Here is a 544630-nt window from a genome sequence, read left to right as displayed (position 1 = left end):
CATCGGAAATTGATGTTTTTGTGAAACTGCATAAGAAACAGAAATATAAAATACAAGAATGTTCGTAGGTTCTCTTTCAAATGTGTTGTCCCTGTTGTTTTTGGGGTTTTTTTTAATTTTTTTTTGCCATTTAGATACACAGACTTCTTGCATTTTTGGTGTGTAATACCTCATTTGAAACCCTGGAAGTCTTCTGACCTGAAAATGAATTTGAAACACTGTTCAATTTTTTTTTTGTCTTAGTTTTTTAGATGAATATAACTTATGTTGCTGACCCACTTTCCGTTATTATAAACCTGAACAGACTTTGTCACTGAGGTAGGAATTAATGAAGGCTAACACTAGAGGGCAATTCAAAGCAGCAGTTTACCCCAGAACAGTTATGGGTGCCTGTGGCCCTGAGCTGAGAAAGAGGCGGCCTATGGAGACTTTCCCAGGGTCTCCCCAGGCTAAAGCTGCTCTCTGTGATTACCCTCCTAAATCGTTTATTTAACTCGCTTTTCATCTTGGAGTGCTCCACTGAATGAGGAGGAAGTTAAGTCAGTTCTTGTGCTTTGCTGCATTACAAGTTAAGAAACACCTTCCACAGAATGAATCTTATCTCACTTGCTCTTGCCACTGTCAAAAAGGCATCACTTACTCAGTGGTGGGTTTGGGTTTTTTTTTTAATTTGCTGTTAATGTGCTATGGCAAACCCTTTGAAAAATACCAGGGTTTGGGGGGTAAGACAACATTGCACAGGAATTTAAATCTGTTTTGGTAGATACTGAGGAAAATTGAATACATGGTGAGTAAAATACTTTCTTACAAAATACTCCAAATATATTCAAATTAATAAGACAATATGAATAATTAATTCATATAAGTAAAAAACCCCAAACCACATGACAACCAGGATAAGGCATCAGATTGGTACTTTGTGTCCATAATTTTATCAACATAAATATATCGAATGTAACAAAAACCAAATTTAGTTGAGGATGAGCAATCAGGTGCTTTATTTAATATTTAACCAAGTAGGAGGGATCATCTGTGTGTATTGTGCACAATTTAAACAATTTATGTAACAGTGCATTACATAATAAATTACAGTTTTCACAGTTAGAATGTTCATTTAGAGATTTACAGAACATCTTGAATACTTGTAAATAATAACCTGTAATGCAAATGATGATGTCGTGGTTCTTGAAAAGGACTCAAGTATTCTTATTTTAGCAATGCAGATTTTCTCATTATATTGAAATGTATGCACCCAGCCATGTAAATGCTTGTGGCACAATACAAATTTCAAAACAAAGGGCATTTTATAAATGTGTGAGTTTATACCTGTCCCTTCTTATTTTATGTGCATGTATATAATATGTTACTATATATTTTATGTGTACTTATATATGAAAAAGCTAATCTGTGATTAAAATAGTGTGTTTGTTCCTATACTCTGTATCAGTTTGTCGAGTTATATTATCTTTGCATTCTTTTGCACAACTTACTATAAAGGTCCTAAACTTGCCTTAAATGCTTTGGGCTGTTTTTTATAAAGAATACTTACAATCACTTTGGCAGTGCCACAGATCAATAGAAATACTACAGTGCATTGTTTCAGTAAACATTTACACCTCTTTTCTGTAGGTCTGCTCAGCAGCTCCAGTGCAAATTGAAAATATGTAATCTGCTGGCAATGATATGCCCAACCTTAATTGGTGCTGGAGCCTTTGAAAGAAAGATTGTGTCATCACACAGTATATATAGTCCAACAATGACTGACCTTGATCGATCTGTCAAAGGAGAAAATAGCTGTCTTGGTTCTTAATTTGCAAAATGCATAACAGAAAAAAAATAATGGAGCATGTGAAATTTAACCCACAGAAGTTGTTAGGTTCTCTGGGATTTCGGGGAGACTTCTGCTTTGAGGGATTAGTTAAAAATCATGCACAGTGATAGAGGTCTTAGTCACACACATGAACTCTTGGGTTTGAGAGTGTGAGTGTTTCTACCTAATCTATCTGAATCAGCGTGATTAAACCAAGCAAACATGTTGGCTTTTAAGGAGCTGAATCCTTAGACTTTTGCAGGTAAGACACTACCAATTTAAGAATAAGCATTTTCATGCCAGCATGACTCTTGTCTTTTTTTTCCCTTTTACCAGCTTGATTTTTGGCCCCAAATCAAAGAGACAAGTTCTGTCGTTAACATTAAAGCTGTCTTCAGAATTTTGTTTATTTTAACAAAGCAAGAAGAAATGTGTAAGTACCAGCAATGTGCAGATCAGTATTGCAATATTGGTCTGTTCTGTCTTTAAGCAGGTGGTTTCATGTGGCAGGCTAGAAGAGAGACTCTTTTTCTTCCCAGCTTTTGACAAAAAGATGACGCATATGACTCAGAATTAGAAGGGGAAATCTGCCAGTTTGCATCAGTTCCTTAACTTGTGGGCTGCTATTCACCACAAGGAAAATCAGTATACTCGCACCAGTGCTTCTTGAGAGATGAGGAGTAATCCTTTCCTTCAGAAAGTGTAGGATGGTTGGAGTAGGCCTTTCATATATTACACTTGGTTTTTCCTATATGAAGATATTTTTCAATTGCATTAAATTTTTAGAAAGAAAAAAGCCCAGATATTTTTTAATGTTACATCTAATGATTTATGTAGGAATCAGATATTATAACTTTCTGGATTAAAAGCAAAGAAATCTGTTTCATAAAACTTCTGTTTTGTTGACACTGAAACTCAGCCATTATAGATCTCCAGTCAAAAGGTAAGGGTGTTTTTTTAATATATTTTTTAACCTAATTCCACATATCTGAACCTCCAGCCTGAGCTTTTAAGTAAGTTAGTAGGACTGAAAAAAAAAATAAAAATAGTAACTTCGAAGGCAGAAGCCATCTGTTTTGAAGGGGAAAATAATTACTTGAAGTCTGAGTTTTCAAAATGTTTTGCTTTAGAGCTGCTAAAAGAGATAATGCTGAACATGGTAACTCCTGTTCTTCCATACAGGTTTGGGTTACAATGGAGAGATACTTCTTGCAATTCTGATACTTGCTCAGAGAGTGTACCATCAAGTAGCCTTTTATTAAAAAAGTCGGATACTAATTTTTGGAGATTAATGTTGTATTTTTGGTTGGTAGATATTTATTAGACAGTTTGATAGGGCTGAGAATATAATTTGAGTTTGGGATTCTTTTTCTTAACTACTTGTATGTTTTAGGTATTGGATTATAAATCTTTTTTCTTAATATATTAACTTCTAGTTAATTCAGCATGGTTTTACTTTAAGCTTGTTAGTGAAATACTGAAAATCTAGCTTAATATAAAGCTGCAGGAGGTGCCTTGCATCCTTGTATTTTTTGCCTTTTTTCTTTTCTGCAGTAGATAAAGTTCCTTTCATTTGGAAAAACTACTGTTGTCTTGAAAAGCATATCCTAAGAGAAGTTCATTTTCTAGCTGAAGAAGTGAAATTCACTTCTTATTGATCTATGTCAGCCTTAGAAAGCAGCATTTTATTTTGTGTTGCTCAGTTCTGTGAGTCTTGCTGATGGGAAGTGGGGAGTCAAACCGTAAGCATTTTTGAAAGGGGGTGCACAGATACGTGTGTTAGATGGTGTTTGTTAATATTAGTATTCTATTAATATTTCATGGAGAGGTGGGGAAAAGATTGCTGCTCCTGCGTATTTCCTCAGCTACCACTGAATAAACAATAATCTAAGTACATAATGTGACTAGGAATCTGCACCCTAAGGTGTTAAGGACACTTAAAACTTCTGCTGAAGTGACTAATGAAATAATGAAATTGTAGAAATAAAGCTAATGACTGGAAAAGTTATAGCAGTTACTAGGAGGTTCCTGTGCTGTTAAGTAGGGGATTCCCTTAATCAATTCCCCTGAACTGATTTCTTCTAACAGGTCAGCCTCACCTTTCATAAGTCATACTGTTGTCTGGTGTTTTATAGAAGTCCTGTAGGGATGACGTTAAGAAAAAGACAAATTTACTGTCTGAGCCAGAAGGCAGGCTTACAAAAAGCAAGTTTTCAGGACACGAAAAGCTCTTTGTTCTGTGGCCTTGGTCTTTTTGTGCTTTGACCCTTATTTTATAGCATTGTCACTCTGACCCTAAATCTTTGAAAGCTGACATGCAGCAAATTTAGCCCTTTGCAAGTGGGGTTTCGTTCTGAGCTATGGGTCTGGTCTTTATCCTTAAGCATTATAGTCCCATACAATACTGAGATGTAACAAAATCTAAATTTAAGATAGTGTAAATAGTTTTTTAAAAAATATATTGCTCTATTACTGTCCTATGATTTATTACTATTTACCAATTTCAGATAAGACAGCAACTAAGGAGTTACTTAACACTGACCAATGTATTTTCCACTTTTCCAGAAGTACTTTGGAAATTGATCCTGTGCACGGACCACCAGGGTTCCTGCAAAATCTGCTTGAATATTTTGTTGAGGACAAGAAATGCTTTGCCGTACATTACAGAGTTAGAAGATTTAAACAGCTGTACCTGCATGGCCTTCTTTCATAAAAGAGGGACAGCTTAGGAGAGTACAGAATTTTACACTAGGCTTGTGACTGCTTTCTGGGCTAAATGAGCAAGTCTTCTGAGAATTTAGGAAAACTAATTTATTTCTTTTAAGAAAGTTGAAATTAATAGAAAACTAATAGCTGATATATTTTAAGGGTTTTTTATAAAAAATCTAGCATGTTTAGGAGGAGAACCTGTTTCCCTATCGTAATAATTTCACATTGTATAACTGGTTTGTATTGTACAGTTATTGTTGTTTGGAGAAGGATTGTTACACTTTCTCTTTTACCAGCAATTATTCTATATACTTCAGGTTTTGTAATTCTGAACTGTTACAGGGTACCTTTTCTGAAGGTAATTATCTAAGGATATGTTTATTGGAGAACATGAAAAAATGTATCTTCAGGGGTTTTTTTAATGTGGGTGATTTTTTTCTATTTTTTTTTTAATCTCAAGAGGTGTCAGATTTTTTTTAAAATCCTAATAGAGAAACTGAAGATACATTTTGAGAGCGATCTGGCTTTTTTTTTTTTTTAGATCCACTATATATAGTTTTAACATTTTTTGTGATAAAATTGAGGGGCAAGTAACATTTTAATTACTACTGTAATGGAATATAAAACTTACTTTGTAGAACTAGGTTTTTCTTAATTTTGTATGTGTCCTTTCAAGCAGAAAGAATGCTGGTACAGATTGAAAGTGTTCACACAGTTTTCCTCCTGTGTGCTTGCCAAAGGTGCAGGGAAGACAGATTTTTAAAAGTTGTGTGCAAGCAATACCAGTGCAGTCATGAGTGATCTGGAAAGCTTTTATGAAATTCATCTTTTAAAAACTGTTAGAACTTGGAGATTGATACACTTTACATGTTCCCTGTAAAATATTTCATATAGCAATCTAGTTTATGACTCAACACTTTTTAGAAGCCAGGAAAAGAGGTGGGAGAGGTTAGTATTATTCAATCTACAGTTGATTCTAAAATATACAGATAATATACTAAAATATACATTGATAGTTTTTGTGTGCTATATCAGCTTCCTATAGTTCTGCTTTTTTCTAGCTAGCAAGCTATAAAAATTGAAATACTGTACTTGTTCAAGTCAGAACTGGCTACCTTTAGTTTCTTGCCTTTCACTGAAATGCACTACATTCTCTTTGCTCTTCATCATTCCACAAGAAGCAGCAGTATTGCAGAACTAAGTAACTGTCTTCACTTGGTTTGTCTTCATGACAGCAATGGAGGGAGGAGTGCACTTCATTCAAAGGAATGTGAGTCAAGCTCGTGTAAGTATAAGCAGTGGCTGGAGTCTCAGACCAAGTGAAAAGGGTGTAAAACAAAACTTGATGCTGAGAGTCCTTAACTGCACTTCTAAATTTCCAGGTATTTTTATACTTCTGAATTTCTCAATGGTTTTACTTCCTGGTTTTTATTTTTAGCTGGTTTTGTTATTTTGTGTTTAGCTTATGCAGTGTTTCTCCAGCTAGTCTAAATCTGTTTGTTCATGATCCTTGGAGAGATGGCTGGACACATGATAGAGATTCTCCAAATTTAGTAGCAGTAAATTTCAGTAATCGGCAGTCATCTCCTTCACTTTCATTATTAATACTTTACATTGCAAACAATGTTGTTCTCCCAGTCTTTTGCCATGGTTATATGGGGAGTATTGTTGACATGATCAGGAAATAGTTAACAGACTTTTTTTTTTTTTTTTGACAAAGTTTGTACTAGCAGAACTCTAGGTCGGTGCTGTTGTCTCTGTTTGAATATTTATCTTTGTGTTCAGATTAGCTAAATTATTGTGATTTTTTTAATACAACTTTGTAATAGTCTTAGAAATATTGAACTACTTGGTGGAAGGTGTGGGAAGACCTTGTATACATGGAGAGTGTATAAGCTTGATCCTGAATCAGTGTTTGTTTTTGAGATGAACTGAGGCTGGATTAGTAATTGAATTAAAAAAAACCACAAACAAAAACACCACCAACAAACAGCAACCAAAAAAACCCACCCAAACAAAAAAAAAAACCACATGCAACCCTAGCAAAAAATTGCTAGGCTTGAGACAGATTTTTTTTTTTTCAGAACTGCAGTCTTAAACATGAATTAAAATTTTCACTGTTAATTCAGGAGAAGAGCAACCAAGGTATATCGTTTATTCTCTTAATTATTATTCCTCTGACCACAGAGTAACCTCAATTAAGCTGAGTGAATTAACTGAGTATCATGGATTATGCCTGAACCAAATAATAATGTAGTAGTAGCCAAAAGTACACGGATACCTTTGAAGTAATGTTTTAAAATATTCCAGTGGAGTCTTTTCTCCTTTTAAAAAATACATGTGTATCCCTTTGAAGGCTGCTAATACTACGAGTTGGGGGGGAAGATGGTTCCTTAACAAAACAACAAGAAGGCAGGAGTAAAAGAACATAGTTCTAAATCTAACTTTTAAGAATGAGCAAGAGTTACAAATTCTGATATGTTTGCAGTATAAAGATTGCAGTGTTGAATAACCATATGACAAAAGTAAAATGAAACCATTATTTAAACTGGGAGGGAGGGCTGTAAACAGCGTGTTAGAAAGATACAGCTGCATGCACTTTTAGATCTTCCAGTCTGAAAGTTTGAGAATGGAAGTGTTTGGATTTCTTGATGGTGAAGAGTGAGATCTCTAATTCTCTTGCCCAGATTAATTTAATAGAAAACCAAAAGCTTTTCCAGCAAAGGTTCAACTGTCAGTGTGTTTATTCAGGTTGAGTGGTGTCTTGGAGGCACTGAACACTGAGAGAGCTTGACAAATTCACCAGCAGTTGTCCAAAAAGCTACACTGCAAAATGTCCTGTCTAACATAACTTACTCTCTGCATGGAATGCACAGAGCAGGACACACTTGGCAAAGATGCCTCACTTCAAACTGTGCCATCTCAGTGCAAACCCTGTCTCCTTACTAGTTTAAACTAAGCTAAACTGGGAAAAATGAAATATGGAGATGTAATTTCTAATGTCAGTGCTATGGCAGTGCTGGAGAAATAGTGTAACACTTCAGACTGTGGAACACCAAGAGTCTTTCATGTTCAGATTTGTAATTTTAAACTGAAATGAGATTGGGAAAGGGTCACAATAAACAGTGAAGCAATAGCCTTGCTTTCATAGGGCATCTGTGTATTAATGAGTAAGTAAAAGCAGTGGAATATGGTTGTGTGCAAATGGTGTTTTAACACTATCAATGAGGAAGATGATTTGACCAAGAAGTATCAAGGGATTTTATTGTATGAGCAAAAGGCATGAGGTAAATTTTCAATCCTACGCCATATTCTTGGGCATTTGAGACAACGTACAGTATTTAATACAAAGGCCTTGATACTTCTTATTCTGAATCACTGACCTGTCGGTCAGATTGCAGGCCTAGTGGTACCATTTTTGATACAATATGTTACACAGAGATTTAAGGAGCTTATTAGTAGTTACAGTAGCATTTAAGGAGCTTATTAGTAGTTATAGTAGCTAGATATTCACTTGTAGCTGGATTTCACAGGGTCAGAAAGAGATTGAGTTTGGCCTGGTGTTGTCATAAACTCTTAACCATAAACAGTAAAAACTGAACATGATATTTCATACCGGGCTTTGTCTTTGATAAATCAACTAAGAAATACTGAAATCGAGGAAAGGCTCCTTGCTCGGAAACACTCCAATTGCTAAAACAAATACAAACACACACACATACCTTTTTTTTCCCCCCTCTTTTTATTTCAAATAGTGTTCCTGGCTTGTGTATGTATGAAGAGCCTGCTTTTATGAAATTTCAGTTCTGCATCTTCAAAGTCCTTCTTCTTCAACAGTGCAGTTGCTTTCAGGGGCTTGGGAGGATCTAATGGAACTGCCTGCATATTTGATTCCCAGTTTTCATGGAGTGAAATAGCAGTGTAGAAAATATATAGTCATGTTGTTGTGTTGGATTCTTTGGTTGGTTGGTTGGTTGGTTGGTTGGTTGGTTTGGGGGGATTTTGGATTATTAAAAAAAAACAAACAGAAAAACCCCACACCCCTGCCCCAGAATCCTGTAATTCATGTAAGGTTTTGTGTTCATGTTTTGTATGGGTGCGTGGAATTACCTGCAAATTTTCTTACTAATGCACTTAGTGTAGAAAATATCATAATAGTTCTGCCAAGTCTTCATTTCATAGTGTGTATAGTTTTGATTTTAGAGGGATTTTCTTATGCAACAGAAAAAACCCTCCATGCTTAGGCTAGAAGCTGAAAACAAATAGGCAATTGAAAGAACAGCATCTTGTTAAACACACAGAGTTTACAAATGAGGAATTTGGCTTGAATGTAGAAATGAGAAATGTACTTTCAAAGGTATTGAATGTTGCAGTTGTCTTATTTAAATAATTTTCTTTCAATCTTACAAGGTAAATCTGCAAGTACAAATCCCTATTTGCTCTTGCTGGAGAACATTTTTCATATATTTTTCCCATAAAAGTTGAAATAAATATCTTAATGCTGGCAAGCATTTTTACTCACATCTATTTTTATCTTTGCTTTCCAAATTAGCTATATGTGGTGGAGATTTTGTCTTTACCGTTTCCTCTCTTGGCTTATGCCTCTAGCACAGCTTCTTCGGGGGGAGACCAACTGCCACAGCATATCTTTACAGTTAGGCTTATTTTGACTTTGCATTCAGGTTTTATTTCACTGTTGTTCTGCATAAGTTGGGCCTTAATTTAATCTACTTTGCCTATTTTAGCTGTCTGATTTAAAAAACAAACATAGGTAGTAAGGGGAGAGGGGAGGGTAAGTGTAAATATAGCTGCACATGTATAACATACACTGGAAATGGCTCTTCGATGCATTTCCTACAGTTGGCATTCCTACCTGGATAGCTGTATAAAAACAGTGTTGCTGCATCTACCTGTAAGTTGTACTAGTAATCTCACTTTTAACTGGCACATTTGTGGCCATGCACTCTTCTAGCAGATACTATCCTGCTCTGTTTTTGTAGGAGCAAAAATAGGAAGGGAGAAAAGAAAAACTCTCCAGTCTTTCCCCAATGTGGCCTGCCAAACCTTTTTTTTGTGCTTACAGATAGCCCTGTTAATTTACAGAAGTTGTTTATCATGAACTGACTAGAAGGCTTATTGCAGTGAAGTGGAGTGCTTGGGTCCATGCTGTGTAAGTAGCTTTTGTCTTAATAGTTTGGTATAAAAACTTCAAAGAAAGCATAATTTGTGTCATCTAGGGAACCAGTAAAAGCACTGCACACCCTTAAATCTCTGGCACACGTTAGTGTACGAAAATGATACCTGGCAGGGATGTGAACTCCAAGTCTTTTGTCTACTTCTTGAAGTAAAAATAGTGTGGTCATTCTAGGCTGGAGGCCGATGAACCCCTGGTCCTAAAAAGTTACTGTTCTTGCTAACAATCTGTTTGGGGGGTTTTAAATATATTTTCACCCTGAAATTAATTAAAAAGCACTTGTAAATCTCTCTGTCCAAAAACTGCAGTAAGGGTAAGCTGCAGAAGTTAAATGGCTTGAGGACTGATACAGTAGTTGACAGCAGCTTATTTTTAAGTTATTCTTATTCTCTTATATATGAAAGTTGTTGGTGTTTTCTTTTAACATAAGAGTCTTCAGATGACCAAAAGTTAGATTAGAAAATATCCCAGACTTTTTTGTTTTCTTTTGAAATAAACATCTGCATAATCTTTAGTTCCTCTAATCAGATACACAATTGTCCAGTTCCTGGTTCATGTCCCATTAAGGTATTATGCACAGTTAACAATAAAGTCTAGAGCTTCACTGTAAATAAACAGTCAGTTTGGCAATGGACAAATGTTTTATAAACATTTTGTAGTTTATTAATACAGTGATGTTACTACATGAAAGCAAACATTCAATAAGAGAATTCTGCATTAAGCTCTCAGTGTGTGTTCCTTGAAGCATGGTAGACACCTTGGCATAACGTAGCAGCACATAATGGTTTGTGGGTTTTGAAAAGGTGCAGGCCATATTGTGCTGCCTCAAAAATACAAGGATTTCATCACCCTGAAGAGACATACCACTTATGATTTAGTCAATCTTGTGATACTGATGTCTGTCATACTTTAGCAGCACGTAAATATTGGTGTTAAGACTGTAAATATCTCCAGTATTAACTGTGCTGCTGAAGTAAGGCTTGCCACTTCTGCACGTGAGTCATGGAAAAGGATGTTGCATGTATTTCCCATGCCTTTTTGTTGCTACAAATTTGTATATTGTCTGTTTGTGAACACTTTCTTGGCTCTTGTTTGTATTTTCATCTATTCAGAAACAATATTAGAACTTCATAGTATCTGATGGTACATATAGAATAGACACATATATAACTTTGCTTTGGTTTACCTGAAAGCTGACCTTTTTAAAGAAGCCATCTCAAGCTACACCTGTCTAACAATGATTTGGTAAGTGTGTTTGTTTATTTACTTTAAAAGTATTAAAATTGTGTAACTTTAATTGTATTTTTTATTAAAACTTAAACCTGTGTCTTCATTTTTACAGCATTTTATAAATGAATGGAACTGGGAAATTTTTGATCATGCTTTTAAAATGGAACTCATAAAGCAAAAGTGTCTTCCAAATTTTTAACAAACATTTTTTAAATGAAACTTCTTAAATACTTCATTTCTTAAACTACTGGACTATAGACAAGTAATAGTTTTGTGATTAGAACTTTAAACTGTGTATCTGACTGCAGATTTACTAATTTTTTCTCATCTTCCACTAAGATTTTTCTCTTGCAGGCGAATTTTTCATTGAGATGATTGAAATTGCTGCAGTGAGAATGGAAATTACTTGGGCTCCTTTCCTTTTAAAAGCTGCATGCAAGAACTGTGTGGTGAGTCAAATGTAGACTAATGGTTATGTAAATGTCACTAATTTTAGATACAGATCTGAAAGTGTGTTTCCTTTTAAGATTTTATTTTCTTCCCTATCATGACTCAGTATCACTTGCTAATCTAATTTTATTAGCCCCGTTGTATTTTACCATTTAAAATACACGTGCCTTCTTCAAATAATTGGCCATAGATTTAAGTTTTTGTATCATATAGATGTTTTAAAAGGAGGAAAAAATATTATCTGCGCTGGGGATTTGTTTTCATTTCAGCCTTCACAAGCCTGCTACTGGTGCAGTTGGACAGGTACAAACATGATGTAGATTAATATGAATACAAGTTTTCATAATTCATAAATTATTAAATTCATAAATTATTTGACTGCATAGAATTTCAGCCTAGTGTATGTGCTGGTAAAAATTATTACACTTTTCTTCTCTGCTACTGCTACACATTTGAACTGGTGAAACTACTGATGGCTAAAATGTCTGATGCAGTTCAGACCTGAGCAGTTCTCAAACTATGCAGCTTCAAGCTGCACAGAATTAGATAGCCTACACCTTTCCTAAAGAACACTGCCCTGTGTACATTTACCTGTTACAGGTCTGTTAAGTCACGTGGCCAAAATGAAGTTGACTGCTTAGAAAAATGACGTCATCTAGTTTAAAGCTGGATAGATTTCTCACTGAGTTTCTTTAAGTAGCACTATGTTGTATTTACTTATTTTTAACTGTTTAATATTAAAGACCTGCACATACATTTCAGCCATTTGAGAACTTAGAATTGCTTGGAAAGATCAGATTCTGTGAGTTATGAAAGAAAAAGATGTTATTCTTCCACTATCCCGTTTCCTTTAAAGGTCACATTGTCAGCCCACTGCAGACTGCTGCTTGCAGATCTAGTATTTTAATGTATCCAGGATTTTTCACGGGGACTTGTATGAATAGATATGAATCTAAAGAGATGATCAGAAAGACCTGAGAGCGTGCAACAAGTAGTTCTATTTGCATGGCTTTGTCAAAGTCCAGTGGCCAAACCAGGTGTTCCTGATTACTTCATTATGCCCCGTGCAGACCTTTGTGGGAACAGTGAAACAGATCCCTTCGGGCTCACCATGCAAACCACTGTCACTGGCACAAGGCAGGAGGTGGCAGGGAGCAGGAAGAAGAGTGAAGGTTGGACTGCCTTCTTTGGTGGCTGTAGCAACTTCAAACAGTTCAGTGACATGATAAAAACATAACTTGAGGTTTTGTGGAACCAGAGTTCAACTGAGGAACCAAAGTTCCTCTCTGGATTAAGAAAATTACTTAAAGTGCTTATGAAGGCCTACTCCAATGATTCAGTTCCTAAACCTTTGAAAAGGATGTTACACTTCTCATATGGTTCTCAGGTTGCTTAAATCTTAGCAGTTATATTTTCTAAGGTTTGCCTGCATGGATGGTGCCACAGGCCATGGCTGAATTGAACTCTTTGTGCATTGCAGCTCTGGGATCCTAAGGATTATGCATGATGTGAGAAAGGAAGGCTCACTGTTTTAAGTTCGGGTGTTTATTTTCTGCTAGGCTGAGAAACCATACAGCAAAAAGATGCTTAAGTTCACGTAAAATGGAAATAAAAGGTAGGCATGCTTGAAAATAAACTGAGACTGGGAGCTGTATAGAAGTGAAAACTAGAGGAGCATGGCTAAAATTCTAATATTGAGATGTTGGAGCTCAGAACTGATAGGGCAAAGACAGATCTGATAACCTGGAAAACTGGAAGGATTGCAATTGGCTGGGCAAAGATTTGAGGGTTTGTTTCTTGAAATTGGAAGAAGCAGCAGCCTGACGGAAGGGATCTGGCTTGAGGCAAAAAAAGGGAGTCAGGCTTGGGGAAAAGGGCTTGCACACCTCTGATCATTCCCAACATTCACTGGAGTGTTCTGCACTTCAGATCCAGACAGGAATGCAGACTGTTAAGTAGTAGCTTTTGTTGTCATCTTCAAAATCACTTCAGTTTCATCCCCCTCATAGAAGAGAGCAAGCTTATTAATACCCTCAGCTACTTCATGGATTTATGATCCTGAAAAGGAATCCCAAAGTAACATAATTGCGGTTGGAAGGGACCTCTGGAGATCATGTAGTTCAAGCAGGATCAGGCAGTGCAGTTTCTTTAGGGCTGTGTCCAATCAGGTTTTGAATATCTTCAAGGATGAAGACTGTGCAACCTGGCCTGATGGGCTAGAATTTCATGCAGTTCATTTTGTACCTGTTGCCCTCTGTCCCAACACTGGACACAGCTGAGAAGAGCCTCGCTATGTATGTCTTTACTGTCCCCTACCTCCATCAGCAGGCATTTGGAAACTTCGGTAAGATCACACAAACACAAGCCTCTTCTCCAGGATAGAGTCTCAGCTCTCTCAGCCTTTCTTCATGTGAAAGATTATTCAGTTCTCTCATTGTCTTTGTGGAAGTAAATAAAATGTTTCAACTAATAACGGGGAAATAAAATTCAAAGGGGGAAATGTTTTTGTGGGGAAAAAACCCAACACACAATAACCAAAAAGAACATGAAGATGACAATATGAAACACTAAGAAGTTGGATAACTCCTGCTTTAAGATTCTGCAATCTTCATTTGCCCCCTTGTGTCAGTGTACTATGAAGCAATCTTTGTGATTGCACAGAGTATTGAACCTAATGACAGGATTGGCCTGGTGCAGGTGCTGGGCCAGGGAAGATGTTTATGTACTGTGCAAGCAAGAAGCCTGATAGTGCTGTAGGTGCTGCAGAAATTACTAGAAAATTCTGTAGGCAATGGAACAAACTGCTGCAAATAGAGGAGACCATGTCTTTGTGGTCAACTGAGAATTCCTAAGAATTGAATATGGCATTTATTTCTCTGCCTTTATTCTTATGTAATGCTAAACAAGTTACCAGGCCTTTGCTTCTCTAACACCTTGTATCCCTTTTCACTTTAGAGGTGTCTGACTTAAGACTAACATGTCTGAAGGAAACCCTGGCTGGTGACATTTGTAGCTGTGCTTCTTGTGAGTTGTCATTTGAATTAAAATACTCTGTAATGTTGCCTGCCGACAGTCTCCTATCCTGTTAAAGTGTACCTCAAACTGTGGCTTACTATGATAGTTTCTATAACTCCATGTCACATTTAAAATAGGGGTAATAGAAACTGACTTTGACGGGCTGTTGCGATTTTGTTTGTTTAAAAAAACAAAACACTTTCGTTTAGTAGCTGTACTATAGTAATGCATTTCCTCATGGAATTTTCTATGGCATGCATTAATCCTGATCTCGGAGGAAGAGGTGAGTTTTGTGCATCTTTTAAAGATGAGATCTCCAATGAACTTTCCTCATTACCAGCTCAAGTTGAGAAGTTGTTTCCATGTCGTTGATTCATGGTCTATGTGTGCAGCCCTCTGAACTCCAAAATACTCTGGTGTGTGTCCTGTCTTGTCACTGATTCATTTTGCAAATTTACCTATTAAACACTTGTGGCATTTTTTGAATGTTGTTTTGTAATTAACATCTTCAACATTCTGCAAAATATTCTATACACTAAAGGTAATGTTCATGTTTGAACTTCAGCGTATTTGACAATAAATTTATCTGTAAAGACTTCCTTTGCACAAAGAATGAACTGGTTGCACAGTGGTAAGCAGTGCGTTGTTAAAAATGTAAAGTGACTTAAACCTGTGTGTTTAGGATTTCTACAGGCCGTTGTTCTTCAAATTTCAAAAGCAGTTTTCTTGGTACTGCACATACTGAAAGTGCTCTGTACTGGGTATTTGGATACAGAGATCTGAAAATGTTTCAGCTTTTCCCTTAGTCATGGTATCTCATTAAGTATTGAGGGAAGTCTCTCCTAATCAGGTAGCAATTTTAACAGTAATGACAGAAATTTGAAATGTTTAGACTCCCTTTATCTTCATCACGAGAAATGAAAGAAATTTATCCAAAGTGGTGAGCTGCTATTTTACCACAGCATAACTTGAAGCCAAACAGCAATTCTTCATGTAAAAAACAAGCAAACAAAAAGTATAAAATGTATTTGAAGGAAAACGTCTGAGATATGTGTGAATCTTCTTTCTAGGGTGGCAGTTTAAGTGTGTATCAGAATAAAATGTTTACCTATAAAGAGAAATAAGAAAGAATTATAGAAAAAAATGCAATGGCATGAGTGACATTGCTCATATTTCTGTGAGAGGCATAATAATCTTCAGAGTATTACTTTTTAACTCTACATGGTTTATTTCTGTTAGAAGTTATTTAATGCCTCTCAGGTGCAACTCTATTTTTTCCACATTTTATTCACTTATAATAGCTCTGTATTTGTCAATAAATCAAATGAAATTTATCTCATATTGCTTCTGTGTCTTAATGTAAAATATAAACCCTATGTTCAGAACTTCTGAAACTAACAAATTAATTATAGTAGCATTTATCCAGTTTGTATCTTCAGTCTGAAGTATACAGTGCTGAGTAGCTAAAGGCTGATTTAGTTTCTGTTGAGAAACAGGAGTAATCTATTCATAGTGTTTTCTTTTGCTGTTTATAGCCATAGAAGACAGACATGAGTAGAAAGTTTCACGGTTCCCTGTGTTTCTGCAGGGCAAGCATGTGGCTTTATTACCTATAAAGGAACCTTGTGTCAGCAGCTTTTACACTTCTAAGTGGTTTGAAAAGTAAAACGTTTTGGAATCTCTCAACAAATACACAAAAACCCTTAAGTATTAGAAAATTTGAAGTATATAAGGCATAAATTATAGCATATAACCTCAGATGTATACATTTTTATTGTTTTATTGAAATAAAGGCAAATTAAAATCCTCAGAGGTTACATTGTTGGACCAGTTAGAATAGCCAACAATAATGATTCTACAGCCCTGTGATTCTCAAGCTAGACAAGTTTGGGACTGAGAGCCTTCCTGTTTCCTTCAACATGAGCCTGGCTCTGTTATTTGCATGGTGGTTTCACTGAATGACTTTAGGTTAGTTTTTAGTAATCTCAGCCAGCTGAATGTGCTTGCTGCATGAGCAACAGTGCTGGCACCAAGAACAGCACCCTCCACTCTTGAGAATGGCAGTCCGGTTTTAAAGTTAATTTCCATTGCTTAAATCTCTTTAAGGATTATTCAGGGCCTTATTCTTCCTTTCTTCATATTCCTACAGCCAGACTTTGCCTGTCTGCTCTTTAAATTGGTATTAAAGGGTCCTAAAGACATCCTCATCTATCTCTTTTCCTTCTGCAGAAGGTAGATATCTACATATGAAACCAACACAAAAATTATCATAGATAGAGCTTCTTAGCATATGGAAACAGCTGTGACACACCTTTCCTGGCATGAAGATGATGTGAAAGTGTCCCTCTTTTCCAACAAGCACTATCTTATTTTCAGACACATCAATAAATACTTTAAAACTACATTATCCATCTCTGTGTAGTAGAACTTCCAACTCAAAAATAAGAAATTTCCAGTAGTATGAGGCAAAGATAGATAAGAGCTGTAATGTTTGGAGGTATGAAATCTGTTAAATGACCTGTGAGACAGCCAATTTTAGGAAGTGTCTGTGGATGGTAAGTGGTACAGTCAGAAAAAGGATTTCACTGCGGATTCAATACCATCGTGTAGCCAGACAGCCCCCTGTTGGTTGTATTGTTGTGGAGATTCCAGGAAGGAATTGTGCTTGAATTCGGCTATTCATTGCTCTCAGCAAGCTGATTTTTTTTTCATTTCCATATCACAAACACAGAAAATGGAGGAGGGGGAAATGTGTGTGCTTGTAAAAACTACCTTTGAATCAAGTTTTATCTCATGTATAAGAGAAATGTTAAAGCTTGGTTAAATAGAGTATCTGCACACAGTTTCTTAATGCCTTTGTAGAAGCTAATTTTCAAAGAGCTGTAGTGAAAATGCAGAGCAGTACTTTGTTCTTGTGATAAAACTTAAGACTAGCATACTTTAATGTCACACAGTCTGAATAATGCAAAGTATTTAGATAAACTGCTGTCAAGAATGCAGGTAATAGATTTTAAAACAAAAGTTTGTAAGCGGGCAGTGAACTAACCAGATTCAGGCTTCAGCCTTAATTAATGACTGAGATTCTTTTGCAGGCACATCTATGAAAGCTTCTGCTATTTAAGAAGTTACAGTTTTACCAAGAGACTTGGGGGGGGGGGGGTGTTAATATTTTTTTCCTTTGCTTTATCCTGTCCTTTGTATGTGTTTTAAGTTGCTACCAATGCAACTAGCTGTTTACTTCCGGTTTGTGTTTTCCCATGTGCTGAGAAACTAAAAACCTTGTTCTTCAAACAAAATAAATATATTGGAAAATTAAAGCACTCACATTAGGTATTCTGGGTTCCCCCCCAAACTGCTTGTAAAGAGAACCTAAAATCTCCCTTGTAATGGTCACTGTATATCCATGTGGTGATGGAATGCTGTAGGTAGCAAGGAAAGTTTCCAGAAATAACTCTGTCTCAGAGGTGTGGGATCTGCTCTGAGATAAACAATACAGAAGTGATTTCTTTCTGCATCAGGTATGGCCAAGGTTATAACAGCTCATCTTCATCTGAGGAATCAGATTTGTGGCTCAAAATTCATAGCTGCAACAGTGCTAGAGAAACTGATGTGAAAATTAATCTTCTTACTAGAGTACAGAAGACTAGCATGATGCCAAGAAAGCAAAAGTGCTTACGGACTCTTTTTTTTTTTCCCCCCCTTCAAAACACGTTAGAAAATCCCGTGCAGTCAGATATCTTAGAACAGTTGGCAGAAACAACAGAGGGTAAGGATACATGCTGTGATTGAAACGGGGGAATGGGAAAGATGGGGAGAGACCAAAGAGCTGTTTTAAAGTTGTCATGACTGGCTAAAATTCATCAGAATTTAAGAAACTGGCTGAAACAATCTCAAGGCAAGGGGACTCTTCTATGAAATAGAAAACTTGGTTTTTAGAAGCCTAAGGGGGTTCAAGTTCACATGCCTTCTGAAAAAGTACCTGGTGGAAGTTGCCCACAGATGTTGCCCATCTTTCTTGTTAAATCAAGGATGTGTGCAAAAAAGAAAGCACAAAATGGTTTTGTTCAAAGATTGTTGGCAGTGCTAACTATTAGTCTTAGCAGATGAAAGCAAGCTGTAGGTAGGATTTCAAAGGGTAGTGGAGTTTGCTTTTATTGGACTAACTGCAGTTCCTTGCAAGTTCCATATTCTTTTCCTAAGATGTTTCCTGAAGTAACAGTAAAGTGAGCATACAATAAATATAAGTACCCATTAAAGTACACGAAAGGAATACCTTATGTTTCCAGTAGATGAACACCGAGATAAGTAGGTATTTGTGAATTGCATCACAGATCTTGATTATGCCAAAGCTCTGGTTTCTATTGCTAAAGAGAGCACCGGTAAAGGTGGCTTTAAACTGCTTTATGCTCCTACACTGTTTCAGTCTGCTGAAGATGGAAAGCAGGGAGCTGCCAGCAGCATTAAAGAACTTCATGGCTGTTCAGCAACCAGCAAGAGGACTCACCTCTTCCCTCCTGCAGTCTACCCTCAAACGGTTCTCTTTTTTCTATATTTAAACAAGCTTTTTGAGTTGTTGTTTTAGGGAGTTTTTGTTGTTTGCGGGTATTTTCACAGGAGAGTTTACAATCCCCATCACAAATTAGCAGCCTAGATAAGACCCTGTTCTAGGTTGAAGTAGATTGAAATAATTTACCCTGCTCTGAAAAATTACAATATTCTTCCTCCTCTTAGAAGTGGTTACATACTCCATTTCCAAATTAGTATTAAACTTTAGGAATTCATCATGGTTCTTGGAATATCTTCAGTTTGTTGGAGCAGTTCTAGTAGAATACACAGGTAACTTGCAGAGCTGTTATATAGTGATCCCATTATTTTATGCTTATTCAGGCATCAAGTAAGTAGCCTGAGAAAGACACTGCCTTACACTACGAATGTAGCTCAGTTCCTTCTAAAAGGGCAGATTTTCTCTTTAGCTGTGAGCAGTTCAAAGCAATGAACCTTTTTAATGATAATTGACAAAATCCTAACTGTATCTCCAGGATTTTTTTCATATTTACTGCAAAGTTCTTTTAAAAACAGCACCTGGTTCTGGTGATTTACAGTGTTTTGAGTTTCTCGGTCTGCCAACAAGCTCTTCTTTTTGAGACACTTAGGCCTGGGGAAAATACTCTGAATCCCCTGTAAGGCAAATCCTTGAGACAGGGATTTCTATGTCACTCTCTATGTTTAAACCAAGTAATTTGTAGTGAGTCTCTTTACCATTGTCATTTTCTTTCATCTGCCTCTTGGTATTACATAAGCAAAAACAAAAACAAAATCCTCATGAATTCTATTATCTTTGAGTAATTGGAATTCGTGTGTGTGTGTGTTTTGCATTGATACACAGACACTGCTTGCAGCCATTGGTACTTGGCCATGTGGTACTCATGAATGAGAGGAGAACACTGTTCAGACAAGCACCTGTGAAAGCAGTAACTGTTTCTTGGTGCAAGAGCAGTGTTACTGTGTCACCCCTCATTTTTTGGACTACCAGTGGCTGCAAAGAGCCAATGATAGTAGTAATTTTCATTAATCTTCATTACTGTTTTCTTAGTCAATAATTTGTATTAACAACTAAATAGTTGGTAAGATGTGGTTTAATTTAGGAACTGTAGCATTTCTGGTTCTTTGGGCTTTTTTGTTTTGTTTGGAGAAACAGCTTTAACCTAGGAAGATTTTCGTATCAATGCATACCCTGTGAAAGAGCATGACCTCTCTGGCATTCACACACACTGTGTGATGTAGTGGTGTCATTAAAGGGTATCTGCATAAGATGCATTTTGCTTGACTTGATGAGCATCACATGAACTTCTAGGAAGGCTAAGCAAGCAAAACATCTTGTGTCAAGATGTCACAAGTGATGCAGGCACCTGGCCTCTGGTTCTAGCTTGCCTGAGCAAAAACACTTGAGAAAGACCAGAACTCTTGCTTTTCCCACTTCTTTTGCTAGGCTGTCAGCAAGTATCCTAACATGGCTAGACCTTGATTAGAGGGTGACAAGGAACAGAACATTTGCAAAACAGATCCTGATTTTCATCTACATAAAGTCTTCTGAAGAAGTCATCAGGCGTAGCTCAGACCTGGGAACACCAGGCAGTCCAGTGATGCAGAGTTGGATTTTCCTGGTATGTGGTTTGGAATTCTTGGATCCCTTGGCAACCATGATTCTAGAGCAGAAATTTTCAGTAACAATGACACCAAAATTAATTATGGCAAGGTTGATCACTTTTGGATGGCAGTGTTACTAAAGTTCAGCAAGGCTAAACACTCCTTAACTACTTACAGGCTTTTTTTGCTCAGCAAGTAAATCCTTCAACAGTTCTGCTGCTTACTCTGCTGTATCATTAGACAAGATAAATTTGGGGCTAGACAAGGAGGGTTTTTCAACACTATACCTTTGCAAGCAGAAAATTCTGAGTGTTTAGAGTGCATTTCTTGCAGAGCCAAGGTGATGTGGCCTCTTTATGCACAAGATAAGACCAGCTCTCACCTTGCTACAACCTCACTTCAAGTAACTGTGGAGAACTTTGTTGTCCCAGGCAACTAGCGACAGGACAAGAGGAAATGGCCTCAAAATGTACCGGGGAGGTTTAGGTTGGACATTAGGAGGAATTTCTCAGAAAGGATGATTAGACACTGGAATGGACTGCCCAGGGAGTTGTCACTGGAATCACTTGGAGATGTTTAAGATAAGACTGGATGTGGCACTTATTGCCATAGTCCAGTTGACATAGTGGTGTTTGGTTGGTCATAGGTTGGACTTGATATCAGAGGTCTTTTCCAACCTAATTCATTCTGTAAAAGCTGCTTTCAATAACAGCAAATACTGATACCTACAGCAAAAAGATGCTGAAGTTTTATCTCTGGAACTACTTTCCAAAAATGAGGGTCTCAAATTTGTGTATTATTAATTAATATTGCAAATACTAATTTAAAATTGTAAGAATTGCCACAGACATCTAGAGACAAATTTAGATAAGGTGTAGTAGAGCATTTATGGCAGTAGCAACATTTCCAGAGACAGACATCTTTATAAAAACTATACAGGTTTTCTGAAGCACAGGCAGCTATTCAATGCTTTGCATTCTCTTTGTATAGACAAAGTTGTACACACTATTCTTATATCCCCAAGATAAGTAAGCACCAATTCTCAAGCACAGGCATCACAGAGCACAGGTTTTCCAACTGTGCAGACCTACATGCCCTCCAGGGAAGCAGCACAAGACTTAAAGAGAAAAAGACAACTTCCTTGTGTATAGCAGTTCACCTGCTTGTTCATCTGACTGTTTGCCCTGGAATATTCAGAATGTTTTTAAAGTTCTACCTCTTCCTTTCAAGCACTGACATGGTTTTATAGTGTGTTAATGCCTACCAACCATCCCAGAGACAGGCTTGGATGTTCTATTTTAGTCACTCATTGACTCCTTTTGATCACAAGGTGTTTTAATGAGAGCATTTTAGATCATTAGTAACATTACCTCTTTGAGATCCCATTTGATCTTTTTAAAAGGAGCAGGAAGAGGACAGTGACTCAATTCCAGTACAGTATTTACCTTTTTCCACATGTATCCATAGAGATTTGGGGCTTGCATATGGACACCAGTGAACTCTAGATTGCACTATCACACTTCCATTGCGAAAAAGAAACTTTTAAAATCAGAAAGCACCATTAGCCTAATCAATATGAGAGAAGTCTCTCAGTTACTTTAAGGGTCATGCAGATACAAATTTTTATTTACGTTCTTGGCATGGCCCTAGTTAATCACCAAGTTACTAATGTGTTCCAGAGATCCACAGCTTACTGAGACATCTTCAGAAGATAATGTTTTGAATGAACACAGGTAGCAAAGGAATATTATATGGCTTAAGGATTGAATTGCATGTGGGGAAAACATGTTGTTAACCAGTCTGCTCTAGTAGATACATTTCTAGTTTACGGAAAAGGACCTTACTAGTAGGGCTAATGCTCACCTGCTTATACTGCAACTGGAATTGAAACACAGTCCACCAACAGGACATATCCAGTAAGTATCCAGCAGGCTTATCACCCCAGCACTGCCAAAACAGTGCTGTTATTCTGATCTTCAGTTTGTCTATTTGACCTCCAAAGGCTTAGCTTCTGTTTCCAGATGTGAGGTATCAACATGATTAATCCATCTGATGTCTGGGTCCTGCAATGTTTCACTTCACCACACATATGCAGAAATTGCCTCTTGGAGAGAAATTTTCTTCCTCGGGTATGCAAACTATTGATGTAAGATGTTCTGCAGATGCATTAACCTAACACATTGAAAAAAAACCGTCCCTATAGTCTCATGAACGTTTAGGTCTCCTGTATGGGTTATACTGTGCCATTTCCACATTCATATAGCAGCTATCACCCACCCAGTCATTCACCCCTGTGAGATCTGCTTTTTATTGTCCAGTGGCATTGAAATGTCTGACAGCTCTGTTAGCTGTCATCTCTTCAATACAATAAATTGTGTCTCTTTGGTCCCACAAAAGCTGTGACTCTTTCCAGCCTAATTTTATTCCTTAACACCCCCTCTGTAAATGGAAAGAAGTGAGTTGTCCTTCCTCTGTGGATCTCTGCCTGCCCACATCACATAGCCTTTCCTCTGTTCCTCCAGTACCAGGCTGAGGAGTGGGTTGAAGACATAGTAAAAACAGGAAGATTAAAGGATAGAAGGATCAGTGTGCCTTCTGTTTATTGTTGATTACAACATTGTAAATAAACCGGTATGTCAGCAATTATTTTATTACTCAGTTATCACTGGGGAACAAAACCAAAGCCATAGACCAGTCCTTCCAGAAGGCCCTCAGTGAAAGCTACAAACTGCCTTTGTAATTCAAAGAAAACTCAGTTCCTGACTCTGAAGTACTAGTAAAACCTCAGACTTGATGTTTCCAACCTATTGCCTTTTTTTTTTCCAATGGAGAATCAGGATGGAACAATGTCGCAATCTTTAATTCTTCACAGTTTCAGCAAGCACTCAGCTGACTGCTGTAACAGTAACTCGCTTAGAAAGCAAAGTACTAAATTAATTTTCTCAGCACACTTGTACACATTACTGTTTCCATCCTTTAGGGCTACATTCATCATTCTTCCGACCAGAAAGAAGCCACCAATTATGGAACCATTCCATTAGAAGGAAAACAGAGTAGATATGGAGGAAGTATTCTTGGAAAAATTTACACGTCAGATCACACTTCAGGGGGTTATTCAACAGAAACTACATGATGATCTAGAAGACTGACATTCCCCTTTTTTTTAATAGAAGTCAGATTTACTTGTATTTTATATGATGACTAGTGATTTACATCTCACCCATCTGAGAATATTCAGGGCTCCAGGCATATCTCCAGCCAGAACCAGACTATTCAAATCATTGTTGGTCCATCCATTTACTAGTCACAACAAGGCCTTCTGTGACTAATTATGGCCTGACTGCAGCAGGAGAGGCAGCTTCAAAGAATGGGAATCTTCAGACACACTAGCAGTTCCTTTGGTTCCCAAATTCAATTTTTATGTGGGTTACATTGAGCTGACAGATTTAACTGGGCTGTTGAAGATATGGTCAAAGAAGCAAAGTCACTCCCTTCCCTTTTTATTGTTTTCTGAAGACATAACAGTCGTACACATCCGTCACTAGAGAGAGGAAGTTCCTCATCACTGGACTTCATTTCGGCTGTTTCAGTAGCATCTGGGAATAGATCAATATAATATTTGGTAGGGAGTTGCATTTCCTCGTGATGCACTGTAAATCTTTTATTGAAGATACTCCCACTGTTTATTGTTGAAAATCGATAAAAATAAACCTTGTAAAGTTAAAGCCTGGCAATGGTTCAACACAAATCAGAGGGAAGGAGTAAGAGGCAATGAATCTCCCTCCTCCTCTTGGATAACTCCCAGCTTGTTCAGTAACACTTTCCAGCAATCTGGGAACAAATTAAAAAAAAAAAATCAAGGTTATGAATGGTTCGTTGTACTCCAACAAGATTTCTGATCCACTTTGGTGGCTTCCTGGTACTGAACTGGAATATACCTTAGACTTACCCACTGACAAAAGTGCACCAGCCTTGCTCAGCTCAGATTAAAGGAGTTATTTTTGAGCATTGGAAAGCTATAAAACAACCAAAATCAATACAAAGTGGGAGCAGCCCACTGTGCAGAAAAGTTTCTCCAAAGTTAACAGAATTTAATACCCCTGGGCATGATGCAGTTACTCCAGCATCATTCTTTCACCTATGGCCATTAATTCCTCATATGCTGCATCTTAAGGAGGAGTCTTCTATTATTTTCATGAAATTCAGTGGTTTGGAATTATTTAGTAGAGGGAAAAACTTCTGTGGAGGGAATTATTTAGTAGAGGGGGAAAGTACTGTGGCCAGTGCAAAGAGATCAGTCTTAATCGAAATAGCATCTCAGTCTATAGTATTAATTTCAATAGCTTTATTTAAACATCTATTCTTAATCACTTATACAATCACATGAGCAGTGGCTGTAGAATCTCTAAGAATGCAGTGACTGCACTTCCCAAAGAAACAAAAACTGTCACATTGAAATGAACACCCAAAGAATAACAAGATGTTTCACAACAGACTCTCTCCTTTTTATCATCAGATTACTGAACAATTCAAGTGGTAAATAAATTACTTGTCGCCAGAAGAGATAATAAGGACACGAGAACTTTCTGCTGTGTGAAGAAGCAGACAAAAAGTTACTTAAAAGCATAAAAAATGTAACCAATGACTACAAAAGGAACTCAACACGGTAGAAGAACAGGGCGATGCTAACTGTGGCACTTCTGTCCCATTGGGATATCCAACAGGCACCATAAGATTGGGCTGGTAAAACCCTTGACAGTCTTGAAATCCCACTGTAAAGGAGGGGAAACTGATTAAAACAACAAAAAGTGTAAAGCAAATGAGGTGTTGTCTTTCTGAATCATCTGCCTTTCACAAATCCAGCAGGCTATCACCTCTGCTTAGATGATCTACTTCTGCCACGTAAACTGCAGTCTGTGTGGGACAGGATGATGGGGTTATCTTACTGTTGGTTTTCCTTTCCCTCTAGTGATCTGGTTACTGCTCTGGCAGTCTGCCTGCCTGTTACAAAGCCAAGGAGAGCTCACTGCTTGCTGTGAGTGGGTAAGGGGGCTGCCCCGGCACTGTGCACATTTCTGCTGAATCCAGTGAAGAATAAAAAGGCAAATACCACAGTTAAGTTTACTGGAACCAGCAAATTTTGCATCTTCACAGGAAAAAAAAAAAAGAATTCTCCTGAGAAAGTTGGCAATGACTTGAAGAAGTGGATCATGTCAGGGATAACAAATTACTTCACTGGGAAAAAAAAAAAAGAAAATCTAAATGTGTCAAAATCCCATTCCTATTTAATAAAAAATAGAGCTAGATGGGAGCAATCAGAGCTTCTGACTCTGTCACATGTAAATGCATGACCAAGTCACCTCCAATATGCTGCTAGTCTAGCAGAGACTGTGCTGTGTGATACCACAGTTGACTTGCCTGCCAAGATTTGGGTGAAATACTCAGTTTAGAACAGAATATGGTTTTGACCAAGCAGCTTTTAAATTCACCCAGACTTGTTCCCATCAGCCAAATTCACTTCTACTTGTACAGCTGTTCCCCACTGTGCAAACACACCAGTGTGAACTGCTCTGCCGAGCACACACCAGTCTGCTCTCCACTGCATCCCTGCTTTGGGGGACCTCAGGACAGAAGGTGCAGTAAAGGCATTGGTCAGTACTAAATTCCTGCCTCAATGCTTGCAGGTTACATGGCAAACCACTCCAAAGAGGGCACAGGAACACTGCCATCCTGGCTCAGCAATGCTTTACAGTACCAAAAATTATCTTGCAAGGTGGAAGCCAGCTGAAGATCCTCCTAGTAAATTGATACTATTTTATATTAATTTGTCTACAAATGAACTCAATTTCACCCCTTCTTCCATGATTACTGCTACTTAGTTGTAGCTCAAAGGTATACAACACCTGTAGCTCTATGAACACTGCTTTCATTTTCTGTATACAGAAATCCAGGAAGGTGCTTTCCATTGAAGAACCAGCTTCAATTAGATTACTTAATTCAAATAATCATCAGTTAAAATCATGGTTATCCCACTGGTATCAGCCAGACACTTTCAACACATTGCTGTCAGATTCTTCACACACACACACTCAAACTTATTTAAGCATCTATCAGTTATTAAAAACCCCAACAACAACAAAATCAAAGTGCTGTATAAGAGCCCAGTCATGTTCTCTGTGGACACACAAGTGACAGAAGGTGACACTTTGCAGTTCAGTGCTAAGTATGAGTAAATGCTAGAAGAACTCTGGGAATCCAAGCTTGCGGACAGCCATGTGTTTCGCTTCAAAAAGACGCGTCGTCTCACAGTGCACCATCACTCAAGGTCAAGGTAAAGCACATGCAGTCCTTTACATGACAGGAACTTGCACTGGTATATTTTTTCCAGAGCCAAAATAATGCATTCATAGAATGATGTAGGTGCTGTATAAAAATTAACCCATAAGGTGAAACAAAAAATGTTCAGCATTAGCCCACTATAAGTTGTCACTGAAATGGTAGTACCAAATATTCATTTTACCAAAGACATGGAGCATGGGTTACAGCATAGGTTAAAACTCCAGGGCTTTTAAAAATTGAAATATTTCTCTTTTTTTTCACTTTATTTGGAAAAAAGTAATCCAAACTTCAATTTTCAAAGTAGCTATTACAGCAACAAAAATAAAGACAGTACTCTCATAGTAGATGAAGTAGCATAATTCTTACTATGAGAGGTTCTGAAACTAGTCTCAGTTTGCATCACTACTGTCTATAGTCATTTAGGGCCTCAAGTCTATTTTTTTAACTTTCCCTGTAAAAAGTTTTCAGTTTTAGTCTTGCATTTCTCATTATTAATTATTATTGGCAAGTCTCCCCACCAACAATATTCACAGTCAGTGATACACTCAATACTCAACATTACTGTTTCCATACAAGGAGTACAGCGACCTGTGGGGACAGTCACCCACCCATTCAGCTGTGTCACCTGAGTGCTGCCATCAGCAGTCTGCCCTCAAAGCCCACCAAGACAGGCTTTCTGGCACAAGACTTTCAGAGAAGATCTCCACAGAATCATGGAATAGGCCAGGCTGGAAGGGAACTCAAAAGATCGTCTGGTCCAGCCTTTCATGGGAAAGGGAGCCCCGGTGAAATCATTATGCATCATCTTCAAAACTTTCAATGCTGGACACTCCATTGCATCTGTGGAGAAGTTGTCCCAGTGAATGATGGTTCTCACTGTAAAAATCACAGAATCACAGACTATTCTGAGTTGGAAGGGGCCCACAAGGATCATCGCGTCCAACTCTTAAGTCAATGGTGCCCAGATGGGGGATTGAACCCATGACCTTGGCATTATTACAACCAAGTTTTAACCAACTGAGCTAATCTCAGGGTCTAAATGTCTTACCTCAAGGCATATATGAACAAATTGACATCACTGACCAAAAAAAATCATCCCATTCGAAGCATTCACTCTTACATTCCTCAAAATATATATTACATTACATAACCTGTAAGAAGATTAGGAGATGTAGTCCCATAATCACATTATTCTCAACCCAGAAAGACCTAGAACAAGCAAAGAGGACCTCACTGTTTCTGCTAAACTTCTGAACTTATGTCAAGCTAAAATGCCCAGCAGCGGTAGCCAATGACAAGAGATGTCTGACAGTGGCACCACCAGTCTGGGAAGATCCATTTCATTGATACTCCTCAGGGCAAGAAACAGATGGTTGAGTACCACCACCCACCCTCATTATTAAGTGCTGCAAATAAAGTAATGCGTTCACATTTTAAAGCTAATGAAAAGCCAGCTCTAATTGGTCTCACCTTGAACACTGTATGCACTTTGGGGCATCACAATGTAAGAAAGGTATTAAGCCATTGCAGAGTGTCCAAAGGAGTGTCATGAGGATGGTGAAGGGCCTTGAGGGGAAACTGAATGAGGAGTGGCTGAGGGCACTTGGTCTGTTCAGCCTGGAGGAGACTGAGGGGAGACCTCATACCAGTTACAGCTTTCTCATGAGGGGAAGAGGAGTGGTGACCACGGACAAGACTCCAGGAAACAGCATGAAGCTGAGGTTTAGGTTGGGTATCAGGAAAGGTTCTTCACCCAGAGAGTGGGTGGGTACTGGAAGAGGCTCCCCAGGGCAGTGGTCACAGCACCAAGCCTGGCAGAGTTCAGGAAGTGTTTGGACAATGCTCTTGGGCTCATGGTGTGACTCTTGGCATGTCCTGCACAGGGCCAGGAGTTGGACTCAGTGATTATTCTGATGGGTTCTTTCCAGCTCAGAATATTCGGTGATTCTGTGGTCAGCCAAGAAAGCACAAACAAGCTCCACTGGGCTCTTTGTAGCTTTGGAAAGGTGGTGTTTTATCAACAAAAGCCAGGTGCAAATAATGATTCTCTGAAGTTACTGCTATCTTCTTTCCCTGCCTTGAAGGGAGGACAAAAGATTCTTAATTTATAAAGCCTCATTAACTTATCTCTCTGGTACCTGAGCTAAATCTGGCATCTCTACGAAGCTTTGTACAGGGCTAATATTCCCAAGACTTTTAAAGCCACTTCTGCCAAGTCTTCCTTCTGATTGCATTGCACTTAACAAACTTTAGGAAATCCTTTCTACTATTTTGTTTAGAACTATACTAACTTTTCCATCTGAAGGACTGTTTACTGGGTTTTCATCCTTTTTATGGTTAAAGCTTTAACAATGAGCTGACCCCTTCTTCACAAAGACCTTTATCATTTAATTCTCAGCACTGAAGAGCAGCTAAATGTCTTTGGAGAGGGAGGACAGAGGAGTATTCTACAAGACACAGTCGTGTTATTTCACAGAGCCTGGTGATGGCTTCACAAAGCCACACAGCAGTGCAACTCAGGATCTTCCTATTACTCTGCTTTCAGCTAATTGCAAGAGATTCAGAGAGAAGCAGAAGCAATAATCAGTCATTGAGGTTTGAATTCCTCCTCCAGCCACTTCTCCAAACTGTTGGGATGACAATTGTGACAAGTTCTTATTTCTTCATGTATTACTATGTTTTTAAAATCTACTACAGATTAACACAGAAAACAGTTTTCTAGAAGGAATGGCTGATGCTTTGTGAGTCCTCATGTAAATCTTAGGCACAGAGAAAAACAAAAACGACCCTTGAAAATACTGGAATCTGGTCCTCAAAGACAGTACTGAATCTGTGGTTCTTTTATTTACAGTTGAAGAGGGTGGAGCAGTAAAAGGCAGGAAAGCATTTTTTTTCCTTAACAAATGAAAAATAAAATTGCTTGTTTGTTACTTCCCTCAATAGTTGCAGTTTCAAACAAGTCAACAAAAAAAAGCCCCTAGTGCTGACACACCCCTCTTCCACCTTCAAAAGATGTAAAGAAAAGCCTTTATTTCCCTTTATGCACTTGGCTTCTCCTTCCCCGTGCTACCTCAGAGTTCCCTGGGGTTTGGTTCACTGTGACAGCAAGGCTTGCTGGCCTCTTCATCCTTTCAAAACTGTAGCATTCAACCTTTTCTTCACTGGCGACTGTCCTGGCACTTATCAGGCGAAATCCATCTTTGAGTAAAGTGTCAAACAGCAGGCCTAGCACATTAGTACCGTTAATCAGCTTTCTATTGTCAGGCTTTATGGAAACATACCTAAAATCAGAAAAAAAAATAGCAGTTACAACACATTTTAACTACTCCTTGACGGTGCAGGTCAGCACAGCTGTATGTGTTTACAGCAACCAAGGTTCTGACTACTTTCTTCCTCTTTTAAGGACAACTGAACTCTTTCCTTCATTAATTCTCAGCTCATCCATTTCTATGTTGAGGAAGAAGCACTTCTCTTTCATACACCCCTTCTAATCTCCCCCAAAACTTACTTTCTTAAGAAACAGGCTGTGAGAACCTCCATCTCGTTTCATTTAATGGAGGACAGGGGAATGGCCTGCATATAATGCTGCAACTATTCTTCAGGTAAGAGTAACTGATGGACAGTGAAGTCCAGTTCACCCCAAGAGCATCACTTTCCAGCACACAGGATCTCTCTACAAACAGTGACATTTATTGCAAAGTTACCTGGTACAGCAGGTCTTGTGATAACAAGTATGAAAATCATTTTCACATTGCCTCAAATTCTACTTGATATAAAGTACAGTGTAAGCATGTACCCAGACATTTTGAGGAACAGAAGTCAGGTAAAAATACTATTACAAAATATATAAGCTGACAGGGGTGAAACTGTTCCACAGTTCACAGGGAAGTACACCAAACATTCATGGAAAGCACAGAAAAAAAGGCAAGAGAATCCATGTCACCACAAAGATTAAGACAGAAATTCAGCAGGCAACATAATCAAACTTGACTTGTTTCATTATTCAAGATAAGCTTTTCTATTGATCTGCAGAGGAAAGTTTTTACCAAGTCTGAGGAAATAAAGGAAATAAACAGAAATATCTTCCCACTATTTAAGTTGCCACAACCTACTCAACCAATTGTTAGTCCATTCAAATTGGTAATATATTACAAAATTAAGGTTTGGCACACAAATATATGTTGCTTCACAAATGCAGAGTAGTTTTTCTCCTACTTGCTTAGCCAAAGAAAGCAGGAAGAAAGATAAACTTTATTATTATTTTTGTAAATAATCAAAAGACTGCTGTGTTGGTTCATATATTCAGATAGAATAACCCTTTTGGAAATATTTCAGTGAAACTTCCATAAAATTCCAGATGTTCTAACAGCCACAGAGGACAAATTAGGTTACATTTTCCTATACAGCAAGAACATGCCTCCATACAATAGAGACATCCAGCAAAAGCTTGTTTAAAAAATATAAGTTGTCATTAGCATATGATACTGCTATCACAAAAATTACTGATATACAGTAATCTTAATAAAAACAGAACCTGGCTCTGAATTCAAAGAAAACTCACTATGTAGCATATAGTTAATAATCCACTCCTACTCCCTCCCCCCAGTAAAAGGCTTTACAAAAGCTTTCCAATCCCTGAAATGTTATCTTGGTTTCACTGGTGTTTTTAACCCTATTTAGCCATTCTCTTTTTCCTCTTTTCCATATGAAAGCCTTTTGGACCATAACCTAGAGGAGATTTTAGGCTTCTCCCAGTACTTCACTCCTTTTCTTTGTTTCCTTTGCTTCTTGTTGCTCTGTGTTTTACATGTCCTCAAGAAGGTCATTGATGCTGTGAAATTCTAAAGCAAGTGCAGAGGAAAGGGCAGAAAGAAAGACCCACCAAAACTCACAAACAAACATCAACAATATTTCAGTAAGCTGAAGAACAGGCAAATCAGTGCAACAGAAATTAAACTGGGTGTTCCAAAACTAGAAAAATAACACTAAACTAGCAGAAAGAAGGAAACATAATTCTCTTCTCTCAGATAGTCTCTTCACAATGAACTTTGCTAGCACGTAGGGTTCACTACCTGAACTAGAGGTCACAAAGGCATCTCCATAACGAGAAGTCACACTAGGAGAGTACCTGGCCACAAACTGGTCCCCAGTAGAGTACTCAGTACCACACTTAAAAACCAAGTCGTGATGAGAAGGTCTTTCCAAAGGAAGTGGAATGAGTGTTTTCTGTGAAGGAAAAGGGCTGTTCCAGCTCTGTCCTGACTGCTGACCTGCAAACACAGTGATCTGCTCAGCTAGTGTCTCAACAGTGGTACTGCAGGAACCAAAGATCCGGAAAAACGCCTGCATTTCTTGGAGAGAAAAACACACTTCCAGGAACTCCAGCCTCGGCTTCAGCAAGTGTTCCTGGCTCAGGAGGTCAGCCAGGGTGTAGAGTCCATAGAATTCTGCTTCTCTTCGCAGCCTCTGATAGTCTGAGAAGTCAGTTGGTAAGGAGACCTGCAGAGTCCTCAAGAAGTCCATGATGTAACTAAACAAAACGCCATCTCTGTCCACAAAAAACTCTCCATTCACCAGTTTGAATTCCTGGTCATCATCATTCAACATCCGTGCCAGCCTGGACTCAGGGAACTGCTGCAAGGTGGAAGCCCAGGTTACAAATCTCACACCTCCCACACTCAGTACGACCACCTCTCGGTTACTCATCGCTGCTTCAGCCACTCAGGAATTCTAACTCTGATCCACGTGTTTGTGACCTGATCTTTCCTGAACTGCAAAGGCAGCTGCAGCTGCAAGAACTACTGAATGCTTTTAGCAAGTGTTTGGAGTGAGGTGTCGAGCAGCGACAGGATTCCCAGGCAACAAAGATGTAAATATCATGTACAATAGTTTTGTTTGCCAGGTTTGGTTGCTTGGAAACTTTGATTCTTGGAATTTAATGTTTTATTTTTGAAATTAACAGCTTGCAAGGACTACTGGAATATAGTGAATTGACCATCACAACTTATTAAATCTTGAGAGGCCAATGACTACTCCCAAAGTATAGCACACATTATGTTTGTTTTCTGGAAATGTCAGCTCAATGGTTTTATTCCATACACTGCTGTTCATAGGACCAGTGCAAAAAGAGGTTAGATGTGCTTCAAGCAAGACATTTCAGTATCATGTGCTCCTTAAGAAGGGCACTTCAGAGAACTCAAGCTTAAGGTTCACTTTAAATCACTAAGGCCAAGTCAATACACACATAGAATTCAATTAACTCCTGAAACAAGGTACACAAAAATACTGTAGCAGCAGAAGAACCTGTATGTTTCAATGCTAAAGCACTTCAAAGATCAACAATATCCATACATCTGTTAGGACACAACCAGTTCAAGGAATCATCCTGCCACCTCTGCAGGGCTAGAGCCCAAGCTGCCTTCCTGTGGCAGACCACTGCATGCCTTTCACTGCACTAACCTGTTTATGTTAAGGCCACTTTTTGAGAAAGTGGGGCTTCAGAGAAATATGGATCTAACAAAATAGCTCAGTTACCCCAACAATTCAGGGCTGAAAAAGCAAACTGCAAAGTCTGTACTATCTGCAAAGTACCTTGCAGCTTGTTCTTATCAACCTCAACTGATTTCTCTTTACCTCTAGAATTTATGCTTGCCCTGATGATGCATATTTTTGTATAGAATATATAATCTGAATGCACAGGATAATTACATTTGGTTATACAACAACAAAAAAATAAAACTACATATAGCTATTTTAGTGAGAGGTAACACTGTCAGATAGCAAGTGGCTCCAGACTGTGAATGATCTATGCTGCATTTCACAGAGGAAGGGCAGTCCTCAGCAAGACTGTCAATACAGCACTCACCTCAACCACAACTGCCCTTCCTCTTACCAACCAACCTCCCAGTTAGAAAAAAGTATTTTTTAAACTAGGATCTTTTATCTTATCCTACAATTACATTACATTAAACTAAGTACACAGTTTGACCCTGTATTTTGCTAAGAAACATGATTTACAGTGAATAATATTCCCAAAATCATGACTGAAAGAAGAATCCAGAAACAAAGTGTTTTTCAAGGGTCCATTTCATCTTCTGGTTTATCAGTGCTCAAACTATGTGAACAGTATGAATGTTTTGGCAACATTTTGAATCTCTGAATGTTTTCACTGAAAGTCTTAAAGGACCAATTAATTTTAAGAAGTTCTCTGTTTTCTTCCCCAGATCTCTCTTCCTTCTTCTATTTCAGCAGGGCCTTCACAACAGTTTATATTTGCACACAAACTCTGCAACATTATCCAGTACAACCAACATATAGTTTTTACACTTTTCTCTTAAAAGTGAAGCTCCATCTGCCATCTGTTCCCAGTAAGAGACTGCATGATCTGCTATCTCCATGTTTTCTGCCAAAAAGGACAAGATAATTGTAATGAAAAGAAGACAGTTCACTATAAATGTGCGTGAAAAGACTGAGCAAATCTTGAATTTGCAAGTGTTGCTTTCCTGAGGCAAGGAAAGTTTGTCCACATCAACTAGTTTTATTCCATTCCACTGGCTGGTATCAAAGCTCTTCACTGTGGGGCTGATGTCCACAGTGGAACAAGGTAAAGGGGTTTCTTTGAGCACCTTGATTTTTTCCCTGAACTCCTGCATCTGTTGCAGAAATATAATGGGCTCAGACACATCTTCGAAGGCCTCTGCCATGTTGAAAGCCATTTGTTGCTCTTGCAGAATTGTGTTCAGTTTATTGATCTCCGGATCATAGGCCTGCATCACTGCAAGCTTCATGGTCTCAAAGTCAGAGAGAATCTCATTTCTCTTCTGCTCCAGTGTGTGCTGCAGCTTCTCAAAGAACTCCTTCACTTTGTCAGAATCTTTGGTCAGCATTTGCAGAGCTTTCCTCTTACTGCTTTCCAAGGTATCGAGCCGTGAGAGGGCATCTCCACAACGCCAAGTTTGAAAGCCCTGAAACAGGGTTTCAAAAGCTCGCTTCTCCTGGGAGTAAGCTTCTTCAATGGAACAGAAAACATGCTTTGTGTGGTCACCACGGGTGGCACAAACCCCACAGATCAGCTGCATGTCTGTCCGGCAAAAAATGTTGAGGGGTTGCCCACTGTGCACTTTGCACACAGGCATTTTGGGGGTTACTTTGATTTTGTTGTACTTCTCCACGATACCTTTCAGGGAATAGTTGACCTGCAAGCTGTTGACTCCAGTAACAGGAGTCTCCTTCCTGCACGTGGGGCACTTGAAAGGGGACGGCCTCCAAAGCACGTTCCGCACATTTCCCTCAAGAATTCCTTCCAGACACTTTCTGCAGAAATTGTGGGAACAGGGCAGGACACGAGGATCATCAAACAGGCTACAGCAAATGGGACAGGTGAGATCTTCCTCTAGGAGTTCCATCATATCCTAGGAAAGAGGAGAAAGATGGTAACAGAACTTATGAAACTTATTTGTCCCTCAGGGAGACAACACAAAAACCATCTGAGACATATCTCAATGAGAAAAGGATCTATTTTTTGCTCCAGTATCCTTAAGACAGAGGCTCAGCAGGGTGTTTGCAGCCAGTCTCCCACAGCTGTGGCATCTGGCCAGCAGATGGCAGGCACAAGAATGGTGCAATGTTCAGGCAGAACCCTTTTTTTGGACTTTCAAATAGAAATGCTGGAAAAGAAGGCTTGCCAATCCCAGCAAGGACTCTGAAAGAAACTCACATACTCATATTAACAGTTCAAGACATACATCTTACATCCTTGCTGATGTAATACACAGAAACTGGATTTGCACAAAAGATACCCAGCCAATACGCCCTGCTAAGATTTGATTACTCTCTACTTGCTTAACTCATCCAAAGCTTCCAGTTTCAAACCCCATGCACTGCTACTGTAGACAATACTAAAAGTGACTGAAAAAGCCTAGCTTCAGTATTTCTGCAGCTACAGAATATGCGATGTGTCTCTTTGCTCTACTTTCAAGGCCAAAGGTGAGTCACCACTCACTTCAAAAATTAGCCTTTCTCTTGCTCCTGAAATATTTTTAAATAACCATGAGAATGTGTTACTGTTGAGCTATTCAGCACAAAGTTAGAATACTTCAAATAACAGCTGCCCATAATCCCTGAGCATTCATCATGGAAAAAAAATGTTAATCATTTTTACTCATCTGCAATCTCTATTTCCAATCCCATTCTCTCTACCACCAGCATTCATGCCTCAGCAATTTCTTTCTGTGGACAGGACCTACAGGAAGAAGATTTAACATGTAATCCTTCCAACTGGAAAGTCTCAGTAAAGAGACCCAGTGCACACCCTTCTGTTGCCTCCAATCAAAGCTAGGTTCAGATGCAGACACCTTGTAACTTAAAGCATGCTCTTAGAAAACAAATAGCTAATAAAGACCAAAATGGGTGAGAGTTTGTATTAGACAAAGCTCTCAAACACTTAGTTTTGAGATATAATTAGAAAGATGCTTCCCTTGCATAAATTCCTTCCATGTTATACAACATGAATTCATATATATGTAATAAAATTCCATTTACAAATTGAAAGATGCATCACAGAAGAAATGCTTCAAATACTGCTGTGACTACAAGGCATGTGAATGAGCTCTTAATTAGTTTTGATGTAAGTACTAAGGTTTCTGTCCCTTCAAAGGAATATAAAGTGGAAAACATGGGAACCAAGAGGAGAACTGCAAGGGAAGATCTGTGGTGCACAGGACAAGAAGAGAAATAAAATCAACACCACTGATCCCAGGAGAGTGAAGTTCACAACACGGAAAAAAAAAGGCAAGAGCAGTCCTCAGTTTCTTTCACAAAAGGACCTATAGTCCCAGTCACAGGAAAAACCATTCTTGAGAGGCATAAGCAAACCACCCATGCTTTTCAAGTGAGGAGAAGGGGCTGTCATGACCTGGAAGTGGGCATAATCTTCAATATAAATTCTCATCAGGCTGAACAAAGACACCAGTCCAGTGTCAGGGAACTCTTATCCTTTATTATACAGCCACCTTAACTCCAACAACCAGACCACTATTTAGTTGTAGGAGTGCTGGCTAACAAGCTCTTAACTTTTATAATAAACTTTAACAAGCTCCCAACTCTCACAGTGAACTTCCATGCAGAGTAGGGGGTTGAATACAATTGCCCCACTTGTTGGGATAAAACAAGAGAAGAGAGAATAAGGACAGAAAAGAGAGAAAGCAAAGGAAAAAGATCACCAGTCCTTAGACCCCACAATGGTCCAGCCTCTGTGGATGGTCTGGATCCAGGGCTGACAGAAGCCTGGGACCAATCCACTTCCTTTTACAGTTTCTCTGGTGTATGTGCCCATCCTTTTCATGCCATGTGCCACTGTTGGTGCACACAGAGCGAGCCCTTCAGAGCCCTCTAGGAAATGAATCGTGGGGTCTCCAGTGCTCCAGGAGCCCCTTTTAGTGAGATGCCCGGGATCTGACCCTTCTCTTGCCACAGGCACACTGAGCCTGAGTCTCTGGGCTGACCTGCAAGCCTAGCAAAGAAAGGGAAGTTGTCTCAGAACAGCTGCTCTGCCTCCACTGAACCCTCCCTTCCAATCGCAGCTTTCCTGTCACAGCACAACAGTCAGAATACTTGAGACAAACATACTCACATGCTTATGCCTGGTCCTCCACAGGGGTATTCTCTGTGCTTATTATGAAGACAAGAAACCTCAGAATAAGGAACTGCTTATAGACAATTTATCTTTAAGCAGCAAAGGTATTTATTGCGGTGCCAGGAGCTGGCCAGCTCTTGCTGGACACACTAGCCCGACTTGAGGATACAAAGCAAGCCATTTTAGAAGCATGGGTACAACATTGAATTATACATATCAACGAATTCTTTTCTGTGTTTGCCGATCTAGCTGCTTCAAGCGTACAAAGTCCTGGCTCTAAGCCCCCCTATATCTACTTTAAACATCTAAGTTATGTGATTCATAGGCCAGTGGTCTCTTGTATATACTCCAAAGTATTTTCTATAATAAGACTTTGGTCCAAAGATTTGGGCCAGGCAACTAAAACAAGTTATGAACTAGTGTTTATACAATGTATTTCTAGCAAAAGAAGCAGAACAAATATTAGGTTTATCATCTCCTTCCAACTCAGCAGGGCAAGGTGCATCAACTAAGCCATCGTTAGCTTTGCTTGTTATCAGTTAGAAAAAGCACACTTTGCTCCGGACTAAGGTCATCAGGCAGAGAAGCCACCACTACAGCGAGTGACAAAGCCAGATAAAAGGTCTAATGACTCCATTTACCACTTAAAGTTTCCTGTAAACTCACAGATTCTATGCCGAAACCTCATTTACTGTGAGAAGAATCTGGTTTTCAAGCACCTCTCGATGCTAAAACAATCAACATTTCCTTTCTGTCTTTTTTCTACAGCTAAAAATAATAGGATGACAGAAAAATCATGATTTTGTCCCTACACTCTTGAGTTTTCCTCTTCATCCATACCTCACTCTTTCTAACTTGTACTCATACCTTTTAGTCACAGTAGCAGCACAAAGATCAGTTTTGCTCATGTGTTAAGAGGACAATAACTACAAAACTGAAAGGACACTCCTCCATCTTTCAGTAAATGGAAATTCATAGTGCTGAAAGTATTTACTCTGGTCCATCTCCTTTACCAGGGAGGATTTTACTTCCCAGTTAGGGAGCTGGAAAAGCAGCTTTGCATTCCTGCAGCGAGGACTGCAAACCACTGCAGAAAATGCTTACTACAACACATTCCATCAAAATTGCAGGACAAACACTGAAGACTTTCACACTCCTAAAAATACAGAAAACATACACAAAAAGGCTGCAGAATCCAAATAAAACCGTCCTGTTGCATTCCAACCCCACTTATCCAATTAAATAATTATGCTTTAGAAATACAACCAAATTTCAAAACCTTTGTACATCATTAAAAATGCTGGATTTAAAAATTTAAAAATGGGCAAGTTTATGAGCTTCCCCCCCCCCCTCACCCCCCCTTACAACACCAAAAATGCCAAACCAAAAATAGTGAAAACTTCTATGACTAGTTGGGACAGATGAACTTCTGCCTTCTTTATGACATTAATTTCATGAAGTAAATTATCTGTGGATTGAAACATCCCTTAGTGTCCTGGTATTTGTGTGAGGAACTACAGCAATATTTCAGCTTCTTCATTTCTCTGTGTAACTTCTGATCCAGGTTTGGATGGCCCTGGAATTCCCCACTTGTAGCACATGGACCAAAAGCATCTCTGGGTACAAACCCAACAGATGTCATCCATCAGAAAGAACAATTTGTACAGTTGGATCATTAGGAAGAAAAATGGCAAAATGCATCAAACCATAAATGCAAAAACCACCACAGAAGCTTTTTCCTGCACTCTAAAGAGAAATTCATTTAAGATGCTTTTCAGTACAGAAGTTGGATTTATCAGCCAGCAGCAGACTGAAAGCAAAACCAAAATTTCACCAAGTTTCAAATTAAACATAAAGACAACTCCTGAATTACAAGTTTCCTGCAGTGGCGTGTAAGTGTTCTAAATTAAACTTGATCAAGTCAGGCTACATCTCTACAAGCAGCTGAGCTAGCCAGGAGAGATGTCATCTCCCCTCCTTGGCAAGGACCCCGGTCTATGTCAGGAGACCTCCTATGAGCAATTTCACCAGCCACCTGTCAGACTGGTGTGTTGAATCAGGCACAAAAAGGGTCCCACACAGAGGGGAAGGGAGATGGGAGATCCTCCTTCCAGCAGCAATGATCTTAACCCTGTTCACACCACTGGAGGCGTTCACCCTAATGGAGAGTCAATGTAGACATTTTAACACCAAACGAGTGACCTCCAGGTGCAGTGGGTAAAAAAGAACCATAGAATGTTAAGGCATTGGAATGGACCTGAAAGACCATTTAGTCCCAACCACCCCTGCCATGGGCTGCGACACCTCCCACTGGACCAGGCTGCTCAAGGCCTTATCCGACCTTGCCTTGACCACCACCAGGGATGGGGCATCCACAACCTCCCTGAACATCCTATTTCAGTGTCTCAATACCCTCATAGCAAGAAATTTCTTCCTACTGTCTAACCTAAATTTCCCCTCTTCCAATTTGTACCCATTACTCCTTGTCCTGTCACTACAGCTTCTAATGAAGAGCGTCCCTCCGGCCTTCATGCGGGCCCCCTGCAGATACTGGAAGGTTGCTTAACCAGACGGCCAAAAAGAGCTGAAGAAAGTGCCCATGTTTTAAACCTGTTATTGTTTGGCCTGTTACGGCCAAAAGTTTTCCCAGGAGCACCAGGCAGATCCAACACGTTCAGCCTCCAGAAAGCTAGAGAAGCCTGGAGAAATAAGCAGTCTGAATTCAGAGCAGTTTCCATAGGGCTAGAAAGGCCTGGAGAAACCAGAGTGCAGTCACAACGCCGGGAGCGCTGCTTCCCTCCCGCAGGGCTGGGCAGTGTGCGGGTCCCGCACTCGCCGCCTGTGCCTCTGGCCACTGCTTCTGACACGGCACCCCCCTGCACTGCACTGCCAGCGGGGGTGCCCCTAAGCGAATGGCTCTCCAGGCACCGCCGGCCCGGGCTCTGCGGGGCTCGGCGCCGGGGCTCGGCCCCACGCCGGGCTGGCGGGAGGCGGCTGCGAGCGGCACCAGCGGCCGTGCCCGCAGCGCAGCCCCGGCCCGGGCGCTGCCGCCGCCCTTCGCACAGACGCGGCCTGCGCCCCCCCCTCCCCCCACCCCCCCCCGCCCGCGCTGCCCTGCCCTGCCCTGCCCGGGCCCCGCTACTCACCATGGCTGGCCCGGCCGCGGACAGCGTGGGCAGCACCGCCTCGGCCCCCGCCCCGCCACCGCCCCTCTTCCGGCCGCGCCGCCAGCCCCGGCCCCGGCCCCGGCTCCGCCGTTCCACCCACCTTGACCCGCGATCCAGCCCCGCCCGGGGCAGGAGCTGCCGCGGCTTTTCGCCCTGCGCTCGCCGAGCCGCCGGGGCTGCCGGGAGAGCGGGCCGGCGGGGGATGCCGCTTGCCGGGGCTGCAGCCTGTTCCTCCGCCGGGATATACACGATATACACGGGGCTGTGATGGTTATTAACAGGCTTAAATTACACTTCAGGCTGCATCACAGGCACACGGTGCACAGCCGAAGGAGCGGCGCTGCTGGGTAGCAATCCCGCTGAGCATCTTCCGCCGCCTGAAAGCACTTACTAAAATAACATCATAGACAGATATCTCCATGTGCTTCGTAAAAGGATGGCGACTCATTCGCATTTGCTTTAATACACTGGTTGTACCGTTTCCTGCTGGTGAATCTGCTGGAGAGTAATGCGACCTGTCAAACCGCTGCAGCTCTTCCAACGAGCCCCAGGAAGAGGGAGCAGAATCCCACGTTCTCCTGAGAGTAGTTACAGCATTATGAAACTGTGTTTGGAAGTGGTGAGACTGCAGAGAATCTTTGTGATTTGTATCTTTTTTACGGTCCTCCTGTTAGTCCTCAAACAACATAACAGGTCTCACATCAAAGCGAAACTGAACTTACTTTCAAGTTAGACTTTGTGAAAATCCACATCAAAACCCCCAAAACACAGGCACTCTGCCTTCTGCATCCATTTGCTCCCCTACTCTGTATCCACTGCAGTCACATCACTCATCAGCACAGGGGAGACCACTGCCCTCCACGACTACCCGCTCAAGTGACATCACAGGTCAGACCATATTTCTGTGAAAAAAAAGCTTCCTTGCGCATCTGACATCTTTCTTTTGATTATTTAGGAATCTGGATCTTAAAAGCCATCCAATAACATGCCAAGGCTGTGCTTCCCCAGCTTACAAGCTGGCCTGCCTGCTCAGCTGGACTCAACAGGAACGGTTTGACCAAGGACAAGCATTTTTGAAAAGCTGCTTCAGAGTGCTCACACATTTGGGCATTTCACCCACTATCTACTAGAGAATGGCCCCAGGAGGTAGAGTTGCTACACAAAAGCAGCCAAGACCTTCAGGTGCATTTCAGCGTCCTGCTTGTGTCTTCTTCACTGTCCAGCATCTTGTTTGTCATTTATTAAAAACAAGTAATTTCGGGTAGTTTCTGAAAGGTGATAGTTTAATCCATTCCTCAGCCACGTAAACTGCATTCAAGTGATATCCCAATGCTTGCAATCCAAACCCCTTGTCTACACTTTCCCAACCACTTTTATGTCAAGAATTCCTGGGTTCTGCTAATCTTCTCTGTAATTTTACGGTTAAGGATTAAACATGTGGTTCAAGATTAACAACAACATAGCATTTCAGACTTCCCCCTCATTATTATATTCATATATTTCTCATATAACTTTTTTCCCCTGGTATTTTTAGAGTACATTTTATTCTCCATTAATTCTTTGGACTGGTCCTACTCTGTGTTGTTATAAATGAAGAAGGGGCTACATGAGTGTAAGAGTGGACACCTGCCCACCTGGGATATCTCATCTTCATTAGGTTCACCTGAAAATGGTCTGGGATTTCTTCTGTCAAAGATGAAAGCCTAAACTTCTGGGCAAACACAGCATGGGATTTCTGTGGTTGGTGCATAGAAACACTGTCTAGTCAGCACTACATTTAAGTGACCCATGGCTGTCCTGAGCATGATCAAATAGAATTTAGGCATTTTCCTGCTTATCTGACTGATAGAGTTGCACACAACCAACTATTTTGCAGACATGTAAGACCATGTTTCTATACTCCTTGTAACTCTGTTGCTTCAATAGCAGCAGTTTAAATAGCAGTTTGTTTACAAGCTTGCATTCTTGCATCTGAGAGGACAGTGTCTTCCCACTGCAGCATCAAAGGCCACTTGTTGAAACTTCAGAGAGAAGTTCTGGCTGATGGAAAAGAGCATTAGAATATCTGTGGCACTGTTTCCCTAATACAGACACATACCCAAGGGAAATGTAGGCTTAAAGGAGAGGCCCAGCTTGAAGGGAAGTTTTAGGATAAATGTCATTTAGCCATGGGAGGGTTGAAAATACAGAAGTAGGAATTTGGAAGGAAATATGAAATAGTGGCAAATTCCAGCTTTTTAAGACAAACACTATGTTTGTTTTAAGACAAAGGGATATTGTCTATTGTCATCTTTAAACTTCAGAGAGAACCTGCATCATGGCTCTTCTACTAAGCATTATGACAGGACATTTCTGAGACTGAAGCTCTGTGCAACCTCAGAGCTCATAGCTACTGGTCTCCTGGCCTTGGACCAGCTCTGCCAGGCTCCACAGATGCTTTACTGAGCTGATTCTACCCACTCAGACAGAAGAATGTTATTCCCTTTTCTTTGCTGAGGTGAGTTTTCTGTTGATTCAACAAGTTAAACCAGTTCAGTGCAAGATTAGACAATCACCAGGTCTAACATCAGATGAGCAAGGAAAAAAGGAATAAGGTTTTTCCCTTTCTGAGGAAGCAAGTAATTAATGTGACTCAAGTTGTAACAGGTAATTCTACCCTGACACACAGGTTCTTGTGGGGTTAAGCCAAGACGAGACTGTACTACTGGCAAAAGCTATCATTCCATCCTTTCTCCTTTCCTTAGTCATGCTTTCCTGATGCCTCCTCTGTGCTGCAGCCACATGTTAAGCTAGATCCTCTTGCCAACAGAGTTGAAAGCTAATTTAGTTAAAAAAAAAATGTCAGGAGGATCAATTTTGGCAGCCAGCTGATCCTGCAGCCGAACAAACACCAGTGCCAGGGTGAGCCAGCAAGGGGGCCTGTTTCAGTGGCAAGCCTGCACACACGTCAGCATAAACCAGAAGTGCCCCCACAGGCCATAATTTCACAAATGCTTCCAGCCAGCTATTGCCGGTGCTGCTGCCAAAAGTAACAGAGCTTTGCCCTTCGGCCACACCGGCTGCTCATTCCAGGCCCCAGGCACCCGCTGTGCTGTGCTGTGCTGGAGAAGAACTGATTGATAAATGTAGCTGGAATTAAAAGCTGTTGCATTCTTTTCCTCCAAGTTTGTATTCCTCACCAGTAAGGCTCCTCTGAAACCACACTACCAAAGACCTATCAGAGGGCAGTTGTCTCCTAAGGTGAAACTCCAAGGAAAGGAGGTGAGTTAAGGGAATTTTACAGTCTTATTCTTGGCTGTAAACCTGCCTTTTACTTCCCACTGAAGGAGGGTAAGGCTTCATGTCCTGTTATGGAGGTGTCAGAGCACACACAGAGTACGCTACAGCATCAGGACAGAGAATTCTGGAAGGATCCTGCTTTCTTCAGCTGTGCTGGGGTGAGCATACCCTCAGTCTGAGGTGCACAATGTAGCTGCTGTGGGTGCCTAAATATGGACATAAATCTGCAAGAGCTCTGATGCCAAAGAGCAGCTTGATAAGAAGAATGGTGTAAGATAACACAAATAAAGAAACTACTCAAAACAGCTCTGTGTATCAAACACCTTACTCATGTATAAATGTTTCACAGCTACATCACATCTGACTACCTTTCTTTTCAACAGATACATCTGGACTATATTAAACATTCCAAACGAGGGATCAGAGAAAGCGGTTTCTTGTTATTGTTCCACAACAGCTACTTTTAAAAGGCATTATAGAAATACCAGGCATTAAAAACCTATGAAGCATCATCAGCGATTGAAATGATCAACTGCTGTTCTGGGCTCTGAATTTCAGAGACTGTCTTGATATCTGCAGGGTCTCTGGTGACTGTTTTAGCAGTAATGAAAAGCTCTGTAGTTTTACATACAGAACTTTGACCCACACAGTTAACTAATATCCAGTACTTTGCCAGATTTTCCTGCAGAGGGGGGTGGAGGGGACTGATGATGAATTCAGTTAGCTCCTTAGCGAAATCTTATTTATTTACAAAGAATGTACAGCCATGTCCCATTTCCTCACACGCAGAGGAAGCAAATGGGAGGGAGTACTGCACAGCAGTCCAAGTTTGCTGCTCCAGCCAGGATGCTTGCCCAGAAGCTGTCCCTTGGCTTTTTCTCAGGGCCATACACCACTGCTTCTCCCACTGTCTGCTGGCTCTTGCATGGTGTTTCCGGTCCTGGACATGCACACAGGCAAACACAGCTGCAACCAATCTGTGCTCTTGCTGCTGCGTTCACAAGCAGTCCCTAGAAAAACCTCTCTGACTTTCCCCAAATTAGTGCTTTCTCATACAAGTTAGCTCATCTTAGCACTTGGCCATGTAGCCCTGTGCCATGGGCAGTGCTTTCTAACTTTTAGCTATCTTATGCCATGAAAGAACTTAATTGCTCCTTCTTGAACAAAGCATGGCCAGCGTGCCTGTCAGTTTTAATAAGGTTATACTGCTTGTAGATCAAAGCTCTGCTCTGGTGGGGTTTGCTTATATTGCACAAAGAAGAAAGGAGAAGTGACCTCCAAAGTAAATAGAATAACAAGGAACAAAATTAATTTTCATATATAATTTCTTCTGTGATTTGCCAAGTGTCAGATTAACTGTGTAAAACAGAAGACTTCCTACAGAATGACGATCCTCACAAGAACATATTATAATGAAGATTTCAAAAGTACAAGCACAACCTGTTTTTCATCTGAGACCTTGTCTGTATCATCTTCCAAGCCACAGGCCTGACCCTGGGAGTGGAAGGACTGCTTTCAATAAACAAACCTTGATTTTCCAGTCCTGTACCATCATTTACTTCTGAGCAAGTTGCACAGAGACGTTACTAAAGCCACTCCAGCACATAAAATAACTACTTCTTTTCAGTGGTTTTTACAGGTGTAAATGCCTCCACAAAGCTTGTGGCAGTGGAGAAGCAAGCGCCAGAGGTTCTACTGGCAGGGTGAAGAGGAATTATTTTTCTGAGAACTGATTAGTCATGTCGTATTACATTGTTGAATTATTTGCAGTGACAACAGGAGAGAGTCACCTCATATCAGAGAACCTTTCTGTAGCACACTTGTCTGCAGCCAGTAGATGTGCTTTGCAGGGCTAAGGAGAGACAGTTGTATTTTCTGAATGAAGCTCTAAACAGAATGAAACAAGTCAAAGAACACAATTTTCTTTCAGCAGATCCTCCAAATACGTCTGCATTTGTGACAAGAATGGGAGTGGTCATACTCCTGTTCTGCTAACATGGTTCCCAGACAAAATGTCTCTTCTGCTACTGTTCAAGGAAATAAAGTTAAAACCCTGCAAGCAACAAGCATGTTTAGGCATGCTGAGCATAATTTTGCTTCCAGTGTGGGAGGGCCCTAAATACTTGGCCTCCCCAGTGGAAGAAATGCAGAAGCTGAATTAACCCTTGATTACCCAGCATAGTTATACTTCTAAATATTGAAGGCCAGATCTTCATTTCCTCGGTGTAGTTCTTTATGCACTGTAAAAATGTTGGTGTTCAAATACACTCTAAACAAGCTGACAAGCACACTTACAAATGCTACCCTGATGGAATCACTCACATGAATAAGCCAAGTTTCTTACCAGCTGACCAGCTGACTTTTGCCTTACTTCCACCACACCAACGTTGTTATCTGCTTGATTGTGTCCAGCACCAGAGCCTTCACTCAGGGCACACATACATGTTCCTGTTCCTGCACATTGTGACACCAAGCTGTCACCGTCCACTGCCAGAGTGCTCAGGGGCTGGGCTCTGCATCTGGAGGGACACAGGGTGGGTACAGGGATGAGTTGGTTCCCCAAGGCTTCCTGCCTGCCAAGCACACAGGCACTGCAGTCAATGTGCTCCAAAGCAGCACCAGGAACTTTTCCGAGCTGTGGCGTGTGCGTTGCCCCACAAGGGCTGCAGTCTGGTGGCCTGTAAAACCAGTCTCTCAAGTTAAGAAAGTGGTGGAGCAGGAAATTGGCAGGAAGGCATAGCCAGCCACTGCTCCCCAAAGCCTCACACCCTTCAGTCCAACGCATGACAATGCTGACTTCATGTGGTGAGATGTACTTGTATTCCCAGTGCTCCTTTTGGAGAAGAAAGGACATACTGGGGCACAGAGTTAAAAATGGGACAGGGAATCATTTGGAGGTTGAGTGTCTTTCTAAATTGGTTTTCCTTTTTTTTTTTTTTTAACTATATTAACATTTGTCATTTAGCATTTACAGTACCAAACCCACAGTCAGTGACAGGCAATAAAAAGCCTGCAGTGACTTAAATTATGTGAACAACAAGCTACTAGTGAGAATCCTGATGCCCTCCATACAAAATAAATAAACATCAGTTTCCACCTAATATTTACTTCTTGGAAGTTCAAGATTAATCCCACTTGGCATATTTTAAGGAAGTGAGCTCTTGACCCCAAATGTTTATGGGCTGTAACAGTAAGTCTAATAAAAGAAAGGAAGCATATATTAAAGCTGCGCTTAAAATCAGATTGATTTTAGGCACAATTTTGAGAAAGATAGCATTTCATCTCATGTTTCAAGTAAAGACAGTAAGTGAGACTGATACAGCCCATCCAGACCAGTGGGGTATTTCTTGCTGTGAAGGTTTCTTTTAACAAGGGGTTTTGAGGATCTGTGTTATCCCCCTGCTCTCCTCAAGAGAGATAACGTTGTACCACATGGGTTACATTAGTTGCATCATGCTTCATAATGTAATAAAATGTTAGGGAGCTTTCTAGGTGAAATGCCATAAAATAGTACACCAGCTGAAAATAATGAGAAACAATTTCATCCCAAACTGGAGATACCTGCTGTCTGCAAAATATTCCAGATCAGCAGCTCATGGCACAACATATACATATTTTTTATGAGTATTTTTCTGAAGAGAAATAAAAATGTGAAGTAGGCACAGGTGGGCTTCTACAGCCTTGTTATCACTATTTACTGTGATTGTTGAAGCCCACTTTGTGGTCCCTGTTCTGGATGCTGCGTGTGATGTAGGGATGCTGAAATGGATGTAGAAATGCTTGTATAACCCAAGGGCAACAAGTTAAGCTACAGGTTTTTAAATTACATGTGATTTAAAGAAAAACTAGATATTGATAGTAAAGCACAACTGTATTACAGCCTGGCCATGGCTGGGGCCATGCAGGGGGCCCATGCCCCCAAGTACGTGTCCACCGGGTATACAAAAGTCAGCCCTTTTTAAGGAGTGGGCTCCAAATATTATCTGTTAGAGGTACTCTGTAGATTTACATCATGGAATTATACATTCTATTGTTTATGTCTTATGCTGTTTACTGTTCTTCACTCCTCCCCCCCCCCCCCTTATGTCCAGGTTCTGCTTCCCCCCACCCCTCTGTGTTAGAAAGCACTTCTCATGTGCTTTGAGCTGCTTCTCCATTCAAGCAAGTCCCCTTATCTTGGTTGCACGTACTCAGGTCAGCTCTAGTTCTTTTATCTTAACTGCCCACCGCTTGGGCTGGCCCACCTGCTAACAGTTACATTACCTTCTACAGAGTCCCAGCAAATTCAAAAACTAGAAAAATATAGTTAAATTTTAAGCCATATTATTTTGTCTTTGTTTCATATGTCACTCTGTCTCTGTGAAAGGGACCTAAAGCTGGTCCCAATGTGCTTTGCACAAAAATGGTAAGTGCAACGCTAGCATGGTGGCTTTTCACTGTGGCAGCCCCTTCACAGTGGGGTTTAACCATGTAACTTTTGAAATACACTCTACCAAAAGCTTTTGAACAGATGGAGAGTATGTATGTATGGTCAGACTTCACTAACACAGATTTGGGCAGGGCTCTCCCCACGTGCCCTCCCAGCCTGCGCAGTGGATGTTTTAGGTGAGGCACGGCGTGCACAGAACTGGCCCCACTGTTTAAGTCCTGAGGTCCATCGGCCACGGCCGAGCGAGCTTGGACAGTGACAGTGAAGTCCTCGGGACTGTCACAGCACCCGGTACTAACCGGGGCTGACCCTGCTGAGCATCCGAGATGTGACGGAATGGGATTGGCAGGGAGGCATTGAACTGCCAGGGGACGGTCCCACTGAGACTGGAACTCAGGTCCTTGGGATTCAGAGTCCAGAGTGCTCTTCTTTACATCACGGGACCGCCCCGCTAAGATGGAGAGTACTCGAGAGGCAAACAGTGCCCCAAACACGCAGGGTTACATCTCACTGTGGCTGGACAGGTCTGCAAGACGAGAAAAAAGGGCAACTCAAAGGGGCAGCTGCCAGGCCCGGCTGTACGGACCTTTCCCTTCGGTGAGCCCTGCCTCAAATTCTGACTTCCCTAAGACAGAATTAAAAAGAAAAGCGGGAGGGGAGGCGGAAGAGGCGGGGGATGGGGGGTGGCGGTGAGCGGACGGAAATGAGATAAATGGGTTATTGTTCCTTGGCGCCAGGAATAGCTGATCGGTGAATTTCCACGCGGGACTCCCTTCCCACGTGTGAGGGTCACTGATGCGACCCCTTTCCACCCTGAGCAGGCTCCCTATGTCACACGGACTGCCCTTTACACACACAGATACTGGCGCTCCGGGAGGCCGCGCCGCTCGCCCCATGCCGCCACCACAGCTGAGGGAAGGCAGCAGCGCGCTGCCAGCTGCGCTTGTTTGCCGTTACATCCTCCCCTCCAGAGGAACGGCGGGGCTGTGACGCTGGTTCAGGGATTTATTGACTTATTCCCCTCACAAACACACCCCGTCCCCTCCCGCAATGTGGCGCGGGGCCGGGCGGGGCCGCGCAGGCGCCTCAGCGCTGCCGTTGCGCCTGCGCGGCGCGGGCGGCCATGGCCGCCTCCGTGTGCTGCTGCTGCTTCCCGTGGTGCCGCGATGGCGGCGCCGGGCACATCCCGCTCAAGGAGATGCCGGCCGTGCACCTGGACACGCAGCGCATGGGTGAGCCGGGTCGGGGGACCGCCGGGAAATCCGACTGGTTTGGCAGGATTTGGCAGTTTGCAGCGCGGGGTTGGGGGGAAGAAAAGCGTAGCTTTGGCCTAAAGGGAAGGTGGTCAGCACAGGGAGTGTGTGGGGATGCGCCTCGGGCCCGGCGAGGAGTGAGGCTGAGAGAGCTGGGGTTGTTTAGCCTGGAGAAGAGGAGGCTCAGAGGTGACCTCATCACTGTCTACAACTACCTGAAGGGAAGTTCTAGCCAGGTGGGGGCTGGTCTCTTCTCCCAGGCACTCAGCCATAGGACAAGGGGGCACGGGCTCAAGCTCTGCCAGGGGAAATTTAAGAGATCAGAAAAAAAATCTTTCCAGAGAGAGTAATCAGGCATTGGAAAGGGCTGCCCAAAGAGGTGGTGGATTCATCATCCCTGGAGGTTTTTAAACTGAGATTGGCTGTGGCACTGAGTGCCATGATCTGGTAAAGGGACTGGAGTTGGACCAAGGCTTGGACTTGATGATCTCGGAGATCTTTTCCAACCAAGTCGATTCTATGATTCTGTGACATGTCTGGGCGGGGTCCGGCTCAGAGCCTAGCCGGGGGAGTTCACAGACTCGCAGCATCAATTAGGTTGGAAAAGACCTGTGGGATCAGGCCCGACCTGTGGCCTAGCAGCAGCGTGGGCACCGCTGAGTGCCACGCCCAGGCCTTCTGAAACACCTGATTGCACCTCGGGTTATGGCAGTGGACATGGAGAGGGAGCCAGGCCGTACAGTCCTGTCCGTGCCTCTCGTTTCAGCGTTGCCTGGGGGATGAGCCGCCACAAATGTGCCCAGGCCCTGCTGAGAGAGGAGCGGTCAGGGCCAGCGGCACAGCCGGGGAAGGAGCGAGGAGGGATGGAATGGATACAGCCCAGTACTCGAATACCATTATTAGCAACTGTGTCCCGTGTACTTGACCTCGGCAACAGCACCTGAAGATGAAGCCTTCCTATGGCGAAGGAAAACTTAGCAGAGGACTTTTTTCTCTCTGTATTGACAAGCACATTTCTATGTCTTGGTTGATCTGGCAAAATGCCAAATGCACAATACCTTCTCCCAGGCACTCAGCAATAGGACAAGGGGGCACAGGCTCAAGCTCTGCCAGGGGAAATTTAAGAGATCAGAAAAAAATTCTTTCCAGAGAGAGTAATCAGGCATTGGAAAGGGCTGCCCAAAGAGGTGGTGGATTCATCATCCCTGGAGGTTTTTAAACTGAGATTGGCTGTGGCACTGAGTGCCATGATCTGGTAAAGGGACTGGAGTTGGACCAAGGGTTGGACTTGATGATCTCGGAGGTCTTTTCCAACCCAATCGATTCTATAATTCTGTGATAAGCAGCTGTGTCCTGTGTACTTGACCCCGGCAACAGCACCTGAAGATGAAGCTTTCCTATGGAGAAGGAAAACCTAGCAGAGAACTTTTTTCTCTCTGTATTGACAGGCACATTTCTGTGTATTGGGTCGAGCTGTCAAAATGCCAACTGCACAATACAGAGTCTCAGAGCTTCTCTCCCCCCACCAAGAAAAGGAAGGAAAGAAACTCGAAACTCAAAACAGATTTATATATTTACACAGAAAGGAGAAAATTAAAAGAAAACTACAATGTAACACACACACAAGTTAGAACTAACAAAAAAATATCTCCCCACTCCCCATTGAACACAAATCCCACCATTCTAGCTACAAATCACTCCAGAAAACTCAATACCTCGAGGGACAGACCCAAGACATTCTAATAAGAGGATTATTTCAGAGAATAAGTCAACACCTTGCAGTTCCATCAGTCATTTCTACCCAGTATGCTTTTCCTTCTTGTTGCAAAATGGTTTTTCTCCCATGTTAGAGACAGAGTACAGGGCTTTGATCTCACAGTGAACCCTTTCTGACTAAATTCTAAGTTATGCTTCTGATGTGATTAAGCAGAAGTTGTAATCAGCATAGGGCCTAAGGCCCAAGAGGTGAAAATTAGATCAGTGTATAGATTTTAAATAAATAATCCCTAATGGAAAGATGACTTAGCCTGTAAACAGCCTTGCCTTGTCTTACTTCAAAATGTGGCCCATCATCATAATTCTCACAGACTAATGGAGCTTTTACTTGGGGCAGAAAGAACAAAAACTATTCCCAGTGCTTACGGCTTTGAGAGCTGCTTCCAAACTTCTAAAAATGTTTTGAAGCTTTGTGGGTTTTTTTTCTTCTTGCAGGAACAGATGTCGTCATTGTTAAAAATGGCAGAAGAATATGTGGCACTGGAGGCTGTTTGGCCAATGCACCTTTGCATCAGAACAAGAGCTACTTCGAGTTTAAAATCCAGTCCACAGGTTAGTCAGCAAAAAATATACAACTTTAACCTTGGAAGGTATGTCATGTTGCCTGCTAGTGGTCCTATCTCAAATGCTCAACATGTGGATCTTTCTCATTGCATCCTTGAACTTTTGAACATTGGAGAGTTTTGTAAGTTGTCATTGCATAAAAGGAAATTTCTCTTTTTTCTTTTTTTAATTGTGAGTTTGAACTATTAAAAAGAATGGTAATTGTATTACTAAAGGAGTGCAAATACTAAACTCCCACATTGTTTTGTATGCTGTTATGTGCATGTTTTTCAGTTGGCATATTTCAAAAATGTTTTTTACTAGCTAAATGCTTGTGACCACATAAAATACTGTAGCTATAAAGTATTTTTTTAAATAGTGCAGTTTATCCAGTGATATTTTTAGCAATTTGTGTACCTTCATTTGCTTTTAATATGGACTGTGTTTGCCCAAGCAAAGGTAACACTCTGTGCTACCCTTTACTCTTCAAATCAAAGGGATTCAGTGTCACACAAATTCAGTATCCATGTTCTTACACTTGAGAAACACTGGCAATAAACTCTCCTGGTCCCTTTGAGCCCTGTCTCATCTATTCCTGTGCCCCAAGGCAGGAGAACTCTAGATGACTTAAGGTAAATCTTTGATTTCCATAAGTGTCCCTGAACAATCTGTTAGGGGTTACCTGTGGGGTCACCCTGACTACTGGAAGCTTTCTAAAGTCTAATAACACTCTTGTCCTTTTCATTCTGGGCATGTGAGTGTTAGAATAAATGGTTCTGCAGTTTTTGTCTTTTGAAATTAATTTTCTTACATTTTTTGCCCCATTTTAGTCTTTTGTAGGTTAAACAGTTCCAGTTTGTTGGGGTTTTTTTCACTGTCGCCTTGTAGGTGAAATTTTTACACTTTTATTTTTTCTTTTACAACTTTTGTTGTTTCTTCTGCAGTATCTCTAGTTGCTGTAATTTGTGTTGAGGTATGATGCTTAAAAAGGATTCTTCTCCAGCTGCAGAAGCAGTAGATGCCCTTGATCTGCTATAGATACAACATGTCAGCTTTACACGTGCCACACAGTCAGTTTGTCACAGTGGCAGGGCCCAGAGTGGAGCTCAGCGTGTGCTCTGTGATAACCCCCAAACCATATTCTGTGAACTGGTTGCCAAGCCACTGCTGTATTTGTGCCACTTACTATTCCTACTTACCTGCTCTTCTCACAAAAAGCTGATGCACTTTCCTTATTTCAGACCTCTTAACCAGTTTGTTAGGATTGTTTTAAATTTGAGGGGCCTCTGAAGGGCTTGAAGTCCTGTCAGGCTGGGATAGGCAGCATGTTTAATAAGCACATCATCATGTTATCCAAGTAATTGAATTGAATTGAACAGTATCTGACCTTGTGCATTCAATGCAAAACCTCAACCCCCACTTGAGTCATCTTTTTTGATTTGACAGAGTGCTACTGATGAGTAATCCTGGAATAGTTTTCTAACCACTCGTGCCTTCATATTGCTGTAACTGTCTAGACTATGTTTTAGTCATTTGACTATTTCAGTGTTGTATGAGTTTCAAAAGATTACCAAATTGAGATCTATCACACTTTCTAACACTTTCTTCTTTTTCCATAAGACTAGTCTAACTAGCTGACAAGGGAAATTTTGTTTACTGATGCATGCTACTTGGATTTATTTTTGTATCCTCCTACAGTCTAAAAGGTTTGTTTTCAATATTTTTCTGGGAATGGAAGTTAAACTAAGTGGTTACAGTTCTCTGGATCCCTCTTTTTCAGGAGAGATGCTTCAGGCTCTTGTGGCTGCTTGTACTGGCTCTGGCCAGGATGGAGTAAATTTTCTTCATAATAGCTGCAGTAGTGCTGTGTTTTAGATTTATGACCAAAACGGTACTGAAAACACACTGATGTTTTAGCTGTTGGTGAGCAGTGGTTGCACGGCATGAAGGCCTTCTCTGTTTCTCACTCTGCCCCTCCAGTGAATAAGCTCAGGCTTGCACAAGAGGTTGGGAGGGTGCATAAGCAGGTGGATGATCCACACTAACCCAAGGGATATTCAACACTACATACTGTCATTTTCAGGAAAAAATGGGAAAAGGAGGGGATTTAGGGAGGTTAGCCATCTTTTGCTTAGAAATTGGCTGGGCATCCATCTACTCATGGGAGGTGGTGAGTGATTGTCATAGCATCCCTTTATTTTGTTTTCTTTTTCTACTTATTAGACAATTTTTATCTTCAGCTATAAGTGTTCTTGATTTTACTCTTCCTTTCCTCTTCCTTCCTTCCCCTGGGGGGAAGGGAATGACTGGCTGGGTGGTGCTTTGCTGCCTACCAGAGCTAACCCACAATAGTTCTGGTATTTCCAGGAGAAACTTATTGGTAGTACCATTATGGTACTAATTAAAAAAAAACATTCTTTCTGCTGTCCTGCTTCAGTCAGGTAGTCTTCAAAATAATGGCTTTTTTTCCTTACCATGTCAATATCACATTTTAGGGATTTGGGGCATTGGAGTTGCAACCCAGAAGGCAAACTTGAATCAAATTCCACTTGGTCGGGATGTCCACAGCTTGGTGATGAGAAATGATGGAGCTCTCTACTATAACAATGAGGAGAAAAGCAGGCTACCAGCAAACAGCCTTCCTCAGGAGGGTGATGTGGTGGTGAGTCTCTTAAGGCTTTGTTACTTCCTCAAGCTGTTACTAAATGCTTCTTATTTACAGCTCTGTGGTCAAACTGACTGTTTCAGTCAAGTTGTTGGACTTACATTTCCCAGTTTGGAAAGTGCTGATAAAACCTCCTGTTGTGTTTGAATGGATCAGCTGCCTGGGTATCAGGACTTCATTCTCGGTATTGATACATTCTGAATGAGGGAAGGGCTTTACCAGAGTTTGAGCAGTAGTCTCTGATGCTCTGTTGCAGTATCTGTCTGACAGATACCTCCCATCTCGAGGATCATGCACTGTTTGAGATGGCACCTCCCTGAACAAATAATGTGCTGGAATGCATTACATGGCTGTGCCCCATGCCCAGCTGAATTCAAGACCCCATAGCTAACTGGTTAATGATTAGGACAGAGTAGAGCAGAGATAGGCCCTGGATCATAACTGAATTTTTTTTTAGCCAAACTTTTTCAGGGAAGGAGAGATTAAGTGGGGAGGGTGGTAATGTTCACTGGAAAGATTATTAAGAATGAGGGAAAACAGAATTTTTTTTTGTTTGTACTTTAGTGTTTCAAAACATCTTAAAGTGACTTTGTTCAAAGGGTTGTGTTTTAGTGTTGTTATTTCCTCTGTGTCTTCTTAGAGATGTATTTTCAAAACTACATGGGAGCAATGCAGTGAAATTTAGACCATTTGTCACCACTACCTTTTTGTGCTGTGTAACCTTGCCTCTATATAGCAATGGTTAGAAATATTATCTTTTGAAGCCCCAAACAGCTACGGTTGACATCTCCATGCTTTACCCTCAGATACTATACTGTTCTTTTAATCCACTTCTGAAATTGTTTTTTGGAGGGTTGCAGACTATTTCAGGGTTTGATCAACATATGTAGCTTCAACGAATCACAAAAAAAGCAGCTGATGTGTTACTGCTACCTACCCAGTTTCCATAAATTTCAATTTATTTTGCTCTATCACGAAAATAGACTTCTGAAGTTCTGAATGACAACACACATTGTCACACTCAGCCATACCAAAGCAGTGAGAAAAGTGCTTTATCTAACAGATAAGTAAGTTATTACCTTGTTAGTGTTTGCTTGCTGCTCTGTAGTCAGCATATTTATAGCGTTATGCATGAAACCATGGTCTGTTGCTGCCAGTAGAGTAAACGAGCTGAGAGAGGTTTCCATATGGAAGTATACAAAGATAAACCTGATTCATGACATCACTGTTTCTTGAAGTTATTTCCATGAGAAGGTATAAACAAAAAGACCGCAAACTGCCTAATACTCAAAATCATTGAAAATCGTGTTTCTCTAACATGGTGAAAAATACTTTGGAAATTTGTTTTGTAAACTCAGTAAGTGCAGTGTACAGTACTGTGCTGCCTCCAAATTTAATGGGCACTAAGGAATTCTGAGTATTTGAAAATACAAATGTTACTGGTCATTCATTAACTTCTAATCATTTGCAGGAATGAAGTGATGTTTTCTAGGATACTGTGCTTTTCATAACAGTGTTAAAATTTGCCTGTGGCTAAGAAAGCAATATTAAGTAGCAATCTTATGCATATTAACTTGTTGATGCTTTTTTGGTTCATTTTCTGTATTTTGTAGGGCATTACATATGACCATGTAGAATTAAATGTATATTTAAACGGGAAGAACATGCACTGTCCAGCTTCAGGAATCAGGGGGACTGTCTATCCAGTGGTCTATGGTAAGTCAAAGATTTTCAAATTGTTTCACAGTATGGACAGTATTCTGTCTGAGCTATGTTTTATTCTTGGCAAGTACAACAACTAATTACATGAAAATGCAAACCTGGGAAACTATAAAAGTTTATTTTCACTTCATTTTTAATGCTGTTTCTTAGGAAAAAAGCACTGCTTACTGACTTCTTACAGTGTTCACATCTAGCGAGCTGGGGAGTTATGCACTCAGTCTAAAATGTTGCCAGGTAAAAAAAAACCGTGAAGCAGATTAAAAATAAAAAGAAAAACAACAAATTTGAACTAGTGTAGACTTGTGGAGCTAATCTGATTTATCTCTGAAGCTTGGTATTTGTGCCTTTAAATTTCATTGTTGATAAATGCATTCAGTGTTACATAGGATAGAATTGCTGTTTGTATTTTCTTACAAGAGTAATAACTTTAATGTAATGCTGATACAGCTGCTTGTGGTGGTGCAGCTCTTTGCTGCTACACAAATCAGTGCCCAGTTTTGAAATGGAACAATTGGTGAGCAACTTAGGGTAGTTGTTTTGCAAGCAACCATCAAGAAAACACAGCAGTTGTGAACAGGAAACAAATACCATATCCAATCAATCACTGCCTAGACACTTTTAAAAAATTATGAATTTTGGAAGCTGGAATTTGGCCTAGATGTGTTAAAATACTACTTTTCCAGAAACTGGTGGTGATATTGTAGTTCCCAAGCAGTCAGAATTTGCATCTTTTCTTCAAGGCAGCACTTCCCCTAGCTCAGTGCATAATCAGTGCTAAACTCTGAGTTGACTTGTAAGTTACAGCAAATGATAATTGCTCACTGTGTTCCCTCTATTACACCTGCAGCCATCACAGGGTCACAGAACAGGTCAGGTTGGAATGGACCAGTGGAAGTGTCTGCTCCAACCTCCCTTCTCAGCAGGGTTCCCTAGAGCATGTTACTCTGCATTGTGTCCAGACAGCTCTTGAGTGTCTCCAGTGAGGAACATTCCACAACCTCTCTTTGCAATCTGTTCCAGTCCTGAGTCATCCACACAGTAAAGAAGCTCTTCCTCATGTTCAGGTGGAACTTGCTGTCCATCAGTTTTGCCTGTTACCTCTTGTCCTGTTGACCACCAAGCAGAGCCTGACTCCATCCTCTTGATAACCCCCCTTCAGATACTGAAGACATTGATGAAGTCGCCTCTCAGTCATCTGTTGTTGAGCCTGAACAGACCCAGCTCGTAAAGTAAACAATAAATACACGGAGGAATAAGGACACCACGCACCAGCCCAATGTGATCAAGCAAATGCCATTTATTACACACTGCACACAGTTTATATAGGGTTAATGCTATGTTCAGTTGGCTAAATTGAGTCTCACACCATCAATCTACAAATCCCAATTGGTTATAATCCATATCTCACAAGTCCAGTGTGTTGGTGAAATCATCCAGACTGTTTTCAGGAACATCTCTGGTGTCCCGTGGGAAGGAGGAGTTCTCATGAGAAACTTCTGGGGAGTTGCTAAGGACTCCTAGGGAGTGATTTCTCCTTTACTGGACAACAGCAGCTGTGGCCTTGCTGCTTCTCAGCTGATCTCTGCCTTCAGTCTCACAGGGTCTACATAGATCTGAATTGCTCACCTTTGATTTTTCTGTACCAACAAGCTCCTTCGCTCTTTCCTTGTAAGAGATGCACCAGTCCCTTAACCATCTTCATAGCCCTCTGCTGGACCCACTCCAGGAGGTGCATCTTCAGTTTATCCCTGTGTCGGTCTCATCTAAGTAGTAGCTTCTTCCAAAACAATTTTACTCGAGATAACATTATCTGTGTGGTCGGGATAATGTTTTAATTTCATGGTGGGGGTTCGTAATGAACTGTTGGCATGTTCCCATTTATATCTTGAAACATTGGTAATACTGAATTTCATGAACAGGAAGAAAATACTCCAGAGGCATTGTAGAGCCTTTGAAGTCTGTAAATGTAGCTGACAAATTATGTATTTCCAAGCCATTAGAGTGGAAATTGTTTGATATGGTCATGTTGTGATGTGTTCTTAAGCCACGTGATGGCGCTGCTAAAGTGCTGTGGCAGCTCTGCAGGATCTCCTTGTGCTGAATCTTCATGAGCACCAGAAGAGTTGCTGGGTGACAACTGATTATTGCGTCCCTGTATTTTGGAAGGAGTGTTACATAGCATGAAGAATGAAGGTTGCCTTCAGAAAATACTTGGTAGCATGTAGGTTTAGCCTCCTGTAAACTTTTTTTTTTCTCAGACTAAGGAAGTTTCGTGCCTGGGGAATGCAGTGACCTTTTGTTGCCAGGCTCTTATTATCATCTTCCACAAGTGGGCATAATTTTGTCAGAATTATTATGTCTCCTACTTACAGCTGTAATAATTGAGGCCTGCAGATTGCCTCTGCATGGTACTTACTCAGTATAAACTTCATAAATATCCTTAATTTAATGTGAACTTCTTCTAGTCATGTGAAAGGATTTGGCCATAGAGAAGAATTTATCCTATTCAGACTAGAACTATAGATATCTTTTTAAAAGAAACATGGTAGACCAGGCAAACGCAGTGTCAAGCTTGAGAATGTAAAACAGAAAAATGCACTTAAAGGTTATTCCCTACAGCAGCTGTACCTCAGTCACTTCCATGGAAGTGAGATGCAAACACTGCATAAGTACTGCAGAACTGTACAAATATACTGATACAAGTTTTAACTGAGCCTAGGAGGGAAGAATTCCAACCTTGGTCCTGAGATAACTGAATTCCAAAACACAGAGATGAAGTTTTTCTGGTTTGAACTAATGTTACTGGCGTGCCAGATTCATCTCAGAGGATGTCAGTGAAAGGGATCTTGCTTTTCTGACTGGTTGGGTATTTCAGTTTGCTAATAAAATACAGCAAAGCTTTGGTCTGAAAATACTCAGCAGTTTCTTTTTTATATTCTGCATTGAAAGTAGTGCTGCAGGTAGCTGGATTGTGCAGAGGGTCCAAAACTGGGAGAAGTTTTGTAAAAAAACCCCATTAACTTCCAACTTTAAGAAGCAGTCAAAAAATCTCTCTTTGAACCACATGTTAAAACAGATGGTCTGACACCAACCACTGCAGAAACCTTGTAAACCTCCAAAACCCTGCTGTAGACAGCTGAAGCTCCAGCAGAATCAGGAAGTGGACAGAAAAATACACACCTGAGGAGGTGACATCCCTGAAATGTGTATCTGGTAGTGTCCTTAATCTGTAGATTTCCAGAGAAATAGACTAAAAACTTTGGAGAGAGTAGCCTAAAGCCCTACTAACACTCCCAGTGAAATCAGACATAGTGTTCTCATTGACTTCACCAAGGACCATTACAGACTGAAGGAAACAACAGAAAAAAGAAATTATTTGGTTCCCTCGAATATATTTGTCTTTACCAAATTCCTTAATGAGATTTCTTGCAATTGTATATATGGAATGGATGTATTGAAGAAATTCTTTGTGGTTTGAGTATAGGATACAATCTAGTAAGATGGTGTAATAGAGCATCAAACTATAAGTGTTCTTTCTCTAATTCTTTCTTTTTGGTTCTCTTCCACAGTTGATGACAGTGCCATTCTGGATTGTCAGTTCAGTGAATTTTATCATACACCTCCACCAGGGTTTGAAAAGATCCTCTTTGAGCAGCAAATCTTCTGAATGTCTCGTACTGAAAATTTGCACCCTGCACTGTTACAAAAGCTTTGTCATCTTAAAGCTTCACTTTATTTAGGAAACATATTTTTAGTAAGTACTTGTGACTGTTGTCTACAGAATAAATATGTTAACTGCAACACCAGGTAAATGTGTTGCAAATACGAGTTCTCTGGCAATGTTCTGTGATTGAAAATGAGTGTTTCGGGGCCGGGTTTTTCTTCGATTTGTACTTGATGCATAAGGAGACTAAGGGATATTACTGTTGTCAGTATTACAGTTGGTATTTCGAATAAACTGGAGCTCTGTAAGGAAATAGTTCTTATGCATATGATAGCAGAGGTGTATAGTTCTCGTGATTTTTTCCCCCTAACTTTTTTCTCACTGAAATGATGTGATTTGTTTAAAGGACTCACTGTGTTTCTAGTCTGTGATCTGGAGTGTTCCAGTTGTGCGTAATGACTAATAATACAATGGCATAACTAGCAGCTACATACGTTTATTTTGCAAGGCATAGGTTAATCCATTCCCTCAATCTTAGACCAGGCAAATACAACTTACCTATTTTTCCTAGCTTTTCATTTGCTTTCATTGTGACCAAAAAAAAATAGAATATTTTCTAGTAATACCTTCTTGTTGGACCTTAAAAAATAAACCTGAACACTACCTGTGTTTTTGAGGACCACCATGCTGTGGTTACCCTGGCAGGAGAGTAAGAACAGATCACTCAACATGGATATGCAAAGAACCAGGTGAAGAGTATGAGATGTTATGGTGAAGCCTTACATCTAAACTGTAAATTAGATTATTCTCTTATGGAATAGCATATTTAATTTCTTTGTGAATCATTTATAAATGGCTAAGACATTGTTCTAAAATGTGATGCCCTTGAATATACATTGTGAGATGCTTTTCTTCCCCTCTTGTCGTGTTTAATATACTTCCTAGAAGAATTTTTTTTTGTAAAAAAAAGTCTTCATACTGAGTGTTTGTGTTTTGGTTTTGGCTCTTCCTGGGTTAATGCATTTACATAAATGATTTTATTTAAATATTTTTATAAATCACCTTACTCTGAAATTTTCAAATGCAAACAGCTTTCTCAAAGCCTTTCACTTTAGGATTTACTGCATCTGTTCTTAATTCTGTGGGCTGTGTTTTCCTTGCTTTTAGCTTTGCTGTCACATGACAGTGTTGAGTAGAAGTTTTCAGCCTGAAAGGAACGATGGCCTTGTCAGCATAATGGTATAAAGCTTGGAAGATTAAAGTGCAGTTTTATTGTTTCCTCTTGAAATCTACTCAAATCAGAGTTGGGTAATGAGAAATAAAACCTAAATCCTAAAATACTTTCCCCCCACCCCTTCCTTCTTCCTGGGCTTAAATGTATTCCCTATTTGCCCTGTGGCAGTGCAGAGGGACAGAGAAGGGGGGCTGTGGTCAAACACATTGTCTCTGCTGCTCGTTTCTCCTCAGGGGGAGGACTCCTCACACTCTTCCCATGCACCAGTGTGAGTCCTTCCCATTGCTGCAGTTCTTCATGAACTGCTCCAGTGTGGGTCCTTTCCAGGGGTGCAGTCCCTCAGGAACAGGCTGCTCCAGCGCTGGGTCCATAGGTCCTGCCAGGAGCCTCTTCTGGGTCACAGCCTGCTTTGGGCATCCACCTGCTCCAGCATGGGCTCCTCCATGGGCTGCAGATGGATCTCTGCTCCCTCGTGGACCCCACCATGGACTGAAGGGGCACAGCTGTCTCACCATGACCTACAGCACGGGCTGCAAGGGAATTGCAGGTCTGGCTCCTGGAGCACCTCCTGCCTCTCCTTCACTGACCTTGGTGTCTGCAGGGCTGTTTCACATATTCTCACCCCTCTCTCTGGCTGAAATGGTGCAGTTTTGTCCCTCCCACTTTCTTAATCTGTTATCCCAGAGGTACTATCAGTGTCACTGCTGGGCTCGGCCTTGGCTAAGGGCAGGTCTGTCTTGGAGCCATCCGGCATTGGCTCTGTGAGACATTGGGGAAACTTCTGGCATTTTCCCATGGAAGCCACCCCGTAATCCCCTGTTGCCAAAACCTTGCTATACAAACCCAATACAGCTTCCACACAGCCTGAACTTCAGATGTCTGATGCAGCCCTCTAAGGTCCCCCATTACAGGGATTGCCTATGACCTGAGTCTGGGGAAAATGGCCCTCTGTCCTTTCAGAGATGTGCTGTCTTGGAGAACCTATGTTGCCAACTGGCAAAGTGAGCAGGCTGCACATCAGAGAACATGAAAGGGAGGCAGATAGGATCTTCTCTGAGACTTTAACAGCTTGAAGAGCCTCAGGCCCCATGTGCAACAGGGAAGACAGCAATGCCTATCTCATACTATCAAGGTAAGCAAAACCTCTGGAGAAGGGGATGGAGGGAAGCTGGTGACTTCTGGCACCAAGAAGAAAGTTCCTGCCTCATCTAATGGCTTACAGCTGCAAAATATGTTCACTGCCCTCTTAGTTGAAGAGAAGCTAGATGAGCCCTCCAGCAAAGAACCTGGTCCATCTGGTCTAAACCATGCAATACCAGGAATAAAGAGCAAGTCATCGTAATGGGTGACTCCCTGCTGCAGGGGACAGAGGCACCCATCTTGTCAACCAACCAGTCACCTAGAGAGGTTTGCTGCCTGCTGGGGCCCAGGATCTGGGATGTTCTGGGGAAACTACTGAAGCTCATCTTGCCCTCTGCCTACAACATCCTGCTGTTACTTCATGTAGGCACATATGATACTGCTGGGGGGGGAACCTGGGTGGTACCAAGGTGACTACAGAGCTGTGAGAGCAGAAGTCACAGGCATGGGGGCCCAGGTGATGGACTCAAGTCTTGCTGGTGAGGGGAAAAGGAGGGAGAAGGTGAGGGCACTAATAGGACAGGTCAATAATTAACTGCAGAACGACTGTTGACAACATACCAATAAGATCCTTATAGAAAAGTGAGGTGGACTGAAAACTGGATGAATAGCCCAGGGGGTGATCAGTGGCACAAAGTTTATTTGGAGTCTAGAAACTAGCATCGTATTCAAAAGTCAGCACTGAGTCCAGTCCTCTTTTTAGCATCCTTGTTAACATTCTGGAAGCTGAGACAGTCTACCCTCAGCAGCTTTGCAGATGACAGAAACCTTGGGAGGATTGGCTGATAGTCCAGGAGGTTGTCCTGCCATCCAGAGGGGTCACAACAGGTTGGAGAAATGGGCTAACAGGAACCTTGTGAAGTTCAACAAGGAGAGGTGCAAAGTCCCACAGTTGGGGAGAAACAACTCCAGGCACCAGTACATGCTGGGGGTGGAACTCGGGAGTGGTGGCTGCCAAGGAGGGAAGCTGCTCTGCTGGCACTGCTGGGGCTTCTGGCTGAGACGCTGTTTTTTCTCCTCACAGCGGCTGTTTCTCCTGATTCCTGCATCTGGGATCCCGGCCTCTGTTCCAGTCTCACCACCGCCTGCACCGTCACGGCCTGCCCGCCCCGGCTGGGGCAGTGACCCGGGAGAGAGAAGTTTGCAGCTGCTTTTGCAGGACACGGGGTGGTTCCCCACTTTCAGCTTTCTTTTTCCTTCATCTGGGACAAGAGACACAGAGTTCATCTGGGAGCTCACCACTCATCTGTCTCGCTGGAGAGGGACTGGGAACTACTGGGAACTCACTCCGCAGCCAGCCGGACTGTGACATTTGACACTGCTTAAGTATAACTTTCCTCCCGGAGGAAAAAACCTGCTGGGTTTTGTTGTTTGTTTTTTTCTCTCTCTTGTGGTGTTGGGGAAGCGGTTTGCACTAGTCTGTTTACATATATATATATATATATATATATATATATATATATATCAGTTAAGAACAGTTATCCTTCTTGTATTAAAATTCCTTTTTCTTAAATTTGATAAAGAGTGGCATGATTATTGTGGAGAATGCCCCCTCCCCGCTTGTGGGTAAACATTTTGGTTTTTCCCCTCAAATCAAGACAATCAGGAAACATTTTTTACGGTCAGGGTGACTGAGCACTGATACAGCTTGGTCAGACTGGTTTTGGAGTCTCCAAACTAGGAGATATTCAAAAGCCATCTGGTTGTATGCCTGAGCAAGTGGGTCTAGGTGGCCCTACTTGAGCAAGAGAGTTGGACCAGATGACATCTGGAGGTCCCTTCTCAACTGAGCCATTTTGTGACTCTTCCTTCAGGTGCCATTGCTATGCTAGTTGACAAATACCATAATGTTTCTGTAATCAAGTTTGTCAGCTCTTCAAACATGATTTTACATATATATGTATGTATAAAAGGAAAGGGAAGGCATGTGTCCTTTTTCCTTTTGATCTTTCAATAATGCCTTCAACAGTGGTTCTTTGCCATGAAGGACTGCTGAGATGAAAGTGCTTCTTGTGGAATTATATTTTTCATGTTCATGGGAAAAGGAGGAAGTATTTAAAGAAATTCTTGTCACTTTATCTAACTGCATCCAGCAAACAACTTTTTTAGAAGACTGGTGTGATTAAGAATATTTAACAGTAAAAGTTGCTACCTTGAGCTTAATGTAGACTTGATTTAAAATAGAGAGAAGGCTGTCTTTGCTGAATCTGGTGTTTGAAATAGAAAACATTTTGGTAAATATAAAATATTCAAAATAGCTGCTACAGTCTCAAAAAATATGGAAAGAGGCTGCTTTTATAGCTTAAAGTTGCTCGTTTCTCATCTTAAACTGAGTAAGATGTGTTTGTAATATGGTGTAATGTAACTACATCTCTTCTGTAAAAATCATAAAACTTCTTGTTTTATAATAGGTGACACAGGAAAACTACGAAATAAGGGAGGAGTGGATAAAAGATTATCATAATCTGTTTATCAAAATGTCATGGTTTAGGAGTGGTATTCTCCTACTTAGTAATCCCACTAAAACCATCTAATAAAATAAACCCAGATGTTATCCCAGATATGTTCCCAGTCCCAGCTTTGCCCAAAGAAATGAGTTGCAATACTCATTTCTAAAAATTGCATTGAAAAGTAATTTTCAGTTAAGACTTAGCAATACATTTATTAGTAGCAAATTCATTTTAATAAGAATGAATCATACTTCCCAGTGAAACGGTTGAGGTATTTTCACTAATTGTATGTACTCAAATGTTTTCTTAATCTTTGAATGTTACAATTTTAACACTCTGTCTCCTTGATTGCAAACTTTGTATTGACTGATCCTGTATGTTTTCTGAGTCCTTCTGACATTTAATTCTGGCAGCAAGATATGAAGTCTGAACCAGACTTCATTTTCACATCCACAAATTGATAGAAGTAACAGGGCCCATAACGCAGGTTGCAAATAAATCAGTAAAGTTGTTATAATACTGGAACAGTATATGGTGTGTTGGGGAGAGATGAAATCAGGTAGTATTATTTCAAGAAGATTAAAATCCTAATTAGATACTAGAAGGCTAGCAACGCCTGTCAAGAGTTGCCTGAAAAGGTGCTCTTCCACAAAAGAATCAGGATACTGTCCCATGGATGCTCTGCAAAGAGAAACTTCATGGTGTGCATTGGGTCCCTTAGATGCTATTTAGGGCAGTTCTAATCCCAGGCTGCAAAGAGCATTCAGAGATGGCAGGACATGCTATTCAGGTGCAAATGTTCACGAGAATACAGACTTCCATGAGTATTCACACTGTTTTTCCTTTCTGCAGGCTGTCTTGGGAGTGCACTGCCATGCATACAGCTGTGTGCAAAAACAAAAGAAGGAACCAGGTTCTAGTAATTGATGGGAATTTCTTAACTTTATCTGAGTTAGTAGATTATTGTTGTATACCCACTTATCTTTGTTATCAGTTTGTGTTGACAGCTGCTTTGCATACTGACAGTCAATCAGCTTTATGGCTGAGATAAGGTTTCACAAAGGTCCACAAGTGAATCAGCAACACATTTTTTCTTACCTGTCTCTCTGAATCCAGGCTTTAAGGCCCAAGGATCCAGCCCCCCTAGATACCCAAGGTATTTAGAGCCACTGTTGCTTCTGGAAATGGGTTTAATTGTTACCTTCTTGCCATAGTGAGGAACTGCTTGCATACATGTGTCTAAAGCCATGCCACTAAGGTATTTGCAGGAAGCTTCTGACAGAAAATTTGGAACAAATTTAAGTGCCTCTTCTCTTCTCTGTTTCTTCCCTTGCCTGGTTCCACAACAAAATACTTCTCAGGTTATAGACATCTTGGATATCAAAGAATTAGAGAAAAGAAACTCTGGCAAAGAACTCTTAAAATCAAGTCCAGTCATTAATCCAGCATTGCCAAGTCTACCCCTAAACCATGTCCCCATGTGCCACATCTACACATCTTTTAAATACCTTCAGGCATGAGGACTCATCCACTTCCCTGGGCAGCCTATTCCAATGTTTGACAACCCTTTCAGTGTAGAAATTTTTCTTAATATCCAGCCTAACCCTTCCCTGGCACAACTGGAGGCCATTTTCTCTTGTCCTATTACTTGTTTTGTAGGAGAAGGGACCACCCCCACCTGGCTACAACCTCCTTTCAGGCAGAGAGTGATAAGGTCTCCCATGAGCCTCCTTTTCTCCAGGCTAAACAACCCCATATCTCTCGGGTGCTTCTCGTAAGGCTTGTGCTCCACACCCTTCACCAGCTGTGTTGCCCTTCTCCAGACATGCTCCAGGGCCTCTGATACAGATTTCTGGACAAAAGTGCAAAGGATTAGGGAGAGCCCTCAGGTGTACAGTGGCAGACCTTTGCTTTCCTTGCGTGCTTTATGTAAGCTCTCTTTTGAGGCAAATCTTGGTGGCTTGAATGTTGAATATTTGTGCATTGAATATTTGTGAGAACGAGGAGTTGAAAGTGTGAATTCCTACCTTACCTGGTTTGTGTGAGAGCCCTTTATTTATTTTCTTTGTTTTTAGTTTCCCCATCTGGACATTTTAGCTTTTCCTAGCTTCTTTCCTCGGCCTGCGTTGGACATAACAAAGCTCACCTGATCTGACTGCCAAGATGAGTCAGCAGAAGAGCTCTTTACTGCTCCACATAGTCCAAACATCTGACACTTCCTGGGAAGGGGAATAATTTCTTAGACACTGGAATTTCCTTTGCTGCAGTCAAGAGAGGTGGGCTGGGGATTAAATGAGATTAAAAGAACATTTGCATGGGGAGTCATTGCTAAAGTGCCAGAAATTCAGTATAAATTCTAAGGTCACTATTCCTTGATTTGAGAACATGTCAAGAAAAGAGTTTATATCTTTGTATATATGTATTTAGGTTGGATTGTGCCTGCAATTTAATTCAAGATAATACAGGGAGAGCAAAAATAGAAGCCAAGTCACATCCATGGAAAACTCTGGCACGTTTAGCAGACAAGACACTTCCTAGCTTCAGGAAACATGAAGACTTGAGTCATTTTTCTTGGATGTGCTCATTATATTGGCAAGAAGTACATGTTAAAATCCCCATTGTTGAGAAATCCAAATTCCCTTTTGCCTTAAAATATCTGTACTCGGTATAAAAGGACTTATGACCTTTTCATAAGTGAAAAATTATTATATTGAATAATGATTGCAGTAGTCCAGTGAGGATTTTGTGTGGAAAAAGTGCTGCTCCTGGCCAAAGTAAACACTGGCAAAATCGAGATAAGCTGGTGGAAGAGGCATTTTTCATGTAAGTTCGTAGCTTGGTAGCTTTGCTCCAGACAAAGTCATCTTTTCCTGCGTGTAGGATGGAAATAGTGTTTCCTGCTATGAAGGGATGTCAGGAGAACAAGTTGAAGGAATGTGAGGCAGCCAAGACCATGTTCAGACGGCTTGTACCCTAATGCCTGTCACAACTCCATCTCTCCATTGTCTGAGGAATCAAGTCTGAGCAGTCTGAATCACTCATGACTAATTTGAATGTAGTAGTTATAACTCCTAAATTAAGCTCCTTGAGTAGGGAGTGTGAACACACCTTCAGATGTTACAGTAAAGGGAGGGCCATCTAATTATCTTAAGAGTCTGCATTTTCCCAGAGATTTCTTTGGGAGAGGACTGGGCTGCTTATAGCCTGTTTCTTTGCTTCTGACCCGATTCTTAATCTTTTTTTCATCTGCTCTAAATGCCCATCTTCCCACTAGTATTAAAACAAGAAATACACTGGCCATTTATTTGTTGCAGGCTGACAGTTCCCAAATTCTGCAAAACTTTGTCTCTACTTAAAAAGTGATGGGCAACATAATCCTGTCAGCTAAAGCCCCTTTGGGAGTTGCATGTCACACAGCAAAAGATCTCTACTGATGCTGCTTGAATTATTTCCTCAGACAGAGTGAGCAGTAGTGACAGATGGCCTTTTTTCCTTTTCTCCACATATTGCTTGAGATTTTCCTTGCAGAGCTATGCTGGTTAGGATAAGGAAACAAACAGCTTGCTGGAGGCTTCTCAACAGCATCAGCACATTGAAAGTTGGGACTCCAGGGAGAGGAGCCAGGGCTGGACCAAACAGCAAGGGCAAAACAAAAATACTCTGTGTTTGTTGCTGCTGCTGCTGTCAGAGTGAGGTGGCAAATAAAGTCAGTGCATGTAACTGGTGGGAAAGCACAGCTCTCTCACTCCACCAGGGCTATTGTAGAGCTCTACTCTAAATATTTTGTCACAGGCCACACAGAAAGTCTGAATCAAGTGAACCAGGCCAGCTCTGTCTGGGAGGAAAGGGAAGGGCTGATATTCCCAGCTAACACAGCCATACAAGTGGGAAGGACCTTCTGGGCTAGGGAGTGTTAAACTGTCAAACACATTGCTTGTAGCTGCATTGCTGCTCACTGCATTCAGGAGGGTATTACACTGCTATAAAAAAACAATTCCAGCTTTACTGAAATAGCTCTGTCCTCGCCAGACATGCTTTGCAGGAGAGCACTTTGCTATTCCGGTGCAGATAAAGCTGCCCTGTCGTGCAGATAGCCCTAACGCTGCTACTATTCATTCTGACTCTGTAGAATGGCAATCAAAGTATTTCTCTTCCCTCACCCTTTGTCTTCATGCTAAGAGCCAAGGATATCAGATCCATCCTGGGGAAACAGCCAGATCCCCCAGGTTTGGCTGTCAATTCAGCTCTGCATCCATCGCTCCACAGTGAGCCTCCCACTGCGGGCGGTTGTGGGGGAAGGCAGGCTGTGACCTTGTGTAGCAATGAACTGCTTAGCTGCGCCTGATTGTTAGTGCCTTATTGTCGCTTTCAAGATTGGTCTGTAAGAAAGTAAGTTCCCTTTTAGAGACATCTCTGTTTCTGCCCTTTGTTTCTCTTCCTTCCTTATTTTCCTGTCTCTGAATGTAGCCACGCACATGATTTATGCCAGTGCAAAGCCTGTTGCATTGACGTAGAAGGATCTGCAGCTGCTGGTGTTAGCTTGACTGGTGAATTGCTCAGTGGCTTGGACTCCTCCTAGAGCCTGGAGTCATTCTGCAACTGGAGTGTTACACTGCAGTGGTCTCTGCCCAGTTGCTCTCTCCAGCTGCATGGTCTTGTCCTCATGTGGAGCTGCGCTGGCCTGCAGCACACTGGGGAAAAACTACAATCAGTAGTTATATTGGCTCTAAAGGGAATGAAGAAAGGAAAAAAAGTCTTCTTTTTCTAGTCAGAAACCTAGAGTCCAGTCTGTGCATGGCTTTTCTATTGAAGACTCAAGAATTCAAGAAAAAGAAGGCAGTGTTTGGAAAGAGGGTGGAGTTTTCCTCTGAGACACACATGGAGATGTAATTCAGGGTGGCATATGCAGGTAATAGTAATTGGCATAGTAATGTATTTCCCCCATTTTCATGGAAATAAGTTGCATTACTAATACATTTTTGGATTAAATGTCTGCTTCCACACTCCACAAGGAGAGGAATGGGGATTACACAGTACTGGAAGAATGAAAGTGAAACAACTTTTTTGTTTGGACAAGGCCCGTGGGTCTGTCAGGAGCAGCAGTACAGTCTGGGAATGGTTTTGCAGAGCCATGTGTTTCAGTCTAATTCTAGACTGTCAGTCTGAGGCAGAGAAGGCTTTTGTTATTTTTGGTAATTCCTTCTCTAAAGCATTTTGAGGAAGCAAGGTCCTACAATTGAAGTAATCTTGTTTTTCAATCTACTGAGAAAGTAAAATGTTTTCAATTCCAGTTCTAAGAAGCCTAGCTGTATGACCACATCTTCCATCTCGAAAAAGAGCAGGGGCAAGCTGCCTGTCTTGCAGACTTGCAGAGCAACTGTGTGGTAGGACACATAATACACCCATCTGTCTTGTAATCCACATAAAACCACCTCTCCTTCATTGATAAGTACCTTATTTTTTTCCATGCATAAGTGGAAACAAACTGAAAACCATGCAAGACAGAGATGTCAACACAGGCACAATTGCATCCTTTTGATGACATTCATCCCATAATCCTCAAAGAGCTAGCTGATGCCATCTCAAAACCACTCTTGATTTTTGAACAGTCTTGGGAATCTGAAGAGGTTCAGCTGACTGGAAGCTGGCTAATATTGTCCTGATTTTCAAGAAAGGCAAAACGGAGGATCCCGGAAACTACAAGCCTGTCAGTCTCACTTCAGTGCCTGGTAAAGTTATGCTGAAGATTATTTTGGGAGGTATTAAAAAACTTTTTGAGGAGCTGTTGACTTCCTCGAGAGCAGGGAGGCCCTGCAGAAAGACCTCGACAAGTTAGAGGACTGGGCAATCACCAAGCATATGAAGTTTAACAAGGGCAAGTGCCGGATTCTGCACCTGGGCAAGCATGGTTGTGTGTACAGGCTGGGAACAAGAGGCTGGAGAGCAGTGCCATGGAAAGGGGTCTGGGGGTGCTGCTGGATGGGCAAGTTGAATATGAGTCAGCAGTGCCCTTGCAGCCAGGAGGGCCAACCGTGTCCTGGGGGGCATCAGGCACAGCATCACCAGCCAGTCGAGGGAGGGGATTGTCCTGCTCTGCTCTGCACTGGGGCGGCCTCACCTTGAATATTGTGTGCAGTTTTGGGTGTTACAATATAGGAAAGATGTTAAACTCTTAGAGAGTGTCCAAAGGAGGGCAACGAAGATGGTGAAGGGCCTTGAGGGGAAGCCAAATAAGGAGCAGCTGAGGGCACTTGGTGTGTTCAGGCTGGAGAAGAGGAGACTGAGGAGAGACCTTGTTGCAGTCTAGAACTTCCATGTAAGGGGGAGAGGAAGGTACCAGTCTCTTCACTCTCATGACCTGACCCATGACAGGACTTGAGGAAATGGCATGAAGTTGTGTCAGGGGAGGTTTAAGTTGGATATCCAGAAAAGGTTTTTCAGCCAGAGGTGGCTGGGCACTGGAACAGGCTCCACAGGGCAGTGATCACAGCACCAAGCCTGACGGAATCCAAGAAGTGTTTGCACAATGCTCACACATGGTGTGATTATTGGGGTGTCCTACTCAGGGCCCAGAGTTGAACTCAATGATTCTTATATGTCTCTTCCAACTCAGCATATGCTGTGATTCTATGACTAGTTGTACCTCAAAGCTTGTTAAAAGTTGGAAACAAAACTGATTATAATTTTTTTAGTACAGTCTAAATACTGGGGCTGTGGAAGACAAGCGATGATCCAGCTCTGTGTAGCACCTTCAGTACTGTACCTAGGAAGGAGCTGATCTTGGTAAGGAATTTCTGGACCCAAGGGAGTCACCGGTACAATGACACTGAGGCTTCCTCCTGTGGTGCAGGCAGAGCCCAGCTTGGGAGTTAGTTGGAAGAACAAGTCCTCCTGCCAGCTTCACAAAGGGGTGATGAGTGACAGCAGTGGGCAGGGACTTGCTTCTTGCTTTTACTACTACAAGAGGCTGCAGCAGTCAAATCATGTAAAGCCCCAGGTTTATCCCTTCCTTGGGCGCTGCTCCTCCCACACAATCCTCTGTTGCATCTCCTTGTGGGTCCACAGCAACATGCCCTACCTGGCGTAAAGGCATTATCCTAAATAATATTTAATAGTCATAAATGTTATTTCATATGAATACATTTTGCCATTTGGATATGTTGCTTTGAAATCTGATTTCTAATGCCCTTGGTGTTGTCAGTGAAGAAAAAAACCTCTTTTCAAATTGCAGGAAACAAACAGCAATCCTGCTGCTTTCAGATAGGTCGTAAGACTTGCAAAAATATCTACTAGCAACACTATTTGCATTTGCAAGATGCATTCCTACATTTTTCCAGTGTATTCTAATGCATTTTTCTAATCATGGTAACCCCTTCATAAGTATCCCACAGTGTGGTAGTGGCATTATTCTGGAGAATAGGCTGTTTTGGGACAGGGTGACCTTCACAATCACATTTTAAGATGAGCCTCATAAAAAACTTTTTAAAAACCTCTGTAAATTAAATGAGCTAATGTAGCAGTCTGCAGGTGACAATGGAAAAACAAATGGGAGCAAAGGCCACAGGAGAGGAAACACGACTTAGAGGATGCTAATTCACACCTATAAACTACTCTAGACAGAAGCAGCTGGGATTGAATTCCCTGCTCCTTTTGGGCCCATAAAGACACAACCAAAAGTTTGCACCAGTCGTGGTTTAATCATCCTTCAAGAAAGGCTCTTGAGGGGGGAACTGAACAGGGACAAGGAGAAGAGAGCCAGGATTTAAGTCTAGCAGCTCCAAGAAATCTGGCTGCAGATGCCCAGAAAGCTGTTACTGTCTCTGCTTCTTCTCCTACCAGTACTGTGATGTGCAGCTGCATGGCAGTCTGCTTTGCTTCAGCAATGAAATGGCACATAAGCAGTGAGGAATCTTGCTAAAATGCCATTCAGTTATTACTACTATTATTATTATTTATTATTATTAATAATAATAATATTGTTATTGTTGTTGTTGTTGTTATTGTGGTTGCTCTCTGATAAACCATAAGCATGCCAGCCTGTCGTGCCCAGCGAACACAGTTGATGTTAATCTCAAGTGATACATTCCTGGGTGTGCTTCGAATCTTCACACCAGTTTTTTATTTGGAAAGGAGCAGGACACTCGAGAGGGCCAAGCTGCAGCTTGCTCCAACCCCTGACAAAGTTCAGAGGACTTGTGGTGTGGGGTTCTCACCTACGATCTGTAGGTTGGCTCAACAACTCCTCTTCCCTCCAGAAACCTGACCAGTCCTGCCCATTTTTCCTTGAGAGATTCCCTGTAACTGTTTCAGGGCTTCCATGCAAACACCTTTGTTTGAAATACCAAACAACAGCAGCAGATGCCTTCATAGACAGCAAAAGGCTTGAAGAAGGGCAGAGTAAATAAACAGCAAAAATTAAATATATAATATTGCCACACAGAGAGGAGGTTTCTCTTCAAAATGAGGCAATAAGCATGTACGGACTCATTCTGCCAGGCTGGGAGGAAGCAGGAGGCACGTTATTTAAACAAATTGCCATGTAGCCCGTGATTATCATTAGGATTCATTCAAACCCAGGCATTCAGTAAAGCTTCTGCTCTGCGGCTGGCTCTGTGCTGCCTCTCTATCAGTACCTATTGTTTCATAATCTCACCATACTCAACGCTTTTTTTATCCCAACCAAGTCTGCCTTGTTTATTACCCTCCCCACTGACTAAGCTGAAGCACATTGACAATGCAGGGTTTCATTCAGCTCTTTTTCTTGTGTTAGCTGAAAGAGGGATGTCTTCTCCCCTAATTGCAGAGAATCTCTGCAGCTTTGCAATTTCTGTATTGAAAGCTTGTTTAGGGGAAAGCGTGGGGATAATACATAAACCTGAGAACGCTCTGACAGGGGAGATAATTGCTCTTTCCCTCCAAGCACGGCAGAGCCCTGCTAAACAGCTCTGCACAGGCAAGCTTCTGCATGACAAACGGGAACCTCGCACGTGGCTCACCAGCCACGGCTCTCTTCCTCCGTCCCAGCCAGATGGCTTCCCTCTGCTCACAGCAGCACAGCTCAGGTGGGCTCTCCAGAACCTGATCCAGCTGTTCCTGGCTCTGCTCTGCCCAGGGGCAGACCCCATATGGGGTCTGTGATTGAGCAGGATGAGGATGTGCTGCCGAGGGCAGAGCTTAACCCCTTACACAGGCACCACCACTGCATACTTCCCATCAGGAAGGTATTGCTTTGGGGTGATTCCCCCTTTCCCTTGTAAGAAGATGGGGCTTGTCACAAGTACTTCAGGTTTTTAATGGTTTTTCTCCCTCTGTTCTGATTCAGAACAAAAGTAACATCTGTCTGTTGCTTTGGGGGCACTGACCTGACCCAGAAGGAATCTGGGTTTCCAGGTATCAGGAGGAGCACACTGGTCATCTCCAAGCAGCCCCAGACCTTGCATAACCATTCCCCCTTGGCACGAAGTTCCCTGCACTCACAACATCCTATGACAGATGGGCTGCAGTGCCAGGAATCCACAAGATTCAGCATGCTCCAATCTCCTTTGTCATCTTCCCTCACTTTCTCCTCTCCTATGAATGTCTGTACCTCCAGCTCCTGGGCCACCCCACGAACATGCAGACTCACCATTTCTCCCTTATCTCCTTCTCCCAGGAACACACTGCACAGCCATCAGTCCCTTCTGCAGAGAGCTGGCCCCCTCATCTTCCACAAACCTCTGCATCTCTCCTGTTGAAACCTTAAAATGATACGTTCAGGAGGAATTTGGAGCATCACTAAGGGCGGACTAAACCAATCAGAGCTGGGTTGTGTCTTGCCTTTCTGCACACCGTGCTTCAAAGATGAATCTGTCCCAGCGTCAAAGTCTCTCCACCCACGACTGAAAGGAGAATGCAACACTAGGTGCATAAAATACAAAATGTACCATAAACAAATATATATTTCATTATATAATGTGTCTATATAAGCAAAATTTATATTGAGTATATAAATCTATATATGCATGTAGAACATTTTATATGAAACATTTATTAGTACTACGTAAGAACAAACACAAATCTATACTTCCATACTGTGTTCATATATTTACATTTATAAAGATACATTGTGGCAAATGTACTTGAGTCACGGTTTTTAGCTCAAATAAGGCATTTTTCAGACTAGGGTTTTCATATATGGCCAAGAAGAGCATGGGCTTGGCTGGGCTGCACATCACTGGCTCTTGATGCTTCTGCTTTCTACATGTGAAAAGCATTGATGCCATATCCCAAAGTCTGAACCCTCTCCAAGCTTAAACAGCAGCTTGCACGGGATTTTGAGGTTCATAGCTCTGGATTTAGGCTCACAAACTGTATGCTGAGCTAACCACAGCCACTAAATCCTCCTCTGGTGCACCTCGATGTGGTGCACCCCAAAATGTACTGTCCACTGCAAAATGACTGGTTGCTATGGGACTCTGAAGGGACTTGGGACTGTGTGTGGCATTGCAGCTGACCATGGAATCCACCCAAGGGTACTGAGGGAGCTAGTGGAAGTCCTCACCTATCATTCATCAGCAGTTCTGGCAAACCTGAAAAGTCCCAGTTGAGTAGAGGCTTGCAAATGTGACACTCATCTAAAAGAAGGGCTGGAAGGACCATGATGAGAACTACAGGCCTTTCACTTTGACCTCAGTGGCAGGGAAGGCCATGCATCACATCATCTTGAGTGTCATCATGTGGCACATACAGGACAATCAGGGGATCAGGCCCAGCCAGCATGGGTTTATGAAAGACAGGTCCTGCTTGACCAACATGATCTCCTTCTATTACAGGGTGACCTGCGTAGTGGATGAGGGAAAGGCTGTGGATGTTGTCTGTCTGGGCTTTAGTAAAGCATCTTGCACTGTTTCCTGCAGTATTATCCTGGATAAACTGACTACTCATGGCTTGAACAAGTGCACTCTTTGCAGAGTAAAAAACCTGTCTGGATGGCCAGACCCCAAGAGTGGTGAATGAAGTTACACCTGGTTGGTCACTAGTGGTATTCCCCAAGGTTCAGTACTGGGGCCAGTCTGGTTTAATACTCTACTAATGGTCTGGATGAGAGGATTAAGTGCACCCTCAGTCAGTTTGCAGAGAACATCAAGGGGAGTGAGAGTGCTGGAGAGCAGGATGGCTCTGCAGAGGGATCTGGACAGGCTGGATTGACAGGCTGAGGACAACTGTGTGAGGTTCAACAAGGCCAAATATTAGGTCCTACATGGTGGCCACAACAACCCCACGGAGTGCTACAGGCTGGGGGAAGAGTGGCTGGAAAGCTGTCCAGTGGAAAAGGACTTGGATTTGCTGGTCAACAGCAGCTGAACATGATCCAGCAGTGTGCTCAGGTGGCCAAGGAAGCCAATGGCCTGTATAGAGTGGCCAGTAGGACCAGGCCAGTGATCATCCCCCCATACTCAGCATTAGTGATGCCACACCCTGATTTCTGTGTACAAGACAGATGTTGAGGTGCTGGGGCCTGTCCAGAGAAAAGTCATGGAGCTGGTGAAGAGTCTGGAGCACAAGTCTTATGAGGAGCAGCTGAGAGATCTGGGAGTGTTTAGCCTGGAGAACAGGATGCTCAGGAGGGACCTCACTGCTCTCTACAACTGCCTGAAAGGGGGGTTTTAGCCAGGTGGGGGATGGCCCCTTATCCCAAGGAACTACTGAAGGACAAGAAGAAATGGCCTCTAGTTGCTTCAGGATAGATTTTAGGAAAAACTTCTTCACAGAAACATTGTCAAGCATTGGAACAGGCTGCACAGAGGAGTGGTTGAGTCTCCCTCCCTGGTGGTACGTAAATACATGTAGATGTGGCACTTAAGGACATGATTTAGGGATTTGGCAGTGCTGGATTAACAGTTGGACTCAATGATCTTAGAGGTCTTTTCCAACATAAACAATTTTGTGATGCTATGTGTTCACCTGTGTTAAATCAGAAAAAAATGTTGAGTGGTGAGAGCCAAAAATAAATCCAGGTATCTAAGAAGGGTTTTACCTTCAGTTTGAGCCTTGTGAGGGCAGCCAGCTGTGCTAACCTAGCCTTCCTGTCCTAATGCTGCTAGAGTTAACAGATGAAGCCCCTAAAGAGAGAGTGAGAGAGGAAAATGTAAGAATCAAAATAGAAGTGTTCTGCAATTTCTGTTTTCTGAAGCATGCAGGCATACTAACGAGGATGTCTTGAGTCTATACTCTGTCCAGAACAGAAAGTCATAGTAAAATACTAACAAAAGTGTCTTATCATGATTTGCCCACTCTGCAATTTTTTATCTTTATCCCTTGTGAATTTTGAAATCAATTTCCATATTGTCTAAAATTTCTATGCATCACCTGGAACTCAATTTCACAGCAATTAACTCCTCAGGATATATCAATTGTGAAAGGGAAGTCTGAGAAATAAGCTCTGGGCATTCATGAAGATGAACATTGAACAACTAATCACTAATAATAATAAGCATAATAATAAGGATGGTGATGGGCATTCAAAGACTATCCTATGGCAAACAATAGTGTAAATATTTTTCACTCAGCCTTTTTGATTTTTGTCTTGATATTTGTTTTGCTTCTTGGAATGTTAATATTGAGAAAGAATTAACTAATAGTCTAAACTACAACTCTATCAGTACAAACATACTGTGTTCCTTCAATTGGGATGTTAAAAAATACGAATAACTTCCTACCTGGTTATTTTAAAAATTTTAAAGTAAAATAGCAAACAGTCATGAAATCCAACACTCCAGAATTGATGGATTGATGTTAGCTTATCCAGGCTTGAAGAGATTTTACTTCCTCAGATGAAATGAGCACTTTAATGTGTTGTTAAAGAAATGGGTCTGACTACAGTTCTTTGGCACAACTGATGTCACTTGAGTTCAGTTTTCAGCTTCCCAAATTTCTTGTGTGTTCTCAGCTCCTGCAAGGGATTAACCTGTGGCTCCACGGCCCAACACCTTGCCTGGGGCCAGTTGGCTCTTGGTGTGAAATACAGAGCCCTGCACACTGCTGTGATGCTCCTCATACCTGCACAAACCTGTCGGAGCTCACCCAACCCAGCGTCTCATGACCTGGCAGGACCCAGCACATCATTGCAGGGTATCCATGTTTTCCCATAAGACTTGAGCTCTGTCCATTGTCTCTCTTTGTAGCAGGCCACAGCAGGGCCTTTGGGAACGGTCCTGTGGCACCTCACAGCCAACATGATACATCCCAGGCCACTGTGTTGGCCCAAAACTGGCTGCCAGAGGGTTGGCCCTCATCCCTGGCACACTGGAGGGGACAGACAGCACTGTAAATCCTCAGGGTGGAGGTTTCCAGCTCTGGGGCAATGCTTTATTGCATCTGAATAACTATGAGTGGGACAGGATGGAGGGAGCAGCCATGGGAACAAACAGTGTAGAACAGGGCAGTACCTGCCACCCCAGCAAGTACTGGGTGACCCCTGTAGGTATCAGCCAAGCAGGAGTTGCTCCAGGCTCCCTGCGATGGCGGAGGCTTCGGAGACCCTCCTTCAACTTAAACCAGATTTGCTTTCTTCAGAGCAAGACTTAATGGGATTGTAAGCAGTTAAATCCCTGTGACTTTCTCAGAGAGTGTAATTTTACACAGCCTTGCCCTCTCCTCCCTTCTACCCTACAGCCTTAAGATTTTACAGTTTTCTTTCATTTCAACTTTAGTTTACTTGAAAGAAAAACCATTACTCTCTAGCCAGTTTAAACAACTGTCAAATAACCTGCTTGTGATCAGGGAGAGAAAAAAAAATGTGGGTGAAAAATACCCTTCCTTCCCCTGCCAAGTTGCCTTCCAAAGCAGTATCTGCTCCTCCAGCCAGTAACAGGTGTCAGGTTGCCTGAGGATCTCTTGGTGATTTTATAGAATGATCCATCAAGGAAACACATTACACAGCTCTGGGCTGATAAGGTTATCCAGGCAGCTGACAGGTACATGCAAGCAGAGATATAGCCCAGGCCATGGTCTCCCTTCCAGCAGTGGGATGACCTTGCTGGAGACTTGGGATGGGCTTCATGGTTCATGTCCTGCCTGGTGACCTGTGAGGTTCACAGGCAAGACATCAGTGCTCATGGGGAGAAAACTTCAGAGGAGGAGGCAATGCTTTTTAGAGCAGCATCCGAGGAAGGACGTTAATCCATGGCAGTGTGGAAAGCTGGAGAGGGTCCTTTTCTTTTGGGTAAACCACAAGTTCTCAGCTTACTGAAGATAAGAGATAGCATATTTATCAAACTATGGTAAAATTATGTGATTTTTGTATAACCTCATTTTTTTGTCACCCAAATAAGAGGCACAATAATGCAGTAGCTTTCCTCAGTTTTCTTTCCCAGACACACTGATGTTTGCTGTGCATCAGAAACAAGTCTTGTCTTCTAATGCCTTCCTTGTAAACCCACCTAAAATCCGACGTTGTCAGCAGTTTGCAGTGTCTGTCACCAGGAGACACTCGGCTCACTGAAACAGTCACACTGTTGCGAAACCACTTTGGCATATAATTCAACAAGCGTCGCTGCTCATTTAACCTTTTCATTCTGTGTTGCGCCAAGAGCCACAAATGATTTTAAGAGGATGACTTGCATCCCTCAGCAACTTCCAAGGTCGCTGTCTTCTCCTTAAATAATGAATTTATGATTCATGGCCAATAATTTCATATTTTATACCTGCTTTTCTGCTGGGTCGAGGATATTTAAAAAATCTTTGACCCCAGAGTATGTGCATCTATGATAAGAGGATGTAGAAGATGGGCACAGCCTATACCACCCACACTCCTTGCTCAGGCAGGCTTGCAATAGTTAAAAGAGTCAATTTAATCTCTCATCTTCATGCTTTTTCCCCAGTTTAAATCAATATACCAAAAGCAGAGGGGATGCTCTTATGATTTGCCTTAAATCTGCTCTGATCTGGGTAAGCTGCGTCAAGATCAGGCATTTTTACATCATAGAGTGTGATTTCTTATATATAAACTCTAACATTTCAAGGAGAAGTTGGAAGAAAGAAAGAAAAGAAGAAAGGCAAGGGAAAAGTAACAGTAGTATAGTGGCAAAGCCATTCCCATGTTTCCTGGAGAAAATTGCTGTGGGGACCCATCAGAGTGGTCAAAAAAAACCCTCATGCCAGCCAAACTCACCATGAAGACACCTGGTGCAATAAAACTGGTCATCAATACCCTTTACAAGACTTGTGCCTGCTAAATCTAAAGACAAATGAAGATGCTGGAAAATTAATTACTTGATTCCTAATTGGATTCTTTGCCCTCTGCTGTGTTGGCTCCCTGCTGCTCAAGTAGAGATTTGTAGGAGCAAGGCATGAGTTTGCTGAATCCTGCAAACAAATACTATAGATGAGAACGTCAAGTGTGTGAGGTCTGTTGAGGTGAGAAAAAAAGGTGTCACCAAGTTCATGGCAGATCATGGAGCAGAGCAGACTGTGCCTTCAAGGACAAACTGTAGTTAAAACCCATGGGGCACCACTCAGCACGGGACTGACACGGCATTACACATTATTTTGAAGGGTAGGTAGGAAAAGAAAGGCAACAGCTAGGTTAAGTTTAAAGCAGTCCATCTTCTGGACCCTGCTTCATTAGCAGAAGGCATCTGCTGTGGGTCTCTTGCCCAATTTTTGGCTTCTCACAGATGAGTTAAAGAGCCATTCCCAGAGCCATGGACAGCGCTGGCATCTTGGGAAATTACTGCTGCAATAGACAGGTTTGGACCTAAGTTTGTGACAGTTATCCAGGTTGCTGCTGGTGTTTCATGTGCCCATTACTCTGGCATCTTTCATCACTGTGACTGCCCTTTGCAGATGTCTCCTGCCAACCTGCCAGAAACGCAACCTGGGCAGCAATTAAGGAGAGTGGATGAAAGACATCTGCCCTCTGATTCATTGTTTCACTCCTTGGCATCCTTTTGGGGAATGAACTGAAATGTAAATGCTAAATAATTTTCACTATGAGGGATTTATTGATATCTTAACACTATAAGTAACTTCCAAAAACTATAGCTCGAAATAATGTGTAAATATTAGTCAAATATATCCAAGAGGTGAAGATTTAATAGTTGCATTTGTCTTCCTGCATTGCAATTCTACTAGATTTACAAAATGTATTGTTTCACTCTCTCTCTACCCATACAGGTTCATAACAATCTGCACAGAAATCTTGTACTTTCTGCCTTAACTGTTAAAGGTAGAAGTTAAATATAACGCAAGGCAAAGAGTGAATTGTCTTCTTTCCTCCTCATAATCCACAAGGATTTCCCCTCCAGCTTCAAGGCCCCAGGACATATTCCCAGTGTTTGATACAACTCAAAAATATAACTGTAATTGTTAGCAAACCACCACAGCAAATTATGAAATTCTGAACAGAACCCCAAATGTATTAGCTACCAAACCAGATACACACATCTAACTGCGACTCAGCCTTTTGAGCCTCTGCAGTAAGTAAAAGATGCTTATTCTGGCACTTTCCCCAAAGCAACCCACCAGATTTCAGATATTACAGCCATCAGTCAATGCAGGTTGAGCATATTTGGAGTAGAGACCCCCTGCACTGCTGTCATGGCTGTAAGATTAAATTAAAAAGCACAGTTATCTTTTGTAGCCCGGAGCACTGTTATCTCTTCAAACACAAGGAAGCCCTATTCCTTTCACACCAACAGAGCAGCAACAGGGATTCACTAAGTATGCTCTATGCAACATTGTTTAAAAAAATTAAAATCTGTGGCACTGACATAATTACTGAACTCTCGCTTATTACCTGGAAGAAGAGAAATCTGGCAGAGACTTTGGCAGACCTGGCACGGATTTTCTGCCAGGGAAGGAATTCCCCATAGCCAGGAGGGAGGCTTTCAGTTTCTCTCCCACTTGGCCTCCCTCTTGTTTCAGTATCAGCTTGCTGAGTGCTGACAAGGGAAGCCGCGATGAGTGGAGCGGAGGAGGACAGCAGCTCAGCGCTTCATGAAGGGAGCAGGGCTGTCTGAGGGGCAGGAGAAGAATGTGTGTCTGCAGAGGGGCTCTCTGAGGGCAACCCACCCAGGAGTCCCTCCAGACGGAGGCCCCTGTCACTACCATCTTTCAGAGTGGATGAAGACTTGCAGGGTTTTGGGGTTTAGCACTGTTGTTTTTCCTCACTGCTTGTCTTTACCTTGGCAGCTGGGGAAATACAGAGTTCGTGTTGCTGCAGGTTTGCTGGAGCATTTGTGGGAGGCTCTGGTGGTTTCTCACATAGTAGCTAGCTGAGGGCAGGAAAAACAGCCTGGGGAAAATTAAAAAACCCACAAACACCTCCCTCCCTCTCATGACCAGCCTGCCAACTGCCCATACTGCCAAACCCCATGGCATGGGACCTCGGGCAGCAGAACTAGTCTCCGTTGATGGGGCTGGCAGAAGGGATTCCAGGCCAAAAAGCAGCACCCTTCCCCTGAACTAACAAAATCGGTATAAAATACCAATTTCAGCTAGATTTTAGTAGCCACACCAGGCTGGCCGACACCCAGTTCAACTCAGCCAGATTTTACATCAACTGTGTTGAATCATCATAAAACTGTCTGCAAACAAATGCTTACAAAAAGCTCCCTGCCCTCCCAATTACTCCACACTCACACTTTTTATTCTTCCTCTGCCATCATCATGCTTTAGCTTACATAGATCACTACCAACACTCGTGCTGCTTGAGGCTGCACTTTAAATCCCCTGCAGTTTGAGACAAGCAGTGAAGTAGGAACTACAGTGTTCCTTCCTTCCTTCCTTCCTTCCTTCCTTCCTTCCTTCCTTCCTTCCTTCCTTCCTTCCTTCCTTCCTTCCTTCCTTCCTTCCTTCCTTCCTTCCTTCCTTCCTTCCTTCCTTCCTTCCTTCCTTCCTTCCTTCCTTCCTTCCTTCCTTCCTTCCTTCCTTCCTTCCTTCCTTCCTTCCTTCCTTCCTTCCTTCCTTCCTTCCTTCCTTCCTTCCTTCCTTCCTTCCTTCCTTCCTTCCTTCCTTCCTTCCTTCCTTCCTCCCTTCCCTTCCCTTCCCTTCCCTCCCCTTCCCTCCCCTTCCCTCCCCTTCCCTTCCCCTCCCTCCCTGCTTTCCCTTCCCTTCCCTTCCCTTCCTTCCCTCCCTTCCCTCCCTCCCTTCCATCCTCCCTCCCCTCTCCTTTCCCCTCCCCTATTATTTTCCTGCCTTTTCTTGCTACTGCCTGCTTTTTCTGTTCCCTTGCCTTCCCCTGCCTTGCCTTGTCTTTCCTTAGTTTGCCATCTCTTCTTTTGCTTTGCCTTGCCTTGTCCTTGCCTTGCCTTGTTCTTTCTTCTGCTTTGTTGTGCCTTGACTTTTTCTTCCCTTGCTTGCACCTTAATTTTCCCTTTTCCTTGCATTGGTGAAGAAAAGCTGAAAATTCCATCCTGGGCTCACTCTGAAGACAAAGCCAAACTCAGGAATGGCTTAGTTCAATTTCCACTGTTGGAAAACAGCAGTTGCTGAGGCTGTTTCACCAGTGGGTTGGCTGTTCTTGCCCAGAATGACAGCATCCATTGGTGAATGCTGGGGACAGGAATTGCAGTCAGCTGCAGGGATGTGTCGCAGCTGCTGCCAGATGTCCCATGCCAAGCTTGGAGTTAATGGACCCCAATTTCTTCCAGCAGGGTCCTGGCAAGTCCAGTGCAGAACCAGGCATTGCCCCATTCTGGCTAGTGAGCCGTGGGGCCTCAGTCACCTCATCCAAAACCCATGGGATGCATTGAGATACCCTTGTGCCAGCTGGCCTGGGAGAGTCAAGCAAGGGGCTGCAGACACTTGCATTTGAACAAGCTCACTTGCAGCTGGAGAGATGTCATTGTAGCAAGTCACTGTCATCACCCGCTCTGCTGGTTGTGGTAATGAAAAGAGACAATTTAGAGTTGTACAGCTCCAACTGGGAATGTTTCTCAGCTGTGTGTGCTTCTCAGCCATGCCACATCTTTGTTCTGTGTCATGCAGAGCTTGAAGTACCTCAACCTGTGTGACATGAAGAGCTCCTGTCTGGGCCTTCGCAGACTACTCACTGTTCCATGTCTCCCTGCCATGCTGCTGGGTTTTCTTAAGCCTCCGGTCAGTTGTTTTCCCTTATCAACCCATGTGTGTTTTGTCTTACTGACAAGGCCCTGGACCTGCAAACCTTGTTATGATAGCCTCCCATGAGAAGTGGTGGACACCAGTGTGAGAAACACCTTCCTTTCCTACAGCAAAAATATTTTGCGGAGGATCAAAGGGCATCACACAATGAACCATTATGATTTTAGGGAAAATACCACTTATTGGTACACTTCAGTCAGTTTATATAGGGTCAAAGCTATGTGCTAATTGGCTACATTCATTGTCATACCATAAAGCAACATTTTTCATTGCTTATAATCCATATCTCACAAGTCCAGTGTTTTGATAAAACATCCTAACAATTCCCAGGTGAATCTCAAGAGTTCTGTGAGAAACTTTCAGGAGTTCTTGTGTGAAAGTCTGGGGAGTTGCTGGGAACTCCTAGGGAGTGATTTCTTCTTTACCACTCAGCAGCAGCTGTGCCTGTGTTTATTCTTCGCTGGTAGCTGCTTCAATCTCACAGAGTCCATACAGTCTGGATTGCTCACATGGCCATTTTCTGTAAGAAAGCACTCAACACTTTCCCATCTATTTTCCTATTCCTGGGCTGTTGCTCTTAGCTTACATTAGAGAACCGGAGAAAATCATATAATCATATAATCATTTAGAGAGTCATAGAATTATTTAGATTGGAAAAGACAACTAAGGTCATTGAGTCCAACCAACAGTGGGTTTGAGTGGGTCAAAAAACTCCCCAAACCCTCATATACTTACCATGGGAAATTTGTCTGCAAAGAGGTGACAGATGTCATCAGAGAGGATGCTTAGGGGAGGACACTCGTCTGGAGACCTCTTGTTCCTTCTCCTCCCAGCTGGTCACAGGGGTGAGATTTCCCTTCCCTTTTGTTTCTCCCCTCTTACTTTTTCATCTTTCCCAAAAAGCAGCTATTACACCATTGAAGTCAATGCATGTCACCACCTACAGACCTTGTGAATAAATCTTTGTGCAGGTCCAGCTGTCTCCACACAACAACCTGGGTGAGGCTGTGAGCAGTTCAACACCAGCCAATAGGGGAGCACTGATGGTAAATGGTTCCCAGCTTCCTGATGGACTTGGTGTCTGACAGCTCCTGGGCATTCCTCTGTAGGAATGAGACAGGCTCCAGGAGTGATGCAGACTTGGGCAACCAGGAGAGAAGGTCCATGAGGTACTTGCTGACCTGTAGGAAGAGATCCACCCAGGCACAGTCCTCGAGCACCATCAAAGAACAGCATCAACGCCCATGAGAATGGCAGAGAGCTGTGAGTAAAGAAACTCTTCCTTCATTGAACATTATCTTCAAACACTTAAGGCAGCAACAAAGATGAAAACAAATTTCTATTCTTAACCAAAACAACTCACAAGGCTTCCCATCTTGATTAACAGCTCCAGTCCAACTGGGGTACACATGAAAATACAAAATGAAGCTAGAATACATTTTCTTCTCTTCTGTGGCAGCATTTCAGCATCTTTGCACTGGGAAGAGGGATGCCTAGTGGGTCCTGGTGCACCACACCAGGTATCATTAGAAAGCCATTCAAAAGGGTGAATGCAGGCCTGCTTTACAAAGTGACAATGTAAGAATGTCCCTCGCTCACGTGACACATCTGAGCAAGTACAGCAGATCTCTATGTGCACTTGGAAAATAGCTATTTACTTTCATGACTGAAACAAAGCCCTCTCCCTGCAGGCACACACCCTTATGCTGAGCCTTATGCATACATGGCATCTGGTTTATTCAGTCAAAATAGCTGTGCACATTGTTATTTTCAGGATTTGAGAAGCTATTGCCATGGGGACTGAGGATCCAAATAGATCCTGAGATCAGATCACAGGAGGTTTTAAAATAAAATTGCCATTTCTGCCAATAATCATGTGAAAGCAGCTTCAATGTGTAAGCACAGAGACTCGCCACTTTGGTAACTTCTTAAAAATTGTAGTTACCAAAACAAGGATATTAGATATTGTTCATAATAGCCTGCTACCAAATGTATTTTCAGGTTTTAAATACGCAAAACGTCTCCTCAAAGGAGCAGGAGATGGTGGCAGTAATCAGCTGTCGTGGGTCTGTGTTGGTACCAGAATCAAAACTACAGCTGAATTTTCTTCCATCAAGGCACACAAAGGAAGTGTCTCTTGTTCCAAATTCACACAGAACTGCATCTATGACTTTCTTATCTTTGCAAGAAGACAAGCTATTATACAGAGAGAGGGAATAAATACAAATATATATAAAAACTTACACTGGAGTAGAAACTAGAACTTGTTTTGCAGAACAGAAGTTACTGGAATCTGCCTCTGCGTAATCTCTGCAGTGAAGCGATCTCAAGCTGTGCTATCAGCTCTGGCAAATGAAGCGATGTCAGAGCAGGTTAATACTTGGATATGAGAACACGAAAGAAAATCCGCCTTTCTAAGGATGCTGTAATCAGAGTTGCATTAACCAGGGACACAAGCAGCCTGCTTGGGGTGGGTGCAGGGAGGCACTGGTTGCACAACACACACACAGAGTGCAAATGCATGTTATGTTGCTGGGATCAAAGGGTAAGAGGTGGGGGCAATGGAACTAGAAGACCCTCAGATGCACCTCAGTAAATGTTTGCACTGTTTGTCATAATTATTTTCATTAAATTGTCTTTGCTTACACAAAAAAAATTCTTTCAGTGAAATCAGATCTAGTGAAGGCTTTGGTGTCACTGTAATTCCACTTTTGAGATACTTCTGTCAAAAAAATGCCTTTTTTCTGCAGTGCAGATGTAAGTCTTCAGCTCTCATCAACTGTGCTTAGCAGAAAAAGTGTATTGCTAACATGTACCAGTATCTGAAAAGGGTCATCATGCTTTGTGATAGTGTGGTGGGTTGACCCTGGCTGGAAAACAGGTGCCCACCAAGTCACTCTATCACTCTCCCTTCTCAGCAGGATAGGGAGAGAAAAATAGGACAAAGGCTCATCGGTTGAGTTAAGGATAGGAAGAGATCACTCACCAGTTACTATCATGGACAGAACAGATTCAACTCAGGCAAATTAATTTATGGCAAATAAAACCAGAGCAGGGTAATGAGAAATAAAACCAAATCCTAAAACAACTTCTCCACACCCCACCATTTTTTCCAGGCTCAATTTCAGTCCTGAATTTCCTTATCTTTCCCTCACCAGTAACACAGGGGGATGGGGAATAGAAGCTGCAGTCAGTTCATCACATGTTGTCTTTGCAGCTCCTTCCTCCTCAGGGGGAGGACTCCTCACATTCTTCCCATGCACCAGCATGGGGTCCCTCCCATGGGAGACAATCCTCCACCAATGTGAGTCCTTCCTGCAGGCTGCAGCTCTTCATGAACTGCTTCAGTGTGGGTCCCCTCCATGGGGTGCAGTCCTTCAGGAACAGGCTGCTCCAACACTGGTCCCCATGGGATCACAAGTGCACAGATTCACAACTCCTGCCAGAAGTGTCCTCCAGCATGGGCTTCCCACAGGGTCACAGCCTCCTTCCTGCTCCTCCATGGACTGCAGTGGCATAGCCTGCCTCACCACGGTCTGCAACCACAGGCTGCACAGGAATCTGTTCCAATGTCTAGAGCACCTCCTCCCCCTCCTTTTTACTGACCTTGGTGTGCGCAGAGTTGTTCCTCTCATATATTCTCATTCTGCTCTCCAGCTGCAGTTTCCCAGGACTTTTTCCCCCTTCTTAAATCTGTTATCCCAGAGATGCTTCCACCATCACTGCTGGCATCAGCCTTGGCCATTGGCAGATCCATCTTGGAGCCATCTGGCATTGTCTCTCTCTGATATGGGGGAAGCTTCTCCCAGCTTCTCATGTAGCCCCCTGCTACTGAAACTTTGCCATGGTAACCCAATACAGATGGTAATCTGTGCTCAGAATCACAGAATACGCTGAGTTGGAAGGGACTCACAAGGATCAGTGGGTTCAACACTTATCCCTGCACAGGACCATCCCCAAGAGTCACACCATGTGCCTGAGAGTATCATCCAAACACTTCTTGAACTGACAGGCTTGGTGCTGTGACCACATCTCTGGGGAGCCTGTTCCTGTGTTCAATCACCTTTTTCTAATAGGTAATCTAAACCTCCTCTGACACAACTTCAGGCCATTCCCTCGGGTCCTATCACTGGTCACCACAGAGAAGACATCAGTGCTTGCCCCTCCTTTTCCCCTCATGAGGAAGTTGTAACTGCAATTAGGTCTCCCCTCAGTCTCCTCTTCTCCAGGCTGAACAGACCAAGTGCCCTCAGCCACTCCTCGTATGGCTTCCCTTCAAGGCCCTTCACCATCTTCACTGCCCTCCTTTGAACACTCTCTAAGAGCTTAGTATCTTTCTTATATTGCAATGCCCCAAACTGCACACAATATTCAAGGTGAGGCTGCCCCAATGCAGAGCAGAGCGGGACAATCCCCTCCCTCGACTGGCTGGTGATGCTGTGCCTGATGCCCCCCAGGACACGGTTGGCCCTCCTGGCTGCCAGGGCACTGCTGACTCATATTCAACTTGCCATCCAGCAGGACCCCCAGACCCCTTTCCATGGCACTGCTCTCCACCATCTCATTCCCCAGTCTGTCAATACATCCAGGGTTGCCCCATCTCAGGTGCAGGATCCAGCACTTTCCCTCATTGAACTTCATATGACTGATGATTGCCCATCCTGCCTATTTGTCGAGCTCTCTCTGCAGGGCCTCCCTGCCTTCAGGGGAGTCAACAGCTCCTCCCAGTTTTGTGCTGTCTGCAGACTTGCTGAGTGTCCCTTCCAGTCCTGTGTCCAAGTCATTTATGAAGATGTTGAAGAGCACAGGGCCCAATATGGAGCCCTGTGGAATCCCAGTAGTGACAGGTCACCAGTCTGATGTCACCCCATTCACTATTACCCTCTGTGCTCGCCCTGTGAGCCAATTGTTCACCCACTACATGATGTGTTTATCCAGCTGTGTGCTGGACCTTCTGTCCAGAAGGATCCTGTGAGAGACAGTATTGAAAGCTTTACTGAAATCCAAAGAGATTACTTCCTCTGGCTTCCCTTGCTCAACTAAGTGGGTTACTTTGTCATAAAAGGAAATCAGGTTTGTAAGCTTCCAGTCATCTGGAACCTCTCCAGAACCCCAAGACAGCTCAAAAATCATCAAGGTTTTACAATGGCATCAGCTAGCGCTTCGAGGACTCTTGGACGTAAGTTGCCATATATTTAACACATCTGACTATGGTTGACCAAACCACCATTTCCCATTCATTTGTCAGTTAATATGTATCATTCATTACCTCTTCCTAACATCAGTGTCCCAGTACCATCATGTTTAGAAAACTGTTACTACAGCTTTTTATTATTGATTTGGAGCTGATGAAGGTCACTCCAACTACAGAGCTCCAAACCTGCAGTTAGGTTATTCCAGAAGTTCCAATGGCACCAAACCAGAGTCTACAAGAAGGAAGCCATCTTCTTCCCTCATGCTGCCAAAATACAAGAGGTTGTCTGATGTGCAGGGCCAGGAGTTGAACTCGATAATCCTTGTGGGTCCCTTCCAATTCAGGATATTCTATGTTCCTACGAAACCTCTCATTGCTCAGGGTTGTCAGCTCAAGGGAGTTTACAAGCTGAGACCTGACCTGGCAGTCTACCAGCACTCCAGAGACACCACAAGTGTTCACTAAAATGAGGTTGTTCTGTCTAGGTTGTCTTTGGGAGACCCACCAGAGCCAACCAGGGCTCTCCTGCGTTTCATAGTCCAACTGTAGCCCTGAGGTGGGTGTGCAGGCTGGTTTGCAGAAGCTTCAATTCCTCTGGGGAAGACAGGCCATGGGCATGTGTCCTGCCAGCTGTCAGGAGTGGGCTGTGACAGCAGAGCTGCCTGTCCCGTGCTGAACCTCACCAACGCCAGGCCTGGACAGCACACCCAGCTCCGCATTGTTCACCTTGTGCACACAATGTGACCATACAGAAATGTGCAACACCATCACCCTGCTGCAAGTGATGCTCATGAGGATCAGAACAGAGAGCTGCTTCAAGCTCACTCACAGTCTTCAAGGTAAGGCCAGATGGTTTGTGACAGTGGATTCTCCTCATGCTGGAGTATACAGGCTGAAATATGCACTCTGGCTGCTCCATGGTTGTGTCTCCGTGATCCCGATGACCATCTTCTCATAGAAGGAGCACAGTAAACCTCCAACTAGACCCACAACTCTTGCAGGATGGAGGACAGAGGCTTTGAGTAGTTGATGTGAATCTCAGGGCTCCAAAGACAGGCTTTCCCTCAACCACCTTGCACAGTCTTCACAGCTTGCAGAGGACTTTGAGGAGCCCTTTTGCCTAGAGGATGAAGTGAGGCAAGGAATAGGACAACACATGGAAAAAGACATGGATTCTGACACTAGTGGCCATCACTTCTCATGGGAGACCATTGTAGCAGGGCCTGCAGGTGCAGGGCCATGACAGTAAGACATAACTCTCAATTATGCCAATTGAATTACCCACTTTGAAATATAAAATAAGAGAGCCATCCTGCAGACAGTAGCTACCAGGTCCTTAGGGATGTTTTCTGTAAACTGCATTCCTTTGATGTCTCCTTCTGGTGCAGCATTGCCTGTCCCAGGGATTTCCTGGACCTGTGACTGGATTGCAACTAGTGCATCTCCAGCCTGCCTGTGCCAAAGGTTCTAGGCTGTGAAGACTGCCCAGAGTCATTCCAATCAGAAAAAACAGTGAGCCCACGAGGTTTTGCTGGTTTTGGCACAGCCCAGCTCAGCCCAGCCCAGCCTCCTGGGTCCCAAGGCCAAAGCCTAGAGGCTGGTGGATCCAAGGCTCTTCAAACGGTATCTCAGGAGCTCTACTTGGATCCTCTGGGCAGGATGACATTCTGGCTCCTGATCATCAACCATCCTAAATTTGGGAAAGCTGGTCTAAGTCTCCATAACTGTCCAGTTCTGTGGCTGCCTGGAGCTCCAGCATCAGGAAAAAGGGATGTCTTCAGCTCCAGGTGGGTGCCTGGGCCCTGAGAACATCCCCCTCCTGCTGTGGCTTGGGCTGCCTGGGCCCAAGGCCAGCTTTGACAGTGCAGCTGCCTGGCCTTGAATCAAAGAGCTGTTTGAGAACAAGCTGTCAGAAACCTTGGCAGGGACTCACTCCCCTTATCTCAGGGACTGCTTTTAAGTAGGGCTCTTGCCCTTGATCTTTGCCTGAGCTACATTGCAGCTATCCCTGTGCCTGCTATATAACTCACCAGTCTGGAACTGGACATGACCTGGGACCTTCCTGGTCACTATGGTCTTGTCTGGTGACTGGCCTATTGACTGACCTCAACTACCATCACCCAACCAAGCTCTTCTTGCTTGGGTACCATAGCAGCAGGTCCTTGTCCATGAAGCCCCTACTCCAGGCCCATCTTACTGTGACCCTTAACACCAGCTCACCAGCTCTTGTGTGGAGCTGCCTGACAGTGGAACACAGCAGAAGATGAGGAACTATTGCATACTTACTGTGGGATTTCCTGTGAGAACAGCAGAGAAGGAAAGTGATGCTCTGAATCAGAAGGAGCAGAACCTCATTCTCCCAGTCAAAGTGTGACAAAGAGGCCGAGATATCAACTTGGCTCAGACAGAACACAGAGGGCCTATGAACAGCTAGAGGTTTTATGGTTCCTCTTTCACTAACAATGTCCCCCAGATTCTGGAAATTCTAGCAGACTAGCCAGCTGCTCCCTCAATGCTTCTGTTCCTCATCTGCAGATAATGAGGCATTTATAAATCCTGACCCTGGGCTGTTCACTGCTTCTTCCAAAGCCAGCCTCACACCGGCTCCTTCACCAGCTCTTTTTGTTGCCTCACAGAAGTGACTTCTCCCATCAGAAAGGATGGCTCCCTGGGACTGGTCGTGGCACAGATATACTAAGCAGGGTTCTCCTTTCCCTGAGCCCTATACCAGTCCACACATCTCCTGACAGCCCACTGGAGATGCTTGTTTTTGCAAAGTGCCATTGGCTGTGCTGCCCATAGCAGGATAAGATGCACCACTGCAGAGAGGTATTTCAGACTGTCAGGTCTGATGAGACACCGTTGAAAGACTGGGAAAGGACACTAGACAGCCAATTTGATGAAGTGCATAGCCTCACTGCAGCCAGAGAGGGTTTCCTTCTGTGCACCATCCTAACCTATGGCTGGAGTTTTCTTCCAAAAAAGCAGCTGTTTTCAACGCAGACTAGAGTCTGGCACAAGGTAAGCTGCATCCAGGATGGGTGACTGGAGAACCCAGACCCTGGCATGAAAGGGACAAAGCAGCAACAGGACATCCAGGTGACACCCATAACCTACTGGAGGATTGCACTGTACTCTGAGAGTATTCAGATGTCAGATTCATACCAACATGGTTCACTGAGCATTGACTTTCTGCTGTGAATATAAGGATTATTGTGGGTCAGACCAAAAGCCTGTCTAATTCAGTATTGTATCTCCAACAGTCATCAGTAAATGGATGTATTAAGAAAAGCATAAGAACAAAAAAAAAGTGATGCTACCCCCAGCACTTTCCCAGCTTTCAAACACTTTCAGGTTAGGGATTTCCAGACCTGGGGGTGTGGATACTTGTACACAGCAACTTACCATGGGCTTCTCTTCAGTGCAGGTTACTTCTCAGCTCACAAGACATTTCCTGGCAGCTCTTGACAAAGCTGGAGTCTTTACCAGTATTTACCTTACATTCATTACTAAGCATTAGTTATGATGAGGTAAAAACATGACCCTTTTCCTATGAAGACAAATTTTTTACTTCAGTGATGGAGAGAACTGCAAACATGTATTAATGATCCCATCGAAACAACACAGGTACCTTAACGGAAAATGAATGTCAAAGGCATTGCTTTAGTAGTTTACTTTATTCTTTACTCACCCCTTTTTGTAAGAGAGCAACACCCAATGAGATGCTGCTCAGCCAGTTGTAGAGCTGTACATTCAGTGGGGAGAGGCTATAGATGATCAGGACAGGGACCCCAGCCATGCAAGTGTCTGAGCCTGCACCAGTCACATTGTCTCTAACAGATGATGGAAAGCAAGGCATGAAAGTTAATGTCTGCTGAGAGTTAGAGAGCACACGAGCAACAGCAAATTTTGTAGGAAAAAAGACTTTCTCTCACTCTGCTGTGCCAATGGTAACATGTGGTTACAGCTGTCATGCATCTCGAAACAGAAATGCTTAGGTATCTCATTTTCAGATGGGGAAGCAAGACCCATGAGTGGTTTAGGTAGGTGACAGATTAAGCTTAAGTAGCAAACCTTATACTTTTCTGTGATTACAAGTTGCATGCATGATTTTACAGTACAGACTGGTTTGTAGACATGTCAGCAGCAGTGGTTTAAGATGATACCAACTTGCCAGCCACCCCACTACTCTACTGGGGAACCATCCACACCTCCTCCACCCCACAGGTTTTTGTTCATGGCTATGAACAGAGACTGAGGAGCTGACACATGTTTTATTTGTCTCTCCTGCCTCGCCTTCTAACATCCATTAGCAGGGTGGGACTGCACCTTAAAGCACTGCATCTAAATCTCCCCAGTCCTTCTAGGAGGGATTGCCAGCAAGAACATGACTCAGAGTCATTAAATTTCCTTTACATGCTGGTTTTCTTGCAGCTGTATTGACTGGTGGATACAGACAAAATCACTGACTGAAAACCTCTAACTCTGGAACTGCAGGCTGGACTCTTTAGCTGATCACATGCACTTCCCAAAACATGGCAATATCACATCCTGGGTTCATTCAGTTTTGCTGAAACCATCAGGTCATCCGAGAAACAAGCACTACTCAACCCTGTTCAGTAATGGGACACTCAAAAAGATCTTACTATCTTTGAATTATGAAAGATCTTTCTTCCCCATAGCTCTTTAAGCTACAAAGTTTATGTTGTCAGGGTACTGAAGACACCCACAGACCTCACTGGCCCTAATCACCCCCTTTTGCTCCCTTTTACCCTTTCCCATCACCCAGGGGCCCACTTCAGCCCAGCCAGGACATCAGCTTGCATATGCAGGCTAGCACTGCAGTGGAGCTGGAGACTGGCACCACTGCAGCATTGCTGGGGCAGGGAGCTGAAATGGAGTGTGTGGAGGCTGCTCAGGATCAGGAAATCCTATTAATGTGCTTGTGGCCCTGACATGTATCTTGCAGGTCTTGGCAACAAGAACACATTGATACAAAACTCATATGGTGAGGAAGAATGGCCAACCTGAACCACATGGTTTGTTCTATTTTCAAAGTAGCAAAGTACTTGTGTTTTAGTAGTGTCTGTTAATCGCAGTGCCAAAAAGTGGTGTTTGCTTAATTGCATCAAAATGTTGTCTCTCTGATTACAAGCAACCTTAATTATCAAGTCAAGAGCTCCACCAAGAAGCTTTATTCAGGCAGTAAAACCAAGCAAACTTCCATGTAGCTCTGTCTAAGAGGTGTTCAGTTCCTGAATGTCTACTAAGACTAATGAAATTGCGCTATTGAAACTCTGAAAGGATTGTATCATGGATAGGAAGGAATGGGAAAGAAAAGACTATTGAATCTATAAATCCTACCTAGTGGAATGGGTAGAGGTTGTCCCAGTCTGGAGACACTCGATTTTTTAGTTGCCAGTTTTCCTTTCACCTCTCAGATTTTAGTGGGTAGTGCTGAACAACAACACTCTTTTGTTTGTGGTACGAGTGAGCAACTCCTCCAGAGGACAACTGCAACACCCCTGCCTAGAAGGAATATTAGTGGCATTGCTCTAAAGTCCTACCAGGCCCAAGCAAGGCACAGCTGGCAGCTATGGCTACCTTCCTTGGTGGGTGAAACAAAGTTCTCAGCTGCTGGATCTGCTTTAGCAACCCTCTTGAAGACAGCTGGACATCCGGAGACAATTTTCCTCCAAAAGAGCAAGTGCCAGAGCCTAGAAACCATCTCTGACATTAGTGATCTTGGCAAACACTGGACACATTGGTCATGCCATTTGGGCTTTACAGGCTTCTGGCTCCTTCTTCTCTTCCATTGCTAGCAACAATGGTGCAGCACAGCCAGATAAAGCTGATGGGAAAAGGCTTGAAGGAATGTGCATTGGGAGCTGAAACTACTTGGAAACGAGAGGGATGGAAATGCTATATTGATCCCTCAGATAAGAACATTTGGCAGGCAGCTGAATGACAGTGAAGAAAAGCATTAGTCTTCAAGATTTTTACTCATCTCCATCAGGCTGCAAGCCTTGTTTTGCCAGAACTGCGAGTTACAAGTTCAAGCCATTTGAATGATATGAAGAGGGTTTGGGGGAAGGCAATTAAAAAGCTGAGCTGTCAATTAGAGGGAGAGTCTCTGAGAGAGAAAGAGGTCTGTGAAAAGCTTATATATAGATATAAGGGTCTGTTGCAGAACCTGATGTGGTATAAGAGGAGCTAAATTTGAACATTACATGTTTTCGTTATTTTGGGATCTTGGTTTTCTTGTATACTTCACTTCCAAAGAAATAACACTCTGCATTATGAAAAGTGTTAGATCAATGCTTGCCACTGTCTACAACTACATCACCCACACACATCCTCTTTTCTAGCCTGGAAATTCCAGGTGTGACTTGGAGGCCCTGTGTTTGACCCAAGCTGCTGTGCTCAGGCTGCCATTGATCTGAGTCTGTTTGCAGCCTGTCCAACCATGCCCACAGCTGCACTAACCACTTGAGGAGTGATGGTGCAGTAAATCTGACAGTCTGGGGATGATTTGCTGGGCTGGCAGAGACCCTTGGTGTTCTGCATTATGCCATGTGCACATGTTACATGAAGGCCATGTTGGCAAAGCTTTGGATTTCCTTTTTCCAGCCAGGGATTGTCTGCACAGCAGGCTCACCAGAGGGGACACAGGACTTCTCAAAACACCTGGATATTTTAGGTTCTTGTTGTGCAGCGTTTCCCAGGCGGCACATGGCAAAATGTTAGTGCAGTCATTGGGAGCAAAGGGAGGTGGAAAAGGGACTCCCAACACACCCTTGGCTGGCAGAGCTGCCTGAGGTCGCTTTGTGCGTGAGCCATCCCAGCAGGGTCACTGCAGAGTGTGTTTGTAGAGGCAGCTAACAGGGGCGTGGGGGCTCAGAGCCCACTCTGAGTCCACCACAGCTGTGCTGTCAGAGCTCACAGAGGAGCGTAGGACCGTATGTCCCCGAGCCAGCAGTGTGCTCTTGTGGCCAAGGCCAACACAACTCTGGGATGCATCAGGAAGAGCACTGCCAGCAGGTCAAGGGAGGTGATCCTGCCCCTCCAGTCAGCCCCGATAAGGCCACATCTGGAGTGCTGTGTCCCCGGTACTAGTGAGACATGGAGCTCCTGGAATGAGTCCAGAAAAAGGCTATAAAGAGGATTAAGGGACTGGAGCATCCCTCTTACAAGGAATGGCTGAAGGAGTCAAGCCTGTTCAGCCTTGAGAAGAGATGACTGAGAGAGGACCTCAACAATGTCTGCAGGTATTTGAAGGGAGGGGTGTCAAGAGGATGGAGCCAGGCTCTGCTTGGTGGTGCCAAGGGACAGGCAAGGAGAGGACAAGAGGTAACAGGCTGAAACAGATGCACTGCAAACTCCACCTGAACTTCTTTCCTGTGCAGGTGATCGTGGACTGGAACAGACTGCCCAGAGAGGTTGTGGAGTCTCATTCGCAGGAGATATTCAAGAACCATCTGGATGCAAATCCTGTGCCATGTGCTCTGGGACAAGGCTGGCTGAGCAGGGCGGTTGGATAAGCTGACCCACCGTGGTCCCTTCCAGCCTTACCTGTTCTGTGGTTCTGTGGCTCTGTACAAGCAGCAGGACCGAGGGCGGTCTCCCGAAGCACCACGGAGCCGCCGTCGCGCCGGAACCCCGCGCCCGGTGCGGCCGCTCCACGTGCGGGGCTGCCGGTCCCGCCGGGACTACAAGCCCCAGAATGCCGCGCGGGGCCGAGCGGCGAGGGGCGGGGCCAGGGACGAGGAGGTGGGGCCATGGCTGCGATACCGCGCCGCGATTGGGCGGTGCCCGCCCGCCCGCCGCGTCACGTGCGCTCGCGGCCCCCCCCCTCCCCCCCCCCCCCCCCGTCCCCAGTCACTCAGCAACGGCGCGCACGCGCCAGCGCTCCACCCCCCCCCCGCCGCTTCCCCCGCTCCCCCCGCGCGCTCGTCACGGAGCGCGCGCCGCGTCCCTCCGCCCCTCACGCGAGCCGCCGCCGGGAGCTGCCGGAGCGGAGCCGCCTCGCCGCAGCCGCCGGAGCCGCCGCCGGAACCCGCCATGGCCGAGAACGCCGCCGCCGGCCTGGACAGCCACCGCATCAAGAGCTTCAAGAACAAGGGCCGCGACGCCGAGGTGTGTGCGGGGCTGGCGGGGCCCCGGCCCGGCCTCCGCCTCCGCCGGTGGCCGCCAGAAGGGGCCGGGCCGGGCCGCGCTTGCCGCGGGGAGGAGGCGGCGGGGGGAGCGCCCGAGGGGTTTTTTTTTTCCTTCTCCGTCATGCGGGCGGGCGCGGCCGGCGCGGGGCGGAGGCGGCGGCGGGGGAAGGGTTGGCGCGGCCGGGCCGCCCGCGGGCCCCTCCGCCGCCCGCCCGGCTCGCCGGGCCCGGGCCTGGCCAGAGGGATGCGGCACCGCCGCCCCTCGCCGCGCTCCCCGCGCACGCCCCGGCGGCCTCCCCGCCCTGCCGCCCGCCCCGGGACCGGCGCTCGGATGAGGCCTCGGACAATGGTGCCGGCCGCCTTTGTGTCGCCCCCCGGGGCGGTGGCGGCCCTTCCGCCGCGGCTCGGGGCTGCCCGGCCCGCCCGCCGCGCTCCCAGGCCTGTGCCGGGGCCGCGGGCAGCTCCCACGCTCCGGTGAGCCACCTTACAGCGTGCTCTGGGGGCCCAGGCTGCTCCCTGTGCTGCCTCCACTCAACCCCCTTTTTTGCTTTTTCATTTTTATTTTTTATTTTCAAATGCTGGTAGGCACATCTGTAGTGGTCTGCTGGGCGTCTCCATCTAAATCGGGAAGGAGTCTGGTGCTCGGTAAGGCCACTGGGGTAGTGGTTTCTCCCCCGAATTTGAGAGGCGCAGGGTTACTGAAAGCTTATTCCCTGGAGGTGTTCCGGAGGTCTTCTGAATCTGCGTGTCATTACCGGAGACACCTTCAGTTCTAGTCGCAACTGAAAAGAGAGGAAATCACAAATCTCGTGTTTTAAGTTTCTGTAATAGGAAAGGAAGGGGGAGGGAGCTCTGAAATCAGGCTAGGATTGAAATCGGATTAGGATTCGCTGGAGTGAAAACCTAAATATGTGTCAGATTGCTTTGACTTCACCTGAGGGTGTTTTCCATGCTTCTGTTGATTTTATCGCTTCACTTTGCAATCAGTAGGACTGGAATTGTAGTCCTCTGAAAGCACATTTTGTATGTTAGCAGAATTCACACTTCTGCTGCTTTTGTTTGGGTGGAGACAATTTTGTGCAGGTCAGCCTTAGCAGCAGCAGTGTCTTTAAGATGACATTCATGGTGTAAAGTAGTTTTTAATTTGCCTTAACTCGGTGACAAGTGAACTCTCACAGAAAACGCTGCATGTAAAGATTATGGTAACTTCAACACTTCTGGCTAACATTAGTAAATGTTAGAAAGTAACTAAAAATTGCCCGTCCTTCTGTTTAGCACTTGCTTCTCAGGGCATGGAGGAGGCGTGGTGGGTTTCTTTTTCCCTTTCTCATCCAGTGAGACTCTTCCTGCTGCTCCTCATTCATTTTGTCCTTGTCTCATCTCCCCGTATTGGTTACCGGCTTTGTTGCTGCTTTCTCGGTCACTGGCCTGAATCCATCCCAGCTCTAAACCGGGAAAGGTTAGGTATGTTTCATGCCCAGTGTGAACTGATCTGTCATCCTTGGTTGCTTATATTATAGCATGCCCGGGATAGGGGAATTAAATATCTGCCTCCGTGGGGAGGAAGGAGGGAATGGACCGTCTGAGCTTTACTGAAAACTTACACCGGACCAGCTAAGGTAGCTTAGCTCTCGTTTTCCCCTGGAGGGGAGTAATTATTTTGCAGTAGTGTATTTGCTGTTATGGAGAAGTGTGTCCCTTAGGGTTGTGTTCCAGGGTTCTGACTGACTGCCTTTTTGTGACTGGAGCCTAAGACTGGTGGATAGCTCCAGAAATGTTAATATGGTTAAAGCTTTCATCCAGGCTTTTGGAAAGGGTTAAAATCTAGGAAGCATTTTTCTCTTTGGGGTAACAAACAAATAAAAAGTATTTAAAAGTTGTGTACCCATAAAGATATGCTACAATGAAATTTAGGTTCATTTAGTCCATAAAGGATTGTTAAAGACTGGAAATGTGTTAGCATCTTTCAGAACAAGTTAATTTATATTAAATGTCTGAAATTTTCTACTGCACTTCCTTTTTGATTCTTTTCAAGGTACTTATTTAAGAGTTCATATTAGAAGTACCCTTCTGAGCAAGCTTTTATTTAACTTATGTCTGTGGAGTAAAACAATGTAAGTTGAGTTTGGAGTGGAGAATGAAGGAGCACAGCAGTGCTGTATAATTGCCTGTATAATTACTGTGCTTCTCTTGAGGTACTGATACACCGACTGACCTGCTGATTGGACAGTTTGTCTCCGTTTAGTGAAAGTTATCAGTTCTCCACAAAGTGTTTCTTTTTTAAATCAGATTTACCTAATCTCCAACTATCAGCAATTGAATGCACTTGTTTTGCTCCCTGTGCTGCAGTAAAGAGATTTACATAGAGATCCTGCCTCCAGTTTTCTGTACTTCAATTTGGAAATCAGGAGGCATCAGTGCTGTCATTGGCATTGATCTTCATCTTCACATTTTGTCAAATTTCACCAAAGAGAAATGAAGTGATTAGAATGATGGCATAAAAAAATCATGGTCTGATATCTACATTATATCCTCTGGAAATAAAATATTCAAAGCTGTACTCTCTCAACTTCAGTTTAGAAACAGTGACACTTGAGTCACCTTCTGCCTGGAAACAGTCACTGCCTTTGAACTCAACAGGCTTGAACACATTCTTTGGTAATCTTCCTTTGACTTCTGTTAAATACTTGTGAGTTATTATTGATCCCCTCTGGGTACAGACTCTTCTGGCAGACCAAAATACATACTCCTTTAATTTGTAGTTAACTCATATTTTATTAGTGGGTTTGTTGGGCCATATAATTGTCTTTGCTTTTTGTTAATGCAACTTTAAGGGAAACAAAACATGAGTAAGTACTTTAGATTTATGTTTTGACAGACCTCAGTACCTCATGCATCTTCTCATTGTGCTTTTCTAAGAGCAAAGAAGCAGATCTGTTGAGCAGAAGTCAAAGGTTCTGAATCCTTGTCCTGCACAGTTTCACTCTCCTTTTTCTGGCTTCGAGTTTGGGTGGAAGTTTCATCCCTCTTTGTGGGCATCTTCTCCTAGGGTGTAGAGTTGTGTATGTAGAACTGGAATTCTGATTTTGATGTGCTAATACTTCCAAAAAGTATTTAGTCCACAAAAGGGATAATGGCAAAATCAAATGCCAGATGTGAAGTATTCTTCACTTAATATGAGTTTCTGTTCTTGTTTTTATTAGTGAGACTCTGTTTTTATAGGTACTGACGTGATTAGCGACAAAGTTGACTTGAACCTGCAGAGCTGATCAATAAGGAGCCAAGACACTCATGGCTTCATATGGACAAATAACTGCCTGTTTTCTCCTTGTGACCTTCTCAATTCTGTATTCTCCAGATATGTGAAAGAACTTTTTAAATTGTTGCGCGTGTAAAGAGAAGGATTTTCCGTGTTGATCATGGGCATGTAGGCTTTAAGTGTTGGTGGGTTTTTTCCTAAGTGTGTGGTACTGATCCTTCCAGTACAGCTGAGGCTTTACAGGACAAGATTAAACAGTTGCACATCACTTAGTTCAGTACACCCCTTGTAACTGCTGTGTTTATTTGGTGTATGTTGAAATCTAAGCTAGCCTAGCATTTAGAAAACCTAATTTGAACCTTCTGATTTTTGCAGTTCTTCAGTTCCATTCTTTACCTAGTAACATCCTTCTTAGCCTTTTTTACTCCTCCAACATCTTGGATTAGAAGTGTTGCTTATTCTTTATTATAATACCAGGCACCCATTTGTTGACTCACAGTTCTGATGTTTAAGGTGATGGATCAAACAATTCAACCCATTTCTTTTGTCAGGATTAGTCAGCATCCCCAACTAGAACTGAGGAAAAATTCTTGATGAGCGGAGTTGTTATAATCTCTAGGGCTGTCTGCATGATTTGCTGGGCTTTTTGTGTGTGAGATAGAGACTGTGTGGTCATGTCATTAGCAAAATGCATGCTAGATCAAAAATAAACTCCATGTGCACTCATTTAAGAGAACAAAACAACAACAACAACAAAAAAACAAACCCCAAACCAAATAAACAAACAAAAACTCAATCCCCTAAACCTAGGAAGGAGTTAGTGGCTATAACCTAAAACCATTTAGAATCATAGAATCGATTGGGTTGGAAAAGACCTCCGAGATCATCAAGTCCAACCCTTGGTCCAACTCCAGTCCCTTTACCAGATCATGGCACTCAGTGCCACAGCCAATCTCAGTTTAAAACCTCCAGGGATGAGGAATCCACCACCTCTCTGGGCAGCCCATTCCAATGCCTGATTACTCTCTCTGGAAAGAAGTTTTTCCTGATCTCCAACTTAAATTTCCCCTGGCAGAGCTTAAATGACTGGGAATAAAATTTCCTATAGTCGTAAGTCAAAAAATTACAAGTCCTTGAACTTCTGTTGCTTAGGCTGTAGGGTTATCTGTTTGAAATTTGTTGAGTGCTATTTACCTAAAGGAGATGTGGTCACTGTCATTTTTTGCCACTCCTGCTCTATTGGATTTTAAGCTTCAGAGGTCCTGCCCCCCCCCCAATGTCTTTTCTCCATTAAAGTTTTTTTGGGGCAATTATATCACCTTTTGGCCTGTACCACCTTTGGGATGGTGAACTTTGAAGGCTATATTTTTGTTCTATGCCTTCAGCATCCTGAGCCCAGGTGAGGCAGAAGAAATTTGGCTTAGCCCAGATCTCCATCATCAGCCCTGGCAGCTTCAGGTATTTACTGTTCCTGCTTTGCTAACAGTGAGGATCCAGTTCTTGAGGATGTTTGAATTCATTCACTTTTTTCTGTCACATTGCTGTGACATTTTTTGCAAGTGGAGGAACATCATTCTGGGGAGGCCAAATCCATCTGAGAAAAGGTACAGGTTGACTTAAAACCACGTTCCTGTCAAGTGTCAGAGGCTTTTTGCAGTGGAGGTACCACAGCTGGGCAGTGTTAATGAATGAGCAAACCTGCTGCTGCTGGCGCATTTCTTGGTACTGTTCTGTGCCCTGGCTGGTGTTTTGCTGTCTCCCTGTACTCCTCTCCAACACGTCATTAAACAAATAAAGGTTGCAGCTCTCCCAGAAATCCTGTTACTCCCAGCTACTTTGTGACAATCCAGTTTTTTTCAAGAGCTCACTTTTACATCTTGGTCTGTTCTCGGTTTCACTTTGCTGACCCATGAATGGACATTGGGATGGAGTAGGGCTGTCATAGCTGATTTAGGTGTGTTTAAGGTACTGTGGACCTGCTGTCTTAGTGGGCTCATTGGCTCCTTGACTCTCAGTAGGTTAAGTGAAAACACAGGGGTCAGGTGGCTTCCTGTTGGAAACTAGATGTAATACAAGATCCAATACCTTCATGCAGAGTTTCTGACTCCTGCAGCTGCTTTGTTACCAGTCTATGTACTCTTGGGAGAATGCAGATGTACATTTGTACCTTGGAAAGAATTCTGTGGGTAGGAAGTAAGATACAGATGTGGGAAGCCTCTTTGGTTGCTGTTGCCCCAGAATTGTCCAAACTTGAGTCTGCAGGTGAATAGTACAATGCTGTGAAATGTTTGACTCTTGGCAGAAAGCAAACACTGAAAAGTGCTGTCTAATTTTTTCTTCGAGGTTCAAAATCAATTGAATGTATCGCATTTTAGAAGGTTTAAATACAAAGATACACTAGGAAGTCATTGTTTATTTCAAACATGCCTGTGGAGAATGCAGTTTGGAGATGGCATCTCCTGATGAACATAATCTTCATAAGCTGATTGAGGTCTGTGCTTGCTGTATTGAGGCCCAATTATTGCTGTTTGCTATTGTGATATACCAAGCCTCTGGTAGTTTTCCCGTAATTACAGAATTTGTTTTTCTTCACTCTTGTGTATTTCTAACGCTGCAGCAGTGGCACTGGTATCTCTGAAGATTCTTTTTTCCAAGGATTCATATTTAATTTGTAAAATATCAAAGTCTGGTCAAAGTTGGTAGCAGTGTAACTGTCATACTAGTTTTAACAAGCTCTTTAACTATTTTTTGCCTCAGTTCTGTGAGGCTTTCATAATATTTGTACAGTTCCAGCACAAATCCAAGCAGGATGTTTTGTGCTCTAAAACTGTTTTGTGAAAAGACAGCAATTAGGAGGATGTGCCAGCTACAAGTAAGTGAACAGATTTGTATTTATTGTGGGATTAGAAGTGGAATGAAGCATCTAATTTATAACATTAGGCTAGAAGAGGCAATGAACTAGTTGAAGATGATGGGTCACGTCATCAAGTAGTAAAGACAAATTGTCAACTGAACTGACTTAAAACGAAAAAGAAATGTAAACCCTGTAACTTTATCTGGAATAGTCTCTGTCAGTTATTTCCAGAATACCTGGTGCTGTGAAATTCTGGTAGTGAATTGGTATTCCTGATTACTTTTGTAATAGCAGAAACTGGGCTTTGTATTCTGTTTCACAGAATTTGACATGGGTAGTCAAAAGCACTAGTTTCTTTCAAAAAGTCCTGCATCAGAACTGTCTGTGCCTTGGAGTGAACTGGTTGCAAAGCTCTTCATGTTTCTTTAATTTTCTGCTCCCTTAGCTTCCTGAGCCAGCCCTTCACATCTGGAGAAGACCAGTGGTGGCTCAAAGAGGTCAGTGTGAAGAGGAGAAGGTGTATCTTGTCTAGTGGTATTTAACTATTGGATTGCCATCCCTTTGCAGTCAGGTTAAGACCATGAAATCTGCTGAGGAGGCTCCATGTTATTTCTCCTGGCTCACCTGATGCTCGTCTCCTTTCTCAGCTTAAGCAAATGTTGCAGTCAGTTTTTGTGTGTATCAATACAGCAGGTACAGAATAGGAACATGTACTGTATGAATGAACTGCAGAACAGGAGACAGATTACTATTTTCACCTTTCAAACACCTGTTACTGAATCACTCATTTCCCTCGTAGTCTGTCGTGTCTCATCAGCTGAGCACGTCCTCTTGTGCTTTTTTAACCTTGCTTATTGTCAAGTCCAGTAACAGGTGGACTTTGAAGGTGGTGATAGAGTAAGTGATTTGCAAAATCAGCTTGGAGGAGTTGCTTCCTTTCAATACTCATTAGCCTTGATGGAGATGTATTTTATTGAGTGTTCAAGCCCCAGTGCAAACTTGCACGTGTACAACTTAGTCAAAGCTCATTGCAAGAGGAGAAGGTGGTTGGTGTGCAAAAGTGGCTTGTGGCCAGGTTTTCAGAGATGCACTAAGGGATTCCTGACCAGGTGCAGTGTCGCATTTCAGAATGTCCTAGTCCTTGCCTTTTTTTTGTTAACTACAGTGTAAGTCAGAAAGTTGATGAAATTATGCAGAGACACATTGTTGTGTCTCTCCCAGGTAAGCCGAAGTCACCCTAACAAGCAGATACTGTCTCTGCATGCAGCTTTTTGGCATCAAGGTCTCTGACTTTTCATGCACACAAAATGTTAGATGGAAAGTCAGTGGTAGTGATTTCTCTGCAATGAAAATCTGATGTGCTGCCAGACAGAGAAGACTTTCCAGTAGAGGATCCTGAAATGAGAGAGCCCTGCTACAAGTCAGCAGGATCCTGTTAACCACTGTTTGTCAGGCATGCAAGAGGAATGTTGGCTGGTAATGTGTAGTGTTCATATCACTGATCAAACAGCAGTGAAGAGCAACCTTCCAGACAAGAAGAGATGTTTAAGGAGCTCTGCCACGTGCAAGCAACGTGACAGCATCTTTGAACATCCTGAGTTGCCAGCCAATCCCAATCTGGCAGTATCCCCCTCCCATTTACATTGCCAGTAGGGGTCTGGCTTAGAATCATAGAATTGATTGGGTTGGAAAAGACCTCCGAGATCATCCAGTCCAACCCCTGGTCCAACTCCAGTCCCTTTACCAGATCATGGCACTCAGTGCCACAGCCAATCTCAGTTTAAAACCTCCAGGGATGGGGAATCCACCACCTCTCTGGGCAGCCCATTCCAATGCCTGATTACTCTCTCTGGAAAGAATTTTTTTCTGATCTCCAACTTAAATTTCCCCTGGCAGAGCTTGAGCCTGTGCCCCCTTGTCCTATTGCTGAGTGCCTGGGACTGCACTGTGCCTCAGTGCTCAGGGTAACCTGAGTTTGGGTGGCTTTGTTTAGTGGTGAGATTCAAAGGGGTTTTGGTTTGGTTCTTGTTTGCAAAACCAGACCACTTTTGGTAATCTAATCAAGTTCCTAAGGCTAGCCAACACGTTTTTCATGGTAGGACATATAAACTGGAATTTTGAAAAACTGAAGGTATCCTCAGGGAGGAAAGTATGGTATCCAAAATGTTCAAATCACAGAAACATGGAATCAGTGCTTATGTGACATAAAAAATGAGGTAGAAGCATCTCGAATTCCTGGTGGCATGATGGTTAAATGAGAAGGGTAGCTGACAAGGGTTCATGGGATATTGCTGGAGTGTATTTCCTGATTCCTAATGCTCCATCTTCTTCCTGGGTTGTCAGCTGGGTCTGTTGTTTTCTCTTGCATCTTGAGCAGAATGATCTCTTCATAGATTTAATTAGGCAGCTAGCACATGTTTAATCTTTTTTTGCCTTTTGATTATATCTTTCAAAAAACACCAAAGAAAATCTGATTTCATTTGAGCCATGTAATATTATACCAAAAAATCTTGCTGTGGCTGAATATAGCCGAGCTCCCCAGGGATTTGATTTGCTCTTTTTTTTTCATAGCACCCTCTGAATGTATGCAAATTGCAATTGTTTTCCCATTTTATAGACGGAATAACAGAACTTTTGTCTTCACTTCAGGGAGGTGCTTATAAACACATAATGGATTCACAGGATGAGTGTCTGAGGTACTTTGGTGTTACAGTTGAAGACTGTTTAAGTAGCTGAAAAGGGAGTGTCTTTGTTCAAACATAGATTGCACAAGAAAGTATGTGGCTAGTATTTAGCCTACTAGGTTTTCTTTTTTTTCTTCCCTTCCTAAGGGAAACTAGTATAAATATTTGGCAGGCTTAAGAATGTCTGGTCTTCTGGCATTTGCCCCAGAACTCTGTGAAGCTTTTCTGACCAGACACTTAATTTTGTAATTAATTTCTTGAAAGTGGTTATCTACAATTTATATAAGCTATTACATTTAAAATAATTTATTTAGGTCTTTATGTTGATCTGAAGATCAAAATTTTAGACTGTTTGCAGTTAGTTACCATGAGCAGTTGTAATTCACACAAGTGGATATGGTTTTGTCTGTGACGGTGTTAAGTGGGAGATTTGTGTAACATCCATTAGTAGAAAAATGAACCTGTGCCTTTGAGTTGATCTTTTAGACTCTTCTTCAGACTAGTCTTCTAGACTATAGAAGAGGAAAGGGGCTCCTGCCCTTTTACAATAGCAACGAGGTGTTCTGCTTGAATAGACAGGTCTGTGCACTTTCCCTCCTCAGTAAGGGAATGGGAGGGATCCTTGCTTAGAAATTCTAGGAAAGGACAGAGGTGGTGTCGTGTCTTAGGAGAGACCAAGGAGTCAATGTAGGTGCTTCACTTTTTCTCTGTCAAGGACAGGTTAAGCTTCTGCCTCCAGGAAACTCCAAATCATCTACACTGCAATACAGGAAAATAACAAATACATTTTGAGAAATTTGTATACTGGCAAAACCAGATTCCTGTAACACAAAACTACAAAATTTCAAATTCTTGTACCAATTTGTGTGTCAAGAAGCTTTAATCTTCTAACTTTCTAAAAAAGTGTGAATAGGAATCATTTGTAACTAGACTTTCTTAGTTATCCACTGTTCTTGGTGCTTATTTGGCACATCACAGTATTCAGATAAGGAATTGTAAAATTTAGTATGCCCTTTTCCTTACAAAAGATACAGGAGAAGAAGAAATACTTAATACAGGTGTTCTTCAGAGCAGTGGTTTCTTTCTGCCTTCGCCATAAATGACCAAACCCCACAGAAGTTTTTCAAGGTGAACCCTTGTCAAAATGGAGTTATCAGTGACTACATTGCCAGTCCTCTTTGGAACACTGCATGGACAGGTTCCTTGCCCTGTTGGGACCACCCTGTTTGAATTAGCTGGTGGTCCTTGCTGCCTGGCTGCATGTTGGTTTGTTGCAGACCAGCCATTCAGTGATGAATTTAGCTTCGGATGCTGTGGAATCACCTGGAAACTTCAGTTTGGCTTCAGAGGGGAGCCCATATGGGTGCCTTGCAGTCTTTGGTCTGATGTTGGTAAAGGTAGGGTTAACAATGGTTTAAGATTTACATCTGAATGGAAGTGCTGCAAAACTTTTCACTAGATACAATGTCCTTGATTCCCATAACAGCAGTAACTGGAAATCTACTGGATTCCGTCTTCCGTTTCCCAATTGGGTTTTGATGTTGAATAGGGAATTCCATCTCTTTTGCTCTATATAAAACCAGCAGATAACATGTTTATTGTGTTCCAGACTGCTTTGTGTCCTGTATTGGTGCAGTTTGTGTTGAATGCACCCATCTAACTTACTTCAAGTGCAGTCTCCTGAGGATTGTTTAATGTGTCTGTACTTGCACACTGGGTAAATGGTATATGGGAATTCAAACACGAGTGCTCACATCTGGGCCCCTCAGTTCAGAAAGGATATTGAGGTGCTGGAGAAGTGGGTCCGGAGAAGAGCAACAAGGCTGGTGAAGGGACTGGAGCATAAACCCTGTGGGGAGAGTCTGAGGAAGCTGGGGTTGTTTAGCCTGGAGAAGAGGAGGCTCAGAGGAGACCTCATCACTGTCTAGAACTACCTGAAGGGAAGTCCTAGCCGGGTGGGGGTTGGTCTCTTCTCCCAGGCACTCAGCAATAGGACAAGAGGGCACGGGCTCAAGCTCTGCCAGGGGAAATTTAAGTTGGAGATCAGAAAAAAATTCTTTGCAGAGAGAGTAATCAGGCATTGGAATGGGCTGCCCAGAGAGGTGGTGGATTCCCCATCCCTGGAGGTTTTTAAACTGAGATTGGCTGTGGCACTGAGTGCCATGATCTGGTAAATGGACTGGAGTTGGACCAAGGGTTGGACTTGATGATCTTGGAGGTCTTTTCCAACCCAATCGATTCTGTGATTCTATCTCACTTCTTTGCTGGTTGTAGCTTAATGTGGAGATTGAACAGATCCACAAAGGGTACTGGAACCTCAAAGAATACACTTATAAAAGAGCTGGTAAGAAATCAACACAGCATTTACTTTTCTGCCAAGGTCTTTTGGAGCAGTAGAAGTAGACAGTGTGGATGGGCAGCTTTGTCTGCTTCCAAAGGGCTTTCAGGTGAGTCAGCATCATGAGCAGCAATAATTGGAGGCTTGTGGCTTTCCATGTTGGCATGAGTGTCTGACTTCAGTGAGTCATTACCCACTACTAAGTAAAAAAGTTACAGGAGATATCTCATTCATCCAGTTTGCTGAGGCCAGCCAGGTTCAGATACTTGAACTAGCTGCCACAGGCTGGTTAACAAAAAGCAGCTGGTCTTAATTTTAGGGGGCCCAAACTGAGGATTAAAAAAGTGTGGCAGCTCCAACTGCAAGAGAACTAGTTTTTCTTCAGTGGTCTTTATTAACCTTGAGGAACATGAGTCTCAGACAGATTATGGATAAAATACAGTAGCATAAGTACTGCACTCCACTCTTAATGTATCTAGTACTGCACTAAAGGTTGCAAGCCAAAATGAAACTTTATAATATTAAGGTTCTGCAGTACACAGAGAATCTCAATTAAGTTTTAATACCTTCTGCAAAATAACAGAGTGCTACCCTAAAAGAGGAGCAAATACCTTTCAGGTCACATAATAATCAAATGAAATAGAGCTGTCTTGGAGTATCAGATCAGTGTACAGACACACTGTAAGTTTGTTTGGCTGATTTGGTAGAGATCTGTTGTTTGTGCTGTGGAATCCAAGCCCCCTGCCTGCATTTTTAACTAGGTCAGCATAATTTAATATGGACCTGTGATAACAAAAACAGAAGTGAAGTTGTTCTAACTGTGTAGCCTGTGTGACTGGGAAAAAATCACATTTTGTTCTTGGGACAATTTAGAGCTTATGGCAGTACTTGGTAATTAGGTAAGTCTCAAAATTGGGCATGGGGAAGAAGTCTGCCTAGAACATGCACTAGTAGAGGAAAGCTGGGTAGTATTCCATGATGCTTGTAACTAAAGGTATAAGCTTAACTGGAAGGGGTAGTTTGTATTAAACATTTGGCTTAGTTTGGCGTTGATGTCACATCTTTTTGCATGCCCAAAAGAAATAGAGGGGATTGGTATGCTCAGCATCACTGGTTTTAATTCTTACAGTTGTGATTAAGTAGTTGCATTCAGACCATTGTGATGCTGTCCCAGAATTTTGACTAAGTAGTTCCAGAATTCTTCCTTTCTGTATTGTGATATACTTGCAATTTTTGGTGTAAGCTGTATGCACTTTGAGAGTGTGAAGAGGCAGAACAGCAGTATCACCTGTCAGTGTCCCTTTGCCTCTCTTATTTTTTGGCTGAAGCCAGCTGTACCAGAACAAGTAGGTGCAGTTAAGCCCCAACTTTACACATACTCATTACATATCTATGCAAATAAGGAATATTTAGCTTCTAAAGTTAACCAGAGATAGGCAGCTGACAACCTTAATCATCTCAGCAATTGTATAAAAACAAGCAATGAGGTTTCTTTTCTGCCCCAAACCAGCTTAGCTCCTGAGGCTTCTGCATTTTCATGTGCATTGCAGTATTTCATATAAAAGTGTCAAAGAAGGAGTATATGAAAAAGGCTGGTAAAGCAGTTTCTAGGGAAGACACTGTTTACTTCTTCAGTGCAAACATGATCTTTCCTGTCTTGCACTCGCACCTATGTGGTAAAGTATAAAAACTGTACTCTAGAGGGACTACAGTTGCAATGCAAGTGGGAAGGCACAAGTTAAATCCAATCCAGCTGTTGGAACTGGGCTGTTTTTTTTCTCTCAGTTAGGCAGGTGGAAGAAGTCTGGAGTTGACTTGCAAATACTAAGCTCTTTGGGTACCCTGTATGTTTAATCAAGCTGCTTTACTGTCCCAACTATGTATTCAGGGTAGCTCTTTCCTCTAAGCATGTACCTTCTGGTTTTCCAAGACCTGTGCTGGTAATGTTGAGAGGCAAGAGCAGAATAAACAAAATTAAATGTTATCTTCTAATGAGGTTTGTATATACAGAGAAATTAGAATTAATCTATGAATTTTTTCCTTTCTTTCCATTCAATAGCTGAACTTTCAAAGGAACTAAGGGCACATCTTACCAAAGTTCCTGAAAACTTATCTTTTGTATCCCCAGAATAGGCAAAACTGGCATTGGCTGTGGTGTCTTGTCAAGGTGAGCCTCGCTTTCCCACTTCCCTGAGCTGGCTGGAAGCTGATGCTGGCCTGCTGGAGAGCAGAGGTGGCCAGCCAGCTGGTTGTGGAGCAGCTGGCAGAATTGAGATGGAGATTGGCTGGAGAAAACAGCTGTTTCCTCCCTCTCCCTCTCTGAGGTTTTGTGGACTTGGACCTTTTGTAGTGGATGTGGCCTAAACGTGTTGATTAAAACATGACACTCATGAGTTGTCCCACTCAGTGAGGTGTTCAGTCAGGGTGAGCACCACGCTGAGCTCCCAATCTCGTTGTTGCAATGGTAGGTGGAGTTTTAGCCATTAAATGCTGGTTATGCCTTAATCTTCCTTCTGACACAATTGGTATAGATAAAAGTAGTTAAAATTATTAAAATTCATCAAATGCTGCAACAAGTGGTATTTTTTTCTGTGCAGAGAATGTTTATTAAACATTATTAAGCATCTTGTACATGAAACTTGTTTTTTAATTTTGTTTAGGAAATCTTTAGCCCAGCATACCAAAGGAAATGTGATGACTTGATCTTCTCACTAGTTGTATCATCCACACATATAAATAGTTGTGGTTTCTGATTTGTACTGTAACTGGGGATGAATTAATCTCACAGAGTATCCAGAACTTCTTGTCTCCGAAAGTGGTGTACTTAAGGGACTTTAAAGTGTTTATAATCAATTAAGATTGATTTTTAGATATGAAGTATGAATTTTGATTTAGCAGAAACCCTAAGACTAGTTCTGATATTTCATTGTGAGTGGGATTGAGATTGCTTAGATCATTCTTTCATAAATATGTTATCTTGTTCTCACGTACAGGTAGAGCTGATTGACTTGAGGTTCCTTGAGTTTATTTTTTTCTTGGTTTACAGAAGCTGTATGGGTTGCCTTTTCAGGTAGTTGGTGTATTATGCAGGTAAAGGTCTTTACAGCCCTTGTGACAGCACTGACACTTGCTCTTTGGCATGCTCTGAGCATCCTGTGCACCTTTGTACAGGGTGTTACGAATGGTGTGGGTGAGTGAGTGAGAGGGTCCCAAATGTTCAGGCACTGAAAAATAATTCTTGGGATGTGCTGGCAGCACAGGTCACTGTTACGCTGATAATTTACAATTTCACAGGCCATTGCTTTTTTATTTAGAAAGTTTTATGTAGTTTTATGTTCTGTCATAAACCAAGTATCAACTGAGAAATCAGGAAGATGTTTTCTCTTCTTTACAGGTGGCTAAAGCTGAACTTTGAGTTTCTTGTTAGCTTCTTGTTGAGAGATAGATACCAGAGCTGAAACACTTATCTGACCAGGATGACTGTATTGTGTGTCACTTCTGTCCCTTGAGCGTGCCTTGAGCGTGTCAAAGGCAGTTTTACAGGGACTGTGACATTCTTTGGGTTTTTTCCCCAAGGTCTTGTGTCTCTTAAATCTCTTGTCTTCTGTCAGCTTAGCATTTTTGTGTTTTGTATCACCGTGGAACAAAGTTCCCTTGCAGCCCTTAACACAGCAAGCCTAATGTGTGCAGTGATTTTTCTTCTTTGCCATATGAAATTAATTTAGGATTTGATACCTTGAGGGAACTAGGAATTATTTTTCCTTCAAGCGGGAGGTGTTAGGGAGAGATTCTTATGTAACTCTTTGTACCTGGCTTTGGAAGAATATTAAGAAATTCAGGGTAGAAGTGAAAACACTAATTTATCTACATCTAGTAGATGTTTGGGTGTTTATTTTGTAAAATAACAAAATGCTGAGGAACTTGAAATTAGTAATACTGCTCAACATCGACTGTTGACTTCTAACAAGACTTAGAGTAGTTGGTGCATTACTGTAAGACACACTGTAAGTAATTAGGAGTGGTGAACTGGGAAGTCACTTGTTGCAAAAGCCTTATAAATTTGAGTTGAGTGATGTAACAGCTGAGATACAAAGTTGTAGCACAGCTTGAGCTTTGTAAGTGTTGTATGGTTGTATGTTCTTGTTTCTTAGTAATACCTGCTGACTGAGTAACATACTACTAATAGTAACGTGCTGTTACTCATTTTTACTGTATGGTGCATTAATACCCTTGTGTTTAGGAGTGTCCTCACAGTTCAGATTCTTTAGCTATCATCACTTTTGTGATTTGTAGGATTTTGTCTATGCCCTGTTTTCTCTTTCTGAGATTTGGAGTCTCTTTTTTATTCAGTGAAACAGTTCAGTTTTGTCTTGGGGATTAGTGTTGAGATGTGCTGTTTCAGTGTTACATGAAGTTACCTGTTTGTGTACATTGTGCTGAGAAGTGACTGTAGTGGGATGCTGTGGATGTCAAACCCCTGTGTTAGATCTATTGGAACCCCTTGCCAGGCTTCGGCCAGTGCTGTATGTACACACTTCAGCAGGTGTGTTCTCCCAGCTTGAAAGCTGGTACTGAATCGGGGGTTAAGTTTCAGAATAACTCCCTCTTCTCTTTTTTACCCAACCTGTGTTAATGGGGGAAAATGTTTAATCTTTCATGTAGTGTATGAATGTTTTGTACGTGCCTGCTGGGCCTTGCAGGTAGTGTAGAATTGTGTCATTCTGCTTACAGGGTAATGCTGCCCTAAAGGGGGGCTGGCAGTGGGACTTACACTGGTGCTGTTGAGTTATAGTATGTGCACTTCTGAGACTATAGGAAGGTGCTAATGACCTGCTATATTTCTAAAAGGCTTCATCTGAAACACAAGCTTTAAATACTTACTTTTTAAGAAATGACAAATTAGGACAAAAAATTAACTGAACCACTAAAGTCTGTTTTTCAGGGAACAAAATCTAGGCTTTGCCAACCTTCTTGCTCCAACGGATAAAATGAGAAATTGTGCCTATTGATCTCCAAGTTTTGAAATAAAACTTCCAAAAGGCCAGCAAGAGTTATAAAGTATGTATGGCCAGACTTGGCAAACGAAGCTTTGGGCAGGGCTCTCCCCACGTGGGTGTGCCCTTCCAGCCTGCACAGTGGATGTTTTAGGTGAGGCACATCGTGCGCAGAACTGGCCCCACCGTTTAAGTCCTGAGGTTCATCTGCCACGGCTGAGCGAGCTTGGACAGTGACAGTGAAGTCTTCGGGAGTGTCACAGCACCCGGTACTAACCGGGGCTGACCCTGCTGAGCATCCGAGATGTGACGGGATGGGATGGCAGGGAGGCATTGAACTGCCAGGGGACGGTCCCACTGAGACTGGAACTCAGGTCCTTGGGATTCAGAGTCCAGAGTGCTCTCCTTTACACCATGGGACCACCCCAAGAGTATCAAGTATATTGTAACCAAATGAAGTTGAAGCATGTTTTCAGTCTTAAGAGTATGGCCTTTCAAGACAAGGATGGCTAAATTGTGGACATTCTGAGTTTTATCACAGAACAGTCCATCACTGGTTTATCAGCTCCTTTGGTAAACAGGAAAAAATCAAGATGGGAAACAGTCTGAACAAATACCCATTAAAGTAGAATGGATAGAACTAAGGCCAATGTCAAGTGCATACATGTGGTTTTCATGTACAGTCCATAATTGCCACAATTGACAAGTATAAATGAAGTGGAGTCTGTGTTCTAAAATGTATTGATATGCAATGGTCATCTCATATCTCAAGACTCAAAATGTAAGGTTAGAAGCAGGTCCACATATATCCAGCAGAGAGCACTGACCGTGATCCGGCCATGACAACCAAGTTTAGCTGCCAGAATGTGCCAAAGGCTTTTTAGGAATTTCAGTCCCATGTACGTGTAGCGAGACTGTAGCCCTGACATTGTGTCACTGATTCTTGGATGGTCCTGCTGACCCTGACAAACTGACTTTTTAAAGATGTGCCAGCAGGAGACTCTCTGAGACTGGGAGTCCTTAATTTAGTGGAGGATAGATAACATCAGTTTTGTGGAGTTAAAGCTCAGTGATATCCCAGTTATCAACCTACTGCACTCCGAACGGAGAGGTAGCTCTGGACTTACTGGTGAGTACTGCCTGTGCTACATTTTAAAGGAGCAAGGTAAAAAGAAATGTGTCAGAGCTGCTTTAAAAGAGAAAACACAGTAAGTTTAAAAGGAAATACAAAAGAGCAACTAAAATGATAAAACCCAGGTAGTATGGAGATTGCCTCAAAAGTATTAAAACTCAGAAAATGTATGGTGCTGGTCAGCAAAATGTCCACAGAGGTGAGAACCTGCTTTGAAGAACCTTTCTAAAGAGTGGTAGCTCTCTAAACGAGGAAAAGATGGGAGATTTTTACATGTTAAATATAAAAAACCATTATTGAGTAGTCAAATATTTTGAGGATGAGCTTGATAAAAACAAAAAATGTAGTAAAAAAGTATTGAGACAGAATTGTAATAGGGTAGGATCACTGTGGCTGAAATAACAGAAGTATGAAACAAAGATAAAACCCTGATGGAAAATCTGAGTGAATTCTTTGCCTTTAGAAAAAAGCTTAGTCTTCCCAGTAGGGCCTTTTTGGATGGATGACTTTGAGTAACAGTCTTTAGTCAAAGCATTGTTAGAGAAGGTTTTAGAGGAAATTGATGAAATTGGTAATAATGCCTTGCCTGGGACTGCACTGTGCTTGTTTTTTTCTAAACCAAAATCTTAAGCTGCTGAGCTTTTTGCCACAGCATAGAGTGTTTCTTCAATCTGCCTTATTGCCAGAAGTGGTAGGTGGGAAATGTTATGGTTGTCCCCTAAAGAGCTTCAGATTTGGTCTGATTTTTCTGCTCAATATAAGTATTCTGGAGTATAGTATATATAAATTAATAAATTGTAGTCAGAGAGCAAATCTAAAAGTAGATTGTGCCTTGCTCAATTAAATCACCAACAGTTTGAATTTGGCACATACAATCCTGGATTTTGGGGTGAAAAGTTCTAATGGACACTCAAGTTGACTGATTTGTCATGTGATGAGTTACTCCTTAAATGTCAAATAGGAGTAAGAGATCAGATATTACTTGGGGGAGGTGGGACAGTGTTGCAAGTGAAAAGTTTGAAGAACTTTGGTGTCTAGAACACAGGATCAAGAAAAGGAGATATTACAGCCTTGCCTAACTACATTTGTTTTCACTGAAATGCAGAGTTACAGAATCACAGAATGGTTTGGGTTGGAATGGACCTTAAAGATCATCAATTCCAACCCCCTTGCCATGGGCATGGACACCATCCACAAGATCAGGGTGCTCAAAGCCCCGTCCAACTTGGCCTTAAACACTTCCAGGGGTAGAACACCCACAGCTTTTGTGTAAAGCCTGGTCAAGTGCCTCACCACTCCCACAGTAAAGAATTTCTCCTAATATCTAATTTAAACCTGCTCTCTTTCAGTTTAAAACCATTCCCCCTTGTCCTATCCCTTCATGCCATGTTTAAGAAGTCCCTCTCCAGCTCTCTTGTAGCCCCCTTTGGGCACTGGAAGGCTGCTCTCATGGGGAAGAAGTGCTGAAAAACCTTAGGCTATATAGTGCCCTTAAATTTGACACAGTTATTATGATTATTCAAATATAAAATTCTAATAGAACAACAAACTTGAACGAGTGGTCTTGCTGGTTTGCATGTGCTGACTTTTTGGGTTCTTAATTTGTTCATGCCCTACCTGCCCAATGCCTCCCATTCCCAGCTATCCAGTCCTTATCACACAGAGGTTTTGCAGCAGGCACAGATGGTTACAAGCACCAAATAGTTTACCAAAATAACGAAGGGGGGAAATCAGTGTAGTTCTGGTAGGTGCTGCAGTGTTGGTGTCCTTGTTCTGCAGCGAGGACTTACTTTGTTTGAAGTGGTATAGCTCATGCTTGTAGATGTGAAAGGAGGATTGTGTCTGTGTTTACATCAGTGAGCTGGTTGATCAAGCAATGGGCAGGAAGAAAGAATGCCTTTCTTACTCTCAAGTCAACTCAAGATAATGAATTTCAGCATGGAGAAGAGAAGGCTTCAGGGAGACCTCATTGCAGCTTTCCAGTGCCTTAAGGGGATTTATAAAGAGGAGGGAGAGGGACTTTCTATACAGGACAAAGGGCAGTGGTTTTAAACTGAAAGAGGACAGTTTTAGGTTAGATGTTAGAAATTTTTTACTTAGAGGGTGGTGAGGCATCGTCACAGGTTGCCCAGAGAGGTTGTGGATGCCCAGTCCCTGGAGGTGTTTGAGGCCAGGTTGGATGGGACTTAGAGCAACCTGATCTATCATCTGGCATCCCTGCCCATAGTGGGAGGGTTGCAACCGGATGATCTTTAAAGTCCCTTCCAACCCAAACCATTCTGTGGTTCTGTGAAATGAGTTCTGCTGTGCAAACTGGTTGAGAACAGTGAAGCTAAAATAATGCTTTAAGCACTGCAGCTGTGTCCTGTACCAATTCAAGGTGTGAAGGCTGCTCATTTCTTTCCCCTGTTTGGTATTTCCTTGGATGGCTGATGGGCAGTGCTGGTGTTTACTGCTGGTCTTCACTGGTACTTTTTTGCTCAGGGAGTTATTTGCCCTAACTTGAAAGGAACATGATAGTGACAGTGAAGGTCAGTAGCAAGGAGAGGACATAGAAAGTATTTTAAAAGGCTAATTTTAGTTAGTGTGGGTGATCTTTCTGGGCTGCCAGCAATCATCCAGTCCTGATTTTCTCTGAATTGCATTTTGATGGTACATGTATTTTCCACTGGTTGTTAAATGAACCTAGGGAGATTGCCTTCAGTAGGCTAAAATTCTTTTCCAGTCTTTTGATCTCTTACCTAAGAGGTGTAGCAGATTGGCAGGAATGTGTTTTGAGAGCCCACTATCTTTAAGAAGCTGAGATGTTTACAGGCTTGTTTTCTTCTGCAGTGTTTAGGCTATAGATCCTAAATAGATTTAGTACCACTGCATTACTTTGTTTCCTTTTGTCAGAAGCCTGATCTGTCTTGTTTGCACTGTGCTCTGTCACTTTCTGCAACTCGTGGTTGATTTTGGCTGGATAACTGGCAGAGGTTGTGTGTTTAGGTTGTGAATGTGTTCGTATGTGAATATGAGACTGTCTAACTGGGAGTTACTGCTGCTTTTGGTCTGCACATACAAACATCTGGAGAGTCATTCCAGTGAAGCCCTGTGGGGCACTCCTATTTTCTGCCTTTGGATACTTGCTGTGGTTTGTCATAGCTCTCTGTAAGGTGTGTAACCTTTTAAAAAATCATATTATAAATTATGTACAGTTTTCCATGTCTTTTGATGGCGAACTGCACTTTTGACCTAGAAACAGCTGATTTCAAAACAGAATACTGCTTTCTTGACATACAATATTTTTTTTATTTACAGACTATGAGAAGACACAGAAACGAAGTTACAATTGAACTACGGAAGGTGAGTTTGCTTTTGTTTATCACCTGTTTTACTTTGCTAATAGTACTCCGATGTCTTAGGTAAGTATTTTGCCCTAAGCTTTGCTTTGTAGCCTCAAACTTACACAGAAAAGTTGTAAATTTGTTGATTACTAGCTGCAGATTCTAATTTATTTTGACTCCAAGCAGATCAGTACTGCTTTACTCCAGTGTATCACTTGGAAACAACCCATATTCAGTTTCTGTACCAGTTCTCATGTTGTTATGGTGGACCTGTCAGCTGTGCAACTGTTTGAATTCTCTGAATGGGAAAAGAGAGAGTTGTAGCATTTAGAAAGTGAGGTGTGTCTTTTATTTTGTTGTCTGAAAATTGCTGCTTCCGTACTGTAGAGGAGTTAATTCTGGGGTCAGATTTTGGGCACGCTGGGTAAATGCCAGTGTAGCTGGGAAGCTCATGCATATGAGAACTGATCTAGTTTACTGCTCTGCCTAAATAAAACATTCATTACACCCTCATCATTCATAACTCTTCAACAGCCTTTCTAGGCACCTGAATGGCTTGCTGCTGAAGGACCTTTTCACAGGCTGAGAGAAGGGGTAAACTTTTATCTGCATTTGGGTGCCTTCAGTGTATTTGAGGACTGATACTGGCCCCTTTAGCTTTCCCTGCTGAGACAACTTCAGTTCTTCACCCTTTTCTTGAACATTCTGTTTCTGACTTGTTGCTGCATCTCAGTTCCAAATTGCCCGTATTTTTCTGGAAGTGTGGAAGTCTGAAAGGATGCAGACTCTACCTGAGGTTTACATGGAATAGCGAAAAACAATTCTAATACAGTCTTCCTCTTTATACTGAGTCAGGCAGACGGTCTGTGATCTGTTACATCCTTTGGACACTTCTTGGAGTACCACAGACCAAACATAGTTGTTTGTTTTGTTTGCATTGTTTGGGTTTTTTTACACTATTGATTCTTGCCTTCGGAATTGCATCTGCTTCTTCCAGAGTTTATTATTCTGTTCCCCAGAATGCTTCAGAGCCTCTCCAGCTTGGTATCACCCCTGTTTTCTCATATTTTCAATGATGACTTAATGGAGTTGTGTGGTTTGAATATTCTACATACAGCCCAAACTCCTTTTGGTTTCCATGTGATACGTATCTCCAGTTTGCCTGTTGGGTCTTTGACAGTTTGAGTGGTGCTTGCTTAAGAGTGCACTCCCACCCCATTTCATAAATTTTTTTTCATTGTTTGCAAACTGAGAGAAAAGACAAAATGGTTGCGAAATCAAAGTGAAATGTTTGTAAATAGAAGTTATGTTGATAGAAATTGGCCTGGCTTGTTTTTGAGAAATTTTGCCTACACTTATCACCTGATTGTGTAGGAGCTACCAAAAAATCTTGTGCTAGTATTTTGCTCTGATCCTTCTGTTCCTCTTCAAAAAAGAGACTTTTTTTCAGGTCTTACAGAAAAACTTCCTATATCTCATCACAGTAGAAAAAAATAAATATTTCTAAAATTAATCCTGAGACTATAGGAATTAATCAAAGAAATTGAATTTCATCCACATGACTGGAAAATGATCAGCACTGGAAGTTTATGCTGACATGTTGGGGGCCCTGTCTGTTCAGAACTGGTGTAAAACTTGCTGCATAACTGACATCTGTACTGAGAAGAGTCATTCATAACACTTGGGCAGCCTATGCCTGTTAGCAAAGTAATGCTGTAAAAGAGGCCTGAGCTAACACAGCATGTCCTCATATGTCTGGTTAAATTGTGGTGGAATGAGAGCATTCCAGTACAGTCTTTGGAGAGAGCTTTGCATTGTAAAGTGAGAATTTTAATTTAATTCTCATAATGGGTTTTTGTAACAGGTCACAATTTCAGGGCACTTTATTACAGACGTGTGGTGAGGAGCAAGTCATACACTTGAGGCAAGGGATTGTTCTGTGCAGAAGGAATCCTGCAAGTGCCCATAATACGGGAGTGAGAACAAGGAGGATGGAGCCTGTGAGCTGCTGGTCACTTCTCACTGAAAACTGTACATGCAAAGATCAGTTACATGTCTGGAGGAGAAGCCTGAGCGCTGGATGTAGGTCAGACTGTAAATCAGGAGTGAACAGCAGCTGCAGCACTTTTAAATGCAGGAAGTGGTGTTCTTCTGGAGTGTTTGCTGAACATCTTCCACTGTAGAGACCAGAAGAAATTTGCTTTAATAAGAAATTCAGCATGTGTCCAAGTTGTTGGTTTGCAGCAGCTGAACTGGTGCTGGTGGGCAACTGGTTTGCTGTGGGAACTCTGTGGCAGGTGAGAGGCCATTGCTTCTGGTACAGAATTCAGACTGAAATGTAAAGGGATGTATTTTATTAAGTTCCAGAAGCAATATCATTGCTTCAGTCTTATCTTTTATCTTATCTTCTCTGACTGTAGCATGAGTATGCCAAATTCAGGAAATACGTGTTGGTGTGACCTTGGTAATCCACCAGTGCCTCTTCCAAACAAAAGGATATCTTCTCTTTATCCCAGCTGTCCTGATGCTGCCTGTACACCTGGCTTTGAAGGAAACAGGCAAATGGAATATATTCTTGATCTGTATGGTTGAAGCACTACATAGTCGTGGGTTTGTCTGTTGAATCAGTGTGGATATAAATATTAAACAAGTGCATGTGATAAAGTTGCTTGCATCTCTTTTGTAAGATGGAATAAATAAAAAAATCACATCTTTGAAAAGTAGTAAACAATTTCTGCATGCATCAGTGTTTATTCTCTTGAGATTACAGACATCAAGGTGCCTTTGCAACACATTCTTGTTTCAAGAATGTATTATCTCTATTTGCTATCTTCACACCACAGCTCTGGAGAAAACTTAAATTTATCTTTCTTTTTCTTTTCCTGTTTTCTTTTCCCAATCACTTATTATTTGTTTAGGATTTGATTTAGCAGAGCTACTTGACATAAAAGGAGTAGCAGTAGTCTGGCAGATTCCAGACTGAGGCATGGGTTGTCATCATGAGCCAGTCAGATGACACTCCTAATGGTCAGGTGCCCTTTCACTGATTCCACATTGGCCTTGCGTTTTGGGAATGGATCTGCTGCATTTCTGGAAAGATGTCGTGGTCTCTGGCTGTATTGTGTGTACAGCAATAGGCCTAAGAGCTTAAACAGTAGCCATCTCTTCTTTCCTGACAGACAAGATAACAATGTCAGTCTTGGCGATGGAGACCATATCAGGATTTAGAATTTTAACTTTTTGGTGTAGTGTCTTGGTGAAGTCTGATTTAGTGTTTTTCACTTAGTTTCAGTGTCACAGAAACCTGAAAGCTGCTCTGTTAGCAACAGAGACCCTGGAATGAATTGGCTTGGTATATTAGTTTCAGTTTAAAGGGGAGAGTAGGGTGAATGAGTAATAGTTAGGATTCACCTGAAGGTTCCATGTCTAAATGAAGTCTGTAACTCCACTGCTGGGAGAGAGCCTTTGATTCCAAGTGCTTGGCTTTCCCTGAGGATGAAGGTTGACTTGGGCCCTTCGTGTGCTTAGAGGTACTCCTTAGCCAGGTCGCTGAGGTAGAATGCCACCCTTCACAGGAAGCCTTAGCACTCCTAACCTCAGCAGGAACACAGCATACTGTCCTGCTAACTAATTGGAATCCTAAGAACTTCCACGATCTCTGACAAGGTTTATTTTTGGCTTTCTTGGCAAACTCAGCTGCCTCTGAGAGCTCATGGACATGAGCTCGTGAAAGCTCTAATTGCCAATTAAATTTGGTGCAAGGCAAAGCAATTATTTGCTAAACAAGTGGTGGATTAAGGAGGCATGGACGTTTGTCTTTTTTTTAGCCTCTTTCCCTGGCATACTGTATTTGTTCCTACTCTGATCTTTCTTGAATCAGATTATATATGTCCATGAAGCTCCTAGATAAAGTGGTAAATCTTGAAGAAAGGAGTCCATCTTCATGTTTCTGGGAGCACTAGAGTGGGAATTTTTTTTTTATTCTCAGGAAGTCTAAGAGTGCAAAACAAAAAAAAGCACATGGTCAGGTTCAGGGTAATGAAACTGGAGTCAGTTACATGTCTTTTCCAGTTCAATGTGTATGTGTACCTGTTCATTCACTGCAAAGTACATATTTTAGTCTCCCAGTTCAAAGAAGAGCTACAATCACAGGGACACTGGAGCACTGTTAGCGTGTTCTTGTAGAGGCTTCCCTCTGTGGTGTTAGTAGCACTAATTCTTGGAAAAGAACTTGCATTTACCCTGCCTTGACCGATTCATTAAAAACCCCAAAAACCTAGGAGGAAAATTACATTCCTACTGTATTCTTCTAAAGGCTTAGCTGAAAAGGGCTATGAAGAAATTCTTTGGAGGCTTACTTGAATCCATTTTGGTAAGATCTAGTGTTTTCCTAACTTTCAGAGGCTTCAATCTCTGCAAGCCGTGCTTAGGGCTGTGGGGCCTCACACTGCTGTACACCTCTGTGTGTCTACTTATTTTTAGACAGCCTGCTCCTCTTCTGAGACAGGGGTGCAATACCCATTGTGACTGCTCTCTATTGCCACAAGGTGAATTAGCAGAACTCAAATGTGGAAAAGTTGCCCTTGTCTGAAGAAGAATCTTGGAATCTGACTGCCTTTGGATGCAAGCGAACTAGATCACTAAGCAGTTGGATATAATTTTAATATCCATAGATCATCAGATTGACCCGTTCAGCCTTTTTACGGTTTTACAGGGTGGGTTTTTTCCCTCTTTTTAAGTGTTAATAAGTTCTGAGAAGTAAGTAGAGCCAACTAATGGTCCTTTCCCAACCATTAAATAAGTTGAGTCTTTCTCCAGGTTCGTAGCCAAGAGGTTGTGCTGGTTTAAAGGCGAACCAGCAGGGGAAATGAACTCACCACGAGAGAGATTATAAGTCAGAGCTAAAATTTAATAATAATATTACAATAAAAACACTGACACAAAGAGAAATTGCTTTCAACTCACAAAACCCCAGCAGTATAACCCAGTGTCCTGGGGCACAAACCCAGGGGGGTTTGTTAGCCCTTGTGCTGAGACCCCTGTGGCTCCCCCAAGTCCAGAGCAAAAGGAAATGAAAAACCTGTTGGTGCAGGCGAGGGCTGTGGTCTGGGCGAGAGCGGTGATCTCCTCCTGTTGAGGTCCTGCTGCTCCTCTGGATCGGACAAGGAGTCCCCGAGATCTTCTTACCCACCACTTATGTACCCTCAGGAAGCACCCCATCCCTCCCCTGGGCAGGGACTCACACAATGGGTGATTAACTCTGGGAGCCAGGGGGTATTGTTGAACCGTGAATGGTCCCTTAGCAGCCACACCCCATCAGGCTGCGTGTGAAGGTGCTAATGGCTCCCTGGGCAGCTGCTGCTAATGGCCCATTGTCCTTGGGGAATGAATAGAGGGGGTAGAATACATAGCTTTGATCACCCCCACACAGTGATAACTGGTCCCTCCTGCTGAACTGGGACAGAGGTATAACTGGAAATTCACTCTGGCTAGATAATCCACCTAAGAAAACTTTCATTAAAAGGACGATATTCAGTAGAGGTTTTCAGAGCATCATTTAGCATGAGTTTTTAGTGGTAGGTGTTTCCTTTTCCTTCATGATCAACTGTGGCAGGTACTCTGACCCGCCTAAACCAAAACTGGAGAATATGTCTAAGTGAAAAGCAGAAGTTCAGCTTGGTCTGTCACACTGATAAATTAAGAGGGACATGCAGATGACCTGAGTCTACCTCCATCACTGGCCTGATCCCTTAGTCTTTCCTTGGATGTAATTGCAGGAGGAAAAGCTGTTTGTTGTTATCTGTGAGTTAATGCTGTCTAGCATTAGTAACTCCAGTTCCTACTGTTGAGATGGTCTTGAAGTTCTGCTTTTTGTCTTCAGAAGACTCAGACATAAGTATCAACTTTCCTGCCAAAAGAACTTCTACTGGCTGCTGAGTTCCTAAAGCCTTCCCTCATCTGAAGAAACATTTTGTAATGGCGTTTGTTACCTGAGGGCAAAGATGTTCTTGTTACTTTCTTTTCCCTTTTGATCTTTGAAACCTCCCAACTGAGTTGACACTCTTCATAGAGCTTTCCCATGTGTCAGATGCTGAAAAGCATGGATGAATTCATGTTTGACACCTTTCAAAGTTCCATTAGAGTATCCTATTTGCCATGTCCCCTAGGCCTAAGTGCAATGCAGCACAGAGCTTGTTGGACATACTCTTTGCCTGTGAGGATTCTTCTTCGGTTATTCATGGTTTTGAACTTTTGAAATTTGCTTGCATTGATAGACCTTTTTTTTAATATTGTGGCCATCTTCCAAGAAGACAAACAAAAGGAGTACCAGGTTCTGCTGGATTTGCATATTCACTGTTCATGCAGCCTCACCATCCACTGTCAGTGAAGCAAAAGATGAAAATCTGTCATTAAACTGGACAAGAAAGTACACCAATGGTGTCATTACTGTTGTTTCTGTTAATTTGGCATTTTTGTCTGGCATATGCATCCCCATCCCATACCTTCTGTTTGTATGGAAACCTTTGTAGGCTGCTGTAGTGGGATCTCTATCAATGTTGGCATGCTTAGAACCAGCAGTCAGCTGCTGTTTATAAACTTTCAGACTTACTGTTAAGTGTTTCAGGCAGTGTTGAGGATCTTTGCCTTGGAAGGAGACCTGCTTAATTTCTTTGGTGACAAGATTTTAGCCTTCAACTTCAGTCTGATGCCTCTGCCTTTGGAAGGGCTGTCTCCCCAGGCTTTCAGCAGGGCAGCTGTATCCAGTTATGTTCATTTGTCTTCATTTTCACCATAGGAGCCTAGAGAAGAGGCTGGTGCTGTGATTTAAGCAAAAACTTGTAGAGTGTGCCACAGTATGACAAAGCATTTTAAGATCAAGGCAAGCTGCAAATCACCTTCTTTTACTTCATGAAGGGAAGTGATTAGTCTGTCAAATTACTGTATACGGGAGTTTAGCTGTCCAGGGATTGGACAGAACTGTTTCAAATAGGCTTGGAGACACTTCTTAGGACTGGAAGGTTCCATGAACACCTTGACTTTATAGGAAATGCTAATAAGAATAGAAACTTTCAGTGTTTTCCCATAAGTAGTAGCCTCTCTGCCTCAGGCTGCTGTGGAAGCTCCTCGATACTTGTTCTTGACAGTTGTTTTTCAACCCAGCCACCTGCAAGCAGTAAATAGCTACAGGAACATTCTTGCTTGCTCTTTCTTTTCTTAGCTGAAATTTTTTCTGGAGCCCATTGCACCCTATGACTGACAGCCTGAAGGTGTTGCCTGCACTCACAGAAATTGTACCAACAATCTGCAGTCAGTTGTGTCCTGTGAAGTTCATCTCTCTCTTTAGAAGAGTATAATATCTTGGCAGTAGACTATACACTCATTCATACTTATTTTGGTTAACATTAGGAAGCAATCTCTTAGGTATACTCATGTTGCCAAAGGAATTGCATAGTTGTGCATGCAGGCATGAAAAGATTGCTGGAACAGGAGAGAGCTAGGCTCTTGCTTAGCTCAGTCAGCTTATGTGTTATGGCCATCTTTAACATGCACCTATGAATGAAAGGCTTTGCATTGTAATTGTCTTACCATGCTAAGTTCATTGGAGTTCATTTGGTGCAGTTTTCCTCATGTCAAGAGACCCTGACTCATAGTGAAATTTAAACCTGGGTTATGTATGTTTGATGGGCCAGAATTTGAAATGTTCCTTTGTTCCCATCTTTACCATCAGTGGCCTCCCAGTGGAGTATCTCGATTCCTGAACGCTGCAGAACAGTTAGTTGGAGCTCTGTTTTATTTCGCCTCTTGGCATGCTGCTGCTGCTGCCATGAGGAGAGAAGTCCTCAAGTGTCTGTTCATCTGTGTCCTCCAGGGACTCTCCTCCAGGTGCACAGCATGCCTGGGAGGAGTGCTGTTTGGAGGTGTTCATCACCTCTTGTGTGGCCACAGGCAGAGAGAATTTGTGCATGCCCCTGTAAATACTACTCAAGTAAACTGTTTCAGCTAACAGTACTTTTATAGAAGTGTTCTCATCGTGAATAGGCATGAAGTGTGTACCAAATAATGGTCATAGGCTGGTGGATCTTTCTGAAGTAGCATGGAATAATTCAAGGCTTCGTCCACTGGTGTGTTCTAACTTAGTGCCTGGTGTTTGTAGAAGGTGATGTTCCAGCTCTTCGGCTGCTGAAGGCCAAACAGCTCATTCCTGCTGTTCTGGAGGATGCTGTTCAGTCACCCACAGCAGGATTCTTGCTTTGTTCTAACTGTCTTCTCTATGTTGTTTTGGGGGGTTGAACTAGATGACCTTTCAAGGTCTCTTCCAACCCTCATCATTCTGTTCTTCAGCACTCGTGAGGCTGCACCTTGAGTACTATGTTCAGTTCTGGACCCCTCACTCCCCAGAAAGAGGTTGAGGTGCTGGAGGGTGTCCAGAGGAGGAAAATGGAGCTGCTGAATGATCTGGAGCGCAAGTCTGATGAGGAACAGCTGAGGGAGCTGGGGGTGTTTAGCTTGGAGAAAAGGAGGCTCAAGGGGGACCTTACCGCTCTCTTGGAACTACCTGAAAGGAGGTTGTAGCCAGGTGGGGGTCAGTCTCCTTTTTTATAAGTAACAAGCAACAGGAAAAGAAGAAATTACCTCAGTTTGCACCAGGGGAGGTTTAGATTGGATATTAGGAAAAATTTGCTCACTGTAACAGGTTCAGGTATTGGAACAGGCTGCCCAGGGAAGTAGCAAAATTGCTGTCTCTGGAAGTGTTCAGTAAACGCATGGATAACAAATTCTTACACCAAACACATTTTAGAAGAACCCTGCAATGGTTTATCACTGCATTGTCTGAATGTGAAATGTAGAAACCCCCACCAAATGTTTTAGAAGGAACAGAACTGGAAAACCCTGCCTTGTACCACAGTAGGTTTCTGCTAATGACAAGGAAAATTTAACCTTCCTGGTACATGATTTAATGTGAAACATTTAACTTGCTCCAGCAGACAGTGGCAATGGTTCTGCAGTAGGACACTGATTCCTTCAGGGTGTGCCTTTCTGAAAACAGGGAATGTCTGCTGGACCCTTGTCTGCCACCTGCGTAACTGCATCTGTCTCCCTGTGTGTTCATGCCTGTGTGGGCCTGCTCACCATCGGGATCTGTGATGGTATCTCTGGATGGGAAGGGGACAGTGGACTGAAGACATCAGAACCTTCCTCCAATTTCAATCCCTTCTCCCAGCATTGGCTTGATTTACCATAACAGCACAGCTGATTCCATAGGAGGAGACATTCATCTGAGGCAGGCAGGAGCTGCTTCCTCTGCAGGTGTATGTGTGTGCTGTGCACTAGGGAGAAGAGCTGACATGATCATGGAGAGGGACCCTGGAAACTGGGTCCAGTCCCTGCAGTTGCCAACATATAGGCTATGGTTGAGACAAGAAGTGGGAAAAGGAATTGTACTTGAGCAAAGTCAGATTGATGAGGGTTGAACGATGTTTGCTGTTTGCTTAAAATGGGAGTGCCGAGTACCTGGTTTGGGAAAATCAGGTAAATATGTTTTAGGTCTTTGCAGTGCATCCATCTGTCAGTGTGTGCCTGCCTGATACAGTTTGTCTGCATAACACCACTTTGTCAGCATTCAACTGCCTGCTCATTTCCATTTTCCTTCATTCCAGAACCACCTATCAGCACAATACCTGTGGTGCTCGTCTGCAGGATGTGCCCTGTGTAAGCTGCTGTTACTGTACAGCTCTGAGAGGCTGCCACAGCCAGCCTGGGTGGTCTTGTACACTCGCTGAGGTTCTAGTTTCTGTACTTAGACTTGACAAAAATTAAACTATGCTAACTCTGTGGGATGTTGCCTGCTGCCTTAAAAGCTGATTCTGATGCTTATTTATTGCTTTAGCATTCTCTCATCTGAAAAAAGTATCTTGCTTAAGAGCCTTCAAACTGATATTGGAGAAGTTGTTTTAAATTCTTTTTAAAAAGTAAGTCCCAGAAATTTCAGACCTGAGGCTGCTGGTTTTTTAACATTCAATAAAATAAAGTATTGGGGACCCTTCAACACATCATTCTGTTGAGAGGCTTTTTTATATGTTACAGGTGGGATATAATAAAATTTGTGTAGTCAGTACTCTTTGGTTATCAGATAATTGGAGACTGAAAAGCTTGCCTTTCCTTGTAGTAGAATAGACTTTGTATTATTGCTGGTTATACATTCTTTCTTATAGCTCTTTTTCGACATTTTGCTTCATTAAAGAATGAGATCTTAATGCACTTAAAAAAAAAATCAAACATAAAAAGCTGTTCAGATAGACATGCTGCATCACTTCCTTGGCCCCTCCTGTCTTTGTACCTCTAGACATACCAAACAAAACATAAAGTTTAAAATTTAGAAGAGGTAGTTTCATACTTTCAGTATAATATTTCTAATACATTTTAAAGAAATCAAGAAGTGTAAACAATTGATGCATTGGTTTTTTCTTTTTAAATTAGGGGTTTATGTCTTCAAATTTGTTGAATTAGAAATGTTAAAATGAAATGTTAAATGGGTATTTTACCACTGAAAAGACGATTTTTTTCTGCTGTACTTGCTTAAAGGAGCTAAGAGTGGAGGGTGATTTGTGTGAGTGGGAAATTCTGCAAGTGCCAGTGTACATGGAGGAGAATGCTTTACACACAGGATGCAAACAGATGTAACCAGGGAGCTTTCAAGCAGGTTTAGCTGAAAACTAATCTTGCACTGGATAAGAATTTCTGTTATGTGTGGCTAAATGTTAATGTCATGCAGAGTTGTGAGTATTGTAAATGTCTGCTAGAAAACTGATCCCTAACCCGTAAGTTTTTATTAATTCAAATGTCATGGATTGTCGTAGGTCCTTCTGTGATTACCAAGGTGCTGTATTCTTACAGCTGGTAACTGCAAGTTGTGTTTGCAGTCACAAGTGCCCTTAAAAAAAGCCATCTTAAGTATGCTTAGGTGTTGTGAGGGTCAATTATACAGCACACCCTGCACTGATAAGCACTAAAGTGGCTTTATTTTTGTTGCTCCTTTACAGAACAAAAGAGACGAACATCTTTTGAAAAAACGAAATGTTCCTCAAGAAGAAAGTTTAGAAGATTCTGATGTTGATGCTGACTTCAAAGCAGTAAGTTCCTTGGTTCTGGAATTATTTTTAAAACCGTGGTGATGTCTCCAAACAAGGTATTCTGTTGTCTTGCAGTTACTTGAAAGCAAATTTATGAACTGTTGAAATAAGATTGACTGTATTAAGTGTCTAAGAAGGCTACAATTTAGCAGTAAAATTACTAAAACATTTTGTTTTTCTTTTCAAGCAAAACGTAACACTAGAAGCTATACTGCAGGTATGTTACATTTAACAATTGCTTTTTAACTAGAATTATGTGTTCTGTGCATTTTCAGTTTTTACTGTTTGTTTCTTTTCTTTTTCAGAATGCCACAAGTGACAACCCAGTGATCCAACTGAGCGCTGTCCAAGCTGCAAGGTGAAAATACATAAAGATACATAAACATAATTTCTACTCATTTTTCATTATGCAAGTTACTTACTTTGTTTTTACTTCTAATTCACAGAAAACTCCTATCCAGTGACAGAAATCCACCTATTGATGACTTAATAAAATCTGGAATTTTACCAATTCTGGTAAAATGCTTAGAAAGGGATGATAAGTAAGTATTCTTTGAAAAATGTTCGCCTTTACGGAAAACTGGCATCCAAGAAAAATCTGATGATTTGAAGTGGAACTGAGGATTCACAGCCCCATGTAATCTGACACAGTGAATCACATTCCATGTTGATAATCATGAGTTCTCCAGGAGTATTTATTCTGCCACTGAAATGTCATTTCATTTTTTAGAGCTTGTTTGAGCATATCCAGCTAACGGAGAAAACCTGGTTACTGCATTTCTCACTGGTTTTGAATATTTCAGCCTTTTACAAACTGTTTTTAAGAAACCTGCCTCGGCCTTGTTGTGTGTATTTGTATGATGGCAGAGAACATGCATAGTTGTGAACAGGGGCCTTTTCTTTTCCAGAGTACATTTGTTTATTTCATTAAGTTTATTATCTTAAATTTCTAGTTTTGTTTCTTCTCACTGCAAGGTGGGTTTTCTTCTTGGTCTCTGCTGCTCTTTTATGTGATGGTACAACCCGGTGACCATTCTCTTTGTTACAATTCTTTATTGGAAGACAAGAACTTCTGTAAAGAAGGCAGAGAACATTGAGCATTGATCGCAAGGATTTAATGGCATGTAAGAAAAATGCCATAGTCCACAGAGCATGAGACCCTTACTCGGACAGATGGGGATATTTTCACAGATCACAGAAATCACAGACTATTCTGAGTTGGAAGAGACCCACAAGGATCATTGAGTCGAACTGTTAAGTCAATGGCCCACACAGGGGATTGAACCCATGACCTTGGCATTCTTAGAACCAAGTTTTAACCAACTGAATTTTAACCTGTCTCTGTTCTCAAGCAGCCATAAATGTATTTATAATATTTTCATATTAATGTATTTATAATATTTCCATTTTCAATGTTATTTCTGCAGCCATGAGGGCTAGAAACTTCAAAAACGCAGTTTAGTATTTTTGGTATATTTTGGTGGCTACAGAAATACGAAGTGCAAGTAGCTTTTTTTGTAGCTTGTTTAACAAAACAGTTGCTTAGAAGGCAGGTGGCAATAACATTCAAATCAAGATAGAATTTTTCAAATGCCTGCCTGCTCTAGAAGTGGATGTTTCAGTGTTTTGAAAATTCTTTGAATTTGAATTTTCTGGTAGTTTTTTATGATTTACTTCTGTAAATGTTTAATAAGTCGTTCGAAATTGAACTCAACATTTTATTATGCAGTTCTTGTAATTGTACTTGCTATATAAGATTTAGTAGACTTAAACTCTGAAAATACTTTGTGTAACAAATTGTATTATTAAAGTTGTTGTTCATGTTATAACTGAAAGCTTACCACAGGAGGAAAAAAAAATGACTGACCTAGAAATAGAATTTTAATGCAATGTAAAGGTTTAATAGGTACCTGCTGGGAGGTACAATTTCATTTTACCTCCTATCTAATTCTTTTTCCATCCTATCCCCAATAAAACCTTAAATGCTTTGGAAATTAATACACAAAAGGAGTTTTAAAGGTGCAGGTACTATGACTAGGTATAAAACATGATTGATAAAGACAGAAAAATCATGAAAAGGAAACCAGTACCTGCTCCTGCTAAAGCCTGATACTACTGTTATGGCAACGACCACGAGCTGTAAACTCTCCCAGAGCTTCTGGAACTCTTAACCTTCAGCATTTGCTTGAATAACAGTGTTTGTGCAACCTGTTTTAGTAAACTGCTGTTGGCATAGACAGCAGCTGAGAGACATCTTCATAGAGATGGTACCCCAGCTTTCATGACATTTGTAGCTAATTTTACCTGCATTTAGTAAGTCAAATTTAATATATGAGTGATGCCATCTTTTAATACTGATGCTTGATTTTTCCTCTTTCTGTGATGGAGCAGAAAAAGTTCTGTACCCCAGTATAGCAGCTTGTGCTTGATGTAGGATGCAAAGTTAGGATTTTTTTTATTACTAATATTAATTCAGAATGATGGATGGTTTACTAAATGTCATAGAATGCAAGATTTCTTTTTTTCTTACAGCTTTTCCCCTCAAACATTCAGGCTTAGAGGGGTTTTTTTAGATTTTAGCCAGTGGCACTGCTAAAATGTGTATCTCAGAGTGGATACAGCTGTAGTAGTGCTGAAATGAAACATAAAGAAGTCTTCAGGTCATATGTTAACTTAATACTATAAAATTATTTCATTACAGTCCTTCATTACAATTTGAAGCTGCATGGGCATTGACTAACATAGCATCAGGCACTTCTGCACAGACTCAAGCTGTTGTACAGTCTAGTAAGTATTACATTTTGAGGGGGGTTGATACCGTGGGGAAAAGGGAGTACTTGGATAACAAATGCCATTTGTTATCAATACCGTTAAAATATTACATACATGTCTGTCTTCTTTTTCTAAAAATTTCTACATTTGCTCTTAAACACTAATCTCTGTCTCACTAACAATGAGCATTAAGCATCCCAGACATGATTTTCTCATAAAGAATGAGAGATGATACAATTGAATAAGACAAAAATGTTAGCCCTTTCTAATTCTTGGTTTGATTTCCAAAGCTGTGTGCCATTAATTGCTCTATGGCTAAAACTTAAGTTACAAAGTAATTCTTTCTACCTTAAAGGTGTGTTCGTAAATTTTATTACATTTGTTGAATACATACAGTTATGTAAGGTCGCACATTTAAATACACAGCTAAAAAAATTACCAGCCTTTCTCTGTACAGTATTTGTTGTGCTGCCTTCCTTTCTTGCTTGATCAGACAGTGAGAAAGAAAATGAAAAGAGAGAGAAAAGAAACTCTGAAGATAATTGGAGATAAATTAATCAAATAAATTTTTCATGGGTATATATATAGCTTTTATGTATCAGCATGCTTATCTGAAAACAATCACCTTTATGCTAAATACAATGTTTTGTCATTGAAGAGGAGACTATAGATAAGTAAATATATAATAAATTGTCTAGGCTTATTCGTATTCCCATTTCTTATTGGAAAACAGTTACTTGTTTTTTTTTATTTTTTTAAGTCTTATGAACCTACTGTTCAAATCAAACTGCTGGTTTTTATGTTTTCATAGCTAATAAAATATCTCACTAATTGTTACATTCTGTACAGTTAAGATATTGGAATAATAGAATAAGAATGCTTATCAAAATGAGCTCTGAATAAAAATCCAAAGCTTTTAAAAAAATCAGTATGTTGAATTTGTTTCAAAGATTCCTGATGTGATATGGGCACCTCTGTTTTTAGATTGCATTTCTGGTGTCTAAATGTTTTTGAAAATCTACTCCCAGGTTTTTTCTTCCTTCTTAACTTTGTTCATAGTCATTGCTTCCTTCCTTTTTCATGTGTCACAATGTTACCCTGATTGAACGAATTACTGTAATAGAAAGGCTGTTTATATTACTATCTTTGTAGGAAAAAAATTGGGAAACAATCTCAAAGTAGAAATTAAAAGTAGAATAAAACTATGTACAGCACAGCTAAAAACATTGTTACCTGAACAATTACTAGAAGTTCAAGTTGAGATATGTGTCTCCCAAAATCTGTTTAGTTAAAGCTTAACAAGAACAAAATGTAATAAAATAACTTTAAAGAATCAAGAAGCATTTTCAGCTTTACTCCTGAAGAGAAAATGGAAGTTTAGTGTGGCTGGGAGATGAGTAAGGGAAAACATCCTCCCAGCTCTCGTCCCTTTAGATAAGGGACGGTTTGAGGAAACAAAGCAATGGATCCTTGTAGCTGCAGAAGAGGCTGGTGCAGCCTAAACACAAAAGAGGCGGCCTCCTGCAATCCAGAGGGACAGATGGCAGCTGGAAGGCCCAACAAAAGAGAAGTGCTACATACACAGACCAGCTCTTGGCAGGAGCCAGTTTGGAGCGGGAGTAATTAATTTTTTTGGGAGTGGTAGATCAGATAACCTGCAACTCATGCTCTCTCAGGTTGTCCTCCTGCCTGAGTATTGATAGGAAATAATTTCATTCCTGGTTTTGAAAACACACCAGGTTTGCACTCTTAATATAAACTATACAGTTGACCCTCCTCTCTGAAATAGGTTGAATGCATGTGTGGCTGAAATGTAATCTCGTTAATCACTGAGAAGGAAGCTAAAATACTCCGCTGGAGCTAATGGAAGTGGGACAATTGTTACAAGAAGAGCAGGTGTTCTTAGGCAACAGTGTGCTGCTGGCCCTCCAAATTGTCATTTAAAAGCAATTGCTGATTTACTCATCTACTGTGGGGAAGGACTTTTAGCTTGTCTTTATTCTTGATCGCTCTGTATTTTTCAGGAAAATACATCAGGGGTTTATGGCTTATTGTCACATGTTACATTATCAACAGAATATTGATTCGCAGTTGCTCACAGATTGTGTTGCAATTTTTAAAAATTTCTGAGGCTATTTCTGCAAGAAAAAATACTCTTTAACAGTTTATAAATGGATCAGAAAGACTACAGGATGACTATGATCATATATGGATTTTAAAAATTGCTGCAAGAATTACTGTCTTTCAAACAGTATGGATTGTCTGAAGGAAAGTACTGCATGGTAATAGTAGCAGGATGGTTTCTTAGCCCTATTAAATGTATTTAATTCCACAGAGAACGATACCTAAAATCAGCACCATTTCCTTAATCTGATATGTTGCCAGCATTATATAAGAGCAAATTAAAATGTGTCTTAGGACTGGCAGATGGATGTAAATCTTCACTGCATGTGGAAACTAACTATAGCCACCTCTTGGGAGGGAGCTATTTTCTTAAAATCAAGACATGAAACAGGTTTACGTGAGTAGGCATGTCATTCTGCTAGGTGCGTGTTGTGATCTTGGATAACTGAAAAATCTGAATTGCCAGGACAAGAAACGCCACACGTGCAAACTTGAGGGTCTTGCAGTCACTTTGAGAAATATGGGGAAATGTTTCAATGTGGGGAGCATTGGTTTTTAATAGTTGCCTGTTCTCAAGTCTATTTCTCGCTTTCTCTCAATATATACAGAAATTTTAAACTGAGGTTTTCTATGTCGTTCATAATAGAAATATGTATAAGGCATGATGTAGAAAGTATTTTTGTATAAATCATTGAAAAGTGCTGTGCATGTACCATGTCTCAGTATAATACAAATCCAACCTTTGCATTCTGCAGATGCAGTACCCCTCTTCCTGAGACTACTTCATTCACCACACCAGAATGTTTGCGAGCAAGCTGTCTGGGCTCTTGGAAATATTATAGGTAACTCTTGTTGTTTTAATGATTTGAATTCAGGGAGCGTTTCACTCTAGAATTTGACTTTTTGAACATTGGCATTATCATATGAGACTATGTTTCCTCTGAATTCTGTGAACTGATGATTTTTTTTAATATGTAATGTGGCCAGAATCAGATGTGTACCTCCTATTTTTTTCTAAATAATACTATCACTTGCTGTGCAAAATACTAACAGAATAATTTTTGTGTCTCCTAAAATATACATACATAACTGTAGGTATGTATATTTAATAAAGCACAACCTTTTAGTATTAGACTATTGGTGAGGAAACATAGAATTTCAGTATCCCAACATGTCATTGCATACATTTCAAGATTTTCCATTTTTAATGTAATTTCTTTTACAACAATTTTCATTTCTGTAGGTGATGGTCCTCAGTGTAGAGATTATGTCATATCACTGGGAGTTGTCAAACCTCTTCTGTCCTTCATCAATCCCTCCATTCCCATCACCTTCCTTCGGAACGTCACATGGGTCATTGTAAATCTCTGCAGGAATAAGGACCCCCCACCGCCTATGGAGACAGTTCAGGAGGTAAATACAGAATTACAAGACAGATAATTTTTTTTATATTCTGGGCTAGAGGCCGAATGTTTTACATTGTCATACTATGAATTTATGCATGTTTTGTGTCACTGGGCACATCTTGTGCCACTTACCAGTTGTTAAATGAAATAATTTGACCAATTTGATGGTTCTTGCTAAGGCTTTAATAAAGGTATTTCTAATATCTGAAACCAAGCAAGACTGAAGACTGATGTGCTGTCCATTAAAATGGACACACCAAAAAATTAACACATTAGAAAGTGTTAACATACTCTGCATTTCATGTTTTTATTAAAAAAACAGTCTGCAAATGTGATTCTGTATATAGAAGTATTCAAATGTATCTTTTCAGTAAGAGGAAATGTAAGTAAACTAATGAGTGTGGTGTAGTTTGTGTGTCCACCAGCTGTCAATGACAAGCAGTCTATGCCAAGTCCCAGCCTGAGACAAGAAGCATCTGAAAATTCTTTTAAAAACTGGTGACCAGAGCAAATGCTGTGTTTAAAGAGTAGGCACAGTTAGTAAAATGGTGCTATTTGACTAAAACTATAGTTGTAATGTGAGTAGAGTTGTTCATTTTAAGATAATTTCCAAAGTGTGGATAAAGTTTTTGAAGCCCTGTGAAGTATGATATTGTTAACTAAACTTTAATGACTTCTTAAAGTGAAGCAGAGAACAGGGAAGGTTTTGCAAGTAATATTTTACTAAATAAAAAACTGTTCTAAGAAGTCTTACCACATCTCAGTTTTATATTTTCTCCATATGTGATTATAAAAATACAACTTTTATCCAAGAGGTTTTGTGTATTGATACTAAGCTAATGATTTTCATTGTATGTGTGGTAGCAAAGGTTTCAAAGTAGCAGGGGGATGTCTTACCTCTGCTGGTTTTGCGTCAAAATGCAATCTGCACTTTGTGTCTGAAATATAGCACTGTCTTACATTTTTAGAAATTTTAAATATAATACACATATTTTTATACATACTTGGAGGAAATGACCAGCTGCTGGGAAGTGTGTGAAAACAATATGCTAATGCAGACTCAAGCTAAGTTGTGACTACAGTACTTGGATTCATGATTGTACCACCAATTTTATTCTACTGTAGTGACTGATGAACTTCTTTTCAGATTTTGCCAGCATTGTGTGTTCTCATTTACCATACAGATATAAACGTAAGTAATTTCTAAAGTTTTAGATTCTTTGTTTTCTCTAGAAAGAAAATGCTGCAAGATTGTGTTTAAGTAGCAAACTTGGGTTTGTGTGTTAATTTATAAATAATTGATAAATGCACAATTAGATATGAAGACTAATAAAACTGCAGTCTTTCAGACCACGAAAAAGCAAGTGCAAATTCCATTTCTGAAATACCTTTTCTTAAAGTTGGGATTTTTTTTTATCCTTTACATTAGAAATACGCTAAAAAATCCTGTCTTGCAGAATTAAGCACTAGAAAATGAAAGTCCCAGCATTACCATCAGGTTCACTTTATTCTGCCCCAATTTATAATTTTGTATAGAGGATATATATAATGTATGTGTAAAAAATTTATGTAATTCCACATATCAGTCAAATCACATATTGTGAGAGTAAGTATAAATCTGACTTTGTAACCTGTTGGGTGCCTGTCTTGCAACCTGTTTCACTAAAGAAATCACATATGAAAATACATTTAAATAAACAGCAATAAACTATTGTTTTGTAGCACCTTTGACAACCCTCATGTTTTTGATACTAAACATTGAGTACTTTCCACATTCCTGTTCCATGCGTTTGCCTGTATTTTTCCAAGGAAGGTCCTAAAAGTGTGGACTTACTTCCTAAAGTCTTACATTGGGACACCAGGAACAAAGATCTGTGTAACGAAGGGATACTGAGCTGCTCTTCTCCTGTCAGAGCTTTGTAATCTCTATAGGGATCATTTTATTTAGGGAAGAAGGAAGTGAACCCTTGTGGTGGGTCTGGGGATAAAGCATAAGGTTGGTGGAACTGTCATTCCTTACCTCCACACTGTAGTTAGTGGTGGTGTTCCTGCTGCTCTTTTAATGGTGAAGTGGGCTTGGCTCCACAAAATATGTGCACAGTTTAATCTGGGATTTTGCCTGGGTTTTCCCAGTCTAATGAGTGGGAGACAGCACATGGTGACATTTCAATGTGTAACTTGGGCAAACCTGAATGAAAATTCATAGCAAAGCCAAATATACTTCTAACCTCTAGGCTGTTTTCCCCTGCCAAATCTGAAAGCTTTTGCAATGATTGTACGAGAGTTTATTGAAGTAGATCTGAGACACTGTGATGCCAGGTTTTGACTGATCTCAATTAGGGTGTCCATCATTTTGATGCTGAGAGTCAGGTGCTAGTTTGGAGGTACCAGTCTGGTCCCAGCCCCTCTGTACTGGAGCAGCAAACCTATCTTTGGAGATGAGGCAGTGATGCAGGTAGGTCAGGCCACAGTCCTGTGAGCACTTCTGGAGGCTGCTGCTCTCGTCACCAGCAGGGCTGTGGGGCAGCAAACTGGTGAGGCACCGTCTCTTACTGCTTCTGCTGCAACAGTGGCTGCACTACAGCATGTTCTGCTGTCCCTGTGGTGCAGGAGGTGAGGGCAGCAGCACACTGTGTCAGGAGGGCAGTAGGTCTGTGCTGGCTGGGGCTGGGGCTGGAGCTGGAGCTGGAGCTGGAGCTGAGGGGAGCAGCCTGTGGGTCAGGACTGGGAAGTCCTTCCTGTGTTTTCAGTACTACGGTATTTAGCTGTCTTCATAGCTGGGAATTTTAAATGGGTATCTGTTCTAGAAGTAGGCTAGATCTATATCCCTCAACAGGTAATGTCCTTAGTGGGTTCCAGATTTCTCCACCTGCAGTTGCTAACATTATTCTGTGTGATGTGTTATCCCTCTTTCTACTGGCTTTGTTTCTGCTTCAGATACTACCTGTCAATGACTGTAACATTTGCACCTTTCTTCTATTGACTGGTTTCAAATCATCCTTATCAAGTCATCAGTAACTTAGTCTTTATTTTCTTTAAGATACTCAGATTGCCCTGCAGGATAGACATTTCTCTGTGGGTTTTGCATTGCTTGAGCACTCCAGCAGTTGCCACCTTACGTTGCTAGTCCTTTAGCTGGTATAAGAACTCCTTTCCTTTGCTGCAGATTTTATCGTTAATATGAAGGCAGAAAAAGGCATATCCAGAATAGTTTGCAGTTTCACGTGGGAACTGCACTGGATCGGAAATGCTAAAGTGTAAATATATGGATTAGAGACTAAGGGAATGTATGTATTCCATAATCAAAAGAGAGCACAGCTGTTATAGCACAGCTATTATAGCAGGGCTAAGGAGGCTGTGCCAGTATTTTCTTCAGCAAATTGCTGGCACTACGTCTCTGAACTGGTTGTCTACCTTGGAAATGCAAACAAGCCCAACATCTTACTGTTGTGAGATGATGTATGCTGTCACTTTATGCACCAAAATGTGGTGTTTAATTAAAAAGGAATTCGATAGGACATACAGAAGTTACTGTGATAGAACAAATGGCCCTAGTTTTCATAGTTGTACATAATTAACATTTTACAGATTAGGTCCCATCACAATGATGTTTAAGTTTTTCCTGTAACTGAATTGCATGCTTTTTCTCTCCACCCCCATATATGTGGAGTGTTACTCACTAAATTAAGTTGCCATTTTATGGATTTTTCTGTTCAATGTATAAATTATATTCTCTCCAATTTCTAGATTCTTGTGGACACTGTTTGGGCTTTGTCCTACTTAACAGATGGTGGAAATGAACAGATACAAATGGTGATTGATTCTGGAGTTGTACCTTTTCTAGTTCCCCTTCTGAGTCATCAGGAGGTTAAAGTTCAAGTAAGTCTGGTTCAGTTGCTCTTGGGTAGTCCTTTGTAAGCTACTTGCTAAAAGTGTGCCTTAGAGCAATTATCAGTGGAGTTACTGAGACGAGCATTTATAGCTACATTTTGTGCAGGTAAAACTAAACAAAAAGTATTACCTACACTGGGGGAAAAAATATTAAAATGAAAGCAAACTCGAGCAAAATAGTTCTGATACAATTTTAGGTGAAGTTACAGGTTAAACATTAACTTTACTCTGTGTGTCATTGCAAGGGGTGCTTTCCTTTCATAGGCCTAAAATATTAGTTACAACAGATTTAAACTTTTCCAGGACTCAGGTTATATGTGCTTTTTCTGTTGATGCACACATGGTGTAGTGCATTTTCTGTCTGAATAGCTCATGGAAATCAGTATTTTGGGACCTTTGGAATGTTAAAATATTTGCAGGTGCTCAATCCTTTTGGTAAATTTGTAATTAGCTATGAAAGGTAAGTCAACTGAGCTTATTTGATTAGTTTCAAAGACAGAGGGAAACTAAAAATTAGTTAGTGTGGGCTTGTTTTTTATCAATGAGACGCTGTAATGGGGAGCTTTTTTGTCTATCTGCATTTTATGTGTTTGTTTGGTTTGTACTTGGATGAGACTTGGCTAACTTGAAATTTGTTAAACTGGTTCTCATGATGTAAAGGAGTCTGTCCAGTATTCTGTCTCTTGTAAAGCATTTAGTGGCCAATATATAAAGATACAAAGTCCATTTCTGAAAGTCAGCTGTGATTCAGTAAGAAGAAAAGCATTTGTGATGTTTTGAAGGCCCTAGTGGAAGCTGGGTGGAGAAGGAAGCAACCTCAGCAGACACAGTCAGAGTTTAGGAGCTATTACTGTAATTGTAACACAGATCAGACACATTATGAATTCATTGTCTGTTGTTTTAATAGTCTTTAATTTCTAATATCTACACTTTTTTAGTTGAGCTGCAGTGCATTTATTCTGTGATGTACTGTGTGTTTCTCTTGATGAAGCAGTACCCATTTTTGCGATGTAGGTCAGAGGATGAAGTGCTAAATTGCATTTTGCAAAGTGTTTTTATAAAGAGGCATCTTAAAATGATCTTTGTTTTAGCCTAAGTAACAGCGATGTCTTTAACACACAATTTTTTTTCCTTCCCACCTTGGATATTCAGACAGCAGCACTGAGAGCAGTAGGCAACATAGTAACTGGTACTGATGAGCAGACACAAGTTGTTCTCAATTGTGATGTTTTGTCTTATTTCCCAAATCTCCTGACGCATCCAAAAGAGAAGATAAACAAGGTATGTTTTGTTTCTTCCTAACTTAGTGTTTTTGTTTAGAAAATAGAACAGTAGTATGTGAAATATTACAGAAGAATTTCTTACAGCTATTACTTCTGGCGTGTGACCGGTTTTGTATAAAGATGCAGCCTTTGAGGCTGGTGCTTAAGTAGGGCTGAACCCAAACATCCATAGTGAGTATCCATACATTGGTGTTGATGGCCCCCTGCTTTCTGAGAGGACTGATGTTTTTTGCTTTGGAGTGTGATACTTTTCATTTTGCAAAGTGAGTAACTGGCTAACTTCAATTACCATTTTTCTTAACTGAAGGCTGTTGCTTTTAGTTGAGCCCAGTGAGTTGCATAAGACTGATCCAATTTTTCCACTCCACCTTTTTGTAATGAAGTTTGTTCTTTTGTCCATCTTCACCTTCAAGCAGGGAGGGTGTTGTACCACTGTACTTTCCTGAAAATTGCTCCTGAATTTCCTCTCCTTCCTTTTGGCAGGGATAATTTCACTGCTGCAAGGATTGGATGGAATAGAGAGAGTTTGATGAAACAAAGTGATCAGTGCCCTCTTTTTCAGAGCTGTATTTCATGTTATTTGCTTTTTTTAAACCATTTTGCTGTCTTCCACTACAACGACGGGGCTGGTTTAGGAGGAGGCTTTTTTGTCTGGCTTATGTGATTCCCCCACTTGTGTATGTACCACTGAGGTACAATCTGTTTGTGAGGAATCTCTGTTTCTTCAGGCTCTGTAAACTGTGAAGAGCTCTGAGGAAGTTATCTTTGACAGTCAAACTGATGTGATTCATTTTTCCTGCCATTCTAGCTCTCAGAAAAGAATGATGAGCTATTTTGAATGCCAAGGAATTATTTTTATGTAAGAGAAGTCTAGAAGTGCTTTGAGTTTTGTTTCAAGGGCAAATGCAAATAAAAGCAAGATACACATCCCAAAAAAAGTGAGAACCCACTGTGGTTTTTTTTCCTACAGTGGTTCATAATTGGCTGCTTGCCACAGCTGTTTGACTTTGACTTAATCTTGGAGCCTTTTTAAGATGTACTGGATTGCCTTGAGAAGTATTCCCCTTTGTAACCAGGAATTTGTGACTTCCATAAGATAGATTTTAGCTGTGTGAATGAACCTCCTGAAGGAAGAACTGCTGATAAAATCTCTGGACAGCCCTTTCTGATTTGAATGAGCTTTGTGAACACTACTTCATGTTTCAGGAAGAAAATGGGAGGTGGAGTTAGTCTTGCTTGTAGCATGACAGAAAGCTACTACTGAGCTGTCAGTAGCAGGATTACAGGATAAGTCCTTTATTGTAAGGCTTTACCAGTTTGCCTCTTTTCTTTGTAAAACTGATTTAAAGTTTAAAGCATTTCTGTGACTCCAGCAGAGCAAAGTGCATATGAGCTTTGAGTCTATTGGTCCTGAAGTATGGACACACTCCATCTGTAAGAAAGAACCTGGCTCTGTGAATTAATCATATGAATTTTACGTTGATTCTCTGCATGTTTGGCTTTCACAGTGCAATAAAAGTTTGTGTGCTGGAAGTGCTGCTGGGGAGGAACCCTGTTTAATGATTGGTCATGGTATGACTGTAGGTTTTGAGATGGTTTGGTTTGGTTGGATTTTGTTTTTTCATCTCTTGACTGTTTTTTAAAAGTGTTTTGCTTTTTTGTTTTCTTCCACTGTAGGAAGCAGTTTGGTTCCTTTCCAATATCACAGCAGGAAACCAGCAACAAGTTCAGGCTGTAATAGATGCTGGGCTAATCCCTATGATCATACACCAGCTGGCTAAGGTCAGTCAAACTATCAGCTATGCAAGTTGTCATCCTCTTTTTATAAATCTGACAGGAGGAGTTTATGATGTTGTTAATAAGTTTTACAGATGTTTCCATGCTGATTTTAATGAGCTATTAATTTTATCTTTTCAGGGGGACTTTGGAACACAAAAGGAAGCTGCTTGGGCAATTAGCAATTTGACAATAAGTGGGAGAAAAGATCAGGTATGTGTAGTGGGATTCAGGTTGTCACTAATATGTTGCACATGCAGCCATTTGTAAGAAGCTCAATGGTAAAAGCACTTTTTTGTTTTTTAATTATTAAGGTCGAATACCTGGTACAGCAAAATGTAATCCCACCGTTCTGCAATCTACTCTCAGTAAAGGATTCTCAGGTGGTACAGGTGGTGCTGGATGGCCTGAAAAACATCCTGATAATGGCTGGTGATGAGGCCAGCACAATAGCTGAAATTATAGAAGAGTGTGGAGGTAAGAGCTTATTAGGCTTTTTAAAAATTTAATTTGCTGGATGTTCTGTCTTCCCCTCACTGCTGTTGATGTTCACTGCAGCATTATTTACTGTGGGCTATTTGAGTAAACAAGTAAGAGTTTCGTAATGAGAAAAATTACTGTTTTTCTGTTCAGTTCAGTTTGGAGATAGTCATGTATTAGACATGGTCAATTGTTAAAGGAGTTTTCTGTAGCCTATGTATTTTTTAGGTTTTTAGGCTTATTAAGAATTGTACTTGTTTCCATTTGATAATTGCACTTACTTTGTCCTGTGGTAAACGACGCAATTCGTGCTCTAATTCATTGCCATGGAAGCAGTTTTAGGATCATAATTTCATTACAGAGTAGAGCAGGATGAAGAGTCGTCTTGATATTGCAATCCAAGGTGTAACACATGCTTATTAATGTATTGTAATAAAGAGATACTGAAGAACATAATAGACTGAAAGCTTTTCCCTTGTGTTATTCCATATCCAGTTTGAAAATGGGACTAGTGTTTTAGCTGCTCCTGGTGTGAGGCTTTGTCACCTTGATGTTTGAAACTCATGGGCAGCACACCAATGTAGCCACTTCTTTTTGGTGATGCATAGAAAGCACAGTGATTGAAACAAAAGCTGTGGAGTAGATAGAATTTTTAAAAAACACAGTGTTTTATCTAAAAAGAGAGAAGATTCCATTATCCATTGTCCATAAAATGGAATATTCTGTCACATGCAAAGTTCACAAACTACTTTTCTTTCCTCTTAGAGACAGATAGCTGCTGTGTAGATAACACTTTCAAACTGAGCTACATCTTTTCTAGTGTGTTGCAGTAATAACGTTTCATTATTTTTCTTATTTTTTTTTTCTAAGTAGTAACTGCGGTTTAAACTTACACTACTCTTCTCCATTTTCCTTTATTCAGGGTTAGAGAAAATTGAAGCCTTGCAACAGCATGAGAATGAAGACATTTATAAACTAGCATTTGAAATCATAGATCAGTATTTCTCTGGTGATGATGTAAGTATGTTAAAGATGAAAGAGTATATGCACTGTGCTGTTAGCTTAGTAATACATTGTCATTGATCCTCAGTTGCAGTTCCCATGAACATATATCTGAAAAGTCAGTTTTCTGCTCCTTGTTCAGTACAGTTTCCCTCAATTGAAAGTCTTTGACGCTTCAGCAAGATCAAGAGATCTGCCCTAGTTTTGCCTAATAAATCGATGATGCTGACCTAATTTTGTCACACTGACATGTAAATTGACATGTAATTATGTGTGATTAGAATCTAAACAGTTCTCTGGCTCTTCTTTTTACTCTCTCACACATCAGTCTTTGGAGGGGCAGCGGATCCTTTCGGGTGGATCTCTGTATTTCAGCTCGTATTTTCTCAGTCTGGATTCTTCATTGAAACATCCTCAAAACTGTTAACACTTTCTGCAACTGGTTGATCTAGACCATCTGGTATTTCGTTACACCCAGATTAGGTGTTTTGGTCCTTTGCTTCTAGCTCTCCCTGCTACTGACTGCTTTTGAGTCCCTGAGAAGCACTTCAACAAGCAATTCAAAGACAAATTATCTTTTCTAGGCCGTTCCAGTGTGTCTGTAGTTCTGCAGCCTAGCAGAACTGTGTCTTCAGTTCTTCCCTTAAACTCCCTGTGCTCTCCAGATGCCAGCTCTAACTTCAGGACTCAATAGTTTTCAGTTCACAGGCCCAGCATGTGATTGGGAAGTTAGTCACCAGAAGTTGGGATATGTGAAAAGTTCCTTATGCCTCTAATGACTTTGTGAGCAGTGTCTTAAAGTCTCCATAATGACTCTAAGACTTCTGAGTCTAACTGAAGCACATAGTCTAGTTTGTGCTGATGGAAAAATACCCTATTGGGGTTACTACTCCCTTTTGTGCATTTACTTTTTACATTAACACAATTAAGTCTATGCCTGATTGGCTGAATATGCCTCCTTTACTCAAGAGCAGGACTATCCTTCAGAGCATCACTTGCACCACTGATATGTTTTCTGGTGCTTCAAAAACTCAAAACTGTAGAAATTCCATGATTGGAAGATAAAAGTCAAAACATAAACAGGCAAATTTTCAGGCAGTAACTGTAAGTAGGAAATTACTCTTGTTGTCTGAGGACTGCTGAAAAAAAAAGAAAAAATAAAAGAATGGAAAAAAAAATCTCCAAATTGCCCTAAGGAGACAAGAGACCGGTTGTCACCCTGCTTGGCAGTGTTAAGATGGACTGCCCAGGACTATTCCTGCCTTCTGTCACTTCAGGGTCTTCGGTATTCTCATGAGATGTTGCTGGCTGCTTCACGTCCCTTCACTGTTAATCCCATCTGCTCCTTTGCTTAGGCACAGGGTGTACTGTAGGACCAGCACTAAGAGCTTCCTGGCTTCAGTTTCTTGTGTTAAAGGCAGGTGAACTTCGATAGTGTTACTTTGTAGTATCCCTGCAGGAGACAGAAGTGCCAATTCACAAACGTTTTGCAAAGCATTCTGAATCTGGGTTCAGTCTTCACACGGCCATGACACATCTCACGCTTCCTGCTGCGGATTGTTACTGTCACCAAATGCCCTTAATCTCTTCCCCCCAGGTTAGGTATTGTCACCCAAAATAGAGATAAAAAGATTTTAGGTGAGTCAGTTCTGACGTCCACACTACGGCAAGGCCAGGTCTCAGAAAGCTGTTTAGACCCCACACACAAGGGCTCTGACCTGCTTCAGAGTGACACATGGTCCCAAATGAGGCTCAGAGGAAAGCTGGTGATTTGGAGGAGGATGGGTAGAGCTTGAAGTTTTGCCTATTGATGGTACTGACTGTGTTATTTGCTGTTCCTTGAGGCAGGAAATAGCTGAATTCTGACAGCTCTGAGGAAGCTGGGTGAATTTGGCTACTAATGCCTTTCACTCTGTATCCATAGAGCAATAAAGTACTTCTGGTTTAAAACCAAATTCACATTGCACATACAGAGCTATATAAAACTGCTCTGAAATGAGTAATTCTAAATCCTTCAGATTCTGATAAGAGATACTAAGAACTCTTTTAAGCTTTATATAAGTATTTCTATCAGATGCTGATAAAAATTATTTTCATGTTGAAAGAAAACAGAAGAAAGTACAGAACTAATTTTGGAATTCACAACTAGTCATTAGCCAACTCCAGCAGTACTAAAAATTGGCGCTGAAAATTAAGCTGCACGGCTAAAATAGCAACTGATTTGACTAAAGAGCAGCACAGCCTATAGCTATTACAATTTTTTTTGTTTCCCTAATGATATTAGAGCAGAGTTAATGTGTTCTTTTAAAACACATTTGAGGAATTAAATTGGAGAAACTGATCTAATTTTATTGCAATAACATATGAAAAAAAGAAGAAACTAGGAACATTTATGAATCTCTTCTATGTGTACCAAATTGTGTGGGCAATCAGCCTCTCATGTGTTTTTGTTGTTGTGTTTTGCAGATTGATGAAGACCCCAGTCTCATTCCTGAACCCACTCAAGGAGGTACTTACAACTTTGATCCAACAGCCAACCTTCAAACAAAAGAATTTAATTTTTAAGTTCAGAAAAAGTGCAGCTTCTCTTGTCCCACACCAGGACGAAGCACCACCAGATGGCTACCAAGTGAAGAAACAAAAGGCTCCAAGACACACTTGCCTCTTCGTTCTGATGCTTCTAAAGCAAGCCATGTATCGGTCACTCTGCAGTTGCCAAACATCACTATCACATGGACTGTAAATGCATATGCATGATCTCTTAAACTGTTTCAGAATTCTTTTTAACAGTCCCAACTACCTTTTTTGCCTTTATCCTGGTGCCACATGCTGACAACCGCAATCTACAGTTTCGTTCAGAATATTCCATAGTGGTGGCACATTGGCTTTCCACGGAAAAGTAGCTTCTTTGGAAAATGGTGCGCTGTGGATCAAGACACTTTGGTATGATGCATACATTTTGGAAGACTTTACAGGGGCCCAGTTTGCCCTGAGCCTCCATCATCGTCCTCCACAAACATATTTTCATATACTTTATGTGGAAGAATAGATTAAAAAATGCAAGCCAAATGAGTTTCATTGGTGAAACTGAAATAAAAATAACTTATTAAAACACAACACTTGGCAATTGATTAAACACTTAAGTTTAAAACAAACAGAAAAACTACTTCAGCTATCAGTAATTGATGTGTGTTCATTAACTGCCTCAGAAACCAGGGTTGGAGAATGAACTGTAGATTTGGACTGGTAAAGCTTTTGCCATTATACCTAATTTTTGAGAACAGCGAGCCCTATTTGACCACTCACTTCAGCCTGTGTGTTCCTGCTGTTTTGAAGTAATCAAATGCTGTGCATGGTATTTTACCTGAGCTACAACCTGTTATGGACTTGAACTTCTGTTTAAGCTGAAAGCAAGAGTCCCAGACTGTAGAAAAAAATTCTGTCCAAAAATGTATTAGTTAAAAAGAATCTTGCTTTCAACTTTCAGTAGTCAATATCTTTTGTTTTAAATTGATAATTGGATATGGTTGATTTATATTGGGTTTAAACTGTGGAGCTTTCATGTTTACTGTAATTTAGTCTTAAACTATTTTTTACTTAGTAACCAGTGCTTATGATGATGTGGTTGGCAACAAACCAGCAACTACTTAGAAGCGTCATAAAAGCTTCATTCTTGGAGTATTGGAAGAGTAATTCAGAAGTTAGTCTCAAATCTTATTCATGTGATTAGAAACATACAAACTGGTTGATGTGTGAGGCTGTCTGGAAGCTGCCGTTATTCAGCATAAACCTGATGTGCAGCGCACATTAAATAACTTCATATAAGGAATGTGAAGTCATTGCTTTTGGAAAATCGCCTGACCCAGTCGTTTTCAAAGGGAATTTGGTATTGCTGGGGCGAAGATCGGTAATTTTGAAATTCTGTAAGCTATCACACAAACTGGTTTTGTTGCTGTTGTTTACTGGGTGTAATTTCCCAATGCATTGATGTGAAGGGATAGAAAAATCTAAACTAATTTAGTTATTGGATGTGGGTTGTATTTACTGTGATGAAGATAAGGACAGATGCCATCAGAGCTTTGTGGATCAGCTGTTTTTCCACTGATGAACAACACATAGCAGGTGTGCATTCATTAAATATATATCTGCCAAGGTGGAGCCACTTTAAAGAGTGAGTTTTCTTGTATCTCAGCTGGATACAAGCGTATGTTTAAACTGCAAGATTTTTACTTGCTAGATAATCTGTTTTAATATAGTGGTTTGGCCTCTGATTATTTATAGGTTTTATAAATTTTAGAATCAATTTCTCTTTAAGGTGGCTCAGATTTTTCAACTCTTGTGCACATAAAATTGAGTTGAAGTTCATTGTGCCTTTTTTCTTTTCCCAAAAGTTGAGTTGAAGCTTCATATGGTAACTGCATCCTATTCACACACTATAGTCTAAAATCTTGAAACTGTGTGGTGTTCGCTAAAAAAACTAAACAATAAAAAGTCAAAGTTAGGTAAGGTCACAAAGTTTTTGTGAAATTAGAGTTCCAGCAGATGTTATTTTGGACAAATATTTCCTCCCTTTTAATTCAGTCTAGTCTCCTGTACGCCAGATAGACTGACGGATACCCGGTTCAGCCACACTCGCTGTTATCCCAGAGATTGGGTACAAATTGATGCTGAAACAACAGTTTCCCAGTACTGTGAAGATTTGATCCTTTTCTTGCACTCAATGCATTACATTAAAAGTGAACATCGGAGAACTGGGTAAGGCAGGACAAGGCATTTGCTCAGTTCTTTCTGCTGTGACCTTATCAGCTTTTGATTGGGATTGCACCATTTCATAGTTAATAAAGGAAACAAAGTATATTGCTGCACTTTTACGTTTTCAGAACAGTGTTTAAAATTGCATTGTTTTTATTATTTTTTTAAACTATCAGTTAAAATAGACTAAACGTTCTTTCAAAGAGGCATCTAAATGTGTTCCTAATTTTGTATATGGGCTTAGGTTTTGTAACCAATAAAAAGCTGCTATCAAATACTATAAAAAAAATTCAAGAACTTATTTTGAAGGTTATGGAACTGCTTAGTCTTCATGGATTGGCTTAGGGGTTTTTGTCTTTGACTAGATATTAGTTAGCAGAACTCCTCATCGAAGTTTGAAGTATGTTACAAGAATGAATAAAGTAAGCTAATGCAGTCATCTCTGAAACTGGATATGGAGTTTTATGCTTTGTATGGAGGTGTTTCCCGAGCGTGTACAGGAAGCTGTGGTAAGTGGGCTGCAGCAGATCTGTGTAACTACTGAATGGTGACTTCAGTTCAAAGGTCTGAAGGTGGACCATAGTCCAAAGAATTTTCACAGTCATCTGCTACCTTCAGAGATGTCTTTTCCAGCTCCTGGTGCTAGGCTGATGGCTGATTGCAGCTGATTCTAAGCTGGTCATGCTGCACAAGCAGGTCCAGCTCCTGCCCAGTGTGTGTTGGGAGGAAGTGTGCACCTGAACTGGCCTTAGGCAGGAGACCAGGTTTCCATGGCTCTCTGTAGCTGGGAGGAGTGGCTGGAATCCCTTGCCCCAGTGACCCCACTGGGGTGTTGCTTGGGACCAGATTGGGGCCGTCAGAGGTTTGCATTGTCCAGCAGCCTCCTGCTTTTGCTTGTGGGAACAGCACCAGTGGAGGGAAACCTCTTGAACTGCTTAGAAGGTGCCTGTGACTGCAACTGTGGCTTTGCCATCCTTTGTCCGTGTCAATTGGCTGAGTCGCCTTGGGAAACCCTTCTCCCCATGGCTATGCTGATGGTGGAGATGAGCTTCCAGTGCTGTACTTAAATCTTAAGAAATGCTCTTCTCTGGGGATATAAAGGACAAAGATTTCATAAGAACCTAATTTCCATTTTCAAAATCTATTTCATCCCTTCGGTTCCTTCAGCTTTCTGTTGACAAACTGAATTGTGTTGGGTTTTTTCAACCTGGTAGTCATCCAATAGGTCTTACCTAGGGGACTTAACAGACACTGGACTGGAATAAATAATGCATTATTTTAAGAGATGTCTTATTTAGAAAGAATAAAATCTTGATATCCTAATGTCCCCCATACTTCTAAAAATATAAACACTTTCATTTTGCTTCATCTGCTAGACAGAGAAATGAGTAAGAAGATCCACTGACAGACAGATTTTAAATTTTTTATTTTTATCTCAGTGGACTGAATGATAGTTCAGATCCACTTTGTTATTCTGATCTATAATGCTCTCTGGATTCTGAATGTCCTTCTATCTAGTAATTTCCACAAGACCAGCCCAGTTGTGTTGTGTTCCTTCTATTTTGTTGCATAAAAAGTACTCCCTTTTGTGGCATAATTATGCTTCTATTCAAACATATGTAGGACAACAAATTATGCCAGGCCATTAGGAAGGCCTTTTCAGGAAGAAAAGGGGAAAAACCCAACAGGGGAAAACTTGGGAGACTTTGCCGCAGGGGTTTGTCATGAGTGCCACAGTCAACTTGATGGGAGTGTCGGCAGCGGGAGCTGGAGCCACCTGAACTGCTCAGCTCTGCTTCAGGGTGGGATGTTCCTTGAGGCTGCTCAGGAAAATTGCCTCGTGATACGATGCAGAGTTAGGAGCTACAGCTGCTTCCCCCGTTCCTGGTTCTGGCTTGTGTGTACATCATCCTGCCGCAGAAACAGGAATGGGCAGGTCTGATCTATACCCCTGGCTTGGGCCCCAAGCTCTCCAGCTGCTGCTGCAGGAACAGGAGCAGCTTCCTCCTCAAATGCATTCAGGATGCAGCTTTCTTGAGCAGCATCCCAGTTTATAAAGGAACACAAGAGCTGCGTTTTTCCAACCTTCCTTTTGAAAAAGTATGTTGGGGAGATTGCAGTCTTGTGTGTCACACCTGAGAATGTTAATAGTGTGATTATTTTGCTTTAAAATGAAGGTTGAAGCCTTTATACTGCACTCGCCTTCATCTACAGCAGTAAAATCGGTGAATGTCACCAGACAACCTCAGAGAAAAAATGGCAAGTTTTGTGAAGGATTTAGATACCCTGCAGGAAGACTTTTCCCCAGACACAGTGTGGGAACTGCAGGAAGAGGTTAGTTTTTTATTTGCTCAGTACATTTAAGTAGGGTCCAGGGACACACAAAGATGTGGATCCTCTTTCCTAAGGGGGATCCTGGAAAACTGGTGGTTGGATTTTTTTCATGTGCTGAAATGGAACACAAGGAAGCTGATGTGTGCATCTTAGTAATTTGTAGGCTGATAATCTTTAGTGGCTTTGTTTGTTTTTAACCCCAACTCCTGATACCCTGAAAAAAATTTTTTGTACATGAAAGAGGAGGATGAAATTGAAAAATTCTGCCTGTGGCCTCAGCAAGTTCAGTTCTAGGTTTGTGCAGGGAAATGCTTAGGGAACTGCACCTCTTGTCCTGGGATTAGACCCATCGCTGTTCCCTTCTGTTCGATGCAGTTCACAGCTGGTTTCCCCAGCATTTCATACTTTTATGTCTTGGTAGGGCCCCCTGAAATCTGCGTACTGCCTGCACTTTATAATACTGAGAATACTGAGACTTCCTTCTGTTCTTGCTATGGTGACCCTGTGAGGTCTGGCCCTATCACTCTAGTTGTGAGAGTATTTGACACTAGTTCTCTAGGAATGGTTTGTACAGTCTTAGATTTTGTCATTTTAAGAATGGCAGCACATAAATCTTGGTGAAATATGTACAGGGGGAGTGTTTGGACTTGTCAAATTACCATACATACAAAATTTCCAAAAAATATGTAGCTTTATTAAAAAAAAAAAAAGATGCCCTCCAGTTTTTGCATCCCTTGATCTCTGTCATGTTTCAAACCATTGCCTTTACTGGTTTAGAACAAATATTAAAAATAAAAAGAAAAGAAAAGAAAAAAACAAGGAAAGAAAAGGCTAAAACCCCACTTTTTTCTACATGTTTTGTTCAATTCATGCTAAAATGCTGCATCTCAGATGGAAAAATTTCTATCCAAAGGCCTGATTTGTGAACACTTAGAGGGAGCTGAATGTGTCAGACACTTAGTGATAATACTCACTTCCAGCTCCATAATCTCTGTTTCAGGGCTCTGTGCTGAAATATTTAACCCTTAGCTGAGAAAAAGGCCCAGTCCAGGGGGAGTATTTAGCAGGCAGGCATCTTGCCTCTGCAGCAGGAGGATGTTCCTTCTCTCCCTGCTATCACACTGTGGGGGTTTTAAACCCAACCTCAGTCAGCAGCACAGAGCCAAGTGTTTGCACTGAGCTTTGCACAACTATTGATATCCCGGGATGTGTCCTTAGGGGAGCTCAACCACAGGTCTGTGCTTGAAATATTAAAAACTGATGGAAGAAATCAACTCTTGTAGCAGTCACAGTTTTCTCTGTATTTGATATTTTAGTCAACTTCTAAGCTCTTGAAGTTCTCCAGGAGTTTCACTGACCTCAGTTGTGTATTAGCCTAAATTTAACAGAACAAAGATTTGACCCTTAAAGATGGGAAAGGGCAGGTGTTCGGGCAGGAGGAGTTTGTCAACCACTGCAAGAGCCACTCACTCGCATCTCTGCCACCTGTGGTGGGGCCAGCAGTCAGGGCACCTTGTGCTCTCCACTTACTGCTTCATTTTGACACCCTTTGCTGGGCTTCATGTGAGCTCAGCTGGCTCCATTGCAGATTAAATGTGTTTCAGCCTGAACAGGTGTTGAGCTGTGAACAGAAGAATGCATGTTTCTGCAGTAATTCCTCCAGTGTGGGAATCTTGGTGTCTTCGAAGTTTTCTGGCAATCTGCTCCCCAGATGGGTCCCTCAGCTCAGGAGCACCTCGTTCCCAGTCCCTCCCGCCTGCTGAGGGCATTGGCCCAGGCCAGGGTGGGTGTCAGGCAGGAACTTGGGTGGGACAGGAGGGGAAACCCACACTCTTTTGCTTCCAGCTCATTTGGGAAAAATGAAGCTGTGCTCCTCGCATGAACCCTGCCATAGCTGTAACCCACCAGTGCCAAACCAGCCTGAAGCCACCACGTGCTTCCCACTGACCATTTCTGCAGCTGACTCAGGTTAGCATCACCAAACCTGCAATGAGAATGTCTCCTAGGAAAATTGTAGCTTTTAAAAATTATTTTATTTTTGCTGCTTCTAAATATTTAAAATTTAAAATGAAATTTTTATAGAATACTGATGGTTTGTGTTTCTGAGAAGATTGTTGTGGTGCAGCATCATCCATGCCTTATTCCCTCGGACTGGAAGTGCTGGGTTGTTGCTGAATACAGAAATGCACAGGGCTGGGAATACACAATGCTGTGGCCCAAACTAAGTAAAAATAAAGGAAAATCCAGGCAGGACATGAGAAAAACGTAAAATCTGACCCCAGCTTCTTAATTTTCTTGACTCTGTAGCTGGTGACTTTACCAAAGCAGTCTGGTTTGGGTGTAGCTTTTGTTTAGCGGCTGAAATTTCCTGCACTGTCCCACCGTCCCTGTTTTTTAGGGTTTGGGTGTTTGGTGCTGGTTTTTTTCCATGGTTTGGGGTTTTTTTTGGTTTTGTGGGGGGGGTTAACATGCATTACTTATAGAGCTATTTTATTCCCTTTTTAACAGGTTGACATGACTTTTAGTGCAGTACTTGTACTGGCATCATGAATAGAACATGCAGTCTCAAAATTCACAGCCGGTTTGTTGTCAAAAGCTCTTTCCTGGGGCACATCATCTGCAAGAAAATGGCAAGGAGCTCCATTAAATTCCAGCATGGACATAAGACCAAAATAGTTGAGCTAGAATGCATCTCCCATGAGCAAGATGGCAGAGACTGTGAGATGCTCCTGTGTGGCTGAGTGCAGTGGCTGTGGACTGGGCAGTCAGGGGACTGCATTTCAGCAGACTGCTGATCAAAGTGACAGGCCAGAGCAGGGAGAGCTGGGGCCAGCCCTGAGGGCACAGCAGGGCACAGCCTGGCAGAAGCCAGTCTGGGACATTTTTGGCCTCTCCATCTGGCCAAGGCCCTCATCTTTCTGTTGCCTATTCCTGCAAAAATAGACACTCAAAAACAGTTTTAATGGAGAAAGAGATACAGGTTACATTTATTAGAAGCTTCTAAGGAGCACACCAGAAGGTCTGCACACACGTGACCAGGAATGTTACAATTTTATAACTTCTTTACTAACTTACATATGACATATCAATAACCAACTATGATCTTAATTTTCCTCTGTGCTCCACCCATGGGGGATCTTCAGAACTGCCCCCTGGAGATCTTCCAGGACCTCTAGGCCTTCTTCTTTTGTTTTGTCTTCTCGCCATCTACAAGTGGCTTCTCAAAAACACCATGGCCTTGGCAGGGCATGAGAAAGCTCACAATTTGTGAGAAAGAGCTTTAGTAACTGACTTTATAGCGTGAGCAACCTAGAAGAATCCATGCAACTTACATGATTCTAAAAATCTACAAAACACACTAAAATCCTTAGGCATCATTTCCCTGAGATTTAATGCTCTAGGGACTTGTTCCCCTGCAACTTTCCTGCCATGAGCAGTGCACAAGCTCCCATGCAGCAGTGGGGGCAGCTAATGGGTCTGCATCTCTGCAAGGGGATGGTGCAACAAGGTCATGTGGTACCTCTGCTGATGGCGCTGCAGGGAAAGACAGCAACGTGAGCAATGTTATTATATGGAATGAAGACAGGGTGTAAAAAAGAACAACACTATTGAGGCTGCTTTTTTATCAACATAGAGTGGCATCTCACTGAAGTAAGTCACAGGTGCTTCTTGCCAGGGAGGAAATATGGGAAAATAATGGTCTCTCTAAAGGAGAAAGCCTGGAGGAACCAAGGGGTCAAGTCAGCACCTTCCTGCCAGGCTAATGTGCTTGGATCACCTAAAGCCCTGGGGTTGCCTGTAGCCATCTCCAGCAGGACATATCCCCCACTCTCCTGGTCATTCCCATGTTCTGCCTTTGCAGAGCTGCATTTTCTCGGGAGCATGGCAGACATTGTGCTCATCCCTCCAGGGCAGCTCTGGAGACCTGGCACTGCTTTATCCTGATTGCAGCCCAAGGCCTGGATTTCCTTGCTTACTTTCCTTGCTATTATCAAATGAAAGGACTACTGTTAAGTGCTGTCAAAAGTCAGAAAATCATGAGGTGTAAAGTATGTGTCTTGGTGAGCAGAGCAGACCCTCACCTGATGGTACCCCCCCAGGAAATGAGGGGCCCTGCTCTCAGCTGCTATTCTTCTTCCCCAGGAAACCTCCAGTTCAGTCTTTCCAATCCGTTGTCAAACCTCATATGAGCCCATGTGACTTTGTCCTCTCACTGCAGAAACCAGTACTTTGTAACCCCACCACTGTTTGGTTAAAAAGCAAACTGCCCCTTTGTCTGAGGCAAAGCAGAGCATCACTGCAGAGCTGCTGATCACCGACAGGTATTTCCATGCAAGTGGTTGTGGCCTGTTAGAAAGAAACTCTCATTCCCACATCCAAGCATGGTTAACCAGCAGGCCAAACAATCCCAATAAAAATCTGAGGCCTAAGGGAGAATTTAAGAACAGTTTGTCAGCTCTGGGAGCTCCAGGGAGATTGTTTCTCACAGCAATTAGCACACAAGATGTTAATGGTGCCAGTCTGCTTTAAAGCATTAGAGCTTTGGCGTGAGAATTGTCCAAACTGAGTTGGAGCAGGCGTTTGTTCTTCTGGTCTGACCACAGAGAGGGAAGCAGGGGCAAGGCAGGGGGAGACATGCTTGGCGGATCTGGAACAATGTCACCTTTCATAGCAGTTGGTTAATTTACCTGGTTGGGCTTTTTTTTTCCTTTTGGCAGGAATTTTACATAAATCTCACTGTGTGAAGTATGAGATAGGGGAATGATGTGCTTCCAGCCATTGCTGAGGTCCTAACCCAAGTGCCAGCCTCCACCTTGCATTTTTAGCTATATCTGGATGGAAGGCCCATGGTTTCAAGTCAAACAAATGCATCATGAAAACATCAGGTACTGGACAACTTAGATGAAGAACATTTAATTAACCCTTTGAAAGCTGGAATGTCTTGAACTATAGTTTGTAGTTTGTCTTAATCATTATTGCATGACTGGTTCTTAATACCACTTGGCAACAGTATTGACTTTTTTAAGAGGTGGTGTCACATGTGGTTTGCTCCTTGTTTTTTCTTAGTGAGTTACATGAGGTGAATCTTCATAGGTGGTATTTCAGGGTTTCTTTGAGAGGAGAAAATTAATTTACAGCTGTTAGGTGTATTAAGAGAAAATTAAGACATTCCACTCATTATACATCCTGTCTCCTAGCAAAAGGAGAAGGTTTGGAATCTTTTTTCCATGTTGTATTTGAAAAGAAAGCTCTTCTTAGCCTTAAAAAAAAATCTTATTGACCTTTCTTCCCCCAGGGATTTCCCAGGTCTTTGGCTGCTGCCCTACACTCTTTTCCTGGCATTACAGCCAGTCACAGTTCCCTCTCATGCACCCCGTGGCTGCTCTTCCCTCTTTAAATAGTTTTTTGACAACTGTTCATGCCCTTGCCCTGCAGCCTTGGGGTCTCGTAGTTCCCCTCTGAGCTCAGGCCCTTCAGCAATACTGAAACCCATCAGGGAAGTTCCATCAGTAACTGCAGGACAAATGGCACATAGGTCCACCCAAAGACAAAGCAATGGCCCCAAGAGCAGGAATGAGCTAATGCACAAACAGGAACCAGTTTGTGTCATGGCCTGGCTGAAAAATGGAAGTTGTAAAGAGATCAGGGAAAAAGTGAGTCATCTTTCCTGTACTGGTGAAGAGAAGGGGAAAAGGTGAATTGTCCTTCCTGTACTGGTTTTAATGTTGGTTGGTTTGGTTGGGTTTTTTCCAGTTTGCTGCTTTTGTTCTCATTGGAGGTGGATGGAAAACTTCTTGACAGGAATTAGAGATAAATCTGTGCAGGGTTATAGTCAGGAAAAGGACTTGTCAAACCTGCTTTAAAAACCAGTCCCACAGAAATGTTAGTAAATCAGTGAGTATTTAGCTATGCCCTTTCTTAAACAGTGTGAATGACTGAAGTATCTCTGTGTCCTTGAAAACCACAGCAGGACATGGATTTAATTCCCACTGCAGTGATCCCTGCAAAACCAGGAATGGATGGGAGGTTCAAGGGTTGGAGGAGCTGATGACCCTGGACAAGGAGGCTGCTCTGACAGCTCCAGGCAAGGGTAGACACTCACCTGTATGGCTCACCTCAATGGAGTGGTGTCTGGGAAGATTAATGCACAATTATGAATTCTGGCCATGTCACTGTAAAGGTTAATACAAACCAGAGCACCTCTAAAAGTGCTGGGTGGTTGAACCTCCATCCCTGGAGACATTCAAAACTGCTGCTCCAGGTCTCAAACAACCTGATTCAAGCAGTGTTTTGGACCAGATGTCCTTTCCAAACCTTGCCATCTTGTGAGTTGGCTATTTTTACCACTACATTTAGTCCATGGCCACCAGATTCATGGAAAAGTAGACCATATTAACATGTAAATACTGACCAGGGCAGTTAAAGATTGATCATGAAGCTGTAACAAGATACTAATGGAGTCTGGAAACAGATTACAAGTTTTAACAAATGAGATGAGGGGAAAAATAGGAGTGAAACTATTCCCAAGAAGCATTTTTTCCTTTATAAAGAGAGGGAAATAAATACTTGCTGCTGAAAAAAAAAAAAAGGAAAGAGAAGAAGCTTGCTGTTCCAAACTTCTCTTGGCTTTAAGACAACTGATGTTAGGGATAGCAAGTGGATGGAGTGAGCATCTAGAAAAGGTGCTACAGGGGAATCTTGAGCAACCAGAGAGGTCTCTGTGGCAAATAAGCCAAAGGATACTTTAAACTCATGAGCATCCTGAAATGGAAGTCCCAAGAACTTTTCTTTTGCCTGCTGCTCAGAGAGAAGCTGTGCATTTTAGAAATTGGTGCTGAGATTGTGACATTTATCACACACCCAGGAAGATGGAAACTAGGTTTGAGGGTGCTCTCCTGGCCAAGGTCCATAAGGACAGATGTTTAAAGGATTAATACCACTCCTTGTGGCAGAAGCTTTCCTGCAGAATTACCAAGCAAAAGCAGTAACAAACTTCCCTCTTTAGGGCTGGCTGCTTCCTGCAGACTGTATTGCTGCTCCCCTTGAACCAGGGAGGAGCTTTGACACTGATTTAAGTGCTGTTGGGTGAATATCCTGCAAGCCTTTGATTAGAGCAGGGCAGTGCTCATTAGATTGACTTGTTTTAACAGGTTTTCAATGCAGAAGAAAAGAGAATTAATTAGAAGTAAACTCTGTGATGCTGTTTCGAATATTATGACCCATCATTGTTCTGACATTCTCTTAACAATGGCATAAATGGGCTGAGTAATGTGAGCAAGCGTCCAGAAAAGCCTTATTCCAGAAAACAAGGATGGTAAATCACATGATGCCCCATGAGATGGGGTGTTTTGCCAAATTAGTGCTTCGGGGGAAGTGAGAACATTTTCAGTAACTGGGATGTTGCTTCATCAGTTTCAGACACATTCAGGCTTCCCACTGCCCCTTCTTCCCCACCTCCTACTTTGCTATTTTCATTTTTAATTGGTGTTATCTACCAAAGGCTGGTGGTTAACTCTATTTGCTGCCAGAGTAACCTATTTTTTCTCTTTTTAAAGCACTGAAAAAACACCCATGGCGGAATGGGAAGGCTTCAGTGCCTTTTAACCACCAGCAGACAATGCTGTAGTGTCAAACGCATACATCAAGAGCTGCTTTAGAGTAAAACATCACCAGGACAACCTTTCAGACTGTGTTGATTTTAAACCACTCCTGACCCCTTGCCCTAATGACACAATAAGGAGAATTTTTTTTGACATGGCAATGCAACACAGAGCTTTTTGCATTGTGCCTCTAGGCCTGGTGTTCAAAAGGGCCAGACAAGCCTCCAAGAAGATGTGGCTTTTCCATGTAGTGGCAACTGGGTTGCACTGATGACCTGAATTTGCTCACCTGTGCCTAAGTATTGGCACTTGTGTTGTCTGGCAAAAGCTGCTGGTCCTGGTTCTGTCAGCTGAATACCCAACACATGCATTGGAGCCTTGTTGTGGGAGAGGCAAACAATGACCACCCACAACAAGGCAGATTAACCAGCTACCTGCAAAGATTTAAAGCTGTGATTCTGTCCTCCTTACCACGCAGACAGATTTGTCATATAATTAATTACACAATTCAGTGCTACTTAAGTATCCTCATAACCATGACAGCCTAGGCCAGATCAACACTGGAGCACTGGTTTATAGAACATCATAGTTCTACATTAATGCAGTTAAAAAAATGTGACTTCTAATGTTGGGAAGGACTTCTTTTATTGAGCTGTCCCTACAAATGTCTGATTCTGTTTCTTCACGACAGTTTAAGCTCTCTGTTCAATCTGCTGCCTTCTATGGAGTGTGGCTAATAACAGCTGGACAATTAATTCCTTAACAGCTGTAAAATGCTCTGGTATGAACAGAAGAGGGTTTCACTGTGTATTTCTCCTCAGTGTTTCTAGGTTGAGTATGTTGTTCCTTGAAAACAGTTTACTTCTGAATAGAAACAGAATTGGAAAATGGAAATGAAAATTTTGTGTCTCCTTCCCCTATTCATTTCATAATATAGCAGAGACTACTATGAAATATCTTAATTTAAACCCTGGATAACAGAATTTTGGATATAAGGAGCCTTCAGGTACACATTTTATAGGTCTTTTCAACCTGGGCAGGGTTGGACAAAGACCATCAGTACCACATAGGATCTGTCCTGTCATGACCTTCCAGGGGCATTTTCTTCTGTCCCATACACAGCTGAGTGTGGAGAGACCTTTGGTTACCAATGTGCCTGTGCCCTTACGTGCCCATGGTTACCACCCATTGCTTGTGGAGTGGGCTCCTGCAGTCTCAAAAAGCCTGAAAGAGGGTTTTGCCTCAGCTGTTCAGGCCACCATAAGGGTATTTAGAGGTGGACAGACCCTGCAGATGTATTGCCAAGCATCTAAAAGTCAGGTCTGATTTCTTTGTATTTAAATATAATCCAAGGAAAATGAGGTACCACTCTCATGAAATCAGTATTTCACAAAAATAATGCATGGAAAAAGAAGGAACCATTAAAGAAATGCATAAATTAATATAAAACACATCCTCAAACTGCAATACACCATCGAATCCTGACTTGCTTCCATGGTTTGAAGATTTATACCTATAGATGCCATATTAAAACCAATAAGCTGTTTGGTCATTCAAAGTCCTGAGCTTACACTGCTCCTGTCCAGCCATTTCTTTTGGTATCTGGCTGCTTTCCCAGCCAGTGAACATGCAATTCATGCTGAGAGAGAAGCTGCATGGGGCACATTCAGGCTCCCCTGCTGTGGGAATCACCCCATCCAGAAAGCTGCATCTGGGCTGGGAGCTGCAGAAAGAAGAAAACCTCTTCAGTCCCTTGCACACATCTCTGTTGTGATTCATACTGCTCTGGCAGAAAGCATCCCTGCGGAAACTCCAGACACCGATGTGCGGTGGATGTGCAGAACATGGTGACAGTGGGACAAGCTGCAGCCAGCGATGAGAGTCCAAGAGACAGAGCCAAAACTGCTACATGATGGGAGCTTTGCTCAGAGTTTCTTCTGGTGGGTTCCAGTGGTGAGCAGTGGAGTGTTTCGCAGTGTGTGCCAGCCATAGGTCTGCTCATTTTAGGGGATGCCTGCAGGCCTGAATCCTCTGCGCCAAACCTGCTGGCAGTGACGAGTGGGAAAGGTCTGCTTGAGGTTAGGTTTGTTCTAGAGCTTCACTCCTCCCCACCACCCCTGTGATGGGCTGTTCCTGGGATAGGGAGCTCTGCTCTGGGCCCTGCAGCAGCTGTCCCAGGATGGCCAGAACTTCTGGCAGGCCCTGACCGGTGTGGGCACTGCACCCCCGGAGCACCCAGTGGTGCCCTGCCAGCTGCCCCTGCTGCAGCATCTCCCCCAGCTCAGCGGGAGGCAGCGCTCCTGGCACCTCCTGCTTGTTGGCCAGTAGGAGGACGGGGATGCCAGCCATGCTGGGGTGGCTCAGGGCTTCCTCCAGTGCTGCCATCGCTTTGGGCAGCCGGGCCACGTCTGTGCTGTCAAGAACGAAGATGAGGGTGTCGATGTCCTCCAGGTATTCAGGCCAGCTTGCCCGCAGGCTGTCTTGTCCACCAACATCCCAGAGGGTGAAGGATACACCACAGGGTGTTTGCAGAGACTCCACATTGAAGCCCACCGTCGGGCAGGTCTCCACAGCCTGGCTGCTCTTCAGTTTGTACAGAAGGGTGGATTTGCCAGCAAAGTCGAGCCCCAGCATGACAACTTGAGCATCTCTTTTTCGCCAGCGTTTGGAGATCAGCTTCCCCATCCAGATACTGCTACAACTGTGGCAAAACAACAACAACAACAACAAAAAAGGCAGCTGAAAAAATAGAAAGCAAGCGTGTTTCCTCGATGATGTGAGTTAATAACAGAGTACTCAGTCCTGCCTCTCTGAAAGAGCACCTTCGGTTTGCTAGAGAAAGACACGGGGAGCTTGCTTTTGCTTCTCTCTGTAGCTAAAATTAGTGAGAGGTATTATTTATGAGGTGTTGAGCAGAGCCAGGGAGTGATGTTCAAAACAGCAGTTTCTACATCCCAGCTCTGCTGCCGCTCAATTCCATCCTACTTCACGACCTGAAGTGATTGGTGCAAAAGAGAGCTAATATTTTGCAGGAAGAGGTGGGGAGATGATGGAGCAAGTTTCCTTCTCAGCACATACATAAATAAACGAGCTTTTGTTCATTGGCTTCTGCAGGGGAAATCCACCCCCGGCAGGACTGGACAAGGAGGAACCCGGGTTTCAGACCAGGGTTACTCTGGGAATTTGCTGAATCACAGCTCAAGGGTGTGGATTTAAAGCATCTTGAGCAATGAGACAACTGACAATTTTTCTGCCAAATTTATGTTAAAAAGTACAAACCAAATCTCTGTATCATCAGCTTTTACTACCTGTTGTGCAAATGTTAATAAGAACAATTTTTAAAAATGCACACAAGAATGTTTTTTTAATGTCTCATTGAAATACGACTAGTCAAAATTCCTTTCCTGGGGTGAAGATCCATAAAATTCTTTACATCAAAGTGTTTACTACATTTTAACTTTTGTAAGTGAAGCAACATCATTCCTCTGTAGCTGAGAGGGTAAAAAAATCCCTTAAAAGAAAGGAAAACTGTTTAACGAGACAGCACCACTTGAACTTTACATGCCAGAGGCAAAAATGTGCTGATGTAACAGCTACCAGACTTGCCTGTGCAGGAGCAGCTGATGACAGCCAGCAGAGTCCCAGCAAAGCCCATATTTACCTTCTTTATTGGCTGCGTTTTGCTCCTGAAAGGCTGCTCAGAGGTGTGCAGACCCGAAAGCAGCTGCAGATCTCACATCACAGCATTAACAGAGAGCTGCTCTCTTGCCACCTTTGTTTGAGAAGGAAATGGGATTCATCACTGCTTCCCTGGGACTGTGGGGGAAGCTTTAGTGCCTCTGTGGGAGATGCAGTTTCCCCAGCAATAATCTCCACATGACTGCTCCACGTCACAAGCCAACACTGCTGGGGATGAAGTTCAGCACAGCACATGGGAGGGACTGTGGTCAGTGACCAGGTCACAGGTGGTCACCAAGAGGTATATTTCTTCCTCTGGGGGCAAGTGTCAAGTTTTCCGCCTCTTAAAGAAAGGAAGATGAATGAGAAATAGAACATGGACTCCAGCCCAGAGAGGTTGCCTAGGACTGCAAGGGGTCCTACAGACCATGTTTTGGGAGGTATTTCTGTGATACATGTCTTTTCATAGTTAACCCACAGAGTGTCTTGGCACCAAGAGCTCCCATGAGTTTTAGGCAGCTTGTGGATGTGTAAGACATCTTTGTAGAATCATGAGAGTCATAGAATGCCAGGATGGAGACACCTTGAGGATCATCTGGTCCAACCCAACCATTCATGGCAAAAGCACAGTCTAAATAATGCTCAGCGCTCTGTCCAGCTGTACCTTAAGTGTCCAATGCTGGGAGAACCTACCACTTCCCTGGGGGAGTTATTCCAGTGGCTGATTGTTCTCCTTGTGGAAAACTGTCTCTTGTGAACAATTGAAATTTCATGAAAAATAAACTGTACCCATTACTCCTCATCTTTTCCATGTGACTTCTTGTAAAAAGAGATTCTCTATCTTCTTTGTAGCCATCCTTTAAATACTGAAACATGGTGATGATGCTTCCACTAAGCCTTCTTTTCTCGAGGCTGAACAAACCCAGTTCTCTCAGCCTCTCCTCACATGCCAGGTCTTCTAGTCCTTTGATCATCTTTGTGGCCCTTCTCTGGGCCCTCTCCTGCCTGTCCACAGCCATTTGGCATAGCAGGGACCAAAACTGAACACAGCATTCCAGGTGTGGCCTGACAATCGCTGAGTAGAGTGTGACAAGGCCTTCTTTATCTCTGCCAGTGATGTCCTTGATGATGCATAAATAGAGTCCAAATAGAGTCTCCATTTGAACTTCCATGAGCAATGTTCTCATCGTGGCTTCCTCTGCCACAGCAGCAACTGCTCTCTCATATTGACCTGTTTGTCCACCAGCACCCCCAGGTCTCTTTCCACAGAGCAGCTCCCCAGCCAGGTAGATCCCAGACTGTGCTGCACTCTTGGATTACGTCTTTCCTGGTGCAAGATCTTATACTGGTCTTTGCTGAATTTCATAAGGTTCCTGTTAACTCACTCTTCCAGTCTATCCAGGTCTTCCTGCAGGATAGCTTTCCCTTCTGAAATTCATGCTTCCCTGCTCAATTGGGAATCACTGGGGAACTTCATGAGGGAACACTTGATCCCATCATCCACATCACTATCATCAGGCTTTAGGTTAGCTCAAAAGGTGATGCTTAATTACAGCACTTGGCACAGAGTAATCTAACAATATGCACACAACATCATGGATGTGATAAATCGTGCAGTGTATGTTCATGTGTGACCTTTCCTAAAACCAGTCCATAGGGGCAAAAATGGCAGGAAGCTCCCTAGATGGGAATAAGAAGAGAGAACTACAGTGCAGTGTATTCTGGCCCTTCAAGGGACTGTTTGCACACCCTGAAGTATGTGCTGCTGCTCAATCGTTATCCTTTCGTCAAAGTTGTTAATTTTTTAAAAGAAATTACACTGGCGTCTGGCTCCTTGATCTGCTTATTCACCATTTTAGAAAAACCTTCCTTCCCATATTCCATTGTACTTTGAGATCAATGTGGTTGGTATTTTCAGACACACCAGTGGGTCAAGTGAATTGTCAGTTGATCTTTTCCTGTTTCTCTTGCCTTTGCTACTGCTCATCTTCTCTGAGACTTGATAGGTAGCTTTGACACCAATCTGTTTACTCTGACAAGACTTTCCTAGCACCATATTTTCTTTTAAGTAAACTCAAATATAGATACAGGAAGCAAGGGTGGAGATTCCACCATTCAATGAATAATTATTTGAAGTATGATGTGATGGAGTCTTGATTGCATCACTCTCTGACATGCTATAGAAGAAGGTTGCTTCTAAAAAAAAAGAAAAAAAGAGAAGAAAAAGAAGAAATAAAGCCAGAATAAAAAATGCAACTAGGGCACAGTCTTATTGATGATTCTCTTCAGGTTTTCTATAGCACAGAACACAGTAATTGGTGGGCAAATAGAGGAAATTATATTCTTTTTATTTTTTTACATGCTCATACCCTGTGTATTGAACTGCAGCCTATTTTCTTTCTGCCTGCCAATTATTTCAAATACAGGGTGCCAACTGTGCCTACAGAGTCTGTATCACCCACAGCTATGTTACAAAAGCATACTATTTCTACTAAATAATATATAGGAGCAATTTCAAGTCTGCTTCAGAAAGAAAAAAAGAAAAGAAAGTAAAAGCATGCAAGATGAGCTCTGAGTGAGTCTGTTGCTGGAGCAGAAAGGACAGATTCTATATAATTCAGAAACTGTGTTCAGAGACAAGGACAGCCCCTAACCCAACTATGTCTTCCGTGGACAGAACCAATGTTTTTGCCTCATGTTTCATGTCTCCTGAATGCTCAGGAGCAAAGCCAGTGGTTGCTAATTCCATTTATAGAGTCAGAATTTCAGTCAATTTATTTGTTTGCTGGGTTTTGTGCATACATTTCCCTATTTCCTAGATAATCATCACAAAGGGCAATAATCAGAACTAGTACTATGGAAGACAATCCCCCACTCCTTCCCATGCCCTAAATAGTCCAGTAACTGGGATTTTATCCTAATCATTATATTCACTGTCATTTTGTCCAACCTATGTCACCTCTTTGGAAGGCAGCTCCGGGGAGACAACTCTTAGTAGAGCCAGGAATAACAGGTGTAGTTCTAGTCCTTACTGTGAGCGTTCATCCTAATGGCATATACTTGGAGCAACAAGTACATCTCAGTCCAGCAAAGGCAGAGCATGCCTCCCCATCCAGACTTGTTTGTGTCTCTGGGAAAGGCCACAACTCACCCAGTCCTGCAGGATCTCCCCACTGTATCATATGGGCTGATTCCAATGGGCTGAAGTTCAACAAGGCCAAGTGCCGAGTCCTGCACTTTGGCCACAACAACCCCAGCAGCACTACAGGCTGGGCCCAGAGTGGCTGGAGAGCAGTCAGGCAGAAAGGGACCTTGGAGTTCTAATTGACAGGAAGCTCAACATGAGCCAACATTGTGCCCAGGTGGCCAAGAAGGCCAATGGGATCCTGTCCTGTATCAAAAATAGTGTGGCCAGCAGGACCAGGGCAGTGATCCTTCCCTTGTACTCTGCATTGGTGAGGCCACACCTTGAGTACTGTGTTCAGTTCTGGGCCCCTCAGTTCAGAAAGGATATTGAGGTGCTGGAGCGGGTCCAGAGAAGAGCAACAAGGCTGGTGAAGGGACTGGAGCACAAGTCCTATGGGGAGAGGCTGGGGGAGCTGGGGTTGTTCAGGCTGAAGAGAGGAGGGTCAGGGGAGACCTTATCACTCTCTACAGCCACCTGAAGGGAAGTTCTAGCCAGGTGGGGTTTGGTCTCTTCTCCCAGGGAACCAGCAGTAGAACAAGAGGGCAGGGGCTTAAACTCTGCCAGGGGAGGTTTAGGTTGGATATTAGAAAGAAATTCTTTACAGACAGAGTGATCATTGGAATGGCCTGCCCAGAGACATGGTGGATTCACCATCTCTGGAGGTGTTTAAGATGAGACTGGACATGGCACTGGGTGCCATGATCTAGTACTCACAGTGGTGTTGAATCAAGGGTTGGACTTGATGATCTCGGAGGTCTTTTCCAACCCAGCTGATTCTATGTTGAAGGAACATCAGTGCAGAAGATGTTCAGATGGCCAGCTAGAGAGAAAGCCTGCTGGGAGCTGAAGAAGGCCCTTGGCACAGGTGGATGGACCTGCAGAGCCTACCTGTCTACTGCTGACAGTTACCTTGAAGGGGACTTCTTCCAAGTTTGGCCTGTGAGAGCTCCTTGTGGACCTGCAGGGGATCACTGGATTTGACCTAGCCAGGATCTCAAGATAAAACCACAGCAGAACCAAATGCAATGGTTCAGGCTTAGAGAAGTTCAGCCTTTTCTTATCTGCATCCTGGTCTATCCCTCTTGTTTCGCCCCTCATTGGTGGTGTGCCCACAGTAAACTCACCAGTCTGCTAACAGACTAGTGCTGTTTCTCTTGGCATGTGCCCAGGAAGCTGCCTGTTCCATCAGGGTCAGTGGGTAGCTGCGAGCGCCAGCTTCCTCCTGAGTTGAATTCCCAGAGGCTTGAAAGATGGCTTAGCATAGTCTGAAAACTACACAAGACTGCCACAGGCTTTGACGTGCCCTAGAAAAGCCTGCCTGCAGTGATGTCTCTTGACAAGATATGACTGATCAAAGTCATACCAACACCCAGAAGTTCAGGGTGACCAGACTCACACAACAAAACACACAGCAGATGTTAAGTATTTGTCCTTCAGGTGCCCATCTAACACTCAGAGAGGCGCTGGTACCTCTAGAGCTTTTCTGGTGGGGTTGGAAATAGGACATTGTTCTCACAGCCCCACTCATCCTTTGGTCCTTGCTTCTCAGGACAAACATTTGATGAAGGAAAGCGTTTTTGGTAGCATAACTGGCAGATGATATGCTGTCAGCTTTGCACTTCTCAGAGTTAACTCTTCCCAGTAGCTGAAAAGCACAAGAAGTCATGTGCTATGCCTGTGCTGATGCCATGCCACAGTTTTGAAAGGAGAAAGCTTGGTCCTTGTCTCTTCTCAGTCCCCACCTGTCTGGCCTGCTACGATCCCTGTGTTGAAGTATGGCAGCCCCCAGGACACAAACATGCTCAACACAGTTGGGGCTGGATGTCTGTTTGCTTTACATTTCAGAGCACCCTGCTGTCAGTGAGATGGACAAACCATAAGAGAAAAAATAGAGCTTGTGCTGCCAACCGGTAGCCCAAAGGTATTTGACCAGGAGTGTTTGGCTAAGCTCTAAAGAAAAGAGCTTACTTCTGAGTTCTGCCTTGCAGAACAACCTCACAGGTTTCCCCTCAGATCATAGGTTTGGAGTTGAAAACTACAGGATGAGAAATCTCAGTCAAATACCTTCCCTACACATGGCTATGGCCTCCGGTAGACACCTGCTTGTGCTAAGTTCTGTGGCAGGACAGAAGCTCAGCTCCTCCTGTGGCTGGGCTGTGATCAAGCAGGTTGAACGGACATAATGAGCTGGTCCTCCTACCTGGAAATGCCAAGAGGCCCCAGGTCCAAATAGAGTCACCATTTGAACTTCCATGAGTGACATTCTCTTAGTTGAGACCGATCAATGCTGCCCGAAACACTGTTGTGCTGGTTTAAAGGTAAACCAGCAGGAGAAACAAACCCACCACAAGAGAGATTAGAAATCAGAGTTACAATTTAATAAAAATATTACAATAAATGCAATGGCATAAAGAGAAATTGGTTTTAATGCACAAACCCTGGAAGTATAACTCAGCACCCTGGGGGACAAACACAAAGGGGTTTGTTAGCCCCTGTGCTGAACCCCACGATTCCTCTGAGTCCAAAGTAAAAGGAAGTGAAAAACCTGTTGGTGCAGCTGAAGGTTGCAGTCTGGTGGAGTGGTGGTCACAGTCTGGTTGAAACTGATGGTCTCCTACTATCAAGGTTCTGGTTCTCTTCTGGATCTGACAAGTGGGGTTTTTTTCCAAGTCCTCAAACCCCCAAGATTATATCCCCTCAGGTCCAGGTGGGACTGCCCAGTACCTCCCTCAGGGTGGGGAGTTACACAATGAGTAATCTCACTCTGTAAGTCGTAAGGTATTTGGAATCATTGATGGCCCATTAGCAGATATGACACCTCAGGCTGGGTGTGGAGGTGCTAATGACTTCCTGGAAGGGAGTTATCACAGTTCTTATCTCACAGGTGTCTTTCACACCAAGCTCACACCCTGAGGGGTCAGGTGTGCCCTGGGCAGCTGCTGCAAATGGTCCATTGTTAACAGTTCTTGGGAAATGGATAGAGGGTGTAGAATACACAGCTTTGGTCACTCCCACAGTGATAAACTGGTCCCACCTGCTGAACTAGGACAACTGTCAACCACAATATGGCATTGGTTTCTTTGTCCTTAGCCCTCCTGAAAAGACATGGGATGTACTCCAGGGTATCTGGGAAAGGTCTGATGTTTTTAAAAGTGTTGTTTAGCAACCATTTCCCTGTTTTCAATTTCAGTATGCCTCATACAGCTAGAACAGAAAGTTCTTGAGGAGATAGCAGGGTCCTGAGAGCCTCAGACCAGCCACTTCCTCAGGGAGATGCCTGATGCTCAAGACTGGGCTGCCCCTGCATGATCCCTCAGTCTGCCTTCTCCCTGTCTGGGGACAGGGTGATAGTCCTGGCTGACAGACCCTGCCATGACTTGTCCTTGAAAGCCCTCATTGCACCCTGACAGCAAGGTGGATGTAGGGAAATATGGCAAAGAGCAAAGACTTTTTTTCCCCTTGTGTTCTCATCCCTTAGCTGGAAGGTGCTGCAACAGCTGATGAGGAAACAAAAAGTACTCGCCCAGCTTTGATTTCTGTTCAAATTAGTTTTTTGTATATGACAGTGGAATGTTTTTCATAAATATTGTTACTCCAGTCTCCGAATTTCTAATTTCCAAAGCTGTTTAGAATTTAACCAGGATGCACATCCTGTCTGTAAACTCTTTTATTCAAGTTCTGCCTGAATAATTTTAATTTTTTCCACATAAGTTGGCAATGCTCTGTATTCCTCTGTCTGTGCCACTGAAACACTCATTCCAGGTCCTTCTTCTTATGTCTTAAATTTGCAGATGTCTTATCCTTGACCCGTAATATCTTAGCTTCATCTCCTCAGGGCAACTCAAAACTAAAGCTTCTTTGGTGTCCTTACCTATCCTGACACCATCATTCCCTTTCCTGAAACTATTCATTAGCATTTCTTCTTGTGATTGGTGTAAATCCCAGTTTAGGCCATACTCTCAACTATGCTACATGCTGCATACATGCAATTTTCACCTTAGAAACTAGGTAAAATACAACTCTGACTGTGTTGAAAGGCCTTAATCTGAATTCTTCATTCTTCTTAATGTTTGTAGCTGGGAAAAAAAATAGAGCAAAAAAATGGGTACCCTTTCAAAAATATCCATATTAGGTGTGCCAAAAAAGGCTTTTACTCTATCCTTCCCCATATCCTGGTATTTGCTTCTCCATGTGTTGAGTATAAAAACCATGAAGCAAGGACTGGCTTTTTTGGATTTATTTTGGTATTCCTTTGGGTGCTATCAAGAGGAAGCCCTACAGACACTACCAAATGATGCTTAACCATACTGTCTACCTGCACTGAATATAATACAGGTAATACCTTCTCTGTTATTTCTACAGGACATAAAAAATTATACCTTGGGGGAATGCTGACAAAGTTCATCTCTCCAGATCAGTCTGGAGGAAATTCTGCTTTGCGATACACAAATTCAGTTCCCCTTAAGGCAGCCTTCTCTCGTTCCAGTTCCATGGGAAGAAATAGTAATTAAAGTGAAAATGTAAGCATGGAGCTGAAAATGTGGTTAGTACAACTTGCCAGGCTCCAGAGCAACAGTGGATTCTCACTCTCAGTGCTCCTCAGATTCAGGGGATGCTAGGTTGTGTTTTTAGCTTTTATCTTAGTTTGCATGTTTAGGACATTTTGTGCCAATAAAGGATATTTAATGAAAAGATACTGGAAATTATTAACAAGAATAAAAGCTACAAGCTGATCTTTACTACCTTTCTGTCTGGTAAAATGGATGACCGCCTGTGAAATTTCAGAACTTGCATTTTATCTATCTGGCCACAGTGTGTCAATGTTTTCCCACACATTTCTCAGTGGAGAGCCGGTCTGCAAGGGAATCAGCTCCTGCCAAATAGCAGATGTCAAGAGTGCCTGCTTTGATTCGGGGCGGGACTTAGAGCCCTTGGGCCTTTGGCACCCTTTTGCAGCTGGATCACTCTGAAAGAGGTTTTGCTGCACAACAGCTGTATGTATGTTTTGTGTACCCGTTCTTTCACATCCATAGGAAGCTGATGGTGAGGGCAGTAGAACAGAGATGGAACAAGATGCAGTAATTATGCTAGTTCCATGCAGGTCACATTGAGTGCCAGATTGTTTTTCACATCAGAATTAGCTGGCATCATATCCTAGGACTCTGCAGTTTGAAAACAGTTAACCAACTGATGGAAAAAACAACGGTTAGTGAAAAGAGAAACACTTTGAAAAATGTTCTTCCTTTAATATCCTTTAACAGGTCCACTGATGGTTGTCACCATGACTCTTCATTATTTGTGGTCACTTACAGAACTGCAGGTGCAGAATAGACTTTTTAATCTACGACTGACTGGATTTTAAATTCCCCCAAACTTGGATTTATCTATGACTACACACTGCTTTGTGATCTTTGGTTTCAGCAATGTACCCTGAGGAATGAAACTGCAGATTCAGCTTGTGTTAGGGTTTGGGGTGTAACTCCATGCCATGCTATTGTCCATTTTGGATCTCCGGAGTTCCAGTCTGGTCACTAGAGAAAAGCACTTCATAGTCACTTGTTACAGTTACCAAAAGAGATGCAAGCTGAGACTGCCAGTGTAAGAGAAAGGGACTGGCACCCGAGCTAACCCACCAAAGTCAGCAACACAGATTACCTGTATGCTGTCTTAGGCAACACTTCACTTTGTTGTACAAAACCTGTCTCTGAATAGCATTGCTTTCCCAGGTTGGCCTCTTTAATTTAATGCTTTCATAACATTTCCAGTCGGTCATAACTTTTCCAAGACAGATATCAGGTTTCATAACCCTTTTCCTTATAGTAAAAAATTGTTAGAGGAAGGTTGCTTTTTGTTATTGCTAACATACAAAAAGCCACACTGAAAGACAAAGAACTGAAACTAGTTATTTGTGAAAGTATAACATTAGTTTTGCTTCACACAGAGCACTTTTTTAGCTGTTTCAACTGCTTGTAAAGCTCAGGCACTTTATAAACTGCCTGCAACTACTGTTGAAGGACTTACTGCACACTAAAATTAGTAGGAAAACAAACTAGTGATAATTAATAACAAGAAACATAAACCTATGTGAATAAAAAACCCCAACTGACTGGGAGTTTGTGTTTTGGTACTTGTTAAAACAACTGGGTTTCTGTATGAGGCTGTCCTACAGAACTGAGTAAGATCCCAGTTCTGTTTATGCAGCTCCACCCTTGCACCATTTCCTAGCAATGTCAGGAAAGGCAGTCGTTCTTCACAGACAATTCCTTTGCAAACACAGGCTGAAAACAAGTGTGATGTATGTTCTTTCTGGCTCTTTGGGGCTTTCCATGGAGGCTCTGATGACACTTTTCTGTGTATCTTATTTCAGCCTGCTCTTTGTGTTGCTCCAAGATTTGCACAATCTATTCAGCACTTACTAATGCCAGCAGCACAGTAAGCAGCAATTTGGCAGGAAAAATCCCTTTTTACCCTGGACCGACCACTGTGCTTTCCTTGCCTAATATTCCAGGGCAGAACTTGTCCAGCATCACTGATTCCTTCCCAGAGCAACTCACCCACACTTGATTCCTGAGTTACTGAAACTGATCTTTCTCTTTTCTCTTCTCTTCTCTTCTCTTCTCTTCTCTTCTCTTCTCTTCTCTTCTCTTCTCTTCTCTTCTCTTCTCTTCTCTTCTCTTCTCTTCTCTTCTCTTCTCTTCTCTTCTCTCTCTTCTCTTCTCTTCTCTTCTCTTCTCTTCTCTTCTCTTCTCTTCTCTTCTCTTCTCTCTCTTCTCTTCTCTTTTTTCCCTTTCCTTTCCTTTCCTTTCCTTTCCTTTCCTTTCCTTTCCTTTCCTTTCCTTTCCTTTCCTTTCCTTTCCTTTCCTTTCCTTTCCTTTCCTTTCCTTTCCTTTCCTTTCCTTTCCTTTCCTTTCCTTTCCTTTCCTTTCTTTTCTTTCTCCTAAACTGACCAACCCCTAGAAGGAGACTGATGCTTCCAGGGGGCTCAACCCTACTGCTTTATGTTTCAGCTGGATCAACAACCCCCTGCTGCCTTCTGACCCTGTGCACTGTTGGGAAAAGAAGTAAATTTTGAGAAAGGCGGAAGCCATTTCCTGGTAACAACTTTGTGTTAACAAAAGAGGCCTCCTGGGAAGGCTGTTCTCCAATCTTCCCTTTCCTGGATTGCCTGCACAGCTCTGACTCCTACTTGATCTGCAGATGTTGAAACAGGACAGTGAAGGGAAGAGATTATGCCAATGCTAAGGGTTAGAAGGTATTAACAGAGTGCCTAAACACCTCTGAAGTCATGTGGCTGTGTCAGAAGGCCCTTAGCTCTGTACCTGGAATCCAGTTGGTCTCAGGCATTACATTCACCACCCTTAAGTGTAGCCAGCATGGATGCTGCCACAGCCCTCTGCAGGTTCTACTCGACCTGGCTGGGGCAGGGAACCTGGATGGCTGCAGCCCCATCTCAGCTTCCTCTCGGCATCTCGCCAGCAAGGCTGTGGGGGCAGACCCATGTACAGACAGGTGGCACCAGTTCAGGAAGGACATGGAGGTGCTGGAGTGTGTCCAGAGCAGGACAATGGAGCTGGGGAAGGGTCTGGAGCACAAGTCTGGTGAGGAGGGGCTGAGGGAGCTGGGGAGGTTCAGCCTGGAGAAGAGAAGCCTCACGGGGGACTTTATTACTCTCTTCGACTACCTGGGGCAGTCCCGAGGTGTCATGGAGAGCACTCTGGACTCTGAATCCCAAGGACCTGAGTTCGAGTCTCAGTGGGACCGTCCCCTGGCAGTTCAATGCCTCTCTGCCATCCCATCCCGTCACATCTCAGATGCTCAGCAGGGTCAGCCTCGGTTAGTACCGGGTGCTGTGACAGTCCCGAGGACTTCACTATCACTGTCCAAGCTCGCTCGGCCGTGGCGGATGGACCTCAGGACTTAAACGGTGGGGCCAGTTCTGTGCACGCTGTGCCTCACCTAAAAAATCCCCTGCGCAGGCTGGAAGGGCACACCCACGTGGGGAGAGCCCTGCCCAAATCTGCGTTAGTGAAGTCTGGCCATACATACACGGGTACCTGGGATGAGCGCGCAGCTGGGTGGGGGTCGGGCTCTTCTCCCAAGTAATAAGTGACAGGATGAGAACGAATGGCCTCCAGCTGTGCCAGGGCAGGTTTAGGTTGGGCATTAGGGGGAACTTCTGCACAGAAAGGGCGGGTAGACATTGGAATGTGCTGCCCAGGGAGGTGGTGGCGTCAGCGCCCCCGGAGGTTTTTAAGGAAAGCCTGGACGCGGCACTCAGTGCCCCGGTGTAGTTGGCACGTTATTGTTCGGACACACGTCGGCCTGGCGGGTCTCAGATCCCTCTTTCCCAATCCTCGTTATCCCGTGACCGGCCCCGCTCCGGGGGGAGCGCCGGAGGGTAGCGGGGCAGGACGGGGAGGGGATGGGAGGGGAGGGGAGGGGGGCGCGTGCCCGCGCGCCCAATGGGGAGGGGGGGGAGGGCGCGCGCGGCCACGTGACGGGACGCGCGCGACCGCCTAAAGAGGGCGGGGCGGGGGGGAAGCGAGCGAGTCCCCCCCAACCCCCCCTCAGACGGGTCACGTGATGCGGCGCCGCTCACAGCCCCCCAGTCCCCCCCCCCGCGCCGCGGTCACGTGCGCGGGCGCCGCCGCCGCCGAGCGCGGCCCCGAGCGCCGTGAGGAGCGGCGTGTGCGGCAGCGCCGGGACCGAGCGGCAGCGGGGAGCGCGCCGGGACCCCGCCGGGACCGCCCGCCGGCGCCGGGTGAGAGACAGCAGGGCCCGCCCTCCGGGACCTGGCACGGGCACCGGGGAAAGAGAGCAGCGCCCGCCCCCCAGGACCTGCCGCAGACACTGGGGAAGAGACAGCAGCGCCCGCCTCCCGGGACGTGCCGCGGGCACCGGGGGAGAGCAGTGCCCGCTCCCCGGAACTGCTCTCCCGCCGGTACCCGGTGAGAGAGAGCAGGGCCCGCACTCCGGGACGTGCCGCGGGCACCGGGGGTGAACAGCGTCCTTCCCCCGGGACCTGCCCGCCCCCCGGGACCTGACACCGAGTGAGAGAGAGCAGAGCCCGCTCGCCGGGTCCTGCCGCGGGCACCGGGTGAGAGACAGCAGTGCCCCTCGGGACCTGCATTCGTGCAGCCTTCTGGTGGTTTGGTTATTCGTGTTTGTTTTTGTGGGTGGTGATGCCTCGGTGCATCCTTCCCTTTTGTCGCCGGCTTCCTGAAGGCAGAGTGAGAGACCCGGCTTGTCGGAAAAAACGCCAAACCAAAAAAAGGCAGGAGAACGTCAGTGCTTTCTGTTTTTCCTTGCCGGGTATGAGCGGCTTAAGCGTTTCCTCAGGTTTTTAGCGCGCTTCTTCCAAATTAAAGGAATATATGTTGTTTTTTTTTTTAAAGGGACTTGCAGAGTTCTGATTTACAAAGCTCTTCTTTTAAATTAGCTATTGAATTAATATTTGGGTGTTTTTTTTATAAAGGAACTTGCAGAGTTCTGATCTAGAAAGTTCAAATGACCCATTTCAGAAAGCATATTGTCTTTTACTGATGAAAGGTAAAATGGGCTTTAATGGTTCCTACAAAGTTTGGGATTACGAGAAAAAACTAAACATAGCAATGCGTTTGGAGCATAGGGTTGCTTAGAAACTTCAGAAGATGTTTAGAAGCGTTTGAAAGATGCGTTCGTTCTTTAGAGCCTTAATATGAATGTGCCCCTTAAATGCTTATCTCTGTGCATCAGATGGAAATGCAGATACTGCTTTAAAAGGTGGCTTGTCCTCAGTAAATAGCTTCGGTAAATTACAGTAACAGATCAGTTTAAAGGAAAAAACGGGCCATGTTGTGGGTGTAATTAGAGTTTTGTAATTACCGTTTTGTTACGGTGAATGACTGACACCCCACTAAGGGTTGTTTCCTATGGCAAAGCAGTCACGTTCAATAGTGCTCAGGTGCGTGGTGCTTTTTGCTCGCTGGTATCTCTCTCAGCTGGTTGCTTAAAGCAAGCAGGAGGTTTGGTTGTCAGCCTTCAGATGAGTAGTTTTTTCCTTCCCTGTATTGCTCATCAAAGGCATCCGAAAATAAATTGTGTAGAGATTTGGACACACGGGTTTTGCCATAGAAATCTTGTCTTATGTAAGGTCCAAGGAAAGAAAATTAAGGCATGTGATTCCAGGGTGTGCAGTATCTTTCTGCTGGCAGGGAGAAAGCCTCAATAACATCACTTGGTTTGCACAAATGATTAATGTCAATAGTATTTCCATGTTCTTTCTCAATACTGAAATATGAGCTTTAAAAAAGCAAACACAGACTGCAGAAAAAATGGGGCAGTTTAGTGTTATGTCTAGGATTTAATTCTCCCTTGGTTGAAGTGTAGTTCAAATCAAAAAAGGATCAGTTTTGCCAGTCACTGTGTTATTCTGAAGCCAGATATCCTAGCCTTTGTGTTCTCTCTGCTGTTTGTAATTCCCAGAGACAATTAGGAGAAACGAAGGCCTGAGCTTGCAGTTTCTCTCTGTGCAGGGGTAGGTCTGCCCAGCTGGAATAAACCGCAACATTGGAGCCTGAGGAAGGACTGAAACAAACGTGCAATTGTGTTCAAACAGTCTTTACGAATAAGGGGATAATCTTTGAAGAGTTAACTATAGTTTTTTGTTGCAATGACAATTGGTACTGTGTTCTTGTAGAATGTTGTGTTAGGCTATTGTTCTCTCCAGCATGGCTTTGTTTAGCTGAACTATAAACTGTAAAACTTTATCTAAAATTGTTTTAACAAAGCATTTTGTAAACACTGCCTATTTTTTTTAAAGTGTCATGTTTGTCTGCATGCATCTCACTGAGAGTTGGCTTATGAGCTTTTTATTTAGAAAGCAAATTAGTGAAGAGTTGAATGTGTAGGCAGCAGTTTAGCACAGAATTTAGAGGGACTTAGGTCTCCAAAAGCTTGCAGATTTCTTTTGTTTGTCCCCTACTGCTGGTGGCTACTTCGAGGTCAGTTTCTTTTTTGTCATAATATGTGGCCAGTTCAGTTTCTGTTTTTACAAGTCATCCGTTCTTGCTTATTTGTAGACTTACTGAAATTCAAGCAGTCATCTCTTTCTGTTCATACTCGGATACTGAGGTTTTTGGATCCTTTCAGAGATGTCAGAGCTGTGAGAAGAGGTGCTATTGATGTGAACTCCCTCTGCTGGTTTGTTCTGCAGCAGAAGCGAAGCTTTGTGTGTTCAGTTGTTTATCACTGCATCATGCAGCAGAATTAACAGCTGAGAAGTGACACACAGTGTTTCTAAAAGCAACTACAGTACCCAGTTTAAGCTCAGAAGTTTTATATTCACAAGTCTTTTAATTGCAATCAGGCTAAAAGCTGTGTGTTGGTATGTGACAAATACTCCCTAGAACCACTGCTGCCATGTTGCATCCAGAATCTAAGCAATAGTTTGAGTGCTAATATATTGAGACAGATATTAGCATGCAGATTAAAACCATTACCTCAGGCTCCATCTGGTACATTTGCTACTGTATTGCACTTACAAACTCACTTCTCAGTTAAGGTGCAGTCATTGCACAGCGTGTGCAAGCCCAGGTGGTTATCAGGGAAAGCAAATAACTTGAGATCTCTGATGCACTGCAGGAAGGAGTGAAGGACACTGGATTTCTTTATGCTACTGCTTGCAGTGACAGTGGCTGAAGTCTCCTAGATCATCAGCCTTTTGTAGCAAGGATTTGCTCAGAAGAAACTTGGGATGTGCCTATCCCCTGAACCAGACTCAGGCAAATGTTGTGCAAGGATGAAGTTGCAGTGTGATTGGTGTGAGAGGTCAATTACAGTATTGCAGAGTGTCTACCCTTTTAGGAAGTAAGCAGTGTGTCTTAGAAGATGCTAGAATCAAAATTTGATTTCAATTTTGATAACTACTTGAATGACATCACTATTTACAGGCCTTTATGTAAAAAATAATTTCCCAAATACTGTTATCATAGAATCATAGAATCGATGGGGTTGGAAAAGACCTCCGAGATCATCAAGTCCAACCCTTGGTCCAACTCCAGTCCCTTTACCAGATCATGGCACTCAGTGCCACATCCAATCTCAGTTTAAAAACCTCCAGGGATGGTGAATCTGGGCAGCCCATTCCAATGCCTGATTACTCTCTCTGGAAAGAATTTTTTTCTGATATCCAACTTAAATTTCCCCTGGCAGAGCTTAAGCCCGTGCCCCCTTGTCCTATTGGTGAGTGCCTGGGAGAAGAGACCAACACCCACCTGGCTAGAACTTCCCTTCAGGTAGTTCTAGACAGTGATGAGGTCACCTCTGAGCCTCCTCTTCTCCAGGTTAAACAGTCCCAGCTCCCTCAGCCTCTCCCCATAGGGCTTGTGCTCCAGTCCCTTCACCAGCCTTGTTGCTCTTCTCTGGACCCGCTCCAGCACCTCAATATCCTTTCTGAACTGAGGGGCCCAGAACTGAACACAGTACTCAAGGTGTGGCCTCACCAACGCAGAGTACTGGGGAAGGATCACTTCTTATCACTTATTATCTTGCTGTTCACACTGTAGACTTTTTTTCCCTTCTTGCATCCTCCAGAATTTTTATTGGAAAATGAAAAATTGGCTAAGATTGTTGAGGAATCAGTCTTCAGAGAGGAAAAAGTGGTGCTTATGCCTAAGTTGGGCAGTTACTTTCTGTGGAAAATAAGTAGTTGAATCAGCTTTCTATGCACAATTAAAGCTGAGAAACAGTAGCCTGTGTGTAAGCCCCAGAACTCTTTATTTAGACATAAAGAAGAGTAGCTGCAGTTGCTACTGTAGCAATGTTGCAACTGAGTGACAGATACTCCAGCAAATGGCAAAATCTAAGGACAAATAGTAACTATTTCAAAAGGAGGGGAAACGGCTGTGTCTTTGGGGAGAAACAGTGCTTATTACACAAAAGGTGAGAACGTTTTTTGTTGTTTGTTTGGTTGAAGAGTTTTTGTGACTCTTCATTGGTTGCTAAATCTGGATAGGAGGCTTTAGGATTGAGATTTATTAAAGAAACTAACCTGCTAGTGGCAGGTGAGTTGTCATTAAAATCCTTTTTGGGAAAACCCTTAAAATAACTTTTTGGGTTTGTAGGAACAGTTGAAAGTGAACCATTGAAACAGCTGAAGATCACAGCATTGTTTTAAATGAAGCAGTGTCAACTCCTGTCAGATATTGTAAGGTCCCTTATCTGTGGATGGAGTTCTTTGCTCATGTCTTCAGTCTGGAAAGGCTTGTGTGCTTGGAAGCTTTTACCTACTGGTATTGTTTTGTCTGACAAGACAGCAGGTTAAGCTTTGAGGTATGGGAAATGCAGTGTACCTTGCATAAATTTTGGAAGTGCCTGCAAAGGTTTTGTCAAAGAAGTGGTTAACTGAGTCACACAGAACAGAAAAGAAGCCAAGTGGATTAAATACCTAGTGCAAAGATCAGGAAGGCCAGCACATTTTAAACTGGTTACCCTTAGAGCAGAATAGGTTCTCAGAGTGCTGTAAAACTTGTTAAGGTGCTAGGACATTTTCTATCAAAATAACATTTTATCTTCATGTCTTAAATTCACATGGTGTGTTGAAAATAACTTCAGGAAAGAAAATATATTTCCTAATATCCAGTTTATTGCATGTTTGTACATTGCCATTTGTATTTATATGAGTCAAATTAAATAGGAGATGTCAGAAGAGACAATTACTTGGTCTGCTCAAAAGAATAAGTCATTGCTGTCCCCTTATAATTGATTGATGGTGTCATATGTTAAAAGATTTGCCAAAGTGAGGTAACAAATCTTAGCAGCTAACTAGCCTGTGTTTGTAAGTGGACTAGAAATTAAGGAGGCTTAAATGCATTCAAATCTGTTTAGCTGTGCAGGATGTGCTGTGGTCTTGGCATTAGGTAGACATTCAAAGAAAAAGCTGTTCTACAAATAAATTTGCCATCTAGAGATTTCAGGTGTTTCCAAGACCTGTGTCAAATGTGAAATATAGAGTGAAGCTGGGCTCTAAGTGAGACAAGTGCCTGTAGAGCAGTGCTGGGTTTGTTAGATCAAGGTTATGAAATGTGATAAGGAAGCAACCCTGCCTAGGTTTTGTTTGTGTTGGGATTTTTTTTTTGTGGACATACTTCCACTGTGACCTCAGTATTTCTCAAACTTTCAAAAAAGTAATATAAGTAATAAAAAAATTAATGAATCCCCTTCTTCCAAAAGACATCTGCACAGAAAAACCTGCATTTCAGGATTGACTGGTGGTGTTAAAGAGTTTTCTGAAGCCAAGTCTTGGTTGTCAGCACAGTTTTGAGAACTAGGTATCAGAAGCAAAGGAAAGAGGCTCTGTGTTCTCACTGGTGTCAGTGTCTGTATCCCCAGGCATTATCAAGAAGCAGCCTGAACAGAGCAAAGAATAGGACATGAAAAGGATAGAACTAAATGTTGATGACAGCATGGCATCTGGATAGAGACTGCATTTCTTACCCATTGCATGATTGTCCAGCTTTTTGCTGGTGTATAATTATATGTGTTGTCACTGGCATTCTGTGGGATGCTCCATGTGGTACTCTCCAATTCACAAAACATGCTGATACCTGTGGATCGTGGGGGGTGTCAGAATCCCTTCAGGGTATGAGTGAAGTTACAGTTGTCCTGTCCAGAATTGAATGTCTGGATAAGCTCTGTGTGTTTGTGCTGGCTGTCAACTCTGCTCTTGAGCTGTTGGAATTGCCCTGAGAAAACTGGGAAGAGGGAGCATTGTGGAATGATGGATTGTATACATCTGTGTTCATTGGAAAATGATCTCTATATCCAGTCATGCTTCCAGCTTTTAATGAGTTCCAACCTGATTCTAAATAACAGATTATGACAATTTGCCTTAATTACTTTTCTCTGATACGTATCACTGCTTAATTGCACAAACTCGTGAGTTTGCATCCTGCTTTCATGCTCTTACAAATGGTTTTTGACCATAATAAGAGCTTTTGATTGTACAAGAGATGGCAGATTTGGGTCATGTGCACAACAGCCCCAGCTGTATTTTTATTTGCAGTTTCACATATACATCAGTTGCTTGCTTACATGGAATGTACAACGGTAAGGCTACAAAAAATTTCACAAGTGAAAATTTTATAAATTGGAATTCCAACTGAAATCCCATCTGAAAATCCCCTTAGAATTCCACTCTGCCACCAGTGGATATGTACTAGGTCACAGATTTTTTAATCAGTTTGTTTGTAAAACAGCAAATGTTTAATTGTATGGAATACAGTTTACTAAAATCCCCTGTAAGGAAAGGTCTGTTCTTCCAGTGTCCTACCTGTGACTTGCTATTTGTTCACCTAAATACATGGAAATATATTTACATATTTCGTACAGAGTAGGATGTTTGCTCTCGGAGCCACCTGTCTTCTCTTCCGTACAAAGGAATTTACCTTATTGCCTGTTGATAAAACTGCATAATACGCTTTTTAACAGGCTTGTTTTGTTTTGTTACAGCAATGCCATCTTGCATTTAGGAATGTCATGACACAGAGCAGCATCATGGTGGACGTAGGCAAGTGGCCAATATTTACCTTACTGTCTCCTCAAGAAATCGCATCCATTCGGAAAGCCTGTGTGTTTGGAACATCAGCCAATGAAGCCATTTACATAACGCACAATGATGAGGTGAGGCTGCACTCAAGTGGGAAATGTACTCTACAGATAATTGTTTTCAGAGTCCACGGAATACTTGTAAATAGAGTCTCAAAAACTTTGTGTGAAATCTGTGTTTTTCAAAACCTGCTGACGTACTGTGGTTCCTGCAAATAACAAGCCTGACTTCCAGGCCTGCATGAATCTGAATAATTCAGACTTATCAGTTAGCTTCCAAAGAGTCCTTATGCTGACTCTCAAGTTGTTATTTCCATGTGGAAGCCTCCGCTGGCCCTTGAGGGTCCAGGTGAAACTGTCACCAGTGTATGAAAACCTGGGTGTTGCCATACCTGTGCATACCTGAGTGTAAGTCATTTGAAGTGAGTATTCCTTTGTTTTTCAGGTATTTGTTTTTGGGCTGAATTGCAGTAACTGTTTGGGAACTGGAGATAATCAGAGCACAATAGTACCAAAGAAGTTAGAAGCCTTATGTGGAAAGAAGATCTCCAGTCTCAGCTATGGAAGTGGACCCCATGTTGTACTTTGTACTGAAGGTAGAAAATTAACTTTTGGTATAGAAACATAAGTTACCCATTTTAAGTTCCACTTGCATTTAACAGGAATGGATTAAAGTGTAATTGTATTAACTTGTTAACTGGGTAATATACACTAAGGGGTTCTTATTGGTCTTAAGTGAAACTAAATGGATTTTGTAATAGGCAAAGTAAGCTTCCATTTCCATTATGTTGCACTTGTAACATTTCACTTTGTCCTTTATGATACATTTTTTTACATGTGCACTTTTCATTTTCATGATAAATCCAAGGTTATACTGTGAAATATGTGTATAAATCAGTATATAATTTTTTTTAGTATACAGGCAATTCTTGCAATAGTTTCCCTATTTGTTAACATACTTTCATTTTTATCTTGGTATTTACTTATTTCTTAGAATTCTGCCTTAAATTCCTTGATGTTTTTGGTGATTTTCATCACAAGTATTTTTGCAGATGGTGAAGTGTATGCTTGGGGACATAATGGTTACAGCCAGCTTGGAAATGGCACAACCAATCAGGGCATTACTCCTGCTCAAGTTTGCACAAATCTGTTAATAAAGAAAGTGGTGGAAGTAGCTTGTGGCTCTCATCATTCCATGGCGCTGTCATTGGATGGGGATGTAAGTTGAAACCTGTTCAAATCTCTTAATCTCCTTCTTAAAGTGAATGGTGCAGGTGACCTTGCAGTTTGAACTTCTGTCTCTACAGTGTAAGTTACACACACAACACTTTCTCCTGCTGCCTCAAACTGGGGTGTCGTTTCCCTAAAAGCAGTCTTAAAAAAAACCTACCCCCCCCCCCAAACTAAAACAACCCCCCCAAATAAACAAACAAAAAACCCCAAACCAAATAAAAAAAGACACAAACTGCCAAATCCCACCAAAAAAGCCCCAACTACAAAAATGGCAATAAAAGCTTAGTAAACTTGTCTTTCATTTGCTGTATGTCTCACAGGGGTGAGATCAGAAAGTTGTGCCTCTTGGAGATGGAAAATGTAACTTATTTGCTTGCAGTTCTGTTAGTTAAGGGGCAAGTTGAGTTTTTTGTGTTTATTGGTTAGCATTCAGTTGGTTTCTTGTGGTCTTCATTATTTGAACACTGGTATTGTGAAAGGATGTTGCTCTGCACACCTCTGAATACCTTTGTGTGTAGCTGATGAAGGAGCACTTGGTTTCTATCCAGGTCTGCTTTATGCTGTTCACTTACATGGCTTAAGGCTACATGTCATGGGAAACAGGTATGGTTAGTTTCCACTTAGTCAGATTTGATGAACGTGTGTGTATCTGAGTTGCATATTACTGCACAGAGGAAAATCTGATTTCAGCTCTGCATTAACAAAAGAAGAGTTCTAATTTTAAAACCTTCTAACAATGAAAATGGAAACTACAGATCTTCCCGTCATGGTAATCTGAGCGTGTCTGTGTTATGGTTCAGTATGGAATAATAGTGCAATGGTAATACAAAGTATTTTAAGGGTAGGAAAGAGACATTGGGTTAATTTAATTGATGTGTGTTTTATCTGAAAGAGCCTACATTTAGGACAGATTTTGTGCTGTCGTGTTTGACCTGGTTAAACTATAAAATTTGGTGACCATGCAAGAAGCGGAGGTTGTTCATGTGTTAGTTACATTAGCAGTGCCATTTGCTGTGTGGTAGCTGCCTGTGATGGACATGTTGTCTCTTTTAATAAGTGTAACATGCTGGAAATCTCCATGGAAGTGGGGAAGTTTCTTGGAGTTTACCATGGAGTGCATATTTGCAGCTTGCTTGTCTTTGTGGCTAGTTAGTGTACTCTAAATCCATCCCTAGCATGCCTTGAAGTAACTTGGTCTGTTAATGCTCTGAGGTTTTATCTGTATCAGAGTTGATTACACTGAAAGCAGTGAAATGTGTTAAGCAGCTTTATTTACAGGAAGATTTGGCTGCAAAATCCCCTGCACCTTCATGTTATCTGAAGCCTCTGAATGATATTGAAGTTGGAAGTATTTGTGGAAATACCTGATAGAATTGGTTTGGACAGTTAGTTCAGTGCAACTGTAATTCAGTACAAGTGAAAACAAATATTTTAATGATAGAATTAAAGGGCTGCAGACACTCATGCTTCTCTGAGAGAGCAAACGGATTAGTTTTTTGGCATTTTGATCTGCCTTCTGAGATTCTCTACCTCAATATTTTCTATTATTGAAATTAAGATCTTTTACAGAGCCTTTTCAAATATTCAGAAGGGATCAAAGAGCCAGCAACTAGAAAAACAAAAGGACTAGTGTTTTCTTTAGCTCATATTACACATGGTAAAAGAGCTGTGTTGGGTTTTTTTTTGTTCTTGTCTTTGGCAGGTTGGGTTTTTTTTGGTGGCAGTGGAGGTTTGCTTTTAATGTCTGACATTTTGTTTGGTGTTGCAGTAAAGAGACAGCTTCTGACACCAAAGGATGTACCAACTTCTCACTAGGGTACCTGTCTGTGTGCTTGTTCTGGGAGGCATCTGTGGCTAGGTATTTCCAGGAGGACAAACTTTCAAACTGGGTGAAGCACCAGAGAATGAGCTACAAAAACAGTTTTATGCCAAGCTGTGGGGGTGTGTGCGTGTAGCAAAAACTGAAGGCACTGAAAGTACACAGCTGTAAATTTTTTATAGCAAACCACTTCCCTGTCTTGACTTTCAGATAAAAGGAAATTATATTTTTGCTTGTATTAGTTTGCCACTGGAAACTTTAAACTGACAGAGATGGTGCTTTTTTGTTAGTGCCATTACAGACTCAGAATCAGAGACTATTCTAAGTTGGAAGGGACCCACAAGGATCCTCGGGTCCAACTCTTAAGTCAATGGGCCGTATGGGGGATTGAACCCATGACCTTGGCATTTTTACAGCCAAGTTTTAACCAACTGAGCTAATCTCAGGGTCATAGAGTAAGAGAATTCCGCTACTGTAAAACATGGGCTGACAAATCCATCTTCTTTCACAGCTCTTGAAAGATATAGAAGAGGTATGATGAGTGTCCAGCAACAACCTGGTTTAGAGTTCTATAAAGAAAGTTAAACTCAAAATAGGAGAGTTCAGCTTATCTGAGAAACAAATGACATTTGGACTTGGATTCCTCTTTTGAACATCATGAAATTATGAAGACAATCACTGTGCTTTTTGTCTTCCAGTCTGACTAATATTTAATATGAAAACATGTTCCTTTTGTTTTGTGTTGTGCTTAGACACTCAAATTCTGTAGCAAGAAATTGAAACAAGTGTTACATCCATATTTGCTAGGTCAGTTTTACTGCTGTTTACAACTTTCAGCTGCTGAAAATTAATGTTAAGCATTTCAGCTTATTAAATAGGATACTGTACCCAATCTGATGCTGACTCCAGGAAAATTATCATCTATTGCTATCATTACTATTATTGAGGCTTAAACTGCGTGGTTTTGTTTGTTTTTGTGGACAGCTGTACGCTTGGGGCTATAACAACTGTGGTCAAGTTGGATCTGGATCTACAGCGAACCAGCCAACTCCTCGCAGAGTTTCAAACTGTTTGCAGGGTAAAATTGTAGTTGGCATTGCATGTGGTCAGACCTCCTCCATGGCCGTAGTAAATAACGGTGAGGTAAGTAGAGCAGCTTCATTCTCACATTCTCTATTACCTAAACTTACCAAGGTAGTGTCTGAATATGGAAACATGCTGACATGGAGGGCTCAAGTTAGTTGTATGAGCAGAGTTACACTGGTAACTTCTGTGAGACTAGTTTAAGGAAAACGCTGCAATTAACTGGAGATGCTGTCTTTAAACATTTCTTGCTATGGAAAAAACTGTATTGGAGCACAACTCTTACTGTGTCTGCAACTGCAAGGATTTGAACAGTTGTATTAAGCATGTCTGTCTTCATATTTCAAAAGATCATTTAGCATAAATAATGTTAGTTTCATTTAATTTGTTAAATTAGTTTCAGTTTGTTTTTCTAAAGCATGCACACTTGGGCATTGAATGGGCTGCCCAGGGAGGTGGTAGAGCTGCCATCCCTGGAGGTATTTAAGAGACTGGATGTGGCACGTAGTGCCGTGGCCTAGTAAACAAGGTGGTGTTAGGTCAAAGGTTTGACTTGATGATGTCAGAGGGCTTTTCCAGCCTATTTGGTTCTGTGATTCAACCAAACAGTCAATTTTTCTGCAACAATACACTGGCTGATCCTGGGGTTTAAACACATTGCTTAATTGGCAGTCACGAAACCAAGCTTTTGAACATTGTCCTAGTATTGTGCAACTCTTTCATTTCACGTAAGTTTATGGTGCTGTCCTGCTTCTAGGCATGAACCTCAATTTTACTACTTTTCACCAATCTTGAGTGGAGCATCTTTGTGAATGTGGAAGGACTGTAAAAGTCCCTGAAGCTGAGTTGAGCTTTCATTGTACATAATTTGCTATGACTTGGCCGCCAAAGGAAAAAATTAAAGATAAACTGGGGACTTCAGTTTAAACTAATCAGCTGATCAGAATAGCTAAGTTAATGTGTTCTTTTTAAAAAAAACAAAAACAAACAAAAACCAAACCAACCAAAAGCATAAAAGAAATAAGGAGAAAGGATGGTGTAAAAGTTAACTAAAGTTCTAGCCAGGTGGGGGCTGGTCTCTTCTCCCAGGCACTCAGCAATAGGACAAGGGGGCACAGGCTCAAGCTCTGCCAGGGGAAATTTTAAGTTGGAGATCAGAAAAAAATTCTTTCCAGAGAGAGTAATCAGGCATTGGAATGGGCTGGCCAGAGAGGTGGTGGATTCACCATCCCTGGAGGTTTTTAAACTGAGATTGGATGTGGCACTGAGTGCCATGATCTGGTAAAGGGACTGGAGTTGGACCAAGGGTTGGACTTGGTGATCTTGGAGGTCTTTTCCAACCCAATCGATTCTGTGATTCTATGAAAAGTAATAAGGAGAAAGGATGGTGTAAAATTTAACTAAAGTGTTGATGTTATGGGGAAGATTTTGGTGTACTGTGAGTTTATTGCAAAATTCCTAGTACTTCAGACACATGTATTTTCAGAAAGCTCCTTTAAAAGGTAAATGCATGGTTGAAAATTTGAATGCAGTCAGTGATTGCAGTATATTTAATCTCTTTCAGCCTTCTGTATAATGGTCTTGAAATAGCATATGGTTTTTTTATAAGAAGTACTTTTTTGGCTCGTGTTTGATACTAAGCCTTAAATGTTCTGTACTCCTGTAGAGGAGTGGGTTAATTCTTGTTTCCTTTTGCACCCAGGTTTACGGCTGGGGTTACAATGGCAACGGCCAGCTGGGTCTGGGCAACAACGGCAATCAGCTCACACCCTGCAGAGTGGCAGCGCTGCACAGTGTGTGTGTGCTCCAGGTACATCTGCTGTGGGCATGGACATGCATTCCTGCTGCTTCAGCTGAAGCCACATCTTTGGAATTGTACATCTGCTTCTAGAGTTTGCAATTCAAATACTGATTTTTTTTTTTTTAGTGCTGATAAATTATGTTTTGCTTATAAAAAGTGCAAGGAAGCTGTAAAGTATTTGCTGTTGTAAATGCTTGGAAAGATTTAAGGTTAGCTAGTGTAACCACCAGTAAATTATGGCACAGATACAAATTACATCTTTGTTACAAAGCAGAATGAAAAGCACTGGGTGCAGACAAGAAATGAAGGGTAATAATGTTCAAATTGGCTTCTACATCAATCTTCTAATTAATCCTTCAGAAGAGAGGGGAGAGAGAAGATAAGAGTCGTGGGTGTGGGTTTGGTTGGGTTTTTGTTAGTTTGTTGTTGTTGGGGGTTTTTTTTGTTGGTTTACTTTTTTTCCTAGCTAAAAAATCAAATGTGGGATTTCTTGGGTTTTTAGTAAGGTTCTGTGGAGCTGCAGGTGAAAACTTGAGTTGAAGTGTCATCGACTGGTAAACTGTAGCTCTCACTGTTAGATACCCTGAGATTAGCTCAGTTGGTTAAAACTTGGTTGTAATAATGCCAAGGTCATGGGTTCAATCCCTATGTGGGCCATTGACTTAAGAGTTGGACTCGATGATCCTTGTGGGTCCCTTCCAACTCAGAATAGTCTGTGATTATTCATACTGTACAGCATTCAAAATATCCAACTCTGAAATACTTTCAAAGTATTGAAAGATGTGATGAAGGTGTTCTGTTCCTTGTATGAAGAGTCTACAGCTGAAAGCAACTAGTGGCTAGGGAGACTTTGCCAGAGTGGAATAAATTATTTGAGAGTAACCAGTTAAATTAATGAAGCTGGGACTACTCCTGTGCCTACAGCTAACAGGTGGTGTTAGCTTTAAGTACTGAGAAATAACACATTGTAGTGCTGAATGAGGAATGCCTGAGATCCATAATAAGCCTACGGGAATGTGTGAGGAATGTGTGTGGTGATTTGTTTCTCATTTGTTGCCTTTAGTAGTAACGCTTATACATTTACTTACAGATTGCCTGTGGCTATGCGCACACACTAGCACTAACAGATGAGGGCTTGCTCTATGCCTGGGGAGCTAACACTTACGGGCAGCTGGGAACTGGCAATAAAAGTAATCAGCTCAGCCCCGTGCAGATCATGATGGAAAAAGAAAGGTAATTTTGCTGAAGCTGTTTCTGGATTGACAAGTCTGAGCATGTGTTATGCACTCTAGCACTGGAAGCATGCAAGTGAAGGACTTGGTGGATTGTTTTTCTATTGGTAATGTTAAAAGCATAGGGAAGGATTGTAACTTACTGTTTACAATAGGCTGAGTGATATTTTTGTTTCTTCTGTCTGCAATGATTAGTGAATGTAAACATACTTTGTATTTACCTGCTACTGAAAGATAATGAATGACTGTTAAGCTATTCTGTGTATAGTTCCTTTGGTTAAAAATCTGGAGCTAAGAGATCAATAAGCCAAGATTTTAATTTGTATTGAGGCTTACATTTAAAAAAAAATAAACGAGGAGAGGAGGAAGCAGCATCTTTGTAACAAGTGACATGTGAGAAAAACAATTTTTTAAAGACCGGCAGCAGACACCCATGAAAATACAACTCAGTTTGCAGGTTGCTTGAACTAAGAACAGTTAATACCACTTTTTATCAGTGATACCAGATAGTAGTTCCTGGACTCAGAAAAGAATGAAATCAACCTTTGTAAACCCTCTTTCAGTACCCTTGTCATGCTCGTGTTTGGGATAGCTCTTTTGCTGTTCACCTACAAACATGAACCTCAGTCCCATTCTCTGGGTCCTTACATATACGTAGAGATTAATGTACCTTGGCTTGCAAACATCTGTAGTCTATAAATGCCTTGTGATCTCCTCTTACCTGGGAAACAATTCTGATTGGTTTTTCTCCTTCATTTCTGTACTGTCTGGGAACCCATTCCTCTTTTTTGTTTCTTCCATTTAACATTAAATTAAAAGCTTCACAGTACTGAGAGTGTTTAAGAGCTTAAAAAAATGGGGGTGGGGAAAGAAGAAAAGAATCATCACAATAGAAACCCCTGAAGTGAGGCTGTTTTTTCTGTGAAAGTACTTACACTAGTGAAACAAAAATGAAATATTCTCTAAAAAAGCAGTGGAAGAGAAATGTGTATGTTTGCAGATAGATCAACTTTGTTCTTTTGGTGATTTATTTCATGGGTGAACTAAGGAGAACTCTTGCAATTAGAACTGTATGTGAACTCAAGCATGGGCTTACAGTAAAACTGGCATTTGTTCAATGACTGGAGGAGGGAGAAAATACTGTAGAACTTCTGCTTGGAATCTGAGGGAGAGATAAATCACTTGAACTCCCTCATCATGCTTGTCTTGGCTCCCTTGGAAACCGTGCTGTAAGTGGGTGAGCTGTCATTTCCCAACAAGCACGTTACTGCTCCTTCTCCTTGTCGTGTTATTTATGTAACTCTTTCGTCTCTTATATTTAATGCTGGTGACACTTCCTCAGGAGGTGACATTTGATGCTATCTTGAAGAATATTGCACATACAGCTTGTAAGGAGCTTTTAGACTTCATTTTGTGTTTGCTTGAAGGAACAGCTATGAAGGTCAGCTTCCTGAATTTTGATGTTAAGTGTATGCTTAGCATGTTACCCTGTGCATGTACGGTGATACTGTACGTGTGTACCATAAATGTGTTATAATAATACATATTTACTTCTGAAGTGTAGTATAGTTACTCTAGAAAGAAAAATCTGTTCTGCTAAGGAAAGTTTGGGGTAGGAAATAGTTTAGGTGGATATCTATGATGGAAAGTAAGTTATTGTTAAAATAAGTACTCTGTGATGTCTCTTGCAGAGATGCCAAAATATCTCAATATTACACAGAGGTTAAGTAACTGAGTAGTCTTCTATATGCCAGAAATTATTGACACATATATTAAAGTGATACAGATTCTGAGTGTTGCCTTGAAATAACTTTTGCACTTAAAATGTGGGCTTTGTACTGAAGTTTTTCACCTAAAAGTATAACTCTTCATGGATATTGTTCTGTAAAGGAACAAACATTTCAATATGTATATTCTTAGACTACTTGGGAAGACTTTTATTTATTCAGGTTGATCTGTTTCTGGCACAAAAGCATGAAATCCTCAGAATTTTTATTGTGGAGGAAAAAACAGGAAAGCATAGCTTTTTTTTTGAACTAATACTGTAACCTCCCTGTTTTTTGGCTGTCATATGAACAGAAACACTAGCAATGTCTATGGCGTATTTTAGCTGGAATTGTAATTTTTCTCAGCTCTTATAATGTTTCAGAGAGCAAGACAGGGATTACTTGAGCAGTGGGAGAATAGAATAGATAAGTGAGCATCAGCAGCTCTAATATTTGAAGGGACTAGGTGAGGTAGGTGAAAAGACCAATGGGCTTTATTTAAAAACCAAGCATAGCTCTTCAAGAATGTGGAGTTGTGTGTGTGTGTTCACCTCTCCTCAAAGGAAGCACTGTCTGTGCTTCATGATGAATTTCAGTGTTGAGGAAAGGAAGCTTAACAGCAAAATAAGTCAGAAATATGGGCAGTGGGTGAGATCTCTGCTTACCTACAGAAATCAAACTAAAAGGGGGGAGAGGAGTAGAAGGATTATTGGAAAATACATCAGAGCTTAACCTCAAAATGAGTGCTTTTAGTGTGTCTGTCTGAAAGAAGTTCTGAAAAGTGCTCGGTAAAGATCTAATTAGTGTAACTTCCCTGATCTTCTTTCCTAACTGGAAGTTTCATAAGCTCTATAAGTATTTCTTCTCGAGAGTGTGTCTGATGTGCATTAGTTTTAAGGGGTAAAATAATTTTCGTCATCCCTTTTCCATAGTTATGAAAGAATAGGAGTAATGTCAGCTGATAAAGATGACATAATTAAAGCAATATCTGATTACAGTAAAATCTGTAAGCAATCTGAAAGTGTCATGGTGTGTTTCTAATATGTGTTCAAACAGTGTGATGATGCTGCAGGACAAAACCCCCAAAGTACAGGAGTGTAGCTGTGTAGCTTGATTGTCTGTTATTTTGGTGAGGCATTTGGAAAGTCTCTTGATTCTGTACCTGTGAGTCTCTTACTGGGTTTCTTCTGTTCACAGGGTTGTGGAGATTGCAGCCTGCCACTCTGCCCACACATCGGCTGCCAAGACCCAGAGTGGGCAGGTGTACATGTGGGGCCAGTGTCGGGGGCAGTCCGTGACCTTCCCCCACCTCACCCACTTTGCCTGCACTGACGATGTGTTTGCCTGCTTTGCCACCCCTGCCGTCATGTGGCGCCTGCTCTCAGTAGGTGAGCTCCAGCCCCCGTGGGGCAGCCAGTGCTGCAATCTCTGGGCATTGGTAGGGATTAGTACAGGACACTCTGCTGTGGCAGCTTCCTGTTGTGAGGAGGATCAGCAGCAAGGTGTTTCTTTTTTCTTCTGAAAAAAACCAGTCTGTTTCGGCAGCTAAGGATCCAAAGTAGAGTTAACAAGATTGTTTGCTGATACATGTCTAGAGTGAACACTGTTTCTGCCTTGCACTGTGAATAGTGTGTTTCCTACATTTGAACTGTTCGAACTTCAGCTCAGGACTGGGAAGGAATCCTGGATCATTATTAACATAACTTATTTTTCTCTTAAAACTATTCCTACTTGCAAGACTGTTCCTGAGGGTTGTTATTTTGGTATCTAACAACTTTGAATTTTAAGTGTTGTCCTAGCCTTCACTCATTAGTATTTGCTCTTCTAATACAAATATGAAGGAGCCTCTCTCTCCTCTCTCTCCTATGCATCATGTTTTGAAACAGAATTCCAAGTTTTCATTTTGTGAGATGATTTGTCTCAAACCAATTTAGTTTGACTTTCCTCAAAGCCAGGCAAACCTGTAAATAATAGACCCTGTAAAACAAGACCCTAATGTAATTGTTTTCTCTCTCTGAGCTCTCTTCTAGTGTCTTAGATTACTCTTTGGGATGCAGTCTCTGTGTCCAACAAATAGGCCCAAGCCTTTTCCCTTGATTATCTTTGATCCACATGCTGCTAATTCTGATTTGGCACCAGATATGCTGTAAAGATTTTAGTTTGCACTTCCTGGAAGACATGAAGGTGTCTTTGTGTCCAAAACATAAAGGTGTTTTATCCTAGATCAAGTGCTTCAGTTCACAAGATCATTTAGGAAATCTATCTGTGTTCATGTTGACAATGGATCCTAATTTTGTTAGTCCCTGTACAGAATTGTTTTTGTGGGGGGATGGATCACATCCTAAGTAACCTGTCTCTGGACTCATTCCATGTGGCTTATCTTAACCCAGCTTCTCCATCTCAGCTTCTCTTTTAGCATGTTACTGCACTTGTAGGGGTCCACGTGACAGCATCTCATCTGTAGAGGAAAGCTCAATAGCTTTACTAAAGAGAGAAAAGATTTGCTTGGAGTGGTCTGTTCATGAGTAAATCTAAGTCTTGTTTTATCCCGTTTTTCACTTTCTCCATTCTCTAATCCCCTGCACTATGTGTTAGTCTTGCTCTCTGTAGAGGTATGAGGGTTGTCCAGTCTATTGCCTTTTGCTAATAGTGAGGTCTGTTTAAATGCCATCTCCCCAGTTTCAATACCTTTCTAGTTCTTGGTTTTTATCAATTACTCTCAGACTGAGTATAACCAGCTATTTGACTTCTGTACCTGCATTTTAATACCTCTTAGCCTTTGGGGCTTCTTTCTCATATATTCTGATAATCTTACTGAATGTTTAAATCAAAAACTTTAATTATGGGAGCATTATTAATCTCCATTTTCCTTATGCATATTTTCCTTCCTCAGGTTTTTTGGTCATATAGGTCTAAAATTCCCTCTTTTCTTTTTTTGGTGGTGTTTTGCTTTCTTAGCAAGAGCTGACTATGTGTAAAGGTTATTGTTCTACTTCCAGTTATGATGTCTCTGCCAAAAAAAATGAATCAGTCTGTCAGGATTGGCTGTGGTGAAGTACAAATCTGCAGCCTTTTTTCAGGACTGAACTTAAGGTATTTGGAGTGAAAGTTGAACCGCACAGCTTAAGCTAAGCCGATGACCTAGAAAAAAAGATCACATGAGCAAATGGAGAGGGACTGGGGCATGTTTAGTTAGCCCAGATGAGATGCAGCTTCTGTGGATGACTCGTGTAAATCAGAAGAGTGTATGGACTTTTGTGGCACAAATGTGACTTGTCAGTTCTGAGGAGTTTGTTGTGGCAATATTTCTTTTTAAAATACTATTTAACTGGTCTTAACAGTGAAGAGTGATTTCTGGATTGTATGTGGGTGAACAATGTACAGTCCTGTGGGACACAGGAGACATCGACCACGTTCCTTGTATTGTATGGCCAGACTTGGCGAACGCAGATTTGGGCAGGGCTCTCCCCACGTGGGTGTGCCCTTCCAGCCTGCGCAGTGGATTTTTTAGGTGAGGCACAGCGTGCGCAGAACTGGCCCCACCATTTCAGTCCTGAGGTCCATCTGCCACGGCCGAGCAAGCTTGGACAGTGACAGCGAAGTCCTCGTGACTGTCACAGCACCCGGTACTAACCGAGGCTGACCCTGCTGAGCATCTGAGATGTGACGGGATGGAATGGCAGGGAGGCATTGAACTGCCAGGGGACGGTCCCACTGAGACTGGAACTCAGGCCCTTGGGATTCAGAGTCTGGAGTGCTCTCCTTTACACCACGGGACTGCCCTGACCACATTCCATTACAGTGGAAATCCACTAAATTTTCTTTTCAATACTTCATTTCTTAGAAGCCAAGTATTTTGAAACACACTTTTAATGTGTGTCAGCAAAAGCTTCAAATAACAGGTTAAATTAGGTTTTCTAAAGCTTTACCAGAAGCCTTAGACAACTTTTGCTCTAACTCCTGTATGATTTCTAGAGACATAGTGGGACCTCTGTGGGACCAGTGCCATAGGCCTTAATAGAAAGAACTGTCATATCTCAGCTTTAATCCGTTTAATTCCACTTCCAGTATTGTTGAAGTCCTGTGTCCTTGGTTGTACCGAGAGCACAGTGTCTGTCTCTGTCTGCCTTCAACGGCTTTGGGTTTTGTGTTTTCATGGCTGACTAATAAACTGAGTAAACGGTGACAGTGATAGTTCATGTTAGTGAGCCCTGGCCAGCAGCTTACCAACCTGCAGGCTGTATCCAGTCTGTCAGTACAAGCAAGTGACCCAGCGTTGGCATGTTCTCTTACATTTTAGGCTCAGCTCACACCGTGCCAGTGCAGCAGGAGTGCTGTGCCCATGTCCTCAGGGAGTTCAGGTGATGTAGACTCCCAGGAGCATCAGTGTTGTGTGGGTTAAGCTGCAGTTGAGTCTGCAGGTTGCAGAACTGAGCTGATGCTGAGCTCCCTGGAGGCTGGATATTTCATGGGTGGTGCCCACGTGGAGAACAAGTTCTCTGGGTACTTCCCTTGGTACTGTGCAGCAACTTCTGCAACGTGATGGAATGAGAACTGCTGCCCGTAGCTGTTGTGGAGCAGCCCTTACCAACAGGAAATGCTATTGGATTAATTCGTTCTTCCCATTTTGCTGTTTAAGCCTATGGAGCCCTGACACTGATCTGTTTTTCTTGACCTGCTCTCAGTGTAGCTGCTAGCTTTAGTTAGTGATGTGTGTGTTCCATTTAAGATGCTTAATGTGTTGTTTTGTTTTTGTTTTTTAATTTGTTTCTGTAGAACATGAAGACTTTTTAACAGTAGCAGAATCTCTGAAGAAAGAGTTTGACAGCCCGGAAACCTCAGATCTAAAGTTTCGTGTGGATGGAAAGTTCATCCATGTCCACAAAGCTGTTCTGAAAATCAGGTAGTGGTCATGTTTTGCAGCTCTTGTTTGCACAGAATATACCACCTCTTATAGCACATCTTAAGGGGTGAGAAAATCTAAGGGGTAGAGAGGGACCCCTAAACCTGTAATATGTAGCATCTATGTGTCCATGATTGCTTTAAACGCAGTGATTGTAAAAGGAGTGGGCCACATTCATTTCTCACTGAGCCTGTTTGTTGTTCCCAGGCTGATAAATTCTGTTAAGTTCTGATTGCAAATGTACACATGGATGTTTCTGTAGCGTGGACAAAGTAAGAGTTTTACCTTAATGCATAACAAAGTCCATAGTTTTAGGAAGGAAAATGTGGACCACTGTCTGTCATAATATTTGTGAATATTGCAGAGTGCCCCCAATACACATTTTGGGGGGCAGTAATGTAATGTTTGTGTGTTTGTATAGCAGTGTTCCAGATGATGTCTTTGTCTCCTAGGTGTGAACACTTCAGAACAATGTTCCAGTCATACTGGAATGAGGATATGAAGGAAGTGATAGAAATAGACCAGTTTTCATACCCTGTGTATCGTGCCTTTCTTGAGTACTTGTATACAGACAGTGTTGACCTTCCGCCTGAAGATGCAATAGGTATTGCTTATGGTCCAATTATATTAGAAAGCAGTATCCAGGAAATCTGAGACAGGATGTAGAATAAGTGTATAAATATAGCCTTCTAGCCTAGCCTATAATGTATTTGACTGGTGATTAATTAAGCTGTCTTTAAAATACTCTTGTAGCCAACTTACTGCAGCAAAAGTGGTGCATATTTAGAAATCGAAGAGTTTTTTCAGGTTTGGGAGAGAAACTATTTCTCTGTGTTAAAATACGCATTTAACTAAATTGAGTCATTTATTTGGCATAGTTATCAAACAATCTCAGTAGATCTAATAGGAAAACTTGAACAGCAGAGCAATTGCAGCAAGCTGTAATTCAAGCCCACATTTTGATATTAGTAACTTTTACTCATGTTGTGGTGCCTATTTTGTGACACTGTTGGAAGCCATTGGGTATGCAAATCAGTGGAACAGCTTTTATATTTACATACATTAACAGCATTGCAGCATGAGGTAATAAAAGGCCTTTCTTATGTGTACTGTACCTTTCCTTAGCGGTGGCCTACTTGAAAAAAGCACATTATAGAGATGTAGAACTTTGCATGCAGAATACAGGTGCAGTCTGTACCTCAGGAGCAGTAACTGTTGTTGAAAGAGCAGAGATTGTTACTTCTGACTAATATTGAGGGCAATTTAATTGCAGGGCTTTTGGATTTGGCTACTTCGTACTGTGAAAACAGACTGAAAAAACTGTGTCAGCACATCATCAAGAGAGGAATTACTGTGGAAAATGCATTTTCATTGCTCTCTGCTGCTGTCAGATATGATGCAGAGGTAAACTTCTAAAGTTCAATCTCTTAAATGGGTGGCTGCTTTCTAACTTAAACTATGGAGAAAAGCAGCTGGTTACATTTTCATATAAGCTCTCTTACTTACTGTCAGATAATGCTATCTGCCTCTTTTAGAGTTTGAGAGTGTTGAACTTGCAAAAACTGTGTTTGCCATGAGATATATCTTCTTTTATTTTAATTTTTAGCCATAAACCAGTTCTGGGAAGGTGAAATAGTATATAGATATTTCTGAGGATGAAAACACTCTGAAACAAGGGAAGGGTTTAACTACAGTGGAAAAAAATGTAACACTATGAAAAGCAGTCTTAAAAGCCTGGAGTTCCTTATTTGCAAGGCTGTGTATTGTGTGTGATGACATAATGGGAGGTTGGGGATTGAGTGTGTTTGGCTTTTTTTTGGTTGGTTAGGTGTTTTTGTTTGCTTTTTTGGTTTTGGTTTTTTTTTTTTTAGCTACAGTCAAATACTGTTTTCACTCTCTGCTAATGATGTGTCAGGATAAGAGCTGCTTCATGGGCCTTACAAATGATGAAAAGGGAGGAACACTGTGCAGGAAGGGGGGAAGGCTGGTGAAACTTCCCTGCTGGGTGATGTCTGACTTCGCAACTAGTCCATTAACCTGCTGCTTTGGGAACTAATGGGGGAATGTTCCTGGGCTTGCTTTGGCTGTTTGTGTTCAGTGCAGTACCTCTGCATTGCATTGGCAACTCTGCGATTGGTTGGTTTCTATCTTGCTGCTTATCCTTATAAAGCAGTTTTTTGGTACCGAGTAAATCAACTCATTGCTTTTTCTTGTAGTTAACATGCAGCAACTGGCATGCTGGTTGCCCTAACTTATTTCAGAGCCTTGCAGTGTGTTGCTTGTTTGATATATCTTACTCAAAGCGCTGTGTTAGTGTCTTCTGTGCCTTAAGCTCTACTGTGAATGATGATTGTCTTTGGTGGGAGTTCATCAAAAATAGGAAGACTTGCATATTTTAGCCTCAAAAGATTGTTTGCAGGATGGGTCTTCAGTGTGTGATTGATTCTGCTAGTAAAGGGTGTAAGAAATCCAGTTACTATGCCTTGTCTGTACCTCGCTAGCTAAATAAAGTTAGAAATGAAGTTAAAGCTGTAGGCCTAAATCCTGCTTTCAGGAGAGAATGGGGGACCCTTAGGGGTTGGGCTTAAATAAAAGGTTGGTTTTCCTTGCTGTTATACTAGTTGGGGACTTGGAATTGCTTGGGTGATGTAGTGCATTCAAGGGAGTCTGGGCCTGGAAGACAACAGTTAAAAGAAGCTGCTTCACTGATTTTAAAATACCTCCATGATGTGAAACTCTCCTACACTTTCTTTTGGTGACTGACTGAAGTGGCTAGCATTAGGTCAGGGCTGGTTTTTAAAATGATACTTGGCTGTACCTTGTGCCTTTATTCACCTAAGCCCTTATTAAGTACAGTTTGCTGGGAGTACATCCATCTGCAAATGAAATTCAGCCTTTTTTTTTAATACAGAACTTTAAATTTTCCAGAGTTACTAATACCACAATAATTCTGTTTATTGTATGCTTCTGTTGCATTGACTTGGAATATGATTTTTTTTTAATAAAGCAGTGCAAAATATTGTAATGTGTATGATGTAATTTTCTTTAAAATTTGAGTTACTTCTGTTATTTGAAAAAAAAAAAGAAAACCATCAGTGTTCAGTTCTAATAAGCTTGTCTTTCTTTGTTGCACAGATGCTACACAAGTCAAGATCTGCAGCTTCAGATGCCTGGTTTTAGGCCAGGATATATTTTTGTATTATTGTTGTGTCAAGAACTCCCACTGGCACACACAGTTGCTGTAGCTTTCAGTATTGACCTTAAGTGAAAATATAAATATTAATCAGTCTTTCATACCTCATGTGGCTTAAAGAGCTCTGCAAATTTGTTACATCTTCCTGCAGCGCCCAGACCGCTGAGCAGCTGAGGGTGTGTTCTCACATACAGAGTATCGGTCCTCCAAATGTTTAATGAAGCAGTGGGAGTGGTGTCAGGAGTTGCCCTTTTGTAGGGCTGCAATGTCCTCCTTACAGCCACTTAGATCTGCACCACAGAGTACCTTTCCTCCTCGAAAGAGGACTTGGAAATACTCTGAGTGGAAGCGTTCTGTGGTCAACCTTACATTGACAGTGGCTTGTGTTCTTTAAGACATCCTTTCTGTCTGATATCAGTGATAGTTGTGAGGCTTTTCTGAGTAAACTCAGATATCCAGAGTCCACTGTCTCCAAGAATTGCTGTGCTGGACTGTGCTACTGTAGTTCATTTGAAGAATTTTTGGGACATCTGTGAAGTACTTTTAACACAAGTCTGTTTGTAATGCACTGAAAGGCCTTCTGCCTAATTTTTGCTTTACAACTCTCCTGTCAGGATACACTTGCACTGAGCCTGGTGACATGTAACTTCAGGCTCTAGTTAAGCCCTCAGCTAAGCAGGAGGTCAAGCAACCCTATAGACAGATTTGAGTTTATATTATGGAATGAAAGAGTTGAATTTTTTCCTTCATCCACAGTCTTGGTTATAGATCATTACCCCAAGATTTTCTATTTGTATTGGAGTTTAGTAGCTGTTACTGAATGCAGGTGAAAATCTTCAAGTGGGAGAACTTAAAAATGTATTACTCAGAATAGCAACTTTTGTGACTGCAGCTATACAGGGAGAGCAGGATTTTGGGTACTTCCCCTTGTGACTGATTTACATAGTGACACAGATGGGAAGAATTATTTTCTGTTTCATTTACATAGTGACTGTTTTGGGGAGAAACCACTGACAGCCACTGGGTTAATATGTTTGTCTAATTCTCTGCAAACATAAAACATATACAGGCACTTTTGCCTGAATGAGATTTTCTGTGATGAAAACAAAGGTAGTAACACTTTTTCTTTTTTTTTTTTTCTGTTTAGGACCTAGAGGAATTCTGCTTTAAGTTTTGTGTCAATCATTTGACAGAAGTGACACAAACTACAGCATTTTGGCAAATGGATGGTCCCCTGCTAAAGGAATTCATTGCTAAAGCCAGTAAATGTGGAGCCTTTAAGAACTGAAGGGAGGCCGTAAGTTGCGGTGTTGGTAGGGCTTGTGTGCAGTTATAGCAGGATGCCATGACTGCAGAGGGAAGGGCAAGCAATTACGTGGTCTTTCGCACTAGAAAACGTGAAAGGCCCCAGTGAAAAAAAATGTTTTCAGTGCTCCAGAGTGAACTGTTGTAAAAACGTCAAGCAAAATACTCACTTGCATTTAACCAAGTTGGATGGTGGAACCGCTCAAGATTTGAGGCTGGGAAGGCTCCGTGTGCAAAGCGCACCCGCCAACGCTACGGACTTACCTTTCCAGCCTAGGGAATCTGTGCTAGCACCGCCTGCTCATGTGTTTGATTTACGTTCTGGGGTGGGAGAACAGTCTGACCTGAGCCACTGAATGATGTCACTTCAATCATTAACTCTCTGGGATTATAGAGAAGTAAATGGCACGGTTATCTCTTACTGCATTTGCATGATTGTGAATGGTTGGCCATTTGCTGTGTGTAATTAACAGAGTGTATCCAGCACTTCAAGTGTGCAAAAATCATGTCTCCTCAAAGCCTACGCGAGTGACTTTGAGAAAGGGAGTTACTGGCAAAACTAATTGGGAGTTAATCTCTATATCTGGGTATATTTAAACATAAATTGTAATAAGTACATTGTGTAATCTGTTCAATTTTTAAAATGCTTAATGGAAATAATTCCCTCTTCATTGACTCCAGATTACATTGGTTCCCTCCCAGGGGAAGGGATATACTCTTCTGAAAGATGGGTGGGTTTTGCTGTTAAGTATTGTCTAAGTTTAAATTACATGTAATAAAATTTAATTTTTTTTATACCTGTTCACTAGCAAACTAATTTAGACTTTGAAGAAAATTGCAAGCTTTTTGTTACATACATTGTAAAAATTGCTTTATTTAAAAAAACAAACAAAAACCCCACACCTAACAAAACAACAAAGGAAACCCATGAAAAAACATAGTGAAACCAAAACTTAGCCCTGAATTATTGAGTCTTGCTGATTTCACTGTGCTTCACAGTACCTGTGATTTTGATTTCAGAAATGAGCAGATTTATTGGTAGGCACTAATTTAGATCTCTTGATTGCACTCTATGGATCTGATTTTTTTCACTACATCATCCAGATCTGAGTGTAACCCTACAGCAGGTATGTACGGACACCACACCTGCTACTCTTACTGTGTGCTTTTAATAACAGAGTTCCATGTTAATGCATTTTTGTTTTCAGGTGGGTGTTTCCTATGCCGAATTGCTGTGAGTGGGACTTGGGTTTTGGGGTTTGGGCAGTAAACTGGTGGTGTTTCTAGGCCCAGGCTGGCAGCAGGCCTGAACTGTATAAGCAATTAAAGTTACTGGTATTTTGCTCTATGGGACACAGCTAATAGTTCAAAAGCTTGTTTTGAATGCTGTTATTCTGTGCTTCTTGATCCCCACCTTCCTGCAGAACAAGCTCCCATCAGGAGTTGTGAATGGTCATGGACACAGTGCAGTTGTTGGAACAGGCTGTTAAGAGTTGCCATGAGCTGCGAGGGCAGTGCAGCACTCTGGTGCTGCTCTGCTTGCTCCTGAGGCAAGGGCCTGACAGCATTCCCTCTCAGCCATGTCCTACCCAGCAGTGGGGCCAGTGAGCACAACTCCACACACAGCTTTTGTCAAAAATGTTTTGTTTACTTAGCCTTTTGCAGCTAAAAATAATGCTTTTCTGTATTCAAACAACTTTGTCAAGGCAAAACATGGGGAAATGGAGTATTTTCTTAATGGAGAAAGGAAGACTCAGAATGTTCCCTTTCACACTGTACATGTTCTGAGTATAATGCCCAACTGGCTTTGGTCTGTCTGTGAACACTGTTTCACCATTACAGGAGAACTACTCACACATTGACCAGTAAAGCAAGAATAATTTGAGTTTGTTAATTCAATTCCTGATCATAATTCAGAAGGCTTCTCTGAGTGCAAGTTCTGCTCATTTGTCTTCTTTGGAAAGCCAAAGCACCAACATGATCCTTAACACATCACTGTCTCGATCCAGACAGCGAAGCAGCTACAGCACAGCCAAGAGAGGGCTCCCACAGCTAAAGTGACTTTTAAAAGTGTTCTGTGGCAGCTGAAGCTTCCCTTGGTCTTTGAGAAAAAAAGTCTTCACTGGAGGGTATAAAAAACTACATTTAGTGTATAACACTGCTTTACTAATTTGGTAAACTTTAAAGACGAAGATTTGAAAATTTTAACAACTTAAAATTATTGCACCATTAAGGTATAAAATGAGTGTAAGACCCCTGACTTAGGGGTGGGGAATTACTGAGACATAAACCAGATGTCCTGTAGGGTTTCTATTATTAGAAAACCCTAAATATTGACCCTATTATATACAGATAAGCATTATTCAGACACTGTGCTAGATGTACTGGCTGTGCTCTCTGGGGTGGGAAGGACTTCTTTTAAATCCTGCAGTAGCTCTATCTTGTGATCCAGTCTTCTTCTGTTTTCCAGAAGTTCCTGTATTTTTTCTTCTGTTCCTATTATGAAAAAGAAGGATAAAAGCCTTTATTCATACATAACTATTTTTAATTTTAAAATACATGTTACATGTGCATAAACACTGCAGAAGCTACCAATGCTTAGTTTAACCTACAATAAAACCTCTGCCTTTCTTCAGCAACATCTTTAACCCACCACTCCCTACACTTGGGCTCTTCAGAAGAGCTGGACCAGGTGTTGGAAGAAAGCACAAAGCAGTAGTTGCATACTTTGTTACCCATCTAACAAAATCCACAGTGTAGTCAGGTTTGAGATGAAGTTTAAACCACGAGGGCATATGTAAAAAGTACTAGTTCCCACTAGTCTCAAAACCATGACCCTGTTATCTCTGCTTCTGGCAAAATCATAATTGACAGTATCCTGATGGGATTAACCAAGTTGTTTACCTTATTGCAAAGCTCTGCCTGACTGCATTTCTGCTTCTCTCTGCTGCCTCCGTTTTCCTAATGTTAAAGATTATGGAAGTCAGTGAGAGCTCCAAAACAGCCTTACAGTGTTAATTGCAAGTTTTAAATGAAGCACCTGCTTTGTTCAGTTATCAAGACACAGAGGTCTTGGTGACCTCTGAGCAGCAATGTTGGTATGTGAACAACAAATAAGTTTTTCAGTGGGTGAGAATGTCAGAATTCAGATTCTAGTAAGAAGGAAAACATACTTTTTACAAATTGAATACATTTTTCCTCTTTTAGGCAGGGGGGAAGATACTGAAGGAGGTCTCCAAAGTTGGAAGGAGTGGGGAAATTATCTCCAGCTGTTCTATCCCATGCCATTTGGAATTACAGAGCCTAAACTGACTTAAAGGGAAAAAAAAGGCACCTTTGGCCTTCTGCCTTTCTGGTTCTTCTTCCTCTGCAGTCAGAAAGCCCACCACTGCTGCTGTCGGTGTGTGTACATGGAAGATTATGTATGTGCACATGTTTTTAAACACATGACCCAAAGCTGGGTGTTGGAAACAGGCAGACAGAATGATGGTGGTGGTGCCTGCCTGTCCATTGAAGATTCAGGGTAGCAGATCACTGAAGAGGGAGCTGGTGCCCCACCCTTGCTCTGACTGAAGAGAAGCAGATGGCCCCTTCCCTCTGTAGTCAGGTGACACCAATATTGGACAGCACTGCCCCTGCTGCCCCAGTGCAGCCTCTGCCTCCCCTTTCATAGTGTTTAGCAGCTCAACAGCAGAAGAATCCACAATGGAAACGATCCTCTCCCCTGCTTGCTGCAGGCAGCCTTCATGGCACTTCTATGTGGTATCAAGCCCAAGCAGTCAGAAGAACTAGTAGGTACATACTTGAAGAAAAGGTTGAACATACTAAAGTGAAAGCTGGAAAAAAAAACCTGTCAAAGAGACTATTTCAATATGAATGAATAAATTATCATAAATAAACAGAACAGCTCAGTTGGTTAGAGCACGGTGCCATGGTCACAGGTTCAATTCCCATTGGGGCTGTTCACTTGAGAGTTGGACTCAGTGATCCTTGTGGGGGTCCCTTCCAACTACAGAATAGTCTGTGAGGATGTATTCAGCATTTGGGTGATCTACAGATGGAAAAGCTACAGCTCAGGGAAAGATGGCAGTGAAGAGAATGACTGGCCTACTGCAGTGCTTCCACAGGAAGGCAGATAACAGACTGGGAGCCTTCTACCTCAGAGGAAATTACCTAAAGGGAAAGAATATGTATTTCTGTAAAATTGGGAATAGCCTGAGGGAAATGGCCCTTGTTCTTCTGTAAGACAAGTGCTATGTGGCTCTCAGTGAAGGAACTGAACAACAGTTTGAAAATTATGTATCGTGGCCTTTGTTCTGTGCAACCGAAGTGCTGAATTTGCTGCTACAACCCCCCTGAAAACAAATGCTACCAAGGAGCTCAAAAGCTACTGGACAGACTGCTGACCAGCACAGAGGAAATGGAAGCTGATGGAGTATCCTCCCAGGCAGGATGCACAACTGAAAGCAAAACTAAAGGAAGTCACTTTTCCTTGGAGGAGAGGACAAAAACCTTCAACCTAAAACCTGAAACGGTTGCGGAGGCGATAGCATGTCCTGCGTGAACAGTTTTGCATGCAGTCACGTTTGCAGTAAAGCTGCACACTGCAAAACAACTGTGTATCCATGCATATAAAAGGGATTTTAGAAAGCAGAATCAACAGATACAGTTCAGAGCAACCTTACTGTGCTGACACATAAGGCTTTAGAACACGTTTTGCATGATAATCCAACATGAAAAAATGGAGTGAAGGTAAAGCATGTCAGATGACCCAAAGTCACCAGCTCCAGGAATGATATCAAAGAAGACACAGTATTTATACTAGTCCTACTTTATTCCTTGACTTGGTATGTCACCAGAGAGACTCATTATCTAGAACTTGTAAGACAGAGAACAACAAAAACCCCACAAACCAACAACAAAGAAAAGCTGTTGATTTCTTTCCCTCCCTACAGTTTCACTTTCATTCCTTTCTCCCTGGGTCATTTTAAGAGGTTCACTTGGATCAGTTTTGGAACCAGCCTTGATGTGTGTTTTCATTATTGGCCTTGAAATGAAAAGTAGACTGGTGGTATCAGAAAAGAAGATTGTGTGGTACAGGAAGAACTGAGCTGCCTGAGTCGTGGGGAGTCGGGAAAGGGGACAACCTGTACCTGTGAGAATCACATGGTTAGGTGTGTGTAGGTGGCAATATCAAGAAATTCTCCTGTAAGCTGAGAAGAGGATGAAATAATTGATGCATCTGTGAAAGAAACAAAGTATGATCCAAGGCTGTGTCACATGAGGAGTTCTGAGCAGAGATGTTTCCATGCTTAGAGGAGGCACTGACTGAACCTTGTGTCGGACAGCTGTAACACCAGACACTCCCACTGCTGAGAAAGGAATTGAAGTGCAACAACAGAAGACTGAAGGGAGAAGCTTGGATTTTTCAGTCAAGTGAAGGGGAAACAGCAAACACTGCCTTCACACACTGAACCTCAGTGTCAGCCAATTAAAGCCCTTTACACTGTAATAAATTAAAGCAAAAGTTAGAACAAGGCTGCTAACTGTTAGAGAGGGAAATAGGAGCAAGAGACTTGCCTGCATAAAAAACAGTTTTAGCTTTGTTGCTTAAAGCAGCTGAAAGTTCCAAGCAACCACTCCTGTCTTTGTTTCCATTTCACTCAGAGAATTCTCATCTTGTTTTTCAAAGCATGTTACAATTGCCACCAGGTCCAGGTAAGTTCTGCTGTTGCTTGGCTGTTGTATTTCAGGTGAAAGGATTAGTCTGAACACTTGTCAGGCAGCAGCAGAGCTGTAATGCTGGCCAGCTGCTGGAGGGAGGCTGTGGAGAAGGAACCGCAATAACCTGCAGGACAAGGGAGTGCCCCTGGGACAGACACCTTTGGGTATTCTAAAGCTGTGGCACTGAGAGTTGCCTCCTCCCTCAGACAAATTTGACACACTGTATTTCTAAAGATTCAGGTAGCAGTGGCTTTATTCAAGACTTTGTATAATATTGAAAAAAGGAGTTCCTTGGAATTTTCATTTTAAATGATGATTTTATCAAAATTCTCAGAATAACTTTAATGTGAAAATCCAGACTAACTGCTACTGCTCTGACAGCTTTTCTGCACATACCTGAATGAATATTTGTCAGTATATTTTCAAACAGTCCACAGTCAAACAGTGCCATTACTGTCTCTTCATACTCTGGTGAGAGAGATAATTGGATCTAGTATTACCAAGTCAAGGTTATATTAAGGTTTAGAGTCCTACATTAGAAGTAACACAACAAAGTAGTTACTTATTTTCCATCATACTAATTGCTTGAGGTTTAGGATGTCTTCCTTCGTTCACATACAACATACATTAAGAAAGAAGGATCAAGTTGTCAATTTACTTTCTTTTTAGTTTCATACAGAAAATAATTCCCTTTTGGGTTTGCACCATGTGAACAGACTCTTTAAAAAAGAGCAATACACTTAAGTCATATTTCGTTCCATCATGTCAGGACTGCAATGGCGGGGCTGACCACACCAATTCCCCCAACAGACCATGTGATGTGTGGGACAGAGCTATCCCTGTTCAATGTTAAAAACCATCCAAGAATTACAGCTTAGTTTCATACTGAAACTTCTACTGAAGCAAAACACAAAATGTTCACAGAGTTCAACTGACCATTAAGAGGTTTCCTTCGCGGTGCAGACTCTGAATCTCTAATGTGTCCTGGACTTCACTGCTGCTTCCAGCAGCTGGTGTCATGGCACACACAAGCTGCTCAGAGGAGGACATACTCGGGGGGAAACTGCACTTTCCATGCATGTGTTTCAGTTACTTTGCATAAAACAGCATTCTTTATGCAAAGGTATTACTCATAACTTTGTAAGACTGGGAGGACAACAGGAAAGGAAAGTTTGAAATTTTCTTTAACAGTGTTGTGGACAAAGCGACATTAAACTGGAATTCTCCAAGAGCAATATATTTCATAGAAGCTGATAAACTGATGAAACCCCAATAGACACCAACAGCTGACAGTGCAGTTGTAATCAATCAGCCAAAGACATACTCAGGGATTTTTCACTCAGAAGAGAGTGCTGATATTAACAGACAGCTGGTCCCTCTGTGAAGCTGTAAGAGCAACACAGACTTATGACCCAAATAAAACCTTGCAGTTCTCTTCAGGACCTCTCTCTTTTTCATTGCCTGGGAGAAGACACCAAACTGAACCTCCCTCTGCTTATGCCAGGGGGTAAAAAGGTGGCTTCAAAACCTGAAGTCAGTAGGTCTCACTAGACCATGCTGAGTTAGCAGCTCCTGTAAAATGCTGAGAAAAGAAGTTCCTTGGAATTTTCATTTTAAACAGTCAATTAAAATGAAAGGTCATTCTCAACCCCCTGCACAGCTGCAGAAATTAGACAGGATTATATTTTGCACTACGGTATCCTCAGGAAAGTGGCTTAGGACCAAGTGCCTGGCATTCAGATCTGCAATTCTGCCTTGAGAGCAGAATCCCCCATGGGTCTCCATACCTGTTTCTGAAGTGTTGTCATCCATTAGTTTTTCCTGTGCCATGTGAAGCATGTCCAGCATTTCTTCAAATATATCATCTAGAAGCCCAGCCTGTTTGTATTTCCTAACAAGGTCTATTTGGACTGTTAAAACAGAAAAACACACTCATAGAAGTGACCTGTAAAATGTGCTTTTCCTCTCTCTTCAGAAACACAAACTTTGGCCAAAATTCTCCCTCCAGTAACATACACTTTGGCAAATCTCTGACTCCTCCAGCCACCCACATAGCCCTTTCCAGTGGGAACAAAAAAGTGGTCAGGAAAATGTAAGCACTATGCTGGGTGTAAAATTCTCTAACCTGTAGGTTTAGCTTCGTTCATCAAAAGCAAATACCTCCACAACTCTAACTGTGCCAATCCTAAGGACTCCTAGAACTCTCCAGTACAGGAAAGCAAGTGATTTGTCTTGCTCGTCTTTCTTTCCAATCCTTAGGACCACAGTGCACTAACCAGACTAAAGGACAGAAAACAGTGCAAGAAGTCAATCAGTACTGGATTTGGTAAAAATTACTTTTATTCCAAATGATCCAGGCATTAAACTTGTTTATTACAGCCCCTTTTATACACCCACTTGTGAGATTTGGATTGCTAGGGCAATAACTGTCTATTTTTAACTCATCTCAGAGCAGCAGGTCAGCAACAAGCCTCAGTAAGATCAATGCAATGGGCTGTTCAAAAGGAAAGAGCTCTCAGACAGATCACAAAATTCTGCCGGTCTCCATTAAAAACGTTATGTTTTACTGGACACGTGTGTGAAAAAAAAAATGTCATCTCACTTACATGAGATGCCATGCGAGTATTTCAGGATTTTTTATAGGTTCCCTGTTCTTTATAGAGATAGTAAAAATTCAGAAAAAAGCACTAGGCAGCCACCTGCAATAATGTGCCCATACACTAAGCATATTCACAGGGAGGTGAATAATCACCACCAGCACCTTCCAAACTTCCAAGTGACAGCAGAATCCCAGCAAGCAATTGCAGCAGGAGCTTTGGGTAACATGAAAACTGCAGCACTGAAGGACAGATAGATAGATCCTGTGGTCCATTTCACTGTTGTAACACCATATTATTCAGTAAAATACTATGTTATGTTAAGCACCCTATGTACACCCAGGCTTCAAAAGGTAAGATATGCTGCCCCCCTGCCCCCAAATCACAACCCTCTGCTAACCCATTCCAGAGCACCACACTGCCGAACTCACCCCTCTCCTTCAAGAGGAGCTCAGGACAAGGAGACTGAGCAGCAGGGCAGATTCCCTTTTAAATTTAACTGTACTGATACGGAGTAGGGGGAGCTCAGGCAGAGGCAGCACCCCCGTTTGCAGGAGACACAGAGCTGAATGCAGCAGCCAGAGCAGGGGCATCCCCATGTCAATCACCAGCTCACATCAAACAGCAACTTTCACTCAGCCAAACCACAGACATTTGTTTGCTGCACAGTCATTCTGCAAATCTGACTTACACTGCTGTGTCACAGCTCACAAGAGTCACTTGTCTCAGGAGAATAATAAAGATACATTTTGCAGCATCACTGCTATCAGTCATCTCCAAGCTCTGGACTTCAACGTAACAGATCATAGTACCTCCTCGTTGCTCTGTAAGGTCTCACCTTTATGCCTGTTTTTCTTCCTTTTTAGTATTTCTAAATGGTCTTCTTCTGCTTTCTCTTCTGTCTTCTGTAAGACAATCAAAACAATACATTTTTACACCATACTAACATTTACTGCTTTTCCATTATCAGAAAGATAGAAGGCAGCCCACATTTCTGCGAATAGTCAGCTTCTCTGCCCTGGCCTCTTTAGACATTCCATTTTTAAAACGGGAACAAAAGCTGCTTCAAAGCAAAAACACTAAGAAAAGCCCAACACCTGGGACACCACCCTACTTAATGATTTCATTTGCAAAAAGCAGAAAAGTTAACAAACCTCTATTGCTAACTCCCAGGGCAAACGATGTTTTGTTCCTTAGATCTCATGTAATACGAGAAAGAAAAAGAAAAGCAGGAATGTTTTTCCTTTGGACAGGATGCAGTCACTGTCTCCTGTTCCACACCGTACCACGGTACCACAAACAATTCTTCAGTTCTGTCCCAAAACTCCACCAGTGTAAACAGGCATTTCTTACACAATGGTAAACAATTTATCCCACAGTGATAAATCCTGAAGCCCCTCAGCTTTTTCTTTGTGGTGTTTGTATTGTTTTCTGAGATCAGTAACACAGGAGAGCAGCAAAAACAGAACAATACTGTGGGTAACAGGCCAAATGAACCTCAATTATAATACCAGCTGAAAAACTCTTGGAGACAAATAACCAACCCTTATGACAGCACTACATAAAAGCTACAAAGATCATCCCATCCCCTCATGTGACCTCCCTTTAATCTCAACACCTAGGAAAGGCAGATTTTTTCCGCAAGGAAAACTGGACACCAATTCCTCTACAAAGAGGAAATCCCATCCCTTCCAAATGTCAAAGGGAATTCCCAGGCACACTTCCAGAGAGCCAAGAGAATCACCTCAAAATTTAAAATAAATTGCATTTACAGGTTTTCAAACAACCTGTAAAACAATCCCTCCTGCGGCCAGAGGGATGTTTGCTTGATAGCTCCAAGCCCTTGGGAAGGCCATCTGCACCCCCAGAGCTGAGAACTGCCTGATCTGCAAGGCAAGTCTGCCACGCTGACCATGAGCAAGGCTCACAAGCACAAGTTTAAAAGGCCAACTGACTCAACAAAAGCAGGTTTTTGAGGAAGCTGTGTCAGGCCCCAGGCAAACCTGAGCTCAGGGAGCAGTACTTCCAAAGAAATGGAGCCCCCAAGAGGAAGCTCTGTCTGTCCATGCCAAAATCACAGACACAGAGTCAGCCTGGTTTGGAGGGTCCTACCGTGTTTGTGCCGTGTTACCCGCGGGCAGCACCAGCTCTGCCTGAAGCAACTCCAAATGCAAACAGTTTTGGTGTGACAAAATGGCAAGATCCAAACAAGGCAGCTGTAAAGCACAAGCAAACTAATTCTGTGAGGAAGTCTGTCTCTGAACACACGGTCAAAATACTTCGCTAAGTAAGCCCTTTGCTGTAGTAGATGTGGGTTCCTGTTTCAGAGCTGCTGAAATTCAGAATTACCATTTCTTCCATGATGGTGGGAGATGTCCACGTGTATCTTCTCTTCTTATTAGCTGTACCTGCAAATCAAGAAATAACTAAGAAACAAATGTGACAACCTCAGATTGACAACTACACATCATTCAAATTCCCTCTTTTCCCAAAATGATACAAAAGTGGGGTACTTTGGGTGGCAAGGCAAGAGTATGTTTCAGCTTCCCCAAATCACTGACATTTTAGTGGAATTCACATTATTACCATCTAAGAAAAATTACAAGCCTGAACCATTAGGAAAAGGTGCAAATCACTGCAGCATTAGGATATCTCTTTACTTTTTAAACTCAGTATATTTTTGATTGTGGCAGAGTGAGCTTATTCTCCCTGGCAGCAGCATTACCTCTAGGTAGTAAAATCTTCTGGGAAAATTATAAAAGCTGACCCTTTTTTTTAACTACAATTCTTGTTTATGCTAATGCACCCTCAAAATTAAGACTACATAAAGAATTACTATAGGTGTCCCAAAAACATATAAAAGGCATGATAAAATGACCATCCTAGAAACCCTCCAGAAGCAATTTCACTTGTCAGTTGGATATTATTTATGGTACAAAGTTTTTAGTGATGTGGTATGAAATCTCTGCAAAATGATCTGCTTTCACTGTGTCCTTTGCATCAGCATGCACCACCCTCTGGCCAGCATCCTAACTGGCAGCTTTTGGCAACAGCTACAGCATCACAAGCAGAGAAGGATAGCTCTGGCAAGGAAGACGTGGCAGGAGCAGAGAAATCCAGAGAAGAGTTCAACCACCCACCAAAACCTAAGGAGTTTAAGTGCAGTGGGGTTACAAGCCCCCTTCCCTGTTTTAAGTCCATAAAAACAGTTCTGGGCAGCACTTAGTATAAGTCTTTCCTGTTAAAAGTCATCCTGTCAAGAGGAATGAGGATTTGCTGTTGTACGAGACAGCTGTTGAAATGGGTTTGGGCTTTGCATACTGATGCCACGTATTTGCATTTTTCATGGCCTGAAAGAAAATCACAGCCTCTGACTTGGTCCAAAATAAGCTGCATGGCCTAATTTGGGGCAGGTCAGGAGACACTGGTGTAGGTACAAAGTATTCCTTGCTGTTCAGCATGACATCTTTGACATGTGGTGGGATTTTCTCAACTCTCCCTGATATTTGCTGTGAGGATGCCTTATACAGCAGTCCAAAGAGCAGCCCAACCCCTCCTGCCCTGCACAGTGCCTGCTGCCCTCTGTTAGCCTTTACTCTGTCCACATCCTACATTTCCAGTTAAGCAGAGGCTGGAGCCCATTTCAAGCCCAAACTGCTCTCCCATACCTGCTGTGAAGAGCTGCCAGGAGAGTTCTTGGCCCTGGAGGAATCTTATCCCCTTCCATTCCACACAGCTGAGCCCTGATAGTTCAGCACAACAACATGGTCTCAACCAAGACCAAGGGGATATTCCTTGGCCCTGTTTTCTCCAAGCTCCTGGGGAAAACAGGCCTGGAGAGGCAGCTCCTGCTCCCACACATGTCAGCGCTGGCTCTACCTGCCTCAGAGAACAGCTGAGTTACTTCATCCAAGTTGGATCCTGAAAGTCAGAACTACCATGGAGCCAGAGAACTTGCAGCCCAGCCTGTTTCCCTGCAAACACCTCAGCACAGATGTCCCCTGCCTGCCAGGATGACCCAGCCAGAGCCCCTGCTCCTTCAGCCTATTCACCAGCTGATTCCCGCTGCTATTCCGAGTGCCACATGTGTGTCTGAGAGCTGCTTAGAAGCAAGAGACCTTGGCTTAGGGAACAGCTACTCTCTCAGACAGGGGGGAGAAGCTGATTTAAGAGGCAGGGCAGACACTGCTGCCAGAATTTACCCCTCACAGAGTCTCCAAAGAGAAGAACTGGAAGAACTGTAGGAGAAAACTGTGTTCTCAGGGAATAGCCCACACACTGTATGTGCAGCACTTGAAGACATGAGGCCCTTCCAGTACCTAAAGGGGGCTGAAAAGAAAAGTTGAAAAGTGACTTTGTACAAGAGCATGTAGTGACAGGACAAGGGGGAATGGCTTCAAATGGAAAGAGGGCAGGTGTAGGTGAGATATTACAAAGAAATTCTTTCTGTGAGGGTGGTGAGACACTGGAACAGGTTGCTTGGAGAAGCTGTGGATGTCCCATGCCTGGAAGTGTCCAAGGCCAGGTTGGATGGGGCTTTGAGAACCTGGTCCAGTGGAAGGTGTCGCTGCCCAAGGCAGGGGAGTTAGAACTAGATAGTCTTCAAGGTCCCTTCCAACACAGACTATTCTGTGATTCAACTTCGTAAGATTTAAGCCCTCCTTATGAAGGAAGTGGTCTACAGGGCGAGACCAATGCCTTAATCTCATCTCACACTGGAAACAAAGCAATCCTGGTCCTGTCCAGTGCTTGGACAGGAGACCACCTGGGACCCTGAGCAGACCCAACAGACTGACAACCATTAGACCAGAGAAATCAAATTAATTTTCAAAAGGGAAGGAAAGTCAGGACTCAGAACTAGAGATAAGTAAAAGGCAAAGCAGCTGAGTAAACTAAGAAGCTGCATTTGGTTAGTGAACTACAGCAATATCAGATTTAAATAGACTATACATCTGGCTAAGAAGCCCCACCCTCTATGACTAAAAGTTTAAATAAGCCCTTCACTGGCATCATGGTAGAGCAAGACTTTGTCAAGAACAGTCAAAATTTGCTTGACTTCAGTGGGAGCCCACCCCTCTCAGCATGAGTGCTGGCAGTCCAACTGAGCTTCACTTCAAAACAAAGGCCAGTCCAGGACCCACTTCACCTCCAGCAGTGTTGTGTGCATTAGGTTAACAAAGTTCAGCTTTAGCTGGTTAATTCAGTGAGATTTCCAACTACCTCTCAATCAGCAAGGATGAAGACTGCCAAATTAAGCTGCATTTCTGTAGCACAGGAACCAATCCTTAAACAGGTTGCATAGCCCTTTTGTTACACTTAAAGTTCTTTGGAATCCTTCGGAATGAAAGTCTCTATTTTAAAAACGGCTGCAGTGAATACAACAGAGAAATGTGAATGTCTCAACATAACTACAGATAAAATCCCAGGGTGACCTCTCCTGTAACAGCCCCCTTGTTGCTGATCAAGTGCAAACTTATGCATGGCTTTACTGTCTCACATGGGCTTTACAAGCTGCCTGGGCCTACCTGCCTGAACAGTCAGAATGAAGGATCAGGTCCACGGTGGTTTAAGTCAGTTTTGAGGGAGATGAAGGGAATTTAAACATGTCCTACTTGAAAAAAACCTTCTTGATTTTTGTGCATACATATGGATCTCAACTAAACCACTCCTGCAAGACTGGAATCCACCACTTAATATGAAGGCGGAGTAACATTTATTTTGTTCACATGAATTATTGACTATAATGCAATTTGTTTCAAAAAATTAAATCAATGAAGGCATTAAAGAAACTCACCATAGTGACTGGTCCTATTGCTTGGGTCATGTTTTGGGCAGAACACTCTAAAATTTAAGTTCAGTTTTAAGAAAAAGAGAAAAAGTATTAATAAGTATGTAAACAGTTATGCTTACTGGTCTTAACACATATTTCCCCCTCTTTTCATTGAACGTAAACTGAAAGACATATAAAGAATTATCAGGAATTTTGTTTCAGCATTACCCACTAGGAAAGCATCTGCTGTAAAGTCATGTGCATGGACGAGTTTGTGCCTGTACCTTTAGTGCTCAGTGGACTCAGCACTGAAGCCCTGAATGAGCAGTCCCATTAGCCCACTCTGCCTGGCCCTGCCGCCTGAGTCAGACACACTTTATCTGACAGGGTGACCACTGTGCCAGAGGCACTCTCAGTGACACGAGGGGAGTGTTGTCAGGGTGAAATACCACAGGACTGGCACTGCTCTGCAGTTCTGCCCCCCGCCCTGCACCACCAGGCCAGGAACCTCTGCAGTCACACCTGCTCACCAGCCAGCTGCGATTCCCGAGCCCTGCCTGCTGTGCCGGCAGAACCAGGCGGCACCACCACACACACCACCAGGGACCTGCTGGGAGATGTCTCTGCTCCTCCCCTTCCGCTGCCCTGTGCTGATGAGGTGGTGCCCAGACCCTGAGGAAGTAGGGCACCCTGTCTGAGATCCAGCTTAAAGCCCCTCAATCATTCATTCCATAAAGGCTTTAGTAGTACAAAAGATGGGAATATTTTCACTGGTTCTAGGAGAGCAACGTGAATTCCTTGGAAGAGGCAAAATGCAACAAATATAACTGGAAATATTCCTTATCTTCTGGTAACAATGAAGTGCAGAGAACACAAACCAGCTTTTATAATATGCTTTTCTTACAGAAGGATCCCAATTCACTTTTTAAGCAAAAATGCCTTGTAAAGAGCATGGTTTAGTTGAACTCTTCCTTACAAATCTATTTGCCAAACCTACTGCTCAAGTCCTTCGAAGCACTTTTTAAAGAGAACTGCATTTACTAGGACATTTTCTAATTATTGTCATTCTTTTTTTGTAACAAAAACAGAAGCACTGCCCCTAGAAATGCAGTCTGTTTCCTTGATGAGCCAGCTTTTTTGCATGAAACGCATTTTGATGCACAAAGAAAATCAGATTTGGGTATGTGTAACAACTCAGTCAGAAAGCTAAGTGGGACACCTTATTTACATCCCCGAATTTCTAATATTGCCCTTCAGACATGGTTTTTTGCTTTTTCCCTCCCTTTAATTCTAGTCTTTCCTAGTTAAAAACAACCCTCCTAAGCATAAAAATATCTTATAAAGAACAGACAATGTCTTTTACTACTTAGGCCGCTTTATTTGGAAGCACTTCCCTACTACCATTTTTGCAAGAAAGCTGTACTTTGACTGGCCACTTCCACACGAATGAATGCCTTCTCCTTTTTCTTCTGCTCTATTTGTTTTGATAATCACTGCTCATCATCACAACAGTGGCAACTGAGAGTTTAAAAACACCAGCTCTGTGTCTGTCTCAAAGGAATTTTCCCTTTCGATGTGCTTTTTTAGTATGTCTTATTTCACCATGAAAAAGAGCAGGGACTGTCAGTCCACAGTCACTGTTTTACAAGTCTACTCTCCAATTATTTCAGGCTAGCTACAATTTTTGTGCTTTATTTATGCCACTGATACTGTGCAAAAAGTCTTTAGGTTCAGATCCTTGAAGTCATAAGGCTTCATGAATCCCAGGCAGTCAGCAATAGGACAAGAGGGCACGGGCTCAAGCTCTGCCAGGGGGAATTTAAGTTGGAGATCAGAAATAAATTTTTTGCAGAGAGAGTAATCAGGCATTGGAATGAGCTGCCCAGAGAGGTGGTGGATTCACCATCCCTGGAGGTTTTGAAAGTGAGCTTGGCCGTGGCACTGAGTGCCATGATCTGGTAAAGGGACTGGAGTTGGACCAAGGGTTGGACTTGGTGATCTCGGAGGTCTTTTTCAACCCAATCGATTCTATGATTATCTTTCTCTAATCCAGGGCTTCCCCATCTCTTTAATACAGGTTGCTATAGCCTAGTTTATTACTTCTACACAGGACACACAACTAGCCTCACACAAACTTAATACAAGGCACTTTAAAGGGACTCTCAAACCTCCAAGGTCACCAGCTCAAAAAACTACCAAACCAAACTATATATTCAACCACTGCTTTAGCAGTTTCTATCCAAACAGTCTCACTTACTTTTCAACATCTTGAGAAGTTCAATCCTCTTGAGCCCCAGTTATCCCTTCTAAAGATATATGATGAAAGTCATTTATTCTGTGATCATATCATGTTTCCATCTTCCCAGCTATACTCTTTCATAAGCTTGGCAGACTTGCAAAGACTTTACAAGCAGACACTCAATTTACCCATCTTCCCTACACAGTTGGGCTTACAGCATTGCACAAAGACATACTCATTTTAAACTGAGAACTCAAGTGAAGCAGCCAGGAGTGCAAGTGTTTTGACACAAAAGGACCTAATAAGGACTGCACTAGTCCACTGCTTTCTGAAACAAAGAGTGATTAGATGATCCTCAGATTAATCTAAGACTAACAGGGCCTGTAATCTCTCTGGCCTTGCACAGAAATGAACATCAGACTTTATGCACCTCAGATTTTACCACAACTTCAGCATTTCGAAAGGTCCCTGAAGTCCCAATTTCTCAACTGCTTCATCTGCACCCTCCAAACAACTTGTTCCATCTGTTAAAGGCAATGCAGGCAGCCCAAGGGCAGTGGACACCAAAACTAGCATGATCAGGACAGGAAACTTACTTAGAATCTGTTTAGTTATGTTAATGCTAATAATGTACTTGAAATACAAGGTCTTGGGTGGGAAACAAAGTTCTCTGCTAGCATAGGGAGGGAAAATTACCAGAATTTACCTACCATGAACAGACTTACAAGTACTATAGCCTGCTCTGTGCTCAGACCCCATTTACTGGAGCTTCTGAACAAACAGAAACAGAGAATTTGCATGACACTGATAAAATCTTGGTCCTTGAAGACTAGCTAAATAGTCAGTAAGGACTGACTTCCCCAGTTTTGGCCTTTCGAACTTTCAGGTATGTTACAGGCTCAAACACTAAACAGATTCCCTCTTGCTGCTGTGAAAATTTCCTGTCAAAGTGTTTCCCTCACTGCATGTAAACAGAGGATCAAGCATCACTTTAAGAAGGGAAAATACTTCCTTTTCTAAAAACCCTTTAAAACCCACATAATTTTTATGTGTCTCTTCCTGACACCACCACCACCACAACACCGACACTGCTCAGAAAACACGTGGTTAAATACCGGTAGACTCCGTTCACTTGGTCGGTCTCTATGGCCGCGTCGTCGCAGAGCGCGCAGAAATAGTGGTAACTCCTGCGGCAGGTTCTCTCCTCACAGCCCACAGTGGCTCCTTTCTTGCGACAGAAGTTGCACACCTACAACAGGATGGGGTTCAGCAGGTTAACATCACAGGCAGCTACTGAAAATCTTGCCACATAAGGCATCCTCCATGGGAAAATCCAGTAAGTGCAAGTCACCTCTGTGTAATTCATCAGGCAAGGTCACTCCTGCAAACGCCTACCCTGGTCATTGTTTTAGCCACCTTTTTGTTATCTTACCTCTACTTCATACTGATAAATTTGCAAAATGCTGCAAAGAGCTACCTGAGGGCACTGGGCAACTTCTTCAAGTTATTTCAAGACCAACTAGTATTAGTGTTTATGTTTTCTAGGATGATTTCATAATGAAAAGTTCCTCACAAGACGTAGGGGAGGAGGGCAGCTGAAGACAAAGCCAACTGAAAAAAACCCTTATATAAATAATGCTTCTTCTGCTAAACACAGAAGCTATTTCCCTTTACACTTATGGATTGTATTCTTTTGTTTCAGGCATTGGCTTAGTCCTTTACTAAAGTCTTAGAGAAATTTGACTAAGCATTTAAGAGGCCAGAACAAAACCCCAAAACCACACTTGCATTTTAATACAGAATGAATTAAATTTCACTGAATATAATATCAAATCAGGGATTCTAACAATAAATCTGTAATTTCCCTAATCTTCATAAAACAGAAGGACCAGGTACTCATGTATTTTTCTTAAAGCACAGAACAGGCCAGACAAGCTCCAGCACTATGAGACAGTACTAAGTGCAGATTCAGAAACAAACCCCTTACCAGACGCTTTCCTCTCCTGAGCTCTTTTAACACTGATGCCACGTCAAACCTTATACCCAGATCTTCTGGGTTATACTCTTCAGATTCCACAAATCCCGAAGAAAATAACTAAAGACAAGAGAGACAATATTAAGAAATATGAGTGACTCAGCCACCAGTGCAGGAAAGAGATGAAGAGCACATCTTTTCTTCCTGCACTTGCCCTATCTAACAAGGTTGATTTTCCTCTGTTTTTAGGAGGTTTTACCCAAACAAGGAGCTGTGCTTAAATATTTTTGCAATCAAAACAAGTTCCTCTTCTACACAGGAGACTTCACATGACATGAAAGTGAACTAAGAAAAGATAGTAAGTTGGGAAACTTATTAAGAAACATGAACGAAGAAAATGTGGAATTCCAGGCTGCCCAGGGTAAGCAGAAGCTGACAGACCTTCACACCTTGAACATCTTATGTGCTCTGTTGTTCAGATTTACAGCTGGATGCAATATTTCTCTGTAATAAGATTTCCATACAGTCCAATGCTGACAACAGTTGTGTGCATGAGAAATATGGGAACATTGCATAAAGTCTGGGAGAAATCCACAAAACATGTATACATGCACACTGAGGCCATTTTAATTCTCATAGAACTGCTGAGCCATGACAACGAGTGAGGAAGGGGAAGTTCTTGGCGACTACTTCCTCATCATTATAAATAGCTAACAGCAAACAAAAGGGATCTACCCTTTCATCAGCTCTCTGGCACAGACTGTCTGCTCAGAAAATGACAGATAACTGCAAAAACCCCAAACAGCGGAGATAAGCCTAAGACAAAGAAATGAGTGAAGTTACTGGCAGGAGAGAGAAAGAAAAAGACAAGAGATAGAAGAAAGAAAAAAATTTCAACACTGGAGCAACATTAAAGCCCTAATAAAACCTGTTTAAAACAAAATATCCAAGTAACACTGTAAGTGAGGTATCAAATGTTCTTGAAATATTCTATGATAACAAGAACTAACCAACCAAAAAAGGTAGACATAGAAACTGTGAGAATGGGAAGGCTGGAAGAGTTGAAGCCAGAAAGCTGTTCTAGCAGCAGACATCCTCTGCACTAAATGACCCTTGGCTATATTCTCTCTCTCCTGAAGGGAGAATACACATCTGTAATGGATTCTGCACACCAAGAACCAGCTCCAAGATTCCAGAATAAAGGGAAGGCATTTTGACAGCAAGAATAGTAAATGTGTTCTAGGATCACAGCACACTTAGTGCTTCACAGATATTTTTATATAATAAATTTCTAGGAGTTTTAATTCTTATTGTAAATAAGGCACAGAGCGGGAAGATTTTTTTATCTTCATATATCAAGTGATGTGAATATTTTCCTGCAAAGGTTTTAGTAAGTACACAACTTCCTGTGGCCTGAGAAGCCTTATCCAAGTTAGTGTCTTGAGAAGACCTGTTCCTATTCCTAGATTGTATGTGTGCCTAGGATCACTGACCAGCCACAGACACACATGGGAACACCACAAATCAAAATGTCCAGCTGTGCAGCCATGTCCCCTCTCACTCCAAAATCATGGCCAAGCATGTTGGTTTTCAAAGCTTTTCAATCTAATATAACCTTGCTGGTTTGAGTAACCAGCCTTTCAAATCAGATCCCATTGTAAAGTCAAGAACAAAGAAGCAGTGGAAACTTCCCCCTTATCCCTTCTACATCTGTCTTAGGTACCAACCAGCTAAAGGCCACTCACCAGACAATCCTGATGAGCTGCAATATCTCTCTCCTTGGCAATGTACATCACAGAGCCAGCCTCCCCTTCGGAACAAAATGCACATGTTCTTCTCACCATCTTCGCCATTATTCAGAAAGCACCTAGAGCAGAAAAAACTGGGACAAAGCACAAAGCAGTTGATGCAATTACCATATGCCAAGCAGGACAGAGGAAAGCAGAACTTCCTATCACTTTTCCTCTAACTGCTCCTTCACCTACATCCCCTGACCCTTGGTGCTTTGCTCCTCCAGCAACAGCAGCAGCAGCAGCAACAACTTCCAGTAGAACAGGCAAAGCCTGCTCTTGGGACAGCAGTGGGATGGAAACCACCTCGCAGGAGCCCAAACAGTTAGAGAAGGAGGAAAAGTGGTTTACCTCTTCTTGGAAAGTCACCAACAAGTCATAAGGGACAACACAAGAGTTTTCAAGCTTGTTTGGCAATATCTGCTCCAACAACAGGACCCAAGAGCAGCCCAGCAAGTCATGCCCCATGGAGTGAAACTCCTTTTACTTGGAGGTCAATCACTCATAGCAGTGCTTTTCTTAAGCTACTTCTGCCACATGTAGACATGTGGGTCTGCAAGTCAACAGAAGAGAGAAAAACAGCTGTCCCCAAACTTCTCCAGTGCCTTCCAGGAGTTCACAGAAAACAAGGGAGAAATACTAATTTCTTACTGTAAGAAGGATGTAGCAGAGAAGCATGGAGAGGCCTGCAAATAACAGGGGGCAGAAGACAGAACCAGAAATGAGAGATTCGAGCATTCTTTCTCAATGTGGTGAGACGCTAACAGGAGCAACAGGTTTTTTCCATGCCCTGGGATTTGCCTCAGGGACACCTGTTCTTTTTTTCTGGCCATAATCATTCAAGCCTTAATTGTTGTTCTTCATACAGTCTCTCTTTTTCTCTAGCAGCTGCAGAATTTTGAGACCATCTACTTATTTCACAAAGACAGTTTAAATGCATCTGGACAAGCCTTTATGCACATCCCCCACCAGCAGTTTAGCACATCACACCACAACATTAGGAACAGAAGTTTTACTTTGTGTTGCTTGTGCAAGTCCACTGTAGAAATCTTCAATTTCCTGCTCCCACCAGGTGTGACACTCCAAACTGTCCTTTGCTGGAGACGTCACCTCTGACAACACAAAATCCTGTATGACAAAGGGAAGAAAAGTCTGTGTTTACTTTCAGGAAAGAAGATTTCAAGTTAAATTGCTCTAGTGAGAGAAAGGTAGTAAGATCCAAGTACAAAACAGACAGTAAATCTCTCAGTCCAGAAAATCTTGTAACCTTTACCTGGCTTTCAACAAACAAACTCTGTTTTCATTAGTTCCCATCTTCCTTGCATAAAACAGACTGGGTAGTACGGAGTGGGAACTGCACCAGAGTAGAAAGGGATTTTTTGTTTTCTCCCCTCTGGCTCATGCTACTGACAATGAGTCACAACAAATCACTTTGCCTTCACACACAACTGGGGTTTCAGTCCGCTGTCCTTCTACCTCTTATAAGCAGAGGAGGATAAGGATTGATTTCCAATATCCATCTATACAGTGACTATCACATCAGTCTCAGAAGTTATACATTGAATAACTATAATAGAAACAAACAGATATATACAGAAATATTAGAAATAGAAAACAAAGATGGAAAGAAATGAAAAAGAAGAATAAGCTAGAGTTTGAATGGCCTGGAATGCAGGAAAAGATCTCTGTGGCAAACTAATACCTAGAATCAATGAAGATACAGAGGCCCTGCTCAGGCCCAGTCAGGGGATCCAGTTCTAGGAATTTTGTGAGGAAGAGGCTAAAGATGGAGTCTACAGTCCCTGCTGTTCTTACAGGCCCTGGAAAGATCACTCACCAAATAATATCACAGGCAAAACAGACTCAACTTGGTGATATTAACTGAATTTATTACCACTAAAGTCAGAGCAGGATAATGAGAAGTAAAATAAATCTAAAAAACTCCTTCCCCCTACTCCTCTCTCCTTTCCCAAGATTCACCTTCTCCCCACAGTGGTGCAGGAAGATGTGGAATGGGGGCTACAGTGAGCTCATCACAAGTTGTTTCTGCTGCTGCTGCTGCCCAGGGAGAGAAGTCTGTCCCCTGTCCAGTATGGGATCCCTCTCACGGGACACAGTCCCCCATGAACTTCTCCAGCGTGAGTCCATCCCAAGGGCAACAGTTCTCCATGAACTGCTGCCACATGAGTTACTCTTCTACAGGGTGCAGCCCTTCAGACACAGCCTACTCCATCATGGGTTTCCCAGAGAGTCATAACTCCTACCAGGAAACCTGCTCCAGTGTGGATTCCTCTCTCCACAGGTCTGCAAGTCCCTGCCAGGACCCTGTTTTAGCACAGGCTTTCCACGGGTTCACAGGCCTCTTTGAGGCATCCACCTGCTCTGGTGTGGGGTCCTCCATGAGCTGCAGGTTAATCTTTGCATCCCTGTGGACCTCCATGGGCAGCAGGGGCACAGCTGCTTCACTGTGGTCTGCACCATGGGCTGCAGGGCAATCTCTGCTCCGGTGCCTGGAGCACCTCCTGCTCTTCTTTCTCCACTGATCTTGGTGTCTGCATAGTTTTCTACTACCCTCTCACATACACACATATATATAGTTTTCTAGTATATCCTCTCACATATTCTTACTCTGCTCTTCTCAGACCACAATAACATCTGCTCAGTAACTTTCTTCCTTCTTAAATATATTTATCACAGAGGTGTTCCCACCATTCCTGATTGGCTTGTCCTTGGCCAGCAGCAGGTCCATCCTGGAGCTGGCTGGTATTGGCTCTGCTGGACACTGGGGAAGCTTCTGGTAATTTCTCACAGAAGCCACCCCTGTAGCCCCCACTACCAAAACCCAACCACACAAACCCATGACACCCCCACAGGAGCTTCCTTCAGCCTCCCCAGCTTTCTGCTACAGAGTACTGCCAAGGAGAGGACATGGAGCTAAACAGGGCAATGGATCTGGCTGGGTGCTCCCATGCAAGAAGGGAGAGGCTAAGGGCAGGGTTCCAGTTTCACAGTTTAATTACATTTCATTTCAAGAATGTCTTTCTTTCGCAGGGCTTAAGTCAGCTACTCGTGGACTCCAGCTGGCATCCCAGGATTCTTTATCTTCATATATCAAGTGATGTGAATACTTTCCTGCAAAGGTTTCAGTAAGTACACAACTTCCTGTGATCTGAAAAGCCTTATCCAATTTAATGTCTTGAGAAGACCTGTGTCTATTCCTAGACTGTACGTGAAAGAGAAAAGGGACCAAAAAAACCCCTAGTTTTGTGAAATTTTCTAATACTGCTTTGAAAAGTGTTGTTTGCATGGCAAGGCCACTAAACAGCATAAAGTGCTAGAGCCACTCTGTTCTAGGACAAATAGTCTAGTAAATATAGAAACGAGTGTACCATGAGTTAGAATTCATAAAATAAACTAAGCTAGACTTTTCAACAGGATGAAATGGTAAAGATCCAAGGTTTTAGAGAGTTGAAGGCAAGGTTTTGCAAGTTTGACAGGTCATGTCACTGAACAAAGAAAAGGCAGAAGTCCAGCAGTGATGAAGATGCTTCAAGACCACCCTGAGGGATGAAGTCAAAAGACCACTACCCAAATTTGAAGCCAAAAGAAAGTTTCGCCCAAGATTTCGCCCAGTCATTAATGTGGAAATTAGAGGGTGTTAACTGTGAACTTAAGGCTATAAATGGCTTATTTTACACAAATGAGTTAGGCAAGTTTTTGCCCAGTATGAACTGGCTTGCCTCCAACATTGTCAATAAATACCTTGCTGCTATTAGAATAGAACTTTCCCTTAGCAGTTATTTTTTGCAGCGTTTTCGCTTATCAGTGTGTGTGCCTAGAATCACTGACCAGCAACACAGGAAAAACAGATAATCCTTGTTCCTTACTCCACTCTTCCATGAGTTCTGTTATGATTTCTCCTACTGTCTCTGGTTCAAGCTGAGGAATCTGAACTATTTAGTTGTTTCTTGTACAGAAGCTGGTCCACATCTCTTATCACCTCTGTCACTTCTCAATCTCTTCTCTACTCCTGCTATGCTCCACAAGCAGCAAACCACCTCCAAAAGGGTGGGCTACCATTTACACTACAAAGTCACAGAGCCCCTCTGTATTTTTCCCTTTTCTTAATAGTTCTTAGTATTTCAATCACATTTTAGACTGCTTCTTAGCAAAGAGCTGACACTTCACAAAACTACCGTTGGAAGTACACAGCAGTGAAGGAAATGCAAAGGTCACCATGCAGTGGGGCCCAGTGACCAGAGCAGGCATGGAAACCGGACAGAGTGGCTTGTGTTTTGTGCTGCCCCAGCACTGGGGAGGAACGTGAGGTAGGCTGGGAGCCACGTAGTCTTGTTCTTCCACTTGCTCACCAAGAAATGTTTTGCACAACTGCTACCAACTCCAGCTTCAAAGTATTCCATGCAAAGCGACCACACAGAAAGGACGGTTGGACCACAGTCCCATCCACAGCATTCTGAACAATAATCATAGAATCATAGAATCAATTGGGTTGGAAAAGACCTCTGAGATCATCAAGTCCAACCCTTGGTCCAACTCCAGTCCATTTACCAGATCATGGCACTCAGTGCCACGTCCAATCTCAGTTTAAAATCCTCCAGGAACGGTGAATCCATCCCCTGTCTGGGCAGCCCATTCCAATGTCTGATTAATGGTGAATAAGGTATAAAAGTACCCTGATTTGTACCTAACTGGGGGGTGGGAATTTGACACAGAAATTGTAGGGACACATTGACAAGTTTGTCCTCCTTGCCCTCCCCAGAAGGAGTACCTTTGTGGGATATTTGTGTATTCCTCTACACCAAGTCACAGAATCAATTAGGCTACAAAAGACTTCTGAGACTATCAAGTCCAACCTATGACCAAACACTGCCATGTCAACTACACCATGGCACAGAGTGCCACATCCAATCTTTCCTTTAACACCTCCAGGGGCAATGACTCCATCAGCTCCCTAGGCAGCCCATTTCAATGTCTGATCACTTTCTGTGAAGAAATTCTTCCTGATGTCCAATCTAAACCTCCCTGTGTTTTCCCCCAGGACATTAAGCTGTGATTGCAACTGTACTCTTAGTGCTTTATAGAGCTATTCTGCAGCTGGCATGTGCATATCTCAGACAATCCGAAGGAACTTTATATATATATCACTGAAAGGAGCAAGACCTAAAGACTCCGAGTTTGTAAAATACCTTGCTCTGCCTCATCCTGCAAATTGCCCAATCCACATTCCTAAGGGAACATAGCAAAAACTCCTGAATTGTTTAGTTCTGCTTGCTGTACCTAAGTTTAAGCAATTGCTAGGGAACCGATGTAGCATGTCCTAAAGAGCACAAATTAGATAAAACTGAGCATCTCAGTAACTAAGATGGTAGCAAGCCAAGATTTTAAGCAAGAGCCTTGGCAAGGCCACTTATGAAAGAAAGTTCAGAAGTTCAGACTGGGGAAGAGGATGAAATGAGGCTGAAAACCAGGAAGAGCACCCAAAGAACTGATGCCAACAGAAGAATCTAGAAAGCTCCATCTCAAGCCATGACCATGTACTGCCCAAGCAAGAATATGTTAATCACATATTGTAATAAATTAATATGCATAGCAAAATGTTGCAACAATATACCGTAATTGTATAAATGCACCTGTTTTGGCATTAGTGCTTGGAGGTGGGTTTGTGCAGTGCGAGCTGCCTCACTTCCCTGCACAGAAATAAATACTTGGCTGCTCATTGACAAAAGCCTCTCTTAGCAGTTTATTTCTGAACCTTTTTTGGCTTCACATTTAATAAACTGCACCATTTGCGAACCCAACTGGCTCCTTTGAATGTGACTGGACCTACAGTTAATTGACTATTCCTGCCCTCAGTGTCAAGCCTCGAATTATGTTTTTGCAACAAACACGTGTTACAGTTCGCAGATCTCTCTCCTAAGCGGTATCAGATAGTATGGAGGGTGTCAGTGTTATGGTTACTGCTCTGACACATCCCCCATCCTCTACAGATCAATGTTGGATTTTCACCTCCTGTGTTATAGTCAATTCTTTGCTGTCACCAAGGCCTTCGGAAACCCTTTGCTTCCACTTCCACTACCACAGGAGCAGGCTGTGGGAACCCAAGGGAACCAATTCACCCACATGAGCTGGAGGCCCTTCCAATGCCCTCCAGTCATGACAGAGCAAATGAAGACAGAGCTGCAGATGAAAGACAGGAACAGTCACACTTGGCTGCTTCTCCTGTACCTGTGCCATTTCCTGTTGGGTTTGGTTTTGCAACAATGACATCAGGTTAAGAAACCAGGAAAGGAAACAGAAAGTAAAAAGGGACAAGAACATTGTTGGCAAGAGCATACCCGCGCCACTTCCAAATACATTCTGCTGAAACACTGCCGGTTCGTCCAAGTATTTCCTCCCCAGATCCCATTCTCAAAGCATCCTTGCATGCAAATACACACGTTTTATTTACATGGGAGGAAACTAAGGCACTGAATGTCACTTGGCACATCCACAGAGGAGAAAGGAAAATAACCCGAGTGTCCTTACTTCCAGCATGCCAAAGAAACCCACGGCCCCAGCTCCCACTCTGCTCTCCCCTTCCCGCAGTGCAGTGCACGGCTGGATCTACGGAAGTGGGAAGACGGAAGGGCACGGCACACCAGTTCCCCCACACTGATCGTATCCCGCATTTCCGCTCCATGAGGAAAGAGGCGCAGAAGGGGATGGGATGGCAGGGCACGACCCGCACGGGCACCTTCCCATTCTCCCCAGGTCGTTACCGCACAAACATGCCCAGCCTTCGCAAGGAGCAAACCCAAACAAATTTGCCTTTCTGATCACCTTTCACTTGTGGTCACCTCGTTCCAAACCCCTGCCATGGGCAGGGGCATCTTCCACTACACCGGTCTGCCCAGAGCTCCGTTCAGCCTGGCCTTGAACACTTCCAGGGGTGGAGCACCCATAGCTTCTCTGAGCAGCCTGTGTCAGTGCCTCACCACCCCCACAGGGAAGGATTTTTCCCAGTATCCACCCCATCCCGGCCGCCTCCCTCACGGCTCCCGGTGCCGCCTCACAGCCCCCGCTCCCGGCCGTGCGCGCGCCCCGGCGGGGCCCATTCATTGACTCTGCGCGGGGGGACAGGGGTGTGTGTGTGAGGGGTGTGAGCAGCACTCAGGGGGCGCCGAGCCCCGCGCGCTCCCCCCTGCGCGTGCCCGCGGTAGCACTTACCGCCCGCTCGTGGCGCCGCCCGCGCCCGCCGGCGGTCCCGCCACCCCCTCCCGCGCGCCAGTACGCGTGCCCGGACGGGCACGGAGCATGCGCGCTGGCGCCGGCGAGGCTCCGCCCCGCGCGCTCTCTGGCGCTGATTGGCTGCGGCCCCGAAGGGGAAAGGGCACGTGACGGGGCACTCGAACAGCCGCTTCCCGACGGCATTCCCCATGGAAAACGCCACATCCCGCACCCCCCCCGCCGCCCTGCTCACAGAATCACAGAATCACTTAGGTTGGAAACGACCTCTGAGACACCAAGTCCGACCCGTGACCGAACATCACCGTGGCAACCAGGCTCTTGGGGAAATCTTTAATTGTAACATGTTACACGGGGGAAAAAAACTTTCTGAAGGAAGGATGTTCTTTGATGCTTGATGTTTGTAACTTTCGAGCCTAAGGAACAACAAGGGAATCACAGAATCATAGAATCGATTGGACTGGAAAAGAACTCCAAGATCATCAAGTCCAACCCTTGGTCCAACTCCAGTCCCTTTACCAGATCATGGCACTCAGTGCCACATCCAATCTGCGTTTAAAAATCTCTAGGGATGGGGAATCCACCCCCTCTCTGGCCAGCCCATTCCAATGCCTGATTACTCTCTCTGGAAAGAATTTTTTTCTGATCTCCAAGTTAAATTTCCCCTGGCAGAGCTTGAGCCCGTGCCCCCTTGTCCTATTGCTGAGTGCCTGGGAGAAGAGACCAGCCCCCACCTGGCCAGAACTTCCCTTCAGGTAGTTATAGACAGTGATGAGGTCACCTCTGAGCCTCCTCTTCTCCAGGCTAAACAACCCCAGCTCCCTCAGCCTCTCCCCATAGGACTTGTGCTCCAGTCCCTTCACCAGCCTTGTTGCTCTTCTCTGGACCCGCTCCAGCACCTCAATATCCTTTCTGAACTGAGGGGCCCAGAACTGAACACAGTAGTCAAGGTGTGGCCTCACCAATGCAGAGTACAGGGGAAGGATCACTGTCCTGGTCCTGCTGGCCAGGCTATTTTTGATACAGGACAGGATCCCATTGGCCTTCTGGGTCACCTGGGCACACTGTTGGCTCATGTTGAGCTTCCTGTCAATTAGTACTCCAAGGTCCCTTTCTGCCTGGCTGCTCTTCAGCCACTCTGTGCCCAGCCTGTAGCGCTGCAGGGGGTTGTTGTGGCCAAAGTGCAGGACCCGGCACTTGGCCTTGTTGAACTTCATCCCATTGGAATCAGCCCATCTCTCAAGTCTATCCAGATTCCTCTGCAGAGCCCTCCTGCCTTCCAGCAGGTCGACACTCCCTCCCAACTTGGTGTCAAATTTGCTGATGATGTTCTCACAGGAGATTTAATCCAGGAAAGAGACAACAGCTAAGAAGCTCTAACTGATGTCCAGGTGTTAGGAAAACAAAGTTCAGTGCATGACATGCCTCCATGATTGCAAACCTGGGGGAGGAGGTTAACACAGTCTGGGAAGAAGGATGTGCCACTGCAAATGGACACGAAGAATGCAGAATTTATGGGCCACAACGACATCTGGCAGAACTCACGAGATAAGGGAGAAACTAATAAAACCAACTCAGTAATTGTGCTGAAATCAGCTCCAAGGGGGTCAAAGGGGGATCTGAGACAATCACAGACCACTGACCCAGGAAACCCACTGATCCAAAAGAAAGGCGAAACTGAGCATGCACACTAATTAGCATAAGCAAGAGAATCATGAACCAATAGAAGATAGAATTCTAATAAGAGAACAATGTAACTTGTAGCAAATTAATTCCTTTGTTTGCTGAAGTGTATAAATAGTTACAAGTTTGATAATTGACATGCATGTGTTAGGAGGAGTGACTCCCACACACAAATGGTGCCAAAGATAAAGCAGTTCCTGTTCTGCTTTCTAATGCCGAAATGACAGTGTTGAAGTTTTATTTTCCCAATTTCCACTGTGTTGGAAGCCTGTATCTGATGCATGACAGATTGCTGGGATCAAGAGGACTCCAGTGCACACCACAGGTTTCCTCCAGAGATCCTCCAGTCCCCTGATCTGGTCAGTTCAGGGCATGCTCCCTGGGATTTATTAAGGCATTATGGGGAGGTTATAATGAGATTAAGGTAAAGGGAACTTGGAAAGTAGGTTTTGGGCTAGTTTGTATGTTATTACAGGGACATTCAGAGTGTCAGCCTTATGGAAGGCTAAAAAGTGTGAGAATGTATTTTGAAACACTGGAGGGAGCTGGGAGTTGTGATGGGAGGCTCTCTCTCCAGAAAACAGTTAACTGAATATTGTAATAACTGCTGGCCTTTGTACTCTGGATGGTGGTGAAAAATGGCCAAAGAATAGAACTTTAAGTTATAATACAATGAAAGTACATGGTGAGTACTGATGCATATGGGCTTGGAAACCGGGACACCAACCATGCAAATAACACATGAATTGCAGGTGGTTCTTCCAAGACTCATTTACCAAAGAACAAAGAAAGTTGTGGGCACAACGATTCTCATGTTGACCTCTTCCATTGAAGGTAATTTGACTACAAGCAAACCACTTTATTCCATATTATTCCTGAGTTAACCTTTTTGAGCTCTCCCTGCTGGGCAGCTGTGGCTGGATGGCAGTGATCTCCCAGTGAGCTGGGACACCTCTCAAGGTGTGAATGAAGGTTGTGAATACTGTCAAATAATTTTGCTTACTTTACCTGAGAAAACTTGCCTGAGAATAATGCTGTTCAATATTTTTGCTTGCTTGGGAAACTTGCCTGAGAATCTTACAGCCTTTAAGAAAAGATACACAGTTTATAGATGGAAAGGATGTATGTTTCATTTTGTATTGTGTAAAAGGAGTAACCAGTCAGAAACTGTCCTCCAAGGCTGTCAAACCAGGCATCCAAGAACAGAGGAGCCAGTCTCCAGCCCTGGAAATGGGACAACTGAAAAAGGAGCTGCTAAACATTGTCTGTTAAATCACGTACATTCCCAACTAGGTCTGGATTTATTAATATGGATAAGTTTTTCCTTTAAGATTTTAAGATTGTAATAAACTAACAAATAAAAAAGGGTTAATAAAGAACTAATGTGTTATTATTTTAGGCTAAAGTCATGTATACTTATAATAAGAGCCTTGCATTTTGCTTAATGTGCTGAGAATTTTCTCACTTTTAGGTAAGGGATATAGTTTTTGCAAGTCAGACTGGGAAAAGAATGTAACTTTTGCAAAAGGATAGAAGAATGTACCTTCAAACTGACAAGTAGCCAATCGGCATTCAGTATTCAAGGCTGTGAAACTAGTCATCTGAAGTGAAAAGATACAAGCAATACAAGAGACCAGTTCATAGAATCATAGAATCGATTGGGTTGGAAAAGAACTCCAAGATCATCAAGTCCAACCCTTGATCCAACTCCAGTCCCTTTACCAGATCATGGCACTCAGTGCCACATCCAATCTCAGTTTAAAAACCTCCAGGGATGGTGAATCCACCCCCTCTCTGGGCAGCCCATTCCAATGCCTGATTACTCTCTCTGGAAAGAATTTTTTTCTGATCTCCAAGTTAAATTTCCCCTGGCAGAACTTGAGCCCGTGCCCCCTTGTCCTATTGCTGAGTGCCTGGGAGAAGAGACCAACCTCCACCTGGCTATAACTTCCCTTCAGGTAGTTCTAGACAGGGATGAGGTCACCTCTGAGCCTCCTCTTCTCCAGGCTAAACAACCCCAGCTCCCTCAGCCTCTCCCCATAGGACTTGTGCTCCAGTCCCTTCACCAGCCTTGTTGCTCTTCTCTGGACTCGCTCCAGCACCTCAATCTCTTTCCTGAACTGAGGGGCCCAGAACTGAACACAGTACTCAAGGTGTGGCCTCACCAACACAGAGTACAGGGAAAGGATCACTGTCCTGGTCCTGCTGGCCATGCTATTTTTGATACAGGACAGGAGTTTATGGACTGAAGCCAAAAGTTGTGTTTCTAAGAGACCGTAACTGTAATAAAAGGACGCCAGATGGCAGCAAACACCATGACATAATTTCAGCGGATCTATCTAGCGAGAGGTGTGGAATGGGCGGTATTTAACACGAATGTGCAATAACTTTTGGAAATCCAGGGTTTTGGCTTTTGTGATTTCGTCGGAGCACTTATGGATGGAGTTATCCCCAGTGCACCTCAGCACTGTCAATAAAGGATGCCTATACCCAATATTGCTAAAATTTTGGTATTGAGTTTAATCTTTGTTTCAGCTGTAAGACCCCTGACCAGCTGCAGGTGTCTGGTAAGTGACCAACATCACACATAATCTTGTATTAGAGTGCACTAGATTTTGTATTGGTAACTTTGGATTGGTAACTTTAAATCATTTTTACCTCCTGTGCAGTAACAGAGTAAACCTTGCCATCGAACTGTTAAGTCTCAGTTTTACAACATTTTTAATAAGACCACTTTTTCTGATACTTTTGGTGGTTCTTCAAGAGGTCTAAGTTGCCTGCCTGTGACACCTCCTTCCTCACACAAGGCTCCACTAAACATTCAAAAGCCACAGACTGTCACACGCATCCCTTGCTCCATTTCAGAGCTGCCTCCTGCATCTGCATTCAGTGTCCCCTAATGTAGCTTTTCTCTCTTACCAACAAACCACATGGCAAGGACTTCTGTGGACCCCCTCTCCCATGCTACACAATATGGCACTGAAATGAGGTACACTGGATTTCTCAAGGATTTCTCTGTGTGTCACAAACGTGGGGAGGCATTTTTATTATAAGATAACCCATCTATTTGATCAAGATGTGACACACCAGATCAGTTATTATTGGGCCAGAACCACCTTGTGGGAGGGGTGTGTGTATGGAGGAGGCAAGGACGGGCTGAACCTCACAGAGCTGGGGTGGCATCGTATTCCTCATGGCAGGCCCTGGAGCCCACACGGGGAAGAGCTGGAGCAGCTGTCAGTAACAAACACCCTGGGAAACTATAACCTCCCACAGCTCCTGGAGCCCCTGAACTTGGATGGGCAGGGACAGTGAGAACATGGCCCCTCACCCTGGGCTGGGACCCCAGAGTGGTCGGGGGGTCAGAGGCCCCGCCTGGGGGGTTTGGCTGTAGAGACCAGAGCAGGTAAAACCCAGAGGTTTTGGGGTGTCAAGTCATGGCTCTGCCATCTGGACATAGGAGAGCTGGCCTGCCACAAAGTTTTGGTGGTAGGTATCTCTCCCTCTTTCTCCTTCTCTCTCTTCTTGCTCCCCCTGCTTCTTTTTTCTTTACTCCTTTTCTTGATGCTTTGGGTGACTTGGAGCTGGGGGGATTGAATTTGACTTAAGTGTGGTGAACTGGTTGAGTATTGCCTTGGGTGTTGTTGAATAAGACGTGCTGAACTGGTATTCTGGTGGAACATTTTGTCTAGCTTGTGTAGTGCCCTTTTTGAACCTTTGGCAAGTTCCTATATTTTCTTCCCTAAATTAATAAAGAAACTCCCTAGAAACAAGCCTGTGGCTTATTTTCTGGACATTTTCATAAGGTATTAAAAGAACCCTATATATATATATATATATATATATATACACACAAATATTAAAGTAACATTCTTAGCAGATCCTGTGAGCCCACAGCTCCAGGTCTGGAGTGTTACACAAGGAAAGCCAGTGGATGTAATCAGTTTGGATTTCAGTAAAGCTTTCAATTCTGTCTCTCACAGGATCCTTCTGGACAAAATGTCCAGCACACAGCTGGATAAACACATCATGTGGTGGGTTAGCAATTGGCTCATAGGGTGAGCACAGAGGGTAACAGGGAATGGGGTGACATCAGACTGGTGATCTGTCACTAGTGGGGTTCCACAGGGCTCTATCCTGGGCCCTGTGCTCTTCAACATCTTCATAAATGACTTGGACACAGGACTGGAAGGGACACTCAGCAAGTCTGCAGATGGCACAAAACTGGGAGGAGCTGCTGACCCCTCTGAAGGCAGGGAGGCCGTGCAGAGACCTTGACAAATAGGCAGGATGGGCAATCATCAGTCATAGGAAGTTCAGCAAGGGAAAGTGCTGGATTCTGCACCTGGGATGGGGCAACCGCAGATGTATTGACAGACTGAGGAATGAGATGGTGGAGAGCAGTGCCATGGAAAGCGGCCTGGGGGTCCTGGTGGATGACAAGTTGAATATGAGTCAGCAGTGCCCCAGCAGCCAGAAGGACCAACCGTGTCCTGGGGGGGCATCAGGCACAGCATCACCAGCCGGTTGAGGGAGGCGATTGTCCCGCTCTGCTCTGCACTGGGGCGGCCTCACCTTGAATACTGTGTGCAGTTTGGGGCACTGCAATATAAGATGATATTAAGGTCTCAGAGAGCATTCAGAGGAGGGCAATGAAGATGATGAAGGGTCTTGAGGGGAAGCTGAATGAGGAGTGGCTGAGTGCACTTGGTCTGTTCAGCCTGGACAAGAGGAGACTGAGGGGAGACCTCATTGCAGTTATGACTTCCTTGTGAGGGGAAGAAGAGGAGGGACAGGCACTGATCTCTTCTCTGTGGTAATCAGTGACAGGCCCAAGGGAATGGCCTGAAATTGTATCAGGGGAGGTTTGGGTTGGATATTAGGAAAAGGTTCTTCACCCAGAGGGTGGCTGGGCACAGGAACAGGCTGCCCAGGGACGTGGTCACAGCACCAAGCCTGACAGAGTTCAAGAAGTCTTTGGATGATACTCTCAGGCACATGGTATGACTCTTGGGAATGGTCCTGTGCAGGGCCAGGAGTTGGACTTGATGATCCTTGTAGGTAACCTTCCATCTCAGCATATTCTGTGATTCTGTGAACCCAACAGAAAGCAGTCATTTCTCTCCTGCAGTAACAAGACTTGCCCAGCTCACTTTGTAGCACAAACACAGCTCTGCAAAACTGTTCTGATTAATGTAATCTCTGCTCATGACTATCTGTCCCACTGGATCCATCAGGTTTAGGTGTATTTCAACAATTCTTAGCCCCCAGACAGGCAGACTTGCATTCACAATGAATTTCAGAAAATGAGTTTTGCTAACTCAGCATTGTGGAAGGGCACAGAAAACACCAACAAACTCTTGCTCTCACCAATTGAGTCTCTACTGCAGATGGCACGGAGCACAAGTTCTTCCAGTGCACTCAGAACTTTGCTTGCAGATGAGAAGACAGAAGGGGAAGACCAGGAGCACAGAAATTATTTAGGAAAAGTCTGATGCCTTTTGATCCTGGTTCAGAAGGTGGGACCAGTTTATCACTGTGGGGGTGACCAAAGCTGTGTATTCTACACCCTCTATCCATTTCCCAAGAACTGTTAACAATGGTCCATTTGCAGTAGCTGCCCAGGGTACACCTGACCCCTCAGGGTGTGAGCTGGGTGTGAAAGACACCTGTGAGATAAGAGCTGTGATAACTCCCCTCCAGGAAGTCATTAGCACCTTCACACCCAGCCTGAGGGGGCATGTCTGCTAATGGGCTATCAATGGTTCCAAAACACTCCATGACTCACAGAGTTAGATCACCCATTGTGTAACTCCCCACCCTGGTGGAGGCACTGTGTGCTCCTACCCGGGCCAGAGGGTACATAATCTGGGGGTTTGAAGACCTCGGGAACCACTCGTCAGACCTAGGGGAGGACCAGAACCTCCACAGGAAGAGGCCACCACTCTTCACCAGACTGCAAGCATCATCTGCACCAACAGGTTCTTTACCTCCTTTTGCTTTGGACTCAGGGGAACCACGTGGGGTTCAGCACAGGGGCTAACAAACCCCATTGTGTTTGTGCCCCAGGGTGCTGGGTTATACTACTGGGTTTTGTGGGTTAAAACCAATTTCTCTTTGTATTTATTGTAATTTTTTTTATTAAATTGTAACTCTGACTTATAATCTCTCCTGAGGTGGGTTCATTTCTCCTGCTGGTTTACCTTTAAACCAGTACACTTTTCTAAGGACAAACAGTTCTAATTCTGTAAATTACAGAAGTGATGTTCAAAAGTAAATTTAAAAAAAATCAGGTGAAAGACATTTGAATTGAATGCAATGAGCACCACAGACTTGAGTGCACTGTTCGCTGTGTAGTAGTCCCTTCCAGCATATAAATACCTGGGTACAAGATGTGTTGGCAGTAGGAAAGCTTTACTTATAAGGTCTTTTTCCTGCACTTCTGAGCTCCACACTGACAGGAAATCTCTGTCTCTGGCATGCTTCCTGCTTCATAGCCATAATCCCATGTGAGTTCAGTTCCAGCTTTCACATGTCTAAGAAACAAAACACTTGGTCAACTTGTTTGAATTATGTGAAACAGTACTGGGCTTACAATTTGTCACCAACAACTCACATGCAAACCCAAAAATTGTAGGAGGCAGGGACTATCACACAGGCAGCTTGTTGGGAGAGAACCAAGATATATAAGGAGTCTCTGGCACACACATGCTGCTTTGCCTACCAGAGCTACATGTAGTGCAAAGACCCAAATACAGGTGAAAAGAATTTATCAAGCAGTGCAATACTGTCAGAGTCTAAACAACTGAGACAAAATTCTGGGAAACAAAAATCAAACAACACAAACCCAGGAAAAAAAAAAGAAAAAAGGAAGAAAGGAAAATCACAAAACCACGTAAGTGAAGACATCTTAGTAAAAATAACAAAACTGTATTCTCATTTAAGTACAATGCATCATTGAAGTCTGAACAGATCTCTGGATATGTTAGTGAAGACTATCATCTTTGGTCTGACAAGCTATGTTTTAATGCAATTGCACTACCTATGTGCACAGACTCAGAATTAAACACAGGCTCCTCATGAATCAGCAGCTCTGACAGTACATGAAAGAGAAGAAAGTTCTAAGGTAGGAAACTCATTGCCCAAAATGAATGCCAAACTAAATACCTGGGACTAATATGCTGAAGGACAACTGATGAAAAATATAATAAAATATGAGCATTATAAAGAAGAGAATAATTCTCCAATGTTTCTCACTGGATACAACATAAGGGACATCCAGTGAATTAACAGGCAGCAGGTTGAGAACAACAATGAAGACTTTTCAAACAGCACATAATTCCATCCTGGGACTTGCTGCCTTAAGTGTTTTAGGGACCAGACATGTAAAACAAATGAAAAGGTGACTGGGTAAGTTCATGGAAAGTACACAATTAAGCTCAGTGATCCAGATGAAGTCCTTAATGTATAAAAGTTGTAAAAGGGTGATGTCCAGAAAATGGGACAGCCAGTAAGGGGAAATTTTCTTCAACAACTCTCCTCCTTCCCTAAGTGTCTTTGCTGATCATTATTATCTCTCTCTACTTGCCTCCGTTCCCACTACACAAGCCTTTACAGAGTACCTGGCCAGAAGGTCTCTAGCTAAAACATAATCTTTTTTCTGATGTATTTCAACACACTCTCTTCACAGTTCTTGGAAGCCTCACAGTACAATTCACAGCATCTGTGTTAGTATGGACCAGGGTTGCAAGGCTCCACAGAAGATCAGTGTTCCCTGGAACTGGTTTGTCTAGGACAAATTCTCTCCTCTCTATTTTAAGTTCTCACATAATACCACTGCTGGCACATGTATCAGCTAGATTCATTCAGGCAATTAATCCTTCCATCCCTGGCTTTTGCTGCTACCTTCTTGTGTCTCACTGGCACCAGCTTTTAGTACCTCCCTTTCTGACAGCCACTAAAGAAATAACCTGCATCTTTTCCTTTCAGAGCAAATTTTCACCTCTGAGTATCTTAGTGCCATCTCCCTGGGACATGCTGGGCTACACAAAGTCCTGCTTCTCTTGACAGCTGTGAGAAGGCCTGGAGCCAGCTTGTTTGGCCCACAAAGTCTCTCAACCTTAATATCCTGTGGGGTTCAATCCTGCCCTATGGGACCGAGATCTGCTGGCCATTCCTTGAGACACAGCAGTGGGATGAGTGAATATTTGCTTTCAAAATGACCATGCCAAGTTAAACCTATTCTCCACTGAAGAAGATTAGCACTGAAAGGAACACATAAAAATTAAGCTACCTCACTTTACATTTCAATGCAAAACTGAAGAAAAACTCATCAGTGACAATCAAGAAGCTGTATTTCTTCTGTCTTCAGTGCACAATAAGAACTCACGTACACAAGAAGGTGGTTTTGTGCTTTAATGATCTCAGTATCTGCCCCACTACTTAATGTAATTATGTTCTGGTAACTAAGCACTGCTTTTTTCCCCTAGTGCCTTGAATGAACAACATCAAACTTCCAGAAATTCACCTGTTTGTGAAGAATGCCACCCATGGAAAACTTCTGTTGTGAGTCTCTACAAACACGCTTTGTGCAAAGAGATTTGGGCAGCAACTGTGCTATAAAACAGAAAATCTTAATTAGAAACAGTGAAACACCACATCCTTGGCTGAAAAACTTACTTTCTGCCAGATATCTGTCACTGGTAAAGGCAGTTTCTTCCTTCTCTTCTCTAGTCCACACAGAATGTTTCTTACTCAATGCCATTGCCACTTATTTTTTCAGTAACTATGCCTCTCTAAAGTATTATCTTTTACCTATGAAAACCAAGTTCTTTTGTCAACCTCAAGAAGCGCATGAAGAAAATCCATCTTAGATTCAGAATGCACCACAAATAATCAGTATGTGACAGATGTATCTCACTGTCAGCCAGGGGTGCATTTCTAGGGAGCAATCAGTGGATTAAATGATTGTGTGTTGCCAAAGTACCAGATGAAAGGTGATTTGGGTGCATGTAGGAACATGTGTATGCTCATGGTTGCAGAAGAAAGGTTTCTGCAAGATGCATTACTAATCTTTACACCACATTACCTCTAAAAGGAAGAACAGCTTAAATATATTGCAAGGATTTTGCTGTAAGACACATATTCATGCCAGTGAAGTAAGTTATTTGCAGCGTACATGCAGAGGTGTCTATGAACCATTCGTCTTAGCTGGAAGTACTTGGTAATTCATTACTATTTATTTCTTGGCAAGTCAAAACTGAGACACATACATATATGACAGACCACTTTCTGAACCTGTGATTGAACAGCGGGGAACTTTTGTGAAATGTCACAATGCTTTACCTAAACCAGCACAAACTAGAATTTACAATTGGGAAACAAATAAAACAAGGCTAGGAGAAGACATGTGGATCAACAGAATGTGCCATTTGCTTTCTGGACCCCCCCTCAAAAAGGCCATCAGGATAAAGATGTCACCCGTTACTGGGGAATATGTCACTCAGGAACCCAGTGGTGCCAAAAACCCCAGCTGGTACGTAGGATGCATCAGCCTGTGGAGGCACCAACAGCAACCCAGCCCTACTGTCCTGTCACTTGTAATTGCAGGGAGCACCACATGTCATGCACCTTGTCATGCACCACCTTGTCATGCACCTACCACACCCATGGTTTATGTGTAAAAGCTTTCTAGCTTAAGCTTAAAAAACAAATTACGTATTTGCAAAAACAATGGAAAGAACACACACAACTTTGTACTTACATTTAGAAAACGACCCACATTTCCTTCTTTTGTGGCATCCAGTACATAAATATTTTCTTCATTAGCATTCTTCGGAAGCATCTCGTCACCATCAGCCTCCTCACAAAATGCATCTTGATTTGACTGCCTGCTACTTTCCTCTTCACAGTCAGCTGTTAGGGGTACATTGTTGGATGGTCTCCCAACACGTGTGTCATCCAGCACACCTGACCTGCCACAGTCAACACCCTGCAGTGACAGACTCTTTCTTTTGCATCCCTCTCTGTTCACACCAACAGACTTACTCTGTTCAATTTCCACTGGATATTCTTCCTTCTGCTCCTGGGTGGATTCTGTCAATGGACATACATGTTATTTTTCAACACCAGTTTAAGACCAAAGCCTTTGTCTTGTTTGGCCCTGAACTCTTACCCCCCCACTCTTACCCATGTCCTCCAAAATCTAACCAGCTTGCTATTTACAAGTCTGTAACACAAACATCCTTTTCCATGCCTCTCATTAATCCTCCCCCAAATGACAGTTTCCTGATGTGGTCTCTGAAGCACTTGCTCAAGGCATCTGTGTGTGAGCAAGTCTCTCACTCTTCCCAAATCCCACTTCAGATTGATTTCTTCCACATGGCTTTTTTTTTCATCATTCTCCACCTCAATTCCCAAGAGAATCACAAACTGTAATTAAGAGAGAAACAAGATGCACATGCAAATAGCATCAGTTTCACACTGTCTCTCCAGCTTGAGGTTCCCCCACCCCTGCCTTATATCCTGTTCAATTTTTGTTGACTGGAACATGTACTGGGTGTGGCAAAACAAAATCTGCAAGACTGACTTTCCCATAATTGCAGTGTATTTGAAAGCTGCTGACAGGAGAGTTCATGTCCCCAGATCAACTTTGCAGGCAAAAGATCGCCCTGTACCTGTTAATGTACTGTGTTATGCAAGGCACCAATAATTTCCATACCACTGAACTCTCTTCAAACAGCCTTCACATCATCTGGACAACATTGTTCTACTCTGAGAAAAGGCCTGCCCACACTGTCTGCATTAAAGTCCATCGCCTGATGGGGCACAATCATACTAAGAATGTGGTATGTATACCTCTGAAAACCTACTTTCTTTTCCTTTCTTTGTTCCACCAGTTACTTTTGTTTTGCTTGACTGATGCATCTGAGAACTATTATCTTCATCTGAGCTGGCACTGTGCACCTGTGTATCAAATGAAAAGGCTGTGATGTGTTGTTGACGGATGCAACTCTGGGTCAACACGGGACAGCAAGTGGCCTCTGGAACTCTAGGGTTAAATTTTCAAACCGTCTGTAAATGCATGACTGTGGACAAGTTAGAAAAGTTAATACATTTGCTGCAATGCAACATTTATCTTAATTTCATATTACCCTTCAAAATAACCTGGAAGGAGTTCCCCCCACAATAAAACATAAGTCCCAAGAATTTTGCCAAATACTAAGCTGTTGAATCAAAACCCAAACACGCTTTTTACAGAGTTTCAGTGAAATGAACAGATGTGGATTTCTCCTCTCCCACCACAAAAAGGCAACTAGTTATGGTAGCTCCTGAATGGACAGCACTGCCAAATGTTAGCATGAAAATCCCATGTGCATTTCTTAAGTGCAATGAATCTAATAAAACCTACAGAATAAGTTTACCCTGGTTGTCCCCTCCTTTGCATGTATTTGCAGGCAACACTTCACAGTCAGGTCAGGTCAAATTCTCCCAGCTCTGCCACTGCATGAGACAACCATGTACAAATCCCAAGATCTTCCCCTCTCCCTGCTGTGCCATTCTTCTGGGAGACAGCATAAAAATATTATCACTCTGATACTCTAACCTTGTGGTTAATTACAGCCAAAGGTGGAAGGCGAGAATAATTTCTGAAGACTCTCACAGCTGGAGTGTAAGTGAAGGGTGTAGAAGGGAAGGCAGTAAGAGTAGTTAGTGCTGGTCTGGAGGAACATGTGGAAGGACTGGTAATGGAGAAGGGATGGGTGCAGCTTGCAGCATGGGAGCTTAGCTCACAGTGTGACACCATTTCATGAAGAAAGGTCATTGAAACTAGCTAAATGTACAAGTTGAAAAGGTCTAAATTAACATACATATTCAGCACAGAAAAATGAATCTATTAAAGCCACTTATTATTATTACCACTTTTAGCTGGTGACTGCGAAAAACATCTGCTCTACTTCCAGGCCTTCTCGTGGTGGCAATACTTGAGCTCTTTGGATGAACCCTGCACAGAAAAGCCAAGAGGAAATTTTAAGAGACATATAGACTCACAAGTAACTCTCACAACACACATTTCTCAGTCTCTAGTTCTAGTCTCTTCTCTAAGGGAGATTACAGCAAAGCCTGCAGTCTGGCCTCACCCCTTGTTTTATGACTGTTTTGCCTTTAAGAATTGAGGACCTGGGGTAAGTTCTCTATAGTATTTGTAAAAAACCAGTTGTTCATACTCTTTGGAGAGATCAGCAACTGCTTTTACATATTTTTCCAGTTGTCCTGCTGAGAACCAAACTGTTTGTTGTTTTACAATTATTACATCAGATTACCTCAAAATAGAGCACCTACAGAGTTTTGCCTTTTTCCTGCTTCTACTTCCAACAGTTTTGACAGTGCAGCTTTAAAACAGGAAAGCAAAGATGTTGTGGGAACAAGGGATAGAGAGGGAGACAAAGGGGGCAAAAGGCATATATAGCAGATTTAGAAAATACTTTCCTAAAAAGGACCTCAGTCCTTCACATCAGGAGAGGGTTGAAGAAGATGGGAAGCAGTATCTGGTATATATGTTTAAAAGATCTAAAATCACATTATTTCAGATTACATTCAGAGTGCAGTAGAATGTACAATGTCTAGCAATAAATAACAGCTCTTACTCAGGAAAATTTTGAATGTAGAACATTTATGTGTTTTCCTGACACACAAAAAAATCCTTGTTCTTCTTTGGGCTACTGATAATGGTGAGAAATGCTGCTCTTTAAAGCTTTATTAAGATTTAAACCCCTTTGTAAATTCAAAATGTGCAGATCACAAGGAGATGTAACATTATTATAGAGCTATGTTGTTTATTCTTTTAAAGACAGTCTGTGTGAATGGCATGTCAAGCCCAGCACAATGATGTCCTCTCAAATGTTTCTAAATTCAGCTGGACTGTCTTTTCTTAAGAGGCAGAATAACAAAGTCTTTTTGTCTATTGTATTTTTTTACACAGCCTGTGCATAAAACATTTGTTATTCTCAGAAAAGGAAATAAATGAGACTGAAGGTAGCAGTGCAGTACAAGCAACTTTAAAACTCTGCTTCCCTGCAAGTTTTAGCAACAGCACTTTGGAGAAGTAAAACCTAGTTGATTGCTTATAACTGTAATTACAAAATTGTGAATTCACTTAGGTTTTCAAGATACTGAAATGCAAGTGAGAATACAGTAGCAGGGATTTTTAAAAGTTTCCATTTGCAATTTCATGGTACTTCTCAAAGACGCACAATAATCTTCTACTATGAAAAGAACATGGATTTGCAATCATTCGTCAGTAGTACAAAGAAAGTGTCTACAAAGTAGTGTGGCAAAACAATTAATAAATTATAAGGAAATAAGCTCCCAACTGTCTTCTGAAAAGACTACAGCATGATATTGACACTGCCACGAGGTTATTTTGCAGTAATATTATTTTAGGAATGCTGATGGGCTCTGAGACCCTGAGGGTACAATGAAAACATAATTCACTGCACTAGTGAGGTGCTGTCAGACTCCCAGCAGGAAAGATTACGTTGCAAATAACAACAGGTTTAGAAATGGGGAGCAAAGGACAGGACAGTTAGTGGCTGATATGTTATTAAACACTCCAGTATCATCAAGTATCTTTAAATGATTTATCTCAAGGATCTTCTATTAATTGTTTCAAATTTGCATTATGATTGATGCCCTGAACAGGTCAAGTGCACACTAGAGGTGAACTGGATTTCTGGAACATGCCAAGTGGTATACATAGCAAGCAAAATTCACAGAGGAAAAGCTCTGTCCCACTAGAAGAAATACTTGGGAATTAACAAAGAAGTTCAGAAAGAAAAGAAATCCACCCTCATCTGACATTCAGTTCTACTCTAAGTTTATACAACAGAATTCCTAGAATAGCAGAATATTGATTTTGTTATGCTTAAGTTTACTTTGACCAACTTACAGGGTTGATTTATTTTCATTTTCCACTGCCTCAGACAAAGATTTCTCATTCTCAAGAATGTCATGTTTACCAGTTTGCACTAGTTCAATCACTGAATCGGAACTATCAGTGTCAAGTTTTCTTTTTTTGGAAAAAAAGCCATGGTTTCTGTCATTCACAGCACTCTTCTCTTTCAGCTCTTGACCAGCATCTCCCAATACTTCAGCTCTGCTCATTAATCTGCCTGAAAGCAAAAGAAAAGTTTGGTTTGCATTTTGATTTCTTTTAGTGTTTATTTCCAAAGATGGATCACACTCACTATCATAGGCCAAATTTACATTTAAAAATACAAGAACATTACTTGGGAAAGCAAAATAAGAATGAAGTCTATGATTCTATGATGTCGATACAGGTTGGCATACAAAGTGAATTAGACATACAGCCCTTGGTACAGCATGCATAGACTTATGAGGTAACGAATCAACAGTCTGAGATAGACTTTGCTCAGAATGTTTTGATTGTTTGTCTGTCACCATTGCACTGCAGAACTCTTTAAGGTTCTTTTGCCCATTTGATTACACTGCTTTCTCTTCCAGAGAACAGCAACAAGGCTGGTGAAGGGACTGGACCATAAGTCCTATGGGGAGAGGCTGAGGGAGCTGGGGTTGTTTAGCCTGGAGAAGAGGAGGCTCAGAGGTGACCTCATCACTGTCTAGAACTACCTGAAGGGAAGTTCTAGCCAGGTGGGGGTTGGTCTCTTCTCCCAGGCACTCAGCAATAGGACAAGGGGGCACGGGCTCAAGCTCTGCCAGGGGAAATTTAAGTTTGAGATCAGAAAAAAATTCTTTCCAGAGAGAGTAATCAGGCATTGGGATGGGCTGCCCAGAGAGGTGGTGGATTCACCATCCCTGGAGGTTTTTAAACTGAGATTGGCTGTGGCACTGAGTGCCATGATCTGGTAAATGGACTGGAGTTAGACCAAGGGTTGGACTTGGATGATCTTGGAGGTCTTTTTCAACCCAATCAATTCTATGATTCTATATTGACACACTTCTCTTCCAACCCTGTATTCCCCTTTTCTCAAAAGAAATCCAGGGCACAGGCCACAAGAGTGAGAATCATGCTACACATCTTCCACAGGTCATCTTCTGTTACCTGAGTAGGTACAAACAAAGGTGCCCCTGTCAATGTCATCCAGGCAGCGGACACCCCAGCCTTTCCTCTCCGTGTTGAACACTTGCAGCCTGACTTGAATGCCGTGCTGCACAACTCTGTTCTGACACATCAACTTGTCACACCTGCACAACACACTGCACTCATAAATTCTGTCAAGAGGAAGAAAAACATAGTGTACAAGGATGCATTACCAAAACTTTTTGTTTAGTATCAGTAAATCTCATAGAAGCAGAAATCCATATGAAGCACTTCACTAGATGTTGGAACAGATTTTGGCAGACAACCTTTACGCCTGGAACTCAAAAGTAGCTGTCATGAGTTTAGGGATTTAACAAAGTATTTCTAAAAGAACTCAATTGTGCCTTTTTTTTTTTTTGCATTTGTTTCTGGGTTTTCTGACAGCTTTAATTCTGCACTTCAACCATAAACTAACATCACACAGTAACAGAGGTTTGAAAGGTCTCCTTCTGCCTGGACATTCAAGTCCTTACCCATTGCACAAGGTTACCTTGCACAATTCCTCTCCTAAACACTTGAAGCAACTGGCACCTTCTCCAGGCCACACACATTAGTCCACGGGAGCTGAATAAGAGAAAGGGCAAAGACTCAAAGCAATGGATGGCTTTGGAGACTCTTGGAAGAGTCACACATAACCAAGAGCACCAACAGCAGATAGCTGATGTTTCTTTAGGACTCTGGTCACTCTTTACACTTTTCTTGGACCTTGATCTAAGCTGCGAAAATTGCAGGATCTGCAGTAGAAAAGTTTCTTTTTTTTCCTCCTATTACTCAAGTCACTTTAATTATTTTTTATCATCCTGATCTGTCGGTAAAATTGTGACAAAAATGGAAGTTTTCAGTAATCAAAAAACTCCAGTTATCTTAATCCTGTAGCACTTACACTACAGGAATAAAATAAGAGCATACATGTAAGACAGCAGTAAATAGTTTGGTCTTTCTTACCCACTAGGAACTGGTCCCTCCAGTCTTTTATAATGGTATCCATGGGATCTTTTACTACCTGGAGACAGAGAAATTTTACTACAGCCTCTTGCAGTTAGCTGTAGACACGCACATTTTGACCTGAAAACAAGAGTAAAACATTTCAGAATGTATTTGGAGCAGCCCAAAGCAATTGTAACTCTAGGTAATTTGAAATGTACTTGCCTGTACACACACTTCTATATATACATCTATATTCCCCCTTCCTGATCCTTTTACTCCATGAGGCTGTTTCAGGCATCCTAACTTTTCTCTTTGTTTCTTGGCTGATTATGTGTGCTTCACAATAATCATGTTCCCTCCACCTCAACCCCATTCTTCCACAAAGCTCCTTAAATGGCACAAGCAAACAGCAGAAGTGCAACAGAAATTTGTTATAAACAGGATACTGTAAAATGGATCAAACGAATGAAAATCACCTCTTCTGGCACAGTATCCAGCCCTGTTAGCCACTACTTCGTTACCTTCCTCCCACCTTAGCCCCAGGAAGTGAAGAATTTACACTGTATATAACTCAAGCAACAGCACTTTTCTTCAGTATCGTATGTCACAGTGATCGTGCAAATCCTGAACTGCAAAACTGCACATCAAAAGCATCTCAACTCTTGTGGGACTTCAGTGCAAAGAAGTAGCATGCTGTGTGCTTGCTGTTCCCCACCTCTCAGCTGAAACTAAATGACTTTAATTACTGAAGCTTCATTATACCAGGCTGTGATTTCAAGTAGTTGTTGGGTCATGGGCAACTATGCTGCACTCCAGCATACGCAACAGCCCCAGCTATCAATAATACAGAATGGATCCAACACCAATAACACCTACAGATAGAGGTCAGACAAACACCCTTCAAGAAAGACGGTAAAACTATCACCAAACTCTGACACGAAGACTGCAGCAGGTTCCCACAGAGTGTCTGTAGCCCAGAGTTACTGGGATTTAGAAAAACCAATGAACAACATTATTGGAGCTGCTCAGACCACAAATGTATTCTGTGACCACAGGGTTTCATAGTGTCTGTTTAGAAAAGGGAAAGAACAGGATGTAGAGGTTGGGAACAAGGATGTTTCTTCCTCTGCCCTCAGTAACCTTCTAAATTCCCAATGATCTGATCCCTTCAGGCTGTCCCATCCCATCTCTAAGATACCATCCCATCATAGGAGCTGCAGCAGAAGTTGTCGTGCTGGATCATCCCCCTGCCTGCCAGGAAAACAAATCTTCCTCTGCCGGCACAAGACTCCCTTCCCCACTCCTTTTCCAAAGCTGAAAGACCTGCCTTGTCAGCTTCACCTGGAGCAGAAGCACTGCTAATTTGGGAAGAAAGAGAAAGGAACCGCAATAATTCACCTGTTGATTGTTTCCTTTCCTACAACAGAGGGTGAACCAGTAGGAGCACCCAAGTTCTGGAGAAGAAAAAGACACAGTGGTGCCAGTCAACACAGAGTGTGCCACAAAACAAGGCCTACAGATATTCCGCCAGCACTGGTCCTGTTCGGTACTGTGTGCCTTCACACACCAGCACCCTGCTGGTGGGGTATCATGTTCACCGGTCTCAGATTAGATTTTTCCTCCTACCTATCAATGCAACCATCTGTGCAGTCACATGAATCCACAAACAGGCTGGAGAAGTTGTTGAAATAATATCCCCGTGGCCATGATGACTTCCGATATTTGAAATAAGGTAATCTCGCACGGTCAAGATTGTTACAGAAGGAGACAGGCACAGACTCGGCTCCATTGCTAATGTCAAAGTCAAACACAAGGGGTTCAGGATTCGTGGTGTTCCTGCCCAACAGTACATACGTGTTGAAGGAAAAGTGATCAACGAATAAGAAATTGCACTTTGTTTCAAACAAATAATTTTGCACATCTTGAAAGTTTCTCAGGCTCCGACCGCAAGGAGCTTTGTAATTTACATCCAGGGATTTCGAAAGGCAGTCTGCTTTTGCGTGGCGTCTTTGAAAGTGAAACAGGATTGGTATCTTCAGAGGATTTTCTCCCTTGTAGTAGCCTGCTGCTCTCTTGGCAAGACATGAACTAGAGCACTTGTGGTCCTGATACTGCAGGTTTAAAGGTAAGTCTTGAATTTTGCTAGATACTTCTTTACTCCCTGAGCCTGTTCTTTCCATCTCCTCTTTTTCGCTACTTGGAATAAAAGAGAAAAAAAAAAGAGCAGCATCTTAGACAACCAGTGAAGCATTCAGCTTTTCAGAGGTCCAATATTTTTAGTGCAGGAAAGAAACAGCCCATTGCTAGAAGGCCCAGGGTCTCACTGAAGCACTGTTACTGTACCAACATCATATGAAGACATATTCAGTTGCATTAAAAAAAGGGAAGAAAAAAGGCAACAGCTTCTTAGCTTCTTCCCAGAAAGAACTTGCATGTTAAAACACAGAAAAGACATTAAAAAAAGAATGGAACAACATATTTACTCCCATCTTCCACATCAGTATCTGAGGTTAAATACAGAGAGACTGAGTCACGTGCCTGACAATCTGTAAAGTACAGAAAGCCTGAGAACTGCTGGATGAGTCCTAGCCCTGATAATCCTGGTAATACTCATGGATCTTTATCATAACCTAATGCCCTATTCTGCAATGTTCTCATGTGGTAAACATACTCAAATCCTCAGGTTTTCCATGTGGGTCAAGTTAAAAACATTTCCACTTTGAAAGCTGGCAGAATTCAAAACTGAGTTTCAAACACTAACTTTAGAAATACAAATTGAGAATTCTCTCAAATGCACTACTGAAATAAGGACACTGACCTGTCAGAACCTTCTTCAGTGTTTGCAGTGTTGTCATCTGCAAGAAGATGCTGCGATTTGGGTTTGGTTTCCTGTACTCCATCTTGGTCAAACTGATCACTTACTGGAAAAATTGAATGCAAGCAGAAACTTCATCAAGTCACATTTCAATTTATAACTGAATTTACTTTAGTTACTAAAGAGATAATTGATAGAATACATGAAAAACAACACACTGCTATGAAGTACAGCTAACAAAGAACCTATTAGGAAGTGCCCTACTAAAAATCTTTCATGTATTTTTCAAAATGACCAGAAACAACACACACATGAAACACATTTACAGATTTCCCTTCATTATTTGAGACAAAAGGATGCCAAAGTATTACAGCTAGTGGAGCTATGTACAGGATGACTCTGCTTGCAGACAGCTGAGGTTCATTAGGGCTTACTAGTTCTCTTCCCTTGGTACAAATATTATCCACACACACACACACACACACACACACACACACACACACAAACCACAAAAATACAAACCCAGGTGACAGTTCACAGTCCCGTACCTGAGGAAATTAATAACTATGTTTTCCCCACTGTAATGCTAACGGCCTTCTCAGATCTATTTTATTGATTTCAATGAAGGGAATTAAGCTCCTAGTGACTAAAACAAGACAAATTGAACCAACATACCAAACAAACACAATCAGGATGCACATACCATTTGTCAAAGTTAAGAGATCGCCCAGATTAGCTTCATTGACCAGTGCCCAAGCCTGCCAGCATTCTATGAAAAAAACCCAAACCAAAACAGATACTAAGTGTAATTGAAGTAATGATAATAAGGAAAACAAGGTCTAAGTCCTCCAGAGATACTTGTTTCCTCATTATGCTAATGTAAAGCATTGCAAGACTGATACTATTAGAAACCTTTTGCACCACAAAATTAACAGACAGGTCTAGGCATTGCAGTAAAATTACAGCTCACAGTAGTAGTTGTGAATCAGCAGTGAATATCCTTTGGCTTTTGGAAAGCTGCTCAAATGCTTCCAAACACACACAAACTGGTGGCCTACAGTGGCAGTAAAATATATACAGACAATTTAATGTGAGTTTCTCTCTTTACTTTGTCATCTGTCTAGTTACCTTCAGGCTAAGAAGAGCCACAAATTGTTTGAAAAAGTATTCAAGCAAAACAAGAAAATGGCGAAATGCACCTGAAATTATTTGTCTCCTTTTAAAAAAGAAGAGACTTTTTAAAAGTGCTTAAACCCACCAAGGTAATTTAAATTCAGAGATGTCTGAATTATGTCAGATATCACACAGACCTACACAAAGCAGGCCACTGCTCCTCTGCAGTCCAGCTTAACCACTACAAGGATTTCAAACCTTCGTTTGAGGCAGTTCCATTCTTGATCTTTTCCTTTAGTACCAGCAGTACATTTTGCACCTGCTCAAATATGACATCCACTCTTCTGCCTCCCAGTTGAGTCCAAAACGTTTTCAAATCCCCTGAAAAGCAAATTCCCATTTACAAGTCTGCACAGCTCCTGAGAAGTCTAAAGGCACGTGTAACTTGCAGTGGACTACTATGGCTTCCACTCCTTTCATTTGGAGGCACTTCTCAAAAACCAGTCAGGACAGCAGAACAGCTTAAACCTTAAGAAGTTTGTTCCTAAACCTAATCAAGAAAGTGAAACAGAAGGCAAATGATGAACTAGAGTGGCTTCTGATGGTCCATACTGCTCTTTCAGGTAACTTTTCAAGCATGTCACAAAGGGTGCTGTGGAAGCCTTTCTTCAAACAGCAGCGAGTCCCACTATAAATTAATCACCACTGAAATTCACAGAAGTGACAAATGAGAATATTTTCAACTGAATGAACTGAATGTATTATTCAGAAAAAGACATTTAGAATTTTTTTGTTATAGCTGTAACTTCCCTTAGCTACACCGCCTGACTATCCTGTCCCATCATTAATTTTGGTATGATTTCTATGGAAAAAAGATATTCACCATATTTTCAGATAAAAGCTGTTTGGTAAACTTTGTTCACCAAGTGGTATCAGTTGAAATAACTAATACGCCCTACATATTGTGCCTCCTTCCTCCACTAGAAATAAAGAACACTTTGTTTAAAGAGATGTTATTTAAACTACTGGCTTAGAACTTCTTTTCCAAAGGTATATACCTTTGAGGTACTAAGCCCACTCATGAAAGCTTTTTTGTTAGAACATTAGCAGTGCATCTTTCTCAAGGACTGTGAAAAGGAAATGGGTTCAGTATGACAACAGATGATGCTAGAAAAAAGAACAAGCTCTTTCTCGTGGTTAATGTTGCTCTTCTTCAATGAACAAGCACAGAAGAATAAGCAAATCTGTTTTCCTACTCCATTTCTACAGGTGAAGTCCACTGTCACTACACTATGTTTACGTATCACTTTCAGACAGCAAATATCAGCTGGCAAATGTGCTGGGGTGATGCCTCCTTGGCAGTCAAGAAATACCGCATTCTTGTATGGCTTGTAAAAAATATTTCCTTCATATCAGATTTAGTAGAGAATGACTTCTGTTGCCCAAGGCACCAGAACAACCCAAGGGATTCTACTGCAGTAGAGTGTATGGTTACTCTCAAAAGCATCATGCCAGCAGTGAAGGGAGTAACAATCTTTTGTCACCACAACTCCAGCAGCTAAAAGTGTAATATTTAATATGAACAGGCAATGTTGACAGTACTTCATCTTGTGAAAGAATTGATTTGGCACTAACTCTCAAAATAACTTAATGATCTCATAATCATAGAACTTTTTTTAAAAAAGTGAAAATATTGTGAAGTCCCACGACAAAAAAATCCTCGACAATTTTTGGAAGCCTATACTACTGGTTGGGCAGTCCTGTGGTGTAAAGGAGAGCACTCTGGACTCTGAATCCAAAGGACCTGAGTTCCAGTCTCAGTGGGACCGTCCCCTGGCAGTTCAATGCCTCCCTGCCATCCCATCCCGTCACATCTCAGATGCTCAGCAGGGTCAGCCACGGTTAGTACCGGGTGCTGTGACAGTCCCGAGGACTTCACTGTCACTGTCCAAGCTCGCTCGGCCGTGGCAGATGGACCTCAGGACTTAAACGGTGGGGCCAGTTCTGTGCATGCTGTGCCTCACCTAAAAAATCCACTGCGCAGGCTGGAAGGGCACACCCACGTGGGGAGAGCCCTGCCCAAATCTGCGTTCGCGAAGTCTGGCCATACACACTACTGGTCGAAGAGACAATGCCTGCCCTGTGCCATTCCCATCCTTTTGCTGTGCATGACAATATCACAGATTTAAAATATTGAGGAGTAAGTATATTTCATATTTGTGTTTCTAAACACACATTCAGAAATAGATTAAAACTTGCTGTCCTTATTGATTACTGGTTTTCAGGTATTTCATTACATTTACTAGATTTGGATAGCCCTGGTGGATGGATTACTTTAGGATGGGTGACAGAACACAGATTTTTGTTTCTGAGTCCTCAGCTATAATCATGCATAGTCAAGGGGAAATAAAACACATACTACTATGTGTAGTGCTCACTCACCTTGGAAACACTTTCACAATTCTCACACTGGAGTATTCTGAAACTCTAGCACCAACAAGTTTGTTTTGCACAAAGAAGCAAAGAATGCATATGAAATTCACAGTATAATTTTCATTTCAAAAAAGACAGATGTCCACATCACTAATTCCTACAATGTCAGTGCTGCTACTGTCAACCCCAGCCGGGAGGACAGGGAATGAACAGACACAGGAAGCATTTACCTTGTCAGCACTCAGAATCATCTCACCAGCCAATGACTCAGGCTGTGGATTGGCATCTGGTGGTAACAGTTCTACAACTGGCTGGAGGGATTTTCTTTTACCTCTGTAGAACCCTTGTGGACACATATCTCTTTTTTTCCCCAGCATTGTGCAGGGGATGCTGCCAGAACAAGAAACAAGCTGCCAAGGTCAGGGCTTCCAGCTACCAGAAAAACAACTCCTGTCATGTTTCCTGTAGTGCTGCTCACTAACATCTTCCACCACAAAAGGCAAAGCTATGGTCTTTCAGTTATCATTTGCACATTAGAAGGGGTGCCAAATACACACTATCTTCTTCTTCCCCTCCATAAATCCAAATTAAACTACCTTCAATGCTCTCCTCCCTGGAACTGGAAAGGGTCTCCTCTTCAGAGAAGTCGCACAGCACTGCAAGAGGTGCAGAATGGAAAAGTAAGAGATCAGGTGAGCCACCAAAGTGGTTGTAGCTTACTCAGCTTTTTAAAATTTATACAACTAAATACTACAGTGGGTATCAGCAGGAGCACTGTGTGAAAAATCACTGTGGTGAAACACTCATCCCGCTTTCAAACGTCCGCCCACGCCTTGTCGAGACACAGCTGAGGAACACTCACATGAAACAAACTGTGTGAGGAAGTTTTTTTACATAGTCTTTTCTTACTACCCCTCAGGCATGGCCTATACTTTCCAGCACATTCAACTGAGCCTACACAGTCCCCACTGCCTATTAGCTCACAGTTCTTACTTTTTTCTTTTTAAATTTATGCTGTCAGTACTACAATTTAACTTACTTAGAGGGGGAAAAAAAAACGGAAGTTTTTTTAGTTAAATAAATTACTAAATCTGTTCTTGACAGATGCAAGATGAAGCACACTATCTCCACTGTCAGAACAGTAACGAGAAATAAGGCAGCACTGTTCAACCATATTAAAGATTCCAAACTTCTATCACCATTAATCGCTGAACCAATTAAACTGGAAAAAGGCCTCTGAGCTCATCGGTCCAGGCTGTGTCCAAAAACCACCGTGTGAACCACGGCCCTGAGTGACACATCCAGGCTTTCCTTGAACACCTGCAGGGACAGTGACTCCACCATTGAATCATAGAATCGATTGGGTTGGAAAAGACCTCTGAGATCAAGTCCAACCCTTGGTCCAACTCCAGTCCCTTTACCAGATCATGGCACTCAGTGCCACATCCAATCTCAGTTTAAAAACCTCCAGGGATGGTGAATCCACCCCCTCTCTGGCCAGCCCATTCCAATGCCTGATTACTCTCTCTGCAAAGAATTTTTTTCTGATCTCCAAGTTAAATTTCCCCTGGCAGAGCTTGAGCCCGTGCCCCCTTGTCCTATTGCTGAGTGCCTGGGAGAAGAGACCAACCCCCACCTGGCTATAACTTCCCTTCAGGTAGTTCTAGACAGTGATGAGGTCACCTCTGAGCCTCCTCTTTTCCAGGCTAAACAACCCCAGCTCCCTCAGCCTCTCCCCATAGGACTTGTGCTCCAGTCCCTTCACCAGCCTTGTTGCTCTTCTCTGGACTCGCTCCAGCACCTCAATATCCTTTCTGAACTGAGGGGCCCAGCACTGAACACAATACTCAAGGTGTGGCCTCACCAATGCAGAGTACAGGGGAAGGATCACTGCCCTGGTCCTGCTGGCCACGCTATTTTTGATCCAGGATAGGATCCCTTTGACCTTCTTGGCCACCTGGGCACACTGTTGGCTCATGTTGAGCTTCCTGTCAATCCAAACCTTCAGGTCCCTTTCACCATCTCCCTGAGCAGCCCATTCCGTTTCATTCACATTGGCTACTTCATTCTTTCCATGCTATAAGAAAAATACCCAACCATTTCCCTTACTTCTGGAACAGATACTTCCTTCGGCTGAACGGGAAAACAGGTCTAAGGGAAGACTGTTGGCCCCTAGAAATGTTTCTCGCCAGACCCATGGCTGCTCAAAGCACGCATCTATTTATTTGTTAAGGCTTACTTCTTTTCTCCATGCTGCGGGGAGGCCGCTCGGAGCGCTGTCACCCGCGCTGAGGGAGCGCCGAGCACAGAGCGGGTCGGGGCGCGGCGTGTGGGTGTCACTGCGCTCCAGCACGGCCGCGGGCAGGGGCAGGGGCAGGGGCCGGGATGCCTGTGGGGCTGGCATGGGCCGAGCCTGCGGGCAGGGGTCGGGCCCCGTGTCAGCGCCGCGCTCCAGCTCCGGCCCCCGCTCTCTTGTTCTTGTTCCTCATCCTCCTCCTCCTGCTGCTGCTGCTCCTCCTCCTCCTCCTCCTCCTCCTTCTCCTCCTGCCGCTGCCGCTGCCGCTGCCTCCACCGCCGCCCGCCAGGGGGCGCTGCCCCGCCAGACACCGCCAGCCACTGGGTGTGGGCGGGCCCTCGCGCGGACCGCCTCTGCTTGCGCTGCTATTGGCTGCGGCGGCGGGAGGGGCGGCGGCGCTGGCCAATGGTCAGAGGGGGCGGGGCCGCGCAGAGGCGGTGGAGGCGGGCGGGGGGGCAGCGCCGAGGCCAGGCAGGTGCGTCCGCCATCTTGGAGGGGGCGGGCCGGGGGGCGGGCCGGGCCCGGCCCGGGGCGCGCAGGGGGCACCGCCGCCGCTGCCATCTTGGGGCTGGGGAGCGGCGGGGCCGGGGCGGGCGAGTGGGGAGGCCGGGGCGCGTCGGGCGGTGTTGTCTTCGCGAGTGTGGCAGCAATTAAAACGTTTGATAACGAGTGGACGAGTTGCGTAACTTAACTGGTGGCTGTGGCGCTGCCCCGTGAAGTGCTGAGTTACCGCTACCTTTTTCGATTCAAATTGTGAAAATAAAGGTTTATGTCGACCTCGAAAATTTTAAGCAGCGTTCGCTTAGCGAGTGTTGGCGTTCTGGCTGTGTAAAGGGGTTTTTCAGAGGGGCAAAAAAATAACTCGCTGTCACCGGTTTTTTCGCTTCTTGTTTTTGCTTTAAACTGTAGAGATGAACATAACATGCTCAGATAATTGTCAAAGGATTTCAAATCTCGTGGATATTACTGAAATATTTATGGGAGGAGAATGGGATAGAAATGTAATTTTTCTGTGCGGGGAACGCTGTGTTTGCTTGACTTGAAGCTCTCGTCTGACCTAGGATCTTTCACAAGAGTTTGAGGTCCAGCTTGGGACTTGTGTAGAACCTTTTAAATGTTTATACGGGCATTCCTCCACCTGTGCCTGTGTCAGAGCTCAGCCCAGGGGAACTGCCCAGCCCCACAGAAAGGGACGGGACAGCTCACCATAACATTGCTGGGAACGGGGTGGGTCAGTGTTAGTGATGTGCTGACAAATCTCTCAATAAAAATAGTAGTTTATGTTCTAAAAAGGGGGTTTCTCCCTTGTAATTATTTATTCTTAAAATTAAGCACAAGCTCTTCTTGGAATATTCTGCATTATGAGATGATGCTTGCAGATTTAATTTCATTTTGCTAAATTATTAATATATGTGCTTGTGGATACCGAGTGTTCGGAAACACTTGCAGCTTTACAAATTGTACATGAGGAACATACCAAATACAGAATAGATGGACACTAGTGATGGAAGAAGCTGAAAGAACATGACTGCCTGCCTTAGGCAAAAAAGAAATTATCCCAGAATCATAGAATAGATTAGGTTGGAAAAGACCTCCAAGATCATCAAGTCCAACCCTTGATCCAACTCCAGTCCATTTACCAGATCATGGCACTCAGTGCCACGTCCAATCTCAGTTTAAAAACCTCCAGGGATGGTGAATCCACCACCTCTCTGGGCAGCCCATTCCAATGCCTGATTACTCTCTCTGGAAAGAATTTTTTTCTGATCTCCAAGTTAAATTTCCCCTGGCAGAGCTTGAGCCCGTGCCCCCTTGTCCTATTGCTGAGTGCCTGGGAGAAGAGACCAACCCCCACCTGGCTAGAACTTCCCTTCAGGTAGTTGTAGACAGTGACGAGGTCACCTCTGAGCCTCCTCTTCTATATATTAGAATATATTAGAAAGTAGTTATGTATTGTTCTAGCTATTTGAAGAAAAAAATTTGGGAACTACTCTTTCTTGAAACAAAATCAATAATAGAAGACAAAATTAACGAAACAGTTTTGAAACATACCTGAATTTCCTTCGTTTTGCTTTTACTTTGGAACTGAAATAGAGGCTTTCTGCAGCACAGCAGCAAATTGTGCCAGTGAGGCAGTAAGCTCAGTTCTTCCCAAACTTGTTAGGTGGCAGAAGCTCACAAGCGATGCTGATGTGACACCCCAGCACCCTGCCCTGCCTGCAGTGCTCCTCCAGCAGCAGCGTGAGCTTCCCGGCCTCGGCATTCCGGACCTGCACTGACCACCTGCACCCAGAGGTGAGAGCAGCAGTGCCAGGGGCTTACACCTTTGCCGGCACCTCCGTTGGGGTGACAGCGAAAGGACTGACTGACTGCCCTGGTGAACATGGTGCTGTTGAATGATTTGCTGAATTATGCTTTGTGGGAATAGTTCTGGATGTATGCAGAGACTTCAGAGGGACAATTTCATAGACAGGCAAACCACAAACAGCTCCTTTGAGTGGGAGGAGGTGAAGCTGGTCCAAAAGGAACTGTCTCATCTAGTTCTCCAGGGATGTTTTTGTCATCTTGAATGCAGTGGGGATCTGGGTGTTTCCTCGTATGAGTAGATAGACTTGGGTGAGGTAGAGACACCAGTCAGACTGCAGAAAATAGTAAAGCAGTCAAAACCATAGACTTTGGAAAGCCATGGGCATTTGGAAAATGTTTTTTTAACTCTCATACTGCTTTTTGTGCTTTTCTGACAGACTTGGCTCTTTGTTTTATAGACTCTATGGGCAAAGGCTGAGGGGGCTGGGGTTGTTAAGCCTGGAGAAGAGGAGGCTCAGAGGTGACCTCATCACTTTCTACAACTACCTGAAGGGAAGTTCTAGCCAGGTGGGGGCTGGTCTCTTCTCCCAGGCACTCAGCAATAGGACAAGAGGGCACGGGCTCAAGTTCTGCCAGGGGAAATTTAACTTGGAGATCAGAAAAAAATTCTTTCCAGAGAGAGTAATCAGGCATTGGAATGGGCTGCCCAGAGAGGTGGTGGATTCCCCATCTCTGGAGGTTTTTAAACTGAGATTGGACGTGGCACTGAGTGCCATGATCTGGTAAATGGACTGGAGTTGGACCAAGGGTTGGACTTGATGATCTCAGAGGTCTTTTCCAACCCATTTAATTCTATGATTCTATGATTCATCAGTTGAGTCTACCAGCTCCTTCTCTTTCTCCATTGTCCTTCTTGGTGATTTAACTTGCTCCTTTATAGATAAGTGTCTGCACTTCATTCTTTCAGGTGCAACTTTAACATAATGTTCTCTTTTATTACATTGATTAGTTAAAGTATGGTTTACATGTAGCCTCTTGTTTTTCACCCATGTGTCTTGAGTAAGATAACAGGACAGAGAACAGGCATTTCTATACAGATCACAGATCTCCGCTACTTTATAAATTCATTGCCAACAAAATGTCTTTAGTTAGGCAACCTTTGTTTATGTTAGAAATTTTGCTGTAACACATCATTATGAAGATACAGGCTAATATTCCTCATAGGTATGTTTCTCATTAATTGGACTGATCTTAGGCTATTTACAGGCCCTCAGTATGTTTTATAATTCTTTGGCTATTGCAGATATGTTAGAAGGTTATTTGGATATTATTTTTTCCAAGCATCAAGTGAAAGAAAGGGGAGATTATGTATCTCTGAGAAGCTTGTAAAATGATTTTGTTCTACCTGTGATGTAAGCATGCTTGCATTCTTGGAAACTACAAGTCTAACAAATTGTCTATTTGAAAAGTGGAGCTTCTAAAATCATAGGCTTTTATAGTCCTAAGGGAATCTTAAAACACAGGCAGAGACTGGCTATGAAAAGGAAAGGAAAAATTTGTGTCACTGTTGTAACAATAGACTTCTTTCATGTGGAGGACCTAGATGTCTGTTAATTACTAACTGGCTTGAGGGTTTTGGAATCTGGCCCAATATGCTGAAACTCTTAACCATCCACTGGCTGGCATATTCTTCAAGGACTGCGTTTGGAAACTGGTAATGTAATGGATTTCGTCTTTATATACTGTTTTAGTAGTAGAAACGTTTTCATTTTTAGTTATATTTCTGTCTTACAGTCTCAGAATTCCTTGCCAGCCTTGATTCCAGACAGTTGTGTGAGGACAGAAAGCAAGGACTGGTTTGGATGTTAGGTAATGTTGGACCAAGCTGAGCAGCATGTGGTGTCTTTGCTGTGCCACAGCCCCACCACACTGATCAAGACCTAAAGCTCTACTCTCTAATTTTGGGTGGCTTGGATGAATTAACAGGACCTGAAAGCTTGTGATTACTATTGCACATGAAAGGGTCTGAGATCTCTGGAAACAGGCAGTAGATGTATATGATGAAAGGAATCCAAACTAAATGGATGCCTAAAAATCTTTTTATCATCATTTTTCCATGTGAACACGGCAATATATTTATCTGAAATAAATTTTCACTGGTATTTTCTGAAGTAGAGCTAATGGTTGTAAAGTATTCCAACCCTTTTGATGGGCTCTGTTTGTGGGTTTCCATGAAGATTAAAGTATGAGCACAAAGTATTTTCATTAAATGAAGATGTGGTAGAAAAAAATCTCTAAGCAATCTGCAATATTGAATGCATTTGTGGTGTTCCCACTCTTAAGAGATGCTCTGTGGAGACCTCCACAACTTCCTTTTGGTTTGCCTTTTAGTTTTTGAATCCAAGTGTGGAGGAAGCTGATAGAAGGCTGATGGGTTAGTGCTGATCTTGGGAGCAGCTGTGCCAAGGCCAGGGAGGCAGTACCTGGTGTAGAATTGAACTTGAACTGATAAAAGTCAGTCAAAGGAGGCACATGGCAGCAACCTGAAGTCATTATTGTGTGTAGATGAAATAACCACATTTAAATAAACCTGGAACCTCTAAGGTGTCAAATACACAAAGAGGAATTTGACTAAAACCTTCTAAAACATGATAAATACATGTTGCAGTGAAAAGGCTCAACAATAGGGCTCTTAATAAGAATATTCTAGACTAAACAGTCCTCAGTCACAGCTTTCTGTGGGAAAAATAATTTCATAGAATCATAGAATTTATTGGGTTGGAAGAGACCTCTGAGATTGAGTCCAAGCCTTGGTCCAACTCCAGTCCCTTTACCAGATCATGGCACTCAGTGCCACAGCCAATCTCAGTTTAAAAACATCCAGGGATGGGGAATCCACCATCTCTCTGGGCAGCCCATTCCAATGCCTGATTACTCTCTCTGGAAAGAATTTTTTTCTGATATCCAACTTATATTTCCCCTGGCAGAGCTTGAGCCCGTGCCCCCTTGTCCTATTGCTGCGTGCCTGGGAGAAGAGACCAACCCCCACCTGGCTATAACTTCCCTTCAGGTAGTTCTAGACAGTGATGAGGTCACCTCTGAGCCTCCTCTTCTCCAGGCTAAACATCCCCAGCTCCCTCAGCCTCTCCCCACAGGACTTGTGCTCCAGTCCCTTCACCAGCCTTGTTGCTCTTTAGTTGAGGAAAACTGTAATTTTTGAGTTGACTGTTTTCCCTGCTCCAGTTCAGTGTGCTGCATCAGCACTTGGTTCAGCCTAATTTTATAAAGGTGTGGAACTGGCAGTAAGGTGTGAAGAATAGGAGGAGTAAGAATGGGAAGTCCTACTGTCCTAATAGTACTTACTGCATTTGGGTTTGTTATAAAGCATTATGATGGATCAGGAAAGCCACAGGCCTGTGAACATTTAAAATTGGCACTGCTGAAGAAAGGGACAGTTTGTATGTCCTTGTGCTTCTCAGCCCCTCACTGTTCATTTGTGCCATTGCTCAGGCAATTGGTTTGGGTTTATCAAAAAAAAGTTACTTATTTGGTTCAGCTAATTTTATCTGAATAACTTTTTCCATCTAATTTGCTGTGCAGCCACTTGATATTTCTGCTTCTCTCAGGGAATTGGGGTGGCCTGGGTGCAAAATGAGCATCTGGAGATAAATGTATCACTTTCTAATTTGATTGTTGGTGTCATTTCTCCAAGTTTAAAGTGTTTGTGCAACTGCTTCTTTATTATGAGCACAGTGGTGGTATCGGCACAACACTTGCTGTGTCTGGGCTACTTTGGATGGTCTTAACCACAGAGCAGAGCCTGACACTTTCTGTGTTCTCAGTTGTGCTGCACCAAAATCCCCTCCTTCTTTTTTACAGAGAGTGGAGATTAATAGAGTTCTTTCGTGAGCACCCGCCTTTGACTTTGTTACTACTTTTTCTCCCTGTAAAATTCTTGAAGGAGTGGAACCAAAGAAGCTGTGTTGAAAATATGTGTGACATCCTTTCACTAAATGAACTGTGGACCCAAAGCTTTGCAACCCTTTTTTTAAAGAAACACCCTCCCCCCCCCCGTTTTTCCTAAGAAATGTGACTCAAGTGATTCCAGTGCATGAATTTGGCATTCCTCTCACAGAAGTGAATCATATACTATTTGATAGAAAGTAATACCAACCAATGTAGATTACATGCAGACTGATATGAAAAAAAATCTTTATTAAGATTAAATGCTGCTACACACATACATTTAATATACATTAAAAAAAAGTCCACCAAATACTGCTCTTTATCTTAGTTAGGTGTGCAGAATTGGTTTCTGTCAAGTTTTTGATGAACAAGTTACATGAGGTGTTGTTTGGTAGTATAAGTTTCTTTCACTTGAAGTGAAGGATCATTTTTGAGAATGAATTGATTTTGTTAACGAATTCGCAGCAAGGTGTTACAATCCCTACAGTGGCAGATCAAGATGGGTGGTTGCAACCTGGGTATAGGGGTTGGGAAGAAGGGACAGCATTTTCCTATTTTAACTGGTTTTGCTGCCACATATTGTAGAAATATTTTTAAATTGCATCCCCCCATCCTCCATGTATTGTAGTCCATATTGTCCATTTTAGAAATGACTGATAGAGGTAGTTCCAAAACCTTCACCCAATTTACGTTTAGTAAGTCCCTCCACACTTCCTGTCACTTTTCAAAAAGCTGCATTTTTAGGAGAAGTAAGAGGAGGTTGGTTTTTTCCATCTGTTAAATTTTCGTGGTGCCCATCAGGCTGCTCCACCTCCCTCTGCAGTCATGTCATTCCTAGAACTGCTGCAAGGAAGGTGATGACAGTAAGGGGTGGAATCCCATTTTGACAGCAATGTGTTCCTTGAGCAACTTTATCAATTGTGAAACAACACCTTTAAATTATTTTACAGCATGAGCTTAAAAAACCCCTTCTGATATCTCAGTAATGTTTGTGCCTTGTGTTTCCTGTTGGAAGAGACAATAATTAAGATGGAAGAAAGTACAGCTGCATTACTGGATTTTGGGAACAGTTCTGTGACAGCTATCAGATTGGATGATCTTTGTTAAAGACCTTGTGTCAATCTAGCACAAAGGCACTTGTACAAATTTATACATGCAAAAATACAGTTTGCTTGCTTTTAAGTGTGGAAAGGAAATGGCATAGGATTTTTTAAATAAGGGCACTGGAGATTGCTGAATAGGGAGAGATTAAAATTGTGTGGGAAGAGTTCACTTCCAGCAGCTGTAGTGTCCTGAGCATTCAGCTCTTTGTTTTGCCTGTTTCCATATGTCAGCAGGGAGGCACAGCTGTATCAGCTTTCCCTCTGTAAGTGTGCCTTTAATTGTGTACTCTCACTGTCTGCAGTTCACTGGCAGTCAGACAGCTCTCTTCCTCTTCTTCAAATAAGTAAAACTTATTTCGGATTACTACTTCATGGTGGTCATTCACTGTATGTTGCTTTTGGCTGCAAGAGGAGCTGTCTGCAATATATGACTTATTTGCTGAGAGAGGTAAGGCACCCAATTGAACCTTGCAGGGTGAGTGCAGGACTGTTGGGTGTTTGTAGCCCTCCATTAAGGCAAATATTGTGTATATCACATAATCCCTCGGAAAAGTCTGTGTGTTTGGGGTCTATTAATTTTTTTTATTTTGAAAAATTGGTTTTAGCAAATGAGCTGAGTAAGGCTGAACCTTCTAAACACAATCTCATTACTTAGAAATTGTGCTGATCTTTGGTTCTACTTCTCCTTACCTGCAGACCATTAATAGGTGTTGTCTTTGACATTATAGTGCTTAGGTCTGCAGCTGCCCCTTCAAAAAAACCAGCATTAATGTAAGGAGACATAGAATCGTAGAATCGATGGCGTTGGAAAAGACCTCCGAGATCATCAAGTCCAAGCTTTGGTCCAACTCCAGTCCCTTTACCAGATCATGGCACTCGGTGCCACAGCCAATCTCAGTTTAAAAACCTCCAGAGATGGGGAATCCACCCCTTCTCTGGGCAGCCCATTCCAATGCCTGATTACTCTCTCTGGAAAGAATTTTTTTCTGATCTCCAAGTTAAATTTCCCCTGGCAGAGCTTAAGCCCGTGCCCCCTTGTCCTATTGCTGAGTGCCTGGGAGAAGAGACCAACCCCCACCTGGCTATAACTTCCCTTCAGGTAGTTCTAGACAGTGATGAGGTCACCTCTGAGCCTCCTTTTCTCCAGACTAAACAACCCCAGCTCCCTCAGCCTCTCCCCATAGGGCTTGTGCTCCAGTCCCTTCACCAGCCTTGTTGCTCTTCTCTGGACCCGCTCCAGCACCTCAATATCCTTTCTGAACTGAGGGGCCCAGAACTGAACACAATACTCAAGGTGTGGCCTCACCAATGCAGAGTACAGGGGAAGGATCACTGCCCTGGTCCTGCTGGCCACGCTATTTTTGATACCGGACAGGATCCCATTGGCCTTCTTGGCCACCTGGGCACACTGTTGGCTCATGCTGAGCTTCCTGTCAATTAGTACCCCAAGGTCCCTTTCTGCCTGGCTGCTCTCCAGCCACTCTGTGCCCAGCCTGTAGCCCTGCATGGGGTTGTTGTGGCCAAAGTGCTCCCCTGCAATTCTTCTGTATTCCATGCTTTTGTCAGGGAAGAGAAGATGCTGGCACAGGATTTGCTGAGATATCCCCATGCTATTCTAGTTTCTTGGGCAGCACTGAAGAGCCAGGAAAACACACACAGAGATGTTACCCATTGTTTTTCCTCACTTGCTGGACTCCCTGTATGCTGTGGACTGAGTGTCTCCTCACCACAGTTTATAAGGTCTCATCAGAGTTCATAAGGTCATGGGAGAGGGCTCTGCTGCAAAACTACGTCATGTTCCTCTCTTTGAGGATGAAAACCGTGAGTGACTAAGCAAATCTCTTCTGTGTGTGTGATGTGCTTTTACATCACTAACACACTTACAGCATTTCCTGCAAAAGTCTCTCTCAAAGCTGGGGAAGGATAGGGATGTGAGAACACATGGCTGTCTAGAATGTGCAGAGCTGAATAGAAAAAAAATAATTAAGGAAAGAAAGGGTCCCATCTTGCTTTAGAAATGGCTCAAGGGCATCAGCCAATGTATAGAAATAAGTAATTTTTAAAAAAATTATTAAAGAGGGCTCTGGATTTTCTGTAGGATCTAGGGCTAATAGGGAGAAGGTCTAAAAACAGCAGGAGCAAAAAGAACAGTAACATATGTGTGATGACTGCACTAAAATTATCAACAATGTTGCTGAAAATACAGAACTGTTATGTACATCTGTAATGACAACGAAGCTGAATACTACAAATAATCATATAACTATGAACAAATCCATAATATTCCAGCAGTAAATAAAGACTGAAAGAAAGCTTTTGAAAATATGTGTTACAAATTTATGGAGCCTGAGGAACGTTTTTTTAATGTTTAATGTAAATCACAAAAATTTTAAGGATTGTCGTAAAGCAAATGCTGTTCAAGATGATTAATAGAAAATAGATATTATAAAATGCCTAGTATATTGGTTAGATGAAGGGTTTGATGTAGGGTGGCTAAGAAACTGACTCCTGAGAATATTACACTCAATGAAGAATCATTTAATTAATGTGTAATTTTTTGATGTTCAGTCATTGGATGTTTGCAAAAAAACCCAAACCATCCCCAAATGAACACACAGTTGGAAGAAAATGCACCGTCCTTTCTGACAGTTTTATCCAGGCCATGTAGAGTAGAAAATGACATTGATGGCATAGCCTCATGGATTTGATTGAATTGAAGAGCACATCAGCTCTTTTGAAAGATGGACTCAGAGCTTTGTGAAGTTAATCAGCATGGGAAAGGCTGGATGCACCTTAAAGATGAGCACCAATATGTGGAAAAACAGCACTGCAAAGGTGTTGAGTCTCATGGGCAACAGGCAGGGGGGAAGACACTCCCTGTAGATATATGGCAGTCAAGAGCTGAAAGTAATTGAATACACCGAAGGCAGAATGGGAGATTTCTTTTGCAACACTCTTGACTTAATTTCTGTGATACAATCAGGATTGATGAATTCAATTCAAGACATATTGTTAAATTGAAGTCAGTTCTGCTTGTAGGTGTTGGAAAACCATACTCTCTACAGTTAATGGATGTAGTGAGGAAGAAGTAAATTCCAAGTTTGTTGAAGTGATTTGATCATGTATCTATGCATGAACAAAATGGGGACCCTCCAAAATTTGTTTGCAAACATAAGAGTCACAGCAGCACGAAGCAGAAAGTAAAACAGAATAGGAACTTGCATAAAAGGGAAAAAAATCCATTTAAAATGTTAACTAGTTAACCAATGCACTGTCTTATAGCTGGACTTCACAGATTCTTCAGCACTTGAAAATAGTGTCAAGAACCAAGATCTTTTAAAAAGCTGCTCTTATTCAAGAAGCTGTTGAGCTCTGTAAGGTCTCATGTCTTCTGAGAACCAGAGTAATCTTTCACTTTTTTAAACTCCTTTATTGCTAGTAACAACATTCATTTATTGTTTTGAGAAGAGCAAAAGAATCTATTTCAAACTTTTAAAAATTAAAATAAGATCTTACTTCATAAGTCTATAGGAAGCATATAGAAGCTGTCTTAATTTTTGAAAAAAAAGCCAGTTCTGTGTAAATTGTCACAAATTCTTATTGCTTGTTACTTTTGAACTTCCTAACCATGTCCTCTCTGGGGGTTGTTTGTTTTTATTTTGACTTTGGTTTGGGGGAATTTGTTTGTGTTTTTTGTTTTGTTGTTTGTTTGTTTTTAATGGAAAAACATAAAGATAGGTAGTGTTGTTGTTGGGTTAGATGATGAGGTATTAAATAGCTCATCTTTGGTTACCTGGCTGCTATGCAGCTCTTTGGATACAGGCCTTTGTTGCTGAAATCTTTCAATGGGAGTTCTTGTGCTTGTGAAAGTAATTTCATCCCATGATGACAGCTAATAGAGAGCGTCTTGCTTATGGAAAGTTGAACTGATACAACTCTTTCTGGGTGACCTTCTCATGATATTCTGCCTGCTCTGAGAAAACAAGCCATTTCTTTGCACTGGTACTTGAAATGGGGAATGATGCCAGATATGTTTTGTGTCCTGATGAACACTACAGTTTTGAAAGAAACTGTTTTGAGACTTTTATCTCCCAATTCCACCATCAGGCCTACAGCTCTGCCTCAAATTCATGATCCTGAATGCCTACGTGTTAGAAAATATGTTCTGCAGCTGGTCAGACTCAGATACCATCTAACTAGATGCAAAGATACTAGATAACTTCTCATGTCTGGGATGATACAGTTTGAGACTCCTTTTTCATTGGGAGGAGTACACCTTACTCATTTTCAGTGCTAATGATGACTTTTTAATTGGACAGCAGCAGGTTTTTACCCTACAGAAATGTAGATTTTGATGGCAGATAAAGTTATTTTGTGAATGCATACTGCAGAAACACAGATACAGGAGAGAAATGATGAGTTGTTTCCATGGGAAGCGAACAGATGCATGAACAACAATTAACATGAGAAAACTCATTTCTTGAACACCTTCCAGAGGCTGTAACAAAGTTGGTGAGTATAGATCTGTGTGATGTGTAATAAAGGAGCTGTCAGATCTCATTGGGTAGAGGAGTGATGTTTGCCAAGAAGATTTCCATCAGTATATTTGACCTGATACAACCTATATATGTAGAGCTTGCCATTTGTGTTATGTGGTGAGTGATTTTCTTCCAGGTATCCAGAGCCTGTCAGGGCTTCACTGTTGAGGCTACCCAGGATTGGAGTTGAATCAAAGCACACCCAGGTGCCTCAGCTGTTCTCCCTCCAAACCAGAGATCATCCTGATGACAAGCACACTGCTGCTCTATGTTGGTCCTTGTTCAGGACAGACATCCTGCATTAAAAATTGCAGCATCCCTGTTGCCATTTAAGGACTTCAAGGCATGACCTTGGTTTTTTAATTAAAACAAAAGGAACTCAGACTCTAATTGGATACTTAGTAGTTGTATGTCTGACATAATAATTAATTTGTGATGTCAGTTGTTGGCCAACACAGATGGGGAGAACAGGGTATGGCTTTTTAGTGGTGTGGGAATGCATGTGGGTAGGTTTTCTCCACTGGGGATTAACAGTATTGGATTTCAGAGAATATCCTACAGGTTAATTGGCTCAATATAGTCAACTTTTCTCTAGGATGGACTACACAGCTCTTTAGGGAGCCACTGGAGGCTCTATCTTGGGTCCAGAAGAATTTGTGACTAAAATCTGTCATAGGCACTTTGTGACAATAGGGAGCATTCATCACTTAACAAGGTGATCACACTAAACTTTAATATGTTAAGATCCTTATTGTGGGACAAAAAAGTGCAAACACCCAGTGCTGCATCAACTGACCATGTATCTGTCATGTGAAGGCAAATACATTTGCAATCTGACATGTGATGAATATACTTAATTGTTTGGCAGGAGAAATGAGTTTGGGGTACTTGTGCAAAGGATGTCTCCATATGAAGCTTGAGCATGATGGATTCCCAAGGTTCCCTATCCTGATTCAATATGTTAAACTAATATTGTTGCAGAACAAAGCTGGTAAATAGCAAAATGTGAGAAGACCTGAGTTCTCTTTCTCCAAGGCAGCAGTGTTGACTGCTGGAGATTGTCAATGGCAACTTTAGGCAAGCCAGTTTTAGAGCAGTACTTGCCATTTTAATGAATAACAGAAATGTTTAGTTTCATTATTTCACACTCGGACAAAACCTGTAATTCTCCATCCGAAAGCACCATTTTAGACTTTTAGCTTAGTATTATTCTGGTTGTGGTTCAACTGTTTGGCTTTAGTAGGATTCTTAACCTGCATGAGAAAAGGCTCAGAAGTCTGTTCTGTCTGTGGGGGTGGTTTCTGGAGACGTGAATCACACAAACTGCAGGACCGTTATCCCAAGAAAAGGGCACAGAAAGCTGCGTGTTGCCTGTTATGTTTGTTTGTGTTCCATCACTGCAGTGTCAGAGCACCTTATGGTCTTGAATGCACTCATTTTCCCATGGGGCAACTAAAGTGGCTTTTCCAAGTTCGCATAGAAATGTATGACACAAGCAGGAGCTGACTCTTGTCTTCTTTGGTCTGAACTCATTTCTTCATTGGTATAACACCATTACCTCTGTGTGGGACTTTCCTGTAGGAGGCATTCCTTTGTCTGAGGCAACCATTTGAAAAATACCGTGGTTCTGTGGGTAAATCCTGGTTTTGCTGCCCTGGAGTAGTAACTGCCTGGAATGCAATAAATCGCTGGTGGTGCTGATGTCTTGTTTGATCCCTCATCTACAGAAAATAGCAGTCTCTGAGCTGTCTTGGCTGCTCAGTCTGGACAGTCAGAAGCAATCTTGAGCCATCTGTTGTATCTAAGTATTGCAGACCTGATTTCAGAGTCCTCCAAGAAGGGGAATAATGCTCTTTTGGGATGTTTAAAGCAAACAGGTGTGGAGCCACTTGTAGCTATTCAGCATGGTGGTTTTGGATGACACTTCAGGAAACCCCAAAGGTGCTAATTGCCAGAAGCAGAAGTAGAGTGGTCTTTCTGGTATATATTTTTCTGCTTCACACTTGATGTCAGCTGCTCTTGGAGACGGGATTTAATGGAGCTGTGTCTGCTCCAGAATGATGGTTCCTGTCTACTGACATTCTTTAACAGTACATTTTAGACTGGACATCTTTGGGCATTTGCTTGGTGCCACCTCAGTTTCCTCATACTAAATGGGGTGTTATAGTGAGTGTCTCACAGGAGCCTTTATCTTCTGTTTCAAAGTAAGCTTAATTTTGTTTGTTTGCAAGAGCATCTGATGAAAAATGCTTTAGCCTTCTGTAGTAGTGGCGAGTAGAGGAAAAGTCTTAATCCTGAACTGCCTTCCACCTTGTCAGAAGCAGAGCCACACGTGGTGGATAAAGAAATGATTGTCATCAAAAGGCCTAGTATTTTCACTGCACATCACCATTTGTGAGATGGATATGCAGTAATACAGCTTTCAGCTTCAAGCACTATTAGGAAGCTTGAAGTTCTGGTTAGGAATGCTCCATTGTCTTTTACCAGTAGGGAGGTTGCAGGGAACATATATAGGGGTTTTTGCATAACTGAGCATGTTGGAAGGGGATGTCTTAACATGGAGTACCTCATGCTGCCTAACATTAAGAAAAGTGCTTGCTGAGTTTATATGGAAACCAGCAACTAAATTCAGTATTTGCAAGAAGACTAAGCACTCTAACTATTGTTTAAATATTTTGGAAATGGGAGGTAATAGATAGATGCTCTTATACACTTGAAAAACTTTTTCAATTTAATGAAGAAAAATACTAGCAGTTACTCAAGGACACTAGACAGCGAGAGCTTATTTGGCCATGTATAACTTTTATTTGTTACTACCATAAATAATGTTTCATTTTTAGTGTGCTGTGATACAAAATGTAAGATTGGGCCTCTCATGGCACATGTGTGATGAGAGGCTAAAATTCAAGTCTTCAGCAAAGCTCTTTTTGTTGCTGCTCTTGCAATGAGCTTTCCTTTTTTCATTTCTAACTCTGTGAATGGACCTTAAACAAACAAACAAGGCCACTGAAGTGGTTGACTGTACAGAGCTGGGACAGAAGCAGTTTGGAGAGGTGAAGGCTGTAATTATATTAAAAATACCTGCTCAGCTCTTCAGAGAGTTACTGATTTTGAAGGACTAGTTTCTGTTCACGTATGTCTGCAGGAAAAAAGCATGATGTTGTCATGAGTTTACTGTTCCTCTGCTCATTAAAGCGGGAGTGCAGGTATGGTTTGTATCTGTGTTTTATGCTGGGACACAGTAGATAAGGGCACCATTAACATTTTATAAGGGACTCTTTAGAGCAGACATAAAATTTTAATATGTTATGTTTTTCAGCTGTTGGGCTCTACTAACCTTCTGTTTAGATGTCATTTCTTTGGGGGTGGGAATGTGCAAGGAAAGGGTTTCATTTCAGTTAACTTTCTCTAACGATGGGACTGATGGATGCCTTTAAAATTAGTAAAACTGTAAATATGCTGGCTTGTATATAAAGTATTAATATATAAAGACTTCTGGTATAAAGGCAGTGCTTGATTTCTGGAGTGATGTACACATGAATAACATGTTCAGTAAAAACTAATGAGCAGTTTATAAGAGTTACTGAAGATCTTAAAAAAAAACCCAAACCAACAAAACCCCCCATAATCTTGGCAAGTGTATTTGCATTAATTAACAGGAAGGAAAAGGCAGTATGTGCATAAAAGCGCTAGAGGGAGCCAGGAGGAAGAAGAGGGAAAAACCACTGAAGATGTTTGCATTTTTAGGAATATCTTATATAAAACATTCATTTAAATCCTTCTGCTTACTTCAGCTAAAATGCAGCTACAGGTCAGGCACTTCATCTTGCTGCATTCTGTTCTCCCACACTTCACTGAAGAAATTTCAGTTTTCTAGTCCTGAGAGAAGCCAGAAGCTTTGCTGCTTTTTAAATGGCCAGAAGGAAAACCACGGGGCCCCTCTGTAGATTGTACCCATTGTTTTGCTTATTTTGTATTTGAATGACAAGCCAAATGTTAATTTGCCTTTCGGTGCTGGTGGCTGTTTTGGGGGGACTGATACACAGACCCAGCTCTCAACTTGTGTCCCTCCAAGATTATATGGGGGAGCATGAGAGAAAGGGGGAGTGTTGGTGTATGTCCGTATTGGGGATCTATTAGATGAAGAGGAATTCATTTGCATTGTTTTGGAGTGGCCACATTGCTCTTGCATGGATCTGAGGAAAAGAAGTATCTGCAAACTTCTAGAATAACACAGAAGCACAAAGTTACTGAAAAGTCTCTCATGAGGTTTTAGAAGCATCGTTGGGCACACTTTTAATATTGCTGTGTTGTAAAGCTAAATGCGTCAAAGTGTCACAGCTTTACCATGTAGATTATATAAGTTATTTGTTTTTAGTTCCCCTCCACCCCAATAAGTTGCCATAATGTTGATATATTGGGATCTGTAAGAATAGGATGAAATGCTGTGGGGGATGTTCTTTAGTTTTCAGGTTTCAGAGGGTGGGGGAATCTTTTTAGTATTCTAAAGGTTCTCCTCTTGATATTCAGCATTACACAACTAAACCTGTTGCTGTGGAGAACTGAATTTTGATGGCCTGGGGCCTTGGCATTGAGCAATTTGGGGGGAAGGAAGGATGTTGTTATTACTATTAGAGGCTGCTTAGGGCTTTGGAATGCTGGAAGTAATCTCAGAGGAGGTAGGCAGACTGGAACTGGATGATTAAATGAGCAGAATTAATATATATACACTGTGTGTTTATCATCTGCTACTGTAATTTATTGCTACCACACTAATGGTTGAAGTTCCCTAATTTCTCTTTTCCACTTTAGAAACTAAATGGAAAGGGCAGGAATAATGGACCAGGGTTTTCTTCTTTTGGTCTTTATTAGATGGAATGATTTTTAAGTTACAAAAGCAAGGACAAATGTTTCTCAAAAATACTCTAACCATACCTTAGCCTGAGGACTCTGTTCACTTTAAAGGAAACAAATATAATGAAATTTAAATATGTGGAAGCTGGGGTCCTTTAACAGTGCAGATATTTTTTTTTCAATGTACTTTGAGACTATAAAGATTTGTTGTCTATTTATAAGTACATCATTCTAGATTTCAGATGGCTGAAAATTAAGAATTCAAGAAAACATATTTTTAGAAATATTTAATAACCTCTCAGCAACAAACACCCACACACACACCCCACACTCTCCCTCAGCAAACAGATAAGAGCACCAAGTAATTACGGCTTAATTCCTGTTGAATGGTTCAGGGCCTTTTCCTGTCATCTGCGAATTAACTCCACTTAAGATGAAGCAGAGTATTGGAATAGCAGAGAATCTTCCTTTTTCCCCCCTCTGCCCCTATAGCTACCCTGATTTCCACTGTTTCTTCTGCTGCAATGCAGATGGAGGCAGGTGAGTTTCCTGCTCTTCTCGTCTGTAGAGGGCTCCTGTTGAAGGCCATAAAATATTTCCTCGGGTAGAAGATGGGCAGAGTTGAACTGTAATTGAGTCCATATTCAATTTATTTCCCAGAAGCAGGAAAACAGGCATATTTAGTCTGAAACAGAGAACAGTAATTTTGTAGATAGATTTCTTTTGTTTCCAAAGGGCTGAGATACTCAGAACAGTCCATGAATCCTTCATGGAACTCAGTGATACACAGATTATCCCCAAGGGGGCCCCTTAGTGTGCAACTAAAACAACTTCTTGTGGTATTTCCAAATTTTTTTTGTGGTTATTCAACTGCAGAGTAGCACCCACCAAAGTTGAACTCCACGGGGCAGCAAAAGGGTATCTTTTTGAAGTGGTGGTGGATGGACAATGGAAAAGATATAATTTCCCATGGCAGGGTTAGAGGAAAAACAGGTAATCTCTTAAAAACACACAGTGGAAGTACTGGTGCACTTAGATATTGTGTTGCCTTAGCAAAGCTGGTACCTTCGGTAGTAGCCCAAGGGCAGAGTGTTTATCATTTGACTTTCACTGTAACGTTTACACAAAGGCTGTGGTATCTGATAAAAAAGGAAGGGCCAACCCCAGAGTGGGTGTAAGGTGCCACAAGGCACGTCACCCCTTCCCTCTCCCCACCCAGCTGGAGCGGAGCAGGGCACCCATGAAAAGATGCCCTGCACCAGTTTTGCTCCCCAAGTCTTTCATGTCATGAAACATTTGCCTGTGCAGGTTGTTCATGTGCCCACTAAGCTTTGTGGAAAAAGATACTGCTTAGAAGGGCAGCTCAGTCCTGTTCTGAGCTTTGGCATTCACAGCATCCCTTGCTGAGCTCTCTCCGGAGGTAGCCTGGGAGGAAACCTGCTCAGGGGTGGCTAATGTGAAGCCTTTGATTCAGTGCTGGAAGAATATTTCACCAGAGGTTTGGAGCCGAAATTGCCACTTGGTGTCACTTTTTGCTTTTCGGTGTGGTGGAAGCAGCACTAGTTAATGCCTGTTCCCAGTGCTGCTCAAGGCAGTCCAAAAACATAGGTCTGTGGTATCTCTTAGGTAAAGTATAAGCACAAATAGTGATGTGCTTTACAGATAAATTGGGAGCACAGATCTGCTGATCTGAGGTTGTCTTGGCACCTCCTGTGCAAATGCAGGAGCAAGTGCAGGGAGGGTAAGGGAGCAGGGGTGGCTTCTGTCTGCCTGAGCTAGGGAGGGACAGCAAGTTGCTCTTCAAAGTGAGGATTTGGGATACTCCTGCTTGCTTCAAGCTTAGGATGGCAAGCAAAGGGTCTTAGCCCTTTAAAATGTGCCTGTTTCATCTGTATTCCTCAGAAATGAGGTTTCTCATGCTTTTTTTGGCCGCCTTTAATGTAGGGCTGTGAATAGCTACTGCAGGTGAGCCCTAAATCAAGATCTGATGCAACTGTAGTGCTGGTATGCAGCAGGGGCTGAGAGCAGCTCCCCAGGCAAATGTAGCATACAGAATTATTTTTAATAATGTAGGACTTTGGCGAGGCTTTGCCTGAAGGAGGAAGGGATGGGAAGTGAAATCTCCCCCCTCGAGCTGGTGAGCTTGGCAGAAATACATGCTGGGCTCTCATCCCTGCTGGGACTCAGCCAAGATCCAGATGAGGATAGGTTTTAAATCCCACCTTGCAGTGCCCATAGTGCCTGGTAAAGCATCCTCCTTTCACTGCTCTCAAGGCCTGTAGACAGCTGGGAGCAGGGGGGGAAAGCACACATCATTCCCTTTGGGAATGTGTGGCACTTGTTGAGCAATAATTGCCGAGAGAGAAAAGTGAAGATAAAAAATTCCTTTAATTGCATTTTGCTGTATTTATGTGCTTGATAATAGTTAGTAATACTTATTTCAGAGTACTTCAATGTATGAATTTATCCTCATCCCATTAGCCTTTGAAAAAATACTTTGGGCTAATGTTTTTCTTCAGTGGGATTTAAATTTTGCTTAGAGTATACGGCAGGGTGGTTTTTTATCACCTCAAGTGTTATTGTGGAAAAGTATTCGGATCTTTGTGTTACGATATATAATCAGGCAGGAAGCAGCTTAACTTCAGGTTCTCTAGACGGGACTCTGCTGAAAGATGTGTGCCGGGAGCATGTCGATTTTATTAGCTTGTAACAACAATCCGCTGTTGGGCTCCCTTATTTGCATTCCTAGCAGGACGGCAAGGTGAATAATTTAATTCCAGCAGCCTCCACCACGTGATGGTGCGAGGACCCGTCAGCGATGCCTCCCCTGCACCGACAGACTTTGGAGGGAATGGAAACTTACAGAAGTGATGCGAAATCGTCGCATGTCCTCCCTTAACCCTGGAGAAATCTCTCGGCGGAGTGATCACTTCATCCTTTGCTTTTCCACGCGTTCCTCTGACGTGGAGTTTGGGGGGTGTGTGTGAGCCTGCGAGCAAGACGAGCGAGGGAGTGGGAAGCGGGAAGGCCAGTGGGGGAAAAACGCACACCCAGGCACAGAGCTCGTCGGAGCAGGAACAGCGAGGAGCCGGAGCGAGGCCCCGAGTGCAGTCGCAGGCAGCGGGGAGTGGAAATTTACAGCTGCTTGCGAGCGCCTGTGCATGTCCGAGTGATCCTTTCTGCTCACGCTTTTCCAGAGGCTGACGGTTTCTCGGCAGAAGAGCGGGAGGCCGAATAGCGGGATCCCCGGTCTGTCTCTGCCACGTGTCGGTAATCGGCGGGGGGGAATAAGGCGGAATTCAATGGAAGAGCAGTGAAGGCGGCTGCCGGCGGCGTGGGCTGCGGGGAGGCGGCAGAGCTGTCCTCAGCACCTGGCCATGGGGCTGCGCAGGGCTGCCTAGGAGCCCCCACCTTCCACTCACAGTAAGTGTCAGCCCAGGTGATGTCCGCTCAGCGTCGGAAAGTTATGGGATTTAATGAAACTTTATTTTTTCCAGGCGACACCCGCCTTTTCGCAATGAACTGCTTGCCCGCTTATTCTCGGTAGTTACGCTGGAAGCTTTTTATAGCTTTGTAAACTGTGTTACCAGGAGTGGCTCTTTAATGCAGGCAATCCTAAACAATACTCCTCCTGTTACATAAGGCGCTGGCTCTGCGACCCAGCACTCCGTGTCCATGGAATATCTCTGGAAATGGCTTTATTTACAGTGTGGTTTCCAAAAATAAAATATCTGCAATATATCATTTCTCTTGCTGCTCTCCGCTGACTGCCTGCAGCTGCGGACCGGCTCTTGAGATGCGGAGGAATGGGAGCGTGGCCACTTGCATAAGACGGGGGAACAGAGATGAAGGAAAGATGAGCGTGCGTGTGAACTGCCAGGAGAGACGGCGTATGCAAATTAACCATCTCGGTATTTACAGTCCGTAGGTCTCGTCCACCGGAAATGCTAATTCTGCGCAGTGGGCTATTCGTGAAGTCTTTATCAGGCAAAACTTCACTGAGCTTAAGGGAAGTTACTTTATTTTTCAGAGGAAAGGCTCTTCCCTGGGTAATATTAGTAGTGAAGTGAAATTACTACCATAGAAAATTATTTTAATGTGTTATGAAGCTATTGAAAGTAATACAGAGGACTTGCTAGGAACATGGTCAAGCGAATGCTGTGTAGAGAGGTAATTTTACTAATAGTGGGCAAAAAGCAAAACTAGTGTTCACGTTCCTCACTAATGAGATTAGAGGAAGTCCTATTCCCTCTTGGCTGCTGCCTGTGTTATTTAAATTATGTTACCAGTTTCCTGTATTTCTACAGTTATTATTCCTACTAGAAATGAATATTTAACTTGGTTTTCCTTCTACTTAAGTAAATGAAAAGCTGTTAAGGGCTTTTCTCTTAGAATTTTGTGTACTTCAGAGACATTAGAGACCTCTTTCTGCATATTTGAGCTTGTGGGTGTTTTGCTGTGGACTGCAGTTAGGCATGGAATTGCATCCTTAATTTTCTGGGTTTGAAAGACCTCTGTGGTGACAAGTGGAAATTGGGTTCCCAAATATTCTTGACTCATCAATCCCTCAAATTTGGTGGCTGTCAAATCACTGGTTTCCTGTCTTTCTGATTTTATTGAACATAGAGTAATAACCTACTATTTCTTGCCAGATTCATTAGCATGATTGGGAGAACCTCTGTAATCCTGTGATACAGAGATAATTGATGCTGGTGCCACAGGTTGCCCCTTCTGCATGGGTTTAGGATCAGAATGTTACCTGGCATTGCAGTGAGCAAATTTTGTTTTGTAATAAATATTATAATAACAGTAGGTGTGGTAGCACAGGATTTTCAATTAAAAACACACTAGGTTGCAAAGTCAAACACCCAAAATCATAGAATTATAGAATCGATTGGGTTGGAAAAGACCTCTTGAGATCATCAAGTCCAACCCTTGGTCCAACTCCAGTCCATTTACCAGATCATGGCACTCAGTGCCACGTCCAATCTCAGTTTAAAAACCTCCAGGGATGGTGAATTCCTAACTTCAGTTCTGGTGTTTGTCTGCACCAGTGTAGTCTCTACACCCTACTCAGGGTGAATTTAGATGAGGTATTAAGAAGAATTTTTTTACGATGAGGGTGGTGAGACACTGGCACAGGGTGCCTAGGGAAGTTGTGGGTGCCTCATCTCTGGCAGGATTCAAAGCCAGGCAACCTGGTCTACTGGAAGGTGTCTGTGCCTGTGGCAGAGGGGCTGGAACTAAATGATTTTTAAGGTTCCTTTTAACCCAAGCCATTCTATGACTGGTATCTTGTTTGTATTATCACACATTTACAGCCTCTTTTTGATCATTGCTGCCTCATTCTGCGTTTGGTTGCTGAACACCTGAGCTGTAGCATTTGCTCTAGCACATCTCTCTCTGTACCTTTGTTCCATGCCTTTCTTGCCCTCTTGTGCTAGTACTGTGGGCAGAGCCGGACTGGTAACCTGTGTGACATTCTTTTCCCCCACCAAGCTATTTTTTGTTAACCTGGGTTGCTTCCCCTGACCTGGCTTACCACATAGTCCTGAAAACATCTGTATTGCTCCAACAGAGTCTGTATGGATATGATTACATGTGGAGCAGGGTGTCACCATCATGGAACAGAGCATTTGTTAACCTGTTGCCTCAGTGACCAGATTGCTATTTGGCATTTTGTTTTATCCCCTGTGTTTGCTGACAGACTACATAAGTTTTTTGTTTTTTATTAAATAGGCATTCAAGCACACAATTACAAAGAGAATAAATAATTTTTTGAGTGCTTCCATAGAGCTGCACCACAGCACTTGAGTGGAGCATCACCATGAGTGCCTTCAGTTTCTTAACAGTATTAAACAACTGTGTGATATTATTATTCTCATTCTGTGGAGGTGATCAGATTAAGGGCAGAGCTGTCTACTTCTTTTCCATGTCTGCTCTTGAGCATACTTGCCAGCTGCTAAGAAAGACATTGCAGTGATGGTGGGCATTATTGCAACGTTTTGTGGGTTCAGGTGAAGTTTCAGCCAATATTCACCTTCATTCCAGGTAGTGCAACAAGTAGCCAACAGCAAAGCTTATGATGAGTAAATTCCTGAGTTTCTGTAATAATTTGTTGCCAGGCAGGGTTGTTGTTCATAAAACTGTCTTCTCTTCTGTTAATCTTTTGTCTCATTTGCAATGTACCTTCCAAAATCTGCAGCTCACTGAGGATTTGCAGAGAAGTTATTTCTTGTGTGGCCCTGGTTCCTTCTGCATATCACATAAAAATGTGGACCATGTGAGGGGATTGCACTGGGGAGAACCAATCATACATGGGGGCTTCTATCACCCGGTTTGAGTACATTGTTCTGTAATTGCAACAACTTTCCCACATATGGCAGGAAGGAGAAATAAGAAGGGGTTAAAGTGCCTCTTGGGGCGGTCCCGTGGTGTAAAGAAGAGCACTCTGGACTCTGAATCCCAAGGCCCTGAGTTCCAGTCTCAGTGGGACCGTCCCCTGGCAGTTCAATGCCTCCCTGCCATCCCATCCCGTCACATCTCAGATGCTCAGCAGGGTCAGCCCCGGTTAGTACCGGGTGCTGTGACAGTCCCGAGGACTTCACTGTCACTGTCCAAGCTCGCTCGGCCGTGGCAGATGGACCTCAGGACTTAAACGGTGGGGCCAGTTCTGTGCACGCTGTGCCTCACCTAAAAAATCCACTGCGCAGGCTGGAAGGGCACACCCACGTGGGGAGAGCCCTGCCCAAATCTGCGTTTGTGATGTCTGGCCATACATACATACAAAGTGCCTCCTTCAATATGTAGAAACTGACCTGAACAAAATGATGAAGAAAATGTACTTACGCATATATACAAGTCTTAGGCACTCTGCAGTGAATGAAAAATGAAGGTATTTTCTTCCGTTCAAGAAACTCTCACAGATACGAGTTACTGAAATGTTTTGATCCTGATCAGTAAGTTGATGAAGGTTTGCAGCTAAGACAAGACAAATGTTTGATACTTGATGGGAAGGAAATTTTTTTTAGTTTGTTTATTTTTGAAGACCAAATTGCTTGTGTGGAGGAGCATTTGCAAAGAGTGCATGGATGGGCTCATATTCTCTCTCCCATTCTTGCCTTTATGGGGAGGAAGAAGCATTTGATATGGGGCTGCTATACTGAGTCACTTCATAGTGGAATGGGCTGTTTAGTGGAGTGATGTTGCTGTGTGTGTTTATCCTTTGTCGTGCTTACAAGTTCAGCTGCACTATAATCTTTGGAGGAAGTATATGACTAAAACCAAAGAAACTGGGGAAAGTGCCTATGAACCAGAACTGGATCTCTTTCTGTGCTTTATAGCTGTATTAAATTTATTTTTTTAGTACATTCTCATTATGAGCAGATAAACCGGCAGAAGAGATACTTGAAAGCATAGACTTTGTTGTTAGATTATCTACGTTGCATTCTTAACACCAACACTGACTTTTTTTTTCGGTGGCCTTGGGTAAGTTTTCTAGTCTTTCTGTGCTTCAGCTTCTCCATTTGCAGAGGGAGCAGAGTAAAAGCAGGTATATAGGTTTTTTGAAATCTTGACTAAATGTTTGTAGAGTTGGAGGCCTCTGAGGGAAGGCCCTGAGTATGGAGGCATGTTATGTTACCTCTGACAGGCTACTGAATACCCTAATGCTCATGTCTTGTCCAGCACATCCATCTTGAGGTTCAATTCACTGCTTTATTCTGTGTGATTCCTGCCTCCCCTTTTTTTTCTGCCTCAAACAGAAACACCCAGACATTTATAAAGTGGTGTTTTAATATTTATTTTTGTTGTTTCTTGACTTACCTAAGATAAAATCAGTGCCATTTTTTTGCTCTCAAACACACACACAGAACGACATTCCCTGAAAGTGTTTTTGTAAAAGTAGGGTTCCTGAAATGTACTGGATGCTCCAGTTCACGCTGATGTCCTGTTCACGCTGATGGCCACAGCAGGCTTTGGAAACCACTGTTTCTCTTACAATGCTGCTGAAACATTTTCCTCATGACTGAGAGAGACAACCTCTGAGGCCAGGAGAGTTGGTCCAGTGAGATACAGCTGTTTCCTTTGGTCTTGTAAGCTCCTCCCAAGAGCACCAGTGAAGTAACATCATCAGAACTAAATGTTTCAGAAGTTGGCTGGTCCCCCGTTATGAATTCTGGAGTGTCCACAATCTGTTTCTGATGCTATAAAAACTTATGTTGAGTAACAATTAGATGGAAAAAGTTTTCCTAGAAAGTAGGAAAGAAAGGGGCTCATTCAGCCCTGTCCCTTGCTGCCAGACAGCAGTGTCAAAAATCCATGAACAGATGCTCTGTAGTGTGCCTGGGAGAGTAGGTGATTTCAAAACCTCACAGCTCCAGTGGGTGGAAACCTTTACATTTTTAGCTGAAGTTTATTCATCAGCAGTTTATAGCCATTCGCTTCTGCATAGGTGAAGTGTTACTGTTACTTGAGCTAAAATAACTTCTTTGGCTTCCCTGTTAACCTCCTAGACATGCTGGTCTTCCCGTTTTTCTGGCCAGCCTAGGGTCCTTCTCTCCACCCACTCTAATCTCTGTTGATTTTACTTGACTGTGGGTGTTCAGGATCGTGTACAATGTTCTGTACAAAGTTCTGTCAAGTCTTTGTATAGAGACATAAATACCTTTGTACTTCTACGGACAATTACTTTTGTAATTCATCACAGATTTGTGTCTGTCTGTCTCCTGTCTGTAAAATATGTGTGTATTTGTACATGTCACCAGCTGCCTGCTTTTGTCATTTCTCATAGTAAGTCCTCAGCTTGAAGCAGATAATCATAGAATGGTTTGGTTTGGAAGGGACCTTTAAAAGTCATCTAGTCCAGTTCCACCTGCCATGGGTGAGGATGTCTTCAGCTAGATCAGGTTGCTCAGAGCCCCATCCAGTCTAATCTGGAATGTTTCCAGGTATTTGGAGCATCTACAAACTCCATTTCTTCTACCATTCGGCATTATCTGATACTTTCTACTCATTACTTTTATGCCATTTTTATCTCAGCTCTTGGCACAATCCAGTTTCCCAGGTAATGATATTCCAGTCCTCTTTATGTGTTGGTAATATCTTTCTGTTTTGAATCTCCATAATTTTTGTGTAGGCTCTTAATTCCTATGCCTCTTTAAGTACAATCCTGTCCTCAAATTGCTCTTAACCTTCTCAGTCAGATGAATGATAATTTTCTTTCAAGTAGTTTATTTTCAACTATATTAAAATTTAGGTGTTTCCATGTTAGATACATGGATTCTATACATGTGTCTCCTCTGTTTAAAAATATATTCATAAGGGATTGTAGTACGAGCTACCTTTGCTAAGCCTGTGTTACATTCTTTTCAATTGTTATTCAGCTTTGGTTTGGAGTTATTTTTAGACTAGTTTCTTGAGAAAATCAAGCTTATGTGGTCACACTGTCCATCTCTCATCCTAATTCCCTTCCCATGGTAACTTTTGGACTTACTGTCAAATTTCAAGCAACTTTAACAGAGAGCTGATGCCTGGAAAATACAAAGTTCCTAAAAATGGACTAAAATAAGTGGTGAAAAGAACAGGGCCTTTAAACCAAATTAGTGCCTCTACCAAAGAGAAAACCTTCCAAGTAAGAGCTTAGAGAGCAGACAGCTGATTCAAGGAGGAGGACAAGATATGAATGCCCAGCTGTGTTAAGAGCTTTTAGCAAGAGCTCCTGCTTTCTTTGATGGTGGAGAATCCAATCATGAGGAGCAGATCTGGAGGAGAGGAGTCCCTGTTTTGCCACATGCCTTGTAGAATAGCCAGCTATAAGACTAAGGGGTACAACTCCCAAATCTCATTGAAGTGACTTTACCCCTATTTGCTTCCACTTGTAATTGGGATTAGCGTGTCCCCCCCTAGAAGATTCTTCCATGGAGAATCAGAAGGGACCATTATCTGCAGGTGCCAGTATGTATTTTCTGAAGTGATGGATCATCTTTTGCCAGGTGCTGATGGGTTAAAAACTGTAATCTGAGAAGGGGTAAGCACAAAAACTTATTTGATGCACATCTGGGCTTCTTCCCCCTTTTCTCTGCCTCCCTCCACTGGCATATAGCAGAGACTTTGTATGTAAGACTAATAAGTGAAGTTATGCAGAGATTTGGGTCTGTTCAGTGGAGCAATGAACTAAACAGTTTCTTTAGGCCCTTCCTGCCCTGTTATTGGTGATTTTGCTGTTATAATTAGGGTAATGGTAGGGCATGAAGTGAAGAGAAATGTATTTTATCACTGCACAGTGCTGTGGGGACTTGGTGACAAGACTGGAACTACATACGGGCAAAGTGCTAGTCTGGCTGTTGGAGTTTTATGACAAAATTAATGTTTATTTTAAATACAAACACCCTACTCTAGACAGTTTTGAAAGTTACTCTTTGGGAGGAAAATGTGTTTATAGTCAACATTTCAGTAAGAAATGTGAAGTTGAGTTTTTAAAAATCTCAGAACCTCTAGCTCAGTAGTACTTCAATTTAAAAATCAAATTATCTCCCGCTCTGCTTTTCTTTGTATGTAATCTTCTGAAAGAGAAAGATGAAGGGAAGACTTCAGCATTCTGAATATACATACCCTAACCTAGCTGAAAATACTTATGTACTGAAATACATCTTGCCGTTTAAGCTCCTGCTTTCAGACTCTCTTGCATCATACCATCCTCATGCTCTGTCTTCATGAATAATAAAAACATACAGAATCAGGTCCTTCACAAAGTGTGTTGTGAGTTATTAATCTTCGGTTTGCTGTGCATGTGGGATTAGAGAGCACTTGGTGTTTGCCAGCAGCATTTAAACAACTTCATCGTGTAATACTGGCACCCCAGTCTTTTCCAGTGCTTGTATGTAGCTGAATGTGCCCAAAAGAGTGAGTTGCTGCTGTACCCAGTCTTTACTCTTGCACTTTGTCAGGTTGAGGTGAGACTTTGCTCTGTTGCAAGTGGGCCAGTGCTGTCAAATCTTGCAGTTGGGAACAAGACTGCAGTTGAGAACTTAGCTAAGGAGTGAAGGGTATGTAGCCAAAACTGCAGAAATAAAAATGAGTTTGAACTTGACCGTGAGGAGCTTGAAAATGGAAAGCTGAAAGTGGTGAGATTTCAGACACTGAATGTGAAAATATCCCTGTAGAACTGACCTGTAAACAAATGAGAAGCTATAAACAAACTCACCTGCTCTGGACACTATAAAAGAAATTTTGGGTTGAGTAAGACGCTTAAAATATTTCCTCTGTGTCATATAAACTGTGAAGACAATCTGCAAAAAGGTCTTGAAATGTTTCAGTAGGATGTTAGGACAGAGTCTGTATAGCCTGTACTTGGTTGTTTTATATGATTGCTATTTATGGTTGCAATAGAATGTATGTCTAATCTGGGTATCAATTCCATAGGATATTTGGGGATTAGTAACACATGGATGTATGGCACAAATGGCATAGTATTTCCTGAGGGACTCTGTAGCGTGTCAGTGATAACAATGAAGCATGAGAGGAGTGGATTCTTTGGGACCACTGGGTTTTCTTCTTCATGCTGTGTGTATCGTGTTCATTTAATTCTCTCTTTTAAAACCTCTTGTATAAAGCTTTTTTTAAATTGTAAATGTTGAAGAACAATGAAATTGAAGGGATTTGTGTATGTATTTATATTTTCACAACTGATTTTGCAATGTGTGTGTGGAGGGATTGTGATGGTTTTCTTTTATGGTGGAAGGAGTTGGAAGTTTGAGGTTGTTTTTGCTTTTGCCTTTTTTTTTAATTTATTTTTACCTCTTTTTCATTATTGTGCCAACTGGAATGCAGTCCAGAATGATTCTCTTCCTGGAAAGTGGTATGGCTTTACCCAGAGTTTATCTGTAGTCAGTCGCTGACTTCTGTAGATCCTTTATTGGACCCTCAGCAAAACTCATAAGAATTCACAACTTAATGCTTTGTAGGATGAGAAACCAAGTTACTCAGTTTCTTTCAAATATAAATACAGTGATGTGGTATTTGCCTTTCTAACCATACAGAGAAAGAATTTTTTAAATTAAACAAACAATCCATTTTCATTAAAATGCTCAGTCTTTCATCTAAATGTCATGAAAACATTTGTGTTCGTATTTGGACCTGATCCTCCCTTCCTTATTTAATTCAGGCAATGTTTTACACAAATGAGATCTGACCCACAGATTCTTGAAGTCTGTCAGACTGGGGGGATAGCTAAAACTGCTTCCTGCCGAGAAGGTTTGGGCTGAGAAAGAAAAGCAGCTGAAGGAGGAGAGGTGGCAGGGGAGCTGGGACCTTAACTTGCAGCGCTCTAAACAAAGGGTGCTTTTGGTGTGCTGGCCTTTACAGTTGCTTATCTGCATCATGATGGAGCCAGCGTGGTCTGACAGAAAGCTTTATGAGAAATCTGTGGGGCCTGCCAGATATGCAGTGTTCAAAATGTGCTGGTCATAGGCACAGACTTGCTAGAGTGCTGCTCTGTAGGTCAGGTCTTCGGGAGGTGTCCAGCTCATGTGCAGGTGCTGAGTAATTGCTTTCCACGTGCCAGTGGTGGCTTGGAAATCCTGGATGAACTTGCAGTAACTGTACATGAGAACTTTTACTGCTCCACTGAGCAGCTGAAGCAAAATGGAGTGCCTGAGGCATAACTTTTCTGGTTCATAATGTCTTTGTGTGTTTTTATTCCATTTTTGTATAAACCTTAAAAACTGTTTTTATTTCTTGTTTGATTTAAGGCAATCCTCTTCTATCCTGAAGGAAGAAATCCAGGTGAAGAAAGACCATGCCTTTGTTTAGTAAATCGCACAAAAACCCTGCCGAGATTGTGAAAGTTCTGAAAGAAAACATGGCCATCTTGGAAAAACAAGAAAAAAAGACTGACAAGGTATGAGATAATGTTGTAGAAGACCAATAAGGTTTTATGCTGAGGGATTGGTAGAATAAAAAGAACAAAATTGTGTTTGCTCACTGCCCTGATTCTGCTAAGTGCTATACTATTGCTGTAGTAGAAGTATATAATTTTAATTAACAGTGGACTAATTTTAGGTTAAAACTGAATGTCAGTGGAAATAAAAATAGCTGATAAGTGGCCTTAATACAGTTTTCATGGAGCTGATGTTGGCACATGTGCATGTTGTGCTTCCCCCACCTTGTGCAGGAGCCTATATTAAAACAAACCCAACCCAAAAGGTAGGCATGGAGCCCTTCGTGCCCTTAGTGAAATCCTCTTGAAACTTTTTGGTTCAAAGCCAGTAGCTCAGAGTGTGTTAATTACGTAAGATTGATCACATGGAGTTCTGGGAGGCCTCTGGTATTTGATGTCTCATGCTGAAATACCTTCAGTTAATTGAAAAGCACTGAGAGAATTTGACTCTGAAGTAAAACATAAAATAAGTAACTAAATAAACCAACAGAATCAGAATTCATCTGCTGGAGCCTGATTAAAGAAGACATTCAAAGCAGAAGTTCTAGACTCAGTTTTCTTTTCAATTTACTTTGCAGCATCGCTCCTGTAGGTTGTGGTTTTGAGAGTTTTTGGCTTTAAGGTTGTTTATTTATTTGGGTGTCAGGGACAAAGGAGGAGAAATTCAGCTGTCTTAGAAAATAGAATACTTGATGTAAACTTTTCATAAAAGTCAGAACAGCTGGTGTGTGTTCTCCTCACAGAACAAATGATACAGGAGTGTTTTCTTGGTGTATTAGAATGGAAACAACTCTTGAACTTAATGATGCTTATTTTACAGAAGGAGGTCGTTTTTCATTTATTTTGATGCACTTCATTGCTACGGGGTAGAGGCTGTTCCTGGGGTAAATGAGGTGGTCAGGGGAGGGGAGGGAGTGGGACAAGGCAGTCCCTTCAGCAGCATGGCAGGAGGTGAAGAAACCAGCCTTTTTTTGTGGGTATATGCTTTGCATGGCTTGTTGACTCAGGACTTTGTGCTGTGATGTAGAGGAAGCACATAGGGCCTCGCTCCTTTCAGAAGGAAAGAGGTGAGACTCCTTGGTAATGCTGCCTTTCATCCCTGACATCTGCTCCCGTCAGATCTCGGAAGCTAAGCAGGGTCAGCCCCGGATTAGTACTTGGATGGGAGACCTCCTGGGAAATGCCGGGTGCTGTAGGTTCTAGTCCTGAGGACTTCACTGGCACCGTCCAAGCTCGCTCAGCCATGGCAGATGAACCTCAGGACTTAAAGGGTGGGGCCAGTTCTGCGCACGCTGAGCCTCACCTAAAATCCACTGCGCAGGCTGGAAGGGCACACCCACGTGGGGACAGCCCTTCCCAAATCTTCGTTCACGAAGTTTGGCCATACATACAAACATGCACCGAAATGTCCTGAAATAAATACCTATTGAAGAAAATAGCCAGATTTATTCTCCTGAGTTTAGGGAAGTAAATCATAAGGAATATCTTTAGTACTGTTACGATGATAAACTTTTAAAAGTGTCAGGAAAAATAGCTCTTGCAAAAGTAGTTACCCCAGTCACACCTGCTACTATCCATTCAGCTTTGTGGACTTAGTAATACTGTTTTTAAGTGTTGCTGAAGTTTGAATTGGATAAGAGGTGATGGAGATACTTTCTGTGGCACACAGGTTCTTAAAAGTTACTCAGCAATACAATAAGTAACATCTTGTCATGAGTAAGATTAGAGACATTTAACTGAAAACAAAGCACAATGCTCTGTGCTCTTCCAAACCTGGGAAAATTTTTGAATTTTTTTTTATTTCCATTGGGAAGAAATATGTCAGTCTTTCGTGAAGAAGTCCAGAGGTCCGGCTCCTGAAGAGTCAGAGAGCCTGGATGTTTCAGAGTTGGTTTTGGACCTGTGGCCCTGTGAATAGAGAAGTTTGGCAATCAGGGCTGTCCAGTTTTTCAGGTTTCTGGCTCCTTGTCTGCTGTGAGACCTAGAGGGGTACTGCTGTGCCTCACCATAAAACCAAGGTTCCCAGAACTTCTAGGGTACAACTCCAGAGCACCTCTGATTTTGCATGCAGAATAGTTTCAAACTAGGACTGCTTCAGATGCTTAAACACCAAGATTTATCCTATAACAATTGAGTTGTTACGGTAGTACAGCCAATATGGTGTGTGGGTTGAGACAGCTAAAAGCTGTTAATACAGCTGGAATTGGCAGGGAGGTTTGGCAAAGCCTGAATTAACTGCAGGGGGAGCAGAGTACCTCCTTGTTTTCTTTCCCAGTTGAGAAGTCCTAAGTATGAGGTGAAGCTGCCTGGGCAGCAGGGAGCACACAAGGTCAGGCAGAGAGAGGTTTGACACTTCTAGCACAGCTTTGTGCAACTGTCAGCAGGAACCATCTGGGTTTTGGAGGGGATGTTTTTAAATAATACAGAAGTACTGGAGTGAACTTTACAGCAGAGCAGTTAAGACTTCAGGGTAATGGGAAGAGGGTGGAGGACACAGCTTGATAGACACGATCAAGAGAAGATAGCATAGAAAAGCCACTTCTAAGTATGAAGGAAATTATCACTTCTGAGACGTCTCCATGTACACACATAATACAGAAAAGTTTGTGCTCTTTCTTGATGATGCTTTTTGTTAGTCATAGAGTAGTACCCAGACTAACTAATGTTGACTGCGCTAGCATCTGTCTTCAGGCAACCAGCAGTAGGACAAGAGGGCAGGGGCTTAAGCTCTGCCAGGGGAGGTTTAGGTTGGATATCAGGAAGAAGTTCTTTACAGAGAGAGTGATCAGGCATTGGAATGGCCTGCTCAGAGAGGTGGTGGATTCACTGACCCTGGAGGTTTTCAAGGTGAGACTGGACGTGGCACTGAGTGCCATGATCTAGTATTCAAAGTGGGGTTGGATTAAGAGTTGGACTTGATGATCGTGGAGGTCTCTTCCAACCCAACTGATTCTATGATTCTTATATAAGGATTGAATTTGACCCAGTTTTTTTCATGTGTCTTATTTTTTTAAAACTATTAATGTGCGTAGCATTGCCATAATGCTTCTTTAATGCTTTTTAAACACTCTCGACTGAAAAATAGGAATAGTTTGAATTTTTGGTTCTTACTTTTATTTTGTGTGGGTTTTTTTTTGTTTTGTTTGCTTACATGGGTGTATGTGTGATGAAAGCTTTGCCATTTTCTCAGCTACATTCTGATGGTTGATAGACCACAGGTTGAGAAGTGCCAGCACATGCGGCTCATTTTCCTCTGAAGTTCTCTTTCTAATACCTTGTTTTTGTGATATTAAAAATTAATGTCTCTTTTAAAGAGGGGATTGTAGCACTGACAAATCTAATGTAACAATTGGGAGATCCAGTAGGGTAAGACAGGGCTGGAAAAGTGGACTAAAGCCTTTTTTATCAACCAGTCTCCTCTCTTCCAACTCCTGAAATAAAATAAGGTGTTCTTGGAGCATGTACAATTGCTGACATCGTGTTCAGGCTTTGATGTGGTGAAGAACAATTAATTAAGTTTTATTACAGAATTCTGTACATGTCATAAAAATGTAATGTCAGTCATGTAGAACTAAATTGTCCTTGAATTTAATGAAAAATGCCCATTCTGGAATTAACTAGAAAAGCAAGGAAGTATTTAAATACCTAGGAAAGGAAGCCTTCAGTGCTTAGGCTCTCTTCCTTCTTTCTGGCACAAACTCCTTTAAGCATTGGAGGATGCATGTAAATAGGGCTGAAGAGAGGAGAAGCCCTAATACCAAGTGGTCAGATCTGTTGAACCTGAGGGAAGAAGGGACAGCCTGTGACACGATGGTCACGCTGCTTCATTTATTACTGTCTTTTGCTGATGGATGTTGTAAGAGAACATGAATGGGAAGGATGCCTGACTCACCTCACAAACAGAGGGGTGTGACATCCTGACTTTTGAAGTCTTGTGCTCAGCTGCTGAGTCCAGTTGGCACAAAGCAGTGCAGGTGGCATCCAGTATGTCACTGAAGGACGTCCTTGGGCACATCCCCTTCTTGCTGCTCACCACACACCCTCGGGTGCGGCAGCCTGACTCAGTGCCATCTGCGGTGTCTACAGGTTTGGTAACATTTTCTGAACCTGCCCTCCAGCAAAAGCCTTCCAAGTGTCACAGTCTTTTAATTCAGTGCAGCAGACGGATCTGAGGCTTGTGGAAACTTGGTCTGATCTTTGCAGGTAGTCTAGATGGACTGAAAGATTTGCAGTTTCTGGTGTAGCTAATCCAAAACTTGGATTTATTGCGCAAAATTAACCCAAATGCATTACAGCAGGTTCAGGGCTCTGGGCTGAGTGTTTTCCTGCAGCACCTTTAGTCAGTGTTCAGAAACATAGCGAAGCTAGATGTGAAATAACCTGAAGTGTGTAACTTCTGCCCCTTTCACTTAAATATATCTAACAAGGCTGGTCGTTCTGGCAGGTCACTGTGCTCTGTCCTCTGTTTCACCTCGGTGTGCTGTAACTGATTTGGTACTGTTCAAAAGGGTCAGCAGAGCAGCATTTTATTAAGGCTGCAGTTAAAAGACTTTGAGACTTCTGGAACAAATATTTCTATTAATAGATCCTGCTTTTTTACATGGCAGCAGTGGAGCCATTGCTGGCTGTTGCTCACCTTCTCGCTGTGCTTTGGGAAGCGACTGGGGACCAGCGTGTGGGGTGCAGTGCATGCGGAGGACGGGATGTGCATTTGCACGGAAGAGCAGTTGCATGACTGCTGGGAACGTGAATACCCGTGGATGGGATTCTGCAGCTGCCAAAGTCACTTGCAAAATTGCCTTCAACTTCCTTGCTGCACACTGAAACTGAGGGAATGAGATAAGAAGGGCTTGGCATCCCTTCCTCCTAGCTCTCTGTGTCCTGGGGTTTTGTGGAGCGTTTCCTGTTTCAGCTTCCCTGTTCTGCTAAGGCCTGTTACTGCTCTAAAGATGGGTGAAACTCCAGATACTATCAGGTGCTGGTGCCAAGAGTTTAAACCTGTCTCATCTGGTTGCTTTTTATTTTTTAAGGACCTTGCAACCTTTAGTTCTGTCCTAAGTGCAGGATTAACTGTGGGAAAGGAATTTATGTCCAGGTGGGGCAAGCCTGTCTTCTCCATTTAATCATTCTTCCTTTTAAAAGGCGTTTCCCTGTTGTGCGTGCTTGGCCAAATTGTCTTTGCCTGCTTCCTTTAGTGCTAGTCCATAATGTTTTACTGAATGACAGAATTCAGATGTCCTGATCCAAAATGTTCACAATGTGTTCCTATAGATCAGTTTAGCATGAAATTCTATCAAGAATAAGTCAGTTGGGTTGATCCTGTGGTGTTTTAGATGGTGGACTCAGATGCTGCTAATGGCTTTTTTTTGGGAGTCCTTACAGTCAGCTGTAGAGAGAGAGAGCTCCATTGGCACTATTCTTGTAGGAGAAAAATTGGTTTGGATCACATAGAGTATTTTTAAACCAGTTAAAACCAAATCAAGGAGCTTTATGCTTTTGGTTGCAATGTATAGTGTGTGAAGTAGTGGCAGATCACTGAATTAGACATTGGAGTATTTAATGTAACACTGGCAGGCATCTGTGTGTGTTACTGTCTTCTGCTGTGCAAGAGAGCAACAGTTTACAGACCGATTTTTGATCTGGAAATATGCTAGGTATGCAAACAGAAGCTGCATGGTCCTATTTGCCATATTCTTATCAACAACTGAGGATTTCCTCACCAGCCATCCTGTATTTTTCTTATGTATATTTGGTATTTGAGTTTGGGAAAGTGGAAAAAGTTCATGTAGCCTATTTTTATTTCACTGTTGCAGTTTGTCATAAATGTTATATTAAATCCCTGGATGAATAAAAAGAAGAATAAGCCCTTCTGACCAGTAACATACATGTGAGACCTCTAACTTGTTAGTGAAACAGAAACAGCCCACTGAGATCTTTGAAAAGTTGCAGCTCAGGTGCAGGAGCTCAGACTGTTGTTTATTCAGGACCTGATGCTTTTCCCTTTATGTTGTTTGTAATCAGGAGTAAAAAGATGCAACAGTTCTACTTTGAACAATGGAAGATCCATCTCTCTTTCTCTTTGACAAGCATGACAAATCTGGATCACAAGCACTTAATATGGCATTTTTAAGGTAAATGTGAAATTGCCATAAGTAGCTGAGGAGAGGATAAGGGCAAGGTTAGTAAGTAGAGGTAATTTTTGTTAACCCATTTGGAATAGCTAGAAATTCATGTTACTGAAGTTGGGGACTCTTGGTAAAGTATATCTGTGATGTGCTATGTATGGGAGTTTTAAAAAACTCTCTGTAAGAAGTCTGTGATTTCTGAAGCAGATCTGCTTTATTTTGCTATATCACACAAGCAGTGTTGCAGATAAAACAGCTTAGCCTTTGAGTATGGAAAGTCCTAACTCATGTAATTATGGAAATAAAAATTCAGGTTTTGGCGTGAACAACAAGTAAGAAGGCTTTGTTTTAGCCTTACATGCTGTTCTTTAAAATCTCTCTGGAAGATTTTATAACAACAACAAAAAATATGTAAGTCTTGGAGGACTTCTTTGTAATTCCTTAAAGGAAAAAAATCCCCAAGAAACTCCTTAAATTCTCTTGTATAATTGCAGAATATAGAGGAAAGAAAACTAACTGTTGAGCAGCATTCCTTAATAATGCTGAATTACTGCCCTAAGAACATTGCCATGCACTTTGGCCCTCATGTAGAGAACAGTCCAAAAAAACCAGATAAAACTTAGAATTGTCTTCTAGACCTGGCCAAGCAAGTTAAACTGAAGAACCCAATATTAAAACTTGGAAAGGAAGATCAACACTGGAGTAGGAAGTACTTACATATAGGCATAGTAGAGTTATCCATTCTGTAATAAAGACTGGACCTTTGCAGCAAGATTGGCTGATCTTCACAGGTGGGATAGGCTGTCGAGAGGAGAGTGTTGAGGTCTTTCAGGGAAGATTTTTTCATATAGAATTTCAGGGAATCATTTCTCCGAAAGCTCCTTTCTTTGTGTTACGTTCCCAGTAAGTCAACAGTGACAAGACTTTGATTTGTGAAGAAAATAAGTATCTTCAACTAATAAAAATTACCTCTCTTGTTGTTGAAGCTGTTGGTAGGTTTAGAAAGACACAAAAGTGCTGACAAAAAATCAACTTTATGAGTAGATGTTGTAGTTTGGGATTATTATGTAAATTCTCTCCCCTGCCACTTAACTGCCCAGGCCAGCGGTTAACAAAAGAAGTAGTTAACTGTTGATCGCTGGGGTGGGGGCAGGTTTGTCTCTTTTGGGTTTTTTTTGGATATTCTCCGGAGTCTTGGCTCGGCGGAACGGGGGAGGAGTGGGGGCTCGAAGGAGGCAGGCTGCCCTGCTGGTTACTGCTGGGTTTTTTTCCTGGCTGTCTTGCCGCTGCCCACCTCGGACTACTTTTTTCGTGCCGTGCTGATGCTGCTACCTGCCTTGGATTTGCTGCTGGTTGCTCGTACCTTTCTGCTTCTTGGACGGGGAACACAGGGGGAAGAGACTGAGTCCATCTGAAAGCCCACTGCTCGTCTGTTTCGCTGGAGAGGGACTGAAACTCACTCTGCAGCCAGCCGGGCTGTGACAAGGACACTTAAGTATAACCTTTTCTCCCGGAGAAAAAAACCTGCTGGGTTTTGTTGTTGTTTTGTTTCTTTTGGTTTGTTTTTTTTTCCCTCTCTTGTGGTGTTGGGGAAGTGGGTTGCACTAGTCTGTTTACATATATATATATATATAGCAGTTATCCTTCTTGTATTAAAATTCTTTTTCTTAAATTTGATAAAGAGTGGTGTGATTATCGTGGAGGAGGCCCCTCCCCTGCTTGTGGGTAAAACATTTTGGTTTTTTCCCCTCGAACCGAGACAGTAGAGAAGATTGAGCATGTTTATAATTTAACTTAGAGAAGTTAGGTAGGCTTATCTAGGCTGTCAGTTTTCCTGGTCTAAGGCTACTGTACATCCTTTAGACCAGTGGGGTTAGCAGAGGATTGTTAGATTTAAACATTTTCACAAAATCCTGCATTTCAAAATGGACCCAAAACTTTCTTGTGGGTTGCTGGTCACTATAAACTACGCTCTGTTGATGCAGAGTTATTTCTCAGTGGAAATATCTTATTAGTCCTGTGTTGCATCAAAGTAGAGAAGAAATGGCCATTATTGAAAAAAACTGCCTTTGTTGCCCAGGTGGGTCTGGCCTGTGCTCTCCTTCACTCCCTTTACACAGTTATTGCAAATCAACCTTGTAACTCACTGGGCACTCACTCCTGTACCCACCTTGAATTTCAGTGTTCTGTTGTGGGGTTGGGTCTTCCCAAGTCTGGATGTGGTGAACTAAGATGCCTGTGGACTAGAAATCTGCAATTTGCCTTGGGAGGTTGAGGTCCTGACTTCTCTGCAGGGAGAGCAACACAAACAGTAAACTGACATTGTGCTGGGAAACAGCTTGCATTTAATCTGTGCTTTTTGTCCCTACCCGTAGCTTTTGACTGACCAAAGTTCAGTGTACCCCACTTTTGACATTTGTATGTAATGCATATAAACTGTTCTGTTTAGGATTCTGTGTTTAATTTTCTCCTTTCCCATCTTTTTCCATCTATTCAAAACAGCTTTTGTAAATATAATAGCATAAATTCAGTCATGATACAAAGGACTTGCACCTGCAGGGTAAAAAGGAAAATCTCCTGAAAATAAGATTGTGCCTAATTGCAAGAGCGAGGCAAATGACTGAAAGGGCTTATGTATTTTATGGAACTGTTTCTTTTGCTCTATAACTTCTACTGAAGTGATGGTTGCAGCACTTTGCTATCATTGCTGCTGCTACTTCTGGAAAATAAAAATAAGTGTGGAATTCGTAATAGACTTTGGAGTTTCTAGCAAATCTCTTTTTTATTTTTGTCACAGACATTGTGGTGTCATTGGGGGGAAGGGTGTCTTACTGAGGCTTTTTGTTGGTTTTCATGACGTTTCCTAAAGAAGGTCAGGACCAGTCTGGCTTCTTATGTAGATGTATTTTTGTCATCCCCTATTTTGATGTATTTGTGTGAATATATTTGTTGTTTGTTTTGGACAGATCTAGGATCTTTGTATCTTGGAATGTCTTTTTTTTTCTCTCCTCCCCTGAGTCATAAACAAGTTTCCATTGCAGAAACAGTGGTTATGTACTTAAGGTATTATTCTAAAATTGCTGTAAGATTAAGTGGAAATGTCAAAATGGAGACTAGAATTGGCTGTCAATTTAAGAATCTGTGTTCGGGATTATGGTTTTCCTCCAGATGGATTGTGAGGGATAGGACTGAAACGCAGCCCTTGGATTTGACTGGGAATAACTTTTGGTGGTGGGTTGAATGTGAAACCACGGACTACCTGGAGAATATGAAGGGGGAGGAGGTTAAACATGAGATGTAAATTGTGTGTAGAAATGCTGAGAAGATGGATGGGAGGGGATGGGATGGGATGGGATGGGATGGGATGGGATGGGATGGGATGGGATGGGATGGCAGGTGGTTAGAGAAATACAGCTGTGGTGCCCAGTCTGCCCATCAACACCACAGTGTCCTGTACTTTCATTTTCTCACACAGTGCTTTACTATTTCGCCTCCTTTTTGAGAATATAACCTAAAGCTGAGCTTTGCAGACATTTTTCTACATATCAGAGAGGACTGCTTACACTTGAAAGGAAAGTTACTAATTTTTTTAGCTACAGAATGCCAGAGATATTCACACCCTGCCCAGCAGAATGGGTGAAAACCCAAATGTATGGGTTTTAATTTTGATATGAAAATATTTCCCCAGCTCTTACAAAGATTTAGAGCTTTAGTTTCCAAGATAACACCCCATTGTTAATCCTATCTATACTCTGTGGGATCTCTCAAGTGACATACCACTAACATTTGAGGTAAAAATAGGCTCTTTTGCTGACTGATGGTAAGAAACAGCAAGACTTCTCCTGGTTAAAGTTATAATAGTCATGCTCATTTACAAGCCACTCATACTGACCTCTCTCAAATAGCAGAAAACTGAGAGTAGGTACAAAGTTGGATATCAGAAAAAAATTCTTTGCAGAGAGAATCAGGCATTGGAATGGGCTGTCCAGAGAGGTGGTGGATTCACCATCCCTGGAGGTTTTTAAAGTGAGATTGGACATGGCACTGAGTGCTATGATCTGGTAAATGGACTGGAGTTGGACCAAGGGTTGGACTTGATGATCTTGGAGGTCTTTTCCAACCCAATTCATGCTATGATTCTATGAAAGAGATTAGAGAAGAGTTCTTTATGCTGTGCAAAATCAATGCTTGAATCTTCCAGGTAGATGCAATGTGGAAGTGACTTTTATTTGGTTTTTTCCTAAGGATTTCTAGGTTCTTTCTACAATTTTTATTCACTGTGTGAATAAAACCTGTGATTTAAATCAATATTAAAGTATAGGGAGATCAGCAGGATGTGAGAGATGCCTCTTCAAAGTGTCGTGGGGTTATGTTATGCAGATGGATGGGGGCATCTTTGAAAGCATGGCATTTTTCCTTTCAATGTATGTGAGAGATGTATTGAAATTATTGATCTAGGTTTGAATATCCATTAATGTCCAGTCAGCTTTTACAAATCACTTATGGATGTTCTTTGTCTTGATTATTTTTTTTCACCTCCTGTGCTAACGAAATACTCATTTCAAGGAGAGGCTTTGTAATATAGATGTGAAAGACTGTCTTACCTTCAGAATCCTTAACCATCCTGCCTGGCACTTGGCTGTCATTCTTTTGCTTTCAAACCTGTTTCTTACTTCTTCCCACTCCCTGCCAAAGAATCCAGTCAGCCTTTCTGGTCAAGATGTTTTGTAAGGTAATTCCTAGTTTTTCCTCTACGTTAGGTATCTGAAACATTGCACAGAATTAGTATACTCTGGGTGGGAACAAAAGATGAAAGATTTATTTTACTTCACTTAGTGGCAGCTGTGGAGCTTTACTAAAGCAAATTGCTTAATTTAAAATTTCTCAACCTGAGACTGAAGTGTCCATGCGCTCAGGAAGCAAATCCCTTGTGGATGATGCTGACTCAAACCACACATGATGAGGAGAAATAGGTGGTGGCAATGCAAAGCTGTCAGGTTTTGGCTGGGATAGAGTTCATTTTTTTCCTAGCAGCTGGTACAGTGCTGTGTTTTGGATTTAGGGTAAGAATAATGTTGATAACACACTGATGTTTTAGTTGTTTGCTGAGCAGTGCTTACACAGAGTCAAGGCCTTTTCTGCTCCTTACCCCACCCCACCAGCAAGTGGGATGGGGGGCAGAAGAAGCTGGAAGGAAACACAGCCAGGACAACTGACCCCAGCTAGCCAAAGGGATATTCCATCCATATGGCATCATGCTCAGCACATAGAGCTGTAGGGAAAGCTGGCGAGGGGCTGCTGCTCAGGAACGGGCTGGGCATCTTGGAGCAATTGTGTGTGGGTGACAGTGTGTGTGTGTATCTCTTAAGGTCTGAGGTGATTGATGAATACATCGTTAAGGACCAAAGAACCACCTGTAGGATGTGCCTTGTAACCAGTAGAATCTTTCCATGTATGTTAGGTGAACTACTGACCAATAGTGTGCTGGTATGTTATATACAGGAGTAGATAAAAGTGAAGCTGTTACTAAAAATAAAGCCCTCTGTCTTCAGTGAGCCTTCTGATCACACTGCAGCCTGAGTGTCTCTGCCTCCTCTGACCACCGCTAAGCTAATCTATATTACCCCAATAAAGGGTGACCCCAATATAATTGCACTGTGCATCACTTGTTTATTATTATTATTGTTATTACTTTTGTTATTACTTTTTTTTTGCTTCTTTTCTGTCCTATTAAACCATCTTTATCTCACACAAATTTATTTCCCCCTTTCTCCTGTTCTCTCGCGCTCCCACTGAGGGGAAGTGGGCAAATGGCTGAGTGGTGTTTAGCTGGATACCAGGTTAAACAATGATGCAGGGGCACGAGGTTTTATTTGGGTTACTGGTAGAGGAGCTGGGACAGTCCCTCAGTAGGCAGTCGATGGAGAGGCAGCACAGCAGCCACCCTGCTGGCGGGAGCAGCCTCTGGCTTGGTACCTCCAGCTGGCACCTCTGGCCCCACATGTATTGATAGAGCCCACTGGGAAGGGTGCAGGGAGCAGTGGTGAAATTGCTGCTGCTTCTGCAGGGCAGTGCCTGTCTCCAAAACCATAAGAGATCTTGCTGATGCTTGTTGGTAGTGCTGTCTTGGCCCTGTTCTATGCCTGTGATCTCTAAGTGATGGCATGCTGTGTTTAAATTGAATATATCCTATGTAAGACCTGCAGGATACACTGCGGATCCTTCAGCCTCAGTGATTGCATAAAATTACTGAACCATTTCCCAATAAATAAGTGTGGTTAGAAGCATTTGTTTTGAAATTCCTGTCTTTTAAAAGAAAATGCTTTTCTTTCTCGTTTCCTTTTTTTTTTAATCAAAACCCATTTCTGCTGGTGAACAGGCATCAGAGGAAGTGTCAAAATCTCTGCAAGCAATGAAGGAAATTCTGTGTGGGACCACAGACAAAGAGCCACCTACAGAAATTGTGGCCCAGCTGGCGCAAGAGCTGTACAACAGTGGCCTTCTAGTGACCCTTATTGCCAACCTACAGCTGATAGACTTTGAGGTAGGTCAGCATTCATGAACCTTTTCATCTCCTTGGTCTCAGTGTTGTCAGTGAGTAGAGCGTATTTTTCTGAAATCGAAATAATTTTATTGCATTCAAAGCTCTTTATCGCACAGTGAAGAAAGCGGCTACTCGTATCCTGAAAAATGTGCTCATATACTGGCAGTAAATACAATGGATCTGATTTTTTTTAATTAAAACAAAAAAAATAACAAGATATTGCCATGTGTATCCAAACAAGATGGGAAATGATGCTGACAATACTGTCTAGGACTGACCATGTAAGCTGCAGTGATGAAACTCGTTGACATGGTGCAACTATCAGACCCACTGTCTCTGATTTAGAAGGGGTTTAGGGACATGAAATGAAAATAATTGGAGCATGTGACAAAGACTGAAAAAAATAAAATGATTTCGTTGAGAGGACAGGAGTTGAAAAATCTGTTAAAAACTGACAGCAGGCAGCTGGTAAATTGGGTGACCCCCACTTGATTGTTTGGATTAAAAAGAGAAAGAAGTATAATTTTTTTTCATAGCAGAAGGATTACTCTAAATCTATATGTATAGATATTATTTAATCATGTATATTTAAATATGAAATTATATATTCTGTGGAACTTCTTGCCAGCTTAGTTGTTAAAGCCAAAAGCTTAGAAGACAACTGCTAAGAAAACTAAACTTGCTTGTAAGTAAGGAGAAGAGTTACAGTAAAGATTGAATTAATTCAGAATAAATATAAATCCTTTTAACTGAGTGTTGAGTGGGAAGGGGCTGGGGAGAAACTTTGTCAGGTCATTACAGTCAGCTGGGATCGTGGACCCCAGGGACTGCTGTTAGGAATTCTGGGATTTATGTAGCTCCTGGCTGCCCGTGCAGTGTCACAAGTGTCGATGCACCAGTGAGCAATCCCCAGCTCCCGGGAGCCAAACCTGCTTCTCTCAGGCCTGAAGCAGGAGCAGTACCCAACACAGAGACAGCTGCTGAATTGAAGAATTGGTTTCTTAGAGAGACCTTCTGATGCTCGCAGAGAAACCTTTTGTGGGAGTCACTTTCTTGGGGAAGTTCTGAGGAACAATGGGAGATTTATGTTTTCTTTTTCCCCTATTCGCCCCACCCCCAGTAAAGCCAGGATTCAAGGACTTACTTATGTATTTTTGTATTAATTTTTGAAAATGTTGTTAGTGAGTTCTCTTACGTTCAGGAGAATTTATTGAGAACCTTTCCTTTGCCTTCTTCTTGTCTCCCCTGGATACTGTTAAGTGTCGTAATTACAAAAATACTCAAACCTCAGCAACCCAAACCCCTGAAAAACCCTTCAAGAAAACAGGAGAGAGGAGAGAAGATACTGTTAGCTTAGAAGGAACACTACTACATTTTTTTTTAGTTACATGCAGCCTGTATTGCTTCTATCAGAAAAATAATTCTGTATGGACATACCGAACACACAGTCCTTAAATGCAAGCACTGAATGAAATACCTAATCGGTTGCCAGTTTACTGTTGTTACAAACAATTTTAATGATTCTTATAATTCTTATTTTAATCCATATGTAATGGTAGAATACAAAATCATAAATTACTTGAAAATCTGATTTCTGAAAGGAGTAATGTTTATGTAGGTTACTTTGCTTTGTCCTGACTCCCTGTCTGCTCCTCACTGATCCTGTTGCTCAGTTGGATCCCAGTTTTTCACAGCTGTACTTCCCTTTGAAGATGTGTTTTCAAAGACTGTGTAGGGGAGGCTTGCACACATCCATCACATGTCCATAAAAAACACAGGTTTAATGCTTCTGCCACTCAAGAAACAAGGTATCATTTTGGTCATGATATGAAGCACTAAAATTGGGTTTGGGAAGGAGCTCCGAATCAAAATCAGACTGGACTGTTAAGAAACTCAAAATACTAAATTTATTGTTGAACTTTGAAGAACTGAGGAAAGTGTGCACACAGACAAAGTCAACTAAAAATGTAGATGTTACTAACTGTGCATAAGCCTGAAGGTTCACAAGTTATAAAGCCTCTAACATGGGCAGTAAGTAGCTGCAGGCCTGGAACTGGTGATGTTAGAATCTTTCTCTTACTTTTCCTTGAAACAGGAGCTAAGTTATGGCATAGGTATCCTACAACTTGTTATTTATATAATACATTCCTGGCAGGTTTTTTTGTCCTCTCCTTTTTTTGTCCTTTTCTCTTTATGCTGCCTTGTCTTGTGCTTCAGTGGCCATATGTCTTTCATTATAAGGCAAAACTGAATTGCAGATCCAAGTAAGAAGTGTTTCAAAAGTATTTCTACAATTTTAGTATATGGTGGTGAGGGAAGGCTATCTTGGTTCCCTCCTATCTGTCTCCACTCCCTCCACAAGAACCCAAGGAGGTCAACTCTGGCTTTCACCTTTGCTGATCTCTAGAAAATGAGATATAATTAAATACATATCTATCTGTATTTATCTATCAATCTTATCTCCTCTCTGCTATTGGATATAATCATAGAATCATAGAATCAGTTGGGTTGGCAGAGACCTCTGAGATCATCAAGTCCAACCCTTGGTCCAACCCCACTTTGATTACCAGATCATGGCACTAAGTGCGGCATCCAGTCTCACCTTAAAAACCTCCAGGGATGGGGAGTCCACCACCTCTCTGGGCAGGCCATTCCAATGCCTGACCACTCTCTCTATAAAGAACTTCCTGATATCCAACCTAAACCTCCCCTGGAAGAGCTTAAGCCCCTGCCCTCTTGTCCTACTGCTGGTTGCCTGAGAGAAGAGACCAACCCCCACCTGGCTACAACAATGCTGCAATGCACCCAGTATTAAGTAACTAATATAAAATTTGGCATAGCAGAGAGGATCACTTAATTCTTAGCCATCTTTACCTCACCCTTTCAACAGATAGGGGAGAATGGCATGTTTATATACAGAATTAACCTAATTCAAACAATGTCCAAGGGTCAAAAAAAAGTGTTGCAGACAAGGTCAGATGGACTGGCCTCTGATTTGATTCTCTTGTTTAATTCCCTGAGTCCCCAGATCTCTGAGTCTCCAAGCCAGCTGGTCTGGAACGAATAGGAAAGCAGAATACTTTGTGTTTCTCAGCATTGATTTATTTGTAGAGGTGAACCAGGGAATTTTCCTCTGTGTGAAACTATCTGCTCCTTGGCTTCACATGTTCAATAATTTCTCTGCCAAGGAATGTTTGTCCTCCCAAGACAGATCAATGAACAAGTAACCTTTTGCTTTATCTTGCCCTGTGCATAGTGACCTGCTGTTGACTCAGTGCCTTGGTTACTGGTCATTAGTGCAGTGGTCTCCCCTCTCCCCCTTAATTTCACACATCAATTTGTCTGCTGTGGCCAGGGGGGAAAGTGGTGGGGGAGGAAGAAGATTTCTAATGCAAGATGTATTGGCAAACCTTGTGATTGAATAGAATGTAATTTGGAAAGACCTTCTGAAAAGCTGTTTGCACAGAGAAGCATTTGGAGACAAAAGTATGGTTGTGTAGATATGTGTATGCAGGAGAAAACTAGGACAAAGTGAAGGATCTTAGTTGTGACTAAAGCAGAGACATTTATGTACTGCATCCATTTTATTGGTAGTAATTATTTCGTTTTTCATGGAGTAGTAATGGGCACAGTTTAAATGCTGGTGTTCAGAAACACAGTTACAGCGTTGTTTGCATTTAACTAATGCAAAGCTTTAGGTTTGTAGGTCTAGGCAGTGGAGCAGTGCATTAGTACTAGCCTGACAACTTTGGAGGCTGTGGGAACAATTCTACACACTGCAAAGGTATGTTTGACTCAGGGTGGTGGTGCTTTTATGGTGTTTCAGTGTTGGTTTTTAAAAAGAGCCAGGGACTTGCTTGACAGAATAAGAGGAATGCACATATTCATTTAGAAAAAGAAAGGTGTAAATGGTAGTGGGATTGCATTGTCTTCACAGCCTCCTGATGGAGGAAGCCTAATTAGGGTGACATTGAAGAAACAACAAGTAGAGAAGGTGGAGAGCCCCTGCAAAAAAAAAAACAACAACTGACTTCTTCTGTTTCAATTGCATTTCTGCTTTAAATAGATATTATAGTAAATGGTCATTTTGTTCATGTTTTTCTAAGCAGAGACATATTTTGCTTCTTTAACAGGGCAAAAAGGATGTTTCCCAGATATTTAACAACATCTTGAGAAGACAGATTGGCACACGCAGCCCTACTGTGGAATACATTAGTGCCCATCCACATATCCTCTTCATGCTTCTAAAAGGGTAGGTGCTTTAATTTGATTTCCAATAAAGAGCATTGCTTGGAAGATGCTGGCATTGCAGTTGATCTGCTTTCTCACTTTTATTTTTTTTAAAATAATGTTCAGGTTTTGTTTAGATTTCTTACATTATGTCTTTCATATTGACTTTCTATGTAACTATATACTTTTTGATGACTGGATTACTATTTTTTTTGACTGTTATTTCTTCACCAAACTTCATGTTGAAATAATTTGTGCTGATTGTTTTTGACTGCTCTCCATGTGATATGTGCTTTCCTAAACTCTTGTGTAGCATTGCTGACAACTGCTGAGTTTCATTTAGACATTTTTGCATTGCAAGAGTGACCAGGATTGGTCTCTGTAAATAACTGGAGTCAAACTGGACCATGATGTGGTAGAACAGAGAGAGGCAAAAGGCATTGAAAGAGTAGTTGTGCCTGTGGGACAGACTTCTCACACAATGCTTTTGGCCACAAGTGAACTTCAACTTTAAATTAATTCTGTAATTAACTCTACAACTTTCAGCATTAATTTTCTTTCAGTCATTCTAACCCCAGGGAGTCAGTGCACAGCTGTAACCTGGTGGTTCCCAAGATAAGTTGGCTAAGAAGAGAGCGTAGACTCTGTGTGGAGAGGACATAAGTTGTAGATGCATTCAGGAGTGCACAAGTGTTGGCCTAAGACACATGAGGTTTTTGTCCCCTTTACTTTTGACAGAAAGCACCTTTAGTTCAGCAAGCAGCTTTGCTTTTCCAGCTCTTGAAGTCTACTGTTTTCTGCTCAATTTTCTTTTGACTTTTGGACTTTTCTTATTTTCCCTAAGGAAAGAAGAATATATGTCATTGGGATTAAATAACTGGTATGGAAATAAGTGCATTTATCTGATCAGTTTGAAACAATGTGAGCTCTCAGAGCTGTATGGTCATACAAGTAACAACCATTCAAAACCACAATATAAGCATTTTAAACTATTGATTTTTAAGAAAATTATTTTTTAAGTGTCTTTCTTGCTCATGAGGTTGAAGATTTGCATTTTTACCATTTGCTCCATAGCCAGTAAAATACTTAAGCACCTTGAGCATGACAAGGCTGCAGCCCCAAGGGTAAAATTCCCTTCAGCCAGCCTCCCTCCTAAGCACAGGAGTCCTCTAAAATAGTGGTTTCCCTCAGAAGCGGCCACATTCCAGCACAGCTCAGTAATGATAAAGCAACTGAGAGAACTAGGGAGTGCCAGGTATCTCAAGAACAGTGAGCTTATGGTTGAGCATGGTGGCAAAGCTCTTGGTTGCTGGGACCAGGGACCTGCTGCCTTCCAGGCAGGACAGAGTGGTGGGAGCCTGGACAGGTGTCTGGGCTGAGCTGGGTCCTGCTCTTAAAGGTATAGTGATTTGTTGTGATTTAGCTTCAGTTTTGAAATTCTTGACTTGTTTTGCATTACTAAACACCACCTTCCTCAGAAAGGAAACCAGTAAATGGATTTTGGTTTCATTTGTTCATTAAAATTCACCATTTATATAAACCTCAAAGTAGTTGTTTGAGGACAATGATGGTAATTCTCTCCATCATTGTTACAACTTGAATTTTAATTTCATATGTAGACTAAATAATTTTCTTCCCTTTTCTCTGTCTTTGCTTTTTCAGTTTTTCACTCATTTTGGTTTTGCACATTGAGCATGTATCCCTACCATATGTCTGGGCTTCATTTAAAGATAAAAAGTATTTTTGAATCATGTCCCAGATTTTCTTTGGCATCTGTAACAACCAAGAACATTAAGATGGTCATAAAGTTTTTATGTTATGCATGTGTGCTGCTGACAGACGTTTTACTGTAAGTGACCTGAGACAGTGAGTGTATTTAAATGGCATCACTTATGTGCTTTTCTGGAGATCCCTGCTGCATGCAGCAGCATGTCTGTGTCAGTTTGGTCCTCAGGTTCCTTGCTCATGATTTCTTGACAGGCTTTCTGCAGCACTGCACTGTATCAGAATCACCATTTCTGGAGGGGCTTGTCAGAAGGTGCTGTTGAATTAATCAGCAGAAGTCCAGACGTCAGTCAGTCCTGTCCAGCCCTGACAGTGGTGTCTGAGCACCTACTGCAGAGCAACATAGTGATGTCAAACGTGATGAGGCCTTACCTGCCTGTGTCCTGCTGCTGGGGCTGTCTGAAAAAGATACTTAAAATAGGTGCCTACAGCAAAGGCAGGGTCCTGAACACTCAGCTTGCTGCATGCCCACAGTGTGCAGTGCTTGTGCAGTGGAAACTGGGAAACATGCACTTCATGTTAGACACCACCACTTGAAAATGTAACTTGAGGGTGTGTTTTCATATTTATTTAATGTTAAAGGTGTTATATTATTTATATTAGATAAATATATATTTTTAATGCTAAAAGAAATATAGGAAATCAAAATCTGCCTAGAGGATAGTTGACTTGGCTGGCTTATACCATTCCGTGTTTGTTGCATGACATCATGACATTACCTGGAGAGAAAAAAAATCATCTCTACCATGACTATAGAAGAAATGCCCCAGGACTATTGTGAAGGCTTCTCATAGTTTTACTTCTTGGCTGTTGGATGCAAAGTTTTCTCTGCCCCATGACAGTTCCCAATAGCAAAAGGTTGCTTTCTTGTAGCTAAATGTGGAAAGGATCTTGAATCGGAGCTCCCACCCTGTTTCCTGCCTAATACTCCAGCAGCACTGCCAGCTTGAGATAACTGTTCTTACCTTTTAGGCTTCATTTTACTTGTTGCCTGCTTCCTTCCAGCTTCTCAGCTTCAGAAAACATACCGCATGTAGTTCTCTACTTTCTTTCCTTTTTTAAATTTTTTTTCATTTTGTTAGATTATTTGACCTTCCTGCTGCATGATGACTTGCTTTAATAGTATCTTATTTTTCATGTGTACAGGCTTTGTGTATGAGTAGGATTTCAGATGAGTGGGATGTTTGCTGTATATAAAGAACCAGACATATTTGGGCCAGTATTTTTCTCTGATGTCAGCAAATTGCATTAGCACAGAAATAACTCTGGTCCCTTGTAATTTAGGATACTGTCCCTCTAGAACAGTGACTGTGAAGGATTTTCTTTATGGCACTTGCACTGTTTCTCTCAAGTGACAAATTCATAAGCCCCTTTGTGAATATATATAACATGCCTCGTGCTATCTCTAATCTAGACACTGCTCCGATATGTTGTGATGAGCTCTTTGTATCACAGTGCAGTTAAAGCTTTAATGGCATAGTGGCTGTGGTTGCAGAATTCCCCTTGAGTTTCTACTTGGATACACTAGTTTATCCAGGCTATACAAGTTAATGTAAAATCAGATAAGAATATATCTCTTTGTTATGACCTTGTGTTTTCCCAGGCTCGATGCCTTCCTGATCTCCTGTTTGTGCTCTTCACCTTGTAGCATCTTCTGCACTAACCATGCAAGAGAATTCCCTTTACACTGAGATCCATCTCTGCTCTCAGTCTTGCCTCTTTCAGCCTCCACAAGTGTTTTGAAATATTTCAAGTCTGCTGTTTCATCTTCTAGTGGCCCCCAGAAATCACTGTGTGGGGGTTTCTTTAGGTTGTAAGTTCATCTAAACAGAGAAAAACTTAATGATTTTTTTTTCTGCTGTGGAAAAACATCAATTGCTCACTAGAAGTGATTTTGAAAAACATTTCTATCATTCCTGCCTGGTGGCTTTGCATGTAAGTGTGGGTGGGTGCAGAGAACATGCTGGTTATGACTGGGCAGCCTGTAAACTTCTTCCAGGCATATTCCAGGAGCCAAACCCAACTTCCCTCACTTATGTGAACAGCGAAAGGTCCATAACCCACTTCCAGATAATGGAGTATTTGACTAAGAATGATTCTGTTGATACTTAATGTTTTTAAAAGTTATTGTGTTGGAAACAATGTAGTTTGCTTTTATTCCAACCAAAATATTCATTAGCCAACTATTAAATATTTTCCTGGCTGTACTCCTAGGAGCAGCTCTGCCTCTTTTCCCGTGAAAATTAGTATTCCTGTTAATGGAGTTGATGGGAAACTCAATGGGAAACTTCAGTGAATTTCCGTTGTCTGAAGAGTTATAAATTCAAGTTGCAAATGTTTCCCAAACCCAAAACAAACAGGGGCTTGAGTGCCTGCATTTCCTTGAGGGTGGGAAGTTTCATTTGCCTGTTTGGAATAGCAATTCCTTTTCCATTAAGCCAACTATTGTTGGTACCAGGTTGAAGTATGCAGCTCTGGTATGCTCAGAAAACACTACCATTCTTTTAAATTGCAAGCTGGTGGTGGATTTGAGGGCCCACTCACTTACAACACAGATGGCATTTTGTGGGTTTCTTCCTTTTTTTTTAAATTTCTTTTGGCCTAGACACAGGAATTAATTGTGCAAAGCAAAGTGATGCTGATAAGCTCTGGGTGATAATACCCAGTTCAGGTATAGTGTAACAAGTTTATTGAAGTGGAGCATGCTTTCTGTCCCGTTGGACTTCACCACTTCCACGTGACTGAAGATTGCTGAAAGAAGTTCATTTTAAGTCCTTATGACTGTAGGATTTTATCCTTTCTTTTATTTTTTTTAAATGTGTTTGTAACAGTTTTGTTTCAATTAATTTCAGCTTTAAAGAAATCATGAGTTTATAGAAATAGAAAATGATATGAGTTGCCTCCCTCCTCCCTTCCTCTTCCAAGTTTGAGACCAGTGCTGGCTCTTGGCTTTTGCAATGCATGTGCCATAACAGAATTGTAACTTGAGGAACTTGTGTACTTGAGTCCTGAACAAAGTCATAGCCTCTGTAGGGGAGGGATTGAGGAGAATTCCTCATAAACTGCAAAAAAAAAAAGTCTTCAGAGCTGCAGAAAGCTGAATCCTATGTAGAACTGCCTGGGTAGACTCTTCTTACTGTCCTCATTAATACTCTAGAGGAATGTCCTCTAGAAGAGGAGCTGAGAATTAAATCTGAAAAGGATGATCTTTAAATGTAGCACTTTGCTTTCTCATATATCTGAAAGAGCGAAGGAGCTCTGTTGAAAATTGCACATTCCCCACAGTCTTTCTGCAGAGAGGCGGTATAAAACAAACTCACACCAAAATGTGTTTTGTCTTGGGAGGAGAGAGGTTTGTGATGAAAAATTGTGGCAGCCACCTGCTCCTTGGCTTTGGATTGAGTCCTGAAGCTGAGTACAGTGCTGTGGTTGGGAGCTGCCCTCTGTGTGTTGTGTCACCTCTGACACATGTGTTATTTATGCTATGAAGTTCTCTGTTGCTAGAAAAATGCTTGCTTAATTTTGTTCTTCTGTGTTTTTATATTTTCTGGGGGTTTGTCATTCTTCAGGTATGAATCCCCAAATATTGCCTTACGTTGTGGAATTATGCTGAGAGAGTGTATCCGACATGAACCACTGGCCAAAATCATACTCTTTTCAGAACAGTTCAGAGACTTTTTTAAATACGTGGAAATGTCAACATTTGATATTGCTTCTGATGCCTTCGCTACATTCAAGGTAAATTATTCTATACCTGCATCATAGTGTTGTGTCAAAAATGGTACTGCATCAGTGGTCACCACTGAGTGTTGTGTTGCTTTGAACTGGGTGGCTTTTTATCATTCAGTAAAAGGTGTAATTAATTCTTGGTCTGATTGAACAGGATTCACAACCGTGATCAAGTCTGCAAAGAATCTTCAGAGAAATGTAAACACATATTTATTAATGTTCTTCATCTTGATAACCCAAGGTCTTTTATGCAACCATTTAAAACTTGATCACAGATTACAAACAGTTCTTGTAAAGCACATAAACTTTTTCTCTCCCTACCTTTTCCCCGGGACTAAACCACTGCCTGTCCCAACCACAGTAGAAGGCATCATTTAAAAGTGACTTTTGAACTCCTTATAATTTTTGCTGTCCCTTCTGAGTTCAGCAGTCAGGCCTAGATTAATGCTGTGTCTGCTGATTATTTTACAGTGTATTCACAGTCTTACTTTTGTGACCCATGGTTCAATGTAAGGACTGTACTGCTTACAGTGATGGAGGTGGAAGCACTGCACAGACTCTGTATAGAGTCTGTTTTGTATTAGAAACGAAGTTGGGTGGAGCCTGCCAAATTTCCCGGGGTTTGTATGTGCCCATCATCGTTCCTGCAAGGGGCTGGTAGAGTCTTTCAGCAGAACTTGGTGCTGTGGGCTTACACACAGGGAAGATGAATTTGACAAACAATCCAAGAAAGCTGGGGAGAATTCTTTTTTTGTTAAAGACTCTTCTAAATATAGATGTAACTCCTTTTTCTTCTATCACTGAGCTCCTTGCTGTCATAGAAACACATTATTTATTCTTTCCTTATAAAGCTAATGAGAAACATGATTAGATAGGCCTTTGGAATAACTGTAAGGAGTGTTAGAGTTCAACTCAGTGATTCAGCATATACTGAAACCTGGCTTTTTACTGGTTTTTATTAACCTACTGAATGGGATGAATATTTGCATAATGGAGATAATATTGCATTCTTCAGTAATGACTGGAGCAGGATTACCAATTCAAACCACCAGTTAATCAAGAGCAGCATCTTTCCCTTATTTTTAGTTTCACTGTTGAGGTCCATTAGGTAAATGTTATGAAAGTCAAACTAGCACAGAAGTACAGACAAGGAACAATACAATATAGGACTGTATAAAAATGCAACCTCACTGAGATATTTAAATCTTCTCTTTGTGGCATTTTACCCTACGCTCAGAAGAGTATTTGTCTCTGGTCAGAAGAAAGTGCTCGTGGACTCAGTTCACAGCTTAAGAGAAGAGATTTTACATCTTTCCCCCATGTTCTGCTTTGAGCACAACAGCAGAGTTTGTTGGTGATTGACAGTCTTTACCCCAAGCAGGAGGCAGGAGAGGGACAAGGGCCAGTTAAGCTGTGGCAAGGACTGCAAACTCCTACAACCGTCCCCCCCCAAAAGAGACATTGATATTGTTCATGGATCTACAGCTGTGGAAAGTACTTCTGTCCCCTGTGAACTGAGCGTATTTTTAGCAGGATTTAAAAATAGAATTCTACATCCTCACATGCACTGGAAAGAGACGAGTATGAGAGCAGTTCATCCTCAGACACAGGTCAGAAACTGCCTTTTAAAATGCTTAGGGGAAATGTGTAAACTGCATTTTTTTTTTGAAATTTCCTCTTAGCACCTGATACATGGTCAATTCTGGAAATAAACCAGCTACTCATCTCACCTCCTATTTGTCTGTTACTCTGAATAGCTGGGACAGCAAGAAGTGATGTGGAAGCAATTGAATTATGAAATACAGAGCTACCTCATTACCAATACCAGAAAAACATGATCGCTTGCTGGCTGGATTACTGAGCTCTTGTTTTCGGTTCTGTTGCCCCCATGTTGAGTTTGTGGTGTTGCCATCAAGGTGTCTGGTTCAGAGCTGAAAGCCTTGGGTAGTCTGTGCACCAGAGGAGGGCTTAATTAAATGTTCATTTAAGTCTGAGGACATTTATAGTAAGGAAGTATTGGAATTTTTTATGATCTGGAGATGTACTTCTTAGTTAAATTCAGCCAGGTGCACTGCAGAGAGAAAACTGAGCTGTTAAAAATGCAGAGGAAAGTGCTTGTATTTAGAGATATAAGTTGGCTGTGGAGGGTGCAAGCAGCAGGTGGAAAGAGTGCTGACTGAACACTGCTGCTCCATGCTTTCTTGTCATTTTCTATGAAAAACTCATTTTGGATTATATTCCAGTTGTGCCCCCTATCGAAGGATATTGTACTTGCCTCCTAAGTGCCCTGTGTAAAAGCTTGTGAGTCACGTGTGTTTCACTCAGCCTTTGAAACTGCTGTCATTGCAGTCCTGCTAAATAAAGGAATGTGTTAAAAACATGCACTGAATTTTGTAGGGCTCTGCTGTCCTCTTAAAGTTGATGGTAAAAATAAATTAAAGGATTAGCATGTAAAGGATTTCTTTTATTTATGAGGATGTGTCTGTGCATCTGCTTGAGCTCCTCATCAGCTTCAGTCTCTGACTGGGTAGGGAAACCAAGGAAAAGATGACGAAAAAGAGCAGAAACTGATTCATAAAAAAACCACCAAAACAACTTGAATGGACTTCATCAGGCATTTATTGTGGTCAGTGTTATGTTTTAAGAGAGGCAATAAGAGCAAAATCATACTTAAATGCCTTCCCACTGGCCACTCCATTTCACAACTATTTATTCAGTAAAGAGATTCTGTCTCTGAGCACCAGCATCCCCATTCTGTGGGAGAGGTCCCTTTAATTTAAATTTGTATTTAGCATGGGAGCATCCTATCCAGCTGTCTGAAAGGTCTGCTACCACTTTTTGTCCATAAGCCAACTCTGGGCAGGAAAGGATCTGCAGAAGGGATTCATCCCACCACCTGAGTTTGCTTTCCGAGGAGGGAGTGGAGGGGGAGGGAGCCTGGATGTCTAGCTTAGATTGGTGACTAGCTTTCCTTATTAAATAACTAAATCCATACATATAGCAGTTGCATTTGAGTCTTCCTTGTGGTATTCTTGGAGATGAGCAATAGCAGTTGATCCAGCCTGGCATAGTTTCCAGCTGTGGGGTAGCATGTGTAGATCACTTCTGGCTTGGAGACCATAGCTCATCCCTCCCTGCAGGGTTAGTTTACTTTCTTCCTCTCCCTGTCCTGGTTTAGTATAAACACTAGGCACTGTGACAAATGAACATAAGAAAAGGTGGGAGAGAAACAGGAATAAAAAGAAAGAGTATTAGAATAGTTTTATATTGATTTTGTTAGCATTAACTGCATTCTTAAAGTTGTACTGAACACGTAGTGCAGTGTTGTCTGTAGAAACTATGTGGTAAATGCCTTCTGGTAAAAAGTGTTGAAATGCATTTGAGACTCAAGGGATAATCAAATGAGCACACTCTCTCAGGTAACATTTCTCTGTTCTTTCCCAGGACCTCTTAACACGACACAAATCGTTGGTGGCAGAATTTCTGGAACAAAATTACGATCCAGTAAGTATCAACGCTAAAAGAATTTTTTAATTTCTCTCTGTGCTTAGCTGGAAACAGTGCCCTTTCAGTAGCAGGGGGTTTAATGTTTGACATAAAATAGCCACATATGACTGCAAAACCAAACACTGCTTTTTACTAGAGCAGAATCCTTGCGTGATGTGTGAAATACAGGTACCCCCTGTGCACACACCTGAGGACACACACCAAAGTTTCAAGAGAACTTGTGATTTAAAAGAAGCTTTTATTCCTCTCTGTGTGCATCATATCTCCTCATGTGTGAACGGAACCAGCACTGTATGTGTAAATAGGCCATGGGGAAAAACGTGCACAGGTAAAGAAAGAGAAGGGCAACAATGCTGGTGAAGGGACTGGAGCACAAGTCCTATGGGGAGAGGCTGAGGGAGCTGGGGGTGTTTAGCCTGGAGAAGAGGAGGCTCAGAGGTGACCTCAGCACTGTCTAGAACTACCTGAAGGGAAGTTCTGGCCAGGTGGGGGTTGGTCTCTTCTCCCAGGCACTCAGCAATAGGACAAGGGGGCACGGGCTCAAGCTCTGCCAGGGGAAATTTAAGTTGGAGAGCAGGAAAGAATTATTTCCAGAGAGAGTGCTCAGACATTGGAGTGGGCTGCCCAGAGAGGGGTTGGATTCACCATCCCTGGAGGTTTTTAAAGTGAGATTGGACATGGCACTGAGTGCCATGATCTGGTAAATGGACTGGAGTTGGACCAAGGGTCAGACTTGATGATCTCAGAGGTCTTTTCCAACCCAATTCATGCTATGATTCTATGAAACAGTTTGTGGTACCCCAGCACTGAGATGGCCATACTGGTGTTATTTATAATACTTTGAGACAGAGGAGAAGAGTTACTGAAATATTTTTAGAATTACTGGAAATTACATGTCCCTAAATGAGGGCCTGAGGTTGGAGTATTCCTATATCATCCTAAAACAATCAGTCCTTTTGTTAGCTGCCATTTTTCACTTTGATTTTTTGGCTCTGTTTTGGACAGAGCTGTGGGTCAGAAAAATTTGATTGGAATCAACTAGAACTGGACTGATACAGATCATGGAATTAGACTATGGGTTATATTCCCGTGTTACCTGAGCCATTCTTTGTTTCATTGCCAAAGTGAAAAGACAAATTTCTTTTATTCTAGTTACCAGGAAGGTTAAATAAAGAGCAGGCTAATTATTGCTGAGTCACAAATGCAGCTTAACTGAAGCAAATTTAGAGTCTCTGGTAATCTTCTCTCTTAATACTGAAGCACTGCATTGGAACAGTCCCCATTCTACATTTATTTAACATTTTAAGTTTTTAAGTATTAATTGCCTAAGTGAGCATTTGTTTCAGATGATTTTCAGACAGCAGTGTTGGGTTTTTTCGCTTGTTTGGTAGATGGTTTGGCCATATTGTAGCCTTCTCTATCAGTCTTCTTGACCACAGGATTCCCTTGGCCCAATCCTGCAAAAGCCAACACACTCGGCTCCTGGTGATCCTGACTGGGCAAATGGCTTTAGTGAGTGAGGGTGCTGAGAGCAGGCAAGGTGGCACCTCCCAGAAGGAGCTTTTGGGATGCACCATCACCGTTTTGGGGTACTGTATTAAATCACACAGCCAGTCATGACCGCAATATGAGTGAGTGGATGTTACACGCTGGACCCACAGGTCCTGGCAGCACATTCACCCTTCAGTAAGAGAAGGCTGTACAGGCTCTGGGTTACTTCTGTCCTAGAGGGCTCATGCCAGCCCCTGTTACATCCTGTCCATATGCGTATCCTCTGTGGTATCCAAGCCTGCAGTACTTGGAAGAGGAGTGTTCCTGGTCATTAATTCCCTGCATGATATCCAGCCAAGGGAAAAGGCCACGAGGGTGGGCCTGGCATTGCAGTGAAATGTTAGAGTGTGTCACTGCTGTGGCCTCTGCTGCTCCTCTTGGGTGGCAAGGACCAAGAGGAGGAAGGATGAACATGAATCTGATGCATTTGTGTTTTCTTGTTACTCTAGATCTTTGAGGATTATGAAAAACTCCTTCATTCTGAGAATTACGTAACAAAGAGACAATCTTTGAAGGTAAAGTCTCTCAGCACTTTCCTCCTAAATTTGTGCAATGAAGCAGCTGTTTTTATAAAAACAAGATTTAAAGGTTGTGATGCTCTTCTGGAAACACACAGGAGTTCACTGTCTATTGTTTTCTGGATGTTTGGTGAAGCATTGGACTGTTTCTATGGAACAAGCACTATCATTTTTCCTCTGACCTCAGGTCCGTACTTTGGTTCAGAACAAAGGTTAAAACGAACTTGAGAGTAACATGATAGTCTCTGCTTGGTACACCAAGTCTGACCTGACCTGCAGATAGAACCAGCTGGATGTGTTAATGTAACACATAAAGGAAATGAAGGTGTCTTTGTGGGACAGCTGCCCTGCACTTGCTTCTGTCCTAACTGCTTGCACCGTTCCTGTGACCCCCAGCCCACATGCAGGATCCCCCTCTGCACTATTTAGAAGATGAGCAGTACTGGGCATTTAGTAACTAACTGCATGAGAACAAGTCTAGTCACAATTTTTTTTTTGTAAAAGTAGTGACATTGAAACCTCTTCAGCTAACATTGAAATGTGCTGCTGCTTTCTTTGCATTCAAAAGTAATGTGAACTGAAAAAAATGTGTTCTTTTTCTAATTGTGCCTGTAGCTGCTGGGTGAACTGATTCTGGACCGACACAACTTTGCCATCATGACAAAATACATTAGCAAACCAGAAAACCTGAAGCTGATGATGAACTTGCTGCGAGATAAAAGCCCCAACATTCAGTTTGAAGCATTCCATGTGTTCAAGGTGAGCTAGTATGAAGGTGGCGGACTTTCTCTTATCCTCGTAAAAGTGTCTTTCAAAGTGGACAAGAAAACCCCCAGAAAATGAAGGCAAAGGTTGGGGTTTGCAGTTGCTTCCAGCCTTCAAGAATGTCATAATTGAAAACTTTTCTACCACTCAGCCTCTGATTTCTGCTTGCCTTCCTTCAGATGAGGTCTTGAGCAGCAGCATTTTGGTTTGTGCTGAAAGTAGTCAGTCAAGTAGCAATGAGCTACAAGTAACAAAATACACAGCCTCTGGGCAGTATCCAGGGGAACTTCCCCCAGCTCAGATCATTTTACTCTGTGATTCTGGGTAAAGATAAAAACAAAAGTCTAAAAACTCTACATTAAGACTAAAAGTAGATGGTGCTGGTACTGTGCATCAGTGCAAACCCAGTTTGCTTTTAAAATTTTGATATTAAAAAGATTTGGTAAATCTAAGCTTGAAATGAGTTTAATCCTTCCATCCTTTTGCTATGGTCATTAATGCAGTCTTAAACAATTATGAGACCCAACCAGTGTCGCTTTTTTCATGATGATTAATGTTAATAAGGGAGAAGTTTACCAATTCCTATCAAAGGAGTTCTCTGCTCTGGGACAGAGGGCGAGTTGGATTGTTACTCTATGAAACTAATTTGGAATGAGCACATTAATTTCAAATTATGAAAAGAGTTGTTAATGATTTTCAGAAGAAGAATATTGAGCCTGTAAGGATATTCCTTCCCCCAGATGATTAAGAAAGATGCCAGATCACAACAAAAGACAGGGAAAAAAAGGTTACGTCACCCTCCACAAATTCAGGGTGACTTGTTGTGTTTTGTACTACTGCCATTTCTGATTTGGAAAAAAGCTTTCAGATCTTCAATGTGGAGGCTTAGAGAATGTGCAACTTCTCCAAAAAGCTTTTAGATTTCTAAAAGCAAAAAAAAACTTCAGGGAGGATTAAAGAAAAAATTCCCTTCCTGAAATAAGCAGCTTGGTAAGCCATTCCCTTGCTGACTTCCTCCATAGTGAACTGAACCACTGTGAGTAGCTTCTCCTCTTCCTCCTTATCCAGAGGTATGTGGCTCCAAAATAAGTGGGAAGTCAGGCTCCAAACACACACTCTCTGAGATGCCTGAGGGGGGAAGGTGACAGAGGATTGGACTCTCTTAGCCACTCTGTGAATAAATGCCAGATTTTTATTTATCAAACACATGAGTTGCTGTTCCTGAGTTAATGATAGGCATAACCCATGCCTTGGGAATGGCTGTTTTCACTTATCTGAAGAGGCATTGAAAAGGACTTGGAATAAGTAGAAAGGATTCCAGTGTGCAGCCATGTTGTGCGTTGCTGTTGCTCTCATTCTGCCTTCAAAAGGCAGTTCAATGCCACCCTCACACCCAATCCCATCAGATCTCAGAAGCTCAGCAGACTCAGCCCTGGTTAGTACTTGGATGGGAGACCTCCTGTGAATACCAGGGACTGTAGGTTCTAGTCCTGAGGACTTCACTGTCACTGTCCAAGCTCGCTCGGCCGTGGCAAATGGACCTCAGGAGTTAAACGGTGGGGCCAGTTCTGTGCACGCTGTGCCTCACCTAAAATCCACTGCGCAGGCTGGAAGGGCACACCCACGTGGGGACAGCCCTTCCCAAATCTGCGTTCATGAAGCCAAACCATCATCATTCTGCCTTCCCATTCCTCCCTTCCTTTCCTTTTTCAGTGTGTTGCATCCCATTTCCCGCCAGAGTGGCAATATTGCAGTCTCTACCACTTGCAGTTGCTGCTGGGTGGACATAACGCTTGGACTTTGTAGTGCCCATCAAAACAAACAGGGAGCAATGGTGTCATTGTGTCTCTTCAGTTCAAAGGGCCAAGCCCTGTCCTCAGGTACTCACCTCCATGGGATGTTGTTGTTTTTTTCCAGTGGTACCAGTCAGTCAGCAGCATTTCAGGCAGAACCTGATCAGGTGGAAACTGCGTGTTGGTAACCACCAGCAACACGTGAGAGTAACTGTAGAGGTGCAGCAGAGCTCCCCTTTCCCCATTTAGGATCCTCCTTGCTGAGGATCTGGGTTCCCTGGATGTAAAAGCATTCAGCTTCTCCCCAGAGGGCAGGGTTGTTAACAGGCTACGTAGTAGAAAATTGCATTGTGAATTAGCTTTGTAGAGAGGGTCAGAGAAGATCTTTTCCCTCTGATTTAACTTCTTAAATTGAGTTCGAACTTCCTGAGAACTACTGAAGGAAATCCTTAAATATTTAAGAGACTGACTGTTCATGCCCTGTCCTGCAATGTCCCTCCCTCCTGTTTCTGTGTTTGTGTCCCTCAGCCCAGTTCTCTTGTCAACTGTAATAGTTCCATGCTGATGTAACTGGGAGAGGAATCTTGTCCTCAGCTTTTAATCTCATAAATTTTAAACTGTGCCTGCATTTTTAAATTATGCTTCCAAAATACCTGTGCAGTCCTGGCTGAAATTACAGTAGATAAACTACAGCAATTTGGAGTCAAAGGTCTGCTGAGAAGTGGATACTTGCTGCTCTGTCTGAGCTGCCAAAAAGATTTGGGTTTAAATTACCTGATTTAGATTTTCAACAATTAGACACAGTAGAAAAGAAAAAAGTGTTTGTTTTGTAAGCATCCAGATTCCAATGCTCCCATGCCCCAGCTAACCCAAAAAAAGGCTTATGACTCTTACTCCCTGAGGCAATTTCTAATTATTGGAAGGGAGAGATTAAAATGATGAGTACTTCCAGTGCAAACTTATTTTGCAGGAACATTTTGTGGCTGAACATGCCAATACCCCCAAGCTCTGAGGATATTTAATTCATCCACGGTGCTTTGGGTGGGAAAATGAAGACAGAGTGCCCACTTCTAGTGCCTCTTTCCATTCTGCATTGAGGAGATGCTTGATCTTCTTACTAACTCCAGCTCCTTCTCGTCCTTTTTCCTGAGCAAAATGGAGCTTTTACCTTGCAGCACCACCCTAAAGGTCTGCAGCTGCTTTGTAGAGCTGGATGTCCCAGGCAATGTATGCATGAGGATTACCCAGTATTTAATCTCGGGAAAAGCTAACACACCTCACCCCTTGCCTCCTCCTCTGTAAATAGTCCAAGGGGCCAGCAGGAGTTGTAGGCTTTGAGAGTCACCAGTTCCTCTCCACAGTGATTTCAGTGGAGAGATGTCAGTCTTGAGCACATACTCCTCGAGGGCCAAGTATTGGGAAGGACTCTCCAGCTCCCGTGATGGGTTTGTAATGTGTTTTATTAGTGGAGCCTATTTTGAGTTTGCCCGTTTGTAGGGGAGACCAAATCTTTCAGTCATAGGTGAATGCAGTGCAGGTATTCCTTTGACCTTACATATTTACAAATAAAGGTTACTAACAAGGTCTCTTGGCTTTCACGTAAACAATTAGATTATTTTGAGGAAAACACCCTGTAGCAGTGAACTGGGATTATGCAACTTTCTCATTCTTCAACAGACATTTAGCAAGATATATTTTACTGTTTAAATCTAAAAATAGAATGGGTGCACTGTGTTTTGTGACCTTAGTTTCGTTTTTCCATTCTCTTCCATGCACATTACAAGCTACCTCCTGCAGCTTGCTCTGCAAATGGCCTCTCTTAATTTGACTGTGCTGGCAGTTTCCTTGTGGTATGGGGCTGAAACCACGTTTGTGGGGATGTGTCCTCTCAGCTGGAGAGTTTAAAGGACAAGAATTACTATGTGGAGCATTGTGCTGTAAGCAATATGAACTGTAAGGCACTTCTGTGTGCAGCTTCCTGACAGTAAGATTGTGCATGACCCCAGAGTAAGTCTTAAAATACTCAGTCCAGGACATTCAGCCTTTGTCATCACTTTTGCTCTTTTGCTGTAGTCCCAGAGGGTGGTAATGTCTGGTTATTAATTGTAAGGGAATAAGGTCAAATTCTGTAATCATGTAATTTTGGTGTTTGTTTGGAGAAATACAGTATGACATTTAATGAAGAAGATAGCAATAGTTCCACTTTGGACAACTTTTGAAGCTTCAGAGTTGATTTTCATTCCAGGCCTTTTGCAGATATTCATAAAACAGAACTGTGCTGGAACAGCTATATTTAGAATTGGAATTCTTGTATGAGTCTGTCTTTATTTTGGGTCTCTTTTCTTTACTGGCCATCTGAATTTAGTGCTCCAGAACATGCACCCTTTCATAATGAAGCCACAGGTGAAACCAAGTTATCTGTGGTTTGGTTCAGCTTCATTTTGGTAGAAATGTTCCAAACAGTGTTAATAATGGTTCTGTTTTCAGGGATTGATCTCCCCCTGAAATGACAGTGCAGAGTTCTGAATGAGGGGGGGAGCTCTTTTTAAAGTAAAGTCTCATGATGGTCCTACTCCTGGGCTGTGTGAAGCTGATCAGTTGATTCTGGTAGAATTGATTTTGTTTGCTTAGCTAAAATATTGAATAACATTTCAGGAATTTTCTGGTCCTTGAACATTCTCTCTTTACAAGTCCCTGTTGACACTGAGCAAGACTGGCAGTCGAGATGATCTTTGTTTGAATGTTCAGTTTGCCAGTTTTGCAAGGGAAAGATTATAAATAATCGAGCAGGAAGATAAACAGGATGTGATGGCTTCTATTAAACTAAGTTCTTTAATTATTTGCTATGGTAATACCAGTGGTAGAACCAATATGAAATGCTATTTGCTAGATTTACTGCTACCCTTCCAGTTCTGTTTGCAGAGCAGATAGCTTTTACAGGAGGAATTACTTAGATTTCTTCATTTTGAGTCAACCTTCACCTTTCTTTAGGGACAAATATTAGGAAGACCTAGTAGTCGTTGAAGGAAGATGTTCAGGACTTCAAGGTCAGGCCTTCTTTAATGGCTTCCATCTGCATCATCATCAGATTATTTCTGAACATGTGGGTCCTGCCAGTGTACTTGATGGTTTTCTTCTCCTGGTTGCCAAGGGGGAACTGAACTCCAAAATTAAAAAATTTTAATGAGGATCTGTAAACAATTACTTTCCTCATCCCTTCCTGTTGACAGTCATCGAGTGTCTGAGTGAGAGCTGTGAACTGGCTGTCCCACCCAGGGATAATTGTTGTCCCTGGTACAAAACTGCCCTTTGAGCACTTCAGGCATCATGCAGGAAAAAGCTTAGTCTGAAGTGGCTGCTTTGAAAGGGTCCTTGAGAGTGGAGGCTGTTGGTACTGCTCTTGAGAAGTTTTAGGTGGCAAGTCGGAGTAAAAAGGAATTATTTAGGATTATAGCTCAGGGTAATCAGAGAAGGGCGATATGGAGGCTTGTGTGAATAACTGTAGATACTGTTCTGTCACAGGGATCACAGCCTGGCCACTGGATAAAGGAGAACTTTGTAATACACTTGGGGACTGGAAGCATTCACCCAACTTGGCAGTGGTTGCAGGTTTTTTTCAGAGCAGTGGGAAAAGTACCTTGAAGCAATGGCTCCTGGGAGCAGCCTGAGGAAGTGGGATCCAGAGGAGACAAAAGCGTGGGCAGAGGTTAGGGCTGTTGCAGCATCAAGATGCCAGGGTTTCACAGGAGATGCTTTGCTTCACCTTAATGGAATAAGAAAGTACTCTGACCTTCATCCTGTTTGGGCAGAAATACTCAGTGTGGCACTGTCGATGTGTGTTGAGCCCCACTCCTTCCACATATTCCCCTCGTGTGGCATTTTGTACAAATGGTGTGGAACATGCTGTTACCGTGATGTATGAAGCCTTGCAGTGGGTTCAGTCTGAACCCTGGCCCAGGCTTTCCCAGGTGTTGTTTCTGGGGACAAGGGACTGTAATGCAACCCCCCCAGGACAGAGTGTGCGTGTTCCTCATCCTGTGGCACAACTCCTCCCTGTGCAGCTGGACATGGCCCAGGTTCCCACGTGGGCACAGCCCCAGTGGAGATAAATGAATCTGCAGAAGAGCCCCAGGTCTGGAGCCATCGGCTCTGAGGCTGGGCCAGAGGTGGTGTCGCCTGTGCTAGGACAGACAACAGGCCATTCTGTACTGGCAGCAGATGTTTGTTTTCATTCTGACTTGGACAGGCTTGAGGGAAACTGGACACTTTCCAGTTCTGTCCATCCTTAGTTTCTTCTCATCGGGTAGAGAACAACTGAAGTTATTTCTGTCGTTGCACAAGCACTGTTTTGTTGACCAGCCATGGTAACCTCGGTGCGAGCCAGATGTGGGAGCTCCTCCCGGGGTGTGCTGCACCGGTGTGTTCCCACTGCAAGCCTCCCACCCCATCTGCCCCTCCTGACCAATGTCCTGCGTCTCCATGGCTTCCTGAGCTTGTCATTGCTGGCCTTTGCAACCAGCCTTAGGTTTATTGTCCTCAGCCAGCGCTTAAAGCAGGGAAAGTGTTAAAGAAACAGTGTTGCAGCATATAAGGGGTCATGTGCAGAGCTGGGAAACTGCAGCTTTAGGGATTACAGAATTAAAAATCAGAGCATGGGTAGGTTTATTCTTAAAACCTACTACTGGAGAAGAACAACAAGCCCCCAGTGCTGGGCTGACTGCACCAGGTGTGTATCTGTGTCTCATGTCACCTCCCTCCTTCACCACCCTCCTCTGCTCAGCGAGGGCTGTGTAGATGCTGGTCACACCATCCTGCTCCTGCTGCTGTAAGTTTCCATGCTCCCGTGAATGGATTAGGCAGAGGGAAGTGGGGCCTCTGACATATTTTTCCAAACCAAAACAAAGCTGGCAAGTCTAATTTTAGGCCTGGTTTAATATGGAAATGATATTGATACTGACACAAAGCTTTTCTGTTCTCCTGGTAATTAATTTCTGTGTATTTGTCTTGCGGGTGAAAGAGGCTGAGGACTGATAGCTCGCTCTGGACAGCTGGGTTTACTGTCTAAGGTTTTAACAACAAGGAGCAAAATGAGAGGGAAGTGATACCACACATGGGCATAGCTTTGCTTCAATTTACTGTTGAACCAACATGTTTGAACTCCTCTGTGTCTGCCTTGGGACAAGGTGTGTAGCAGCAGAGTATCTGCCTGCCAGCCTTCAGCTGAATTGTTAGAAAATAACTTACGGGGATGTTGTGACTGATGTTCCTCTCTCTCTCTCTGTCCCCACCCCCTCACTGTCTCTCTGTGTGTGATTTTTGTTTGCATGTTAGGTTTTTGTGGCCAGTCCAAACAAAACACAGCCTATTGTGGAGATCCTGTTGAAAAACCAACCCAAGCTAATTGAGTTTCTGAGCAATTTCCAGAAAGAGAGGACGGACGACGAACAATTCACTGATGAGAAGAACTACCTGATTAAGCAAATCCGAGACTTGAAAAAGCCGACAGCATGAAGAGCTCCTCTTGTTTTCCACTGTAGACCTTCAACGCAGTTGTAACTTCCTCTGTGTCCCTTAAATACCACAATAGTGCTTGAGAAGGCACAGCAAGTGCTTGGTTTGTATTTTGTCTTTGTTCCTAAGTGTTGAAGAGTATAGGGGTTTTACATGAGAACTAAAAAACCAAAAATCTAGAATAATATATTATTTTTAATCAAGACAATAACTATTTATGTCAGTTTAGAATCTCTGTAATAGAAGCTGGCTTGACAGATCTTGATTTGTGCTCAAGAAGAAAGGACCTCTTTGCTTAACTCTATCAGCAAACTCAAGCTGCTGGTGAGTGCACAGGGCAGGTCTTCTGAGGACTGTAACGTTGTTCCTTCGCACCTCTCGTAGTGACTTGGTTCTAGCGCTGCACACACACACCAGACTGTGAAAGAGTACCTTTATCTCTGGAGTTAGCTGCACCTATAGGTCAAGTCCTTTAGTTAAAACAGCGGGAGTTAAAATGCAGAAGAGGTCACGTTTTTGCTTCATTTTGTGTTCTTTAATCTTTAAGTTTTCTTTGTCCCTAGATCAGAGGTTTTCTATTCAGTGCTAGGGAATGGATGGATAAGTCAACCAGATGAGCTGTTTCTGCCTGGCTCCCATTTCCCTGTGTGTGATTTATCTTGTGTTAGAGCACAGGCTAATCCCACCAGTTCCCAAGCAGTCTCAGGAGGAGCAGCCCCAGGCACACGGTGCCCATGCACCCCACAGTGGAAAGAAGACAAGAGCAACCCCTTCCATCAAGGCCGGTGCTCTATTGCCAGTAAAGATCTGGCATCTACAGAAACGAGCAAGAGCTGAGAATCCTGGGTGGTGGCCAGAGCTGCTTGTCTGAATCGTGTCAAGTGCTGACCCCCAGCACTCGTGAGAGAGGAGAGTCCTCAGTGTCTTCCCATCAGAATTCCACTCCCAGCTGTGCAAGGCGAGGTTGAGCTGGGCTCAGCAAGCAGATGCTGAAAAGACCCCAGCCTGAACTGCTGAGTGGGCTGAGGTCCTGAAGCCTGCAAGTGCTTTCAAAGCTGAGAACATTTATTTGATATCCAAATCAAGGGTGGGAGGCCATTTCACAGCCCCAGGCACCAAAGGCTACTTGTAGTCTGGCGTTTTCTGTCCTTGCTCATCTTGACGTGAATTCAGGTTCTGAGATGAAGTTGTAGAATGGGAATTTGTTGCACTGTTAATGATTTAAGTTTAATAAGCTCTGTGGTTCAGACCGTGTTTCCCTGGTGTATTTGAAGAGTTTTTTGGGTCTTTTGTTTTCTATCAGGAAAGTGTTACTGTGAGGCTTTATTAGGAGGTGAAGTTTGAGAGCAGGAAGTGGAAATTTCTTGAATTTTTCTGGACAGCCTGAGTTTTTCTATTTGTTGTGAGACAGTTCTCTAGCTAAAACTCTGACTAATGCTTCACATAAAAAGTGACACTGAATTGTAAAAACAGAACAAGCCCTTTTCTTTCATTAAACTCTTGTATATTGGGGTGACTGATACTTTAATTTATGTGCTTTAGAGAAGGGAAGAAATGGAATAAACTGTGGACTCATGTTTTTTTCAGATGTCAGATACACACAACAAATACACATCTTAGTTGCCTGGAATTAAAAAAAGAAATATTTACAAGCTATTAAAGGCATGATTACTGATCACCCTTTCTTTCTATCCCTGTGGGTTCTTTTCCTCTTGCCTTTCTAGGTAGGCAGACTCCACACAGTGCTAAATTCCTTCCCTCCTTTGCCAGCTGGTTTCAGCAGATGAAGAGAGATGAACACTGCCTTTGGAGTTTAATGCACTTGAAAGGATCACCTCTGCAGCCCTGGCTGGCAGAGGGCTGGCGACCCCAGCCCAGCTTAGCCTGACCACAAGCTGCACCTCCAGCCCTGTGGGTGGTGCTCACTGTCAGTGGTCACCTGCAGGTCCGTGAGGGATCATCTCTGGAATCACAGTCCTTGAAGCCAGTCATTTAAGTCTTATCCTAAGAGATTTGGAGCCTGAATCCAAAGGGTGCTTGGCTGTGCTCTGAGTTTGTGGGGTGGGGCTGGTCTCCAGGGCTGGATTAACACCAAGACACGTGTCCATTGCCTCAGCCCCTGGAAGTCCCTGGAGTCACATGAGAATATTGGGCTTCCAGCCGGTGCTCGGAAAAAGCATCTAATGGAGCATCGCTGGAGAGTCCCTGTCCTTGGCAAAGTGAATGTGACCCACACAGAGGTGCCCAGAGAGCCTGTGAAGGGGTCAGTGCTGTGAGCTGCTCTTGTCTGCATGGTCTGGACACAGATGAACACTTGAAGGCATCCAAACCTGGCTGTACTGAGGAGTGAAGTCACACCCCGGTGTTTGTGTAGGCAGAGATGTGTCAGGCCAACAGGGCACAGGGCAATGGGCCCTGTCCCTGCAAGGGCAGCCTTTTCCAGGGAGAGCAGTCATTGGACCACATAAATAACTGCTAAGAAGAGCTCGTGAAAAAGGGGTTTCTGTGTGTCTGCAAGAGAGAGTGGGGGGAAAAAGCAGTGGTCTTACAGTAAAATGACAATATCCAGGCTCCTTGCAGCTTACCTTGCCAGAAGCCAGTCCTGAAGTAGGTATTGCCAACACATATCCAAGTAACTGAGTCTTCCCCAAGCTCAACTTGCTTAGGTGTTTGAATGAATAAAAAGCAGAAGAAGTGGTGAAGATGAAATTAAGCACCATAATAATATTTCACAGCAGGGGGGAACACATCCCTAATTAAATGAAAATTAGATCTTTTCTAGTGCAACTTTGAAATAACCATAGAACTCCCAATTTCCTTTGGTGCATTCAGTAAAGGTTGTTCTTCTGCCTAAGGGAGTGCTCCCACCAGGAACACACAATTTAGCTGAAATTGGTGTCTGGTGGAGCTGTGTGGTTGCAGGACACATTGATCAGAGTGAGGACAGGAGAGAAGATTATAATGTGGAGAGAGAAAGAAGCTGGAGGATGCCTGTTCTGCAGCTTCTTCATTTCGTCCCTGCCCAGCACTCAGGGTGGTTTGGATCCTATGAATGAATCTCTGCCAACATGTGATATACAATCCTGCAATGTCAAACCTCACTGGATACAGCGGAGTGCCAGGAATCTTTGAACCATAAACTTCTGTCCTGAGATTTGGGCAGCCTGTGCTGAAATAAAGAAAATCTGATGAGAGGTGGCAACAGGATCCCCAGTGTGCACTGTCATGTGCACCAGCAGGTGTGAACCCAGGCAGGACTTTGGCCTTCAGCAAATGTGGGCGTTAAGACCACTTGAGTCTCTTAATCTGCATTCTCCAGAGGGAAGATCAGATGAGAAGGAAAGAATGACTTGGACCCTGTAATCTAATGATAACAGCACTCGCATGAGGGAGAGGAGGTCCAGATCCCATTTGTTCTGTAGCATGTGCTTTGCTCTTGTCTGTGAAATTGGAGTAGGATTAAGAGAACTTGGGCCTCTTTCCAAAGGTGCAGCAGTGTTTGGTCAGTAGAGGCTCTTTCTCTGGGCCAAGAAGTGCTTCATTTTTCTGTCTGAAGGAAAAGCACTTCCACATTTTGGCTGGAAGTCCCTTGTTGCAGAACATCTTATACCTGGTTGTGATAGTCATTACGAGGCAGTGTGACATGAAAGGTAATTGTGCCTTAATTCTCCCCTTTCTTGACTAAGCATTCTTGCATAAAAATATGGACTGGGTGTAAGGTGTCCTGCAGCCTCCAGTGGGAGGTTCAGCCCCTTGGTGAGAGTCAGTCCTGTGGGTGAGTGTTGCTGTGGCCAGAGGAAGAGAAGGAGCTGAAGTCCCTGTCACCCCATGCTGAGGAGCAGCCTTGCCTTCAGCAAAGGCTCCAATCCCTCGGGCTCTGGTGCATCGGCCACAAGGCATCAGCAAACCAAGCCAGCTCTGAGCACAGTTGGGGCTGGGCAGGGAACATGGGACAAGGCTAAGGGGAAACCCAGGACAAGGTTAGTAGTTCTGGACATGTGGTTCAGCTTTAAGCCAAGTCCCTCACAGGGCTGTGACTTGGCCCAGCTCCCCCAAGAGCCCCAGGGAGAGGCAGGCGGTGAGCCCAGCCCTCCTGACTCATGGTCCTGCTCCACAGCGCCTGCTTTGAGCTGGCCTCTCTTTCCAGGAATGTGAGAGGAGGAAAAACAATCAAACAACCCACCCTGTTCCTATGGCATTGTTTGTGAGTGGCTTTCCAAAGCCATGGTAAAAATAACCTTTTCCAGCTCAGGCTGTGTCGCAGCAAGTGGCAGCAAGGGGACAGCCTGTGCCGGGGATGCAGCCATGGGCAGCCATGCCACGGAGGGTAGGCAGCTCCCTCTGTTTGACTCAGTGACTTGTGTGCCAGGGAGAGGGGCAGGTGGTGTGCCAACACATCCTGGGAGACAGTGGCCACCCTTGCTTTGTGCAGCTGAACACCATAATTCCCCATTGCTACAAGAGCCCTGTGGCTGTTGTCACCACTGGCACCAGCTGGGAGGGCTTTGCTGCTGAGCCTTGGCCCCAGGAAAGTCCAGCACTGCCCTCACTGTCCATGAAACTGCAGATAACTGCTGTGGTGCAGCACATGAGGTGTCGCCCTGTGTGTGTCCCATGTCACCACAACCTCCTCCCTCCTTTGGAGGACCTGGTTTGATCCTTGGTAGTGATGCCTGTAGAGCTGTGGGATGGGGTCTGCTTTTCTTCAGAGCCTCTCTCCCAAGTGCAGATTTGGGAATGAAGCCTCAGTGTCCCATGGCCAAACGTGTAACCTGTGTGTTTTACCTGCCACGCTGTGCCAGCAGGCACCTCCAGCGGGTTGTGGTTTGACAAATAGTTGGGCACAACAAGCACCTGACCACTGAGCTGACAGGTACAAAGAGTCTTTTGGCTGCGTGACAGACACCAGCCCAGTCACAGCACCATCGCCCAGCTCCTCATGGTTATAGGAACAAAACCCACACAAATCCCCACTGCAGCTCTCCTGGGGAAGAGCTACCACTCCACTTGTGAAGGGAATTATTCTGAGGGCACAGAGAAGATGGGATCATGTCTTTTGGGCCATGAAGTGCCTTGCTCAACTCTTATGAATAGAGGCCCTGTGTTTCCAATTTGCAAGGTATGTTGCCTGTACTAATGCTCAGCTTTGGCAATGCCCTTCAACTTGCTTGTACAACAGCTGGCTTTGACAGGGTCTGGAGCGGATTTAAAAATACCTCTGTCAAAGCAGAGCCCACTGCATCTGTTTGTGCAAACATGCAGTCAGGGCTGGCTTCTCAGCAGGCAGCACACCCCGGCACAGCCCTGCCCCGGCAGCCAGCAGGGAGCAAACAGACCCGGCATGTGCTCAGGCAGATGGTCAGATGCCCAACAGGCTCTATGTGCATGGAACAAGCAGGAGCCTGCAGGGAGCACGGCTCTCAAAATCCCAAGGGGAAAGTGGAGAAGGGCATCTCCTCCCCATTTCAAAGCTGGGTGTGGGGGAAAAATTATATTCACAGATTGACTCGCCTTGTGTTCCAAGGACTGTCAAGGGCAGAGCCACAATTAGCTCATGGCACAGAGCAGGTTCTTGCTGTGGGCTGACAGCAATGGCTCGTGTTTCCTGTCCAAGGCTCAAAGGAAAGGGACAATGGGGACTAGCAGGCAAGAAAGCAGGATGTGTCAGGGGATGGCAGGCATTGCAAAGGGAGGAGAGACATATGTTCATTCCAATGAAAGACCCATCTCTCCTGCTAATAAATACCACCTCTAGCCATACAGTTAAGCTTCTCTGCTTCTGCTGGCTCTTGTTTTCTCCAGCTAAATCTTGCCCCACAATAGGAATGAAAGATTAACTGCAGGTGAATGTATTCACCTATCTTACATATGTCTTTCAGGTATTTCTGAAATGACATTGTAGGGAAAGGAGGAACGTGTCTATGCTGACATTTGTGTGATGTGTCCCAAAGGCCTGGCTCTTGCTGAAGTTATTGTTCAAATATTTCATGGTTTGCCCAGGCTTCTTCAACCCCTTATTTTTCCTCCAAGTTAGAAATTTAGCTGCCCTGGAGGAAAATTTACTGGCAATGCAGTGAAGTGACCTCACTGGAGCCAAAGTAAAGATAGTTGAGCAATGTGGGCGAAGGAGGAGGGAAGACACAGGCAAACTGCAAAGGCTTCATTGCTGTTACATACCTGTCTAGTGCACCTGGGAACACATTGCAGCTGGAACAGAGCCCATCCCTTCAATAGTGGTGGGAATGCACAGTTGTCCTGTAGCTACAGGAAGCTGCCCACTGCTGAGGGAGACCTTGGCTCCCAAGAAAAGCGAAGTGGAAAATTTCCTGTACAAACAGCTGATACTTGAAGTGCAGAAGATAAATGTCGCACTGCAAAATACCCTGGGGGAAAAAGCCATGCTCAGCATTTTCCTCTACATGTCTGTTCCCAGCCCAAGCATGGTGAAGGCTGTGCTGCTGCCAGCCCAGTGAGGAGGCCCTTCCCCTACATGACAGACATGCCAGTCCCGATTTTTCCTCTTCCCATTGACGAGCTTGGAGCTGTCTTGAGTGTCCCGACTTTTACAACGAGCATCAGCACACCTTTGCCTGTTGCTGTCTGCAGCAGCAGAGCTCTCTGTGTGCCAGTCACAGAATTATGGAGTAGCTGGGGTGGGAAGGGACCTCTGGAGACCGTCCTGTCCAATCCCTCTGCAGTAGGTTCACTTGGACCAGATTGCACAAGGTTGCATCCCAGTGGGTCTGGAGTGCCTCCAGGGAAGGAGACTCCCCAGCCTATCTGGACAGCCTGTTCTGGTGCTCTGTCACCCCCGCAATAAAGAACTTCTCCCTCATATTCTGACGGACCTCCCTGTGTTTCGTTTGTACCCGTCGTCCCATGTCATGTTGCTGGGAACCAAGTCTGGAAGGAGTCTGGCCTCACCATTCTGTGGACACCCGCCCTTAAGACACTCGTACGCACTAATATTTATAAATAATATATTAATTTTGTGTGGCAGACCACAGTTGCTCACTCGGGACTGAATCCCGGCATTCCCGTGGATCCCGACATACTGATGGATGGATCCCAATATCTCGGTGGATCCCGACATCCCGGTGGATGGTTCCCAGCATCTCGGTGGATGGAACCCGCTCCCGCGGACATTTCCTCGCCAACATCGCCCCCCCGCGGCCACAGCGCAGCGCTTCACCTGCCCATGCCGACGGCCGGGGACGGGCACGTCGGGGAAATTAATTTAATTTATTGCCGATCAAATTAGAGCCGGGAAATGAGAAACAGAAACACATCTTAGAAAAACTACCTCCCACCCCTTCCTTCTCTCCGGGCTTAACTTCACTCCCGATTTCTCTGCCTGCTCCCTGCTGCAGGGGGACGAGTACTGGAGGCTGCGCTGTTCATCGCATTTCTCCCTGTCGCTCCTTCCACTTCAGCGGGACTCCTCACACTTCCCCTGCTCCAGCGTGAGTCCCTTCCACGGGTAACAGTCCTCCACGAACTTCAACGTGAGTCTGTCCCATGGCCTGCAGTTCTTCACCAACTATTTCAGCATGAGCCCCGTCCACGGGGTGCAGTCCTTCAGGAACAGGCTGCTGCTCCAAGATGGGTCCCCACAGGGTCACAAACCCTGCCAGCAAACGTGCTAAGTCCAGTGCGGGCTCCCCTCTCCACTGGTTCCCACAGGAGCCTGATCCAGCGCAGAACCCACCCACTACCAATGCCTTGATACGCAGCTCCAATACAAGAGTAATCCAGATCTATTGGAAAACAACAGGTACCATCAGCCTTCTTTGGTTTCCTATTCTCCAAGCAGTGTCACTTACTGGATCTAACAAATTAAAGCCAGGTATTTGAAGTCTGGCTTGCAGACACAATGACTGAAACACAAAAATCTATTAAGAGGACTGCACAGTTTTCAGAGTAGTCCCCACATTAAATGTGGCTCTGGGAAGCATGTCCCTTTACCAGCCTGGCTGTGTCCCACTGACTGCTCACCATGTGTCAGCGACATTGCAGTTCGAGAGCACTTCCAAAAGGCATCTCCCTGCTTACTGCACTTGGCTCTGTGACACAAACCTGGGCATTGAGTGGATTCCTTTCAGATTAACGGGAAAATTAACTGTAGGCATAGCCCTAATGCACTCCACTGGCTCTCAGGCCCTGGGTCCATGTGCCCAGGCTGAAACCAGGTGGATGTAAAACCCTTGATGGGTCAGACCCTCAGCAATACCTGCTTCATGCTACAGACTGACAGCTGTCGGCCATGATCAGCACAGGGAGGCTGCTCTGCTCTGTGTGCCTGGAAACTGGGACACCTGTGTGTGCCCACACCGGCAACCCGAGGCACGAAGGCAGGAAGTGCAGCAGGGACCAGTTTTACAGCTGCATTGTCAAACTGTTACCGACTCTGATCCTCTCCAACCAAGGAACAGGCTGTGGAGGTGGCAGCTCATGCAGTGCTCCCTGAGGCAGTTCTTACTCTCCTGAGGAAGAGGGAGTTAATGCTCAGGGCCAAGGAAGGGCATCCCAACCCTTTCCAGGGACTGGCAGGAAGCGCAGTCTCATGTTGAGACAAATTCTTCAGGCAGGGCAGCAAGGACAGCTCTGGGCCCGTAAGGGGCGTGAGCATTCCAAAGCACTCTGTAATGTTCCTAATAACCCAAAGCACTTACAAGTACACTTCAGTACTTACTGTCAGATTAATTTATTAGCAGAAAACATGTTTTGCTGTAAGGCAGACAATTAACAGAGAATTTCTCTAATTCTCAGTCAAGAGGCCAAATTACTACTGATAGCTAATACCTGCAATTAAAATGATTGTTCTGAAATGAATGGAAGAGACACAAAATTCACATGGAAATTTCACACAACATATAAAATATATAACTTTAACATTTCTTGAGTAAATACTTTGTAGTTCTTTTGTAACAAACAAACATTCTAGAGGCAATTTGCAAAATAAGCACTGCAGGAGATATCTGATCTTCGTGGCTCTCCCTGGTAAGCAGACAAGCACTGCAGCACCTACAGAGTCCATAGGCTGAGAAGCTCCACTCACATTGTTCTTGTTGGCCAAGATACAGTTCCTACTTTGTAATTCCAGTAAAACTTGAAGAAGTAGGATTACACTGATAATCACAGCCTACAGAAATTTGTGAGCTTCTGGAGCAATCTGTAGAATACAGCAAGACAGAAATAAAGCCAGGCTTTTAAGCCTTCAGCCTTACAAGCAATTCCAAGTTTCACAGAAAGTTTTGTACAAAAATCCTCCTTTTTTTAGAAAAATGATTAAAAGTAAGGTAGACTTTTAACTCCTCCTGATTACTAGCAGCATTCACTGCCAGTGTAGTTATTTCATGTGCATGATATTTGACTTGTATCTTGACTCACTTCTTTGTGTAGCCAGGTCACCTATGATGTTTCAAGAACCTTTCAATTTTAGATGTTCTTATAAAGACACAGATTGTACTGGTTTTGATACCAGCAGACTGATCAGTATAAAGCTTGAAGGGACCTTAAACCTGGCCCTGTTTTTATTCCCTTGCTTCTACCTCAAGTAGAAGAGCATTGCCAATGGATTATAGAAACAAGCAGGGTTCAGTAGGTGGAGTGGGGCAGACTTCTACTCTGATTTGGGCAGTGTTCTTCTGGCATGTCAAAAAAGCCAAGACTAATTATTCTATCACAAGATGCTTACAAGAAATGAGGAGGAAATATGTAAAATACTTATGATCTAAAAACCCATTGTGAAACCCCAACATTTGACTTTAGCCTCATATGAAAGATGCAAACAATGAGACTACAGAATCCTTGATCAAAGGACAAAATGGTCTTTCTGAGGTTTGTACAGCACCCAGATCAATAACTTAATCCCCTTGCAGCTGGATCTGCTCATCCTAAATTCAGGACCTGTGTTCCTCAGCACCAGATTACAAGACCTGGTGAAGTGGCAGCTCAGCAACTTCCCCATGAGCTACTGTGAGAAAGCAGGCTTTGGAGGTGTGATGCAACAAAGGCTTTCACCATCCCTCCCTTAAGCTGACAAACAGGGTCAGATTTTTTCTCTGCCTGGTCCTGGGAAGTGAAGCTGTATGCATCCTGCTTGGTGAGGCAGCAGTGGTGAAGCAGGTCAGCCAACTGCCTGGTGGGATTTCTGCTGCCAGCCCTGCAAGGACCACACTCAACCAGCAGCCCTGGAGTAGCTTTCAGCCTAACCAGGCTCAAGAAACAGCAGCTTCTCCAGCTCCAGGAAGAGTGAATTCTCATGGTGCTAAGAGGATACAAGCATTCCTCATTTCTAAAGCCCAGGTACTCCAGAATGAAGTTATATTATGAGCCATGGGGAAGCACAGCTCCTTCGTGCAGCTCCAAGCATCAAGAACTGCATCTTAAATTACAGGACCAGTAGTCAGTCTGGGTGAGAACAAACTGATTAATTAATGTCATGTTAAGGGTGCTTTGCACACTATCCAATCACAGTTTTGCTGTCTAGTTCCAAGCATTTCCAAAACCTAAAAGAGAACCTACAGGAGCATCTTAAGATGTGATTCCCATTCCAGGACTTTAAGGAGGGTAGCAAAGACAAAATGCATGAAAGAACTGGGAAAGGGCTGTTCATATATCCTACCAGCAGCAGCAGAAAAAGGTGTAAGGTTTTTGCACTTGAGAGCTCAGCAGAGGAGTGAGCAGAAAGTCTCGGGGCACCTGCTAAACAAACAGCTAGACATCAGATTCAAAGCAGGAAACAGACGGGAACTGGGAGAGAGACCTCTCAAAAGACACTGGGTACAACTCTGTTCTGGTTACCCATCACCTGTCCCCTCAACACTAGCAAAAGCACTAGCCTGCAGTTTCACTGCCGTTTTAACGTCACCCTTGCTGCACATGCAATCATTGAAGAGATTGGCACTGGCACAGATCAGCCTGTCTAAGAAACAACAGGACACTGGCAATGTATTTGCTTCTGCAGTCCTAGAAGCCTGTTAGGGAGGATTAACAAAGCCTAAACACCAGCAATCTTGACATGTATGTAGGGGCCAGTGAGATGGGTACAGCCACATGATTTTAGGCCTGCATCCAGAAGCTGAGGAAAAACAAACCTAATCTTTGTCTTCATTAAATCACACGGACCGCACTTGAGGAAGGGCACAGAACAGCAAGGCAAGTATGACAAAACAAACCAGCTCTGCTGCTATGGTAGTTGGGAGACAGTGTGTCTGAAGAGAAAAGATTGATCTCCAAATCATTTACCTTGCAATGATTGCTATCCCAATGGTTTTGTGTTTGTTATACTGTGAGGCAGACTGAGAGACAATAGCCACTTTCAGGTACAGATATAATTGCTGGTGATTATTTATCTACCATTTCCTAGAAGGTACCTATGACGATTGTATTTGAAGAATTGGGGCTTATTTCTGCATTTTGCTAGCCCAGAACTTAGAAATCCATTCCCTCAACCCATACACAAAGCAAATGAAACACCATTTTACTATTACTTTGATCTATCATCAATAAACTTTCAGTATATTTTTTTAATGTGTTAACAATGATCAGCCACCCAGTTACTTTCACAGAAAATACAAGCAGCATTTTTTCGCCAGGAGCTTCTAAATTAAAAAGACCTTCAGGTGATTCCATAAACTGTTAAAGACATCATAAATAAAAGTATTGTAAAATTCACTTTCCAAACAATAAATAAAACTCTTCCTTATCTCAAAGTGCAAAGAGGCTGTATTTTTAAAAGTATGAAGCAAGACTGAAGAAGTGCTTAATTATTCAGTAGTGACCAAGACACAGTTTCTTGTTTTGGTGCAGTTGGTCATCCAGTGATTTTATTTTCTGGACGCCATCTAAAGAAAAAATATGCATCAAACATTAATACAACAGCAAGTATAGTCTAAATACTCAACACAGACAGGCACACAGGAATAACACTGGGGATGGGGAGCAGGGTGGAGATTATTTTCTTCCCTTCACAGAGGAACATGCTAAGAGGAACAACTAGGGAAAGAGAGCAACTTAAAACAGTTCAGTGATGAAAATGCACACCATCTTAAAGAAAACATTATTAGAGAAATGAGCCTTGTTAAAGGTTGTCAAACAAAGTAACCCAGGATTAATCTCCAGATGGGTCTAAAAACCATTAACAGAGGGAGGGACAAACAAGCCCTAACATTTTGCAGTGATCACTAATGCTATAAACACTACTCTGAGCCCTTCCCTCCCCACAGTCCATAAGGAAATAGCTAACTAAGAGACTTCTCCACTAACCCATCTCACTCTGTGTTAGGAAATAGCTTGGAGCATGTGGCTATTTGTGTGCCACAGAAACACCTTCAGTCTTTTCTATGCTCCTATCACTGTACTCAGTGCTTTGAGTAACTGCCAGCTCCCTATCTTTACATTCTGCATCTTCCTGCTTGAGGCACAAAACTTAGGTAGCTGCTTTTTCCACATTATTTTCCCCTCTGGATGAGACACATTTTAAGGATTGGTAGCTGACAGAAGATGCCTGTGGCGGGTCCCTTTTGGAGCACAAAAAGGCTTCAAAATAAGACTTATCCAAACTCTGTTTTCAGAAGATGACAGTGTCCTTGCTACAGGGGTGCCCAATGACAAGGATTTTGTGACCTTTATATTACATTTGTGTATATATACACACAAATGCAAAAGAAGTAATGAAATGTTCTGCAGAACATATTTAAATGACTTGGAGGAGCCCAATTTCTCTTGAAAAATAATGGCACTCTTTATAGAACACAATATAAGAAGTCTTTACAGAAAAAAGTTTTAAACATGATCAAGTAGTCTGAAATGATCTACATGCAAAAGAGCATATTGATGACCTTGATAATTGCATTACTAGATATTGTAACATGTGTGTCAATGCCAAGCTTGGTTTTGACTTACAGTTAACTCATCTATTAAAAAACCTTAGAGAAGTTTTAAAAGGTGCTCTGACTTACTGACTTCAGTCATTAAACAAATTAATGAAAAAATACTTACTTTCCCTGGCTGTAAGGTCATGGAGTTCAGGGGCATTAGTGTGCAATGGATTGAGTTGCCACTGGTAAAAGAAGAAGAAAATGTTTACTTATTTCAGAAGACAGAATAAGGAGGAAAGTGAGGAAGGAAAAGTACCCTCCAGGCCTTCACTGTGAGACATGACTAGGGGTGAGGTGGGAAATGAAGGGCTCCCCCTCGAACACACACTTGCTCTGAGCATAAATAACTATTCAGGAATGTGTAAACATTTACTCTCTTGAGAATGGGAAATGAGCCTACTCAAACCAACAGGGCCACAGATCATCGTGGTGAGCACTGAGTGCAGGTGCACTTGGCTACCTTCAAAACCCAGTGCAGCTCTTTCAGGAGCTGCTGGAAGGGCCAACAAAATCACAGTGATCTCCCACATCAGCTGCCATGCTGTGACAGGGAAAGCTTGAACTTCAGAGTGTGAAGAGACCACCTCACATAACAGCAAAAACTTAGAGGGAAATCCTCACTACAGATACAGAAAATAAAGATGCTTGGCCCCACCATGTGGCATATGACACAGCACTTCTCCCTAGTACTGTGACAGAGAAACCCCTCAATTCCATTCACCCCACCAGACAGCACAGCACTCCTCTATGGTGGCTGCAGATGACTGCTCACTCTAGTCTCCCATCAATACTGCTCAGAGTTTTTAAAATATAGTATATTGAGACACTTACTGTAAATTTGCTTACACCTTCAATTTCATTAAACTTCATATAGGATATGTCTGCTTTCTTTTTTCCAGCATCAACATCTCCTGCATAGATCTGCTTGATACCAGCTCCTTTAATTAAAGGGACACATTCATCACATGGACACTTCGTTACAAATATCATGCTCCTCTCATCTGGCTTTATTTCTCGACACCTGCAAGCAGAAAACACAATTTCAGAGTTTGTATCTTGATAGGTTTGAATCTTGATACCTCACTAGAGCAAGAAAAGAAGTGTTATCAATCCTCAGAAGCAACTTATTCCTAATCAAGTGCACAGGTACACAGTGATATCTGGTTTGGTTTTACTACCTGTGAAAAAAACATCCATCCCCTGTCTCAATGCATCTCATTGTTGGAAGCCTCATGAGCTGCCACACTTCCATATTTCAGGTCTAGCAGGAAGCAGAGGCTGTGGCTTGTATCTGAGCAATAACTGAAGGAGTGGGTATCCTTTAAAAACCAAGTTTACTTGAGATGTCTGAAGAAATCCCAGGAGCTGACTGTTGTTGATACACATCCAAGTTCTACATCATAGGCATGAACAAAACCGATTGCATCCCACACTTCATCACAGTGACATTATGCATTGTCCTGGTCTTGGCTGGGATAAAGTTAATTTCTTCTTAGTAGCTGGTACAGTGCTGTGCTGTGGGTTTAGTGTGAGAATAACACTGGTAACACACTGATGATCTAACTATTGCAAAGTAGTCCTTACACTGAGTCAAGCACTTTTTTTGTGTCATATTCTGCCAGTGAGGAGATGCACAAGAAGTGGGATGTGTGACCCAAGCTGACCTAAAGGATATTCCACCCCATAGAATGTCATACCCAGTATGTAAGCTGAGGGAATTACCTGGAAGGGGGGTTGATTGGAGTTTGGGGACGGGGCCTGGCACTGATCAGTGGATGGTAATTGTACTGTGCATCGCTTGGTTTTTAATCTTTATTACTACTATCATTACTATGATTATAATTTTTGTTTCACTTATTAAACTGTTCTTATCTGAACCTACAAGTTTTACTTTTGATCCTCTTCCCCATTCCACAGAGGTAGGGGGTGAGCAAGTGGCTGCGTGGTGCTCAGATGCCAGGTGGGCTTAAACCACGACACGTGTTTGTCATGGAATTGTTTCTGAACCATCTCACTCTCTTCAGTGGTAAAAACAAGCCCATTACCTGAATGTCAAGGCGTTCTGCTCCGCATGTATGATGTATCTGAACTTTCTGATTTCCCGATCCTTTTGCTTATCATCCATGTGTGGAAAGTCAGCATATTCAGATCCAACAGGAAAGGCATTGTAACCACAGCCTACAAAATACATTGCTCCTGTTCCATCACAGCTTCTCTGCAACAGTAAGCAAAATACCAAATTTGGAGGTATTTAAACAGCTCTAAATCAAAGTGCTGTGCAATGTATAAATTCACATTATCTGTTCAGCCAAGTTACAGCAGTTGGAAGAGAGCTCAGCATTTGCAGACTGCTCTATATCTGTGTGGAGCTTTTCCACTGAGGTCTGTAGGAGCCACACAGCCAAGCTGTGACACCTCAGTCACACTGCAGCAGGCTTTAGAGGCTTTCCTTTTGGCAAGTAGTACTGACAGCATGGACAGAAGTCTGAAGGACTTAGTCTAAGTCTTTCTGCAATGAATAAAATAGAAGACATCTGGAGTTCATCCCTGATGTGCCAGAGACTGTGTTTCATGTCTCTCAACAGACCCAGTGACCAGTGGGCTGGTAAGCAGCAATCGGGGATTGAAACCAGAACAATAAACAAACCAGCAGCTGATGACTGAGGTACTAAAAACAAATGAAGAGCATGTGGCAGCTGCATAAAGAATGAGGCTTCCTGGCATTGGTAACTTGCGTAATCAGAGACATAAAGAAATAAAAACTTTATATTTGGATGGGAAAAGCACTGTAACAATATCTGTAGAAAAATACTACTTTGATCCAAAAAGGAATGTGCTAAAGCCTGTACAGCATTTCAACTGCAACAAATGTCCTCAAGAGACTGTCAGGCTATAATTGCACTGAGACCTTTCCAAAAAGAGAGCTGCAAAGAGGGACTGTGCAGAGCAGGCACTAGGTGTCTGAGCAGCAGCCGTGGCAAAACCTTGTAGCCAGGACACCTGGAATAACTGACAATGACTAGGGAAGCAGGCACACTGAAAATCCAGGTGGAGACACTGTGGTAGTTACTAAAATCATTTATACTTCCCCTTTTTCTTAAAGCATAACAATGAACCAGTCACTGACTTAGTTAAAAAAGCAGGAGAAGCGCAAGCTTTCTATAGTGCTGTGTACGAAAAAACAGAAGTGTAAAAACTTAAAGGGAAAATAACAAGCTCAAACCAAGAGTATGAACTCTGAGTGCAAGAAAAAGTAACTTTTTCAATACTTACTGATTTTTCTTCTGCCCAAATAATAGCTCCAACTCCTGTTTTATGATCCTCTAAAATACATAACATTTTAGGAGTAAATAACAAATAAAGCACTTCCAAGTCACCTATACATTAACATATGACATCCTAGAGTAAGGAATAACATTCACTGTTCTTTGTGGACAGAAGGAAAGAAATGCAGAGCTTTGAAATCATATGAGTCTCCTGTAAAAGCTGGGTGTGCTTTAACTGCAAGGCAGTCATTCTAAGACTTTGTTGTGTACATTTTTCAAAGATGCAACAGGTAAGAAAATGTGTGCCAAGAATATATGTGGACAGGTTCACTGATGTGAGACAGCAAACTGATAAAAACCTTCTTGTTGTTTACTATTTAATTTTTCAGTTCTGCCATTCTTTATGGTACTGTGGTCTGAATTCCTATAAAAATTAGTTGTATTTTATCCCCAGTTCAGAGACAAAATATTAACAATTGGATTTTGGAGGGTATTTTCTATCACCACCATAGAAAAACTGATATGGAACTTTCATTATGTGACTTTGAAGGCATTTATGGAACTTGGAAATCCCCCACAGTAGCAGCTGATGAGAGTCTTGACCAGTTAAAACAGAGCATATAAAAGAGAGAAAAGTGTTTCAGGCTTCCATTGATGATACTGGAGGACACATTGTTTCCATTATTATCCTTACTATCACTATGACACACAACCACTCCAAGGTGGTCTTTCCTGCCAAAGCTACATTTTATGAAAGGATTTTTTTATATTCTGCATATTTATTAGTCACTGGTGAAGTGATGAAGATGATAATCACTGATTATCAATATCTTGTGATCTTGCTCCCCTTATATCCACCTATAAAATAATGTAAAACATCTAAAAGTGTGTGCGCCGCTGTTTATTTCAATTTTGTTACAGGATTAAATTGGAACAAGAGTTTGCTCAAAGAACAGATCTGAGTCCATCCAGACTGAACACCATAGATAAAACTGAACTTTGTTGTCCCAAGAATGAGTACTCAAGCTTGGCTGTTCCATCTTGCTCTGTACAACAGTAGCTGTACAAAGAACTCACAGTTGGTTCCACAAAACTTTGGAATTGCACCTAAAAGATGAGATCTCCTCTGCAATTTTTGGAGATCAAATTTGTGGAGGGTACCTGACCTGATAGCTTGGGTTTGTCTGTGTGTGTTGGGGGATTACTTTTGGTTTAAGCTTTATGTATGTACTATTTATCTGTTTACTATGGTTGAGAAAAAGCAACTCTCATATCTAGGGGACAAAACCATACTGAAGAGTGTGTGTGTGTGTGGCTTGGCTTCGCGAACGAAGATTTGGGAATGACTCTCCCCATGTGGGTGTGCCCTTCCAGCCTGCGCAGTGGATTTTTTTTTTTTGAGGTGAGGCTCAGTGTGCGCAGAACTGGCCCCACCGTTTAAGTCCTGAGGTTCATCTGCCACGGCCGAGGGAGCTTGGACAGTGCCAGTGAAGTTCCTCAGGACTAGAACCTAAAGCACCCGGCATTTCCCAGGAGGTCTCCCATCCAAGTACTAATCCGGGGCTGACCCTGTTTAGCTTCCGAGATCTGACGGGATTGGATGTCAGGGAGGCATTTAACTGCCTACTAAGGAGTACCACCAAGTTTTATGTCTTCATATTCTGTTCTCTGGAAGAACTTATCAGTTTATTGCATTGCTACCCAGAGAGAATAAAGTTGCTAACAGAAATCATCTCTGTCAAGAGTCAGTAACTATCCTTCCACACTGAAAGCCTGTACGTAAAACTCCATCATCTGTGCAAAAAAAACCCCAACTCATCAGACATATAAGCACTTCTACTAATAAGATTAGAACTCGGAGACTTAATATAACTGTACTTATTGCCCTACTAAAAGGATATTATTTCATTGCTTTTTCCTGAAGTATACATAATCTGCTTGGCATAATTGGCATTTATTTGATAACAGAAGCACCTTGTGAAACCTCAGTAAAAAGAGCCTCAGATCAGCCTGAAGAATTTAAATGCCATTCTGTTCTATTTTCAGTAGGGTGTTGGACAAGTTGGCATGTCAGGGTTTGCCAGCACTGCATGTGAAATACCTGCGTTGATTTTCTCTTGGAAAGCTTTCACACACAATACTGTGTACCCCTGTGGCATCTTTACTGCTGTACCTGTTTCACAGGTGTAGGAATGGAGTTGTGCAGCTTGCTCAAGGAAGTATTTGGAAGAGTAAGACTGAAATCCAGAACTTCTTCTATTCCTGAGCCCCATCCTCGTTCCACTGTGGTCACAACTCACCTGTGCGGTAGGCAAGTAGCCTGGCTTGTATCATACAGTGCCTTGCAATGTCTTGGGGCAAACACTCGTCATCTGTTGCATTTGTTCCTTGTGATTCGCTGTTGTAAAATCCAAAGCTTCCAAAGACAGGGACGCTGGCAGACACTGTCGCCAAGACCAAGACAAGGTCTTTCATATTTTGCCTAAGGTTGCTGAAGTATGGATTTTCACAGAGGTTCTCCAGCCCTATTGTCATCAATATTTGCTTGTGCATTTCCTCACTTGAAATTAGGAATAAGCTTTCATACTCTTTTATTCTCTCTTGCCTACACGCAGTGTAAAAGTCAGTATTACAGTCAGGCTGTGATTTGGCTATTTTCTGAATAAAATCGAACCTGGTGGACGTTTCTTCAATAAACTGCACCATATAGCACACCAAAGGCTGAAGCAGCACACACACGCGAGCACGACTGTTTGACTTGAGTCTCTCTACTGCTTTGGCATCCAGCTTTGCATCGTCCGTACTCGTGGGATTGGACGCCTCGTTCTGCAGGCTGATTTCAGGATCTGCAGGCCAGTAAGAAATCCTGTTCACCCCAGCTGGAAGAGAAGATAATGCAGCAAAAGGAACTATGTAAGTACAGTGGAACATAAAACTCAACCACTGTTGTTTAACCCTGGGTTTACTCCTCTGAGGCCTGAGTGCTGCTTACAGGAAGTCTGGACAGAAAAAATGCTGGTAGATACAAGTATCAATGGGTTATCTGACTTGATTATGAGACTACAGACAAAACTGGAGTCTACAAAGTTCTAAGATCTTTGTGACAGCCTAGTTTTGCATCTTACCTACAGCAGCTACATTAGCAACACACAAAAAAAGTTGACACTAATAGATGTTGCTGCTGAGACTAGTATTTGCAGAAGGGGTGTGCCAGCAGATCTCATTTTGGGAAGTGAACAATCTGGCTTGTCTTCATCTTCCTTGAGAGAAGGAAACCCTTAAGTACCCCCTGTGATTTCTGCCTAAAAACTACCCTTCCTCTACTGTCACTGCCAAGCAATAGGAAGACAAGGAAAAATGTAGCAATCTAGGCCTGTTCCTCAGGCTTAGGGCTGCTCTGACAAAGTGCAACAGGTATATCTGAATCTCAGCAGTGCATCCCACCCAAGAGACAAGCACCACCAATAATAACAGCTGCACAAACAGGGTCTCGGGAGCAAAGCCTGGTTTCTTGACCATCAGCTCCAAGATATGTGCATTGCCTCTTCTGAAAAATTTTGATGCAGCCCACACAAGTTAGGGATTGGTGTCCACAACTGGGACAGTCCCAAGAGAAAACAGGCTTTCTGATACCATTTATCACAAGCATAACATTTACTCCTATTCTACTGCAGGCTTTGCTTACCATTTACAATCATTTTTAAACAAGTCGAACATGGTTTTCTGGAAAAATAAAGATCACAGTTTTTAAGTCTTGATCCGTGTTTAATGAGGGCAATCTGGCCAGCATGCAAGTCGGTACTGGAACAATGAAGACCAATAATCTTCATGTTTTTCACCACAACTAGACCACTCTTCTTCACCTACAAAAAATGCATTACTGTTATTATTATTATTTTACTTTTTTCAACATGAAGTCCATAGAGATGTTACAGGTTTTCCTTGGGTAACAGTAATGAACCAGCAGCAGAGTCCTTCAGTACAAGTGGTGATATGAATCATTAAACAATTTCTGTTACACTTTCCTACTCAATTTTTGTTGTTGGATTTCTTTCACATGTGCCTGTTAACAGCACAGTGCTTGTCTCAAACTCCAAATAGGAACTTGTCACAAATTCCTGATTTTTCTGGTCATTGCTTTGCCCATAACAAAACCCAGAAGCAGCATAGAAGATTCTGTCAGTTATTGCTGAAACACTCTCTGAATCAGCCAGCATCTGGGAATTTAATTTCTGTCTTGAGCTTGACCATTGTGGGAGCAAATAGCTCCTCTAGATTTATTTCTGTCTATTCATTTATGGAAAAGAATCCTGGTTCTAAAGAATCTTCCATGGAAAAAGTCTGCATACCACAGACAAGAGCTATTACATCTGAATTCCCATGTATTGTGAGGCAACTGGACACAAGCTAGTTTGATGAAGCTGGTGAAACAGATCTCGTCATGCAATCCAGCTGCTACCAAACACTTGCCTTAGACTGTAAATTATTCAGTTCCTTTGTGGTTACAGAAGTGAGGCATTACTAAAGCCCGAGCTACAACCCAAGCGCCATTCTTCACTGAGTTACTAAATTTGAAACTGCTTTTGAAGTCTGTATGGTGCTGCTCATCCAGCCCAGGACATAACAAGCTCTGAATATTAGGCCTAATTGTCACTCACGTAATTTTCCTATCTTTTCTTGCTCTGGCTGATACATGTGATGTGGATTTTAGCTTATGGGTATGCTCTGCAAAATGCAGTAGTCATTTTAAAGAGCACGTAAGAACTCTGGTCACAAAAGGAAATACCCTGTTCCAGGACACTCTGAAAATGCCCCTCGACTTTGAAGCAGAACCAGCTGCTGTTTAGAAGACCCATTCTCAAGGGTGATTTCTTTTCATTGCCACTAAAGTAGTTACCTGCAAGTCCTTGATCAGCAAACATTTCAAGTGGTTGTGTGCACCTCCACTGTGTAAGAGAACTGATCTACAATCCTGAACATTGTAATTCTAGAGGATATCTCTACACCACTGACCACATTGACTTTAAGTCACAGTTAGTATATACATGGTATACACCATTCCTCTTTGCATATGCTCTTCAAAATACCCGCCACTTTTTAGTGCTGGCTTCACCTCTTGGGGTATACTTTGGTTTTCAGTTTTTCAAAAACAGGCATTTGCTACTTTTCTCCCACCACTGGATTTTTTTCTACTTAAAAATTTGGAAAAAATTTACTAGTTTTGGTTTTGTTTTTTTGTTTTTCATAATTTTCATAATCTGTCATGTTAAGAGCAGTTGGGTTAAATTCAATGCAGGAGCTGTTCAGAAAGATCAATTAACAGTAAGCACAGCCATTTTACCTGTGATTTTTTCCATTGCTCAGATGAGGGAAAGAGCTCCATCCAGAGACTCAATAAAGTGAAAAGATTGACCTTAGAAAGTCTTGGCATTTGACCTGTCATTTGAAGAGAAGAAGAAATATTTATTAGAGAATATTTATAAAGAAACTTCACATTGTTGAACAGAATTTTTCAAGCCTTCTACACCACAGCTGCTACAGAAGCTGATTCATCAACCCCTTCTGCTGTTCCAGCAGCTAAATCCACACTGTCCTTTTCAGGTGCAGTCACTCAGGATGCTCACATCTGGATGCAGAGGTCAGATGTGTGCAACAAGAGGAAGTGATGAAACTTGCATTGAAATTCAATTAATTAATTCCACTTAGAGATGAAGAGCAGAACTCACAGATCAGATCACCAGATCCCACATAATGTGCTCAAATGATTCACAAATGGTTACAGAGATCTAAGGCATAGCTTCTGATTCAGCTTCAGGATCACCACAGAAGCGAGCAGAAACACCTACACTGACACCCACGGCAAGTGTGTGAGAGCCATTGTGAAACCTTCCAGCTACATCTGTTTGGGAGATCCTGCTTCTGGACTTTCACAGCCTGCTTAGATTGTACCAAAATTTAAACCTTTTGTTCAGGCTGTCACTTCTGACAATCCCTTGTTGGAGCACCAACTTGCACAGTGCTCTGCTTCTGCTCAAAATCTGAACATTGTGCTGTGAGGGCCAGTGCTCAGCAGTACTGAGTGTCCCACCAAGGGAAAAGAAGGAAGTACTGCACTGCTTGGGAAAGCTTGAACTCTTCCAGATGTGAAGCTGTCTTGCCTCACGCTTGGCAAGAAGGTAACTAAGTCTTCAATAAAGCTCCAAGCCCTATTTCAGGGGTGCTTACAGAGAGCTGTCATGAACACATATTCCTGTAATGAACACACAGGTCTCATATGTGCTGTCTGACAACAGTATTATTTCTGGTTTTGTCCTGTCCCACAAACCTTACAGTTTGTGCAAAGGAAGAAAAGGCAGAGGCAAGAATAGAATACAATAGAGAAAAATATTCTTTAAGTAGTTCCACAGTTTGAAGAGATATAATCACATACTAAGATTGCTTGGGTGGGGGAAGACTAATGACATGTCTGTGAACCCAAACAATTAGGACAACAGATAAACATATGCAATCCATGACTGAAATACCATTTCCAGACAGTATTTTAGCAGCTTTTTTGGCACAGAAGTGTGGGTTTGGACAGCAAATACAGGCCTGTTAGCAGCACCATCTGATGCCACACTGTCCACTACTGCTTAGGCTGCCCAGCTCTGCTATCCCACTGCACACAAGCACTGGAAGGAGCACCTGGTCAGAACAATCAGATCCATGTGCTAGAAATACACATGGAAGCAGCACACACTTCTGTCACAGCACACACATGCACAGTTTCCAAATGGCAGGTTAAAAGAAATAGTGCAATTTATACCATCTCACACATATACCCTCATCGACTACAATTTGACATACAGAGTAGACTTCAAACAGAAAAAATCACAAACAAGTTTGTTTTCTTGGACCTAACCTGAAGGCAACCTGTCAAACACATGGGAAACAAACTGTACAAGTTCACTGTTGTGAACTGTCGTGAATTTATGAGAGGCAGGAGATTATTATGCTGAAAAAGGAAAGACCTGTGGTTACAGTTATTCTATCGATATGTTTGTATCTTTACTCAGTTAGGTGGTTAAACACTTCCTGAAGTTCAACAGAGTGAAAAGAATGCTGATTAAACTGGACCAGAAAAAAAGGCAGAAGACATCTTACAGAATTTAAAGCAACTACAGAAGATTGGGGAAGTAAAGGAATGAGGCTCTCTGCTACAGAGAGTAAAACCATGTATAAAAGGAGTGCTCCTTTCAGGTGCATTAAGTCCACAGCTTCCCTCCTTCACACAAAGGAAGGATTTTATTCCTCCAGGTTAGGAATCCTGTTTCAGTGAGGCAAAGCATGCTCCAGGGAAAGCGAGCTGTGAAGGCTGGGGATGAAAACTCTGCTGCTCCTGCACCTGGAAGTAAACAGGAGCAGGGCACTGCCCATCTGGACATAGCTCAGATACAGGATTATGCCACGTTTGTGACACAGGAGTTCTTAGTCCAAAGTCTGAAAGGCTTGTAAGAAGTGCTCTGACATTGTCAAGGAGGAGACATCAGTGACATCACTCTGCTGCCCGGGAAAAGGAAACTGAAACCTACTTTCAGAACTGAAACCTACTTTCAGAATACATAATTTTTGCTTGTTTGGAAGCAGAATTTCCATAAAACTCGGATGAAACAAAACGTATTTACCCATCAAAGAGACCCGGCAGCCCTGCCATGGTGCTCAGCGTGAGAGCTACACATACAGCACATCTGTGTGCACACACCAGTCGCCGGGACCGCAGCAATGAAGTCCATCAGAATCTGCTTCATCTGGGCACTCCCAGCCTTGTGAGGAAGTCTCTCTACTAAATCTGTACATGGCCCCTGCTGTAGGGTTTAGGACGAATATCCCTCTGAGGGCAAGCATTTTTATGCACGTTGCATTTTCTTATATGTAACAAATATATCTAGGATAGGACTGGAAAAAGAATTGTGACAGAGGCAGGGAAGCAAAACACAAGTTTATGTTAGTTATCAAAAGGCCCTTATGGAGAAGGGTGCTGCCAAGCAGGGGTGGGGGAAGAGGGAGAAGTTATATACACAGAGAGATAGAAATACTTTATTGCATTTATATATATGCCTACATATACTATACTATGAAAGTATATATATAGTGCATATATAGATACACATTATATATAGCACATATAAACTGTACATATGTAAAGTATATATTCTCATAGATACACATTATATACAGTACATATGAACTGTACATATGTATATATTCTTATAGATACACATTATATTCAGTACATATAAACTGTATATATTCTCATATATAAGTATATATGTGCTTATATATACTCTATATATGTATCCTTTATAGACACTTTATAGATATACTGTGTGTATATATATACATTATACTTATATACCTAAGTATATATACTTTATACACACTGTATACGCATATATAGTCTGTATATATGTATGTATGCTCTATATAGACGTATGTAGATGTAAGTGTGTGTATATATCTCCACTTCACTGCCGTGTCTGAGGGGCAGGAGCCCTCCCTGAAGCGGCAGCGGAGGAGGGGGAAGGAAGGAGGGGGCTCTGAACAGCCCCGAGCGGGCGGGAAGAGCCTCCCGAGGGGACCCCAACCCGGGGTGCTCCGGGCATGTCGTTAGACCCTCGGGCGCACCCTGCGGGTGGTGAGGGACCCGCGGGAGGCCTGTCAGCGCACACCCCTGACACCCGCTGCCCTCCCGGCGGGGCAGGCCCCGGCGCGCCCCTGCAGCCCGGCTCACCGGCCATGCTGTCCGTCTGCGTGCTCGCTGTGCTTGCCGTGCTTGTAATGCTCGCCGCGCTGGCCCGCGGACCCGCCGCCTGCTTCGCGCCGTGCATGGGTACGGGTATGGGAATGGGTATTGGTGTGGATATGGATATTCGGGTGCGTCTGCCGGAGCCCGCCGTCCCTCCCGCCCCGCCCCCGGCCCGGACGGGCCTCGCCCCCCATGACGGCCCCGCCCCGCCCGCACAGCAACGACCGCTGCCCCGCGCGTGCGCCTCGGCCAATGGGGAGCGGCAGCGCGAGGGGCGGGGCGTGTCCGCGCGGGGCGGGGCTGCCCTGGGGGCGGTGCGTGTGGCACCGGCGGTGCCAGAGCCCTGCCGGGGTCTGGGGGAAGGAGCTGTGCCTGATACACAGCCTAAACCTCCTCTGACACAACCTCAGGCCGTTCCCTCGGGTCCTGTCACTGGGCACCACAGAGAAGAGATCAGTGCCTGCCCCCCCTATCCCGCTCATGAGAAAGCTGTAACTGCAATGAGGTTTCCCCTCAGTCTCCTCCAGGCTGAACAGAGCAAGTGCCCTCAGCCACTCCTCATTCGGCTTCCCCTCAAGGCCCTTCACCATCTTCATTGTCTTCCTTTGGACACTCTCTAAGAGCTCAACATCTTAGGAGACTACGGTGGTGCCCTCCCCACAGCACACTCATGTTAGAAACAGAATTAGGGTTTTGCTGAAGCTAAAAGAATTGTAACAGAGAGGTTAAGGGGTAATTAGTTTCTAATGGGTTTTCCCGCCTTTGGAGAGGGTGGGGGGTCTTGGACAGGCAGGCGAACCAGGCCAGACTGTGAACCCCAATTCCCAACCAATAGGAAAAGGGGGCTTGGGACTTTTTGGCTGGGAAAGGGTATAGAAAGTTCTGTTTCTTTTTGTTCTGGGTCTGTCTCTTGGGACAGAGAGAGACACACCGGATTCAGCCGAACCTGTTAAATAAAAGTTTAGTTTTGCTTTGATGACTTTGTCCCCTCTAAATTTTATTGGTACAATGTGAGCATTTCTCACACTCACCACCCCACTCTGGGGCCAGCAGTGCCATGTCCAATCTCAGTTTAAAAATTCATTGACTACAAGTTACTTAGTTCTTTTACTAATTAGTATTCTACCTTCGATTGGTTAAATGATTCTCTCGCTTCTCAGCCTAATTATTCTGCATGCTCAGTCTTTCTCTGCTTTTGAGTTACTGGGTTTCTTGACTCACTGGGCTGTGAGTCCATGGCCACAATCTCCTCTTGCAGGAATTATCTTCTACCCAATTAGAGCTGATTTCTGCACAGTTGCTGAGTTGGCTTTGTTAGTTTTCTTTGTTATCTTGGGAGTTCTGCCAAATGTCCTTGTGACCCATAAATTCTGCATTATTTGTGCCCACTATCAGCAGTAAATTCCTATCCCTAAGCTTTATTAACCTTTCCCTAGGTCTGAATTCATTGAATCATGACAAACCCCAAACCTTAACGGGGCAATTCTACCACTAAGTAATTTATCATTCTAACACCTGGACATCAATATGAGCAGAAGGGGTTGTTTTTGACTCCCTGAGAACTCTGTTAAAAATAATGACTGTTCAGAGGAAGATCTGAAAATGCAGATGAAGTTACACTTGTGATGTTTGAAGGAACATTAAATCAAGATGCATTTGATGGTGCTCCTGAAGTAGCTGTCTCCAAAGTTTGAATTTTTTGCCAGTGCAGGAAAAATATGCATCTGAAAGTCATCTTCCCCTGATAGTTCTGGTTGTGGGTGTTTGTGCAAGTGCCATGGTTAATATATTTTAATTTCTTTGTACTTAGTTCAGATGTGGTTTAATTGAACTCAGTATTTTACCCTCTAAAGAGAATTCCTATTTATGTACTGCTATGGAAGTGTGAAAGAAGCCAAAGGAAGCCCAAGATTGATGTATCACTTCATGTCTATGCAAAATAAACTGTTGGCTACCTCATATCCGCACTGCTAGGAACTACTGTAAAACTGATGCTTGGCTGATGTTGGCTCTGAACAGCTGTGGTTGGCTGGGAAACAATTCTGGCTATCTCATGGAGTGGCCAAGTATGCAGTTACTGTATTTGCCTTGTGTGCCCCAGGGTTTCGATCACAGCTGGGCATGGAGGTGGGGTTTTTGGGGGTCAGTAAGCACAGAGTAAGTGGAAATCAAACTCACAGCAACACTCACCTGTAAGTTGCAGTTAGCTCATTGTGCCAGAGTTGTCCTCATAAGAGGGAAGGCAGCGGGATTTATAGATGTATCCCATCCTACACTGGTTTTTCATCTAATTATGATCTTGAATTTGAAAGCTGTCAGTGGACTGCCACTAAAGGATTTGCTGCTCCTGTTTGCCTCCCACCAAAAGCTGCAGGTAAAAGCTAGAGGGCAGTTAATGACAACATCTCTGTGGAGCATGAGGGTGCTCATTAACTCCAGGATCAAGAGAGACCATGTCATTCCCTAAAATCTGTTGAAAGGAGAATGGCACCAACCCTAATGCAGAAAGCATCTCTACCTAGAGGCTAAGTGTGCTTCTTTTGGCAAGATTACAGGTGAAAAGAGGATGGCAGTAATGAGTAAATGGGGTTCTTAGCCTTGCTGTCCCTTTTATATACAATTCAAGGCAATTCAGCCTTTCCAGTTAACAGCACGTTAGCCTCAGAGCTGCAATTCTGAATACTTTACAGGTCAGCAGGAATGTGTGGATGGGCCTTTTGCCCTTGAATCAGATCTGCTGGATAAACCTACTGCTTCTCTCAACATGTGCAGTTTGTTCCTGCATCTACATCCTGCATGTAAAACCAAATTGATTACAAATCAAATCTATTCAAGTGGTTGCTTAACACCACTTTCCCCCTTCTGCTTTTTGGCTTAGCAGACCCATTTGCTCAGATGTCTCATTCCAAGCACCCCAGAAGGCTCTCATTGCTGATATATTATGTTTTGATTTTATAGATTAGAGAAAGTTAAAACTCACTCTGCCAAAATGTCCTTTGGAAGATGTCGTGTCCTCTGTGTTCTCAGACGGCTAATGTGTTTCCCCTTGTCCAGGTACCTTGTGATACCTTCAGTGCTATGAAGCTGCTGCTGAATTTAAGGAACTTATCCTCTGGAATAATTTAATAGCCATTCAGTATAAAAGTGTTTGCAATGTTCATTCCAAATTTACTCAGATGTTTTTCTGGGCTTTTCTCGTGCTTCTTGTATTGCTGTCAGTACATTTTTACACCCTTATCTTGATGGTGTCAGTGGACTGAAAATCTCATTCACCATCACCACCTCTTTTGGGATTGAATTGCTGAGAAAACTTACTCCTGCATTGCAGTTACCTCCTTCACAGTATTTTTGTGTCTGTGCACTACAGGTTTTAGATCCTGGAATGTGGTTTCCTGCACTATCCTCAACCCTCTTCAGGCAGATGACTTTACACCTACCTCAAAATCTTAGCTGGAGTATCATGATACACAGTGAAGCCAATAATCTATTTAAAGACTAGTAAAAAGAACTTACTGTACTAATTCCTGGGGTTTTGAATCTTTATTAATCTCCAGGTGTTCCACTCTGACCACTGGTTTACCTTCTGGATTTAAAAATAAACCTCCTCTTCTTAGAAGATGCTGTCAAGCATCACTGGCTAAACCCATCAGTTTGTGTAGGAAATATCTGATATTGGTTTGTACCATACCAACACAACAAGCTGCTCTTTTTATCTCTGCAAGCCACATTTAAGGAGTTTTCTGCTGGGACTACATTTTTTGACAACTCATTAGAGCTTTTGCTCTGGTGCCAGGTAAAACCAGATACATCCTTCAGCCTCATCAGTCTGTTAAGTATGAAAAAATATCTAATAGTCTAGTAATTGAAATGACATTGAGCAAGCAAACAACCAGAAATTAACTACATTAATGAAAACAAGAGAGGAAAATAAATCCATTTATAAGCAAGAGGGCAATTTCTTCTTTTTGGTGCATGGCATTGAAAAGACTGCATTATCGTGTTGGAGAATATGCTCTTGCCTAGGGACAGTGGCATCTGCTGCTCCTCAGCTCAGCCACAGCTCAGTGCTCAGAGATGGGATGTACACCTGGGAGCTCAGACACTCCAGGCTTACAGAGCTGAGTTTGCTTGTGCTTTGTTCTCTGAATCCGCTGTGTTTCGGTAACTGTGCGTTGGTAACTTTGAATCATTATTATATCCTCAGCAGTAGGTAATAGAGTGAACCTTGCCATCAAATTCTGTTTCACTTCCACATCTTACTTCAATAAAACCTCTTTTTCTGGTACCTTTGGCAGTGATTCTTCAAGTGGTGTAATTCCCTTCCACTCCGTGACAACCTCAGTTGTGTCTACTTTCCTGTGAAGCTGTCCATGTGCCTGGCTTGTATCCCTGTTGGAAGCAGTGGAGGGTGGATGTTGCTATATAGTGAGAGTGACTTTATTTAGACTCAGTAAAGGCATGGTGTTGCTCTGGTATCAGAAAGGCAATCAGGTTTCGGCCACGTCAAGGTTATTGCAGGGTGGGAAAGGCTAATCCTGTGTCCATGCCCATGCCAGGTGCCCATATATCTGGAGTAGCTGCTGATTTAGATCATAAAAATTTATATTCAGCAGCTGAGTAACGAACCATTGCACCAGCAAGCCATATTAACCAACTGCATTTTATACCCATGTTATGCATCTAACCTGCAGTACTGTTTAAGTTTCCTTCAGATATCTGAATGTGCATACATACACCTTTGCAGTTATGATTTAACTGAGGTATTGCTATTGGGGTTTGAATCTCCAATGTTAATTAAAACAAATCAACTTTTTCCTCACCAACAAACATTTAGTGGTGCCCCACACATCAAAATGTCAAGATGCTATTTTATGTTAGAAACCATGGCTTGGGAAAAGATAAAAACACACCTTTCAGAAGAGTCAGGAATAAATGGCAAACCTTTTCCACATGTTTAAATTCTTTTAGGACATGTTTGTATAATTGATACAGATAGCAACCTCAGTATCACACAAACAAAACCTGTATAAATTAACTTGGAACAGATGTGCTTGCTTTATAAACAAAGATAGTGAAATATGTGCAGTGGAAAGCGAAAGATTTAGAGTGTGTGGTGGTAGGAGCATGATTTGTGATGGCTCAGATGATGAGCAGGGAAACCTGCCCTGAGCAGGAGCCTCTCCAAGAGCCTGGCCCTGGGTACATTACTGTGGGATTTCAGCTTATCTGCCAAGGCACAAGCCCAGGCACACTGGCTATGTCTAGATTTCAGTAGAAGGAATTGTAGTAGAAGAGCAATCTTTGAGGTGTCTGTAAGAAGTGTGCTTCACTGTTTTTTTTTGTTTCTATACAGTCTTTGCAGGTGGCTGTGTTGCCCAGGGGATTGACATGGTGGTTTTGCTGGACACATGGAAACTCAGGTCCAGTGCAAGTCATGTTTGTTACATACTTTCAATACAAAGTCTTGTCTGAAGCATCACATCCATAATACGGCACAGGGCTTGGACATCTTCCTGTCCCCTCTCCTGCCGTAGCTCACCCAGCCTGGGTTTCATGCTTTAACCTTGCTGCAAGTGGAGACCTAGGACGGTAACACTGGAGGGAGTGGGAGATCCAGGGCTGAGGGTTCAGCTCCTGGGGACACTCTGGCTCATGTTATTTCAGCTTCTGAAATACCCACTATGCCAGAAGGTGAGGCACTTTTGTGGTTTGTCCTGCTGGACAATCTGCAGGAAGGGTAACAAGGAGATGAACTAGAGACCTCCAAAAGCTTGGGCTTTAAGTCTCTGTGTCAGACTCTGTCTTTATTACTTGCTGCCTTTTTCATTGCTTTGAAAAACACCAAGATCAGGAATCATGTAAAAGGAACTTTGACCAACAATAAAGACAGAATCTGTGAACTCTACAACACGAAGGCAGCAAAAATGATTTTGCAAACCCTCCAACTCTCTGCTGCTGTATAAGTTGTAAGTGCTAGTCCTCATCTTGTGAGGGGACAGTTCAGTGTCATGCCATGCTGGTGGCATATGGCACCACTGATAATTGGCTTATGAACAGCTTTTTCCATGCTGGTCACTGAAAGCATCTCATGATGCTTCTTCCTTCCTCCTAACAGGGCCAGGTTTGTGCTGACAGCCTGGAAGTTACTGCTTCTGCAGTTGCCTACAGATATTTGGAGTCAAACTCTCACCGGTTCATACCTTCTAGCCTCTAAGGCTCAGTGGACGTGTTTTGGGAGGTGTTGAACATGCTTTGGCTGTGTTGGGTTCCTCCCAAATGACACCAAGCATTACGGGGGTCTTTTCGTGCTCAGTAACCACTTGGAGTTTGCTCCACTGGCTTCAGCATGAGTGTAAAGTCCTGGACTCTTCACACCAACCTGCCCTGTGAGTCTGTGACCTGAACTCATTCACAGTCATCTTCTCTGAGCTCAGGTGTGGGATTCTGCACCCTGACATTTGTGCAATAAAGCTCACGTGTAAATACCCCATAGACTGCCCAGCACAAAACCAGAACCCTGTCTGCTCTTCCAGTCTGCAAGCCAACAGAAACAGTTTCTTCTCAGATTGTCTTTTTGGACATCAGCTGTAATGCAGTGATGTGTGCTGGCAAAAGCTCTGGCTTAGTTTTTTCTCCCATTCTGTAACAGAATGACCTGTCAATTTTCCCTAGTTATGTATTTCCTTTGAAATTCTTGTCCCATGTTTTGGTGACAAGGAGGCAGGAATCCAATTTTGTTTCTGTATTTAGAAATAAATGCAGTATTCCTAGAGCTGAGTAAAATGAAATACATTTGACATTTCCACATACCGGTTGGCACACACACATATGCACTTTACAAAGCAAGAAGTGTCTGAGGAAAAGGAAACCAAATGAAAATGAGGATGCTGGCTATTACAAGTTCCTGACAAGAGCTGTTATTTCTCACCAACGGCTGCAAAAGAGACCCTGAAGAACAAATCAGTTAGTGAAGGGAGTATACGTAAGAAGGGAATAGACCATATGATGTAGAAATGGGTCTGGGTGGGTCCCGTTTCTGTGGTGGGAGGGTTCTGCTCCATGGGACAATCTCCTGCTGCTGTTTCATGTTTTCCTTTGCCTTTCCCCAGCTTGTCTCAGCCAGGACTGTTTTCAGCCAACCCCATCCTTCCCTGCTTCCTTCCCATCTCCAAGGATGGGAAAGGGTCTCCCTTCACAACAGGCACCATGGAAAGGAGCAAACATTTCTGTGTTGTGAGTCTGTCCCTTCTGCATCTTTATAGTAACTTCATGGAGGCAGAAAAACTGGCCTGCCAGTCCATGTGGGAGCAGACTCCCTTGTCTCAGCTCCCTTAGCACACAGTCTTGCTTTGGAGGAGCAGGATGTTGTGGGGCTGTGGATGAGGTAACTTCCTGGCACAGATATAGCCTGTTCGAGTTAGTCCAGCAGACTCTGCTGAAGTCTGTTGACATGAAGCACTGTGAAGAGGTAATGCCTACAAGCCTCAAATAAATTCCAGGGCTGGGAATGCTTCCTAACTTGGTGTCAGCAGAATTGAAACTCTGGAATAAGAAATGCCCTATGCCATGCTCAGCAGCTGCAGGAGGGGGAGACTCAGCCTCTCACCAGATTCCTCTTCTGTGGTTGTGGACAGCTTCTGCTTCCACAGGGTCAAAACACAACTTGTCTTTGGGGTCCATTTGCACAGCACAGACAAAAAGCAGATCTATATTCAAATTAGGGAACTGGTTTCCTCGTTAAGATGGGGGAAATCTGTTGCAAAGGAGCCACACGTTTCTTGGGCATATGCTTCCCTTTATAATCAGCTTAGCTACAGTCTGGGCACTGCTGGTATCCTTGATTTATAGCAGAAGCCAGGACATTTTTTGTTGCTTTCAAAGGTTTCCTGAAATTGTTTTGCAACCTCTGCAGAGCTTCAGAGTGCAGAAACATTACACAGAATTACACAGAGTATTCTGAGCTGGAAAGGACCCACAAGGATCATCAAGTCCAGGTCTTCAGTAAATGGTCCATACAGGGATTGAACCTGCTTGAAGAGTACTGAAGCGCATGGCACAACAACAGGCAGCTGTCACGGGCTCCATGAGCTGACAGCAGAGCTGAGTTTATGAGAGCACTGACACAGAGCTGACTTCTTTTGCTGTGGTGACACACTGCTTCTTCTCACATAGAATATGTTAAATAAGTTCTGGGAGGGAAAAAACACTTACTTTTATTCTTTTGCTACCATTTATCCCTTACTCTGGGCGGTGTTGCTGTCATGTCTGATACAGCAACTGCACCACCCTCCAGAGGGCTCTGAGTGCCTAGTGTTGCATCAATACACTGGTGGCGGTTCTCCTTCTGTTCTGGATAAATACACCCTCTTATTTGGCTTGCATTTCTGTCACTCCATACTGGAGTGATACAGAGAGAGTGATTGGACATTGGAATGGACTGCCCAGGGAGGTGATGGAGTCACCGTTCCTAGAGGTGTTTAGGAAGAGGCTGGATGTGGTGCTTAGTGCCATGGTGTACTCGACCAGGTGGTGTTGCGTTGGGTCATAGGTTGAACTCAATGATCTCAGAGGTCTTTTTGAACCTAGCTGATTCTGGGAATCTGTAAAGCAAGGGCTTTACATGACCTTCATATCTTGGAGAAAAATCTACGCAGCTGTTTGTAAGGGTTAATCTTTTTTAAAAGCAGCTCACGTGGAGTTGGTGTTAAAAACTTCAAACAACTTTAACATGAGCTCTTCGAGGCTCACAGCTTACAGGGATAGCCTGTGGTCGAAGCATCTGGCTCACTCACCACCAGCCTCTGGCAGTCTGGATAAGCCCCCCAGCACAGATACTTGTCACACACAACTTCTGAAGGAGAAATAAATTAATCCACTTGGTGAGTTCTAGCTGGAAGGAGGAAAGGGAAAAGGAGGGAAAGCAGACAGTGTTATCTGTGCTCCACAGAGAATGGAGGCAAATGCCACATGAAGTCCAAAGGCGGAGATAGAAGTAGAAAGGGCTCACCTTGGAAAAAGTGTGTCATGCGGATGGTGTGATCCGAGGGGAAGATAAAGCAAGGGAAAGGCAGGACAGAGTTGTGAGCCCCACTGCTCTCTGTCCTCTCCCTGGGTATATGCCACCCCCACCCTGGGTATATACCCTTGGAGCTCTGCTGTCCAAGGAGGCCTTGGGGCCCCCAGGCTCTTTGAAGGAGACTGAGGCAATGTGCAGGGAAGCTCTGATCCTGGGTGCAGGGGGCTGAGGACACTGATTTGGATGCACCCAGCCCCAGGACAAACAGAGCAGTGGGTGTTGCTGCTTGGAGCTGCTGCAGGAGGAGGGTTGGAACTCATCTCTGTTACGCACTTCCCAAGCTGAACAGCTTTTTTTTTTCTCCCAAAGCTGGCTTTTCGAAATGCTCTGGAAACCTTATGCTGAGGGCTCTCATCTGTCTTGTTGTCCTGTCATGAGAAGCACTGAGCCTTCATCAGTAATTAACAATAATACAACAACTGGACTTGAGCTTGTGGAAAATCCTGTGCTTTGCCTCATGAGAAAATCTTTTAAGATCGACTGATACAAAGCACACAAGAGGTTTAATTTCATATCTGCCCTCTAGTTCCTCAAATGCAAACCTTGTCTCCAGCTGCAGTCTTTTCCCCCAGTTTTCTTCTGAGCTCCAGGAAATCCTCACCAAAGTCCAAGTGCAGCATCACAGGTACCCAGGAACACATAGCAACAGTCAATCAGTTTGTAAATAGTTCCATAAAGCAGTGAAACATACCTTTGGATACTACTTTTATCATAGAACAGGCTTATTTTGGTGAAGTTAAGCCTGTTCCTAAATCAAATAGAAGGGGCTGTCCCAGGTCACAGCCAAGGCTATATTCACTCGGTTAAGCTAATTCAGATGGGGCAGTCCCGAGGCAAAAATGAGAGCACTCTGGGCTCTGAATCCCAAGGCCCTGAGTTCGAGTCTCAGTGGGACCGACCCCTGGCAGTTCAATGCCTCCCTGCCATCCCATTCCGTCACATCTCGGATGCTCAGCAGGGTCAGCCCCGGTTAGTACCGGGTGCTGTGACAATCCCGAGGACTTCACTGTCACTGTCCAAGCTCGCTCGGCCGTGGCCGAAGGACCTCAGGAGTTAAACGGTGGGACCAGTTCTGCGCACGCTGTGCCTCACCTAAAACATCCACTGTGCAGGCTGCAAGGGCACGTGGGGAGAGCCCTGCCCAAATCTGCGTTCACGAAGTTCGTCCATACATACAAGCTAATTCAGAGCAGTTTGGGTCACACCTGAGTCATTTGATACCTGTTTCTTTTTCTTCTTACTTTGTATAATCTCTTTATCTGATTGTTGAGATGGCCTCAGGCTTTGTGTTCCCTGTGGGAACAATGCAGCACAATAACAAACAGGATTTTAAGGGGATGGCTGTAGGGAGAAAATGTGTCCCTGCACCTCTCTGTTTGTCAGGCCAGCTGCACATGGCCCTTTAAGACAGCAAGTAAAAGAGCAGCTTTGAACTTGGAAGGTCTTTATTCACCAAAAGATCAGTTGCTGTAAGCAGGCCAAACCTCTACAAACCAGCGATAGTGCCCCTCTGGCCAGCTGTTCCTTTTAATTATTATTATTCTAATTGATACATAACAGAGAAAAACAGACAGCAAAAGCATTTTTGATTTACAGGTCAAGGCTGAGAGTCTGCTGTATGAAGAGGGCAGGTGACACATGGAGGATGGGGAAGAAGGTGACAGTCCCCTTGCCCTGCCCTGATACTAAAATCCCCCAGAGAAGGCCAAGCAGGGAAGGAGTTGCTGCTCTGTGTGCATCCCTGAGAGGGTCTTCACTGCTGTCCCAGGCTCCCTGCAGCATTGTGCTTTTTCCATGGAAAGGAAAAAAGCTGGTGCTGCTATCTGGTCTCTGGCAATTACTTTTTGGAATGACAGTATTTGGAAATTGATGTTTAAATGTTTCAATTCCTTGCAGGGGGTGCCCTTGGAAGAAATCTTGTTTTGTTGGTTCACATGACTTCTGAAGAGACAGGGAGAAGGAAAATAGGACTGGTTTGCATTATTTTTTGTAAAATTATTTGTAAATGGTATAACAATTGGTTAAAAAACCCAAATGCAGGTGTTCCACAGGACCAGAAGAACAATTTCTTTTCAATCCAGAAAAAAGTTTTAGTTAAAACTGAGTAGATCATATGTATGTATGTGTTTGCTTGATGAGAAATAAGCAATAAACTGTGAAGTGTCAACTTGCTGCGCATGACAGGTGCTTTGACTCCTGTGTGATGATCAACACATGTAGATCAGGCTGTACCTGATTAAATAGAGGAGAGAAATGTTGGTTCTTACAGAAAGAAATAACTAGTTTTCCATGTTTATTTTAGAACAGAAATCCAATTTTTAGAATAGATATCAAATATCTATTGTCTAATATATATAGTATAATAGATATTAGATTTAGAGTCACGGTAAGTGAAATGGTGATATAGTGTTACCATGCTGAAAAATGAAAATGAAATTACAGCAGAGCCAGGTCATATTATGCCCCACATTTATTGCAAAGTTACATACACCACGTACAGCTGCTTAATAAATATGGAAATTAGGTAGTAGGAAATAAGAAGAGTGATGGGGAGTGAGTTTCTGACACTTGCACCAGCATTGCCCATTGCAGTGGCTGCTGCTTTCACTGTTTCCCTTTTGACTATTAGAACGTACCTGGGTCGTACCAGCAGGAACACTTGGCTGAAGGCAACAGAATATGCAACTATGTTTTCCAAATAATTCCAGCAGCTTTGTTTATGCCTTCTTAGAGGGACAGTCTAACAGATGTGACAAGCTGCTGACTTAAAAGCAGGTATTAATAAATTTATTAAGCAGTTGAAGCGGCATCAGCACGGGCCTGCAGGAGGCTGGATGTGCAGGCAGCCACGGGCAGATCCCGTACTAATGATCTGGTTATCAAAGACCATCACTCTGCTTTCTCTGTCACAACTGTTTAGACTGTAAAGCTTTCAAAAGCTTCATGTGTCTGCATCAAATTAGGAAGATTTTGCACATGCACCTCCTTCCCAGAAAACGGTTTCCATGGATTTTCCTGGTGTCTTTTCTCAACTTGCCCTTAAGCTACCATCTCTTTTTCCTCCTTCCTTTTTTTCAGATGCAATGCTGGGCACCCAGCAGCTTTGTAAGCATGGGGCAGACACTCAGGAGGCAGAGCCCGAGGCTGCAGGACCCTGCAGCACTGGAGCTGGTGGGACTGGGCAGCATTCCCCTGTGACCCCACTGCTGGGGGCTGAGCTGTGGCTTTGGGCTACGGTGCCTGGGAGCACTTCCTTTCCACTCTGTTAAGAAAATACTGTCCACATGGTTAAGAATGAATGTTTTACGCCCCTTTCATTCCCCTAATTTTGGTTTCATGCTGTCCTCAGTACAACCATGGTCTAAAAGTCTCCAGGGTCAGTCACAGACTGTGTCAAATCACCGATTTTCTCTCCTGTGATTTTCAACATAACTAAGTGTGCTTTTTAAAAAGACAGACCATCTTGCCATGCTTTAACCCTAACCCTAACCCCAACCCTAACCCTAACCCTAACTCAGTTTTGTCATCCATTCTTTATGCTTTTCTTCACACACACATCCCCTGGCTTTTCTCTCCCTTGTTAAAATTATCATTTCTTTCTCTCTGCCTGTCAAAGTTCCTCTGCACCGCTAGTCCATTTTCCTTTGTATTTTATAGCCTACATGGCACAGACACTACTTCTGAAATACTTCTTAAAGGTAACTTGGCTGCACCTGGACACAGAGTTCCTGGGAATAAATGCTATTTTTTTTTTTAATTTACAACATCCCTCTTTACATGATTCAGTACTGACCACCAGAGACAGCAATGCCTGATTAATTCAGAGGATACACCCCAAACTTCATCTATTTCCTAAGCACTTGCTCTGGTGGGTAGAAACCATTATAAAAAAGACACTGCAAGCTCGCGAGTGTGGTTTGCTGCCCATGTTATTTTACCAAGCAGACAAAGAGGATATTTATAACAGGTATGCAAGTGAGTTTCCCAGAAACCCATACCATTTCCAGAGTCTGCCACCGGGAGCAGAGTCCTGCTGCTGTGGTGTCCAAGGTGGAGCAGGAGCAGCCCAAGCCTGAAGTTCCCTGCAGGAACAAGGCCCCCCATGAGCAGCTTGTGAGCCGTGGTGTCCTGGCTGTGAGGGACTGGCCCCGGACACCCAACACACACAGAAAGCAGAGTAGTGCCAGAACTCCAGGTTGTTCAGGGCAGCATCCCACCTGGGCATTTCCCTTCTCCTGCTCACACCTTGTGCTGGTGGTGTGCTCTCGAGGAAATTTCTGCTGGGCAAGTGTTTGTTTACCTCCCTATGCAATTTAGTAACTATTGATAAAGGAAAAGCCATTATCAGTTGACGACAGGCACGCAGAAGAATCTCCACGTCCACATATAAAAGTGACAAAACTTTTTTTCCCCTTGGCCTACACACATTTACAAAGATTACTGTTAATAATTTGTCTAAAACCCACAAATTAACAGCTGTTCTTTTAAGATAACCTAACATTTTAATGACACCCCTCAGCAAAAGCAACACAGCACAAGCCCTGCAGACAACTGCTCTCCACCAATATGAAGCCAACAGAAGAAGAAAAAGGAAGCTTAATGTCTGTGCAGGGAGATAGGAGATTTTTTCTGTCTATATTTTTTTATTCGGTGACTCAAGAGTTACAGATTGTTTAATGGAGAACTGGTCACATTTTTAAAACCCAGAGAAGGCTTGGGTTCAACTCTGCCATGTTGGGACCTCTGAGCCAGCTGTTCAATTCTGTTGAATTGATCTGGACAGGCTGGATTGATTCACTGAGGCCAGTTGTATGAGGCTCAATAAGGCCAAGTTCTGGGTCCTGTACTTGGGTCATGACAACCCCATGCAGTGCCACAGGCTGGGGACAGAGTGGCTGGAGAGCAGCCAAGTGGAAAAGGACTTGAGGGTGCTGGTTGACAGTGTCTGTACATGAGGCAGTGTGTGCCCAAGTGGCCAAGAAGGCCAGTGACATCCTGGACTGTATCAGGACTAGTGTGGCCAGCAGGACCAGGGCAGTGTTCCCCTGTACTCAGCACTGGTGAGGGCACTTCTTGGGTACTGTGTCCATTCTGGGACCCTCAGCTCAGGAAGGACACTGAGGTGCTGGAGTGTGTCCAGGGAAGGCTCTAGGCAGCAAGTCATAAGAGGAGCAGCTGAGGGAGCTGGAATTGTTTAGCCTGAAGAAAAGGAGGCTCAAGGGGGAACCATGTAACTTTCTACAACTACCTGAAAAGAGGAGGAGTTAACAGAGAAGCAAGGGCAAGTATAGACATACCACCAGTGATGCTCCTATAAGTGCAGTTCCACTTCATCAGTTCTGGTCCAGATTTATATCGCTATAGCCAGGAGGTAAAATGCACAGATGCAATGATTCTCCAGAGAAACCAGTGCTGCAGCTCCTTCTAACTTTTTCTCATAACAAGCCTCCTTCCTAAATTCTACAGCCGAAATTTGCATTCAACATCTCTGGAGCAGAATTTTAGTGGGTTGGTTCCTACCTTGCAGTGCAGCCTTATGCAGCAGTAAGTCCTGGGTGCAGTCCAGTGTCTTTGGTGATGAGTCTTGTTTGTGGCAAGACGGGTTAACTTGGCATATTATTTGCACACACAGTACACAGCGTGACACAGTGAAGACTGGAGACATACCACTAACACTTGCCAGACACTACACATCTATCACAGCCAAGTGATTTGCAGTATCTAAACTCTTTTAGATCGAAGGGACTGGTTGTTAGCATAGTAAGTAAGAGACCTTATTTGATCACATGGGTCAGGCAAAAAGGATTAAGCTCAGAAGGTGCTGTGTGGTGCAGGTGCTTTCCTAAGGGAAGAGTTAGCGAAACTGTCCAAGAAAGTTTCTTCAAGACTACAAGACCAGGTATTAAAAACATATAGCTCCTTTTCCAAGGCTGTTCAAGTTGGTGGGCAATTTCTTTTTGCATCCATCTCCTTGAGAGTCTGCGTTTTGTAAAATCTCATTTATAAGAAATTTTAAAATGGCAAAAGTTGTCTGGCAGTTTAATCCATTACTGCACCCAAGAAGTGCTCCTTTACAGTCTTGATGTTATGATTTTTAGAAAATACCAGAAATGGCACAGAACTGTGGCAATGAACAACATGGAATAAAGTAAACCACAGTTTTAGTGGCAGTTGACTCCATCTTTTCCTATTGAGTTATCATCTCTCATGAGTTGCACCTATTTTATGGTGCCTGCTTGCTCTGTCAACCAAAACACAGGTACTCCAAATTACAAACAGTTATGAAATACTGCTTGCCCTAACAAATGTCCATCCTTCTGCAACTCTGCTGTGGAAAGGAAGTTCTCTTCCTTTGGCAAGAATGCCTGAAAAAGTGCCGGCTGCAGTCTCAGAAGCTGGTGGTGCAGTCATTCCTTGTGCTGGCACTGGTCTCTGTGTAGCCACCAGCATCTTTGGTTACTGTGAAAGCCCTTTCTGCAGCTCGGTGTGGCAACAGCAGCTTGAGGGCTGCTGCCCTGTACTTCTTTGAAATGAGGTTGTAGAGGACAGGGTTGATGGATGCGCTCAGGTAGAAAAGCTGCAGAGCAAAGACGTTAAAGTACTGGGAGAACAGCATGGTCCTCATGTCCCGGGTGTTTATAAATATGATCCTGCCAATGTGGAAAGGCAACCAGCAAATTACAAAGGCCAGAACCACCACAGCTATAAGACAAAATAACATATGCGGCAGTTAAGGAGTGAGCTAACTTTTCAACCATCCAGTAAACTAAATTTTATGTGGCTGATTTTCCAAGTTCTTCTAACTGATACAAATGATATGTAAAAATAATGGCATTAAATTGTTGGAAAACCATGCAAATGGGAATAGCATCAAATCTGACTGTTAGTCTGGATTAAAAGGTAACTGATAAAATCTTAAACTAACCCATAAGATGAATTTGCTGAGCAAAATGTAAACAACCAAGAGTGGCATAACATCCCTATAATAACATCAGGCACAACAGAGATTACCCTTGGCAATGTCTGTAAGGCCACATATGCAATATGAAAACAAAAGTCAGAATATGAAGAGGTGCTTTTGTGGAAGCTCCGCAGCAGCTCCACTTGTTGCAGAGTTGTTTGAAATGTCTGTATCACCAAAAAAGACCAGGCCCCCCCCTCAGTCACCCAAGCTCCCACAGAATTCACACTATCACAGGATGGCATCTAACAAAGATTTTCCAGCGTAGTTGGGCTATTGATTTTTTTCCACTCAAGCTCCTACATGTATCCCCAGACAATTACTGCTGGAGACAGATATTTCACTAGACGGATCTCTAGCCTGAGTCACTTCAGCTGTTCTCCCGGTCTTGTTTTGCATTTTAGCACAGTGCAAACAAATACACTCTTGCAAAGGCAACACAGCAGAAGCAGATGAGGAACAATTAAATAATCATGTTACTGAATTGATATATTTTTAATTATTTTTGTTTATAAATGCATGTAAGTAAAACAATCATTTATGGAGCATTCTCTGTGGTTCTCAGAGCTTAAAAAAAGGGATATAGCCAAAGAAAGCTTATGTCTGATATACACCACACACATAGTGCTGCTGGCTCTTCAAGATAAGGGAGCATTGGCTGGTGTAGTGGGTACTGAGGAGATCATGGGTGTTTCTACTGGAAAATCTTGTGCCTACTTTAATGTAAATACCTTCGTCAATTAAGTCAGTGAAATTCTCTCAGGCTTATTAGTTCCTTTCCTCTGATACTCTATTTCCATCCAGCTGATTACTTATCCTTGATTTACTTACTTATACGTGGTGAAAGAAGTCTCCTGTGTAGCACATAAAAACTACACTAAAAGCATAAAGAAAAAAATAACCAGGGCATTTTGTTCTACACTGCTTAGTCAATGGTTGGACTTCTTTTTTCTTTCCTTTTCTTTCCCCCTCCCTTTTTTTTCCCCCTTCAGACTGGTCACTACTTACAAACTTTAAAGCCCCAGAGAAGAGTGTCTATGTATGATTAAAAAAATAAACTAAAACTGAACAGCATCCTACATCTGTAGGAAGTGCTCCAGTATGAGGTGATTTGTCTTCAAACAGCTCATAGTGGTTAAGTGGCTGTTTTTCAGCCTCCTTGGGCAACCAGTGGATTTACTCCTAGGAGAGCTACAAATGACTGCTAAGGAAATCAAACATTTTTCAGAAGCAAAGATTTTCTATTCAGAGGTGCTGCTGCCTGCTGGAAGAGACTACTGATGTTACCATGGTTTTCCTGATGTTGCAGCCTATACCTTGCCCTTGGTTCTGCTGAGGGAGCTGGGGTTGTTTAGCCTGGAGAAGAGGAGGCTCAGAGGTGACCTCATCACTGTCTAGAACTACCTGAAGGGAAGTTATAGCTAGGTGGGTGTTGGTCTCTTCTCCCAGGCACTCAGCAATAAGACAAGGGGGCAGAGGCTCAAGCTCTGCCAGAGGAAATTTAAGCTGGAGATCAGAAAAAAATTCTTTCCAGAGAGAGTAATCAGGCATTGGAATGGGCTGCCCAGAGTGGTGGATTCACCATCCTTGGAGGTTTTTAAACTGAGATTGGACATGGCACTGAGTGCCATGATCTGGTAAATGGACTGGAGTTGGACCAAGGGTTGGACTTGATGATCTCGGAGGTCTTTTCCAACCCAATCGATTCTATGATTCTACGATTAATTCGGCACGAGGGTATTTTTCTATAAAAGGCACTCATGCTGCTGGACGTACAGTGCCACACGGGTGCAGCGTCAGTTGCGAGGGAGTGACATCCCTGCCGTGGCAGCTCCCGAGAGCACGAATGGGCATGTCCCCCTGTGCCATTCCCTATCCCGGTGGGAGCAGCAGGTGCTCCAGCCCCGGTGCTAACCCCAGCCCCAGCCCCACGGGATGGTGCAGGGACTCACCTAGGACCTTGGCCGTGTGGCGGTGCCCCTTGTGCCGGAGGGCCGCGCTGGGGCGCAGGCGGGCGCTGCTCCGCCACAGTTCGCGGCCGATGAAGCCGTAGAGGACGCTGAGGCAGAGCAGGGGCAGCACGAAGTAGCAGGTGGTGACCCAGACCATGGTGGCCAGCAGCCCGGACTGCACGGCCTGCGGCGTGGGCTTGCACTCGCGGCTGAAGGCCGTGTGGTTGTCGGGCTGCTCCACGCCGACCAGGAAGAAGAAGGGGCTGGCGGAGAGGAAGGCGAAGACCCAGAGCACGCCGATGATGGCCTTCACCCGGCGCTTGGTGACGACCACCTTGGCCTTGAGCGGGAAGCAGATGGCGAGGTAGCGCTCCACGGTGAGGGCGCTGATGTGCAGGATGGTACAGTAGGTGCAGCCCTCGCTGAGGTAGTGCGAGAAGCGGCACAGCAGCTGCCCGAAGATCCAGGGCCGGGAGCGCCAGAGGCGGTAGAGGTCGAAGGGCAGCCCCAGGAGGATGAGCAGGTCCGAGACTGCCATGCTGCCCAGGTAGAGGTTGGTGGTGGTCTTCATGTCGCGGCAGCTGCGGATGACCAGCACGGTGAGCACGTTGCCCGCCACGCCGAGCACGAGGAGCCCCAGGCAGATGGCAGTGACGGGGACCAGCACCCACAGGGGCAGCGCCAGGCACAGCCGCTCGTCGCAGGGCGGCCACGGCCACGGCCAGGGCTCGCCGTCGCTGCCGTTCCCGCCGCCGCCCCGCATCCCGCCGGAGCGCGCCGTGCCCGGGGAGCGCCGCTGCTGCCCAGCCCCGCCCCGGCCCGGCCCCGCAGGTACCGCCCGCCCCGGCCCGGCCCCGCAGCGAGAGAGCCGGGCAAGCAGGGATGGAGGGATGGGGGACCGGCGGCGCCGCTGCGCGCACATGACTGAACACCAGCAGCGAAAAAGAAGGTACTTTTATTGTCCACAGACTCTTAAAGGTACTTTGCTACATCGTTTTATGTTTTTTTTTCTATCAGACTACACAGATTCGTCTTCATGGAGCCCGACTTGTACAACCATAAAGTGATATGTTTGGTAGTGTATCTATAGCGTTTTAAAAACTTTAGAGTTTCTCTTTTTATTTATTTTTGGAATGTACAGTATATGAGGTAAAATTAAGATTACATTAAAAACTGTCTTCAGTGCAGTACTATGCACTGAGGCTCAAATGGCAAATACACTATTAAATGACTATCAAAAATAGGAGCTCATTTGAATTTTACTATGAAAAACGTAGGTCACTGCAGGTTACCTGCAGTAACAAATCTTACTGTTTTAGACATTCAACCGTAAGAAATCTCTGGGCTGTGACACGCAACCTCATTTGCACTGCCAAACATGGCACTTCTAAGGAGGGTCTAGAAAACATCAGGTATTGTGGAATCCTGCGGGAAGGGACCAGCCTATACGTACAAATGACAAATTTGAAATAAAATGTAAACATACAGTACATTTTAAAGACATATCGTTCTTGCCACGTGGGGGCCAAGTTCTTCGCCATTTCTTTTTTTTTTTTTCCTTTAAAAAACAAAACTCAGCAACATTATTCTACAGCACAGATCGTTGGACGTATAAACAATTACAACACATGCCCGTTCTAAGATAAGAGAAATTCTTCAGAGATCTTCAAAGCACAAGACAGAGGTTCCTTTTTTATTATTATTAAGACTGACAGAAGTGTTTAATACCATTAAAAATGCTAAACTGAACACAACCGGAAGCTATTAATAATCCACTATCTTGTAACTCAAATAAATTAAAATAGCTAATTACAAAGTGTATAACAAATAACATAAGTGTGATGAGACAAGAATTTTTCTTTTTTAAAGATAAGTTTCACTACAAGCTTTGTGTCACTGGCAATCATTGACATCTAGCAAGATGTTCAATGGAATACTTGTTAAAGTTCTGGTCATTCAAGAACTCACAAATGCAAGCTCACAAAACATTGATGAGTTATGCAATTGCAAAGTGCTCTAATGCAACATTAACTACATGCAATCAACAATTTGGTACAGTATCCAAAGAGACATTACATTAAACATTAGGATTTCAAGAAAAAAAGCAGCTTTAAGTTTTCTGGTGCAAATTACTACACTTCATCTTCTGATTTGGTGCCCCAAAGAAAGAAAAAGGAAAAATAAAGAACGAAAGAAAGAAAACAAACAAAAAAAGGCAGTGCTTGTTTCTTGTGGATATGGCAAGTGAATGCTGGGGAAGCAGCAAAAATTCAATAATGAGTTTTACCTCAAAAATCTGTTAACTGGCCAAATCAGAGGGCACAGACATCGGTATAAACTGCATCCAATCAAAGGTCAGCTTCAGAAATGTGTTTTGTAATTTAAATAATAAGTCTAAGAAGTTCTCTCACACCCTCCCTTCTATATTCATAAGAAGTAAAAGAGGCATTTTTGTAAGTAAACATCAAATCCTGGGGGTAAGATAACCACTTGTGCCATCTCCTTGTAGTCTTTTGAAAACATCTACTTGCAGCGAAGAACTCCACATTTATCAGATAAGAAGCTTCCTTCATGCATGTTCTTCCATCCAGTTTGTTATTTGCTGCCTGAGAAAAGCCCCTTCTGTTTTTCAGCTTAAATCCTGCTTCCCAAATAATTAAGACAAATGAGGAGGTAGAAATACAGCGCTAAATTGCTTTCACAGCATCAGATTAATATTGTATACAGCACAAGTTTGTTAGTGTAATTTTTAAATGCGATCTACACATTCTTCCCTGTTATTATAGCAACCCTTGAAAGTGTGGGCCAGGAAATCATCTTTACATTTGTATTTACTGGTCAAACCCTTTTCATTAAACACTGAGTGCCTGCCCCATAATGAGCCTGTACTGCAAGAAGGCATATAAAGAAAAGATTATATTTCTGTGGCTTGCATTCTTAATAACATGTGTCAGCCTATACCTATGAGTAAGCGTTTTAAAGTGGCTGAAAAAGTTTGCATCAGTCCCAATGCCGGTGCTAAATGCCTGTTTTTGTAAAAGCAAGAGAACAGAATTACTTTTAGATTAAGAGAAAGTAAAATGTAATGGGCAGCATTATAAAATAGATCTATTTTTTTCACTTTATGACGAAGTACTGAATGATAACAGCAATCAGAATGGAAAAGATAGCAAAAAGTGCAAGGATGACAGCAGCACACACTTGGTCGCTCTGTGACCATTGTGTCCTTGTGGTTTGCACAGTGTCCTTGTTGGTGCTTGCCGGTGGTTCAGTCCTCTGAGAGATGAACAGCACTGGTGTGCTGTAGGGGCCCACCAGGTCCTGGTGACCTGTGGGCTCTTGGCACTGTCGAATGGCACATGCGCGGAAACGGTATTCACAGTTGAGCTGGAGCCCTGTGTACCGGAACGACCAGTCCGGACCCTTATAGATCTGGCAACAAAGGGGAAAGAGAGAATATACATCAAATACAAACTCCCATATATGTATGTACCTCAGTATGGTTTTGTTTATGGTGAAGGTAACTGTGAAAACAATGACAACTCATCAGTGTTCTCACCCATGCAAAGAAAAATGGACAGAAAGCTCAAACACACAATTTAAATGCCAGATAAACTCTCCCGTCCTTTTGGTCAAACACAAAAACTAGTTTATTTTATGGCATGATGAATACATGCCAAGTAAGCTGTCAGAAGCCCTAGTGTTAAGGTGTTTTAGTGACCACTTATAATGAGATGCAATATACAATACTGTATCATGGAATTTTAGGCAAGCTAATTCATTAAGTCTAATCCAATGCAACATTGTTGTAGTTGTGATATCATGTACTTAAAATATTATAATTTATCCCAATAAACACAGCATCTATCAGGAAGGCCACAAGGAGTACTGTGACTCTTAATTTCATCATATTCCCAAGACAGGTAACACTTATGAGGATGTTCTCAGTTGGCTCGGTAACATGAGGTCACAACTCTTCAGCACAGAGTGCCTAATTCAGTGAAATCTAAATGCTGGTTTCTCAAATTAATAAATTTGCAGCTGGATAAAGGTCCTGTGAAAGCCAACAAAAACTCATGTGGGTGCAATTATAGGTACATCAATAGGTGCTGAGCTCTTAGGTGGGTAGCACAGTACAATTTGATCTCTCTAAACCCCTTCACCCTCCCACCTCTCAATACCTGGATTTGCTTTATTTAACTGGTAGCAGGATACCAAAATACCACATCATGCAGGGCCTTTCCCTACAGTTACCATACTGTTGGACAATCACAAATGCAAACTACTGACTGTTCAATGAAAGAAGGAGGAGATCCTTTCTGATTCTGCTGTTTGTGGCTACTCATGGACTTAGGAAGTCCTCTGACAGCCAGGCAGCTGGGCTTTACTGGAATCTACAACCTAGAGACTTTTCTTTCTGAGGCAGGGCAGGTCACTGGAAGTGCAGCTTCCTTAAAATTCTGCTGATTTGGACCATGTGTTTGGTAGTGAGCAAACAGGCCACTGACACATGTCCTACTCTAGCTACTGCGGGGCCAGCTGGCAGGGGTTATTGTCCTCAGCTGCTTGTCCTTCTCAGTGCCGTGCCAGACAGAAGTTGCCTTCCCCTCAAATGTATTTGCTGGGGTATTTATTTAAAGTATTTACATGTTTTTTTTCCTAACCCTTTTAAGAGCTTAGACTGATGTATATAGCTCAAACAGCACATTATTAACTTATGGAGGGAGCAATGACATGAACAATCTGGATGAGGGAGGAGAAGAAGAGAATGAAGTTTTGGCAGGGAAATGATAGAAAGCAGCTCAACTGCTTGACCTTTGTAGTTACAGCCTGCCCTGCTACTGAAATGGTCCTATGGTAAAACTGAATTGTATTAAAGAAGTTTTCTACAACTGAATGTCTGAATTGCCTAAGTAGATGGGCTTTCCTCTATGCAGTTCTCTGCAAAGAAGTATGACTTGAACAAAATCAAAGCTTTTATAGTATTGTTCACTGCCTTTAAACAGCTCCTGGTGAAAAGAGAATGCTTCAGTCCTTTTCTCCTCAGTCTCAATTACATACCATTGGGTAGAAGGTTTCTTTTTGTCAACTTAATGCATGACCTCCTCACCACCTGAGATGTCAAGCTGTATTTAGTAAACACTGGTGTATCCCAGAGAGGCTGCAACTTACTGCAGAATTTATATCACTTAAGTCTCCTTTCTAGGTGATGATGGGTTTAGAAGATACTACCTTATATAATTTAGTAACAGAAAGTTAGCATGACGACTAAGAATATACTGGAACACAATCTTTACTAAACTAATTTTACTGAACTAGTTATCACAAATAGTAAATGAAGACAAATAGAACAACTTACACACATCATACCTGTTTGAATTCCGAGTCTTTTCCCACCATGACCTGAAGACAGTAGATAACTGGATCACCCTTCATGGGCTGCAGACCCTCCCATGTGATTTCACAAGTGTGATCGTTTATTCTCTCTATTCTTGGTGCTGAAGGAAGCAAGCACAAAGGTGACAGCTAGCTCAGCTTTCCCTGTCACATACCATTGTATTGTAGTGACCTGTAAAATTCTATATTCTACCTGCTATTCTGTCTCGGAGAAACAAAAGTTTCAGATTTAAATATTTTCTTCCTCCAGTGTTTTCTGGAACAACAACTAACAAGTCACACAGGTCTCTATTGCTAGTTTAGTTAACATCCAAGAGAAAGCACGGAAAATGTGTGCATCATATTAAAAAAAAACCCCAAACCTGCAACACTTTAAATTTTTCTAAACATACTAGGAAGCATTTCCACCTCAACTTACTGTAACAGCCTGGTCACTCTCTCCTGGTAAACAGGGATTCTAAGTACAAACCTTCTTATGTCAATGCATAAATCCTGAGTCTTTAATTTTTGGAGTGAGTATTTTAGGCAATTACATAAAAGGAGCATTCACTCACTGTCCCTACCTGCACTTGCAAAAGGACTTAGCATTCTCAATACCCCCAAATACAACATAATACCAAAACCAACTTGCTATTCTCCCATCCCCCCAGTGAAAAAAGAAAAGCACCTTTACCTTTCAAGGCAGCTGGAACAGATTTGGGAGTAGTGAAAATGTATTCTTGAGAAAGGGGACCTTCACCAGCTTCATTACATGCCTGAATACAAAATTTGTATGATGTTGACTCACTGAGCCTTTGAACTTTGTATGTATGACATGGTCCTCTGTATAAGGATACAAACCTGAAAATGGAATGAGTAGCTTATTTTGAACAGAGAAAAGGACTTCCAAAGTAGCTACAGTATTGTCTTGAAATCAGTTCTCATAATTTCTCAGAATCCAATGAAAAGCCCAGAAATGTTTATTTCTGAGTTAAACAGGGTTCTGGCTACTATAAAACAGTAACCATGGCCAATTTTTTATTTCTCATGTCTTTGAAATAAAAATCTCTTGCACAAAGAATACTATAGATTGTCTCTCACTAAAAAAGGTCCTAAGCACTTTAAGAAACTCTTCTGCACTTGAAACAATGGCAAAGGACAGCAGTTGTGTCTCAGTGAGCTGCACACACTGCCTTTGTTCTTGGCCACCTACTCCTCCAACATCTTTAGTTTTTCAAAATTAGGTAACAGATTTTAGCTTTTTGCTTCTTTGCGACTCTCCCTTCTACACCTAAAAAAAGTGCCAACTGCTCTTGTACAGCATTGCTGGAGATGGGCTCACTCAGAGTCACACTTGTAAGTGCTCACCAAAGTCCCTTTCTGAGGGAAAGGGACACTGGCCAGTCTCCTTCTTGCACAAACTGATCTTGGCAGCTCTTGTTTGATTTTCAATTTTGGTATCCCCAGGACACAGCACAGATTTATCTCTTCCTGTAGGGGTTGTCATTTTCTTTGACTTTTTCTTTTCTTTTAAATTTAAAACAGATGGTACCTGCACCTGACCTAGTCTTTGGCAATGGCAATTAATGTTCCTTTTCCTCCTTACAGCAGAGCAATGTGACCTAGTAGATCTATTTTGTCTCACTGTCAAGCTAAAGCTGCTCAGAGATTCAGACATGGTACAAAGTGCAGCAAGTACTCCTCATTTTACCATTCAGGCAAGGCTATTTGCTGTACCATCTCAGCTTACATTTGGATTTAATATGAGACAAGGGATCCCTCAAAATAATAGTCTGTGATATTTTCCAATAAAATAACTGCATATAAGGCAACAGAGAGTAAAGAATTTCCCCTTCCAATATTAAACATATAAATCCACAAAACTGATTAGGCTTGCTCCTTTGACAAAATAGTTAACCAAAAGTGAGAGAGAAAAGTGTGTTGGTACAAAACATTGCATTAAACTCTTCATATTGAACTGTAAATGAAAAACAATGAAGTTTTTAATCTTGTACTTCCCAGTACAGAACACCAGAGCCCTTCTTGCCTTGCCAGATGAGACGACCTCCTGTGTCTGTTGTACATTCAGCAAAGCATACGGAATTCTGCCCTTTGCTGTCACCTCCCAAGCATCAGACCACAGCGATACAGGGCAGACTAAAGCGAGGCCAAAACCAACCTTCCATTCTTATCCTCCATTTGAAGGTGGTACTGAATGGAGTCAGCTAATGCTTTTGCAGTTCCCTCTCCCCACTTCAGCTTGAGAGTCTGAGAACTGTATGCAGCACATTCCAGGCGAGGGGGGTCCGGGGGCAGAGGCTTTGTTTTCAGTTTTATGGTGTGGCTGAAAGGACCCGCTCCGAGACTGTTTAGGGCTTGAATTCGTACTCTAGTATTTGGAAAAAGAGAGAATAAATTAATTAAAATTAGATTCTAAAAAAATAACTGGTAATTTCCACTATTCGCATTAAAGAGAGAATAATGGCATGTTCTACAATGAAATCTTTTATCACTATCATGCTTTGATAGACTGTCATGAACATGCAGGAGCATCACTTTCCTTACCACATTTTAAGGAGCTGGAATAATTAAAAATATTCAAAACAAATTCGTATTAGTGAAAAGATGCAAAAGCTCTATCAGCTAACTTCAAGAGTGGTCCATCTTCCTGACCCTGCAGACCTTGTACCAAATTTTTTAATAGCCACATTGGAAAGAGCAGGGAAGGTACAAAATCTCCATCCCCAAAGAGGGGAGGTGGAATCTTTGAGTGTTGTGTCAGGTGAGTTCAAGGGTGACTAATTGAAATTTTTATGGACTTTTTTGGAAAGATCCTATTCATGTGAAAATAGTGATGATGCCCAGCCACCTCTCTTGCTGTTTCCACCAGTAACACATCTCTGGGTACCTGCAAACACAAGCCCTCTTGGGTCTACCTGGAAAGTGAGAGGGGGAAACCAGAAGAATTCAAAGGACACATAGCTGAGGGGTTTGTAGAACTTGATACTTAGGAACAAGTGTTTGTTTTGGTGTGTTTTGCGGGTTTTTTTATACTCCATGAGAAACAATGGTGGCATTAGGTTTACAAGTAAAAATTAAAAAAAAAATTAAAACCTAAACATATTTATTTTTGAAGAGAAAAAAGCAGAGAACAGTCTCTACATATCTCACAGGTACCCAAAGAAAACAAAGTGTGTCTAATTTCATTTTGCAGACTAACATTTGCTTGTCCAAAATAGTATCTAGGTAACTGGAAAAAAGTAATCACAGTAATTAAATTCTGAAACAATCAGCCACACAACTACAAAATGTGGAAACACAAATGTTTGTGCAGGCTCAAGAATAAGTATTTCTCCTTCACTAATGCTAATTTATTGCAGCCCAGAACTAAGGTTATTATATGTAATTTTTTATTTGCAGAGCTGACATTCTATACAAAAACTTCTGTGGGTAGAAGTACAGAAGTACTAGAACAGAAGCTTCTCTTTTTTTCAGTCTGTTGACACAGAGAGCAACAGTCCTTCAGATCGCCAGCATTATTGTTAAATAATTACAAGACAGAGAAACATTGTGGCTTATATCAAGCATTAAAAAGTAATTCAGAATTCAGAAAACTGCACAGCCAGATGATATCCTAACTATACCAAAATCAGAGTGGGCTTAAGCTCTGACTTCAGTGGGACTGATCAGACTGGACATGGTCCTTCCTTGGATGGATTTCATCTTGTCAAACACATTAGAAACCACCAGTTCAAAAACCAGTTATCCATCTGAATACATAATGTGAATTCAGTTAACCTCACACATTAACCAGACAGATACAACAATACTACAATAAACAAACTAATTGTTCTTGAAAGAAAATAAAAATAGCACAGGTCACCTATTTATGATGATCATCATTACAAAGCTTCATTTTGCTCTGTGACTGTGCACTACTAATGCTTCTCTCAGAATAATAATGCAAACAATAAAGAAGTACCAGGAAACAAACAAATAATGCATCTGCTCTCGTGGAAGAAACAGTAGGCTGTCAAGCAGCTGTGCATGGCATACCTGTAGGTAGTATCTGGCTGTAAGCCCTCTATGAAATAGGTCAGATCCTTCCCAACAGTTATTGGCTGTTTATCTCCGAAGTCTATGCTGTAGCCAAGAATTTCAGATCCATGATCACAAGGTTCTTCCCAGCTTATAGCAAGGCATGTGGAAGGAGAATAGTGTGGACTTTCAACTTCATCTTCACTCAGTCCACGAAGACAGGTCACAACTGCAGGTACAGAGGCTGGCGTCATACATGCCACCACTTCACTGAAAGGGCCTGCACCGGCAACATTTACTGCCTGCAAATCCAAAGCAGACCATGTTTTTATGGCAGGGTCAATGCCTGTTTCAGATTTCACTAACAATAGTTTTACATCTTTACCTGAACCCTGCAATAGTATATAGTGGCAGGCAAAAGCCCCTTCACTTCACAGTTGAGCCCAGGCCCACAGTAGGAGATTTGCATGCATCCTTCCACACCGCCCCACTCCAGTCGATACTCCGTGACATCAGCTCCATTACTTACTGGAACCTTTAAAATGGATATAAAGTTGGAAATTTAATTTCATTGACTTAAAAAAAATTAAAAACAACCAAACTTACCACATCTATTTTTTTCCCTGAGGAATGTTACACTCCCATTTCTTTGCTGATTTTTAAATCAGTACAATACAAATAAATCAGAATATGTTACTGGCCTTGGGTCACCTATACTTCAAACACACTATTTATTGTTGCAGAGACTACTCCTTACAAAGCAATTGTGATTTCAATTGCTTAAACACAGGTATCATTTAGCAAATGGCATTTGGCTTTGGATCCTCAAGAGTCAGGGGCAAGACATGGTCTTCTTGAGAGGGTAGTGAGTTTGCCCTGGCTGGGTGTGTATGTAGGGATCACAATATGCAAAAGCACACTGGTGTGTCTTCATCTTGCACACTAAAGGACTTCTCCTTTGGAGCTTATCATGGCTCTCGTGCATGGAAACTATGTTGTGAGCACAGTGTGAAACAGAAAACTCTGCACTCCATCTTTTCCTAAGAGTTGTGAAACAAATGGGAGAGACATGTAAGTAACAACACAGAGCTGGACTGAAGTGCCTGCTCAAGTAGCTTATTTTTCCTCACTAGCTGCCCTAGGAATCCAAATTTAGCCTCCCAGTTCTGGGAGTTGAATGGTTTTAATACCTCTTAGTTTGAAGTACAGCTAAAATCACATATACCAGTGTCAGACTAAGATATGAGACTACAGAAAGGTATCAGCAGTCAATGAAGTAATAAAATCAACCAAAAAGCCAACCAATTTCTTAGATTGTGAAGAAAACAGAAGAAAAATCCTGATGCTCTTTTGTAGTAAATATTCCAAGACAGCAATCACACTAAGGTACAGCTTTTTTCCTTTACCCTTCTTTTGAAAGAGAAGTATTGTCTACTTTCAGCATTAGTCTGTGTGAGGATAAGTGCCTGAAAACAAACAGCATTTCAAAAGATAACATTTGATGCTCTTGGTTTGTGATTGATAAGGAGCCCCCTTCCCTTCTCTCCTTTACAATGAGATGTGTTTGGTGAGAGGGCTAATGCAGCTGTGGATGGCTCTGCCACTATCAGGGAAGATGGAGTAATTTCTCAGTGTTATTGCTGTTGCTGCTGTAGATGTGATGGAGTTCTCCTTAACAGAAGTAGGGGAATCCAAGCCAGTGAGTGTGGGGATGACAAAATATTGGGGGAGACATTTGACAGGGTGAGGCTATGGCTATCAGAGGAACTTCCACAAGCAGAATCTGATACAAACTTCAGAAGTTCTAAAAACACAATGGCAAGCACAAAGTCCTGTACTTGAGTTAAAAGGGTACAGACTGAGGAGCAACCTTACCAAAAAAGAAGGTGTGTGTCTAATGAAGGCAAACTACATGCTGGCTTTATTAGCAAATCAGCTGCAAGAAGGCTAAAAGGAGTAATGATCCCCCTCTAGTCAGCACTTGTGAGGCTACATCTCCAGTACTGTGTCCCGTCTTAAGATCCCCAAAAGGAGATGGACATTGACATAAGGGAGTAAGTCCATTGAAGGATCATGAAGGGGGAGCACAACACACAACAGAAAAGTAAGGCTTATTTGACAGCAAGATGATAAGGCCAAGGGGAGATCTTACTGCTGCCTAAATTACTTACAAGAAGGGCACAGAGATGATGACAAATTTGTCTTGAAGGTGGCACAGGGACAATACAAGAGTCATGACTTGCAATAAAGGATATTTTGACTAGACATAAACAAAAATACTCCTACAGCATGAGAGTTTACCCAGACAGCTCTACCAGGCTGCAACATCTTCATCCCTGGAGATAAATAAAACTTCACTGGACAAGGCCCTGCCAAACCTGACCTAAACATGAAATTACCTCCAATTTGAACAGAAGGTTGAACTAAATGACATCTGGAGGTCTACTTGTACTTTAATTACTGTGTGATTCTATAAAGCAGACATTTAACATCATTATTCCTACCTCAATGTTGTAAGAGGTTTTTTTCAAAAGTCTTTGCCCTGGAGGTATTTAAGGAGTGCTCCTCTGACGTACCCAGTAGGAAGCACGAACACGGCCTCTCAGGTAAAATAATCTCTTTTTCTGTATTGTTCTCTAACTCAGAACGATCTCAAGCCTCTGAAGCCTCTGAAAAGCTGTGTTTGAACAGTATTCCCAGATAGAATCTTTCTTTTTACAAACTTAATTTTTATCTATTGCATTTTTTTAATCAGATATCTAAATACTATGGGTTTATAGGAAGTCTGTGAGGCTTTTGCTACATTATTACTGATGTAATTATATAAAATTAAATCAGGTTATAAAACCAACAAATGCACAACAATTTATGTTGATATATTCTCTATGAGGAAATACAACTACATCAAAGAAAAATTTTAAGAAGAGACTGCATCACTCAGAAATGCAGAGCAGCAGTTGTGGCAAACCTCTTAAACAAAAGAGCGCAGTAAGATCTCAAGTACCTGCAGGCCACCAAGTAGCAGCTGTCATGTAATGGTGTGATGAATGACTAAGGTTTTACCTACCAGGTAATGGATAAACAGGTAACCCCATACTTACAAATGGGACTAAAATACAGTATGAAGCTTTAAAAGCTGAGCTCAAAAATGTAAAAACAATCATGCTGGGATAGGTGTAACATGGCATTCTTACCTCCCATGACACCTGGGCACACGCAGCAGATCTGCATGTCACTTGAGGGGGCTTGCACTGATCTGGTGGTCCAGGTGCTGTAGTTATTTCACATTTTTCTGAGTAAGGTCCAAACTATTAAAAAGGAAGTTGTTACAACTCAATTGTAAAAACAAAATTACTATTAACAACAGCCTGAAACTTCGTATTACTTGTTTATGAAATACATTTCTGTGGATCATGGACTCAGGATTTATTTAACTATGCGACTATTCTCCAGAATAGCTGCAAGACTATTCTTCATTACAGCAAATACAAGGTGAATAAATTTGACACTTCAAACTCTTGGGCAAACAGAGAAGTGCTATCCAAAGCCTTATTTTGAAGTTATACAATGGCTTCGCTGCAGTGCCTATTTATATCTATCTAAAAGAAATAAAAGATTCAAAAACCGCTGAGCTATAAATCATTATTTGGCGGGGGGAAGGATAAAAGTTAGGACAATACTTTAAAACCATAAGCTGCAGACCTCTCCACAAACACTATCAACTCATCCTGATAGTTTTTTATGAAGGTAACATTACTGATCATTAAATGTAAGCAGCCCTGCCTCTGTCTTTAAATTAGGACGTTGGGTACAAGATTAAATAAAGCTCGTTCTATAGCAACAATTGATTTAAACACATTTAATACTTCAAAGAGGGAGAATAGTCTTGTATCTGGTAGAACATGTACTCAGAAGCTAGACTAAATAAAAAATTTGTGAGTCAGGAAATACTATTGTGTTCTAGAACACCAACTGCTGTAAAAATAAAGGTCACTCAATTTACAAAGCTGTATACAGAAAATGATTTGTTACCTGACTTTACACGAGAATACTATAAAGTTGTAACAGTGCTTTAATAAAATACTTTGCATTTCCCAATCATTTCCCAGTACTATTATTCATATAAGAGACATAATTAGCTATTTCTCCTGCATCTAAAAATCCCCCTAATTATAAACTGATGTGCAATTGTCTGTTTCCACATAACAATAAGCTACATGACTCAAATAACTCTACATTAGGAAATCCTCATTTTAAAATTACTGTTACAGGCTCATTTGAAAGAAAAGGTCCTTAACAGTGATTACAGTCCCTGGAACTAATTTCATTTCAGACTGCCTCCTTACCCCAGCCTTGTTAGCTGCTCGCAGTCTGAAGCTGTATGTCCTCCCTGGAAGAAGGCTGCCAACTGTGCATTCAACATCAGAACCTTGGTAAACCTCTCTGTGCTCACTGGTTTCTGTCTGAAACATTTCCAGACCATAACAGGTAACAGGTGAACCACCATCTGCCTGAGGTGGTCCTGAAAATAAGGAAGAAAGAAAATTTTATTCAATTTTAGCATGCAACATAGTTGGACCCCTTACAATCACTAACAGAGATCATTTAGCAAACAGCATTTGGCTTTGGAGCCTGTGGTAGTTTTGGCTTTAGTCAGCACAGGTCCCAGTTTAGGCCTCAGTTTTTAGCAGGCCTCAAAGGATGTGACACAGATTAGAGGGGACAGGTATCATCTGACTTAAGCAGCCAATGAGGTATTTCATATCATCTGACATCATCAGGAAGTGTCGGGGAGTATAAAAGCAAGGAGGGAGGAGTCTCTCTCTCTTTCGGTCCATGCTTTTGACCAGGAGGGTTCCCGCTCCCTGACTTCTGAGATTAGGCCCTGCTGCAGATCTGTGTGGTTGTTTACCCAGGGAAGTTAATTTCTCTTTCCCCCTTGCTGGGAGGTTTCCTTAGGGGAGGAGGTTTGGCTGGCTTGGAATTTCGCTTGTTAGCCTGGGTGACCTCGGTGAGCCTGTTGTTGTTTTCTTTCACTATGTGCTATTTCATATTCTGTGTTAAGTTTTCCTCTTCTCTGTATAACTATAAAAACCTCACCATGTTTAAAGCCTCGTTTCTGCTGCTTTCCCTCACTCTCCTTCTCTGGGAGTGGACTTTTTGACTGGCTACCAGGCAGTTGGCATTTTGCCAGCTCAAACTATAACAGCCTCAGCAGTCACTGGCAAGAGGTGGTCTTCCTGAGCAGGTAGAGGGTTTGCCCTTTGGGTGACGGTGCAGGGATCACAATATGCAAAAGCAAACTGCTGACAGTGTCTTCATCTTACAGATTAAAGCACTCCTCCTTTGGAGCACAACAATAAGCTGTTGTAATAGAATTACCCCAACGCAGCTGAATCTCTCTTGCTCTTGGTCTACCCTGTAGCCTTGGAGTCTGGCATGGACCAGGAACCACTGCTGGTGTTTGCACCAGTAAACAATCAGATGCCTACAAAGGAAAGACAAGATTAACAAAGTCATATAGGTCAAAACAAGCACTATCAATTATGCCACAAATAAAGGCAAATACTTGAGACAGAAACAGGATCTTCCCTTTTTTGAACTACCTCTTCAAATATATGAAGATGCTTAAGTGATCTGGTATGCATTTCTTAGAATAGCTACATAAGACACGCTACAGTAATCACACAATATGCAAAATTAGCTTTTGCTTTTTGTTTTGGCACACATGCAAAGGGTGGAATTGAAAACATGGTTAATTATCAGTACAGACCTAGTGTAGATGCTTGACTTGTTCAATGAAACTCATTCTCTCTTCCATAAGCTGCAGTTTAATGAGTTCTAATGCCTTACTCTGAGGGTTGCATACTTTCTGTACAAGAACCTCTTGGAAAGCACAAGTGGGCAGAAATGGCAATCAGAAGAGAGTTACAGAAATTGAGATTTCACTTTTTCATTGCTTAGTAATACTTAATGTGCATCAAGCTTCCCCCTCTGGCTGGAAGTTTGGGCAAAAATGCACAGCTTAATGACATGCAGCAGATGGCACTGGCTATTCTGAATGCAGAGACAATGAGGGGTTACCAGTCTCAGTGTGATACAGAGCAAAGTTGGCAAGACTAAGTTTACAAAAGAAATGCATCTCAGAGTCCGTTTTCCCAATTGCTTTCTTCCTATGTTCAAGAAGGAGTGGATTGGAGGCTCTGCTGGTTTTTTTTTGTTCCCTTGAAATACACTGTTGCACTGAACAACTGATGCTACTTAAAAAGCAGAATGTTTCTCAGGAGGCGCATGTACATGGCAAGCGACAGAGGAGTTATTTACATCTTTCATTACTGATCTTCTGTTGATTTCTGACACCTTCAGAAAGCATCAAGACTTTCTGAAAGTTATTTTGCCTTTGGTACTCAATAATTATTCAAATAATGGAGTTGGGCTGTGGGGAAGCAGGCTGGCAAAGTAAAGTCTCTGAAGACATGCACTTGTGGTTTGGTGACTGGGAAACATGCTGCCTGTACAACAGCAAGCTGAGCTACGGTAATAGCGAAAGCACTGCAGCACTGAAAGAGTCCAGATTTATTCGTAAGACAAGGGGGCTGTGATCAAGATTATCTTTGAAATAGACTTCTGCCTGGAGGAAGAACACACATATATTTCATATAGTAAGGGGGGAGGGCTAGGTAGAAATGACTAACACTAAAAATGCAAGGGTTTAAGATTTTCAGGAGATCAGCTTGACACTGAAGCTCTGCTGGAAGTCTGTAGAGAACCAGGGCTGACTTTCTTACACCTGTTGCTGAGAAGGGAGAGGAATACAGCATGACATTTTGGCGCTGGCAGCTAAACTTCACCACAGAAGTGACAGTGCAAGTGTGTGTGAATATATGAGGGAGCATAGTATGGCACAGAAAATTGCTTGGGAATATTAAAAACAAAGGCAATGTAAATATTTCAATTGTGCTTGAGATAGCATGGGAAGAGACTATAGAGCACAATCCTGTAAAGCCTCCTCCCCTGCCTGCTGGGCTGACTTGGCTACTGAGACAAGGTACTCCAGTAACCATAGGGAAAACATTAAATGCACAGAACCACAGAATCTCCCAAGCTGGAAGGCATACACAGGCATCATCGAAGGCCAACTCCTGGCCCTGCACAGGACAACCCCAAGAACTACACCATGTGAGAGAGTGTTGTCCAAATGCGTCCTGAACTCTGTTAGGATTGGTGCTGTGACCACTTCCCTGGGCAGCCTGTTTCACTGCCCTGCTTACACTGCTGTATTGGGTTAGGCCTTAATAAATGACATTCTATCAACATATCACAGAGGAAAAGAAATAGGATCTGCTTCTGTAAATAGAAACAATCATGTTAAACAAAATACAGCATCAGAAAACAATATTCACATTTATTTCTTCAAGAAGTGAGCAGAAACTTGAAATACTGTGCATTAACACTGGAATTTCTTTGAGGTTCTAATTATGGCTATTTTGTTAGGCACTTCTGCACAATATTTGCTTCTATCTATCTACTGGACCAGATTTTCTTAAAGAGAGAGAGAAATTTTGTTTAACAAAAATATTAGCTCATATTACCATGCTTTGTCCTCCTTCTCCAATGCAATACACACGCAACCGATAGGAAGAGCCAGGATTTAGCCGGTCACACACATGTTCCCTCGCAGCTCCGCTGTATATCGTGTCCCATTTGTTTCCTGAAAGTTAGAAATAGGTGTGCAATGAACCAGGGTGTAATCTGTCACACTTCAGTACCAGCCACAGCAGGTATCCTCACTTCACTAACTAAGTGTGCACCTGATGTTTATAGGAAAAGAAATTAGGACTCGCTTTGAGTTTCACAGAAGACCCAAAAATTTCATAAAGATAGTTTCCTAGGTAAATATGTGTAAATCCGCTCAAGTGAAATAGCTTCCTTATTTGGTATTGACCTTAACTAGAAGAAAACACATTCAACATCATAGCCAAATAAACAGGAAAGATACAAAAGCAGCATTTTCCACAGAAAAGAAACTTTTAATTACAACATCATTTTGTAGGCTGTAACTGCAGTTTACAATTGATAAAGTTTGTTATTGTATTTCTACATGGCCCAGCAGCATCTGAAATACTGATTTAATTTGCCCAAATCAGAAACTCTTTTGTTTTCTCTCTCTAAGAGATTAAGCAGGGAACTTGGGGACTTTTAATTAAGTCTCCAAGAACTCAATACGTCACAGAATTTAGGGGACTGGGAATGAAAGGTAATACACTTAATTCAGCTCACTAAATCTGCATGAAAGGCTTGGGTGCACCATTCCAAAAGTGACTTAGCGTGAACACGTGATAGAGTAAGGAAAGAGACAAACTATCTATCAAAAGAATCACAGCTGAGGGCCTTGAGAGGGCTCCCATCACATCTGGGGACAGTGCTCTGTCTTAATCTGACACAGCACTGGAGAAGTATAAACTTTTATTCTCAGTGTAACTCTGTTCTTGAACTTCAAAAGGTTACTTATGAGGTCTGGATTTTGAAATAATTTAGCATGACAGCTTTATATCCAGTTTAGAAATACTGTTAATTTCCTTTCTATACAGAAGGAGAGAACAGCAAATAGCAAAAATAGTTATCCCAGCTGCACCATTATTCTCCTTTAACAGTGGCAAATGGAGCACTGTTTTTTCTTTGAACTAAACAGGCAAGAAAGCTACATGTCCCTGTCCTCTTGCCCTAAAATGTCTGAAATTTGTAATTTCATTTCCAAAACAGAATATACCTAACTAGTAAGTTAAACACAAAGCATCTCTACTTTGACAAAGAGTTTTGTGGCATATTCTTTCTAAGCTAGGGAAAAAGAACTTCCTGTATACCAGCAACAATGTGCCTCTATTTTTTGATGGCAGTCCCTGGCGATAACTTTTGCAGTCATAATGCACATTTTATTCTTCCTACAGGTGCACATAGACAGGAAAAAAACCCCAGAGCTGAATGCCAAGATATGCTCCTAATACTTACCATTTAAGCCTTCTGACATTTCCACAACGTATGTATTTATTGCTGCTCCTCCATTGTCTTTTGGTGGATCTATAAAAACACAGCAATATTACAGCTCACCAAGGTAAATGAAACGGTTTTATAGCTTTTGGAAAGGCTTTACAAAGGCAGAATCAACAGCTGACTGAAGATGGGCGCTTATTTAGACAGACAGCATCCTAGCGGAGGTCAGTGGCCAATCACTCCAAGTCTCGACTGTGTGAAGCTGCCAGCTCTCAACCCCACCACTCTGCAGATGAACAGTGACAGTGAATCCCACCTGGGGGATGCCACAGCAAGCAGTTCAGTCTCAACTGCCACAGAAGGTGGCCTGATTATGGATTCAGTGACTCAGACTCTAATGGTCCTGTAATTTGGACTGCAGGTAGGAAAAGATTATCATACTGATTTGTATATAAAAATATTTTAAAATCATTTAAGGACAGAGTTTCAAAAACCTAAATATTTTGGGATAGAAGTCAGGAGTTCAATACTGAAAACTTAATTAAACTTCAAATACATCACGAGAAATTGAGTGTACTATCCTCCCTGGTACAGTATTCATGTACAAGATATGAACCTACCAAGCTTTCTTTGACATAGAATCCTAATACTGTTTCTCAAAAATGACTCAGAGAACAGCAAAATTAAAATAATGTGGAAAAACAACATCCTGAACAAATCAAAAGACAGCATGACACTTCAGCACAGAAGGGTACTCCTGCCAAAACATCACATTATGTATGTGCTGGATCAAATGATGTTGGCTCTTAGGCAAGGGGTACATTTCATATCATACCTGCTGAATAAAATAAGACATTATAAGGCACATCACACTTGTGTGGCTGAAAGCTATCAAATTACTCCAAAAGAAAAACAAAATTATCACATTACTTATCACATAAAGAGAGTATTACTGTTCAATGTAATGACTATGAAAGGTTTTATATATAAGTAGATTTTTCAGGGAGCTTTTGATTTACAAATCAGGTATTTTTACTAACTTCATACATTATGTATGTATCATCCATAGAAGAACAAGTAGAAGATTCTGATGTACAAAGGCAGCCTGGAAAGATGCAAGATGACCTCCTGAAAGCTACTAATACTCTACAAGTAGCTTTCTTATTATTGATGCTAAAGAATTAAACACACTATTAAACGGAAATAGGTGAGAAGTGACAGTAAATAAACTTTTCAACTGTGTTATTTTAGGTTAACATACTGTATCACACAGTATTGTTTAACCTTCTCCTATTTTACAGCATAAGGGTAAAAAATCCTAAGCCTAAGATAAACTTTCTCAAGATCCTTAGCAAATAAAAACATTTATCTATCAAAACCAAACACTTTGAAAAGACAGGCTGAACTCTCATCTTCTCTTTCCATAGGAACCCAGAATGTCATGGCATCTTTTTTTTGTGCCAGAGAAATAGAACTTCTTAGTACACCATTAACAACACTGGGGTTTTAATTATTGTAGTCCTCTGCAATAACAATTCCTATAGCAATTAGTATATTTTTCCCCATATAATTTCTTAAAATGCCACACTAAGTATTTTGAATCAATAGTTTTTTTCATTCTATGAAAAGGATCATAATGGCTCAGTTGACTGAAGTGTTACTGAAGTAAAGCCTGACCTTCTATACATAAAATATTTTATTTATATATTCAAAATTGAGAAGACATACTGTAAACAGAGCAGGACAACATTCTTACCCCAGATTATTTTAAAACTCTGTGCATGAATTTTTCCTTTCACTGTGGGTTTTGAAGGTACTCCAGGTTTGTCTGGACAAGTAATGTATTCCACTGTCTCACTTGGACTGCTTTTCCCTTCTGAGTTATAGGCAATGACCTGCAAATATATAAAAAATACTATAAAAGTACTGGATAGTGGTATGCTATTCACTGTCTATTGCAAGGACAAGTTAATTTATATGTGTTTTTAGACAGATAGATACAACTAAAGTAATTATATACCTTAATTTTACATTTTCAGTAGTTCCATAGTTAGACAATCACTTCACTGAAAATAAAAATGCATCCAAATTGCCAGGAAAAAAAAATCCTTAAAAAATAATCCCTCTCATACTCATATAAGTACCTTCTTTTACAGAAATACATTCAGAGATAAAGAAAGGTTTATATGGGTAATTTATACTAATGACAGCAAAGGGGACATAAACTCTTCAGTTTCACGGAAAACTATGGAAAAGGCTGTTGTGAAAGTTATTGCAGGTATGTGAAGGACAAGAAACCAGTGAGAGTTACCAAAGGTAAATCACACTTGACCAAGCCTTGCACAGTGAAACAACTTGCTTAACAGATGGGGGAGAGCTGTGGACATCATCTACCCTAATTTGAGTTTGACATGATCTCCCACAACATCCATGTAGACAAGCTGGTAAGACACAGACAGAACAGATGGACCACAAGACGGTTGTAGAAAACCTGACAGAATGCCTGGCTGGAAGGATGCTGGTTAATGGTTTGAAGGCAAATTAGCAGCTGCTCACAAGGGTATCCTCAGCAGCCAATCAAACGTCAGATGCTATTCAATATCTTTAGAAGTGATCTGGATGACAGGAGTCAATGATGCTCCCAGGTTTGCATATGGCACCAAACTAGGAGAAAACAGAGATGGGAGGGAAGAGCCACCATGCAGACTTTGACAGACTGAAAGACTGGGTCAACAAGAACTGTATGAGCTTTGGACAAAGACCATCTTGCACCTGGGATGGAATCATGCCAGCCCCAGTACAGTCTGGGGTTTAACTGGATAGCCAGCTTTTCCTTTGAAAAGCTCTGCTGAGAAGGACCTTAGGACTCTGGTAGGAACAAGCCAAATGAATCAGCAAAGCATCTTGGCAGTAGCAAAATCAAATTGTTTCATGGGCTGCATCAGCAAGAATTTAGCCAGAAGAACAAGGATGTGATTATGCTACTTTACTCAGCAATTTTTTTACAGCATGCTTGGAATACTGTGTCTGGTTTTGGTCCTTCCAGTTCATGAGACACTGGAAAACTGGAAAGAGTTCAGAAGATAGTCAGCATGATAATTAGAGGATTGGAAAATCTGACGCAGGAAAAAAAGTTTGGTTTTATACTGCCTAAGAAAAAAGAAGTTTCATTGGAAAGGACCTAATCACAGCATTCCAATACCCAAACGATAGTAACAGAAGAGATGAAGATAATGCCTTCAAAAGATCTGTGATGACAGGACAAGAGTCAGTAGACACAAAGCTGATGAGAGAAAATTCTAGCTGGATATAAGAGGAGACAATAATCACCATTAGACCAGACTGCCCAGAGGGCTGAATCTCAGCTCAACACGGCTGGGACAGGCTTGAATTGCCTAACCTAAGGCCCTGCTTTCTACAAAAAATTCACTCAGATGATTGCCAAAAGTCCTTTCTAACCTAGATGTTTCTGCGAGTCCAGGAAACCAAATTCCTGCTACTCTTTACTTTTTAGTTTTAGTTCAGCAAAAAGCTAAACAACCTTAAAGGGTTTTTTAACTTTTATACTTGTTTTAAAAACTAGCAGAATCAAAACAAGAGCAGTGGTGTTAGTACAGACTGAGAAGAGGAAATGCAAGCCAACATGTCTCTCAGACAGTAAGTCTCCTGATACAGTTTACAAGATTAATAATCATCTGGTTGTCTTTGTGCCCTTACAAATGAAGCTAAACAGGCAGTTAGCATTTACGTATTATAATAAGGTTTTCAATGGTTATAAAGCTTCTTTCAAAAGCTTTAAGGAATACTACTACTAATTAAGTCACTCTCTGTATAATAAAAATTAAAGACCTGATTAACACAACATTTGTTTCTCCTTTATGTCTTGTGAATGAGTGAACAGAGACTTCTGTTTACTGTTCTGCTAATAAAAAGAGGGAATAAACATTTGGGTTTTTTATTTTAATGGGAAACTTAGGACCTTTAAGTAACTATACATTTACTAGTGATTAAGGTGTAGGATGACTTCCAAAGGAAGACTGTGACCAAGGCCTGCAAAGGCTAGTTTAATGGTAATTAGCTATTCACGTGTGGCCGTAGTAGTCCTAGGACATACAGTGTATTTTAAATTATTTAAATATTAAGTTATGTAAAAACTCCAACAGTATCATATTCAGAAGTGCAAAATATCATCTGAAAAGGAGTACCTGCATGCTTTAGTGTCAACTCAAAACAAACCAACCCTTAAAACTGTTACCTTTCATATTGCAAAGAGAAACTGTTCTTCAACAGTTCCTAATTATTCCTTAAGAAATAGTATTTCAGGTGTATGCATGACAACAGCTACCAACATTTTTCCCTTCTAGGCAGAGATGAGGTTATTCTGACTGTGCCTCAAGTTGCATCAGGGGAACTTTAAAGTGAATGTTAGGAAAAATTCCTACACAGAATGGGTGGTCAAGCATAGGCCTAGGGAAGTGGTTGAGTCATGACCCCTGAAGGTATTTCAAAGATGTGTAAAAGTGGTGCTTAGGGACATGGTTTAGTTAACTGGGTTAACAGTTAGACTCAGTCATCTCTAAGGTCTTTTCCAATCTAAATGATTCTGTGATTCACACTATGGGACATGTCCTTAGCTTTGTTCCAAAAACCAAGCAATTGTTCAAGGGTGGCATAGAACATAGAATAGTCCAGGTTGGAAGGGAGCTGAAAGATTATCTGGTCCAACTCTTCACGGAAAAGTGAGTTTAGATGAGATTATGTAGTACCCTGTTCAGTCATATCTTGAAAGCATCCACTGATGAGGAATCCACCACATTCCTGGGGAGGTTGTTCCAGTAATTACTTGACCTTACTGTGAAAAAGTTCGTTCTAAGACCAAGATGAAACCTCTCCCAGTGCAACTGGCAACTGTTATCCCTTGTCCTTTCCAGGTGGCTCCTTGTGAAGGGAGAACCTCTTTCTTCTTTAAGCACTGGCAAACTGTGATGAAGTCCCTCTGAGCCTTTTCTCCAGGGAGAAAATATCTAATTTCTTTAGACTTTCATTACAGGGCAGGTTCTCCAGACCCTTCATCATTTTTGTGTCCCTCCTTTGGACCACCTCCAATCTGTCTGTCTTTTATGAATTGTGGAGATCAGAACCAGACACAGTTCTCCAAGTGTGATCTGACAAGTGCTGAATACGGTGGAATGATCTTATCTCTCATCTCTACTAGCAATGCCTCTGCAGAGGCAGCCTGGGGTCCAGTTTTCCTCAAGGTCCTTTTCAGCAAGGCTGCTTCTAGGCTGCACTGGGCTCACTGGTTATTCTGTCCCAAGTGCAGAACTTTGCACTTGTCTCTGTTAAAATTTATACTGTTTTTGCTAGCTTACTCTTCTAGCCTGCCCTGGTCTCTCTGTAAGATGGCTTTTCCTTCTGATATGTTCATTTAACCACTCAGTTTGGTGTCACCAGCAAACCTGGCAAGGATGCTTTCAATTCCATCATCAAGATCAGTAGTGAAAATGAACAGCATGGGGTCTCATATCAATCTCTAGGAACTCCTACTTCAGACAGACTGCCAGCCTGAGTGAAAACCATTGATCACCACCCTCTGAGTGTGTCCTGGTAACTGATTTTCTAGTCATCTTGCAGACTACTCATCCAGTTTGTACCTTGCCACTTTGCCCAGGGAGAAGGCTGTGGCAATCTGTTGAACGCTTTGCTGAAGTTCAGGTAAAGAATATCCACTGATCATTTTTGGACAACTGAAAGTGTTGCTTTCATGTAAGATGTGATCAGGCTAGTCAGGCATGATTTACTTTTGGTGTAGGTTTTTCCCAATTGGTCTGCTTCACTTGGCTTGTCTGTAGTAGGACTCTTGCATGACTTTTCCAGGGACTGAAGTAAGATTAATGGGCCTGTAGTTTCCTGGGTCCTCTTTTGCACCCTCCTTGTAGATAGGGGTATGACATTTGCCCTCTTCCAGTCCTCAGGGATATCCTCTGATCTCCATCACTTTTCAAGTGGTCTTGCAGCAATGTCAGCCACTTCTCTTAACATCAAGGAGTGGACTGAGCCCTTCCAAGAGACCAAAGCCCAGGCTTGTCACAGCTACCTTGTCCTGTGATCTGGGGTCCAGTTATGCCCAGGCAGGGGCAAAGAAGGCATTAAGAAGCTCAGTCTTATTTGCATTATTAGTAACTTGCTTGCCAGCTCTGTTCAGCAATGGGCCGCTGTGTGTCTTCCCTGTGCTTCTACTTACTCCCCTGTTTGTTGTTCTTGACACCTTGGGACAGTTTCAGTTCTAGCTGATTCTCAGCCTTCCTGACTGCAACTCTGCATGTCCTAGAAAGGTTCTTGTAGTCTTCGATGGCTATTTGGTCACCTTCCCATGACCAGTATGTTTCTTTTCAGCTTTTAACCCTACCCAAGGCCAGACTTCAACCTGAGCTAACAAGTTCAGCCCACAAGACTTATTAGAATGGGCTCAGCACTGTGGTAATATCAACGATTTACTAACAAAACTTTTTAACCCCAACATGTGTTTAGACATGTTTAGGATCTATCAAAGAACCCCATAGCTACACTAAGTAATATTACCATGTATATGAAATACAAAAGCCAAATTAAAAAACTCACCTGAAATTTCAAGATACCTGTAACTGTGTTATGCCTTTGCAGAGGTTCTCATTCCTTCTGCAGAGACAACTAATGAAGCAGGTGTTCAGCTGGTAGTTTTAAACTGGCATCAAATTCAGTTTCCCTTAAAAAAGGCTCTCCCCAGTTTTCAGTCAATCTCAAGCCACTCTGGCTCAAAAAACCCCCACTCAAACATATGAAAAAATCTTACCCTAAATTTGTATTTTGTACTACGCCTCAAATTCTTCACTGTGTAAGTAAGATCATCACCATCATATTTTGGCTTGAAACCATATCCCTGCAGAATTAAATAGGATTATTTGAAACATCTTTGCAGACCAGAGGATGTAACGTACTTCATACAAATAGTTACTGTTTCAAACTGTAATTGTCATGCTTCTCTGACAAAGTAATAACTGCACCTTCATTGTGTAAATACAAAATATTTTTTTGGAGAGAAATGAATTCATTATTCATTTTCCAATCAGAAGAGGAGAAAAGACCAGTAAGAGAAACATATACGTTAATACCATAAATTATATCTAACACTTTCAAAGGGTAGAACAGTATTACTTTTAAAACAAAGGAGCTTAGGTTAAAATGACATCTACAGGGACTACACTTCATGATGCAATTACTATAATCCAGCTCTTTTGAGGCTTAACTTTCACACACAAATTCACAAAGCTAGAAGTAATTTAGAAGTCTTTGCAGGAATGGACTTAATAACACTAAACACAATAAAAAGAGGAAAGTCATGTGGTTTGGTCACAACAATGACAAGTCATTAGCTTAATTTCAGAAAACACAGTTCCTTGTAGAATATTCTATCAAAATTAATCATTGTTAAACACTTAGCACAATAATGTATCAAACACACACATCTTAGTCTCTTTTCTTATTGAGAATAAGTATTCTAAACTTACTGAGTTCTCATCCTCCATCTCTAATATATATGAGATTCCTTCATCTGATGGTGTTCCTGAGGGTTTTGTCCACTGAAGGGATAACCAAGTAACTCCAGCATTAATCAGCAAAGGACTTGCTGGTGTGGTTGGGGCAGTGCCTGAGGTATGATACAGGACTTCTTCACTAAAATCACTGTTTAAAACAGACAGTACGTAAACTAACTAAACACAATAATTAATTTCTAGAAAAGCAAAATTCTTACTAAACATAGTTATGACAGTTTCTTGGACATAAGCACAATGGGAAATTGCAAGCTAGTAGGTACATGCAGATGACTTGACTTGCCTATCAGTAACAAAACATCTGAACAAGGGTAACATGTTCATAATCAAAAGATTCTTTTGTATGATATAATTACAATGTTTTGCTAACCAAAATATTTTACTTTTTCATATTAACTCTATTCTGAAGCAGCAGAGCTCTATATGCAATAATATACTAACACCACAGTGTCCTTCCTATTCAAAATGAAAACATGAAGGCATAAAAGCATATATGGGAAGACCTCAAAACAAATTTTGCTTTTGTGTTCCAAGAATACTTTGAAGTAGTAGTTTCTCTAGTGATTCAGAAAATAATAGAATAATAGTCTCATTCAATGTTAAGCTATCTTAAGAGTTGATAATATGAAAATCTTATTGCAGAACAAATGGAGTGGTGTACACCAGTGAACCTTCTAATAAAACTGTTAACCTTATCTAATGACAATTAGATGCACCTTGTGGTGAAAATACAAACAAGTTATATAAAAAGACCTATTGTGAAACAGAGGGATCCAAAACAGGTACTACACCTGCACAGACAGTCTAACATGTATCCAGCTATACTAAAAAAGCCCCACCAGTTCTCAAGCTGACTTTTGCTGCTTCTGCACGAGATCTGAAGCAACATTTACAGGCCTAGAACTAGTGCTTTTAGCCATATGAAACTAATGTTACAATTAAACTGCAAAGAAGTAATTTTCATCTGACAGCTAGAGATTGCCTAAGTGAGCATCAGGAGGCCCTGAAATGAAATCCTCTATATGGCTTAAAGAACTGTACCAGTTAAATATTTCATGTGTTGAAACCTGACTCGCCTGAAAAATCTCAATATAGAGATACCTCTTACTCCACCTACATTATAATCACACACATATTGTAGATTTGGGTCTGCATTAAAGTACTTTCCATGTGTAAAAAAAAATAATCTTACAGACAACACATTATCAAGAGCGTTGATAACACACAAAGCAGACATACTGTGAAGCAAGAAGTGAAAAGGTGCAAAATGAGAAAACTTTAAATTTGTGGGAAAAGTAATTTTTTTCTTGTAAGAAGTCAGAAGCAAGAAAATCTCTGAAACACAGATTAGGTGATACCTATAATATATTTACTAAAAAAAGGATAGCATTTTGTAGGTAGCCTAGAGAAAGCAAGAGAGACTAGATAGAAATAGTATGGTCTATCTGTATTCACAACAAACTATTGAAGGAGTCACCTTACAAACAGATATAAGGTAAAATACCAGGCATTTTAAAAAGATTCTATGTCTTTACTTGCTTGAACCACTCCAAAATACACTGAAATAAACTGAGTTCCAGAGATACCCACATTTGAAAGATAATTAAACAATTTCCTTAGAAGTACAATACTACCAATTTTTCAAAATACAGTTTATTTTTCCAGTATCCTTTAGCCACTGTTTCTTGTGAGGTTAGAATTAAATTTAAAAATGAGTAACTCAGAGATAAAATATCTGTTCTTGTTGGTAAAATTATTTAGACAAAATTCTGTCTCCAGATGCCTAATGTTCTCAACATTCTTTATATGGAATAAACAAGCACTCTACACTAATAAATATTATTTCAAGAGACTTCTTAATTAAATAATATCATGAAGACAATAAAACACATCTTCACAAGCCTATTAAATATTGATTTAAAAATCTATTCAGCATGATTAGTTTAAGGAGGGTACTTAACTGATCAGTGTCTTCAAAGCTTATGCTGGAGGAATCTGTGCATGTGCAGCTATGCCTGGAGGGTACATTTACACTTAGATGTAAAAGAGGAACAGGAAGAGAGCCTGAGCACTGGACCCTGCTGAACCACCAGCTCCCTCCCTGTCTTTAACAGTTCCAACTAAATCTCATCAAGACAAAGTCCAAGGGTACTAAAAAAAATAATTACAGGGACTTCATCCAGAAGGCAGTAATGTCATGAAGTCTGTCAGAGCACACCAGAAGTCATTTTAGTCCACTGTAGTGTCTTATGACAGTGGCCCAAAGCAGGTGCTTAAGCAAAGACAGAGGAAGAGGCACTATATACAATGCATTCCTGAGTACACTCCAAAGACTCCCAACACATGCTCCAATCTCCTGAGCAAGCTGTATTTGCCCCATACTTACAGCCTGCAGAAGATTACTTCTGCCCAGCATGAGTTATGACCCTAGCCCTGGCGCCCTACTCTTTATGCTGTCCTCCCACACTGTCCAATCAGGCAGTGCTTGAGGCACCTCCTTCTGCCAGCTGAAGGACACACCACATGCATCCTCTACTTCATGCTATAAAAACACCCTTCTGATAAGCTGCAGCACAGTCTTCATACTATTTCAAACAGTGAATTAAAAAGCAAATGCAAAATAGCAATTTTAGGCTTATGGCTAGGGAAACCTTATTTTTATGCCACACAGGACCTCAAGGTCCAAGTGCTACCAGGTAGCATGGACACCAGCAGTCTGCTCTAGAGATGATGAGCCCTGACAGTGTGACTGTTAGCCAGGTTCATGCGCTTTGCCTTATGAGCAACCCTAACCCTAACCGTAACCCTAACCGTAAAACCCTAACCATAATCCTAACCGTAATCCTAACCGTAACCCTAACCGTAACCCTAACCGTAACCCTAACCGTAACCCTAACCGTAACCCTAACCGTAACCCTAACCGTAACCCTAACCGTAACCCTAACCGTAACCCTAACCGTAACCCTAACCGTAACCCTAACCGTAACCCTAACCGTAACCCTAACCGTAACCCTAACCGTAACCCTAACCGTAACCCTAACCGTAACCCTAACCGTAACCCTAACCGTAACCCTAACCGTAACCCTAACCGTAACCCTAACCCCAAAAAGCATTCCCAAGAACTACTGCACTCAGTAGTGCAAGTTGAGAAAATGTTGGGGTCTTTTTTGCCGTGTTGTTACTTATATTCTCTGCAGAATTCAGATGTCACAGAATCACAGAATGGGTCAGCCTGGAAGGGGCCACAGTGGGCCATCTGGTCAACCTCTCTGCTTAAGTAGCAGTGTCCTAGAGCACATGGCACATGTCATCCATTCAAAAATTCAAAAAAAAGTTTGGTGCTCTATAACTTCTGAAAAGTTGTAACTATAAGCATGAACCACATATCCTAAGTGTTTATAATGAGCTCTAGAACTTCCACTGAATTCATTGATATGGTCATGTCATATTCTATTTCCCAGGGTAACAGCAGACTAACAAATCCCTTAGATAAAGGGGCAATAAACCCAGTAAGAGGACTTGATACAGAGCACCACAGACACACTGACACGCGGCAGTGGTGGTTCTGCCAGACTTCCTGCTCCAGCAGACTTACTGACACCTCTTTATACTGTCATCACTATGACTAAATTTAAGGAGGGATGGCAAGCCTTGAAAACTGCTGCACCACCTTCAGGAACCAACCTTATGTCTAGCACCAATCAAACCTGCCCAGAGCCAAGAGCAGCAGAGAGCATGGTGGTAATGAGGTAACCTCTGGTCAGTACAGCAGCAGCACATGCTGCTTCTAAGCAGGGCTGAGATTTGTAGCATTTATATGGTAAGTACGCACATACACAGCAACTGTAGTATGTAGTCATGCCAGGCCTGAACAAAATGCATTTTGCTGGGAATCACAGAATAGCTGAGGTTGGAAGGGATCTCTGGAGGTCATCTTGTCTAACCTCCTCTGCTCAAGGAGAATCAAGTGACTCATAGCACACAGGTAATCTGTAAAATGAATAATCTAATCACATACTGTGAATTAACTAAGTAATTGGGACTAGATGAACACTGTTAGGTGTATATTATATATTCCATGTTTCAGTTCATTCCAGTTGGACAAAAGACTATTTTCTTTAAACGCCACCATATGTTTTTCCCAAACAAGCACACACATGCATGCATATGCTTTCTATTATTATGTACATAATATTTACCTCATTCCCATGTCATTTTTGGCTGCTAGCCTAAAGGTGTATCCCATTGCTGGTGATAGTTTAGTGATCCTATACTGCTTCTGCTGACCGTAGTAACACTGGCAAAACTCTCCATTTCCTTTTCCCTACAAAGGAATAAATGAATCACATTATTCACCCTATTATATATGCATCCTTCAATTAAAGTAACACACAAATGTGAAGTAAACTCATTTTTTGAAATTAAATATAGTTCAAGAATCTCCTACATAGTGAGGTAGTAGTATATCAAACTTTGCATCTATATTACATTAGCAGCTTTTTTTCCTTCCTTTTCATTTCACAGCTTTGCAGGGCTGAAAGAAAAAAAGTAATGAAGCTTCTGCAGCTCTGTCATCTCAGAATAGCTGTCCAGGTAGAGACTCCAAGATGTTTGCAGGGGCATAGCTGACCCATCTGCTTTGTACAAAAGAAAAACTGTTACAGGAAAATGATCCTTCAGTGTCAGCTCTTGAATGCGGTATTGGACTACAATTGAAAAAGCCACTACTAAGAGTGGCAGAATCATGCAATTAGGATCCTATTATTTTATATCCCCCAGGAAAAAAAAAAGAGCAATAGCTATATTTTGGTAACTGTCACATACCTCTGAACAGAGGTAATAATTTTCATACAACTTGACGTGCACAATCACACACAACTACTTCAAAACCCTACAAAATTAAAAATACAATAGCAAAACTTGCTTACTTCATCCCATTCTAAAAGGTAACTGTGGATTTTGGAACCATTATCACAAGATGCCTGCAACAGAAAAACAAGAAAATTAGAACTCTCAACTGGAAACATGACCACTTAAGGATAAAACCCCCATATGCATGGGCCAAACCATGACAAGAACAGCAGAAGGCAAATGATGCTCTCCGCATACAATTGTTTCACTTGCCAAGACAGTCCTCGTTCAGCCTCCATCCAATGACTGCTTGTTTATGGTTTTATTTTCTAATTTAGATCTTGAAAAAGTATTCAGGTGACTGTATAAAATGTTACTAGTATTTTTTTGAGCAGCTGGACTCCAGGTCTGCTCAGATCTCAGTCTTATCAGACCACTTGATTTGCTTCGTACAACCAAGCCTATGTTCAATAACAGAGAAAGGAATCAGTTCCACACAACAGTAGGGGACTGGAACTCAGTAACTTAATCTGCAAAGGCTCTTTTTAGTGAAGCCCACAATTAACCCAGTGCATCTATTTCCAGTCACGGAACTGTGACTGAAATTAGTATGTTTGACAAAAAATTTTCATTTCCATTTCAGAGAACTGGTATTTTATTGATAAATTCACAACAATTCTGGAGAGTTTAAAATATTTGTTTTAAAGGCTGTGACACAATTCTTACCTTCCATTGAAGAGTAAGAGAATTTTTGGTCCGATTTGTTATCCTGGGCAGATTTGGAGTATCAGGTTCACAACTCACTGTGGTAAAACTCTCTGCTTCTGAAGGGCTCCCCTTTACACAGTTGCATTCTACTTGGACTCTAAAGTGGAAAAGAGTCAATAACATTTTGCTTCAAAATGTGTACATATAATCTCCAAAGAAAAGTGAGTATTCAGAATGAAGGTACTGCCTTGTTGCTTCATTATTAAAATATCACTGTTATAAATAAATAACTGGGGAAACACCTTGGTCAATAGAAGTAATGTGAAAGAAAAATCGTTTACTTTGGATGTACATCATTACCATCAGTCAGCTTTAGTCTCACAATTATATTTGAATTATGTCTGCCGTTAGTTGTACTTTGGTTGGGAAATAATGGCAACATTTTGCAGACTCATTATACAGTGTAGACATATTGATATTATGAATAATTCTGCACATGCTTTTGTCAGATGAACACAATGAAGCTGTTGATACATTTTCAGAGTCTCCTCTGCATTCCTTCAAGACCTTGCTGAGTGTGTTCATCCTGTGCTCTCCTTTAGGAAGGCTATGAATTAACTCTCCACCTACTTCATAAGAGTGCATTCTTGCTTCTGTCTCAAAGAGAAATGGTTTATTTTTTCAAACAGCTTGTCTCCAAAAGGAAATATGCTATTATCTTCTGGCCTCTCCCCGCCCCCTAACCTGTGTAGCTACATCTTGTCTCTTCCTTGGATTAATAGCATGTTACTTTATTCTGATTCATCTGTTTCTTTGAAAGAAAAAAAACAAAACCCCAAAACCCATCCTTTCCTCTGGTCATAGATATAAGACCTAGGTCGCCAACTTATGAAGATTCAAAAATCATTATCCCTACCACAAGAGACTAAAGTCTGTCCCTATCTTTCTTATAAGACCCCTAAAGTACTGAAAGGCCACAAAATGTCTCTTTGGAGCCTTTGCCAGGCTGAACAACCCCAACTGTGTCACCCTGTCTTCACAGGAGAGGTGCTCCAACCCTTTGACTGTTTTAGTGGCTTTCCTTTGGCCCCACTCTAACAGGTCAGCATCCTTCCTGTGCTGAGAACTCCAGAGGATGCAGTACTCCAGGCAGGGTGTCACCAGAGCAGAGGGGCAGAATCACTGCCCTTGACCTGCTGTCCATGCTGTTTTTGATGCAGCCCAGGATATAGTCGGCATTCTGGGCTGTGAGAGCACACTGCCAGGTCATTTCCAGACTTCCATCCACCAGGAAGGACCCCATATCCTTCTTGGCAGGGCTGCTCTCAATCCTTTCATACCCCAGCCTGTATTGATACCCAGGGCTCCCCTGACCCAAGTGCAGCAGCTTACACTTGGCCCTGTTGAACCTCATGAACTTATGCAGAAACCACGGGCCCACCACTCAAGCTTGTCCAGGTCCCTCTGGATGGCATCCTGTCCCTCAGGCACATGAACTACACCACTCAGCTTGGTGTTAGTTGATGAGAGTGTATTTGGTCCCAACTGTCTGTGTCACCGATGAAGATATTAGGCAGTACTAGTCCAATACAGACCCCTGACAGACACCATCTGGACATTCAGCCATGGACCAGTACTCTCTGAATGTGACCATCCAGTCAACTCCTCATCCACCATGAGTCCATCCATCAAGTCCATATCTCTCCAATTAAGAGAGAATGATGCTGGGGAGGACTGCCTCAAAGGCCTGACAGAAGTCCAGATAAATGGCATCTGTAGTCCTTCCCTTGTCCACTAATGTCACTCCATCATAGGCTGCTAGGCTGGCTAAGCAGGACTTGCCTTTGGTGAAGCCATGCTGGCTGTCTCCAATCACCTTCCTGTCCTCCAGGTGCCTTAGCACAGTTTCTACGGTCATCTGTTTCATGATCTTCCCAGGCACAGAGGTGAGGTCCCCAGGGGCTTCCTTTCTAGTCTTCCCAGGTAGTTCCCAGTCTTCCTTTCTACCATTTAAAAAACCATGGGTGGGGTGTTTCCCTTTTTCCAGTCATCCAGGACTTCACCTGGCTGCCATGACTTTTCAAATATTATGGAGAATGGTTTGGCAACTGCATCAGCCAATTCTCTCAGGACTCTTGGGTGCATCTCATCAAGTCCCACAGACTGATGTTCAGGTTCCTCAGGTGGTCTCAAACGTGCTCCTTTCTTACTGTGGGAAGGATTTAGCTTCCCCAGTATCCATCTTGCAGTCCATCCACTTGACAGGAGTGGGAAGAGAGCTAGTCAGCGAAGACTGAGGCAAAAGAGTTGTTGAATACCTCAGCCTTCTCCTTTTCCATTGCTACCAGTTGGCTAGTTGTGTTCCTAAGGGGGGAAATGCTTTCTCTGACATTCCTTTCTGGCTGACATAGCTACAGAAGCCCTTATCAGTCTTTGCAATCCTTGCCAAGCTCAGCTCCAAATGACTCTCCAGTATTTAAAAACAAAGAGGGAAGAAGAACACCTAACCACATCTTTCCAAACTTGTTTCTTCTGACCTCCTGTAGCAGCAAATTCTGCTAGAAGGGTAGAATTACACTGAGCTAAGGCCATACTTTTTAGCACACATGGGGTCAGGTTCACTGATCTACTGCAGCAAAGCAAGAGCAATGTAATGTGGCCTTCAGGTGACCAGCAGAGAGCATCTTCCTGTGCAAGGTACTTCCCTCTGCTGCCTGTGGAAAATTTAGAGAAAGCACCACCTGTGCCTGGCTCCAAGGACCGAAAAAGGTCACTGTGTTGGCATGAAAAAAAGAGTATGGAAGTAGGATAGGGGTGCACTAATCATCTCTTACATTTTCCAAAATGGACTGAGTGGTCAACTAAGCTAAAAATGTCGATTTGTGACCCAAATGAGGGTGAGAAATGGTAAAAACAATCACTGGAGACTTATGCAAATACACAGATACAATGAAACTTATAAAATAATTCCACTGAATTTAATGACGAGAAAAGGAGATACTTACTTTGCATGGTAATCAGTTGCTGGCCTGAGATCATTTACAGTAACTTTATTTTCTTCTCCACTGGAAAGAGACACAATTTTGTTAAAGACTATTTCAGAATACCATACATTTATAAAAATCACATATATCATCTAACCCACTCACCTAACACATCTTCTATGAAATGTATTTGCTAAAAGTTTAACTCTCTTGCTAAATATAGTAAAATGTAAATGCCTTTATCTTTGAGTTTTAGAGGCTTTTTGCATTAATCCTGTTCTTTTGCCCTGGTGGTTTTGGGGCAACCTTTTGTTTGCTTGGTGGTTTTTAAAAGTAATTATTATTTTCCTCTACTGAGTAAGACAAGCTGCATGTGTATGCATGTATGCTATTACACAAAAACCCCATTGAAGCACTGGGGCCTACAGAAACTCAGTTCAGCCTTGTAAAAACCATTACCTAAAACTGTATCTGACTGTATATACCTACTTGTTAGAGCCTGCTGAACAGGAAAAGCACCTAAGTAACAATGATTAGTTTTCTTTTGCTGACATCAGCTTATGTTAGCAAAGCTCATTTCTTTTCCTCTAGTTTTTAGAATAGGGATATCCAAGTTGTGATTCCAGGAAATCCAAGGAAGGTGCCTATGATAAACTAGCTAGAGGCAAAAGTTTATAATTAGTAGGAGAGTTCTACACCTTTAAGGCTAAATTTTACTGTCATGTTTCTCCAAGTTGCATAAAACTGATTCAAGACCACTGTGTTAGGAATGAAACAATGGAGGAGTTTTGTTTGCTTTGCTGCGGCCGTGAGTTGTGTTCTGTGTGAATTTACTTACTTTTTTCATATATAGGACAAATATGAAGAGGAACTTTAGGGAAAGGAGAAGTATATGCTGACACGAATAATGATAAATACAATTTGCACTTCTCACTAGTTGCATATCTCAGGATTTGAGAATTCATGGTTTCTAATGAAGCTGGTTGAAGTATAGTAAAGTGGTATTACAACATGCATCCAACATGTATGAACAAAGTCTTTACATTTCAACTGATGGCAGAGACTTCAGTAATAAAACAGAACAAATTCTACTGAAAAAAGTAGCTAATTCAAAAGAGCAGTTGGACCAAACTGCTAATTATTTAACTCTCTAGACAACAAGCATATTCTAAATGAGGTTTTAAGCTACATTACTCAATGAAGTGACAATTAAATAAAAATAATGAACACCTACACGTATACAGTTTTGTACTTTCCATCTTTTCCAGTACTTGAAATCATCACTTCGTAAGTATAAACCTCTGGCATGTCGTTCTTTTCGGTGTCTTCTCTGGTATCACTGGATGGAGGGGACCACATAAGCAGTGCTGTTCTTGCCTGAATATCCGATACCTGCAGAAACACGACTTTTCAGATCTCTGCCATTTAAGTGCTATTGTATATAAACACTACTTTGCCACAAAGGATCAAATAAGAGAGATGAAAATAATATACCATTGGTGAATCGGATTATTTATACTGATACAATAGCCCCTAACTAGTTTTCACAGATGGAATCAGGCTGGAAATACAAGGAGTGCCAAGAGAAAACCACAATCCTGGGCATGGGGCTGAGGGCAGAGACACCTCTCGGTACCAAACGCCACCCAGTGGGCTGCTGAAACACGGACTGAAGTGATGGTGAAGCACAGGAGACGGCACAGCACACCCTGGGACATTGGGCACTTCCTTAAACCATGCTCAGGCACGTATTTCTTTGAAGTCAGGGGAATATGAGGGTTTTTTTTAAATACCTTTTTGCCAACTCATTTTTCTTAAGAAGAAAAAAATAAAAAAATATACCTAGAGAGAGAGAGAGATGAAGGCATGCTCACAAGGTCCATGTGCATATACACAAATATACACAAGAAGAATTCCTATGGTGGTGCTTGCCTGCACAGCTCACCCTTTGCAGAAAGGCCTGGGTAGCAACAGCTGGTGTGACAGAAATACGAGCATAAGCAGTGTGTGTGAAAGCAACACCTCCAACTGCTCAGCAAGTGTTTGCCCCAGCAGAGTAATCATGCTAAAGGCAGTGACTCTCAGGTGGTTTAAACAGAAACAGGGAATCGCAAAGAGACCTCTGAAACACAGAAGTGCTCAGCTTCAGCACGAACATTTGTAACAGAGGCAAAAGATGCTGGAGTGGTACACAGCAATGACCAAAACCTGACAGCGTAAGAAATTGCCCTGCCATAACTGTTTCCTCCATCCAGGCCTGATGGATGCTGTGAGGAGCTGCACCTCAGCTGGTGGGACAGCAATCTGGGGTGCAGCAGACACAGACCCACAGTTTGGGTGTGTGCATGTGACCTGGTGGAGAGCTTTCTGAATGGCCTGTGGATTAGCAGATTGTAGGGAACAGATATTAGGGAACAACACAGGTACGTGGAAAGCTACTAAAGCACCCTTGTCTCCCAATGGAGACCCATGACTAGGGGCACCCAAACTTCCAGAGAGTGGGTGCTACTTGAAACCCACGTGTGCTGCAAGGGGCTGGGGATGCTCATGTTTCTGTAGGTGAGTGCACTGGTGCATGCAGGTGATTACAAAGTTTTAGGATCTTTTATAGAAGGATGCCTATAATTTTATGGGTGTTTAGAAATATTGCACATCTGCTATTGTGTTGCACCCACCTATTTTTTACAATAATTTTATAAAAGAACAAAAACCACATTTCATTACACAAAATGACTACTTTTACAATATGACTGTAATATATATCTATTTTGGGAATAATTGTTTTTACAAATCTATCACCTGAGTATCAGAATTAAAAAGCTATCCTCCCAACTAGTGTTCTGAAGTTGCTATAATCTGCTGAACTAAAAACCTGAACAGGTCAACTTAAAAAATGGAGTAAAGGGACATGACTTACTGATAACAAACTGAAAGGAGGGGGAAAAAATCAAACAATGAGCCTCAACGTCTTGGAAATAATATCCCTGAACTCTTATGCAGTAATAGGACTGTGTATCATACCCTGGAAGGGATCAGATGTTAGTAGGACTACATGCTGAAGTTCTTGGGAAATACAATTCAAAGTGTGGTAAGAAAAATTCCATTATTATCTTGATGCAATCACACACCAGACTAGCACTATCTACAACCACTTCACTAAAATTCTAGCATTTCTGGAAGTCTCTGGACTTGTAAGCATCTGATAAACACAACCTCTGACAATCTTAACCCCAGCCTCCTGAGTTGTAGAAGGTGGCAGGAGATCTGGAAGGAAAGAAATGTAGGTTCCTTGAGGGCCTGCTGTGCTTCAGGATTAGTAGATCCATTCTAAAATATCTGTTCCCACAGTTAGCTACCTTAAGAGCTGATTTTTTTCCCTAATGTCCAGGTAGTGTCTCTGTTACCATCAGCCAAGCCTACTAGTCCTCACCACCATGAGCATTGTATCTTCCCTTCTGTTCTGTAGTTGTTTCTCATGTATTTGAAGACTGCTAGCATTTGAGTTTCCCCTCATCAAATCTCTGATCATTCTCACTGTTCTTGGTATCTCCTACCAATTCATTTTCTTAAGTGCTTTACCCAGAACTGCATATACCATCCCATCTAATGCTTTGCTAATGCTGAACTGTCTTATGCACCTGACAGATGACATTTCCTTCATACATCTTAGTCTAACTTTGTGTACACCAGGTAAGTAACATTGTTGGTATGAATGAGAGGTGGCATTACAACTTCTATTGAGTTTGTGAGGCAAGGTTTTGGTAGGGGGACTGGGTGGGGGGCTGGGTGGGAGGCTACAGGCGTGGCTTCTGTAAGAAGATACTGGAAGTTTCCCTCATGTCTGACAGAGCTGATGTCAGCTGGCTCCAAGATAGCCAAGGCTCAGCCCAGCAGCGACAGTGAAAGCATCTCTGGGATAACAGAATTAAGAAGGGGTGAAAAAACCCAACTCTGCAGAAGAACAACTGCAGACAGAGAGAGGAGTGAGAACAGACACGAGAAACAGCCCTGCAGACACCAAGGTCAGTGAAGAAGGAGTGGGAGAGGGGCTCCAGGCACTTGAGCACCTATTACCCTGCAGCCTGTGGTGCAGACCATGGTGAGGCAGACTGTTCCCCACAGCCTGTGAAGGTCCACAGTGGAGCAGACATGCACGTGCAGCCTGTGCAGGAGCCCACGCTGGAGCAGGTGGATGCCTGAAGGAGGCTGTGACCCCATGGGAAGCCTGCACTGGAGCAGGCTCCTGGGGTAGGACCTGTGGCCCTGTGAAGGGAGGAGCCCAAGCTGGAACCAAGTTTGCTAGCAGGATTACGATTCTGAGTGGGACCCACACTGGAGCAGTCTGTTCCTGAAGGATGGCATTCTGTGGGAGGGACCCACACTGAAGCAGTTCATGAAGAACTGCAGCCTGGGGGAAGGACTCATATTGGAGGTGAATTCATGGAGGAACTTTCCACTGTCTACTGGAACAGGGAAAGAATGTAAGGAGTTCTCCCACCAAGAAGCCACAGTGGGGGAGAAGGTAGAGAATTTGGGAGTGAAGTCGAGCAAGGGAAGAAAGGGAGGGTTGGGGAAAGGTGTTTTTAAGACTCAGTTTTATTTCTCATTACCCTACTCTCATTTGACTGGCAATAAATGAAACTAATTTCCTGTCTGTTTTTCTCCCCTGACAGTAATTGCTGAGTGATCTCTCCCCATCCTTACCTTGACCTGTGAGCCTTTTGTTCTATTTTTTATCCCCTGCCCAGCTGAGGAAAGCAACAGAGTGGCTTTGGTGGGCACCTGGCATCCAGCTAGGGACAAGCCACCACAGATCTTATTGGAATATTAAAAGATTAGAGGTTTCAACTGTTCACTACAGAGAGAGCAAGGAGCGTGGGAGGGAGATCAAAGAGAACATTAAACACTACAGACTAACGACAACTCATAGGACTTTGACCAGTAAAATTAAACTCAGAGTATTAGCGGAAATCATTATATATCAACAAGCATCAACAGAGAACAGGGTAAAATGGTCTTTAAGTCTCTGACTGGATGAAAATGATCCCAAATTACTTCCCTGGCATGGCACAAGGTTTCTTGGCGAACTCATGCAAACCTTCTAGAAGACTTGTAAAATAACAGATGATAACTGTTAACACTGTAACTGTAACAACAAAGAAGCTTTAAGTACCAAGCTAAAAATCAGTGACTATGTAGGTTGTTCTGGTTGTTTTAATGACGACGTAGGCTGCTCTGGCTGTTTTACTTTGTGTAAACAGACTATGAGACTAAATATATTATGAAATGCTGAAGCATTGCCAAAACTTAAAAGCAACAGTCAGTGGAACCAGAAATGCAATGGGAAAAGTATTCACAGAGGTTGGAAATTAAGGACATCCTAATGGTGCATAAAAAGCCCCAGTGTATAAATCCAGTACAAATTATTTGTCATGTCCACGCACACACACTCAAACAAGAGGTGGGCACATCTTCATTAGCAATCCAGCTTGCAAAAGTGAATGTCCTTGTTAACTATATTACACACGCCACTTAGGTCAAACGAAAGAGCAGTCTTAGCATGTGCAATCTGGATTACATTCACAGTGATGCTGGATACTCAACTGAGTGTGGGGCATGACATTCTACAAGTCCACAAACATACACAGAACCACAAAATACGGTGCCCTCCAAAGGGACTTACATGCTATATAGACAACCCTCCAATTATGAGTTCCTATTCCCTCTTCTTCTTAAATACTCAGCCTTCTGTGCCATTCTTCATTTTGCTTTTGCCTTTTCAGGTCCCCTCTTCTTTTCTTTTGCTTGCTTATTTGATTAACACACACGACAGCTGGTGGTGACTCTGCTCAAATGCTGAGGAACTCAGCATGGTGCAATCTGCAGAACTACTCCAACCTACATCTGGCTATAAAAAATTCAAGACCTCCTTAAGTAGAAGGGTTGTTTGGTGGTAGTATCATGTTACCAACTTGACTTAACACTGTCATGTATGAAAGGATAGGGGATCCATAAAAGGAGAGGTTAAAGAAAATAAAATGTATTAGGAGTCTGGAAGTAGCAAAACTTATGTACCCCATACTGTATAGAACTGAAAGATGCATGTGAATGATGCATACAACGGAGACCACCATCTGATTTAGATGTGCATGCCCTGGATCTGGGCACTGAGACACAGGTTAGCACAGAAAGGTCTTCAGCATTATTCCAGGCTTTCTGGAGCAGGATAAGGTGCAATGGACAGTATACTAGACAGCATCCTGTATGATCATCTGATCATATAACCACCACCACAGCCAGTACTGCCAGTGGCAGCACTGTTCACCCACAGAACAGAGTGCTGACAATCCATCAGAACCATAATCCAGTGAGTGCTTCAACCAAAACTATAAAAAACCTGCAGGAATATTTCTGATAAGAGCTACAAACAGAAGGTGTGAAAATAATAATCTCCTGGTTTGCTTGTGGGAGCATGAGGAAAACATTTCCTTGATAAAACTGTAGGAGGGTTGCTTGTGATCCTGCAAGGCCTAAGTAGGCAACACAGACTCCTATGAAATCACACCCCACTGCCCCAAACTGCAACATCAGCTAGCCCTCCACCCACTCACAGCCCTGACAGTCCCTTGTCTTCATAAAGCATAAGCCTCTCCAAGTGCTGGCAGTTTGGCCTTGTGTACACTATGCAGTCTGTAGCAGACCCCCCACTGCCTGTGCCTGTGATGTCTTCTGAGGTCTGCAGAGATCACTTGTAGGCACACAGCTACATATAATGTCATTCAAGCAAGGACATGGTAGGGAAGGCAAACAGAGTGCTTGCCTAAAAGGTATGATGGTTGAGTTGGGGTGGAAGAAAGTGAAAGAAAACATGACAGTAGTGGCACTCCATTGCTTTTCCCTATGTTATTAACAACACAGCAGATGACCACACCTGCTGATCCACAGTTCTCAAAGTCTCATTCAGGAAGCTCAGAGTTCCCCTTGGCAATGCAGCCACTGATAACACTCCAGCTTGGACAGCATTCTGTATGCCCTGCCCACTGACAGAGGATTGCACACTTCTAGAGAACTGGTCCCTGTATTTCTAGTCAGAACAGAAAGTGTCATCCAGGTTGTCATGTATTAGTAATGGATTAGTTATGCTAACCTATTCATTAGTAATGAATAGTATTTTCAACAGCAAATAACTCCCTTAAATGCTTTCTGGCATTATCTTACAGCAAGCCTAGACAGAGCCTTCAGATCCCCTGCCAAAGTCTCTACTGGCTGATCCACCAGAGTGATAGCAATAGGTGTTTGCTAACAACTGAGGAGTGAGATGCACAGCTGGGCAGCAAAAAAAACCTCTGCTGGCAAGACTTTGCTGGTTCAGATGTAGACATACATTCAATTCTTACAGCCATAAATTCTTCTGCCCCTTTCTCCAGCCTCTTTGAATCTGGTCCTAATCAACAGTTCTTAATTTCAGTCAGTACTCTTTGTTTACTCCACATCATACTTCAGCCCTTTAGCATCTCAACAGAGTTCTGGTATCCTTGTTTCACCAACCTTCATCCTTCTCAGGTGGTTTTAGTCTCTTGACACTATTGCCCACTACCCCCCCACCGCCCTGTCTTACTAACAAGACTTTCACCACCATTTCATTATCTGTCTGCTTGTAAAAATAACAAACAGAAAAGTTACTAGCTCTCCATCTTTTTCTTCCAATAGTTCACACTTACTATTCTGTTTGTTCCTGGTCTCATTCTCTCATCTCAGACTTCTCATCTATTTTAGATCTCCCTTTGGACTTGTGCTCCTTGTCAGAGCTCTCTTACCCACTCATTTCCTTTCTCCCTGAACCTTAATATCCTTAAGCTTTTTTTTTCTGTCTCAGTTTCTTCTCCAAAAACTCTTTTTATTGTCCTCTCAACTAGGTGCAATTGCTACTGTTGTCTTCTTAAGTGCTACTGAACTTGACAGTCCCAGCTACCATCTACAGCAACAGCCAGGATGAGCTAACTCCTCTCCATTTCTTCGACTCAGCTCTCTCAACCATGTTTTGTAAGATTTGATCCAGCCAGCTTCCACCTCCATGCTGCTTAGCCACTAAAGACACATGGGCACTGAAGACACATCAACCTGTTCTGATGCTTGGACACAGCAGCACACCATGCATTCAGGTCTTCCACTACAATTACAATCCCTGCTCAGCCCTTGCAGAACCACAGAATCACAGACTGGTTGAAGCTGGAAAGGACCCCTGGAGGTCATCTGCTCCAACCCTGCTGTTTGTTCAAGCAGGATCATGTAAAAACAGCTGCCTGGAACGACATCCAGACAGCTTTTCAGTATCTGCAAAGAGGGGAGTCTCCGCAAACTGTCTGGGCAAGTTGTGCCAGAGCTGTCATTTTCACAGTCAAAAAACATTTCCTGATGTTCAGAGGTAACCTCTTGTGTTCCAGTTTAGGCCCATTGGCTCTGGTCCTGATGCCAGCCACATTGAAAAGAGCCTAACTCCATCCTCTGTACTTGCCTTGCAGATACCTGTATACATTGGTAAGATCCCCTCTGAGCCTTCCCTTCTCTGGGCTAAACAGCCTCAGCTCTCAGCGTCTCCTCCTCAGGCTAAGGAGCAACACATGAAGGAAGAATCAAGACTAGGGCACTAAACTGGGGCCAGGTTGCCTGGGAAGTGAAGGAACAAGGTATGTAGCTGATGAATAGAGGAAGTAGCTGATTGACTGGACAAACCCATGGCAAGTTCTTCCTGGAGTTTCAGTTGTACGGACTACTGTACAATGGGGAACACAAACAGTTTTTACTCAGGCAAGATGGTGGACCGAGGACTACAGTGCAGATTTCTGGAAAACCTCTGCAAAACCATACAGAAAGGTTAGGATCAGGGAAGATCCAGATGATGAAAGAAAAAGACCACAGGCCTGCTCTAAAATGCAAGAAACTACTGAATTTGGCAACTGCGTTTTAAAGAGTATCTACACAAAAAAATGAATTAGTCTTAAAACGGTAAAGAGATCAGTAGATTTTGAAGTAAGTAAGTCAGAAGCCCACTGGTGACAAATTTTACATCTCTCTTCTCTGGAGGTGCCAAAGTTTCTTGAAGAGAAATATATTTTTTCATCTACTTGACAAATAAGATTTTGCAAACACTCATTTTTAGCGAGGTTTCCTAAACCTCACCAGGTGTCCCTTGTGACTAGAGATATGTGGTCTGTAAAACTGTTTCCTGAACAGTTAAGACTAAATAAAGTTACAAGAAACAGAACAGATTTTACAGTAAAATATGTTAAGCACCATCTTCCATTAAGCAGCACCATTATTATACTGGCAACATTACAATCCCTTTCTATATATATTTTTCATAATTCTGCTAATACTGAGATTCACGGAGTAGCCAAGAAGAAGTATCAAGACAATTTTAGCTTCATAAATGTTAATACTCTAAAAATTACTTTGCTTGCGTATATTTCAGGGACTGGGAGTGAATTTGCTTTAGTGTGAAAAGTTAAAGTTCCTTTAAACTTGGGAAAGAGAAAGGATGTATAACTGAGTAAAATACCAACAGATACATTCTGATTTTATGGAAAGCTTTTGTTACTTACCACTGGCTTGGCTATATTAGAAAGAAGTGCTTCCAGTGCTTTTGTTTCTTCATCCTTTTCTTAAAAAACAAAATCAAAGCAAACAAGAAGTACCCATGAATATTGTGACTTGACAATGAAATAGCTCTTCAAAATCTACAACTGCACACAGATGAAAGTATTTATAAAACAGAGCACCTTGCTAACTTGCATTCATCTAGGTAACATAAAACTAAAAAAGCACACGAAGATGTTGTCAATATGAAACTATTTCTAATCTGTCCTATGATTTATGGAATACAGAAATCCCGGTTATATTTTATTAATGTGTAACTTTAAACAAACTACTGCTCTGCAGAACTTAAGATCTTGGACGACATACTTCCCACAGATTTCTCTTTGGCTGTAGATGCAGCCAAGTTACAGTAGCTTCAATATGTTACTGCACATCAGCTGAAGCCCACTGGTAACACTGCTGGCCTCCCTCAATTGCAAGGGAAACAATCTAAGGTGTTTTGTTTCAGCTGAAGGTATAGCCAAGCTCTATAAAGGACTCTTAGTATATAGAAAGTGTTTTACGTACTCTCTCACACACTATTAAAATTTTATTATCTCGATAGTGTACTACTCAGTTTTGATGGTGTGGCCAGGGATTTTTAATTCACTTAACGTGTCTTATATGAAACACAAAAAACCCCCCCAAAAGTGATAAAATTCTTCAAAAATCACAGAATAAATCCATATATAACTTTGTTTCTAAGATGGTTTATGCTGTTGAAACTAACTGAATGCTTCTCTGACTTCTGTTTGACAAGTCAAAGTCTCAGTACACAACTCTCCCCAATGTCTTCTGAATTAAGTAATTTTGAAAAGTGGACTTCTCCATTTTTCATGTAAAACACTTCAAAAGAAACCATTAACATAATTTCTGTAACATATGTAAGCAACAGCACATTTTATCACCTGTGCCTTGGTAAAGTCAGCTCGCAAATAAATACCAACTAACCGAACGTAAACTGAAACCAAGACAAATGTGACTCTAGAACTACACTGAAAAGTATTTACTGACGTTTGGAGCAACAGTTCCCAATTTCTGACTTCAGATTGTATCTCAAAGGTGACCTTTAGCATTCAGTTTTTACAAAGTACCATCTACACATATTTTTAAACCGCTCTCATAGGCTGACGTTTCCCGGTTTTGATTAGATGTGCTTTCATCACAGTCTCTCTGGTTTACAGCAATCTAATATACATTGGCATAAAATTATCATCTCAAAGCAAACTTCACTGAGCTGAGAAAAATCGTGTTTTCTTTCCCTCAGTCTCAGCAGTTACAGCTTCCTATTCTGAGAAAGCTGTTCTTGGCTGGGATAAAAAGCCTTTGATGTGTTCAGAATCTGAATGGCTATGCCAATGCCCTCAAAGTTGCACAGTGACACATCTTCAGATTTGACACCGAAGACGACCAAGACTGAGTTCAGTCCCTCTGTGAGATCACAAGTGAAATAAGGATATTAACAATAAGCACACTTCCTATGACAGTGTCCCAGAAAACATGAATTCCCATGGACTAATGTGAGGACAAGTCTTTTTCTACAAGGGCCTTTCATTAAAGAGTAGGTAGGGACAGGCATTATGTGCATTTTATATAACAGCAGTAGCTCTTTTACAAAATATTCTTCTTTAACAAGCTGAATGTAGGTTCCCTGTATCAGACACCTGGCTCTTTCCATGTTTTCTGCAATATCAAGCAGGCCATCAATATTCAGTGACTTCTTAAAATGCAAGCACTAGTAACTCTGGGCAAAGCAGAGATTTTTCTTTAATCTGTGCTATGAAGTATGACTCAGTATTTTCTCAAATTCACATGGTGACTTCCATTTCAGTCATTTTTATCCTCTCAGGCCCATCATTCCAATGCGATGAGCAGGTCAATTGTCCTTAACTCCATCCTATGTAAGGCAGGGCAGTTACAGGCTACTGCTCAACTTCACGACTGTCAAAGTGTGGTGTTTATCTACAAATGCTGTGCTCAGCCAGACACTGAACTTGCATCATACATTTACATGTGTGTGTGTGTAGACATTACTTTTGATAACGCTTACCTTCTACTTCAGTGTCCGTCTGAGAACTGCTTTTTCCGTTACCCAAAGACTTGCTTTTGGTAGAACCTGTGCTTATACCAGCTGCATCTTGTCCTTTTGTAAGGCCATTATGCTCACTTGTAGGAGAAGGACATTTCTGAGGAGATGATGGAGGACTGTTTAACTTATCCTTCTGACTTCCGTGTCGATCTTTTAATTTCTTTTGTAACCTTTCATATGTTTTACTAGATCGTTCATCTCTAAAGTTGGATCTTCCATGAGCAGGCAGAGTATCTCCATGAAAGAAGAAAAAAGAAATCACTAAGAACAGAATCACAAAAATCTTCTTAAAAATGCTTTGTGTGTTAAACGTGCACTTGTGTTTAAAGTAACATCTCTTCTGCTATTTGAAAACTCAAATGTCCAGCAGGTTAACTGATATATACTAAGTAAAAATTAATAACATGTTAGGAGAGAAGTGCAATCTTTCCTTCTCCCATCTTTTTTCTACTTAAAAATTATTCTTCAAATGTTTCTATAATCTTCCTTGCCCTGTAAGGTACAGGATAAAGTCAATACGGAAAAAATGTGATACTTTATTACACTGGAGGAGGTTCGATCTGTATATATGGCCAGACTTCATGAATGCAGATTTGGGCAGGGCTCTCCCCACATGGGTGTGCCCTTCCAGCCTGTGCAGTGGATTTTAGGTGAGGCACAGCGTGGGCAGAACTGGCCCCACCGTTTAACTCCTGAGGTCCATTTGCCACGGCCGAGCGAGCTCAGACAGTGACAGTGAAGTCCTCAGGACCAGAACCTGCAGCCCCTGGTATTGCCAGGAGGTCTCCCATCCAAGCACTAACCAGGGCTGATCCTGCTGAGCTTCCGAGATCTGATGGGATCGGGTGTCAGGGAGGCATTTATAACTGCCTACAGGTTTGATCTAATGCCAAATAAAAAAAAATCCATTGGTTTCAAGTTTTGGAATGCAACTAGAACCCTTTACTTTAATGATGCTTCAGCAGAAATCAACAGGGACAAAGCCCACGAAAGCACAGAAACATAGACCCTATGATCTACAGAGTAATGAAAAGACACTAAAGACAGTATGGCTAGGTCTGGTAAGTGCACTACACCTGTACACAGGAACCTGAGGCATTGCTGCAGTATCCCCAAAGACTCATCTTTGAGTCACAAAGTGGCTTTAGAAAAAAGTCAGTATCAGACTGGTGAAAATACTAAACTGCAGAATGATGAACTTTTCTGTCCAATTCTAATATTTGTATTCATTTCGGCTTTATGCTTAGAAACAGGTTACCGACTCCAGGCCTTTAAACTATGTGCCACATGGCACCAAGTCTTTCCTCAGAGTAACCCTACCTATGACAAATGGTGAAAGCTGAAATAAAAACAAACATCCTTCAAAACAGCAAAGAATTTTCTCATTTTCTGGTAAGTTGGATCAGCCAGTCAGAAGAATAAGTTCATTATTTGTTATTCTTTATGTGCTAGGAAGTACTGAAACAAGATCAAATAAAAACTTCATTGGAAGGATAAAAATCAAAAAATTAGAGAACTGCTCAGTTTCTGGTTGGTTTTTTTTTTAGATCAGCTTCATTCCCAGAAAGCTTGACAGAGGACTTCTAGACAAGCTGTGACTATTCAGAAATGTGATTTTCACTACCATTTGGGAGTTCAGTGCTTCTGTTAGAGAACTACCATGTTCTATGAGCTGCTGGGGGTTTGTTTGTTCAGTTTTTTTTTTCCTTAAATTTAGATTCCTCATATAGGAGCCTAACTGTTGGCTTTGACTTTTGAAAGCCATAGCTGAAGTCAAAGATCCAAAATTAAAAGTGACATCTGTAGCAAATAAATAATTATAGTACTAGTCCTCTAATTTCCTAAACCCAGTGGCATCTCACATATATATTGAAAACAAAGCAAACACAAAGAATCACACTTTATCAATTTTTAACATTAGCAGTTTTAGCAAACTATCACCAAATCCATATTTAAAGGGATATAACCTGGCAGCAGGAAGCTAAAAAAAATTATTCCATTAAGAAGTACCCTTTATCTTTTATATCTTTAGTTATCATAGTCCAATATCTTAATTTAGCAAACTAAAAGCAAACAACTGCCATCAGGCAATCAGAAAATTAATAAAACTACAAAGAAGCACTGAAAATGTATCTAGCAATGTACTGTTATCAAAGTAGTGCAAGAAAAAATAAAGTACAACTTTGGGATACAGAAACGCTAAGAATACCAGGAAGATCTAGACATTGGTATACTCTTTTCTGGCCACTTTGTACATCATGATCATTTAAGCTCAGCAACTATGTGGAGGCTATTTTTAGGTTATTTTAGTAGTTTCACAGAATGCCGAGAAGCTGTGTTTAACCTTGCCCTCCACAGCTTCTGGCTTTCTAAAAACAGCAACATAGAACTGCTCTTTGAAAGCCTTTCAAGGTCAGCACCTGCCTTATCTAAAGAAAAGCAAGTCTACCAGAAATGTAAATATTAATCTGAAAAGCCAACACCTGAGTCAGGACACATTTTGCCACTAAACCATATTAAAGGCAGATGTTAACAGCACTACCAAAGGCAATTTCAACTACGGTATCAAGTTCACATTAGTGGCACTTGATTACCCAACTGGACTTCAAAGGGACATTCAACTAAATGCGTACAATTTTATGAAAAATGGCGCACTTTTTTCCTTAATCAATACTAAGAATTCCTATTTCATACTTCAAACAGGATACTTGCAAAACATGAGCTCTCTGAACAGGGCATAGGCATGGATTTAAATGCTGAATCACTACAAACACGTTCTGCATGGCTTTCCTGGGCAAACCTATAACTGATACACATACATAATCTGCATATTTAATAACTCATTGAAGAGACAAGTCAAATCAATTAAAAAGAGCTTCTAGAATAATAAGCTTCAGTAAAAACAAGGCTGGTATCCTCATTAAAAATTTTGTGTATGGCTCCCATTCAAGCTGTAAGTCTTGCTTGACAAAGCCCACACAGCAGCAAAACAGACGCTGGAAATGAAAAGAACGTTATTCCCTTTGACAGAAGTTGCAATATTCAATGAGCTACTTACCCACATCCCCATAGACTTGTGAAGTGTGATACTGTGGAATGTACTGCGTTGCCATGTCACCGGCTCCGGTCACAGGTGAGTACATGTGACGTGGTGGAGGGGGGATCATGGTGGGAAGAGGAAGGAAGCCGGGCAGTGGGGGGTGTGGAGGCCTGTGTATTACTGCATGGCCACCAGGATGGAATTCTGGAGCCTGGGGAACCACCACAACCCTTCGAACACCGTTATCCTCAATAACCTGTACAGTGAGAGACACCACATACCAAAGAGAAATGACAGTATGTTTCTACAGAAACTTAAACATAACCAGGAACAGTAAACCCCCTTAATCTGAGGAAAGGAAAACAGGAGAGCCCAAGAAAACAGATACAGGACAACTAAAGGGCTATATATGTTAAATGTATTAACTGCAGAAATGCCATTAATTTCTTGATGCGGTGGGGAAAAATACTGTTAAAAACATCTGATGACATAACAACATCTTATAAACAACCAGGCATATTTATGGCACGAGCCTAGCTCCTCCTCAGGGTACCATTTCCACCCTCATTCACATTGCTTGTATGCTACACTGCTCCTAGGATTTGTTCTATACCAGAACAACTAGACTACTCCCTAGAAACGAACTGGTGAGTTGACACACCTCACTCCACATAAATAGTGAGGAAAAAGGCAAGCAGTGTCTGGTTATTGCCCTGTGCCCAACACTAACGCAGGAAGCACTTGCCATACTGCCCTTGCCGCTGCAGCAGCCATTGTCTGCATCAAACTGTTGGCAAGCAAACTAGCAGGATGGTAGGCAGCCCTCTCAAGACTCCTTCACAAGTCAGAGTAGTCCTAAAAACTTTGGTTTTCTTCTCTCCCATCCCCCTGCCTGTTGAAATGTCTTGCACCCTTAAGGAAGCCACACACTACCCAGAAAGTGGGGGGCTTTGTGGCACAGCCTTGTGAAAAATTAGCAAATGGGAGATGTGATGGGTTTGGTGGAAAGCAGACACAAATTGTACAAAGTGCTGAAGCACAAAATGCTTTTCACTGAATGAGGGTGGATCATCAACTAGACATGAAACAAGGGTGTTCCCTGAATCACCTCACATCATTATTTTCTCTAAATGTTTGGATCAATACTGGTAAATTCACAAAAAATACATGACTGTTGGTGACACCTAGAGACAGTTTTGGCATAATTTGACTTGTGTGTATCATAGTGTCAGTATCTTTAGTGTATGGGATGCCAACAAGTAAATTCTTCTTAATTTCTTAGTAGAATGCTGTAGAACCATGTCACAGCAGAAACTGTAGATGAAGTATTTAGATGAAGTATTTATCCAGAAAAGGGGGAGAAGAAGAACAGAATACCAGGACCATATTCAACAGCATGGGACAATGCAACCCTACAACCTAAGTTTTCACTGGCATTTGAAATGAGGTCATGCACACATACACCAATGAACATCCTTGTGCAACAGGAGCAGATCAGTAGATCTCAACATTTACTGCCAAGCTGCTTTCAATTCCACTGTTTCAGCTTAGCTGTATTGTGCTTGGCTAGATTTAGTCCCGTGCCCCAGTGTGAACACTTCCACCAAATCCAAGACAGAAGGCTGCTTGGAGGATCAGTTTTACCATGTCTCTATTATGGGCTGGAGTGCATCTGGTACAACTGGAATGGAGCTTCTGCTTTGTTTTCTCCAATAGCAATCTAAGTTGGATATCCCAAAACTATCCTGCTAGCTGAACCAGGAAGTGAAGTAGGTCTAGGAGAGTTTCAAAACTTCCCCAGTGTACTGAGAGAGCGAGCTGCATGCCTCTGGTGTAATGGTAGAATGAAGATCTCCACATATGAAGTTGCATTCAGAAGACAATGAAGCATGTACACAACCAAGCTGAACCTACTTTACTGAAATAAATAGAGTAGGAAATTAATATAAATTATCTAAATGAACACAGCTTTTAAACACATATATACCATGTGACTTTAAGAAATGGGTTATTTTCAGTATACAGAAATCGTCCCTTACTGTGGAAGAGTAATTTCATTAAAGACAACACTATTCACATCTGTGTAACCATAGCTGTAAGGTATCCTAAAGGCAGAATTTACTGGCAGCACTAAATACAACTACAGCTTCTCATGTCCAATGAAATTTTGCAAACACACTTTTAATTATTTAAGTCCTTTTTGCCTACAAAACCCCCAAACCACTGCAATTTATTATGATTTTATGAGCCAATTCATACTATGTAAGAGGCAGCTGCCATTAAAAAACAAACAAGCTACTTAATTTATAACTTGTTTCCTTGGATCTACTAATAGTCTAAGTAGCTCAGAAGTAGACACCCAGTTCATAAGAGCAGGGAACTTACGTTTAATACTGTAAAATTAAGAGTCTGATAAGGATGTAACTGCACTTCTAGATTAAACATCTGCTCAATGGTAGGCCTCTAGTGGACAAGTATACAGATAAAAACCCTTCAAAAAGCAGTAAGAGCATCATGCCAAGTACATAAATTTAAGTTAAAAAAGTAAACAAGCTCTCTATTATCCTAACTGTGCTAGCAAAACATGTGGTTCTGGTATAGACCTGTTTGGCTGAGTGAATCAACCAAACATCACTGGAAAACTCACCACTGACAGTGAATATAGACAGCTTAGGGAGGATGAGTAAAGATGTGCTTTCTTTCAGAGTTTTACAACTGCAGTTTCAAAAGAAGAGGAAGGGAAAAACAATGAGCTTATGAACTGCCTTTTAGTTATGTGATATGAGAAAAATAAATCTTTAATTCAGTAATTACCCCCACCTTCTAACAGAGGACAGTATGCTGTATCACTGCCAAGCAGGAACTGAAGCAAGCAGAGGCATAATAGAACTAAATGAAAATGAATAGACAAAAGATGGTTATGTTGAAGTTGTTCTTCCAGGCTGATGGCTTTAGCCATCTAACTGGTTTCCAATTTATCTCAAAATACAGCTGCAGCTGCTGACATTGAAAAATACACTATGCCTGAAGAAACCACGTAAGTTACTTTGCTGGGACTGTATTATGTCTGGGAGAACTCTTAGCACAATGGTGCTAGACTTTCCTGTTTGCAAGACTACTATCCAATCTTCTGGTTTGTAAAAGGAACTTCCATGGCTGGTATATTTTGTACAACACTTCAGAAGGCCTGTAAACTACAGAGTTTCCTGGACTATGGTACTTCTACTCAGATGAAAACAGCAGACTGGAGCTCACAGCACCTGTACTCTGAGCTGGACAGATTTGAGGGACCTTCAGTTCAAAAGTCAGAGTGCTGTGCTAACACAGCTCCTGCCTGCACTAACAAACTCCAATGAAAGGCTAGTGAACAAGCCTCAGCAAGGCCCAGCCCTTTAGCCTCTGATTCAAGCTGTACTCAGAGGAAGGATAAATTAGTTTTAAATATTATTCAGGTTACACAGATTATACAATTTTTTAAAGATGAAGTGCTTCATCATCTGAAGTTAAATACTCAAGAAATAAGGTAATATTCAGAATTTCGCTTATCTCAAAACTTCTTTCAGTTCTTTAAAAATGAATTCTAATAGGAATGAAGACTTTTTACTATGACCTAAAGAGAAATGGACTTTTGTGATTGTTTATAATTCATTTTATTTCTGCCTTTTGGGGAACTCAGCTATGAAGGACACATAGAATCAACTTATAAGCCAACTGCCAACAGATGAAAGATAAAATCACAGTTTCTTTTGCCAGGGGACAATGTTTTTAATGCTGTTCAGATAATTAGTCAAACATACCCTAGACACAGTGGACTTTCTGGCTGCATTTCACATGTTGCACTCTCTTCCTGGTGTACACCATGGGATACACACCAAGTCAGAGGTGCACTGATCACAACAACAGGATGTCTTGAGAGAGGAATGGTATTGATCTGCGCCCCCACAATATGGGGAGTGGTACTGATCTGCTCTAACTTCCAGGTCTGACCTACTAACCCCTGGACTTGTTCTACAGTTGAGGAAAAGAGACAACATCTAGAAGGTCACACATCCCATTATAATACATGTGTCAAAAACAGCCATGAGGAATCATCCTTTTAATCTACTTTAAAGGATGTCCAGGTTATCTTGCTCACATTTAATTTTCAGGCATCTAAATTAGGAATCACACAGCAGTGAAAAAATGAGAGCCCCATTTTAAGATAAGTGGTAGAAACACTTATTTTATGCAAACCTATTCCCAGTGGACAGCTGACATTTTTCCATGTTGTTTGCTGTACTTTTTGAACTGACCTGTTTTACTCCTTATCTGCAGGGAACTTCCCAGATGTGAACTATGTACATGTATAAAATTATATTGCTGTCAAGAGAAAATATCCACTAACACAGAAATCAGTACAGGTCCCGCACAAGGAGCAATCTGGGTTATGACTGTATTTTATATTCTGAGGGCACCTAGCATATTATGATTCTGAACCCAAAAAGGAACTATGCTTGTTGTTGTCATGTATGCAGTTAATATATAACCAAACAGGTACATGCACAGCATGAAAAGTCTCTCATCTCAGAGATGCTGTGGGACATCTCCCATTATTTACTTGCTTGATGACAGTGATTCTGAAACCTGACAAATTATTTTACTAAATTAGCTGTTACTGTTCTACAACCATAATTTGCATGAAGAGAAATAAAATAGGAAACAAATGAAGTGACATACCTGTGGGGCATATCCAGGAGGCACATAAATAGGAGGCACTGAACCATTTGGGGACATCATTGGAACCTGAGCAGGACCTAAGCGGGTTACAGAAATATTCAATATAGCACCATTTAATTATTTGAGAAAGTTGAGAGAACATACTGAACAACAAAGCCTCTGTGAAAAATATACAAGATAACATGGATAAACAAAGGCAATGAACTGTACAGATAAAATTACAGCAAAGGGCACTCTTAGAAATCTAAAAATCAGTTGAACAGAAACAAGCTAAAAAACCCCCTCTGGCAGATATTTCTCCCTTCTCTGTCAATAAGCTCACAGAAGAGCTCACGTCAAAACTCAACAGAAGACAAGTCAAAAGAAGTGCCCCAGGATGAAAAGACAATAGAAGAGACTTTAAAACAGAAACAAAAAAAAATTCAAACAAATTGCTGAACCAGATAGTATTTAGTTAAGTGTTACAAAGAATATGACCTACAAAATTGCTGTTCTGTTACTATGGTCTGATCACCTAAAGTAGTGTCAGTAGCACAGCAGTGGGAGGGAGGTGGCAAACTGGACACTAACTGAAGGTCCCAAGGAAAAGCCAGTGTATCACCAGCTACAGAGTCTGCTCCTACTAACAGGAAAAGTCACGATACCATGATGATCCTTGTACCATGCAAACCACAAAGAATGAAGTTTGGAGACATTTAGCTAAATATGAGACACAATGGGAACTTGTTGAGGTGGCATTTGTAGATAAAAGTATTGCCTGGAAAATCAGATACCTTCAAAGAGCACAGAGATGTTGGATATTTGGAATTTCAAAAAGCTTTTGATAATGCCTCTTAAAGACTCTTAAAGAAGTAATGCTCTGGTTAAAAGGGAAATGGTCTTTTCATGAATACCTGATTTAAGAACAGGAAACTAAGAGAAGTAAATGATCAGCTTTCAAAGTGACTTGAGTGATGCAAGAAGTCCCACCGGCACCCAAAGCACCTGGTCAATGTACTAAACAAAACTTTTGCAAAAGGAACTGAACAGTGAGGTGACAAATTGTTGTCATGTTCTCAGAGAGCTGCAAAGGATGTCACAGCACTCAATGATCAGATGATAAATAAACCAGAAGTAGTAGTGTTACACCTGGACAAAATCAGAAGTATTTATATACAGCAATAAGCCATAAATTAGATGTAAATAAACATACAATGCAGTTACTACCTATATTTCTAAAGAAATACCAGCCAAGTGTTGTTTAGTGGCATTCGCAGAAAGAAAGAGAACATTAAAAATCACTATTAACAGAGAACAAGCAGAAAACATCATTAGGCTGTGATATAAATTCACACTGTACTCTCAGTACCTTGAGCAGTATGTTTGTCTACACCCTTCAAAAAGAACACAGAGAACTAGGAAAGGACACACCAAAAAAAAAAAAAAAGGAAGTTTACAGTGGCTTTCCACCTGTTTACCAGGAAAGATTAAAGAGACCAGGATTCTTCCATCTGAAAATGGTTCAAAGAGCTGGCAGCAGAGAAACAGTAAAAGATCTGTTAAGAACTCCCACTCATAAACTGCCTAAAAATGGAAAGATAGATCATTTATCGTTTCTCATTTAAGAGAACCAGAGATAGTAAATAATTTACCAGGTAAGTTTTAAAACAGATAAAGGGATTTCTTACTAAATGTGCAGCTAAATTGTCTAACTCCTTGCTTTAAGAACACTGCAGAACCTAAAGATTAGGCTCAGACTGAGAGAGGTAATCCATTAAGTATCACTTTTGTTTCAGGAAGCTAGAACCATGGAAGTGCAGTTTCAGTAAGACTTCTGAAAGGACTTTCATAGTTCTACCTTCATGTTTTCTAAGCTCTGTTAGGATCTGCAAATGGAAAGCACTAAGTAAATCCAAAGTACAGTCTATAAGACTAGCATACTTCCTTCTGATAAGTATGAATTTGACAGAAAATAAAGATGCCTATGTCTGACTGCCCAGGGCAGGGAGAAGGAATGAAAAGGCCTCATTGGAAAAGCAGCACGTAATACAGCTCCATTACACATACCATAGGGACTTCTTTGGGATAAGATACAGAAGGCTTCAAACATCACCTAAAAAGAATCACAGCTTTATTGTCAAACAAATGCTAACACAGAACAGGGGGAGAGGGCAAAGAGATTTTTTAACAAAAAGGTCTTAACTGAACTGTAAGAATATAATGCCTACAGTAAGCTATAGATTGAGATCTGACCATTCCTCTGGTGTTTTTGCTTTTCTGAAACTCAAAAACGTTTTAGGAAAAGTTTTTCCTGAGTATGAACTGCTAAAAAGAAACCAAAGTGAAATGAAAAGCAGCAAAAGAGAAACTAAAAGAAGTGCTTTGCAGCATTAGCTTACAATAAAGTCAAAAAGATAAAGAGTAATGGAAGCACATTTATTGCCACTCAAACAAATAATGGCTTCGATTCTTATGTAAGTAGGAGGATTTCACATGACTTGTACCTTGCATTGCTTACTTGCAGTTTTTCTATAATAAATACAAAACACTGAAACTTTTATCAAACTCACAATCGTAAACTCTGTAAGTTTCAAGTAAATTGAGAATTAAGAACATAGCTACTTGAACATTTTAGAGAACACACTGTCCTTGGGGCATGAAGGAACTTTAACATGACCAGCCAGTTTCTTTGTGATCTAGCGCTATCTGTTTGGCTTTTTTCTTTTGCTTTAAACATCTAAAGAATACTGTTTAACAACCTTTTTAAAGCTCACTTACTTAGCACTTTAATCTCTCTAACAAACATAAAAAGCAGTTATCTCCTATCCAGTACAAAGGTCGATCCACAAAGCCACAGTTATATCCATAATATAGCAGTCACAAAAACAGAGACATAAAGGCAATGTATGAATCCAGAAAAATACTGCAGGGTTAGAAGAATCAGATCAGTAATTCCCAAAACTGCATCCCATCTTTAGCACTCTGAAGTACCAGAACTCATGAAAACATATTATGAATATTCAAGAACTGATTACTTCTGATTTGATTTTCAAGTGGCTGTGAAATAAAGTTAGCTTGCAGAGGAACATCAAGAAAATGGAAAGCTTGGGACAAAAAGCTGGTACATTTCATATATTTTTTTTAATGAACAGAGGGGTTTGCAGCAAAATTACTGACTTGACAGAAATATGCTTGACAGAAAGCATATTATAACCTGAAAATTTTATCTAGAGATAAAATGCTAACATGCTATAAAAACATTCTTTTTTTTCTTCACTAATGCAAAGATCTTGGCTTTCCTTCAGTGCAATACACTGTAAGAGGAATTTCCAAGCTTTCAGGTATAGGCTGGGGTCTTGAATGACACCACCATTGCATTTTACCACGAGGTGAGAAATATTATCAAGTACCAGCAAATAACAGCATGAGAAATTCATGTTAAGCAAACATCTAATTTTCCATATTAGGCATAAATGGAATTGATTTCAGCCAAATCACTGTATTATGAATGTTAATGACCTGAATGCTTTAAGACGAGGTCTCAAATCTTCTACACACTTATTATACTCATTATAATTATATACTTACATGATATTTATTATACTTATTATCTTATACTATGTTATGTTCTCTTACATAATAAGAGGAAAAGAAGCATAGCGGAAGAGAAAACAAACACATAACTGTGTTACTTTATTACTGAAAAATGTCTCATTTAACTCAGTAGAGGCTGATTTAACTCAGCCCAAGAGACAGATGTTTCACCACACTCAGTTTATTACTGTCCTAAAAATCCCAACAACGGGAGGAATACCTCCTTCTCCTAGCAACAGTAGGTGAAGTTCTCCAATGTGTCTATTTGAGCAGACTGTAAAAACCTCATTATGCTCATTACAGCTACCATAAACGTGTGGCAAAATTACCAGCGCCGCATCATCGCTGGGATCGTGACAAGCTGATCTAAACATAGCAACACCTGCAAACATGAGGACACCGCCCGCCTAGCAGATCCATCATTTCTTTTTATTGCAACCATTAGACATCGCTCCATTAAAAAACGCCAGGCAAAGGTGCACACACCGGATTCCCAGCGCCGGGGCAGGGAATGCTCTTCCGGGGCACTCCGCTCCCGGCTCAGCGCTACCAGGGGCGGCTGTGCGGCCTCTGGCGCTGCGCCCCTCGGGGCCCGGGGCCTCCCCGTGGAGCCCCGAGCGCGGCACGGCCGGAGGGGCCTGGCGGCGCCAGCCTCCTGCCCCGCACACTGTCCTTCCAGCCATCGCGGCTCTCCCCATCCGCCACTGCCGCACCGCGCCGGGGCCGCCCGCCCGCCCACGGCTCTGTGTGGCACCGCGGCCGCGGGTCCTTACCGCTCATTTCGGGCCGGGCCGGGCGAGCAGGCGCTGCTCCGGGCGCGCCGCGGCAGGCGGGGCGGGGCGGGGCGGCCCCTCAGGTGCGCGCAGGGCCCGCTCCGCCCCGCGCTCCGCCCTGCACGGCAGCGGCGCCCTGTGCCAGCCCGGCCTGGGTCTGTAATGACAGTGGCAACGTGTGCCAGCCCGGCTCGAGTGTGGCCGTGATGACAGTGGCACCTTGTGCTAGTCCGGCCCGGGTCTGGGTCTTGCTGTAATGGCAGCGGCACCCTGTGCCAGCCCGGCCCGGGTCTGTAATGGCAGCGGCACCCTGTGCCAGCCCTGGGTCAAGCTGTAGTGACAGCAGCACCCTGTGCCCTGGCTCTGACTGTAATGGCAGCGGCACCCTGTGCCAGCCCGGCCTGGGTCTGGCTGTAGTGGTAGTGGCACCCTGTGCCAGCCCAGCCCGGGTCTAGGTCTGGCTGTAGTGATAGCAACACCCTGTGCCAGCCTAGCCTGGGTCTGTAATGGCAGGGGCAGTGTGTGCCAGCCCGGCTCGAGTGTGGCTGTGATGGCACTGGCACCCTGTGCCAGCCTGGCCTGGGTCTGGCTGTGATCTACCCACTGCCATGGCCCGCTGCCGTCTAAGCCAGTCAGCTGGAAGCTTTTACGTTAATTGGCATAATTAAGTGCAAAAGAATTGCTTGGGTCCGCTCCTTCCAGAGGATTTTCCTTGAGCTGACCTGCTAATCAGTTTACACCTCAGAAAGAGGGGCACAAACGGATCTGTCCGCAAACAAACACTTTCTGCGCGGCGTCTATAAAGCTGCAGTGACTTTGATACTCATCTGTGTGGATACTGCAGCTCATGAACGCTGCTATACTTAGCATTAGTCTAATGTGAACGGTGATGAATCACTGCTATCCCCAGGAGGAAATAGTATTCAGGATTTACTGCAGCACATTAGGTTAACTATGGCTCTATAACCGAACACCCACACTTTGACATCACAGGGGCGATGATATGCATCACTGACGCAAGCACTGCCAGGATCAGACACAAAGGCCACAGCAGCTGAAACAATAGAGCGCAGCTGACGTAGCAGCACAGCCTCCAACACTGATGGGCTGCAGTAAATCAATAGTCCCAGATGCCACAAACAGTTGCATTGCTCTGTCTTTTACATAAGGGCCATGACTTCAAAGTTTTATTCTGGGCTCCTGGCAGCTACAAATAATTACAAAAATCAGTAACAAACACCATCACCAATTGGCCTACATTTGTCTTGTAAACTGTGTCTGAAAAAGACTTAAAATTAGTACTTCCAGTGTAACATCAGCAGCTTTACCCATACTAGGTGCAACAGAATAAAAGCAAGTAAAAACAAAAAGGAGAAGCAAGCACAGAACTTACTCTTAGGTCTGAGTTGGAGAAGAGGCAGAAGAAGGAACTGTGAATGCTGCAAGGACACAGGTAATCAGAAGACTTCAGCTTGCAATGCTGTCAATTTAACATACTCCTTATGTTCTAAATTCACCCTGACAAAACAATCCCTTCCCTTCCCCCATCCATCTGTCTACTTTTGCCATCAAGGCTGAGGAACAGAAGCTGACAAAGCAGCAACATCAATTTAAATATATTAATTGGCTAAAAAAAATAAATCTATCAGTAGGCAGCAGGCTGGCAAACACAAGGAAACACTGAAGATAAAACATTATCATAGTTCCTTTCAAAAGCAGGGGGGAGAAGCATCAGTTTCATCCACAGAGACTTTGCAATAATGGATAAAAGAGCAGAAAGCTATGAAGCCTAACTACAGTATTTCTAAATATTACATCCTAATGAGATCCTGATCTTTCCCATGAAACCACACATACATATTCAGGAGAGGAACAAAAAAAGGGATGTGAAATCCCTTCTCATAAGAAAAGTGCAGAGATACCAGGTTCCTATAGCACTTTATCATGAATACAGCTATCGGTTTTCTTTTATAATGGCCTCATGTACTTTCAAAGGAAAAAGGTGACAATGGTTTCAATGTTCAAATGTTAAATGTGCTTCTATTTCACCTGTTTCTAAACAATGACCACGGTGCAATTTTTTTGTGATTAAAGATTGCAAGTCCATGCCTTTGAACAGTGCAAACTTCTCAACACGAAGTTACACTTGGAAGCTTGTAGAAGGATGACTGTAGTTGTTTGAGATATTCCAACAGTTTTTATATATACTTTCTGACGCAATTGTGTGGCACAGTGACCAACTCTATCCTACCTTTTTTTAAAAAAAGTACCAATGATGCAAACATGTGGAAATACAACACACACTTTGCTCTGTGCAGCCTAGACTGTTAAATTGCTCTGTTCATTTTACCAGTTCAGGGTAATGATTTAGTAACTATGTGCAAGTTATGTCAAAAAATCGTTCTCTCCCTCATAGTATCCAAATTTAAAAATCAGGTGAACCATAAATCCCTGCATTTCAAAGGGAATCAAATGTGATATACCATTCTTAACACAGACAAGCTTTGAGTAAAATGTTTTTATTCTTAGCAGGAAAAATAATCCACACATTCAAATCTAACTGCATTGCATATTTGCTTAGCTTTTTCTTCAAGGAGAGCCTAATTTCCTAGCACCGAACCTAAGCAGTACTGATCTGCAACTTTCCCAGAATAATGACTTAATATTTGTGCATACTGCTTAATCATGTTCCATTTGACTCACAACATTCAGAATAAACTATAATTTAATCATCTAACAGTTGCTACTACTAGAATTTGTGTTTTTCTAAGCAGGTGTTTCTGATTTTGTCCCCATATAGCACTGCAGACCAGGCAGTTTATAAAGTTAAGCACTGCTACTGACAGCTACTTGTGGCTGAGAGATGAAAAGCACAAGTGAGTCTCAACAGTTGGCAGTTCTTGGTGTGACGACAGTGGCTTCTACAAAACAGTGTGTTGATCCAGAGAAGACAGATCTTAGAAGGAAAAAGCATTAACTTCAGCTTCCTCCCTTGCCACCATCTGATTGTGCTAAGAATGAAATTACATACTATAATCACTTATAAAGGCCTTTTCAGCATCTTGATGTTCAACTTATAACACTATCGAGTTATTTTTTTTTGTGCATATTTACCTGGCTACATTGGCTTGAAACTAGAATGCAAAATTATATGGCACATTCTGCTGCACTCAGAGAAACTCCCTTTCCTTTGTGTAAATTTCTTAATATTCCCCCTCCCCAAATTATTATACACACATACACACACATATATGTGTGTGTATATATATATATACATAAAGACTATGACTTACCAAATAGTACTTATACAAATATACTGTATTGATTAAGCAAATCAAAAGCATTCACATAAGTGCTTAAACAATTTTACTAAATTCTTGGGTAAGGTATATTTAAAACCATGCATAAGAGAAAAGACTCTGTGTATTAAAAATATCTGTTTGAGCAAACTGGGATTCTTACAACACATATAGAGTCGGAAAACCTAGTAAAAAATTAGTATCAGATAAGGCTACCAAGGGAAAATTCTAATTTTTATTTCTATCCAAGGCAGACACCTCTAAAGGTGTACTGCTCAGTCCCTGGAATCTACTAATAACAAGTGCTTTCTTCTGAAAACCTTTGAGTTGTTTAAGTTTCAAGCTTATTATACAAATTAATACCATGCAGATTCAGATTGCCCATTTCAAATAAAACCAAATCAGAACAAAAATTAATATGATTTTAAGCAGCTGAAATCCTTCTTAGTATCTAAAAATAAATACAAAACACATCTTTCTTTAAAAGGCCAAATTTGGGAGTGGTCACTCCTAAACAGAAGACAAAAAAATAAGTTAGTAGGACATGATTTGTCTCAGCTTTTCAGAAATCCCATAATCCAGGATTCTATAAGATTTAGCAGAAAGATGGAAAAATAGGTAAATCTAGAATGACATTGGCTCCACAACTAGAGTTCTAGAGTGCAAACTAAAGGCTAAATCTTGTTCTTAGTATAAGCTAAAAAGTTAGTAATAACTGCTGATTTAAAAAAAACCCCTCACACAACATTTCTGTCTCACTGAAATTTTATTCTCTTATATGCAATTCTTGTAATAGGTGAGTTTGCTGTTCTGGTCAGATAAAAAGATCATCTGTAACAGTATAAAGCAATAGAAAGAGTTTAGTCCTACAGGACTGCCTCTCTTCACACTAACTGCATACAATTATTTTTATGCCTACATTTGAGGTGTTCCCTTAAGGCCACCAACAAAGTTTCTAGCAACACTGCGGTTCCACAAACAATGTTCAGATGTAAGTTTCTGAAGTCTTACATAAATTCTGAAGTAACACTTTATTACACAGCTTTGTTTCAAATCATGAGTGGAGAAAACAATCCCTGAAGATGACAAGTCAAGAGATGACATTTGCAATGTGATACCTTCTGCTATGACAATCTGTGGGGAAGAAGCCCCAGGCAAATTATACAGTCACATGACAAAAGAGAGACTAAGACCGAATTGAAAACATCTGATTTCACCACCTTACACGACATCTGAAGCAAACACTCGGCCTCACCAGGATGATTCAGTTGCTGCCTCCAGAGGACAACACTCTGCTTCGGCACATTGATCAGAGCGCCACCTGATAGTGAATGACACAAATCACTAAGCACAAACCGTGTGCCCTCAAGCAGATCTCTAGTCCAGGCCTGCTCTAGTCACTCTCCTGTCCAATTTCAGTAGAGGACATCAACTTTTCTCAGAGTAAATTCCTACTGTCAGAAAAAGGTCTTCCTGTTCAATTAGTAGATAGGCTAAATTCTGTGCTATGCCCAAGCAGACTAACCCACAGCTTGCTCCTGCCTAGGAGAGTGTGATTAACACTGGACTATAGAATAACCTGGGTCACCTCTGCTGAAGATGGACAACTAGAAACTGGAATGGAACATACACACGCTTAACTCCTTTAATCCAAGAACTTCTGAATGGAAAATACAGAGCAAGCCTTTAAAACAGGAACCAGAACTCAGGACTTCACCTATATCATACAGTAATCCCCATTACATCAATAGAAAAGGGCAGCTTGCTTTCCCATGTATTTTCTCTCTAGAATATTTTTTGAGGTAAAGATGCCTATCTCTAAAAGACAATATAGAAAAAAGCCTAGCTTAGAATATCCCAGCACCTCATGGCTAAGGGACTCTGCTGGAATTGAGGAGCTTCAAGTTCAGATTCTGTGGTACATATAGAGCTCAGATCTCTTTGGTTGTGAGCGAGTGCCCTAACCAACTTCCTGTTGCTGATAGTGTTTGCATTTGATGATAAACTCAAGTAAACAAACAGCCTTTCTTTACAGAGAGACAGAAAGGCAACATTCATATACTGTCTATATTGTCTGTCTCTGATGTCTGGCTTGTGGCTGCCCCCTGCAGCTTCATGTTTTCTACAATTACAGGAATGTAAGGAATTCCATGGTCAAAACAGGAGAAGCAATGGATTCAGTATGCCTGCTGGGATTCGATCATGATTCGGTGGGTGACCTGCGCTGCATCTGAGACTTCTGCAGCCAAATCTGAGTTACAGCTAAGGTGGAATCAAACATCTCGGACGTGACCCATTGCATAGTTCTTCCCATAGACATACTTTGTTTTTGGCTCTGTTCTCTTTCCTGTGTCTTTCCAGTGACAACAAGAAAAGCCTATGAATGAAGCTACAATAGGGGATACTCTGAAGACAGTGGAAATAAAAGTTTGACTGAAAAACTACTGATCTTGAAAATTCTTAACATTACAACCAACATGATAAACATTTAGATCAAGATTTCCAGTTCTGCTAATGACTCAAGGCCCACACACAAGAACTTCCATGTTTAAAAATTTTGCAGGAATTTGATCCCAGAGTAATTAATCCCAAACCAGAGTACACATAAAAAAAAGCACTGATATTCTTAGACTTAGCAACACAAAAAGACACCATGCTTACTACAAACACCTGCAGCCTCTTCTGTAGTGAAATGTTTCTACCGTCACACAAATCACTACCAATTCCCACTGCAAACCACAGATTTTACTATTCAAAGTGACTTGAAAGTGTTTCTCGTGGTCTGTGTTAGGTAAAAATAAATAAATTAAATAATCTCAGGGTAACTCATAAAGACTTTTAAAAATTGTATTTACTTCTCTTAAACTTGTTTTAGCATTTGAAATTTAAAATTTGGTTTTTTTGTTCTTTTATGTGACAAAAGCTCCTTGATTCTCCACAATGAGCCATTTACAGATCCCTTCAACAAGGAACTATTTTCTCCCAAATCTCAAACAAGTTATCACACAAGGGAAGTATGTAAGCTTGAGTATTAAGTGCATCTATGACAAAGATTTTTGTTGATAAAAAGCTTTCAACAATGTTAATAAATACGACCAAAAAGAAAGCTATCTGGAAAAGCAGTAAGAAGGGACCAGGCACAAAGATAAGCCTATACCATTGCAGTGTTCTCTTCAAATTCAATTTGCTCTGTAACCTAATATGTTTTAGAAAATAACATGGCCACTGCTTCAGCAGCCAAAATTAGCTTGGAGCCAGAAAGAACTATGTTAGGAATCTATGCACCTGTGCCAAACAAGAGGCCAGGGATGAAACAACCAAGACTCAGACACACAAAAGTTGTTATTCCAAATCAGAAGAAAGGAAAAAAGACACATACACACAGTGAAGTTCTTTACCAAACATTATGTGTGGATCAATATATCCCTCTATAAGGAGCTGAGAAAAGAAAATTGCTTAATAGCTGGAAAGTAAATGTCTCCTTTGCGTAGAAACCTTTTTATTGTTTCACTACTGTCTGGATACATGAGATCTGAATTATCTGTTGCTGGACTGTGAGGGCTCAGGGACTGAGAAACACCTAATGAATCAAGCCTATTCACCTGCAGTTGTGGTTTCCTTCCTCCCTTTATTATCATACATTGAGATCTATCAGAAATGGATTCTGTGGAAAAGCATGAAGACCAATCTTATAACAGTTCTTTTACCCATATGTCTCCCACTGGACTGCTCCTCTACAACACCACTCACCTATGGAGCAAGAAGGTTCCTTTTAATCACATCAAAGTTATTGCACAGCCATCTGACAGCATACTGGACTCTAAACTAGCTCTGGCATTAATTTTTCTAACTTTTTTTTTAAACCCCTGGTATTTTCTTACCTATTCCTAATAAGACTCATTTTTAGCCAAATGAACGAAGCTCTTCTACTTCCTTTTTATATTAATTTTCCTAAATATCCTAATAGTCCTTTTTCACAACATCAGGAATCATTTTCATTTAATCTTTTGTAAAGATGAGTTATCAAATTACAGTTGAAGTGTCAGCTGGATCCTCTAAAATGCTACTAAACATCCCACGCTCTACTAGCAACAACTGCCCTGATGCATTTTATGATCAGAATAATGGTTACAGATACATTATACTGGAGATAAGTTTTATCTTTTGAGTTAAACAGCTTGCCTGCTTCTTCCTCCTCCTTATCAAGTGTCAAGTGAGGAGATCCCCATCTATAATTCATTGATCTTATGCATGGCCTTCCATTGCATATAACTGCATTTCACGCAGTTCAGGGGCACCATGAAACAACACTCTTTTAGACAATTAATACATGTTCTTGTCAATATTTTGCCACTTCTGGAATACATATTTCCTATGCCATTAGAGTTGTCTAGGTGATCAATTTTTCTCAAATGCCAAGTATTTCTAGATTATCTTATTAGCTGAAAGATACTCAAGTGCATTGGTTACTGAGTGATTAAGAAGAGATACATTTACATTCTAGGCTAGCTATGCATCTGTCGTAGCATTCGATGCTTTCCTATTTCATCCACTATTTAGAACCTTAAAAAAAAACCCAGACCCAAAAGGGAAGGCTGTAGTGGCTCTGCTGAAATGCTTTTGAGATAGTGATCAAAACCCATTCTGTGCTATGCTTTCAAGGAGACAAGGCAACATGCAGGTATCTGCCCTCAAGACTCCACTGCACACCTGCACTCTCTAGTCCTTCTACCCACTTCCCACGGTCCTCGTATGTCCCGAAAGCTACATCCCATATAGATGTAACTGTACCAAACATTAAGCCTCTTCTTCTCTGTGGCATGTTCCCAGGCACTTCAGACCTTTGTCCAGCTCTCTGAAGCTGCACAGAAACATTTATCTGCAAATGTGCACTTGTCCAGGCCCAGCAAACGCAACAGTACCATACAAGATGATGATCCAGCAATACACATTTATGTGCTTCTGAAAAGAACTCCAAATCAAACACCCTTCTGTTTAACTATTGTCACCAACATGAGATCAGACTTTTTCCCATCAAAAATAATGGACCTGTTTTTCAGTTGAGAGGACAAGGCTCAGTAACTGGAAAAAAAATTACAACACACAGAAATTCAACAAACATAATGCACAGTTGGAAAGCTATTATGGACAAGTCAGTGCTCTGGATGGCATTTAAAAAACCTGATAGAGGATGAACTGGGGAATCAAGCTACAGATAAAGCTGTGTGGGCATATGAATAGCCTACTATGTGTCACATCTTTGCTGGAAAGGTATGCAAAGAAACTTTAATGCGTATACAGCTGCAATTAAAAGAAAAGACAGGATATTTCCAAGGCACGTTTTCTTCCTGTTCATGAAATCTTCCTTTGCATAAGAATTAGAAACATAAGCATAAAAACATATCCTTTACAACTGCTTCATTGAAAAGGCTACATAGATATCATGTCAGAATTACAATCTGTGTGGAAAAGCACTGGGTCCACAAGCAAAAAGGGATCAAACTGTCAGTAATCAATCTCAAAACCCTATGCTTGCCAGTCCTCTTGTATCCATTTGCATACAAATCAGGGAAATGAGTGGAAGTCAGACTCTCACTAGCCAGTCCTCTGTATCTCTGATCAGTATTTGTTGATATTCACTTTAATTTCTCAGTTCTCTTAGCAGGTGACTTTTAAAACTCATTCCCTCTGAAAGAACTTTAACTGGTTCCAGTTGCTCACACTGCCTGTGTAACCTACTAAATATTTTCACTCTTTAATGCTCTCCCCAAAACTGCACTGTCAGTAGCATCCCATTCTAAGTGGAGATAGTCACTTTGCTTTTGACCCCAACGTAGAAAAAATTCTGTTTCAGAAAAAACATAGTTTAGCTTCTCAACTTCCCAAACTCCTCTTTGGCTTTAGGCACTCCAAGGATCTGCCTGCAAGACGTTTGTATGTACTATCATATGAAAAATAAGCGTAAAAAGTCAGATAATATTTCAGACTAAACTGAATTTAATAGCTAGTAAGAGTCAAAAAACCTTTTTTTTCCTTTTTTGTACATCTGACAAATCATTTTCTGACCCACAAAATGAGAAACAAAATACAAAATATATGGAAAGCATAACAAAAAGAATAAATACAAACTTAAGTATGTTTCATGTAACTTTTCAAACTTTTCCTTCTTCTTAAAAGCTTTACTGAGATGTCTCTTGGCTGCATACGCTGTAAGAGTTAACTCTGCCAGGAGAGTGCTGCCCTTCAGAGTCCAACCTTTTCAAGCCTAAGCAGGAGAGGATGAATCACAGTAGCACTTCACTTGAAGGCTACCTTGGAGGAGACTGTCTTAAAGGAAACTTGTGAGAAAAAGAGAAAGGCTGACAACTCGCTGTAGATGCCTCTTTCTCCTTCTATTTGTCATCTTCAACTTTCACTCTGATTCATTCTTCATTCTTAGAAGGCTGCAGTACCATTAAATACAGCTCCTGGAATTAACACTTCTTTGCCTGCCTCTTACTGGAGAGCATTTAATTGTATCCACCTGCTTCAGTTGTTTGGTTTGGTTTTTTGGTTTGTTTTGGGAACCAGTCTGCTAAAGCTGTGCTTTAGGAATACGGCTTTTGCTACTTTGGGACTTTGTCTTAGCCCACAGTTCTGTTGTGGTCTTTCTTCAGCAAAATCCTTCAGTTAAATGACCTGTTTGTTTTCCGTAAAATTTTTCTAAGATTGTTGAAATACTTCATTAGGAAGAGGTCATCACAGAAAATACTCACTATCCCATTCACGATAACTTATATCTTATTAAAACTACAGTTTCATGATAACTCTTTTTAAGAATTATTAATATAAACTACTGGTTTGGCATTTATAGTTCTTATTGCAGCTCTTTCTTTAATTGCCTTGGAAGGCACATCCATTCTCCTTTTGAATATAACTGTGAAGATGATTCAAGAGAAACAGAGTATAGACAGTATTTATGAAAATGGCCCACATACAGAGAACCAAAGGGAAAGGATAAGTGAAACTGCTGGAGAATGGGCTATGGGAAGAACAAAGTGAGAATAGCAAAGGAGATGAACCATATCCTCACAGAATAGCTGATTAATCAAAAGGGAAGGAAAGTGTAGTCAGCTTCTCTAATAGCTCCAAACCCATTAACCTGAGACCCATCTACAAGTTACTGGGTGCTGTACAGTCACTTCAAAAACTCTGAGGCTCTTGGGATGGTGTCCTAGGGCGGCACACAACTGTGTTTTCTAGAAGTACAACTTGAAAGCTCTTTGAAGTGTGAAAAAGAGCTTCTCTTTGGCAAAAAGAACCAAGAAAGGACAGCACTGGATAGTTGTATTCTCTAGGAGTGAATTTTGCCCTTCTAACTCCATTTGAAACCTCATGTGATTACATTGTTTCTTAATGACTTTAAGTGGCTGAACTTACATGGCTTTTAACTGGTCTTTAACTCACACTACACAGGAGCTGTTTATATTTGTGCACAGCTAGGCTACATGTTTGTAATGACCTTGTTATCTTCTGTGTCTTCTTTCTTTCTTTCTCTCATTTGGATAATAAACTGTTTTAGATGTAAAACAGATTGCTGCATGTCTGCAAAAGGAAGAAGGGGAAAGGAAGCTTTATTACCATGATTTTAAATGAAGACTGTCATGATCATGTAAGTCATGCAAGCTGACAAAACCTCAGTCATTTCACAGACAGTCAAAAAAGACAACCATTAATTTACTATTAATAACACATGCACAGCCATATCTATCAAGCCATGTGCTGCTGATTCATCTATTAGAAAAAGCAGCTAACTTAAGAACAAAATTAAAAAATCCCTGGATTCAAAATTGCAACATTTAGTTAGATACTACATTCTTGCAAGAAAAGTGTAGCTGTACCCACACAGACAACACAGTAGCCCTGCACAGGTGAAATTAAGGCAAGGGAAACTAACCTCCTGGTCTCTTTCCATTGCTACCTTGGCCCTCTGTCTACTCAACAACTTTTAGCATCAGAGGAAGCAAAGAGGCAGAGCAATGTCAGGCCCTGCAAGCTGCTGGCATGGCTGTGGCAGCCTGGGCATGTCCCAAAGAACTTGCTCAGTTTTGAGGAACTCTGGAAAAACAATGGCCAGGAGAGCTGCTCCACAACAATGAATAGTGGTTTTCCTTCCCAATGTGTCTGCTACCCTTCAATGCTACCAAGTGCCTAACAGGGGTTCACAGGATAAGGCAGCCCTGACTAGTTTTTGAAGTACAAATAGGACAAAGAGTCAATCAAGTTAATTCAAAGCTATTTCTTATTAACAATAACTCTGTGAAAAAGTATGAATACTTTGTCAGCTACTGCTATACATCAAGAATGTGGCAATACAACTTGAATCTCATAGGGTGGAATGATAAAGAACTGTCCTGAAGTCTCACCTAAAAATCTTCAGCATTTTTCAACAGGTGACAGCATATATTCATACTGTACACAATGGGGAAAGAGCATATAGCCAAAGTCCTTTATGCACAAAATTCTAGTCTTTCCATTTTCACGAAAACCAGTACAAAGTCCACTTAAAAACTTTAAATGTGAGTTTCTATAAAATAAAAGCACCATTTGTTTTTAAATAATCAGATAATGAAATTAAGAAACTTCTTTCTCTACTTATTAAGTTATGAATCTTTATTATTTCAAACACCCAGGTTGCATTCAATCAAGCAGATTGTATCCAATTAAGATAAAGAAAATGCTATCAATGTAAGTTATGCTAAATGTTAGGACAACACTAAGTAAAATGCCTGCATCTCTTATTTTTTATTTAGTTCAAACTGCTGACTGCTTACATTAAACAAACTTTCTACTTAAACTAGAAAGCAAAAAGAGGTCTGACATAAATTTTCTCCTCTTTTGTCCCCATACAGCAAGTAATACAGGGCTGTTTTTTCCCCATCAACAACATAGTCAGGGAAGAAATCAGATTAACTGAGTGCAATGCCACAGGACTACCATAATATTGCCAGATGCAAACCTGTCAAGCTTAACATGCTTCATACAAGGTTCATTCAACCAATTCCAGACTCCTGTAACAGTAGCACCTGAATCTCAGCAGTTTAAGTTAACAATTCACAGCCTTGGGAGCTAGACATGCCTGACAACAGCCATGGAAACCAAGTTTTAGGGGTATTCTCTACCTGCGGCTTAGGGCTGTCACTCCATTCTTAACACGCACTGCCAAGTACCAGTATCCTCCATGTAAAATGAGATGTTAGATGCTCACGGAAATAGAGATGAGCTCAGAGTTCAAATGCTTGAAGACAGAGGCATTCACTGTGGGTACAACTGTGAATCAACACACCTAAATGAGGCATCTTCAGGATGTAGCCTTATTTATTTCAGCTTATAACAGTCAGGCTTTAGCTCCAGAATGGAGACACCTTGTTTAGGTATCTAAAATTAAGTGTCTGCATGCAAGTTAGGACTTTAAACTCCCGTTATAGCAAGTGGAGACATAGTTGGTACAGACAGTGGAGCTTGGAGAGCCATTGAGTGCAAACTGATGTCAGCTGAAAAGCACTGAATGTACCATAGCTAGTGACTAAATCTTCACTAGTTTTAACGGGAGCTTAGATTCAAGGCCACATATAGAAACACACATTTAGACACCTAAAATTAGATGACTTCAGTAAGCAGCTCAAACACTGATATTTCAAACAAATGTATCCAGAACCTTCCTAAAGTCAGGCTGAGTTTGCAGTTTAGTGAAGAGAGGGAATAAAGAAGATTAAACAGATAAAAGGGAATGCTCTGAGCATACAGGAAAATCAAACAGGAAAAGGAGAACTTGACTGAACACCTTATGATGAATATAGTATGTTATGAACTCATTCATGCCTTGGAATGAAATTAGAACAAAAGTTAGAAAAATGTCTAACAGAAGAATGAGAAAATAGTCAAGGCAAAAATGTTATAGTTATGTTTTGTCCATATAAAGAAATTGAATCGATTTAACACATTGTAAACAGAAATCAATGACAGAAAAACTCCAACATTGTTAAAGAAATCTGAATTAAAGCCTTTTATAAAAAGTAGAAGAGTTAAATCTTCGATAATATTTGCAGGGGCATTCATGTACTCTGTTTATCAGACCAAACTATAAAAAGAGCAGCTCCTACTTAAAATGATTTCAGAATGTGACAGCTCCAAATCAAGCGGCTACAACCACGCTTTATGGCCGCTTTCTCTCATCATCTTGTTGCAACACAAAACAGAATTACATCTCCTTTGCAGTCATACTCCCACATAGCTGACCAATACTCACCATCATCATCACGGCCAGACTTCATGAACGCAGATTTGGGCAGGGCTGTCCCCACGTGGGTGTGCCCTTCCAGCCTGCACAGTGGATGTTTTAGGTGAGGCTCAGCGTGCGCAGAACTGGCCCCACCGTTTAACTCCTGAGGTCCTTTTGCCACGGCCGAGCGAGCTTGGACAGTGACAGGGAAGTCCTTAGGACTAGAACCTGCAGCCCCCGCTATTCCCAGGAGGTCTCCCATCCAAGTACTAACCGGGGCTGACCCTGCTGGCTTCCGAGATCTGACGGGATCGGGCGTCAGGGTGGCATTTAACTGACATATAACATGTTCTTACTATTTTTAGTTTGACTACAGATACCAAGAAATACAAAAATCTATTAAACAATTTTTAAATTGTGTATATTGAAGGTAATTTCCAAACAGAGATGCTTTAAAGTTAAACTACTCCTGGACTCAGCTCTGACCCTCTACAGGGAGATCTTCAAGCAGGAGTTAAGTAGCTGTAAGTCACTGTAGCTTGCTGTGACCCCATTCTTTCAGTTGACTTGTTTTAGCTTAGCTTCCCTCAATGCCTGTTATGAAGGCCCTCTAAATGGTTCCAATGGAGATCCTAAAATTAATATGTAGAACAGGATGTTAATCTAAGTATCCATATCTAGTTTCAGCCTTACATAACATGTTCAGTCTTCTACAGCATTCAGGTAAAAGGAATGGAGAAGACAACAGAAATTATTTACCATTTAGGGTGGGGTTGTTTTGAGGTTCTTTTTATGTTTTTTTTTAATGAACTAATGTATAAAGCTTAAATCTGTGCTTTCAGAAGGCTACAGTGGAGAAAAGCTGCAAAGTATCATTGAAGGCGAAAAGGAAGGCAAATAAACTTACATGTCACCATGAAACATTTAAGTTGAAAGGAGAAACAGGTAAAGGGAAAAAAGGATAAAGAATTAGTTTCTTTTTGGGCTATGGAAAGAAAAGAAAGATGACCTAGTGCAGCTTCCCTGGGTGGGCTCAGTAAGCTATTCTTAATGGGAGCAGGAAAACCAAAGACTAGAAATTTGTAATATACATCTGGGTTTCCTTCTAAGGGGTTCATCATCAAGGCTCTTATGCTACTTGGAAGACTAGAGATGCTCAGAGAACTCTTGTTAACAGTGTTTTATTGGTTTTGCTCTGTTGTTCCATTACTAGAGAGTTGAGTATTGAAATAAACATGCTTTTATTTCTAAACTTTGCCCAGTGGGTATCAAGTAATTTAACAAACAGGGTATGATATTTCTAGAGGTGATGTCACCCCGCAATATATGGCATCACTACTGCAGTGTCAGGTATCCTGTACATTTTAAAATCACCACAGTGTGACAGCACACACTTCCTCCACTTAACATAGTGGTTTAGCATTTGATAACAAGCAGTGGTGGTCTTGTGAGAGAAGCATCTCCCAACAACCATTAGCAACTAACAAAGGCCCTTCTGAGGGATCTGTGGCAACTTGTACAGAATTTATGACAGTCTTTAACAACCTCCAATATTAATATATTAGTTTTAAATAAAACTCCAGAGCACCAGATGATAGGAGAACAAGATAAATATAGAGTTTTTTTGGTCCAAATGTACTGTAGCAGCTTGGATTTCAAGATGTTCAGTTTGGCTGCTTGAACACTATCTGTAAACAATCAAAACCACACAAAACCTGACAGCAGAACACAGCAGATGTTAGATTGAGAGCAGCCCAGCAGAGGACTTGGGGATACTGATGGATGAAAAACTAGACACAAGCTAACCATATATACTTGCGGCCCAGAAAGCCGATCATGCCCTGGGCTGCAACAACAGCAGGGCAGACAGCAGGTGGGGGGAGGTGGTTCTGCCCCTCTGCTCTGCTCTTGTGAGACCCTCCCTGGAGTACTGAGGTCCTCAGCACAAGACAAACATGGATTGTTGGAGCAGGTCTAGAGGAGGACCACAAAAATGGTCAGAAGGGTGGAGCACCTCTTCTATAAAGACAGGCTGAGAGAACTGAGGTTGCTCAGCCTGGAGAAGGTACTGCGGATACCTTAATGCAGCCTTTGAATATATAAAGGGGGTTTCTAAAATAGCTTTTTACCAGGGTCTGTTGTTACAGGACAAGAGGCAATGATTTTAAGTGAAAGACAGTTAGGTTTAGATCAGATATAAGAAAGAATGTATATGAGGGTGGTGAGACACTGGCACAGGTTGCTCAGAGAAGCTGTGGATGCCCCATCCCTGACAGTGTTCAAGGCCAGGCTGGATGGGGTTTTGAGCAGACTGGTCTAGTGAAAGGTGGGATGTTGGAGCTAGATGACCTCTAAAGATCCCTTCCAAGCCAAACCATTCTATGATTCTCTAACAGTTTTATTCACACAATGTTCTGGGTAATGAGCAGGTTTGGTGTTGCAAAGCTGAAGTTAATCTTGGAATCAATTAAAGTTTGTGTCTGAGAATTGTATCTTCTTTTCCTCTTGACTTCCTTGAAAACACTTTTCAGAAGTATTGCATTTCTTATTTCAAAGAGAAAAAAAATAGGTTAAGCTTGCTTAACTTTCATCCCAGAAACTAACCCTAATACTGATACTTCATTTAATTTCAAAGCATGAAGTATTTATGACTCATTCTAATTTACATAAGTCTTCTTATTTTATTATGAAAATGGCAATTTTCCTTTGCAGAGACATATAGAACATGGTCTCTCTTATTATGTCAAGTAACATTTAATAGCCTTTAGCTGTAACTTGGGACTGTTATAAAATGTGCTCAAGATGAGTCATCTTCATTCATTTAATCTGCAATAGGAAGAATTCATGAATGAGTGATCTGCAGTAATTCACTTCTACAAAGAGAGCCCATTCATACATTTCAAACCTGGTTTTCTGAATCACTGTAATGTAGCTGATTATTTCATTTTAACAGAAGAAAATTTTGGCTTAAGGAAAGTTTCCACAGAAGTCTGTGTATTTCTAGAATGTGAGAAAATTTTCATACATTTAAAAAAGCTCTTTTGAAAATAACCATTTTGGTCTAACACATGGATACACAGACAGATATCTTCCTATCTATCCAACAAGAAAAGCACAGTGTTTTTGTAAAGTTAGAGACTGGCAAATGGTTTAATTGAAGTTGCATCAAGTGGGGGAAGAAGTCATAACTATCAGACAAATCACTAGGCAGGCAAAGAAAATATTTTTATAAAATCAGAAGCAAGGGCCATTCGCACACAAAGTGCTCATTCACAGCAGTATTTAGGTCAAAATACACACAACAGAAAAATAACTATGATCCAATAGCGCTAATTACAGAAATATAAAGTAACTATGCTTCTTATTCTACAGAAATGAAGAATAAAATACACATGCTGTTTTAAGTCATCAAAACCACCAAAGTAAAGGGATTCAAGAAGGATAAAAGGTCCCTCAGCCATCACTGCTCTTCTGCCTTTAGGAAATTTCAAACCAGGACATTTTCACCCAATCTTAATTCCCATGGGAGAGGGCTCACATTACGAAGCCACTTCTTTACTCACTTAATGTAGTTCCAAAGCAGTCAAAGCTGTACAGATCTGTGACAGCTATATCAGCAAACAGATAGTAAGTCAGTGCAAAGATCAGTGTGTAAACGCAGCACTTTCCTCAGAAGCCTTGCTCACAGAAAATGCACCCTGTGCTTCTCCATGAATTAGTGCTGCTTTAAGTTTTCATTACTTCATTCATTCAAGGACAGCTCTAAATAGTCACTTTATTCACATCTCTCCTTTCTCCTGAAGAGACTCTGACTCATTATTTTCAGGTTGAGAAGCTCTACCCTATGTATAGTGTCCCCAAAGTAAGGATAGTTATTTTTACAAATAGAATAGCTGTCAAGAGCAGCACAAAGACTGACATTGCATCTCAATAGACAAATAGATGATGTTTCCAATAGACAAATATATGATGCAAGAAAATACGATTAACATTATGGACAGATGTATTACCAATTCACAGTGACTTCAACAGACAGCACAATCTCAAGGTGAATTGACCAGTAACAGAGCACAAGAGAGATCTAGAATTATCCAAGGAAGTGTGACTTACCAAATCAACCAAATTAATGGATCTGGCTATCGGCACTTCTATTGGGAATCCAGAAGCAACCTGCTCCTTCTCAACTTCCACTTTTTCATTTTAGTACTATACTTACATAATTTCAATTTTAAATATAGTACATATAGCTGCATATGCCCTGTCACAGAGACTTTTAAGTTAATACATTTAGAAAAAGGTATAAAGATGGGTAAATATTTACAGGAAAAGCCAGGATTGAAAAGTATTGAGAAACATTATAATGACTATCCACTGATTGCATCTCCACTAAATTTCAGTCACCTTGGCTTTCCTTATGTCTTTTTTAAGTAAACATCTTTGTACATTTATCCAAACCATTCTCATTATATATTTCTACATCTTTAACTTTGATTTCACCTAATAACTGAGTGCCTAAAGTGAAGAAAAAAACAAGGAACTGATATGAGTTTTTTTCTTTAGCAACAATGCAACAGACTCCTGCAGGTGTAACCCATTTTGCAGACTCATCATCCATTTTGTAGATAAGTCAAGGGAAAACTATGTCTGAGAAGTTGTAGCAGAATAAAAAGGACCACCAATACCAAATTACTCTCTACAGTTTACGTCATCTGAAATAATTCACTTTATACAAATCTCTACACATAAAACAGGACAGTAGACACTCCTCAATAGTTGCAACACCTATTATGAAAAAAGGTCCAGCACCAATTACTACAGGAATTTCTTCTTTAAGCCAGACAGACCCAGCAAACCAAAAGGTGGAAAGATCTATTGGCATAGCACTCAAAATACAGAAATGTCTCAGGAGTGCCAAGAATAGACCAGAAAAGCAATATTCACAAGATCATGTGCAACTCACATCTGTATTAAGATTAGTAAATGTACAGGTGCAAAATCCCCCTTATGCCTCCTCTTTTACTAGAAACCATAAGCCACAATTTCATTTCCAGGAAGGGGGAAGGATAAAGGACATCTATACTGACATGAGGTTTGCAGAAGCTGTGGAGCTGGTCTGGCATGTAGGTTTCTAGATTACCAGTGCCACTTTTCAGGAAAGTTGCAAAGACTGTACCTCAGCTTACACTTAGTGAGTCCCAGGAACAATTGTCCAATAACTGCTCATGATCACTTTCATATTTAAAGCATAAAGAAATCCACAGCTGAATCAAAGCACAATGGTGAGCTGCCTACTCGGAAAGCAAGAGGGACCAGGGCAAGGATAAAAGCTGTACCATGAAAGGTCAGAAGTGTATCTATAAAGATATGATATCTCAGCATTTCTGCAGTTCGTTAAACACTTCCAGCTTTGAAGATGATCATGCAAAGGAAGTGTCAATTCACTCCCCATCACTAAGCCCAGTTGATAAATCAAAAATCAGAACCAAACATGGAATACATGGCACTCTCCTCAGTATTTTGTGCAATAGAAGCAAAATACATCTTATCTGTTCTTTAACTAGAATTGCCACAGTGACAAAAGCCACTGTGTTCCCCTCAGGTACTGCCATGTAATTATTACATACCATGTTTCAAATAAGCCCTATAGAACCATGAGTTGCAACACATTTGTGGCTCAAGGGATGCAACAAGACCATGCAATCAGCACAAGGTTTTGAAATATGGTGCTAACAGACATGTAAACTTTAAGAACTGCCAATATAAATTTAGGTAAAAGGAGACCTTGGATATTAGTAAGTTATTTGGTAGCCAAAGGACCTGCCTATGATGACAGAAATCCGACCTGTCAGTTCTTAGACTGGAGAGAAGAGGGAAAGAAGAAAAAAACACTTCCTTCAAATTCCCAGGACAGCATCTGTTGAAGCTGGGCCAACATCCAGAGAAAAAGAAGGTGGGATTCATTGGCCCAGAAAATAACAAGAGAAAATGTGACCCCACAGCTGAATCTGTGGATACTCTCTTATAACACAGTAAAATGGTATTCTAAAGAGCAGTAGCTGACTACTAATTTTGTGCAGTATCTCCTCTAGAGAGGCCTAACTGGTAACTATTGTCATTCAGAAGAGAAAACAATATCCAAACTGACCATTGCATACTTAGATGAAGTATTTGTATTTTGAAGCTGCACCTGCTGGAACTCAGAAATAACTCAACTTGGCCCATAGAGATAATGAGAAACAATGTCCACATGACAGAAAGAATACAAAACCCCCTCCTCAAACCGTATTAACAACTCTAGCTTTTTATCTGAGGTCTGTGCAATAAACAAGGTTAGTCAAAAGTTGCTACAACAGCATTTCCCTGTTTGTTTTGCAAGCTAAAAATGTTCCCCTCTCCCCCTCCCCAGGAAATTTAATTTCATCTAATATAAGGAAAAGTACTTTGTTTATGGGAGTGAAATCTAAACCCAATGATGCTTAGCATAAAGTCTTTTAGGTCTTTAAATAGCTCTTGTATTTAAAATAAGTTCTGTCAGTCTTTTACTTTCAACACCACAAATTGCCTTTTATTAATCCTGATTCAGACTCAGGAAATATTAAAATAAATTTATCAGCTTTACCTGTAATGCACTGAAACTGTCCATCTTCTCTTCTTATTGTAAATGTTTCCCCTGGATTAACTTGCACAAGAATAACCTTAAAAATAAAAGAGCGTTTACAACCATTACACAGGAATATGTTACAGAAGTCTGGTACGTAAAAGTAACCCCAAAGTTTTACTGGGAAAAAACCAAATTTTTTTCCAGTTTGTAAATACATTATTTTTCACTTCACACTGCTTTCTGCCTTCATCCCACAGAGAAGGAGATAAGAGCAAGAACAAGCACAGATATTTTTAAACAAACATTTTTCAAATAAGGAGAGAATAACAAGTAAAACAGTACCTGTACAAATTTTATTTTCTCAACTGCTTAGTATAATTAAAAAGCTATTTGTACAGCTTAAATTATTTCAACAAATTGCATTAACTTCAACATTAATCAAACCATTACATAAACTTCCAAAGGAAGACTAGAATTCCCAGCGTTTGAATTTTCATCAACCACCCAACAAACATAAGGGAAATACTGTGTCATTTCCTTCTTTACACGACCCAAGCATGTTTGTACCTTCATTAATGATAAAACATTATTAGAAGTCATGACAAAGTAAGTGCACCAGATGCCCAGCATGAAACAATATGTATAATTTTATTTGTGGAAAGCTGGTTATCCTAATTTTGTAAACCCAAGCAATGCAGAAACGATAGCAAAGCATACTTATCAGCCAAAATAAACAGAGAAAGGTTGACATGTACCAAAGCAGAAGCCTGTTACTATTTTAAATTTCTGTATTCTTATTTGAAACCTGCCCTTCTGTGAGAAAGAAGTTTGTAAACATGAAGCACCTAGCTAAAATCATGAAAAAGGGGGGGAGAAAAAAAGCAGAAGAGCAGGTGCCTTTCATGATTTCCTTTGTGGTCACATCTTTCTTCAGTCTTGCTTACACATGTCTAGATGGAGGCTTTATACTCCTCCTTGTAGGAATCAAGAGGCAGAGAAATATTTATACTCACAACTCTTGAATACCATGGCCAAAAATGTACTCTGTTAAATTGCTCAAAGAAAATAAAATCTGTCACATTAAAAAAAAAATTACCTACACCAAAAAAACCAAATCAGGAAACCTGAGTCTTACTCATTTTAGGAATACCAGATGGAAAGGAAGAAAAGAGAAGGCAGAAATCACATGAATTCCTCTGGTAGAGCAATTTCACAAATAAATGAAAAGATGGTAAGTTCTACTCTAACATAGCTGCAACTTTGATGAGGTATGATAGACATTCACATTTTCAAGCTTGGGCTGTGTGATTCAACATTGATTTAGCTCAGGTTTGAGCATGCACTTTTAATAGTATTATCTTAAGTTGTTTAATGTGGTTTTTCCAGAAGTTTTAGGCTCTCTGAGAAAAAAATAATGAACGATATCACTACTTACATTTTATCATGTTGATAAATTTTCCAGATCTTCAAAAGTGTGCCTCAATATAAAACTGACTAAAAGTTAGCATTCATAATATAACCTACACTTAGGAACAACATGATTTTAGTAAAAAACTTCAAATAAGACTTAAAGATCTTCAGAAAATATTGCATTGCCAGAGTTTACTTTGAAGAATTTGAAGGTAGCTTTTTAACAAATGGTTACCATCACCTTCAGAACGTGATGAAGGTGAGAAATGTGATGAGGGGTGACCTCATCACTGTCTGTAACTACCTGAAGGGAAGTTCTAGCCAGGTGGGGGTTGGTCTCTTCTCCCGGGCACTCAGCAATAGGACAAGGGGGAACGGGCTCAAGCTCTGCCAGGGGAAATTGAAGTTGGAGAGCAGAAAAAAATTCTTTCCAGAGAGAGTAATCAGGCATTGGAATGGGCTGCCCAGAGAGGGGGTGGATTCACCATCCCTGGAGATTTTTAAACTGAGATTGGCCGTGGCACTGAGTGCCATGATCTGGTGAATGGACTGGAGTTGGACCAAGGGTTGGACTTGATGATCTTGGAGGTATTTTCCAACCCAATCGATTCTATGATTCTATGAATAGGAATGGATGAGTTCTTAAAATTTCTTTTTCAGATTTCCCAACCAGGCATAACTTTTTGAAGACATATTTCATTGATGTACTCTCTCCTTTCTGCTACAATTGAAAGTTTTAGTTTGAAATTTAGTCTAGAATAAAAGCATCTAAAAGCTTCACAGTACATGAGAACATCTATCCATCTGTTATGTGTGGGCTGGATAGCTACATTTGCCCAAGTCCTTTGGCTGATTTAGATACCCAAACTCCTGGGAGGTGCCATTCTGGCTGCAGCTGACATGTAAATCTGTGCCATTTTCAGCTCAATATTCTTGGTCTCCATCATATGAAACATGAGAAGCAGAAAAGCTTTAGGACAATGGCTGGTCCTCAATTCCTGCTTTTAAAGTAATATGGAGTGGAGATTGAGTGGTATTCCCATTTTGTTCCCATTTTTATTGTGTGAGTGCCTGAGGCTGGTAATCTGGGTGATAATGTTGTCTTAGGAACCTGCTGGCTTTCCTGCTCCAGACCTCTTGCTGCAGGACACGTGAACCGGAGGCTCCAGCCAGCAGAGTGGATCTGAGTGTGGGATCATGTCTGCTGGTGCAGCTGCAGCAGGCAGGCCCTGCGCCTCCTGTTTTGGTTTTATAGCAGCTTCTGCTGTGTGAGAATCTTTGCTGTTCCCTTCACAGCTGGCCCGAGAAGGTAAAGGCTCAGTCGTGGTGCGACAGTGAGAGAGAGGGGCACTGCTCTGAGGCAACAGGACTCCTTAGGAAGTCCAGCTCCACTCTGACACTCAGGATGCCATCGGATGTTCATTATTACTGATGGCATCTGACTTCTACTCCAAAGGGTGGGGACACTCACCAACTGGAAATAGAGTCCTTTTTGTCAATGGACACTTAGCCTGCTTGATGCCTCACTGTGTATTTCACTGGCTCCCACTTTCAGTCTTGCTTTTGTGGTGTGCATTTACATTTTTATTTTACAACTGTTCCAAGAGAGGCTGTATTTGTTTCCAAGTGTGTCAAAAGAGATAGTGATTCACGGCTGAAGTAATTTCAGAAGTTTGAAGAACTGCTTGCTTGCTTCAACAGGCTTTATGTTGGGGAAGTGTGTGACCAGCACTGCTTGCTAGACCAACCTTATCACTGCTGAGCCCCATGGCGTGTTCACAGCTTTGAGAAGGGCATTTCTGACATCACCTCAGTAGATGTGATTTAAGAAAAATTCAAGCTATGAACAGAGATAGATTGATACTTTTCTCATCAGAAGAGATATTACCAAAGACAGAGAGTCACTCACAGGGATTCCCTCTTATCTAATGGAAGTCTGCAGCACATAATCGAAAATGCAAGAAAAGATCTCTAAATGTAACAAGGATGTTTCATAGCACACATTTTAGGAAACAAAAATGTCTGTGGGTTGCTTGGCATTTATAGCTCTTTCATCCCATTCTACGTGGCTTTGTGAAGCTTTTACTCCCATCAGCCAACATGCTAATTCATGAACCCTGACATCAGTACTTCTGAAAACCAAAGCCTGAGTCTTTCACACTGAATATTCTCAACCTTGACCTCTTTCCTCTTCTGGGCAAAACATTCATGTTGGCTTGAACTAAGTGAAAAGCTTTGGAAAAATCTAATGGTTCAGACTCTCTTCTAATGCCTCAATCTTTTTGTGACAAATGCTGTTGCTTTTCTCACAGCACCTAAAGATTCATTTCCAATGTGCCAATCTCAGTGGGAGTAACCTTTAACATGGGCACTTTTAAAGTGGGCACTTTTCTTACTAAATCAACAAAACACTAATTAAGGACTTCTGAAGCTTAACAAAATAATGTGAACTTGGTCTGAACTGAGGTCTTGATACAAGTTCTAGAATCCTACAAGCACTTTTGAAGCATAACTAACTATAACAGAAGCCATTAAAACTTAAAAGTGTAATCTCAATGCTGACAGAACTTGGACTCAATATATTTTTGTCCCAAAACATGTTAAGGGACATGCCGCTAAGAAACTGGAATATTAGGTCAAAAACTAGTTCTGTGTCATTTCCACCGGGCCTATAAATTGTTTCCTTTAAACAGTTATTTAATGATAATACACACGACCTCAATACAGTTCCTGATGAAAAAACAGTACAAAATCTCTTTCCAGATATTAACATACAAGTTGGCAATACAAGAGTGCAGCTACATACTTATGCTAATAACAGTTCTTGCATAAGTAAAACACAGTGACCAGACAAATGGCTGAAGTTTGGAATACCTAAAATATCAGTTGCTAAAGACTCAGGGTTTAAACAGTGAAATCTCATACTTTGAAATGGTACTTAATTTACCCTACAAAGGCTATTTTAGAAGATAAATCTGAAGCAAATGAGCAACACAGTAAGATTTGTATCAATTTAATTAAACTGCCGGGAGTGGCAAAGACTTTCCTCCTAACAAAACTAGTCCTGCCATATATTAGAAAGCTCAATATGTTTTTCATGAAATTGCTGTTTGAACTCAAGGAATGGCTCAAGACAACTAAGAGCATAGGGAATGTCCTGATGGTCCGGGTCAGCAGTCCAGGTCAGCAGTTCATTCAGCCTAGAACTTTGACTGTAATACATCAATTGAGATGCTGTTTATGGGGAGCAAGTGAGCCAGGCCACTTTCTGCAATCCCATATTGAACTCTATTACTGTCCATAAGTTTGCCTAAACTATATGAGTTCAGGTACAATTTGAATTGACTCCATAACCTCCAAAGCAGCAAGTTCCTGAGGTTTACTTTTTTAGACATTTTAAAACTATCTCCTACTAATCACACGTTCCCTAGTTTCTCTGCTATGGGATTTGTTGTAAAACAGTTCTGAGTAAATTTCATCCACCTCCTTTAATATTTTTTAAGGCTTGGCAATTCCCCCCTCCTTGTCCCCAGTCCCTGCAAACTGAGGAGTCCTGATATTTCTGATCTCTCCTCAGAGAATCTGCTACAGCCCCTTGGCCAGGTCAGTGATACACAAACCCACATCTGTATTGGGAAAATACGCAGGGCTCAGGAACAATCCCTGGAACAGTCATCTGTAGTAATGCATATGCCATAGAAGTCCTGAGCACAATACAGGCCAATGCCAATGAGCAATCTTCTTCCATACAGAACAGGAAACTATTCCTGAGAACCCTCTTATCAAGCAGTTTGCAAGAAAAGATGATTTACTAAAACAGACCTATTTCATGGCACTTAGTCTCAGTTTCTGGGAACATTTGGAATACACTTGAATTACTAATATATAAACAATTCCTGACAGTAGCCTGAAGAAGTATTACAACATTTTGCCTCTCTGAAGGACAGTTAAGGGACACGCTCTTAAGTAGCTTTGAAAATCTATTCTTCACCTTAAATCACAATTTGAGCTGGTCTGATACAGCAAATACACTCTTAGAATACAACAATTCTTATGTAAAATTATTCTAGAATATTTCTCTCTTCAAAGAATTCCACACTAAAGTATAATTTTATTGTAACTCAAGTAGTATGATCACATCCTACAGAGATACACAACATCAGCTTAGACATACTCTAACAGATATGATAATTCAAAAATAATTGCATCTGAAGATCTCATATGTGAATTATTACTACATCAGTGGGAGCAAGGTGGAAAGTACTCAGACCTTGCATCTAAAGAATCAACCTAAGTACAAATGTTCAAAGAGGAGAATGTTCAATGTTTCTTATTTTTATCCAGTAAACTCTTCACTATCCGCAAGGGAAACTACAGAATGTTTCTGCAGACTGAAGCAGGAAAGGAGTTTAATGTTTTTTCAAGTCTTTGGTTTATTTCTAACACAGAAGAAATGAATTCAATAAAAATGGCTGGAGTCAGAAAAAAAACGTGTAAGAGTCAGAACACAAACAACAAAAGGTGGAAGGGAGATCTGTCCAAGGCCGAGCTGCAGCCACCTTGACTCAGAGGGCTGCCCCCAAAGAAAGGAAAAACTTAAGGACAAATGTTAACATTTATCTCCAAAAAGGTCTAGAAGTAACTTTTATCAACAAGAATCAGAGGCTGCAGAACCTTAGAGGTATTTCACTCTGCCAACATGGTCACAGCAGCATCTTAAAAGCAAAACAGTAACAATACAAAATATAGCTGACTTGTATCTTACCAGTCTTTGTTTTTAGTTACACAGAACACTTTCACAAGCAGCCTACGATTTTGCTTGTGCCAGACGAATATGTAGTTAACATATTACTTCATCGGATCACAGTGAGGGGCAGAACGGAATTTAAACCACAGAACTAGCTAATCTTGTTTTGAATATGTTCTTTTGCACACTAATTGAGGCCAACAATCTCATTAACTCCACAGAAACAACAATTAAAACCAAGCCTTCATTCTGTAAGATACACCCTTCTATAAGCTTCTCTACTTGAACTTCCCTCCTCCTAACAGAAGCAGTGATGTACAAGCAGACTGACTGGTTTCAAAATCACCTCAGCCAGCTGACAGGAAAGAGAGGCTGCAGCAGACCTGTGGCATCCTCACAAATGCATGTTTACATTACAGCAAGAAGGGAGAAGTTCCCCTGGTATTTTAGAGACAAAAAAAGTGATAAACTATAAATAGGCTTGCACAATTAGTAACTATTCTCCATCAAGTGGTTAGCAAGCAAGATGGAAATAAACTATGGACATTATTGAGAAGTACCAATTTCAAAATTGGATTCATCCTGATAAGGACCCGAGATGATGTGAAAGACTTGAAGAGCAGGAAAACAAAAGCAACTTAGGACTAATCCACAAGGATGTTATTTACTGCTTTAAGACAACATCTTTCCATAGCAAATACTGCAAATACAATTAGAAGTCCAAACTGTTTCTATCCCTATGGTGGAAAAAAAACCAGCTGATAAGTAAACTATGAAATAAGTCAAAGGGCTCTAAAAACTAACTTCATAAAAAATCTCATAGCAAGTTTACCACATTCTTCTTTTGCTCACAATTATACACATACAAAAGCAGCTCTTCAAATAAAATGCAAAAAGCTGAAGAACAAGGCTTTCTCCCCAAATAAATGTACGTCATACAGCCAGCCAAAAAACAGTGCCTCAAAATTATTTTGCATTTCTATTGATTACATTTATGCAGTGGATCCCTAAGGCAAAAGGGATTTTATTTTAAAAAACCCTACATATGCAAAATACTATTAGTATTTTTAATTTATTGCTTAGCTTCTAGAAGTTTATATTTAGTCCAGAGTAAAAAAAAAAATAAGAAAAAAACTCAACACCCAAACAACAAATAATTGTGTTTAAAATATACTAGATACTCTTTCACAGAGATACAAAACAAAACACATCCAGAATGAAGACAGTTGCTAACATTCTCCTCCACTCTGCTCTATAAAGTAATGAAGACCTTTCTAATTTGGGGAAAGTTTTGCAGGTCAGATTTGAATAAGGTTTATGGAAGGGAGCCCACCTTATCCTTACCATATAATGATGATATTAAGTATTATACCTTTTACAGCCACAGTTCAAATAATACCTGTATTTCTGAAAGGACAGGACTGAGTGAAACAGTTTCTAATTCTTCTAAGCCAGCAAAAACATCAAAACAGAATCAAATCAGATACAATAAAATTTTCTTTACAAGTTTGGTATTCACAGCCACATTTTCAAATCTTTTATAGCAGATAAAAAACTGTGTTGACCAAAGAAATGCTTTTATACCTAAAAGCCTCTCTGTCCACAGAAGTAGTTACTAGCTACTCAATATAAAAGAAAATTGAAAAATATTTTTTTTTCTAGTAAGTACAGGTTTATTTCTAACCAGCTCAGTCTTAACTGAAAGACTGAAACTATCATTTTAGAGTTCCTGGGATATGAGAAAGATTTTTGTACCTTCAATAAAGAAAAAAAAAATCTATGACGATCAAGCTCATTCTGTCCTCCAAAATATCTTGGCTTTCAAACATCCTTCAATATCAAGGACTATCAGCCTGCTGAAGGGGAAAACTAAAAGGTTAAGTTTTTTAATCCTGACTGAGAGTAAAGAAACTAAATACTTATGTCATGTGTGAAGTTGCGGGATTAGCCCACATGAGAGCTGGCACTCTGTTCTTTCCACAGGCTCCCAATGTCTGCAGCTGCAGAGACAAGAAAAGGAAGGGAACTGGACTGAATTTCAGTGTAAAAGGGGTATTCTGAATCCTTGTCTCTCCCTAGTCACCCACCACCTCACTCTGAAGGGCAAAGGAACTGAATGGGTTACTCAGAATCTTCCTCTAAAAGAAATTAGTTACGCTTTGTGAATTTACATATTTTTCCAGAATGAGTGAAATCCAGGACAAATTTTCCAACCAAGTTAAAAGTCTCTGAATATACGTAACTAGAATACTAATACATCTACCACTAAATATATCATAGGAAAAAACAAAACAAAACAAAAACCTTTAGCAACAAAGCTGATTCCCAGTCTGTCATACATACTAAAATACTTAAAAATGTGGGGAAGTAAGAAGGGAAAGAGAAAGGTGGGGAGGGCAGGGAGGAAGCTAGAACATGTTACATTAATTTTAGCCATTGTTACAATTAATATATAGAATGAAGAAATAAGAGTATGCTTCATTATGACTGTGGTTAAAGCACAATCACATGTAACCACATAGTAAGAGACTGTTCCTATACAACAAGAAAGATTACAAGTTGGAGTAAAACAATACTACTGAAAAGCAGAGTTCTGTTTTTCCCTCATTTTGCAGTGGTTCTGGGGGATGTGTGTGTTTTTCAGGATTGCAGGCAGTTTGGGTTTCTTTCCTACAAACAAACTTCCTAAAAACCAAGAGGGCAAAGTGTTCCAAAATCTTTCCTTGGACCTTCAAAACCGTAATTTAAAGCGAATCAAATCATAAACCATTTCTATACTAGCAGAAACAGCATTATTTTCTGAGATGTTTTACTGGGAAAGAGGAGAGAGCTTCAGGGTTGTTTTTTTTTTGTTTTGTTTTGGTCATTATTAATCTGAAAACATCTATATTTAGCATTATATGGTTATAGGTGCTGACTCAGTAGTAAATGACTGTCAGCAAACCCCACAAATAACGGAAAGACTTTACCAAAACCATATTTCTAAATGCACTACTAATATACATGAACACGAAAAAAAATGAAGACAGCAGTGGTTTGTCTAAAAACACTGCAACTGAAATCAGCTCAGCAGTACTCATGAGAAGATTTTTAACTAAAAGGACAAAGGTAAATTATTTTTTGAACATTTTTAAAATTTAGGAAAACATTGCAGCTAATGCTCTTGGTCATTCTGACTTCAAAAAATTTTAAAACACTGAATCTGTTACGAGGGTGATACAGCCAAGCTCTTCGTAAGATGTACACTGTATCTTTAAAAGTCTGTCTGCAACAAGATTAAAAAAGGGTGTATTTCTAGAAAAGGGTGAATATAACACAACACAACTTCCAGGCAGAGCCACATTTATGCTCTGTCATTAGGGCACGTATTCAGAACAATCACATTTTTCTCCACTAATAGCTCCAATCAAGATGCTAATTAGTGACATGCTTTATCTCGTAACCCATTTCAAAAGCCTTAGCACTTTGACTTACTGTTGCTCGCATCCTTTTATTTCTCTCATTCAACTGGTGCTACCACAGTGACAAAGGATGAAGGAAGATTCAACAGTCACCACTCCGGCTGCTCCAATCTGTTCCATTCACTTAATACTGAGGTAATCTTCCGTGATGTATTGAACACTGCCCCCCCTCCTTCTAACAGGGCACCTTAACCTAAACGCCACGCCGGAGTATCTCACTTTACCTGCCTCTATAGCTGTGCATCCACAAAGCATGTAGAGGCAGGATGTGAAAGGTAGGATCAATTAACAATATAGTCAGCAATACCTACCTCAAGCCTTCCTTCCTATCAAATTAGCCAACGTACAGTGAGCTTCCTGCTGTACACGAATGTATCATGTAACCATAGCAACTAAATCAACAAATAGCTGCTGCAGCATCTGCTTCTGGATCATCTAACGTCAGTCAACAGAAGGTTCGGGTTTAAGAGAACAAAGCTTCCAAATATATGCCATTTTATAACTGCATTTTTAATTTAGCCTCCTTCCTGATTTCTATATAGGATATACTAACTTGGAATGAACCAACTTCTGACTTTATAATCTGTGATGCAGCTTATGACTTGATTTTCCAAGTACACCAGAAAGAAGGAAGGAAAAGAATACTTCATAAGAGAATAGGAAGATCCAGCAAGGAGATAATCAACTGGATTCTAATGCATTCTTCCTCAAATACTGTATTACTTTATACCATACATTTATTAAGAGACATGAAAAGAAAGAAGCATGTTTTCCAACTTTGCTTTTTAACTTACATACATCTGTCCTAAATAATACTATAGCCAGAAATACTTTTTACTAAATATATATATACATTTCAGATGGCTGACAAAGATAGTTTCCCTCTTTCAGTCTTCACTTAACAGCTAGACTGAAACCAACTAATACTGTTTTCTGGCAATCATAGAATCATAGAATCAATTGGGTTGGAAAAGACCTCTGACCATCAAGTCCAACCCTTGGTCCAACTCCAGTCCATTCACCAGATCATGGCACTCAGTGCCACGTCCAATCTCAGGGATGGTGAATCCACCACCTCTCTGGGCAGCCCTTTCCAATGCCTGATTACACTCTCTGGAAAGAATTTTTTTCTGATATCCAACTTAAATTTCCCCTGGCAGAGCTTGAGCCCGTGCCCCCTTGTCCTATTGCTGAGTGCCTGGGAGAAGAGACCAACCCCCACCTGGCTAGAACTTCCCTTCAGGTAGTTCTAGACAGTGATGAGGTCACCTCTGAGCCTCCTCTTCTCCAGGCTAAACAACCCCAGCTCCCTTAGCCTCTCCCCATAGGGCTTGTGCTCCAGTCCCTTCACCAGCCTTGTTGCCCTTCTCTGGACCCACTCCAGCCCCTCAATATCTTTCCTGAACTGAGGGGCCCAGAACTGAACACAGTACTCGAGGTGTGGCCTCACCAACGCAGAGTACAGGGGAAGGATCACTGCCCTGGTCCTCCTGGCCACGCTATTTTTGATACAGGACAGGATCCCATTGGCCTTCTGGGCCACCTGGGCACACTGTTGGCTCATGTTGAGCTTCCTGTCAATTAGTACCCCCAAATCCCTTTCTGCCTGACTGCTTTCCAGCCACTCTGTCCCCAGCCTGTAGCGCTGCATGGGGTTGTTGTGGCCAAAGTGCAGGACCCGGCACTTGGCCTTGTTGAACTTCATCCCATTGGAATCAGCCCATCTCTCAAGTCTATCACATCTCACATCTGTGGTCCTTAATCCCATAAACAGCAGGGGACCCACCGGCACACGCTCACCTGAGGAGAGACAGTTACACAGGGCAAAACTCACACACCTCTCTTCTTGTGAGAAATTAGTCAAACACCACTTATGCATCACTCTGGTTTAAGTCCTATCCCATAGGCAGACAAGATACATGAAACGGCTTTGAAATTGTTTTGGTATTTGGAATGCAACAACAGGAGATTCCTGATTAAATGTTTTCTAAGGCATAAAAAAATTTTAACATTACTCGGACAATCATTTCTTCAAAGGTAATTAGTGTATACACACACACACATATATAAAAGGACTCAAAGCCACAGCCTACTTCAAGTTATATTCATATGTTTGATCAGAATCAAGTTATTTACCATGTAAAAGCTTTCTAGACCAAAACACCAGTATTTATTTCCAGTATCATTTTGATTTTAAAAATACCTACTTTTAGTTTTTGAAGCACATCGTTTTCCATCCACATACAGGTTTTTTTATGAGGAAAAGCATTACAACTAGGTTGGCTCCACACAGTGTGGATCAGTGAACACGGAAAACCAGACACGGATTCAAGAAACCAACACTGCCATGGCTCCAACATGGACTTACTGTGATTTGTACATTTGTCACCTCACCTATGCCAGAGTTCCCATTTGTAGGACTAGTACAACAGCATTTTAAAGTTCCTACATGCTACTAATCAAAGAATACTGCACGACTTGAGTGTTGTTATTCATTAGCAGCACAGGAATTGCCAGATGGAATAACATCTGTGGTAGAGCTAAGGTGATGTCAGTTACAAACATGGCACAAGTCATTTTTCCATTGATTGTGAGTTAAAAATCTGCTGTTTAACTCATAACAAGGCTAATGAGGCTGTGAACTATTCTTTTCCACAATCAAGCCCACTAATGCTTAGAAAATGTATTAAATGGAAAAATGCAAAAGATCTGTGTAACATGTATTACAGAGAGTGTATGATTATCAAAAGGGAACATCTGACATGAGTTATATAAGCCAAATTAAAATAGTACTTTAAATTGTTTTAAACTGTCAAAGGCTTATGAATTTCACAGTTGCAAAGAACATTACATCCATATAATTCTTTCTTAAAGTCATCTTTCATAAGATCTATTTCCTATCTTCCTTTAGACCTCCTAAAAACTTCCTCTCTCCATATTTATGTTGGCTACTAACCAATAGAGTTCTGAAAATTGAGGTTGAGCTTTGTACTATGCCACAGCAATTCACAGAAGACTCAGCACACAACATTTTCTCTAAGGAAAAGTAATGTTAGGATTTTCTTTTTTTTGCTGTAAATTATCTCCTGTTTTTAGGATCAATGACAGATGAAAACAGGCCACTCACCATTATTCATAGAAGCTACCTATAGACTTGGATCATTGTTCAGGTAACATGACGTAACACTGAAGTTACACCCTTAACACTGAAGTTCTAAATATTCTATTTTCCACAAATTCCAACTTACTACACAATTCTCTACCCTAGCATCTGCTAATATTGACTATAAGGATCTACCTGCTCTATATATGGAGTTTAACACTTTCTTAATGAAGAATATTAAACATACACGTTGTGATGGCCACTAACAAATCATGGTTTTCAGGACTAGGGAGGAAACTCATACAGAATTAAATAAGTGTTACATAATATGTTACAGTAGCAATTTACATTCTAGGGTTTTGAAAAAACCAATCCAATGCAAATTTATTTCAGCTTACACAGATAATACCTGTATGTCTGAAAAAAGTGAGAGAAAAAAGCCTTCTTTTTGCCGATATGCTCCTAAGGCCTGTATTTTCAGAGGACAGACCAAGTACCTCTGCATCATTTTTCTAAAAGGCAGCTAAGAGATAATAAAATCAGCAAACATTTTATCTTTAACCACTGCTACAAGATACTGCACTGAATGTGCTAAGATGACAATACCCTTAGAAGCAACTGGAAACAGGGAGATTGGACAGATGACTAGACTGTTCACTGGCAGTACCATTCAAAAACTATAGATTTCAATTAGCTTTCATTGCTTATTGTGCAAAGGCAAGTTGGAAAGATCCAGGAATTGTTTGTTTGGGGTTTTTTGGTTTTTTTTAGCAAATAAATTGATTATGAAAAGTTTTTTAAATTCTTACTTTACTTGTGTTTCTCCCCCTTCTCTTCATGAGGAAGATGATCAGCAGAAAGCTGATTGCTGGAAAGAAGGGCAGGGAAAAATGATGTGGAGCCTTGTTTTGTAAGAATACAAGGTTTTCTGAAAAGAACCAATGAATGATAAGTGTTTAAAACTGCATCTAATGTCTCTGATAAACATTCAAGACTTGTTAGAGTCCACATATAACAGTGTCCATAATGTCTGTCTCATCCTTTATTACTGACAAATGCTTACAGTTTACTTGCTTTTGCTTTGTTTGTCTTGTCTCTTTTGCATTTTCAGTTCTCACAGGTTGGCTAAGCAAAGTTTTATTTGTCTCATTTACAGCAAAGCCATCTGTTTCATCAGCACTGACACAATCTGTGGTTAGCAGATAGTGCACAGAAAATGTGCTACTTAAAGTAATACCACTATTATATCTTTAAATTAGCAAAAGTATAAACATAAGGATAACAGCAGTGTTTCAAAGAATTTGGATAATGCAACAGACAAACATTTGTGCTTCAAAGTTTTAAGCTAATCCTTGTTTACAGGGAATTAGAAGGAAGCAGTGCGAGGAGCAGTCACTGAACTCTAGAACTTCTGAGGCATCTGGTCATTGCCAGTGGTTAGACACATCAACCACTAAAAATAAAAACTGGAAGACTTCAATCAGATTATTCTCATTTAATGATTTGTTGTTTGAAGCCCACAGGACTTCAGCTGCATAATGCTAAGCAAAAGTGGATGAGGAACAGAGCTCATACTGCACAGCAAAGTGGTAGCAAGGACTAACTAATACTTTAGAGGAGATAGTCCCCTCAGTAGGCATTTTCCCTGATCAAACTGCCTACTTGCAACAGTCCAAAACAGAATCAGGGAGTAAGATTTTACTGAAGTTTTATCTAGATGCATTGACAATACAAAACCGCCAATTTAATGTTTGAAAACTAAGTAATTTAACAAAGATTGTTTGAAGTGAAAAATACAACTAAAAATCCCAAACCCCCAGTTGCTTAAGGTGCTACTATATATTATATAGAATAAAATCCCCTCATTTCTAAAAAAACCCCATACCAAACCTAGAACTGCTGTAATGTAATGTGTGGCATTGTTCAAAGTAAGCCGCACACTTTGAAGATTTTTCATCTGATTCAGTTTTTTACATACTGTATTAAAAAAATTACAAATCTCTTCCCGTAATAACCTTGCCTTCTTCACAACACTTGCAGAATCAAAACACCCTTGCAATCATTTCAATTGAGTATCAAAAGACACTTTTCATCTGTACTTCAACTGTATGTACTTTGCAACTCCCATACTTTCCAAGCTGTACTAGGAGTTGCCAGAGTCCTCTGTGTTGAACAGCTATTATTTGGAGTTTCCCCATGCAAAAAATAACACTCCTGAAGATTGTCTACTTCCGGGCTCTCTGAATCTGTTGTGAGATCTTTAATGAGAAGAGGGGAAGAATTAGTTTGTTGACTGGCTCATGTTTGAAACAACCTGAATAGTTGTGTCATTGTTAAGAGGTCTGTTAGTATTTTCCTTCCATGTAATACCTAGTTATAACTAAAACCAGAATCTTACAAATATTATGAAAGCTAGTCAAGATGAACACAGTGAGGTGGAGAGTTAAAAGATTTGCTAATCACATCTGAAAGTGTGTGCAACCAGTTAGGCATTCACCAAGAAACAATATCCAAGATTATAAAGTAGATCAACTTTTTTCACCCAGAAGGTGGTCGAGTGGGTGCTGGATCCCCAGGGAAGTGATCACAGCACCAACCCTGAGTTGAAGAAGCATTTGGGCAACACTCTCAGGCACATGGTGTGGCTCTTGGGGCGTCCTGAGCAGGGCCAGGAGTTGATGATCCTTGTGGGTCCTTTCCAACTCAGCATATTTGGTGGTCTATCATAAAAGCTGAACAACATTATTTCAGAAAGGTCATAGAGCTACAATTGATTTCCCCTCTGCAGGCTGAGGCAGAGCCCTTTCAGCCCTTGTCCTGACTTCTTTCACTCTTCTAAAGCACAAGAAGAGAGCCTAGCAAGCAGGACAGACATTCTTCTTTCTCTCCCCTACAACCAGTAGATGCCATCAACATCAGCTTCCCCACAGAGACCTTCACCAAGCTTGCCATAGCTGAGCTCACTCTGGTTGTGTAGCATTCTGTAATTTGTGCAGTTGTTTCAAGGGTCAGTGGGATAAGCAGGAGAAAAAGGTACCTACCATCTTGTTCATTTTTAAAGAACTCTGCTGAACAACAGCTCAAATAAAACGAAAATTTTTCATAAATATCCTTTAAAAACAATCCCCTTCCTGCAATGCAACTGTAACATTTAAGAGAAAAATATAAATAAGTAAGCTGAAATTGAATCCAGACATTTGGTTTCTGAAGAGTTTAGAAGATACAAGGAACATTGGTTTACAAAATATTATGGGCTAGGAGAGAATTTTTTATTTCCAAACACTGCTTCTGACAGCTCACGTTCCTGTTTGGTGATATAACAAGTTAAAAGCTCACAATATTTAAAATCACTGGATGTGTCTAACATTTTTACCTTAAAAAGAGTACAAAACGAAGTGTCAAAGGAAGAAATGTATTCTCGAGTTATTCAAAACAGCTTTTTATTAAAAAAATTATTACGTTAAGTGTTTCAATAGCACTTCTAATGTAGTCTCTTTTACCCTGATAAAGTAACCTACACACCCAGTTTTGTGTAAATTTGGGCAACCCTGTGTTTCAAAACACTTTGGCAACATAAACTTGAGCTGGAAAAGAAATTAAAGGACGTATCTTCAATTAGATCAGATTGGGGAAGCTCAGTGAGCAACAGACCAAGTGCTTCATGGAAGAAATCTCTCCAATCCCAATCCTTTCTCATACGTTTTGTCTTCTACTTCAAAAAGAAAAGGACAAAGATTAAAGCCAAGGGCCATTTTTTGTTACTGTAAGTAAGCCTGAGTTTATCTCTTTCTAGAGAATGTCATTCTGGCTGCCCTATACAGTGTATAATTCTGTAATACACAGAGGGTTAGATTGACTTTGCCCAGTTACAGCAAAGTCTCAATCACCATGGAGTAGAAGAAGATACACTATTTTAGCTGGAAGGGACGTACAACAATCATGGAGTCCAACAGCCTGACTAATTGAGGGCTGACCAAGTTGTTACGGGCATTGTCCAAATGCTTCTTAAAACTCCTGACAGGTCTGAGGCCTTGGCCAGAACTCTGGAAAGCCTATTCTAGTGTTTGACCACCTTCTCAGTAAAGAGATGCTTCCTAGCAAAAAACCAGGCTTCAGTTAGCAGAGGATGTACTTCAGACTACTTGTTCGCCAAGTGTGTAATTCTTTTATATTTTAAGAGTAGAGTTTCTGTAATTAAAAGTGTGACTTTGCAAAGCAGTTACCTTTTTTGTCATAACTTACAGAGCGATTACAGTAGCCTGTGTTCTGAGGAAACGTAGGTAAGCACTAGGGATGACTTCGGAGGTCTTGAACTCTGGCATTCAGATACTGGCTTACTCAGCATTGTCTCCCATGGCACAGGGAAGGGGAGAGCCGAGTCCAGGACACCACTTAGGCATAACTGTACCCTTCCAGACCTTATTGACAGAGGAGCACACAAACTCAGGAACTGGGCCCACTTGCAACAGACTGCAGAGAAGAACTGGGCTACCTCAATGCTTATTAGCTCCAGCCAATTTGCACCTTCCCACCTCATAAAAAAGAAAAAAAAAGTACATATCTTGAATCACCTTCCTAAAACATGAAAGGGATCATCTTCTGGACATGCTTATTTCTCTTCATTGACTGTATTAGCAACCTACAGTGACTAACTGACTTGAAATCCAATTTGCACATGTCATCCAATTTTCTCAAATGTCAGTTTCTGAACAGATTCATTCAGCAGGGGAAATCCTGCCTCGAGTATCTTGGGAGGAATCTACAGTAGCAGAGACCAAAATTAATCTAGGATTTATATCACGCATATGAAAACAATTTTAGAGAGACAGGAGGATTACTCAGAAGTTTTATGAGGATGCCTCATTCCATGAATTTTCATACTAAATACAAGCAGAAAAGGCTATGAACTACACAGCCTTCACTCTTGCTTCTACATCCATTTTCAGACAGCAAGTATTAAAATAAATGCATCTGAATGCTAGCACAAACTTTGCAATAACTCTGATGCTGCTTTCTGCTAACTAAAACCAGCGTAGTATTCAAACACGGCTATACACTAAAGAATTTTGACTCCTCACTTTCAGCTGAGGATAATGGTTCTTTTAGGAATTTTAAAGCAAGTTTTCAATGCATCTGCAATCAGGGATATAGTTTAAACATATTAGAAAAACTTTGATCTCTAAGGCATAAAAAATTTACATTTAACTAAGACCAAACTTCATCCTTCCTACCCAAAAAATATGATTAGGTTATATAGAGGACAGATCTAATAATCTTCAGCCATCAAACCTCATATACTTGTAGCTTTTCTTTTCTGATGTTGTTTTTTTTTTAAATCACAGCCAACAACAACCAGTTAAAAACTTTTATAGAATTTTTTTGTATACAGAATGATTCCCGTAAGTTGATTATGCATTTTCCAGTGATGGTTGCTACACAAAAGTACTAATCAATCCTGGGGAAACAATACAGCTTGATAATGAGCTTCCATAATCTGGCACTGAAGCACGGCATGCCTGAGAGTTCCAGTGGTTCCAGTGAACACAGTTCCAGTGCGCTTCAATGCTATGAAGTCACCGAAGGATGGAAGAATAATTGTCAACTAAAACTTCAATGAATCTCCAAAATGAGAAGTTAGTCATGTCTGCTAATTCAGTGCAGCCAAAGGGGAAGTAGAAAAAAACAGGCAAAAAAACTCAGCCAAAAAAGGCAGGAGCAGCCGTGCACATACTCTGTATTCTGTGAAATGAAAACACAGATCAAAGAAAGGAAACAGCACAATATGGGAAGCAGTGAGAACTGTTATAACAGTATATGTTGTTACACAACTTTTACCACAGATTTCTTTTTTTCTTGTAGACGAAAAGATCCTGAAACATATGCAGTTCTAGGCTTGATTTTCAGCAGCAAGGCAAAAACAAAGCAAGCTGGAACTTGATAATGTACCATATGCTTTTCAGAAGCAGAAGTGTCAGAATGAAAACTGAGGAAATGCATTTAGTAATGTAGTCTACATCTCCACCGTTACATTGCTCTTGTGACGCCACATATGTAAACAAACTGAAAGGCAAAAAAGATTGTTTCAATTGTTTTTATAGCCATCTATTGCTCTGCTGACTGAAGATTCCCTCTTATGATAGCAGGTAAATAATAACTTCAAGATCAGAGGTTTAAATATTTCAAGAAAAAATTTGATTTAGAAACACTCACTTGTAGATTTGATGCTAAATATCTACTTGAACTCCCACATAGTATATGTACGTACACACACACACACACACCCCCACACACACACACCCCACTGCAGATATATACACATAGAATGGGTTTTTTGGAAAACCCACTAAGCATTGACACTTTCCAGTAAAGTCTGGAGGGCAAACAACCAGCTTCCCAAGCTACAAGTATTACTTTATGCCTATAGCTTGCCAAGAAATAGAGCTGACTAAAAGTCAAATACTGTTGTGTCCCATTCCCCAGAGAAAGGGAAATGGTTAACAGGTACCAGGCTACCTTGAGAGTGCTATCTACCTTTGCTGGTAATAAAGGACACAAAGGTCACTTCCAAGCTGCTAGCCTTAGTGGGAAGGTGTTGTGGAGGTCCAGAACTCCAGGGCTGCTGCCAACCTATGTCAGCAATTTAGTAATTTGTTTTGGAATAGCACTGGCTGCTGCAGAAACTTTCCAAAACAATATAACATCAGAGTGTTAAAGTAGTTTGAAATCTTGCCTTCTCTTGTCCTCTCCTACCAAAACAGGATGCACGTAATCAAGCACATCTTTCCCATTCAGCCTCAAAAATAATCAGTAAAGCATCACTGAAGCATTTACCCTTACGTGAAAAACCCTCAAGCTCTTCTGTTCTCACACCATGTTTTCTCAGTGTCACTTGGATTTTATCCACTCCTATAGATCTTCTCCATGCTTCATCCACAACCCTGTTCACCATCAAGATATGAGAAGTACATTACCCATTCACACTAACATAGTCATAGGAAGGTATAAAAGTAGTACTTCTGTGCTTAACAAGAAAGGAGAAGCCAACAGGTTTAGTCTTTGCTTTTTCTTTTCACTGGTTTTATCCTGTGAAACTAACAGTAGTCATTTTTTCTGTGGGACACAGAACGAGGCATCTCCCACAGCAGCACTGAGTGACATACGAACATCCAGTTTAAGTTCCCCATATTTTCTGATGGGACACTCACATTCCTCTAACTTTGTGGATTGTTTTGTTTTAAAACATGGTGGAAAGTTACAGCTTTAACCTGATCAGACACTTCCGCTATTTAAAGCATATGACCTTTCATCTTAACATGTTCAAATATTTGTATTGCTATTTCACATTTACACTGCTAGCAGAACTTCAAGTATTTGAAATAGATTATCTTGAAGATATGAACTGTTCCAGAGAACTACTGAATGGTCTGTATTCATTTGGTAACTCAGCTATGCAGTATATGTAAGTCACAATAATTATAATAGTTAATTCTGGTAAAATGTGCTTATTAAAAAATATCCTCAGATGTTTTAAAACTGAACAAAACCTTGCAAGTTTAGGATACAGTTAACTAGTCTACCATAGAAAGTACCAACATATACAAAGTAGGTAAATAAAGAATTTTCTACTGGTGTTCAATACCTTTTCAGTCAGGACTGACTAAAACTAATGAGAATAGCTATAAACCAAACTATACACTATGAAGATAGAAGAACACACACATTTATTTACATGGACAAAACAGCTTTGAATTTTGATTGCAGGCACACAATTAAATTCTGCCAGCACTACAGATAAAGTTACATTTTATGCGACCCAACACAATGCTGTTATGAAAACAACTGGAGAAGTACTTCTCATATTTTAAAGAAGAAAGCCCTACAGAAAGTGTGTACTGTAGCTAAGTAAACACTTTCAGAAAAATTAGCAACTCCGTCATGAAGGCAGAAGCCTTCTCTCTTCCTGTAGTTTCAAAGTCACAAGGGGGGGAAAAAAAAGAAATACAATGAACTAATATTCTGGTTAAAAATATATTTCAAAAAAGATGAAAAAGGCTCAGCATTACAGTGTTTTGTACACTTAAATGTATCCCACTTCATTTGAAAGTATCTACCCCTTTCATCAGCCTATCATATAAAATAAACAAATAATTTTAAGACTCAAATAAATAAATAAATAAATAAATAAATACATACATACATACATACATACATACATACATAAATAAATAAATAAATAAGCAAGCAAGCAAGCAAGCAAGCAAGCAAGCACCTTTCTGTGGCCTAAGTCTTACCAGGGCAACCTTGACAGAGAAAGCAGTCCCTGCAATTCTGGATTTCCCATATTTCAGATATACAAAGTATTTTCTACTTAGTGATGGCTTTGAAATCACCAGATGCAAGATGGGTTTCCAGTAAAGTTTCCTGCCACTGAACAAATGCCTTTGCTGATTCTTCATGAATCATGGATTGGATGGGAAGGAAGGACAGAAAATGAAAGTCGCAAATTTCACCAGACATTGTGGAACGCGGACAGTAGACAACATTGTGGTCTGATAGTTGTCATGAAATGAGGAAAAAACACCTTCCTTACTGATGACCAAGAAGCTGCCCAATATTTTCTGAAGATTCTCTTTTTTAAAATATGTGATCACTACTAGTTCCACTTTGGACAGTAGTCCTTATGAGCTGCCTTTTGTTTTTAACAAAAAATCACACCAACAGTCTATACATTGTTTTTCCCTTAAGAAGATAAAACAACCCCCCACAAATACATTTCTTTGAAAAAACACTTTGCTTGTTTTCCAGTTTTAATCTTACTTGGCCAGAGAAAGAGACAACATTTTTTAAAAAAGGTATATCCAAAAGAACATTTAAACTCATATCTGACTCAAAATCTTGCATGATTACAGACTAAGCTTGACAGCACAGCCTGACAGCCTTATTTTTGTGGAGAGCAGAGCAAGTAACTCAGTTTCAACTACATTTGAAAGGTCATGGTGACTAGGGGAGGTTCCCAAGGACTAAAAGAAAGCAAATGTCAGTGCAATCTTCAAAAAAGGGCAAGAAGATCCAGGGAGCTACAAGCAGGTCAACATCACCTTCAGCTCTGGGAAGATGAGTGAACAAATCTTCCAAAAAGCCATATCCAAACACTTTAAAGACAAAAAGAGGATTTGGAGTGGTCAGTACAGATTCACAAAGAGGAAATCATGCCAGACAAACCTGGATGGCCCTCTACGTTGAAATTACTAGCTTGGTGAATGAGGGGCGATCAGTAGATACTGTTTATCATGACTTTAGCAAGGCTTTTGACACTGTCTTGCAGAACATCCTCACACAGAAACTGAGGAAGCACAAACTGAACTTGGGCACTGAGGCAGACTGAAAACTGGATGAAGTGCCAGTCTCAAAGTGTTGTGATCAGCAGAGCAAAGTCGTGCAGGAGGCCATTCACTAGTCACCTACCTCAGTGGCTGACCCTGGGGCAGACTGTGTTTACTGTATCTTTCAAGACCTGGATTATGGGACAAAGTGCATCATCAAGTGACACAAGGCTGGTAAGAGCAGCTGATGCACTAGATGGGCTGCACTGCCATCCAGAAGTATAAATTCAGAAGAGTTCAGGCAGACACTTACACACAAAAGCAAGTCCCACCATTTAAGATACCCATTTGTAAGCAAGTATCAGTCTAGAGATCATAGTTGTTAGCACATGTTATGCGTCAGCTATTTGTTCTACCACAGGGGAAGGTTTATTAATATCTTAATAAAATCATACGGTAATGTAAATACACAGCTTCCAAAGTAAGATGCAATCATGGCTTGACAACTTGGCAGCTGCTTAGTCCAATTCCTCCATGAAGAATTTCTTTCACAATACAGGTTTTCTGCTTCACACTCCTTACAAATCTCATCTCTGCACCAGTTCTACCTTTACCTCAATCTCTAACATACATGCATGGCCAAAGCTGCACAAATATACTCCAGATGAAGGATTACTATCTGTTACAGTGTCATGATGCTGTTGGAAAAAAAAACAAACAAACCACAACACCAAGAAAAAAAAACCCAGGTGAAGTTTCCTTACCTGTTGTGCTCCATCCCCGCTAACAATAGGGGAAGTCAGAAGAGGGATTTCACTACTTATAATCGACGTGGTATCCAGTAATGGTGGATGTTCTGCCATCATTGATAGTACACCAATTCACAAGATCACCTGCAATGAAAAGTTACTCAAATGGTTAAACTATTTAAATATTTCTTAAAAATTATCCTTAAAACCAGCCTCACTTTTGTTATTGTTGTTGTTTCTGAAGAATATTATGAAACTAACACCTTTAGAAAGTATGTTTCCACAACAATCCAGCAATCATACAACCCCGAAGAAGTGTTTTGTCAGAATACAAGCCTTAGTTATACAGTTTAGACCCCCTCTAGCGGTTGGACCTCAGAAGAAGACACATCACAGACCTGGAGCTAACAAACCCAAACATTTTAACTCCGATAACAAACCAAGGTTTTGTTGTCCAAGTTTGACTGGCACTGCCAACAAAATGCCTACTGAGGAAAAATATAAAAAAGCAAAGACAAAAGCAGTTTGCCTCAGAACCTACATATACAGTGTTCTTATTTATATGAAACTGATAAAAAAAACCAAGACCTACTAACAGGGAAGCTGTTGCTTTTTTCTTTTTTATTAATAATCAACCCACTTTTCCTATTATTATAATGACTGTTTATTTTAGGAGCAATTAGTTACTGGAAGATGTGGTCCTTTAATAGCTTTAATCAGCAGCTAAAACGCAGCAACGGGGTAAAGAGGTAATGCCCCCACACAAAATTATAACCTTCGTAACTATACCACAATAAAGCCCTTGCTAGCACACATTGTAAAGTTACATGAAACCTGACGACAAGAAAAAAAGCCACAGAGGCAAGAGGCCCCTGAAAGCAGTGATACACTTCAACTCTGATGAGTATCACGTAGCAACGTAACAGAAAGCAGGATTCAGCCAAGCATTCCTTTCAATTATATTTACAAGTCATAAGTAACACATTTTCTGATATTTTGCATGTTAATGCTATATGAAGACTGGGTGGAAGAATTAAGACCAGAAAAGCTGAAGATTAACATATTTCCATGCTGGAAATATGTACTGCAAGTCTGATAAGCTGCTTTTGAAATTGCGTTTCATTTTGTTCAAAAACCCCCAAACTCCAACCACTAAGTTATACTGGTTTAGTGTACTGGTTTTAACTCGATCCCAGCTAGACTCAGTAGACTTAAGCTTTTGAAATAAAAAAAGAATTAGAGCAACAAGAATTGAGAAATTGGTATTTCTTAACAAAACAGAAAGACAGATGGAAAAAATTCACTAGGGGTGAACAGCACATTCAGAATTCCCACAAGTTAATCACATTTTGCATCTGAAAACAGTGCTTAACATCAAATGTAGACATAAATATTAAGCTCAGAAGAAGCTTGTACAGTATTTTTAAAGCAGAACTGCCTCTCTTAGCCAGTACTTACAGTAGGCTGGTAAAAATAAGTAAGGTACAATTTTGCAGTTACACAGCCTGAGTCAGTAATGCTACAGGCATTACAAGTTTTGCCTTGATATAATTTGGCTAATGAAACTCTCTACAAAGACTTTTAAACTTCTAACACAGATAGAGTGTCTGCTCATAAACAGAGATGTTTACTAGTTACAGTACGTAACTAAATAAGAAAGGAGTGATAAAGTCAGCTTAATGACACTGACTGCAATATCAAGCTCAAGAGGTATTTGGTTAAAGAATTGCTGTTACAGCTGCTTACTCAGAATTGTCTTCTAAACTCCATCCCACCCAACTGTGTTTGCTTGCCCCTCTAAGGGCCGCTGTCCCTCTGCTGTGGGTTAACATCTGTAGCAGGTGCTGTCAGTACAAGTGGACTCGTGCACCAACACACAGCACTGTAAGCCTCTTGTACAGTCTATACAGCACATATACAGTACATACACAGGACAGTTTAACTATTCCTATACTGAAGGTTGTCCTACTGTAAAACTACAAACTTGGAAAAAACTTCATTCTGATGTTATTTTAGAGGATTCATTTCCTTTCCTGGTACAGTCTGCAAAGATTTAAGTTGGGGAAGAAAAATCCCTCTAGGTTGAAAGACTGAAACATACCTGTGATTACTGAGAATTCATCAACACCCTGCTTAGCCAGGCTAATTAGTCTCTCAAACAGTAAGAGCAGAGTTTTTTATTCCTACCTTACTTTAAAACTTTCCTCCTCATCAAACAAATCCTCCAGGCTACAGTCAGTCCCCAAAGCTTCTGCAGGTGGGCAGAGAGCTGATGAAACTTACTTGGAACATCTTTCAAGCCAGCAAGTTTGATGATAAGCTTCTCAGGATATTATCCAATGACTGTTCAATGCAAAATGAATGCACAGCCTGGAAGGAGAGGTTAGAATCAAGGCATTGATTCCTTCTCCCACAATAGCTAAAACCAGGCTTGCTCTTGTACCATTTCTAGGTCTTATAGCTCCAAATATTTTGCACTGCTATCTAAAGCGTCACAGAGAGAAAGGCAATTCCAATACTCCATGCAATAATGCAACAACACTTCTGAACTAAGCTGGCTTGAATTTCCACAGGTTTAAGTTGAATGCTGCTCATTATTCCCAAGCCACCATCCCAATGACTATTCTCTTACATCTGAAAGCACTAACAACTGCCTTTATCACACAGAATGACTTTTGACTGAATTCACAAATTACGATGCACTCAGTGGTATCACCATTTATTGAGCATAATCCAAAATATGTCTATCAAATTGAACACCAGTCAGTACTAAACATAACCCAAACTGACGAAAAATACAAACATCATTACAACTTGTTCAGGCCTTCTCTGGATTGCTCTGGACATGCCTAACATTTGGTATGAGGTTCATTCATTCATAGAATCATTGCTGGAAAACACCTTTGAGGTTGTCAAGTCCAATCATTAACCCAGCAGTGCCCAGTCTAGCACTAAACCATGTACCAAAGCACCATGTCTACACATCTTTTAAATACCTCCAGGGATGGCGACTCAGCCACTTCCCTGGGCAGCCTGTTCCAGTGATTGACAACTCTTTTGGTGAAGAATTTTTTCCTGCTGTCCAATCTGAACTTCCCTTGGTGCAACTTGAGGCCATTTCCCCTTGTTCTATCCCTTGTTACTTGAGTGAAGAAGCCGACACACCCACCTCACTACAATCTCCTTCCAGGCAGCAGTAATGAGCAACTCCAAAGGGCTCCGTTGCCCTTCTCTGGACACACTCCAGCCCCTTAATGTCTTTGTTGTAGTGAGTGGCCCAGAACTGGATGCAAGATTCCATGTGCAGCCTCATCAGTGCCAAGTACAGGGGGACGCTCATGTCCCTGGTCCTGCTGGCCACACAGTTTCCGACGCAGGCCAGAACGCCGCTGGCCTTCTTGGCCACCTTGGCACATTGCTGGCTCATGTTTAGACCATCCTCAGGTTCTTTTCCATTAGGAAGCTTTCCTTTCTTTTGCACAGGTGTTTAATGATTTGATTTGGATGAAAATTAGGTTTCCACAGGCACCCAAGTGCTTAGGTGGGTAGTCCACCTTTGGCACACAGCCTTCAATGCCTTAACTGGGACACAGCTAAACTCCATGTCTGGATCCCAAGTGTTTGACTTATTCTGGAGACAAAGGATGCTGCTCATCGATAAACCCCTACAAGAGGTACCAGGTATAGTGTTATTTCTGACAACCTCTACAACAATAATAAAAGTGCTACCTGTCAGACTGTGTAATCAATCTAGGAGAAAACAAGAAATCAATGTTTTCTTGACAATACAATATTAGATTCCTCTACAATGTCACTGAACTAGTCTCAAAGACTGAAGGTTTAAACTTCACACCAATGTGGGTCTATACTGCACATTCATCAACAGGCTTTTTGTTATCAGTAGTCAAGAGGCAGCAATCTGTACAAGTCAGTGCACATAATACAGTCAGACAGTAGGACGTGGTATGTACACCCATTGCAGGGGCCTTTTTTCTTTGCTTTTTTTTTACTATGAGAACAAAGAAAGACAGTGATTTGAAAAGAGAAAATTATGGCATGGCAGAAGAAGTCAGCTAGAATGGACAAAAGGCAAGCATCAACATAAGCATAAATGGTCAATAAATACATCTTGGAAATAAATTATATCACATTCAACACAATGACCTCAAATGGGTGCAGACAGAACCTTTAGATCAGCACATACCAGTACCTTGCATTCAAAGCTTCTGGAAGAGATCTGCCTAGATCTCTGAAAAAGACTTGCAACCCCTTGGGTTAAGAGAAAGTCCCAGAGGTCTGGAAGAAACCTGCAAGTTTTACATTAAATACTGTATGCTAAAAGGGTAAATTATTGTAAAAGGGTAAACAGGACAATCTAGGCCTGTCAACAAACAGTGATCTGAGGCCAAATAAAAATGAACAGTCAACGCTAGATGTTATTTGTAAAGAATTAAAATGTAAGTAAGATTGACTAAGAAGTTTGTCCAATTCACTTGAAGCCAATGTTCTGGTGATGGACATTGCCAAAAAAGGTAGTAGTAAGTGAACTGGAAAACAATCTTAAAACCTTATTTGGCATTACACAACAATTCTCTTCGATAAAAACACTAAACGGGTATTACATGGATTAAAACTGGACAGACAGTCATCAAATATTAACAGTGGTTGAGCATGTGAGTTTCCAATAGGAAGGGAAGGTATTAGCTTGTGGCTTCTCATTACAGAACGTGTTTTAAATCCAGCTCTCAGAGAAAAAAAGGGGGAAAAAAGGAAAGAGAAAAATAGAAAAAAAAAAGAGGAGCCAAAACAAGTCTGGAAATGACAAACCATGACAGTGATAAGAGACCAAGTCCTTTCACTCCACTAAAAAGAATTAACTCAATCCTGTGAAAGGTTGATTCTGACAAGGACAGAATAGTAAAAGTGGACAGCCAAACACAAGCTCATAAAAATGCTTTATCAGTTATATCAACAGGTCTACCTCCCTCAGAAACGGAGGATGTTTTCCCTGCCTCTGGCTGCAAATACCTACAATCTCCACTGGAATAACTTACCAAGCTTTTCTCTACAATTTCCTGACTTAAAATTGTTGATAACTTTTGAAAGTGTAGCATGAGTGGCAACTTCTTGCAAATATCGTTCCATATTAAAAATACCAAAAGCAAAATGTCTCTACCATAATTTGAGCCTTACTCCTCATAAAACTGTACTGGATAAGGTAACTGTCCTCCAACTCTACCAGGTTCCAGATATACTCAGGATTTAGTGAGGTCCTGAAAAGGGCACAAGAAAAGCAACTTGTGAGATTTCCTGCACCATTGAAAACCAATGGATGCAGCAGATTTCAGAAGGGGTAAAGGCCTATTTAAGGCCTACTGACTGCACCATTTTTGTGGTCATATTAAAAGGCTCCAGATAAGGAAAAGGACACATTAGGTGAACCAACAGGTAATTCACAGCATAGTTGGTAAGCACAGAAGCAGCTGAGAAGTAATTTGCTGGTGGTGCATTAAATGCATGGTTATTTAGAAATCTATACTGATTCATGCACAGGAACAACTGCTGCAAGGGAAGTACAGGGTCTCCTAAGACCTCAACCAAATTGTGTAGGTTAATGCTTTGTATGACACTGAAGTTGCAAACTACATATTCCCCACCACCTCTACCTGAAATGCTATTAATTTTCCTTGTCATCACATGAGTATGAAAATACTTTGAAAGATTTTTCTGGAGGCTGTCAAAGCTGAAACAAAGTGAGGGCATGTGATGGTTTAAAGGCAAACCAGCAGGGGAAATGAACTCACCACGAGAGAGATTATAAGTCAGACCTAAAATTTAATAATAATATTACAATAAAAACACTGACACAAAAGGGAAATTGCTTTCAACTCACAAAAACACAGCAGTATAACCCAGTGTCCTGGGGCACAAACCCAAGGGGGTTTGTTTGCCCTTGTGCTGAGACCCCTGTGGCTCCCCCAAGTCCAGAGCAAAAGGAAATGAAAAACCTGTTGGTGCAGGCGAGGGCTGTGGTCTGGGCGAGAGCGGTGATCTCCTCCTGTCAAGGTCCTGCTGCTCCTCTGGATCCAAGGGGAAGTTACCAAAGTCTTCTTACCCACCACTTATGTACCCTCAGGGAGCACCCATTCCCTCCCCCTGGGCAGGGACTCACACAATGGGTGATTAACTCTGGGAGCCAGGGGGTGTTGAACTGTTGATGGTCCCTTGGCAGCTCCGCCCCCTCAGGCTGAGTGTGAAGGTGCTAATGGCTCCCTGGGCAGCTGCTGCTAATGGCCCATTGTCCTTGGGGAATGAATAGAGGGGGTAGAATACACAGCTTTGATCACCCCCACACAGGGTTAGCTGGTCCCTCCTGCTGAACTAGGACAGGGCATCTAAATGAGATTTGTTTAGAGTCCAGGGTTTATGCCTAAGGAACTTTTAAAGAATGGATAGCACTAACAAGGCAAAAGGCTAAATGATGTTAAGGCTCAAAAGCTGTTCCACTTCATAGTTCAGTAAGCAAGTTTGCCTTCTTGAATTGTAATGACAATTTAACTCAATATTTAAATGGCTTCAGATTTGGTCCTTTAATGTTTCTGTGGCATTACTCTCACATTGTAAAGCACAATACAACTCTGCTTTCTACTTAGTCAGTTGTTTATTAAAGGTTAAGGAATATTGTAAGGCTGTGCATTGGGCAGTGCATTCAGTGCATTTCCTCTGCACATGCAAAGGATCAGTGTTGCCATCTTCAAGTGAGTGGCAGCTGATCTTCAGGATAGTCTCTGAAATACACATCAGCATCAAATCAGCTGGATCACCAAGGTGAAACGCCACAAATCAGCAGCACGTGTCCTGATAGCAATGAAGGCCAACAGCATAGGGGCTGTATTAGCACAGAAGCACAGCTGATGGGCTGAGGGAGGCAATTATTCCCTGCTACTCAGCAGTAACAAGGTGGAATCTGGAATACCACATTCAGTTTTGCTCTTCCCACCAACCTCCTCCTCTGCAGTATGAGAGATGCCCCAAAGGCTGTTACAGGGCAGTGTTCTAGTTACAGTGGCCAGTAGCAGTTTATCACTGTGTGGGTGTAACCAAAACTGTGTATTCTACACCCTCTGTACCATTTATCATGAAATGTTAATAATGGACCATTTGCAGCAGCTGCCCAGGGCACACCTGACACCTCAGGCTACAAGCTGGGTGTTTAAGAACTCTGTGAGATAAGGAAGAGTCTCTGTCTTCACACCAATGACTCAGCCTCAATAACTCCCCTCAGGTGAGTCAATAGCACCTTCCCACCAAGCCTGAGCAGTCATGTCTGCCAATGGGCCATCAAGGATTCCAAAGACACTCCCTGCCCTGGGGGAGATATTGGGCATTCCCATCTGAACCTGAGTGTATATAATCTTGGGGTTTGGGGACTGCTGGTACCACTCGTTGGATGCAGAGGAGGACCAGAACCTCAGCAGGACTGTGACTGCCACTCTCAACCAGACTGTGACCATCATCCACACCAACAGGTTTTCCTTTCCTTTTATTTTGGACTCGGGGCCCATGTGGTGCTCAGCACAAGGGCCAATGAACACCATTCTGTTTGTGCCCCAGAATGCTAGTTTATACATCTAGGTCTTGTGGGTTAGAAACATTTTTGTCTCTGTATCATTGTATTTATTGTAATATTTTTTAGTAAATTGTAACTCTGACTTGTAATCTCTTTTGAGTTGGGTTCCTTTCTCCTGCTGGTTTAGCTTTAAATCAGCACAGGGGGTGAAAGACAAGGAGAAGTTAATAGCACTAGAGTAGCCAGGGGTCACCTACTAGCTGGAGCCCACTACCTGAAGGATGTTTGTGGAGAGCCTTAAATCAGGCTCTCCTTGGAGGCAATGCTGAAAAAGCACAGTAAGTGTTTGTTCAACACTCTCAGGCACACAGTGTGATTCTTGGAGTATCCTGTGCAGACCCAGGAGTTGGACTCTGATCATGATGGATCCCAGCTCAGCACATCCTACAATTCTATGAGGGACACATGCTGCACAACTGAAAATTCTGCTTAGCCATGAGGGGAAAGGGGGGGTAAAGACCCCTTCACAATGAGAATGGTGTAGCACTGGCATACATTGCCCTGAGAGCCCACAAAAATCTTAATCCCATAGATCAACAGTCTCCAAAGAGGTGAGTAGCTCAGTTGGTTAAAACTTGGTTGCAATAATGCCAAGGTCATGGGTTCAATCCCCTATGTGGGCCACTGACTTAAGAGTTGGACTCGATCCTTGTGGGTCCCTTCCAATTCAGAATAGTCTGTAATTCTGTGTGAATCTTACTCCACAAATGCACTCCAGTACAAGTCAAACCCTTCGGGTAAGAAAATATTTTTTGTCACTGAAAAAAAATCCTTTTAAAATAGTGGTTTTCATCTTTATCTTGTCCTTTTTTTTCTTTTTGTGTGTGTATGCTTTATAGTATATATATATTAGTAGAATAGCATATGCACACAATTAAAAAATTGACATATATTTGAAGTGCATGTTCAAAACATCCTTACTGTCAAGATACATGAGCAAAAAAAAGTTTGGAGATCTGTGCTGTAGAAAATCAAACCCTGATCACACAAGGTCTTGACAAAGGGCTGAAGAAAGACCTGCCAAGTGGAATTCTGTGAATTCCAGAATATTAGTCAATCAAAATACAACACATAATGCCAAAGTTGAATGATTTTCAGTAGATTGGAACCCAGAGAAAGGACACTAGTTTGCCTCCAAGCTCTGCAAGCTGTCAGATTCACATTTCAAATTTCAAAGTAACAATGACAACACTAATCAAAACTAAACTCAGAGACTTAAGGCTTGAACTTTGGAAGACATACCCATAACTCTGTCCAGAATTACTTATAATCTGGTCTTTCTTCTTAGAAGAGGAAGAAGGCTGCATCAGAAGATAGTTATGAATTTCTGTATTAAACATCCTACACAGAAAGGCTTTCCATTTTGGTTGGGCTGCAGGAACTACTTTGATAAATGTAGTGATAGCTATCAATGCTGTGTACAAGAAAAACCTATGGACCACTCCTTTTCTAGGGATTCACTGCTTCTGGTTGTTGAGTTTGATACTAAGTATAAATTAATTGTTTTCCCACAAGTGGAAGACTTAATAGGCCACACTCCACAGTGGTACCTCTGGTGCCTCCTGAAGGAGAAACTTGCATGAACAACAGACACAACCTTTTACTATTACTGAGTGCTGTTCACAGGAGCCTTGATCCTATACAACACAAGGACAGAAGTTTAAGCAGGGACAAAACAAAAGCACCTAATACAGAAAGGCAGAGTGTAAGAAAGAGGCTTAATGAAATCAATACTAGATGTTTCCAAACTGCATATTGCTAGTACATAAGAAGGGACAAAACCAGGGCTATTCCATGATTTCTTTGCCAGTAGTGCAGTTTAGTTTTATACATGCTTCAACCTGTGTCACATTACAGCTGCCAATTCAAGGCTGCCGTAATGGTGTGTTTTTCCAGCAGGTTCAGCACAGCAGAGCAGGTGTGCATTCCTTCTTCACCTGGGTCTTCCCACACCAATGTTTCCCCAGGAACCAGGTTTTGCCAAAAACCAAGGAATGAATTTACAAAAAGAACCTAAAAGACCATAACACTATCGGCCAATCCTAATGCATGAAAGGCTTTGATTCTGCCTTCTCCAACATGAAGACAGCAGGTGCACTTGAAAAACAAACATCTTTCAAACAGCTGAAGCAATAAAGGCCTATTTTATATAGATTAGAGCTTCACATCTGAGTCACTCTTCAAGAGGATGCAAGCTACTATTTAAACTTTTCCTGCCATTGAGACATTTATGAGTACTCACCATGTCCATTCTTCGGTGGCTACTGTGAGATAAATTTATTCTTTATTATTTCCCAAAGTCCTTAAAACATATCTCCTACCTGACAATTTCAGACTTGTAAAAATTACTATCGTATTTCCTTCCTATCTGTCAAATCGGCCATCCAGTTCAGAAGTTATCAGATAAGAGCAGACAAATGTAAGTGCCTGAGATGTACAATATGCTAAAATGGGGAAAATTCTAGAACATTCCAATGCAGCCCTGGGGTGAAGAGGAAAGAACAAAGAATATACAACAGATGTTAGCATATCACTTAATGCACTACTGGAAAAACCTCAGATAGAGTCATGCAGCTGGTGTAGAAATGTATTAGAATATAATTACCCAGAGATCTATAAGATTGTAGCTGAGCTATTAAAAGTTATGAAGCATGCTGAAGAGTTTTGTGTTTGTTTTTAAGAATCAGAACTGAGCAGAACGATTTTAATTCCCCACTGCCCTGTACATTTACCACATTTTCTAGTCACACTGTTTCAGATGTGGTAATTACAGTACACTGGATTTTTTTCAATTCTGAACTAAGTATTCCAATTAATAAACAATTTCTTTAAAATATATGCTTTGTTACCAACAAAGTATTTTTCCTGTTTTATAAGTGTTTCCTGGGACAACTGATAAAGCAATTTCCAATGAACAGAGAAGTATTATTTTTTTGTTACAAGAAAAATGTTCTGTGCAACATTTCCACTAAATTGAAATAATCTCTTTTTAAGTACAGGGAAACTGAAATGGCTATTCCCTTCAGTACTGGTCATAATACAAAAGCTGTAGATAGGCAATACAGGAAAACTACAAAATTAGCATAGTTTCATAAAGCAAATCAACAAAGTCAAAGTCTGAAATTCACTAAAAAGTGAAGATACGCTGAATGTTTTAATCAGCACTGGAACACCCTGTCAAAAAGAGAATCTACAACATCTACCATAAATATGGAAATACTTCAACTCCCAAGTGTTGTTGCAGACACTCACTCAACATAATTCTCAAAGTCTGAGAAATATGATACACAACTCTGTTCATACTCTATTACCACTAGAGGAGGAAGAGGAGGAGGAGGAAGAGAAGAGGAGGAGGAAGAGGAGGAGGAAGAGGAGGAGGAAGAGGAGGAGGAGGAAGAGGAGGAAGAGGAGGAGGAGGAAGAGGAGGAGGAGGAGGAAGAGGGGGAGGAAGAGGGGGAGGAAGAGGGGGAGGAAGAGGAAGAGGAAGAAGAGGAGGAGGAGGAGAAGGAGGAGGAGGAGGAGGAAGAGGAGGAGGACGAAGAGGAGGAAGGGGAGGAGGAAGGGGAGGAGGAAGGGGAGGAGGAAGGGGAGGAGGCGGAAGAGGAGGAGGAGGAAGAGGAGGAGGAGGAAGAGGAGGAGGAGGAAGAGGAGGAGGAGGAAGAGGAGGAGGAGGAGGAGGAGGAGGAGGAGGAGGAGGAGGAGGAAGAGGAGGAGGAGGAGGAAGAGGAGGAGGAAGAGGAGGAGGAGGAAGAGGAGGAAGAGGAGGAGGAGGAGGAGGAGGAGGAAGAGGAGGAAGAGGAGGAGGAAGAGGAGGAGGAGGAAGAGGAGGAAGAGGAGGAGGAGGAGGAGGAAGGGGAGGAGGAGGAGGAAGGGGAGGAAGAGGAGGAGGAGGAGGAGGAAGAGGAGGAGGAAGAGGAGGAAGAGGAGGAGGAGGAAGAGGAGGAAGAGGAGGAGGAAGAGGAGGAAGAGGAGGAGGAGGAAGAGGAGGAAGAGGAGGAGGAGGAGGAAGAGGAGGAAGAGGAGGAGGAGGAAGAGGAGGAGGAGGAGGAGGAGGAAGAGGAGGAGGAGGAGGAGGAGGAAGAGGAGGAAGAGGAGGAGGAGGAGGAGGAGGAGGAAGGGGAGGAAGAGGAGGAGGAGGAGGAGGAAGAGGAGGAGGAGGAAGAGGAGGAGGAGGAAGAGGAGGAGGAGGAAGAGGAGGAGGAGGAAGAGGAGGAGGAATAGGAGGAGGAGGAGGAAGAGGAGGAGGAGGAAGAGGAGGAGGAGGAGGAGGAAGGGGAGGAGGAGGAGGAAGGGGAGGAAGAGGAGGAGGAGGAGGAGGAAGAGGAGGAGGAAGAGGAGGAAGAGGAGGAGGAGGAAGAGGAGGAAGAGGAGGAGGAGGAGGAAGAGGAGGAAGAGGAGGAAGAGGAGGAAGAGGAGGAGGAGGAGGAAGGGGAGGAAGAGGAGGAGGAGGAGGAGGAAGAGGAGGAGGAGGAAGAGGAGGAGGAGGAAGAGGAGGAGGAGGAAGAGGAGGAGGAGGAAGAGGAGGAGGAAGAGGAGGAGGAGGAAGAGGAGGAGGAGGAAGAAGAGGAGGAGGAGGAGGAGGAGGAGGAGGAAGAGGGGAGGAGGAAGAGGAGGAGGAGGAGGAGGAAGAGGAGGAGGAGGAAGAGGAGGAGGAGGAAGAGGGGAGGAGGAAGAGGAGGAGGAGGAAGAGGAGGAGGAAGGGGAGGAGGAAGGGGAGGAGGAAGGGGAGGAGGAAGGGGAGGAGGAGGAGGAGGAGGAGGAGGAAGAGGAGGAGGAGGAAGAGGAGGAGGAGGAAGAGGAGGAGGAGGAGGAGGAAGAGAAGAAGGAGGAGGAGGAGGAGGAGGAAGAGGAGGAGGAGGAGGAGGAGGAGGAGGAGGAGGAGGAGGAGGAGGAGGAGGAAGGGGAGGAGGAAGGGGAGGAGGAAGGGGAGGAGGAAGGGGAGGAGGAAGGGGAGGAGGAAGGGGAGGAGGAAGGGGAGGAGGAGGAGGAAGAGGAGGAGGAAGAGGAAGAGGAGGAGGAAGAGGAGGAGGAAGAGGAGGAGGAAGAGGAGGAGGAAGAAGTTAAACACTGGAAGTTGTAAAATTAATGCAATACTCGTAAAAAAGAAACACTGACAGATGCACAAATGCAAGTTGCACATGAACAGGCCAAACAGTCACTGGATCTAACTCACACCCAATAGTTGCCACCTGACCTACCCAATGCAAGACTGGCCAAGCCACACAATGGCAAACCTTAGCAGTGCAGGAGTTAAGTGTTCTATAGTAAATTAATATTTATTTCTGGTTACTGTCATACTCCAGGCTATGAACTGCCATTATTTAGGAGCAGTTTCAAATGCATTTCATGCATTCATATCATCGGTACTATAACCTATTTGGGAATGCATAGAAGATAATTGGAAATACTCCAGCTGTTCAAGCTTAATGTGTTTGTATTTATGAGCCAGCAGTTTTTGAATCTAAGCCAAAGAGCTAAGTTCTTAATAGTAGCTGATGTAGGAAACTAAGCTTTTAAAGGTGAAGGCCATATAGAGAAGAACTAGACACTGATAACCAGTCATCTGTAAAGGCACAATATGTTCATGGCTCTTCCCACCTCAGCTCATGCAGCACAAGTGTTGAATGCCGGACTGCGCACAGCAAGGCCAGCACAACCGAGACTACTTGAAAACACCACATTCTGTATTTTTATCATTATTAGATTATTAAAAAAACATCCACAGTCCTTATCTGGATGAAGTACATATAACTTGAAGCTGTTGCATAAGAAGAATTCAGTGCTTTCCAACTATTTGCCCCTCTCTCTTATACCTTCAAAGAAGTCTAAAACTGGTTCTGTAACTTTTAGTTAGTGGTAAGTGCAACCTTACCACAAATCAGAATTAAACTGTTAATTTTACTTGGAACTAATTTGATATTCTATGTTTACAATTAATGTCAACAGCTGGGTGCAAACTTAGACCCAGACTTTAGCAGGTATGTTGGTCCAATGCACTGACACACACTGGGAGCAACACTGTGGCCTCCTTTGTCTTAGAGAGAATACCCCTGGGAATCACCCTCAAAAAGAAATTAGGAGAGTGTACTGCATAGTGTAGTTTTTGTACCACTTAGAAAGATCTGCAGTGCAATTCCACTTTATTTATGCTACACTGAGCTGAACTATGCGACTGTTTTGTTTTACACTCTTGTTACTCTCAAGAACTTCCTTAAACCCTCCTAGTTTTACTTTTACACCAGCTAAATTAGGTTTTTCTAAGCTTCTGCCAAGACTGGATTTCCTTCAGTTTGTTTTCTGAAAATCACATGGCTTCAAAACCAACTTGGCCTTTCCCAGTTACTCTTGCCTTCATTTCTGTTTAACAACATGCTTATTTTTTGAGAAAACAAGCAAATTCAATGCCAAGAATCTAGCTACTTCCTCATTTGTTATCAACTCCTCTTTTTCAGAGGCTCTGAGGAGAAAGGACAAATTTCCAAAATAATATTTCATATGATTCCTTTAAGGCAAGCTAAAAACACAGATATATTTTTATTAATGCCTGAAACTGGTCAGTGAGATAAATTTATTGCAGAGACAGCTGCCAGTGTTGGAGCTACAAAAAATGCATGATTCAAGCAGAACAAGAAGCTTTTAAAGAACTCTTATGAAACAACTTTTTCCTGCTCATTCTGAAAAACAAAAACTGTGCTATCCAAATGCAAGATGACATAGGATTGATGAGGTTACAAGTCTAAGAGATTTAAAAATTTCTCTGCACTGATTGTTTTTGTAAAACCTATAGGTCTCTGCTTCCATAAGGAACAGGACAATAGCAGAGAACATGACGAGTCAAGACAGGCATATGAAAACTACTTCTCAAGAGTAAAAATCCACCAAAAAGGAAGGGTTTTTGAGACCTAACAAGCACATTTGAAGGGCAATCTTTTATCAAGACTTTAAACTATTAAGTCAGTTCTGCTAAATCGTCCTAGTTATTCCGCTTGCACCACTGCAAGCAACTGGTCAACAGAGTGAACTTAACTGTAGGACTGATGCAGTTTAAAATTAATCATAGAAAAATTGGTTATTGCTCATTCATTTCACTTTTGCAAATACACAAATGAATGCCAAGCATAGGAATAAACAGAGAGGATGTTCTTCGAGAGGAACTGCTTCTGCCAGAGTCAATGCATGGCAGTCACGAAGCTACAGACCATAACAGTAAAAAAGTCAAGAGCCATTCACCCTGCCAGGTGCTTCACATTCCTAGTATTAGTCCCAATGGTAGTGAAGCAGTTACTTGTATGCCATAGGAAAAAAAAAAACAAAGCAGAGCAGTCAAATAGCACCTCAACCTGAATGCAACTCTTGGAAGACTGAATGTGCTATTCAAGCAAGAGTTCTCTAATGGAGGAGTGTCTGCAACTACTGAAAGGGAAGACAAGCAGAACAAGAGCAGGTTTCTCAGACATCAGCACTCTCTTCTCCCAAGTTCCACACCATCCTCCAAGAAAAGTATTACTCAATCAAAACACCATGGGACCAAGTAGTTGGATTACCCAGTCAAGTCCAGAGGACAAAGCTGCTCTCAGCTTCCTCTTTTACACGTGAAGTTGCAACACTGAATAGTTGTGAATTTGTTAACGACAATACAGTTACAAAAATCAGAAACTGATCTGTCTGGAGCTATATTGCCATGATGTACACAATTAAATGTACTGGGGTACTTTTCAGATCTATTGCTTGATTTATGATAACTTATCCTCACCACTGAAATGACACCATTCAGTGGAATGTGCACACATACCAGTATTATTGTATGTGGGCAGCGAAGTCATTAGCAAGCCTGAAGAAATTAAAGCAAATTACATTTCAGCTGCATCTAAGACTGATCATGGTCAACAGACACGACTCACTTCCACAGCTTCTTTTAGTCCTAATTTTGTAGTACTTCATTTCAACACTTTCAATCTACTTTCATACCAGACTAAATGGGCAAATGTCTTAAGGTATAGTCTTTTACATTTGAAGAGAATCTGTAGGATTTGCAGAGGCCTGGTAACTCTTGTGGCTTATGACATTTATTCTTACTGTATAAAGTCCCCTAACAGCCTATCAATATATATTTTGAAATATAGTCATGGTTCTCTCTCATTGTCATGACATTCACTGCAAGTCACCAAAGTTCATGTTCTGATGCATTCAATTTTTGTTTACAGATTAGTTTCCAGTTACATGCACGCTTTTTGCAGATCATTACTACTTGATTTGCTGGGCGGTCCCATGGTGTAAAGGAGAGCACTCTGGACTCCGAATCCCAAGGACCTGAGTTCCAGTCTCCGTGGGGACGGTCCCCTGGCAGTTCAATGCCTCCCTGCCATCCCATCCCGTCACATCTCGGATGCTCAGCAGGGTCAGTCCCGGTTAGTACCGGGTGCTGTGACAGTCCCGAGGACTTCCCTGTCACTGTCCAAGCTCGCTTGGCCGTGGCAGATGGACCTCAGGACTTAAACGGTGGGGCCAGTTCTGCGCACGCTGTGCCTCACCTAAAAAATCCACTGCACAGGCTGGAAGGGCACACCCACGTGGGGAGAGCCCTGCCCAAATCTGCGTCTGTGAAGTCTGGCCATACACACTACTTGATTTGCTACCACTATCTAAAATGTGTTCCTGTGCTACAAAGTAAAGTTAATCCACTGGCTATTCTTTTGTTTGTGTCTCCATCTCCTTCTGTCAAGTCCTCTAGTAGATACATTTCTTCCAGTTAAAATGACAACAAACTCTGAAAAACAAAACCCTGCAGTTTGAAAACTAGAACTTAGAGAAGCAAAATTAATTTTATAATCAAAGGAGGAAGATATGATATTGAGTATACTATGTTAGCAAGTGGAAATGAGACAACAGCTTGGCAGCAACCCATGCATGTAGGATCCTGCATACCACAGACATTGGATCTGTACACTGGGGAAACTCAACTCTATTTACAAGGAAATATTTACACTTGCAAACTACAGGGTTTTTTTACTTTTTACTGCAGGTAACAGTAAAGCTCTAGATTTACTAAGTTGATTCTCACTTCAAGTTATTAAAAATCAAAAGCAATTAAGAACTGAGCTTCACAGATTTAAATGCAACCAATGTACAATAAACAACTCAAAGCAAATTCAAAAAAAACGGTCATGCAGATGGTAAAGTTAATATTTATGTCTTGCATATTCTTTTTCAGTCCCAGTTACAGAATAAAGTTACTATCTATTTACACCTGTCACAGTATAAATCCTTTAGGACCTTGTTGCTTTCCCTCAGGACAATTTTCCACTTTGGTAAATAGTTTCTTCAAATCATGAGGGACATTGGTTCAATTTAGCAAATTTTCATAGTTTTGAAACAGTATTTTTTGACTTTATATTATAGAAGCTTATATGTTGCCAGAAAGTAAAAGGGCTTGGTTTAGTCCCTTTGGAAAGCAGAAGACATTTATTACATCTTAGAAAGTGCTGTGCTTCTTATACTAATGTAGAATAAAAATTAGCTCTACCAGTCACACTGAGATTAAAAACTTGTAGAAAATTCCATTGTTGACAACTCTTTATGCCCCAAGTAATCAAATATATAATAAGATGTGACATTTTCCATTGCCTATAAATGCAGAAGTTTTGCAGTGAATCTTCTCATCTGTCCTAAATGCTTTCCAGCAGTTCTGGAAGCAAAGGTGAGGTGAGGGACACTATATATAAGCATATTCAGCACTTCCATTTAACTTCTGCAAACTGCTGTTGGGCTGGTGTTTGACTCCAAAGAGGCTAAACTGGAAGAGTGGTACCAGTGTTAACCTAGGCAATGCTTTGACTGCAGAACAGCATGAGTAGAAGGTCCACGCCTCCCGAAAAAGCAAACACTTAGAGGGAGGCAAATATATAAATTACGTTAAGCAAACTGACAGATACACAGGTAAGCCTGAGGTCAACAAGTTTGCTCACCTAGACATAAGTGGTGAAAGTTTATTTGGAGCCATGAATACAAAGAGGGCAAAGTATGTTCAGTTTAACTCAACTTGAAAGGTGCTGTGAAGACACCACTACTGAACATGGTGTTAAAGTTTTAATAGAGTTTGTGAAAAACACAAGGATATTGCCTTCCTAAGGTACTACAATTTTGAAAACAAAAGCATTCTAAACAAACACATCCAAGAGGAGTAGTAACACAGTCCTCTACACAACTGCTCATCCCAGGTAGCCATGTATGTAAGGTCAGACTTCGCAAACACAGATTTGGGCAGGGCTCTCCCCACGTGCCCTTCCAGCCTGCACAGTGGATGTTTTAGGTGAGGCACAGCGTGCACAGAACTGGCCCCACCGTTTAAGTCCTGAGGTCCACCTGCCACGGCCGAGTGAGCTTGGACAGTGACAGGGAAGTCCTCGGGACTGTCACAGCACCCGGTACTAACCGAGGCTGACCCTGCTGAGCATCCGAGATGTGACGGGATGGGATGGCAGGGAGGCATTGAACTGCCAGGGGACGGTCCCACTGAGACTGGAACTCAGGTCCTTGGGATTCGGAGTCCAGAGTGCTCTCCTTTACACCACAGGACTGCCCAAGAATCATCTATTATAGGTTGGCAAAAAAGTCTGACGATTTTTAGCTGTTGCAGGCTCAAGAGTACGTGAGCAGCAAGAATGGGACCAGATCTCTGGGGGGCAAACAGAACAACTTAAAAAATATTTGTTCCATCTGAAACTAAATGTTAATTAATTGGACCAATTAAAGATGACAACCTATGAGAAACACGTAACACTATTATGTGTTACAGATACTTTCTAAAAATCCTGCTACCTAATCAGCCCTACAAAATACAGACCTTGGGATGACAATACAAAATATTACCGGATATAAACAAAACTATTAAACCTCACAGATAGACAAGTTTAAGAAAAAAGCTGATAATGTTTCTCTATTGGCATCACATGAACATCAGCATTAAGGAAGCTCAAAGTTTACTGTATATGGCAAAGAACGAGCAAAAAAACGGTCATTTCTGTAGCTCAGGAAACATTGGCCCCATGAGCAAAATAAACACTGTTCGTGTTTGCTGAACAGAAAAAGCAGCAGTGTACTCATTCCAAACTATTATCGCTTTCCTGAGATACAGACAGTATCTTTTAGTTAAGGGAAAGAGTTGACAACCCAAGTCAAATCTATTTTTACTTAGATCTGGTCCTACAGGAAAAGTAATGGCTCACAATTCAACTCGTGCACTATAAATTGCAGTCAAGTTAAATTTTGCTACAAATTGGCTGGAAATTTCCCCAAACCAAGAGTCTTAAAGAAATCAATGATAAAATCTAGAAGTGTTATTGACACCTCTAACACAGAGAATGCAATACAGAACCACACCAATGAAACACCACATGTTACCTGTAGACATTTGAGCAGATACTGAACTAGAAATTCCATGAAGACTACAAGATGGAGGTGAAAAAAGGTACCAAGTTGCTGGAGGAAGATAAGAATTCCTCAGGCTGCAGGAGACACTGACAAGGAACATCACGCGCTGCAGACAACAACTCTGTTTAGAAGTGGGTCTGCACCCTCACAAAAACTGTCTTCTCTAGTATTTGTCTGTCTGAACAAGACTGCATGTCTGCCAGTTCGATCCAAAAAGGGGGACTGGGTAGGGGGCCAGGATTTGTCACTTTGACAGTGGTATCAATAGACAATCAGAACACAGGACGTAACACCTTACAAGCATTCAGCATTCCTAGAAATGATTGTATATGCTCTTTCAGAAGTGACCTGCTAGCAAGGTAAATAAGTGCATTGCCTAAAAGCATTTAGAAGTTAAAACTATTTATGAGAAAATACTGACAAAGATGAAAAATTGTACCTCTCCTAAAGTCAGGCTTTAAGAGTCTTGCTTCCCAGTAAGTTCTAAGAAAGAACACTGCAGGAGCGTGTTCAGTTAACTAGTTAAAGTTGCAATGACAATCATGAAGGATCTCCTTGAGATACCTTAATCCAAAATGATCATCAGGATAACAGCAAGTTAGCCAGGGTAGGCCCAAGTTCAAGTGAAAATAAATGGCCACAAGGCAAAAAATAAAAAAGCATCCCAAGATCCACAGGACTCACAGCCCAAAGCAAATAAGTTACTAGTCCAAATCATAATTCAAGTTTCTGCAATTCCATTACATTATTACGTATAAAAATCTAAAGCTTTTGAGTTTCAAGTTCACAAATTAGCAGAACCTCCAACTTGAAAAAGACAAAAATGCCACTAATGGACTGAAATCAGGTAACTTAAGTGCTGGGTGCAATGACCTGTGCCTCGTGTAACTCATACATCTAGAGCTTGTCATACAGCAAAAAGCCTCAGAAGATCTCAATTTGCCCTGCAAAAAAACCCTGAGACACTCATCTAATTCTGTCTTAATATTACCATCTACAGTACTGAGGTTCTGACTCTGCTCAAAGCAGATTGCTCTCCTCCTGACCAGGTGACCTCAGTAACTAACTGATCACCGAGTCCTGGCCTTTCCAAGGACAAGGACCCGTGTTTCTCCTAACTAAGGCTTCATCTGCCAAACCTCAGAATCCAAGGCCCCAGTGTAACTGATACAGCACATGAATTTTCTCCGCCAATGTCACTAGAAAAACCATTCTGGTGTAGTTTGCCAAAACAAATGCCAGATATAATACATACGCATCAGGATGACTTGTGTACAGTCCGTACACAGAGTGAACCCAGAACCAGATGTGTTTTCAGAGTTGATCAGCACCCTTCCTGCTCCCTCATGCTTCATAGAAACACCAGCTGCTAAGAACTCTCTACAGTTTGCAACACTGAATACTACAGAAACTCAGCTACTTCCACCTTTCACATAATTGCACAGATTTCTCCCTACCTGAAAGCCTGCTACTTCCCCATTCATCATGTGATTCAATTTCATAATTATCTGAGACCATTTCCTTAAAAAATTAAAAAAGAGGCAGGAAAAAAAAGTAACTGATTGTCCTTTCTGAATTTTAAGGACCATTGAGTTGCTGTGATTCATACTATTTCACAACACAGGAAACAAGCACATCTATGGATGCAGATTCACATCATGGCTACAGTTAAATTTCTATTCTGTATAAAGCAGAAAGTTTCCCATTGCCATTAACAACAAAATAGCTTCTTTCAAGCAGAAAGCTTAGCAGGACTGGGTCCTATAGTTCTTAAGACAGAAGCTACCAGGTACTTAGCAGGAAAACATTACGAATTTTTAAGACTCCACAATAATTTAAGACATTCATAATCAGATGTGTATTTGATGAAATGCAGGCTTAAATTCTAAAAACAAAGAACATTTCACAGAAATTACTTCATAACATGAAATATTCTGGAATAACAGTTGACATCCAAGGTGGCTAACAAATTGCCTTTGACAGGGTTACACTAATGACTAACATGTCTTGAGGTGCCGCTCACAGCGGCTGCTTCTACCCAACAGATTTTCCCTTGTTTCTGCTGCTTATTCTCTTTGCTTCGCACAATAAAAATCAGCCGAAAAGTTTCGGTTTTTCTTTTAGTTGGTTTCACTTTCTAAGTTGCCTGGAAGCAACGAAAAGTTTGTGTTAGGTTAGAACCAACCTTGGGCGATACTCAGGGAGAGAGGAATCGGGCGTAAATCTCGCTGAAAGAATAATGCCTCTGCCAGTGAGATTACCGTGTTTTCGGGAAGACTGTTTAACCTACACACAGCAGCTCAAAATCCCCTTAGCTGGGAGTTCCGAGGCAACTCTTACGGCTTAGCAGAACCACCACAGCACCGAGAGAGAGGTGTTGCACACCAGCACTCCCTCCTCCTCCTCCCCGCCTGTCACAGCCGGCTCAGCTGTTCTGGTCGCGCTCCGCATCTGCTTCTCCCTCCCGCTCTGCTACCGCCTGCTCCTCCCGTGGCGCCCGGCGCTGACAGCGGGCGGGTCCCCGCCCCGGCCGGCAGCGGCACCCCGGGCGCCGCGGGGACGGGCACACAAAGTTTCTTTGGCCGTGCTCCCGGGGAGCGCCGCCGCTCCGGCACCGCGGGCAGGCTCGGGCGCTGCCCCGAGCCCTCGCTCCCCTCGGACCGCCCCGCTGCGGGGCAGAGCAGCTCGCCAGCAGCGCCTCTTCACTCACCGCCATGGCCCCGCGGCTCTCCCGGCTAACGGTCCGTGTTCCGCCGCCAGCGGCGCCGGGGCGGCGGCGGCGCCGGGGGGAGTGCCCGATGGCGCAGCCCGGCCAGGGGCGGCGCTTCCCCCACCCCTGTGCCCGCCCCCTCGGCGTACCTGCGCTCCGACCGCCGCCGCTCTGCCGCCGCCTCTCCCTCCCCTCCCCTCCCCGCACCTGTCACTGCCCCCCGCGTCCGCGTCCGCGTCCGCGTCCGCGTCCGTGCCCGCCGCCGCCGCCGCCGCCGCCGCCCCGGCGCTGCCTCACTGCCCGCCCGGCGGCGCGCGGCCGCCGTCTTGGGGCGGTGCGGGGCCGCCAGGGGGCAGTTAGCGCCGGCGCGCACTGAGCATGCGCGAAAACCTCCCGAGACGGGGGCGTCGGGGGGAGGGCTGTAACAGATGTGGGGGTGGAGCTTGTTTGAAGGGGGCGTGGCATGTGGGGCGTGGTCTGGAGGAGGGGCGTGGTCTGGAGAGGGGGCGGGGCGTGGGGAGGGCACAGGGGAAGGGTCAGTGGGTCTGGGATCTGAGTCTGGATCTGTGGCCTGGTTTTGGGTCTGGGGTCTGCGTCTGGGTCTTTGGCCTGTTTTTGGGCCTGGGTCTGGGCCTGGTGTCTGGTTTTGGGTCTGCGGCCTGTTTTTGGGTCTGGGGTCTGAGTCGGGGTCTGTGGCCTGTTTTGGGGTCTGGGTTGGGGTCTGGGGTCTAAGTCTGGGTCTGCGGCCTGTTTTTGGGTCTGAGTCTGGGTCTGCAGCATGTTTTTGGGTCTCGGTTGGGATCTGGTTTTGGGTCTGCAGCCTGTTCTTGGGTCTGGTTTGGGGTCTGGGGTCTGGTTCTGGGTCTGCAGCCTGTTATTGGATCTGGGTTGGGGTCTGGGGTCTGGTTCTGGGTCTGCAGCCTGGTTTTAGTTCTGGGGTCTACTTTTAGGTCTGGAGTCTGGGGCCAGGGCTGCACTCGGGCCTTGACCTTAGCCCTGGTACTGAGGGCTGGGGTCTGGGCTGGCTTCTGTGACCACTACTCAGCTGTAACAAGAACATCTCTATATTAATCAACCCTGTGTTCAGCACACATCCCAAACATAGCCCCATGGTAGCCACTATGAAGAAAGTTAACTCTACCCCAGCCAAACCTGGCAGACTCCATCCCTTGTTCAGTACCATTGACACCATGCCCAGGTCCCACACTATTCAACACAAGTTTAACAACTACCCTTCTTGTCATACTTTGATACATAGTTGGATGGCATTCCTTCAGTCAATGGACCACCCTTGCAAAATGTCCATAAAATGGCCAAAAATGTCCACAAAATGTCCTTGGAGTTTATTTATTCCATGACTTTGATCTCCATCAGTTGTGGTGGTCACTTAGGGCAGGAGAAGTGGTGCGTTGCTTGGAGTTCCTGGGCCAAAGTCAGCTGGACCAAAGTCAGCTCAGGTCGAGTCACTGATGCACTGCTTTGTGTAATGCTTCTCCTCCATTGGTCTGAGTGGTTTCTGCTGTGATAATTCCTGTAACATGCGACTCAAATCATGGTTCTGGGACTGGAGCTTGCCTAGACTGGGCCCTTGCTGTATAAAGTGAAGGGTAAGAGAAGCTGCCTCTTTTCTGTATAGCCATGAATGCAGTGAATGTCAAAGGACTGAGGCTGAGCAGAGCCCCAAGTGCACATGTGAGACTGTGGGGACCTGAGGTATCCCCTGACTGCTGCCGAAGCACGTGGTGTCCAACATCTGAGAGGAAAGGGGAAGAAACGTGCCTTTCTGCGCAGGGAGAAACTATCTTCCCTCAACACCTGCAGTGTTCAGCTGGTGTCCTGAATGTTAATTTGTGATTATCCTTTGCTTAATGTTTGTCCTCTCAGCCACTATGGATCAAAATTATTTTACTACAGTATTTGGCTTAATGACTTCCTGCAGCAGTGGACCAAACAGAATGTTTTATAAAGTGATTTTGTCAATTTGCCTTAAAGTTCTCTGTTATTAAGTTAATAAGTTGCTATTTCTCTTGTGTTTCAGCAGTGCTCGTATCATTTTTATATCTTCACAGCAGGCAGAAGGTAGCTCCTATCAACAAAGGATGCACCAAACAATGTTTTGCCATCTCCTGGTTGCTCACTATAGGCCCACTTTCCAAAATTCATAATTGCAGTGGTGAATAACAACCTAGGCTATGGTATCTCGAATCTGAAAAACTAGAGAGACATGGGCCTGATCAATATTTGGATGAGCTACCTCGTTAGATACTGCGGAAAATGCTGCTGGTGATTCATTCAGTGGCATTCGTCTGTCTATGAGTCAGGGCTGAACAAATGCCACTGCACAGCATTTGTGAGTTGTACCATCCAGGGGCATAAACTGGAGATTTTTCCCAATTGCAGCTGTTAAGAGATCACTGATTTCCCTGCCTTATTCCAGTTTCAGTACGGCTTTCCAGAATTAGCCAGCAGTTTCGGCGGAATACAGCAAAGGGTTCCCACAGCTGCTGATGTCAGGCCGTGCTCATTGGTGGTGGGGCCAAGAACAGCAGTGGCAGCAGTGGCCATGAGCACCATTTGTAGGCAGCCACAGCTCCTGGCTTTGTGTCAAACTGTACAGTTTGGAATCGATGCATACAGCACTGATTGTGTGTGCCCCACTGCCCTGGGAGAGAGCGTCCTTCATAGCTTCTCCTGCCTTCCCAGAGGTGCTGCCTCCCTACATCCCTTGTGTGTGAAGTTAAGAAGTCTGTGCAATGTTTTGGTTATAAGGGTACAGACATGCAGCTGGGACAGACAAGAGTGTTTAGGGCTCTTCTCCCCATCTAAATGCTGGTCCTAGTGATGTGTAAATTTGCATTGCGTGGCACAGTCCTTCATCTGCTTCCTTCCTTTTTAGGTCATAGATACACAAATAAGTGCATATAAAATTCCATTTTATGCTGGAGAACCAATCAAAGTCACCTGGAGTTCATTCTGAATAATATTAAAAATGGGTGAAATGCATTGGGGAACCAGTACAATGAGCTCTTTGTTTCTTTTTAGGAACTTGTGAATAAATGGATTCTAAACCAAAAATAAACTAGATTGGAATTATCTACAAGTGTGAATTGCCTATGCAGTTCTCAGGCACTTCTCAATGAGTTGACCAAATGCTCTTGCTTTCATCCATTGCAGAACATCACAGAAAGACTCATGGAGACAGAATTTTATTTACAGTAACATGTCAGATACAGATCCAAGTGCTAATGATGAACATTTATGAAATTGATATTGTAGCTAACTGCCATAGAGGAGAGGTGAGGGGAGAAATGCAAAAATATATTGCAGAGTACCCTCTTAAGATACAGCAATGCCCCCCCTTTTCGGCTCTCATTTTTTCCATCATTAGTTCAGGTTTGCATTAAGTTGTATTTACTCAGCAAAAGATGTAGCAATCTGGTGCTGGGATCAGAATTGAGCAACTCATGCTAGTTTTAAAACGCACATCACTTGTTCCAATTCTCCAATGCTCTCCATCATTGCAAGATACTCCATCCCTGGAAACATTCAAGGCCAGGTTGGATGGGGCTCTGAGCAGCCTGATCAAGTTGAAGATGTCCCTGCTAGTTCCAAAGGTATGAATTAGACGAGCTTTAAAGGTCCCTTTGAAACCAAACTATCCATGAACCATTCTGTAATGAAATGAGGAAAACCTCCAGTTCTAAAGTTAAAATAATGTGGCTTAAGTTGTAGAGTTCATCAAATTTCTTACACACAGCATCTACCTCCACAATGAATGGCCTGTTTTTACACTTTAGCTGAATTTGTAGCTACCTGTAGCACCTCTGCCAGAAGGGAGAACAGTGGCCTCTCTTGGTAGTGGCAGTTCTGCTGCTGTCACATGCGGCTTCCTGATCCTGTAAGGGCAGAGGTTGTCAAATGTAGATCAGTAGACCCACAGTCAAACTTTACAGTGTTTTGTGTACCTTCAAGAAACAGGTTTGTCATCCAAACTTCATTTGAAAACACTAGTGGGAACATTTACCATGGTCTCATAAGCCACAAGGAGAGCAGTTTGGACTGTGGACTGTGAAAGTCGTGGATCAGCAGCACTGCTGTCTTCTACCAGACAAGTTGCATCAGTATAATGTGCAGCAATTAAAGAAATACAGACAAGTGTTTACTTTCTAAAACAAGTAAGTAATGAATAAACATGACTCCCTTAAAATAAACAAGCTAAAGGATGGTAACAGCTTTATAAGGTGAATGAGGTTTAATTTTGATGTGCTGGTAAAATAATTGCAGAAAACTTTATTATCACAAAACTGAGTTACTGATTCCTCTGTCATCTGAGGCATACAGTGTCTTCACCTGAGCTGCGTAACACTCATTGTATTTGTCCAGTTTGCTTTTAAAGAGGCTGCCAATCAGTATAAATTATTGGCTTGTTCCTGATTTGTATGAAAGGCTTTGAACTGTTAAAATCCCACCTTAATATCAGAATGATGTATCAAAATGAATGTTTCTTAAGAACTGTTTAATGCTAGGCATGATTCAATTCAATGGTAAAATATGTGCTTGTAGGGAAAAAGGAATATGAGATGTAATTGATATGATCAGCTGTGTTTTTACACAATTTGGTAAATTAGTACAATTCAAATCACATTGAGTATTGGCATATAATAAAATTTTTATCATGTCTGTAACTGGTTTTTGACATTTGTTGATGAATAAGTATTGTATGAGATATTATCCCATGCTTTTCTCAAAATGCTGATGGACACTTTAAAAAGACACAAATCCACAACTCATTGTCTTCTTTACCTGCTTTTCAGGACATGGATGATGAAGTAAGTCATTCTATGATAGGATTAAACCAGCTGAAATTTTAGAATGATGGTACAAAAATGAATGGGAGGATTAAATGGATAAAAATACTAATCCCATCAGAGGCAACAAAATTCAACCATTCAACTCCTGCATTACAGAAGTAACTCTAACACAGGATCAGGAATTTGAGGGAAATTGCAGCTTGTTAAATTCAGAGGTTAGTTGGAATTTTGCCATTTCCCTCTTACTCATTTATTTCATTTTCTGGAAGAAATCCCACTGATTTCAATGGGATTGCTTGCAGAACTGGGTGCTGATTAAAAAGAATAGGTATGGCATTGTGCACTTAAGATGTTCAGGTGCTAAACCTAACCAAACTCTACAAGAAAAATTAGTAAAAATCTTTTTAATTTAGTGCCGCAATTTAAACTTCAAAAACATTCACTGGAGCCTAACTGACAAAGCAGCCTAATTGTGTGGCATTTGTTTTTCTGGTATGTTTATTTGCCAACAGGAAAAGCAAAATAGAGACAGGGATTATATACACAAAAAGAGGAAATCCATGGTTTAGAACCCAAATTAATTTATATTGTTAAAATGGAAAAAAAATATATGGTACAGACTTACTTGTGATAATATTACTTTTCAAACTCATGTCAAAAAACTAAAATACAAACAGTGAAAAATGCCTAGCAGTTATGTTCACCTTGGCATTCTTGCAACTGATTGTTTTGTACCTTGCAAATCTTTATTTGTTGAAATCTACTACTAGTTGAACTGTGATTTCCCTATCATTAATTAAAGCTATGCTTTCATATTATTTATAGCCTTGAAGTGATATTTAAAACAGTGGTTGTAGACACCAACAAATCAATATTTATTGGCCTCATTTCTTTCAGAGAAGACTGATGTTTGTTTTGGCTTTTTGAGAGGAGATATTTCTGAACTGTCTTTAGTGATCTCCTGGTTAACAGTTGGCTTGTGACAGATAAGCTGAATAATCAGCCAGCCCTGGTTGTAATCAAAATGTTTACCAGAAGCATACTTTGAATTTGTGCTTCTGCTTGCAGTTGGATTGAAATACTCTTGTAGCCTTCCTTATAAAACCATGGTGAAAAGTTAGACATTAAAAGATTCATTGCATGGAAACAGAAAGGCTTAAAAATTCAGGTGCAGAATTTAAGCAGAGAGGGTACCAAGCCACATTTATTTAGGACCTTTTTTCTTCTTGAATATTCAGGAATTTCATACCCAGGTTTAGATTTTTCAAGGAGATTTGCTCTCTGGATAAATAGTAACTTTCATCTGATGGATCACTGAGAATCAAATACAAATTTTCCTAAGATCACCTTTCTTTTGGTGAAATCTGGCAGAGTTTAATATGGACTGACTGTGCTTAAGGCTTTTTGAACTAATTGAGGTCTTAACTGAGCAGCAAGCAAGTTACCTGTCCCATTTGAGCAGCTATGCCCCTGTCTTGAGGAGTTTTGAGAAGCAGAAGATTTCCATTATTTCATCCTGAAATGCTGGGTTTGGGGTTTCTGCTATGACTCTTTTATTTTTTTGTTTTCCCCCAGCCCTTTGAAATACCAGACCCATGTTGTGCTTGAAAACAAAGAAGCTGAACAAAGTTTTCATCAACCTCTTCACATAAGGGTGTATTTCAAGCTTGTTCAATAAAAGACTTCACAGTGCAAGTCCTTTTCTGGCAAGATAACAGCCTGAGTTCAATGTGCTCAGGGAATACTGATTAATCTCTTCATTCAGATTTTCCTGGGGTGTTTTTGTTTCGGTTTGGTTTGGGTTTTTGGTTAGGGTTTTTTTCCCCACAAAGTCTGAGTATTTAGCACATCGCCAGCATTCTTTGTGGTTTTCCAGAAGAATTTAACTTCTTCATGGTGGCTTGGAGAAAGTCAGTTCATCTTGTATTTATTTTAAGTATTTTTCTTCCAAATGAAATATCCAGACGATGTGAAAGCATCATCTGTGTGTTTAGACAAATACTGTTAACACCTAAAAACTCCCTGACAGGGGAAATAAGTATACTTCACTAGCTTCTGAATAAAGGAGCCATTGAAAAATCTTCAAACCAGGATGAGCACAGAGAACAGTCTTGACTTCTGAAGTCCTGTGCAGTAAAAAGCTCAAGTCATGGTTGATGAGGCAATTCAGAGATGTTAGCAGTGTCAAGCAACTGGCAATTGGTTTCTGTGGCAGGAAATAGCAAAGGCAGCTCAGTGCTACAAGCAGTAGAAGCTGCCCTAACTGTTGCTGAAGTTGTAGTTTCCTCCTTTTTAATCATGTGTTGTAAGTGGATTTGTTTGAGCCCCCAGAGAAACATATCTTGCTTTTGCGTGGTGTGTGTTCATCTGGTGAGAATGGTACTGGCTAATGCACACAGAACTTTTGGGCAAATTAAAATATTTAGCCAGTCACTTGGCTAATGCAATTGTACTGGTTGAGAAAAGTTTGTACTAGGGCAGGATGAAAAACGGAAATAACCTATGCCATGATGGGCTATTAAAAAGAGAGACACCACCTCTGGCTTAGGAATTTTGAGACACGAAATGCTGAAGGATGCAAAAATATTGTTAGGAATATGTAAGTATATAAGTATAGGAAGTATATAAGTATAGGAACTACTGTGCAGCTGCCTGTTGCAGTGCTGTTGGCCATTGCTGGAGACACGGTGCCAGGTTTTTACAAAGAACTGCTCTTTGGTCTGACCTACTATGTCTTTTCATCTACATGTGCTTTTATATTTTGTCTGTGCAAAAGAATTGCAACAAAGAATAGGCTACAAAGAAATGAAATTGTGTTGTGTTGGTCTGTAAGGAAAAACTACCCCTTGAAATCAAAGGCCTCAGCCAAGGTATTGTCCAGTTCTGTATGTTGATATAGTTGATGATGAACACTAATGTATGTGAGGCTTGAGCAGAGCAGAAAACAAAAGTACCTGATATGGTCTTAGATTCCTGCTAGGAAAAATTGCTTAATGAAGGGAATATCCTTTTGTTTACCTTGAGACATCTCCTTGGTTCTAGCTGATTTTGTTTTAACACTGAAAACTATTTATTTCTGCTTTAATTTTCTCCCAAGTAGACTGGAATTTTTCCATGCATTTCAAGAAGAGACAGTAGGTAGTTAAACCTTACATGTGGCTGACTCTAAATACTACTGCAAATACTTTGCAAACTAAAAGAGTCCACGGACTGTAGAAGTGAGCAACTTCTGTTTATTTTTGCATGTTCCTACAGACAACTGACGAGTGTTTTCAAATAAAGCATTAACAAAAATAAACAAAAAGGAATATATATAAATTTTCTGAGGTTTCATTTGATGTTTTTTCATTCGAGTGTTCTTTGAATCCGAGCAATTAATATGTTCAGTGATGGTAACTCAAGCAGATTTCGTGTATGCTGACCTTCCAAATGATAGCAGCCTTGCAATTCTTGAAAGGACCTGTCTTTGAAAACAAGGCTCACACAGCTTGAAATTTTGCTGATGGTGTATAAAGAGCAAAATATATTTTTTATTCATTGTCTTTTGCCTTGTCAGAATCACTCCCCATTTGTTCCAGGGTAGATGAGCAAGTGAGAAGAGTCCAGAGACATGGACTAGTCAGCATGAACCTCTTGCTTCAATGGACATCACTTAAGCTCTGTGCTGGATATGCTGGGAAGTTCCACCACTGTTTCACCATGGATTGTGCAAAAATTAGCTGTGTGTGCAGATCAGATTCTCCCTCAGAAAGAGAAACCTGGGATGTAGTGGAGTTCTCTTGTGGGCAGAGTTGTGATTTGAAACTTTTGTCTGAGAAATAGGCATTAAGTCCACAAGAAACAGCAATTACGATGTGTGCATTTTCTTCATAAATATTTTCTTTCTCTGGTAAGTACTTTGGTATTCTGACCAATTATTGAAATATGGACATTTCAAAAGTATAGGAACTTCATCATTATTACAATGCCTCTTAAGTAATTCTCTCCCCCTGCTTCATCTCATTCTCTTTAAGTGTGTGTTCTTCATTCTAGTAATTGAAGTGAAGGAAGCATGAATGTTACTCTAAAAATGAAAAAAATTTGCATCAGATCTCTTTTCATGTAGTGTTTTGGGTTTTCATCTTGGGATACTAATGCATGGTCCTTACTATAGAAACATTTATTCTAGAGTGGGCAATTTGTTTGAGGCAAAATTTGAGATATCTGGGGAAATGTTAATTTTGGGTTTCCTGGTAAAAGGCATGTGATTTATGTGATTTTTCCCCATTTTAGTTCTAGCCCCAGTGTGGCCTATCATTGAAGACTTGGTTAACTCTTTCTCTTCTTTTCACCCAGGATATAGAGTCTTCATCCTTAGATCAGTCACAGATCCTTCCAATTTTGTCTGATCTTTTGTACCTTTGGTTTAGACAATAGCCTTATTTTTTTATTTTCAGTGTGGTGCAGCCCACATATTATTTTTTCTAGTCTGTATTTTTTACTTCCTTCTGGCTTTTAAGTGAAAATGCGTAGCAGACAAATCTGCTCAAATTGTCTGGTGTAGACATAAAAGTCTCTTACAATCTTCCTTTCCACTGGCACTTACTGACTGAAGATAAAGAATGATGAAATGTATAAATCTTCCTTTGTTGCATTCTGTATATCTGTAGGGATTCAGCTCCTCTGGGACTTTCACTAGTTCCACTTAAGATTACTGCCTTTAATTTATTTCTGCTGCTAGCACAATGGCATGTTCATTAACTGCTACAACCCAAGGTGCCTGAAAAAAATTATCTGGTGACACAGTTCCAACAGCTTTTGCCCAACAGAACATGTGCTTTTACAGAACTCCTCCCCTGGATGGTTTTGTGTGTCTGGACAGACAGCCCACTGAAGGGTATAACTGGCTGCTACAGGGAGAACAGTTTGGCTGCAAGATAAGGAAAGCGGTCTAGACTGATCTGTCTCAGCACAAAGGATAAGATTATTTTGCCTACCTAAAGTTCCATTCCAATTGTTTAAGGCATATTTATATTTTCAGTGATGACATCTTATTTCTTCAAGGATTTTTATGTGAAGTAATCAGGCTCCTCTAGCCTCAGAACCCCCTACAAATGATTGTAAGTTTGTTTTAGGTCCTGTACTCAGGGCTGCGAGCCTTGCTAAAGTAATTTGCTTTCAGTGGAGGAAGAATTTCCATATTCCTGATAAAGAATTTTAATGTGCAATAGCTGAAGAGTTTATGTTTATTCTAGTATAAGGTGTTTCAACATTTCACACCATGGGGGCACTTGATGCAAGTTGTGTGTCAAAAAGATGTGGGACTATGTTGGAAATGCTAAAGGCTAATGGGGACCATTTTAAGGTCTACTAAATTGTTGCAGAATCAATCAGTGCCTCTCTGGGGATAGATTTGTTCTTACTATGAGAGTAACTCCCAAATATCTGCAAGACTAAACTTGTGGATTGTTGCATGGAGAACCTGTTGTACACTCTTGCACACACCTTTTAGACCACTTCTTCACTTTTCCAGGCACATTTTTATTGCTTGTAGACAGCCTGCCTAGGAGTTTTATGTTAGTGGAAAGTGAGACTACGTCCAGAAGCATTTTAGACAACCTTGTTGGAAGGTGGTTGGAATGTGGTATTGCTGTAGTCACTGTGTTGAACTCTGATCCTCTCTGAAATAAGAATACAGTAGAAAAAAGGTTTATAGGAAGCAACAAAAATAGGCTGCTGTGTGAGGCAGAGACAGAAAGGTCAGGCTATTAGATGCTGTGAAGGAACAAACAAGGGATGATACAGTAGGTATAAGCAAAATTTTCCTTAGGTTCTGCAAAAGCATGAGCTCAAGGGAGTTCCCAGTGAGGTTAAAATGGCAATACCCCTCAAACTGATTAAATGTGTCTCTCCAAAAAGCACACAGACTTTCAGAACTCATTACTCAAGAAAATGTTTTAGCAGGAGTTGAATAAGAATTTCTGCTGCTACCTTAAATAGAATAACATGCAAAAGGTTATAAAACTTGGTGTTCCAGGATGAAAGTCAGCCACTTCCTATTTGGGGTCAGGAAGACACTTCCTCTGGAGATACACTATGAAGACTTGTCCATTACATGATTTTTTCAGCTTTCTATCTCAAGCCAAATACTGTCAGTGACAGAGTTTCACTAGATTAACCACTGTTTGGTAACTGCTAGTCTACCCTGTTCTAAATTTAAACACCCTTTTCAAATGTCTTAGCCCCTGCTGCCCTTAAAACTCTTATTTTGTCATAAACAATCATAAGAAAGAAGAGGAAATAATTCCCTGCTGATGTGAATACATATCTACTAATTTGTTTAATTAGGACTGTGTGTTTACAGACAGTTCTGTAATCTCTTTTCCCTAAAATACCATAGGTTAAATTCCATCCACCCTGGGTAACAAAAGCCAAATTGAGGTAAAGGTGGCTAATTTAGTACTAGTGTATTTTTATGTTTGAGAGCAATAAAACACTCCTACGTTTTTTCTCTGGTACTTACCATGGGTGGGCAAATTACTACTTAATGGGATTACTGACTCACCTTTGTGTCTGCCCTGATGTAAGGAGACAGAAGAGAATGGGACATTGTCAGAATGGACAACAGCAAGTGAATGTTTTCTGGTAACCTGCAAATGGGGCTTCAGGCATTCATCAGTGCAGAAGGCAGAAAAACGAAATTAATCCTCCAAGTATGAGAAAATCTGCTGTCATTTTCCACAAAATCACATCAATCAACTGAAAATTGTTTCAGCCAGTTTTTTAAGTAGTAAAATATGAAGTAAGACCAGACTTTCAGAGATCCTGATTTTTGATCTGCTTTAAAAGACAAATATGAAGGCTATGTATGGCACATTCCCTGAAATACTTGGAAGGAAAAATCTTGTTCACAAGCCAAGCATGCTCTTTTCCTTGATCCTCTACACCAGATGATCTCTGTGATCTCTCCATCACTATGTTGGCAATGGCACACATATTTTCATCTGTATGGCAATGCTCAAGTCATGTAAGTTGTGGTGCAGGGAAAGGCTTTGGTACACCAGTAAAACTGTATCTCTGGGTGGTAAAACTAGATGGGATTATATCTCTTACTTTATTAGGTAGATTAATTTCAGGGTTGTAGCTATCACCCCACAGTTAAATCACAATGGTCTTTCTTATTTTTCACTCTCTTGCTTAGTCTTTTCCGTACTTAAATATCACTCTCAAGAGTGAATTTATTTTCCATGTGGAACACTAAAATGAACTCTGCTGAACCATTATGCTACGTTGAGAAGTAGCATCTCTTTAAAAATACATATATATATATAATATATGTATATATGAATATATTCCTATGGGTTTATGCAGTCAATAACTCAAAATAGTTTATCACAGCATAGCAATTATGGCCATAGTTATTCCCAAAGAAGGTCTTTGTTACATCTGAAAAATTCCAGTTTTGAAATCAAAGGATCTGGTGATTGTTTACATGGCTGTGCCAAGAAGCCTTATAATGGTTGCAGATGACATTGCACAGACCTCCTGGTCTCAAGCACTGAGGCATGAGACTTTCATAGCATTGCATGGCTCAAACTTCCTACAGCATATGACATGCCTTCTGGCCTGATTGAAGCAGAGCCCTGTGATCCTTTCCTGGGGGCACCATGTGGAGCCCACCCATGCACTATGAACCCTCAGATGAAATATTTCTCCTGGTAGTACCATGAGAATTTCTTTACATTCTTAATCTTTTCTCAAATCCATGTTACTGGCTGATTGACTTTTTTTCAGGGTCTGGCTATGTCACAATTTCATATGTGTATGTGCATTTGGATTACTTCATCACTTGAAATGATGAGTCCAGTTACCTTTCTTCCCACTCGGAGAAGGGTGCTTACCTGGTTTATATGCACTGGGTTTCCACTCATTTGGAAGCAATGTCTCCTTAGTGTGAAGCAGCACTTCTCCAAAAAGTGTTGACTCAGGACATTAGCTGTAACAGCAATTTTCATTTCTCACTGAGAGTGTTCATTTCTCCAGCCACAACTTACAAGTAGAGATGCCTCTAACTTGCAGCCCCCTGGAGGAGGAGTTTTCATCCTTTACCTCTGATACCTAGTAATCTGATACTTCAGATTAGTAAATTCTGAGAAGAGTGTAGATACTATTATTAAGTAGTTTGACCACATGTTAACAAATTTTTCATGGAGTGCTGCCAGCTTGTATCCCAGCATTTGCCACCTGACTGTTGGTATATCAAGATACACCCCAAAAATGTCTGTTTCCTCACTGACTTTAAAGGGGAGTTAAAAGGACCAGATGATTTGTAGAACAGCAGTCAGATGACCTGCAGTAAAATAAATTACAATTGAGAGTGCAACAGGTACATAACTGAACCCTGTGAAGAGTCCACAAGGCCTTCCTGTATGTGGTGGTCTTCTTCTTCTTTGGAGGACAGAAACATGCACAAATATTGCTGGAGACCAAAATAAAACTTTTAGTTTCATATATTAGACATTCCTTATTATAAAAAATAAATTTAATGAGCTTAACTATTTAATCTGTCTTTCAGCTTAATATCTGTTTATATGGTGATGGTTTCTACCTCCACAATATTGGCTTTCAGCTGTAACATTTTCTTCACTTTGCAACCAATTTGCCAAAGTTACTTGCCCTTACTTGAAACATTACTTATGGGTCTGTTCTGTCACCCTCAGACAATATTCTGAGATGATGTAATACATCCGTACATAGCATTTCTACATTTTTCTGTACTCTTATTTTTTCTATACTTTGTCCTTTAAAAAGTATAAAACACAATAATTATTTTATTTTGTGTTAAAATTCTGTAAGAAAACACATAAAATCTTTGTTCCATTTATGAAGTTTTTAGGTTAATTCCTACAGTGCAAAAGGTCTAAATAACTTCTGATCAATTCACTTGAGTATATAAGACAACTTCACACTTCTTAGTGTTTGTTATATCTGGATTTGTGATTTCAAAGTGCTTTGGAGACTATTTTCATTGTTAGGAAGAGAGATTACTTTTTTTAGACTTCTTCAAGGGCTGAGTTCACAGTTAGCATGACATATGAGACTCATTTCCTCATTTGTTACTATTTTAAATGTATACTTATCCTCCCACTCTTCCTGAAAAAGTTCTGTTTCTTGTAGATTCTGTGCCCAAAAGCCTCTACAAAAGCTAACATAGCTCCTTAATCTGGCAGACAGTGGGCAGTCCCTTTGAATTATGAATAGGAACAGTTGATGCCTGTGAAGGTCGAATCTCCGTGGGTGTTCGATCAGGGTTCCTGTGGCGATGCTGTTCATGTCCTATGAACTAACCAGGCACTCTAGCTTTCACTATGGACAGTGGGGAGGAATGGGCACTTCTTGGGTATGTTTCATCAACGCTGAAGACAGATATGTTAAAGATGTGGATGGGCTGTTCTCTAACTGTAAAAGGAAAGTTTAGAGTCCTCTGTCTCTGAGTTTCTCTCATTTCATGGTCCTGAAGTCAATCCCTGCCTGGTTCCAGGTACAACTCAAAGCTTCTCAGAGCTGCAGTACCTACCTACAACTTTGGTGCAGCTTCCAGAAGTGACTGGTATGCAATGCCCAGACATCCTACTTGGTGGGAACAGGTATTATTCACTTCATGGGGCTGCATTCCCTTGGTTTATGGATTGCTCCTTCACCCCAAGCTTTACACCGTGGGAATGCTCAAGTGTAGGTGGTTCTGCACTTAGAATATTTTTAAATATTTGCATGCATTACACTGGTTGGAAGTACAGTATTTTATATCCCACCTGCCTCCTCTTTTTTGTATCAGTGCTATTGTGTGATCTCCTGGACTTTGGGGATTTGCATATGTAAAAACTCTTACTCTGGGTTTAGTTATTCTTACAAAACTGCAAGCAGCTGCAGTGTATGAAGAATAAGAAGTAATGAAGTAATGAAGGACTAGAATACTGATTTGCAGAGTGCTATTTAATGCAAACTTGCCAAGTGTATCTTCTTCTAGAGATTTAATGAAATCCAAAGTTGCTTTTGATGACCATAGAATTAAAAGGAAAATGTTCTCTCATGGTCAGTGGTGTGTTGATAAAGTTGGTTGTGGCAAATTAAGTTGCATCTGAAATTTTGTTTCCTTCTGTTTGCTGGAAGACAAACACAGAGTGTTTAAGTGTGTTTCCTCATTTTAACTTTACCTGAGTTCCTTTGATTTCTATTACTTGTGGTTTGTAAAATCATTCTGTGTTTTTGATTTGTTTTGTTTTGCCTTGAATATCTGTTACACTCCTGGCCTGAATTTCACAGCATTTTGTCATTCTTGTTTCAGACATAGATCATTGTTTTTCCAATTGTCCTTTTAGGAAAGTATTGGGAAAATGATGCTTAACCTATGTAGAAAATTGTCTCCAAAACACAGAACCATCTTCTGTCTTGAAGACAAAATAGCTACACTCCAGTTGCTTTAGGGCAGATGTAGTTTTACACTCCTTCTAGGGGTTTCTGTTTGTTTGTTTGTTTGTTTTTGTTTGCTTTTTGGTGTGGTTTTTTTTTTTTTCTGACAGGATCATATGTAAAATAGTGGATTTGGTTCTCAGGAATTTCTAAGATGGGACACTGAATTTTTTCAGTCCTTCAGGGCTTTTATGAAGGAAAATTTCTCCCAGCAGGGACAAAAAAAACCTACCAAAATTTCTATCCCCCTTCTATAGTTTTTCAAGCAATGCTTCTGCTGATAGTGTCCCATATTGATTTTATAGTCCAGACTCTCTCATTGATGTCTGCTTAACAGAGTTATTTGCATAAAATACAGCAATTAACAGGCAAATGGTGTTCTTAAGATTTAACAACTAGTTAATTAAATGCAGTTGTCCGTTAGCTAAGTCATACATGATCTTAATATAAACTCTCTTTTTTCTAATTTGTCTTTTCCTTGTTCTGCGTGAATGTTTAATTAAAGCAACGCATTTTGGGTATAAATGGGTGACAAGTCATGAGGAATGCATGAGTCCAAGCTAAGCTCAGGAGCACAATGTTGATTGCATAGAGCATGGTCAAGACTCTCCAGCAATTCTCTCACTGCAGAGAGACAGATTTGGGGGTTTTTCAGAACTCATGTTTGCTGGTCTGCAGGAGAGCTCCTGAAGACATGTACCGGTACTGACAATAGTCTTGGTTTGAACTGTAAAATAATCTTTCCTCTTTAAAATAGTTTTTCATTGCTGGTGGTTTAGAACAGGCAGGTTGTCAGGTCATTGGTGTTGCAGAGGCTTCTGGAGAAAACAAACTAGAAGCAAAAAGAAGACAGGTACAGATGTGGACATCAAAACAGGAGCTTCATCTTCCTATCAATTCATGGATGAAAATACACTTGAGTGTTAGTTCCTTACTCTAAGCTGTCCTTGGGAATGACTTTCCCCTTTTCACTGACTGACAAGGTAACTAGGGAGGCTGGTTTTCTGATTTAGGCACCTAAGTCAGGTACTCACAATTGGTAAGACTGGAATGGTGAAATAGTAATGGGTTTGTTCTTATGAATTTGCCTGTAAGATGTGCTGGCCAGTAAATACTTACTGACGGTGTTGATGAGGACTCATTAAGTTTTGAGCAGGAAATTGAAGGTGACATGTTGCTGCCATGAACCTCTGGTGCACTGAATTCAATGGAACTGGGATTTCACCCATTGCTGAGCAATGCAGCAAGACATACAGTCCTCCTGTCCCAGCCTTCTTGATTGGTGCTCTCTGTGAGCACTTTGGAATGTGTAGGGAAAAGGTCCTCTGATCCGCAATTTGAGTTCACCCCACTTAAACAGAAGGAATTCGATTATCTCGTTTATTGCAGGGAAACACAAAGGTGAATGGAAGATGTTACTAAGAAATGAACATGGAAAGCAATTTGTGGTTTTCATGTCCAAGTTTGTATGACAGTGGTACTCTCTTAATTGAAAACTGTGTTTTTCTGCAAAAGAAAAAGAAAGTTTGTCTTTTCTACCCTGCAAAGTTCATTTTGGTGGCTAGAGAAAAGTCTTTGAAGAGACTTTAATGATTATTGAAGTCTGTTTTTTACGGAGGGTTTCCCCTGAATCTCTCACAATGTCATTAAATGGTAGTCTGAGTAACTGATTACTATTAACTATTACAGGACATATCCTCATATTTTCCTTGAGATCAGAGATCACATGAATGGGTTTACCAGAACTTTTAACTCAGAGGAAGAGAGCTTGCCAAGGGGTATATGTAAAGGCACATTTGGGCTGTCCATGGTGATAAAAATCCTTGCCTTAGGTCTGTGTAGCTGGATATGGGCACAGGGACCAGTGGGATGCCAAGGGGAGACATCTAGCTTGAGTCCCAGAAGCAGAGAACCTGCAGTGCTACCTTCAAAGTGTCTTGTCCATCCTTTGGATGCAGTGTTGCAGGAGCAAATACCTTGTTCCTGGCTCCAGATCTGGTGTGTTCAGGGGTGATTTGGTGATCCACCAGGATGCTTTGTGCACATATCCCCATTGTGTAGATGTATTATCCCCAGATTTTTATGTAAAACCATTGGGTAGAAGCTAACAGGAAGTGATTCTTCAGGTTCAAGGTATGCCTTGTTTCTTCAGAGAATGAAAGAAATTTTGATGGAGCTATCCAGTAGCTTGAATATTCAGACTTGCACGAGGGAATTTCTCACAGATCTTGCCAGAAAGAATAAGACAGATGGCTTAAAACAGTATGCAGCAGATTGTCTACAAGCTACCCTGAACTTTTACTCATGTCACCTTCTAATCCTACTCTGATGACTGAACCCTGACTGCCATCCTAAAACAAATACATTTGAGGAAAAGGGTTCAGCTGCTGAACAAGGCTTTCTTTCCCTAATTCTGCATTTGTACTTGCAAGTTCTGTTTTGGCTGTCCTAGCAAGGTGAGATCAGAGAAGCACCTTCCCTACATCCATTAGTTGCTTGTGGGGGGTATACTTTTTTCAAGTAATTTTTTCCCTGAAGTTGACTTGTATGAGTCACCCAGATCCAGAAAAGGGAGAGTATGTGGGTGTGAGAGGTTTGCACAAGATTATTGCACTTTCTCAATATTCTGTGTTTCTTGTCATCTGTCTGACAATAAAAAATTAACCATGGAATGAGAACCAAAGCACAGATCTTATATCCTTGTTTTTCTGGTGTCCTTTCATTTTTTAGGGAGGTTTCCTGGAAATATATTTAGCTGACTGGCTTAAAAAAATTTAAGATGTGATTTATATGGAGAGGATGGTTTGAGTCTCTGCCTCAAAGCACAGTGTGCAGAAGTATCATGTTTGGCTTGCCTTGGAAGGGAACAGGAAGATGAGTGTTTGCATTCTCTGTCTAGGGAAAATGCTTCTCAAGATGATGTTACTTTATTTTTGGGAGGGGTGTACTGTGTGGTTTACTCAGGAGTCTTTGAGAAGGCTTTGAATAATATTAATTACTATTTAAAGGTGGTCACCTGGAACATGATGAGCAGCAGCTTCTAAATTATGGATAGAAATGCAGATACCATTTGGTTGTCTGACAAGGCCAGTGTGGGCAGAAAGGGAGAAATAAATTTGGAGTGGAGACACAGGGGAGTTCCCTGAAGGGAAAAACCTCCTGGAATGTTTTATCAACTTCACTCACAATTTATAAGTCCTTTGGTAGCAAAAGAATAATGTCAAATGACCAATAGCAATAGGTGGGACAAAAGATATGTTTTTCTCTGCACCCTTTTCCATGGAAGAGGTAAGAGGAAAAGGCTTAGAACTCTTGGCCATTTATTTAGGGACATAGTGAATGCCAGGGAAAATGAACTGGGGAAGTGATGGTGGAGAAACAGTCTGGAGTATAAGAGTGATGAGAAGCTGGGTATAAGAAAAAAAGGTTTATAGCACAAAAGAAGACAGAAGACACAGGTGAGAAAACATGAGAGGATGGAGAAAGCAGAAAAAGGGAACTAAGAGATGGTTATTTATTTTAAGAGAGAAGAGAAGAGAAGAGAAGAGAAGAGAAGAGAAGAGAAGAGAAGAGAAGAGAAGAGAAGAGAAGAGAAGAGAAGAGAAGAGAAGAGAAGAGAAGAGAAGAGAAGAGAAGAGAAGAGAAGAGAAGAGAAGAATGAGTGTTAATGGTAGCAGTGAAGAAACAGGCTAAAACCAGAAATAGTTAGTAGAAAAGGGATTTTGTAAGAAAAGTGTGTTCAAGCAAATGTTATTGGAGATTAAGCAGTAAGTAAATTTAGTAACATATTAGAAAGAAAAATGTGAGAGTGAAAAAGAAAGTTGCATAAGGCAGAATTCCTAAGGAGAGTGAATGAGAAAAAGAGAACAAAGTCAAGACAGAGAATTTCTATGCTCTGGAAAGTTGCTTCTGACCTATTTTTATATAAAGTGTCTTTAAAATATTGGACAGAGAGTACCAAGGAAACTTTGGGAGAATTGGGGAAGCCAATCTGGCTGATCCTAGAAGATAGTGATGCTGGCTAAAGGTCTGTAATGGGGAGAGGAAAAGGTGGTTCTGAATTGTCAACCCCAGCAAGTAAGCCATACTGACCTTTGCAAACATCTGTACGGCCTTTTACCAGGCATTCTGTGTCAACACAGGGGTCAGGTTTCAGTTTTTAAGGTACAAAAACAGTGTATCAAACCACACCTAGAAACCTGGGAAAATCAATTTACTGCCTGGGGTACACATCCTAATTTGCTAAAGTGAGATGAGGTGAATAGGCCTACTGGAATGGTATGTACTGACCATGAAGAAGGAAAAAGAAGGGGAAAAGAACAAAATAATAAAATAATTTAAATTAAAAGGGCCTCTGCACACCTCCATAATACAACTGGTACTGCAACCCCAGACACCTTCGTGATGCTCTGCAGGACTCACTCCAGTATATCAGTGTCTATTTTGGACCCAGGAGCCTGGAATCACACACAGTATTCCATATGAGGTTTTGCATCAGAAGAAGAGGCTTTGGGATTTAGGTGCAAAAAAAAAACCAAAACCCTCCAGAAGGTTATTCAGAGACCACAAATGTTGGAAAATATCTGTAGCTACGCTGTTATTAAACTTTCAAAATCTAGGCATTTCCATTTTAGCATAACTGTGTTCAGTGTTGTAACTCTGATCCAAGAAAAATACTCTTCTAATAGTCTAAAAGCATGCAGTTTAAAAACAACATCCACTTAAGAAGTACTTTCTCTCATTTGATATTTAACTGCTTCCTTTTCTCAGATTCCAGACAGTTGTTTGGAGGGAAAGGAAGTTTTGATGTATCACACAGCTGACATTATGGAGATTGAAAATTGCAAAATGCACCAGGTAAAGTTAGCATTACCTTGCACTCAACTATGCTGCTGCTTGTCTACTCTTTTACTATGAAAGAATACAATTTAGTGTCATATATCAATGGTTCACCTGCTTTTGATCAAACAAAATCCTCTTACTTCAAGCAAGAGAAAGGTCTATTAAACACAGACACAGAAAAAATTACTTGCGATATTTGTCTTTTTCAAGGATAATGTTAGAATGTGGAACCAAAACTTTGTTCAGAGGCTGTCCTGAGGCCTCTTGGGGTTACATTTTTTTAAAAAGCAGCCAATAACCCTCGCCTCCAGAATGGCAAAACTCATTTCACTGACTCATCTTTCCAATAACAGTCACATCATCCCTTTGAAAACAAGTAAACCCAATGACCAGATCCAAACAATTTCCTTCAGTGGATTGTCAGTGAGAGACTGAGTTTTCATTTTTCCTACCAGCTCTACAGTGACAGAGGTGCTGGGGTGGGGAGACCTCCGGGGATGGGGGAATGCCCATGAAATAAAATAGGGGTAGGTGCTACCTTGTACATGAGCATCCCTACTCCCTTAAGCAAATCCTACTGTTATCACAGGGAACTTTTGCACTGCATTACCCAATGCATACCATTTAGATTCCAAATACCCATTACATAAATATTTGTCATCCTTGCTTGTTTTGCCATGAGCTGTGTAAGCTCTTTAGGGCTGTGCCTCGTGATCTGGACACTGGGTTCATTTAGCTGTGTTTGGTTCCACTTTCCTATGACTTGTTCCGTGACTTTTGACCGTTAATGAAGCTTCTCTGTACTTCAGCTCACGACTCATAAAACAGGAGCCAGGGCTTTGGCTGGCCAAAGGAAAAGCTATTAACCCTTATGAGGATCTTGCATACCCAGGTAAGAGGTTGTACCCAGAAGATTTAGGAAGACCTAAAATCTGTTAGATTAAAGGGTTGATATATTATGTAAGGCCAGATATAGCCCCCTCTGACTGGGGTTGTCCCTTTCACCAGGCACACGCATACCCACTAAGTGAAGAGAAAAAGAATCTTTCTCCCTACAAAAATACTTAGATGCATTAATACTTACATACTTACAGCAACCTGGTCTAGTGGAAGGTGTCCCTGCCCATGGCAGTGGGATTGGAACTAGGTGATCTTTAAGGTCACTTCCAACCCAAACCATTCTATGACTCTATGATTTACCAGGCTGTCTCTCAAAAAGTTATAGAAATATCCACTTTCTGTGTCTCCTACAGTCCATTTATTAGATTTCTGAACACTATAAAATACTCACAATAGAGATACTGCAAGTTAGATACAGTGTATGATAGGTATGAGGTTGCATGAATTTTTTTTGCATAGTTCAGTGCACCCAAAAGACCATCTTTGACCAAGGAAAAAGATCACATTTACTACAGGCAGATCAGTACATGTGCTGCTGGCATGTATACCTGAAAATGAGCTGCTACATCACAGGAAAGATTTGAGACTTTCTGTAATCTGGTCATGTTAGTATGATTTGCTCTTGGCCTTGTAGGAACTGAATAATAACCTCTGCTACAGAGAGGCTGCTGTGGAGATACACTGCTTTTTAACCACCTTCACTAATGCATATGAAAGATAAAATGATATCTCACACCATCAGTATGGCAGAAATCAATGAAGTTACATTTCTTCATTGTGATATCTACTAGCACCAAAATACAAGACACAATTGTTACCTTCTGAGCTGACGTCAGTGTGGCCATTTTCACAGTGATATGCCTCAAGAAGCAGAGAGGTGATTTTCAGGGTATTGAGGTCTCTGTCATCACTCTTCTTTTCTTACAGAATTTTCTTTGAATTTTAACTTCACAAAGTGAGGGATGAGAAGAACCACTGACACATGGAGAGAGCAAAGGCATTACTTTTTCAATGTCAGGGTCTTTCTCAAGATATTTTAAGATCAAGATATTTTCAGTACATGGCAAAATAATTGGAGGTGATGTTTATCCTTTTCAGAAATTTTCAGTGTGTCCTGGCTATCTCCATAGTGATTACTTTAGAGCTGAGTCAGTTCCACATAGAAGAATATTCAAAAGAAAAGTTTGTCTTTTTTCTCAGTGCCTATTCTCTTCTAGGCTTCAGGAAAGGTTGCTTGAAACATAATAATTTCTCAGACAGCACAAACATTATGTCAGGGTTGGAAACAATATATGATATCACTGTTCCTTGGAAAGTGCTTTTTTTTGGGCTGTTTGTGTTCTCTTGTGCTGCCCCTTAGTCCCCCACCCACAACTGCTGCCGTGTTTGCTCTGAGGGATGGAAAGATTGATTTTGTCTAATTTTGCCACCTACTCTGAAGTTGTTGGTTCATAACCTCTTCTGAGACTCTTTAATTCATACCAGATTTTGTGAATGGCAAAGCTGCCTAAAAGTCTGCTTCTTAGAAGCTGAGCCCCTTTATAGAAAACTCCTAACAGAAAATTAAACCGATCACCCTCTGAACTCAGTATATGCATGGTGGTGGTGTATATAGTTTATTTAATTTTCCTCTCTTTTCCTATTCCTACTCACACATTTGTACACACACATGCACACACACAACCACACACACATTTTGAGGACTAGCAGGGAAATTCAATGTTCCAATTCTTATCCCTTTCTGAGCTGTGAGATTGTTAACAACTCTTGACAATAAATCAGTATCGCAGGTGTCTGACTGGGAATCACTGAAACTAAAACTCAAAAACTGAAGTTCCAGGTGCTTTACAAACTCCATCTATTTCTGCATCAGGCATCCACATCTCATATTTTGAGGTCATTCCAAAGCTACAACAAAGAGAGAGTTTGCTTCTTAAACAAGAAAATAATGTAAGGGTTTTTTTAAAAGAATATTAAGTTTGCTTGCTAATGAAATAAAAAGGCAGAGGCCAGAGAATCTCTATAGGACTTATCTGCATCCAGGTACCAGGTATTGGGAAATAGAGGCTGTGTTGTATTTCCTGAAAGCCATGCACCACACTGAGCCAAATAACCTTTCAGCCTGGTAGGAGTTGCCTATGTGTGTTGGTGCAGCCTGGAGAGATTCCCAGCTACTGCAGCCCTGCTCCGTGTGCCCTGGCTTGTGTGACTCAGGGTAGGTTGCCTTTGGCTGCTACCCTACTGACAGAATCACAGGAATCCCCACTCTGCCAGTTTTTTGGAGCTGCCAAACTCAAATAACCCTAGAACTGAAAGAGAAGGGAACTCTTGAAAATCAAGGGCTTTGTGATCTAGGGGCTATTCAGTCTTGCCTTTCTCCAACTGAATTTGGTCAGTACCAGACAAGTTTTTCAGAAGCGTCACAGGAAATTTTAAGGGCAAGCATTAGTCACTCTGGTGCAGAGCAGTGTGGTGAGACTAATATGAGGCTTGATTCATAACTTGGATTAACAGAGGATATGTTTCAATGAGAAGGTAAAAGGGGCAGCTCTAACAGGAAAGACTGTGCAACACTTAAAAACCATTCCTCTGCTGCAGAGAAGTCAATTTGTGGTATATGGAATTGAATTAAGATAACAATGCCCATCATCATGTGAAATAACATGTGACTTGGTGTTGACAGTTACCTCCATTATGGACAGTCTTTATACACATATTGTCTACTTCATGGGAATCTTAAAGCACATGAAGTTGGGAAAGATGAAGTCTCTACAACTGAATTTGCTTTGCAGAGAAAGACTGCTGTTCTGAACGAGAGATAAAAAATAAAAATTGTTTCTAGTGTGAAAAATGCAGCAGCTTTGCCCTGTACTTTGACCAGTTCTGCAATGAATGGTGACATTTGACAGGCTTCTCACTGTGAAGGGAAATTTAACACAACTATGCTGGCGTCTTAAAGGTCAACTGTCCCTCTCTGACATTCCCTTCTTTAGCAAGAGAGCTGGCATCACTGTGTGGGGGAGCAGTCCTGTTCTTCTAGGGGTCTGCCCCTAAATAGCCTTTACTGTTGTGCACAGTTGCATGAGTCCATTAACACATCCTGCTCAAATGCCCGTCGTTTTCATTTAAAGATCATTTAAAGATCAAGTATACTTTAATCCCATGTAATTCTGCATTCCCTTTCGTTTTTAATGTGGAAAATTCTTTGCATCAGAAATATCCTGAGGTTGCAGGAAGAGTTGGTACGATCATAGAAGTGGTGGTTGCAAAGGGCTCAAGTCTGACCTCCCACTTAAAGCAGGGTCCATCAATACTGGGTCATATCAGAGGTAACTTTGTATAGACAAGCCTGAAAACCTTCAAGGCTGGAGATGCCACTGTGTATCTGGGTCCTTGTTCCAATGCTGCCCTACCCTCCCAAGGAAGAAGCTTTTTATGCCAGAGGCACAAAATCCCATAGCAATAAAAGTTTCCTTTGTTAAAGGGATTTTTTTCTTTATCACATGTGTGGAGTTCTCCATTTGGAACATGCTCAGCTGACTGGTATGAGTTGCTGTTGCCTTTCAACAGCGTGAATTACAAACCTAGTATGAATTTAGATGGTAAAATCCATGCCTGCAAGCATCGGTAGCAAACAAATCAAGTGTGCAATGATGTCATTAAACCATACTGAGCGCTTCTGTTTGTTTATCACTGCGTAAATAGGTGTGAGTCCTTGGAAGGGAGCATGGAATGACTCAGGAAATCACCTTGTGCAGTGTGGAAAGCTTAGGGCTGTTGCAGTTTCTGTTGCAGGGGAGAGAGGCATCTGACTCCCTGTCTCAGACATTTCACTGGGCAATTGTTTGCCTGTGAAGCACAAAGTTTGTTCTTCAGACAGTTATCTAACCAGAAACCTGGATCTAAGCTCCCTCAATAGCATTCATCTTGCTGTCCTGTGGTGGGGGCTGGTGCTGGTATCTCTGTTGGAGATGCCGGTGTCTCTACTGGAGGTGCTTAGTAGCTCTCCTGGTGGATTTACAGACATGTGCTTCATTTGTTGTCTGTGTTTGTGGTGTGGTTTGGCGTGGTGTGGAAATACTGCTTGCACCTTTAAGCAGCTGCATTGCAAGAGTTCTGGGTGTCAGTGGTAAGTGAAAGGATCTCTTTGTGCAGCTAATCTTACAAAGTGCTGTGGAGTTTGTCACAATGCTTAATTGCTACCTAATGCAGAACAGTCACTCAGCATAGTCCATGGGGTTTTGAATTCAAAAGTTCCCTAAATACTTCACGTGGTCTGGCTGGGGGAAAACGCAAAAGAGAGCATGTAACACAGTCTAATATCACTACATGAAATACAAATCTTCCCTCTTTGATGTACAAAAAATCTCAGCAAGCTTTATTTATTGTTGTTTGCATCTACAAAGTTGCTTCTGCTTCTCCACCATGAGAGGAAGTGCCAAACTACTTTCTCCACCTGCCACTGCCTGTGGGGTGTCACCTGCACCTATCTGCATAGTAAATGGTACAAAATCCCTCTTCTGAGATGTCAGTCTTGGGCTTTTGCACACACAAGATTTGCAAGTCTTATTGTTTGCAAAAAGCAGCAAGGGCTGCTATGATTTAGACATCATAGAGTTCAAACCTTTCAATTTTCCCCATAGCTTGTGCTTTAATGCTCTGTTAAAGGGCTGTGCCTGCTCCTGGAGCCTTCTGTGCAATTCTTGTTAACTTTAATAAAAACTGTATTGGGTATGTGAGAGAGAAGTAATTTCATAATATTCTTTTCCTTTCTGCCCCATATTGCTGTATTCTGTAGCATCTGTTTAATAAGCTTCTTTCTCCCACTGGAGATTCTCCTCAATTCACAGTGGACTGATGACTGAACTGACTTTTTTCCTTTTAAAGTATTTTAGCTGAATATTTGGGTCACGAAGAGTGAGATCCCAGGCATGATTTTGCTTTGTAGATGTCCACCTGCCTCTGTTGAATTCTTCATAGGACCCAGCTTGCAGTGGTCACCTGGAAGTTTCATGCAGTCCATGGTTTTGTTTTTTAATGGCAGAAGAGACGGTTACATTCGACTTAAATCTGAGTTTTATACACCTCTGGAGCAAAAGCTGCTGCTCAGATGAAATTCCTCCATGGTTCACATCATGATTGTCAATATGAGCTACAAACATGGTTCGTGTGGAAACTGTCAGTTTGCTTTTACCTGAGGCATGAGCTGGGATCACACTGCCAGGGGAGTGACTGTGATGTAGATGTGCTTGGAGACAAAAATGACAGCTCCTCTGTCATGTCCTTTGTGTTTGTCAGGGAGCAACAGAGGTGCAATGGCAGGGACGCATGGTCTGATGGTCACGTTTGCTGGAGGTTAATGGCTTGTCACACTAGTGGCCCTTGCTCTGCAGCCCCTGCTAGGTGGGAGTTGTGCCTGAGGCATGCAAGGAGCAATTATTCCAGCACTAAGTAGACAGCTGTCAAATATTTTAGTCAGGATTCCAGCTGGGCCTTCTTGTTTGGTTTTCTTTTTTTTTAATGTAATTTTCTCCACTTTAGAGCACAGTAGTGCAGATGTCCACTTTCAGTCATATATCAACCCATTCATCAAGGCTTAAGGGTGTTTGCATGTTCAGGCTCATGTGTTTCTGTTTCTCTTCAGTTCTATCATTCCTCCAAAAATCTGCTGTCCTTGCAAACCCTAAAGGATTTTTCCAGGCTTCCTCTAGAGGGAACGTACATGTAAAATCATGGAGATGTAACCACTCCCTGGGACTGATCTCCACTAACTCAGCTGACACTTCCCTCAGACGGCAGCTCTTTCTGTGTTACTGTCAGGGAACCAAGCATTTCCTTCACTTCTGTCTTTCCTGTACAGACCCACTGGAAGCAGATGATGACTGCAGGGTATCAGAAAGCTTTTCAAAGACAGGTGCATGCCACCCTGGGGCTGAAGCAGTCTGTTTTTCACTGATGCTTACAATGAACAAAAGTTCAGTTAGGAGGAGGCTTTCCTTCATATATAAGAAATCAATTGCTTTTTAAATTGAATTTATTTTGTATGGAAATGTCATTTCTAAGGGTGAGTGGCTGATGAAGCCTTTTCATCCTCCATGACTAATCCAAACTCTGCCCACATTTATTGTAACTGAACATTTTACCAAGCTACAGTTGCTCAGTGACTTATGTTAAAAGAGTGTAGGTGATTCAGTTGAAGTGCTAGGGACCTCATGGTGAAAGGGTATACCACAGTTGGCCCCAATTAAGTGGATTACAGTAGGGGTGGATGTATCTTCTGGAGCAAGATCACTTGTGTAGTCCAGAAGATGGTGGTAATCCAATGCCTGCTGTGTGTTTTGTGTCCAGGCAAAATGATGAGAAAAAAGGGACACTTTGAAATGACTTACACTGGGTAGTGCAAGGCAAAGGATGAGTCTATGTTCTCCTTCAGCCCTGTTCAAGCTCATGGAGGCTGCTCATGCAGGCTGTTTGCACTCTTCCATCAGAAATGTGGAGCTGTGGAAAACATAGACATTACTCAGCTTCTACTGCAACTGTGTGCCAGAAAGGATTACAGAAAGATAGGAATACAGAAGCATTTATTTTGCTGCGCAGATTTGTCTTTGCTTAGAAAATAATCATCTTAAAAGTGATAGATTTTAACTTATAGGACAGCTGAGATCTTTATTGAATGCTCCATGGTTTGCTCTACTTTGCCATGAATGCTTCCTCAGGTGTTTCACAATTTAAACTCATTGAGAATGGAGAAAAGCTCTTGTGGACAATGTATATAATCAATATACACTGAGGGAGTAGAACAGCTTTATAGCACCATTTAATCCTGAAGAGATGGTAAGGAGTCAGAGACAATACACCAGGCTTTGCTGTTGCTAGCCATGTAGACAGAAACAAATGCTAGCAGGGCCCTACTACAGAAGGGAAGAGAAAAAAGTGTGTTGCAGTAATGTTCTCCTGGTATACTGGCAGTTGAAATCAAATAAAGGGAGAAGGACGAGGATAGAAAGTATTGCTGTGTTGCCATCACCACTGCATGACACCCCATGAAACAAAGAATGGGAGTCCCTGAGCTGAGAAACCCAGAATTACTGCATGTGCTGCTCAAGGTCAGCACCCATGGCCAGGACAGAACTGTGCTTCAGCCTGAAAAATTATCAACACCCACATTCAACTCTTTAGATTACTGCCAGCATTTTGGAAGTTAACAGTTTAATTCTGTAAAGATCATTTAGCCTGAACAGTCCTAGCTACAGCCCTGTATTAGGGTGGCTAATGGCAAGGTTGCATGAGTCCCTCTTATAGAGCAAGGCAAGACCCTAATGTGTCTGGTCATAATATTTTAGTGATGGAATAATAATTATAGGACTTTGCCTAAGATTTGATGTTGCTGAGAAACATGTTTATCTACTTGGAGTCAGGCAAACTCTTGATATGGAAGGGCAGTCAAATGAAACATCCCTCTGCTGTTATCCCAACTGTTTAACTTTTACCCTTTTATTTTTTAAATTTATTTCATAACCAAAGCAAAGGCATTGATTTTCTTAAATCATTTTCCTGACTAAGGAAGGGGCTCTGTTATCTCTGAGCCAGGGAAGCATTCAGTCCATATTCATTCTGGATGGTGCAATGATTCATAGATATTACAAAAAAGAGAAAAGCTCAAAGTGAGTAAATTAAGTTAAATTCACAAGAATCAGGCTGAGTTAGCTGCTTCAGATCACTAAGATGTTATGTTTCTCTGTATTACTGAATTGATGGATACCAGCTTTAACCCTTCCACATACTCCTACTTTTGTCATTCCCCTGAACCAGAACCACAGGTGCCTTCTTTTTAATGGTATCTGGTACAGTTGCTAGGGAGTAGGTGTCCAAACTGCAGAACTAACTGTACAGCTCAATACTGTGTTTAAGATCTAGGTTTTTAATAACTTGAAGAGAAAATGGAGTCTATTTAACTACAGACCCTAAGGTGGCTTGATCCACCTTGAAAATAAATGTCTCAGTTTTGTGGCTCGTGCTGTTTCCTGACATGGTGATCTCAAGAATTGCTATTTAGTAATTATATTTTCTTCATCATCATGAACATCTACGACCAGATATGTTCCTTTTGTTATTTGATTTTAATTGACTTCACATTAGGAACAGGGCTCATGTGAATTTGCTTCAGGCACTTGTAGTCTAACTTAGGTGTCACCACTGTGACACTTAAAGGATGTGGCAGAAGCATAACATTGACTTACATGAGACATTCCAGGGAAAAAAGGTGGAGGACATGAAGGGAGACATTTTCATAGTGTCCAGCTGGGAAAGGCAGAGTCTTCACATTGTCTCATGATTCATGGGCAGCACTGAGTTCTTTCCTCAAGTCTTCTCTGACCAGGTGCTGGCAGAACATGCTTACCAGCTTTTGCAGCAGAAATTAATTCCCATGTTGGTTCAGAAGAGCCAATTACAAGTCCCCTCTCTGTCTCACAGGTCACCGGTATGATGAAAGCTGAGAAATGAATTGTAGACTCTCAACTTTGAATGTCCACTTGCTCACTGCATGTTCCTTGTCAGAGGTCTTATTCTTGAGTCTGTATCCACCCAGGACGCCCACAGGCTAGATGCCAAAACCCTGCCTGCCTCTGAAGCACCTCTACAGCTGTACCTTTACAGGACACATAGACAGAAGTTTGTAATAGGTTACAGCAATAATCAGAGATTTCTTCCCCTTCTAGCACACTTTCTGTCTCATTTGGGGCTGGGTAAAACAGGGATTTCAGCTTCCAGGTGAACATATACACATATATATATAGTGATACTTAGACTTTTCTTCCCATTTTTGAGAAGACATTTCAGTCACAGGTCTCTTGAGACAGGGACTTTCACAGGTTTCTTGAGACAGGGACTTTCTCAGGAGCCCACCTAAAGTGAGTGAGGCAGACCAGTAAAGGCAAATCTTTGATCTAGGTGACGTATTGTCCCCTCTCTTGTGATCATGTTTCAAATGTCTCGCCTGCTTGCCACACAGAGTCTTGAACTTCAGTTCCCCTGCACCCTGCCTAGTAAAGCAGAGAGGAGCATCTTTAAGTCTCCGTGCCCTCCACATGCAGTTCATCATGACATGCCTTACTTTGTTATACAGTTCAGTGAATATCACAGTTCATCTAGATGAGTTGAGCATATGCAGTGGTTTTCAAGGTTACTGGACTTACAGTGTTGTTCAGCATCACTGAGACGGTTGTTTAGTGCATCTTTAGAAGAACAAACTTTAAATCTGGAATATATTTTCTCACTGCATTTGTATATTATTATCATATTTTTGGATGATAATAATTTAATTCACTATTGTTTGCTGAATATTTTTATAGAGGAGAAGAATCTCAGTAATGTAACTGAAAAACATTGGCAGAACTAGACCAGGTTTTTGTAAGGGGAGAATGTTTCCCCTGTTAGGGAGAAAAGTTGAGCCAGGATGGAGTCAAAACAACAGAGTCCCCAGCTCTTCCTGCTCCCATTGGGCATTTGGGAGACAAGGTAACGGTGACAGCTTTGTAGGAGTCCCGTCTTGCCCAGCAATAGTCATACATCCACATGTACATGGATGTCTCAAACTTCAGCAGCAGTAAGGCTGGGTTTCCAAAGCTTTTCTAGTAACAGCAAAGCAGGCAGCAGGACCATGACCCTTTGCTACTCCCTTCAGTCTGCTCTCCTGGACAAACCCTTGCCTCGACAGTCAAAAGCTTGCTCTGACTATGAGCTACTCTGACCAGTGAAACAGGTATATTGATTAGCATGGATTTACTCCTCATGTTTTGCACCTGGGACAGAAAAAACCCATTTGACTTCTCAGATGAGGATGGACTGGCTAGACAGCAGCTTTTCAGAAGAGGACCTGGGATTCTGTGAACCCCAAGTGGAATATGCCATCAGTGTGCCCTTGCAGAGACAGATGCATACTGGAATACATAGCAGGAGAAAAGCATGGCCAACAGATTAAGGGAAGAGTCTAGTCCCCTCTACTTGTCACTGGTGAGATTACATATTGTTTACAGTGTCAAATTTAGGGACACCAACGCAAGAAAGATACTGAAAAGCTGGAGCAAGTTCAGCTGAGTGCCACTGATTCCTAGAGGACTGAGATTAGACAGGAGAAGACAAAGTTAATGACTGTTTTCCTAACCTAAAAGGGAATTACACAGAAGATGCTGTCAGACAGTTCTCTGGATACACAGAGAAAGATGAAAACCAAGTTGCAACAAAGGAAATTCTGATTAGACCTATGGAAAACTTCTTCAGGGAAGGTGGTCAAACACTAAAGCAGGTTTCTCAAAAAGCCCACAAAATCTTTGTCATTAGAGGTATCAAAAACGTGACTCAAAGAGGCCGTGAGACAGCTGATTTAACTTTGAAGATAGTTCTTAGGGAGTGAAGACAGGAGAGGTAATCCTGGGTGACTTCCAGAGGCCACTTCAGCCTCCACTCTTGCATGATTCTGTAGTGTTTTTCTCTTTCTGATGTCCCAGATGCACTCATGTGTGCTGTGCTATGGATCAGTGTATATTTAGGCAAGCTGAGTTCAAACCCCTTGGAAAGCAGCATTCCCACAGGGTAAGAGAGAAAAGGCCCCATTCATTTCTACAAGAAGCTCCCCACTGTGCTGAGGAAGGGGGGGCTTATGTCATTCTCTACCCCATCCTCCTCACTGTAGCTCTATAGCACAGACTAACACTTATATGCTGAGTTCGAAGGCAGTGGGCAAGCTTGTTCCTATTTATTCTAGAAAGGTCACTTCAGATGTTGCATCTGGATTCTGGGAGGTCCAGCCATGACTCAGTTGTCCAGCTTCACTGATTTAAGTAGCAAGAAGCCAACTGCATTGCTCATGTTCACACATCCAGCATGAGTCAGTAGTTTGGCTTGAAGTTGTAACTGCAAACCCTTGGCTGCCAGAGCTTGTCTCTCAGCTGAGGCCTCCTTTTTGGTTTGACTTGATCCTGGTCATAACAATGCTTTCAGAAACCAGCCATTGTAGTGTGACCTCTAATGCCTTAAACCTGCATGATTCCAGTGGCTGAAGAAACTGTTGAACTGCAGCAGACTTCCCAGGAGCAGGGGATTCACCCAGGCAGGGTGTCCATTCAGCATGCACTGACAGCCCATTCTCCATTGTTTCAGCAGCACCAGGCCAGCACACAGGGAATGAAGGTGAGCCAGTGCCCCTCACTGCTGGATGCAGCAGGCACTTTCGACATGGGACAAGAGTGACTGGTGCACCATCTAGCAGCAGGTCCAGGCAGGCCTGGCAAGCTCAGTCCCAGCTGCAAGGTCTGGTTTGAAGAGAGCAGTCATATTCTGGATGTGACTCCACTGAAATTCACAGATGGTGTTTATTTATTTGTCACGTACAGTCCTTCCACTGTGCTTTGTAATGAAGCAATTATAACCTGAGCACAACCCTACAAGACATGCTTCTTGCCTGCACAGCCCTGCAGAGTGACTTGGGCATATTGCTTTGGGCCATCATCTGAGGGCATTTAATTTGTCTGGTCAGGAACAGTTTCAGGATGAATTGATGTTTGTATCTGTGAAACACAACCTAAACTCCTGTGTTTTCACTAAGGCAATCTGACTTCTCCTGAAGTAGAAGATCACTGAGTCCAATCTTCAAGCTTTTAAAAATAGATTTTATATATTTAACATTTGTTAAAATGAGCACTGTGTGGCCAAAATTTCCTGTGTCCATTTTCCTGTTTCTGTTTGAATGCTTGGGAAGGAAGGATTGCCCTGCAGTGCTAACTAGGGGTAAGTTCAGGATTATGTTTCTGAGGAAGCTGCCTGGGGAAGCATATCTGCTAGAAACCCATGTTGACATGGATGAAGTTGAGCAGGCATTTGACTGCAATCATCCCTATATAAAGCCATTGTTATTGCTCCATCAACAATGGGCAAATAAGATAATAATATATGGTTAGGAAAGCCTCACTTTTAATTTGGTTTTACAATCCAAACCCTCAACAACAGTCACATGCAGTTTCCGTTTCTTTTAAGTCAGCAAAGTTTTGGAAAACACAAAGTTTGTAGGCTGACATAATGAACATGAGACCAGCAGCTGTATAATTCCTTTACAATTTTTCTTTTAAAATAGACTGCCAGAAGAGATGACCTTCCATGACAGCTTCCAAATCTTTCATTTATGAAGTTTAGCTGACTTTTAACCAGATCATGTTCTGCAACCTGCTCTTAAATCATTCTCTTTATGCAGAGGCTGCTGTCTCCTTCTCTTATGAATGGCTGGTACCCCGATGATTAAACAACAAACATAATTTTCTCATAGACTGTGTAATTGTTGTGCAGCAATGGAAAGAATAGAATTAAATGGAACTATGACTCAGTCCTTGGCAGCCTGTGGAGAAGAGGGGTGTACAAGAAGTGATGAATATTTTCAGGATTTCTGCACAGAAATTCAGTTTTTAAATACACACTTACCTGATACAATTAATTAAAAGATAAAATTCTTAAGTATTTGACTAATCTATCTGGGACAAGAAAATAAAGCACTTTATATTTCTCTAGCAGTGCACAAGTCAAAGTAGCAGTATCTATCACTATATATAGGTGCCTTGGCAGAATTCTGTGATAACCCAGATTCTTAAGGCTTTCTAAGTCAGCTCTTTTCCTTTCTATAGTGCATAGTCAGCTGATCCCTCTGATATTTATAATCCAAAATCCATTTTTAATTTATTCATCTTTTATTTCTACAAACTACTAGACACATGTTTCCTCAGGTATAAATGCATAATTCCCATTGATTTTAATGGCAGCTAGCAATTATGGAACTGAGAAAAATTTGCTACCATTTATATGTATATATAAAAAGAAGCTTTACTTTGAGAAGACTATGTCTAGACAAGGTTTCCAAAGAAGTGCTTTGTTTATGGAATTTCATTCTCAAAGTTAAAAATCTTCTCTTGTAAAATAAGTTACCATCAGAAGCACTTAACTTACTGGCTGACTTTATTACTAAAGGAATGAGTGCTTCTCTCAGAAATTTTTCCCACCCTGCATAAAACAAAAATGTCTCCAAGGAAGCAGCTGACAGTAATTTTCCCTTTCCATAGAGTCATGATTAGAGTTGGTGGCTTTGTATCACTCTAGGAGAGCTATGCCAGTGACAGAGTCCCAGGGCAACAGTAACTGAGAAGATGAAGATGATGGATTCAAATAAAAAAAAAATGTCATGTTGACAAACTCGTAATGAATCATGTTAAAGTAGAAATACTGTATGAGTCTATGAGGAGACAGATTAAATATCACTAAAGACTCATCTACCAAAAAAACCCCAAACAAACAAAACAAAACCAGAATGGTAGACTTCATTTGTTGTCTTAAAGTCATCTATTCATGAAAAGCCACCTGCTGTTTGGGAAACTGGACCTCTGGGACATGTCCTCCTCCTCTGTCATTCCCTGGGGTGCTCTGAGCTCAAGCTTGTAAACTATGGTGGGAGTGTCTGCCTGGCTCTTTCAAGTGCCTTTCATGTGCCCATAAACTTGTCCTTGTGTAGCAACCCAAGGACTTGCAGTGTGGAGCTGAGCACATTGCCCTTCTGACTTCACTGTGAATCCCAGGCTAAGCTTCTTGCAGCCACAGAAGACATGGAGGAGAGATCATTTCAAAGAGCTTCTCTCCTGGGACAACGAACTTGTGACATTGTGCATTGTATCGCCTTCTTCACCCCAGTGTCAATGGGTGTCGTGGGTCACCACTGTGATGTTGACTGTGGTCATATTAATTGGCATGATTTGTATGCACTGCTCTTGAAGTCCCCATACATGCAGTGTACTGCTTGGTGCTGTGTAGGCCAACCCAAAATTGTGGTGGGGACATCAGCCACAGAGCCATGGAGCCCTCAGACTGGGCCTTTCTGTTTCTTTCCATGTTGGTGCCCACAAATTGAAGGAGAGTGGAAAAAGGAATCCGTGTTCCCGATTCCCTTGTCAACTGTCCTAAGGCCCTGAAGTCTCTTTTGATCACCCTTTGACTATGTGTTGCAGCTTCACTGCCTCCCATATGAGGGAGTAATAGCAGATAATAGTCTGAGGGCTGTATCAGTCTGGGAAGTTTCTCAGTGATATCCTCAAACTGGGCCCCAGGGAGGTAGCAGGTGAATGTTTCTAGATCTTTTTGGTGGGATGGAATGTCTACTTCAAACCCATTTGTGTGGTAGAAGACAGTGTGAAAATGTATTTTTCATTGTTTATACTGAAATTTAGTTCTTGGAAAAGACTTGGTATTTTATTTGCCGACCACTGAATCCATTTGAAGGAGGCAGCCTTTATTAACCTTTCAGCTATGAGAACACTTCAGTAAGCTTTTGGCATTGGGTTGGCATTGCTGTTGCTGTATTTTTTGCAAAATCTCTGAACCATACCGAAACACTGAGAGCTTATGTGCCCCTTTTATCCATAGTGACTTGAATGAGATGTTCTCCAGGCTGTATTAATATCTGTCATGTGTTTCTCTTATACTAAAAACTGGGAGTGTGGTGTGATGGAGGAAAGTATTTAGCTCTCCGATATTGAGAACAACCTGCTTCATATCTTTCCTTTAGGAAACTAGTTAGAAGAAAAGAGCTCTGGTGCAGGGGAATGTTATGATTTATAGTTGCAGCTGTCACTTTTTCTTTGTGCAAGCCCTTGTGAGGTGCACTATAAAAAACACTGGGAAAGTCCATTTTTTTGCTGGAGTATGTTTGGAACAAGACTGCATGTGTGGATGGAGCAGTTACTGGCATCTGTATGGACATTGCCAAGCTTTTCTACGATGTTATGAATTGCCAGTCATTTCCATGTGGGATAAAGAAATAGAAAGAGTGAATAAGACTGAAATAGAATTGTTGCTCTTGACTACAAAGTCCCGCCAAAACACACACTGAAGGAAGTGGCCAAGGCTGCACAGACATCAAACGGGCAGGAGTCCTTTCCTTCTCTTTGGTTTTCAATGTTTACACACTGTTTCATAACAAATGTTGGTGGAACTGCACTCTTTGACAGTGCTAGCAGTGGTATCTTTTATTTTTTCATTATAAATTTGAATATTACCAGTAAATGTGTAGCAACTAGAGAACTTCTCAAGACGGAAAAAGGGTTTATATGTCTTCTTCCTGAATGACACACATTTATTTTTTAATTTCACTAAAGTGTATTACAAACTATGTTTTAGTGGTACAGATGTGCTGATCAATCCAAATTGGTCTTTATGGCAAGCTTTGTCCTCCTCATTACTTACCTGTTAATCAGTGACTGTCTTACTCATGACTTTTGCCAACAGTAACTTTAGATATCTAGAGATCACTGATAAAGATTCTGCAATAAAACTCCCACTATTTTGCACAGAAATGTGTATCTTCAAGAGGTATCTCTTCCATATTTCCAAGGGAAGATCCTAAGAAACTTTAAAATGGCATGAAAACATCCTTAATATTCTTGGCCTTAAAATAATTTCTCTAGAATCTTATTCTGAAAATGTCAGAAGGAAACAGAAAAACTTCACATTGTAGCCAAGAGTTTTTCCCAATGGATCTAGATAGAATCAGTATGGACATCTTTAAGTGGGTAAATGAGGAAAAAGAGAAAACCAAAAGCACTGGTTTTTTCCCTGTAAAAGAGTTTGATCTCTGAGCTAAAGAACTAGAAGGCCAATTCCAGTCCAATCCTCAGGAGGGTCTCACAGAACATTTTCAAATCTCTGTGAGATGGAGAAAAATTTAAAAAAAAAGAAGAAGGGATAAACAGATATTAAAAAATTAAAAGAAAATTATTTTAAGGGCTGATATCTTCTGAATTAATACAGGGAATGAGACTTAGTAATATTAACGCCTACAATTTTGTAATTTAATTTGCTAACTTGCTATTTTCTCTCTATTTCAGTTAATTAAAAATGGCTGATCTGACCTTACAATGGTCTCCATGGTGCTTGTAATCACACTTTCCAAAACCCTGACATGCTGTTGTTTGTTATCACATCTTCTTGGGTTTCCCGTTGTTTTTGAAGACATTTTTCTCAATTGAATAAGAGCTGATAGGAGATAACACACCAAAAAAAGGTTGTGTGGGTTTTTGCTCTGAAAACAACAGTAGTGAGAAAGGCATCATTTGTTCAGATTGGTGGGCAAGGGTTTCAGATAGGCATTTAACTGACAAAATGCAGGCTGGTGAGAACTAAGCTGCTTACAAATGTATAGAGCAAGACAGAGCTGTCATATCTTTCAAAAAGCAAGCAAAATCATTGCACTCATCTTCTATTCCTTTAATCTAACAGAGTAAGAAGTGCCTTTCCAATTTGAGTCCTGATGTATTTGCTTGTGTCACTGTTTATAAAACAAATAAAGCAAAAAGTAAGGCAAAAGAACTCTTTGTTAACCCTCACAGCCATGCAGTTTTTCCTTGACTGATTACAAAGTGCTTTCCAAACAGTAATTAATCATGTTAAAAGGCCACGTATGCTGATATTCTGTCAATTTTCAATGCCAAATATTTTTGCAGCCAACAGGCAAGCAAAAGTTAATGAAAGGAAGAGATTATGTATAGGAATAATTCAACTAGTAAAATGATAAGCAGGGAAGAAATGAGATCCACTAAACAGGACTAAAAATGGAAAAAGAAAGAAATGAGTGCTTTTAGACTATGTTTAAAATATTTTAGGCAGCATTATGGCTAAATAACTTTTGATAAAAAATAGATAGGTCTGCACCTGAAACAAAATTAAACTTCAGTGTACTCGTCAGAAGAGAGAAGTCATTATTAGTGTTGTGAAAATTACCAGTGTGAAATTTCCTAAGCTACACAGTGAGAGGCAATGTAACATGGTGGCTTTGACTCTTGTTCCATGTCTGAGACATCCTGCAAACCCACTGAACTATTGAGCCATAGGAAAAAGATGTTTCCTAAAATCTGATTGAAACTTCTGATTTTCCAGTTCATGTCTCTTGCCTCTTTGTCCAATTCCTCTACAGCCCTAAGAAGAGTTTCTCTGCTTTCTCTGTATCATACCATAGTGTAGCTGTGGTCAACAATGAGATAGTCCAGCCTTTCTCTTCCTCAGGTTGAACAAGCTCAACTCCATCTGCTGTTCCTCATATTCCACCCAGGTGCTTATTCTGGGTATCTCCTTCATCAATCACCTAGAGCATAACTTGGACTCCTGAATTAGGTAACTAAACACCAACAGAATGAATCTATGACAGCCAAGAGAGAGGAAAAAATCAGTGGTCTTTGACCATAATTTGAGACTTGTGATCAAAAACTGTTTCAGAAGCCCCAGGATAAAAGAATGAATGACTGACTCAGAAGAATGCTGTGTTTCGAGGTGACAGCAGAAGAGGCTCTGCATAAGCTGAAAGTTAAACTAAGTTTGTATGGCAGTTAAGGCTTTTGCCTAATTAGCAGAGTTCCAGACTCTTGCATCATTTTTTTGACTTCAGATGGTTGAGGTGGCCAACAGTGAAACAATTAACTTTGAAACAGAAATCAAGCCAAGAGACTTTGTGCTAACAGCATTAAGAGTTCATGTCTCTCTGACAGCTGTTGCTTTTGCCTGTATGAAGATGTTGTGTCCAGAAGGCTGCAGAATAAGAGAAAGTTAAACTCAAATAACTTCTGAAAAAGCTGAATTATAAATGTGTATTGGGAAGAAAGACTTAGAAAACAATTCACAGTAATTCCTTCTGAACTTGGTAACTTTCTCATAAATAGGAAATAAACTGCAGAACTGAAACCAGTGGTTGTTTTACTGAGATTTGCTCTAACAAATGACTGTGTACATTTCTTCCCATTATGTGACCAAAGGGCAGACTGGTCTTACAGAGGAAGGGTTTTGAGAAGAGGAAATGATCATTGTCCAAAATACCCCTTGGTCATTGCAATGTAGCTGTGATGGCAGAATAAGAGGCTGGTGATCAGCCTAGGGGTGAGGTAATGGTGTTAGGCAATAGATTATGCAGTGGTTTGGGGTTTGGGGTTTGGTTTTGGGGTTTTTTTTTAGTAACAATTTATGTATAGACCAGCATGATTTTTCCCTCTCCATCTTTCAGTCCCTAGAAAATGACTCATGTGATGCATCAAGTGATGAGACAATGGGAATGTGACACCATAAACAGATTTGCTTGTGACTCTGAACAGCTTCTTAGAGTTCTGCAGAGGAAACCTGGGTTCAGGCATATGGCCAGCAAACACTAAAAATGGACTTGTGTGAGTTGTTCTGATGGAGGCACCTAGTACAAATTAAAATGTATCCTCTTAGCAGTAATTTATTCCATTTAAACTAAACAAGGATTACTAGTTTTTAAAACTGTACAGATCCCCAGGGACTGAGGTGTTTCAAGGTCCACAATAAAATCAAGTTAAAACTTTCTCCCATACAAATGACTGGCTAAAATTTCCAAGACTCCAAATTGAGCTCTGCTACACAGAAAAATTCCATAGAGGATTTTTAGGTCCAACATGATTAAAAGTGCATTCTCCTTGCTCTTACAAGAACTTCAGAGGAGCTCAGCAAAGCAACTAGTTTATGTATATTTTCACTTCTTAAAAAAGGTTAACTGAGTTCCCCTTAACATGTCACATCCTGTGCTTTTTCAATCACAATGAGCACTGACCATCCTTGTGCACAACGTTTTATCTGGGCTTACATGGGGATGGCGGAAGGAAGTAATAGGGAAAGAGTTTCTTCTTTTTTTGAAGTGGATGAGATACAACAAGGGTGATTTAAAAGGAGAAAATCTGGCACAAAGAAAGAACTGCTTGTGCCTCCGTTCTCGGTGGAGTTTTGAGTCATTCATGCAGTGCAGTAGCTAGGGAGCCTGAGTGACTCATACATTGCTAACTATGGAGAAAAAAATATATTTTGTAAAACATTCAAGCATTACTCACATTTTCAGTTAGTATCAGCTGATTCTAGTAGCCTTATTCCACCTTTTGGGATTTAGTACGAGTTATATAAAAGACAGATTGGGCTCAAGCTTTCTTTAAACTGATGTGCTAAATTTGGCATCAGACATCTTGCCTAGATTAAGTATTTTGAATGCTCCTCAGTTCAACATGGAACTTATTATCTTTAACAGGGCGGAGCTGGGGAAAACTGCAAAACTCACATCAGAGCTGACTTCACAAGCTCTTGATAACTACCATAATTTACATGTCGTGATTTTCATCTCAAATGCTTCTCAAATGTTTGGCCAACTGGTGTAGAGAGCATACCCAGGGATTTATTACTCACTGCTGAACTGCTACAATTTCTAGGGTCTTCGGAACACAAGATTATGGAAACATAAGTTTGAGTCTTTTCCAGGCTAAACAAGCCCAGGTCTCTCAGCATCTACTCATATACCATGTGGACTGGTCACCTGGCCAGCTTGGTGGCCCTCCCCTGGATTGCTCCACTATACCCATGCCTTTCATTATGGAAGAGCCCAAAATCAGACAGTGTTTGATCCAGATGTGGTCCCACAAGTGCTGAATAAAGGCCAATGACCTCTTCCCTTGATCTGTGGACTATACTTTTGCTAACACAGACCAGTGTTTGCTTGTCTCAACTGTAAGGACCCACACTGCTCAAGAGTACTCAGCAGTGACATGGTGTGGGGCAGTGCAGGCACATTGTCTGGCTGTGCAATACAAAGGTGTCCAGGAGACGTACATATGACATACATATGTTGGGAGATCTCCATATGGTCACACTGTCCGTAATTTTGTCTACTGCATGGAAGACTGTGTAGACTATTTGATGGAACCCCTGGAGTAAGACCAAAAGTTTGACATAGTTAATTTCCTGATTTATTAGATAAAAGTGAGTAATTTCAGTTTTAAAGAAAAGTGAAATGCTGTAGACCCTTTTCGCAAATGGTTTTGAGGTCTATGGAAAAAGTGCTATGTAAGAGCTACACATCATTTTGCATAGGCTTTTTGTGAATGTTTGTGTGAGGTAGGTGCCTGCTGAAAAAATTCAACCCCAAAGTAGATTTCAAAAGTTGTGCTGCATTATTCTAGAGGCTTTATTATAATACTGTGGCCAAGAGCTTAGTATGACTCAAAAGAAAACTGGGTATTTTTTGTGGACAATGGGAATACCCAGTTTGATTAGCAAATATTATAAAACAAATAAAAGCTCCATGAGTTTGGGAAAGCTTGAGAATTCTCAGTAAAAGGTATGTTTGTGCTCTGAATAAATAGGAGCAAAAAGGCTGTTTCTGTTAGAGTATTTCCAAAATGGTCTAATGCAATTTTGTGCTTCATCCTCTGAAGTCCCTGATAGCCTTTCTCAGGGCCAAGACACTGATGTCAAACTGGGGTGGTCCAAGATTTCCAGTGCTGAGAGACTGAAATTTTTCACCAGAGACCACTGAGAGCCTTCACTTGTGGTTGTGACAGAGGTCCTATGTACCATGGGTTACCCAGTTAAGAAACATGTGGACAAATCAGTGTTGGTGCAGTGTTGTGCTCACCCTGGCATGCCTATTCCAGCCCCAGTGCAGCTTTGCACAGAGGCTGAGGTTCCCAGCGTCACAGGTGTCTTGGATAAGACAGATGTGGCAAGGTCAATATTGGTGCAGGGCCATGCTCCCCTTGGCATGCCTTTTACAGCTCCAGTAACCCTGGAGATGTGTGGTTCTCTGATGTGAAGCAATCAATGTTGGCGCAATGCTGTGTTCTCCTCGCGTGCATTTTCCAGTCCCAACATCCCTGGAGCTGTAGCCTTTGTGGTATTCTGAATTTGAACCCTAACCTTAACCCTAATGGTGGCTTTGGACAGAGGCTGAGCTCCCCAGTGGCATGGGTGGCCCAGATAAGAAAGATGTGGAGTCATTATTATTGGTACAGTGCTGTGATCCCCTTGGTGTGCCTTTTTCCAATCCCAGTGTCCTTGGAGCTATTGCTTTTGTTTATCTCTGAACTCTTGTGTAACCCTAATGGAGGCTTGGGGTTGAGGCTGAAGTCCCTGGTACCATGGGTTGTCAAGATAAGAAAGATGTGGATGGAGCAATGTTGGTGCAGTGATGTGCTCTCCCTGGTATCCCTTTTTCAATCCCCGTGTCCTTGGAGCTTGCTGGCACTGTAGTTCTCTGAACACAAACCCTAACCCTAACCCTAACCCTAATAGTGTCTTTGGACAGAGATTGAGGTTCCTGCACCATGGGTGGCCCAGATAAGAAATATGTGGAGGGATCAAAATTGGTGCAGTGCTGTGGCTGCACTTGGCATGCACTTTCCCAGTGCCTCCCTATGATCCCCTCTTGTACTCAATAATGTGCAACAGCATTTTCCTGCAGTTGAATGAAGAAGAACCAGAGGTGTTCAGATGCTGAAGCCCAGAAAAACATGGATTTATGTCTTCTGGTGGCCTAGCAGAGTACACAGGCATGGATGTGGACATAGCAAAATCAATCTGGCTCTGAGGTGTACTATGATAAGTTAGATGTCAGTCACCAAGGTTAACATTACAATTAAGCCTAATTCCAATTCATGATGCATTTGCTTAGATGGTAGATTTTCCTAATAAATAGAAAGATAGATATAATTATTGAATTTACTTAATAATTTCTAATGGATTGAACTTGTTTTAAAGTTTGGCTAGCATTTTTTGAAGCAAACAGGTGTCTGTTGGGTAAAATAGTGCTCCATCCTTAGTGTGGTGGTCTCCAGTGTTCAGGACTGTCACAGGGGAGACATAGGCACCACCAGGGTTTAGTCAGGCATGTTCTGTGGTGTGCATGTCTCAGATAAAGACAGATGGTTGTTTGCTCACTTGAACTATGTAGGTTAATTCTCTAGAGGAATATATGTATCTTTACCTGATTGCACTTCAGGGGAAATTTGAGTAGAACAGCTTCTGTGGGAATTGTGGGAAGCAGAGAAAAGTCAGGTCACAGTTTCCTGTCAACTGAGGTGTAATGTTAGGGAATTTAGTTTAAAACTGTTAGCCAAGAGGTAAGACAGTGCTATTGCAATAGACTTGAAGATTTTGTAAGGTAATTGTTAGGATATGAATCAGGAATAGCTTGGAAAATATTATGTTACCTCAGTATGAATGAATGGTGTAACTATGAACACAGGATGCAGTTTTGTTTCTTCCACCTCAGAGCTAGAAAATATTGAGAGAAGGATGTGAGTAAGTAGTTTCCTGAGTAAAAGAAGCAAAGTAGACCAGGAGTCTCGACCTTGGGATACAGACAGCCGAGATTCTGTAGAGACCCATATCTCCAATTGGAGTCCATCGAATTTGGCATGCCATAAATAAGGTGAAAGAAGTAAAGGTAATTCACCATTTCTCACATTATAAGAACTAGAAGGTCTCCAGCAATCCACAGGTTTGGCACAAATAAAAGGAAGTATTTTTCACAGAGTACCAATAAAATGATAGAACTGATTGCTGTAGCAATTGTGAAGGTGGGAACCACACAAATATTCATGACAGATTGACTATGATTATTAAGAATGATATTGCAGATACAATCTTCTACTCATGAAGTCCCCAGTCCCTTGCAGCTGGATGACAGGTGCTCACCAAAACAGTTCCATCACTCCACTCCTCTGGGAGTGGCAGGGAGCTGGACAGGGAAGAGAAAATACAGCAGAAGGGTCATGGATCAACATAAGGACAGGGAAAGATCAGTCACCACTTACCATCATAAGTAAAATAGACTTGGCTCGGGGAAATTAATTTAATTTATTGCCAATCAAATCAGAGTAGGGGAATGAGAAACTAAAGCAAATCTTGGAAAAACTTCCCCTCACATCTCCCTTCTTCCCAGGCTCAACTTCTTGGCCAGTTTTCTCTACCTCCTCTACTCCAGAGCTGCAGGGGAATGGCAGGGGGAGCAGAGGCTGCTGCTGGCTGTGTGACACCCTAAATGGCTATCTGCACAGTGGTCATGCCCACCAGGGATACAGCTGCACTTTGAGGCATTTAGAGAGTTTTGCTGATGGTGGAAAATGCCAAAGGAAGTACCACAGGGAGTCACGGCTCATTAGAGCACTCCAGATACATCCAGCCTTGCAGGTGTTGTGGGACCACCCCAACCACACACCCACACTGACCCTTTTATCCCATTGCCTAAAGGGAGCTTGTATCAGTTTGTATAGCACTGGGGAAAAATTAAGTTACCTGCATCTGCAGGCATTCAATACCCCACCCCACTTAGGTGACCAGCATTGGTATGGTCAGTGGTGTCTCACCATGCAGGTCTCTGGCTGTGGACACCTGTAGTGGAGACAAGGACCAGTAGTGTAAGGACCTGCCCTCAAATGCACTCAATGGCACTGGCACAAAGTACACTCAGCTCATGACTTACCCTACAGACAGCTGTGCCCTGCAGTGTGAACAGCCCTTGTGGCCCAGCCTAGCCAGCCATGGTACTCTTCACCTTTTTATCCGTATCCTCCATTTTCCTTCTGCCTCTGCCCTGCCTTATCCCGTGGCTAAGCAGGGATGGACATAACCAGGAAAGGAGCTGTGCAAAGGTCCAGTCCTTGCTTTGTCAAACATCACCAGGCACATGTGTTGTGGGGTTGTGCAGTGGGGAAAGGAGGGCATCCCCTTGTCACACCCCGCCTCTCCATCACATTAAGCTTCAGATTTAGAGTGGAAATGCTGGAGCACACTCTGCCATTTCCTATTATTCTGTGCATGACTTGGCACAATAAAGCCCTCTGTGGCGGGTCTCCAGGAGTTACTGTAATTCTCTGTATGCACCCTATACATTCTGAAGGAATCACTGGGGAATTAACACTGCTGTTTTCAGCCTGCTGATGCACTGCATGAATAATCACAGAAAAAATTTGCATTCATTTAACAGTGTGTGGGAATGTTTAAATTACAGAACCCACTTTCATTTAATTAAGGGGGAAAAAAACAAACAGAAAATCGTCATTCGTGTTAGGTAGTCTGAAATCCTTAATTTGCTTTAAATGAAAAGGTTGCTGTCAGTTTAGGTTCAGTCTAGAAAGATGAACAATTTGTTTGATCACTTGAGAAACAGGAGATCATGTTGCCCAGTAGCTTGTTATATTTCAGTGATAGTGTCCTCATCCGAGGTTAACTAGAGTTATAGAATTGACAAAGCACTGAGCTGCAATCTCTCTGGCTTTACATCCTTTGATAGCTAGTGCTGAAACAGAAGACATCTTTACAATGAGACACAAAAATATCCAGGAATCATTAAGGAAAAACTTTCTCTTGGACCTCTGTAAATCCAATTTACATTTAAGTGAATCAGCTGTATTTCTTATTAAAAAATAAAATAAAAAAAGAATAAACTTATAAATTCCCAGTGCCCAATTATTTTTTGGAATCATTGCACTTTGACTACAGAAAAACCTTCAGGGGTAGTTTCATTTTTCTGTTTACAGAAGAACAGATTCTTGTTTATATGGAGACTACTTCTGCTCCTTGCCTTACTAAACTGTACAGTGTAGGTCAGTCACATTCTCATCCCTCAGCTGGATAATGCCTTAGTTAGAGGAAGATCTCAGGTGTAGGGTTTCTGAGTTCCTTAGTAATAAGTGTCTGTGGCAAAGTGGCAGATGTGCAGCTCTGTGGCATCCCACCTTTTCATGTGTCAGAGCTGTGGGACACCGATGGGGATGCTGCTGCAAGAGTGGGTGATGGTGGTGGACACTGGTGGTTCTTGCAGAGGAGACTTACCTCTCTCCTTGCACCTTTACTGAGCAGGATTTGCCCATAAGCTCCCTTCTCATTAGGCATAAATGTAATTGTAGGCTTCAAGTCCTCTCCTAAGGTAACCCTCTAACTGTCCTTGGACCTGTTCCACCTGAAGAGCACTGCCTGGCTTGCAGAATAGCTGAGGTCAACAGTCTCATGCCCAGCTGCAAGCAAGGAGTCCACGGAGCGTGTTCAGTCCTGCTTGGCATGGTGTGTGCTGGAGACAGATGCAACATGCCCTGATTTGGGCAGCCTTTTCCTTGCATATGGCCTGGCCAGCTTGGCATTTACAGCTGAAGAGGGGCAATGATGCCAACAGCTACAAAACTTGGGCAAACCCAGACACTGATGTGGTCCTGCTGGCAAAGCACCTTGTTGGCCTCAGGGAGATAATAAACTGACACGTCACTGCAGCCTCTCCCCATCTCCTCTGTCCTGGCAAGCAAACAAAAGTTGGTCGGGAAAAGGTCACAAGTTTCTCCCCAGGATCTGTGCTCAACTGCTCCCTCCAGCCCACTGCCTGCTGCCAGTGCTGCCACTGCTCTCTATGCTTACACTGCTGGGACATTGAAATGAAGAAGTGGGTCTTTAATTTCTAATGGGAACTGCTGGTTTTTGGGAGGTGCACAGAGTTCCCTTCCTGATCAGAAGGAGTCATTGTGGCATGGGGAGGGACTGTTGCTTTAGTCCTAGGCATTTTATTAACCAGAAGAGAATTTATATGAAGATTACAGGCTCTGGGCAGATTTGAGTTCGTATCCACTGCTAGATATTCACTGCATCTGCTGTAGCAGGTTCAGACCAGTGTAGCTGATGGGCTCAAGAGGCCCCTTCAGGTCTTCCCCCACAATGTTCTCCTTCATGACACATCCTCTGCAGTATCCTCAGATGACTCTGCACCATCCTAAGAAGGTCCTTGACTAACACAGCACCTACTTGTCATACCTAAACACTGAGTCAGGAATCCTTTGTTTATACTTTTGGTTTTTGAATAACCCACCTCAAGTCCTACAACCTTAGGATGTGAGGGCTGCAGTGGAGTTTTCTATTTCTCCCTGTCCAGCTGCTTTAGTTAGAGTAAATTAATCCCTGTGCTTCTGCTTTTATGCCATCTCTTCATAATTCTGTTTTTCCTTTCATAGTATTTAGTCCATCTGCAGTGCCTGATGTGTTAACTGGTGAACTCTTCACAGCACAGTGGGTGTTTTTGCATCACCCGCCAGAGAAACTTCTTCAACCTGACCCTTTCCTCCAAAGACTGCTGCAAAACGAACTGCTGTGGAGTGTAAGAGGGAAAGCAAGGTCCAGTAGCCAAAGGTGCCTTATGTGATCCACACCAAAATACAGGTTGGTGCAACTTGTGCATTCACTATACAGCATGCAACTGACATGGACAGCTGTTTTCTGACAGCCTGCAGTCTGATCCTGGGACTGTCTACTCCAGGGAGCAGCGTCAGAACCACTACCAGAATCACAGAACCACAGAATATGCCAAACTGAAAGTAACTCACAAGATTCATCAAGTCCAACTTTCAGTTCTGCATGGGACCATCCTCAAGAGTCACACCGTGTGCCTGTGGGCATTGTCAAAACACTGGAACTTTGCCAGGCTTTGCGCTGTGACCACTTCCCTGGGGAGCCTTTTCCAGTGCCCAACCACATTCTAAAGTAAACAAACTTTCGCGGAGAGAAAGGACTTCACCAACAAGCTTATGAAGTTTATAGTGAAGACATTTTATTTCACAGAGCACACGGTTTATATAGGGTTAGAGGTACATCTTATTGGCTAAAAGAGTCTCACCCCAACACCCTAGAACTTCTAATTAGTTAAAAGCCTATCTCTCACAAGTCCTGTGTTTGTATTATCTCATCCCGATGTTTTGAGGTCCATGTCCGGAGATCAGGAAGGCAGTTGAGACGTTGTCATGAAAACACTTGCAAGGAGTGACCGTCGCCTACCGGACAAACAGCAGGTGTGTGTCCTTGCAGGCTGAAATATCAGCATGATTCTCACGGAGCTAAAGCAGTTTGGATTGCCCAGAAATTAACTTTTTGCAAACAATCTCATAACAACACTCTGGGGTGGTTTTTCCAACATCCAGCCTAAACCTCCTCTTACACAACTTCAATCCATTACCTCGGGTCCTGTCACTGGTTACCACAGAGGAGAGATCAGTGTCTGTCGCTCTTCTTCCCCTCACAAGGAAGTTGTAACTGCAATGAGGTCTCTTCTCAGTCTCGTCTTCTCCAGGCTGAAGAGACCAAGTGTCAAGCTAACACTAACACATTAGCCCTGTGGTTGCTGAGGATTTCAGGTGAGGTGATGGCTGTTATATGAAAAACTGCCATTCAGGGAATCAAGTGAAGGCTGATGAGAAAAGTCATTGCACAAGCTAATACTTCCTAGCATACAAAAAGTGTTTTCTGGTTGTCTTTTCACTGCTATTCATTCTCGGCCTCACTTTCTGTTTAAAACATCTTGCAAGAAACAAGGATTTTTGAACAGTAAAGTGGCGTTTTTCTAACCTCAGCACCATTCAGAATGGTATCTCACTGCCAAGCAAAGGTTTTGTGAATTTTAGAAACAGCATCAGTACCATGGATAATGAAAGGGTGTAAATCCCCAAACCAATTTGAGAGACTGGGCTTCAGAAACATGGTTGGTAGTCCAGCCTTAACTTCCTAAGTATGTTGAATGATGGGTGTTACACAAACACAGAGAAGCATCATTTACACATATGCAGACCAACAGACCTTTTGCAGTCTGCATTTCCCAAACATTTGCCTTGTCTCTTCTATATTTGGCCTTATTTTCCCTGACTTCAAATTTTTCCTTTTAACTTAAAATTCCTTGGGTGCAGTCTAAGTCCTTGTTTCAATGAAGTTGTCCAAGAAAGAAAGACAAATTCAGCTGAAGTTTGGAGGATGTATTCAGTGATCAGACAAATAAAGGGGAACTCAAGCTTTCCATTGAGTAGGTGGAATGACAGAGCAAACCATCCTTGAGGATGGTGTGGGAAAGGAATAACACAATGCAGTTGCCTGAGATAGCCTAGGCATCCTTTAAGGCCTATGATTCACATGACATTTGTGCCTTATTTTCAGCTTCTCAACTATATGTCTCCTGCTGTTATTATTTTTAGCTTGACTTGCTAGAGAAACAAGGCTGATGTGATGAGGCTGCCCATCTGTCTGGCTGTCTATTGCTCCCATCTGTCCATCTTCCTCAAACCCCTGTGAACCTGTTTCAGTCCAGCCTGATGGTGGCATGGAGGTCTCAGGTGAATTATACTACATGTGCCCTGAAAATTGGCTGCTCTTCAAGAAAGAACCAACGCAGTCCTTGCTGAAGGGAAGGGCAGGGTGAATCCAGTTGTTGGTGTCCTGTCTATGATAGCATCTGGTGGGTGCTGGTTATGTACTTACTTATCAGGCAAATGGGACACAGGACACTTGAAACCTGAAACAACATGTGCTGGCTCTGGCCTGTAGGTTGATGTCATAAAGGACACAGAGCAGCTGGGCTATTGACACGCAAAGGCAAAAATGTGAAGGACACATTTCTCTGAATAAACAAGACTTCCTCATGTCTGCAGCTTACTGAGCAACCCCTGCATCCGTAACCCTGGGTGACTACAGGTAGAGGCTTCAGCTCCTGGGATGTGTCTGATTTTGCATGTTTGCATGCTGTTTGCTGTTTAGCATGAGCTGCTTCAGACATCTATTTGATGTGACTCCCGAAGCTGTGCATGTCTGGGTTTACACCACACACCTATCTGAGTGTGAGCGGAACACAAAATCTCACAGACAGCTTTGCCATCTGTGCAGGAGCACTGAGTGATCAGTCCCAATCCCATATTTCCAGAGATGCCAGCTTGATCTCTTGTCCACCTTCTCACACTGCCGAGGCAGCACTTAAGCCCACAAACAGATGTTGTAGTCTGGCAGGAATATAAATGTGTGCTTAAGTTTGTCTGCTGGGGCTGCTCAACCTCTAATGCTGTGTGTCTTTGCAGGAATGAGACTGCTCTGTGCAAGTCTCATGGCTTTGAAAGCTTTCAAGATTGTTTGTGTGTCCTCCCTTTACCAGACTCTCTTCATTTTGTCAAAGCTACAATGTTTTTTCTGCAGGGCGTTTCCTTCCTTCTCAGGTCTTGCCTCGCCCTTTCGCAGATATGAGGGATGTAATCCCACTCAGGTGCTTCCAGTATCTCTGTGGGACTGGCAGATAATGCAAACTCCTGTCTTTTAATTTTCATGCTTTTTTTCTTTAAACAGAGTGACTCAATAGCCACTGCAGAACCTCAGTCTCCTTGCAAATGGAGTGCATCTCCTTTCCATGCCTTTTTAAACTTATCAAAATAAATTCCATGTGTTTAACAAGGAAAGCAGTGCAAGGTTATATCCTGGCAAGGACACTAATGGCAAAGGCAGGGCCTGGACAGGTAGCTGCCACAGTGGGACAGCTTGTGCCCTCCTCCCTTTTTGCCACTTCCATTAGGATCCTGATCTGTGAATGTTACATGTATTGTTTTGATGCCTAAATTTCAAGTGCAAACACATGATCTGCTTGTCTATAAGCAAAAGACTTGCACTGTTTTCAAATATGAATCACAGTCAGGAATTCAACCTTGGCTAAAATGCATGTTTATTCCTAGTTCATACTATGAACTCTGCTCCTGCAGAGAGGAAATGATTACCCACGTCAGTGCCCCAAAAGGGGAGGACCTGAGGAGGCAGTAGCACAAACATCACAGAAAAAGTCTAATGTGCTTGTTATGAATAAGTTATCCAGCCTTGCTTTAATCATGGAACAGAAAGTCTCCAAATGGCATTGGGGGCCTGGTTTATGAGGCATAGGACTGATACTTTCCTCTCCTATCATGAAAGTTTTATTTTAGGTGATAAAAATGAGGAGAAAACACTGAAAAGTCAGGGGAAAGTGGACAGATGCTTTGTAGCACGAGTGTCAGTTTGCATCTGTGTGGTGTGTAGCAGAAAAGCAGTTTCACCACTGTCTAACCTCACTAAAGCTCCATTCCCAAATGTAGGCTTTGCTGGCTGTCGGGAAGGAGCTGCTTGGAGGGGCCTGGAGAGCCTGCTACACTGATGAAAGGGCAGGCAGGGGGCTGGTGGGGACTCTGCTGCTCCCTCCCCCTTGGGTGCTCCCTGAACAAAGAGGGGGCGGCCAAGGATTCCCCTTTGCTAGGGAAATCTTCAGTTTTCTTCCTGGCACTTCTAGAGGACAGGTGGCAACCACATGTGGCATCCATGGGTCACAGAAGTCTCCTTCTTTACATGAAAGGCTTATGAAAAGCATGTAAGTTGTTAGGGAGCAGACTGACATAGAGGACTGCCACAACTCCAAGGCCTCCAGGTCCCAGTAACAAGGCTGAGTGTGTGTTCCCCATAGGTGCACACATATAGAGCACACGCATCCAGCACACACATACGCATGGCCAGACACTCTGATCTACACAGACAGATGTGGCCAGCCCTCATGTAAACACAAACAGCACTGGCAGCCTCATCCTGCTCCCCTCCCTGGCCAAGCAGGATCACAGTCCATGGTGGGAATTATACACACACAAACAGAGGGTGTGAATTGCTGCAGCAGCTGGCTCAGGTGCTCAGCCTGCCCAGTGACTGCCTCTGGATCCCAGTCTGTACAGTATCCAGCAGGCAGGCATGTGAGTCCCCTGGGCTGCAGCTCTGGTTTCTCCTGTGGTGTCACCCCAGGCACACGTGCCCCTGTCCCTGCTCCCATTCCAGATGCTGCACTCAGAGTCCACCCACTCATGGATATTGAGTGTGCCTCTCCAACCTTTTGTTTCTCCTTGATCCAGGCTCTCCCAGCTGTTGCTGCATCTCCAGGATCTCTTGGGTGGGATAATGGCTCAGGCAGTGGGTTTGGTAGGAGCAGGGCAGGGACTGACTCACCAGAAGTCACTCCAAATTACTGGGCTCCAGCAAAGAGTGTGTGTGCTAGTGCAACAACACTGGATGTGAATTTTTCATCCAATGTAAGATTCTTAGGTTAATAAAAACTCCTTTGGATGTTATGGCTGACATGAGAGTGATACTGAATCCTCTCTTCCCTTATTTTTATTTCACTGGGAAAGGTTTTTAAAATACCTTGGAGGCATCTTTTCTGCACATAAGCCTTTGTGCATCATTCCCAGTGCTGTTCCAGCACTAAGTAGCTTTTGTGTTCTGCCTCAGAGCTGTGTAGGTTGGGGTGTCTCTTCCCAAAAGCAACCTCATCTGAGTGATGGTGGAGGCTTGGGGCATCTCCAAGCAGCCAATTCACCCCTGCCATTCCTCAAAGGACGGGGTAACCAACTGCTTCTGTTTTTAATTCCAAACTGGAATTTTTCCTATGATGACATCCTTTATTGTGTATGAAACTATAACAAGCTTTGGTAAGTTACTTTAGTAATCCAACTCTTGTTTTATTTTATGGTTTAATGTAGTAAGTGTTCATTACCTTGTCTACAAAAAGAGATTTTCCCCTAATTGTGTAATTTCATGAAGGACGAACACTTTAATATTTCCAGTGCATTATTTGGTTGTGGTGAGATAATACAGGGCTGGGGCAGAGCCTTGGGTCAGCAGCAGCCAAATATCAATGTCCTTCAGTGTTCGTTTTACAGCACTGGCTGGCCCTGAGTCCTTTCTTATCAACAGAGAGAGCTGTAGCAACACTGAATAGTGTCTGAAATCAAAACCTGGAGGTGAAATAAAAGCCAGCACTGATGACCTCTCTGAAGCACCATTAACTACCACCTGTAAAGCTCTCCTAAAGCTTTCACCCAGATGCCGTTTTGTTCTTTTTGCTGCCCTCAGGTCAAGAGGAGTCAAATACAGCTTTTGCATGGAGTTGAAAGCCCATAAAGACCTTTGTATCTGGAACATCCTTGTCTTGGCTATCTGATTCTGGTGCTGCCTTTGGGAAGACATATTTGTCTTTCTCTTTCACAGTCTCTGGGGGCTCTTGTTGATACCTGCATGACTCCACATGTAGGTTAGTTTGGGAGCAAATGCAAAGGCAGGAAGGTTTTCCTTGGAGCATATCACACAGCTCACTGGCCACAGCTGTGTACCTTCAGCAGTATCTTGTACTGGCTGAAGCAGCATCGCCAGATCCTGTTAATTCATGAAGCCACCAACAATGTCATGCTTCCCCCTACAGATCTAGGAGCAACCAAAGAACTTTAGCTCCCTCCATGCTTGCCTGGTCCTGGACCTTGCATCCACCTTCTGTCTGGAAGGGCACAGTTTCAGTTGTTAGTTGAAACATGCCCAGCTGTGCTAGCATTTTTCCTCATGGATTTAGCACATACACAAATGCTATGGCCTGTTTGGATGAACACATAGCCCATGGCTGTAAGCAGGCTGGAAGTGTGTCCTCTCATTGGTTTAACACCCATCACTTGTGTTGGCAATAGCAATGCTGGGACCTGGTTGAAATGCCTCTGAATTTCACAATCAGCTCTGGTAGATCTCAGAGTAAGGGTGCAGGGATTCAGTGATCCACAGATAGCTTTACTAGGAAGGGACATAATTTCCCTAGACCAATGGTGCCAGTAAGCACCTTGAATCCTTGCAAGGGCTTGGTTTATTAAAGGTACTTAATACTGAGAGGTCTGAAAGGGATTAGTGAGTAGTAAGCATCTCTGTCATAAAAAAAAAGTTGCAATCAGGTGTCTAAAACTCAACTGTGAAGACAGGACCCTCTTTCACAATGCTTCCCCTCCCTTGTGGGAGGGTAGAGCACCAGCAGTGACCAGAGGGATTGTGCTACTGCACAGACAGGGATTTCTGGCTCTCCCCTAAGTGTTGCTACAAAGAACTCATTGATACTTGGCTCACTGCCAGTACTTGTCTTGCAGGTTCTACACAGATCCTCAGTCCACCTGCATTCAGCTCTCTGCCTCCCCTGCTCAGTATCTTGCCTTGTTGTCATGGACAAAAGCAGAGGGCTGGGGGTTAATGCCTCTCAGATCAGATGTGAAAATGCATATGAACATTAAGTTCTTTAAACATCCTGTACTAGTATGTCCTTTGTTTACACTCAAATCCATTTCTGGGCTAATTTCAGCAATCAGTTACTGCACATACAGCATCCTTCTTCAGCTTAATATGCAGGGAAATCCTGCCCCATACCATCAAGGTTTCTTGTGTTTGCACTACATCTTTTTTCTATGCCAAGTTTGTGCCTGGGTTACTGAAATGATTTCTTACAATTTCAACTGGGAGATGAAACTGGTGAGTAGGTTCAGGACTCTGCTTTCCACCTCCTGCCCTTCTGTAAGGCGACTTCCTCACATACATGCCTGAGTTACCAAAGCAACTCCTGGGAACGACGATTCCTGCCACTTATCACTGACTATTTGCTGAAGCCTTTCTTAACTACACAGAAATAAAACTCGTTCCTGTCTGGTTTGGTGTGAAAAGAGAAGTGCTGCTGAGAGAGGAAGGGGGGGGCTGCACATTCCAGTAAAGGGAGCCAGCCTGCCAGACTGAGCAGGGGCAGGGACATGCTCTCTGCTCTCCTGGCTCAGGAAGTACCTTGTCACTTTCCCATGAAGAACTGCTTTTAAAGTGACTGGTCTGTAAAATGGGGATAAATGCACCTCCCATAACCATGCCCAAAAGATCTGGTAATGTTTCCCCTAGTATTTTCAATATGTGGTAGTTGCTGGGGCTACTTCAGGAACTTGCTTGTGGTATCAAAGCCCAGCTCTCCCAGCAAGACCTTCATCTCTGACTTGATGTGATTGCCTGTGACTCAGCTCTAGTGTTTTTCCACTGATAATTTTGATAAGTATAACCTTAAACTGGGCTACATTACAGATGAGAACCCAAGAACATTTTTAATCTCCTGTTATTTACTTGTAACATCATGAATCACAGTATTGCACAGTGTACAGATATTCCCTGATGATATAATTACAGAGCTCACTATATACTGTGCTTTTTTAATTCATTGTATTCAACAATCACCTTTTAGCAAGGCACGCTTTAATTTTCAAGTGTGCATTACTCAGTTCAAGACAAAACATGAAATCAAAACCAAGACTCCTGATAAAACAGCCACATCACGCTGGCCATGTATCTGCTGTGTTTGCCAACCTCCCACTGTAGACTTTGCTCCCATCCCACATATGAGCAGCACTGAGTAGCTATAGGATAGGTTCAGCAACATGACTTCTTTCAGCTGCACTTTAAATGTGTATCTGGAGCTCAACCTCATCAGCTGTGGTGTGTTTATATGGCGAAAAATATCCCTATGGTTGTCAGTTTCTTGGTTTTGATGGGAAAGGTCTCAAAGCTACGTGCTGGCAATGCTGAGCAAGTTGGGGAGTCTGAGCACCTCACTAGTGCCCTTAGCTCCTTCCTAAAAGACAGACACATCAAAAATTGTGAGAAGTACTAAAAGAAACATTTTCCCACAGTGCCTCAAGGATTGCTACTCTCAGACCATTACAACTGGCCTAGATTCTGGTTCTGTGTGCCTTCAGTGCTGACTCCAGCCACCCTCACCTTCTCCTCTGCCATTTTTTCCAGGTTATTCCCAACTCACATGTCTACCGTGAAGCTTGCTAGAAAGGGGAAGGAGGGTAGCCTATCTGCGTCCAGGCTGCACAGCCCCTCATCTGCTGCTAGTTCAAGAAAGGCTGAAGATGCCTGTTGAAGTGTTAGATTTGAGAGGCTGCTTGTTACTGTGCTGCAGTGCAAATGCCTGGAGAAATGGCCTTGAAATAGCAAGCAGCAGCATCTCCAGGGCCTCCTCTTTCTGCAAGTGGGGCCATCTGAGTCTGGGTCAAGCAGGAACTGATCTGGAAGGCTTCTTGCAAATTCCAGGGAAATGACCTCTGCTGTGGTAACCTTTGCTGAATCAAGCATCAATGAATAAGCAGCACTCCAATACCTAAGACTTTTACCCCAGGCTTTCTTAAAATTGTAAATTAATGTTTGGACTCAATTTTAAAGGTCTTTTTCAACCTGAATGATTCTATGAATCTGCTGGGTTCCCAGACCTCCCTTAACTCTTCCTTGGAAGTTACAGATACAAATGTTTGCCCATAATCTTTTTCTCTCTGTGCCTCCAAACCTTGCAGGAAGGATGCCAGTAATTTTCCAGACTTGCTCCCCCCCTCCACTGTTTAGCTAACACCACCTGCTGCTGTGTCACTGAAGGGCCACAGCCACCATAAAGGTGAGTAAACAAAGTGTAGGCCATCAGCAAACTGCCTTACAGGTGTCTTTCCATCACAGAGCAAATCCTACAAACCCCTGTATTTTCTTTTGTTTCCTTTCTTTCTCCCACATCTGATTTTCATACTTATGAACATGCAAATGCAACAGGGAAATTTAGGAAATCTGTTACTAAGGCAACTGATTAGGTGATGATGCAATTACCTTGTTATTTGAAAGTCTGAGTGTTGCAATAAGCTCCTACCAAATGGGAGAATGAAAGTTTTCATAATACTTACCCACTCAAAGGCAGCATGGCCCTAAAAATTACTTGCCTTGAGAATACACAAAGAGTACCAGAAGTCAGCAAAATCTAGCTGCCTTAAGTGTAACTGGAGTCAAGGCAAAATCTCCTCCTTGCTTCAATGCCAACAGGATCAGGAAAGGGGTAACTCACTTTCAGCAGGTGTCAAGCAGTCCATGGGAAAAAGCACTCCTGTGATGTGAGCAATTAACAAGACATCCACATATAATTACATTTAATTATAAAGAAAAGACATCATACCTCCAAAGATTAAGGTTTTTGAACCTGAATGTTGTATCTAAATGCAATTATACAGATTATAACAGATGACATTGTACTCCAGCACTTCAATGTCTTGCTTGCAGTGAGTGGCCCAAAACTGAACACAGGATTTGAGGTGTGGCCTCATCAGTGCTGAGTACAGATGGAAAATCACTTGCCCATATCTGCTGGCCACAGTATTTCTGATGCAGGCCAGGATGCCATTGGCCTTCTTGGCCACCTGGGCACAGTGCTGCCTCATTTTCAGCTGCTGTCAACCAGTCCTGCCTAGGTCCTTTTCTACCAGGCTGCTTTCCAGCCACTCTGCCCCCAGCCTGTTGTGATGCATGGTGTTGTAGTGACCCGCATGCCAGACCTGGCACTTTGCCTTGTTGAGCCTCATACTATTGGTCTCAGCCCATTGATCCAGCAATGTAATTGAGCCTGAGCGAGTTCTGCTGTTGCAGACTCTGCCTTTTCCTGGTTTGACCTCCTGCAGCTCTGCCATGGGCTTTCACTTCTGCATTTTCCTTCGCGCTTTGTGGCGTGTCTACACACACATCACAGATGCTTTCTCCTACCCTTCAATCCAACCCTATACAATCTTGGACCCATGCAGCATTTCTTTCACTTGAATGGTGCCCAAAGACTAGGTCTCTGCATCAGACCCTGCCTTTGACCTCAGCACACACTGAGCTGGGGGGAGAAGGGTCAGGAGCTAGCACAGGTGATGGGGACCTGGTCAGCTCGCAGTGAGAGTGGTATCTCCTACCTCTTCCTCCATGACTAAACTCAGTCTCTTCAGGTCTGCTGGTGGCTCTTGAGCCCTGTTCAATCCAGTGACACATGCAACCTGGCTGCCTCTGACAGCTCCCACTGTGAGTTTCCATGTTTCTCCACACAGATCTGGCTCCTTTCTGCATGTGGGGATACACATTCTGGGCTTTTTTTTTGGCGTCTGTCTTCAATGTTTTTCTTAGTAAGTTCTCACACTGCTCATTTGCTCACAGACAAGCCACAATTGTGGTTTTGGGGATCCCAGAAAAGGTGCTGGAAGAATCAATAAAAGTCATCAGATATGGGTCTGGAGTGGTAGGTGTTGTCAGGAGATGCCAGCTGTGTCTGTTGTGGCTTCCTGAGGGCTGCAGAGGTAGCCAGAGGCAGGGACCCTGTGTCACTGGAGAGTATACAGTAAGAAAAAAGAGATGAGGGAGAAAACAAGCCTGCTGCTTTTGGTTCAAGACACCAGAAGCCTTGGACCAAAAGGTAAAGGAGCAGGAGATGTCGATCTGCTGTCCTGGACTCAAGATTACCTATTTAGCCAAAGTTACTGCCCTTCTGCAGCTGCACAGGTGGCATTTGAAGTCATTGCATTGAACACCTTCAAAAGCAAAAGCCCACCTGAGTCAGGACTTTCACAGTGAGTCTGGTATCACACAGCGCTAGTAGGTCCTGAGATGTGTGCATGGCATCAGTCAGGCTAGAAAACCTGGGCATTGTGTGGCCTGCCAAAGCACTTGGAGGTGGTTGTGTCTAAAATAACTGTGGAGAAACACCTTCTGAGGGACTAGGTTGGAAGAGGTGCAGAAGACCTGCTAATGGGACATGATTGCACTGCTTTTCTACCCAGCAGTTTCCCAGAGCCAGACCGGAGTTCAGAGGATGCCACAGCAGTGACCACCCATTGATCTCCATAAATGTCACCATTCTGTGCACTTCTCTCTGCTCCTGTTCCTTGGCCACATGGTCACCTCTTGTCTTTCAGATATGGTGATAAGAGGATACCAGATCTGCCACCACACATGGACCAGAAAAACTGGCATGTTGCTTCTGAAGGACAGTTAACCTTGCAAGTGGTGCCATGATCCAGGATGAGCTGCTTTTCCCAGGAACAGTGGCTGACCTGAGAATCCAAAAGACATTGCTTCTCCTTCTCTGTTGGGAAGGTGCCCCACAAAGCTCCCCAAAAAGCACAGAACAGAGGTCAAGAGGGCTGGATACAGCCTGAGGTCTTAGGCAATACACCATGGCTTATGCCAGCAAAGCAAAGCTACTGTATGGTCTTCTATCAACCACTTGATATGGAACCTGTATTTGGCTACATCCACAATCTCTGGAATTTAATTTGCCTCTGAATCTTCTTAGAGTGGGAAGGCAAAGTCTTTGGTGAGAATCTCCCTGCATGCAGACTCCTTGCATGATGCAGCAGGCACCAGTTCAGGGATGCCCTCGCTCCCCAGCCCCAGGTCAGGACTGGAATCAGCTGCCTACCATGCACTGTGCTCGGGTGTGTATGTGCACAGCTGTGTGATTCTGGCAGTGATTTCCCAGTAGACCAGGAAAGAAAAATAAAAAGTAAAATGAAATTGTAAAACTCTGTCTGCTCTGTGGGAAATGCTCAGGTAATATGAATAGCAATGGAGATGAGGCAACCCCCTACTACTTTCTAAATGGACCTAGCAAGCATATGCAACACTAGCAAAACCAGAATGATCATCATCTTCCTCTTGAGGGATTCACACACTTCTGAATTTATTTTCCTGATTACAATACACTCTGATCTTTTTTCCTTTTTTCTTCTTTTCTTTTTTAATAAATACAGCATCTTATACCACCTTTTTACAGTAGAGCTAAGGGAGCACAGTTTTACAAGAGGTGGTAGCTTGGCTACAGCCAGTCAGTACCTAGGTGCTGAAATCCAGTATAGCAGCAAGGGCCGCAGGAAGATCTCATGGAGAGAAGTAAAAGAAAAAGATCAGTGAAAAGTGCAAAGAGGGTGAAAAATTGACTGAGGAAGAAACAAGGGTGTCTGGGGCAAGTGGTCCCGTCTGGGCGGCCTTCTTAATTTTCTTTTTGTCCAGCCAGGCCTTGGGCTTGCACAAGAGCATTCAGGTGTGATCCACTTAACACCTCTGCTTCTCAAAATCTCCACACCTCTAACCCCCTGCCTAGGATTTACTTGGTCTGTGTTTCTGAAATGGCTTTCCTCTGGTGACATCCTTGTTGAATAATATAGACTTTGCAACACGTGAGATGAGAGCAGCTGAGTCACACCTTTCCTCTGTGCTCCCCGAACTAGGAAGCAGCTCAGGCCTAGAGGTAAAAGCAGGGTTTGTTTTTAGATGCCTGAAACAAGCCTGTTGTCTTTACTTATTGCCAATGGTGTTTTACTGAGTGCTCTATGCCAGAGCAAAGAGTGTGCAAGGCCATGGCCCTACCACAATGTTTCCCATCCCCACTGTCCTGGGATTCAGAGCAGTGGGGAAAGGGGCTCACTGGAGTGCTCCAGATGTGCACATGTGCTGGTGACCTCATGGGCCGGGGGGGACAGACACTGAAACTCCCAGTCCCCAACTGTGCTTGAGGCACCATGTATTATTGAGGGAGGGCATCCCTCCACTTGAACCACAGGCTCCCAGCACAACTC

The 544630-nt window shown here is 42.0% G+C and overlaps 12 protein-coding genes and 1 long non-coding RNA gene across 45 annotated transcripts; 5 read left to right on the top strand and 8 right to left on the bottom strand.

The window, feature by feature from the left end:
- Positions 1-10702: 10702 nt before the first annotated feature.
- Positions 10703-15742, top strand: LOC139670282 (uncharacterized). The gene is made up of 2 exons (XR_011697460.1): positions 10703-11392; positions 12874-15742. It is a non-coding gene; the product is annotated as an uncharacterized lncRNA (long non-coding RNA).
- A 7447-nt stretch (positions 15743-23189) lies between these two features.
- On the bottom strand, positions 23190-32605 carry KCNRG (potassium channel regulator). Of its 5 annotated transcripts, none has more exons than XM_071551702.1 (3): positions 32023-32605; positions 29965-30175; positions 23190-24386 (listed from the first exon to the last, which is right to left on the bottom strand). In XM_071551702.1, exons 1-3 carry the CDS (start codon positions 32598-32600, stop codon positions 24366-24368), a joined length of 810 nt encoding a protein of 269 aa, XP_071407803.1. In that variant the 5' UTR covers positions 32601-32605; the 3' UTR covers positions 23190-24365. The 5 variants fall into 5 exon arrangements, 4 of the variants coding, with proteins under 4 accessions (XP_071407803.1, XP_071407811.1, XP_071407793.1 ...); XR_011697440.1 differs by lacking the exon at positions 23190-24386 and adding an exon at positions 24881-27734 and having other exon boundaries at positions 28365-30175; XM_071551710.1 differs by lacking the exon at positions 23190-24386 and adding an exon at positions 24881-27770.
- A 1532-nt stretch (positions 32606-34137) lies between these two features.
- TRIM13 (tripartite motif containing 13) lies at positions 34138-46596 on the bottom strand. Of its 4 annotated transcripts, none has more exons than XM_071551641.1 (2): positions 46318-46596; positions 34138-35305 (listed from the first exon to the last, which is right to left on the bottom strand). In XM_071551641.1, exons 1-2 carry the CDS (start codon positions 46411-46413, stop codon positions 34151-34153), a joined length of 1251 nt encoding a protein of 416 aa, XP_071407742.1. In that variant the 5' UTR covers positions 46414-46596; the 3' UTR covers positions 34138-34150. The 4 variants fall into 4 exon arrangements, with proteins under 4 accessions (XP_071407742.1, XP_071407759.1, XP_071407751.1 ...); XM_071551658.1 differs by lacking the exon at positions 46318-46596 and adding an exon at positions 40795-40986; XM_071551650.1 differs by lacking the exon at positions 46318-46596 and adding an exon at positions 40674-40727.
- Positions 46597-49504: 2908 nt separating this feature from the next.
- Positions 49505-61008, top strand: SPRYD7 (SPRY domain containing 7). Its single transcript, XM_071551626.1, has 5 exons — positions 49505-49634; positions 51867-51983; positions 54470-54636; positions 56253-56355; positions 59931-61008. Exons 1-5 carry the CDS (start codon positions 49526-49528, stop codon positions 60026-60028), a joined length of 594 nt encoding a protein of 197 aa, XP_071407727.1. The 5' UTR covers positions 49505-49525; the 3' UTR covers positions 60029-61008.
- Positions 61009-97088: 36080 nt separating this feature from the next.
- Positions 97089-148202, top strand: KPNA3 (karyopherin subunit alpha 3). Of its 2 annotated transcripts, none has more exons than XM_071551544.1 (17): positions 97089-97283; positions 117865-117909; positions 128933-129022; positions 129210-129239; positions 129328-129380; positions 129469-129564; positions 131724-131809; positions 134674-134760; positions 135162-135331; positions 136472-136516; positions 139072-139203; positions 140368-140496; positions 142176-142280; positions 142416-142487; positions 142589-142751; positions 143677-143771; positions 146223-148202. In XM_071551544.1, the coding sequence occupies exons 1-17, from the start codon at positions 97209-97211 to the stop codon at positions 146319-146321; spliced, it is 1572 nt and encodes a 523-aa protein (XP_071407645.1). In that variant the 5' UTR covers positions 97089-97208; the 3' UTR covers positions 146322-148202. The 2 variants fall into 2 exon arrangements, with proteins under 2 accessions (XP_071407645.1, XP_071407653.1); XM_071551552.1 differs by lacking the exon at positions 97089-97283 and adding an exon at positions 97802-97948.
- Positions 148203-160522: 12320 nt separating this feature from the next.
- ARL11 (ARF like GTPase 11) lies at positions 160523-162180 on the bottom strand. Its single transcript, XM_071570904.1, has 2 exons — positions 162105-162180; positions 160523-161144 (listed from the first exon to the last, which is right to left on the bottom strand). Exon 2 carries the CDS (start codon positions 161126-161128, stop codon positions 160523-160525), a length of 606 nt encoding a protein of 201 aa, XP_071427005.1. The 5' UTR covers positions 161129-161144; positions 162105-162180.
- Positions 162181-173928: 11748 nt separating this feature from the next.
- On the top strand, positions 173929-200023 carry RCBTB1 (RCC1 and BTB domain containing protein 1). Of its 3 annotated transcripts, none has more exons than XM_071551475.1 (12): positions 173929-174069; positions 180798-180968; positions 181339-181489; positions 181946-182112; positions 184930-185088; positions 186731-186838; positions 187920-188062; positions 191025-191215; positions 194604-194730; positions 195183-195334; positions 196004-196134; positions 199071-200023. In XM_071551475.1, exons 2-12 carry the CDS (start codon positions 180825-180827, stop codon positions 199209-199211), a joined length of 1614 nt encoding a protein of 537 aa, XP_071407576.1. In that variant the 5' UTR covers positions 173929-174069; positions 180798-180824; the 3' UTR covers positions 199212-200023. The 3 variants fall into 3 exon arrangements, with proteins under 3 accessions (XP_071407576.1, XP_071407585.1, XP_071407590.1); XM_071551484.1 differs by lacking the exon at positions 173929-174069 and adding an exon at positions 174116-174405; XM_071551489.1 differs by lacking the exon at positions 173929-174069 and adding an exon at positions 174603-174620.
- A 38-nt stretch (positions 200024-200061) lies between these two features.
- On the bottom strand, positions 200062-226606 carry PHF11 (PHD finger protein 11). 4 transcript variants are annotated; one of them, XM_071551531.1, is made up of 12 exons: positions 226551-226606; positions 220340-220451; positions 219279-219415; positions 217546-217653; positions 216674-216807; positions 213344-213390; positions 209899-209957; positions 208388-208454; positions 206740-206862; positions 205349-205420; positions 202133-202189; positions 201636-201724 (listed from the first exon to the last, which is right to left on the bottom strand). In XM_071551531.1, the coding sequence occupies exons 3-11, from the start codon at positions 219384-219386 to the stop codon at positions 202134-202136; spliced, it is 774 nt and encodes a 257-aa protein (XP_071407632.1). In that variant the 5' UTR covers positions 219387-219415; positions 220340-220451; positions 226551-226606; the 3' UTR covers positions 201636-201724; position 202133. The 4 variants fall into 4 exon arrangements, with proteins under 4 accessions (XP_071407604.1, XP_071407616.1, XP_071407623.1 ...); XM_071551503.1 differs by lacking the exon at positions 202133-202189 and having other exon boundaries at positions 200062-201724; XM_071551515.1 differs by lacking the exons at positions 202133-202189; positions 226551-226606 and adding an exon at positions 226164-226311 and having other exon boundaries at positions 200062-201724.
- A 926-nt stretch (positions 226607-227532) lies between these two features.
- On the bottom strand, positions 227533-253179 carry SETDB2 (SET domain bifurcated histone lysine methyltransferase 2). Of its 9 annotated transcripts, XM_071551441.1 has the most exons (16): positions 252900-253179; positions 251257-251316; positions 248486-248608; positions 247818-247883; positions 247118-247220; positions 245926-246495; positions 244318-244437; positions 243334-243503; positions 242200-242422; positions 240171-240255; positions 239123-239216; positions 238299-238346; positions 238015-238166; positions 236779-236867; positions 234633-234787; positions 227533-233343 (listed from the first exon to the last, which is right to left on the bottom strand). In XM_071551441.1, exons 1-15 carry the CDS (start codon positions 252910-252912, stop codon positions 234670-234672), a joined length of 2034 nt encoding a protein of 677 aa, XP_071407542.1. In that variant the 5' UTR covers positions 252913-253179; the 3' UTR covers positions 227533-233343; positions 234633-234669. The 9 variants fall into 9 exon arrangements, with proteins under 9 accessions (XP_071407542.1, XP_071407500.1, XP_071407526.1 ...); XM_071551399.1 differs by having other exon boundaries at positions 238015-238346; XM_071551425.1 differs by having other exon boundaries at positions 238015-238346; positions 243334-243476.
- Positions 253180-253396: 217 nt separating this feature from the next.
- CAB39L (calcium binding protein 39 like) lies at positions 253397-320397 on the top strand. 7 transcript variants are annotated; one of them, XM_071570837.1, is made up of 11 exons: positions 253397-253431; positions 255121-255251; positions 272922-273147; positions 282474-282622; positions 295166-295330; positions 299464-299582; positions 304915-305083; positions 308519-308578; positions 310582-310647; positions 311266-311409; positions 318540-320397. In XM_071570837.1, the coding sequence occupies exons 4-11, from the start codon at positions 282521-282523 to the stop codon at positions 318717-318719; spliced, it is 1005 nt and encodes a 334-aa protein (XP_071426938.1). In that variant the 5' UTR covers positions 253397-253431; positions 255121-255251; positions 272922-273147; positions 282474-282520; the 3' UTR covers positions 318720-320397. The 7 variants fall into 7 exon arrangements, with proteins under 7 accessions (XP_071426938.1, XP_071426974.1, XP_071426982.1 ...); XM_071570873.1 differs by lacking the exon at positions 272922-273147; XM_071570846.1 differs by lacking the exons at positions 253397-253431; positions 255121-255251 and adding an exon at positions 258498-258551.
- Positions 320398-327420: 7023 nt separating this feature from the next.
- Positions 327421-343810, bottom strand: CDADC1 (cytidine and dCMP deaminase domain containing 1). Its single transcript, XM_071551384.1, has 9 exons — positions 343640-343810; positions 340211-340305; positions 338555-338732; positions 337170-337748; positions 334877-334926; positions 333649-333818; positions 332435-332624; positions 331725-331785; positions 327421-330568 (listed from the first exon to the last, which is right to left on the bottom strand). The coding sequence occupies exons 1-9, from the start codon at positions 343734-343736 to the stop codon at positions 330495-330497; spliced, it is 1494 nt and encodes a 497-aa protein (XP_071407485.1). The 5' UTR covers positions 343737-343810; the 3' UTR covers positions 327421-330494.
- Positions 343811-359118: 15308 nt separating this feature from the next.
- On the bottom strand, positions 359119-362406 carry MLNR (motilin receptor). Its single transcript, XM_071570822.1, has 2 exons — positions 361644-362406; positions 359119-359432 (listed from the first exon to the last, which is right to left on the bottom strand). The coding sequence occupies exons 1-2, from the start codon at positions 362404-362406 to the stop codon at positions 359119-359121; spliced, it is 1077 nt and encodes a 358-aa protein (XP_071426923.1).
- A 177-nt stretch (positions 362407-362583) lies between these two features.
- Positions 362584-485067, bottom strand: FNDC3A (fibronectin type III domain containing 3A). Of its 6 annotated transcripts, none has more exons than XM_071551572.1 (26): positions 484942-485067; positions 462980-463108; positions 440190-440265; positions 415665-415741; positions 410967-411204; positions 407870-408142; positions 405786-405844; positions 397418-397575; positions 396205-396264; positions 393218-393356; positions 392569-392622; positions 391840-391964; positions 387596-387770; positions 386881-386967; positions 381805-381943; positions 380067-380135; positions 378650-378768; positions 376440-376545; positions 375404-375579; positions 374252-374365; positions 371443-371592; positions 371076-371359; positions 369199-369408; positions 367714-367880; positions 367014-367141; positions 362584-365075 (listed from the first exon to the last, which is right to left on the bottom strand). In XM_071551572.1, the coding sequence occupies exons 2-26, from the start codon at positions 463079-463081 to the stop codon at positions 364761-364763; spliced, it is 3600 nt and encodes a 1199-aa protein (XP_071407673.1). In that variant the 5' UTR covers positions 463082-463108; positions 484942-485067; the 3' UTR covers positions 362584-364760. The 6 variants fall into 6 exon arrangements, with proteins under 6 accessions (XP_071407673.1, XP_071407663.1, XP_071407684.1 ...); XM_071551562.1 differs by lacking the exon at positions 484942-485067 and adding an exon at positions 484735-484816; XM_071551583.1 differs by lacking the exon at positions 484942-485067 and adding an exon at positions 484210-484229.
- Between the last annotated feature and the right edge of the window lie 59563 nt (positions 485068-544630).

The sequence above is a fragment of the Pithys albifrons genome, chromosome 1 (assembly GCF_047495875.1).
Source record: "Pithys albifrons albifrons isolate INPA30051 chromosome 1, PitAlb_v1, whole genome shotgun sequence".
NCBI classification, from domain to species: Eukaryota; Metazoa; Chordata; class Aves; order Passeriformes; family Thamnophilidae; genus Pithys; species Pithys albifrons.
Note: the sequence above shows the minus strand (reverse complement) of the source record. Positions and strands in the feature narration are given on the sequence as shown.

Coding starts and splice junctions, on each gene's coding strand:
- KCNRG (XM_071551678.1), bottom strand. CDS start 32,600: ATGAGTAACCGAGAGGTGGTCGTACTGAGTGTGGGAGGTGTGAGATTT. Junction 30,176..32,022: donor GGGGACCAGTTTGTGGCCAG/GTACTCTCCTAG, acceptor TTCTGATTTTAG/GTATGTTTCCATAAAGCCTG.
- TRIM13 (XM_071551641.1), bottom strand. CDS start 46,413: ATGTGTGCCCTGAGTGAAGGCTCTGGTGCTGGACACAATCAAGCAGAT. Junction 35,306..46,317: donor AAAAGTCAGCTGGTCAGCTG/GTAAGAAACTTG, acceptor CCTCTTTCCTAG/GATATGATGGAACTCCTAGA.
- SPRYD7 (XM_071551626.1), top strand. CDS start 49,526: ATGGCCGCCTCCGTGTGCTGCTGCTGCTTCCCGTGGTGCCGCGATGGC. Junction 49,635..51,866: donor CCTGGACACGCAGCGCATGG/GTGAGCCGGGTC, acceptor TTCTTCTTGCAG/GAACAGATGTCGTCATTGTT. Junction 51,984..54,469: donor GTTTAAAATCCAGTCCACAG/GTTAGTCAGCAA, acceptor ATCACATTTTAG/GGATTTGGGGCATTGGAGTT.
- KPNA3 (XM_071551544.1), top strand. CDS start 97,209: ATGGCCGAGAACGCCGCCGCCGGCCTGGACAGCCACCGCATCAAGAGC. Junction 97,284..117,864: donor ACAAGGGCCGCGACGCCGAG/GTGTGTGCGGGG, acceptor TTTTATTTACAG/ACTATGAGAAGACACAGAAA. Junction 135,332..136,471: donor CTATGGAGACAGTTCAGGAG/GTAAATACAGAA, acceptor ACTTCTTTTCAG/ATTTTGCCAGCATTGTGTGT.
- ARL11 (XM_071570904.1), bottom strand. CDS start 161,128: ATGGGGAAGCTGATCTCCAAACGCTGGCGAAAAAGAGATGCTCAAGTT.
- RCBTB1 (XM_071551475.1), top strand. CDS start 180,825: ATGACACAGAGCAGCATCATGGTGGACGTAGGCAAGTGGCCAATATTT. Junction 180,969..181,338: donor ACATAACGCACAATGATGAG/GTGAGGCTGCAC, acceptor TTTGTTTTTCAG/GTATTTGTTTTTGGGCTGAA. Junction 191,216..194,603: donor GTGGCGCCTGCTCTCAGTAG/GTGAGCTCCAGC, acceptor TTGTTTCTGTAG/AACATGAAGACTTTTTAACA.
- PHF11 (XM_071551503.1), bottom strand. CDS start 219,386: ATGGCGAAGATGGTGAGAAGAACATGTGCATTTTGTTCCGAAGGGGAG. Junction 213,391..216,673: donor CAAGTGAACGGAGTCTACCG/GTATTTAACCAC, acceptor CTTAAATTTTAG/AGTGTTCTGCCCAAAACATG. Junction 201,725..205,348: donor ACTGACAAATATTCATTCAG/GTATGTGCAGAA, acceptor TTTTCATAATAG/GAACAGAAGAAAAAATACAG.
- SETDB2 (XM_071551399.1), bottom strand. Junction 247,884..248,485: donor TGGAACTGCCTCAAACGAAG/GTTTGAAATCCT, acceptor TTTTTTTCATAG/AATGCTGGCAGGCTTGGGCA. Junction 238,347..239,122: donor AACAAAGAAAGGAAAAGAAA/GTAGGTTTTCAG, acceptor GTCCATTGACAG/AATCCACCCAGGAGCAGAAG.
- CAB39L (XM_071570873.1), top strand. CDS start 282,521: ATGCCTTTGTTTAGTAAATCGCACAAAAACCCTGCCGAGATTGTGAAA. Junction 282,623..295,165: donor AAGAAAAAAAGACTGACAAG/GTATGAGATAAT, acceptor GCTGGTGAACAG/GCATCAGAGGAAGTGTCAAA. Junction 295,331..299,463: donor TACAGCTGATAGACTTTGAG/GTAGGTCAGCAT, acceptor CTTCTTTAACAG/GGCAAAAAGGATGTTTCCCA.
- CDADC1 (XM_071551384.1), bottom strand. CDS start 343,736: ATGCACGGCGCGAAGCAGGCGGCGGGTCCGCGGGCCAGCGCGGCGAGC. Junction 340,306..343,639: donor GCAGACGGACAGCATGGCCG/GTGAGCCGGGCT, acceptor TTCAAATGACAG/GTCAAATGCCAAGACTTTCT. Junction 333,819..334,876: donor TTTGGGCAGAAGAAAAATCA/GTAAGTATTGAA, acceptor TTACTGTTGCAG/AGAAGCTGTGATGGAACAGG.
- MLNR (XM_071570822.1), bottom strand. CDS start 362,406: ATGCGGGGCGGCGGCGGGAACGGCAGCGACGGCGAGCCCTGGCCGTGG. Junction 359,433..361,643: donor CCACACGGCCAAGGTCCTAG/GTGAGTCCCTGC, acceptor TTTGTCTTATAG/CTGTGGTGGTTCTGGCCTTT.
- FNDC3A (XM_071551572.1), bottom strand. CDS start 463,081: ATGATGGCAGAACATCCACCATTACTGGATACCACGTCGATTATAAGT. Junction 392,623..393,217: donor CTCTTACTCTTCAATGGAAG/GTAAGAATTGTG, acceptor TTTCTGTTGCAG/GCATCTTGTGATAATGGTTC. Junction 381,944..386,880: donor GTACAAAATACAAATTTAGG/GTAAGATTTTTT, acceptor ATATATTTGCAG/GTCATTGCCTATAACTCAGA.